Source organism: Leucoraja erinacea, chromosome 6 (assembly GCF_028641065.1).
Source record: "Leucoraja erinacea ecotype New England chromosome 6, Leri_hhj_1, whole genome shotgun sequence".
In the NCBI taxonomy this organism is placed as follows: domain Eukaryota; kingdom Metazoa; phylum Chordata; class Chondrichthyes; order Rajiformes; family Rajidae; genus Leucoraja; species Leucoraja erinaceus.
In genome coordinates, this window is record NC_073382.1 from 44394434 (window position 1) to 44890211 (window position 495778).

At 41.9% G+C, this 495778-nt stretch overlaps 6 protein-coding genes across 15 annotated transcripts; 3 read left to right on the forward strand and 3 right to left on the reverse strand.

Annotated features, from left to right (window-relative positions):
* Window positions 1–327: 327 nt before the first annotated feature.
* On the reverse strand, window positions 328–153901 carry pds5b (PDS5 cohesin associated factor B). Of its 5 annotated transcripts, XM_055636852.1 has the most exons (37): window positions 153587–153901; window positions 153151–153329; window positions 144591–144754; window positions 119766–119896; window positions 114893–115096; window positions 113664–113750; window positions 109980–110077; window positions 108141–108267; window positions 107950–108030; window positions 103760–103900; window positions 101049–101164; window positions 98220–98314; window positions 97373–97518; window positions 92754–92905; window positions 84853–84966; window positions 79454–79535; window positions 76884–76932; window positions 76585–76724; window positions 76374–76489; window positions 71522–71627; window positions 69313–69473; window positions 67649–67772; window positions 66562–66720; window positions 59703–59771; window positions 46466–46602; window positions 44772–44895; window positions 35139–35343; window positions 34708–34822; window positions 33200–33332; window positions 30432–30551; window positions 26834–26896; window positions 26282–26427; window positions 24343–24454; window positions 20406–20836; window positions 17945–18064; window positions 11508–11664; window positions 328–4479 (listed from the first exon to the last, which is right to left on the reverse strand). In XM_055636852.1, exons 4-37 carry the CDS (start codon window positions 119871–119873, stop codon window positions 4444–4446), a joined length of 4374 nt encoding a protein of 1457 aa, XP_055492827.1. In that variant the 5' UTR covers window positions 119874–119896; window positions 144591–144754; window positions 153151–153329; window positions 153587–153901; the 3' UTR covers window positions 328–4443. The 5 variants fall into 5 exon arrangements, with proteins under 5 accessions (XP_055492827.1, XP_055492826.1, XP_055492828.1 ...); XM_055636851.1 differs by lacking the exon at window positions 153151–153329; XM_055636853.1 differs by lacking the exon at window positions 144591–144754.
* An 8634-nt stretch (window positions 153902–162535) lies between these two features.
* On the forward strand, window positions 162536–182638 carry LOC129698029 (NEDD4-binding protein 2-like 2). Of its 2 annotated transcripts, none has more exons than XM_055636856.1 (6): window positions 162536–163120; window positions 166621–167582; window positions 169177–169301; window positions 177413–177501; window positions 178051–178127; window positions 181764–182638. In XM_055636856.1, the coding sequence occupies exons 2-6, from the start codon at window positions 166621–166623 to the stop codon at window positions 181963–181965; spliced, it is 1455 nt and encodes a 484-aa protein (XP_055492831.1). In that variant the 5' UTR covers window positions 162536–163120; the 3' UTR covers window positions 181966–182638. The 2 variants fall into 2 exon arrangements, with proteins under 2 accessions (XP_055492831.1, XP_055492830.1); XM_055636855.1 differs by having other exon boundaries at window positions 162538–163126.
* A 3339-nt stretch (window positions 182639–185977) lies between these two features.
* On the forward strand, window positions 185978–193910 carry n4bp2l2 (NEDD4 binding protein 2-like 2). The gene is made up of 5 exons (XM_055636858.1): window positions 185978–186179; window positions 187565–187692; window positions 187804–187892; window positions 190004–190080; window positions 192931–193910. The coding sequence occupies exons 1-5, from the start codon at window positions 186022–186024 to the stop codon at window positions 193043–193045; spliced, it is 567 nt and encodes a 188-aa protein (XP_055492833.1). The 5' UTR covers window positions 185978–186021; the 3' UTR covers window positions 193046–193910.
* Window positions 193911–196692: 2782 nt separating this feature from the next.
* Window positions 196693–267818, reverse strand: brca2 (BRCA2 DNA repair associated). Its single transcript, XM_055636859.1, is given in 28 exon segments — window positions 196693–198022; window positions 200605–200733; window positions 203127–203383; window positions 205740–205878; window positions 207017–207183; window positions 208336–208534; window positions 218056–218180; window positions 219670–219817; window positions 223731–223886; window positions 224342–224741; window positions 228460–228630; window positions 232758–232945; window positions 234833–235020; window positions 236501–236940; window positions 237310–237388; window positions 243449–243547; window positions 244418–244970; window positions 244973–246470; window positions 246509–249239; window positions 254813–256129; window positions 256869–256983; window positions 260041–260093; window positions 261165–261279; window positions 261360–261400; window positions 262029–262084; window positions 264536–264635; window positions 265619–265873; window positions 267175–267818. Coding segments are annotated over 28 exon segments (10416 nt in total). The 5' UTR covers window positions 267233–267818; the 3' UTR covers window positions 196693–197383.
* A 15011-nt stretch (window positions 267819–282829) lies between these two features.
* Window positions 282830–287440, forward strand: LOC129698032 (zygote arrest protein 1.S-like). Its single transcript, XM_055636860.1, has 4 exons — window positions 282830–283947; window positions 284811–284903; window positions 286851–286925; window positions 287061–287440. The coding sequence occupies exons 1-4, from the start codon at window positions 283309–283311 to the stop codon at window positions 287202–287204; spliced, it is 951 nt and encodes a 316-aa protein (XP_055492835.1). The 5' UTR covers window positions 282830–283308; the 3' UTR covers window positions 287205–287440.
* A 4370-nt stretch (window positions 287441–291810) lies between these two features.
* On the reverse strand, window positions 291811–482192 carry LOC129698033 (protein furry homolog). 5 transcript variants are annotated; one of them, XM_055636861.1, is made up of 62 exons: window positions 481818–482186; window positions 446221–446420; window positions 433583–433636; window positions 422783–422922; window positions 418275–418365; window positions 417006–417085; window positions 416831–416911; window positions 413773–413941; window positions 412324–412416; window positions 410587–410685; window positions 408381–408482; window positions 406431–406534; window positions 405458–405566; window positions 403998–404084; window positions 402758–402929; window positions 401167–401299; window positions 399864–399971; window positions 390411–390666; window positions 388616–388771; window positions 387786–387872; window positions 385744–386003; window positions 383958–384147; window positions 382659–382783; window positions 378415–378472; window positions 377267–377358; window positions 374287–374459; window positions 371942–372102; window positions 369328–369438; window positions 367628–367782; window positions 365936–366035; window positions 363160–363331; window positions 361522–361778; window positions 360811–360957; window positions 359012–359180; window positions 358134–358224; window positions 355700–355785; window positions 353856–354006; window positions 350879–350982; window positions 346449–346634; window positions 345129–345327; window positions 343977–344098; window positions 342659–342846; window positions 340305–340399; window positions 339414–340018; window positions 336026–336123; window positions 335765–335935; window positions 334552–334692; window positions 328504–328680; window positions 325943–326104; window positions 325721–325795; window positions 323774–323947; window positions 318917–319117; window positions 317483–317644; window positions 313486–313634; window positions 312203–312410; window positions 307872–308021; window positions 307568–307666; window positions 305844–305927; window positions 304991–305008; window positions 301077–301187; window positions 297290–297492; window positions 291811–293342 (listed from the first exon to the last, which is right to left on the reverse strand). In XM_055636861.1, exons 1-62 carry the CDS (start codon window positions 482020–482022, stop codon window positions 293084–293086), a joined length of 9165 nt encoding a protein of 3054 aa, XP_055492836.1. In that variant the 5' UTR covers window positions 482023–482186; the 3' UTR covers window positions 291811–293083. The 5 variants fall into 5 exon arrangements, 4 of the variants coding, with proteins under 4 accessions (XP_055492836.1, XP_055492838.1, XP_055492839.1 ...); XM_055636863.1 differs by lacking the exon at window positions 481818–482186 and adding an exon at window positions 462673–464076; XM_055636864.1 differs by lacking the exon at window positions 481818–482186 and adding an exon at window positions 455525–455737.
* Window positions 482193–495778: the final 13586 nt, after the last annotated feature.

Sequence of the window (495778 nt, forward strand, 5' to 3'; positions counted from 1 at the left end):
AATTCTTGAGTGGCCAAGTCAATCACCCGATCTGAACCCAATTGAGCATGCCTTTTATACGTTGAAGAGAAAACTGAAGGGGACTGGTCCCCAAAACAAGCATAAGCTAAAGATGGCTGCAATACAGGCCTGGCAGAGCATCACCAGAGAAGACACCCAGCAATTGGTGATGTCCATGAATCGCAGACTTCAAGCATGCAAAGGATATGCAACAAAATACTAAACATGACTACTTTCATTTACATGACAGTGCTGTCCCCCAAACATTATGGTCCCTGAAATGCGGGAGGACTATGTTTAAACACTGCTTTAATTTCTACAAGGTGAAACCAGTAAAAATTATCTTTATTAAAATCTGACAATTTGCACTTTAACCACATGTGATTTTTTCTATTACAAATCTCAAATTGTGGAATACAGAGGCAAATAAATAAATGATGGGTCTTTGTACCAAACATTATGGAGGGCACTGTAGTTACTGCACAGCAATGGGGAATTAGAATACCAATTAAGCAGAAGGTTTTGTACAAACAAGGAACTGTATATGCTAGTTTATATCAAAGATAGACACAAATTGTTGGGAGTAATTCAGTGGGTCAGGCAGCGTTACTGGAGAGAAAACAAAAGGGTGACGATTCGGGTCAAGACCAGGAAACATTGTTCTTGAAGCCATATCTATGTGGCTGTACCAGTTCAGTTTCTGGTCAATGGTGCTTTTTTTCCCTTCAGCTCAACCTCACAATATTCATGTTGGGCTAGGACACTGCTTGGAGATGTCTTGCAGTTGATGACTTGGGACTGTGGTAATTGATCCTCTATAATATTTTTGTGTATATCTTGCGGCTCCATTCTTGGCCTCGTCAGCTGCAAAGAAAACAAACCCAGCCTTTGCAAACTTCTGGCACTGTTTTATAATTCAGTTATACAAAAAAAAGGAATTTTTATATTTCTCTCCTGTGGCGTATCACGCCTCCTCTGGTTGGGCAGAATGAGGCAGAAGAATTAACAAGTAGACACGAGGAACTACAGCTGTTGAAATCTTTAAAATAAAATACAAAGTGCTAGAGTAACTCAACGGGTCAGGTGGTATCGCTGGAGCACATGGAATGTTGACGTTTCAGCTCTGGACCCGATTTGGGAAGACAACTGTATACAATGAAACATGCAGGAGGTGAATTATGAACACGGTCTCCCTATTGCAATTCTTAGCAGGAATCGAATCAAATTAATAATTATGACAACGTATACCAAATGCTAGGCAGTGGTATTCAGTAAGAAAATCCATGCACAGATACAGCAATCCAACAACTGCAAACCTCGGACTCTTGCAATATCATAGGAGAAACAAATATTTGATATCTTCAGCTGTGCTGGATTCCCCCAAATCCTTTACAGCTGATAAGATCTGAAGTGCAGTCATTTTCAGTAATGAAATATGCAAGAGGAGCACTGTAGAGACGAAACAAATACAAAATGGCAGAAGCAACAGTACACATAAAATTTAACTCCAGGTTAATTTTTTTAGCTTTAATTCCTTTAAAAGAAAACCCCATCAATTATCAGTCAAATATTGCATCAGGGCCACCCACTTTAGAAGGCTGGGTATTCACTCAGAGTTTACTATGGCTTCATTAATATTTAGTAGAAAAATCTTGCTGATCCTAGACTTTCAGTAATGAACTATGTTAGTGCGGAATCATTGATATTACCATAAAAGGGATAGCCCTACTATCTTTAGTGGTATTTAAAAGCATCAATGTTATTATATTTTCCAGAAGCCTGCAAATAAATCGCACTGGATAGATAAACAAAATTTTGGCATTACAACCATAGTCATGCAACACGGAAACAAGTCCTTCGGCCTAATCGTGCCATACTAAGCAAGATGTCCCATCTACATACTCCTACCTACCTGTGTTTGGCCCATACCCCTCTAAACAATGTCTATCCATGTACCTGTCCAAATGTATTTTAAATATTGTTATAGTACCTGCCTCAACCACCTCTGATTACTGACTCTGTGCACTCACCCTATCTATTCCATTCATGATTTTATACACCTCTATAAGATCACCCCCTCAGCCTCCTGTGCTCCGAGGAATCAAGTCCTACCCTGCCCAACCTCTCTCTATAGATCAGCCCCTCAAGACTTGGCAACTTCCTTATAAATCTTCTTTGTAACCTTTCCAGCTTAACAACATCCTTCCGAAAGCAGGATGACCAAACCTGAACACAATACTCCAAATGTAGGCTCACCAACGTCTTGTACAATTGTAACATAACATCCCAACTTTTATACACAATACGTTGACTGATGAAGGCCAATGTGCCAAAAGCCTTCTTGATCACCCTTCTGCCTATGAACCCTTCAAGGAACTATGTACCTGCACTCATAGACCCTTTTGGTCTACACTTTTCAGAGCCCTACCATTCACTGTGCAGGTCCTGTCCTGGTTTGACCTCCTAAAATACAACACTTTGCACTTATCTGCATTAAACTCCATTAACAATTCCTCAGCTCACTTACCCAACTGATGAAGATATTGCTGTAATTTTGATAACCATCTTCGCTTTCTATGGCACCACCCACTTTAATATAATCTGCAAATTTACTGATCATGCCTGAAGAAGTCTGAAGACGGGTCTCGACCCGAAACGTTGCCTATTTCCTTTGCTCCATAGATGCTGCCTCACCAGCTGAGGTTCTCCAACATTTTTGCATGCCTTCTACATTCTCATTCAAATTGTTGATGTAAACCACAAACAGCCATGGGCTTCGCACCGATCCCCGAACCATACTAGTCAGAGGCCCTCAGCTTGTAATATAACCCTTTGCTTCCTTCCATTAAGCCAATTCTGCATCTAGTCGACAAGCTTTCTCTGGATCCTATGCAATTGTATTTTCTAGAACAGCCTACTATGCAGAACTGTATCAACCATGCAGCAACATGCTCAAAATTACATGTGAACAGCCAGCACAGAAAAATTATAACTATAGTTTACAGAGCTATTTCAAGACACTTGAAAGAACAAAAATCTGAACATTCTCGACAATTTTACATGCTCTGCAGGCAGCTTTTATAGCCGAGAAATGCGGACATTGAAAAGTGCTATACAATGGGATATTTGTTTTATAATCACATTTATAAGGACATATTGATTACCAAAACCTGTTTAAATGATTGAAATGTACTTTGGTAGATCAAATCCTGAAGCGTATTTCCTGCAGCAGCTTACGACAACTTTGTGCAGTTCAAGACACAGGTAGAATTTCACTACAGCTGAATTTTTCTCCAGTAACTCAAATAGCTACCTTTGTAAAACAAAATAATTTTAATCTGATTAAACCCAAATTTTGGTACAGATTGACAATACAGAAATAAAAATCAACAAGGAGAATATTATTGCAGGCATTTTTTTTAACGATATATCAAGTGCATTTCAAGCAGAGCAGAGCAGCTGTTACAATGCAGAAAGGCTCCTTGTCTCATTAATCACATACCACAATGAACAACTTTTAACATGATCTAACTCTTGGGAACCATAACTTAGGGTGGATTATCCTTCAAAATACCCGTGGGTTTTTTTTCCCCACTATAACAAGGCAAATTCAAGTTACAGAATTTTATTGGTACAGTAGATGGATACAAATTTGACAAGGAAGGTAACTAAAGGTGTACAATTTCAATGACTAATACACCATCAGTATTAAAATATTGTAACTAAAACCCTTTTATTTTTCCAATTTTATCTAAATTTCTACACAGTTCTGGCATCAATACTGACAAGTAAAATGCCACAAGCATTTTCGGTTGACTTCACATTTTATACAACTGAGGACTTTCTGTCCAACATCTTCAGTGGTGGAAAGCAGAAGCAGCGGAGATGACCACGGAAACAAGTAGATATAATCATACACAAGAGAGTTAGAAAAAGTGACTTTCCAACAAATCTAACCACAGAAGTATGTGTTGCAGGAAATTGCAATATATTTGTTCTTTCCAAGAACCAGTCCCTTCTCAAAATAAGATGCCATGGAAGGTACAATTATTAAGAAGTATTGCTTCAGTTGTCAGCGTTCATTGTAACCAACTTTCTTCACCCACACATTTAATACACAGTTGTGTTGGTGATTTAAAGCTGTAATTTAAAAGCTATACAAGCACATTTTCAATCAAAACATTAAAAAAAATATTTACAATATCATTTATTTCAATCTTTCTGTAAAGTCAGTACATTGTAGTCAGCACACATCACAATGCAGGACAACCACAATTAATGAATTGATGTGTTTGCCAAAAGCTTGTGACCTTAGGACCGCAAATGCAAGTGAAATAGATACAAGGTGCCTTCTTTAACAACCAATTATCAGTTAAACAGTGTCCTGCCTTGAACTTTACAGCAAATTCTTAAGCTCCAATGCAAACAGGAAATAATTACTCTTCATCTTCTTTCCCTTTTGTTGGGCTTGCGTCGCACCTGTAGGACACAACATTTTTTTTTGAAAAAATAATATTTGTACGATACTCCAGTTACAATTTTCATGGGATCCTAATTACAGCGTGCATTCCATCAATTCAGTTTTAATTAACACCCGATTCAAAGTTTCCAAATAATTCAAATTGAATTGTTTTGAAAAGGATTTATTACAAGATTTACTACATTTCAGTTTTAGTTCCAGAGATACAGCATGGAAACAGCCCCTTGGGCCCACTGAGTCCATGCTAACCATCGATCCCCTGTTCACACTAGTTGTATGTTATCCAACTTTCACATCTACTCCCTACATACAAAGGGCAATTTGACAGAACAATAACCTACAAATTTCACAGGCAATAACCTACAAAGCTGCACTATCTTTGGGAAGTAGGAGTAAACCAGACGTCCCGGAAGACACCCACACAGTCATTGGGAGAACGGGCAAACTCCACACAGACAGCCCCACAACGTCAGGATCTCTGTTGCTGTGAGGCAGGCACCCTTGTACATGTTATGTTCCTATTCCATTTTAAACAAATAAACTAGGATAGGACAGATAAATGAAAACAAAAAGAAAGTGAAGCACTTTAAAGTGTTTTCTCATTTAATCAAGGACCTACAGCAGCCAGATGAGTGAGCAGATTGAGTGCAGCCTGCGGCAGTTGCACGGAACGGTGGTGGAAGGAGTCACCTCATCACGCTGGGCTAGTCCAACCTCGACTTCATCGATCCAGTGCCGCTAGGACACTGGCCTTTAACAGTGGGAAAATAAGAAACTGATTATCTCCTTGGGCCAAGATTGGACTTTTCAGGGAAATGGAAGTTGCAAGATGGCGCCAGAACGTGGCGACACTGTATTGTCCAGAAGAGGATCTCTTCACCCATGCTAATGCTACATAGGAGAGTTTAAACTAGACTGGTAGGGGGTGGTGGGATCTCGTAAAGCACAGAGGCACGTGAGAGGCCAGAAGTTGGTATGGAGGGTGGTGTGGGAAAGGTTAGTGGATAGAATAGGCAGGTGATAGGCAGAGGGCGAGGAAAGAGGGTTGGTTTAAACTGCACGTATTTTAATGCAAGAGGCCTGACGGGTAAGGCAGATGAACTTCGGGCGCGAGCGCCTGGGACCTTGTAGCCATGACTGAATCCTGGTTAAGAGAGGGTCAGGACTGGCAGCTCAATGTTCCAGGTTACAGGAGCTTCAGGAGAGACAGGGTTGAGGAAAAAAAGGAGTGGGGAGGTTGCACTCTTGGTTAAGGAGTATGTCAAGGCAGTAATCAGAGGTGACATTACAGACGGTTCGTCTAGTGAGGCTATATGGGTTGAGCTGAGGAACAAGAAATGGATGGTCACCTTGTTGGGGGTGTACTACAGACCCCCGAATAGTCAACGTGAATTAGAAAAATAAATATGCCAGAAGATTGCAGGGAACTGCAGGTCAAATAAGGTTGTTGTAGTAGGGGATTTTAACTTTAACGAGTTGACACTGTGCTTAATTCTGCAACGCGGGTCATCACAGGGACGCTTCAGTCAACACCTTTGCAGTGGCTCCCTGTCCTCTCTCATATCGCCCCTCCCAGCATATGCAGAAGGGAGAGGATGTTGAAAGATTGGTGCACCATCGAGGCTAACCCTGACCTTCCCATCCATGCTGACTTGAACAATCTGCCCAACATGCGCCTGAAGTCCTGCAAACACTTCTGGTCTTCCGTTAAATCCCTGGAAGACTTTGACTCAGAGATTGAGTGGCGCAGAGCCTGGAAAGATGCCAACACTAACAACAGAGAGGTCATCACAGACCCCTCAGTAAAACCACTGGGTTTTGACCTCCATCGCAAGCAATGGCTAACCCTGAATAGAATCCTCACCCTCCATGCAAGAACAGCCCATCAGCTGCATAAGTGGGGGATGACAGACAGCCCTGCTTACAACTGCGGACATCCAGACCAGACCATTCCACACATTGTGAATGACTGCCCACTGAGGCTTTTCCCTGGGGGCATCAAAGCCATCCACCCAGTAACTGATGCTGTCCTGGCCTGGATCTCTACCCTTGATCTACAACTTTAGGCTGTGCACGCCATACGCAAGAAGAAGACTTTCCCAATATAGGCTGGGAAAATCATAGTGTGAAGGGTTTAAATGGGGTGCAATTCCTCAAAGGTGTTCAGGAGAGTTTTCTAGTGTGTAGTGATTCCACACATGGGAGGGCAATGCTGGAAATTGTGAAGGGCAAGTTAATGAAGTGTTTGTGGAGGAGCCTTTTGGGACCAGTGACTACAGTTCGATTAGGTTTAAGATAGTTATGGATAAGGACGAAGAGGGTCCACGGGTTAATATGCTCAACTGGGGTAAGGCCAACTTTGAGGGTATGAGAGAAGGTCTCGCTCAAGTTGACTGGAGCAGGTTATTAGAGGGGAAAGGAACATCGGCCAAGTGGGGTGTTTTTAAAAGTGTGCTGACGAAAGCTCAGCATATGTACGTTCCCATTAGAGTGAAGCGCAAAGCAGGCAAACGTAAGGAAGATTGGCTGACGTGGGAAGTTGAGGCGTTGGTCAAAAACAAGAAAGATGCACGGCACAGGCATAGGCAGCTGGGATCAAGTGCATCCCTGGAGGAATTTCAGGAACTAAGGAGTAAACTGAAAAAGGAATTCAGAAGGGCAAAAAGGCGCCAGGAGATAGCTCTTGCGGGTAGCATTAAAGACAATCCCAAAATATTTTATAAATACATAAGGGGGAAAAGGGTAACTAGAGAGAGAGTGGCCATCTCATGAATCTTCGTGTGGAGCCACAGGAGATGGGCAAGGTCCTAAATGAGTATTTCTCCTATATTTACCGAGGAAGTACTGAAGGTACTGTCGTGTTTGAAGGTAGACAAATCACCGGGACCTGATCAGATATATCCGAGGACATTGTGGGAAACTAGAGAGGAAATTGCGGGAGCCCTGGTTGAAATTTACTAGTCGTCCTTAAATACAGGAGAAGTGCCGGAAGACTGGACTATTCGGCCCTTCGAGCCAGCACCACCATTCAATATGATCATGGCTGATCATCTAAAAATCAGTATTCCTTTCCTGTTTTTTCCCCATATCCCTTAATTCCTTTAGACCAAAGAGCTAAATTTAACTCTCTTGAAAACATTCAGTGAAATGGTCTCCACTGCTTTCTGTGGCAGAGAATTCCACAGATTCACAACTCTCTGGGTGAAGAAGTTTTACCTCATCTCAGTCCAAAATGGCCTTCCCCTTATTCCTAAACTGTGACTCCTGGTTCTGGACTCCCTCAATATTGAGAACATTTTTCTTGCATCTAGCTTGTCCAATCCTTTAAAAGATTCCCTCTCATCCTTATAAATTCTAATGAATACAAGCCCAGTTGACCCATTCTTTCATCATATTTCAGTCCCGCCATCCCGGGAATTAACCTGATGAACCTACGCTGAACTCCCTCAAAAGCAACAACATCATTCCTCAAATTAGGAGACCAAAATTGCACACAATACTCCAGGTCCGGTCCCACCAGGTTGACTGCAGTAGGACCTCCTTGCTCCTATACTCAAATCCTCTCGCAATGAAGGCCAACATGCCATTAGTTTTCTTCACTGCCTGCTGTACCTGCATGCTTACTTTCAGTGACTGATGCACAGTACAAGCGCACCAAGGTCTCGTTGCACCTCCCCTTTTCCTAATCTGACACCATTCAGATAATAATCTGCCCTCCTGTTCTTGCCACCAGAGTGGAGAACCTCACATTTATACTGAATCTGCCATGCATTTGCCCACTCACCCAGCCTATCCAAGTCACACTGCAGCCTCATAGCATCCTCATCACTACTCACACTGCCACCCAGCTTGTGTCATCCGCAAACTTGGAGATGTCACATTTAATTCCCTCGTCTAAATCGTTAATATATATTGTAAATAACTGGGGTCCCAGCACCGAGCCTTGCAGCATCACACTAGTCACTGCCTGCCATTCTGAAAAGGACCCGTTAATTCCTACTCTTTGCTTCCTGTCTGACAACCAGTTCTTTATCCCATGTCAATGCCCTACCCCCAATACCATGTGCTCTAATTTTGCACACTAATCTCTTGTGTGGGACCTTGTCAAAGGCTTTTTGAAAGTCCAGATACACCACATCCACTGGCTCTCCCTTATCCATTCTACTTGTTACATCCGCAAAAAATTCCAGAAGATTAGTCAAGCATGATTTCTCCTTCATAAATCCATGCTGACTTTGACCGATCCCGTCACTGCTTTCCAAATGCGCTGCTATAACATCTTTCACAATTGACTCAAGCATCTTCCCCACTACCGATGTAAGACTATCTGGTCTAGAATTTCCTGTTTTGTCTCTCCCTCCTTTCTTAAAAAGTGGGGTTACATTGGCTACCCTCCAGTCCACAGGAACTGATTCAGAGTCGAGAGAACATTGGAAAATGATCACCAATGCATCCACGATTTCTAGGGCCACCTCCTTGAGTACTCTGGGATGCAGACCATCAGGCCCTGGGAATTTATCTCCCTTCAGTCCCAATATTTTTTTCCTGACTAATAGAAACATGGAAAATAGGTGCAGGAGGGGGCTATTCGGCCCTTCTAGCCAGCACCGCCATTCATTGTGATCATGGCATGAAATATGAATACCCTTCAGTTCCTCCCTCCCACTAGACCCTCGGTCCCCTAGTATTTCTGGGAGATTGTTTGTGTCTTCCTTAGTGAAGATAAATCCAAAGTACTCATTTAACTGTTCTGCCATTTCTTTGTTTCCCATTATAAATTCACCTGTCTCTAATTGTAAGCGACCTATATTTGTCTTCACTAATCTTTTCCTTTTTACATATCTGAAGAAGCTTTTAGTCAGTTTTTATATTCCCCGCAAACTTTCTTTCATGCTCTTTATCCCCCCTCTTAATTAACCCCTTTGCCCTACTCTGTTGCGTTAAATTTCTCCCAGTCCTCCGGTTCGCTGCTCCCTCTGGCCAAATGTGTATGCCTTTTCCTTCGATTTAACACTATCCTTGATTTTCCTTGTTAGCCACGGTTGAGTCGCCTTCCCCGTTTTATTTTTTCGCCAGATAAGGATGAACAAATTTTGGAGTTCATCCATGCCGTCTTTAAATCTTTACCATAGCATCTCTATCGTCAACCCTATCCATCCTAGCCAATTCCCGTATAGAGAAAGTATAGAGAGAGTACAGAGGAGATTTACTGAATGTTGCCTGGGTTTCAACAACTAAGTTACAGAGATAGGTTGAATAAGTTAGGTCTTTATTCTCTGGAGCGCAGAAGGTTAAGGGGGGACCTGATAGAGGTCTTTTGATGAGAGGGATAGACAGAGTTGATGTGGACAAGCTTTTCCCTTTGAGAATAGGGAAGATTCAAACAAGAGGGACTTCAGAATTAAGGGACAGAAGTTTAGGGGTAATTGAGGGAGTTCAGTGGCCATGAGCCAGTGGAAGTGGTGGAGGCAGGTTCATTTAAATCATTTTTAATTGGATAGCATATCTCTGGAGGGTTATCGTGCAACCTAAGGGGAAAAAAATTTGTTCGGCATGGACTTGTAGGGCCGAGATGGCCTGTTTCCGTGCTGTAATTGTTATATGGTTATACCTTCAAAGTCTCCTTTCTTTACGTTCAGGACCCTAGTCTCCGAATTAACTGTGTCACTTTCCATCCTAATGCAGAATTCCACCATATTATGGTCACCGTTGTCCAAGAGGCTTTGCACAACAAGATCGCTAACTAATTCTTCCTCATTACACAACACCCAGTCTAGGATGGCCTGTCCTCTAGTCAGCTCTTCTACATATTGGTTTAAAAAATCATACCGTATACATTCCAGGAAATACTCCTCCTCAGCGCTGCTACCAATTTGGTTCGCCCAATCTATTTGTAGATTAAAGTCGCCCATGATAACTGCTGTACCTTTGCTACGGACATCCATAATTTCCTGCTTAATGCTATCCCCAACCTCCCAACTGCTGCTTGGTGGGTCTGTATACAATTCCAACTAGCGTTTTCTGTCCTTGGCTATTTCGCAGTTCTACCCATATGATTCTACAGCATCCAAGCTAATGTCTCTACTTGCTATTGTATTAATCTCCTCTTTAACCAGCAATGCCACCGTTTCCAGAACTAGAGGGTGTGAGCTATACGGAGAGGTTGAGTAGGCTGGGTCTTTATTCCATGGAGCGCAGGAGGATGAGGGGTGATCTTATAGAGGTGTACAAAATCATGAGAGGAATAGATCGGGTAGATGCACAGAGTCTCTTGCCCAGAGATGGGGAATCGAGGACTAGAGTTCAATGTGAAGGTGAAAAGATTTAATAGGAATCCGAGGGGTAACTTTTTCACACAAAGGATGGTGGGTATGTGGAACAAGCTACCAGAGGAGGTAGTTGAGGCTGGAACTATCCCATCATTTAAGAAACAGTTAGACAGGTACATAGATCGGACAGGTTTGGAGGGATATGGACCAAGCCTAGGCAAGCGGGATTAGTGTAGCTGTGAATTATTGGCCGATGGGCGTTGGGCCGAAGAGCCTGTTTCCACAGTTTTGACCCGAAACATCACCTATTCCTTCGTTCCATAGATGCTGCCTCACCCGCTGAGTTTCTCCAGCATTTTTGTCTACCTATTTCCACACCGTATGACTCTCTACCTGATTTGGCCAGCAGTTCACTGTATCTCCTTACACATGACAATAAATAAACCATTGAATTTTATAGCTACTCAGAGGTTTTCCAAAGAGGTTATAATAACGTGCCATATGTGAGAGAATATAATAAGGCTAGGTGTGGCAGCAGGCCTGGTTTGTAGCTGCGATGAGGTAAGACTGTTCGATTAACGTTTTGTAACATTGCCAGCACCCGAAACGTGGCGACTAGGTGACGTCTGCTGTATGATTTTACCGGATTTATATACAAAAACAAAGAATTTCACATGTGACAATCATTGAATTAAGTAGTTCTAACACGTTGGAGTTGAAAAAATGGTTATATATTAACACAAATGTACATTTCATACCCTCAGTGTACTTAATTGATTATCCTCTTCTGCATTCACTCCATCCATTGAGACTTCCGGGGTAATATCCATGTTCTCCAATGAACTATCATGACGCAAATCCATATCTGAAGAATCATTCTCTCTACTGGCAGCTTGCCTTGATCTTGCTCCACGACTGTAATGACATGAGAAACACGTCTTCAAAGTTGTGATAATTATTACGAAAGCAACAAAACTGCCACAGTGAATAATTAATACACTGATCTAAATGTGATTTGCTACTGGGTTTGTTTGAGTGAAAGTATCCACCACTTAGCTCATCGTCACTTTAAATGAACTCTAATGTTTTCAAGGTAGAACACAAAGTGCTCGAGTAACTCAGCAATTTACGCAGCATCTCTGCAGGACACGGGTAAGTGACGTTTTGGGTCGTGACTCGAAACATTGCCTTTCAATGCCCACCAGAGCTATTACCTGACTCGCTGAGTTACTCCAGCACTTTGCGTTCTATGCAAGATTCCAGCATCTGCAGTTCCTTGTGTCTCTTTGATACTAACAACATGGTGCTGAAAATACAACTTTTAAGACAGGGAAACATGTAACTTTCAGTTCCTCGTACCACTATCATGCTTTATGTATTGTCTGGAAACCAAATATGCACTCACTGTCCAAACTTTAGTGTCTCAGTCCAACACCAAGAAAAACAGACACATTTATAATTCACCTCATTGAATGCATTGATTATGGGGCAGTGTTAGCTGTGAGGAGGATGCTAGGAGACTGCAAGGTGACTTGGATAGGCTGGGTGAATGGGCAAATGTTTGGCAGATGCAGTATAATGTGGATAAATGTGAGGTTATCCATTTTGGTGGCAAAAACGGGAAAGCAGACTATTATCTAAATGGTGGCCGATTGGGAAAGGGGGGGAGATGCAGCGAGACCTGGGTGTCATGGTACACCAGTCATTGAAGGTAGGCATGCAGGTGCAGCAGGCAGTAAAGAAAGCGAATGGTATGTTAGCTTTCATTGCAAAAGGATTTGAGTATAGGAGCAGGGAGGTTCTACTGCAGTTGTACAGGGTCTTGGTGAGACCACACCTGGAGTATTGCGTACAGTTTTGGTCTCCAAATCTGAGGAAGGACATTATTGCCATAGAGGGAGTGCAGAGACGGTTCACCAGACTGATTCCTGGGATGTCAGGACTGTCTTATGAAGAAAGACTGGATAGACTTGGTTTATACTCTCTAGAATTTAGGAGAGTGAGAGGGGATCTTATAGAAACTTACAAAATTCTTAAGGGGTTGGACAGGCTAGATGCAGGAAGATTGTTCCCGATGTTAGGGAAGTCCAGGACAAGGGGTCACAGCTTAAGGATAAGGGGGAAATCCTTTAAAACCGAGATGAGAAGAACTTTTTTCACACAGAGAGTGGTGAATCTCTGGAACTCTCTGCCACAGAGGGTAGTTGAGGCCAGTTCATTGGCTATATTTAAGAGGGAGTTAGATGTGGCCCTTGTGGCTAAGGGGATCAGGGGGTATGGAGAGAAGGCAGGTACGGGATATTGAGTTGGATGATCAGCCATGATCATATTGAATGGCGGTGCAGGCTCGAAGGGCCGAATGGCTTACTCCTGCACCTAATTTCTATGTTTCTATGATTAACATCTTCTTCTTAGGCTCTTCTCGGGGTAGGGATGGACTCATTTCCACTCCAACGTGGAGTTGTGGGAGATGCTTTTGCACGGTTTCTTTTAACGGTTTGACAGAACAAAGTTCATGGATTAATTAAAACATCCAAAATGACTGGTGACAAGGTTCTGCAACATGTGTACACACACACTGATGGGGTACCTCATTGAAACTTACTGAATAGTGAAAGGCCTAGATGGAGTGAATGTGGATAGGATGTTTCCACTAGTGGGCGAGGACAAAAGGCCACAGCCTCAGAATAAAAGGAAGTACCTTTAGAAAGGAGATGAGGAGGAATTACTTTAGTCAGAGGGTGGTGAATCTGTGGAATTAATTGTCACAGAACGCTGTGGAGGATATTTTAAATGCAGAGATTAGGAAGTATAGGAAAAAATAGATCAGCCGTGATTGAATGGCGGAGTAGATTTGGTGGGCCGAATGGCCTAATTCTGTTCCTATAACTAATGAATACACACGTCATGGACACACATACAACTTGATAACCTAAGATCTTTTCTCAAGTAGATGCCTTTGCATTCTTTCAGTATGGATGCACTCTACGATAGCCATGGCCTAAAACCTCAAATACAACTTTTGTTTACACTTAGAACTGGCTCAACTCCAATGGATTACTCTAATTATGTGCTAATTATCAGTGGAAGTCATGCAGCAAAAGAAACTGTATTACAAGTAATTTCTGTTAAACCACCCCGATTTAAATTATGTTATCATAAAATGTGTAACTTTTCCTCCTCTCAACACGGTGAATAGTTAAGTACCTATAATTATCATTTCTATACAGACTTGATAATGATGACTCCAATGGCACTACGTTTGTTAATGACAGATGAATGGAAAGCAGTTTCACTAGAATAGTGGGTTGTATAAGCGAGTTCGGTATTACAATGGCGCATGCCCAGGTCATGGGTCATTCGGGATAAACATTCTCACCAGCTGAGCTACTGCGTGGGCCTGCGTATTCATTTCAATTAAATTTATAAAAAAATGTATCCGTCAAATATGTCAGCAGTCGGCCACAGCGTGCTGCAGGCTGCACAAATCCACAATTGTATCTATTTAAATTATTGACTCAATACTGCACCAGCCTTGAAAATACAAGAATGCCTGGAACGAACCTGTCATTGATCAAATCCTTGGCATTAGCCTGTCACAGCCATTCAAATTCAATATTGATTTACACGAATTACAAGTTGTGTGGTCACCCAATTTCAGAATCAGAATCACATTTTATTCGCCAAGTATGTTTTGCAACATACGAGGAATTTCATTAGCCAAGTTAGTCATACAATTAAAAGCAGCAGATCACTCCAAAAAACAGATTTTAACATGAACATCCACCACAGTGACTCCTACACATTCCTCACTTTGATGGAAGGCGAAATAAAGTTCAAGTCCGTCCTTAGTTCTTCCTTGGTCGTGGGTCTCAAGCCCCCGTTGACAGGATGATCTTAACTCCCTTAGCCGGCGGCATTCGGGTCCTCCGCGTCGAGGCGATCTGCTCCTGCATCAGGGGAATGTCAGCTCCCTCTCGCCGGTCGATCGAACCTCGCGTCGGGGCTGGTCGAATCTTCCGCGACATTGGAGCTCCCGACGCGACCTCACCCGAGACTGTGAGCCTTTGGTGTTGGTTCCGCGGTGGGAGCGATCCCAGGCAAGGGATCAGCTCCGATGTTAAGTCGACGCCCCGCGGTGGGGCTCACGACAGTCCGAGGGGGCCTCCAGCTCCATCGATGGTAGGCCGCAGAGCCCGGAGAATGTGATCCGAAAATTGATCACATCTCCGGGAAGGTGAGAACCTGAAAAAAAGTTTCCCCCGATCCCCTCCACCTCCCTCCACATAAAACAACCAGAGAACATTAAACAAACTTTTAATGCACTAAAAAAATAACAAAAAGAAAACAAATATACGAACAGACTGGCGGCAGGGCAGCCATCTCCCCGGCGCCCCTGGTGGTATGAATTTGAGACAGTTCTTACATTCCTATCTAAACAACCTTCCTGGATTGAAGGAAACTAGGAGAATGTGCTGTAGGTTGGAAAGTTCAGATTGGATTCGAACAAGCTGGTTAAACTTTCGAGATGGGTTGGCTTAAATAAAGATGCTGTCACTAACCTCTGGGGTTGGTTCCAGTCTGTCAGGGCACACAGTTGGGAGCCGGCTATGGGTGACCGGGTGGTGATAATTATGAGAATTTGCAGCCATTTGAACCGCAGCCAAACTAGAGGCTTCACTCAGGTCGCAGCTCGTCAGCTGATGAGACCTGTTCTCGCTCTCTTTGGAGGAGGCGTGGCCCGCCCCAGCGAGTGGACAAACGCGGAGCCAACCCGTAATATGAGTGGGAGCATTTTCTCAGTCAGACTTTGTCGACAGTTGGGGTGGAGGATCTGGGTGAGATAGAGATAGAGCGCTGACGATGCCGCACAGATGGAACAGTTTAATAATGACCCATTACAATCTGCCCTTCGGCCACTCAGCAACCTGGGCTGATCTGTTCTGACAGCCCTCTCGCTAGCTCGCTGCGTGCCCGATCTTAACGCAGAACCTCCACAAAACATTTGGGCTCCAGGTAACACCTGCACAAAGAGCCTCTGCTAATAAGGGCTGGTGAACTGTGCTGGTCAACGTGCACTGGGCGAGATGGCTGGGGGAAACGCATCACAACCGCCACAAACTTGGAATAACACAGACCACTCACTCAATCCAATAATAAAGGGCAGGCATTTTGCAGTTAATGTCTTATTTTAGATTGGCGGTTCCTTCACAGTGCCAACCCTGTACTCAGTTTTTCTCGCAGATGAATCTTTCCTTAACAGTACATTCACACCGCCTGTAGGTAAAGCATCAGCCCACATCACACTGATACAGTAGCTGCCTGCCTCAGATTAAATATATTTTTACACATAAATTATGAATAAAGATAAGAAAATGTTTCAAACGCAAGTAATATTTCTTATTCCAGTAGCAAACACATTAAGGATTAAATGAAAATAATAAATTCTTTAACTTTTTGAATATCTCATAATTGCAGATTAATGAATTGAACTAGAACTGGGACTGTGTGTGTGAACAGCAGAACAAGAAATGAAGCTATTGACAGAATTCTAGATTAATTCCTTGGTACAATAGTTGACAATTTATACACAGTTTATACAGCACTGCATTCGCTTAAAAAAAAAAAAAAATCCCGAATGACCGTTGACAAATCCCATGATTCCTTGCGTTTATCGAGATACCAAACTCACTTATTAGTGCCTTCTTTAGGACCAGGTAATTGCAGCTTGCTTGGACGTACGTATATATTGATCATTAATTGAAATACAAACAAGGGTATATGGCCAAATCAAATTTTTATGGGTTGTTTCAAAAATGAGCATTTCATTTCAGCTGCAGATGCTGGTTTTCACCGAAGACACAGAAAGCTGGAGTAACTCAGCAGGTCAGGCAGCATCTCCGGAGAAAAGGAATATGTGTCGTTTTGGGTCGAGACCCTTCTTCAGAAAAGTATTGTATTTTGGAAATGTGTCTGACATAGAAGAGTTCAATTTTCAATTTAGTGAGGATCAGATTTAATTTTTTTTTTCATAGAAAACAGTCCGAAGAAGAGTAGCGACCTGAAACTTTTCTCCAGCATTGTGTGTCTATTCTTGCCATTGTTTAAATAACTAAATTATACAAGCGGTGCTGGCTCGAAGGGCCGAATGGCCTCCTCGTGAACCTATTTTCTATGTTAAATATTGCTTAGCATTCAACTACCCATATTAACTAGAAAGAATGATGCAGCTCTATTTTTATTTGCTTCAAACATACAAGATTTATATCTTAATATTGATTTTTGTGAAACAGAGATGGACTGTAACTATACGGTTATTTAGCATCTGGGGACAAAACAGTGAACTACGAGATGCAACTTTTAACTTGCATACAATGTATTAGGGAAATGATAGGGTAACAATGACCAAAATTTAAATAGGAATCCACAATATCAGGTTAGGTCAGAGAATACGATGGTTGAGGGATTTTGCACGTTAATTTGTGTATTACAAGTACTTTAATTTGTCAAATTACTGCTTGTTTCTATTTAAAGTTATAGTCATGGATATTCAAGAGTCTGGAGAATTGACTGCATATTAATTCTAGGAAACAAAGAGTTCCGGATTTATTTCATAATCCAGGATCTGACAGATTTACTATGCCTTCCCTAACCTTTAGACCCACTTAGTTCCCATTATTGGACATTCTTGGGTATTCTTCAAGTACAGATTGATAGGGTCTTGATTAGTAAGGGTGTCAAAGGTTACGGAGAGGAGGCAGGAGAATGGGGGGGGGGGGGGGGGTGGGGGGGGGGGGGGGGGGGGGGGGGGGGGGGGGGGGGGGGGGAAATAGATTAGCCATGATTGAAAGGTGCAGCAGACTCGATGGGCCTAACGGCATAATTCTGCACTTATGTCTTATGATCATTGTTACAGAAAAAGGGTGATTAATTCTTCCAGCTTTTGGAAAAAATGTCCCATCTCTCAAATGCCAATACTGCTTGTTATCACATAAATAATCTGGAGATTAGACAAGTTCTGTACTTTAGAAATGTGTCTGACATAGAAGTGCTCAATTTTCAATTTGGTGAGGGTCAGATTTAACTTTTTATCATCGAAACTGTCATCTGTGGAGGTATAAAAGAGTGTTCAAAATGTTAATACAATATTCAAACAAACAGTTTCAATCTTCAAATTAAACAATTCACCACTTACAAATTTTTCTTTGGTTGCGTTTGAGGTGTAGGTGGTGTTTTCGGTGGCCTTCCACGTCTCTTCTGCGGTGTTGATTCCGGAGATAATGTATCATTCACGTCCGACTCTGGCGTTTCAATTCTACAATATCAATGATTGCAAAACAATATTCTTAGCTCAATTTATTGAAGTGTTAAAGCTTAAAACCACAAACCCATCCAGATAATTAGGCCAGAGAAATATGTTCTAGCAATTCGAAGGTCACCTACAGAAACCCAAGGACACTTACAGATTTCTGCTGACATCTCGACACAAATGCATCATGAGAAGGTAGAAGTTGTAACAATTTTTTGAAAATGGGCCAAAACAATTAAAAAAAAAACCCCCACTACTTTTAGCAATTGAATTTTTATATTAAAATTCGCCCCAGAATAAATATTAGTCATACAGCACGGAAACAGGCCCTTCGGCCCAACTTGCCCATGCTGACCAAGATGCCCCATCTACACTAGTCCCACCTGCCCAAGCCCAGTCCATATCCCACCAATCCCCTATCATCAATGTACCTGTCCAAATGCCTTTAGAATTTTGTTTATACTACCTGCCTTGACTACCTCCTCTGGCAGCTCATTGGTGTTAGCCTCCGAGTGAAAATGTTGCCCCTCAGGTTCCTATTAAATCTTTCCCCTCTCACCTTAAACCTATGTTCCCTGGTTCTTGATTCTACTTGAATTGTGACACTTTTTGAAATAATAGTAATTTGTAGAGAATACAACACCACCTGCTGGTGTGACCAAATTGATATGTTAATTTTACCATCTAACACAAAAACAGCCATTACAATACAATCAGATGGTATGTCAGGTAATGAATGACACGAACATGTTGAAAAATTATTGAACAAACCCCTGATGAAATGTCTTTATAAGATCTATGCTATATTTCAATTTACCATGTGAAGAGCATGTTACTCTTAATTATAAGAGCATTAAAATGTTTATATTTATTTTTGGATGAATGGACAAGTCATTACAGATCTCTATGGCTTACAGTTTTTCATCATCTAGACTGCACTTTGCACTGTGTATTTTACATCCAATTCCATTACAATGAAAGTGATTTGAAACAATTTTGCCCATTCACATAATCTTTCTGATGCTTATCTAATCCAATGCTTTCAAATGGTGTACTAACAACAGTAGCCATAAGAGTCATAGCCATACAGCATGGAAACAGGCCTTACTGCCCAACTTGCACATGCCAACCAAGATGTCCTATCCACACTAGTACCATTTGCATGTATCTGGCCCATATACTTCTAAACCCTTCCCATCCATGTACCTATCTAAATGCCTTTTTAAACATTGTTATAGTACCTAACTCATCTACTTCCTCTGGCAGCTCGTTCCATATACGCACCACATATCTTTGTATCATCAACATACTTAGATATGTGGTTTCAATTCCATCATTGAAACTTTCCCCACTACTGAAAACATCCTCTCCACCCAGATTTGATCCTGACTACGGCTGCTGTCTGTACAGAGTCTGCACATTCTCCCTGTGACCACGTGGGTTTTCTCAGGGTTTTCTTCTCACATTCCAAAGTCGTGCAGGTTTGTAGATTAATTGGCTTTGGTAAAAACAAATATCTCTGGTGTGTAGGATAGAATGATTGTATGTATGGGTGATTGCTGGTCAATGCTATATCTCTAAATTAAACAAAAAATTAAAAAAACATACAAATCCAGTTGCAGCAAAAGTGTGCAGATGTTAAAGAATTCAAAACTAAAATGGAATGCTGGAACTGTGACCGCAACTGTACTGCAGTTCAGCCCGCATAAGTGAGGGGCGAAAAAGAGTCAATGTTTCGGGTAGAGGACTCGTCCACCGAATTGGAAAAATATTGAAAGTGAGCATACTTTATATTGCAGTGGGTGGAGAGAACAGAGGGAATGTCAGTGAAAAAAGCTGAGAAATCCAAGGCAACAATCTGACAGATCCAAGTGTGCACGTTATCGCCCTGCTAGTGAAGAGAAACAATCCCCTACTTCACAAACTGTTCATCAACTTGGTAGGCTGAACCCTGCAGCAGCTGTTTGCATACATTTGAGTCATAAGAAGGCAATTTCTATTGGAAAAAATATTGAGCTGCATTAAATTTTAATCAATAGATACAATCCAAAACAGAGATTCAAACCACCAACATGAGCACTTACCAAGTACATCAATTTGGCAACTTTCCTGTATAATTTGTTTATAAAATCTGTACTATACTTCTATTTGTCTTGAATATTTTGTAGGTCTTTTTAGATTTTCTCTTGAAACTTTAGTGCATTCATTTGGCAACTATTCTGAATAGTTCCTTTATAAGATCTGTACTATACTATTTGCCTTGATTATTTCGTAGGTCTTTTTAGACTTTCTCTTGAAACTTTAGTACATCTAAGGCCGATGAAGTTATCCATTTCCAAATACTAACCTTTGCTGAGATTTTTTGGTTGCTCTCGGCTGCCTGGTTTTTTTTTGCTTTTGTTCCTTGTTTTCATTGTCCCCATCACCATCTTCTTCATCTGCTGATACTGGCCTCTTTTTCCCCCTTTTGCCTCCTTTTCCTTGGGTCTCACCCTTTGAAAGTTCCTCATTAGTAGCTTTGGGTGGGCGCCCTCTCCTTGTTTTCTTTGGTGGACTATTCTGTTCATCCTCGTTCTCCAAGAGGTCTTCCTTTGATCGCTTCTCCTCTGGCCACTGCTGTTCATCTGATTCAGAGGTGTGTGCGGCTCTTTTCCGGCCACGTTGACTTGTTTTCACGGGTTTCACCTGATCCAGAAGTTCTACACTTGATCGATCCTCTTGATCTAATGAAATGGCAGATGATCCTTTCTTTCGTCCTCTGGGTTTTTCGATTTCTGACTATAAAGAACAAATGGTTAATCCCACTGGTTTCTAGTAGAGTAGGCGTGCAGAAATAGCCTTTACAACAATCTGAGGTGGGACAATGTAATAAACTATTCTGCAAAACAGTTATGCGACCAACTCCAAAATTAATCTAAATGACAATCGCATTGCATTGAACAGCCACTCATTTCCACATTGTGAAACATTTGACAGACAGTTGTAAACACAAATGATCATTCAATATAACCAGAACAACTGCAGATTAAACTTGAATCAGACTGAAAAACCTTTGATACCTTCTCCTTTTTAATGTTCACTGCCACCTAACTATTCATTGTGATTCCATACAAAGTTCCATGCGCCTCTTTCAAAGAGTCCATTCAAAGCGGCAGAACTCAAACAGAATACATCCTGGTTCTCGTGAAATATGTTTCAAGTTTGGCCCTGATACTGGATCTTAATAAACAAAACATATTTTCAGGAGATATGGTTCAGGATACCAAAATGCTAATCTCAGAATGCATTAAAGATATAAATTAATTGGCTTCACATTGGTGGAAGATGATTAAGTGTCTCCAAGACAAGGAGAATAAAAAAGTCAATGTGGAAAAGGGAAGAGGTTGGTGAATTTCACGTTAAAAAAGGCTCATTGTGAAATAGTACAGGTGAAATAAACAAAGGGATAGACACAAATAACTGCAGATGCTAATTTCAAAGTGCTGGAGGAACCCGGTGGGGGTCAAGGACAGACACTTGAGACCCTTCCTTTGGAGTGAAAGAGTGGAGGGGAGATAACCAATATAAAGAGGAGGGAGAGGCTGAGTGGGGCAAAATCACCAGGCAATAGTGGGTCCAGGTGATAAATGGTGGATGGAGCCAGGTAGGATGACAACAGAAGCTGGGATGTAGTTGGTGGAGATAACAGGGAGCAGCAGATTATGGAATCTAATGGGAAAAGAAGGTGGAGCAGGTGATGGGACCAAATAAACAAGGTGGAGCAGGTGAATGGAAACAGGTCAGGAGGAGCTCCCACCGCCACGGGTACCTTGTAATCCCGTGCTACCTGCTCCATGGTCCGATAGTCGGCGACTAAACCGTCTCCCCCACCTGGGTGAGAGGGAGGTGGGAGTAATGGGAAAAATGGGCATGTGCGGGAGGAACAGGGCGGATAGTGGGACAGTGCGGATCAGGGGAGATTAACTGTAAGCGGAGAATGCAATGTTCATGCCGTTGGGTTGTCAACTACCATGGAACATAAACTACTGTTATGTGTAAGAAGAAACTGCAGATGCTGTTATACACCAAAGATAGACACAAATGCTGAAGTAACTCAGTGGTACAGGGAGCATCTCTGGAGACACACATCATCAGACCAGATTTGGGTCGAAACCCTTCACGAGACCTGATGAAGGATTTCGACCCAAAACATCACCTATTCTTTGTCTGCAGAGTTAGTCCAGCATTTTGTGACAAGCTACTTTATCTCCAATGTGCCTTTGGCCTTGCCCTGGCAGTTGAGGGGGCTGAACATAGACAGGTCAGTGTAGGAATGGGAAGGGGAATTGAAATGACTGGCAACTGGCTGCTCCAGGTGCTGATGGCAGACAGAGTGCAGGCATGTGGCAAAATGCTCGCCTAGTTTCCATCTGATCTCATCAACATTGAGGAGGCCACACCGAGAGCATCGAATGCACCCACAATTGAAACTGTGCCATCATGAACTTTTCTCTCCCTTCCTGATACAGTGGACCAAATTTGCAGAATGAGCAGAAGGCATCGTCTCCACTCCTCAAAAAGTGACAAATCTTTATCCCCTGCAATCAACCCAATAATTACTGCATTTTGAACAAGCTGCTATCCAAATTTCATTTTTTTTCACTTATAATTCCTACCTTGTGAGAAAGAATTCTGTACCTGCCACAATTTTTAAAGCCACTTTTATCAAATTGGATCATGTATTGTCATGTATTGTCTTTCCACTGACTGGTTTGCATGCAACAGAAGTTTTTCACTGTACCTCAGTGCACTTGACAATATAATAAACTAAACTTGACCGGCCTGTAGTCTTTGACATAGTACACTTCCTTATCCGCCTACAGTCCTTCTACTGTTGTGAAGTCAGTGCGATTCCATAGGTATGTTTCGTTCTCAGCCAGCCCGTGTGGGTGTTCTTCCTGCATCAGCACCCTTACTTCCGGCAACTTGCCCCGATCTATTTTTGCTCCTATTTCTCACCTCCAACCTGCCTGTTCCAAAAACTTCCACGGGTACCATGATGACAACCAGCTTGTTATTTTGAACAACCACCACTTCTCTTAAGCCTACCAATGTCTCCAATTATTCACAATCTTGGTGTTACATTCCTTCTGAGACGAGCTCAGCTCAATCATCACTGAAAATTCATGTTTTCTCTTCATCACTTTCCCTTTTCTGGCCTCCATTGAGTTGAGCTAACAAAACTGTGCTGCCTGTATCCTAACTCATTCCGAATCCTAATCACTGGTCAAGCACACGATTCCTGATCCACACTGGATCCAGGTTAAACAATTCCTTGGTTTTCAAAATCTTCATCCTTGTTTTCAAATTTCAACCCCCTGCCCCCACCGCAAATACCACCTTCCACCGCCGATACTCACAACAGACGCTACTGTTAAAACTCCATCAAACCTACAATCTTCAATAATCTCAATGCTAATATATTCTGGGTCTCTTAAGAATCCCCAATGCAATTGCTCTGATGGTCTAACATCTTGTGTGGCTTGGTCAGTTTTATTTGAATGCATGCACATGAACCATCTTATGACAATTTGTTACACTGAAGGTACTTTATTTTTTTTTTAAATAGCCAAAGAAAAACTGCAACACTAAATTTTTAGAATGTTGATCTAATATAAACTTTAAAAATGAAGGAGACTGCAGAAAAACCTTCTGCTGGTGGAAAACTTTTGATAGGTTGGATATGTCATCTATCCACGTTCTCCATAGATGCTGGCTGACCAGCTGAGTTATTCTAGTACTGTGTCTTTTTTTGTAAATCAGCATCTGCAGTTCCTTGTGTCACTAGGTATAGTTATGTTGCTGTTTATGGAGCAATAGCATAAAATTAGAGTTCAACTATGATGAACCACAGTATAATTAAAGTTTGGAATAGGCTCACACATGAATGAGCAAATCAGCCTCAAAGAATTGGATATCAAGTCCAATTAGTAAATAAGACCAAAAGCACACAGAGATATACAAATATAGGGAGAATTTGTTTTCAATGAAACAAGCACTTTGTCCTTGAACAGCAAAAATGAAAAAAAAAAAAACAGCTTTCTAACACTTTCAGTAAAATGTACTTCATCATTCCAAGAAAATCACCAGGTTAGTAATGAGCCATCAATTATCTTCATAAACCATCTTGCCTTATCCCCAAACCACTGATATATGATCCTTAATAGCACTAAATCAAATTAGTTCTGACCTCAAAATAACTTTGCCACGGAACATAGTCTTCTCTTGAACACAGTTAGACATACCCTCAGATGGTCTGAGTCTTCCCTCTTTTCCATTTTCTTTGCTTGAAGAGGTGGACTCTTCATTACTTTTATGTCTTCATTTTCACCGTGATCGATTTCAGTGCTATCCAGCCTTGAATAAACAATTCACAAATTAAACATTTAAATGCATTTAACACACTTCAATTGATTTAATGTTCCATTCCCTTACTCAAATGTTCACATCCATCTACTTCACTTTTTAAACATATTTTTGCCCACATTTCCCCCAAAATTGATGTCATATGATGATTAAGTAATACAGATAAAACATTATCCATTATTACCAAAACATAGTCAGTGTATGTTTGTTAATTGATCCTTGGCGAGTCCATTTTCCATTATTAAATAACTGTTACCTATGTAAAGATTATGCATCTATCATAAGGGTTGTTCAGAAAAGGATAAAATTAGTCTCTTTATCAGTCATTTCAAAGTACTTAGGGGACAGATTATAAGTATTTACAAATTCAAACAGAGAACTCTATTCCTATTTTGTTTGTGTTCAGGGCCAAACAATTGTGAATTAACTAACCACAATTTTAAAACATGTTATCAACATTTGAAGAAGAATCTCAACCCGAAACGTCACCTATTCCTTTTTTCCAGAGATGTTGCCTGACCTGCTGTGTTACTTCAGAATTTATCTATCTTCTGTTGGCCTTATCACTATTATCCTTAAAATAGTGAATGTCAGGCTGGTAAAGCTGAGATCAATACTTCTCAGTGCATCTTGCTGGAGGGTAATTAGTACCCCTCCTTTCAGCTACATCATCTACATCAGCTACAGTTGTTGTGCAATGTGCACGAATCGTACCTCTGAAAATTATCTTTCTATCTGAAAAATGGCAATCTAACTTGGAACGTTCTTCATCAATTATTACAGTATGGTAGAGCACTAATTAGTAACCCATTGTTCTAAATCTGCTACTGTGATTAAAAAAATAGCGACATCTGCTTTCATCAAGAATGCTTTTAGCAAGCACATCTCATTTCTCCCTTTTTAATATTTTAGTTATCTATTTTTCTTCAAACCTTTATAGAAATGGTATCTCAAATCAATTGGATCTCAAATCAAAGAAAATATACTGCCTTTTAAAACGACTACTGTATTCAGTTTGTTTTCAATTGAATGGCACTGGAAGTTAATAGTGGACATTTAATTAGTATGGATCAAAGTAATGGATCAAAATTAAATTTTAAACCAGGAATTATGTAATCTTCCATGCAAAAATAATTTTGATTTAGCTGTTTAAATTAAACAGCTAAAATGACAGATTTAAACTATAGGACATTTAGAAAAAATACTCTTGACAACTGAATATCCTTTTAATTTTAGGTAGACCAAAGTAACTCTTAACTTACTATGGAAATATAAAAAAATGACAAAGTGCTGGAATAACTCAGTGGGTCAGCCAGCATCTCTGAAGAACATGGATAGGTGAAGTTTCGGGTCAGGACCTTTCTTCAGACTTATTGTGGTTTGGTGTGGGGTGGACTGGAGGAGAGGTGGGAACAGGACAAAATCTGGCAAGGGGTAGACACAAGGAACTGCATATGCTGGTTTACAAAATAAAAGACAGGAAAGTGCTGGACAACTCTGCAGGTCAGGCTGCATCTCTGGAGAATACCGATAGGCGACGTTTCGGGTCAGGACCCTTGTTGGTAAAGTCCTTGTAAACCCCCTTCCAAGTTTCCCACCAGTCTTACTATCTCCGACTACATTCTATCTCTGTACCGCCCACTCCCCTGACATCAGTCTGAAGAAGGGTCTCGACCCGAAACGTCACCTATTCCTTCTCTCCAGAGATGCTGCCTGTCCCGCTGATTTCCTCCAGCATTTTGTGTCTACCTTTTTTTGGTAAATCAGCATCTGCAGTTCCTTGTGCCTCTAAGAAATATCTTGCTTATTTTGCTGTACCTTACTTTACTTCTTCCGGGAGAACTAGGATTTGAATTGCTGCTGGCATTACTCATAGTTTCCATCCGTGATGTCTTGGTCTGTGCCTGTTTTCCAGCTGATGACAGAGGCTTATTAACTGCACCAAGAACATTTGTTGCCTTCGGCTGTATGGAACAAAATCCAAAATGATGTAGTACTGATTGGTAGCTCAAATTCAAATCAGTAGATAGTAACAACATAAAATTATATTGAATTGATCGGTAGTTCAAATTCAAATTAGCATTCAGCAGCAGTTTTAAATGTTACAGTATAATAAATACATTTAATGCAATTAAAAACAAGTACATATATGTTTTTAAAGAGCTATTACTTTACAGAACCTTACAAAAAAAAGTCATTTCTAAGCAAGTTTTCAACAGGTATAAAAGCAAAAGGAGTGAAACAACATCAAGAGTCAAGGATTTTTATGATGCACAACATTAAGAATGAGACGTGTAAACAGATATTTAATAGGAACTCCATTGTTTCCCTATTTACGAGTATGATAGAATTTAAAAGATTAAAGAGTACCTTTCCAGGTGTGAAAAACACTTTCATTTCTGAAGGCAGGTAACTTTTACTGTTGTTGAAGTTCTGGAAAAGATTGAGAAAGCAATCATTTCAATTTCAACAAATATCAAGGGTTGTTATACTGTGAAGTGGCCAGCCTGCAATTTACCTTCTTCAAATCATTATTTACGCTAGGATGTTCTATGAAAGTTCTGATGGTGTCAATAAGAGTTTTATATGGAAAAACAAAAATCAAACAAACTTTCCTTAGATTCTCCTTTGAACAAACTAAATAATCTGTAAGCAAGGAGAGTTTTATCATGATGGGCCAAGCTGCAAATATATAGCAATAAAATGTCCTTTTCTTGCAATAAAAATCAATTTAATGGCTAATATAAAATGATTGAAGGTGCTGTACCTGAGAACAAGCATATAAATTGAAGTTTTCCTCTTTGCTTTGACCATTTTCACCATAAATTATACTTACAATGCCTGGTGTTCCAGGTGATAACAATTTCAGAAATACAGGTAGAAATGATGGAGACTCCTGGTGTCTTATGCTATTGTCCTTCCCCTTCATTCGTTCCTTTGAAATATCCCACACTTCTGCTTCCTTCTTACTATTTGCTTTGTAGCTTTGCTTCCTCCCCTCCCCCACAATCATTTTGCTCCTTTCCCATCCTATGTATCCACATCTCCCATCCCCAAGGTCTCCATTTCCCCTTTTATCCCTCCTCTTTCCTCTCCCCTTCTACCTATATCCTTCCCCCCGGTTTTACATTTTAGGGCTTTTCTCTTCTTATCTGATATCGGTTTGCCTTTTTCCCCCCACTTCTAGCCGTTGTCTCTTACTCCACCCATATACCAAATCAAATCCCCATGCCTGTTCTCACCTATCACTTGCCAGGCATTGCCCTGCCCCCCACCTCTTTTTTCCACCATTCTCCCCTCTACTCCATCAGGCTGAAGAAGGATCCCGACCTGGAATATCACATATTCATTCCCCCCACAGTTGCTGCCTGACCCGCTGAGCTCCTCCCGCACTTTGTGTTTTGCTGAGGATACCAGCATCTGCAGTTCCTGGTGTCTCCAGACTAAATGTGGTTGACTATTATTTTGATTTGGTGATGAATAATAAATAGTGGCATTGCCAGCAGTATCACAATCTCACAAATGGATTAAAGCTATTGTACTTCTTTGCTATCTACCGCAGGGCACATAATTCTACTGCGTCATCATCTGAACGCCATTAGAAACAGAAGATCTTATAGAAGATCCTACAGGCTGTATATGTCAGGACTATATTATATTATCTTCTCTACTGACCATCACAAACATTACAAAAAAAAACTTGAGGTACTTGTCTGAAAAAGGGTCCCGATCCAAAATGTTGTCAGTCTATTCCCTCCACAGATGCTGCATGACCCACAGAGTACTTTGGGTTTTTTGAGAGTCTTAATATTTAAATCTTTTGTATATAATTTCTGATTGAAATTATTTTAAAAACTTGTTCTTTTTCAAAATGTAATTGTTTCACTTTTAAGGACTCACTTTTAAGCATCTGATTAATCAAGGGTATTCAGAAATACTGGAAACCCCCCAATTTTGACAAACCATAGAATGGGGCAGGTGACCATGTGGGATTTTCTCCAAGTTCTCTAGTTTCCTCCCACATGCAAAGATGTGCAATCTGGTAGCTTAACTGGTTATTGTAAATTGGCCCAAGTGCATAGGCAAGTGGAACATCTTTGGGGGGGGGGGGGGGGGGGGGGAGCTGATGAAAATGTAGGGACATTTAAAAAAAAAGAGATTTCTGTAGCAATGGTATGAATAGGTGATTGGTAGTCTGCATGGACTTGGTGGGCTGAAAGGCCAATTTCTGTGCTGCATCGCTCTCTGACTCCAAGGTGAAGTAATGTTTAGAAGCAGATTCAAAGTGGCAATATGATGTTCTGTAGAATAAAGCATTGTGGAATTTTACTATCAAACAGCTGAACTGAAGGTTATTTTAAAAATCAGTGGCTGCTTGTATTCTTCTCTTGACTTTCATCTACAAGGCACTTAGATGTACTACACTTTCTTGGCCAAATGCAACAAACACAGGATGCACAATACCATCAAGGAAATAGCACCCTCCACTCCCCTTAACATTCAACCGCTCCTTTACTGGCTCATTGTGACTGCACTAGTAGAACTGATCTCTCCCATCTAAAAATGGCAAAGGCATTAGGTGCATGAAAATACAACCACCTTAAAGCACTTCTCCAAAGCACACATCATCTTGAACTGGGATGGTGTTGTGTTTCTTTAATTTTGCTCCTTCATAAACAATTTATTCGCAAATACTGCAGCATTGAAGGTTAGAAGCTCATCAGCATCTTCACAAGTATACTTTACAATGTGTAACAAATGCTGCCCTTGTCAATAATGTTTACATCCCATAAGTGGGGACAAATACAAAATAGAAATTAACTTTGAATCAAGTCTCAGATATTCAAATCTTTTCCAGTTTTTTTTACTGTTGTTGCATATTATAGTCATACAGCATGGAAACAGGTCCTTCAGTCAAACTTGCCCATGCCAAAGTCAAAGTATCCTTTAGTGTCATTCAGACTTTTCAGCCTGAACGAGATTTCGTGCCTTGCAGTCATATCATAGAATAAAATAACAAAACACACAATTAACACAGATTTAACATCCACCACAGTGAGTCTACCAGGCACCTCCTCACTGTGATGGAAGGCAAAAGTCTTAAAGTCCTTGTCTCTTCCCTCCTTGTTCTCCCTCTGCGTTGAGGCAATCCAGGCTTCCGATGTTGTGACCCCGCCGGATGATGGTAAATCCCGCGGCCAAATCTGAGCTCCACGGTTCAAACTCCGCGGCTTGGGGCGGACAAAGCTCCCTCCAGTCCTGCGGACGAAGCTGTTGTTGCGGGAGCTCCGGAGAACCGGTCACCAACCTGGGACCTGCGAGCTCCCGATGTTGTCGTCCACTGGGCCCGCGGCCGAGCCTCCAAAGTCGGGTCGCAGTTGCCGCAACGCCACCACAGCCCTGAAGTCGGCCAGGTTGGTAAGTCCTGGCTCTGCCTCCGGAGCCTTGAGGTCGGTCCCAGTTGGTGGCCGCCAACTCCGCGATCAGGCCTCAGCGCAGACGGAGACGGGGGATACGACACGAAAAGGTCGCATCACCCCCCCCCCGAGGGAAGAGACTAAAAACAAGATTCTCCCACCCCCCCCCACACAACTAAAATAAACTGAATAAACTAAAACGACAGGACAAAAGAAAACAAAAAAAAAAGAAAAGACAAACAGACTGCAGGCAAGCCGGAGCTGCAGGGCAGCGCCACCACGTCCAGCCAAGATGCCCCATCTACACTGGGCCCCCTGCCTGTGTTTGACCTCAAAACCTTTCCTATCCACGTACCTGTTCAAATGTCTTTAAATGCTGTTATAGTACCTGCCACAACCACCTACTCTGGCAGGTCGTTCCTTATACCCGTCAAAATGTGTTAAAAATTGTGTTTATTTTTTCCCCCTTTTTTATACTAAAATTATAATAAAAATATAAACAGAAGAACATTTTGAGTTGAAAAAATTCCCACACAATTGACTATACACACCTTATCAGGATGAGTGAAATATTTAGCAGGCAGAACAGGGTCCTTGGGAGATTCCAAGCTGTAAGTAGTACTCTTAGTGATGATGATGTTCATCGCAACATCACAAACCGTGTATAATTTCTAAAAAAAAAGCATATTGTAATGCAAAGGTTTCAACTTAATATTTGAAGACAAATAAGAAAAAAAGTGTTGACCCGCATTTAATACATCCCTGTTGTAATCCGGCAGGTTCTCACCTAAAAAATACGGACATGGTGTATTTATAATCTCTGCTCTTCGAAATTAATCAAATACACAGTTTGCTGGTACATTATGCTTGCATTTGTGAATTATAAGTACAATCTAGTGGCATTGTACTCAAGAGACTCACAGCAATGATTACCTAAAATTTAAACTCCACCAGCACAGCCAGCTAATTTCAGTTAAATTATCTGAAAAAGTTATGAATAAACAGTTCATAAGTCGTCGGAGCAGAAGTATGTCATTTATTCCACCATCAATCATGGCTGATCTATCTTTCTCTCTCAACCCCATTCCCTTCGACACCCTTCCTAATCAAAGAGACCCTTACTAACAATCTAAGCCAAAATCGGTAATAGTGACTTCAAAATTATGTGAAAAAGGAAAGTGATCTCTTATGTCATAATGCGGCCACGTGCATACTGGAAGAACAGTACCTCATATTCCACTCGACCTGCTGACTACCCAACAGTATGAACTTATATTTTTGATAACTAACCAACAACAACAACCCTTTCCCATCTCCCATACCCTTCCACCCATATCCCTTCCACTAGCATCACATTTCACATCTCAATCTTTTGTCTTCTTCCCTTCTCTGGTCTTTGTCTGCCCACCTGCCAATCAAAATCCCCTCACCTACAGTGCCCTCCATAATGTTTGGGACAAAGACTCATCATTTATTTATTTGCCTCTGTACCCCACAGTTTGAGATTTGTAATAGAATCACATGTGGTTAAAGTGCACATTGTCAGATTTTATTAAAGGCAATTTTTATACATTTTGGTTTCACCATGTAGAAATTACAACTGTGGTTATACATAGTCCCCCCCATTTCAGGGCACCATAATGTTTGGGACACATGGCTTCACAGGCGTTTGTAATTGCTCAGGTCAGTTTAATTGCCTCCTTAATGCAGGTATATGAGAGCTCTCAGCATCTAGTCTTTCCTCCAGTATTTCCATCACCTTTGGAAACATTTATTGCTGTTTATCAACATGAGAACCAATGTTGTACCAATGAAAGTCAAAGAAGCCATTATGAGACTGAGAAACAAGAATAAAACTGTTAGAGACATAAGCCAAACTGGCTTACCAAAATGAACTGTTTGGAACATCATTAACAAGAAAGATAGCACTGGTGAGCTTACTAATCGCAAAGGGACTGGCAGGCCAAGGAAGACCTCCACAGCTGATGACAGAAGAATTCTCTATATAATAAAGAAAAATCCTCAAACACCTGTCCGACAGATCAGAAACACTCTTCAGGTGTGGATTTGCCAAAGACCATCGTCCGCAGAAGACTTCATGAACAGAAATACAGAGGCTACACTGCAAGATGCAAACCACTGGTTAGCAGTAAAAATAGGATGGCCAGGTTACAGTTAGCCAAGAAGTAATTAAAAGAGCAACCACAGTTCTGGAAAAAGGTCTTATGGATAAATGAGACAAAGATTAACTAATCAAAGTGATGGCAAGAGTAAAGTATGGAGGAGAGGAGGAACTGCATACCACCTCATCTGTGAAACAGTGGTGGGGGTGTTGTGGCCTGTGCTTGTGTGGTTGCTGAAGGTACTGGCTCACTTATCTTCATTGATGATACAATTGCTGATGGTAGTAGCATAATGAATTCTGAAGTGTATAGACACATCCTATCTGCTCAAGTTCAAACAAATGCCTCAAAACTCATTGGCCGGCGGTTCATTCTACAGCAAGACAATGATCCCGAACATACTGCTAAAGCAACAAAGCTTTTCAAAGCTAAAAAATGGTCAATCCTTGACTGGCCAAGTCAATCACCTGACCTGAACCCAATTGAGCATGCCTTTTATATGCTGAAGAGAAAACAGAAGGGGACTAGCCCCCCAAAACAAGCATGAGCTAAAGATGGCTGCATCACCAGAGAAGACACCCAGCAACTGGTTATGTCCATGAATTCCAGACTTCAAGCAGTCATTGCATGCAAAGGATATGCAACAAAATATTAAACATGACTATTTTCATTGACATGACAATACTGTGTCCCGAACATTGTGTCCTGAAATTGGGGTACTTTGTGTAAACACTGCTGTAATTTCTACATGGTGAAACCAAAATGTATAAAAATGGCCTTTATTAAAATCTGACAATGTGCACTTTAACCACATGCAATGTGCACTTTAACCACATGCAGTCCCTTGTTTCACCACTTACCAGGCTTTGTTCCCGCCCCTACAATGAGTCTGAAGAAGGCTCCTGGCCCTAAACATCACCTATCCATGTTTTCCAGAGATGCCGACTGACCCACCATAACAGTAGGTCAGGCAGCATCTGTGGAGAGAGGAACAATTTGCATCAGCTCTGACTGAAGATCATCAAGCAGAAACGTAATGCTGTTTTGAAGTTTATTTGTCACAGATGCTGCCTGCCTCACTGGTTGAATATTTTCAGCATGTATTCTAATTGCTGCAAGTTTAAACTGTTTTGCAAACCCTACTAAATTGGATTTTTGCATATCTAAATTATTTACATGAAATTTTACAGCCAAACCTCATTCATCTTTGGATCCTCTGGCCCCTGAACATCTCTCGTCTGTTTTATATTTTCCACCATTTTCCTAATAAAAGCATGACTGCTGTTTTCATTTTTGGACATCAAGATTTCAAGCATAAACCATAAGCACCTGGAAAACAAAATTGAAGAGAAAAATGGTGGGTGGCACAGCGATAGAATTGCTGCCTTATAGCGCCAGAGACCTGGGTTCAATCCTGACTACAGGTGCTGCCTGTACGGAGTTAGCACGTTCTTCCTGTGACCGCATGGGTTTTTCCTGAGTACTCTAGTTTCCTCTCAAACTCAAAGGACGTTGAAGTTTGTAGGTTAATTGGCTTTGGTGTAAATTGTCCCTGGTGTGTAGTTTGTGTTAGTGTAACATGAATCGCTGGTTGGTACATACTTGGTGGGCCGAAGCGTCTGTATCCCTGCTGAATCTCTAAACTAACCAGTTTAAAAATAAAAATTTACTGAATAAAATACAATTTTACTATTTTATTAAAACAGGCACATTTGCCTACTTCACTACTTAACGTTTTAATGAGGAGCCTTTAACAGAGTTTAAAAGCAGACAACCTTTCCTTCAAATGCTCCATTGTATCCATTAAATGGACACAACCAAACTCATCTCCAAAGTCCTAGACCTCAGAAGCAGATCCACCACTTCTGTAACTAGATTTAGTTATTAGTTTTCGAGAAACAGCACGGAAACAGGCCCTTCGGTCCAAAGGATCTGCGCCGACCAGCGATCCCCGCACATTAACACTATCCTACACCCACTAGGGCCAATTTTACATTTACCAAGTCAATTAGCCTACAAAACTACGTCTTTGGAGCATGGGAGGAAACCGAAGATTTTAGAGAAAACCAACGCAGGTCACGGGGTGAACGTAAAAAAACTCCATACAGACAAGCACCGTAGTCAGGATCGAACCCTGGTCTCCGGCGCTGCACTCGTTGTAAGGCAGCAACTCTACCGCTGTGCCACCGTGACCGCCCTCTATAGATCTATAGTCAGCAAACAGTAAGGACCGATGATAATTCCTCCACAATAATTATTAACACCAATGTCCCATAGGAAAGACACAAAATACTGGAGTAACTCAGCGGGTCAGGCAGCATCTATGGAGAAAAGGAATAGGCGACGTTTTGGGTTGAGATCCTTCTTCAGACTGAGTCAGGGGAGGGAAACTAAAGTTATGAAAAGGTACAGAACAGATCAGATCACTGATGGTCCATTGTTGGCAGTGGAGAAGGTGATAACGAGGGATACAAACAGTAAAACTAGGACGACTAGGGTGGGGGAGGCAAGGGTTACTTGAAATTAGAGAAATCCGAGTAACTCCAGCATTTTGTCTATCTTCAGTGTAAACCAGCATCTGCAGTTCCTTCCTGTATACAATGTCCCATAAGACTAATTCTCCGCCGGTACTATGTTCCCTATACACTTGCGACTGTGCAGCTAAATTCTGCTCTATTACATTTAGATTAAACAGCATACTTACTCTTTAATGTCCTTCAGCTGTTCAATATCCTGCACCTTTACATAATCTGGATCATGTGCAAGAAGGTGAATAATGTATGGAACAACGTACTCGGGCAGCAATGATAACAATTTTTCTGCAGTTGTGCAAAAGTAAAAAGATTAGAATTCCCATTTATTCCAGAAAGTTATTACAACTACATGGCATCATTAAGTGACAAACGTTTTATTTAATACCAACACGGATTTGCCTAATTACATCAGCAAAGGCAGCATTGAAATATGTTATCTAGTTTAACGGCATTATGTTCGGCACATTGTGGCCTGTGCTGCACTGTTCTATGTTTTAAAGAAAAAGATGCTGAATGCTTCTGAGAATAAGAAAAATCAAAGACAATTCGTTTCTGCTGCAGCAGTCGGTTATTTTATTTCTTAAATCTACGCAATACCTACCACTCACTGCTGCGTGCTGTTTGAGATATTCCCTCCTAATATTGATATTTTTCACCAGGCATTGCCTGGCATGTGCTCTTCTTTCTTTTGCTGGGTCCTTTGCACACAGTGAAAAAATTGCCATATACTCGAGTGGTAGTCGTAGTTTGGCAAGTCCTTTGTTAAGCTTCTGTGCAAATATCTGCCTCACTTGATAACATTCATCCTGTAAATAAGCAAATATTACTGAAAGGCAAAAGAAAATAGCCATCTTATTAATTGGAAACAATGTTTAACCTGACAAAAGGACACAAAGTGCTGGAGTAACTCAGTGGGTCAAGCAGCATCTCTGGAAAACAAAATTAGGTGACGTTTCAGGTCGAGACCCTTCTTCAAGTTGAAGATAGAACCAAACGGGTGAAGGGATGGGGTACACCTTAACTGGAGGGGGAGCGACGTTCTGGCAGGCGGGTTTGCTAGGGATAGACAAGGGCAGGTTTAAAACAAAATAGTGGGGGGGGGGGGGGGCAGGGATTGACCAATTGGTGGTATAAAGATGGAGTTAAAGGGGAAGTGAGTACAGGAAAAGTTACAAAAGACTCACAAATTAAAGGGAAGGAAAGTTCAAGATGCGATAAGAGAGTAAGGTCAGCACCAATTGTAAGCGGTGTGAGAAGGGAGGTGAATACCAAAGTCAAAGTGTTGTATATGAATGTGCGAAGTATAAGAAATAAAGTGGACGAGCTTGAGGCTCAGTTAGAAATTGGGAAGTAAGATGTTGTGGGAATTACAGAGACATGGCTGCAAGAGGGCCAGGGCTGGGAACTGAATATTCAAGAATATACCTCCTATCGAAAAGACAGACAGGTGGTCTGAGGGGGTGGGTAGCTCTGTTGGTGAGGAATTAAATTCAGTCCCTTGCAAGGGGTGACATTGAAACAGGAGATGTGGAGTCAGGATGGATAGAACTAAGGAATTGTAAGGGTAAAAAGACCCTAATGGGACTTATCTACAGGCCCCCAAACAGTAGTCTGGATATGGTGCACATTTAATCAAGAGGTAAAATTGGCATGTCGTAAAGGTAATGCTACGGTTGTTATGGGAGATTTCAACATGCAGGTAGACTGGGAAAATCAGATTGATACTGGACCCCAAGGAAGGGAGTTTGTGGAGTGCCTCCGAGATGGATTCTGAGAGTAGCTTGTATTGGAGTTTACCAGGTAGAAGGCAATTCTGGATTTAGTGTTATGTAATGAACTGGATTTGATAAAGGAAATTGAGGTCAAGGAGCCATTAGGAGGTAGTGACCATAATATGGTAAGTTTTAATCTACAATTTGAGAGGGAGAAGGGTAAATCGGAGGTGTCAGTGTTACAGTTGAACAAAGGGGACTATGGAGCCATGAGGGAGGAGCTGGCCAAAGTTGAATGGAAATATACCCTGGCATGGATGACAGTGGAACAACAGTGGCAGGTATTTCTGGGAATAATACAGAAGGTGCAGGATTAGTTCATTCCAAAGAGGAAGACATTTTCCAAGGGGAGTAAAGGGTGACCATGGCTGACAAGGGACGTCAGGGACAGTATAAAAATAAAACTGAAGTACAACGTAGCAAAGATGAGCGGGAAGCAAGAGGATTGGGTAATGTTTAAAGACCAACAGACGATAACTAAAAGGGCAATGCGGGAGAAAATATGAGGTATGAAGGTAAGCAAGCCAAGAATATAAAGGAGGATAGTAAAAACTTCTTTAGGAATGTGAAGAGGAAAAAATTAGTTAAGACCAAAGTTGGACCCTTGAAGACTGAAAAAGGTGAGTTTGTTATGGGAAACAAGGAAATGGCAGATGAGTTGCCAGGTACTTTGGATCTGTTTTCACTAAGGAAGACACAAACAATCTTCCTGATGTACTAGTGGCCAGAGGATCTGGGGTGACAGAGGAACAGAAATAAATCCACATTAGACAGGAAATGGTGTTGGGTAGACCGATGGGACTGAAGGCTGATAAATCCCCAGGCCTGATGTTCTGCATCCCAGGGTTCTTAAGGAAGTGGCTCTAGAAATCGTAGACGCATTGGTGATCATTTTCCAATGTTCTATAGATTCTATGCATTGGAGGGTAGCTAATGTTATCCCATGTTTTAAGAAAGGCGGGAGAGAGAAAATGGAATTAAAGACCAGTTAGCCTGGGGAAGCCGAGGTGGTGAAGATGCTGGAGTCATAGAAACATAGAGAATAGGTGCAGGAGTAGGCCATTCGGCCCTTCGAGCCTGCACCGCCATTCAATATGATCATGGCTGATCATCCAACTCAGTATACTGTGCCTGCCTTCTCTCCATACCCCCTGATCCCTTTAGCCACAAGGGCCACATCTAACTAAGCATTTGCCCACTCACCCAACCTATCAAAGTCACCTTGCAGCCTCCTAGCATCCTCCTCACAGTTAACACTGCCCCCCAGCTTCGTGTCATCCGCAAACATGGAGATGTTGCATTCAATTCCCTCATCCAAATCATTAATATATATTGTAAATAGCTGGGGTCCCAGCACTGAGCCTTGCGGTACCCCACTAGTCACTGCCTGCCATTCTGAAAAGGACCCGTTTACTCCTACTCTTTGCTTCCTGTCTGCCAGCCAGTTCTCTATCCACATCAATACCGAACCCCCAATACCGTGTGCTTTAAGTTTGCTTAAGATCTTGTTTTAAGATCTCTTATGTGGGACCTTGTCGAAAGCCTTCTGACACCATAACTTTAACACAATTTACATAATAATCTACCTTCCTGTTTTTGCTACCAAAGTGGATAACCTCACATTTATCCACATTAATTTGCATCTGCCATGCATCTGTCCACTCACCCAACCTGCCCAAGTCACCCTGCATTCTCATAGCATCCTCCTCACAGTTCACACTGCCACCCAGCTTTCTGTCAAATGAGATGGAGGAACTGAGTGAAATCCAGGTTAGCCGGGAAGGTGTGTTAGGTAAATTGAATGGATTAAAGGCTGATAAATCCCCAGGGCCAGTAAGGCTGCATCCCAGAGTACTTAAGGAAGTAGCCCCAGAAATAGTGGATGCATTAGTGATAATTGTTCAAAACTCTTTAGATTCTGGAGTAGTTCCTGAAGATTGGAGGGTAGCTAATGTAACCCCACTTTTTAAAAAGGGAGGGAGAGAGAAAACGGGAAATTACAGACCAGTTAGTCTAACATCGGTAGTGGGGAAACTGCTAGAGTCAGTTATTAAAGATGGGATAGCAGCACATTTGGAAAGCGGTGAAATCATTGGGCAAAGTCAGCATGGATTTATGAAAGGTAAATCATGTCTGACGAATCTTATAGAATTTTTTGAGGATGTAACTAGTAGAGTGGATAAGGGAGAACCAGTGGATGCGTTATATCTGGACTTTCAGAAGGCTTTTGACAAGGTCCCACAAAAGAGATTAGTATACAAACTTAAAGCACACGGTATTGGGGGTTCAGTATTGATGTGGATAGAGAACTGGCTGGCAGACAGGACGCAAAGCGTAGGAGTAGCTAGGAAAATGGACAAAGGAGAGCCAGTGGATGTAGTGTACTTGGACTTTCAGAAGCATTTGATAAGGTCCTACATAGGAGATTAGTTTGCAAAATTAGAGCACATGGTATGGGGGCCGGGTACTGACATGGATAGAAGATTGGTTGGCAGACAGGAAACAAAGAGTAGGGATAAAACGGGTCTCTTTCAGAATGGCAGGCAGTGACTAGTGGGATACCGCAAGGTTCAGTACTGGGACCGCAGCTATTTACAATATACATGAATGATTAAGATGACGGGATTAAAAGTAACATTAGCAAATTTACAGGTGACACAAAGCTGGGTGGCAGTCTGAACCTGTGATGATGCTATGAGGATGCAGGATGACTTGGACAGGTTGGGTGAGTGGGCAGATGCATGGCAGATGCAGTTTAATGTAGATAAATGTGAGGTTTTCCACTTTGGTGGCAAAAACAGGAAGGCAGATTATTATCTGAATGGTGTCAAGTTGGGAAAAGGGGAAGTATAACGAGTTCTGGGGATCCTTATTCATCAGTCACTGATAATAAGCATGCAGATACAGCAGCATAAAGTGAATGGCATGTTGGCCTTCATAACAAGAGGAGGTGCGTATAGGAGCAAAGAGGTCCTTCTGCAGTTGTACAGGGTCCTAGTGAGACCACACCTGGAGTATTGTGTGCATTTTTGGTCTCCAAATTTGAGGAAGGACATTCTTGCTATTGAAAGAGTGCAACGTAGGTTCACGAGGTTAATTCCTGGGCTGACAGGACTGTCATATGTTGATAGAATGGAGCGGCTGGGCTTGTATACTCTGGAATTTAGAAGAATGAGAGGGAATCCTATTGAAACATATAAGATTATTAAGGGTTTGGACATGCTAGAGGCAGGAAACATGTTCCCGATGTCGGAGGAGTCCAGAACCAGGGGCCACATTAAGGCCTTATTTAAGAATAAGGGGTAAGCCATTTAGAACGAAGAGAGCTGTGGAATTCTCTGCCTCAGAAGGCAGTGGAGGGCAATTCTCTGGATGCTTTCAAGAGAGTTAGATAGAGCTCTTAAAGATGGCAGAGTCAGGGGATATGGCGAGAAGGCAGGAACGGGGCACTGATTGTAGATGATCAGCCATGATCATATTGAATGGCGGTGCTGGCTGAAAGGGCCGAATGGCCTAATCCTGCACCTATTGTCTATTGTATGACCATTGAATTTTCCATTTTCATGTAACCTTGCTCTCTCCATCTCCTTCAAATCCAACTCCGTTCCTCAGAATACCCCATACCCCTCCCTGTCCAGCCGCCCATAACTACACATTTCACCCAACCAGATCTCCTCCCCCATTTGGTTTTACCTGCCCTGTGCCTCCCTTAATTATTCCCATTATCACCTTCCTTGCCTACCATTGGTAGCCTAAGTGGACCGACCCACATATCACTGTTCACCTTTACCCCCTTCCCATCTAGCTCAACCTGCCCTTTTTGTTTCCTCTGTCCTATTAACATGACTATCAACACTTCACACTGCCTCTGAAAAGCAGCAAACATAATCAAAGACTTGTCCCACCACTGGTCATTCCTGCTCCCGACTGGCAGAAGATACAGATGCTTGAAACAGCTTCTTCCTCTGTTATCAGGTTTTGGAATGATCTTCCACAAGTTAGGGTACTGCCCGATGCACCTCTACCCCATTGTGAACATCGGACTTTGTGTTTGGAACTGATGCACTACAATGTTGAGCACTATATTCTGCAGTCTGCATCTTCCCCATTGCTGTATGTTTAGTTGAGAAATACAGCATGGAAACAGGACTTTCGGCCCACTGTTTATCACCCGTTCACAATAGTTCTATGTTATCCCATTTTCCCAATTATTCCCTACACACTTGGGCCTATTTTACAAAGGACAATTAACCTACAAACTCGCGCATCTTTGGGATGCGGGAGCAAACCGAAGCAAAAATAGGAAACACATGCAGGTCACAGGGAGAACATGCAAAACTCCACACAAATAGCACCCAAGGTCAGAACCTGGGTCTCTGGCACTGTGAGGCAGCAGCTCTACCAGCTGCACCATTGTGACACACTATCTATTGTACTGGAGTTTGACGATTTTATTTATGTACAATGTATCTGATCTGTTTGGATAGCATGCAAAACAAAGCTTTTCACATGACAACTTAAACCTAAAAACACCTACATTTCAGTGCATGATTGCCAACATTGCACTGGATCAGCTCAAGAATGAAAATAAGATCACAATAATGAAAGTGAATGCCTCTCAAACAAGATTTAGATCACTCTCTAATCAGATTTCTCTAAGCAAAGATGATACTCGGCAGAAGTCACACAAGAGCTTGACTAATCCACCACTAATCCAACTACTTGTGTGCTTCAAAGAGCCAATCCTTTACAAATTCAATCCGCTGAAATCCAATAAATAGATGAAGTCAAATAGGGTAAATAGAGTTGTTTCTGAAATCAGCAAATAATTCAAAGACCAGGAACATGGTTTAAAAATGGAATACAAGGTAAACTAAAATAAAAATCTACTGGAGATGAATAGGACCTCTCTGTCAGGAAGACTGCTGAAGAATTAATCAGGGCTTTCAAAAGGAAAGTGTAAATTCACTTGAAATTATATAATTCTGGGGCTAAAGAGAAAGAGGCTGGCCACAGTGGACCGTTCTACTGTGACCTGGTATGATTCAAAGGACAAAATTGTATCCATGCTATAAATACTATAAATTGTTATACAGCTACAAAAATATTTCAGGCAGCAGATTATTGGTGAAAGTAGACTTGCAGGTAGACAAAAATGCTGGAGAAACTCAGTGGGTGCGGTAGCATTTATGGAGCGAAGGAAATAGGCAACGTTTCGGGCCAAAACTCGTCTGAAGAAGGGTTTCAGCCCGAAACATTACCCATTTCCTTCGCTCCATAGATGCTGCCGCACCCGCTGAGTTTCTCCAGCATTTTTGTTTATCTTCGATTTTCCAGCATCTGCAGTTCCTTTTTAAACAAAGTAGACATGCATCTCTTTTCCAACATAAAAAGCTAAAAGCAGCGAGCTTGGTGATTAGGTTCATTTCTCTTACATTCACTGTGAGACACATGATGGAAAGACCTTGGTGCCTTCAAGTACTGCAAGTATGTATTTTTGCCTACATCTACCTAAAAGGAAAGCCAGAATTTTAATTGAATATCTGACCTCAAACTCAACCTCCAACAATGTAGCACTCCTTTTTAAACTGTACTGAAGTGCTGGTTTTGATAATGTGCTCAACCCTATTGTGTGACTTGACCGATGACCTAACTCAGAGGTTCTTAAGTTACCATGGCAACAAGTACAATGGGATAATAATTTTAAATATAGTGATGCTTTTTGCTTTAATGCAATGAAAAAGCATCCTTTATTCCAATAAATTTCAAGTGCTTGAAAGCAAACTGAGAAAATATTCTGGAGCGATTAGCAACTGAAGAACATTTCTTTTACCACAAACACAGCACAACTTAGCTTTCAAACAAGCAGCTCTGAAGAAGGGTCTCAAAACGAAATGTTCTCCAGAGATGCTGCATGGCCCGCTACCTTACTTCAGCACTTTGACCTTTTGTATATTGACCAGCATCTGCAGTTCTTTGTTTCTAGCTTTCAAACAGTCTTGGTTGATTAAAGTCAGCTATCCATTCCAAATTCAAATTCTTCTAAAAACATGCTTAGTTGATTAGAAGATTATTCAATGTATAAATATATATTTTGTACACTAGGTGTACACTAGACAATACATTTATCATCAAGAGGTGGAAGGAAGAATTAAATATAATGCCCTGGAATTTCTACCAATATCCCAGGGCCCAAGAAAGATCATTAGAGATGTGCACACACAGGATCTTGAAACTGCTGACTCTTTCCAGCTGTCCCAACAATGATGACAGCTGCACGATCGCTCAGTTTTCCCTTCCTGAAGTCATCGACTCCTTCGTCTTGCTAGCACTGAGAACAAGATTGTTGATCTGGCACCACTCAACCAGATTATTACTTGTTAATACCCGTTATTTGTCCAACGACTGCAGTGTTGTCAGTGATTTAGAGATAACGTTGGGACAGTGTCTTGCAACAAAGTCATGTCCCAGGAATGATAATGAAGACGTGCTCCAGAAGTGGTTCTCAAACAGCTAAACAATTTCAGAACAACTGGAAAATTTCCACATCATATCCCTCTAAGAAAACTGACAAGTCAAATCCATTCAGCTTACTCTCACCCATTTGAAAAGGCTGTGGACTGTGCTGGTAAATGGGATTAGTATAGATGAGCAATGATGATTGACATTGACAATGGGCTGATTGATTAATGCATTGATTGATTCTATGATAAGTGATGCAAGTGAAACATTGAGCTACGAAGGACCACTCGCTCACAATCAATTCAGCTTCCACTTGCACTACCAGGCCAGGACCATACTGATGAACTAGCTAACTCTGAACAGGGGCAAAAGGACTGGATTTTAAGTGAAACTAGAGCAAGTGGATCCCGTCCCCTCAACCCGCAGTTGCGGGGGGGAGGGGGGGTGGCGGCCTGCAGCGTCACATACACACACTAACCATCCCCCCCCCCAACCACACCACACACACTAACCGCCCCCTTGATATATATTATTATTAATTTGCTCCTTTTACCCCATCCCCTCCCTATCCACTCACGCATAGCCCCCAACTCGCAGGCGCGTCTAGAGAGGGAGCGGGAGGTAGAGAGAGGGGGAAGAGAGAAAGGGGGCAGAGACTGAGAGACAGGGGCAGACACAGAGAGGGGCAGAGAGAGGGGGGCAGTGGGGGGGGGGGGAAGGGGGGGGGGGGGGGGGGGGGGGGAGGGGGGGGAAGGGGTTGGCAGAGGGGGGGGGGGGGGGGGGGAGAGAGGAGAGAGGCCAATAAGAAAGAGGCGGGGATCAGCATCCAGATCCATTGTGACGTCATCAGCGAAAGCCAGCCGGTTTTCGTTCAACGTTTTTTCAGATTTGTGAACATTTTGATTAATAACTCGAGAAATAATACATTATTTTTTTCAGATAAGGCGATTTTGGACTCCAGTGGAAAAATCTTTACCGGAATATGTAAAAAGTTTACCCTTAGCGCGTCGTTTTTTCAAGAAGATGTGATCACACACAAACAAATAAACACTCTCACACACACAAATCCACATACAAGATCTGACATAATAGTTATATGGATATGGATGACAATGGTCTTAATATTAATATTTAGACAGAGTCCGAGGGATACAGCTCAGAAACAGGCTATTCAGCCCACCGACCACTTAACACCCATTTACACAAATGTTACATTAATCCTATTTTTTTATCATTGCATTCTCACCAACTCCTTTGAAATTCTACCACTCACTTACCACTAAGGGGAATTTAGTAGCCTTTTAGTTACAAACCAGCACATTGTTGGTTTGCGGGGGCTTAATCCAGAACACCCAGAGGAAACCCATTAAGTCACATGGTAAATATGCAAACTCCATGTTGACAGAACTATCGGTCAGGATTGAACTTGGGTCTCTGGCATGAAACAATGGCTCTACTAGTTACACCACTATGCTATCATTACACGTTAGCATCTGACCTAGTGTACAACCAATGAATTTGAAATGGAATTATAATCAGTGGAGGCTTCTTTTAAATCCCCCCCCCACCTTAAACGTATACCCTCTAGTTTTCCTTGGAAAGAATAAACGACAATTTGGTACAGTTGATAAAATCCTATTGCGATGTAAAATGTGTTTTGTGACAGGAATATCTAAATAAATTTCTCTAAAGAAATATTATGAGGTTGCAAATAGATCTTTAGGGTCTGTAAACCAAAGTTATTCACTATTGTCAAATAAAGTTGGTTTATTGTGGGACAGAAAGTACAATGATAGAAGCAGGTCAAAAATATTCAGTGATTTTTCAAGATCAGCTTTATTTTGCAATATATTTTCAAAGCAAAATTAAGGATCTCCCGCTCACCACTGAGAGAATATTAACAGACATAGTATTTATATCTGGAAATCCAAAGCAATAAATGTACCCAGACAGCTGCCAAAAATAGAAATTACATTTAAAGAGAGATAAAAATCACTTACATTCATTACCAGTGCACATAACTGAAACTGTTCCAGGGTGATAATTTCATAGTAACATGGCTCCTGTGCTAGCTTCAAAACAGCACAACCAGCTGCCAGCCGCAGACGTGACATATCAGGTTTGCTGTGCAGGGGAAAGCAGGAAAACAGACATTAATTGGGTGATAATTTGCACTGTAAATTTATGATTTGGGTAAAAACCATACTGGTGTTTAACTCTGCTTTAAATAACCTCTTTATTAATTGCACCGTATTTCTCTAAAGAACGTTCTAAATAAAACATTTTAATATTATGTCTGCACAAAAGACATCAGTTTCCTTCAATCTCATTCTGTTTTCAATTAACGTTTAAACAGAATTTAAAGGCAGTTTATGATTTCTCACGGAGGTTTCATTAAAGCACCAAAGGAAGACATTATTATGAATACGGAACGGTAAGCATCTGAACTTTTAAAATACTATTTAAAACTAAATTACAATTGTACAGTTAAATTAGGTTCCTTTATTTGCGTTGCATTAAACACACAATTCAATTCTGAATTTATTGATTGAAAAAGAAACCTCAACATGTTTTAAACATTCCTCAAGGCAGACAATGATATAGTGAAACTAATTGACAATTGTAGCAAAACTCATTTTTATAGATACGCCTGCAAGCTGTAACAAATGCACAGGGTTTGCAGGTGATTAAAAAAAGATCAAGGAAACCTTGCAGCCCTTCAAAAATGATTTTGAACCCTTTCCAGAGTGCAAATAAAGCAAAAACCTCACGTCAAAGAAAAATAGTTTTGGTTAAAGACCAAAGCTAAAACAAATCCCTGGGATATATCTTTAAACACGTTACTGTCTCTAAGCAAGATTGCACAATAACTGTGTGTGTTTAATGCCGAGACAGAACCAAAATAATTTATACTATTGGCATGTATTGAAATCTCCTTCCTTGTTAGAATATGGTCTCCATTCATTGACTATTTGAAGGGGTAAATCGGTTCAGCACGGGAACCTAACTGAAGCTTGAACTCAGGATTAGATGAAAAGTTATACTTTATAATCCACAAACCTATCTCCAAAGATGTATTATTAGTAAATCATTCCATTCTTTTTTTTATCTTGACATTTGTGGGGTTTTTTCCCTCTTTCTCTATCTTAAAAAAATACTAGAAGCAGAACCAATCCGCAATTGATAATATTAATAATGTATGACTGATATACATGAAATGTTTATAATATGTTTGCTTCTAATAAAAATATTACAAAAAAAAAAAAAAATCTCTTTCCTCTAACCAGGCAGCAATATTTATCTTGCTGATCCCACAGCCAAATCACCTAATCTCAGAAATATATATTAGTTCAGTTCATTAATTTGTCGGCACTTTATCACCAAAATGAGCTAAATTATGTATGATTGTTACCCAGCCCACTGTCTAATGTAATTCTATGCTTTATTCAGACACCCTATTTCTTGATTCATGTCAATTGGGTGAAATTGTTATCAGAATTTGATTTATCTTTCCAAATTAAACAATGCACAAAATGGAAAACCAAGCATTTAATAACTATTGTAATGTAAAACTAATGTATTGTAATGCAAAATCTTAATTAGATTTCAAAAATCCTACTGATCCTGCAAGTTGGTAAAGCAAACACAAAACCTACCCGAAAAGCACATGCAGTCTCAAATGGTTATTACACACCTAATTTTCCCCTGCTCTGTCAGGTCACCATCGCTATTTAATATTGCAGTTAGCAATCTCAAGGTAGAGGTTCCTGATTTATTTGCGTTGGTCCTCATTCCCATCAACCACCGTACCATCATCTTCATGGCCTGTATCTGTAAAAAAACATTGAAACACTTTTATAAATAAATTAACTCAATGTTTTTGTAATATAAATTACAATGAATATTACAACATACAAATTAACCACCAATTCCTGTAGTTATTAATTATATGGAATTATACACTGCCACCACTCACCTTAATTATCTGAGAGGTAATTAGTTAAATTAAATAAGTTAAAGACCTATTGGCAATTGAACCTATTTGCAAATATTTTATTTCCTTAACAGCTGTAGGATAATCATAGGTAATTCATAGATAATCTATCACAAATATAACATTAATATAACCTAGAATAGAACAACAATGGCAAAGGAACACCACTAAATGCAGGCACATTATCCTGATTTGGAAATACAATCACTGTCGCTGGGTGTAAGTACTCCATCTCCTTCCCATTCCCTGTACGGGACACCGCTTTCAGGTCAGGCGATGCTCGAGCCTACAGTTCATCCAGGGCTAACCTGAAGAGGGGCATCAGGAAGGCCAAGCACTGCCATAAGCTCAGGATTGAGGAGCACTTCAACAACAACTCCGACCCCCGACGCATGTGGCAAGGCATCCAGGCCATCACGGACTACAGACCCTCCAACATCACCCCCACATCCAGCGACGCCTCCTTCCTTGAGGAGCTTAATCACTTCTATGGCCGCTTCGACAGGGACAATCTAGAGACAGCCATCAAGGCTGTGCTACCTGCCGATCACCAACCCCTCACACTCACCCCCTACGACGTGTACGTGGCACTGAGTAGGACTAATGCACGTAAGGCTGCTGGCCCTGACGGCATCCCCGGGCGCGTGCTCAGAGCCTGTGCTGCGCAGCTGACAGACGTCTGGACTGACATCTTCAACCTGTCACTTGCCCAAGCAGTTGTCCCCACTTGCCTTAAAGCCACCTCCATCGTGCCAGTGCCAAAACACTCCACTGTGACAAGCCTCAACGACTTCCGCCCAGTTGCACTTACCCCCATCATCACCAAGTGCTTCGAGAGGCTGGTCCTGGCACACCTCAAAAGCTGCCTACCCCCCACACTGGATCCCTATCAGTTTGCCTACCGCAAGAACAGGAGTACAGAGGATGCCATCTCAACGGCACTTCACTCCGCCCTCTCCCACCTCGACAACAGAGACACTTATGTAAGAATGCTGTTCATAGATTACAGCTCAGCATTCAACACCATTATTCCATCAAAACTGATCACCAAACTCGGTAACCTGGGCATCGACCCCTCCCTCTGCAACTGGATACTGGACTTTCTAACCAACAGACCCCAGTCTGTGAGGTTAGACAAGCACACCTCTTCAACCCTCACCCTGAACACCGGCGTTCCTCAGGGCTGTGTGCTGAGCCCCCTCCTCTACTCCCTCTTCACCTATGACTGCACACCTGTACATGGTACTAACACCATCATCAAGTATGCAGATGATACAACGGTGATTGGCCTCATCAGCAACAACGATGAGCTGGCCTACAGGGAGGAGGTCCAGCACTTAGCAGCATGGTGCGCTGACAACAACCTGGCCCTTAACTCCAAGAAGACCAAGGAGCTCATTGTAGACTTCAGGAAGTCCAGAGGCGGCACGCACACCCCCATCCACATTAACGGGACTGAGGTGGAACGTGTTTCTAGCTTCAGGTTCCTGGGAGTCAACATCTCCGATGACCTCTCTTGGACCCACAATACCTCTACTCTGATCAAGAAGGCTCATCAGCGTCTCTTCTTCCTGAGGAGACTGAAGAAGGTCCATCTGTCTCCTCAGATCCTGGTGAACTTCTACCGCTGCACCATCGAGAGCATCCTTACCAACTGCATCACAGTATGGTATGGCAACTGCTCTGTCTCCGACCGGAAGGCATTGCAGAGGGTGGTGAAAATTGCCCAACGCATCACCGGTTCCACGCTCCCCTCCATTGAGTCTGTCCAAAGCAAGCGCTGTCTGCGGAGGGCGCTCAGCATCGCCAAGGACTGCTCTCACCCCAACCATGGACTGTTTACCCTCTTACCATCCGGGAGGCGCTACAGGTCTCTCCGTTGCCGAACCAGCCGGTCGAGGAACAGCTTCTTTCCGGCGGCTGTCACTCTACTACACAACGTACCTCTGTGACTGCCAATCACCACCCCCCCCCCCCCCCCCCCGGACACTTATTATTTTTTTTTATTCAAATCGTTTGCTATGTCGCTCTTCAAGGGAGATGCTAAATGCATTTCGTTGTCTCTGTACTGTACACTGACAATGAGAATTAAAATTGAATCTGAATCTGAATCTGTGGGAGTATATTTGCGAGAGCTACCACAGCAGTTCAAGGTGGCCACTCACCACCAGTTTATTGTCATGTTCACCAGGTACAAAGATATTCCTTGTTTGTAGGAAGCCCAGGGTAAACAGCATACATGATAGTGATAACTGCAACATTGCAATACCAAATGTAAAACAGCAGAATAGTGCAAAGATTGTGGTGCAATCTGAAGTAGTACAAAGCAGGTCCACCCTCTTAGAGGATTAAGAATGTGTGTTAAATGATGGCCTGTAAGGGGGCGCCGTCCTATATGGGTATGGTTGCCCAGCCTGCAGCTGCCTGTTTTTTCACCTCTCTTTTTTTATTTTTAGTGAGTTTAGTCTTTTTCAGGTGGGGGGGGGGAGGGGGAAACCATCACCCGGCGAGAAGGGCCTGTAACATCGCCCCGTAGCAGCGACTGCGGAGGCCTCATAGACCCGACTATGGGTGGACATGGGGATGGGGAGTGAACTTTGCGCCTTCCCTCACAGTGGGAACCATTGTGGGGTGGATGTTTTTATGTTTAAATTTCTTTATTATTGTTATGTTTGTATTCTTTTTAATGTGCTGCAATGGCAACTTGAATTTCACTACACCAATTGGTGGATGTGACAATAAATGAACCTTTGAACCTTGCCATGCCAGTAACATATAAATACCAAAAAATCAATTATGACAATTGTGGACAGATTTATTTGAAGAGATGCTTAAATGTTTAACAATTTAAATCACATTTGATCAGATGCATTCTTGACCAGAGTAGAAATTTCAATTACAAATAAACATCTGAAAGGCTAACAATGACTTGTCAAATCATCTCACTGGGGATTCAAATGCATCTAAACTGAATAATATCTCTTCCATCGACAAATTTGCATGGACATTTTTCGGTCAATTTATTCTTGTTTCCAAGTATATACCAGTTCTAAAGACATTCAGCTCCGTTACTTGTTTGCCATTTAATGAGATCACAGTCGGACTACAGTGCCCTCCATAATGTTTGGGACAAAGACACATCATTTATTTATTTGCCTCTGTACTCCACAATTTGAGATTTGTAATAGAAGAAAATCACATGTGGTTTAAAGTGCACATTGACAGATTTTATTAAAGGCCACTTTTATATATTATGGTTTTGCCATGTAGAAATTACAGCTATGTTCATACATAGTCCCCCCCCCATTTCAGTTAATGGATGTTTGTAATTGCTCAGGTGTGTTTAATTGTCTTCTTAATCATATGCAGGTATAAGAGAGCTCTCAGCACCTAGTTTTTCCTTCAGTCTTTCCATCACCTTTGGAAACTATTATTGCTGTTTATCAACATGAGGACCAACGTTGGTCCGATGAAATTCAAAGAAGTAATTATGAGATTAAGAAACAAGAATCAAACTGTTAGAGACATCAGCCAAACCTTAGGCTGACCCAAATCAACTGTTTGGAACACCATTAAGAAGAAAGTGAGCACTGGTGAGCTTACGAATCGCAAAGCAACTGGCAGGCCTAGGAAGACCTCCACAACCGATGACAGAAGAATTTTCTCTATAATAAAGAAAAATCCCCAAACACCTGTCCAACAGATCAGGAACACTCTTCAGAGTCAGGTGTAGATTTGTCAATGATCACTGTCTGCAGAAATACAGAGGTTACACTGCAAGATGCAAACCACTGGTTAGCTGCAAAAATAGGATGGCCAGGTTAGTTTGCCAAGATGTACTTAAAAGAGCAACCACAGTTCTGGAAAAAGGTCTTGTGGACAGATGAGACAAAGATTAACTTGTATCAGAGTGATGGCAAGAGCAAAGTATGGAGGAGAGAAAGAACTGCCCAAGATCCAAAGCATACCACCTCATCTGTGAAACACGGTGGTGGGGTGTTATGGGCTGGGCATGTATGGCTGCTGAAGGTACTGGCTCACTTATCTTCATTGATGATAGAACTGCTGATGATAGTAGCATGATGAATTCTGAAGTGTATTCTGACCTCCTAACTGCTCAAGTTCAAGCAAATGCCTCAAAACTCAATGGCCGGCGGTTCATTCTACAGCAAGACAATGATCCCAAACACACTGCTAAAGCAGCAAAGGAGTTTTACAAAGCTAAAAAATGGTCAATCCTTGACTGGCCAAGTCAATCACCCGACCTGAACCCAATTGAGCATGCCTTTTAGCCGCCAAAACAAGCGTGAGCTAACGATGGCTGCACTACAAGACTGGCTGAGCACCACAAGAGAAGACATCCAGCAACTGGTGATGTCCATGAATCGCAGACTTCAAGCAGTCACTGCATGCAAAGAATATGTGTCTTTTTACAATACTGGAGAGATTTTGAGGAACAAGATTATTATTCAGTTTTTCAAGTCAAGTTTATTCGTCACATACACATACGAGATGTGCAGTGAAATGAAAGTGGCAATGCTCGTGGACTTTGTGCAAAAAGACAAACAAACAACCAAACAAACTATAAACACAATCATAAACACACACATATTATTTTACATATTAAATATTGGAAGGAAAAACGTTCAGTAAAGTTAGTCCCTGGTGAGATGGGAGTTTACAATCCGAATGACCTCTGGGAAGAAACTCCTTCTCAACCTTTCCGTTCTCACCGCATGGCAACGGAGGCGTTTGCCTGACCGTAGCAGCTGGAACATTCCGTTGCAGGGGTGGAAGGGGTCTCCCATGATTTTATTGGCTCTGGAGTTGCACCTCCTGTTGTGTAGTTCCTGCAGGGGGGCGAGTGAAGTTCCCATAGTGCGTTCGGCCGAACGCACTACTCTCTGCAGAGTCTTCTTGTCCTGGGCAGAGCAATTCCCAAACCAGATGGTAATATTTCCGGACAAGATGCTTTCCACAGCTGCTGAGTAGAAGCACTCGAGGATTCTCGGAGACATTCTGAATTTCCCCAATTGCCTGAGGTGGTAAAGGCGCTGCCTTACTCACGAGTGCTGCGGCGTGTGATGTCCATGTCATATCCTCAGAGATGTGGACTCCCAGATATTTAAAACAGCTCACCCAATCCACGGTAGGCCTTCTCATCGTTGTCTGAGATCAGGCCCACCACCACAGTGTCATCAGCAAACTTAATTATTGAGTTGGAGCTAAACCTAACCACACAGTCATGTGTGTACAGGGAGTACAATAGGGGGATGAGGACGCAACCCTGGGGCGATCCTGTGCTCAGGGTGAAGGACTTTGATGTATTCCCTCCCATCTTGACTACCTGGGGTCTGGCGGTGAGAAAGTCCAGGGCCCAAGCACACAGGGGGGTGTTGAGCCCTAATTCCAGTAGCTTCCCAGCCAGTCTTGTGGGGACTATCGTGTTGAAGGCTGAACTGAAGTCTATGAACAGCATCCTCACGTAGCCCCCCTTCTGGCTGTCAAGATGAGAGAGAGCGGTGTGCAAAACCTGGGAGACGGCATCGTCCGTGGATCTGTTCGGACGGTATGCGAACTGCAACGGGTCCATGTTGCGAGGGAGGAAGGCGCAGATGTGTTTCTTCACCAGCCTCTCAAAGCATTTCATGACTACCGAGGTAAGGGCCACCGGACGGTAGTCATTCAGACAGGCTGGGGAGGCATTTTCTGGTACCGGTACAATGATGGATTTTTTGAAGCAGGCAGGGACCACGGACTTGTCCAGGGAGAGGTTGAATAATGTAGTGAGCACCGGAGCTAGCTGCGTAGCACAGGACTTGAGTACTCGCCCCGAGATGCCATCGGGGCCTGCAGCTTTCCTTGTGTTCACCCGTGTCAGTGCCCTCCTCACGTCGTGCTCAGACAGCGAGAATGTGTGCACATTCCTCCCTTCAGCTTCGGTAGCCAGCCCGCTGGCGGTATTGTCGATAGTCAGCAGACCTGGGGTGGTGTTGCCCATCTCAAAACGAGCGTAAAAGGTGTTCAGGTCATCAGCTAGGGAGGTGCCGGCACATGCGGATGAGGAAGGGGTGCTCCAGTAGTTGGTTACAGTCCGTAGCCCCTGCCACAGGCTTCTGGTGTCCTGCTGCTCCATCTGTGACTCCATCTTGTCCCTGTACCTCCTTTTTGCGTCCTTCACCGCCCTTCGCAGTCGGTAGGACTCTACCTTGTAGACGTCCATGTTTCCTGATGCCAGGCCCAAGTTGTAGGCAGCGGTGCGAGCATTCAAGGCAACACGAACGGACCTGTCCACCCAGGGTTTTTGATTCGGAAAGGTGCTTACCCTTACCGTGGGGACAATGTTATCGGTTATTGTTGCGATGAAGTCCGTGACTGCTTCCGCGAACTCACTGACGTCACTGGAACTTGCTTGGAACATATTCCAGTCGATATCGCTCAGTGCATCTTGCAGCATGGCAAGATGCATTGAGTTTTTTACACTAATACACTGTTTTTAACAAAAATCTACCCATCATGTGAAACCTTATGAATAACAGATATAAATTAGATAACTTCAAGACCGAAAGTCAAAAACATGTTTCATGACAAACAAATCTTCATTGTTTTACTACCAATTTGGACACCAAAAATGTGACATTAAAAACTCTGGCATATTTAGTCATGAATATTTAATTCATAAATACACTTATATATGCAGGGCTCTCGTTTAACTTTTTTTCCCTGTTGCCAGCCGGGCAACCTTGGCAGCTTTTAACTTGCCAAATGACAGTTTAGGTGGTCATTTAAGATGGCTTGCATGACGCGTGTGATAATGTGCTCGGACGAAGTGCGTAGTTACAAGTCGGAATTAATGAAGCATTCACATATTATTTCTGCTTCAAATAAAGTCACAAACTAAACATTCATCAATCAATACATGATATATACCACAATGACATGCAGCAAAACAGTATCTCAACTCTTTTTACACATTGCAATTAATGCAATCTCTATTAGTTCTTTCCACTTCCAAACAAAAATGTGGTTGGATTATACAGCGCATGATCAACCTGTGTCATATAGTTGTGAATGTTGCTCATTAAATAACAGTACTGATACTCCATATTAAGAGCATTGATTTGCTGTTAAATGAATTCTGTAATAACGTGTCAACGGTAGCAGTGACAATCGAACACTGCGGTTTTAATGTTTCACGTGTTCACAATATAATGAATCCATCTTTATGGATTAAAACAAATAATAACATTGGGAAAACACATTGGGGGAATTAGAAGGCAGCCGGTGCAGAATGGATGGATTGAGGCAGGTGAATTCGTATGTGTTGGTTGGAGTAGGTAAAATTGTGAGGGGAGAGCACGGGGGATGTCAGTGGTGTTGAATGGGGGGGTTCAGTACGGGATGGATGGGGGTAGACAAAAGTGCTGGAGAAACTCAGCGGGTGAGGCAGCATCTATGGAGTGAAGGAAATAGGCAACCTTTCGGGTCGAGACCCTTCTTCAGAATGTTCCCCCCCCATTATTCTTGAATGGGAGGATCAGTACAGGATGAATGGGGGGGGGGGGGGTGAGGGGAGAGATCAGCGCAGGATGAGGGGATGGGGGGGGGGGGGGGTCAGTACAGTGTGTGTCGGAGGGTCTGTGCAGGATGAATGTGGGATCACTACAGGATGAATGAGGGGAAAGGTGCAGGGTCAATGGAGGGTGGGTCAGTATGGGATGAATGCATGGATTAGTACAGGATGGATGGGGGATCAGTACAGGATGGATGGAGGAGAAGTGCAGGATGGCTGGGAAAGGGGTAAGTACAGGGTGAATTGGGGAACCAGTGTAGGATGGATGGGGAGGGGGGGGGGGGGGGGGGGGGGGGTGGGTGGCAGAATCAATGCGAGGTGGATAGGGTGACAGTGTAGGATGAATAGATTGGGGGTGTGAGGGGAGATGGGGAGGGGAGCACAGGGGATGTCAGTGAGGACTGAATAGTGGCGGGAATGAGGATCAGTACGGGATGGAGAAAAGGGGTCCCAGGATAAGGGGGTGGGGGGGTGGAGGGGGCGTACAAGAGAAAGAGAGAGAGAGAAGGGGGGCGAGGTGGGGAGGAAGGAGGGTCAGCGCTCTTCGGACAACATCGCCCCGCTGCCTTGGCCGTTGGGATTTCCTTGCCACCGCCTCCCTCCTCCACCAGCCAACAGCAAGGTGCGGGGCAGAGCGATGCAGCTCAAAGATCCTATAGCTATAGGATCTATGGTGCTGCTGCTTCAGAAGTGTGGGAGCGAATGATGGGTCCCGAACAGCGGCAGCAGCGGCCGCGACAGCAATCCCGCTAACGGCGAAAACCGCTTTCAATACAAACCCTCCCGCACGCCAAGGCCTCCCCCTCCCTCCCTCCATCCTCCCGGCCTCGGCATGCGGGAGTGTTTGCATTGAAAGCGCGGGTTTGCAAGCAGCGTCCCTTATCAGGGCGGGTAGGGGTCCGGGAGGGGAAGGAGATGAGCCGCTGTCGCTCGCAGTTCAGCGCCCGTCATTCGCTGCGACCCTTCCTCACCCCGCACCTAGTATCTTTCCCACGCAGTACAGCCGTCACCGCCGACACAAAACGTCGCGTTCCTTTTCTCCAGAGATGCTGACTGACTCGCGGAGCTTTTTGTGTCTATCTTCGATACAAACCAGTATCTAGTTGTCAAGCCGGGCAAAATTACTCGGTGTTTAGGTTGCCTGGCGGCGCTTTGAGTGGTCTGGGGCACCCGGGCAACCGTGAATTTCAAGTCCTGATATGGCCTCTCATACATATACGTTTTGATAATGATCTAGAGAAATATCTTCAATACCAGGAGAAAAATACAGTAACAGTATTCCGCCCAGCAAAGATCCTTTAACGGTCGTAGTGCTTGGTGTCCATTGTTTTTTTTACATTCAAATATAATATATCAAAAACATCGTGGTGTCAAAAACACAACCATGCGATTATGATATCTTTTCCAACTTTTTAAAGTCAATAAAAAGACATTTTTGGGGCATACATTGGTCATCAAAACTAAGAAATTGAGCCAATCTTCAATATGGCCACACACCGTCTCTTGTTTACCTTTCGTATGGACCAAGTCGCGAACTTAATTCCTTCGTGTCAACTTCGGAAAGCTCCACAACGACCGACGGACCTGCGTGTTAGCCAGTCCCGGTGTAGGTGAGCTGACCTGGGCAATACAGCCAGTCCTGGGGCAGGCGAGCCGACCTGGGCGCTACAACCAGTCCCGGGGCAGGCGAGCCGACCTGGGCACTACAGCCAGTCCTGGGGCAGGCGAGCCGACCTGGGCACTACAGCCAGTCCCGGTGTAGGCAAGCTGACCTGGGCGCTACAGCCAGTCCCGGGGCAGGCGAGCCGACCTGGGCACTACAGCCAGTCCCGGGGCAGGCGAGCCGACCTGGGCGCTACAGCCAGTTTTAAAATTCTCAAGACTTCACCATCATTTCTGACACCTCGGATCCCAGTAGTTTTTTTTTTAATCAACCCACCCAAGCAGATCATCTTCCAGGTGTATAAGGTTTTTCATAGTAACCAACTGAATTTTCTCTTCACAATTTTCCTGCTTATAGGGGTGGTTCAGGCAGATTTCGCAAAGGTTATAAGAGATGAATAAGTATTTGTAGCAAAAGTCGAGGAATAAAATAATGTTTAACACAAGGAACTGCAGATGTTAGTTTATTAAAAAAAAAGATACAAGGGCCTGGATTAACTCAGCAGGTCAGGCAACATATCTGAAGAACATCGCCTATTCATGTTCCCCATAAAATGATGTTTGTTTTTGGGTGACCCCACTTCAGGGAAGAAAACACGACGGCTACCTCTGGTGCAAAGTTCTAATAAGATTCATGTCAGTGTGATGGAGTGGGGTATGTTTGGTGTTTGTTTAGGACTGAACTGTGCTGCAGTGTGCCTGCTCAAGTATCGACCTTATCTTGGACTGGATGCAAAGGGCAAGACTTGCTGGCACCAATGCAGAGAAATTCCCAGAGCTTTGTTCAAAATACAGCTCATTTTATCAGTTGCGTGTGTGTGTGTGTGTGTCTCTCTCTCTCTCTCTTCAGGGAGGCCTCAGTAGTAAATGGGTTTTAACTGGCAACACTGCCATAATAGAACACACCAAACAATCGTTGTTGGGAGAGAAGGTTGGGGATGAGTCCTGAGCTCGTCAGAGTTGCCAACGTTTGTAATGATTTTTACATATTTGTTATTCAGAGGCATTAAAACATTAATAAAATTGCTTTGAAAATGCTTTACATAATTACTTAAACCAATTAGATTAAAATTAATTGAACATTTAAATATTGTTACAAATATCTCCAAGCCAGAAACACAAGTGGTTTTCTGCCCTCCTGCAGTATTCACTTAAGAATATGGCACAACAAGTTAAAGTTTAGTTCTGCATTTACCATTACAAATATGTATAACATATATTTTCAAGAGCTAGATGGGGCTCTTAAAGATAGCGGAGTCAGGGGATATGGGGATATGTCCGGTAGGCGGCGCGACTCTGGTCAGCAGCGGCCTCTGCAGCCTGTCCGCCTTTTATTATTTTCTTGTATGTGTTTTTATGTAGTTTTTGTTATTTTATGTTGGGGTGTGTGTGTAGGGGGGGGATGGGGGTGGGGTGGGAGGGGGGGGGGGAAACTTTTGAATCTCTCCCTGCACTGGAGACCCGACCTTTTCTCGTCGGGTTTCCGTTGTCGTTGGGCCGCAACGAGGAGCGGCCTCCAACGGGAAGAAGCCGGGGACTCTGGTGCCGACTCACCGTTGCCGTCGCGGAGCTGGCCGAGACCGGAGCGGGTGGAGGAGCGCTGCTGCTGCTGCTGCCGCTGCTGCCGATGCCGCTGCTGCTGCTGAGTCGGAGGCTGCTACTGCGGGTCTGCGGACGGCGGCACCGGGAGCCCGCGGATCCCTGGAGGGAGACCGCTTTTCGGGGCTCCTGCAACGGCGAATTCTCCCGCCCGTGTTGCGGGGTTGAAGAGCTCCTGGAGCGGGGCCTGACACCACTGCCCCGCGCGGCTGGATGGCCGCGGGACTTTGCGAGCGCACGCCGGGGGCACCAACACCAAGACCCGGTGTGCGACCTCGCACCACCCGGCGTGGCTTCATTGGCCGCGGGACAATCGCCATCGCCAGCCGGGGGCTTTGACTTTGACTCTGACATCGGGGGGGGGGAGAGTGCAGTGGAGAGATAAGTTTTTTTGGCCTTCCATCACAGCTATGTGATGGATGTTTATGTAAAATGTAATTATGTTGTGTCTGGGGTCTATTTGTGTGTAATGTATGGCTGCAGAAACGGCATTTCGTTTGGACCTCCAGGGGTCCAAATGACAATTAAATTGACTCTTGACTCTTGAAGGCAGGAACGGGGTACTGATTGGGGATGATCAGCCATGATCACATTGAATGGCGGTGCTGGCTCGAAGGGCTGAATGGCCTACTCCTGCACCTATTGTCTATTAGGAGTAAACTTTCAACCATTTCTCTCCTCCCCCTTCCTTTCGACCTACATTCCTTCCGCAGTCTTCACAGTTCACAATTCTTCTGTCCTTCTCTCACACATGTCTTTTTATCTGCCTTTGTCCAATGGGCTATCCAAACCCCTCCCCACCTTACCTATATCACTTGCCAGGCTTTGTCCTGCCTCTCCTCAATGCCAGTTTTCTTCACCCCACCACCATCTTCAGTCTGAAGAAGGGTTCCACCTAAAACATTAATTATCCATCTTCAACAGAGATACTGCCTGACCTACTGAGTTACTCCCGCACTTTGTCTTTTTTTTGTTAACCAGCATCTGCAGTTCCTTGTTTCTATATTAGGAGTAAAGTTCTGTACTTTTCTTGGGAGAAAAACAGAGAAATTAACCATTTAATTTTTTCCAATTATACTTTTTCTGTTATATCTCAAATCTATCCTCAGAGTACACTCTTTATAGTACGAGTGCAATTAATTTAATTTCTCACACCAGCCATTCCAACTAAATTAGTTTCTTAGAAAGTGGAACAAGACCGACTATTCACCCGTATCTGGATCTGTATTTTGCAATCCAAACTCAGCAACACAATAAAATGTTTTTGTTTTTTTCAAATATTCTGAGACAGCTTGCCTAATCGGAGAACATTTTGAACTCAAAACTGCACTTAACTAATTATTTTCCCCTTTCAAATTTCCATTTCCTCAATTTGAGATTGGAACTATAAATCATCTCTCAAACCACAAGGCAAATCATGATTGAAACAGACAGAATGAGCTTCATTTTGCACAAATCCGCGTGCATTTCCTTGCAGTTCAGCAAGTTCAGGATTTTCCAACAGGGCATGCACAAATACAAATTCTGGAAGTTGCTAACAAGACATTCTTTGGTTACTCCCTGACTGCAGACCAACTCCCCTGCTTTCACATTGGGAAATCTGCTCAAAGGACATTCACCCAATTAAACCAGATTAAGAGAGTTACCAATTACTCTACATCCTTCCCATGCAAATATCAATACAAGTCTTCAATATCTCAAGATTTGCTCAGGAATGAGTTCCAGACCTGCACTTTAACCTGCTTTTTTGCTTTCAGTATAACATGCTAACTAATTTGATGCGGTGAAATTCAGTTGGCAAATGGAGAATTGGCAAGATAGTGGATTGTGATTTTAAAATTAAAATCACGTCCTCTGTTGTTGATTCACTCAAATGAAATAGATTGCAATAGCAAATCACCGCCAGAAATTAGAAATAAAACAAAACAGAAGAATCTGAACAAAACAGAAGAGTCCCCACAATGAAAGGAACAAGAGTTCACATTCCAATAGGTTCTGTTTGTTCCTTATCACGTTGAATCCATTTCTCAAATACCCAGTCCTGAGCAATGCAAAACATACTTAACTCAATAAAATAAAAACACTCAACTCAAGGGCACTTACTTTCGTCAGTGTCTCTGGACCTACTTCGTCATCGGGCACCCAAAGCTTTGTTGTTTTCTTTCCTGGAAACTAAAGACAAAATATTATGACTCATAATCAAGCACCAAATCATTTAAAGTAATAGAGCATTTTAGATATTCTCAAGAATATACAGTCCTTCCCTCTGTTATCAGGCTTCTGAACCATAAGCTAGGGTAGTCCAATTCACCTCTACCCCATTGTGAATATTGAACACATACAGTGCCCTCCATAATGTTTGGGACAAAGACCCACAATTTGATGATTTGTAATAGAACAAAAATTGCACGTGGTGATGAGGGCAGAGCTGTAGATGTTGTGCACATGGACTTCAGTAAGGCATTCGACAAGGTTCCGCATGGTAGGCTGCTCTGTAAGGTTAGATTGCATAGGGTCCAAAGAGAGATAGCTGAATGGATAGCAAATTGGCTCCATGGAAGGAAGCAGAGGGTGATGGAAGGTTGCTTCTCAGACTGGAGGCCTGTAACTAGTAGTGTGCCTCAGGGTTTGGTGCTGGGTCATTGATCATCTACATCAATGATTTGGATGAGAGCATACAAGGCAAGATTAGCAAGTTTGCTGATGATACAAAAGTGAGTGGTTTTGCAGATAGTGAAGAAGGTTGTGAAAGATTGCAGCAGGATCTGGCCAGGGGGGCAGGGGAATTGTTGATGGAATTTAAATACAGAAAAGTGTGAGGTGTTACATTTTGGGACGTCTAACGGGCAGGACCTACACAGTAATTAGTAGGCCTCAGGGGAGTGTTGTAGATCAGAAGGATCTAGGAGTGCAGGTGCATATTTCCTTGAAGGTCGAGTTGCAGGTAGATAAGGTGGTCAAAAAGGCTTTTGACACATTGGCCTTCATCAGTTGGAGTATTGACTATAGAAGTTGGGAGGTCATGTTGCAGTTGTATAAGACGTTGGTGAGACCGCATTTAGAATCTTGTATTCAGTTTTGGGTACCATGTTATAGGAAAGATATTGTCAACCTTGAAAGGGTTCAGAAAAGATTTACGAGGATGTTGCCAGGACTAGAGGGTGTGAGTGTAAGGAGAGGTTGAGCAGAATGGGTCTCTTTTCCATGGAGCGCAGGAGGATGAGGGGTGATCTTATAAAGGTGTACAAAATCATGAGAGGAATAGATCGGGTAGATGCACAGAGTCTCTTGCCCAGAGTAGGGAAATCGTGCTCCAGAGGACATAGGTTCAAGGTGAAGGGGAAAAGATTTAGTAGGAATCAGAGGGGTAACGTTTTCACACCTAGGGTGGTGGATGTATGGAACAAGCTGCCAGACGAGGTAGTTGAGGCTGGGACTATCCCATGATTTAAGAAGCAGTTGGACAGGTGCATGGCTAGGACAAGTTTGGAGGGGATACGGACCAGGAGCAGGCAGGTGTGACGTGTGTAGCTGGGATATGAAGGGCCTGTTTCCACACTGTATCACTTCTCTGACTCTATGACTGTCTATGGAACTGGTGCACTGCAAGGCTGAGAACTATATTCTGTAATCTGCACCTTTTCTTTTGCTCTTCATTTTGTACCCTAGTACACGTGACAATAATAAACCTAAACCCCAAAATAAACCATCAATGGACCTATTTAGTGTATGAAAAGTTTGAAGGACATCTCTGAAATGAAGACACGAGAAACTACATATACTGGAATTTCAGGCAAAACATAACGTGCTGTGGGTCAGGCAGCATCTGTGGAGGGCTTTTTGGCTTTTACGACCTTTCTTCAGACTCAAAGAAATTATGATTTAAATGTTTCACATTTAACGTTCCCATCAATTTTAGGTTGCACTGCCCACCTATACACCAGGGTCAGTTTACAGAGGTAAATTAACCTAGCAACTTGCACGTCCCTGGAATGCAGGAAGAAACCGGAACACCTGGAGGAAACCCACATGGTCCCAAGGCATTCGCTGTGAAGGAGTCTGTATAACTGCAAGCATTGATAATGCCAATCAGAAAGAACCCAAGCAAGAACAGCCGAAACAAAAACACTTGTTAACGTGCATTTTCCTTTCTAGTGTGTCAGTGCCACAGCAACTAATTTGTATATTCCTTTAAACAGATTTTGCACCACGTCTTGATCTTCCTCTGTGCAAACCAATTAAAAGTGAATCTCTAATCAACAAATGTTAGGAAAAATGGTTCCTTGTGTGGAGAATCACTGGCTTGCACATTAACACACATTAAATCTTCCCCTAGAATTGCAGCACCTCGCCTTAATGGCTTGCTGTTACCTGTAGAAACAAGGAACTGTGGATGCTTGTATACCAAGGAAAGCCATAAAACACTGGAGTAACGCAGCCGGTCAGGATGCTGCCTAAGCCACTGAGTTACTCCAGCATTTTGTATCTGTCCTGCTGTTACCTGTGAGTTAGTAACCATAGAAAAAAGATGTTTCAAGCTTTTCAAATGCTTTGAATGGTTGGGATTTTGTGGAAACTTTAGTTTCAGGTTCATTGACGGCTATCGTCAGATCTCTTTTTTTAAAGCCTTGCTTTGATTCCCATTCCAGTCTAATGAATTCCTTATGAACATGGGCTACATCACCTTTTAGGTCGTGATACAAACTTGAGCGGGTAACTAAAAAACACTATTTTCCTTCAAGGTGACAGCTGTATAGTTTGAGGGTTCTCTGTGCCATTCAGCAAAAATTCTGTACACCATACAACTTTAGCAAAAGTACACCAATAAGATATTCTTTGGGTCAGTCTGTTATACTCGTCCCCGGTGGCCTCAGTACAAACAAACGGCACACTGTCGCCCCACTTCCCCCTTCGGAGCGGTACCAGGCAGGGTTGCCCGTTATCACCACTCCTGTTTGCTGTCGCGATAGAGCCCTTGGCGGTTTGGTTACGCTTAGAGAAGGGCTTTAAAGGTATCACACGGTTCAACACAACTCATAAAGTCTCATTGTATGCGGATGACCTGCTCCTGTACATCTCGAATCCAGTCAGCTCTCTCCCTGTGATTACGAATATTTTGGAACGGTTCGGTGTGTGTTCTGGTTATAAACTTAACTACCAAAAAAGTGAACTATTATCGATTAACTCATTGGCTAAGCAGCTCCCTCGCTCTTTAACCTCATTCAAATGGGCGGAGGACGGGTTTCAATACCTCGGCGTTTTTATTATAACACCTATATCTGATATGTTCCGCACAAACTTTCTGCCTCTGGTTGAGAAAGCTGAAAGAGATTTTGACCGCTGGTCAGTTTTACCGCTGTCCCTCGCGGGCTGGATAAATCTGGTCAAGATGGTCGTCCTACCCAAATTCCTGTATCTTTTTCAGCACGTCCCTATACTTATCACTAAATCTTTTTTTGATAAATTAGAAAGGACAATATCTAAATTTTTATGGGGTAGCAAACCGGCTAGAATCCGAAAGGCGATACTACAGTCTCCTAAGAGTGATGGCGGCCTGGCACTTCCTGACTTCAGGCGATACTATTGGGCAGCTAACTTGCAAAAACTCCTGTATTGGATGAATGACGATTGCGACCACCTACCGGCCTGGGTATACATGGAAAAGGCGAGTTCACGTCTCCCGTTGCGGTCTGTCCTATGCTCCCAACTCCCCCTTCCTATAACATCTGTGGGTGCAGGCCCAATTGCGTCCCTTTCGCTCAAGATATGGAGCCAACTCAGGAAAAACTTTGGTTTACAAGGCCCTTCCATCTTGACCCCACTGCTTAAAAATCACATCTTTAAACCTTCAAGTACAGACCCCGCATTCAAAACTTGGCATGGTAACGGTATCAGTAGTATCAAAAACCTATACAAGGATGGCATTTTCTCGTCCTTTGCGGAGCTCTCGTCCAACTACAGCCTCCCAAACTCCCACCTTTTTCGTTTTTTCCAGATTAGGGATTTTGTGAAGAAGACATTCCCCCATTTCCCAAATCGCCCCCCTGAAACCCTGACCGATACCATCCTAGCGCTAGACCCCAACCGGAAGAAATGCATCGCTGTTTTGTATAACTTGTTAGGGTCGGTTATATTGAAACCTCATACCTCATTAAAAGCTGCGTGGGAGGGCGAGCTGAATACGAAACTAACAGACCAGCAATGGGACTCTGCCTTGGATTTGATCCATTCTTCCTCCATATGTGCCCGTCATGGCCTAATCCAATGCAAAGTCCTTCACAAAGTCCACTACACAAATGCAAGATTATCTAGAATTTACCCCGCTGTTAGGGACACCTGCAACAGATGTAATCAATCCCCTGCCAACCATAGTCATATGTTCTGGTCTTGCCCTAAGCTAGCAGCCTTTTGGAGGAATGCTTTCGACGTGATAAGCAGAGCCTATGGCAAGACTATTTCTCCAAACCCACTGTCAGCCATTTTTGGTATTCCTCCCAACACCAACCTATCTGTTGCGTTGAAGCGGGTCCTGGCTTTTACAACCTTGTTAGCCCGGAGACTGATCTTGCTTACCTGTCCCCCGACACACGCCCGCTGGATCAAGGAGGTGCTCTACAATTTAAAGCTTGAAAAACTTAGGTTCTCTCTCAAAGGCTCTACCAAGACATTCCTAGACACATGGAACCCTTTCCTGGAACTTGTTAACTCTCTTAACTTGTCCCCGAATTCGGAAGAGGACTGAGTGCTTTCCATCACTGTCTTGCTTTACTGCAGCTGCTCCCCTCTTAGCCTCCCCCTCCCCCTCCCCACACTTATTTATTTAATTACCTACTTATTTACTGTGTTTTTCCCCCCCAGTACATTTTGTTTTGTTTATCTCTACGTATTTGTGTGGATGTGTATGTATGTGAGTGTTGTTTGTCCCCGTTTGGTTCCGACCTGATTCGGGTGGGTTGAAGGTGGGTAAGTGTAAGGGCTTTGAGGGCCGCTTACATACTGTTGCACAATTATGCCTTGAGTGTCTGTCTGTTATCATTGTATGTATGCAAATTGATGTGAAATTCAAATAAAAATATTTCAAAAAAAAAAAATAAAAAAATAAAAATAAAAAATGAAAGATATTGTATCTAAAAACAGAAAATATGAAGATAGACACAAAATACTGGAGTAACTCAGCGGGTCAGGCAAAATCTCTAGAGAAAAGGAATAAGTGACGTTTCGGGCCAAGATCCTACACCTATTCCTTTTCTCCAGAGATGCTGCCTGACCTGCTGAGTTACTCCAGCATTTTGTATCTATCTTTGATGTAAAGTAACATCTGCCGTTCCTCCTTACAGAAAATAGCAAGTCCCATCGACCTGATACATTAATCTACTTCTCTTTGGACAGATGTTGCATGACCTACCTAGTGCTCCTCACATTTTCTGTTTTATTTCGGATTTCAAGAATCACATTTTATTTTCAATTTTCAAGACTTTAGTTCAGAGATACAGTGCAGAAACAAGCCCACCAAGTCCGTGCCAACCAGCGATCACCCCGTAGACTAGAAACATAGAAAACAGGTGCAGGAGTAGGCCATTCGGCTCTTTGAGCCAGCACCGCCATTCAATATGATCATGGCTGATCATTCTGCTATCCTAGCTTTATCCTACACACTAGGGATAATTTACAATTTTACTGTAGCCAATTAATCTACAAACCTGTACTTCTTTAGCGTGTGGGAGGAAACCAGAGTACCCGGAGAAAACCCGCACGACCACTGGGAGAACGTACAAACTCCATACTGACAGCACACGTAGCTAGGATCGAACCCAGGTCTCTGGTGCTGCAAGGTAGCAACTACACTGCCGCGCCACTGTGCCGCCCTTCTGCTGTTATACCAATTCTCTGGCACTTTGCAAACTAGGTTTGATTAAAAACCTATGCTATTTTCAATAAAGCACCATCATGAAAGCCCAAATCTTCCACCTTTTAAAAAGTAAATTTAAGAACAGACTTTTTCCACCATGTGAAATGAGTGGCAGCGTATATTTTAAACAATAATCAAAGTGCTGGTGAAACTCAGTGGGTTAGCCAACATCTTTGGAGGGTAGACAGACAACATTTTGGTCAGGACCCTTTATCAGTCTGAAAAACGGACTCACCTCAAAATGCAGGATGTGCATTCCCTCCATGCATGCTGCCTGACCGATGGATACAGCATGGAAACAGGCCCTCCGGCCCACACCGACCAGCGATCACCCATACATTAGTTCTATCCTGCACTCCAAAGACAATTTTCAGAAGCTAATTAACCTACAAACCTGCACATCTTTGGAATGTGTGAGAAAACCGGAGCATCCGGAGAAAACCCATGTGGTCACAAGGAGATTGTAAAACCTCCATATAGATAGCACCCATAGTCATGATTGCACCAGAGTCTCTAGCGCTATAAGGCAGCAACTCTCCTGCTGCGCCACTGTGCCAAATAAAGTACCAAAAAGGTGTGCGCAACACTAGAACGACTACTCCAGTACAATGACGAACAAGAATTGAGGAAAGTAGAGGATGCCATCAGGATTTCTTTAGCTTTTCCTTTTAGGAAAACTCTCTGCTTATGCTTTCTTAATATCGTACAGTATTGAGAAAGGAAGTGTGATATGCTAGAATTGTAAAACACTGACCAAATTGAAATCAGCAAAGGCTTAATGCCCTCCAAACAAAGAGCTCCCAATCTAAAAAGACTAGGAAGCAGTACAAAGTAAGACTGCTGGAGGCACAAAGGAATGCAGATGTTGGAATCCTGGCACAAAGAACAAGAGCATCCACAGTGGTTTGGCATTTACGTCAAACACTGACATTTGCTTTAGTGATACCTGGTTTCGTGCAATTAGTGAAATATTTCACCTTCCTGGTTTGAAATTGGTGGCAGGTACGACTAGTTAAAACAATAGAAACAGCACACTACTACATCTGTACTTACCCGGTCACTCATTAACAAATCTTTCACAACAAAACCAGCCACCAGGGACTTCAAAGGTGCAGAAAACTGTTCTGGAGCCAGCGTAGCTATATGCCCAATTGAAATCAAAGGTGTAATGAGCTGCTCTGGGTTGCTCGGATCCAAACTCTTGTGTAAAGGCTAAAATAAAAAAAACACACAAGCGATCAGTTTACAATGTCTTTTTCTGCAAACACCACAGATGCGATTCTGCCGTCTACAGACACTGTCCAGTGATACTGTCAGGAAATGCTTCACAGGAGATTGTGTGTGCACAGTTGGTAATTGATTTAGTTCTAGTTCCTGAAAAATACAGATTATGATTTCCCCAGATCCACACACCGAAAGCACAATTATTGTAAAGAACAATAAAAACTGTAAAGGGATCTATAAAGATATTTTAACAGTACAGATCACTTAAACAATTCAGCAAGATTATGTATCCTTCACTGGAAAAATTCACTTTCCTTCTAAATATTACATTTCTGGAAAGAGGAACAAGGGATTGAAAGACGTTCTCTCAGCAGTAAAAAATAGTTGAGTCCTTTTGTTAATCAATTAAATTACCCCAGTTAGAATGAGTATTGTATCAAAAAACAAATGGAAATGCACTTTTAAAAACAATTCTTTGCAGATTCTGATAGAACTACCTGTACTACAATAAATAAGATAAACTCAGGAGTACCATATACATCTTACCAAATAGGCAAATGGATAGGATTATTTTGCAGATACAAAACATTGCCTTCCCAGTCCTTTTGGCCAAATTAAGAAGGAAAATTCTACTTGTCTAACAATGGTTTGATTAGGAACGAGTCAGAGCACGTTAGCTCTAACTACTGGAGGAACTGTCGCCAATTGTGTTAGGAGATTAATCAACTAGAGAAATACAGTTGATCATATTGATTTGGTTTATAAAAAAACATTTCTGCTCCATTTTGGATTTTACATAGGATCTTTTAGAAGCTCATCAGGGAGATTACTACATCTGGACCAAAGGGACTGTTTAAATTCAATTAAGATGATTACTACTATAATTGAAGTGTAGTTTAAATGGTGGATGTTTTACCTCAAATATTTGTGCAAATTGTGTCTCTTTGCTGGAGAATATTGCATGAATGCAATGAATAGCATGCTTGGCCTGTCGAGCGGTGCCTTTCTTGGCCTTTTGCTGCAACACTGGTAGCAAAGCCCTAGGAAAGAGGAAAGCATAATGTTGACAAATTGTGGCTTCACAAAATCAGGGAAAATTGAATTGATTTTGCATCTGATGCATAAGGTTGACACAAGTGCCAAATTCCCTTTGGCACTGACCTGAATATCTCCAAGAACCCCAATCATGGAATAGCACCCTCTGCTGTCAATAGATTTGTCTACCTTATTTCACATGCGTGCAAGACTATACAGGCCAAACATTAATTCTGCAGTAAGAAATTAATTTGAAAGTTCTTTTATCACAGAGCAAGCAATACTGAATCCAGTGACACATTCCACTTGCCATTCCCACACTGACACCCCTGTCCTGGGCCTCCTCCATTGCCAGAGCGAGGGCATATGCAAACAGCATCTCATATTTCACTTGGGTAGCTCACAAATTTAGGTAACTTCTACAAACACCTCCCTCCCCGTCTCCACTAAAAGTCTGTTTGCCAGCTCCAGAGTTCACAACGATCAATCCTTCTTGGGCTCACAACTGTTTCCATCCAACAATCTGTCTATCAGAGAACCTTGTCCGAGGTCATCTGTTGCTGGCCCGGATTTGGCCTGCTTTTTTTTTTAAACCTCAATTTTTTGCCACACTCTTCTGACTACAATCAGTCTTAAGTCGGGTCCTGACCCAAAACGTCATATACCCATTTTCTCCAAAGATGCTACCAAACCCTGAGTTACTCCAGCATTTTGCTTCAATCCAGTGATACATTCACCATTTTGCAACTGAACAGATTTTATTTCAATTTTTTGATAATTGCTTTTGACTCTTATTCAGTTGTCTTATGAATGTTGAATGCAGTAGGGTTGGGATGCACCAACACAGATTTTTAAATTTTATGGACATTCTTGACATTTGACTTTCTTACCCGCCCCATCTCCAATCAACAACAGTTTATTTTCTGGTGAATTTGACATGGAATTCATAAGCCAATTCTTGATGTAAAGGAAGAATGTTTAATTTGCCAGTTTTGCATCGCAGACTTTCAACTATCTAGTTAGCAATAAAAGCTCATCTTCAATTGATTACAAAAAATTACTAGCAAATCACAATACATCCTCTCCACTCACTTTTGTTTTCTACAACAACATTCCAGCATACAAAAACATACTGCAGTAAACTTAGTGAAAGATGCATCCATTGAATATTAAGATAAAACATCTAGAAATCAAAAGAAAGCTAATCTGCAATTCACAGCACAAAGCATTTCATTTGTTCAAATTTCTGAAAACTAATTGACTTGAATAGCTATTTTGATATGAATCTCCATAAAACACTCGAATCTTGCAATACAGAAAAAATATTGTCTTCATACTGATTCTGAAAGAATCACATATGTCACAGATCAGTCTGAAGAAGGGTCTCGACCCAAAACGTCACCCATTCCTTCTCTCCAGAGACGCTGCCTGTCCCGCTGAGTTACTCTAGCATTTTGAGTCTACCATCGATTTAAACCAGCAACTGCAGATCTTTCCATACTTATATGTCACTGTTCTACATCGAGCAATGGCAATGAAACATACGATCTGATGTGAGGAAAGTCATCTTCAATTTTCTGCCCAGTATTTCGGAAGATCTGTAAACCTGCTTCTGCCACCTTCTCGTCATCCATTTTCAAACACTGGAGGAGGGATTCAAACGTTTCCGCAGAGTGAAAAGAGATTGAATGAGTAAATGATAACACCTGGAACAAAGAAAATTCTTTAATGGAAAAGGCGTTCTACAATAAACGGTAATTTTGAAATTATTTTAATAATTTAATTAAAGCATACATTTATAAATTGAAATATGGAGTCAAGAGTCACACAACATGCAAACAAGCCCTTTGGCCCAAATTGCTTCACTGATCAACATGGCCCATCTACACTTGTCCAACCTGCCTACATTTGGCCAATATCCCTCTAAACCTATCCTATCTATGTACCCATCTAATTGCTTCTTAAATGTTGTGATCGTATGTGCATCTTATGCAAACTCCATATTGTAAAACTGGTTTGCATGTTCTTAATATTTTGAATGGAACTGTAGGGTAAATGTGACAGCATGCAGATCCAGTAATCTTGGGAATTGTCAGATTAGTTTGCACTTTCTGCCTGTGACTATTTATGTTTATTATTGTCACGTGCATCCAGGTACGGTGAAAGGTTTTGTTTTCCATGCTATCCAAATGATCAGATAATACATACCATGCCTAAATATATAGGTACAGAGAAAAGCTTTTTTTGTGTTGTATGCTATCCAGTCTGCGAAAAGACTATACATGATTGCAATCAAGCTGTCCGTAGTGTACAGATACAGGATAAAGAGTATAATGTTTAGTGTAAGATAAAGTTCAGTAAAGTCCACATAAAGATAGTTTGAAGGTCTCCAATGAGGTAGATGGGAGGTCAGGACTGCTCTCTAGTTGGTGAGAGGATGGTTCAGTTGCCAGATAACAGCTGGGAGGAAACTGTCCCTGAATCTGGAGGTATGTTTTTAAACTTCTGTGCCTCTTGCCTGATGGGAGAGGGGAGAAGGGGGTGTGGCCAGGGTGAGACTGATCCTTGATTATGCTGGTAGCCAGAAGCTCGTGAATTGTCTATCCCAGAGATCCAATGAAGTTGGATCATGGAAAATATTTAAGGCAGAGATATTCAAAGCTAAGGAGGTCAGATTTTGCATAAATTGCCAAATGGTTTGAGGAGCAAGCAAGAAAGTAGAACAGAGGCCAAAATCAGATCATTCATGGCAGCTAAAGGTCAAGGAAACACATGGCTTCATTTCCCTGTTTCTTTTATGCTATTAATGCCAGATTTACACCAGGCAGCAAGCTGAAAATCTCTCTCGATCTTTATGGAATACAGTGGTATGGTGTTCAGGAAATGTGTTAAAACTTTCCCAGCACATTTTTTATCAGAATGAAACAAAAATAAATGCAATTGCATCATAAATCCATCAGACTTACAATTACAGCAGTTAATTTAAAGTATTCTTTATAATCAGATCCACATAAGAATGAATTGTTTGTGCATGTTTAAAGACTTGTAGGGAAATTCCATGCATAAAATTCATTAAAAATATCAGTGCTTCTTGTTAAATGTATATTTTAAATTGTCACCTTCCTCTATAAATATCTGGATTTTCAATAAAGATTTCTCCAGGATGAAATCAGGTTGTTTTCTTTTAGAGAAATGTTATGCAAGACAGAGCTTTCTGAACAGCTGATTTCACTTTATCCCCACCAGGAAATAAATAAATAGAAAAATGGGGAAAACTGCAAATTTGATTGTAGGTCTGGCAGAACACTGACAGGGGAGAATTTCCACTGCATTTCAATACACTTGATTATGGTTATAGTGGATAAATGTCAAAGCTGGGGCTTTACCAGGTACAAGAGTAATCAACACACTCAAATGCACTGCAAAAATACTGCTATAATTCCAGAAAAAAGACATCGCAGGATAAGTAACCAATTATAATACTCATCACAATATATTGACATTCGGAAACACTTTACAACCAATTATGAAGATTCAAAGCATAATATAGGTAACAATATTCTATGGTGTAATGTGACATCCCACTCAAATGCCTTAATGACATTGAATCGAGTTCCTATTTTTCTGAAGGATTCATTTTACGGAGTTATAGAGATTCTTAAAAGAAATCACTAAATTGCCGGAATATTATTCAGGATATTACTACTGTGTTAAACGATGAATAAATTCAAGTTCCAGTGCCTCAGACATTTACCTTAAGCAATTCAAGGCCTGCTCGAATTGCTTCATCAGTTTGCACGCCCTCCTCTTCATCATCTGCTGTACCGTCAATAGATTTATTAATTTGTCTGATTAATGCGCTGTTAAAAACCAGAAACGAACCAACTCATTTAGTAGGACTTAAAAAAAAAACAAATCAAGACCGTCGATACATCCTCACTGCACATTTCAGCATAATATCCACTATACATAAATGGTCAATATCTATAGTAATTCATCATTTGGATTATGAATTGACTCTATGGGCTATATATATCACAATTTTCAAAGATATATGTTTTGCTATAACACTGTCCATTCATAATGGATTTGGCTTTCCCCCCCCTACCACTGAATGATCATGGTTATTGCAATTTATTAAAATGTACTTTATATATCCATCAAGATGGCTTTAATCATTCTAGCAGCTTAAAACATTGCACATCCCTATGAATCGTGGCAAGCCACAACCATTAATGCAAAGTCAAATATAATTAAAAGGGGTAACAATGAAGTCTTGGTGACATTGGTCATTCATTAAATCTTGCAGAGTGTACAAGCTTTTGCAAAACTAGAAAAATAAAACTTGGTATCCAAAATACTTAGTATTCCAAAGCGTCACCAATCCATGTTCTCTAGATGCTGCCTGACCCGCTGAGTTACTCAAGACTATTTTGGAAACCAGCATCTGCAGTTCCTTGTTTCTACTTCTATCCTAAATGTTATATCTGGAAGTGCATGATGTGTTACAAGGAAGAGTGATGTTACAATGGAAAAATTGAAACGAGCTTAAGCACGTGGTTAGAAGATCATTATCAAAGGTTTATAGCTCCAATTTTGACGATCCAAGAAAAAAGAGAGTATTATGGCAAGACTTGAGAAGGCAAGGAGACCGATGGAATTCCGAAAATACAATATGCTCAATTCTAGTCATGATGGGTTTGAATATTTCAGGTGTAAATACTGTGGCAGTAGACAACTATCCCCAAATGAACCAGATGATCAGACTTACCCCTAAAACAGACAGACACAAAATGCTGTGACTTAGTGGGTCAGGTAACATCTCTGGAGAAAAATAATACATGACGCTTTGGGTCGAAACTGAAGAAGGGTTCCAACCCTAAACGTCATCTATTCTTTTTTCCCCGAGATGCAGCCTGACCTGCTAAGTTACTCCAGCGTTTTGTGTAAATCTTCGGTATAAACCAGCATCTGCAGTTCCTTTCTACTCACTCACACACATGCGTTTAATAAAAATGAGACGCTTTATTTGGGAGAATATACCTTAAAGTCTGTTCATCTCAAATGTTGAGAAGACTGCTCAAGGCTCGAAAGCAGTCAAAGATCATCTTACTCTTTTCCTTGAAGGTAATGTTTTAGATTGATTGAAAGATAAACATGGTAACAGGCCCTTCGGCCCACAAAGTCCACGTTGACAATCGACCACCCAGTCCCACTAATTGCAAGTTATTGAACAGACAAAAAATAGATTGCATGGAGACAAGCGACTGCAGACACTGAAACCAGTGGGTCAGGCAGTCTCTGTGGAGGGACAGATGACATTTCAGCTTTAATATTTTGCTCAAAATTAAGGTAGCCTGCTTTCTCCCTAAAGTTACTTTATAGACCAGAGTGTTATTTATATGTTCAAGGCCTACTACCTGCAGATTGTAATGTGGATGTCATGTCAAGGTTGAACTGCAATCAAAAAACCACAATTTTGGAAAGTTAAAAGAGGAACAATATCAAGATAATCACCGCTTACGTCAGTGAATCTTGGAATTACTTAACCCATGAAATAGAATTACTTAACCCTTGAATTACTTAACTCCTGGATAGAAGAGCTTGTGAAAGATATTTCCAAAAATACAATGCAGAGAAACAATGAACTGCAGATTCTGGCTTATATCAAAGATAGACACAAAGTGTTGGAATAACTCTGCGGGTCAGGCAGCATCACTGGAGAAAAAGGATGGGTGATGTTTTGGGAACCGAAGCATCAGTGAAGGGTCTCGACCCGAAACATCACCCATCCCTTCTCTCCAGAGAAGCTGCCTGTCCCTCTGAGTTACTCCAGCATTTTGTGTCTACCTTCGATTTAAACCAGCATGGCTTTCCTCGGCATTTACTGATAGATCCAAGGTCACTTTTCACTGACTTCAGTACATTGCTCTTTGCTGATAGACAGGGCATAAAAAAGGCAACAAAAAGACGCCCGGCACTAAATTAGGCAGTGTGGTCAACCACCCTGCTCTTGCATTTATGCCTCATTTTTAAAAACTTTTTAATGCGCAAAAAATTAATTTGGTCAATTCGACAGAAAAGTACCAAATAGAATTCAAGCTAGAATAGCATGAAGTAATATATTTGAGGAACTGCAAAATTTCTACAGAACACACAATAAGTGTTAAGGTAGTCAGAGAGGTTAAGAAACAGAAGGAGCTTGGGGCTGAAGTTTACAAGACTGTTAAAAAGGTTTTCCTTCAGTGAGGCAGAGAGTACAAGATCTGGGCAGTTATGCCGTGTACAAGAGTTATATTACACAGGGCACTATGTACAACAGTTATATTACAGTTTGAGCAATATGTTAAATTTTGGTCACAACTTCTACAAAAAATGATTGAGTCAGAGATTTACAAGGATGTTGCTAGGACAGAAAAAAATCTGTTTCTGTGCTACAATAGGTTTGCTTTGTTTGGAATAGAAGTGGCTGAGAAGACTCTTAATTTTGATGTTTTCTGACTTGGCCAAACCAAGCCAAAGCATTGAGCACATCAAGGCCAGTAGAAAGCCCGGGATGCACGTGTGGTGACAGAAGGCAAAGTCGGAATGAGAGGAGGAATCTGCACCGCCGAGAGCGAGGAGTCCACGTAGTGTTGGGGAAGGCCGTGCCGCTGAGAGCATAATGGGGCTGCCGAGAGCGTCATATTTCTACATTACATGGTTCAATTATTCCATTTCAGCGCCGTATATTCTTATCATTTAACACATTTATCATATTTTGTGATAAAAAGTTAGTTAAAACTTGTACAGGTGCACAACCTTTTATCCGACGATCCAAATAACAAAAACCTCCGAATAGCGACATTTTTTCGGTCCTTGAAGAAAGGTCCTTGAAAACGTTCACCGAGGGCGACCCGCAGAGGTGACAGCGGAACCTCCGGTCGGTCCTCGAAGAAAGGGGAACTAAATCCCCATTCATAAAGAGGTGAGGGTATATTGCGCGGGAGGGTTAATAATTGACAATATGCTGCTACCTGCCCGCTGAGTTAAAAAAGATCCCACGGTAGACACGATACACAGTGTATCGTGAGTCTTGCGTGGGAACGTTTTAACTCAGCGGGCAGGCAGCAGCAAATTGTCGCTCCCTTCAGTTTCACCCCACCTACACCCCTCTGCTTCCCGGCCATGTGTGTGACCCCTTCCCTCCCCTCTCCAGCTCCCCGCTCATTGCACCGGCGCGGGGGCTTTGCACTGTCTTCACGTCGGCGATTCTAGCAGCACAGTGCAGTCACCGGAGACGTCAGGACCAACGGGACACCGACCCCCAGGCCCACCGCAAGCACGGAGATCCCAGAGACCCACAGCCAGCAGCAGCCCAGCCCCGTTCCAACTCCAGAGGAAAACTGCAAACTGGCCGGAGACGTCAGGACCACCAGAAGCCGCTCCCCGATGGGCCGCTATGGCAACAAGTGGCAGTTCGCCCACAGCCCGAGCTGCGCCCCCTCATCGGGACACCGACCCCCAGGCCCACTGCAAGCACGGAGATCCCAGGTCAGCAACTCCAGCCCAGCCCCGTTCCAACATCAGAGGAACACGCAGTGTATGGGCAGAAGCTGATAGTGTGGAAGGTACTTCTTGTTCTTGGGGTGGCGCAGCTCGGGCTGTGGGCGAACTGCCACTTGTCACCGTAGCGGCCCATCGGGGAGCGGATTCCTCTGGAGTTGGAGGGGGAGGGGGGTATTGTGCTGTTTGATCGCCCCCTGCTATCCCAGGGACAGGGAGACAGGACGTTCACCGAGGGCGGCCCGCAGAGGTGACAGCGGAACCTCCGGTCGGTCCTCGAAGAAAGGGGAACTAAATCCCCATTCATAAAAGAGGTGAGAGTATATTGCGCGGGAGGGTTAATAATTGACAATCTGCTGCTACCTGCCCGCTGAGTTTAAAAAGTTCCCACGGTAGGCACGATACACAGTGTATCGTGAGTCTTGCGTGGGAACTTTTAAACTCAGCGTGCAGGCAGCAGCAGATTGTCGCTCCCTTCAGTTTCACCCCACCTACACCCCTCTGCTTCCCGGCCATGTGTGTGACCCCTTCCCTCCCCTCTCCAGCTCCCCGCTCATTGCACCGGCGTGGGGGCTTTGTACTGTCTTCACGACGGCGATGGCTGCAGGTCAGTGCAGTCACCGGAGACGTCAGGACCAATTGGACGTCGACCACCAGGCCCACCGCAAGCACAGAGATCCCAGAGACCCACAGCCAGCAGCAGCCCAGCCCAGCCCCGCTCCAACTTCTTCTGCCGGGATCAAGGCGCAAACTCGCGACCTTGCGGATATGAGCCGAGCACTCTACCACTGAGCCAGCCATTAAAATCTACGCAAAAAAATTTCCATTCCGAAGACCGATAAATTCAGAATTACGAAAGGTGTCTGGTCCCAAGGCTTTCGGATAAAAGGTTGTGCACCTGTATCATAACCTATTGGTAAAAATGGTCCTGGATTGGTGTTGTAGCCAGCTGCGTGGACCCTGTTTTAACCAGTAGCATATGTTCAGGAATTGTAATAATGAAAAGCAGTTCCAATACCAAAATAAATTATAGACTTTTCCCTATTATATTAAAATAATACCTAATGGATTCGGTGTCTATATGCACAGGTGCTATCCTCTCCAGGAGAAACTTCACCATTTCCAAAAATGGGTTTGTCGGTTGTTTGGGGTTACTTAATTTTCGGGTGATTTCACGCTGTCCACAAAGAAGAAGAAAAAATATTTAAACAAAGAAAGTGTATTGTTAGAAATGTTCAATGCACTTGTGTATTTAATGATTTCTGCTATTACCACACATCCTTCTGCCAGCTTGCAGGAACAGTTTGGACTAACAAGCACATCCAGTTGAGACCTGATTCGTTCATCTTCTTCTAAAAATTGATCAAATTTCTTCATGAAGTCCTGGGCTTTTCCTGGATCAGGTAAGTTTTCTGACAACAAAATATTATTTTGATTAGACCTCCTGATATAATAATTGTATTGTTCATCCTTGTTGCTGCTTAAAGATCATTATATTCATTACATCCAATTAAGAGAGCACAATATTATAAACAACAGGCTTGCAAAGACATGCAATTGTAAGTACTTACTGGCAATGATCATTACTTTTGAGAATATGGCTTTATCAGTGGGATCAGACTAAAATGTAAAATATAAAGAAATTAATAGATTTTCACATACAATGGTAATTCGTTTAACAATTAAAACCACAGACAATTGCCCAATGGAAAGCATTTAAGAGTTCACTCCAATTAAAAATAAAACATTGTTTACACACCACACGTTTGCTTACCATCAACAAACAAGGCAGAATATTGCACTTTACTGCATCAGGGATAAACGAGCTGACCAACAAAATTGATTTCAGACAAAGCGGTGATAAATTTAGGGGTGCAGTGGTTGCGTTGCTGCCTCAAGGCGCCAGAGACCCATATTCGATCCTGACTATGGGTGCTGACTCTGCGGAGTTTGTACGTTCTATCCGTGACATTTCCCTGGGTGCTTCGATTGCTCCCACACTCCAAAGACAGGTTTGTAGGTTAATTGGCTTCATTAAAAATGTTAAATTGTCCCTTGTGTTGTATGTGCTGGTGTAACAGGAATCGCTCGTTGGCGCGGACTCAGTGGGCCAAAAGGCCCGTTTCCGCATTATGTCTCTGAATAAAATTCATTGGAATTCATTGCCACAGACAGCTGTGGAGGCCAAGTCAATGGATATTTTTAAGGTAGAGATTGACAGATTCTTAGTTAATGAGGGTGTCAGAGTTATGAGGCGAAGGCAGGAGAATGGGGTAGAGAGGGAAAGCTACCCCAGGCATGATTGAATGTCGGAGTAGACTTGATGGACCGAATGGCCTAATTCTGCTCCTAGAACTTATGAACAAAATTAATTTGTGATAGGCCAAATTGCACTTACAGCCAGTAATTCCAAAAGAAACTGCTGGCTTAACTCGACTTGTCCAATTTGACTCGAACTTTAAAGTGCATTGAAACGTAGAAGGCCATAAAAATCCTACAGGCCAGATGTCAATGCAAGGAGCACCATTGGACTCACTATGGAGTTCACAAGTTCAAAAGTTCTATGAACAGAATTAGAACTTCCCCAAATATTATCCTCCAATTAAAAATGTGGCAATTTGTTTAAAAAAAAACTCAGTAGACACTCAATACAAAATTAATGGGAAGAATGCATTTGAAGAATTACATTTAGTGCAGCAGCACACAAAAAATATAATTTACAATCTTGGTTATTAGACAATAGACAATAGGTGCAGGAGTAGGCCATTTGGCCCTTCGAGCCAGCCATTCAATGTGATCATGGCTGATCATCCCCAATCAGTACCCCATTCCTGCCTTCTCCCCATATCAGAGCTGCCAAGTTTTGTCAGAGCATTTCAGTATTCTAGTACCTGAAAATCAGTATTTTGCTGAGGAAATCAGTATTTTTACGCGGTGCCATTTTGCTGAAAAAAATGTTTTTTATGTGCGGTCATACCCATGTAAGAGTACAAGAATGCATAACTTTGCTAGCAATTTACATGTTTTCTACGCACCTTACTTGACAGTGAATTCATTGCCATCTCTTTGTATACTTCTGTTTGAATGGCTGCTTCATGCTTTTAGCACCAGATGATGACGTAGAAGCCATTTTGGAACCCTCCCTCCCTCCCTTTCTCCCTTTCTCTCCCTCTTTCCCTCCCTCTCTTCCTCCTTTTTTTCTCTCTCCCTCTCTTATACCCACCCTCCATCTCCCCTTCTCCCTCCCCAAACAGTCTGTGACCCATAGCTTACCCCTTAGTCTTAAACTGTGGCCCCTGGTTTTGGACTCCCCCAATATCGGGACATGTTTCCTGCCTCTAGTGTGTCCAAACCCTTAATAATCTTATGTTTCAATAAGATATCCTCTCATCCTTCTAAACGCCAGAGTATACAAGCCCAGCCGCTCCATTCTCTCAGCATATGACAGTCATGCCATCCCGGGAATTAACCTTGTAAATTACGCTGCACTCCCTCAATAGCATGAATGTCCCTCCTCAAATTAGGGGGCCAAACTGCACACAACACTCCAGGTGTTGTCTCACTAGGGCCCTATACAACTGCAGAAGCACCTCTTTGCTCCTATATTCAACTCCTCTTGTTATAAAGGCCAACATGCCATTCGCTTTCTTCACTGCCTGCTGTACCTGCATGCTTACTTTCATTGACTGATGAACAAGGACCCCCAACTGGACACCATTTATATAGTAATCTGCCTTCCTCTTTTTGCTACCAAAGTGGATAACCTCACATGTATCCACATTAAACTGCATCTGCCATGCATCTACCCACTCACCCAACCTGTCCAAGTCACCCTGCATCCTCATAGCATAGTCCTCACAGTTCACACTGCCACCCAGCTTTGTGTCATCTGCAAATTTGCTAATGTTACTTTGAATCCCTCCATCTAAACGATTGATGTATATTAGAATAGCAGATTTGCAACCTCTGCCTCAGTTTGACCTCTCAAGAACCAATATACAAGGATAAGCTTGAACTGAAAGTCGTCGAGCCAAAAATATTTTTAAAAAATCATCGACATATTTCACGATCAGCATAACCTCCCTGGTGGCACAGTATTTCTCCCTTATTCTCTGCATACGGAGTGGAAAAACGCACTTACTTTCTGTTGTTTGTGCAAATCAAGCAAGTCACGTACATGATGTCTCAGCATATTTTGACACTTCCACATTTCGTTTAATGCCCTGTTAAAATTTGAAATAGAAAGCAAGGACGATATAAGCAGTTAATTTCAACCCAACTACAGCATCATTGCATTATTATTTTCAGATCCACTACAGAAATCCTCTTAAATTTCTTATGCCCTTCTGTAGCACAACAGGTCCAATTAATTCATACACTTTATTTAGTTAGCGGTGCTTGAGCACGTTGCTGGCTCTCATATCTGTGCCAATCACTTCTGCAACCAAGACTTTGAATTTATCCAATCAAGTTTTTGACCACTGTGTCACTGAAAAGGCTTTAATTTGCGAAAATGCACAAATTACATCCCAACAATTATGACCATGGTGCAAATTTCTTCTTAACCTTCTCTATCTCCTTGCATCTTTAAAAATTCTCATTCTGATCATCTTTATTTAATGCATCTCTTGTCCAGTTGCATGAGATTACCCGTATCTGATTAAAGTTAGACGAACAATGGCAATTCCTATCTCGATATTGCTGGAGGCAAGAATGAAGAATTTCTTCCATAAATTTCTCCCATGCTTTAAAATCCTTTCAGTTCCGTGGGAAATAAACTCATCGCAGCCATAAGGGAAATGTTACACGTGTCCATGTTAAAGTCAGTTACAAAAAAGATGAGTGGCTAATTTTCCCAGTCAGTCATGCTTGGTAACTAATGTCTTATTTGTACCCAAGAAATTTTAGGCATTTATTTATATGAAAATAGTCTACACTCACTACATGTTTCATGCTTTAATGGGAAAAGTAATGTAGCTTCCATCTCTGCTGCTCTTTATACACTGCTTACTAATTAATTTGACTTTGCCTACGACACAATACACTTCTTCTTGGGTTGCTCTTTAGTATGGAGGATGATTTGCTTCACTTTGCTTTCGTGAGTTGTGAGACAGCCAACATGAGAACTGCAGACTCTTTTACTAAACAGAACACGAGGTGGCTGAGGGGCAGGTGAGTAGGTTGTGAAGTGCTGCGCTCCTGCTACTTACGTAGGACTTCTGTGTCCTCTCCATGCATAGCCTCAAGGCTTTCAACTACCTTGACATTGGTTCACTTATCTTTCCAGTGAATCAGAATTTTGCAGACACAGGACAGGTGGTATTTTTCCAGTGCCTCAATATGCCTGCGCTCTGTTGTCCAGCTTTCCGATGCGCATAGGAGGGCAGGGAATAATGTTGCTCAGTCAGCATATTTTGTACTAAGTCTGAATATTTTGTGTGTATATATATATTCAATGGTATATGATCATACTGATCAGTTCTGTATTTATTTATGCCACTATATTCTGTTGTGCTAAAGCAAAGCAAGAATTTCATTGTCCTATTTGGGACACATGACAATAAACTCTCTTGAATCTTGATTGTTAAATTCCATTTTCCTCAAATAAACCTTAAATTCCATTTCCCTCAATTTAAACAAACCCCCTGCTGGACCCTCTGAAGTTTGCATACTGGGCCAATAGATCAGTGGATGACGCAGTTAACCTAGGCCTGCACTTCATCCTCCAGCACCTAGACTGCCAGTGGACCTATGCAAGGATTTTGTTTGGTGATTTTAGCTCTGCATTCAACAACATTGTGCCAGAGCTACTACACTCCAAACTCTCCCAGTTGACTGTGCCTGAACCCCTCTGTCAGTGGACAGACAGGAAGCAGCATGTGAGGCTGGGAAAGCACATCTCGGACCCGCAGACCCTCAGCATAGGAGCATCGCAAGGCTGCGTACTCTCCCCTCTCCTCCACTCTCTCTCACCAATGACTGCATCTCCATCAAGCTTCTCAAGTTTGTGGATGACACAACCCTGATTGGACTGATCCAGGATTGGGAGGACTCTGCCTACAGACAGGAAGTGACACAGCTGGCATCCTGGTGCCTTCGTACCAACCTGGAGCTCAATGCTCTTAAGACGGTGGAATTGATTGTAGACTTTAGGAGAGCTCCCCCTCCCCCCACTCATCATCAACAACAGTCACATCTGTGGAGTCTTTTAAGTTCCTTGGAACCATCATCTCCAAGGACCTTAAGTGGGGCTACCATCGACTCCAGTCAAAAAGGCCCACCAGAGGATATACTTCCTGCGGTAGCTGAGGAAACACAATCTGCCACAGGCAATGATAGTTCAATTCTATACTGCCATCATAGAGTCTGTCCTCACCTTCTCCATCATGGTCTGATTTGGCTTAGCCACCAAGCACAACATCCGGAGGATGCAGCAAATCGTACGATCAGCTGAGAAGGTTGTTGGCTGCAACCCTATTGACGAACTGTACACTGCAAGGGCCAGGAAGCAAGCGGGTAAGATCTCTGACAGCTCTCACCCTGGCCACAAACTATTTGAGGCACTTCCTTCTGGAAGGCGACTCCAGACTGTCAAAGCCGCCACAGCCAGACATAAAAACAGCTTTTTTCCTCAAGCAGTAGCTTTACTCAATAACTGAAAGCCTGCAGCTTCCTTTTGCTCTGGTATTTTATTTCATTCACATGTTTAAGCTATAATGTTTTATTCTTAATGTTTTAATGTGTAATGTTTTATTCTTAATTGTTTACTGTATGTCGTGTCATTACTTGCGAGTGAAGCATCAAGGCAAATTCCTTGTATGTGTACCTACTTGGCCAATAAACTTAAATTTAACTTAACTTAATGTGGCAAGGTTCATCGATATCTGCCCTTGCTAAGAAGTATGTACTGAGGTATGGGACATTTTCCATGTTTTCTATTTATTGTCAGAAGGCAGCTGTGACAGTTTGATAAAAGATCTTGGTCTTGTGGGTGTTCAGAGCAAGGTGTCAAGGGTTATGGGGAGGAGGCAGGAGAATGAATGGGGTTGAGAGGGAAAGATAGATCAGCCATGATTGAAAGACGGAGTAGACTTGATGGGCTGAATGGCACTAATTCTGTTCCTAGAACTTAAGATGACCCAACGTCGTGTATGCTTCAGTGAACAGACTGAATGTCATGTAGCAGACGTTTGGTCCACTCCACAACTCTGACCTCTTAATAGTGAATTCCAAATACACATAAGAAAAACATCCTGTTCAGAAATTGTTTACTATTTTACAAGTAGTACTTTTTTAGCCATCCTCCTCTGGCACCAGGCAAGTTATTACTAGGTTAATACACCTTTTTTTTTTGTTTTGTTCTGTTATCATTATTTCTTCATCAAAAGATATAGCACTAATGTTACATTAATGTTCTTTTTACATAGAACTTTCCATATGTAGATGAATGCTAGAAAAATCACATTGCTGGCATTTAAACTGAAACACACATGCACTAAATTTAATATTTTGTTCACTACCAACAACTCCATCTTCCCAGCATTACATTTCATTTGCAAGAACTATTTCTGTACTCAACTGCTAATTTTAATCATGCCAAGAAAATGCAAATCCCAGACATCTCCTATCTAAGACTGCCTCATGGTAAAATTATGGAAACAAAACTATATTAATCTAATGCAGTTCAGTACATTTTCTTTTAGTGAAAACTTGTTATCCTACTTTTAAATGTTAAGTAACAGTACAAACAATATCATATTCCTAGAGTAAAATAAATATTTTTTTTAAATTATTGATCGATATATTTGTAAAAATTGAACATTCTCTCCCTTCCCCTGGTGACTTTTCATGCACCTCTTTATAATACTGTACAACTTCAAAACAACATCATTGCTAATAACAAAAATGGTCTTAAGTTTTAGTGAAGCTACCACCTCTGAGTAGTAGCCCATGATGGTGGAAGTAAATTCGCCACAACAGGACAAATTAACTGTGAAGCTTAGCATTTTGCTCTAAGTGTAACAGAGTAGCTCAGGTTGATGAATCTCATACGGTAATTTGTAATTTAAAGGGAAATTTCATGGATGGATGGTTATTTGTAATTTATATAAAAGAAAATGTCATTCCATGCAGTTGCAAGATTTCAGTTCAAACTTTAAAAAGCATTCATGATGCAATGGATCAAGAGAATTTTACAGCCTTTTATAATTACTTTTCGAATTAATGGATTTCAAAGTTGCTCTGTCCCGCCCACTCCCCTGACATAGATAGATAGATATAATTTATTGTCACACAACCAGGGTTGGTGGAAATTTGGGTTGTCAGCAGCAGTACAATAATAATAAAGAACACACAACCACAATAAAACTGTAACACAAACATCCACCACAGCAATCATCACTGTGGTGGAAGGCACAAAATTTGGCCAGTCCTCCTCCATTTCCCCCCCGTAGCCAGGACCAGAGTCCAGAGTCAGTCCAGGATCGGCTCTTCCTCACCGGAGACCGCGGCTTTAAGATGGTGTAGGCCGATCGGTCGAGATTTAAAGACTCCGCCGCAGCCAGAAGCACCGTAGACTGCAGGGCTGGCGGTCGAAGCTCCCCTCCAGGGGTGATGGTGAGTCCATGCCGGACCCGCGGTAGAAGTTGGCCGCGGGCTGGCAGTGATGGCTTCTTCTTCCCCCGGGTCCCCCATGAGGGATCCCGGGCTGTAGACGCCGCGCCAGCTGGAACTCTGCAGACCGCGGCTTCAGGCTACCGGCAGCCCCGGGCCAGCGAAACGGAGCGCTCCCCTCCAGCGAGGGCTCACCCGCTCCACAACGAGAGTCCACGCTGCGCCCGCCGCTGAAGCTCCCGGGCGTGTCTCCGGGAAAGGCCGCGCCGATCCTTGATGTTAGGCCACGGGGGAGGCGACCTGAAAAAACTCGCCTCTCCATGGAGGAGGCGACCGAAGCAGTTTCCCCCTTAACCCCCCCCCACACAAAACACATGAAGGAACATTAAATACATACTTTAAAACATACTAAAAAATAAAAAAAAGTTGAAAAAAAACTGACGCGCTGCTGACATGGCTGCTGCCAGAGCAGCGCCCCTACAAGAATGGCTTCAGTCTGAAGAAGGGTCTCGACCCGAAGGGTCACCCATTCCTTCTCTCCAGAGCTGCTACCTGTCCCGCTGAGTTACTGCAGCATTTTGTGTTTACCAACACTTATAACAAACTCCACATTAAGCCATGCCCGTTCTGAAGTAGAAAGTTATACCCCGAGGATCAGGATACTTCACTGTACAACACCTCAGCAATTGACGTGATGCTTGTTCAGATGATTGTTCAGATCAGATTTTCAGCTATCCTCAAGTTACTGTTTATTCAAATTGCTTTAAATTATTTAAATTACTTGTTTAAATTATGCTTAAACTTTGATTAGCATTATATAATTGCATTTGGAGAACTTTGTTTTCTTGAAAACTTAGTCAGGTCAAAGAGAAGGCAGTAGATTACTCAGAATCATACACTTTAGTTGAACTAATTTTAAAAACATACTTCACAGCATTGGTGTCCAGGGTTGCGTAAAGATAGTATAAACACTTCATTCTTTCTGAAGTCTCCAAATTGTGAGGCACCATATACTGTGCAAATATCCGTTCAACAAGTAACCTGCAAGTTAGAATTAAAAGCAGTTTTAACAATTTAACAGCACATTTGGTTTGGTTTTAAAAATATTGCAGTATGTATTCAAAAGGTAAATTTATAAAAGTGAGCATAGTGATTAACACATTCAAAACAGATGTTGCCAACAAGTGTATCGTAACCAACATTGCACACAAGAGGTCACTCTTCCAATCCAGGGGCAAGTTTATCTGGCTACGTATCTATGCTAAACTCTTCAATGTGGATTATTTGTATTCACATAAAAATAGCCACCATGTCTTTTCATCTGTAAACAAACAGATTGTCCTATCATTTTTCTGACATGTTTTACTTTGGTTGATCAGCTCTGCACACTACAGTATTTAAAAAGCTCAAATACATAAATGCAAAATATATGCCAAGCAAAAGAACGGTTTATGATGTTATGATGTGTACAGACTGCGCTGAAATGGATGAACACTTTGCAATAAAGGCTGAATATTATAATCTCCAATCTTTAAAGAGTTTGCATATATAAAAAATGATTAATGTAATGCATCAATTACTGGCACAATTCAAACCCCTTTCCTAATATCAGGTCAGAAAATTTCAATGACAGCTCATTTTGAAAATTACAATTTCCCCGAATACCATTTGGATACCAAGGATTATCAGTCAATATATACAGAGCAAAGTCACCCTCATAATCTAGTATAGACACAAAATTCTGGAGTAACTCAGCGGGACAGGCAGCATCTCTGAAGAGAAGGAATGGGTGATGTTTCGGGCCAAGGCCATTCTTCAGACTGATGTTAGGGGAGTGGGCGGTACAAAGATAAAATATAGTCGGAGACTGTAAGACTGGTGGGAGAACTGGGATGGGCGAGGGGATGGAGAAAGGGAAAGCAAAGGGATACTTGAAGTTAGAGAAGTCAATCTTCATACCGCTGGGATGTAAGCTACCCAAGCAAAATATCTTCCTCCAATTTGCATTGGGCCTCACTGACAATGGAGGAGGCCCAAGACAGAAGACCGTGTGGGAATTGGAGGGGGAGTTAAAGCGTTGAGCAACCTGGGAGATCAGGTTTATGCAGACTGAGCGGAACAATCACCGAGCCTGCGCTTGGTCTCCACCCATAGGAACAGTGGATACAGTAGATGAGGTTGGAGGAGGTGCAAATAAACCTCCACCTTACCTGAAAAGACTGTTGAGGTCCTTGGACGGTTGCAGGAGAAAGTACCTGGTGGGGTGGGGGGTGGTTTGGGTGGGAAGGGACGACCTGACCAGGGAGATGCGGCGGGAACGGTCTCTGCGGAAAGCAGAAAAGGGTGGAGATGGGAAGACGTGGTTAACAGTGGGAGCCCGTTGGAGGTGACGAAAATGTTGGAGGATTATATGATGTATGCGACGGCTGATGGGGTGGAAGGTGAGGACACCTGTCCTTGTTATGATGGGGGGGGAGGAGGCAAGAGTGGAGCTGCGGGATATCAAGGAAACCCTAATGAGAGCCTCACCTATAATGGAAGAGGGGAACCCCCATTCCCTAAAGAATTAGGACATCTACGATGACCTGGTATGGAACACTTCATTCTGGGATGTGGCGGAGATGGAAGAATTGGGAGTAGGGGATAGAGTCTTTACAGGAAGCAGAGTGGGAAGAAGTGTAGTCTACATAGCTATGGGAGCCAGTGGGTTTGTAATAGGTCAGTCGATAGTCTGTCTCCTGTGATGGAGACGGTGAAAATGGTAGGGAGATGTCGGAGATGGTCCAAGTGAATTTGGGTGCAGGATGGAAATTAGTTGTGAAGTTGATGGTCAGTGAGTTCTGCAAGGGTGCAGGAGGTAGCACAGATGCAGTCATCAATATAGCGGAGGTAGAGTTCGGGGATAGGGCCAGTGTACGCCTGGAACAGTGATTGTTCAACGTACCCTACAAAGAGGCAGGCATAGCTGGGGCCCATGCGAGTACCCAGGGCTACGCCTTGGATTTGGAGGATGTGGGATGAGTCGAAGGAGAAGTTGTTACGCGTAAGGACCAGACTGTTACGCAGAGGAGAGCGTTAGTAGACGGAAATTGGCTGGTTCTGCGATCAAGGAAGAAACGGAGGGCTTTATGTGGGGTATGGAGGTGCAGAGTGACTGAACATTCATCTATCAAAATCTAGTCATGTGTAGAGCACAAATTCTAATCAAGATAAAAAATAACTTCATAAGCCTTTGGCCACCATATTGACTTGCAGATTAAATAAAAAGCAATTTCAATTAAAATTCTGAATGACTCTGCAATTACAGCCCATGAGAAGAGATGTAACGGAATAAAGATAAACAAGAGATTATATCGTCCCAGATTTAAGTCTTGATTTTCATACAATCCTGATTAAAAATTACTGCAAGTAGAGATTCACTCTGCCAAGTCAAGATGCAAAGAAAAAGTTGTTTATTTATAAAATCCTTAATTCAAAAATCACAGACAGGTGTAAATCAGGATGATGTTAAGAATATTTTAAAAAAGGACAAAGCTTTACAGACAAGCTGGGTTTTAAAGCAACTTTCTGAAGGTGTGACTGTTGCGACTTAGGGAGGAATCATAAGGAAGCAAGTTTAACATGTCCATTGGTCTGGCGACCGGATGCCAAAGTCAAAGAGCAACAGCTTTGGATGGGAAAAATGTATTACAGAGCTCTCAGTTCATTAACATATACTAAAGAATTGTTTACACTATCTTCCTCGCAATACTTGTGAGATTTCTCTCCAAGTTCACTTTCTCATTCTTGTTCTTCATGTTTTCTATTGTAACTATACATTCAATGGGACAGATGTGATTGCAAAACAGAGCTGTATTGGAGTCTCAAAACATTACACTTGTATTAAGTGGCAGAGACCAAATACACAAAAAATAAATAGGTCTTAGTACAGGGCAGGAAAGGTGACGGACAGAAAAATAATAATACTCCTGAAACTGTCAAGATCAAAAAGGTAACAAATCCAAGCATGAGAAATTTTGCAGTAGAAGTTAAGATGGAATAGAGGTCATACCAATGTTATCTGGGAGAGGATACGGGTGCCAAACTTGGCTCAGGGTTGAACAGCACATCCTATTAGGAATTATATGCTTTGGCCAGAGTAAGAAGTTGGGGGAAAAAAAGTAACAGTTCGCTTTGAGCCAATGATTCCTTGTCGGCCGATGGGGAGTAGGGGAGTGAATTTGGAGGAAGGTCGAGTCAATTTAGGGGCTGGGCCAAAAAGCGACAATAGACACAAAATGCTGGAGTAACTCAGGCAGCATCTCTGGGCTAGTCTGACGAGTCTGAAGAAGGGTCTCAACCCGAAACGTCACCCATTACTTCTGTCCAGAGATGCTGCCTGACCCGCTGAATTACTCATGCATTTTGTGTCTATCTTCGGTTTCAACCAGCATCTGCAGCTCATTCCTACACATTCTACCTATAAGTGACACTCGTTTATTAGTTTTACAGCATAGAAGCATACAGCACCTCTGCTTGGTGTGTCAAACCTTCACAGAGTCAGCTTGATACATCACAGAAAGTTCAGGCGAGTGCTCATCTATTTTCTTCCCTCAGCCTCAGTGACAATGATGTTTAAAGGCAGGGTTGTTGCCATGACTTGAGGGCCTGAGCTATAAGGAGAAGTTGATTAGGCTAGAACTTTATTCCTTGGAGTGCAGAAGGCAGAGGGGTGATCTTATAGAGGTACATAAAATCATGAGGGAAATAGATAGGGTGAATGCACAGCGTAAGGGAAATCAAGAATCAGAGTACTTAAGTTTAGGGTGAGAGGTGAAAGATCTAATAGGAACCAGAGGGAAAACGTTTTCCACACAGGTGGCGGGTATATTTAATTATTAACATGGATCATTGACAAGCTCAATTTATCACTAAAATCATTTCACAGGATATTAAGGAACACATCACTACTACGTTACACTACAACATATCCAATAATAGGTACTCACAACTAACTAGATGGTTAGCCCTTTTATTTACAAAACCTGATGTAGTCTAATATACTCTGTCAACATTTAACACAACCAGCCATTCTCTCACGTTACCTAGGAAAGAAATGGTAGAAAGCACTTTCTTCATGGAGAGGGTGGTGGTGAAAAGGGCACTTGGTGTTGGTCAGGAAGCAAGAATGCTCTGGTCACCTGCTGATAGCTACGCTAAGCGATGGCCATTGCCGAGGAACATTTCACTCCTCTTATACAGCTGCCAACTCGTCCCCCAGCCCCTGCCAACTGTGGTATTGTTCCTCCTCCATAATCCTGCTTCCAGGTTCCAATGCCTTACGCAATAGCCTCTGCTAGTCATGGCCCTTGGTGTCTGGCCTCCAGTTCTAGCTGGACTCACTGCCTCCAACCACTAGTTACTGCCTTCACATCTCGAACAGTATGATTATCTGGCCAAAAGTGATTAGACAGTATCTTCCCATGGAGATACCCAAGTGCTGAAGATTAGTGGCTGCTGTATGGGTCTATACAAGCCAGGTATAATGGGAGGGGAACCTCCCACATTATTTGGGTTCTGGAGGACTGGTCAGAATAGTTGACTCTGTCCATGTGGGTCAGGAAGTGCTAGACATGGGGTGGTTTGGGATATGGTGTGCATTCACACTGGGTTTCTGTGTATTCCCAGCAAATGGATTAAATCAGAGCTGCCAAGTTTTGTCAGAGCATTTCAGTATTCTCGTACCTGAAAATCAGTATTTTGCTGAGGAAATCAGTATTTTGAGGAAATGCGCTGGCATTTTGTTGAAAACTTTTTTTATATGCGGCCATACCCATGTAAGAGTACTAGAATGCATAACTTGTTTATTGTGTATTTGTAATACAGTTTATTGTGTATTATATGTCATAGCTGCTTTACTGCATCTCAATCTCTCTCTCTCTCTGTGTTGGCTGCAGCCATCGTCTGCTTCGGAAAGTAGGACGGTGATTGGTCGCAACACCGCTCGGAAACTGTGTCTGATTGGCCGCCGAGTGACCAGCGCATTATGTTATTGGACACAATGCCCTTGGAGATAGCGGCTGATTGGACGAGAGGAAACCGATTCGTTGATTGGACGGGAATTGTAAGGGAAGCTGGTCGGTGATTGGCCACCAAATAATCGGGCACAAAAAATGGACAAATAGGAAAGCAAAAAGGTACACAAAAATGTTGGAGAAACTCAGCGGGGGTGCAGCAGCACCTATGGAGCAAAGGAATAGGCAACATTTCGGGGCAAAACCCTTCTTCAGACTAATGGGGTGGGGGGGGCAGGGAGAAGAAAGGAAAAAAGAGGATAAGCCCGAGGGCTGAGGGAGAGATAGGAAGGGGAGGAGACAGCAAGGGCTAGTAAAATTGGGAGAATTCAATGTTCATGCCCCCCGGATGCAGACTCCCCAAGGTGCTGTTCCTCCAATTTCCGGTGGTGCTCGCTCTGGCCATGGAGGAGACCCAGGACAGAGAGGTTGGATACAGAATGGGAGGGGGAGTTGAAGTGCTGAGCCACCGGGAGGTCAGGTTGGTTAATGCGGACCGAGCGGAGGTGTTCGGCAAAACTATCGCCAAGCCTCCGCTTGGTCTCACCGATGTAGATCAGCTGACATCTAGAGCAGCGGATGCAATAGATGAGGTTGGAGGCAAAAATGCTGGAGAAACTTAGCGGGTGAGGCAAAAATGCTAGAGAAACTCAGCAGGCGAGACAGAATCTCACAAAATCTCACTCGCTGAGTTTCTCCAGCATTTTTGCCTCACCGCTGAGTTTCTCAGCATTTTTGCCTCGCCCGCTGAGTTTCTCAGCATTTTTGCCTCGCCCGCTGACCCGCTGAGTTTTTCTCCAGCATTTTTGTCTAACCCGCTGAGTTTCTCCAGCATTTTTGTCTAACCCGCTGAGTTTCTCCAGCATTTTTGTCTCAGCCGCTGAGTTTCTCCAGCATTTTTGTCTGAGCCGCTGAGTTTCTACAGCATTTATTTCTACCTTTTATTGTTCCAGCATCTGCAGTTCCTTTTAAAAATAACGTGGGTGAATGACTTTACCTGCACACCAGGAAGAAGTTCGTGCTCGCGGTCCCAAGCCCTCAATGAAAGTGAGTTTTAAGAGATTCTCCCGTGAATTTTATTCAAAGGAACGCGGCGCCATTAATACTTGGTCAAAACACAATTACATTTACTGAGGAATGTGGATCGATGTATTGTTGACACATTGTATAACTACGTGTTAACTTCTGCCTGTTAACAGTGGCAGTTAACAAATCGTTTTCGTCTCATGGCCAGTGCAGCGGCGACTCGTTATCGTGTAACTCGTTATCGTGTAACGATTATCCATGGTCGTTTTTTAAAAAAAATCCGTATTTAACGTGAATTCATGTTTCCGTATTCGTATTGCATTTCCGTACGAAATACGGAAAATCCGTACTACTTGGCAGCTATGTTAAATGGAAGGCTGGTGATTACTGCAAGTCAGGTGGAATTTTACAATTTTTCTTAAGGTAATTTTGAAAATGTTTGAATTTATTCCTCAAACCACCAGTGTGTCTGTTTTGGGAGTCTGGTATCTGACATGCGAGCAACTTTTGGTAGTCTGCCCAATTGGTTGAATGTAATAATTGAGCATAGAACAGTAAAAGCCCTGTCCCACTGTACGAGTTAATTCCAAGAGCTCTCCGGAGTTTAAAAAATCAAACTCGTGGTAAGCATGGAGAATGAACGTAGCGGGTACCTCAGAGCTTGGGGACTTCTCTTAGCGGCTCGTTACGCTACGGCAGGTACTTGTGAAGACTCGCTATCGGCAGGTAAGCGCGGGGAAGACTCGTGAAGATTTTTCAACATGTTGAAAAATGTCCACGAGAGCTCAGAGTACCGACGAGTGGCCATTACCGTAAATCTCCGAGTTCGAATCAGGGCAAACTCGGGAGAGCTCTTGGAATGAACTCGTACCGTGGGACAGGGCTTTAAGTAATACTAGAAAAGTATAAAGTTGATAATGGCTGAAATTGTAAATAATTATAATATACATATATATCTTTAGACAATGTTACTATTTTGTAAATGGCAATCGATAAACCGCTTAATCTTCTACTATATACCAGGCAATTAAATTACTATGTGCCAGTCTGCTGCAGTTATTAAACAGATTATAGGTCATGCGATCATAAAGAAATTCTTTCCATTTCCTTCATGTGGTATCACCACAGAGAATCAACAAAATAAGAAAGAACAAAAATGTTCATTGGAATAAAAGGCAAAACGATCCTAAACAAAAGATCCAGGGCAAATAAAAAGTCAAGGAGAACGCACTGAGACCTTCAGATATGCTGCAATACTGTTGATTAGAAACAAGTTCACAATAGAACGTGATATAAAGCAAAGCTTGTGTTTAAATGGGAATAGAACTGAACATTGTGAAGATATTCACGTATACAAATAGTAGGAATATTACCCATCTTCTTTGCATAATCTATTACATCACTTTTCCATTATATTTTAAATTAGGTAAACTTTAGGAATAAAAAACACTCCAAATAGTCAGTCGGTCATACAGTATCTGAGCACCGAGAAAGTGGGTGGCTTTTCACTGGAATTGGAAGATGCTACAAATGGACAGAGCCAGAGTTAATGAGCAGGTAACGATGAAAAAGAGATCTGTGATAGGTTGGCATGATTTTTCATTTCAGATTTACAAAATCTGTTAGAATTTGGGGGTTAAAACAAAACAAATATTCTTCTACAACAATGTAAGCACAATATTATAGATCTGCAGCAACACCAATTCCCAGTTATCTGCCTTACATTTAGGTCTGAAAGTTATCACGTACTTGTCATCAATGCTGTTTTGATAGTATATATGCAGAAGTTTGTCCTTAATCCATGAAATTTGTTTGGAAGCCTCTTTTCCTGCCTCAGCTTGTAAACAATACTTTTTATAGATCTGTGCCAGGCCCATCATAGCTTCTCTTCTTACTCTCCACTGTGGAGGGGAAAAACGTATTACTATATAAACATTAAAGCTTTGGATTTATGCATTTGTAAATATAGTTTTTATGTGTGTGTGTGTGTGTGTGTGTGCGCGCGCACACGTGTGTGACGGAGGGGAAAAGATTTATAGTAATATGATTCTTCAGAAAAAAGCACAGCAAAATAATTCATTGCCAGTAAGAAGCCACAAAGTGTTGAGTAAGTGCATGAGCAGCATTGTGAAAAAATTCTCAGCCTGGACAAAATTTCAACTCATATTGGGGTTAGTACATTGTATACAAGCAATCAATACAGCATTTGGTGTCTTTCTTTGGTATAATTAGCATCTGCAGTTACTTATTATTACAATCAGTAAGTACAGATGTTTGGTTAAACTACAAAAAGCGAGCCTGGAAACCCCATTGTGACATTTAGTATACGCAGATCTTGATGCAAGCTCTCCAAGTCCATTAAAATGTGGAATGTTCTCAATTTTCCCATTGGCAACTTCATGAGGATCACACAGTAGTCATAGACAGAGACAAAGAGCATGGAAACAGGCCCTTCAGCTGGCTGATCCCATGCCAACCATCACCCACCCATTTACACTACTGCTGTTTTAACCCCTTTTTTATTGTAATTAAGCTGGAATGAGTGCAGAGAAGATTTACGAACACGTTGCCGGGACTCAAGCGCCTGAGTTAGGAGGAGAGATTTTGTAGTCTAGGACTTTGTTCCTCAGAGCACAGGACGCTCTGCAGTGTTCTTACAGGTGTAGAAAAGCATGAGGGAAAATAGGGTGAATGCACAGAACCTTTTTTCCAATGTAGGGGAAATCAAGAACTCGAGGGCATAGGTTAAAGATGAGGGGGAAAATTTAATAGGAATCTGAGGAGCAGCTTTTCCACAGAGGATGGTGGATATATGGCAAAAGCTGCTAAATGAAGTAATTGAGGCTGGTACAATAACATTGAAAGTTGTTCTGATGGTACATGGATATGAAAGGTTTAGAAGGATATGATCAAACGCTGGCAAATGGAACCAGCTTAGAGTGGTATCTTGGTCGGCACGGACAAGTTGGGTTGAAACATAGAAATTAGGTGCAGGAGTAGGCCATTCGGCCCTGCACCGCCATTCAATATGATCATGGCTTATCATCCAACTCAGTATCCCGTACCTGCCTTCTCTCCATACCCTCTGATCCCCTTAGCCACAAAGGTCACATCTAACTCCCTCTTAAATATAGCCAATGAACTGGCCTCGACTACCCTCTGTGGCAGAGAGTTCCAGAGATTCACCATTCCCCGTGTGAAAAAAGTTCTTCTCATCTCGGTTTTAAAGGATTTCCCCGTTATCCTTAAGCTGTGACCCCTTGTCTTGGACTTCCCTAACATCGGGAGCAATCTTCCTGCATCTACCCTGTCCAACCGCTTAAGAATATTGTAAGTTTCTATAAGATCCCCTCTCAATCTCCTAAATTCTAGAGAGCATAAACCAAGTCTATCCAGTCTTTCTTCATAAGATAGTCCTGACATCCCAGGAATCAGTCTGGTGAACCTTCTCTGCACTCCCTCCTCTATGGCAATAATGTCCTTCCTCAGATTTGGAGACCAAAACTGTACGCAATACTCCAGGTGTGGTCTCACCAAGACCCTGTACAACTGCAGTAGAACCTCCCTGCTCCTATACTCAAATCCTTTTGCTATGAAAGCTAACATACCATTCGCTTTCTTCACTGCCTGCTGCACCTGCATGCCTACTTTCAATGACTGGTGTACCATGACACCCAGGTCTCGCTGCATCTCCCCTTTTCCTAGTCGGCCACCATTGAGATAATAGTCTGCTTTCCTGTTTTTGCCACCAAAATGGATAACCTCACATTTATCCACATTATACTGCATCTGCCAAACATTTGCCCACTCACCCAGCCTATCCAAGTCACCTTGCAGTCTCCTAGCATCCTCCTCACAGTTAGTGTCATCCGCAAACTTGGAGATATTGCCTTCAATTCCCTCATCCAGATCATTAATATATATTGTAAATAGCTGGGGTCCCAGCACTGAGCCTTGCGGTACCCCACTAGTCACTGCCTGCCATTGTGAAAAGGACCCGTTTACTCCTACTCTTTGCTTCCTGTTTGCCAGCCAGTTCTCTATCCACACAATACTGCCCCCCAGCTTTAGTTTGTATCATCTCTTCCGTCGAAACTTGGAAGAGACACACCATATTGGTTCTCCCCTTCAATTCCCTCATCCAGATCATAAAATATATATTGTAAATAGCTGGACTCTAGGTTTCCCCAGCACTGAGTTAGACTAACTGCGGTACCTCCCCCCACTAGTTCACTGCCTGCCATTGTGAAAAGGACTAATTTACTCCTACTCTTTGCTTCCTGGGTTTGCCTGGCCCATTTATCGGCCTATCCACATCAATACTGAACCACTTCCCCCCAATGCCGTTCCTCCAACTGCTTTAAGTTTGTATACAGATTATTTATCTTCTTATGAAGACGGACCTTGACGTTTGCAGTCAGTGTTTTATGTTTCCCTGCCATTTGTTTTTCTTTCATAATCTATCTTTTTTCCTTTCCTAATAAGCCCTTTGTCCTCCTCTGCTGGTCTCTGAATTTCTCCCAGTATGCTGCTTTTTCTGGCTAATTTGTATGCATCATCCTTCGCTTTGATACTATCCCTGATTTCCCTTGTTATCCACGGATGTACTACCTTCCCCGATTTATTCTTTTGCCAAACTGGGATGAACAATTTTTGTAGTTCATCCATGCAGTCTTTAAATGTCTTCCATTGCATATCTACCGTCAACCCTTTTAGAATTAATTGCCAGTCAATCTTGGCCAATTCACGTCTCATACCTGCAAAGTTACCTTTCTTTAAGTTCAGAACCATTGTTTCTGAATTAACAATGTCACTCTCCATCCTAATGAAGAACTCAACCATATTATGGTCACTCTTGCCCAAGGGGGCACGTACAACAAGACTGCTAACTAACCCTTCCTCATTACTCAATACCCAGTCTAAAATAGCCTGCTCTCTCGTTGGTTCCTCTACATGTTGATTTAGATAACTATCCCGCATACATTCCAAGAAATCATTTTCCTCAGCAACCCTGCCAATTTGATTCACCCAATCTATATGTAACTGTTTTGCCTTTGTCGCACGCATTTCTAATTTCCTGTTTGATACCATCTCCAACTTCACTACTACTGTTAGGTGGCCTCTACACAACACCCACCAGCGTTTTCTGCCCCTTAGTGTTTCGCAGCTCTACTCATACCGATTCCACATCCTCCAAACTAATGTCCTTCCTTTCCATTGCGTTAATCTAATGTCCTTCCTTTCCATTGCGTTAATCTAGGAGCCACTCTATGACTCATCAACTCCCCTCAGATACTACCACCCGTCTACACACTGTGGAAAATATAGTGGCAAATCGTTCTATCAATCTAGAGACAAAGTACTGCAGATGCTGGTTTATACCAAAGATAGATACAAAGTGCTAGAGTAATGGGTCAGGCAGCATCTCTGGAGAAAAAGCATGTAGGAATCACAGAGGGGAAGCAATGAGAGGGTGTTGCAGAATTATCCCGGAGAGAGGAAGTGAACGTATTCAAAGCAGGCATATCTAAACAAAGTAGATTTCGCAGTGGAGCAGACAAAATGTAGAAACAAAGAAGTATAGATGCTGGTTTATACCATGGACACAAAGTGCTGGAGTAATTCAGTGGGTCAGGTAGCATCGCTGGAGAAAAAGGAATATTTTTCTCCAGAGATGCTGCCTGACCTGCTAAGTTACTCCAGCACTTAGTGTCTATCTTTAGCCTATCAAGCACCGTGGCTTTGGGATGTGGGAGGAAACCAAAGCTCAGAGGAGACCCATGAGATCACAAAAAAGTGCAAACCACACAAACAGCATTGAATGTCAGGACTAAATTTGTGCGTGTGGCAGCAGCTTTACTAGCTGTGTCGTCCTAAATAGGGAAAATCTCAGATAATGTATTCAGCTATTTAATAATACATAAATACCAGCCTCTTTTTCTGTCAGCACAAACGACCGTAATGTTGCAATTTAAGAAATCTTTAGTTCAATCTTGTTCTAGCCTCTGAACAGCGGTCAAAGAAATGATTTGCAAGGTTCCAAACATGAACACAAAGCACTGAAGCATAAAATATGCAAAACAATCAATGACAAGAAGCAACATTTGTAGATCTGGTTCACAGTAAATCATGTTCAACTGACATATCCAAGACTTTACAACAAAACTAAGAACTGATAATTCCCTAAAATAAAGAAAGAAAAAGGTCATGAGAGGCCAAGGGAGTCATGGAAAACAATGGTTTCTAAATCCAAACTGTAAACATCATGGAGAGTACTTGAGGGATAGTTTAAGGTCAGTGGGTGGTTGGTAAAAATTTAAATATGCAGCAGTACGAAGCATTTCAAAGAAAAACTAAATTCTTCTCACCCGCTTGTCTAACGTCCTCTCTCTTACAAAATTTAGCAGGTGGTCATTCACAAGTGAAAGATCCTTTTTAGCAGCAGTTACAATGGATACAATGACATCGTGCCTTATCGCTTCTTCAGGATCATGCGATCTGACTTTGAGAAACTCTGTAATAGATAGAGGAAGGTAAAATCAACTCCAAACACAAAATGACGAGTACAACTCTTCACTCCCAAATCATTCCTTTCATCACCCTCCAAAATTTAGTAAAACGTTGCATTTACTTTCTGATAAAGCCAGGTAGTAAGAGGGAGCAGGGGAACTGAGAAAGAGATAGATGCTAGTGGGCTACAGGTGGAAACAGACAATGGAAATAAATATGGGCAATGGAGCCATGTGTGGGGAGGGTGAAGGGTTAGGTAGAAACAGAGGCTAGAAGGTGATACGTGGAACCAAATAAGGAACGGGTGATGGGCAGATGGAATCCAGCATGGGGGAATGACAAATTTTGTAATGTATTTAAACTACATTAATTTCACCTACAGGTATTAAATATCTTATTTTGCTCATTTTAAAATAAAAAAGCCAAAATTGTGCAAGATCAAAATTCCCATATTCGCAACAACAAAAATACATTTTTATCTTCTTCTTGAGTAAAACACAAAGTGCTGGAGTCAAGCAGCATCTGTGGGGGGAATGGACAGGTGAAATTTCATGTTGGGATCCTTCTTCAGACTAGGGTAGCATCCAGCATCTGCAGTTCCAGCAGAGTTCCAGCATCTGCAGTTCTTTGCAACCCCCTCTTTATCTTTTCCTGGTTACAAAAATCAGTACATGCTTGACAAATTAAATTCAACTGCATACTTACCAGTAAGGTCTTTCGCTAAATCCGGATGGTTCATAAGACAGTGGCTTGCAAACTTCACACATTCAAGCCGGATAGGAACATGGATGTCATTGAATCTACAGGAAGAACAGTGATAATGCAAAGATAGAAACTATTTATTTCATGGGCATTTAACCATTATATTTCTAATCACCCAATAGCATCATTAATTTTAATGATCAGTACGCTTGAAAACAACATGGTGGAATATAGCAAAATTATAGTTTATTGCATAACAATTAAATGTGACATTTGCTGGAGAGTGGAGCAGTCATACAGAATTGATGTTCTTATAATATTAACAATTTTATAAATGCATGATTTTATCTGAAACATTTTGCATTTTCGAGGACAATATTTCTCTTTAGTTGAAGCTAATTTGTCAGTTGCTCCTACACTAATTGCAGTCGAGTCAATCCTACAAAGGAAACAACTGCTGTTCAGAAAAATGTGATGTCCTTAATGGTTAAATCTTGATCTTTTATGAATTGCTGTAAAGGATGATGATCAATTAAACCAAATCTACACCGCGGAAAAAAACCTCAATGCATGCCAACATTTATGTTTGCTCAAACCCCATATATCTTCAAACAAACATCATTAACCTCTGCTCCTTTTCCTTCAGCATCGTTTTCCCTTAAATCCACCCATAAGCACAATGTTAATTATGGTAACAAGGTTTTTGCTGCTGTATGGGAAAGGTCTTGCCATTAGGCAAGAGATATCGAAGCATCAAAGCCCGGACTACGAGGCTGCTAAACAGCTTCCTACCACAGGCTGTGAGGCTGCTAAACAGTCACTCTGCACTCACAGTCACTTGACTTGACTCTGCGGCTGGCACGGACACTTTAATAACTGGCACTGGCCACTCAAATCAGCGGCCCCGGACATTTTTTTATGATTGGTTTACTGTTTTTAACATTGTGTTTTTTACCTGATTTTAACTATTTATTCTGTTCCATCAGGGACTGGATTGTTTTTTTTAGTGTTATTATGTGAGAAGTGTTTTAAATTTCATGTGCGAGGCTCCGCTATTCACTGGGAAACGTCTTTTCATTTTGCACTGTACTTGTTGCTTGCAAGATGACAATAAAGGTTGATTGATTGATTGATTAGTTTCAACAAAACCCCTAGATAATTTTTTGCTGAGTGCTGAATTCATAATGCAGACAACATGAATGTTGCCACCTCTCAAAACTGGTCAATTAAAAAAAATAATGATTCTTTGGCCAGATCCTGCCATATTTCCTAATATCTTGTAATGTCATTGTTATCTTTGTATAGCTGTTGTAATTATTCCAGAGGCTTTATCCTTCTTTAAAAAAAGGTGACCAGAACAGTGAGAGCACCATGCAGGGGCATAAGTGTTTCCCAATCACACTAGACCAAGTATCTATCTTCAACCAAGAGTAGAAAGACCAGAGTGTACGTACTATGCAGGAGCCAAACAGTAATTCAACTAGGAAACAATCCTAGTAAACATTACAACTGTACATACTGTGGAATATTCAAGCCAGGAAATTCAGCTGCTTTATTAATTATTTTCCTTCCGTGAAGATTGTCTTGATGACTGTACGTTATTTAATTCTATTCATATTCCTCAGGAAGTAAAATAATCAATGCCTGCACGCAGCACAATCTGGACAACAGTCAGACGCAAGCTGACAGGTGACAAGTCACTTAAATCATGTGTGCCAAGCAGTGTACATCTGCAATAAGACTGATAGGCCTCTAATCCTGGACATTCAAAAGACTTTTATTACCTGGGGATCACCAATGTCCAGAGTTTTAGCTACATATATAATACTGCAGTTATAAAACGCAGGTTGGATGCTGGACATCCTGCAGTGCGTGTGCTGTGATGCTTGAACCTTTACACGATGAACATGGTCCAAGTTAGGAGTGCAATGGAATACCTTCCACCTGCCTGGCTGAAAATAAGCACCACCACCCAAGACAAAGTTGCTTGTTTGAATGCATAGCCACAAACCACAGATGTATTACCTCCATCACTAGTGCACTGCGCACTAAAGTTATTTACTTGAGTAACTACTCTAACACCTCACAAATCCACAAGGAAGAAGAGGCACACCGCTTACATACTAACTTGGAAATAAACTGGTATTGCCAATGAAGGAACATCTAAAACACTGAAAATACCTTCTCTGGAGGGACAGCAGCAATTCAAGGAGGTAGTTCACCCCTATCCTCCTAAGGGCAAATAGAGATGGGCAATAAATCCTGGCCTTGATAGTAACACCCACGTACTATAGATGTATTTTTAAAACAAAGCTGTTTACACTAGAGGCACCAAAGCCTTAGCCATGAAATCTTTGTAGGCTCTGCAAACTTTTAACTAAAACTAAATGCATTTCATTTTCAGCAAGCAGGACCCTGGAGATAGATGTAACTTTCCTAGTAAATAGATAAGAATTACATCTTTTACAAGAATCAAAATAATTGACCCTAAAATATACTGAAAAATAAAAAAATCTGCATCCTTTGATCAAATTAGCAAATCCATACTGGAACTCTTTCAATGACTTTAATATTTTTCCCTTATAAGGCAATGTACAACAACATATCCATCTTCAACCTGAATAATACTGAACAGATTCATCACCTCTTTTTCTGTATACAGGACCATTTAAATGTGACAATTAGGATACTACTGATAGTTCTTAAACTAGTCATTCACATATTATTGGAAGAATTGACATTTATCATCTCCTATCGTGGCTTCAGGACATCCCCAGGATTTTGCAATAATGAGATACTATCAAAGTGTATCATCGTTAAAATGTGGCCTACCTTCCCAAGTAACACTGCCACAACGGTTTGTTTTGGGATGCTAGTTCGGAATCTTTTGCTCCAAACATTTTTGCCAGCAGCTTAACAACTGCTAAACGTTCTTCATTATCATTGCTCTGTGAACATGAAAATTGGAGAACTTAATTGCCATGCACATTTTTTCTAAAATTTGTTGTATCTGCAGTTAAGCATCATCTTATCCAAATATGGTCAACCAATAGACACAAAATGCTGGAGTAACTCTGGCTCAGACTGCATCGCTCTAGAAAAGGAATATGTGACGTTTCAGATCGAGACCCTTCTTCAGTTCTACCAGATATTGTGACTGACAATAGGAATTGCTTTGAGGAAAAAGGAAGAATTCTAGTCCAAGAATCTGGTTTCAGAGTCTTGATCCACAATTTGAAAGAGATGGAAAGTAAAGTGTGTCAGAATGCCAAAGATTACAGAAAAAGAACCTCAAGGTAAAACAAATGCCACTGATGGATGACTGCAATTGTGCAGGCAAAATTAATTCTTACAGTATGGGTCAAAAAAAACTCAACTGCTCAAGACCCAGGAATCCAGAGTTAATTCAAAAAGAAAGGACAAGCAATACGACAAGCATTTAAGGATGATTTGGAGATCGAATTGCAAGGTTCAATGGCAAACAAAGAAATTCCCATCAAACAATTAAGAACATTGAGCAGTACAACATAGGAACAGGCTCTTTAGCCTATAATGTCCATGCCAAAGATGATGCCAATCTAAACTAATCACATCCGCCTGCACACGATCTATATCCCATCATATCATACATATTCACGAGCCTGTCCAAATGTCTCTTAAACTTCATCATCATGTTGATTTTCATTACCTCACCCCTGCCCACCTATTCCTGGCAGGTTTCCAGACACCTACCACTCTCTGTGTAAAAGCTTGTTACACACATCTCCTTTAAACTTTTCTCCTCTCATCTCAAGTTATGACCTCTAGTCTTTGACGTTTCCACCCTGGGAAATCTATCTACCCTCTCTATGCCTCACATAACATTGTAAACTTCTATCATGTCTTCCCTCAGCCTTTGTCACATTGGAGAGAACAATTCAAGTTTGTCTAATCTGGTCTTATTGCTAAAACTCGCTAAACTATCCTTCTTCCACCCCCTGTTGACCACAATCTGCCAACCCATCCCTCCTCACCTGTCTCAATCTATCACTTGCCCACACCTTTCCCTCACCTTAATACTGGCTATCCCGCCCTACCATTCCAGTCGCGGAGAAAGGTCTTAACTCAAAATATTGACTGTCCATTTCCCTCCACAGATACTGCTTAACCCCCAGGTTCTTGCAGCAGCTCTTTTTTTGCTACAAACTGTTTTTTTTTTAAACTGCAGCCCAACTCCACATAATTGTTTTCCCTTACTTTACGTTAAAAAAACAATACAGAAGGCAGTCATTTCCTGCATCAGGTCCATGCAGAGGAATTAATCCCCCCCCCCCCCCCCCCCCCCCCCCGCCCCTCTGTACCACTACAACTCGTCTTCTCTCACACAAACCCATCAATAACTCTTTTCATTCTTTTGGCCATTTAGCTACACTAAAATGGTAATTTATAGTAACCAGTTCACCTGCGCACAATGTCTTGGGGATACAAGAGGAATGGAGCATCTGGAGGAAGCCTACATGGTCAATATACAGAGTGCTGGAGTGACTCAGCAGGTCAGGCATGACCAACTGAGTTACTCCAGCTCTTTGTCTCCTCTTTTGTAAACCAACATCAGCAGTTCCTTGTTTCTACTGGTCAATGTACAATTTCCATGCGGTTAGCAGCCAAGGTCAGGAATAAACATGGGTTCCTGGAGTTGTAAGAGCACAGATTTATCCACCACTGTACAACCCATGATATCTGATCATATTGTCTCAGTGAATCCTCTACTCACTCACATTGTAAGATCTACCTTTTCAAGTGGCACTCGATTGATTTCCAATTTACTTATGGAAAAGCTACCACTCAGCTTAAAGTTACCCTCCTTCAGTGGTTTGGAACATCATTAACTTTCGCTAGTATCCTATCATCTTGGACATGACATGAAACCTTTCTATCTTGTCCTACATTATAATGAAATTACATAGCCCACCTGTTTGTCTGCATTGCCTTTCCTTGTATTCATCTTTAGTTTTAGTTTCAGTGACACAGCGTGGAAACAGGCCCTTCAGCCCATCGAGTCCGTGCTGGCCAGCCAGTAATCACCCATACACTAGTTCTATCCTTGACACTCGGGACAAATTTTAGAGAAGTCAATTAGCCTACAAACCCGCAAGTCTTTGGGATGCGAGAGGAAACCGGAGCACCTGAGAAAAACCCACACGGGCACACGAGTGAATGCGCAAACTCCACACAGACAGCACCCAAGGTCAGGATCAAACCCACGATTCTGGCACTGAGAGTCAACAGCTCTACCGCCGTGCCACTGTGCCGCCCCCTTGAATAGTTATTTTAACTAAAGCAAAATACAATTTACAATGCATCTAGAAAATTTACAGAAAAAATATTTGTCATGAGTAAATGTTCCAACCTAGTGAAGGCTGAATAGATTTAAATTAACTTAATGGCCTAATTAATGTCAGAAATTAATAACAAAACATTATTACACATTACTGAATAATAATAAAAATGAAGCAGACGCTTCAGTAAACATGCAACACATAGAAATGAGTTAACAGGTGTACCTTAAGTTTAAACTCCAGTTGTGGTAAAACTGAAAGCAGCAGATGACTATCAATATTGTAGAGTTCAAGGATCAAGTCAAAGACATGCTCAGACAGGTCACTGATGGATGTCTTGCCTAGCATCAAAACCTGGTTAAAAAACTGTTGGCAGAAAATTCTGCAGTTAGTAGGATCTGTGATAAACATCAAATATTATGATTACCGAAAGAAAAAGACTGCAAATAAAAAACCCAACAATTTTTAGCAAAAATGATCACTCTCTTCAACTCTTCCATCACACCAAAGCAGTAATTTTAAATTGCTCCAAATCTCACCTCTCTGTTAAACCCGTTCTTAAATGAGGCGAGTCCATTTAAGAACTTCCAAAAAAAAAACTAGAACTTTGCATATGGGCAAAGTGTAGCATATTATAATGCTTCACCAACAGGCAATCCACAGAAGTGCTTCGAGAAATAAGCCATGCCTCTGGACCAAACAATTCAGAGATCAATTGAAATTAAACAATTAAATTAACTCAAATTCACATCATATGAAATACAAGGAACTGCAGATGTTGGTTTACAAAAAAAAAGACACAGAGCGCTTGAGTAACTCAACAGGTCAGGCAGATTCTATGGAAGAAGATTCCCGATCCAAAACATTACCTACCCATGTTCTATGGAGATGCTGTCTGACCCGCTGAGTTACTCCAGCACTTTGTCTTTTTTTTTCTAATTTATGTCCTGCAGGTTCCTTTCCTTTGAGATGAAGGGAGACAATAAACCTAAGCCAGGTCTAAGGCAAAGGAGCAGTGGGATGACTGGTTAACTGTGGAAGTTCATGTTTCACCTATTGGGTTATGTAGCACTCAACACAGGGGCACCATTTAAAAAAAAACTCAAGCATGTAACTTCCACATAATTGCAAGAAATCCCAATCTTGGACATAGTTCAGTAACTAAGAAAGAACTGGTTGGCGTGGAACCATCAAACCTCTAAGCAGAAATTTCAGACTATAGCACGCTAAGAATTCTTGCCAATTAAAATCTGGTCTGTGGGACAAATCTGAACATCAGTAAACTCTTCTTATGCATCCTCATCAAGGTTGGTTAGCTTCTACACTGCTTTGTGGATTATGAGATGACTGATGTGACCAATATGCAGATACTTCCACTAATGGCACAGGGATACACAACATGGCAGTTGATAGAAACAAGGAAATGCAGATGTCCATTTACCAAGGAAAGATACAGAATTTGGTGTAGCTTAGCGGGTCAGACAGCATCCCTGGAGAACATGGATAGGAGATGTTTACAGTCAGGACCCTTCTTCAGCCTTAACTGGCAATTGGTAGTTAGCTTGCTGAGCTACTTCTGCATTTTACACAAGGTTTATGTGTGCTCCCAATGCATGGTTTCAGGGTTCTTAGTACCATCCTAAATGCTAATTTTCCATTGCACCAGTCATGGGCTACGGTATAGTGGAGATTTTGCACATTTTTGCCCAAGGCAATTGCAATTTTCCTCATTAATGCACATCTTTATGGAGAGCTGGCTCCTGAGAGAATGGAAGCTGTCCTCGTTTCCTGAGTCTCACCATGTTGGAGGGTTGTCTTGGGTCAGAAGAGTACAAGAGTTTATCTTAAAGATGTCAAGCTCAAAACAGTATGCATCTCTCTTTGAAATGCAGACGATGACCTTGTTCACAACTGGAATAGAAATCCACTTTGGCCTCCAGTCACATGCTGCTAATATTTCATTTGATTCTGGAGAAGTACCTACAGATATAAAGGTAGCAAATACAATCAAACTATTTAAGAAAAGGAGAGAAGGGGAACAAAGCCACAACGGACCAGTTAGCTCGATGTCAGCAGTATGGAAAAAACTAGAATCTATCATGAAGGAAGTGGAAAGATGTCACTTAGAAAATAAGAATACAACATGGATTTATGAAAGAAAAATTATGTTTGCCGTATCTTTTTTTTTGGGGCGGGGGGTTGTACTTGGCGGAATAGATAAATGTGAACCAGCTGATGTGGTGTTTTTGAACTTTCTAAAGAACTTTGATAAGGAGCCAAACAGAACATTATTCAATAAAATTAGAGCACATATTACTGAAGGTAACAAGCCTGGATTGAGAATTAGTTATCTGACAGAAAACAGTTACTTTTGTGTGTTTGCTCACTAATAGAATTGGAGCAATTTACCAGTTGTTCACAATCCCATCCGAAATCCTATTCCTTTTCTCCAGAGATGCTGCCTGACCCACTGAGTTACCTCTGCTTTTTATGTATATCAACCATCTGTTTGTTACATTGGGGGGGGGGGGGGTGGGGGGGGGGGGGGGGGGGGGGGGGGGGGGGGGAGATGTAGTTTGGCTTCCTGTTTTGTAACAACTTCCCTCTGATACTTTTGCCATTTAGGTGCCGTAAGGGGAAATTGACGGTAGTCAATTAACCAGTATGTCTTTGGGATGTGGAAAATAAATTGAACATTCAGCAAAAACCCTCCCAATCAAAACAAAGTGTGTTAACCTATCCAAGCTTGCTGATGATACCAAACCATGTGAGCTGTGAGGAGATTGCAGAGAGGTTTCAACAAGATAGACACAGGTTTAACAGACCTAGCAAATTGCTCAAAAATGCAAAGTCAACCACGTATAGAAATTATAAAATGGTAAGAGATTAAAATGTATTGATGTGCAGAAAAAGCTGGGTGACCTTGTACATGAGTCACTGAAAGTATAGGAAACAATTAGATATGTTGGCCTTCAAGGGATTAAAACAAAATTCAAGTCTTTTAGAGCAGGGGAATCAAGAACCAGAGGCCGTAGGTTTAAGGCGAAAGGAAATGATTTAATAGGAACCCAAGGGACTTTTTTTTCCACACAGAGGATGGCGGGGATATGGAACAAGCTTCCAGAGGACGTAGTTGAGGCAGGTACTATATCACCATTTACAAGACATTTGAACAGGCACATGGATAGGAAAGGCTTAGAGCGATACGAGTCAAACGCAGGCAGGAGGGACTAGTTTGGATGTGGCATTTTGGTCTGCATGGATGAGTTGGGCCAAAGGGCATGTTTCCATGCTGTATGACTGCAAGACTACTAGAAATGTATTTATCCACTTACATACATCCCTGGTGAGCCAATATCAAATATCCTGTACAGGTCATCTCTCCCTACCTCAGGGAGGGAATGCAACAAAGGGCCAACAATGTTAATTCCTGAAATTGGTGAATACATACAAGTAGAGATTAAACAGATTATTTTACGCAATCTTGTATTTTAAACAACTGGGAATTATCGAGCTGAAATAAAATTATTACAGGGATTGACAATGATGGATGATGAGTTGATAATTATCATAGGTTGGGAGGTTGTAAATCAGGACATTCTGTCTCAAAATAGGGGGAGGTGGTGGAGGTATTTCAGGACAGAGGCAAGAAATGGCTTCATGCAGAAGAAAGTGAAACCTTTTTGGAATTGATCCAAGAGGACTGTAAAGTGTCGGTCGCTCAAGTATATTCTTCAAGTTAGATCAACAGAGATTTTCAACAGTAATTAAATGAAAGTACATAGGGTCACTGCAGGACAATGGCACTGAAGTAAAAGATGAACTATGGTCGTACTCAGTGACAGAGGAGGGAGAAGGAAGTGTTTCTACTTCTTATGTTCTATGTTTTACGTTCTCTTGAAAATTGGGTTTCTTTGATCATAGCTGAAATTATCTTGTTTGTTGTATATTTTAATGTAGACCATTTCACTTCAATTAAAAATACATTTAACGTCCAAAATCTTCTTGCATTTTCTGATTACGGTGATAATGTCAAAAGCAGCTATACCCTGATTGGAAGTGGGTTGGTCTTTTGTTCAGAACACCAATTAAAGTGTATGACAGCAGGCTGGGGGAGGCTGCGAATGTTACTTCAATTGACTTTCAAATAGTATTTGACACATTCACAGAACAGAAGACAAATTATTGATCTGGTTATTAAGTGGCTGAAAAAGACAAGAAAATAGAAGTCATGGGCAAACAATAAGATACGTACTTCTGCATTGCAATCACTTGGAATATATATGATGGTAAAACTCAACCAAAAGCAGAGGGATGGAGATAGCTATAGTTGAATGGATAATTACACAATATCAAACCAGAACCTGTAACATGCAAACAGTGAATCCTAGGGGGAAATTAAATCAAATACTTACATTAGTAATATATGGTTCAACTGCTTGAGCAGTCCTTTTCAATAGAGCTTTTGCCAAATCATATGCTTGCTTGTTTAGATTCTACAAGAAACAAAAGCATTGAAAGTAACCAATAAAATAAAGCAAAAATGCAACTATGCAAAGTATATTTATTATTTTGAAATCTTAATTATAAAAAATGGGTTACTCACCTTGTGAGCTGGTACGAGGTTGACAAGAACAGTATCCAAAAGTTCCTGAGAAACAGCGTCTCCTTCACACACAATGGAACTCATCAAATCCACCATGTGCATGTGGACTTTTTGGTTATGTCCATTACTGCAATTTATTCAAAAGAGATAAAATGCATCAAATTTAAATTGAACAAAATAATTTATGATCTCAGGCCATTCCTGCAAGTTGTAAACAATGGAATGCCTTAATTCAACAACAGTGTAAAGGGCCTGTCCCACTTACGCGACTTTTCCGGCGACTGCCGTCACCCATCATAGGTCGTTGCAGATCGGCGAAAATTTTCAACATGTTGAAAATTCAGCGGCAACCAGAAAGATGCTATGACTCTTTGGGTGATTGAGGAGACTACTCACAAACGTACAGGCGACACCCTGGTGACATGTCGTGGGGTGAAGCTTGTATGGTTGTGAGTAGTCGCCCAAAGAGTCGTACCTTGTTCTGGCCGCCACTGGATTTTCAACATGTTGAAAATTTTCGGCGACCTGCAACGATCTATGATGGGTGCCGGCAGTCGCCGAAAAAGTCACGTAAGTGGGACAGGCCCATGACTACACAGACTGCAGCAATTCATGGCACAGACTCAATATCAGCTTTAGTGTGGGGGTTGCGTTCCTTGAAAATAGTTCGTATTGCAGTTTTCCATAATGCAAAGCCAAATCATCTGCTCATGCGTCACGAAACGAGTGTTGGAAATAAAAGGCAATTTACTTACTTTTCATTCCCCCATCTCCCCAACCAAATACAATCAGCGCAGTAACATAATTAAAAACTTTAAGGGTCTCGATCCGAAACGTCACCTATTCCTTTTCTCCAGAGATGGTGCCTATAGTGTGTCTATTTTCAGTGTAAACCAGCATCTGCAGTTCCTTCCTACCTGTTACAATAGACAATAGGTGCAGGAGTGGGCCATTTGGCCTTTCAAGCCAGCACCGCTGGAATACTTTGGAATCTACAATAATAGTTGTACATTGACAGGGATTAAAAATAAAATGACCCTGATTTTGAGACAGCAAAGTGATGGCACTGTGCAGTGACACTCAACTAATTTACCTTATGCAATAGATTTCATCTTTCCCAATGCCAATACCCCTCAGATATAGGAGACTGTCAGATACAACACCCAGTGGAAGCGAGGTCATGAAGCAAGCCGAGCAGTCAAATGCATCAGGTGGCGTAGCGGTAAAGCTACTGACTTATAGCGCCAGTCGTAGGTTTGGTCCCGACTACAGGTGCTGGAGTTTTGTACATTCTCTCCATGACCTGCATGGGTTTTCTCTGAGATCTTCAGTTTCCTTCCACACACCAAAGACGTACAGGCTTGTAGGTTTATTGGCTCGGTATAAATGTAAATTGTCCCTAGCGTGTGTAGGGTAGTGTTAATGTGCGGGGATCGCTGGGCTGGTGAACACTCGGTGAGCCGAAGGACCTGTTTCCGCACTGTATCTCTAAACTAGACCAAGTTAAAATTTTCAATTATTTTATTCAAATACTGAAACAACTGTGGAAGTTAAGGTAGAAGATGATGAACATGCAAACAGTATTTTGAAATATTATCTGAGAAAATAGTACACAAGGTGACAAGACAATTTATGTTGGTTTATTATTGTCACGTGTACCAAAGAATAGTTATTTTGTGTGTTATTCAATCAGATCAGATAGTACTGTACATAAATACATTCAAGCCACAAAATATTAAGCAAAAGAAAAGATACCAGAATTATTTAATGCAAAATGGTATGTGACCCTATTTAGAATCCAACTAATTCATGTTAATTTCACTTGCTAGCAAAACTTACTTTATCACTTGAAAAAGCGTTCTGTACAACTGAGTGAAGATATCATTGCTATCCTCCAGTTCAAAGCAGATGTTATATGACTTTACCCAAGCAATGTTCTGTTAAAGAAAATAAATATAATTATCCAGCTGGGTCAAGCTGATTAACTTATGACTGTAAAAGAAAGTTATAAAAACTCCAAAGTGTTCTCAATATGATTGTGCAACTGGTATCAAAAGGCAATCGATAAATGGCTCTAGAACAAAGAACAGTGGCAAGCCAGTCAAATGTACTTAGGCACAAGAATGCGAAACAGTATAATTATAATGATCATAGCAGATGAGCTAATAATTCTTCAACTGGCTTGACTGCACTCCTGTGTTATTCAACACTTCAAAATTAAGAAAACTAAAGCATTTTATTTCCATGGAATGAAACTGATAGGTATTCAAGTGATATGCTGATATTAAGAGAATTAATAGGCTGTAAACTACCCAAGCAGAATACTAGCTGCTGTTCTTCCAGATTCCATGTGGCCTCATTCAGGCAATGGAGGTGGTGTAAATAGAAGGTTGGTATGGTGGACAAAAGGCAAGTGTTTGTTGCTTTCTGTCCATTTCCCTCCACTGATACTACGTGACTCACACAGTTCCTCCAGCAGCTTGTTCTTTACATCAGTACTAGTTCTGCTATGTCGGGAAGTACAACAGTAGGATGTAACTGCCCGAGCACTAACAACCAACCAGCAAGTGCCGAGGCATTTTCCCATTGGCCAATTAATAATTGTGAGATTCAAGCCCAAAACAATTTTTGTGTTATAATTGGGGAATTACATTTACTATTCCAAGGGAAATGAATGGAAGCATTCAGCAGTGTTTCAGATGGTTTTTGCAGTTAGCAGCAATTTCACAACTGGTAATCGTGTAGATATGGACATTTATCCACCTTCCCCCTCCTTCCCCGCCCCCAAAGAAAAAAACCCTCCATAGCATGATTTTAATTTTGTTTAAATTTTAATGAAGACCATTATGAAGGATCCTTCCTCTCCTGTAGGAAAGGGAGGGGTGGAAGTTCACAGGAACTGATCCAGTACATGGAGTGGACGGGCTGACCAGACTTTGAATAATGCCACCAAAAATGGCAGTGCCAGCATGTGTAATAAATGCAAAAGGAACTTCACTGTGCAGTTGCATTTATGACAAATAAAACACTATTGAACCTTTGTAGTTTCCAGCTATGAAATGATTTCCTTCTCCAGCCAATTTTAAAGCCATCATCTGCAATTACTTGTTCCTACATTTAAAACTGCATCGATAGTATCACAGAGGCTTTAAATGGGAGGATGGGTGGTTGGGGAAACAAAGCTCCTATATGAAAAGATGCAATAAGGCTCTAGGTTTTTGGTCATGAAGCCAAACAAAATAATTATTTGAAGGCAGGAAATTGAAAATGAGTAAATGAACACTGCAATCAAATGTTGACAGAGTTAATAAAGCAAATTTCCAAAAGAACAGAAGATCACTACATAAAAAATAGATTAACATTGTAGAGAAGCTGAGAAAGGCTTGTGTAGACATAACACAAGTTAGTAATATTCCTAAAGAGAAAAATGTGATCATGATTATAGCTCCATGGATGAAATGACATTGTAGATATCAAGACTGATGAAACAAAAAAAAAAAAGCAAGTTGGAGAATTTTAAATGACTACTAGACCAAGGGGGAGGCCTGCAGCTACAGCATCAACACACACTAACTACCCCCCACCCCACACACGGGGGGGGGGGCCTGGGGGAGGGGAGAGGAGGGGTTGAGAGAGGACCTGAGAGGGAGGGGCACTGAGAGAGATAGGAGGGGGAGAGGGGGGGGAAAGTGGAGGGGTCATCAAGAGGGGTAGGTCAGAGCATCAGGGGGTAGAGAGCGGAGGAGGGGGAGAGAGGAGGAGGAATGGGGAGAGAGAGAGGAGGGAGGGGGGGGGAGGGGGGGGGGAGAGGGGGGGGGGGGGGGGAGGGGCGGGGGGGGAGAGGGGGGAGAGGAGGAGAGAGAGGAGGAGAGGGAGGAGATAAGGGGGGGGAGAGAGGGGAGGAGAGAGGAGGGGGGAGAGAGAGGGGGGAGAGAGGAGGGGGGGAGAGGAGGAGAGAGGAGGGGGGAGAGAGAGACTGCCTGTGAGAGGGGGGGGAGAGAGAGGGGGGAGAGAGCTGATATTAAGAGAGAGAAATACTAGCTGCTGGGGGATTCCAGAGAGAGGTGGATGGGGGGGGAGAGAGAGGGGAGGGAAGGGAGAGATGGAGCCGGGGGGAGAGAGAGGTTTAAATTGGGGGGAGGGGGTTCAGAGAGAGCAGGGGGAGAGAGAGGAGGGGGAAGGAGAGGAGAGAGAGGGGGAGGGAGAGGAGGGGGGAGGAGAGAGGAGGGTTTCTACATTTAAAACTGCACGATAGTATCACAGAGGCTTTAAATGGGAGGGGGGGGGAGAGAGAGAGGAGGAGGGGGGAGGGGAGGGGAGAGTGGGGGGGGAGAGAGAGCGAGGGGGGAGAGCGGAGGGGGAGAGAGAGAGAGAGGAGAGATGGGGGGAGAGAGATGGAGGGGAGAGAGAGAGAGGGGGGGGAGGGGGGGGGGGGGGGGGGGGGGGAGAGGGGGGGGGGGGGGGGAGGCGGGGAGGGGGGGAGAGTGGAGGAGAGAGAGTGGGGGGGAGAGGGAGGGGGGGGAGGGGAAGGGGAGAGAGGAGGGGAGAGGGGGGAGGAGGAGGAGGAGAGAGAGGAGGGGGAGAGAGGGAGGAGGGGGGAGAGAGGAGGGGAGAGGAGGGAGGGGGAAGAGAGAGAGGAGGGGGGGAGGGAGGAGGGGGGAGAGAGGAGGAGGGGGAGAGAGGGAGGAGGAGAGGAGGAGGAGAGGAGGGGGGGGAGAGAGGGAGGGAGGAGAGAGAGGGGGAGAGGAGGAGGGAGAGAGAGAGGGGGGGGAGGAGGAGGGGAGGGGGGGGAGGACGAGGGGGGAGGGGAGAGGGAGGGGTGTGTGTGCATGCGCCATTTCGCCTTTGACTCACATCTCCTCGAAAACCCGACGCCGAAACGGTGAACGTTTTACATATTCTGGTAGAGATTTACCTCATGATTTCAAAAATCCAACCATCTGTAAAATTGGTTCATTATTTCCTGAGTTTTTACTTAAAATTGTTCACCAATCCGAGTTTTTTTTCCCATTCCTTCCTGATCATCGCGGTGTGTGTCTGTATCACCTTGGCTTTGCACTGTTTGAATTTCAGTCGTGTGTGTGCGCGCGTGCGTGCGTCTGTGTGCCTGTGTCTCAGGCCCATAAGGCTCAAATATTTCCAAAAAGATTCCAGAAGATCTAATATGTTGCATTACTCTGTGCAAAACAATCATGGGGCCACTTTTGGAATAGTTCACAGTTTGCCCTCCTTTCCAAAGATGGAATGTAGTAGTGATGTTTAAAGAATACTGCAGATTACCAGCTGACATAATAGATCTGAACTGAAAGGACTGAGCCAACAACATTACCTCAAACAAGACAACAGAGGTCAGGAGTCACCAAGAAAGAAATTCTGTAGAGTTGTTCATTCTGCACCAGTAATAGCTACATTAGCTGTCATTGAAAAATCTATGCTTTGCAATAGTGTTTATTAGAATGTACCAAGATATTCAAGCAACAATCTATTATTAACTGTTTTAAAAAACTGTATTGTACCACTCACCTCAAGTAAATAGAAGTATCTGTTAAATTGTGCACTTTTTGTATCTTCCAATCCCTTTAGTTGTCTAGTTATGAACATAAAAATATCCTAAATAGAACATTTAAAAAAAGTTAATTAGTTTTGAAAACATACTTGATTAGTGAATGCATAACAATATTTCAATTTAAACAACATTTATACGAGTGCAAACTTGATATGAAACATTTAAAGAAAAGGCAAATTTAGAGTTCTTAATCAATTGAATTACTCAATTTAAAATTACACCACTGAGGATAAATGATGATGATTTCTGTTTGATGTGCCCATTTTTTTTTTTTTAAAGCTGGTTTGTTCCCTGAAGACTTACCCACAATAAGGTTGGGGGGGGGGGGAAAGGATTTAACAGGAACCCGAGGATAGCTTTGTTTTACACAAAGGACAGTGGGTATATGGAACAAGCTGCCAGAGGAGGTAGTTGGTCCTCTAGGTAACTCCTATCTCCTGTTTCTATGTTTCTTCTCTAGGAGGGTACCTAGAGGAGATAGATACTATCATAACATTTAAGAGACATTAGAAACCTAGAAACATAGAAAATAGGTGCAGGAGTAGGCCATTCGGCCCTTCGAGCCTGCACCGCCATTCAATATGATAATGGCTGATCATCCAACTCAGTATCCTGTACCTGCCTTCACTCCATACCCCCTGATCACTTCAGCCACAAGGGCCACATCTAACTCCCTCTTAAATATAGCCAATGAACTGGCCTCAACTACTTTCTGTGGCAGAGAATTCCGGAGATTCGCCACTCTCTGTGTGAAAAATGTTTTTCTCATCTCGGTCCTAAAAGATTTCCCCCTTATCCTTAAACTGTGACCCCTTGTTCTGGACTTCCCCGACATCGGGAACAATCTTCCTGCATCTAGCCTGTCCAACCCCTTAAGAATTTTGTACGTTTCTATAAGATCCCCCCTCAATCTTCTAAATTCTAGCGAGTACAAGCCGAGTCTATCTCATATGAAAGTCATGACATCCCAGGAATCAGTCTGGTGAACCTTCTCTGTACTTTGGACAGGTACATGGATAGGTAAGTTTCGAGGGTTATAGGCTAAGCACAGGTAGATGAGACCAGTGTAGATGGGGCATGTTGGTCGGCACGGGCAAGTTGAGCCAAAGGGCTCTATGAGTAATAAAGTTTTATACTATCCTTGCATTCTTCATGGAAGTCAAGGCAGATAAAAATCAAACTATACCTTAAGTTTATCTGGAGATGTGTAAGGTGCTTCAGGGGCATAGATTCTGAAGATATCAGCCAAGCAGCAGGCAACCAGCAGCCGCACATCCTTATCAGGATGTTTAAGAAAAAAATCAGAAGCAAGATGTAGTGCTAAATTGAGGTACAACTCCTTTTCATCCTCCGAATCTTGGTCCATGTCCATGAAGGTTTTAACAACCATCTAAGAGAAGACAAAGTTTATGCACAAAGGCGTAACTTCACCACTTCATCAAACCCAAACAGAGCAACTAAATAAATGAAATACCGGAGTTGAACGGTCAGGCAAAGAAAACATTTTCCCTCTCAAATTATTCATATCTGCAGCATGCAACCAGTCAGAAAGATAATGAGAATTGTAACTCGGGGCAGTTTATAGATCCACCATTCCCATCATTCGTACCACCAGGCATCAAGTCAAAATTTGAAACTCAATAAGAGAGAGGAGCTACAGATCAAAACCCAATTCTCCCACAATCAATTATTCTTAACATTAATCGGCATTATAATATTCAGTAAGATATCAGCCACTTCAGAGAGAAAGGTGAAAAATTACATCTCAATCTTTAGCATGCAGAAATATACATTTACTGGAAGAAAAAGTTGCCAAATTCTTAAAAATTATCATGATCTGACTTGTTTGTAAACATTTCAGTCTATACTTACAACTTAAAGGCTTGTCCCACTTAGGCGACTGACATAGTCATAGCAGGTCGCCGAAAAAACAGCAACTGGACCCCCCCTACGACAATGTCTACGACAAGCTACAACAACCTACTACCTAGTCGACATCAAGCTATGGCAAGCTACTGACAACCGGCAACGCATTAGGACGACCACACAGGCACACATGACAACCAAAGTCAACCCAAGTCCAACCGCGACAAGCTACGACCCTGTTGGCGACAACTGAAGGCAATTCAGTCGTCGGTACCCGTCTCCAGTTGACATAGGTAGTCGCCAATGGAATTCACCAAAGTCAGCACCGGCGACAACCTGCATCACCTGGCGACGACCTACGACAGCACCTACGTCAGGAGAAGTCAAGCTACGCTCATTAGCGTCAACCCACTGTCGGCCAAAACGTTTTGAACATGTTGAAAATCCAGCGGGTACGAGATAGACGCAACGAGTCTTTGGGCGACTGAGGAGACTACTCACGACCATACAAGCGACACCCCGGCAACCATGGCTGGAGTCGCCTAAAAAATAGCCTAAGTGGGACAGGCCCTTTAGAAACAGAAAAAGTCTCTAACTCTTCGTGTAATGGGTCTTTTTTCTTGATCACTTTTTCACACAATCACGACTCTTTCTCACTTTACTTTTTTCTCTTTTTAAATCTTAAAAAATGAAGTGGTACAAGAAATGTAATGTTATATTTGGCTTGTACTAACGCAATGTACTTCTAATAAATAAAATTATTTACATTTTTTTTTTTTTTTAAACAGAAAAAGTGAGTGGGGGAGGTGAAATCAACAACCAACTCAACAAGTGTGCAAGAAGGAACTGCAGATGCTAGTTTAAACCAAAGATAGACACAAAAAGCTAGAGTAACTCAATGGGACAGGCAGCATAGAAGGACTCGACACGAAACATCACCCATTCCTTCTCTCCAGAGATGCTGCCTGTCCCGCTGCGTTACTCCAGCTTTTTGAGTCTAGCCAAGTCAACAACCTTGGCTTTAACTGCAAAAATCCATTAAAACAGCTTTTGCCAGTTACCTCAGCAATGAAAGCATTGTTATTCCTGTAGAACACAGTAAGCAAAAGGAAGAACAACTAACTACAACTGGTGTGAGGTGGCAGTACATGGCTGCAGATTTTGAAACTGGCTGATCACAATGCTGGCTTTCATTTAGTTTAATGGGGCCATAAAGCAAATTATGCAACTATGATGCAGCCTTCAAATAGCTTAGAGGTCCAACACTGTGAAAATGCTGACTTTTTGATTATAGTGTACATCAAAGAAAGTGCAACAAGAGCCCCAATGATTTTCTGGGTACTTAAGACTTGAATCTTTAAAACAATCTTTAAAACAAGACCCAATGATTTCAAGTCTGTAGGATCATCCAGACCCATAACTCCTATTCTTGTTCTCCGGGGATGCTGCCCGACACGCTGAGTTAATCCAGCACTTTGTGTCTGATTTTGTACCCAAACCCCATTGCCAACACAAATATGCTGAATCAAGAAATAATTTAGTTTGTTTGAATTTATGGCACACTTATCACTAGATGGCAGTCTACTCTACAAGACCATGGCTTCGTGTCAAGCAATTATTTTGCTATCCCTCCAATTAAGCTCACTGATTCTTCAGCATATTGTACAATCATATCCCTTCAAGGCTTGCTGATCTCAACAAAGCATCGCATTGATCAATGGTTTCCCTTAACTTCTCAGCTATTTTACTTGGTTTCACTAAACTACAGAAAACGTCCTTCAAATAACAAATAATTAAGCTTAAGTCTGTAATTATTTCTGATCTTCCCCAAATTTGAACATGCACCAGTTACTCCAGCATTTTGTGTCTACCCTCGATTTAAACCAGCATCTGCAGTTCTTTCCGACACATCTCTGCAGCACATGGACAAGTGATGTTTCAGGTCAGGATTCTTATTTAATAACCTTTTTCAGTGTTGTTGAGTTAGAAGAAAGGTGGCAATCCAAAATATCACCTATCCATGTCCTGCAAAGACGCTGCTTGAACCACTGAGTTACTTCAGCACTTTGTGCTCTATGCAAGATTCCAGCATCTGCGGTTTCTTGTGTCTCTGACAATACTTTGGAATTCAACCAGCAACACACTGCTTTAGTTTAATACAAGTGTTACAGGTGATGAACAGCAATTACAAGTACCCCCCCACTCCACACAATGTAGCAGTTGGGTTATGGAAATGTCCTCTTTGAATTGACAAAATCATGATGTAAACTTCTAGAATATCATCTTTTGCTGTCAGAACTGTATTGCAGCCATCTTTAGCTTATGCTTGTTTTGGGGGATAGCCCCTTCAGTTTTCTCTTCAGCATATCATGGTACGCTCAATTGGGTTCAGATCGGGCGATTGAATTGGCCACTCAAGAATTGACCCATTTTTAAGCTTTGAAAAGCTCCTTTGTTTTGTAGAATGAACCGCCAGCCAATGAGGTTTGTGGCATTTGTTTGAACTTGAGCAGATAGGATGTGTCTATACACTTCAGAATTCATTATCAGCAGTTCAATCATCAATGAAGATTAGTGAGCCAGTACCTTCAGCAGCCATACATGCCCAGGCCATAACACCCCCACCACTGTGTTTCACAGATGAGGTGGTATGCTTTGGATCTTGGGCAGTTTCTTCTCTCCTCCATACGTTGCTCTTGCCATCACTGTGATATGTTAATCTTCGTCTCATCTGTCCTTAAGACCTTTTTACAGAACTGTGGTTGCTCTTTTAAGTACTTCTTGTCAAACTGTAACCTGGCCATCCCATTTTTGTGGCTAACCAGTGGTTTGCATCTTGCAGTGTAGCCTCTGTATTTCTGTTCATGAAGTCTTCTGCAGACAGTGCTCATTGACAAATCCACACCTGACTCCTGAAGAGTGTTTCTGATCTGTCGGACAGGTGTTTGAGGATTTTTCTTTATTATAGAGATAATTCTTCTGTCATCAGCTGTGGAGGTCTTCCTTGGCCTGTCAGTCCCTTTGTGATCAGTAAGTTCACCAGTGCTCTCTTTCTTCTTAATGATCTTCTTAAGGGAGAGAGGGAGGGGTAGAGGGGAGTGAGAGAGGGAGAGGGGAGAGAGAGAGAGGGAGTGGCCAAGTCAATCACCCAATCTGAACCCAATTGAGCATGTTTTTATATGCTGAAGGGGACTAGCCACCAAAACAAGCATAAACTAAAGATGGCTGCAATACAGGCCTGGCAAAGCATCACCAGAGAAGACACCCAGCAACTGGTGATGTCCATGAATCACAGACTTCAAGCAGTCATTGCATGCAAAGGATATGCAACAAAATACTAAACATGACTACTTTCATTTAAATGAGATTGCTATGTCCCAAACATTATGGTGCCCTGAAATGGGGGGACTATGTATAAACACTGCTGTAATTTCTACATGGTGAAAGCAAAATGTGTAAAAATTACCTTTATTAAAATCTGACATTGTGCACTTTAACCACATGTGATTCTTTATATTACAAATTGTGGAGTACACAGGTACATAAATAAATGACGGGTCTATGTCCCAAACATTATGGAGGGTACTGTGGAATAGTTACATCCACTGGCTGTAATTACTTCAAAGGCTGTAAATTGTACAACTTAACTTTCTCGCTGGGCTAAAAATATTATGGTATGTACCTACCACCCCAAGTGAAAGATTTACTCCTTGGGTTTCTATTAATTGTTTCACTTCTGACCTGATCTTTCCCTTCTCACCGAGATCCTTCAGCACATCACATCTATGCTGACCATCATACCCATTTATACCAAGCCCCCTTACCTACATCAACTTCACTTACCTCTATGCCCTGCTTATTCAAGTACCTGTCAAGATGTCTCTTCAATGTTGTTACTATTCTGCCTCCATCACCATCTCACTCTGAATCGACGTACTCTAGTTTTGGACATCCCTACCATGGGAAACATACTCGATCTATGCCTCTCATAGATCATTTTTATAATATATATATATATATATACACATACATACATATATATATATAAAACAGGGTGTTTTATTGTCATATGTCGCATAACCTCTAATGTTTGGAACATTCACAGCTAATTAACTTTGATATATGATCATTGTTGTAATCACTGCTGTAACACAAGGAAAGCAAATTGCATAGTACATTTAAAAAAAACAAACCTTTAGTCTTCGAACCATTTCCTCCTTCGATATTTTGTCAGAGATTTCCTTAACCCCAGGTGGGTATATAATTTTTCCATCATTGGCCTTGGACTTCGTGTGAGCCATGGTAAAAATTCACCTCTCCTCACCTGTAAAAATGAACAGAACATAACAATAATTGTATTTTTCTCCCATGGGGAAAGATGACCTTTAATTTATAAAGATACTTCCCGACTCATATAGGATAGGACAGAAAAAGCTGGAGTAACACAGCAAGTCAGGCAACATCTCTGGAGAAAGGGAATAGGTGACATTTGGGTCGAGACCCTTCTAGAGATGCTGCCTGACCCGCTAAGTTACTCCAGCTTTTTGTGCCTATCTTCGGTTTAAACTAGCATCTGCAGTTCCTTTCTGCATATCTTATATTTAACGTCCTGACCTAGGAATGCATACATACCATACACCGGCTATATAAATAAATGACGGGTTTTTGGCCCAAACATTATGGAGGGTACTGTAGAATAGTTACATCCACTGGCTGTAATTACTTCAAAGGCTGTAAATTGTATAAATTAACTTTCTCGCTGGGCTAAAAATACTTAGAAGATTAAGAATTTAAATTATTGACCTTATTTCTCACAGCATTGGAATAATCTTGGTTCTATTCCAAGATTATTTTAATGCTGTGAGAAACAAGGTCAATAATTTTAATTTCTAATGCTCAATATATTTTTAGTAACACAAGCTGAAAATGTTTTTTCTAAATTTCTTAAACGCTAGGGGCTAGATTTCAAAAATACAAATTTGGTTGAACTGTACCTACTTACGTGCGGTTATGCACAGAATTCCATAATGCATTTTTCCCCAATTAAAAAAGATACATCTCCTTACGTTTGTTTCATTTACTGAAGTTCAAAGTGGCTAATGAATTCAATATTTTCAACGGGACTCACAAAAAGGATGTACTTCATTCAAGTTCATAGAAAGCACAAGCAACTGAACATCAGTGACATATTTTGCCTGCCTTTTTTTTCATTTCAGGGTTGTTTATTGCAGTCAAGTAAAAATCACAAATATTTCTTGGTTAGAAAATACTAGCAGCTGTGCAATACATTGCTCCTACATTTTAGTCAACGCAGTAATTCTTTGGTCTGCATCTTGTGCAAATCTACAAATCTTTTTTTTTTTTTAAAGCATTTATTTCTTGGAGATTTTGCATTTCCATTGTACTATAGCTGTCAGCTTAACCCACTGTAAAATGTTTATAAACTAATACACAAAATTGTTGATGCTTTAACATTCTAAAGCAAAGGTATCGGGTCGACCATGTCATTTAATTTTATGCAAATTAAGGACTCATTTTTAGTAAAGTATTAATAGAACAAGTGCTCTGGGATCAGGCAATAAATGCTGGCATTGTTGGTAAACACCACATAATTCCAAACATGTTGCTGGGCTAACTGCTACATCATTATTTTCAGTGGTCATTTTTTAAAAAGTTTCCTGGAAATCTCGGCTAGTAACTTATTTTCAATTTAATGAATTTGTTCATGTCAGATGAAATATGCTTTTGTGTAAAGCAGAAAACCAAGTGGCTCACAGATAACATCAGAATCGCCACACTGGCACAAGAAGGCAAGAAAGGCAAACACAATTTCAAGAGAGCTAGAATATAAAAACAGGGATGTAATGCTGAGGCTCTATAAGGAGCTAGTCAGGCCCCATTTGGAGTATTGAGTAATTTTGGGCACCATATCTGAGGAAATACGTGATGGTTCTGAGGTTTACAAGAATGATCCCAGGAATGAGTGGGTTAACTGTTAACATATGATGAGTGTTTGACGGTACTGGGCCTGTACTCACTGGAGCTTAGAAGGATGAGGGAGGACCTAATTGAAACTTACCGAATAGTGAAAGACTTTGAAAGAGTGGATAGGGAGAGGATGTTTCCACTAGTGGGAGAGTCTAGGACCAGGGGTCATAGCATCAGACGGCTCTCACTTAACTTTTTTTCTCTGTTTCCAGCCAGGCAACCTAGGCAGCTTTTTAGATTGCCAAATGACAGTTTAGGTGGTCATTTAAGATGGCTTGCATGATGCGTGCGATAATGTGTCGGAATTATGCTCAATGAAGCATTCACATATTATTTCCGCTTCAATATAAAGTCACAAACTAAACATATTCACCAATCAAGACATGATATATACCACAATGACATGCAGCAAAATTATAATACAGTATCTCAACTCTTATAATACAGTATCTCAACTCTTTTTACACGTTGCAATGAATGCAATTTCTATTATTTCTTTCCACTTCCAAACAAAAAATGTGGTTGGATTATTCAGTGTATGATCGACCTCGGTGAGACCAAGCGCAGGCTTGGTGATCGCTTCGCACAGCACCTCCACTCAGTTTGCAATAACCAACCTGTTCTCTCGTTGGCTCTGCACTTCAACTCCCCCGCCCATTCCGAATCCGACCTTTCTGTCCTGGGCCTCCTCCATGGCCAGAGGAGGAGGCCCTCATATTTCCCTTGGGTTGTTTACACCCCAGCAGTATGAACATTGGCTTCTCCAATTTCAGGCAGTCCTTGCTTTCTCCCTCCTTTCCCTCCCATTCCCAGCTCTCCCACAGCCTATTGTCTCCGCCTCTTCCTTTCTTCCCCCCCCCCGACATCAGCCTGAAGAAGCGTCTCGACCTGAAACGTCGCCTATTCCTTTGCACCATAGATGCTGCCTCACCCGCTGAATTTCTTTAGCTTTTTTGTCCACCACACAACACATATCTCTGGCGTGTGAGGCAGCAAGCCTACCAGCTGTGCCGCTATATTTTGTTTTCCAACATACAAAAGATTATACGTTGATAACTTTGGTTACTAAAAAAAAGAAAATATCAATTTTCAGTCAGAATAGCAGGCAGTGACTAGTGGGGTGCCACAAGGCTCAGTGCTGGGACCCCAGCTATTTACAATACATATTAATGATTTGCACGAGGTAATTGAATGCAACATCTCCAAGTTTGCGGATGACACGAAGCTGGGGGGCAATGTTAGCTGTGAGGAGGATGCAAAGTGACTTGGATAGGCTGGGTGAGTGGGCAAATGCACGGCAGATGCAGTATATTGTGGGTAACTGTGAGGTTATCCACTTTGGTGGCAAAAACAGGAAAGTAGACTATTATCTGAATGGTGGCCGATTAGGAAAAGGGGAGATGCAACGAGACCTCGGTGTCATAGTACACCAGTCATTGAAAGTAGGCATGCAGGTGCAGCAGGCAGTGAAGAAAGCAAATGGTATGTTAGCATTCATAGCAAAAGGATTTGAGTATAGGAGCAGGGAGGTTCTACTGCAGTTGTGCAGGGTTTTGGTGAGACCACACCTGGAGTATTGTGTGCGGTTTTGGTCTCCTAATCTGAGGAAAGACATTCTTGCCATAGAGGGAGTACAGGTAAGGTTCACCAGACTGATTCCTGGGATGTCAGGACTTTCATATGAAGAAAGACTGGATAGACTCGGCTTGTACTCGCTAGAATTTAGAAGATTGAGGGGGGGATCTTATAGAAACTTACAAAATTCTTAAGCGGTTGGACAGGCTAGATGCAGGAAGATTGTTCCCGATGTTGGGGAAGTCCAGAACAAGGGGTCACAGTTTAAGGATAAGGGGAAAGTCTTTTAGGACCGAGATGAGAAAACCATTTTTCACACAGAGAGTGGTGAGTCTCTGGAATTCTCTGCCACAGAAGGTAGTTGAGGCCAGTTCATTGGCTATATTTAAGAGGGAGTTAGATCAGGCCCTTGTGGCTAAAGGTATAAGGGGGTATGAAGAGAAAGCAGGTACAGGATACAGAGTTGGATGATCAGCCATGATCATATTGAATGGCGGTGCAGGCTCGAAGGGCCAAATGGCCTACTCATGCACCTGTTTTCTATGTTAAATCTCTAAGTGACGTTATGTCCCCCTTTACAGCTACTGTATGTTTTAATTCAATTCAAGACTATGGGGCAGTACATTGGCCATAAAGTTGCTGCCTAAAAGTGCCAGAGACGCGGAATTGATCCTGAATATGGGTGCTATCTGTATGGAGTTTGCTACTTTTCCCTTTGATTGCATGGGTTTTCTCCGGGTGCTCTTGTTTCCTTCCACATTCCAAAGGTGTGCATGAACCTATTTCAGACCCAACCCAAAACGTAATATTTTCCTTTTGTCCAGAGATTCTGTCTGACCTGTTGAGTTACTCCAGCTTTGTGTCTATCTTCAGTTTATATATTATTGCTGCAAGTAAGGATTTCATTGTTCTAACTGGGTCTTGACTCTTGGCTTACGTCGCTAATGTGTGGGATAGAACTAGTGTATGGGTGATCAGTGGTCAGCGTGGACTCAGTGGGCCGAAGGGCCTGTTTCCACGCTGTAACTTTAAATTAAACTAAAAACACAAAAACCAGAGCGTGTCAAAAGAAAGGTCTCTAACCGAAACGTCACCCAATTTCTCAAATCAAGAGATGTTGGCTGCTCCATGGAGTTCCCCCGCACAGTTAAAGCATTCACCCTAGTTTTTACCCTACCATAGTTACCCAACCAGGCGCAACTAAATTTAAGGTAGCTCTCCCCCCCCCAAGAACCCTCTTTTGCTTAAGTCCAAGTCAAGAGTCAAGAGAGTTTTATTGTCATGTGTCCCAGATAGGACAATGAAATTATTGCTTGCTGCAGCACAACAGAATATGTAAACATAATACAGAACAGGAGATAAAAGTTCAGTGTGTCTATGTACCATAGACCATATATATAAACAATAAAAAAACAGATAAAGTGCAATAAGCTGTTATTGTTCAGAGTTTGGTGGTGGACCCTCCAACACCTCCAGTTTAAATTCCATTTGGAATATTTTTGGAGGACCTGGAAACCAAGAAGCTAGAGTTGCTCCAGGGAGTTACTCCAGCTCCAGGAAGTGATTCTGCGTTGGGTTTCAGCGGTCGCAATGGTGGCTAGATCTCCCGCAATGCAAGGGGAGGGAGAAAGTGCCCGGCGCCGACCAGTTGCCGTGACAATGGCATGTGCAGGGCGGCCGATGATGTGCTGGCCGTGGTTGTGCGCATGTATAGGGGAGGGATGTGCAGGCTGTGGCAGTGGCAGTGCGCATGTGCAAGGCGGCCGGCCGTGCCGGCGGATTAGGAGCGGCCGGAGAGCGGAGACCCGGCTGCCCGGACACGGATGGCGGACGGAGACGGAGAGTGACAGAGAGAAAGAGATATAGAGAGTGTGCCGGCTCAGAGTTGAACGGCAGATGTACCGGGTGCTTGCCAAGCCGTGCAAAATGGCATGGCTTTTAGGTTGCCTGGCGGGACTTTAGGTGGCCATTGGCACCCGGGCAACCGTTAATTTCAAGCCCTGCAGAATTAACGGATGTTCCTTTAGGAAGGAGATGCGGACAAGTCAGAGGGCGGCAAATCTGTGGAATTCTTTGCCACAGAAGGCTGTGGAGGCCGTCAATGGTTATTTTTAAGACAGATAGGTTGATTCTTGATTAGTACCGGTGTCAAGGGTTATGGGGAGAAGGCAGGAGAATGTGGATAGCAGGGAAAGATAGATCAGTCATGATTGAATGGCAGAGTAGACTTGATGGGCCGAATTGCCTAATTCTGATCCTATCACTTATGACCTTATGACAAGCCGAGTACAAGCAGAAAGTAACAAACAACTGTTCTGCTATCACTGAATGTGTGAGGTTCATGGGTATGAGATATTTCCCCTTCACCAAGCAATTATGAGTAACAGTTTTATGTTTGTTTATGTAGTTATAAACATCTACTTTAACTTTGCAACTGATTTAATCAGTTATTGTGTGTTTGCATTGTAGAAGAATCTATTAAAAATATATATTTCTGCACCTTCAGGAACGAAGGTGGAACACAGGCCCCAATCAGCATTAATAGTGCCGACATGGAGAAGGTCAAGAGCTCCAAGTTGCTGGGTGAAAATTTCATGTGGGACTTGCAACTTGGATCACAGGTTGAGCAGATGCTGCTCGACAGGATAGGAGGGTATAATCTGATATTTATGTTCGGCTCCCAATCAAGGGCCTCAAGATTTTCAGTGCAATTGTGAACATTCTTTATCCATTTTGAAGGATCAGGGGACATAAATTCTCTCAAGCTTGAGATGCTTTATTTATTTATTTATTTATTTTTAACAAAAGACTTCCAGAACACTCAAATTATTTCCCTTCTTGGTAATTTATTGTAGTGTCAGAGCTCAACACAATTGTTTCAGGAGTCTTGTGTCAGGCAGGTGAATGGGATGGCCTGCCCAAAAAAACACTTAGAAACATGGGCATTGGACTGTGAGAATTTGAAACATGTCCACTTATCCTACCAGTGAGTCCTGAGAATTCCATAGAACAAGTGTTGCTGGTACTTCTCCAATGCATTGAACTGTTACAGGTAGTCCATGTCTCAGAAGCCAGGCAGAGATCACCACAAGTTTTGTGGAGACACAAGGAACAGCAGGTACTGATTTACCAAAACAGAGAGTGCTGGAATAACTTAGTGGTTCAGGCAGTGATCTATGGATAAGTTACATGGATAGGTGATGTTTCACATAGGGACCATTTTTCAGACTCCTCCTTCAGAGTCTCAAGAAGGGTTCCGACCTGAAACATCACCTACCCATGTTCTCCAGAGATGCTCCCGACTCACTAAGTCTGTTTTAGTACAAATATTGTGCTGGCTAGAGGTTGAGATTGTGAAACATGCATATTCTTCTAATAGTTATGCTGATGAACTTAAGGGTTGTGAATTTCATTATCGATATCAGCTTTCATTGACAGGTGGATCCCAAGATAGGTTAAGTGGTCCATATCTGTCTTGTCATGGACCTTTAGAGAGCAATACTGGGAGCAGCATTGGTCGGCTGGCAGTTTATTTTGTACAAGCCAAATTCACTCATATACTTTGAAAACAAATCAAACATAACATGGAACATAGGTCCTGAACAAGAGCATGTAAAGAATTGTCTACTTATTATGGCTCAATGACCAAGGTTGAAGAGACCCAGCTTCTGGGGAGGATACAAAGTTAACAGTTTTCCCATTTACCATTCTGCATCCACACTAGCAGGAAACTTGCTAGAGATGAGATGCACTATTGAGTGAAAACGATTGAGGCAGGTGTTGCACAAGTCCTGTTTGTTCTGGACCTCTTGTTTAAAATCACAGCTTGTTATCATGTAGTAAATATAGAATGGAGATGAATTTCCGAGGGCAGCCAAATTTAATATAAATAGCCCACACTCCTCAACTGACAATCACAGCTTTATGAAAAAGACCAAGTATAATCAACAATGCTGTTCTTGGGAGTTGTCAATAATGAAGATCAAGTTCAAGATTTAAGAGAGTTTATTGTCATGTGTCATAGGACAATGAAATTAGCAGAACATAGTAGGCATGACTACAAAACAGATCAGTGTGTCCATATACCATTATATAAATATATACACACGAATAACTGATCAAGTGCAAATAACAGATAATGGGCTATTGATGTTCAGAGTTTTGTCCGAGCCAAGTTTAATAGCATGATGGCTGTGGGGAAGTAGCTATTCCTGAACCTGGTTGTTGCAGACTTCAGGCTCCTGTACCTTCTACCTGAAGGTAGCAGGGAGATGAGTGTGTGGCCAGGATGGCGTGGGTCCTTGATGGTGTGCCAGCCTTTTTGAGGCAGCGACTGCGATAGATCCCCTCGATGGCAGGGAGGTCAGAGCCGATGGTGGACTGGGCAGTGTTTACTACTTTTTGTAGTCTTTCCCTCTCCAGGGCGCTCAAGTTGCCGAACCAAGCCACGATGCAACCGGTCAGCATGCTCTCTACTGTACACCTGTAGAAGTTAGAGTCCTCCTTGACAAACCAACTCTCCGTAATCTTCTCAGGAAGTAGAGGCGCTGATGTGCTTTCTTAATAAATTGAATCAGTGTTCTCGGACCAGGAAAGATCTTCAGAGATGTGCACGCCCAGAAATTTGAAGCTCTTGACCCTTTCAACCATCGACCCGTTGATATAAACGGGACTGTGGGTCCCCATCTTACTCCTTCCAAAGTCCACAATCAGTTCCTTGGTTTTACTGGTGTTGAGGGCCAGGTTATTGTGCTGGCACCATATGGACAGTCGCTCGCTCTCTCTTCTATACTCTGTGACTCATCCCCATCAGTGATACATCCCACAACAGTGGTGTCGTCAGCGAACTTGTTGATGGAGTTCGCACTATGACCGGCTACGCAGTCATGGGTATAGAGTGAGTACAGCAGGGGGCTGAGCACGCAGCCTTGAGGTGCTCCCGTGCTGATTGTTATTGAGTCTGACACATTTCCACCAATACGAACAGAATGTGGTCTGTGAATGAGGAAGTCGAGGATCCAATGCAGCGGGATGTGCAGAGACCCAGTTCTGCGAGTTTGGTAATAAGCTTGGAGGGGATGATTGTATAAAATGCTGAGCTGTAATCAATGAATAACAGCTTGACATTTGAGTTTTTATTGTCCAAGTGGTCCAGAGGGGAGTGGAGGGCCAGCGAGATCGCATCCACTGATCATGTCCACTGTGCCTCTAAAAATCCAGTGATACAGAAAGCAATCTCCTTGGCCACTAGGAGGCAGTTGAAGAAAATACATATCCACCACCGATTTTCCGGCACTCCCTGTTCCAGAGCCTTTCTGGATTATCAGTTTTGCCAGACAGACAGAGGTCACAGCTTCTGAGAGGAATTCAAAAGGTACTGAAACCATTCGCCAAGGTCACCCAGGGACCAAAATACCGACCTGAAAAGTCAGTCTCGGAAGTTAGCTATACGAACAGGTCTGCCGGCTCCAGCGGGCCGGAGTTCCAGAGCCCTGGCCGCAGGGGCCAAATTTAACCCGCTGATCGGCATGGAAGTCCTGATGGGGTCTAGATTGATTCTGAAGAACGATCTCGACTCGAAACGTCACTCATTCCTTCTCTCCAGAGATGCTGCCTATCTCGCTGATTTACTTTGCATTTTGTTCTATCCTAGGTCTAGATTGGTCTCCTCACCCGGCCTAAGTGCAACAATTTCAGGAGGACCTGCGGGGAGGAGATTTCAAGAGAGCTCAAAATAATTGCGCTCGGGAAATTTTGTCCGTATTAAAGGAGGTGCTGGTTTACTATCTGCCAGAAAATCAGAGGTGGACCTGTACTTACAATGTATGTGATACATACTAGAAAGATCCCTCTGTAATTAAAACAGTTTGGATTTGTCTGCTTTTCTGAAGACACTCACAACTGCAGTATCAGAGATCTCCTGGCACATCTTGCTCTTTCTAGATGTGGGATAGGAGGCCGAAAATTTATGAAGTGGCTCTCTTAGCTGAATTAATGTAATGGGATCTTGGAATTCAATTTCATAGCTCACTGAAAATGGCAATACCAGTAGATACCAAATAGTAAAGAAAGCACATGATGTACTTCCCTTCATAAATTGGGGCACTGAGTACAAGAGTCAGAAAGTCATGATGCAAATGTATAGAGGATTGCATAGAGTACTGGTCACCCCATTACAGGAAAGAAGCAGAGGTTTTGGGGAGGCTGCAGAAGAGGTTTACCAGGATGCTGCCTGGGTTAGCAGATATTAGCTCCACGGTGACATTTGGCAAATTTGGATTCTTTTTTTCTATGGCCTGTCAGAGGCTGAGGAGAATCACTTCCATTAAGTTGTTTTTCGGACTGGAGGCCCGCAACTAATGTTGTGTCTCAGAGGTTGGTGCAAGGCCACCTTTATCAATGATTTGGATGAGAATGTACAAGGCATATTTAGTACATTTGCAGATGGCATAAAAATAGGTTGTATCGTAGAATGTGAAGATGGCCGTCACAAATTTTGATCAGCCGGACAAGGCAGAATGGCTAATAGAGTGTAATTCAGATAAGCATGAAGTGTTACATTTGGGAAATCAAACCAGGACAGGACCACAAGGTGAACATTAGGGCCCTGGGGAGTGTTGTACTCCTAGATCCCTCTGCTCTACAAGCACATAGTTACCTGGAAGTGGTGTCAGAGATAGACTGATGGAAGCTTTCAGCAGGGAATTGAATATTGAACAATAAGGAACGAGTACTGTGCTCAGTTATGGCCACCCTACTATGGGAAAAATGCCATTTAACTAGAAAGAACACAGATTACTTTTTGACAGGATTCAAGAGCCTGAACATTAGGGGGATGCTGGGCAGGCTAGATCTAATACTGCATACGAGAAGAGTAATAAAACAACTTCAATTTGACCATTTCTTCAGAGAACTACAGGACATCAAAATTTCAATTGTTCCAAAACAATGCAATATTCAGATCAGATTTCTTTTAAATCCAGTTAGATAATAAGACAAAGACTACCAATCACCTTCGAGAGTTTGAGCCGTGTAATGAAGATTAACTGTGCAATAAATCTGCCAAACATCATAGATATTTCTTGTCATTTCTATTCTAAGTTATTGATCGCAATAATAATGGTCACTATTTCTCTAGCAATAAGAAAAACCTGTAGCATTTTTTATTGTCCTGTCACTGAATGAAGGCTCAGTGAACACACAGCCCCAGAAGGGCTTTACACAAAAGGAATTTCAGTTAAAAATAATTTCTAATACAATAGGCAAAAGTAGTATTACCTCGTTTAGTTAAATATTAGAGAGCAATCCAAATCTAGAACATTGCGATTCAAAGCCAAGAAAACTATGAACTCCCCAACAAACTCCGCTGCGGTGTAAACTGCCCAAGCGAAATAGGAGGTGCTGCTCCTCCAATTTGCGGTGGTCTCACTCTGGCCATGGAGGAGGCCCAAGACAGAAAGGTTGGATTCGGAATGGGAGGGAGAGTTGAAGTGCTGAGCCACCGGGAGATCAGATTGGTTATTGCGAACCGAGCAGAGATATTGGGCGAAGCTATCGCCAAGCCTGTGCTTGGTCTCACCAATGTAGAGCAGTTGACACCCAGATCAGCGGATGCAATAGATGAGATTGGAGGAGGTGCAGGTGAAAGATTGGAGGGGGGCAGGTGAACCTCTGCCGCATCTGGAAAGACTGCTTGGGTCTTTGAATGGAGTCAAGGGGGGGGGGAAGTAAAGCGATAAGTGTAGCATTTCCTGCAGTTGCAAGGGAAAGTGCCAGGCGAGGGGGGGAGGGAGGGAGTTACGGAGGGAGCGGTCTCTGCAGAAAGCCAACAGGGGAGGAGATGGAAAGATGTGGCCAGTGATGGGATCCTGTTGGTAGACAAAGCTGGAGAAAATCAGATGAGGCAACATCTATGGAGTGAAGGAATAGGCGACGTTTCGGGTCGAGATCCTTCTTCAGACTGATATCGGGAGGGGTGGGGGGGAATTTTGTTTGGAAGTGGAAAGAGATAATAGAAATTGCATTCATTGCAACATGTAAAAAGAGATGAGATGCTGTATTGTAATTTTGCTCCATGTCATTGTGGTATATATATATATATATATCATGTCTTGATTGATGAATATGTTTAGTTTGCAACTTTAAGCAGAAATAATATGTGAATGCTTCATTGACCATAATTCCGACTGGTAACTACGCACTTCGTCCGATCACATTATCGCACATGCAAGCCATCTTATTTGGCAACCTAAATAAGGTTTAAACAGGCAAGCCCTGTCATTTGGCAACCTAAAAAGCTGCCGAGGTTGCCCGGCTAGCAACAGGGGAAAAAAGTTAAGTGGGAGCCCTGCTATTGCCGTGGTGCATGACTCTAATCCCATCGCAGTAAAATCTACCATCCAGTTCATCTCATCCAATAATCATTTATTTTATACTTTAAAAAAAAATTAGCTGTTACTTTATCCATTTCAGAAGTGCCACTTCTTTGAAATGCCACAAACCTTAAACCGCGTTCCAAAATTAAGATTATATATCCATGTTCATCACGTAATCGTTTACTTTGTTTCCTCGTTAGCCTGCCAATCTTTTATTCGCACCAATACTTTTCATCCTGCATCACTGTTTTTTACATTTTTTGCAATAAACTTTCACTGGCATTTCAAATGCCCTCTGAATATCTATGTGACATTAAACTAAACTCAATTAAGAATCTTGTTCTGAGAAATGCCCCAAACATTAAAAAATATATTAATACCTCACATTGGCATTTTAAAACAATCAATTGAAATGTTAAGAAAAGACGAACGAAAGCTGCTTTTTCATTGAAGATTTTAATGACATCAATCATACATGGACACTACACTAACTTTCATTGACAAGGCTCACTTGCTGATTCAGAAAAAGACCAACTATAATCATTAAATACCTCCGTGAACAATAAGATATTTTTTTTCCTATTGAAATATTATATTTTCAACAATTCATGTGGAAAAACCTTAATACATACAGGGCAAGTTAGCTTGTTGAACAACACATAGCTTGGCCTCCTAAATACTTGCAGACCCCAATATAACTAAGTGCAAGGTTTTTTTGTGTTTCACAGCAAGATTAGTTTGAAATTCACAAGTAATCAGCAGCCAAAACCATTTCTCCCTTTTGCAATGTATAATGCTATAAACAGTACAACATCCAGAGCAGAATCACTGACAGCATCTTCAGGACTTCAGAGTTGCACTGTGTGTGCAGCTTCTGTTAGTTTCATGGTATAACAGAAGCAAAAGCCAACACCATAATTTCTGTTGCATAGCCTGCAATTAACACTGACCCATGCACAATTGATAGTGACAATTCAAGTTCAAGTATTCCAAATCCTGCACAAATATCCCTGATATTCACCAGCATTAACATTTAATCAGGCGAAATATTGTTTTTTGACATAACTGCTAATGCTGACCAATGAAATAAAACGTATCCACAATTGTAGGATCCACAATATTGTAATATTAAGAAATGATTTTATTGCCTTTAGAGCAGGAAAGCTTATAAACTGCTTCAAATCAACATCAAAGGACCATTTTTGTAGTCGCTGCAGTGCCATTTTTGTAGTCACTGCGGCGGACATTTTTGTAGCCGCTGTGGAGAAATCCGTGCTGCGCGAGGAGAAGAAGGACGTCTTCAGGCAGCCGCCCCAGGTAGGCCCGCCCTATCGAGTGGCTAGGCCTTGAGCAGCGGCCGGCGCGGTAATGGACGGGCCCGTCTCGCTCCCCACTCCCGAGGCAGTCAGGCGGTAGTCGGTGATGCTGGGGACGGAGGGCTGCTACACGCGCAGCCACTGGGGGGGGGTAAAGATCCTGCGGGAGAGAAAGCGAGGGCCGAGGCTGCGGCGCCGCTGGCTGCTGCGGTGGGCTAGGGACGAGGGCGGGCGACCCTGGCGGCCTGCGATCAGCTTGACCAGGCATAGGCAGGGCCCAAGACGGCGATCGGTTGCCGCGCAGATTTGATGGCTGCATACATAGCATTAATTACAGTAGAGCTGGGCTGGGCTGTCGGCTGCAGACATCAGGTCACCACCAATTTGAAATCCAAAATACCCGTTTTGGAACGTCGGGTCACCAATGTAGTGGCACAAACATCGTGAATAAATGGATTCTTTATTCATACATTGTAGGTTAGAAATACATGCACGTTTAGTACTCTAACATAATAGTCATTGCTGTTGCTGAGAAGCTGTTGCCTCATGGACTCAGTTGGGATCCTGCTGAGATGGCAGGACACTCTCATGAAGAGAGAGGAAGCGGAAGAGAGCGAGGTGGTTCCGGAAGTGGCGGCGCTGCTCGCCTGCAGTCCGTTTGGTTTTACTTTTTTGTGTTGTTTTTTTCGTCTTGTTTAGTTAAGTTTTTGGTTTTTAGGTTTGTGATATGTGTGGGGGGGGGTTGAAACAGGGCTTTCTGTCTCTTCCTTCGGGGGAATGCGACTTTCTTGTCGTATCCCCCTTCTCTGCCTCTTAGGCCTCTGTCTGCGCTGAGGCCTAATGGCGAAGCTGGCGACCTCGAGGCTCCGGAGGCAGAGCCCGTCAGGACTCGCTCCCGTGAGGGCGGCCCAGCTCGGGGCTGGAACGGCGCTCCCATGAGGGGCTGAGACACTCCCGTTAAGGCGGCCCGGCTCGTGGGTAACGGCGCTCCCGTGAGGGCGGCCCAGCTCGAGAGTAATGGCGCTCCCGTGAGGGTGGCCTGGTAACGGCGCTCCCGTGAGGGCGGCCTGGCTCGAGGGTAACGGCGCTCCCTTGAGGGCGGCCTGGCTCAAGGGTAACGGTGCTCCCGTGTGGGCGGCCCAGCTCGAGGATAACGGCGCTCCCGTGAGGGCAGCCCAGCTCAAGGGTAACGACGCTCCCGTGAGGGCGGCCTGGCTCGAGGGTAACGCCGCTCCCGTGAGGGCGGCCCGGCTCGTGGGTAACGGCGCTCCCGTGAGGGCGGCCTGGCTCGAGGGTAACGGCGCTCCCTTGAGGGCGGCCTGGCTCAAGGGTAACGGCGCTCCCGTCGGGGTGGCCCAGCTCGAGGGTAACGGCGCTCCCGTGAGGGCGGCCTGGCTCGAGGGTAACGGCGCTCCCGTGAGGGCGGCCCTGGCTCGAGGGTAACGGCGCTCCCGTGAGGGCGGCCTGGCTCGAGGGTAACGGCGCTCCCGTGAGGGCGGCCTGGCTCGAGGGTAACGGCGCTCCCGTGAGGGCAGCCCAGCTCAAGGGTAACGACGCTCCCGTGAGGGTGGCCTGGCTCGAGGGTAACGGCACTCCCGTGAGGGCGGCCTGGCTCGAGGGTAACGGCGCTCACGTGAGGGCGACCCTGCTCGGAGCTGGAACGGTGCTCCGGTGGCTGAGATGGCGTTCTGGCGGCGGCGGCCTGAGTTCGGGGTTCGGCCGCGGGCCAGTGGACGATATCGTCAACAGCTGCGTCCGCTGGACTGGAGGGCGGCAGCTTCGACCACCCCCGGGCCGCGGAGTTTGAACCGGCCCGTTCGCAGAGCTCGGTGAGCCGTGGGACCGACTTACCATCGCCCGGTGGGGTATCGCCTCAGCGCAGAGGGAGAAGAGGAGGGAAGAGACAGCAGCCCTAAGATTTTTGCCTCCATCACAGTGAGGAGGTGCTTGGTGGACTCACTGTGGTGGATGTTAATTTGTGTTTACTGTCTGTTCTGCTGTTTATTATTGTATGTATGGCTGCAGGTAACAACATTTTGTTCAGACCATAAGGTCTGAATGACAAATAAAGGATCTAATTCTAATTCTCAAGAAGGTCAGTTCTTATATACTAGAATACACCCTTATATCCCGTGACTCCTTCCCATGACTGCCGAGGATTCGCATGGCAAGAGTGGCTTAACCACTAGGCGCCGCTATAATACCATTGTGATGCACATTACAGAACAGCTCCACAAAAAAGTTCCCAAAAAAATAGCAGACCCATATTTACTTCAGAATCTCTGAACTAAGGAGGAAATTCAATGAAAATGATTTCAAACTCAATCACATTTATTTAACTTACCCTTGCATGAACATGTGGGAGTAATTATGGTCATTTGCCACAACCTGGCAGGAATCACAAAAACAAGGTATCATGCTACCATCCAGTGATTCTGACCACCACCATCACCATCAAGTGCTTAGAGAGGCTGGAACATCAACTCCAGCCACCCAGACATGCTAGATCCATTGGAATTCACCTACCGTTGCAAAAGATCCAGAACAGACACAATTGCCCTGGCCCTCCATTCATCCCTGCAATATCTGAATAACAAGGACACCTACATCAGACTCCTATCTATTGACTACTGATTAATCTTCAACATCATTATTCCAACCAAACTCATCTCCAAACTCCTGGACTGAGGACTCGGCACCCCATTATGCAATTGGATCCTTGACAGCCTGGCCAATAAATCACAATCTTGACCTACAGTGCCCTCTATAATGTTTGGGACAAAGATCCATCATTTATTTATTTGCCTCTGTACTCCACAATTTGAGATTTGTAATAGATAAAATCACATATGGTTAGAGTACACATTGTCAGATTTTAATAAAAGGTCATTTTGGTTTCAGTAAAATGTATCTACATTTTACCTCTTCTGGTCTCCAATTGGAGGCGTGGGTTTGAATCCCACTTCTGACACTATGTAACAAGGTGACCGAAAAAACACGTTAAGATACAACACATTTTTATTAAAGCACTTACAGCATAGGATCTGCAGTACGTCACAGCTCCGAGCTGCTACATCTACTGCCTGACGTAGCCGAGTTCTTAATATTATAAAGCACGTACTAGTCAGGGCTACTATTAACAAGCACTATGATTGGCTAGAATGCAATAGCCAATCTACAGTTTCACCACGTGGAAATTACAGCAGTGTTTATACATAGACCCCCCCCCCATTTCAGGGCACCATAATGTTTGGGACACCGCAATGTCATGTGAATGAAACTAATCATGTTCAGTATTTTGTTGCATATCCTTTGCATACAATGACTGCTTGAAGTCTGCAATTCATGGACATCACCAATTGCTGGGTGTCTTCTCTGGTGATGCTCTGCCAAGTCTGTATTGCAGCCATCTTTAGCTTATGCTTGTTTTGGGGGCTAGTCCCCTTAGGTTTTCTCTTCAGCATATAAAAGGCATGCTCAATTTGGTTCCGATCAGGTGATTGACTTGGCCACTCAAGAATTGACCATTTTTTGGCTTTGAAAAACTCCTTTGTTGCTTTTGCATTATGTTTGGGATAATTGTCTTGCTGTAGAATGAACCGCCGGAAAATAAGCTTTGAGGCATGTGTTTGAACTTGAGCAGATAGGATGTGTCTATACACTTCAGAATTCATTATGCTACTACCATCAGCAGTTGTATCATCAATGAAGATAAGCGAATCAGTACCTACAGCAGCCATACATGCCCAGGCCATAACACCCCCACCACCATGTTTCACAGGTGAAGTGGTATGCTTAGGAACTTGGGCAGTTCCTTCTCTCCTCCATACTTTGCTCTTGCCATCACTCTGATAAACAGTCCATTCAGAAAGTATTCAAACCACTTTTTCCATTTTGTTACGTTACAGCTTTATTTTAAAATTGATTAAATTATTATTATTTTTTTTAAATCGTCAATCTTCACACAATACCCCAGAATGAAGAAGTGAAAACGGGTGTTTAGAAATTTTTGCAACGTAATTAAAAAGAAATAACAGAAATATCACATTTACATAAGTATTCAGACCCTTTGCTATAACACTCAAAATTGAGCTTAGGTTCATCCTGTTTCCTTTGATTATCCTTGAATTGTTTCTACAACTTGATTGAAGTCCACCAGTGGTAAATTAAATTGATTGGACATGATTTGGAAAGGCACACACCTGTCTATATAAGGTCCCACAGTTGGCAGTGTATGTCAGACCAAAAACCAAGCCATTATGATGATGGAATTGTCCGTTGACCTCCGAGACAGGATTGTGTCGAGACACAGATCTGGGGAAGGGTATAAAACAATTTCTGCAGCATTGCACGTCCCAAAGAGCACAGTGGCCTCCTTAAATGGATGAACTATGGAACCACCAGGACTTCATAGAGCTGGCCGCTCGGCTAAACTGATCAATCAGGGGAGAAACGCCTTGGTCAGGGAGGTGACCAAGAAGCTGATGGTCACTCTGACAGAGCTCCAGAGTTCCTCTGTAGAGATGGGAGAACCTTCCAGAAGGACAACAATATCTGCAGCACTTTCCACCAATGAGGCCTTTATGGTAGAGTGGCCAGCCAGATGCCACTCCTCAGTAGAAGGCACATGACAGCTCGCTTGGAGTTTGCCAAAAGGCACCTAAAGGATTCTCAGACCATGCAAAGCAAATTCTCTGGTCTGATGAAACCAAGATTGAACTCTTTGGCCTGAATGCCAAGCGTCACGTCTGGTGGAAACCAGGCACCACTCATCACCTGGCCAATACTACACCTACGGTGAAGCATGTTGGTTGCAGCATCATGCTGTGGGGATGTTTTTCAGCGGCAGGAACTGGGAGACTAGTCTGAATCGTGCGAAAGATGAACGGAGCAAAGTACAGAGAGATCCTTGATGAAAACCTGCTCCAGAGCGTTCTGGACCTCAGACTGGGGCAGAAGTTCACCTTCCAACAGGACAACGACCCTAAGCACACTGCCAAGACAACGCAGGTGTGGTTTCATGACAAGTCTGTGAATGTCATTGAGTGGCCCAGCCAGAGCCCGGACTTGTACCCAATCGAACATCTCTGGAGGGGCCTGAAAATAGCTGTGCATCGACACTCCACATCCAACCTGACAGAGCTCAAGAGGATCTGCAGAGAATGGGAGAAATTACCCAAATACAGGTGCGCCAAGCTTGTAGCATCATACCCAAGAAGACTTGAGGCTGTAATCGCTGCCAAAGGTACCTCAGGGTACTGAGTAAAGGGTCTGAATACTTATGTAAATGCGCTATCTATATTACTAAAACTCTTTGTGCTGGCAATGTGTTACTCTGCTCTGCGTTTTCCTATCGTCTTCCGAACGCTAGGCCACAGCCTTCCCATTTTCACATTCCACTCACATTTTCCCCGTCTAAGCGATAAACATCTTCCCATCGCATTCCGACCTGTATTTCCAAAGTTATTCATGATTTTAAATTTAAAAAATAGCCAAAACCGTTTTCTCAGAAAGCGTCCAGTGATGATGTCACAATGCCTCTCACAGTGCACCAATCACAATGGGCTCTCAAGCTGTCCAGGCCCTGGCGCTGCTCTACGACCTGGGTAGGCCCTGGGACAGGGAATGGGGGACGAGGATGAGAGAGATGAGGAGGGAGATGGGGTAGGGTCTCTACCCCCCTCCCTCTCTGCCCCTCTCCACCCCCCCTCCCGCTCTACTCCCTCCACCTCCCTCTCCATCCCCTCCCCCCCTCCCCTCCCCCTTCCCCCCCATCTCTACTCTACCCAGCCCTCCCTCTCTACCCCCCCCCCCCCCCCCTTCTAGGGAGTGGCGGGTATTGGGACCTATGGGTGAGTGGTGGAATATTGCGTTCAGGGACCAGGCCTCTGTGATGCCGCAGTCGTCCCCCGTGTTGGGGAACGGGACCCAACGGGTCCCACTTGTTTCAGATTGCTTTTTAAATTACTTTGGAAAAAATTCTAAACACCTGTTTTCGCTTTTTTATTATGGGGTATTGTGTGTAGATTGATAATAAAACTATTTAATCCATTTTAGAATAAGGCTGTAACGTAACAAAATGTAGGGAAAGTGAAGGAGTCTGAATACTTTCTGAATTCACTGTAATTTAATCTTAGTCTCTTCTGTCCACAAGACCTTTTTTCCAGAACTGTGGTTGTTCTTTTAAGTACTTCTTGGCAAACTGTAACCTGACCATCTTATTTTTGTGGCTAACCAATGTTTTGCATCTTGCAGTGTAGCCTCTGTATTTTTGTTCATGAAGTCTTCTGCGGACATTGACAAATCCACACCCGACTCCTGAAGAGCGTTTCTGATCTGTCGTCAGGAGTTTGGGGATATTTCTTTATTATAGAGAGAATGCTTCTGTCATCAGCTGCGGCTGCGGAGGTCTTTCTTGGCCTGCCAGTCCCTTTGCGATTAGTCTTTCTTCTTAATGATGTTCCAAACAGTTGATTTTGGTAAGCCTAAGGTTTGGCTGATGTCTCTTAACAGTTTTTATTCTTGTTTCTCAGTTTCATAATGGCTTCTTTGACTTTCATTGGCACATCTTCGGTCCTCATGTTGATAAACAGCAATAAAAGTTTCCAACGATGATGGAAAGGCTGGAGGAAAGTGCTGAGAGCTCTCTTACCTGCATTAAGGAGGCATTTAAACACACCTGAGTAATTACAAACACCTGTGAAGCCATGTGTCCCAAACATTATGGTGCCCTGAAATGGGAGGGGGGGACACACTATGTATAAACACAGCTGTAATTTCTACATGGTGAATACAAAATGTATTAAAAAACCCTTTAATAAAATCTGACAATGTGCACTTTAACCACATGTGATTTTTTTTCTATTACAAATTTCAAATTGTGGAGTACAGAGGCAAATAAGTAAATGATTCGAGGCGACAGATAGCACAATGGGCTAAGAGTTCGGCTGGCGACCGGAAGGTAGCCGGTTCAAATCCCGCTTGGAGTGCATACTGTCGTTATGTCCTTGGGCAAGACACTTCACCCACCTTTGCCTGTAATGGAATGTACGGCGGCAGGCGCGGGCACACCGCGACGCCCTGTGTCTCCCTTTCAAGGGAGATGCTAAAAATGCATTTCGTTGTCTCTGTACTGTACACTGACAATGACAATAAATTGAATCATTTTCATTTCATTTCATGATAGGTCTTTGTCCCAGACATTATGGAGGGCACTGTATAAGCAACAAAACATCCTCATTGATAATTCGCACAAGTCCCCTCAAGTCTGCATTCTCAGCCCCTTACTATACTCCCTATAAACCCATATTCTGCTCCAACTCTACGGTCATATTGGGCCAGATATAGAACAATTACAAGGCGGAGTACAGGAAAGAGAGAGATCTTAGTAGCATGGTGTTAAGACAATTACCTCAGTCTATATCAGCAAAATGAAGGAGCTGGTCATCAACTTCAGGAAACAAGGTAAGATACACAAGCCACCCTGCATCAATGGTGATGGTGGAGATGGTCAGTGGCTTCAGGCAGCCTAAGTGTAAATATCACCGACAATTTGACATGATTGAATCACAGCAACTAAACAAGCACACCAACACTCTTACTTTCTCAGAAGACCAAGAAGGTATGACATGCTTCCAATGGCTCTTACCGATTTCTACAGATGTGCTGTAGAAAGCACCCCATTGGGATGCATCACAAATAGTATGGCAGCTGCTCTGCCAAAGACCGCAAGAAATAGCAGAGTTGTAGATGCAGCAAAACAGTCTACCCTTCTGCCGCCCACCCCATCAAAATCATGCTGCGGTTAAAAAAAACAGTAACATAATTAAGGACAACTTACACCCAATCATTCTCTTCTCTCCCACCAGGCAGAAGATACAAAAGCTTGAAAGCACATACCATCAAAAATCAAGAACAGCCTTTTCCCTGTTGTTTTCAGACTCTTGAACAGATCTTGCATATGCTAACAGCATATCTCTAATCTAACAATCTTCCTTTAAAACTGTTTTATTTCTCTTTTTTGCACTGCCTTTGTGGTTGTGTAGAAATGAATGCACACATGTCTGGTACAATTTGCCTATACAGCAAGTAAAACTAAAGTTTTTCCAACTGTCCCTCAGTGCACATGACATTAATAAACCCAGACCACCCATGGTGCAAATTACATCCATGTGGGTGAATGACACCAATGATGACAATTGCAAAAATAAATGTAATCAATAAATCAGCTTTATTCAAAACAACACTTTAGCTCATCTGAATTGTCGCAATAAACAAAATACAATTTTGATGAAATCACTCCATTTTACATCATAAAACATTTTGGCTGCTCCATTAAAAAGATTGTATTCCAAATTAACTATTTGGAAACACCTTACTTTTTCATCCAAACTTTAGGTAAATTGTTAAGTCCACATATTACATAGTTTCAATACAGGTGCACACCTTTTGTCCGGTGTACCGGAAACCGAAAAACTCCGAAAACCGGCCATTTTTCCCAGGATGTCGTCTGCACACCAAAGCTGCCGTTTGGCGCCAAACTTGACCCGAAACGACCCACGGTCAACCCAGGTCTGTACTACTGTAGCGGCTGCCTCCTCCCCGGAGACCGGGGAGACACTTAAACATCTGTAAATCATTGCTTAAATGTTACTCAGTTAGTTTGGAGGCCTTTATGTTATGGGGGGGGGGGGGGGGGGGGGGGGGGGGGTGAAGGGGTAAACTTTAATTCTTAGTCCCCTACCTGGTCGGAGAGGCGGGGGAGCGGTCAATGCCTTACCGGGTCGCCGTGCAGTAAGCTCCGCAGCGCTGTGGCCACCAACTCCCAGCTGGGGCTGCGGGCGTCCAGCCGCGGGCGACGCCGGTTGTAGCTCCGACCCCGGCAACTCTGCCCCTGGCTGCGCGGCGCTCCAAATCCAGCGCCGGACGCCCGCAGCCCCAGCTCCGCGAATGTAGGGAGTCGGCGGCGTCGCAGCGCTGGGATACTAGCGGGGAGCGGGCAATGCCTTACCGGGTCGCCGTTCGGTAAGCTCCGGAGCGCTGTGGCCGCCGCCGACACACAACATTCGCGGAGCTGGGGCTGCGGGCATCCGGCCGCTGGCGGCACTGGATTTGGAGCGCCGCGCAGCCAGGGGCAGAGTTGCCGGGGTCGGAGCTCCAACCGGCGCCGCCCGCGGCTGGACGGAGCCCCCAGCTCCGCGATGTTGGGAGTCGCCGACCAGGTAGGGGACTAAGAATTAAAGTTTACCCCTTCACCCACCCACCCCACCACCACCACCACATAAAATCCCTCCAAACTAACTGACTAACATTCATGCAATGATTTACAATGATTCCCCAGTCTCCGGGGAGGAGGCAGCCGCTCCAGACTTTTCAAGCCGCCCGCGCTACCTACCTAATCTACGCTAAAAATCTTGCATTCGGAAATCCGAAAATGTTCGAAATCCGACAAGTGTCTGGTCCCAAGGCTTTCGGATAAAAGGTTGTGCACCTGTATACCCAAAATCTCAAATCATGTAAAAAGCATTTTACAACACAACATAAACAGAATGACAAAAATCAAAATAAATTGAATCTTTCTAATACTGCATTTACATAAAAACCTTCACACCAGCATTGCATTTAATTAACATGCTGTTACAATATTCACTCTGAAGTAAACAAGTTAATTGAATTCTCGCAGTATCAATTAAACTGGGGACAATCTGAATCTGTACAATCTGTAAAAGGCCAGCTTACTTCAATATTCTACCATGAGCCACCTGAAAAACAGAATATCCTGTTCCAAACCAATTCCTGATATTCTCAATTACTTATTATTAAGCAAATGTGCCTTCCATTTCAACTTATTTACAATAGTTGAATTCTCTTTAATGACATTTTCCCAAACATGTAAAGGACATGTACACTAAAGATATGAATGAAAATACTAAAACTCAGGACAATGCTTGACTAAATACCAAAGTTGTACATTAAGATACCAAATACGATATATTAAAGATATTAAGATATTAAATACGACACCAAAGTTGTACATTAAGATAGACCTAAAATGCTGGGATAACTCGGCAGGACAAGCAGCATCTCCGGAGAGATGGCATGGGCGACGTTTCAGGTTGAGACTCCTCTTCAGACGGGCTGTTTGGCCCGCTGAGTTATTCCAGTATTTTGTGTCTATCTTCAGTGTAAACCATCATCTGCAGTTCTTTCCTTCACAAAGATTTAGATAAGATCATATTAATAATATCACAAGATTTTATTTCACAACCATAACAAGATGCAAAAGGCAGCAAATATTAGTTCCTGTTGCGCTGGACAACATTAATAATAATCATATTGCTGTTTGCAAAACCTTGCTGTCTGCAAATTGACTGGGTGTTCTGCACTGGAACAGTGAAAAACACTTCAAGAAAAGTGTCAAGCTTGGTTGATTATCTCCTGTTAATCTTTGGCCATCCTGCTGCTTTGAGTATAATGACATTTCTGAATACACAAAGCCACCTGGCACCAGGATTGATATCAGAAAATGGTTAAAGCACAGAAGGAAAACATTCAAGAGCCTGTCCCACTTGCCGATTTTTTCGGCGACTGCCGGCATCATTAACTGACGTATCAGGTCAAGAAAAAACACGCAGCGTGACGACGTATGGCGCACGGTGTTTTTTCCAAGAGTCACAACTTTTATTTTTTTGTTGCTGCTGAATTTTGAAATGTTCAAAATCTTTTGGCGACACTGATATGACGCCAAAAAATAAATAAATAAATAAAAATTTAAATCGCAAAGTGGGACAGGCCCTTTAGTCCATCAAGTCCACCCGAGCTCAATGAAAGAAAATCCAGCTGGTTCTCAAACTCATCAAATTCTGTCCTTTTCAATTCTTATTCAAATGCAACAATTAAATCTGCTGTCATCAACCTTTCTGGCAATGTTTGTCATATTCAAAGCATTCACCACATTAAAAAAATATTTTTGTTTTGACTCCTTTGTAATCACCTTTATCAAGTATTCCCTTGACCCTTGAGCTTTCCACCATCCTGTCAGTACCCGTCATGGTTTTCAAACAAACTCATCAGGCAAGTCTGCAACCTTCATTGTTCCATGAATGAGCCTCTTGAGCCTCCCCCACTTATTCACACAGATTTATTCCTCATATCTGGATCCACAATTGCAAATTTCGAAGCCTCAGAAAAGCCTTCACATCTTACATAAAGTATGGCACTCAGAATTGGAAATGATACTCCAGTTGTGGAACCAGTGTGTTATCAAAGGTTCATCATGACTTCCTGTACTGCATGGCTCCATTTATACAGATCCCATGCCTTCCTCAGTTAGCCCTCCCACTTATAACAAACAATGTACATCTGCCTTGCAATTTTTCTGCTCATATATCTTAAGAAAAGCATTCTAATATATAACATCTCTTTTCATTTGGTATTTCCAACAAAATATAACACTGAACATTTCTCATCATTAAATTTAAACTGACATTTCACCGCTCACTGCAACAACCCATCTGTAACTTTAAAGTCTTATTGCTATCCTTTTTACAATCTATAAACCTTCAAATTTGAAAATTGTACCTACGGCGTTCAAGTCCTTGAAGACAATCAGCGATTGTAGAACCCCTTGAGAAATTGCACCATACAATTTCATCCAGCTCAAAAAAACAACTTTTGTTCTCTGTTTCCCATTACTTAACCAATTTAAACACTTTTATTGCATGAAATTCAATTTTGAGAACAAGCCTATTTGGTAGAACTTTACCAAATGCCACTTGGAAGTCCATAGCAATTTTTCCTTTATTGGCCCTCTCTGTGCATCCAAGAAATTCTCCCAGTCCAGCATCAGAGTGATTATGTTATCAGACTAGGAATCCAGAAGCCTGTGTGACGATCAAGGGAGCCAAGTCCAGAATCACACCATTGCAGCTGTGGAATTTAAATTGACATTAATAATCTGGAATATGGTTTGCAAAAGTAATAAATAATCTTAGAAATGACGACTGCAAAATAAACTACCAGATAATCATAAAAATCCATACGATTCACTAATGACCGAAAGATGCAAAGCTTCCATCAGTACGAAAAATGTCTATACAAGCTCCAATATGTAGTTGATTGGCAAATGACCTTGCAAGCCACTCGGTGCAGGGGCAATGTCCAGACCCCATAATGTAGATTTTTTATTAAAGGGACTGCTGATTCTCACTGATTAGTGTTTTTTGAACTTTCTTCAGATGTTAAACATAATGCACAACAGTTATTAGATTCACCCTTGCACCCTATTTTTTTTTTTAATGTGTTGTTTTTGTCATCTCCTGAATCAACAAACATCTCTAAGTATATCAGAACCTGTCAAATGTCATCTTTTTCCCCTCATCAACCAAAGCGGCATCCCATTAAACGAAGTGTCTTATCCGCATTAAGTGCAACCAGCTTTTTCAGTTTATGTTTTACGCTCATCCAGCATCTCACTACATCTTCTGTTAGCAGAACTCCAGAAGAGTCTTCTTCCTTAGTAAACAGTACAGACACATTTAATTCCTCAGCTATATTTACTGCAATAAGTAAAAGCTGTTTTTGCTGTCTGATTAGCCACACTTCCCTTCCAAGACGACATCCGTGCATGTGCCTACAAAATACTTTGCCATTCCCTTGATGTCAGCTGCCAGTTCTCCCATTCTCCCTTTTACACCTCCCTTTGGTACCCCTTAAATTATCCTGATTACCACGTGTTAATGGGCATCAACTTAAGCAATTGTAACCACGCTATCATTTAAACATTTCCACCTTAAATCTCTCACATAGTTCAATTGTGGTTTTGATTCTGCTTGATTCTAATTTATCCAGGCTAGATCTCTTCTCATCCCAATGTGATTGCCTTTCTTTTAGTGTTCTATATCTGTTTCCACAGCTATTCAAAATATAATATGGTCCCCGTTTCCTTTACATTGTCCGCTTGCTCCACTTACTTAGCTCATTTCCCAGAATATAGTACAGCAAACCCCTCACTGCGCCAGAAAAATGTTGATCCAGCACACGCTTCTAACCTTTTCCCTGTATTTCCTACTTGCATTACTGCTACCTTAGTCTGTATCTCAACAACTGAAAGTCCCCCACTATCACTACCCTATGTCTTTTGCACATTTCTGTGATTTCCCTGCAAATTTGTTCCACAATATCCTTCCCACTAGTTGGCAGCCTATAGTATCCCAGCAAGGTGCTCAATACAATAAATATTATCAATTTAAATGAGGGAATTAAATGTAATATCTCTAAATTTGCAGATTAAACAAATCTGGGTGGCAGTGTGAACTGCAAGGAGGATGCTAGGAGGTTGCATAGTGACTTGGATAGGTTGGGTGAGTGGGCAGAAGCATGGCAGATACAGTATAATGTGGATGAATGTGAGGTTATCCACTTTGGTGGCAAGAACAGAAAGGCAGATTATTATCAGAATGGTGTCAAATTAGGACACGGGAAGGTGCAATGAGACCTGGGTGTGCTTGTACATCAGTCATTGAAAGTAAGCATGCAGGTACAGCAGGCAGTGAAGAAAGCCTACTGTATCTGCATCTTGGCCTTCATTACAAGAGGATTTGAGTTTAGGAGCAAGGAGGCCCCATTGCAGTTATACAGGGGCCTGGTGAGACCGCACCTGGAGTATTGTGTGCAATTTTGTTCTCCTAATTTGAGGAAGGACATTATTGCTATTGAGGGAGAGCAGCGTAGGTTCACCAGGTTAATTCCCAAATGGCGGGATTGACGTATGATGAAAGAATGGGTCGACTGGGCTTGTATTAGTTGGAATTTAGAAGGATGCGAGGGGATCTTATAGAAATATAAAATTCTTAGAGGATTGGACAGGGTAGATAGATGCAGTGGTGCCGATGTTTTGGGAAGTCCAGAACCAGGAGTCACAGTTTAAGAATGGTTAGGCCATTGAGGACTGAGATGAGGAAAAACTTTTTCACCCAAAGAGTTGTGAATCTGTGGAATTCTCTGCCACAGAAGGCAGTGGAGACTAATTCACTGGATGTTCTCAAGAAAATTAGATTTAGCTCTTAGGGTTAGGGGAATCAAAGGATATGGGGAAAAAGCAGGAATGGGGTACTGATTTTGGATGATCAGCCATGATCATATTGAATGGCAGTGCTGGTTCGAAGGGCCGAATGGCCTACTCCTGCATCAATTTTCTATGTTTCTATAGTACCGATCCTCAACTTTAACGGTTTTCTCTTTCCACACGTGTTGCCTGAGCTGCTGGCATGTTCTTTGTTTTTTCTTAGTTAAAGCACAAGCAAACCACCCTACAAGGATACTGAAACTAGCTTTATGTAGGCAAAATCTGTCTTTCCCCTCTTTCCCCCAAACTTATCCATGGGTTGAATGTACCTGGGAACATGACACTCAAGCCAACTTCCCCATGTCGTCCAAGATGCCTCATCTAAATTAGTTCAATTTGCCTGCGTTTGACCCATATCCCTCAAAATATTTTCGATCATGTACCAGTCCAAAAACCTTTGAGATAGTGATCTGGTACCTGTCTCAATTGCCTCCACTGGTAACTCATTCCATTTACCTACCACCCAGAGTGAAAAAGTTACCCCTCAGGTACCTATTAAATCTTGCCCCTCTCATCTCAAACCAAAGTTCTCCAGAGCTTGATTTCCCTACCCTAGGTAAATAGACCCTGTGCATTCACCGATCAATTCTCCTCATTATTTTATACACTTCTACAAGCTCAGCCCTCAGATTCTTGCACTACAATGAATAATCTTAGCCTGCCCAACCTGTCCTTATAGCTCAGGCCCTCAAGTCCTGGCAACATCCACGTAAATCTTCTCTGCACTTTCTTGCTTAATGACATCCATCCCATAGCAATGTGACCAAAACTGAACTCAATAGTCCAATAAGGAGTGCTGGAGGAACTCAGCAGGTCAGGCAGCATCTCTCGAGAACATGGATAGCCGACGTTTCGGGTGAGACCCTTCTTCCGACTGACTGACTGATTCCAACCGAAATCTGGAAGAAAGGCGAGGATAGAAGAAAGCGAGGCAAGTGATGGGTGGTTACAGGTGAGGGAAGTTTTTTGATAGACAGATGGTTGGACAAAGGTCAAGGAAAGGTCAGGCACAAAGTGTGAGATAAGCATAGAAGTGCGAATTGTGAAGCCAGAGGAAGGAATACAACTTTGTGCCCCGTCACTCACCAGAACCTCTCTTCCAGCTTTTGATCCCCACCAAAAAAATACACGCCAATATTCCTTACACAAGCTTCATAATTTACACTTTGTATTATTTCATTGTCCTTTGTCAAACAAATCCCTGTATACCCCCCAAGTCACCTGTATCTAGCTATCACTCTTCAGGTGTGTATGAAGTAACTGCAGATGCTGGTTTAAACTGAAGATAGTCACAAAATGCTGCAGTAACTCAGCGGGACAGGCAGCATCTCTGAAAAGAAGGAATGAGTGACCCTTAAGGTGGTCTGAAAAAGGGCCGACCCAAAACATTGCACATTCCTTCTCTCCAGAGATGCTGTTATTCCAGCATTTTATGTCTATTACTCGCCAGGCTTCAATCTTGCCCCATCTCTGTTCCAACTTTCTTATCCCTACAACAATCAATCAGCCTAAAGAAAGGTCCTGATCCTAAAAGTCACCCATCCATGTTTTGCAGAGGTGGTACCTGCTGAGTTACTTGTTACTGAGTTACTCTAGTACTTTGTGCCTTTTCTGCAAACCAGCATCTGCAGTTCCATGTATCCCCACAATACTCCAAAGGTGCTTCACCAACTTCTTGTACAACTTAAGCATACCTTCTTCCAAAGCAAGCTACACTTGCTAAACGTACTCAAATTAGTCATGCACCATTCCAAAATATTTTCTGTAATATTAAATCCAAAATAAATATATTAACATCAGCTCACTAAAACTATTTTAATTGGTATCTTACTTCACACCAAGTCTCATTCCATCCTCATCTATGTTCACTGACCTACACTGGATTCATATTAAGTAACACCTCAAATTTAAAATGTTCATCCATATAAGCCAGTTCCTTCATGGCTTTACCCCTCCTTAATTTTGTACACTTTTCCTACCCTTCAATGCATGAATACACTTCCAATTCTGATCTCATGCACCCTTACTTTTAAATGCTTTATTTATAAGCACACACCTTCTATTGCCCAAGCACTGGCTCCCCTTAAATCTGTTGTATTCTGTACCTTGTCCTTCAAAAGCACTTCTTAAACTGACTTCTGCCTTGAAATAATGTCATGTTCCTGCAAGACACCATGGGACCCATTACTTAATTAAAAAGGTACTGCATGAATGCAAATTTTTGAGATTTATACGGCAAGTTATTTTTGGTGCATTTTAAACCTCAGGTAACTGTCGGCCCTCAAACTTTACCACTAAAATGGTAGTTTTTGTTAAGCAAACTTGAATCCTTACATGAGGCACATTTAATTTTCCTTCTGTGTATTGTGCCTGTGTTGGCTATGGTTCAGATTTCCAGCATCTGCAGTATGTTATTAATAAATCAATATTAGGCTATAAAGACAAATATCAAGTATTCAAGACTATACAGATTCCCCTTACCCAATTCATGTGTGGTTAAGTTTTGCTTTTTATAAAAGCTAGTTGCAGGATTACAATCAATTATTAAATATTGAAAAGATCAAAGTAAAATTCTAAACAGTTTAGTTGTCACCATTCACATGGTGACCAAAACAGGAAAGGTTGAAAATTAGATGCTATAATGACACCAATATTTACATGCCATTGTACCATTTTATCTATATACTTGAATAGGCCTTTAGATAGTGGTCCTTTCATGTTTAGGTCAACACATTCAGTTCCACAAATTGTATTGCCACCAAAATAAATCTGCATTCTTCATTGGCTATTAGCTAGATATCAGAAGTAAATTCCTTCTGCCAGGAAACATTAGTCGCAATTCAAGGTATGGAAAACCAAATCAAATGTTTTCAAGTGGAAAATTTGAGTTTGAATATACCCATCATCAAAAGGTAATATGAAAGGTGTCTTCAAACAGATGCGAAGGAGGTCAATGAATTTTGACCAATTTATTATCAAATTCCTGGAAAACCAAAATTCACTATGCAAGAATGCAGAAAACAAACTTCCAAATCACCGTTCATATTCTTAGAACATCACAAACCTGTTACACTTCTTGTCACACATGTTACACTACACTGAAGCTACTTCTGCATAGTTGTTATAGTTACTGCCTTGGCAAATGCAGCAATTAATTTAGATACAACAAAAGGAAACATGGAACTGGGCTTGTATCATAAATCAAAAATCTCTGCTGTGAATTAAGTAGTGATGTAAGGCCCAAACTTATACTTTACATCCCAGAAGCAAAGGGTTTACCACTGACAAACAGACAGTCATACTACAAATCAGCTGAAATTAGGAACATTTACTGTGGATGGGCACTTTCCTCTTTGGTGGTGTTGAATTATATTATAGACACATAAGCACAGCAAAGAGCTGTCAAGCACGCTTATGTCATAATTCCATTGACTAGCAATTGAAGTGCTTATCAAGATACTTAAAAGTTGCGAGGGCACCTACCCCCACGTCTTTCATTCACCTTTTGGGCAAAACAATGTTTCCTCAGATCCTAACACTTACTTCTCACCTTCCACCAATCCCCTCTGGTTTTACATCTCGGTATGGAGAATAATTCTCACAATGGAACCAACCCATGTCCCTCAATTTTGATTAAGTCTTCTCTCAGCCTCCTCCATGCCAAAGGAAAGCACTTAACCTACCCAATCCCTCCACGTAACTGAAGCACTCCACCCCAGCCTACATCCTGGTAAATCTCCTGAGTCTACTCCAGTGCATTTACATCCTTCCTGCAGTGGTACAACCAGAACTGCATGGAGAACTTAAAGAACATAACATTTTCTAAAGTTGGACCATGACCTTATATTCTATGCCACAACTAATGAAGGCTGGCATCCCATATGCCTTTTACACTATCTTATTTACCTGTGCATCCACATTTAGAGATACAAGGACTTGCACATCATGGCCTACCCCCTCTGTTCCTCAAAACATCCCTTGACACTGACTTTCATAGAACAAGTTATAACATTTCTCAAAATACACCATTATACATATACAGCATGGAAACAGGCCCTTCCACCCAATATCGTTTTTTTATTTTTTTATAATTGTCAAGTGTACTGAGGAATAGTGAAAAGCTTTTGTTTGCATGCTATCCAATCAAAGACGAGTATACATTTTTACAAGCAAGTCATCCACAGATAAAGGATGCAACATACAGTGCAAGTTACAACACTGACACCCGATAAAGTCCGATTAAGAGGTAGATGGGCGGTCAAAACTGCACTCTAGCTGACGACAGGAGCGTTCAGTTACTTGGTAACAGCTGGGAAGAAACTGCTGCTGAATCGTTTTCAAACTTCTGTACCTCTTGTCTGCTGGGAGAAGAGTGAGTGACCAGGGCAAGACGGGTCTTCAATCGTGTTGGCAGCCTTGCCGAAGCAGCGTGAAGCTTAGATAGAGTTAATGGAAAGGAGGCTGGTTTGTGTGATGGTCTAGGCTATGTCCACAACTCTCTTCAATTGCTCGTGGTCTTGGATGGAGCTGTTCCCAAAACAGGTTATGATGTATCCCAATAAGATGCTTTGTACAGCACATCTGTAGAAGTTGGTGAGGGTTGTTGGGGACGTGCCGAACTTCCCGAGGAAGTAGAGGTATTGGTGTGCTTTCTTGCCGCAGCTTCAATGTGGCGGGTCCAGGACAAACCACTGATATGTATGCCTAGGAACTTGAAGACTTCGACCATCTCTACTTCGGCACCATCTATGTAGACTGGGATGTGTGTATTGCCCTGGCCGACCATGATGCCTCATCTATACTAGTCCCATCAGCCCACATTTGGTGCATATTCCTCCAAAGCTTTCCTGTCCATCCACTTAGCATGATTTAATTCCATCTACCATTGCTCTGCCCAATTTACCAACTGATCAATAGCATTCTGTAATTTAAGACAATCCTCCTGTCTATTAACAACACTGCAACTAACATCACTCTGTCTTCTGCAAACTTACTAATTATATCTCTAATTATATTGTGCAAGAAAAGCAAAAGTTTATCTAACTCCAACACTTGATAAACCCAAATATTCATACTTTATGTAGACATCAAACAAAGGGGAATGAGAAGACCACTGTCACCACCCACCCCCTAACTTAGACAAGCACACAAGAAATGAGAAGATCATACACCCCCTCAAGACCACTCCAGCATTCAATGAGAGAATCTGATCTGATTTATGGCCTCAAAAACTAAATTACAGTATTTCAGAATACTGGTTGTGCAATCAAAATGTTATAGAAAAAAAATAATAAAAATACATGCTCAAACAATACAGACAGATTGTCTTCCAAGACTCCATTCAGCTAAATGGAGCTGGTCCAAAACTATATTTTTCTGCCTTATGCCAAGGATTGCCTCAACTCCATATATATTCCATTGTGATAAGGTACGGGAGGGCGGGGGGGGGGGGGGGGGGGGTAAACAGTACCATACTGACAGCTTTCTGTTTTGAAAATATGGGGACAAAACCTACACCTCCACAAGATATCAAATAAATCCAATTTCAACAGCGATGATTGATTTGTTTACAGACTTCCTATTTTCCTCTGGTCTAAAAAGATTTGTATTCCTCAGTTTGAGGGAAAAATATATATTGGGCCTTAAGATATGGGGAATCGATTTAGAATTCAGTCAGTTTAAATAGTTTGACATGTAGAAAAATCAGATGCTGTTTAAAAAATACTTGACAAATGCCAGAGCTCGAATTATTTTGGTAATTAAAGGTAGAAATGAGCACAAGAACCATTGAAAACTATTTCTAAGGTTTGGTTTAAAAAAAGTTAAACACGATATCCGATTGAAAACAAATAAATTGGGTCTTCTTAGCAGCAAAAACACTTGCGCATTAAAACCTGTAACCATTCTAGATCCACGGCCGCTGCTGTTTGTCGCAGGTAGGAAATGAAAGACATAAACACTGCTTTACTTTACAGTATTTACCCTTCACTATTGATCACTTTATACATTGAACCCAACACCCACAGTAACGATAACACAATTATATAAACCAACAGAATTAGACTACAATTCGATCTTAATTACTTTAAATGGAATCGGTGATATTTTTGCCGAAAAGAGGGTTGTATACATATGTGGAGGAGTGCAAATACGTCAAGCTCCAGAGGAAAAACAGGCCATTGAAACCCTGCAAACTCACCCTTTAGGGGGTAAAAAAGACCAATCAACCACACAGAAATGTTCAATCTCTCTCGCTTACACACACACTGCAATCATAATCATCTCGCCCCATGGCTTCCAGCGGAATCCAGAGAGCTTTTAGTAAGCGATCCTGGGCACGGTGTCCATGGGCTGAGAGACAGACAGTCTGTCCGATCGCTGAAACAAAACGACAGGGGAGGCGAGTTGGAGTAGCGGGCGGGAGGACAGGCGAGCAGGGGAGGGGAAGGGAGGGGAGGGGAGGGAGAACCGAGCCGATTCGCCGCTGCGCCCGCACCGCAAACTCGGGCAACGTGTCCCTCAGCATGCCGACTGCCTGCAAAACTATGCCCATCGAACATCAAAGGTAGGATACAACATATATAAAAAAGCACCTCATCTCACTCTCCGACAAAGCCCTCGCCTCCCGCACTCACCCGTGTCGGATCCCGATCCCGAGCCCAGTGCCTCGCCTCAGCTCAGCCCTCAGCGCCGCCGCCGCCGCCTACCCCCGGAAAGCTTCAAAATGGCGCCAATTTGTCTCTGGCTGCACCAATGAACGAGGGCGATGGGAGGAGGCGGGAGGGTGAGAGTGAGAGGGGGCAACGGGAGGTGGATGGAGAGGGAGAGATGCTGTCAACGCGTAAAGTGGACGGCACCGCTCCTTCACCGAGACGCTGCAGCGACGTGAGTTCCCCATAGACCTTTTCTTTGATATGCAGAAATGTGTGTGTGAGGGGGGGGAGGCACGAAACAAAACAAAACAAAAGGGAGGGGTCTCCAACAACCTTGCACTCGCTGTAAATCATGGGAGTTAACTAGGAATTGCAGCAGGGTGTGAAGCAAAACACAAGACTAAACATGGAAACTAGCGGGTGGCGTGTTCACTATTACCGTGCACGCTTAAAAAAATATATATCTACAACATTAATAAAAGTTTAGCCGAAGGAACTTTATGATTCGTGCCACTTTGCTGGAAAACTGAGGCAAGAGCATCTCCAAACGTCGAGAGAAAGGCATTGCAAGCTTGGAGAAAAAAACACCAAAGTATCGAGGCTTCAACAAAGTAGTTCGATGCAAAAACCTTTCAAAAGTGTTTGAAGATTGAGTTTAGATGCTAATATGTTATGCATCTTGCTATGCAAGACGTTCACACTGTGCATGCCTTGTTCGCAACAACGTGAATATATTTCGACAATATTAATAGGTTCGTGTAGAGAAAGGTCTCCAAATCGTATACAATGGATTTATTTACAGAGCGATGAAATTTTGATTCATTTGTTTAAAGATGTATAGCATATGTTCATAATCAGCTTTAAGCATTAAAAATCGTAATAATGACGTTTTGTCATGGATGTCTCCTGTTGTCATTTATTTCACTCCTCCCTTTTAACTTTTGTTTTCTTCCCTGCTCCCCCTCAATGATACGAATTATGTTGTTGTATCATTGCGACGGTATTACTTAAAGTTTAAGGTCACAGCTTGCATTATTTCACCACTTCAATCTAAGAAAATGTCCCAAAGCAACTTATTGCAGTATCAGATTCACCAGTGCTGGAATGATTACAATAAAATAACTGGTGAAGTACAGTGATTTCAAAGGGTTATTAAATGACTGAAAGTTTTCCAGAGACCAAGAAAAATACGAGAGAAATTGAAGTCAAGTGGAAGAATTCTGAAATTGAAATTTTGCTGGATCAGGAATCAGTGTATAATGACCGGCATGGTATCAATGATTGAATAAGAGTTGATGTATTACAATACAGACTGCAAAGTTTTAGATCAGATGTTTATGGATGGTGTAAGGACAGTTTAGAGAGCATTGGAATAGTCTAGAAGCAATGAAGACAAGGAGAAGGATTCCAGCAATTGAATAACCAAGGCAGTGAGAGAGATGATCTTGTGCAGGTCTTAAAAGGTAATTATTTGGCCTTAGGTAGACACAAAATGCTGGTGTAACTCAGCGGGATGGGCAGCATCTCTGGAGAGAAGGAATGAGTGACGTTTCAGGTTGAGACCCTTGATCCAAAATGTCACCCATTCCCTCTCTCCAGAGATGCTGCCCGTCCTGCTGAGTTACTCCAGCAGTTTGTGTATACCTTCGATTTAAACCAGCATCTGCAGTTCTTTCATACACATTGTTTGGTCTTTATTAGGGAGAGTGAGGCAGATAGATTTAGAGAGAATTCCACAGTGGTTCAGCTGGTAGAGTTGCTGCCTCAGCGTCAGAGACCACGTTTGATCCTGCTCTCGGGTGTGGAGATTGCACATTCTCCCTGAAACCAAGTGAGATTCCTCCCACATCCCAAATACATGTGGGTTATAGGTTACTTAATCTCTGTAAATTTCCCCCAGTGTGTAGGGAGAGGATGAGAAAATGGAATAACAGAACTAGTGTGAATGGGTGGTCAGCATGGCATTGGTGGGCCAAAGGGCTTGTTTCCATGCTGTTGTATCCCCAAACTAAACTTAATGATGCAGAAGCTAAATTGTTGTTTGCACATCTTGGATAGCCTCAGGCAGTTGCAAGGAAGAGGGAGAAATGTAATTAAAAGGTAAATGAAATTTGTGGTGAGTACTTAAAATAATGTGATATGTGATAGTAGATGAGAGTTATGGTGTTCACATTAAACTGGGCGTAATCAGCTTAAGCATAACATTTGATATAATGTTTTTTGTATACTGTCAGCAAAAAAACAACACTTAGATCAGTTTAGTTGATGAAAAGTATATAAGCCATGACTTATTCTTGGAGACTCTAAAAGTAGCTGCAACCTGCCAGACCATGAGAGTGGAGAGCATAAGGTCAACTGTGTCGGCAGGATAAGAACTATTTCGGGGACTATTCTGCAAACCTGACTTGAAAAATTCACGTGCAAATTTGTGACAAAATTGGTATGGATTTAGGAAGCAACTTGTTTACAAAACAACGTAGTGAGATTTCAGGAAGAAATATCAGGTATGTTAAGTTATATTCAATTGCAATCTTCCAGTGTTATTTTCCAGTAGATATTTTTATATATGCTATTAGTTCCTCAGACTGCCGATGGTGCTATTGCACAAGGCCTGTACTCATACTAGACACCTGTTCTTATTTCCTCCAGAGATGGCAGTAGAACCTCTATTTTTAAATGAAAAATGAATTTCACTTGAAGTTTTTAAGAAGGAACTGCAGATGCACCAAGGGTCTCGACCTGAAATGTCACCTACTCCTTTTCTCCATAGATGCCTCACCCTCAGTTTCTCCAGCATTTTTTGTCTACTTTCACTTGAAGTTGGTGCTCAAAGCTCACTGGGCAAGAAAATAAAAAAATGATTATGAACCTTCTAATGCCTTGTACATTAGTTGTAAATTGTGTTATTTCATTCCTTTTTTAGGCAAACATTTACATCAAATGTACTCTACAAGGCATTAGAAGGTTCATAATTATTTTTTATTTTCTTACCTCGTGTGTCCACACCGATCATCAATCACCGTTCATAGCAGTACTATCTTAACACACTTTTGCATCCACTCCCTGCACACTAGGTGCAATTTATAGAGGCCAATTAACTTACAAACCCACATGTCTTTGGGATCTAGAAGGAAAACGGAGCAAACCCACCCAGTCACAAGGAGAACGTGCAAACTCCACACGGATAGCATATGAGGTCAGGATCTCCGGCAATATGAGACAGTAGCTCTATTACCTGCTTCACTGTGCTGCCCCAATTTTAATCATTCAAAGCATATGTTCATGATTGTCTAGACAGACATTTATTGTTAACAATTCGAAGTTGTTAGAATGATTTTATGAACTGCTGAAAATGATCTGCAGTTAGTTAACTTGGTAGGCCCATACAAAGGATGGTTCACCCACATGGATGCAGAACTCGGGTCATAAAAGGAGGGTAGACACAAAAATCAGGAGTGACTCGGCGGGCCAGGCAGCATCTCTGGAGAGAAAGAATGGGTGATGTTTTGGGTTGAAACACTTCTTCAGACTCCAACAAAGAGGGAGGCATAGCTATGCCTTGGTCTTGGAGGAAGTGGGAGGCGTCTAAGGAGAAGTTGTTGAGGGTGAGGACCAGCCGAGTAGAGTGTTAGCAGAGGGAAATTGAATGGTTCTGTTGAGGAAGAACCGGGGGGGGCAGGCCCTTGTGGGGGATGAAGGTGTAGAGTGACTGGATGTCCATAGTAAAGATGAAGGAGTGGGGGCTCAGAAAGCGGAAGTCATTAAAGAGACAAAGGGCATATCAGATACCATGGACATAGGTCGGCAGAGATTTGACCAGGGGGATAGGATGTAGTCGAGGTAGGTGGGAAATGATTTCCGTGGAACAGGAGCAGGCAGAAACAATGGGACTGCCAGGGCAGTTATGTTTGTGGATTTTGGGGAGAAGGTAAAAATGGGCTGTGTGGGGCTGGGAAACGATAAGGTTGGAGGCTGCGGAAGGCAGACAGCCAGAAGTGATGAAATCAGTAATGGTGTTTGAGATTAAGGCCTGATGCTCATCTGTGGGATCATAGTCCAAGGCTAGGTAGGAGGAGGTGTCTGAGAGTTGTCGCCTGGTCTCGGTCCGATAGAGGTCAGCGCGCCAGACTACCACGGCACCTCCCTTGTTGGCGGGTTTAACTATAATGGCAGGGTTGCTGCAGAGTGAGTGGAGGGTTGTGCGTTTCGAGGGGGTGAGGTTGGAGTAGGTAAAGGGAGTGAAAAAGTTGAGACGGTTGCTGTCACTCTGGCAGTTAGAAATAAAGAGGTTCAGAGAGAGGGGGGGCGTGTGGTGGTCTATTGTACTGGGGGGGGGGGGGGTGTGGTTGGGGTAATGTGGTTAAAAGAGGGAGAAGGGGAAGATCCATCGCGACTGAGGTTCCCTGTAGGAGGGGGGAGCAGTTGGACCCAACACAGTCAGACCCCGTGGTGTGGTCTCGACCCGAAACGTCACACATTCCTTCTTTCTAGAGATGCTGCCTGTCCCGCTGAGTTACTGCAGCTTTTTGTGTCTATCTTCGGTTTAAACCAGAATCTGCAGTTCCTTCTTACTCATAAAAGGAGGGTATTGATGATTCATAAATCACCTTTTTATCTATCCTTGAGTTTGACGTCACACAGCACAGAAACAGGCCCTTCAGCCCAACTCACCCATGTCAACCAAGATGTTAGGACCGAGATGTGGAAAATATTTTTCACACAGAGAGTGGTGAATCTGGAATTCTCTGCCACAGAAGGTAGTTGAGGCCAGTTCATTGGCTATATTTAAGAGGGAGTTAGATGTGGCCCTTGTGGCTAAAGGGATCAGGAGATATGGAGAGAAGGCAGGTACAGGATACTGAGTTAGATGATCAGCCATGATCATATTGAATGACGGAGCAGGCTCGAATGGCCTACTCCTGCACCTATTTTCTATGCCCTGTCTTACCTGGTTCAGTGTTTCTGCATTTGGTCCAAATCCCTCTTTACTTTTCCTATCCACATACCTGTCCAGATGTCTTTTAAATGTTGTTATTGGAGGTTACAAGTTTCTGTAGCTGGAGAGACATTTTCTGTTTTGCAGTAAAAGTAAATAATCTGACATCTGATTGTTCAGATGGTTTGGCATGTCTTTAATCTGGAATATTCAATTCAATTCAATTCAACTTTAATGTCATCGCACAAATACAAGTATGAGTACAACGAAATGTAGTTTTGCGTCAGTCTGTAGTAGTTGTGCATAAAGAAATAAAAAAAATAGAAAGAGAGAAGATCCAGAATAATAAAAAAATACAGAATAATTAAACAATGGGGACGGAGGGACCAGAGAAATCTATCGGTGGGACTCTGAGTACAGCAGTGTAATTGTATTATTGTAGAAGCTGTTCCTCATCCTACTAGTACGTGACCTGAGGCTCCTGTACTGCCTCCCTGATGGGAGGAGGGCAAACAGTCCATGGTTAGGGTGTGAGGGGTCTTTGATGATCTTCCCAGCCCGTCTCAGACACCGTTTTCGGTGGAGGGCATCCATGGCAGGGAGCGGGGCACCGATGATGTGCTGCGCGGTTTCCACCACCCGTTGTAGTGCCTTCCTGTCCGCAGCAGTGCAGCTGCTGTACCATACCGTGAAGGAGGTGCTCAGGATACTCTCTATGGTACAGTGGTAAAAGTTGGTCAGGATCCGGGGGGACAGGTGTGCTTTCTTGAGCCTCCTCAGGAAGTAAAGGCGCTGCTGTGCCTTTTTGATCAGCTTGGAGGTGTTGAGGGACCAGGACAAATCCTCCGAGATATGTACTCCGAGGAATTTATAGCTGGAGACGCGCTCCACCTCAGTCCCATTTATATGGATGGGGGTATGACTGCAGCCTGATGTAGGAGTTGTTGTAGTCCAGGTGGGTCAAGGCAGAGTGTAGGGCCGCCGATATGGCGTCCTCTGTAGACCTGTTGGTCCGGTAGGCAAACTGATGGGGGTCCAGTGTGGGGGGGAGGCAGGCTTTGAGGTGAGCCAAGATCAGCCGCTCAAAGCACTTTGCAATGACAGGGGTGAGTGCCACTGGGCGGAAATCGTTGAGACTCCCTGTAGCTGACTGTTTGGGCACTGGCACGATGGTTGATGTCTTGAGGCAAGTGGGGACAACTATGGCTGAGGCTTAGCATCTGCAATTTCTTATGACTACATTTTACTGCCTACATTGAAGAAGTTCTCTCTCCGAAGGAAATTGTGTGAGACTCTCACTGCTCACCCTCTCCAATTATTGCAGAGTCTGAAGGGTCCTGATACAAAACCTCACCTATCCATGTTCTCCAGAGATCCTGCCTGACCCGCTGAGTTCCTCCAGCACTTGTCTTTTTTGAGGGTGTTTGTATTGGTTTATTATTGCCACGTGTGTTAAACTGAGTTCTTTTGTCTGTCCAATTCAAGAAAACTTGATTCAAACTCTTGTTGTTGAAATCGATTCTTTATTCTGACAGCGCTGGATAATTCTTTAAACGTTCCAACACAGAGCTAGAAACTCTGGAGCAGGTCGAAAGAACTGCTGCTGTGATACAAACATAACATATTATATAGGTATTGGACAATTATGGTACAAAAGGAGTGGCAAACTATTAACCAATCATTTTGGTTTAACATATATTTAGTTTATTTGCATTAACCAATCAACCAAATTCTTTCCAGTGATTGACAACACATATAGTCACATGATTTTCCCTTTTCTGGCCCCTTTATAACCCTTTTCCCCCTCTGTGGTTTTCTTTAACCTCTTTGCTCAAAATCATTTTATTTCAATGAAGTAAAACCACAGATTCCAACTAATTCTCAGAGACCACCTCTCAGAATATAAAATACATATCATACAGCAATCGCACAATACATACACACAAAACATTTATTTTCACTTTTGGAAAAGAAAGTTATTTCTAAAACTTCAGTTTTAAACAAAGTCTAATACTCAATCCTAATTAAAACACAATACACTTCACAAATAATTTCCCTTCATAGTTAAAATACAGTTACTTACTAGACCAAGTGCAGACCCGTTAGGTCTGTTCTCCCAACGTGCGGTTGTGGGGGAGGGGGGAGGCGGCATGCAGCGTCACGCACACTATCCCCCCCCCCTCCCCCGCACTCACGCTAATTACCCCCGTTGATATTATATTAATGTTATTAATTTGCTCCTTTTACCCCATAACCACCCTATCTATTGATGCATAGCCCCCAACTTGCAATCACATCTAGAGAGGGGGGGTAGAGAGTGAGGGCAGAGAGAGAAGGGGCAGAGACACAGAGAGAGGGGCAAGAAGGAGAGGGGGTGGCGAGGAGGAGAAGAGCGAGGGTGGGTGAGAGGGGAAAGGTGGGGGTGGAGGGTAGGAGAGAGAGAGGGTGAGAGAGAGGGGGGTGGGGAGGGGGAGAGGTGTGGGAGCGTGGAGGGAAGGGGGGTTTAGGGGAGGGGATGGGGAGGAGTGGGAGAAAAAGAGGGGGGGAGAGGAGAGGGGGTTGAGGACAGGGGGGAGGAGAAGGGGTGAGGGGAGGGGGAGAGGTGGGGAGCAGGGAGGGGTTAGGGGTGTGTGGAGGGGAGGGGGGTTTAGCGGAGGGAAATAATGTCCTGATTTTGTCCAACTAACAGCTGACAATTATCCCATTCCTTAGCTTGCATCTGAGTAAAATTTATTTCAAAATGCATTGATAGTTTACGATTATTTAAATGGTAAATGTAGCTTCAGAAGCGTTTTCATTTTGCATGTTAAAACCCACCTGAGAACATTTTGCAATTTTACTGACGGATTTTTCACTTTTAAAACTTTTCATATAACAAATGAATAATGATAAAAAAAGTCAATAATGCCTTACTTTTGATTAAATGCAGCGAGCAAACGCGATAATTCCCGATATTTTGGATCTTTAAATCTTCACGACAAATGTCCGCTGATCACTTCCGCTGGTGTTGCACCTTCAGCTCCCTCTTGAATTTACATTAGTTTCTATCTTTTTTTTGGACTGTAAATTTAGGTAGCTGTGCCTCAGTCACCCCGACTGGCACAGTAAATTGCAGCTCAAAAACTGGCCGTTTCGATGTTTTTAACGGGTGTGAAAGTGCGTGTTTTCCCATTCACTAACATGTACCGGAAGTATCGCATGTACTCCACTTTAAATTTTCGGTCACGTGGGTGCGGATCTACGCTCCAGTGACCTTTCGTGAAATCACCCTATAGGGATGTTGCACCCGTACTGTTGCCACGCAACGCCAACTGGAGTACACGCGATGAACTGCAGGTAAGCATTTACTATGGCTGCCAGCACAGCCGGCCCTTCTTCTGGCCCAGCATCCGGACTGGTTGCACACTTGCGGACCCCGGGCTGTCTATCCCCGCGGCTGGGGGGGGAGGAGGGGGAGGAAGAGGTCGGGGTGTCGGTGCAGCGCTGTTAGTAACTCTGGGTGGGCGGAGGGAGCAGACCATCCCCAACTCTGCTGCAGCTGGCGTTGCCCAGAGCCACAGCCCCACCTCACCCGGCCCCGTGTGTGGGTGGTGCCGACCCACAGCCCCTGACAGTGCTGCTCACAGGTGGAGACGGGGTGGAGGGCAGCCGTGGCCAGACAGCGCTGACTTCGGGGGGGGAGTGGGGGCTGTCCAAGTGTTAAGTATACCGAGGCCGCCATGTCCTCCACATGGATTGATCTGCTCCATGCGTCACACCCTGAGCCGATGACCTTACGTGCAACCCCCCCAAAGAGACAAGGAACTGCAGGTGTTGGTTTACAAAAGTAGATACAGAATGCTGAAGTAGCTCAGCAGGTAAGGCAACATATATGGAGAACATGGACAGGCGGAGTTTCGGGTCGGGACCCTTCTTCAGACATTTTTTTTTTCTTGGTTCTTCTCATAACATGCTGCTCAGGGGCGGAAAACCCAGAGGGGAGTGTCCCCTCCATCTCCCACCCCACATGTTTTGAGAGGTGGGCGACATCCCCGCCAGGTTAACCTGCCTGGGCTTGCGGGAAATATGGCCAGCGCTGATGTCCCGTCTGTGCAGCCAGGGCTGTTAGTTAACCCGGTGAGACAGGCAGAGATGAGCTGCATTTAGCGCTGGATTCAGCCTCCGAAGCCTCGCGCGCATGTGTGAGAGTGTGCATGCGCGCGCGGCCGCCAAAACATTGTGTTTTGATAGTGACTTCCGTTCTTGATGCTGCTGAACGAGTTTATATTAACACCCAGTTGATCCAACACGAAGCTGCACGGTTTACAGGCGCGTGTTAATCTGTATCAATCTGAAGAATGGCCCGAACCGAAAGGTCGCCTGTCCATTTCTTCAACAGATGTTTCCTGACCGGCTGTGTTCCTCCAGCACTTTGTTTGCAGAGCCCCTCGCCGCTTGAACTACAACTCCCAGCAAGCAGTGGGCCAATGACGACGGCAGGGTGGCCATTTTCCCGTTGTGTTACGATCGGCGTTTAGTTGGGGTGATGGCATAGGAGGCCAATTTATTTTTAAAGGATTTTCAACCTTAAACCTCTCCTGGTAATGGTGAGTTTATTTTGTGACTAGTTCTGGATGTTTCTATTGTCTTTCTATGTATTGCTGATTTATCTGGTTGAAAACACTGAGAAATGGCGGCGAACGGATTGAAGGGCCTAGTTACGGCTCTCTGATGCCCCGGCCTTACAACGAACTTTGTAGTCTGCCAGCGTTCTTCTAGTTCCTTAGTTGTTTTTGGATAATGAAGCTGGCTGAAGAAAAGATCTAGGTGATTCAGAATCTTATTTGAAGAAACGAAGCCACGGCCTTAAAGTTGCTTATATCAAACGTCGAAACTAACGAGAACATATGTGTTTTGTTTGTTTGGTCTTCACACTTTTTAACGAAAATCTTAATTTTTCAATAATTCACTGATCAAAAAGCAGCATTTATACACTATTCGTTCATTGTGAAACCGTTGTCACTTCAATTCTATGCCTTACTCACAGACGTAAGAAATAAGAGTATGCCTTACAACCTATCACTAATTAGTATGATCGAGGCTGATTACCGGAAACAGAAAGTTGTTGGAAATTCTCTGAAAGCACCCGTGTTGAGAGAAGCAAACATACATATTTCAAAGCAAGGGGACACAAGAGATTGTAGATTTGGAGCAACAATCTGCTGGGTTTTTTTTTCTTTATTATAGAGAGAATTCGTCTGTCATCAGTTGTGGAAGTCTTCCTTGGCCTGCCAGTCTCTTTGCGATTAGTAAGATCACTAGTGCTCTCTTTCTTCTTAATGATGTTCCAGCAGTTGATTTTGGTACACCTAAGGCTTGGTGTTTCTCTATAACAGTTTTATTCTTGTTTCTCAGTCTCATTCAAGATTCAAAACTTTGTCATTTTGCAGTGTACAAGTACAGAGACAACGAAATGCAGTTAGTATCTCACCCAGAAGTGTGAACACAGAATAATGGAACAGTAATGTATATATATGTATGTATGTATATATATATATATATATATATATATATATATATATATATATACACATACACAGTAGCAGTATTGCAATTTTCAGGGGGGGGAGGGATCAGTCACTGGGGGAAGGAGTGTCCCGGGGGGGGGGAAGGGGGAATGTCTGGCAATCACCAAGGTGCAGAGTTAAGTAGGGTAACAGCCGCAGGGAAGAAGCTGTTCCTGAACCTGCTGGTCCGGCAACGGAGAGACCTGTAGCGCCTCTCAGATGGGAGGAGGGTAAACAGTCTGTGGTTGGAGTGAGAGCAGTCCTTGGCGATGCTTTGCACCCTTCGCAGACATCGATGCTGTGGACAGACTCACTGGAGGGGAGTGAGTAACCGATGATGCGTTGGGCAGTTTTCACCACCCTCTGCAGTGCTTTCCGGTTGGAGACAGAGCAGTTCCACCTCCGTCCCGTAAATATGGATGGGGGTTTGCGTGCCACCCTTAGACCTTCTGTAGTCCACAATGAGCTCCTTGATCTTCTTGGAGTTAAGGGCCAGGTTGTTATCAGCGCACCATGCTGCTAGGAGCTGGACCTCCTCCCTATAGGCCGACTCCTCATTGTCGCTGATGAGACCAATCACCGTTGTATCATCTGCATACTTGATGATGGTGTTAGTGCCATGTACAGGTGTGCAGTCGTAGGTGAAGAGGGAGTAGAGGGCTCAGCACATAGCCCTGTGGAACGCCGGTGTTCAGGGTGAGGGTTGAAGAGGTGTGGTTGTCTAACCAAACAGACTGGGGTCTATTGGTTAGAAAGCCCAGTATCCAGTTGCCGAGGGAAGGGTCGATGCCCAGGTTGATGAGTTTGGTGATCAGTTTGGAGGGGATAATGGTGTTAAATGCTGAGCTAAAGTCGATGAACAGCATTCTAACGTAGGTGTCTCTGTTGTCGAGGTGGGAGAGGGCGGAGTGAAGTGCCGTGGAGATGGCATCCTCTGTACTCCTGTCCTTGCGGTAGGCAAACTGATAGGGATCCAGTGTGGGAGGTAGGCAGCCTTTGAGGCGTGTCTGGACCAGCCTCTCGAAGCACTTAGTGATGATTGGAATAAGTGCAACTGGGCGGAAGTCGTTGAGGCTTGCCGCAGTTGTGTGTTTTGACACCGGCACGATGGAGGTGGTTTTAAGGCACGTGGGGACGGCTGCTTGGGCAAGTGACAGGTTGAAGATGTCAGTCCAGACTGACATAATGGCTTCTTTGACTTTCATTGGCACAACTTTGGTCCTCATGTTGGTAAACAGCAATAAAAGTGTTCAAAGGTGATGGAAAGACTGGAGGAAAGACTAGGTGCTGAGAACTGTCTTTTACCTGCATTAAGGAGGCAATTAAACACACCTGAGCAATTACAAACACCTGTGAAGCCAAGTCAATCACCCAATCTGAACCCAATTGAGCATGTCTTTTATATGCTGAAGAGAAAACTGAAGGGGACTAGCCCCCAAAACAAGCATAAGCTAAAGATGTCTGCAATACAGGCCTGGCAGAGCACCACTAGAGAAGACAACCAGCAACTGGTAATGTCCATGAATCGCAGACTTCAAGCAGTCATTGCATGCAAAGGATATGCATCAAAATACTAAACATGACTACTTTCATTTATGTGACTTGCTGTGTCCCAAACATTATGGTGCCCTGAAATGGGGGGACTATGTATAAACACTGTTGTAATTTCTACATGGTGAAACCAAAATGTATAAAAATTATACATTGCCTTTATTAAAATCAGACAATGTGCACTTTAAGCACACGTAATTTTTTTTCTATTACAAATCTCAAATTGTGGAGTACAGAAGCAAATAAATAAGTGATGGGTCTTTGCCCCAAACATTATGGAGAGCACTGTATAACTGAGGATATATCATGGTCCTACTATTGTTAATATTTTGGCACTATTCAGTTGCAAATTACTGACTTACAAAACTAATGCAAATTCTTAAACTGTTAACTTGCCTCATACATGACTAAACTTCCTTGTTAAAGAATCATTTTCAAATAATAAAATTCTTGAAGTTTTTTTAAATGTATACATTGAGTGGTTTGGAAGAAATAATGCCACCTAGTTACTGTGAAGCAGTGCTCTCTGCCGTATAACCCCACAGCAGAATGGAAATGTAGCAGGGCAGTTGTTGCAGGTTAAAGTAGGAATGATAACCTGATTCAAAATTAAAAATATATTTCCCAACACTTTGAAGAAGAAAGAAATTAATCATGTTTGAAATGTAAAATATCACATCTTTTATTTGTAGAGAATCAAGTCATGAAATTAGAAATCGTTTGCCAAGTAAAACATAGTAAAATAAATATATTTTATTGCATGCACATCATTTCTACAACAGATTTTTTTCTATGCAGATGATTTAAACTATGAAACAGCACCAAATGTTTGCATTATGTATATTTTTAAGTTCCTTAATCGTTTTAGTTGTGGGGGAGAATGTAAGCATTTAAATATATATTTTATGTAGTTATGCTTTAAAACTTGTATTTAAACAGTTAAAATGTATTATAATTGAATCGGTGTTTACCTTATTTATCAGATGCCTGGTTCAGAAATCAATACAGACTCCTTAGAATTAAGCGATGAAGGAGCAAATATTCCAAGTTCCAAAAGACAAAAGACAGAGAACACTTCTGCACAAATTGAAAGCAACTCTTCCGATCTGAAGGAAAAAACTCACTATGCTCACCAACAGAATGAAACTGATGACCTTACCCCACACAGCAATCAGAACTTGCAGGAAGAAAGCAAGGACAAAGAACTGTCATCTGTTTCTTTACTTCAGGAGGAGACTGAGCAGTATAAAGAGAATTGCATTACTGTACCCGAAAACCCACCTCAAATGGAAACCGAATTGAAGTTGTTTTATCAGGAATTGAATCAAATTGAAAGTGGGACTGATTTGCTTGCAAATGGAAATGTAGATGATTCACAAGACTCAGCAGAAAGCAAAAACGTTAGAGTGAAGAAACATAGAACTAACAAGGTTTGTAAAAGAATTGCAGACATGAAATGTACATCTGGAATAATGAATGACTCGCATTCACAAATTCTAACAACCGATCGCCCACATTTGAGTAACATGCCGACAAGATCTCAGTGCCAACAACCGCAGCCTTTCATTGGCCCTCAAGAAGCACCTCAGTCAAGACTCAAAGTATCACTTGCTGATCAAAGATACAATTTCTTATCACGAGGGCAAATTCTTCAATATGGCCAAAAATTAATAACTAATAATTATGACTGTAACATTGCAGCAATGCCGGGCAAATTTGAGAGTAGTATTTTGCAGATGCAACCCATTAGTAGCTGTAGGTTGCAGTCTAGATATTTTCACAACTTCAGCCCACAAGAAAATGCCATGCACCAGCAGATTATGTTGAAGCCCAACTTGTGTCAGCAGTATCGGCAGATAGAGCAACTTACAAATCCAGCTATTGGAGAAAAATTGCTTATATTTATGCGTGGTCCTCCAGGTTGTGGGAAATCGACACTCTCACGGTAAGTTTGATCCCAATTATTGCAGCTCCGTGCTTGATTTGAAAATAATATGATTGTATATACTAGCTTCACTACGTGCATTGAATCAGATGTGTAACCCATTAGTTATCTGAGTAGGTATTTTGGTCTGGACAGACAAAAATGCTGGAGAAACTCAGCGGGTGAGGCAGCATCTATGGAGCGAGGGAATAGGTGACGTTTCGGGTCGAGACCCTTCTTCAGACTGTGGAAGTGGGGGGAGCGGGAAGAAGAAAGGAAGAGGCGGAGACAGTAGACTGTGGGAGAGCTGGGAAGGGGTGGGGAAGGAGGGAGAAAGCAAGGACGACCTGAAATTGGAGAAGTCAATGTTCATACCGCTGGGGTGTAAACTATCCAAGCAAAATATGAGATGCTGCTCCTCCAATTTGCGGTGGGACCATGGAGACGGCCCAGGCCAGAAAGGTCGGATTTAGATTTAGCGATTTTTGGGTGAGTTGATTATTTTTTCTTATTTTTCCAATTTAATGTATCAAAAACATTGTGGTGTCAAAAGCACAACGACCGTTTAGAATATATTTTCTGACTTTATAAAATCAATTTAAAAAAACAACAAAATTGGATATAAATTAGTCATCAAAACTAAGGAATTGAGCCAATCTTCAATTTGGCAACACACTGTCTCTTGTTTACCTTTTGTACGGACCAAGTCGCTAACTTCATTCCTTCGTGTCAACTTCGGGAAGCTCTGCAACAACTGTTACAGAGACATTTTACTTACTAAAAAATCAGGCCAAATCAAACGTTGTGACGAATCATCGGCCATCGATATAGCTCAAATCCATAAGGTGATGTACCGTTTAGATCACATTGGTGAAAATGTTTGGTTTTCGCTAATAATGTAACGTTCGTTTTCTGGGGCACCAATCCTTTTAGTGTCCACCGCAACCTATATTTGTGTGTATGTTGTGTAATACGCATTGCGGTGTTCATTCAGATGAATGCAGTATTCCACTACATGATCAGGTGAATGAAGTGGAAACGTGTTTGCAATTTTATCGCCCCAGCGCAGAGGGAGAAGAGGAGGGAAGAGACTGCGACCTAAGACTTTTGCCTCCATCACAGTGAGGAGATGCTGGGTGGACTCACTGTGGTGGATGTTAATGTGTGTTTATTGTTGTTTTATTGTATGGTATTATATGTATGACTGCTGCAATTTCGTTCAGACTAAGTCTGAATGACAATAAAAGGCTATCTATCTATTGTTCCATGTGGTATTCATAAACATAGAAAGGAACAAGAAATGCGTGCACTTACTGTGCCAACCAGGTCACTGGTGGACACCGCGCGAGAACCGTTACAAAAAATGTATTTGTGTATTCTGATGCCATTTTCGGAAACTTGCCATCAATATGCTATATTTTCTTATTTTTTGTTGATACTCTGTTAGTCATGAACCCAATAAAGTGCTTGTCAACTTTTTTGAAGGAACTTGAAATGCGACCCCCTTTGTCACATTTTTGTGTGCAGTATTGTAAAAATACACATATACTTGGATTATATTTGGAAGAGCAATCAAATAACCAATATAGTTAATTTTGTGTATTTCTTTATACAGGTTGCTATTAGATCAGTGTCCTACTGGTGTGATCTTGAGCACAGATGACTATTTCTGTCAGAACGGCGGTTACTGCTTTGACCCCAGTTTCCTCGGTACAGCTCATGAATGGAATCAAAACAGGGGTATGCTGCTTCATTTAATAACTCGCCAGACATTGCTCTCTCATTTGTATTAGTATTGATTCAAAACAGTCAGATAAATGTGTGAGGTAATTGTACCTATTTGATTTATAAAGGGTAAACTTTTATGGATTACACAAAGGAACATTTTATACAATATATCCCAAGTTGCAAGTCTCAAGCCATTTCCTTTAACAGTGTAAAAAGTGAACATTAGGCTACTGACGAAAAAGTTGGAATTCAAAATCCAGTATTTGTAGCAGATTGGGTGGGGGGGGGGGTCACAATTAAATTTCAACTAAAGTGTAAATGAATCTTGAAATTTATATTGATAAATAATTGATGGATTGATATATGCAAGTTTTAAGAGCTTTATCCACAATGTAGAATTATTTTCTAATTTGATATAAATTTCTAATTTGTGTTGCCTAACTTGAAGAAGGTATCAGCCATTCTCACTTGATTCATGATCTCTCTCTATGAAGTTCCTCACTTATTCATCTCTTTCCAAACAAAATAAACTGTTGTGCAACCTTTTCCTATTTTGTCTGCATAGCTACTGACAATCGACAAACGTTAACTCTGCTTTTCTTTTCATTTGTGCTCTCTGACCTGTTGAGTGTTTTCAATTTTTTTAAATTTTAATTTCTGATTTCCAGCGTAGTTTTTTTCAATTTTCATTAATTGATGTACTGCTTGAATCTATATGCTTTGACCAAAAATGGAGATAGTTAAAGTTATGCTTTGTTTTTGCTTGACAACATTTTCAGAATGGCAATTGGTCATGTATTTACCCCTTATTGTAAATGATCCGGCATTTAACTTCATTTTATATGGTACATAGTGTTGGAGTTTCAAGCATTTGTGCTCAGACTTTCCCCTCCCTAACATAACATAATTTAAGTAATTTGTTTGGCTCTGGAAATCATGGTTATGGTTTCTTCAGAGCTTGTTTAATTGTTAAACAATTACATTTGAGTTTCCACACACCTTGGTTATGCCACAAGGTTTTATGATCTGGCTTCAATGCCTTCTATAAAACTAACTGGGGCTTTTTTAATAATAGAGAAGAACCACAAAGAAGAATTCAAAGTATAGAAGTATAGATGCTTGAAATCTGGCAAAATAAGAAATACACCAAGATTTTTGGATTGTTCCATCCGGTTTTATGCTGAACAATGCTGGAAATGTAAAAATAAAAATGCTAAATGCAGGATATACATGGGCAAGCACACCTGTGGAACGATATATCCAATGTTTTGGATCTATGGTTTTTTTCCTTAGAACAGCATAGCTATTAGGTCTTTGTTTTGGATCAGATACAGTTTGTAGAAACCTAGATGCAATGACTTGATTTAATCATGCTTTCTAACAGGGGAGAACTCTGAGTAGAGCCTCTATATCAGAATTCAGCATTAATGTGTATATTTAATTGGGACGGAGACAATGATTGAAAGGTGGTAGACCATGAGATAACATGGATAATGTATGTGTGTGTTTACTGTATGTGTACACTCCCAGTGGACAGCAAGGATTACGGAGGGGTGTTTTGCTGAATACCTACACTCAGTCTGCCTAAACCTACCTGACCTTGAGGTTGCTAAACACTTTAACTCCCCCTCCCATTCCCATACTGTCCTTTCTGTCCTGGGCCTCCTCCATTGTCAGAGTGAGGCCCAGCATAAATAGGAGGAACAGCACCTCATATTTAGCTTGGCCAGCTTACAACCCAGCAGTATGGATATTAACTTCTCTAACTTCAAGTAACACTTGCCTTCCATCTCTCTCCATCCCTCTCCCTTCCTACTTCTCCAGCCTGTCTGACTGTCCCCTTGATTAAATGTTATCTCTCTATGCTTCGTTGTCACCTTCTCCTAGTTAACAATGATCTATTCTATATTTTCCTTGAGCTTCACCCCCTTTGTCTCGTTTACAAAACCTCACACTTCCTCATCTCTGTCTCCCTCTCCCCTGACTCCCAGTCTGAAGAAAGGTGCAGATCTGAAATGTCACTGATTTCTTCTATCCAGAGATACCGCCTGTTCCTCTGAGTTACTCCAGCATTTTGTGTCTAAAGTCAAATTTGTGTTTTCCTCTGGCCCACTTCACAACTCCTCCCATACTGAACTGCGTCTGAGAGATGGACAACAACTAACAATCCATGTTGTGAAATGTATAAAATTTTCAAAGCTTCCCAATGCCTCATCCCACTCTGAAATCTCCAACTTCATGTCACTGTGATATGTGCCCATCCCATTGTGGTCTCTTACGCATCCTGAATTTAGTTGCCCTGCTTCAATGGTTTATTCCCTAAGCTTGGGTGGTCTGTTCATAAACCTATCTGCATTAACTCCTTTAATGCATATTATTGTCTTGATAATGTTCCTTTGCAACCGATTCTGCGATTTGTCCTGTTTTAGTTTTGTTTGATAACACTCCTGAGAAGTCCCTTGGGTTGTTTTTGCAAAACATAAAAAACATTTTTTTGTAATCTCTCTTGTATTGCCTCTTAACTTCTTAGGTTGTAATTCATGCTGCTTCAACTTTATGTTCACACACCTGATCACCCACTTTCCCTTGCCTGATTTACATCTTAGTTGATGCTGTCAATTGTTTATTCTTCTGTTATGATCCTGGTTGTTTTCAAATCTGCTATCAGCACTTTTCATCTGAGAGCACCACCATTACCAATAGAATGGAGATTAGGAGAATTTCTTTAGTCAGAGGGTGGTGAATCAGTGGAATTCATACCAGAGACAACGGGGAAGACATTGGGTATTTTAAAAGCAGAGATTGATTGGTTCTTGATTAGTAAGGGTATCAAAGGCTTTGTGATGAAGGCAGGAGAATGGGGTTGAGGGGGAAAAATAGATCCGCCATAATTGAATGTCAGAGTAGCCTCAATGGGCTGAATGGCTTAATTCTGCACCCACAATGCCCTCCATAATGTTTGGGACAAAGACCCATCATTTATTTGTTTGCCTCTGTATTCCTCAATTTGAGATTTGTAGTAGAAAAAAAAAATCACATGTGGTTAAAGTGCACATTATCAGATTTTAATAAAGGTCATTTTTATACATTTTGGTTTCACTATGTAGAAATTACAGCTGTGTTTATAAATAGCACCACCATTTCAGGGCACCATAATGTTTGGGACACATGGCTTCACAGGTGTTTGTTTAAATGCCTCTTTAATACAGGTATAGGAGAGTTCTCAGCATCTAGTCTTTCCTCCAGTCGTTCCATCACCTTTGGAAACTTTTTTTGCTGTTTATAAACATGAGGACCAAAGTTGTGCCAATGAAAGTCAAAGTAGCCATTATGAGACTGAGAAACAAGAATAAAACTGTTAGACACATCAGCCAAACCTTATCCTTACCAAAATCAACTGTTTGGAACATCATTAAGAAGAAAGAGAGCACTGGTGAGCTTACTAATCACAATGGGACTGGCAGGCCAAGGAAGACCTCCACAGCTGATGACGGAAGAATTCTCTCTATAATAAAAAAAAATCCCCAAACACTTGTCCGATAGATCAGAAAAACTCTTCAGGAGTCAGGTGTGGATTTGTCAATGACCACTGTCCGCAGAAGACTTCATGAACAGAAATACAGAGGCTACACTGCAAGATGCAAATCACTGGTTAGATGCAAAAATAGGGTGGCCTGGTTACAATTTGCCAAGAAGTACTTAAAAGAGCAACCACAGTTCTGGAAAAAGGTCTTGTGGACAGATGAGATGAAGATTAACTTATATCAAAGTGATGGCAAGAGCAAAGTATAGAGGAGAGAAGGAACTGCCCAAGATCCAAAGCATACCACCTCATCTGTGAAACACAGTGATGAGGGTGTTATGACCTGGGCATGTACTGAAGGTACTGCCTCACTTATCTTCATTGATGATACAGCTGCTGATGGTAGTAGCATAATGAATTCTGAAATGAATAGACTGCAAATGTTCAAACAAATTCCTCAAAACTCATTGGCCAGCGGTTCATTCTACAGCAAGACAATGATCCCAAACATACTGCTAAAGCAACAAAGGAGTTTTGCAAAACTAAAAAATGGTCAATTCTTGGGTGGCCAAGTCAATCACTCGATCTGAACCCAATTGAGCATGCATTTTATATGCTGAAGAGAAAACTGAAGGGGATTAGCCCCCAAAACAAGCATAAGCTAAAGATGGCTGCAATACAGGCCTGGCAGAGCATCACCAGAGAAGACACCCAGCAACTGGTGATGTCCATGAATCACAGACTTCAAGTAGTCATTGCATGCAAAGGATATGCAACAAAATACTGAACATAACTACTTTCATTTACATGACATTGCTGTGTTCCAAACATTATGGTGCCCTGAAATGGGGGGGGGGACCATGTATAGACACTGCTGCAATTTCTACATGTTGAAACCAAAATGTATAAAAATAGCCTTTATTAAAATCTGACAATGTGCACTTTAACCTCGTGTGATTTTTTTTTTCTATTACCAATCTCAAATTGTGGAGTACAGAGGGAAATAAATAAATGATTGGTCTTTGTCCCAAACGTTATGCGGGGCATTGTATGTGTTATCGTTTCATGTACTTTTGCACTTTGGCCCTACTACCAAATCCTATTCTGCCATGTTCCTGAATGTGTTATTGTTAGCAAATCTAAATGTGAACTCTTAAGTGTTTAAGTGAATGATAAAATTTGAGGGAAGTTGATGAGAGATGTGGGGGAAATAAAAATGAGATCAATAGAAGATTAGTACAAATGGATGATTGATGGTCGACGGACTCATTGGGCCAAAGGGTTTCTATACAATATTTTTATGACAAAAAAAAAGTAATATAATTTGCTATATGGATTAGTTGCTGAATAGTGCAAAGTTTCACATATATATATATATATATATATATATATATATATATATATATATATATATATATATATATATATATATATATATATATCACAGATGGATATTGTGTAAACTTTAAGCATTTAACTTTAACATGTGTTGAGCATTGCTCGTGTGGTGATAATTTCCCTTGGATTTGTGGCTGCAGTAGATGTGATTACTATTTTATTTCAGATTCTCTATTCGTTCTTGGTTCAGCTGCAGTTTGTATTCCAAACAAATATTGGGCTGGAGGAATGTAGAATATGTATTCCTCTAAATTTGTGCCTTTTATAACTGATGTACGAGAACTCTGTTTTATAACTATCTAACATTCAATGAAAGGATTTTGTCTAGTTACTCATTGAATGCAATATTTTTAATATAAAAAGCAATCTGATGTAAAGACAAATTTATTTCTCACCTGTGATTGAGCTTCTAAGTGATTTTGGGTGGCAAAGTTAATTTATAAATACTGCACGTCCAGTATTTGCAAAAGAAGATTATTTGAGTTCTATTTTCACAGATTTGAATTATAATATGCATTTAAAAAATGCATTTAAGATTACCCTGAAGGGATAGTTAGCTGGATCATCTCAAGGGGAAAAAAAACCTTTGGTGAGGGACGGCTACCTTCCTGTATTGATCAGTTATACCTTCTGGTGAGTGAACCAAGAAATGGATATTGACGTCTTTGAAGAAATTGGTTTTGAGGTTATATACAGTGCGCTCCTTAATGTTTGGGACAAAGACCCATCATTTATTAATTTGTCTCTACTCCACAATTTGAGATTTGTAATAGAAAAAAATGTAGTTAAAGTGCACATTGTCAGATTTTAATGAAGGCCACCAATGAAGATTATAATGAATTTCTGTATTTCTGTTCATGATGTCTTCTGTGGACAGTGGTCATTGACAAATCCACACCTGACTCCTGAAGAGTGTTTCTGATCTATCGGACAAGTGTTTGGGGATTTTTCTTTATTATAGAGAGCTGGCATCTGTCATTAGCTGTGGAGGTCTTTCTTGGCCTGCCTGTCCCTTTGAGATTAGTAAGCTCACCAGTGCTCTCTTGCTTTTAATGATGTTCCAAACAGTTCATTTTGGTAAGCCAGTTTGGCTGATGTCTCTAACAGTTTTATTCTTGTTTCTCAGTCTCATAATGGCTTCTTTGACTTTCATTGGTACAACATTGGTTCTCATGTTGATAAATAGCAATAAAAGTTTCCAAAGGTGATGGAAAGACTATGCTTTGAGAGCTCTCTTATACCTGCATTAAGGAGGCAATTAAACACACCTGAGCAATTACAAATGCCTGTTAAGTCATGTGTCCCAAACATTATGTGGCCTGAAATGGGGGGGGGGGGGGGGGATCAATACAGGAAGGTAGCCGTCCCTCACCAAAGGTTTTTTTTCCCCTCGAGATAAACACAGCTGTAATTTTTACAGGGTAAAACCAAAATGTAAAAGAATGCCCTTTAATAAAATCTGACAATGTGCACTTTAACCACATGTTATTTTTTTAAATTACAAATTGTGGAGTACAGAGGCAAATAAATAAACATTATGGAGTGTATTGTAAAATAAAAGTGGCTTGTTGAAGAGAAATGACAAAACTATCCTCTTTCACTTGATGGCTCAGAATTTGCTGGGGCAGGATATGTGGTGCCATGCAGCATCTCTTATCCTTTTCTCATCCATTTGCTCAAAAATAAGTTTTGCTGTGGAGATTGCTGGAAAGATTTTTAGTGGTATCAATAGGGCATTCAGTAAGACCTATTTGAATTATAATATGAATGACAAAGGACGCAGAAAGAAATGGAACCAAATTACATAAAGGAAGACTACAAAGAGGCTAAAAGAAATTTGAAGAAATATATGTTTTAAACTTTTAGAAACAAGTTATTACTACCTTCAGATATTAACTACAATTTCAGCTATTTATATTTTGAAACTTTCAAGGTTGTTCGGTGTTAATTGGGTCATTAAGCCATATTTCTACAGTAGGTTCATACAACAGTGGAAATGCATCACTTCCTTGAAACTTGTTACAAAATTGGCAAAAGTTCTAAATTTTTGTGATCTACATTCCAGTTTTCTATGGCACTTCATAATTTGACATCCTGCTTTTACTGTAATAATTGACTAAATCACTCATAATGCTTGTACCATTTTAACATCAGCACAAACATTGCTCCTGTGCTGTACCTTTCTATGCTTATTGCTTTTCCAGCAAATTCTCAGCCTATACATTTAATGTTATGATGTGGCATTTTCAGATATATTTATGGGACAACATTTTTGTCTAGAACCAAAAACATTCAGCTTGTTTAAGTAATTTTGATCTGCTGTCTCTCCACTTTGAACAAATGTTCTGAGTTGCTATGAGTTGCCAATATGATCTACGTGTTGCTTTTGTTGTGCATACATTGCAAATTTATAGAATTAATCAACTTTAATATTGAGGTTGTAATTGTAATATTTCACAATTCTAGTTTGATATAATTGCAGAGCAAAGTATTTACCATGTTGATATGCCATCTCTATTCTAAGAAATGTTATTTTGTTACTTAAAGCAGTGAATGAAGCAACCTCTTTACACACAAAAAACAAACAAAAACAGAATAAATAGCTAAGAATTCAACGCATATTACAACCTCAGCAGCAAACCTCAATAAAAGCTGAAATAATAGGTATCGTGCAGAATGCGCACGCCAAGACTGATTGAGAAATACAGCAGAAAATTATCATCATGGCAGGTCCAGAAATCTGCCTCAAAGTGGAAGTGTGATAGTCAAAATGATTCACGGTGGATACATGAGAGCCTCTTCAAAGTTTTAATTTGTGATGTGCCAGAATACTGTAACTGTGGAAGGATAGTTGTCCTTTCACTCTCAGTGTGAAGAAATAATCATTATTTATGTAATATTAAAGTTGTTAAGCAAATTAATAAATATATTAATAAATCAGAATACTGTATAGTGCCGAACAGTCTTGGGATTTGTAAGTGGGTGAGTCGTACATTAAAGATATGTGCAATATTGTTGGAGGTTGTGTCCAAGGTAATTGAAATACTCAGAGATACTGTGTTGAGAAATTTGTAAAAAATCAAGTAATTTAATTTTTGGAGCGTTGTGCTTTACATTACTAGAAATACAACTGCATTTTTCATTTAAATTAACTGTTAGTGGCACAAAGCTGAATTTAATCTATATTCTCTTTTGTTAATAGCTAATAGGTGTATGGATGAAAGCAGGTCACCTATAATAATAGATAATACAAATATCCAAGCATGGGAAATGAAGCCATATGCAGAAATGGTAAGGTGTATACTCAAGAGATTATTTTGTAAGTAGTGATTGTAGTCATTTGCCAGCTGTATGCGTATGTTGGTTAATTGGCCTTTGTAAATTGTACCAAGTCGGGAGTAGATGTGAAATCAGAACTAGTGATAGCATGGTCAGTGTGGACTTGGTGGGCCAAAGGGCCTGTTTCCTTGCTGTATCTTTCCATCAATCAATCAATCCAATCAATTAATGGAAATTTTATTAGCACCCATAGAAAGACAAAGAAACTATTTAAAATGCAAAAAAAAATATGACTGGCTGTAGTGCATGCATTTTGTAACTGATGTGCAGCTGAAATTATGAGTGTGCAACAGTTAGAATTGATGTACTTATACAATATCTGAAGATTTTAGTTGTTAAATGCTGTCATAATTGAGCTTATCAGTTCAATGTTTAAATGCCAAAATTGATATTCATGATATTCCAAATATAGAGAATGTTTACACAAAATTCCAAATAAAAACATAATTAATCAATTGGGAAATGCTTCCTCATGATATTCCTTATTATTACCATCCACAGGCTATGAAACGACGTTACAGAATGAGTTTTCGTGAGCCAGACACTTGGTGGAAATTTAATGTTGTGGAACTAGAAAAGTAAGAACCTTATTTTATCTTGAGCTTTTTTGATTGATTGCTTGTATTGAGCATCAGATATAGGCATGTAGGAAATGTCTGCATGTTGCATAAAAAGTGTTAATTGAAAGAAACCTAATGACTGAGATTGTAGCTTTAAAAATAATTTTGTGTGAATGTTGTGTTTGATCATATTCCATGGTATCTTCAGTTGTGCTACTATTGTTTAATCTTTTATGGCAAAGCTTTCTGCTTCTGAAGCAGAAATTATTTTAAGATAATACAATATTTGCCAAATCACAATTGTAAATTGATGATTAATTGCTGATTTTGGAATTTAAACCTGACGTATGCTATATGTTGAATTGCTGTTGAAATAGAACATATTTGGTGTCTTTGACTGCTAATACAAAGAACACGAGTTTCTTTATTAGTAAGGTCTAAGGTTTCGGGGAGAAGGCGGAAAATAGTGATGAGATAGAAAGATAGATCAACCGTGATTAAATACAGAGTAGATTAGATGGGCCGGATGTCATAATTTTGCTCCTATAACATGAGCATGGGTTCAAATCATTCTATGTTCTTTTGTGAATTTGACTTTGAAACATCAAGAAATAAATTCAGTTTATTCATTCTATTGCCTTTTTAATATCCAAATTCTTTATGTAGTGAAAATGTTCCATTTCAACACAACCGTTGTATCTTTTTGATGCTCTAGAAAATTAACAATGCCCTGCTCACAGAGTGAATGAATTACTATCAGCAAAGTGACTGAAAAAATTGTTAACATTGCCACCAAGTGGCACATTCAACAGTAATCTTTGCAATTGTTTTGTGTCCATTTTCACCCTGAGCAGGAATGTTTCTCAGGCTATTATTTATGATTCTTCAACCTGGTTATTCCATATTCTTCCCTCAATTTGAAAAGTTAAAATTACAATTTTTCACAAATGAGTACGATGCTTCAGATAATGGAACAGTTCATGCTTGAGAGGATCTAGGCTTACCAACATGCAAGCTTGAACTAATGTGGCTGAACATTCCGGCAAAACGTTGCAGAACTATATGGGTGGCACAGCTGCAGAGTTGCTGCCTCACAGTGCCGCTGCCTCACAGTGCCAGAGACCCGAGTTTGAATGTCTGTGGAGTTAGCGTGTTCTACCTGGACCGTGTCCCTAGGTGGTGCAGTTTGTAGGTTAATTAGCCTCTAAAAGTGAGTGGGGAAAGTAGGATAACATAGACCTAGTGTACGGGTGATCGATGGTTGGCATAGACTCGGTGCCTGTTTCAACGCTGTATCTCTAAATTTAACATTCAGAAGCACCAACAGACACAAAAAACTGGAGTAACTCAGCGGGACAGGCAGCATCTCTGGGTGTCATGGTACACCAGTCATTGAAGGTAGGCATGCAGGTGCAGCAGGCAGTAAAGAAAGCGAATGGTATGTTGGCTTTCATAGCAAGAGGATTTGAGTATAGGAGCAGGGAGGTTCTACTGCAGTTGTACAGGGTCTTGGTGAGACCACACCTGGAGTATTGCGTGCAGTTTTGGTCTCCAAATCTGAGGAAGGACATTATTGCCATAGAGGGAGTGCCGAGAAGGTTCACCAGACTGATTCCTGGGATGTCAGGACTGTCTTATGAAGAAAGACTGGATAGACTTGGTTTATACTCTCTAGAATTTAGGAGATTGAGAGGGGATCTTATAGAAACTTACAAAATTCTTAAGGGGTTGGACAGGCTAGATGCAGGAAGATTGTTCCCGATGTTGGGGAAGTCCAGGACAAGGGGTCACAGCTTAAGGATAAGGGGGAAATCCTTTAAAACCGAGATGAGGAGAAACTTTTTTCACACAGAGAGTGGTGAATCTCTGGAACTCTCTGCCACAGAGGGTAGTTGAGGCCAGTTCATTGGCTATATTTAAGAGGGAGTTAGATGTGGCCCTTGTGGCCAAGGGGATCAGAGGGTATGGAGAGAAGGCAGGTACGGGATACTGAGTTGGATGATCAGCCATGATCATATTAAATGGCGTTGCAGGCTCGAAGGGCCGAATGGCCTACTCCTGCACCTAATTTCTATGTTTCTATGTGACATTTCGGGTCGAGACCCTTCTTCAGACTGATGTCAGGGGAGTGGGCGGTACAGAGATAAAATATAGTCAGAGACAGTAGGGCTGGTAAGAGAACTGTGAAGGGGGAGGGGATGAAGTGAGAGGGAAAGCAAGGGCTACTTGAAGTTAGAGAAGTCAATGATCATGCCACTGGGGTGTAAGCTACCCAAGTGAAATATGAGGTGCTGTTCGTCCAATTTGCACAGGGCCTCGTTCTGATAATGGAGGAGGCCCAGGACAGAAAATTCAATGTGGGAATGGGAGGGGGAGTTAAAGTGTTGAGCAACCGGGAGATCAGGTAGGTTTAGGCGGACTGAATGGAGGTGTTCAGCCAAATGATCGGCGAGCCAGTGCTTGGTCTCGCCGATATACAGGAATCCACACCTGGAACAGTGGATACAGTAGATGAGATTGGAGGAGGTGCAAGTGAACCTCTGCCTCAGCTGAAAAGACTGTCAGGGTCCTTGGACGGAGTCGAGGGGGAGGTAAAGGGACAGGTGTTGCATCTCCTGTGGTTGCAGGGGAAAGTACCTGGGGGAAGGGGTGGTTTGGGTGGGAAGGGACGAGTTGACCAGGGAGTTGGAGCGGGAACGGTCTCTACGGAAGGCAGAAAGGGGCGGAGATGGGAAGATGTGGCTTGTAGTAGGATCCCTTTGGAGGTGGCAAAAATGTCGGAGGACTATATGCTGTATGCGATGGCTGATGGGGTGGAAGGTGAGGAAAAGGGGACTGTCCTTGTTACGAATGGGGGAGAAGGAGCAAGAGCGGAGCTGCGGTATATAGAGGAGACCCTAGTGAGAGCCTCACCTATAATGGAAGAGGGGAACCCCGTTTCAGAGGACATCTCTGATTCAGAAGCACAGGAGAGTTTGTGATAATTCCAAAGGAGGAGCTTAGCACTTTAATTTCTTTAAATATTGTTTTCCAAAATTACATCTTCATCATTCTGAGTGTTGCCAGCTTCCCAACTTGGAAGTTTACTACTGTTACTTAAATTTTGCTGGGTCAGAATCCTTGACTTCCCCTTAATAACATTTGAGAGTGCCATCATCATATAGGCTATAGCAACCGAAGAACTAAAGTTTACCGAGCCTTTCCGAGTGTAGCTAGTTGGAGATATAAATGCTTGCTGGTGACATAGGATAAATTATTACCAGTATCTCTGCTACTGCCCTTGTGTTGCAGACTAATCAGAAGATGGAGTCATGAGATGCATTACCCAGGGCATCAATTAAATAAATAGCGACACAATCATTAAAGTTGAACACTTAAAATCCATTCCCCACGCTGGTGCTTGTGTAGTGTGTGCCAGTGTCTTGCATCTTAGATGGCAATAGAGGATAGAACACAGCACATAAGCACATATGATAGAAGTTAGGGAAATCTGTAATTATAAAGTAGATATGGGCATTAGAATTCTGCTGCAGTCTGTGAAGCAGTCATATTTTTAGATGCATCCTAAACAAATTTCAGTGTGCATCCATGTTCCACACAGAGAGCGTGTAAACTCTGCACAGATGCGCATTAATGCATTTTCTTTTCTTTCAGGAGGAACAGACATCGAGTTCCACGTGAGAAGATTCTTCAAATGATGGCACGTTTTGAACATCCAATGTCTTTAGATCTAGTGTTGAGTTCAGTGGAGCCTTCGTACATGAATAAAGTCATGTTAAATCTACTTCCACACGCTAGCCCAAAGTGGGAAGGGCCGCTCGGTTCAAGTTCCATTAGTGACATGACTAATAGATAGTTTTAGCGATGCTCCTGAACTGTTGGCCTTTCAATACAAGAGAGTTGATCACTTCGTCCCATAATGTGTATTTCTGGGGAACCAAAGTTTTAACAGCTTGTAATAACACCCATTTTAAAATACTGGAATATGCTGATTACTCTGGAAAAAGATACTAAACTGACTTTTGGAAGATTTATATCTCCATTTACTTTCACAATACTCCATTTATTTTCTGTGGCTGCGCATCATGCCACAAGGTGTAAATATAGGGGTTTTTAGACAGAAAAATATTTTCTTTTATCCTGTTTGACTTTATTTTGTGCACAGTTTGTAGTTTTATATATGAATTTGTGACACAAATATAATATGAAAGCAATTCACCTTAAACTATTTTTAATGGGGAGACTGTTAATAAGGTATATGGATAATACATCCAGCTTGTTAATTCTAATTAGATTGCTTTCTGCAGAATTGCACAAAAAGGTAATATATCATCTATAATTTGTTACAATTGTACAGAACAAACGATCTGCTGAATAACCTGGATCATTCAACTGCTCTTTCTTAACTTCTGTACAGCAGTCAGCATGTTTACCACACCTTTTGTCCAGATGTGAACCTTGAAATTTTGTGTTTGTGGCTATTTGCATGTATTTCGAGAAAAGAAACATAAATTCCTTTATTGGTGGGATTTCTCAATTGTCTTAGTTTTGCATGAAACTTGTGAAATTTACTTTTGTAAATTGGATAGCACATCTAAATGGAGAAATGCAAAGGTGCTGTTCATTATGATGTTGAATGTTTTCAATTGAAAACAGTATACTTGCAGGATTCAGTATACTATTTGCACTGTTGCTTTGACCATCAAACGATCAGTCAAAACAATAGTGTAACATGGTTGAAATGAAGGCTATGGTCTAACCTGGGAGATAAATTATTTAAATCTTATATAGTATCAATGAGAAAGATTATCAAGCTGAACCTTCTCAACTATTATTACAAGCCAGGTGCTTTTAAAAAGTAATGCTCGAGTTAAAACAATAGATTGGTAGCCACAAACTACTGGAGTAACTCAGCGGGACAGGCAGCATCTTTAGAGAGAAGGAATGGGTGACGTTTTGTGTTGAGACCATTCTTCTGGCTGATCTGAACAATGGATTGGTAGCAATGGTTGAAGTTCTTTTGGCTTATTTTTGGGAAGTGTCGTATATCAAAAATGTTTTTTGTAACTTATTTTGAGCTGTAATTTTTGTGTAAAATTGGGATCTGTGATTACCTTTTTAAAGATTCATGTTAAACATGTGATTGAAAGCTCTAAAGCAGCTTGAATAACAGAATGCAAAAAAACAAGAAATACATGTATAAATAGACCATTCGGCGGTCCCTTGTACATCCTCCATTCAGTCAGATTGTGGCTATTCCATTGCCTTTGTGCCACTTTCCTACTATTAACTCCATAAATCCATTGATTTACTTAATGTCCAAAAACTTAGCAATTTATATTCTGAATAAAATTAGTGACTCTGAATTAAATGTCAGGGAGTACAACTCTACTTTGTACAATGTTTCCTCATAATTTAACCCTTAGAATCTAGATAACATTTTGAAAAATCTGCCCACGTTTTCTACAAGGATAATGCATTCAAAGCTGTTTCAAATCTCCAATGCTGCTCTCCCCTTTCAAGTGGATGTAACATATCCAATTGCATATCTGGGAGTTTTCTTAGTGCCTGCTCAATATTCTTCATTCTACATCATTATAAAAGTTTACTTATCACATAACTCGTTGCTATACATGACCCCTTGCAAATCAGCCTTCATATGTTCCCATTTTTCATCAGTGACAACAGTTCAAAAAAAGTTTCTAATTGCACATTGGAATACCTAGAAGTTGTGAAAAGTGCAATATAAATGTGTATTTTCTCTTTAAATGATTTATTATTTTTTTCAGAAAATCTTATTTACCTACATTTTAAATATTCTAGTAAAAAATGTATAAAGGAATATTGAGATGCCCTTAATAGAAATGTCATCCCTGCTTTTCATCTTGTACCAAAGTAGTATCAAAGCAAAATACTAGAAATTTCACCTTTTCAGCTCTTTTATGATACTGTAGTCCTCAAGGCCACTGGTAAAAATAGCTAAATGTCCCTTATCGTATTTGAAAATGAACATTTTGAGAGTATCTATAAATGCAGTTGCACATTTGAAAGTGAAAATATGAATTATTGTAAATATTTAGAACAGTGAATTTTTTATCTGCTTTAATGCTAAAGGATGTATGAAACATAATGGTTTTCCCAAGTTAATCAAGTTGGCTTTTGGATTTATATATTTTTTGACTGGCGCTGTCACTGAAAAGCATTGACACAGATTTCAGGTTACCAGGTGGGTTGATACAATTAGAATTCCTGATGGTTGTGGACATCTCCACAATAGTTATATTGAAGTCATAAGTTATTTACTGACGTTTTCCATTACCATATCATTCATTGCAGTTTACAAGGCTTTAAATTTTGATATAATTGCGGTGAAGAATCTTTCATAATTGGCATTCATTTATGTATGTAAAGAGAAGTGTAAGTTAGAAATATAATAAGATTGATTTCATTTTTGTACAAAAATTTGTTTTAAAAATTGTATTAACTCTAAGGAGTTGTCAATTAAAATGAGAGTAGAACATTCACTCAAAGCATTGTAAATGTTCTGCTAAATGGGAATATACATTTTGTACAAATAAATTTAAGTGTGTTTGTGGATTTATATTGGAAGATAGTTGCAGTAGTTCCAGACGTGAAAAGTAAGCATTATTTTTGCTGCCCAATGGGATGAGAAATTTCAAATCATAAATCATATTTTTAATATTGTTCAGCTTTATAACTTCATTTTCCTACTTTTATCTTTACTACCATTCTTCCCCTTATCCACTCGGCTAGTTGGACAAGGAAAGGAGATGCAACGTGATTAAAATCTTAAAAGCCTTGAAAAAAGTGCCGTAAGGCACGGAAGCAGACCCTTTGGCCCAAGCTGACCAAGATGCCCCATTTATTCAAGTAGCCCATTTCCCTCTAATCCTATCCTGGTAACTGTCCAAGGTAGACACAAAAACTCAGCGGGTGAGGCAGCATCTATGGTGACGTTTCTGGTCGAGACCCTTCTTCAGACCGTCCATATGTCTTTTAAATATAGTAATAACACCTATCTCAACTACCCTCTCTTGGGTACCTTGTTCCCACTTCTCCCTATAGCTAAGGGACTATTACCCTGGGAACATCCTTGTAAATCTGTCATGCAAAGGAACTACAAATGTTGATTTATCACAAAGATACATACAACATGCTGGAATAACTGCGTGTCGGGCAGCAGCTCTGGAGAAAATTGCTAGGTGACATTTGGGGTTGGGATCCTTCGCAAAAATGTACCCTTTCATGGGAAGAGACTGCCAATTATACAGACTGCGGAGGTACAGTTCCCTAAGGCAGTCAATTCTAAGAGTTTGGAAACTGATAAGGCAGGGGAAAAAAGATGTATTGGATTTAAGGTAGACAAAAATGTTGGAGAAACTCAGCGGGTGAAGCAGCATCTATGGAGCGAAGGAAATAGGCAACATTTCGGGTCGAAATCCGACTGACTGAAGAAGGGTCTCGACCCGAAACGTTGCCTATTTCCTTCGCTACATAGATGCTGCCTCACCCGCTGAGTTCCTCCAGCATTTTTGTCTACCTTCGATTTTCCAGCATCTGCAGTTCCTTAAACATCTTGGATTTAAACAGTTTCCGCGACAAAGAAAACTATTTCCATGTAACCTTCCGCATTAATCAGGCACCAACTATCTGCATATCGGTTGCAAGTGAGAATTTCATAGTTCCGTTTCGGGAGCTATGGAATAAAACACTTGGGTCTTCTGTCAAGAACACCGGTGGACTAGCAGTGATTCTACCGCAGTGTAACATTGGCCGCAGCGCTCGACACGTGTTGTGGAGGAACGTGGGCGCGGCACCATCACGTGGGGCGGGGCGGGTCAGGTGGTGTGTGGGTCACGTGCCGCGGGCGGGCGGGCAGGCGGCCGTTGACATGGCGGCTGATCGCCTGGCGTTCTCCCTGCAGCAGCTGAGTCTGCAGCCTCACGGCGCCGGCCGAGGCGGGAGAGCGCGGCCACGCTGCCCGCGTAAGGCCAAGTGTGTGTACTTGCTGAGAGGGCTTCCTGGCTCGGGCAAGTCCACGCTGGCCAGGTTGGTTTGTTTGTCTCCGCATGTTGACCCGGGGCCTGTGAGGCTGCTCCGGCCATGGGGGGGGGACCGGCGGCCACGGCTCCAACAACCGCAGAGTCACCGGGAACCGCGGCTGCTGGAATCACGAGGAAAACCATGGTGGGGAATGCGCAATAATATATACAGCACGGGAACGGGCCCTTCGGCCAAACTCATCCATGCTGACCGCGATGCCCCATTTGGCCCATATCGCTCTAAACCTTTCCTACCCATGTACATGTCTAAATGTCTTATGTTGTTGTAGTATTTGCCTCAACTACCTCTGGGCAGCTCGTTACCCACCACTCTCTGAGTAAAAAAGTTGCCCTTTAAGTTTCTATTAAATATTTCCCCTCTGACCTTTAACCTTAGGGGTCCCATTCCCATGCTGACCTTTCTGCCCTGGGCCTCCTCCACTGTCGGAGGCCCAACACAAATTGGAAGAACAGCACCTCGTATTTCGCTTGGGCAGCTTACAACCCAGCGGTAGAGTTTACTTCTCTAACTTCAAGTAGCCCTTGTTTTCTCTCTCCATCCCACCCCACCCTAGTTCTCAGACTAGTTTCTCTGTCCTGTGTGCCTCCTTGTCACCTTCCCCATAGCTAACAATGAATCATTTTATATTTTCTTGATCATAGTCTGCTTTGAGCTGTCGTTTACATACCTTACCCTACCATATCACTAATCTCCCCCTCCACTGGCTCTCAATCTGAAGAAGAAGGGTCTCGACCTGAAACGTTTTCTCCAGAGATGCTGCCTGTCTCGCTGAGTTACTCCAGCATTTTGTGTCTACCTTCGGTGTTCTACACTCGTACTGATACTGGCTCCGAATGCATCTCTTGTACTCGTATGTGATATTTTGTCAAGTCTTTCCCGTAGTCAACGCTGACCTGACGTGTAAGCACCCTCTGGCTGACATGTGAATGAATGGTGGTATCCCTGAGCAGCAGAAGGCTGACAGATTTTCCTGCTGTGTGTGGTGCAGCTGGATCACCTGTCACAGAGCAGATTTGCACAGAATCTTGTAAACTACATCGTAGTGAGATGGGTCGACAATTTTTGATTAGCTGCCTTGCTTGCGGGTGAGATGATGTCAGTAGCATAGGATTGTGCATTCCAGCAGGTCTGGGCCCTCCCAGTGCCCATGGTCAAGTTGAACACAGCTGGTAAGCCGGCATTTCCAGTTTCAAATGTTAAGTAGAGCAGACACGTTGCTCAGTCTGTCTAATACGACAAACCATCAAGGAAGCAGGTTTATGCAGCATTCTTCTAATTTATTTCTCTTTCTTTCTCTCTCTGCCTCTGTCTCCTTACGCTCTCCTCTCCCTGCCCCCCCCCCCCCCCCAACCATTTTTTTGTTCAACCAGGAATCTTAAATGGCAGTTTCGTGGTGCAGTGATCTTGAGTACGGATGATTATTTCATCAGACAAGATGGGTCATATTTATTTCAGAAGTACTTACTTGATGAAGCTCATGAATGGAACCATGAAAGAGGTGAATACTGAAATTTGGCATCTTGGATTTCTTTTTTGATTGTTACATTTGGAAAAGCTCCAAGTTTACAATACAATCCCTAATCCATTTGTACAATGCATCTGTTTTCAGCCAAGTCGGCCATGAGACAATGGAAATCTCCAATTATTATAGACAATACCAACATTCAAGCGTGGGAAATGAAACCATATGTGGTTATGGTACAATCCAGATTTCAATTAATTTCAATGTAATGTTGACTGATATACTGTGCTTATTACTGAATGTTTTTAGTGTTTGTGATTTGCACAATTGTGCCCTCTAAATGTGACTTCTTTCTCTTTGTTAATTCCAGTTTTATCCTTATTTACAGCAATCTTTGACATTATATTTTAGTAATGGGAATGTTTGCTTAAAAATTTAATTATTGCAATTAACCTTAATTATTTCTTGAATTTGTAAGGACCACTTTTTTTAATGTGTTGGTTTGAATTTTTTACATAACTGACTTTTTCCCTCACAACTAATAGATTTGGTGTGACAGTCTCAAAGTTGTTTGCTACATTTTCTGACAATGTGCTCCAACTTTGGATTTCATCATGAAATCTAGCTGTCGGTGTAATATCACACCAATTCCCAAGTCTAACAGTAATAGGTTAGATTTCGGGATCGGGGCTGAGCTAATTAACTTTTATGTAGGTTACATTAGTTTCTTTAAATATTTAATTTTTCTGAGTATATTTAAGTTCTATTTTAAGTATATTTCAATATTGTTTAGGCATTCTACTTTTTTAATGTTTGGATTCTTTTTGAACACATTTAGAATTTTGTTTTGATGGCTTTGATAGCTGGCTAAGCCATGGGATCTAATTTAGTTAACTATCAAGTTTTTTTTAATGAGCCAGGCTTGTTCTACAACCACCCAGGTCCAAATAATAATAATAATATATTTTATTGTCATTGCAGAGGTACAACGAGATTTGGTATGCAGCTTCCATCCGATGTAATAACTTAATTAGCTAAAAATTTAGACACCCAGAGAGACCAGATTTGAAAAAAGTTAAAGCAGTATAAAGTGCAAATAGGTCTGTGCCGGGTTGATGTGCGACATGACCACCCGAGGGAGACAGTTCATGGGGGAGGGGGGGATGGGGGGGACTCGGCAGGGCTGGTTCAGAGCAGCTATAGCTCTGGGGATGAAGCTGTTCCTAAGTCTGAAGGTGCGGGCGTAGAAGGCCTTGTAACGTCTGCCGGATGGTAGAAGTTCAAACAGACTATTGAAAGGGTGTGAGGAGTCTTTGTGAATGCTGATGGCCTTCCTGAGGCACCGTGTATTGTAGATGCCCTCCAAGGCTGGTAGCTGTGTCCCAATTATCTTCTGCGCTCTGTGGACACCCAGCTGAAGAGCTCTCCTTTCCGCTGAGATACTACACAGAGATGCCATATGTTAGGATGCTCTCTGTGGTGCAGCGGTAGAAGGTTGTCAGCAGCTGTTGGGGCAGACCAGTCTTTTTCAGTGTTCTCAGGAAGAACAGTCGTTGCTGCGCCTTCTTGACCAGCGCAGCGGTGTTGGTGGACCATGTGAGGTCCTCTGAAATGTGTGTGCCCAGAAACTTAAACCTGGACACTCCACACTAGATTGGAGCGTATTCCCCATTATGTGTCCTTCTGAAGTTGATAATCAGCTCCTTGGTCTTGGAGGTGTTTAGGGACAGGATGTTATCTGAGCACCAGTCAGCCAGGTTCTGCACCTCCCCTGGCACCTTGACTGGCACCTTGACTGGCACAAGGAGCTTCCACTTTTCAGAACCTCAACAATAAGAATCAAACTTTGTCTAGTATCACAACTTGACGTGGTTGGGAGCATTTTAAAACAAGTGCTGATATTTTGTACAATAACAAGTTAAGGCACTACTTTGAGCAACTTAAATTCTGAAATACTTTCAAGATAGTAAAATTCAATAAAACATAAGTGTTCAACTGTAGAGGGGTAATGCAAAATAGTTTATAGATGTAGTTATTTATTTCTGTATTCAGCTCTTGTAATTGAGACGTTATAGCTGGTTATTGCATAAGGGTCTCGTGGAACTGTATGAAGTCATGACAGTGTAATTCAAGCATATTACTTTTTCTGTGTTTGTTGGTTATTTCCTGGCAAGTGTATTACATTGCAGTGTGAGCAATAACATGCAACAGAAAAAATCAAAATATAAATTATTTTCTTTTCAAATTGATTTTTTAAAACATATTTTAGGTGGAAATGTGACTAAAATTCAGTATTAGATTAGTTCTCTAGATTTTAAACCTAGGATTAATGTTTTGTCATCAACAGGCACAACAGAACGGTTATGAGGTGAAATTCAGAGAACCAGACACACCGTGGAAATTTGATGTTAGAAAACTGACCAGGTTTAACGCTTTTGATCACTTCACGTGTCAGAATAGCACTTGTGTTATATGAAAATAGCACAGACAATTCCAAGTTTTTATAATGCACAGAGGAAGGACATAAAGTTATCAAAGTTAATGTCATCATCTATAGAATCTGGTTATATCTTCTAAAGAGGTCTGCATCATTGTGTCCAGAAAAGGTTTTTTTTTTAAATTTAGTCATAGGCACTAGTTTTAGGAATGAATTCCACCATCCTATAATTATATGTATCATGGTTTATTTGTTTTAATCTTTTTGCATATAATCTTGAATCAATGGATTTTTGCTCCAGATTGTTGAAGCTGTCTACTTTACCTGTTGTCTCCCTTTCAATTTACAAATATTTCTATAATATTCTCCCATTATCTGTTCTAACAGTTGTAATTAACGTTTCAACATTTTTTCGTCCTGCTCAACTATTTTTTAATATTTAGCTTTTATGTCATGCTGTCACAGAATCATAGAATGTTCTGCTATTTGGCCCATCATATCTACGCAGAAAAGGTTATGGCAACTAGTGGTTTAAAAAGAAAGGTGATTAATCATTCTGTAGGTAGCAATGTAGGTTACAACACATCAAGTGATTCTTAAGGTACTTATTTCCTGCCATGAATTTATTTTTCTTCAGTAATGCAATTATTGGATGACTTACAAACTCCCAGCATTCAAGCAACAATGATTTGTTTTCTCTCAGTTCTTCTCTCATTTTTTAACCTAATTTTTGTGACCTCTGGTTATTTTATTTTTTTTGCACAGGATGATGATTCTAAACCATCCCTTTAGACATATCATTTTTATGTGCCATTGTTAAATCTCCCCATGGTTTCCTTTTAAAAATAAATGATAGGAATAATGTTGTCAAGCTGGAAAGGGTACAGAGAAGATTTACGAGGATGTTGCCAGGACTAGATGTTCTGGGCCATAGGATGAGGTTGAGTAGACTGGGTCTCTATTTCTTCGAACGCAGGAGGATGAGGCGTGATCTTATAGAGGTGTACAAAATCATGATAGGAATAGATCGAGTAGATGCATAGAGTTTCTTGCCCTGAGTATGTGAATCGAGGACCGCAGGACATAGATTTAAGGTGATGGGGAAAAGATTTAATAGGAATCTGAGGGGTAACTTTTTCACACGAAGGGTGGTGTGTGTATGGTACAAGCTGCTAGACATTAGGCTATTTGGCCCACCATGTCTACTCTGCCATTCAATCATGGCTGATCTATCTCTCCCCCCTAATCCCATTCTCCTGCCTTCTCCCCATAACCTCTTACACTTGTACTAATCAAGGCTTTCTACTATCTACCTTGTTTATGCTCCTCAGAATTTTACATATTGTTATCAAGCCATCATGCAGTCAGCTCCGTTCCATCGAAAACAAACGCGGCCTGTCTCCGTATAACTGAAACATTCCATCCCAACAAACATTCTGGTTAATCTCTTGCTCTTGTTCTATACTTTCAATTATCTTATCTCTCCTGCTACCTTTAAGAATCGGTATGTAATCCAAGGCCACTCTTCTCAGGGTGTATTATTCTGGACTGTTTATTTGTCCCTTGCATTGTTTGCACTTCCTAAATGCAAGTCCCTGAATTCAATTTATAAAGTCATCCAGCATGGAAACGGGACCTTCAGCCCAACTTGCACATGCCGACCAAAATGCCTCTTCTTAGCTAGTTCCACCTGCTATGTTTGGCCCATATCCCTCTAAACCTTTCCTATCCATGTACTGTCCAAGTGTCTTTTAAATTTGCTAATTTTTTTTGCTGATTTAATTAATTTGTTGATATATTCCTGAAGTCCACATAATTATTTATGCTATTAACTATAAGGCTACTTTTTGCATAATCTAAAAATGTCCTAATCATGTTCTCTGCATTTAGGTTTACATTTTTATTTAATATTTTTAGTTGAAACAAACCTTCAAACTCTTAAATTATTTATCCACATTTGTTTATTTATTTTAGCAGCATAGTGGCACAGCTACTTGTGGTAGACCCCCCCCCCCCCCCAAACCCGGTTCAATCCTGACCTTGGCTGCTGTCTGTGTGTAGTTTGTATGCTCCCCCTGTGACTGTGGGTTTACTCTTGGTGTCCCAGTTCCCTCACACATCGTAAAGACGTGCTGGGTGGTAGATTAATTGGCCATTGTAAATTATCCCAATTGGTAGAATGTGGGAGGAATACATGAGAATGTGGGGAGAATCAAAACATTGGATTAGTGTTTGATAAATCTACTGGGGTTTATTTAAAGTTATAACTGGTAGAATAGCTACGGGCAAACCTGAGGATGTGCTGTATTTGAATTTTAAGAAGCCCTTTGCAGTTCTAAAAGAAATTGGCTTGCAAAAATAAAAGCACATGGGATTTGGCAGTGTTCATGAAATTAATTGTGTTAAGTTTTGCAATTTTCCATGGTGGTATCTCATCTGTCAAACTCCAGGATGCTGCCCAATGTCATCGCCACTGAAATATTGTATGTTCATAAGTATTTAACATCTTACCTGAAGGATGACGTGATAAACCAGTAATCCTCTGTTGTTGCATGAATTGTAGAGATATTACATGCTTAGGTAGACACAAAATGCTGGTTTAGTAACTCAGCAGGACAGGCAGCATCTCTGAAGAGAAGGAATGGGTGACTTTTCGGGTCAAGACCCTTCTAGCTAGGAAATTTAACACAACGGTGATTGAATTTCTATTGAGGAAATTTAATATGGTTGGTTTTTGCGATCATCTGAGTTTTGATATAATGATTAATGAACTTGTTCATTACTCTTCAAGTTTATAGTGGATAGCGTGGTTTTATACATTTTTTGAATATGTGCAGAATAAATACTCATGGTGTTCCAAGAGAGAGAATTGAACGGATGAAAGAACGGTATGAGAGGAACATCACGATTGACAGAGTACTGCGTGCAGAGAAGAGAGTCCACCATAACTGATGCAAAGTTGCCAACTGATTGCTTTCAGAAGAGGAGCGAACAATGACGAGCTTAGCACATGGTGGAATAATGCTAGTTCGGCAAGTCCAGGACAATTCCTAAAGATTGATAATTGCATTTTAATCAGAATGGAAGAAAACTTGCTTTTAAACTAAATTTTCTTTTTTTAAATGTTAACATTTTAGCATAGAAAAGGGTATTGTACTAAAGGTCTTAGAAATGTGACCAACAAACTTTATTCAATAGTGATTTTGTCAAATGCATTTTTGCTAAGTCTTTTGCTGGTCAAAGCTTGAACCAGGAGCTATTACTGCAGACATCTACTCCAAATATTCCAGCAGCTATTTTTGTATCAATATTTGTAAATTGCAGCTACATATGATAATTTGTGATGATATAAATCAGTCTTTTTAATTATTTTTAACATTTTAAATAATTGAATTTAAGGATATAAAAGTCAAACACTTTTATTTCCTCAAGTGTAGATGGACATTGTATCTACAATTATTTTTAATATACTCTTGGGGGTGTTGGCATCACTGGTAATGCTGGCATTTATTGCCCAATTCCCATTGCCCCGAGTAGCAGATGGTAAGTAGTATTCATCTACTGCAATGTTTTGTAGCAGTTTCATACAGTTGAATAGTGTGGTAGGCCAGAGGGCAGTTAATCATATCTAGTATTACATCAGGTTTCCATTCCATAAAGGACTTTAGTGAGCCACTTGGGTTTTAATGACATTGAAGCCTATTGGTGATTTTGAAGCAATTTCCTATTTAATTGATTTTAAAATGTTTACCACTATGTATGTAAGTACGTTTTATATTGTTTTGTGCAAAATTGTAATAAAATAATTGATTTTGTATTTTTGCTGGGCACTTAGTAAGTTATTTCTATTCGAACTCCCATTTTCTTTAGAATAGTGTTCAGATATCATTGAAAACTTTAGTTTTCTGCAGTTGTAAAGATGCAGTCCTTTCCGATTAAATTGATGTCAATATCATGGGGTTTGGGAAAAAATTATTTTAAATCTGTCAATTTTTGATTAGCAAATACATTTCAGAAGATTTTGCACATGCTGCAGATTTTGTGATGAAATGTCACCATGGAGCAACAGGGATGTTGAGAATTTCCTGGATATTTTCCGGGGAGAAGACACTGAGAATTCAGAATAACAATTAACCATCTGCAAAGGCAGGAATGTTTAAGTGCAATTCTCAAATTAGTACTAGAAAATCATATGGTGACAACGACTTGGAGTCATGGGTGATGTTTGGGGTTGGAACCCTTCTACAGTCTGAAGACATGAATAGGAAAGATTTAAAGGGATATGGGCCAAATGTGGGCAGACAGAATGAGTATAGATGTATTGGTCAGCAGGAGCTAGCTGGGCCAAAGGGCTTCATTTTGTGCTCTATGACAAGGGGTGATTTACACAGGCCTGCAAATCTGCACATCTTTGGGATGTGGCAGAAAACCAGAGTACCCGGAGGAGAACCACGCAGGCACAGGAGGAACATGCAGATTCCAAACACCCACAGTCAGGATTGAACCTCGGCCTCCGGTGTTATGAGAGGTAGCAGCTCAACCAGCTGCATCACTGTGCTGTATTTTGCACCTATCCACTGTTCCATATAAGAATCACCTTCTTGGAGAAGAAATTGGCCCTCAGATCTTTTATAAATCTCTCACCCCTCACCTTAAACCTGTCCTCTAGTTTTGGACTACTTTACCCTAGGGGAAAGACTGACCATTTTACCTCATTTCCATACCAACCTTTCTATCCTTGACTGCCTCCATTGCCAGAGTGAGACCATACACAAATTGGATATCCATGGCCCTTCATATTCCACTTGCGTGGCTTGCAGCCCATCAGTAGGAACACTGAATTTGCCATTTTTAAGTTCTACATACCCTATCTCTTTTCACTGCCTACCCATTTTCTCCCACTGTCTCATCCATCACATCACTCCTTTCTCCTCTGTACACTTGTCCCTCATCCACAAGCCTCCATTTTCCCTTTGGTCACCTTCCACATATATCCCTTGGAAGCGCACACCAACAGATTAACAAAATTAAAATTGAATCTGAGATTCAGGAACAGCTTCTTCCCCTCTGCTATCGGGCTTCTGAATGGTCCTTCCATAAGTTAGGGTACTGTCCGATTCACCTCTACCCCATTGTAGACATTGGAACTGATGTGCTACATTGCTGAGAACTAAATTCTGCACTCTCTTCCCTGTTGTTCTACCTATTGTACTTGAGTTTGACGATTGTATTTATATATGGTATCTGATTGAATAGCATGCTTTCACTGTACCTCAGTACATGTGACAATAAGCCTAACCCCCCCCCCCCCCCTCTTATCTTTACACTTGATTCCTCTTCCCTCCTTATCTACGACCCTTTCGTTTCTTACCTCTAGCCCAGGGGTTCCCAACCTTTTTTGTCCCATTTACCCCTGGAAACTTTAATAGCACATAACAATGTTATTTCACTTATTTATGAAAAGATACCAGTATACCAGAAACAAACAGAGTCAGTCAATGAGACAAAATATGTACAAATCCAGAATCAACAAATTTACCCTCTGGGTAGGTAAAATGTACCCCCTGTGGGTATATTTACCCCCAGCTGGGAACCCTTGCTCTAGCCTTTGTCACTTAACTCCACCCAACCATCTATCCTCACCTGTGTTCACCTGTCAGGCTCTGATATATTTCTCAACTCTACCTAATTACTAATGGCTTATCTTAATGTTAACATTGGCAAAAGCTTTGGGATGACACTTTAAAAACTTTTTTTTTAAATTTAGATGCTGATAAAGTGGAACATGATGGGCTTTCATATTTAAATATTGTTGCTTTTTTTCTTTATCAATGCTTTGACATTTACAATATTTAAATATTCTACCTACCATGTGGAATTATGTTGCCAAATACTATTTTAAGATAAACTATTTTAACAACACTAGTGGAAAAATCTCCATGAAGTCACATTCAGTCACTTCTGATTCCCATGGTTTCAGTCTGCAAAGTCTGGATGAATTAGCCCCAAGTAAAAGCAAAAGATGTTTTGCAGTCTGACATTTTCTCTGCAGATAGGTCATGATTCATCAATGTTAAAGATTTGTCATGCTGTCTTAACAACCTATGATTTTATTTCCCACACATCTGAAATTAATTGTGCTGCTTTATCAGCACTAGTAGCCTTGCCACAATTTTCTATGGTTCTTTATTGAAGATACAGTGAAATTTGTTTTTTTTTCCCCTACAATTCAGTAAAATCTTACTATACATACAAGAGTGCAAAAATAGTAGATTATACTGAGGCAGTATGCAAGAGTTGCCACATTTCTGGCATCATCTTGCATCCTTCAAGTTACAAAGTTTGCATTATGAAAATAAACTTAAACCTTAAATCTTTTAAGCCAACCGTGACTAGCTACAAATTTAGTTTCTGGACCATCATGCTTCCCTTTCAAGTCATAGACCTGTATAGTGTGGAAAAAAATGCATTTTTGGCTGACTGGAATAGTCCCATATGCCTGTACTTTGCCCATAATCCACTAAAACCCTTCCAATCTGTATTGGAATAGACTTGTAGCTCTAACTTGGATCGTCATTAGGCCAAGCAGTGTGCGCTTCGGAATTGGATCTTCTAGATCAATGTGTCTGCAATTAAGACATTGAATACTATTCACTCAATTCAAGAATGTTTAATTACATAATTCCCACACATGAAGAATATATATATATTAAGTTTATTTAACCGTGGTCATTCTTACATTGACAAATAACTCAATTTACAAAATTTCTAAACATATTAATTGCGAGCAGCAACAATGCATGGATTAAACTTATATCCAAATAATCACCCTCTGAACAAGTGTCTGTCCAAGTGCAATGTAAACAGTACAACATCAAATATTTTTGCCACCATCAGTTTCTTATTTCCTTAGGTTTTCTTTTAATAATAATCCCATTTGTTATAAATATCTATATACTTATACTTCAATATTACTATTGCTTGCTGGTATTTCATCACTTTCCGACTGGCTGATAACTTTACTTGAATGCGTTGTATTAGCTTTACATTTGTCTTCTTTTGATCCAACAGATGGGCTTTTATCTGGTGAAGCACTAACTGTTTCAAGTTCAGTTTCAAGACAAATGTTTGTTTCAAAGGGCAGGATTATTAGAACCCACAATTTGTGCCTTTCTCTTGTTTTGTGCAACACTCACACCTAGAACTTGCACAATTGACATTTACAAGCTCAACCACTTGGGAAACTTTGCTTCCAAGGTCATTATTAAAATAATTAGCAGTTTGTAGCATTTAGGTAAATTCTGTCATTTGGACAACTTGGGACTTTTCAACCTTTCTGTTGTCCTTACCATGAGCGCATTCTTCATAAAGTGCTTGTGTATTTATCATTGCAAGTTCTTCATCTGTAACCCAGTTGTCTTCAACCATTTTGGAAATCTGTGTCCCAAGATAATTCTTAACATTTTTGGGTAATAAGGTATGGTCTTTTGAACTGATTTGTGCCCCTGTAAGTTTTTCTTTGTCATTTTCAGCATGCCCATCTACCTTACCTTCAAGAAGTGCTTGAGTATCTATCATTGCAAGTTCCTCATCTGTAACCCAATTATCATCAGCTGTTTTGACAATGTCAGTCTTTTTCAAAGATAATACCTGAGCAAGGTTATTACTGCTGGTTCGAACAACTTCAGCGCTTTGTGGTGTGGCACAACTCCTGGGTGGTCGAAAATCTTTCCGTACAGATGGTGAAATACAATTGGAAAGTTGAGGCAATGGAACAGGAGAAGGAATTCGAGATAAAAGATTAACCCTCTTCTTCTTGAGCTCTGTAACAGAATCGGCCGATGTGATCTTTGCACTGCACAACATAGACTTGGATCCATTTTCTGTAGTTGGTGTCTGTAGCTTTCTTTTAACATTAGATGAAACAAGCTACCAAAAGGGCAAAATTGAAAAAAAAAAAAACATTCATATATTTTCAATGACTGAATCCATGACAGGATTTCTGTTAAGTAATTTGGCAGAATTTGCAGAATCTTTTGCCTTCTATCCTACAACCTAATAAGAACAATTCTCCAGTTAGTTTCTTGTGCACTTCTTAATTTCTTTGCCCGTTTAGAACTTAATATTTTATAATATCTATTAAATAAATTATGTATTCTTGTGATAAAATTAATTTCCATATTTTGCTCAGTTTAGAAATATAAACTATTGGCCTTTCCAATGGCTGCTGGAGTTTACTGCAAAGCAGATGGAAGAGAAAACTTTGAAAATAATTAAAAGCTAGCTGGTAGCTGGACAAAATTGGCAGCTGTCAGCAGTAACCAAAGTCAATAGAGCTCCAAAACACACGTAATCATGTAACCACATAAGAACAGTTCACATTTTAGGAATAAGCCCATCTAATATGGAGCATTAAACATCAAGGAGGCTGTATCTTTTCAACATAAAGACATATCATACTTTGTCTAGTAACAGGACACAGGAGAAACAAGCAATGCACGGGTTTGGACCACAAGGTCAGAGCCTAAATCACAGCAATTTGTCTTGAGTAGATATCCTGTCTCCAATTGTGCAATGGAAGAATCACTATAAATTATTGATTGATTTAGCAGGGCCCCGTAGGCCTTGTATTGTGTTGACAGCATCAGGAGAATGTAGGGACAGATATAAATAAATACAGTATTTCAGGTTGGGACCCTTCTTCAGACTGATGGAGTGGAGGGGAGACTGCTGGTAGCAAAAGTTGAGGGCACTGGGTGGCCAAGAGCTGGCAAATGATAAGTAATAGGTGGGTGGAGGGGTTGATTGACAGATGTGTCCATTGTGGCAGAAAAGAGTGAGGTCGTGATCAGGGCTGGATGTGATAAGTAGTGAAAACAAAGGGATGGAAATGGTGGAATCTGATTAGTATCTTGTTTTCAAGTAGACCAGATATCGCTCTGACATTCTCAAGATGAACCCAACTTCATGGCGAGAAAACCAATTCAGCAATTTCCCTGATTTTCTAAATACAATTTTGATTACTTAAATTAGGCCTACAGATTTTGGAAAGTACGAGTAGTCAAGAAAGCAACAATTAGTAGAAACAAGGAACTGCAGATGCTGGTTTGCACAAAAGGACACAACGTGCTGGAGTAATTCTGGGTCACGCAGCATCACTAGAGAACATGGATTGGTAACGTTTCGGGTTGAGACCCCATTAGATTTGGTAGCTTTTGCATTAATAGCTAATACAGGTGCACAACCTTTTATCCGAAAGCCTTGGGACCAGCCACTTGTCGGATTTCGGACATTTTCGGATTTCCGAATGGAAGATTTTTAGCGTAGATTAGGTAGGTAGCGCAGGCGGCTTGAAAAGTCTTGAGCAGCTGCCTCCATCCAGAGACCGGGAGAATCATTGCATAAATGTTAGTCAGTTAGTTTGGAGGGATTTTATGTGGTGGTGGTGGAGTAGGGGTGAAGGGGGAAACTTTAATTCTTAGTCCCCTACCTGGTCGGCGACTCCCAACCTCGCGGAGCTGGGGGCTCCGTCCGGCCGCGGGCGACGCCGGTTGGAGCTCCGACCCCGGCAACTCTACCCCTGGCTGCGCGGCTCCAAATCCAGCGACGCTCCGCGAATGTTGGGTCGGCGGCCACAGCGCTCCGGAGCTTGCCGCACGGCGACCCAGTAAGGCATTGACCACTCCCCGCTGGTGTCCAAGCGCTGCAACGCCGCCGACTCCCAATATTCGCAGAGCTGGGGCGTCCGGCCGCGGGCCGCGCTGGATTTGGAGCGCCTCGCAGCCAGGGGTAGAGTTGCCGGGGTCGGAGCTACAACCGGCGCCGCCCGCAGCCCCACCGGTCACAGCGCTGCGGAGCTTACTGCACTGACCCGGTAAACATAGAAACATAGAAATTAGGTGCAGGAGTAGGCCATTCGGCCTTGAGGTAAGGCATTGACTGCTCCCCGCCTCTCCGACCAGGTAGGGGACTAAGAATTAAAGTTTACCCCTTCACCCCCCCTTCACATAAAAGCCCTCCAAACTAACTGACTAACATTTAAGCAATGATTTACAGATGTTTAAGCGTCTCCCGGTCTCCGGGGAGGAGGCAGCCGCTACAGTAGTACAGACCTGGGTTGACCGTGGGTCGTTTCGGGTCAAGTTTGGCGCAAAACGCAAGCTTTGGTGCGCAGATGACATCTGGAAAAAATGGCCGGTTTTCGGAGTTTTTCGGTTTCCGGAACACCGGATAAAAGGTTGTGCACCTGTATGTATTACTGAAAGGAAACACATTTTAATCTAGTTCTCCAGATTGTAGCATTTCAAAACAAATCATATTTAGTAACATACCCGATAACTTATTTTGCTTCAAATATTGTTTTCAATCATAGAATTTTTTTAAGCTCATCGCCCATCTACAAGAATTTTCGGGGGAAATTTAACTGGAAATATTTTATGTAAATTTACTTATAATATTTCTACTTGTAATATTTCTTGGAATGCATTTATACAAACCAAAGTGTCACTAACCGGAACAAGGAGTGTCTTCTGGTTGGGAGTATGCACGTCACCAGAGTCTCTGTTTAACTTTGGAGCACCACTTCTTCCAAGAATAGTCTCCACCTTTTTCTCCATGTCCTTGATGAAACACTGTAAATTCTAAAGCAATAAATTTATGATCACAAACTATCCTTGGCCAATTACCCAGCTACACAACACACCTTAGCAACACACAGAGCCCTCCATAATGTTTGGGCCAAAGACCCATCATTTATTTATTTGCCTCTGCACTCCACAATTTGAGATTTGTAATAGGAAAAAAAAAACACATGTGGTTAAAGTGCACATTGGCAGATCATATTAAAGGGTATTTTTACACATTTTGGTTTCACCATGTAGAAATTACAGCTGTGTTTATACATAGTCCCCCCATTTCAGGACACCATAATGTTTGGGACACGGCTTCACAGGCTTTTGTAATTGCTCAGGTGTGTTAATTGCCTCCTTAATGCAGGTATAAGAGCTCTCAGCACCCAGTCTTCCCTCCAGTCTTTCCATCACCTTTGGAAACTTTTATTGCCGTTCTTCAACATGACGACCAAAGTTGTGCCAATGAAAGTCCAAAGAAGCCATTATGAGACTGAGAAACAAGAATAAAACTGTTAGAGACATCAGCCAAACCTTAGGCTGACCAAAATCAACTGTTTGAAACATCATTAAGAAGAAAGAGAGCACTGGTGAGCTTACTAATCACAAAGGGACCGGCAGGCCAAGGAAGACCTCCACAGCTGATGACAGAAGAATTCTCTCTATAATAAAAAAAAATCCCCAAACACCTGTCCAACAGATCAGAAACACTCTTCAGGTGTCAGGTGTGGATTTGTCAATGACCACTGTCCACAGAAGACTTCATAAACAGGAATACAGAGGTTACACTGCAAGATGCAAACCACTGATTAGCCGCAAAAATAGGATGACCAGGTTATAGTTTGCCAAGAAGTACTTAAAAGAGCAACCACAGTTCTGGAAAAAAGGTCGTGGACAGATGAGACAAAGATTAACATATCAGAGTGATGGCAAGAGCAAAGAATGGAGGAGAGAAGGAACTGCCCAAGATCCACAGCATATCACCTCAACTGTGAAACGCGGTGGTGGGGGTGTTATGGCCTGGGCATGTATGGCTGCTGAAGGTACTGGCTCACTTATCTTCATTGATGATACAACTGCTGATGGTAGTAGCATAATGAATTCTGAAGTGCATAGACACATCCTATCTGCTCAAGTTCAAACAAATGCCGCAAAACACATTGGCCGGCGGTTCATCCTACAACAAGACTGATCCCAACAATACTGCTAAAGCAACAGGAGTTTTTCAAGGCTAAAAAATGGTCAATTCTTGAGTGGCCAAATCAATCACCCGATCTGAATCCAATTGAGTATACTGTTTATTTGCTGAAGAGAAAACTGAAGGGGGTTAGCCCCCAAAACAAGCATAAGCTAAAGATGGCTGCAATACAGGCCTGGCAGTGCATCACCAGAGAAGACACCCAGCAACTGGTGATGTCCATGAATCACAGACTTCAAGCAGTAATTGCATGTTAAAGATATGCAACAAAATACTAAACACTACTTTTATTTACATGATACTGCTGTGTCCCAAACATTATGGTGCCCTGAAATGGGGGGACTACGTATAAACACAGCTGTAATTTCTACATGGTGAAACCAAAATGTATAAAAATGGCCTTTATTAAAATCTGACAATGTGCACTTTAACCACATGTGATTTTTTTCTATTACAAATCTCAAATTGTGGAGTACAGAGGCAAATATATAAATGATGGGTCTTTGTCCAAACCATTATGGAGGGCACTGCAGTTCAAAATTATGTCCACGTCCATATGTACTCCAATCTACCTGCCCAATTAACCCACCTCCCGTCTTGAAATTGGCAGATTGCTTCTGTAACATTGTGCCCGATGAGCACCCTTAGCCTCTTACGCTCCAAAGAATAAAGTCCTAACCTGCCCTTTAGCATAGGCCATCGATTCCTGGCAACATCCCTGTAAATCTTCTTTGCATGCTTTCCAGCGACATCATTCCAATAAAGGGCGACCAAAACTGAACACAATACCTGTACTACAAATGTGGCCTCACCAAAGTCTTGTACAACTATAAAATAACATCCTGACCATCACCGTCTGCTTTCTTCCATGAAGCCATTTCTGTATCCGTAGCTAACCTAACCTTTCGGAGCAAGCTACCATGCGGAACCATATCAAAGACCTTACTGAAGGACAAATAGACAATGCCTACGGCCTTGCCCTCATAAACCTTCTTGGCTACTTCTTCAAAACACTTAATCAAATTCGTGAGACAAAATCTCCCATGTGCAAATTTATGATAATTATCCCTAATGAATAGGATCCCCATTGAATTGTCCTTATGAATACTTCAGTTCAAAGTAGTTTAGCATTGTATCTAGGTTTACTTGTGGCGTTAACTTATTGCAGATTTCTGTAGTGCATTTAGTAATTTTCCAAATACTCCACCTGGACGGAGCTTTTGAGTTGAATGTACTTTTCCCGTAGATGTCCATCCTTCGGATTTGCAGAAAAGTTGGACAGTTCTCCAGTTAACAGTACCGGAATACCAGCGTAGTTTTCCGTCGTCCACTTCAAGTTGCTCATAACAACTAAGGCACCTGGCTTGATAATATCTTCCACTGCCAGCTGTTTGAAACTGGCCCAAATTTTTATAGCTACTAGATCCTGATCTTCATCAGCCAAATAAATAGTCGACGGTCCCACTATGGTTCAAAACAGACTAATTAATGTTCCATCCTGGAACCACATATTTGATTACTTATGCATTCAATCGACAAGTGACATCAGTGATCAGGATGGAGGCAACGGCTGCAACGGGCCTTTATGGCCAGCTTTAGCTGGGACTTTGAAAATGGTGCCAAAACCTGAGACTCTTGCATATGGACTCAGTGGGCTGTTTCTGTGTATTCTGTACTTAATTGGGGATAGTGCTTATGTGTGGCAGTATTCTTACCGATCTGTATGGAAAAAATAATTTTGCTGTATACAGCAGAGCACACCCCAGGGTGTTTTGTTCAAGATCATCAGAGTTCGCGACATGGTCCAAGGCTGAGGTTCTCTTACCGAAAGGGAGCCCAACACCAATCTTTATGGCATTTCTTATCAGAGCAGACTGCGCCACTGCCCCCTTCCCCGAGCCAATTATAAGCTCCCCTTGTCTGCAACGTTTCTGCGCTACTAACGGCAGGTGGTCTACCCAACTATTGCTGTTGTGTTGGCCAACGTTAAGCTTGTGCATAGAATGGCCTTGGAAAGGCTGCGTTCCCAGGCAATGATCACAGATGCGAGGAGATAACGCATCTGGAAACTTGTTTTCAAGAGGCTATGGAATGTAGGGCTGCAAACATAAGGGGCTGTCCCACTGCAGCGACCTAATCCGCGAGTTCAGAAGAGTGTCTTCGACCGTCAAGCTCGAGGGCACTCGCCTGAAAAACCTCGAGCTGGATCGACCGTCAGTGATGAAACTGCGAGCTGGATCAACCGACCACACACACACACAACGCAAAGGCGGGGGCCAGGGAAAGCGAGGGAGCGCTGTCTGAAATTCACACCCACGATGAAGAGGAAGGTAAAAGACGGCTGCACAGTGTACGGCAAGTCCTTTAGAGAGCGCGGGGGGGGGGGGGGGCGCGCAAGAGAAGGGGAAAGAAGGAGAGAGAAGGAGAGAAGAAGGGGGGGGGGAGAAGAGAAGTAGTGGAGACACTTTTAAGAAGTCAGACAACGTTTAATAAAGTTTAGCAGGCATTTAACCTACCGGTCGGTTTTCCTTAGTCCTGAAAACTCCAATGAGCCAATTAAAATGCCCAGTCAGCGAAGGAGATTGCCTACGGCTACTTCGACTGCCTGTAACTACATAGCGACCCCACTCCACTACGAGTTAAAAAGAACCAATTTTTATTCGTGGAAAAATGTTCAACATGCTGAAAACTTTTTCCGCGACCTAGCTGAGGCAGCGAGTATTCGGGAACTTCCCTCGAGCATGAAGGAGAGTTCCAGTGACCTCATAGGACCTCCTAGGACCACGTGACGACCATGCTGCGAGTTTGAGTCGAGGGCAAACTCTTCTAAACTCGCAGATTAGGTCGCCGCGGTGCGACAGCCCCTTTAGCTGATAACTCCATTTCAACATTTTAAGTTGAAATTGTCAGTTTAATGCCCTTTAATTCTGAAGCTATGACCTCTGGTCCTAGACTCTCCCACCAGTGGAAACATCCTTTCCACATCCACTCAATGCCTTTTATTATTCTGTAAGTTTCAATGAGGTACCCCCTCAACCTTCTAAATTCCAGCGAGTTGAGGCCCAGTGCTGTCAAACGCTCATCATATGCTAACCCACTCATTCCTGGAATCATTCTTGTAAACCTCCTCTGGACCCTCTCCAGAGCCAGCACATCCTTCCACAGATATGGGGCTCACATTTGCTCACAGATATGGGGCCCAAATTTGTTCCTATCTGCCACCACCCGGCTTTATTCACATCCACTCTTCATCTTCCTTTACTATAATTCTGGAATCTGCAGCTTTTATTCTTCACTCAACACCTTCTAACCTCTTGCATTTTCCACATTCCTTCCCTCACCTGACCATTATCCATTAATCCACCCCTCCTCACCTATATTCACCTACCGCTTGCCTCACCACTCCCCCTCTACATTCAGTCCAGATGAAGATTCTTGACGAAGTGTTGGGTGCCCATTCCCTCAACAGATTCTACCTGGCCTGCTGAATTCGGGCAGCAGGTCAGGCAGCATCTCTGGAGAAAAACGATTGGTAGCATTTTGGGTCTGAACCGTGGGTAACTGCTGAGTTACTCCAGCACTTTGTGTCTGTCTAAGCTAAAAGTTCAGATCATTAATTTGAGAGTTTGTATATTCTTTTTATTTAGCCTTGTATCCAATTGTAAAGACGCTTAATGGTGAGGAGCTTAAATATTTACAATATTCACAAAGAAGAAAGTCATTTGTTCTGTGGAATAAATAAATTTGAGGTAAATAGCCTTTTAGAGTTCCATACTTCACATCATGTAAATTAGTTCCCTTTAGTTCCCTTTAGGAGTACCTGCTTTCTCCAATATGTAGATCACATATCCTGCCAGGTCCACTTCTTTGCAGATAGCTCTGAAGGATGGGTCACAGAGCATGCCATATGTTACTGCTTTCCTCGGATGGTAGAGTCGTTGTAATACTTTAGGACAAGGCTGGAAGAGGGAAAAATATATTGTTGAATTTCTGTTTTACCACACCCAGAATTAGTGGTCGGTCAGTACTGTATCAAAGTGGCTTTAAAATAAATGTGTGATTTTAGTCTCTCCTTCTCATTTAGGGATCCCAGCCCAATTATTGGACAACTTGCTGATATCCAAATGCGTCTTTGTCAGCCTCCAAATAGCCAACGAAGACAGATCTTGGTTGGCTATTTGCTCAACAGCACTCCCTAAATCTGTGACCTCCGCTGCTAAAAAAAAAGGCAAGTTTGCAGGTACGCAGGAATCCCATCACACACAATGTTACATTTCATTTTGATCAGAAATTATCTGTAGCCATTCCTACACCTTTGCTGGACCAAGATCCTGACAATACAGTAAAAATACCTTTACTATCGCTATTCCAGAAGTTCAGGGTGGCTGCTTAACACTTCCTCAAGGTTATAAAAGATGAGGCATGCTGGCCTTGCCAGTCACCCACCACTGTGTGCATTTCCCTGTCCTGCTTTTAGACCTTCATTTACAATAGCACCCATAGTCAGGATCGAACCTGGGACCCTGGCACTGTGAGGGAGCAACTCTACCACTGCGCCACTATGTTGCCCCTTGCCGTAAGTTCTGATGTACTATCCTCCAAGTTAACTTAATGTTTCTCGGTGATCTCCAGTGCATTTCCTGTATTTTCTTTCATTTGTTTCCAGAAAGTGCTACAATCTGTATCAAAGATTTTCAGCATACTGTTTATTCTAAGCACTCTCTTTCACTGACTAAATATTTTCATTTTTCTAGTTCTTCTGCAAGGGTAATTGACCTGATTAGTGAACTCTTTCTCTCTGCACAAGTGCTGGTTGTATTAAGAGCTTTTTTTAAATTACAACCTTAGTTTGTAGTGCAGCAAACCTGTACTTGCGACCCAGCATGTAGTTGTTTTATCAAAACTCTTTCTACCAGATCTCTGTTTAATTACCGGAGAATTTAATCTGCAAAGCAAGTTTATAATCATTATGACACGCAACATGATCATCAATGACATTGCTTGTTTTCAGGTAATTTACATCAGAATTTCTTCATGCAAATCACAGTTCAAATCGCAGAAAAACCATTCAAGCAAGTGTAAAAGAAAGTGAATTACCTGCAACTGTTGGTATCTTGTTTTCTTTGTAACAGTCAACTGCAGATCAACATGACTATGTCGCCCCTTGCACGTTGTAGCAGATAGATAACAGATCCAATATCTTCCACCCTCCTTTAGCAGAGAATGTAATTCTGCAAATGGGCGCCAGATATTTAACATGTAGACTATTTGAAAGAAATATAAACCATTTAGTGTTATTTCAACAGCCCTTAGAAATGTAATTCTTTCAAGCATAAGTTCCAAGCCCAAGAACTTTAAAATAATTATTCATCTTTCCTAAACAACTATAGGACTAATGCTGTATGTGTGGGGGGAAATAGTAGATTCCAAGACAGGACACAAAGTGCTGGTGTAACTCAGCATCTCCGGAGAACAGGGGGAAAGAAAGCTAGAAAAGGGAAGCAAGGCAAAACAGTGGGGCAGGTGTTAGTAGACACAGGCAAAACTGGCAGATCGTAGGAACAAAGGCCAGAGATTAAAATCGAAGATGCGAGTTAAAGGAGTGAAGATTTGCGAATTGTGAAGCTGGACAAGGAATATAGGGGAGGGAGAAATAGATGCGAGTTAAGGTGGGACATTGGGGAGGGGAGGGAGAGGTGTAGATGAATGGTGGGGGGAGGGGGAGAAAGATAAGGGAGGGGAGTAGGAGTTACCTAAAATTAGAGAATTTAAATGTAACATTTTGATACATTTGGCCGGGCGAGGGCAGGCAGATATTATGGGTCTACCAGGGAAGTACTGTTCATGGATATAGGATGGGGGATAGAATGTGCCCTGTTAGCCAGGGTCGCACTATTCCTTGGAGCAATCCTTCACTCACAACTTGACAATATTTGCAAAGACACTATTACCTAGCATGTTGGCACATACACAAAACTGTATTCTGTGCTTTTTTCTTTTTAAAGACATTCACTGGGATTGAAATATGTAGCTATTCATGATGCTATCTCAAGGGATGTTTAATATTGTATTGAACTGAATTTTATTGAAGGCGGCACAGTCGGGCAGCGGTAGATTTGCTGCCTTACAGCACCAGAGACCTGGGTTTGATCCTAATTATGGGTGCTGTCTGTACGGCGTTTGTATGTCCTCCCCGTGACCTGCGTGGGTTTCAAAGATGTGCGTGTTTGTAGGTTAATTGGCTTTGGTAAAGTGTTCCTAGTATCTAGGATAGAATTAGTGCACGGGATGATTGTTGTCCTTCATGGACTTAGCAGGCCAAAGGGCCCGTTTCCTCGCTGTATCTCAAAAGTCTAAAGAATATTATCCTCTCCGTAAATGTATTAAATGTTTAGACAGTCATATTGAACATTCACCTGCACTGCTGTCCTGGCAGTTGTAGTCCATCACACATAATTTCCACAAAGGGCTGACGTTCCTTTTTATGCAACTGTTATCACCTTGAGCATCCTCTAATGCTTTTTCAAATTCAGCCTCAATCTGCATCTTTTCGTGTTCCTTCAACAATTGTCTGTAATTATTCAGGACTTTTAACTGCTGTTCACTCAAACAAGCCTGCAATGTCAATGTGATATGTATCTATTAGTCCAAGGTATAACACTAAAAAATACAGCATTCTAGACAGGCCTCAGGCAATAAAGGTAAAGCTGCATATACCACTTACTTGCTGGTCCAATTCACCTTTACCCCATTGTAGACATTGAACTTTGTCTATGGAACTGATGCTATATACAATGCTGCGAACTATATTATGCACTCTAAATCTTCCCCTTTGCTCTATCTATTGTACTTGAATTTTACTTGATTGTATCCAAGTATAGCATTATCTTAATTGATTGATAGCATGTAAAACAAAGTTTTTCACTGTTCTTCAGTACACATGTCAATAATAAACCTAAACAGTAACCCACACCTGTTGTAAAATGCTCTCAATATTACAGAGAAATTAGTGAGCAAACACCAAGCATACATTGGTTCAACACAATGAATGTCAATTTAGGCTTTGGGTGTTTAAAATCTGAACTCAAGTTCTGGATGGAAATTCCAAACACGATGACCCATATTCTTTAAGTCATTTATTTTCAAGATTTGCTTGGCAAAAACGCAAGTTCTATCAAAAGAAATTCTGAAGATAAATGACAAATAATATGGAGCATCGTGTTTGAAATTTTCATGTGAGGAAAACTGAAAATAAATCAGACAGGTAATCAGATTTTCCAGCATCTGCAGTTCCTTCTTAAACAAAATAAATCAGATATATCTATTATTCCAAGAAATAACATTAAAAATCACAGTATTCTAGACAGACCTCAGGCAATAAAATTAGAGTTGCATGGACCTGCTTGCCTAGACTGTCGATTCACCTCTACCCAATTGCGGACGTTGGACTTCGTCATGTTGAGAGCTATATTCTGCACTCTGTATCTTCCCCTTTGCTCTATATACTGCTATCGATAATAGTTTAGTGGCAGAAAAAGGCAAGTTCAAAAGTTCTTTAATGATGGCTGTGAGCATCCACTCACAACGAGTGCCACCGAAGGGATGACAAACTCCCATAAAACCCCTGAGCAGGAACCATGAAGCCTGTGGGCAGTCCCTCATCCCTGTCCCTCAAGTGCCGAGGGGAATGATCCAAGGAGTGGCCTAATATCCAGGGACCGCCACAATAGACTAGTTAAAGAATAGGGATCCTCATGTTTGCTATTCCCATCCGAAGAAACTGAAAATAAACCAGGTAGCAGCATTGAATTAGACACAAAGTGCTGGAGTAAGTCAGCAGGTTAGGCAACATCCCTCGAGAAAAAGGATAGATGAAGTTTCAGGTCAGGACCATCAGTTTGAAGAAGGGTTAGAAACATAGAAAATAGGTGCAGGAGTAGGCCATTCGGCCCTTCGAGCCTGCACCGCCATTCAATATGATCATGGCTGATCATCCAACTCAGTATCCTGTTCCTGCCTTCTCTCCATACCCCCTGATCCCTTTAGCCACAAGGCCCACATCTAACTCCCTCTTAAATATAGCCAATGAACTGGCCTCAACTACCTTCTGCGGCAGAGAATTCCAGTGATTCACCACTCTCTGTGTGAAAAAGGTCCTAAAAGATTTCCCCCTTATCCTTAACTGTGACCCCTTGTTCTGAACTTCCCCAACATCGGGAACAATCTTCCTGCATCTAGCCTGTCCAACCCCTTAAGAATTTTGTAAGTTTCTATAAGATCCCCTCTCAATCTTCTAAATTCTAGCGAGTACAAACCGAGTCTATCCAGTCTTTCTTCACATGAAAGTCCTGACATCCCAGGAATCAGTCTGGTGAACCTTCTCTGTACTCACTCTATGGCAAGAATGTCTTTCCTCAGATTAGGAGACCAAAACTGTGCACAATACTCCAGGTGTGGTCTCACCAAGACCCTGTACAACTGCAGTAGAATCTCCCTGCTCTTATACTCAAATCCTTTTGCTATGAATGCTAACATACCATTCGCCTTCTTCACTGCCTGCTGCACCTGCATGCCTACTTTTAATGACTGGTGTACCGTGACACCCAGATCTCGTTACATCTCCACCTTTCCTAATCGGCCACCATTCAGATAATAATCTACTTTCCTGTTTTTGCCACCAAAGTGGATAACCTCACATTTATCCACATTATACTGCATCTGCCATGCATTTGCCCACTCACCCAGCCTATCCAAGTCACCTTGCAGCCTCCTAGCATCCTCCTCACAGCTAACACTGCCCCCCAGCTTCGTGTCATCCGCAAACTTGGAGATGTTGCATTCAATTCCCTCGTCCAAATCATTAATATATATCGTAAATAGCTGGGGTCCCAGAACTGAGCCTTGCGGTACCCCACTAGTCACTGCCTGCCATTGTGAAAAGGACCCGTTCACTCCTACTCTTTGCTTCCTGTCTGCCAACCAGTTCTCTATCCACATCAATACTGAACCCCCAATACCGTGTGCTTTAAGTTTGTATACTAATCTCTTATGTGGGACCTTGTCGAATGCCTTCTGAAAGTCCAGATATAACACATCCACTGGTTCTCCCTTATCCACTCTACTAGTTACATCCTCGAAAAATTCTATAAGATTCGTCAGACATGATTTACCTTTCATAAATCCATGCTGACTTTGTCCAATGATTTCACCACTTTCCAAATGTGCTGCTATCCCATCTTTAATAACTGATTCTAGCAGGTTCCCCACTACCGATGTTAGACTAACTAGTCTGTAATTCCCAGTTTTCTCTCTCCCTCCCTTTTTAAAAAGTGGGTTTACATTAGCTACCCTCCAATCCTCAGGAACTACTCCAGAATCTAAAGAGTTTTGAAAAATTATCACTAATGCATCCATTATTTCTGGGGCTACTTCCTTAAGTACTCTGGGATGCAGCCTATCTGGCCCTGGGGATTTATCGGCCTTTAATCCATTCAATTTACCTAACACCACTTCCCGGCTAACCTGGATTTCACCCAGTTCCCCGATCTCATTTGACCCCCGATCCCCTGCTATTTCCGGCAGATTATTTATGTCTTCCTTAGTGAAGACAGAACCAAAGTAGTTATTCAATTGGTCTGCCATTTCCTTGTTTCCCATGATCACCCGTTTCTGACTGCAAGGGACCTACATTTGTTTTAACTAATCTTTTTCTCTTCACATATCTATAAAAGCTTTTGCCGTCAGTTTTTATGTTACCTGCCAGTTTTCTTTCATAATTTATTTTCCCTTTCCTAATTAAGCCCTTTGTCCTCCTCTGCTGGTCTCTGAATTTCTCCCAGTCCTCTGGTAGGCTGCTTTTTCTGGATAATTTGTACGCTTCATCTTTCGTTTTGATACTATCCCTGATTTCCCTTGTTATCCATGGATGCACTGATTTTTTTTTTGACAAACTGGGATGAACAATTGTTGTAGTTCATCCTTGCAGTCTTTCAATGCCTTCCATTGCATATCCACTGTCAACCCATTAAGAATCAATCGCCAGTCTATCTTGGCCAATTCACGTCTCATACCCTCAAAGTTACCTTTCTTTAAGTTCAGGACCCTTGTTTCTGAATTAACGATGTCACTCTCCATCCTAATGAAGAACTCAACCATATTATGGTCACTCTTGCCCAAGGGGCCTCGCACAACAAGACTGCTAACTAACCCTTCCTCATTACTCAATACCCAGTCTAGAATAGCCTGCTCTCTCGTTGGTTCCTCTACATGGTGGTTTAGAAAACTATCCCGCATACATTCCAAGAAATCCTCTTCCTCGGCACCCTTGCCAATTTGATTCACCCAATCTATATGTAGATTGAAGTCACCCATTATAACTGTTTTACCTTTATTGCACGCATTTCTAATTTCCTGTTTGATGCCATCCCCAACTCCACTACTACTGTTAGGTGGCCTGTACACAACTCCCACTAGCGTTTTCTGCCCCTTAGTGTTTCGCAGCTCTACCCATATCGATTCCACATCCTCAAAGCTAATGTCCTTCCTGTCTATTGCGTTAATCTGCTCTCTAACCAGCAACTCTACACCACCTCCTTTCCCTTTCTGTCTATCCCTCCTGAATATTGAATATCCCTGGATGTTCAGCTCCCAGCCTTGGTCACCCTGGAGCCATGTCTCCGTGATCCCAACTATATCATAGTCATTAATAGCTATCTGCACATTCAACTCATCCACCTTATTACGAATGCTCCTTGCATTGAGACACAAAGCCTTCAGGCTTGTTTTTACAACACTCTTACCCCTTATACTATTATGCTAAAAAGTGGCCCTTTTTGATTTTTGCCCTGGATTTGCCGGCCTGCCACTTTTACTTTTCACCTTGCTACCTATTGTTTCTACCCTCATTTCACACCCCTCTGTCTCTACGCTCATACATTTAAGAAACCCTTTCCCTTTAACTCCATCCTCCACTATCCCATTCGACACCCCATCCCCCTTATTCAGTTTAAAACCGCCCGTGTAGCAGTGGCAAACCTGCCTGCCAGAATGCTGGTCCCACACCTGTTAAGGTGCAATCCGTCCCTTTTGTACAGTTCCCCCTTACCCCAAAACAGATCCCAGTGATCTAAGAATCTAAATCCCTGCCCCGTGCACCAGTTCCTCAGCCACATGTTCAGGTCCTGTATCTCCCTGTTCCTGCACTAGCCAGCACGAGGATCTGGAAGCAAACCGGAGATAACAACCCTGGAGGTCCTGCTTTTCAGCATTTTTCCGAGCTCTCTAAAGTCACGCTGCAGAATATTCATCCCCTTCTTTCCGACATCGTTTGTGCCGACATGCACTACCACTTCCGGATGTTCACCTTCGCCCTTGAGGATTTTCTGCACTCTGTCCGTGACATCCTGGATCCTGGCACCAGGAAGGCAGCACACCATCCTCGCATCCCGTCTGTTGCCGCAGAAACCCCTGTCCGTACCTCTCACAATGGAGTCTCCCACTACAATGGCGTTGCCTGCCTTAGGCCTTTTTGGTTTTGGCTCAACAGCCCTATTCGCATCGCAAGCCAGTCCGCCGCTCAGTGTAAACACGTCTTCTGTCCCGACAGCTTCTAAGTGGGTGAACCTGTTCACAAGAGGTACAACACCCGGGGACGTTGGCATTCCATGCTTCCCTCCCTTTCTCACTGTCTCCCACCTTCTCTCTTCCAGTACCTTAGGTGTAACAATCTTACTGTAGGACTTGTCGAGGAACGACTCAGTTTCTCGGACGAACCGGAGGTCATCCACTTGCTTCTCCAGTTCCCCAACACGGTCCTTCAGGAGCTCTACCTGGATGCACTTCTCGCATTTGTAGCAGCCAGAGGCACCAGCAGTGTCCTTGACCTAGCACATACTGCAAGCATCGCACTGAATCAGCTTGCCTGACATCTCCTTCTTTCATCTCTACCTCTCAAGCGTATTGTGTGGTCTCCTCTCCTCAGCCTCCTCGCCAAAGACTCACACTTTACTCATAGGGCACTTCCCTCACAATGCCGCTCCCTAAGAGCAGTCTTGCTTAAATTGACTGATAAATTGCCCGATTTACCAATTTACAAACCAAATTCCTCAGTTTTCAACTGTTTTCCCGGTACTGACTCACTTCTCTCCTCCCACTCTGGCTAGAGCCAATCAGTCTGATCTCTTGCTAATCTCCTCCTGCTGTTGCTCCCAAATCTGCAGCAGTTCTGAGTAAAGTCTGCCTGTGCTTGGCTTCTACTTTTCAACTGTTTTCACCCCTCTGACTCACTTCTCTCCTCCCACTCGGGCTCGAGCCAATCAGTCTGATCTCTTGCTAATCTCCTCCTGCTGTTACTCCCAAATCTACAGCAGTTCTGAGTAAAGTCTGCCTGTGCTTGGCTATTAGTTTTCAACTGTTTTGACCCGGTTCTGACCCGAAACATCACCTATCCATTTTCTCCAGAGATGCTACCTGATCCACTGACTTGGAGTAAGTCATTTTGTGTCTATCTTTGGTATAAATCAGCATCTGCAGTTCATTTTTATTATATTACTAGACCAAGTGCAGACCCGTTGGGTCTGCTCCCCCAATGGTGTGATCCCCCAACCCAATATTCCACCATGCACCCGTCTCCTCCAACGGAACTGAACCCGTTCCCAAATGTAAGATTCCAGCACTCCCCTGCCTCCCTCAGCAATGGAATTTTAAAAAATTCCAATTTCACCCTCCCTGCCTGCTGCAGCAGTTCCAATTGCAATACCAATTGGCCCTCCCCCTCCTGTTGAAGCACTTGCTGTGATATCCCATTGAGGTGAAAAGTTCAGAGTGTTCCTGTCTTGCAACTTTGTTTTGAAGTGTGTTGGAAGCTGATAGGAAGGAGCAGCGAATCAAAAGGAAGAAAGGCAGCTGGACGGACGGCAGGCGGCAGCCACAGACTTTTATATAATAACTAGACCAAGTGCAGACCCGTTGGGTCTGTTTCCCCAACAGCGTTTGCGGGGGGAGGGGGGCGTGAGGTGTGAAGAGGGGAGGGAGGAGGAGGAAACGGGATAGATTTGGGAGGGAAAGGAGAGCGCGGTAGGGGGTGAGAGATGGGGAGAGAGATGTGGGGGATGGGGAGGATGGGGAGGGATGGGGAGAGAGTGTGAAGGGGGGAAAGAGGGGAAAGAGTCGGGAGGGAGAGTGGAGGGGAAGGGGGAGAGAAGTGGAAGAGTGGGGAGGGAGGTGGAGAGGGGTAGCGGGAGTGATGGAAGAGGGACAGAGGGATAGGGGGAAGGGGTTCGGGGGAGAGAGGGAGGGGGGGTGGGAGAGGGGTGAGGAGAGGGGGAGGAGAGAGTGGGAGAGAAGTGGAAGAGTGGGGAGGGAGAGGGGTAGAGGGTTAGCGGGTGTGGTAGTGGAGGGACGGCGAGGGGTGGAAGAGGGACAGAGGGGTAGGGGGGGATGGCGTGGGGGATAGAGGGGAGAGAGAGAGGGGTGGGGGTGGGAGAGGGCGTGGGGTAAGGGGATAGAAGTGGAAGAGTGGGGAGGGAGGGGTAGGGGGAGTGGTGAAAGAGGGACAGAGGGGTAGGGGAAGGGGGTGGCGGTAGCGAGGGAAGGGGGGTGGGGAGAGAGAGATGGGTGGGAGAGGGAGAGGGGTGGGGAGAGGGAAACATAGAAATTAAGTGCAGGAGTAGGCCATTTTCCTCATCTCAGTACTAAAGAATTTCACTTTTATCCTTAAACTGTGTCCCGCTTGTCCTGGACTTCCCCAACATCGGGAACAATCTTCCTGCATCAGACAAATGCAATTCAGGACTTTTCTCTTCACAAGCAAAGTCAGAATGACGGTTAGTGAAGAATTCGAACAATCGCTGAACGTTCAGATGCTGCGCGCGCCTCCTGCACCAAAGGGGGGGGGGGGGGGGGGGGGGGAGGGGGCGCGTGTGTCGTCACGCACAAAGATCTTGTAGCGGTGAGCTCCGCTATAAGATCTTTGGTCACACACTGAAGCCGTTCTCAAAAGTAAGATTCCAGCACTGCCCTGCCTCTTTAAAAAAAAATCCAATGGCACCTCCCCTGCCTGCTGCAGCAGTGAAAAGTTCAGTGTTCCTGTCTTGCAACTTTGTTTCGAAGTGTGTTGGAAGCTGACATGTAAATGGAGAAGCCTGTTTATTTTTGAAATACTTGGGGGGGTGGGGGGGAGAAGGATTTGATTAAAAACGTGTACTTCAACACGACGAAATGAAATGAGGAGCGGATACTTAGAAAGAAAAGCGAAATCTCTACCGAAATGGAAAATATCTCAGAGATTGAGCGTCTGGATTGGGCGTGGCAATGAATCAAAGGAAGAAATGCAGCCGGCAGCCGTACATGCAAATGAATCCATTCCGATTGGACATCTGCGAGCATCGGCCATTCCGATTGGACATCTGCGAGTATCGGGCACGAATCGAAAGGCAGGAAGGGCGCCGGTCGGCAGTCGGTCGGATGGCCCCAGAGTTTTATAGATAGATAGATAGATAGATAGATAGAAGATAGCAGCATTGAATTCACTAACTGCTGACAATCTCTCTTCCTACTTCTATTTACACATTTGGTATCTTCATTGTATCTCATTGTATCTTCGGATTTGGTATTTCTTTGTCCCATTTACCCCTCCCCAATGCACCTTTTTTACTCAGGCCTTTACCCTCCGTCTTTTAGCCAGCACCACCACCAGGGCCATGCACCTGAGCATACATGGTTGAAGCATTCACACCAATACTCAGCCAGAAGTGCCCAGTGACTGACCCACCTCAGCTTTCCCTCATGACCACCACTATCATAGAATTAGATTTAGGGATTTTGGTATTTGTCGTACTGAAGACCTGATTTCAGAACCAGCTGCGCCACAAGCCCAAGCTGTTCCAATACAGCCACCATGCTGCAGCAACTGTCAATGTGGAGAATTATAGGCACAAGGAGCTGCAGAGACTGGTTTACCAAAAAATACACATAGTGCTGGAGTAACTCAGTGGATCAGAAGCATCTCTGGAGAACATGGAGTGGTGACATTTTGGGTTGGGACCCTCATCAGTGCTTGTAGTGGGGGGGGGGGGGAAAGAGAGTAAGAAAAGACATGGGGACTAGCCAAAGCTTAAAATGGACACATAAGTGTGCACGATAAGGAGAGAAGTGAAAGTTGAAGCTAGTGGAAAGGATATAAGCGGAAGGGGAATGCAGGATAATTGGAGAAAGGGGTGCACACCCAGATGGGGAAGAGGGGGGGGGGGAAAGAAAATTTGAGAATTCAATGTTCTTACCGATGGGTCGTAAGCTATCCTAGTGGAATACGTGGACAACGGAGAACATACATGGCAGATTAGCAAATTTGCAGATGATACAAAGTGGACGGTATTTCAGAAAGTGAAGATGGATATCAAAAATTGCAACAGGATCTTGATTGGTTGTCCAGGTGGGCTGAGGAATGGTTGATGAAATTTAATACAAAGACATTTGAAGTGTTGCATTTTGGAAAGTCTAACATGGGCAGGACCTACACAGTGAATGACAGGGCTCTGGGAAGTGTTGTGGGGCAGAGGGATATCGGAGTTCAGGTACATAGTTCCTTGAAGGTGGCATCACAGGTAGATAGGGTGGTCAAAAAGGGTTTTGGCACATTGGCCTCCATCAGTCAGCATATTGAGTATAAAAGTTGGGAGGTCATGTTTCAGTTATATGACATTGGTGAGGTCGCATTTAAAGTATTGTGTTCAGTTCTGGACACCATATTATAGGAAAGATGTTAAGTTGGAAAGGGTACAGAGAAGATTTGCGAGGATGTTGCCAGGATTCGAGAGCCTGAGCTACAGGGAGTGGTTGAGCAGGCTGGGACTCTATTCCTTGGAGCGCAGAAGGATGAGGAGTGATCTTTTTGAGCTGTATAAAATCTTGAGAAGAATAGATCGGGTAGACTCACTGAACTCTTACTCAGAGTAGGCGAATCGAGAACCAGAGGACATAGTTTTACGGAGAAGGAGAAAGATTTAATAGGGTTCTGAGGGGCAACGTTTTACCCTTTTTACCACTGGCATTAAAATGCTCACACGTGTGACACAGGAATTAGAGAGCAGTTACCTGTGTATACAAAATGGAATCAAATGACAAGCAGGGATTTTTACCTCAATAGATAATGGATCTGAGGAATTCTGGACAGCTTCATACAACTCACTTCCATCCTGAAGCATCATGATTTGTTGTTCACTTAATCGCTGCATTTTATGTTCTCTTTTTTCCTTCTTGTCAACTGAAAAAATTGAAAATCTTTCAATTAATGCCTTATTTGTGTAATAACCTTATTTGGTTGTTACACTTTAAACCTGCCAATCTTGGATGCTACACAGCAAGTGTATAAAATGAATGTAACCTGTCATTATCAGATTAGAATTTACAGTAAACCCTAGTTATGGACCATGTGGGGGGAGAAAATGGCGTCCGTTATTGCAGATGGTCCTCTATAACCAAGTCAGGTATTATCATTGTGTGTAATTGAAACAAAGAACTGCAGATGATGGTTGATACACAAAATAACACAAAGTGCTGGAGCATCCCTGGAGAACATGGATAGGTGATGTCAGGACCCTTCTTCAGACTGATTCAGTCTGCTGAGTTACTCCAACACTTTGTGTCGTCTCACCTTAAAGCTAGGTGCTGATGCCGTTGGTCTGCACCAGACAGCCCTTCTTCACCCGCTGCATGGACTGATGATATGGTTGTTGTAGCGGCTCACGTTGTATCTCTTGGCCGGTAGCGCTTTGTTCAGGTCGCTGCCACGACCGACAGGACGTGCCCGGTCACCGCGGGGCTCCCTCCAGGCACACGTGTGCACACACATACACACAGAGACAAGCTCACTAAAGACTTTTCCTGATAGATACTAGCGTCAACCGTTATATCGGAGGGAAGATACTAGCATGGATAGCAGGTTGGCTGGATGGCAGAAGGCAGAGAGTGGCAATAAAGGGGGAGTTATCTGGCTGCCAGTGACTAGCGGAGTTCCACAGGGATCGTTGCTGGGGCCACTACTCTTCACATGTATATAAATTATTTGGATGAGGAGATTGAAGGCTTTGTGGCCGCGTTTATATAAAAAAAAAGGGAATCTGCTGAAGGACTTGGACAGGTTCAGAGAGTTGGGTGGAAGTGCCAGATGGAATACAATGTAGCATAGTGTGGAGTCATACATTTTGGTAGTAGCAATAAAGGTCTAGACTATTATCTAAATGGGGAGAGAATTCAGAAATCAAAGGTACAAAGGTACTTGTGAGTGCTGGTGCAGGATTCCCAAAAGGTTAATTTGCAAGTTGAATCAGTAGTAAAGAAGGCGAATATAATGCTAGCATTTACAGTGCCCTCCATAATGTTTGGGACAAAGACCCATCATTTATTTATTTGCCTCTGTACTCCACAATTTGAGATTTGTAATAGAAAAAAGTCACATGTGGTTAAAGTGCACATTGTCAGGTTTTAATAAAGGCCATTTTTATACATTTTGTTTTCACCATGTCGAAATTACAGCTGTGTTTATGCATAGTCCCCCCATTTCAGAGCACCATAATGTTTGAGACACATGGCTTCACAGGCGTTTGTAATTGCTCAGGTGTGTTTAATTGCCTCCTTAATGCGGGGGTGTTTAATTGCCTCCTTAATGTAATGGCGGTGCTGGTTCGAAGGGCCGAATGGCCTACTCCGGCACCTACTTTCTATGTTTCTATATCCATTTAGAGTTGCATTACCTCTCCGCTGGTCCAGCAGCTCAGTTTTTATTTTGTCATACACCTCCTCCAGCTTCCTTTGCTGATTCTCATAGTGTGTGTGAGCCTCTCGTTCTTCCGCTCGTTCATTCCTGAACACATGCATTCCACTGGCACTCTTCTCCATCCACTGAAGAAGAAAACAAATCACGTCACTTTGCAGAAATACAGAAACATAGAAAATAGGTGCAGGAGTAGGCCTTTCTGCCCTTCGAGCCTGCACCGCCATTCAATATGATCTTGGCTGATCATCCAACTTAATATCCTGTACCTGCCTTCACTCCATACCCCCTGATCCCTTTAGCCACAAGGGCCACATCTAACTCCCTCTTAAATATAGCCCATGAACTGGCCTCAACTACCCTCTGTGGCAGAGAATTCCAGAGATTCACCACTCTGTGTGAAAAATGTTTTTCTCATCTCGGTCCTAAAAGACTTCCCCCTTATCCTTAAACTGTGACACCTTGTTCTGGACTTCCCCAACATCGGGAACAATCTTCCTGCATCTAGCCTGTCCAACCCCTTAAGAATTGTGTACGTTTCTATAAGATCCCCCCTCAATCTTCTAAATTCTAGCGAGTACAAGCCGAGTCTATCCACTCTTTCTTCATGTAAAAAGTCCTGCCGTCCCAGGAATCAGTCTGGTGAACCGTCTCGGTACTCCCTCTATGGCAAGAATGTCTTTCCTCAGATTAGGAGAGCAAAACTGTACACAATACTCCAGGTGTGGTCTCACCAAGACCCTGTACAACTGCAGTAGAACCTCCCTGCTCCTATACTCAAATCCTTTTGCTATGAATGCTAACATACCATTCGCTTTCTTCACTGCCTGCTGCACCTGCATGCCTACTTTCAATGACTGGTGTAGAAATGACACCAGTCTCGTTGCATCTCCCCTTTTCCTAATCGGCCATCATTCATATAATAGTCTACTTTCCTGTTCTTGCCACCAAAGTGGATAACCTCACATTTATCCACATTATACTGCATCTGCCTTGCATTTGCCCACTCACCCAACCTATCCAAGTCACCTTGCAGCAGGCACGTGCCGTCAGGGTAGGCACTGCCCACCCTGACTAAAATTATAAAACGGTAATAACTAAATATAAATAGTAAAGGCATGGGAGAATTATGCCTATCTAAGAGATCGATCTGTTAGGTAGGCATAATTCTCTGTGTCTTTCAACCGTAGCGCTTGTAACCCTTGAAGGTCTGTGCAGCCCACGTGCCGACAGCGCTGCTGAAAGCCGTCAATTTCAAGCGGGGCTGAAGGCAGCAGAAATTCTGCCTTTGCAGCACTGGGCAGGCATAGCAGCCTACTGCACATGAGCAGCGCTAGTTTCTTGGCGGGGTTTTCAAATATGGATTGGCATTATTTTAAGTGTATCTTAGGAAACAGAAAGAGAAGAATGGAGCTCATGTACCAATGATGTGGTAAGTACATTTCTTGGTGATGTTTTTAAATACCGTTTTTCCTGGGGTGTGGGGGTGGGGGGGGAGAGCTCCTTTCACAGCATTTGTGGAGTCTGGCCCGGGGTAAAGTTGCGGGGAGGGCATGAATGTTGTGTAGGAGGGGATCGGGATAATGCCACTTGCGACGCTCCTTGCACGGAGCCACCGCATTGAGGCCAGGGGGGAGAAGCAGCTCGGGTGGCTGTGAGCGGCCGCTGGGCCGGACAGCGGAACCGGCCGCCACCTCAGCGCCTTCTGCCGGCCCCGCTCACCTCTGGTAGCTCTCCATCTAAAAACCTTCTACCCCCGGTTACAATGCAGTGGCTTCGCGCCCGGAGAGCTGCGGCAGCGGTGAGTGAGTTACTAGCATTATCCCCGACCGCCTCCTTCTCAACACTCCTGCCCTCCCCGCAACTTTACCCCTGGCACAGACTCTCCACACGCTGTGAAAGGAACTCTCCCCCCAATTGGTCCCTTGAACAAGTGTTGTCATTCAATAAGATGACAACTAATTCAACTTTTCCTAGTACTCCCGTTTTTCCCACCATCTCTCCACCTGCCATCACCCTTCACCCCCCACCCATTCAGTAATTAAGAATAGAGGAGACTAGGAAGCCTTGGGCAAATTCAATTGTTACTGTTTTTATTTTTAATTTTTATGAAGTGAACAATCTGCGAATGCGCGGTTTAAATTTTTTTTTATTTTATTTTTTTTAAACCGACTGACTGCCTACCCTGAGTAATTACTCACTGCACGTGCCTGCCTTACAGCCTCCTAGCATCCTCCTCACAGCTAACACTGCCCCCCAGCTTCGTGTCATCCACAAACTTGGAGATGTTGCATTCAATTCCCTCGTCCAAATCATTAATATATATTGTAAATAGCTGGGGTCCCAGCACTGAGCCTTGCAGTACCCCACTAGTCACTGCCTGCCATTCTAAAAATTACCCATTTATTCCTACTCTTTGCTTCCTGTCTGCCATCCAGTTCTCTATCCACATCAATACTGAACCCTCTATACCATGTGCTTTAAGTTTGCATACTAATTATGTGGGACCTTGTCAAAACCCTTCTGAAAGTCCAGATATAACACATCCGCTGGTTCTCCCTTAGCCACTCTACTAGTTATATCCTCGAAAAATTCTATAAGATTCATCAAACATGATTTATCTTTCATAAATCCATGCTGACTTTGTCCAATGATTTCACCACTTTCCAAATATGCTGATATCCCTTTAATAACTGATTCTAGCATTTTCCCCACTACCGATGTTAGATTAACTGGTCTGCAATACAAATCCTGAGGTGCAATGGTTTCATCTGATTGTTCTGGAGAAAGTCTCTGTATTCACATAGAGGAAGAAGAGGCTGCTGAAACATCAACTTTCAAGTAACTCTTGGCTCCTCTGATTCACTGCCTCTTTCCTTTCCATCTCCAGTCCTCCCATTTTTGTTCGACACAAAATGCTGGAGTAACTCAACGGGACAGGCAGCATCTCTGGAGAAGGAATGGGTGACGTTGCGGGGCGAGACCCTTCTTCAGACACACTTCTTTACTACACACTCCCATTTTAGTTTCCTTTCTCCATACACACCCCATTACCCCCTTCAGGTGCACATTCACCCCTTTTGTCCCCCTCCCCCTGGGTCTATCCACTTACTACCCACACAGCTCACCCACTGGATCCCCTTTCTCCTCTGGTTCAAGCTTCATTATCGGATTCCAGCATCTGTAGCCCTTGTATCATCCCTTTTCACTCCATCATTCCAATCAACATGTAATTAAAATTTATAACAGAATTAAAAATGTATGTAAGTAAGCCTTGAAAACATTACACTAAAGGTTTTAGCCTAACTTTTCAATTTTAGCAAGGACTAGACTAAGTGGGACCCGTTGGGTCCCAGTCACACGGGAGGCCTGGTCCCCCAACGCAACCCATCCCCCAAAGCAATATTCCACCACTCATCCGTTCCCCCAACGCAACCCATTCCCCCAACGCAATATTCCACCACTCACCCAATTGTGTACGATAAGAAGTGAAATTGTGTCCGGTTGGAGACGTCCACCGGCCATCCAGCGCCTCCCTCAGCTCCACTAAAAATGTGGTGGCGCAGGAAGGGGCGGATCGTCCCGCAGAGCGGCAGGAGAAAAGACCAATAGACGCAGAGCTGAACGGCAGGAGAGGAGATCGATCTGCGCACGCGTGGTTTTTAAGATTTTTCAAACCTCGCTAACTTTTACATTAGACCACCGTTTGGAAAGAAACGGTGCAATCGTAGCTCAGGAGAACGGTGAAAAAGCTGGCGAAAAATCGTAGCGTTATAGGAAATGAGCTGTGCCTGCACTGTTGGGGGCTATGCGTGAATGATGCAATATTGCATTGGGGGACCAGACCTCCCGTGTGACAGGGACCCAACGAGTCCCACTTAGTCTAGTATTTCACTAAAAAAACATTAAAGTCACGAAAAAACTCACTTATTTAAAGAGTATAAAGAGTATAAGATGGTGTTCCATGATCTTGCAAATATTTAATAACTCCCCATTTAAAATCAAGAAACTGAACATTTTTTATTGCATTACTTTGCATACCTGTATAGGATAAGTCCTTACAACGATTATATCAACACATCCAACCATTCCACCTTCACCAAAAAGAGAGGATAGAGGCAATGGAAAAGGTCGAGGGTCGCAGTGATATCCTAGCTTCGTATACCACCGAGCAGGTCTTGTACTGTTGGCCGAAATCTAAAAGGGGGACAATAGATTATATTGCAATATTGTTGATACGTTTTGCAATTTTATTGTTGCAGGCAAATGGAGGTGACAGCTGCAGCGCACCTTCATGGCAGCTGCAACTGTGACTGTGAAAATGGCACCAAAACCATGGCAGTTTTTGACGACTCTTGCATACAGTGGGATGTTTCTATGCATGATGTACTTTACTGGTGATTCAACCTATGTATGGCAATAATCTTAGTGACCTCTATGCAAAAAACAATAATTTTACTGTACCTTGGTACACCTGCTGAGTTATTCCAGCACTGTGTCTCCTTTTGTGTATTAATCAGCATCGGCAATTCCTAGTTTCTACATTGAAAAGCTTTGTTTTGCACGCTATCCAAACGGCTCAGATATACCATACATAAATACAATCAAGTCACTAGACCGGTCACTAGAATTATTAATTAATTTATCCATACCTTCATCATGAGAGATTCTGGAGCTTCTAGAGGAGAACATGGATCCTGTGAGCCTACTAACTCTGCCCCATGCACAATAATCTTTTGACCAACTACAAGTCTTCTTTTTTGTAATAATGCGGTGAGTGGAGAATCCAGAAGAGCCTTAATTCCATACCATCCATCAGTGACTTCAATAACTCCAAATGACATATCACTTTTTGTTTTCATGTCACCTTTTTCAATTGGAGTTTTGGGTTCTTTAAATGCATCACTGGAGTTTTGCTTATTTTGGGTTGATCTTGAACCCAGTGATATTATTTTAGAAATGCAAAGAACAAGTGTTTTTGCTGCTACGTCATCTCGCTCCATAATTCTTTTTAAGGCAGATCGACGACTCTGATCAATCTCCACATCATATCTACAAAGACAAATTTGTGTTAATTAGAAAATATTTGCATAATTTTCACTTTTTGCTTGCACTTACTCAAAATCTATCATTTTAAACAAATACACATTCAAATTGCTTTCTCACAAATTAAAATTGAAGCACTCCAAAGTTCAAGAATATTATCTTAAAGGAAGGTAGACAAAAATGTTGGAGAAACTCAGAGAGTGAGGCAGCATCTCTGGAGCGAAGGAATAGGCGACGTTTCGGGTCGAGATCTTTAAAGGAAATATGTTTGAGGAAAATTTAGTCTAAAAGAACAAATTTACCATATTTGTACATAAGAGGAAATAAAGAGGTTAAAGAAAATGCTCTCCTGCAAAAGATTACTTGAGATAAAGAATGCATGATCAGAGGTTGCACTTAAGTAACATGGAGCATAACTAGATTGGTGCCACCTATTTTACTTCAAAGTTGGAAATGTCTATGTTGCAGACAGACTGGCAAAAGTGGAAATATATGAGAATACTAGACTAAGTGGGACCCGTTGTGTCCCAGCATCACACAGGAGGGCTGGTCATCCAACGTAATATTCCACCTCTCCACCAATTCTAATATTGGTGGCCAGTTGGGGAGGGGCTTTCTGGAGCGCTAGTATGGGTGTTGTGGGCTGAAGGGAATGGTTTCCAGAGGGCTAGTTTGCAAATTGTGCGCCAAATTGATTCTTGGGCTGGCGTCTCAGTCAATCAAGCCTGTTGTGCTGGCAACTCACTCACTCACGGCTGGTGGGCTGGTAGTTGACTCACAGCTAATCCTTGAAATTCTATTTCAAGCAGGGTATAAGGCCACCAAATTCAAGTGCAGTTTCTTACCACTTCTAGCAGGGTGCAAGGCCACCAAATTCAAGTGCAGTTTCATACCATTTGAAGTAGGGTGCAAAGCCACTAAAGACAGTGAGTCGTGACCTCTCCCTCCTCCATCTTGCAGAGACTGAGCCACACCCACATTTCTGGGTTTTATAACCCCCCCCCCACCACCACCGGAAAAGGTGTGGCTTTCATGGAATGATTGACAGGAGAGAGATTCTCAACATTTAAAAGAAAACTAATAACACTTTTATTTTTCATTCATGGGAAGAATTCTTTGCACCTTTCAACTTCATGCTACCATTTGCAGTAAGTGGTGCCTTTCAACTTCAAGCCAATGCACCCAAACCACCATTTGTAGTAAGTAATGCATTTTAACTTCAAGCCATTGCACCCAAGCCACCATTTGCAGTAAGTAGTGCCTTTCAACATCAAGCCAAAGCAACCAATCCACCATTTGCAGTAAGTAGTGCCCTTCAACTTCATGCCACCATTTGCAGTAAGTGGTGTCTTTCAACTTCAAGCCACGCCCAAACCACTATTTGCAGTAAGTAGTGCCTTTCAACATCAAGCCAAAGCAACCAAGCCACCATTTGCAGTAAGTAGTGCCTTTCAACTTCAAGCCAAAGCAACCAAGCCACCATTTTCAGTAATAGTGCCTTTTAACTTCAAGCCAAAGCTCCCAAGCCACCATTTGCAGTAAGTAGTGCCTTTCAACTTCATGCCACCATTTGCTGTAAGTAGTGCCTTTCAACTTCAAGCCACAATTTGCAGTAAGTAGTGCCTTTCAACTTCAAGCCAATGCACCCACGCCCCCATTTGCAGTAAGTAATGCATTTTAACTTCAAGCCATTGCACCCAAGCCATCATCTGCAAAAAGTAGTGCCTTTCAACTTCAAGCCACACCCAAGCTTTAGAACCAAGTCATTTTTTTGCAAGCTTTAGAACCAATAGACATTGTTTTGCAAACTTTAGAACTAATAGACATTTTTTGCAAGCTTTAGAACCAATAGACACTTTTTTGCAAGCTTTAGAACCAATAGAGACTTTTTTTGCAAGCTTTAGAACCAATAGACACTTTTTTTGCAAGCTTTAGAACCAATTGACACATTCTGCAAGCATTGTAGAACCAAGACACTTTTTGCAAACATTTTAGAACCAATAGACACTTTTTGCAAACATTTTAGAACCAATAGACATATTCTGCAAGCATTTTAGAACCATTAAGGGCACTTACATTTGAGTAGACATGTGTTCAGTGTTATTCACAGCTCAGAGAAACGTGACCCTCTGCCTTCCTCCATCTTGAAGAGTGAGTGAGGCACACCACTTCCTGGTTTTATAGTCCCTCCCCCCTGCCGCCAGCGGGGGCAGCAGAGAGAATGGGGAATTTTGTAAAAACATTAATATCTTTGTCATTTTTAATCGACGGGAAAAATCCTCGGTACACATGCGGCGGAGGGGGCTCTGAGCAAGGTGGCCAAAAATGACGGCCGTAGGTGGCGGCGTTGTCTCGGAAATCGCAGCACAATGGCCAAAACCGGTCAAGAACAGACTTTTAGTAATATAGATATACGATAGAAAATGGGCACGAATGGTTCTGGAAGGATTGTGAATAAGACAGTATGAGGAAAAGTGGCAAAATATAAAGTGTCCATGACTTTGGTTAGGATTATGCTCAATTTTCAGAAACTGTGCCAAATCTCAATGATTCTCAGTCTGAGTGAAGATAGGAGGTGAAGTGGAACAGGCATTCAAGTTAAATTTTGATTAAGACCTCTCAGGCCATCATGAATCTACTACCAGACTAACAAAGACGTGAATCCAAGGACCATGGATCACAAAAACAAAACACCCCCAGAGAATGCAATTGATTAACTAAATATAAATCGTCAGTATTTACTTCAGAGAAGGATGAGGAACTGTTTCAGACTGCTAGGACTTTGTGCCCGTTTAAAATAACACTTAAACTACATGCTTTTAAAGTACAGTGAACTTTCAAATCAGCATAAGGATTTCACTAGTTATGAAGTGTTTGGAATATCTTAGGACACAATGAATTACTTTTCCCAATTGATATTTCTGCTTTTTATCAGAGAATTACAAGAAACATAAATCAGTTCCAGAAGTAGTCTTGTTAAGCATGGAAAGTCATGACAAGAATACTGCTTCCAACAGGAATTGACATTTATACTGCACATTTAAGATGGAAAAATGCCTCAAGGCACCTCACAGGAACATTACCAAACATTTAATATCAAAAATTGATATTAAAGCAGATATTGTATCAAGTTGTGAGATTTTAAAGATAATCTTAAAAGTGAGATCAAAAGGAGTAGAGGGCTGAGAGAAAGGAAATGTCATAGCCTTATATCACAGCAGCTGAAGATATAGGTAGAACTATTGAAATATTTAATCAGAGCATGTAAAATAGGGAGAAAAGATTGTATTTTAGTGCTGCTAATAATAAGGAACTGCAGATGTTGGTTTATACCAATGATAGACACAACATGCTAGAGTAACCCAGTAGGTTAAGCAGCATCTCTGGAGAAAATGGATAGGTGACATTCAGGGTTGTTTAGTTTAGAGGTTGATGGGTACTGACATGGTGGTTCAAGGAGTTTGTTTCCATGCTACATAACTCTATCGTTGGAGGACTCCAGGAATTGGGAGGTAATAATCAAAAACAAAGATGAAAAATATAAAACTGAGGCTTTGTAATCCAGGATTTAGCAAAGGAGTGATGGGTAAAGAGGTAATGACATCAGTGATATATACACAGGCAGCAGAGTTTTAAACAATCAGCTAAAGAGAAAAACAAAATTACCCAATAATCAATCAAAAGAACTACCTCTTTAGCACAAACAATAAATGAAATAGATCACCTGTATTTAAGTTGCAGAAGTATTCTTTCTGGTGTTAGGCACCTGCCACCGAACTGTTTGGGGAATGCAACCTCCATTGCAGCAAGCTTCCATACTAACCACCTATAATGGTTATAGGCCCAAACTTCATCGATTAGGCTGGAATCTACACCAGGAGTATCTAAAAGAGCTCTGGAAAAACAACCACTCATATTACTGATAAAATGCAGCACATCAAACATGGGTTTTCTATACATTAACATGCATACAAGGCTGACCTCCTCCAAGAAACTGAAAGGAGAAACTTAGAACATGTTGAAACAAAGATGCTGCTTAATACACCAAAAAGGACACAAAGTGCTGGAGTAACAGCATGTCAGACAGCTTCTCTAGATGCTGCCTGATCTCCAAGTAGCTCCAGCACTTTGTGTACTAAGAACCCGTTTCCTGTTAGTGGAGAATCCTGAACTACTTTCAGAATAGAAGGTTAACCATTTAGGAATGAAATTTTGAGAAACCTGTCTGAGGTCTGTGGCAAATCTTTACTCAAGGAGACTCCTCCACTAACTATAATCCAAGATCTAATTTCTTGAGAATATTGACAATTGTGGAGTCTCAGATTTGCTGGCATGCTTTCCCCTTATCTGATAAGGGAGATAAAGCTGCAAATTTGGGAGAGATATTCCTCTTCAGCAAGTTTAAAAAATTGCAGCAGGGATACCTGATCCTCAAGGAACTTTGCTGCTGGTATAAGGCCTTTTTAATTTCTTGTTGGGCTAGGCCTGTGGAATGTGATGGGATGGTTTCAGTGTGCCTTGCATTGGGCTCTGACTGCCTTTCTGGCATGACATTTTTCTCATTCTTGTTTAGGCCCATGGATGATCTTAACAGCATCAAATAATCTACACATACCAAGTCATGGACTTACTATGATTCCTTCTGCATCACTTGTTCTTTACTTTGTTATGGTTTTACTTTGAACCTTGGTATTCAGTTTCCCACAACAGTTTATATTTCCCTTCCTTGGGACAGTTTTCAGTTCAACAATACTTCTTGCATCTCTGACATCTTATCTTATCTATCTATCTATCTATCTATATCTATCTATCTATCTATCTATATATCTATAAAACTCTGTGCCTGACGACTGGCTGCCTTTCTGCCTTTTGATTCGTGCCCAATACTCGCAGATGTCCAATCGGAATGGCCGATGCTCGCAGATGTCCAATCGGAATGGATCCTTTTACTTTCTTCCTTTGATTCACTGCCACGCCGAATCCAGACGCTCAATCTCCCACATCTTTTCCATTTCGATGGAGATTTCGCTTTTCTTTCTAAGTATTCGCTCCTCATTACATTTCGTCGCCTTTAAGTACACGTTTTTAATCAAATCCTTCTCCCCCCCCCACTCATTCATTTTGTCGCCTCCTGCTGGCCAGCGACCATAACGGCTGCTGGCGCCCGCATTTCAACCTCAAGAGACGCCATTTAATTTGGCGTGTCAAGGACGGCTTCAGTTTGAGGACCACGTCTCCCGTGGGGGCTGCGGGTAGGGAACGGCTGCGTTGGGGGAGCAGACCCAACGGGTCTGCCATTGGTCTAGTAAATATTAAAACTCTGGTGTTGTTGTCGGGTTCTAATTCGCAAATATCCGTTTTAGGCGTTTGTGAATCTCCTCCTCCAAAATTTCTCCTCACCCCCTCTCTCCCCCTCTCCCCATCTACCCCCGACTCCCCCTTCACCCTCGCCGCTCTCCTCCTCTCCCCCCATCCTCATCCTCCTCTCTCTCCCTTCCCCCTTCCCACGACTCTCCCTCCCCACTCTCCCCTCCTGCTCCCTCCCTCTCCCCTATCCTAACTATGTTGAGGGGACGGGACCCAGTGGCCTCCCCTCCCTCCCCTCTCCCCACCCAGTCTCCCCCTACCCCCCTCTCACCCTCTCTCCCCCTGTGTGCGAGGGGGGTGGTTAGTGTGCGTGTGAAGCCGCAGTAACCCCCCCCCCACTGCAAACGCGTGTTGGGGAAACAGACCCAACAGGTCTGTACTTGGTCTAGTAACTATTAAAACTGTCGTTGGTTTGTTCGTTTGTAACGGGTTCTATTTCGGGAAAATCCGTTTAAGATGTTTGTGAATTTACTCCTCCACCCTTTGCTGTAACGGAGAAATTTTTACATATTCCTGTAGAACATTTGGTTATTAATTTCCCTGCTTTTATAGTAAAAAACATCAAAACATTTTAAAATCAAGCTGCTGCATGAGAGAGCCATCTCGCAGATGTACAATCACAATGGATCTCATGTACCTATGATATGACATCACAATGGGACAGGGTTGGGAGATTGGAACCTTCACGTGGTCTGGCGTGCACAATCAAATATGATCAAATAGAGCAAGTTGTCCTACCCCCCTCCCTCTCTACCCCTTCCCTCTCCCCCCTATCCTCCCCCCCCTCCCTCTCTACCCCTATCCTCCCCCCTCTCCACCCCTATCCTCCCCCCTCTCCACCCCCCCCTCCTCCCCTTCCTCTCTCTCTCTCCCCCTCCACCTCTTCTCTCCCCCCTCCACGTCCCTTCCTCCCCCTCACTCCCCCCTCCTCTCACCGCTACTCCCTCCCTCCCCCCTCTACTCTCTCTCCCTTCTACTCTCTCTCTCTCTCCCCCTCTCTCTCCTCCTCCCCCTCCCCCCCCCTGCCCCTCCCCTCCTCCTTCTCTCTCCCCACTTCTCTTTCCCACCGTCTCTCTCCTCCCCCTCCTCTCTCTCCTTCCACTCCTCCCTCCTTCTCCTCTCCCCTCCAATCTCTCTTCACCCCCCTCACCTACCACCCTCTCCTCTCTACCCTCCTCCACCTCTTATTCGCCTCCCCCTCTCCACCCTCCCCTATCCTCCCCCTCCCCACCTCCTCTTCTCTCCCCCTCCACCTCTCTCCCTCCTTTTCCCTCTCCCCCTCCCTCACTCACCCCCTCTCTCCTCCTCCCTCTACTCTCTCCCCTCTAATCTCTCTCTCCCCCTCCCTTCCACCCCCTGCCTTTCCCCCACTCCCCCTTCTCTCTCTCCCCATTCTCTCTCCCCCCTCCCACTCTTCCCCCCCCCCCCCTCCTCTCTCTCTCCACCTCTCCCCTCTTTCCCCCTCCACTCTCTCTCTCCACCTCTCCCCCCTCTCATCTCACCTCCCCTCTCTCTCCCCCTCTCCTCACCTCCTTTCTGTCCTATACTCTCTTCCCCCCCCCTCTCTCCCTCCCCTCTCCCTACTCCCCCCCCCCCCCCCCCCCCCGTGTATGTGTGGAGTGGTTAGTGTGCATGTGATAGGAAGTGGGGAATAGATGAATCTTATTTACATATCCCTCTCTCTCTCCCTCCCTTCTCTCTCCATCCCCTTCCCCTCCCCCCACCCCCCTCTATCCCCTCACCCACCCCACTCTGCCCACCTCCCCCCTCTACTTCCCGCTTCCCCTGTCCCCCTTCCCGCTCTCCTCCCCTCCCCATCCCCCCTCTCCCCATCTCCTCCCTCTCTCCCTCCTCCACTCCCTCCCCCCTCCTCCCCACCACCCCCCTCCCCTCCCCACCAACCCCCCCTCCCCTCCTCCAACCCCCTCCCCTCTACCCCCTTTCCCCCCCTCCTCATCTCTACCCCTCCTTCTCCCCACATCCTCTCTCCCCTCTACTCTTTCCCCCTCCTCCCCTCCCCCCTCTATCTCCCCCATTTCCCCCTCCTCTCCCACTCCCCCCCCCGTTTGTATGGCAGGTGGTTAGTGTGCGTGTGAAGCCGCAGCACCCCCCCCCCCCCCCCCCCCCTCCCCGTGAGTTGAGGGAACGGGACCCAGCGGTCTCCCCTCGCCCACCCCATCTCCCCCTACCCCCCTCTCACCCCCCCTACCCCCCCCCCCGCCCCCATGTGTGTGGGGGTGGTTAGTGTGCGTGTGAAGCCGCAGCACCCCCCCCCCCCCACCGCGCGTTGGGGGGGGAACAGACCCAGTGGGTCTGCACTTGGTCTAGTTCTCATTAAATTCATAGCAGGGTTTCCTGACCAAAAAGCCAAATATCTTTTTGTCCTCTACTTTTCCCCTCCTTATCCCACCAGAAGGTGAAAAAGGAAACGTATTTTACTGTCTTTGATAATATATTCTTGAGATGTTGACTCTCAATGAAATGTTTTTAATTTTGTTCATTTCAATTTTAAAAGCTTTTCACAGCACACTGGAGTGCAAATGCATATAGCAGGTAACCCCTGAGGTGAAGTTAAATTCGAGCCGACCAATCATGATATACACAATTTAATTCCCAATACAGAAATAAATGACCAACCATGATATATATTCTAACCTGTAAAATTCAGATTTTCCTGCCATCCCGTTGTCATCTGGAATAAGACACCCCCCATCTGCAAGCGGCAGGCCATTGCTAGCATTTAATAGCTCCTCAGAGAAAAATTCTTGAATGTTGATCTGGAACGACTCTGCATTTTCTGCTTGTACACAGAGAGTACTTCTGCTGACTCCATAACTGTACAACTGAGAAAATAAATGTTTTTGAATTGTAAAACATGGAGTAGATAAGGCCATAAAATAATTAATCTCAGTGTAGGACATGATAATCTGTGTTGGGTCCTTTGTTGTTTGTCATGTACATCAATGATCTGGATGAAGGTGTGGTAAATTGGATTAGTAAGTATGCAGATGATACCAAGATAGGGGGTGTTGTGGATAATGAAGAGGATTTCCAAAGTCTACAGAGTGATTTAGGCCATTTGGAAAAATGGGCTGAAAGATGGCAGATGGAGTTTAATGCTGATAAATGTGAGGTGCTACACCTTGGCAGGACAAATCAAAATAGGACGTACATGGTAAATGGTAGGGAATTGAAGAATACGGTTGAACAGAGGGATCTGGGTATAACCGTGCATAGTTCCTTGAAGGTGGAATCTCATATAGATAGGGTGGTAAAGAAAGCTTTTGGTATGCTAGCCTTTATAAATCAGAGCATTGAGTATAGAAGCTGGGATGTAATGTTAAAATTGTACAAGGCATTGGTGAGACCAAATCTGGAGTATGGTGTACAATTTTGGTCGCCAAATTATAGGAAGGATGTCAACAAAATAGAGAGAGTACAAAGGAGATTTACTAGAATGTTGCCTGGGTTTCAACAACTAAGTTACAGAGATAGGTTGAATAAGTTAGGTCTTTATTCTCTGGAGCGCAGAAGGTTAAGGGGGGACCTGATAGAGGTCTTTAAAATGATGAGAGGGGTAGACAGAGTTGATGTGGACAAGCTTTTCCCTTTGAGAATAGGGAAGATTCAAACAAGAGGACATGACTTCAGAATTAAGGGACAGAAGTTTAGGGGTAATATGAGGGGGAACTTCTTTACGCAGAGAGTGGTGGCGGTGTGGAATGAGCTCCCAGTGGAAGTGGTGGAGGCAGGTTCATTGGTATCATTTAAAAATAAATTGGATAGGCATATGGATGAGAAGGGAATGGAGGGTTATGGTACGAGTGCAGGCAGGTGGGACTAAGGGGAAAAAAATTTGTTCGGCATGGACTTGTAGGGCCGAGATGGCCTGTTTCCGTGCTGTAATTGTTATATGGTTATATGGTTATAAAATGCCTGAGGTCTATGCAGAGCTTGGTGCCTACCCAGCCATGCCCAATACTCATCAGATGGGGTGAGTCAGTAACTTATACTCAGAAAATGTTCAGATAGACACTAGGTCACATCTAGAATGATCCAGCCCCTCATTTTTGTCAGTTCAAAGTGGTGTAGCATCAGTAAGAAAAATGTAGTAAATTAATGTGTTTTTCATCAAAAAAAATCAATGACCAGAAACACTGCTCACACATAAATTACAGTAAAACATTGTTAATCCAGCAGGTTCAGGACTCTGGTGGTTCCAGTCCAGAAGGTTTTACCACGTTGTTATTCCTATTGATACCCCAACACACTTTTAATACCGTTTGTTTTAGATGTTGTACAACAAAGGTATAGATTTCCCAGTGAACTCTGTGAGACTAGAAGCAGCAATGAAATTGGGGTTCTTGTGAAGCCAGAGAGTTAATTGGAGTTAGACAGATGCTGAACCATCGGGGTTTCTGAGTGGTCAGACAGCAGATTATTGGAGTTTTACTGTGATAACTTGGATACAGTATAATCCTTGAAGCAACAACTATTTGAAGAATTTAGCCATACAAGATAGCAGAGTCAAATAATGCAAATTCAAATTGCTACTAAACCAAGTGACAGATGTACTTCAATTAAATTGATGGCTTGGACAGTGCTAACATTCCTTGGTGTTAAAAGAACAATATTTTAAACGATGCTCAAAAGCTTTCTGTAAATTGTTGCCTTTTTTGAAGCATTTGAATTTAATTTAGAAGGAAAATCAAACTGCAAATATAGTCTACCTTTTCTTCTGTAAAATATCTTGGAGCTTTTCCTTCAACTGCTGTATGCAGAGAGAGTTTTGAAGTGCAGTTTTTAGATCTGTACAAGCTGCCTGGTTGTGGATGAATAGTTTGTTTTTTCTTCTTCATTAATCTCATTTCCTGCAGGTTCCTTGCGAAATGCCATGTTTGAACAATCCTTGAAAATTCTACAAACAAAAAACTCAACATGAAGAGGTACGTCAGGTAGCTCTGCAGAGTGGATGCAGGAAGGATATTTCCCTTAGCCGAGGAGTGGGAAAATAGCAGTCACAATCTCAAAATAAGAGGTCAGCCATTTAGGGCTGCAATAAGGAAAAACTATTTGATTCAGGGAAAGGCATACTTTTGTAATTCTCATCAGTGGGTGACTCTTCTCCCTTATCTCAGTCTTTTGTCTCCATTTCATCTCTGTCCACCCATCTGCCCAGCAACTATCCTCATGTGTATCCTTGTTGGCTTTGTCCCGCTCCCACCTCTCTTTCCAGCTTTCTCTCCTCTACAACTGCAAGTCTGAAGTTGTGTCCGACCCAAAGTATCGCCTGTCTATATTCTCCAGAGATGCTGTTTGACTTGCTGAGTTACTCCAGCACTTTTGTGTTTTTTACCATCTGTTTAAGTCTTACTAGACCAAGTGCATGCTCCCCCAATGGTGTGATCCCCCAACCCAATATTCCACCATGCACCCGTCTCCTCCAACGGAACTGAACCCGTTCCCAAATGTAAGATTCCAGCACTTCCCTGCCTCCCTCAGCAGTGGATTGAGAAATAAAACTCCAATTGCACCTCCCCTGCCTGCTGCAGCAGTTCCAATTGCAATACCAATTGGCCCTCCCCCTCCTGTTGAAGCACTTGCTGTGATATCCCATTGAGGTGAAAAGTTCAGTGTTCCTGTCTTGCAACTTTGTTTTGAAGTGTGTTGGAAGCTGATAGGAAGGAGCAGCGAATCAAAAGGCAGAAAGGCAGCCGGACGCCAGGCGGCAGCCATAGTTTTAATATATAATAGATTATGATTGCATTAGTCTTTGACTTACAAATATGCCTCCCAAAAAAACACAACAGAAGGGCCCTTGGTCTTGATACCCAATTAAAACTAATGGTGACTAAAATAGAGCACAATTTAAATGCAAAACAACTGCAGATGCTGAAAATCTAAAAGGCAAGGGTAAACAGAAGCCAAATGTAGTAAGTTACTCCAGCATTTTTACCATCTGTTGATACAATAATAGTCTTGTAATTAAAGGTAAGGAAGCAACTAGTGAAACGCATTATACCAAATAAAAATCCACATTTAGTGTGTACTTTTACCATTCATTTCCATCCTCTTCATGAGTAAAGCAAAATTGACTCTACCAGGCCAACTTAAATACAAGTCCTCTTCCTTCTAATTGTGGTGAAATCGAGATTCAGGCCACATGTAATTTATATTATTTATTTACCTGGAGCTCAGAACAGGTAGTTCTAGTTTTCTCTTCCCTACGATCTTCAAGATTTAAAAACAATCTTGCTAATGTCCAAGCAACACATCTCATTTACTTTGATTCTAGGATCATGACCACTCATCAACATTCTCAATGTAATTAAACCAACAAAACGAAAAGAGGGAAAATAAGAGTTAGCAATTTAAAAGCATGTAAACAATATTAATACCTTCATCGCTGGCTTTACATTCATCTGAAGTACCAGATATTGACTGGATTTTATCTTCACTTGCGGCTATTGTATCACCTTTCAATGGACAACCATCTTTGATAGGTCCACTGCGGTTATTGGCTTCAGTACTATATTCACTTTCAGTTTGCACTGGAGAAATGACCGCCTCCGTATTCAATTGCTTTTCCATTTGATTATAATTTGGACCAGTTTTAAATGGAGGTAAGAATGTTTTTCCTGACTTTGGTGTACTCTGTCTGCTTTTCTTTAGCTGCCTGTGACCACCAGAGTCACTGTGGAATGGAGGTTTGAACACTGCCACTTGTCTTTTCGTTTGCTTAATGTCATGATGATATAGATCTTGTCGAACTGAATTTTCATGGACAGGGATTGTAACATTCGGCGAAATCATTTGCTGATGAGTACTGCTTGAAAGACTGTCAAAATAAAAATATACGGCATTTTACGTAACAAACAATGCAATTATAATATTTTCTTACAACTATTATTTTATATTCTTTGAAGATTTTGTTTTAGTTTAGTTTAGATACAGCGTGGAAACAGGCCCTTCAGCCCACCGGGTTCGCGCCGACCAGCACATTAACACTATTCTACACCCATTAGGGACAATTTTTACATTTACCAACGCCAATTAACTTACAATTAACCTGAAAAAAAAAGGAAATCACGATGAACAGTTCAACATGTAAACTGAAACCCAAGGTTATGTTGCAAACCCAATTTCTATCCCATTTAAAAAAAATGTTTAGTTGAATCTTATTTCCAAAATATGCTGCTGAAATTACCTTTTGTCCTTTGATGGAGCAGAAGTCACAGGCTTCAGTGGGATATTGTACATGAATTTCCTTCGGTCACAAAATGGTCCTAAAAGAAACTACAACTTCAATTTCCATCCTTCAATTGTTAAAAAATTTCAATGTTTTCTAACTTAGACCTTTCAGCAAGGCCAATTCCTTGTATGTGAATACTTGGCCAATAAACTTACTTATTTATTTATTCAAACCTCTGATAATTGAATACATTTAAATCAGCTCTCATCTCAACTATCCAAATGAAAACGGATTTACATTCATCTGGTTCCTTTCAAAACCATGGTGCCAATTTATTTTCCTTCCTCACCATTCCCTCAGAATTAAGGATCACTTGCTTTCATTCCAGCTCCAAAGGCGCTGATGTGACATCTGCATTCTCTGCCACTGTATGCTCCACAATCTCCCCCGGTGTGCCCCCATTTTGCCCATTGTGCCGCCCTCTACACCCCCCCCCCCCCCCCCCCCCCCCATTCTTATCCGTCTCTCTGACTTTACATTTCACTCATCTTCTCTCCTTATCTAATACAATTTTGTCTCCTTTTCCCCTCTAGCCTTTGTCCACCCATCTGCCATTCAACCCCCTCCCCCCTCACCTGTAGCCACCTATCACTTGCCAGGCTTTGTCCCACCTCCATCTCTCCTTTTTCAGCTTCCCCCCCCACTAGTACAATTTCTGAAGTGTTTCAATCCAAAAGGCCACCTGTTCATTCACACACATGCTGTTTGGGTTCCTCCAGCACTTTGTGTTTTACAAGTGATATACCTGATCTGTTATCCTCCAACCCACTTGCATGTTTTGCAGACTTTCTGCTTGCTTCTCTACCTCGCTTTTAAAAAAATCATCAACAAATATGGATATGTTTCACTGTCTTTTCATAGTCAGAATCTTACAATGTGGAAACAGGCTCTTCAGTCCAACTTGCCCGCACCGGTCAATACAACCAATCTCCAACAGTCCCACCTGCCTGTGTTTGACCCATATAGAAACATAGAACATAGAAATTAGGTGCAGGAGTAGAGGCCATTCGGCCCTTCGAGCCTGCACCGCCATTCAATATGATCATGGCTGATCATCCAACTCAGTATCCCGTACCTGCCTTCTCTCCATACCCCCTGATCCCCTTAGCCACAAGGGCCACATCTAACTCCCTCTTAAATATAGCCAATGAACTGGCCTCAACTACCCTCTGTGGCAGAGAGTTCCAGAGATTCACCACTCTCTGTGTGTGAAAAAGGTTTTTCTCATCTCGGTTTTAAAAGATTTCCCCCTTACCCTTAAGCTGTGACCCCTTCTCCTGGACTTCCCCAACATCGGGAACAATCTTCCTGCATCTAGCCTGTCCAACCCCTTAAGAATTAAAAAAATGTAAGTTTCTATAAGATCCCCTCTCAATCTCCTAAATTCTAGAGAGTATAAACCAAGTCTATCCAGTCTTTCTTCATAAGGCAGTCCTGACATCCCAGGAATCAGTCTGGTGAACCGTCTCTGCACTCCCTCTATGGCAACAATGTCCTTCCTCAGATTTGGAGACCAAAACTGCATGCAATACTCCAGGTGTGGTCTCACCAAGACCCTGTACAACTGCAGCAGAACCTCCCTGCTCCTATACTCAAATCCTTTTGCAATGAAAGCTTACATACCATTCGCTTTCTTTACTGCCTGCTGCACCTGCATGCCTACCTTCAATGACTGGTGTACCATGACACCCAGGTCTCGCTGCATCTCCCCCTTTCCCAATCGGCCACCATTTAGATAATAGTCTGCTTTCCCGTTTTTGCCACCAAAATGGATAACCTCACATTTATCCACATAATACTGCATCTGCCAAACATTTGCCCACTCACCCAGCCTATCCAAGTCACCTTGCAGTCTCCTAGCATCCTCCTCACAGCTAACACTGCCCCCCAGCTTAGTGTCATCTGCAAACTTGGAGATATTGCCTTCAATTCCCTCATCCAGATCATTAATATATATTGTAAATAGCTGGGGTCCCAGCACTGAGCCTTGCGGTACCCCACTAGTCACTGCCTGCCATTGTGAAAAGGACCCGTTTACTCCTACTCTTTGCTTCCTGTTTGCCAGACAGTTCTCTATCCACATCAATACTGAACCCCCAATGCCGTGTGCTTTTAGTTTGTATACTAATCTCTTATGTGGGAGCTTGTCAAAAGCCTTCTGGAATTCCAGATACACCACATCCACTGGTTCTCCCCTATCCACGCTACTAGTTACATCCTCGAAAAATTCTATAAGATTCGTCAGACATGATTTACCTTTCGTAAATCCATGCTGACTTTGTCCAATGATTTCACCACTTTCCAAATGTGCTGCTATCCCATCTTTAATAACTGACTCTAGCAGTTTCCCCACTACCGATGTTAGACTAACTGGTCTGTAATTCCCCATTTTTCTCTCTCCCTCCCTTAAAAAGTGGGGTTACGTTTGCTACCCGCCAATCTTCAGGAACTACTCCAGAATCTAAAGAGTTTTGAAAGATTATTACTAACGCATCCACTATTTCTGGAGCTACTTCCTTAAGTACTCTGGGATGCAGCCTATCTGGCCCTGGGGATTTATCGGCCTTTAATCCATTCAATTTACCCAACACCACTTCCCGGCTAACCTGAATTTCACTCAATTCCTCCAACTCCTTTGACCCGCGGTCCCCTGCTATTTCCGGTAAATTATTTACGTCTTCCTTAGTGAAGACGGAACCAAAGTAGTTATTCAATTGGTCCGCCATATCCTTGTTCCCCATGATCAACTCACCTGTTTCTGACTGCAAGGGACCTATATTTATTTTAACTAATCTCTTTCTTTTCACATATCTATAAAAGCTTTTGCAGTCAGTTTTTATGTTCCCTGCCAGTTTTCTTTCATAATCTATTTTTCCTTTCCTAATTAAGCCCTTTGTCCTCCTCTGCTGGTCTTTGAATTTCTCCCAATCCTCCGGTTTGCTGCTTTTTCTGGCTAATTTGTACGCATCATCCTTCGCTTTGATACTATCCCTGATTTCCCTTGTTATCCACGGATGTACTACCTTCCCTGATTTATTCTTTTGCCAAACTGGGATGAACAATTTTTGTAGTTCATCCATGCAGTCTTTAAATGCCTTCCATTGCATATCCACCGTCAACCCTTTTAGAATTAATTGCCAGTCAATCTTGGCCAATTCACGTCTCATACCCTCAAAGTTACCTTTCTTTAAGTTCAGAACCATTGTTTCTGAATTAACAATGTCATTCTCCATCCTAATGAAGAACTCAACCATATTATGGTCACTCTTGCCCAAGGGGGCATGTACAACAAGCTTGCTAACTAACCCTTCCTCATTACTCAATACCCAGTCTAAAATAGCCTGCTCTCTCGTTGGTTCCTCTACATGTTGATTTAGATAACTATCCCGCATACATTCCAAGAAATCCTCTTCCTCAGCACCCCTGCCAATTTGATTCACCCAATCTATATGTAGATTGAAGTCACCCATTATAACTGTTTTGCCTTTGTCGCACGCATTTCTAATTTCCTGTTTGATACCATCTCCAACTTCACTACTACTGTTAGGTGGCCTGTACACAACACCCACCAGCGTTTTCTGCCCCTTAGTGTTTCGCAGCTCTACCCATACCGATTCCACATCCTCCAAACTAACGTCCTTCCTTTCCATTGCATTAATCCCCTCTCTAATCAGTAACGCTACCCCACCTCCCTTTCCTTTCTCTCTATCCCTCCTGAATATTGAATATCCCTGGATGTTCAGCTCCCAGCCTTGGTCACCCTGGAGCCATGTCTCCGTGATCCCAACTATATCATAGTCATTAATAGCTATCTGCACATTCAACTCATCCACCTTATTACGAATGTTCCTTGCATTGAGACACAAAGCATTCAGGCTTGTTTTTACAACACTCTTACCCCTTATACAATTATGTTGAAAAGTGGCCCTTTTTGATTTTTGCCCTGGTTTTGTCTGCCTGCCACTTTTACTTTTCACCTTGCTACCTATTTCTTCTACCCTCATTTTACACCCCTCGGTCTCTACGCTCACACATTTAAGAAACCCTTTCCCTTTAACTCCATCCTCCACTATCCCATTCGACACCCCACCCCCCTTATTCAGTTTAAAGCCACCCGTGTAGCAGTGGCAAACCTGCCTGCCAGAATGCTGGTTCCACACCTGTTAAGGTGCAATCCGTCCCTTTTGTACAGTTCCCCCTTACCCCAAAACAGATCCCAGTGATCTAAGAATCTAAATCCCTGCCCCGTGCACCAGTTCCTCAGCCACACATTCAGGTCCCGTATCTCCCTGTTCCTGCTCTCGCCAGCACGGGGAACTGGAAGCAAACCGGAGATAACAACCCTGGAGGTCCTGCTTTTCAACATTTTTCCGAGCTCTCTAAAGTCACGCTGCAGAATATTCATCCCCTTTTTTCCGACATCGTTTGTGCCGACATGCACTACCACTTCCGGATGTTCACCTTCGCCCTTGAGGATTTTCTGCACTCTGTCCATGACATCCTGGATCCTGGCACCGGGAAGGCAGCACACCATCCTCGCATCCCGTCTGTTGCCGCAGAAACCCCTGTCCGTACCTCTCACGATGGAGTCTCCCACTACAATGGCCTTGCCTGCCTTAGGCCTTTTTGGTTTTGGCTCAAAATATCCCTCTAAACCTGTCCTATCCACGGACCTGTCTAAAATTTTCTGTAATGTTGCGAAAATACCTGCCTCAACGACCTCCTCTGGCAGCTCGTTCCATACAACCACTACCCTTTGTGTGAAAAAGTTACCCCTCAGTTCCTATTAAATCTCTCCCCTCTCACCTTAAACCTATGTCCTCTGGTTCTTAATTCCCCTACTATGGGCAAGAAACTCGATTCTGGACATGTGAATGAGGTTTCATTCACTCATTACAACACTCTAGTTTGACAACCTGAAACTCAATTTATTCCTGTATTTCACTTCTGTCCATAACACTACCTCTGCTACATTGACTACATTAACTTGGTGCTACCTCCTGCACCCATATAGAACTCACTGACTTCATCCATTTCACCACTAACTTTCATCCAGCATTCAAATTCACCTGGACCATTTCCGACATCTCCCTACCATTTCTTGACCTCACTATCTCCATCGCAGGTAACAGACTATTGACCGATATCTACTACAAACCCACTGACTCCCATGCTATCTGTACTACAGTTCTTCCCACCCAGCTTCCTGTAAGGACTCTATCGCCTACTCCCAATTCCTCCCTCTGCACCGCATCTGCACCCAGGATGAGGTCTTCCATTTCCAGGGCATCGGAGATGTCCTCATTCTTTAGGAAACAGGGGTTCCCATCTTCAACTATAGATGAGGCTCTCACCAGGGACTCTTCTATATCCTGTAGCTCCGCTCTCACTCCCCATCCCCCCCCCCCCCACTCGTAACAAGGACAGAGTCCCCCTTGTCCTCACCTACCACCCTATCAGCCGTCACATACAACAGATAATCCTCCGACATTTTTGCCACCTCCAACAGGATCCCACCACTGGCCACATCTTCCCATCTCTTTCCCTTTCGGCTTTCAGCAGAGACCGCTCCCTCCGCAAATCCCTGGTCAATTCGTCCCTTCCCACCCAAACCACCCCCCCTCCCTCCCCTGATACTTTCCCTTGCACCCGCAGGAAATGGTATGAACATTGACTTCTCCAATTTCAAGTCCTTGCTTTCTCCCTCCTTCCGCTCCCCTTCCCAGCTCTCCCACAGCCTACTCTCCGCCTCTTCCTTTCTTCTTTCCGCCCCCCTCCCCACCCACCACAATCTGAAGAAGGGTCTCGACCCGAAATGTCACCTATTCCTTTGCTCCATAGATGTTGCCTCATCTGCTGAGTTTCTCCAGCATATTTGTCTGCCTTTGATTTTTCCAGCATCTGTAGTTCTTTCTTAAACATCTGTCCATATATCCACTCTTTACCAAAAGTAAGTAGTACACTAAGCCCTGTAAGCCCTTTATTTTATGGAAACATTTTTATGGACATTTTAAGAAAACAATTAAACTGTTAAAATTGTTCCAAAATTATAGTGGTGCCATTTTGGACTCTAATTATACAAAACTGAGCCTACCTTCGGGGTTACATTTTAAGGGTTTGAAAGTAGATTTGTGGTCACTCTGTAAAGTTCTGTCAAATTCAGATAAAAGCCGTCGTTTTGATGGAGGCTCTCCTGAAATAAAAATAAAGTAGTTTATTAGAAATGACCATGTAAAATTGAATGACTAGTTCTTCTGATCTATGTATTGGAAAGTGCAAAGTATTTTGTGTCTTTATTCTGCCAAATCTTTTGTTAGCAAAGAGGTGTCTTCCAGCATTTTAATGAGAAGTAAACAGTGAGCGGTGGTGAAAATTCAATCTGAATAAGGTGCGTTTAACAAAACTCTAAATTGAGCAAAGGGGGAAACATAGAAGAGCAAAGAATTTCACACTATCAGCTGAAGGCCAAGGATGTAATGTCATGATGAAGTAAAGGAAAGATGCCAGGTTGATAAAACAACAGTGAAAAAATGATTTATGCTGTGCCCTTGGAAATAAATAATCATGGGTTAAATAGAAAAATCACTCATACAAGTATTGTTTGTTGGGTACGTAAAAATTACAGATAACTTTGAAAGTAGCCCACAAAAATATCATATTCTGCATGTCACAAATGTTTGAAGAAGTCTCCCAAACAGGGGTGAAGAAAAGAAATCAGGGAGAAATTTTCAAAAGGGCAATTATAAACAATTAGTTTTGAAAGTTTTACAGTTACAAAAGACAATAGTTTTGAAGTTTTTTTATATTAAGAAAATCAAGTGGATATTAAAGGAATAGCAAAGAACTGTTTTTCAGGAGCTAGCAGAAACACTGAATCCTCTGAAATATTTAAACACTGCAGGCTAGTGGTAATTAATGTTAATCTTTAATTTGAATCAGATTCAGAAGCTTTCCACGACTGCATGTCCATGGTTTACGCTGGAGAATGTAGGTCTCAGTTGATGCATTTTTTGCATCTTTGAAGAAAACAAACATAATTCAACCAAAATTGAGCACAATTTACCTGTTGTGAATTTTACTTCTGAACTCGGTCTCTTCCCAGTTCTTAAATCTGGTCCAATGGTTTGATCTGTGAAAGCGTGGCTGCATCTCAATGCTTTGTTCGGCTTATAATCAAAACCTTCATCATGGTCCATTGTTGCCTTTGAATCTTTCATAGTCCATTTTTCCAAATTTTTTTCTGATATTTCAGGATTTGTGATATAATTATTTTTCAATGCATGGGCAATAGGCACTGAGGCATGGCTTACGTTACAATTTGATTTAATTCTTGCTTCTGTGAGGATATTAGATTTCTCAGTAGAGTGATCCAGCTTATCAGTTTTATTTGAAGCCAATTGTACTCGTGCCATCGTTAGACTGCTTTCTTCTACCGTCACTTCCTTGCCCGTAGCTGTTTGAAATCCTGACATGAGAATACAAGTATTTGAACAAGATGCTGATGAATTTATTTTAGGCCTATTACTTGCAAATTCATTTATTTTCCTTTTGCTTGATTCTACCAGGACAAGATTTTGCACATTTGAAATGCTCTCTGTACTGTTGCCCGATTTTCTGTTCTGTGAATTAACTCTGAACCTTCTTCGTTTTGTTCACCGCCCATAGGAGTGTCAGAGAACAGAGAAGAAGTGGGTAATAGTTGTAACGGCTGAGCTTTTTCAAAAGGTGTAGTTTTTGTACACTTTGGGCTGCTTTCAAATTCTTTTAGCATGCATTTAACTTTCTGAAGAGCATCATCGGAAACTAAAACTGGCTTCCCACTTGCCGTGTTGAAACCAAGGGATGCCTTTGAGATCGAGCTATCCAATTGCCGTTTTTTTTCAGAATGTCTTTTCTCCTTGGATTTCACATCTTTATCAATGATCATCTCCGATGCCTCCTCACTGACTACATCGGAAAACATTTGCTTGCATTTCTTTAGAGATTCTTCTGAAACTTGAACAGGCTTCCCACTAGCTGTGCTGAAGGCAATAGGTCCAGTATTTAAAAAATGTTTAGGGAGCTCAGTCACAGTAACACCATCAGCATAATTACCTTGATTATTATCAAAGGAAGGATTCAAAACTGAAACATTGCTTTCTCCAGGTTTATCCTCTGTAAATTTCTCTTCTGTGTACTTCAAGTTTGCTTCACTTACATTTATACTGCTACCATTTGCAGCACAGTGCGCCAAATATTGTTTGGATGGAAGACAACTATCTTGATTAATCGTTTCTAACCTACATGGAGGATTAGCCACTAGTGCATTGTAATTTAGAGTACTATCTTCACAAGGTGCATTTTTTAATGTTTCGGGTGATATTAAACTCGGTTGAAAGCTAAATCCATTATAATCATCATCGAAGAACAAAGCTCTTCCTTTATCTAAAGCCATATTTGACACACTGATTTGTTTACCACTAGCCATTTGGAAGCTTTTCATTTCTATACCAGTATTCAATTCCTCAAACTCACTACGACTTTGAATGGAAGAATCATGCATCCTGCTGTTATTTTTAGAATTCACATGACTGTGGTTTTTCTTCAAATGTTTCATTTTTCCATTTTTTATAGCCTTCTGAATTAATGTGTTGCTTATATTTGATTCAAGAGATTCTGATGAAATATTATGTTTTGTTTCATTTGAAAGATCCTTCTCAGCAAATAGAGCTGTGGCTTTATCAAGAGAAGCTTTGCAGACAGTAACCATCTTACCATTAGCAGTTTGGAATCCTTTAATTCCAGTCTCAATTGCACCCAAGGATGAATTAATTGCAATTACTTCTTTATTTCTAAATGCAATACAGGATTCATAATTATTCATCTGCGTATCAAGTTGTTGAGATGTACTTCTTGCTGTTCCTGTATCTTTCAAATTTTCTGTGTAGCTATCTTTGGTCTGACGAAAACCTGCTGCTACATTCAGGTCTTTTTTGGAGACGGTGATGTCTTTGCCACTTGCAATGTGGAAACATGTGGTGTCATTACTCCCTTTAGCATTTATTGCTTCTTCTGAAGATTTTGTTAGGCTTACAAAAGTGGTAGACAATAAGTCATCATCTGATACTTCCATCCTGTGGTAGACAATAAGTCATCATCTGATACTTCCATCCTGCTGCCATATTCCACCTTCCCATCGTGTTTTGTACTACTGCAGTCAGAATTATATAGGTTATTTTTATCAGCTCGAGTTGTCATTGTATCAAGTTGCACAACATCTACACTATCAGACTGTTGTACATCTTGCTTAGAGGATAAATACATTGCTTTACCTTCTTCCGATATGGTGACAGCACTGGTCTCATCTTTTCTATCATTATACACAATTGTTCTCTCATTTTGCAAAACATTATCCAAATTAGTTTTGCTGTTTAAATTGAAGTGAGCTGGATGCAGCAGGTATGACTCACTGCTTTTCAAAATCTCGGTATCACTTAATTTAGGTTCACTTATCTTTTTAGACCCAATAACAGAGTAACTCAAAGCATTCATTGAAAGCGCATGATCACTAATTTGATCAATATCATTGCCGATGTCCTTGAAAATATTTTTAGCTCTTTGCAAACTCTCATCAGATAACTTTATTTTACTCCCACTTGCTGTACAAAAACTCACTGCATCTTTCAGAGGTGGAATTACCTTATTATGCATTGTATCTGTATGCATTTTAACAGTGTTAGAGGCAAGTACTGTGGAATCTGTGCACAAATTTGGCACTGTAAATGCTGCTATTCCTTTGTTTTTATTGCGAAAGCCAAGGGAACTAATGGGTTCATTTGGTGTGGTTTGGTCTACTTCTATTGCATTCTGCAGATAGATTGCAGAATTAGTCTGCATTTTTGATAACTCTGCTAGTTGTTGCAAGTTGCGAGGATTACTATTCAGCATCATTGAAGACTCAACGTCGAACCGTGCATCAAAATTGACATCCTGCCACTTATCCGAAACAGCAGAAGGAAGAGTGCAATATAATTGCTTGTTAAGCAGATCGTTATCCTTGTTCACTTCACTGGCAGCAGGCTGTTTTCCAAACGGTGTAAATTCAAATTGGCTATTTGTATCCTCCAAAATACGAAACAATTTGTTCACATCTTCGGTTTGACTAGCTGTCAAAGACGTGTACTGACTCAGCGACTTTTTCTCAAATTCGGTTTCTGAAGTATCAAAAGTGTGCGTTTTTGCAAAGCAAGCTGATGGCTGTTTATCAATTTCTGTGGAAATTTGGGGTTCAGAATATTTTGTTTTAATCTCTGCTTCCGTTGAGAAGACAGGACAATTACCTTTTTGATTCTCAAATATGTTTTTTGAAATGACAAATTCGTGGGCCTGTGCCGAATTTGCTCCTGAATTGTCTTCACATTTTTGCAATAACTTTTCTTGTGAGGTTTGTGTAAGCAAATCTATACGCAGTTCAGTACTTTTAAAATCTCCACCACAAGGTCCACATTTATAAGATTCAGAAACTTCCGATATCAGATTTTTGGTGTTTTCCAAAACTGTGCAAGTTTCATTTATCATCACAGAACTTAATTCAACTCCTGGATTCTCATATTCTAATTCTATTTTATCCGTGATCTCTCCTTTGTACGGTTCAATGTTGTGTGATGGTTGGATTACTTCAGATAGCTCAAACAATTCTGTTTTGGTTTCAGATGCAGAATGGTCTGCTCTTGTTTCAGTGTGTAAGTTCTCTGTTAATTTGGATTTTGCCCCAGTCATTTCATGGCCAGATGAAATGGAGCTGGGCAAGTCGCATGGTGTTCTTTCAACTGTTGTACAAGCATTTTCCTTGTATTCTATTTCATATTCAGGCAATACAGTTGAAAAAACCAAGAATGCATCACTGACAATGTCAGGTTTCAATTTTCTCGCCTTCAAGGTGGATGCCAACACTGCGATTTTTCTATTATGATTGTGAATATTTGTATTATCAGAAAATATTCTCTTTTCATCTCCTGATAAATTATGCAAACCAGATATTTGATCTGTATTTGACAATCCCTTTTTCGTAGTAAGACTTTCCTCTAAGCGTTTCCCTGAACTCGAACAAATCGATAGTATCTCTATATTTGTTTTTTTTTGTTGAAGTTCAGACAGACTACTCTTAGTCTTCAAAGTTCTCTTAGTGTTTTCAGAATTAAGGCAAAGCTGTTCTGTTTTATGCAAAACATGAGAGACACAGGAAGAGTGAGATGAAACTGCCTGAATTACAAGTGAAGTGCAGGCTACTACACTGGTTGATAATTGGGTAGAAACTTGTGCAGTGCAAGTACTATCATGTTGGCGGAGATAATGTGTGTGGTCTTCACATTTTGTTTCACTGCCATTATGTTGGACTGGACTTTGATTTGCATCAGTTAAGGATGTTAGTCCAAATGATCTCCCAGTATTCTGTGTAAGAGTACTTTCTGAAATGTTGGTCTTCTCTGGTTGAACAGAATTAACTGCAGGTGCACAACTCTCCTCCGTACCGACAGTCTGTACATCAACACTATTAGTAGGCACAGTTTTAGATTCCATGGTTAACCTTTTAGCCACTGTGCGACGAGCAGTGGCGAAGATTCTACGTTTCTTGTTGTTATGAGAATGTCTTCTGTGCAACGGTGTCACAAAATTATCCCAACTCCTGTCATTATTAAAAGGACATGATAGTTTATCAACAGTTTCATCTTTAAGATGCTGCAGCAGTGCTATGTCTTGTACTTTGCCATATTTCTCAAAAAGCTGATGGCCATCTTGTAGACTTTCGTTTGCTTCAATGTTGCATTTGTCGCTGGCTTCAACACCGATATCGATGCATGAAACACTTTCTAGCGGGGCACTATCTTCATTTTTCCCACAAGTAACTGAAGGAATGAACAGAAAAACAGACTGAGTATTAAACACTCTCAATGCACAAAAGATTAACAAAATCTATGCAAACCTGTATTTGGCAGAAATACTGACAGTAACTGGGGCACACAGTACACTCTGGTCAAGGACTTCAATGATCACAACTTATAAATGTGTAAGAAATAACTGCAGATGCTGGAAAAATGGAAGGCAGACAAAAATGCTGGAGAAATTCAGCAGGTGAGGCAGCATCTATGGATCAAAGGAATAGGAGGAGACCCTTCTTCGGGGGGGGGCGGGGAGCGGGAGGAAAGGAAGAGGCGGAGACAGTAGGCTGTGGGAGAGCTGGGAAGGGGAGGGGAAGGAGGCAGAAAGCAAGGACTACCTGAAATTGCAGAAGTCAATGCTCATACCGCTGGGGTGTAAACTGCCCAAGCGAAATTCACTCTGGCCATGGAGGAGGCCCAGGACAGAAAGGTCGGATTTGGAATGGGAAGGAGTTGAACTGCTGGGCCACCGGGAGATCAGGTTGGTTAGTGCGAATAGAGCGGAGGTGTTGGGCGAAGTGATCGGCAAGCCTACGCTTGGTCTCACCAATGTAGAACAGCCGACACCTAGAGCAGCGGATGCAATAGATGAGGTTGGAGGAGGTGCAGGTGAACCTCTGCCTCACCTGGAAAGACTGCTTGTGTCCTTGGATGGAGTCAAGAGGGGAGGTAAAGCGACAAGTGCAGCATTTCCTGCGGTTGCAAGGGAAAGTACCAGGGGAGTGGTTTGGGTGGGAAGAAACTAATTGACCAGGGAATAACGGGAGTGGACTCTGCGGAAAGAGGAGATGGGAAGATGTGACTAGTGGTGGGATCCCGTTGGAGGTTACAAAAATGTCAGAGGATTATCTGTTGTATGGGACAGCTGGTGAGGTGGAAGGTGAGGACAAGGGGGACTCTATCCTTGTTACGAGTGGGGAGTGAGAGCGGAGCTGCGGGATATAGAGGACACCCTGGTGAGAGCCTCATCTATAGTCGAAGAGGGGAACCCCCGTTCCATAAAGAATGAGGACATCTCCGATGCCCTGGTTTGGAACACCTCATCCTGGGTGCAGATGCGGCGTAGACAGAGGAATTAGGAATAGAGGATAGAGTCCTTACAGGAAGCAGGGTGGAAAGAAGTGCAGTCCAGATAGCCGTGAGAGTCAGTGGGTTTGTAGTAAATGGCGGTCAGTAGTCTATTTCCTACAATGGAGGTAGTTAGGTCTAGAAACAGCAGGGAGATGTCGGAAATGGTTCTGGTGAATTTGAGTGTCGGATGGAAGTTAGTGGTGAAATGGATGAAGTCAGTGAGTTCTGCATGGGTGCAGGAGGTAGCACCAATGCAGTCGTCAATGTAGCGGAGGTAGAGTTTGGGGATAGAGCCACGGTACGCCTCGAACAAAGATTGTTCGACGTACCCTACAAAGAGGCAGGCAAAGCCTTGGATTTGGAGGAAATGGGAGGAGTCAAAGGAAAAGTTGTTTAGGGTAAGGACCAGCTCCGCTAGGCGGAGGAGAGTATTTGTAGACGGAGATTGGTTGGTTTTGTGGTCGAGGAAGAAACGGAGAGCTTTAAGACCCTCCTGGTGGGGGATGGAGGTGTAGAGTGACTGGACATCCATGGTGAAGATGAGGGAATGGGGGCCTGGAATACAAAAGTCATGGAGGAGACGAAGAGCATGTGAGGTGTCTTGGACATAGGGTGGGAGGGATTTGACCAGGGGAGGGGGATTGGATGGAATCGAGGTATGTGGGAAATAAGTTTGGCAGGACAAGAACAAGCAGAAACAATGGGTCTGCCATGACAGTCAGGTTTGTGGATTTTAGGGAGAAGGTAATATCGGGCCATGCGGGGCTGGGGAACGACGAGGTTGGAGGCTTGGGAGGGCAGGGAACCGGAAGTGATAAAGCCCATGATGGTGTTTGAGATAATGGCCTGGTGCTCATCTGTGGGGTCATGGTCCATGGATAGGTAGGTGGAGGCGTCTGGCCTCAGATAACTTATAAATGGATCAGTAGAAATCTGACAAGAGTCCCAAAGGATATAATAACAAGGCAGGGCTCTCACTTAACTTTTTTTCCCTGTTGCCATCTGGGCAACCGTGGCAGCTTTTTAGGTTGCCAAATGACAGTTTAGGTGGTCATTTAAGATGGCTTGCATGACGCGTGCTCGGACGAAGTGCGTAGTTACCAGTCGGAATTATGCTCAATGAAGCATTCACATATTATTTCTGCTTCAAATAAAATCACAAACTAACATATTCACCAATCGAGACCGGATATATACTACAATGACATGCAGCAAAATTATAATACAGTATCTCAACTCTTTTTGCACATTGCATTTAATGCAATTTTTATTATTTCTTTCCACTTCCAAACAAAAATGTGGTTGGATTATTCAGCGTATGATCAACCTGTGTCAATAAATCCTGGACCTTGATAACATATATGCTTAACCATGCACACTACAGATTGATGCAAGCATGTTTTCTGTGAAGGACCGAAAATTATCATGACATGGCCATAGCATGGGTCGTTATTGCTATTGGTACAGAAACACTCTCACTTCCCACATAATTTATCCACAATAAAATATACAGGTTACAAGGAATTTTCTAAAGCCATTTTATGATAATAGCTGTTAAAACTGACTATACCCATCTGACAGGTTAAACATTACACTAACAAGAGACATAAATGCAGCAAATGTTATTTTGGTAATATATTTAAAGGTGTCAAGATGCCACATTACTGGACATTCAGATTAGATGTATGTGTTGTGAACAGCAATGAAGATACCCAGTTTGTAAGCAACAATTTTTTTTTAAATTGTTGATAAACGCTGTTTCCATCATTCCCACTTCAGAATTAACGTTAACATTTCAACTGAAATATCTCCTGACCAAATTTGTGATGTATATGACTGCAGAAGTAAAACCTGGATAAATCCAACGTATAGTTGTGAATGTTGCTCAATAACTACAGTACTGATACTCCATATTAAGAGCATTGATTTGCCATTAAAATGAATTCTGTAATAATGTGTCAACGGTAGCAGTGACAATCGAACACTGCGGTTTTACTGTTTCACGTGTTCACAATTTAATGGAGCAGCCGCTGCTGTGCGGGGCCCGACATTCGCTCCAACCCTCCGTCGCGCCACACTTAGCATCTTTCCCACAGCCGTCACCGACACAAAACGTCACGTTCCTTTTCTCCAGAGATGCTGCCGGACCCACGGAGTTACTCCAGTTTTTTGTGTCTATCTTCGGTATAAACCAAGTTGCTAGCCGGGCAAAATCAGGGCGGGCGGGGTGTGGGAGGAGGAGGAGATGGAGCCGCCGCTGCTGTGCGGGGCCCGACATTCGCTCCAACCCTCCGTCGCGCCACACTTAGCATCTTTCCCACAGCCGTCGCTGAGACAAAACGTCACGTTCCTTTTCTCCAGAGATGCTGCCGGACCCACGGAGTTACTCCAGTTTTTTGTGTCTATCTTCGGTATAAACCAAGTTGCTAGCCGGGCAAAATGACTCGCCGTTTAGGTTGCCTGGCGGTGTCAGTGACACCCGGGCAACCGCTAATTTCGAGTCCTGCCAGGCCGAGTCTGCGACAGAGGGTGAAAGAACCAACACAAAGAATTAAGTTACCTGATTGCATCCTCACCAATGATGCTGATTTTTTTTCTTCACAAAAGCATTTAAGCAAAAATGATCAGCACACACTCCTTGAAGATCTCCCATATGGTCTAGCAGTTAGGATTCCTGGTTTTCACCCAGGCGGCTGGGGTTCGACTCCCAGTTTGGGAATTGAATGTTTGCAGGTTTGACAGATTTGCAGGTTAATTGGCTTCAGTAAAGATTGTAAATTGTCCCGTGTGTATTTAGAATATTGTGTTCAGTTCTGGGCATCATGTTATAGGAAAAAGGTTCAGTAAAGATCTACGAGGATGTTGCTAGGACTAGAGGGTGTGAAGGGGAGGTGAAGTAGGCTGTGTCTCTATTCCATGGAGTGTAGGAGGATGAGGGTAGATCTTATAGAGGTATACAAAATCATATGAGGAATAGATTGGGTAGATGCACAGAGTCTTTTACCCAGAGTAGGGGAATAGAGGACCAGAGGACATAGGTTCAAGGTGAAGGGGAAAAGATTTAATAGGAATCCGAGGAGTAACTTTTTCCACAGAGGGTGGTGGGTGTATGGCACAAGCCAGAGGAGGTTGTTGAGGTTGGGACTATCCCATAGTTTAAGAAACAGTTGGACAGGTACATGGATAGGACAGGTTTGGAGGGTTATGGACCAAGCGCAGGCAAGTGGGAGGCTAGGGTAGCTGGGACATTGTTGGCCGGTGTGGGCGTGTGGGCCAAAGGGCCTGTTTCCACACTGTATTACTCTATGACACTATGTAGGATACCGTTAGTGTATGGGGATCACTGATTGGTACAGGCTTGTTGGGCTGAAGGGCCTATTTCCACACTATTTCTAAATCAAACTAAACAAAGTCTGATTTTCATTCAGTGGAACTGTCCACCATGTTGTGTGGCTTAAAGCAAAGTCTTATCTGATAAAACAATAAACAGTGAATGTCTCGAATGCCATAAATATAACAGCAATTAAGGATAGTCATAAATAATGGATCAGTACCCAGCTTTGCAATCTTGTCCAATCTGGTTCTGAATAGACAGGTAAGCACACTGGCAATATGGAGAAGCTATTTCAGAAACAATCTCAAGAGAACTGGAGCCCAATACTTGCCAAAGGCTTGAATTACCTACCATCTTCAGTCATAAATTACAAATTGGTGATCCATTTGGACCCGATATCACAATTACAGCATAAACAAGTCTTTAGCCAATTTGCCTCGCATAACATGATAAAAGATTTAGCAAAAGCTGCAAGACCAAATCGTATGCTGCTTTAGAGCAGAAGACCCGTGAGAAAATGTTTCTCATTATCCTATCCGTCCCTCCATCCCAAGGAAAATAAACTCAGCCTCTCTAGTCTCCCATCATCACAGAAATGTCCCATCCTTGGGAACATCCTGATAAATCCATGTGCACCCTCTCCAATGCATGCACATCCTTCCTGTAGTGCGGTTGCCCGAACTGCACCACATCCTTAAAACTGTGGCCTAATTTAAGTTAGGTCCGAGTGTTCTGTGTTTGTATTTTATTGCTATCTATTGATTATGTCGATCTTTGCTTTCACTAAAATGACACAACGTGCTGAAGTAACTTAGCAGGTCAGAAGCATCTCTGCAGAATACAGATAGATGACATTTTGGGTCAGGGCCCTTCTTCAGAATTACTAGGTATCATTACATGGTTTCAGGAATCCAACTAGAGAGTTTAGATCTTGAGTACAAAGCAGCCTTCAGCAATTCCCCAAAACATATTGAATTTTTAAATATAATCTACTGACTATTTTTCCAAAGCATCAATCAAACAATAGGATATTGTATTCATTACAGCAAATAGTGTACAACCATCTCAATTTACAAGAGCATCTGAATTAGAAACCATTTAGAATCTAGGCAAGAGTAAAAATCAGGAGATGTACCTGATCCAGACTTTTGATGGTTTTCAGATGTTTTGGCTGGTGATGTGCATGAAAACTTCGATGCCAAAGGTAAAACCTCTGGTATAGTTTGTAAATCAGTGCCCAAAGAGGTGTTCTTCTTGTCATGTAGTTTTAAAGAATCTTGAACAGAGTATAGGAATTTCCGTGAATGTCCCTTTAGGGTAGAAAGCAAGAAACTATGTTCTTCTCCAGCTCCTTGAACCTTTGTTGAATCCAGAACCAGTGAGGTACTTCTAGAAGCTATAGGCTGATTGGATTTGTCATCATCATTTACAGAATCCGTTAAACTAGCTTTGTGATCTTTCAAAGTAGCCAATGGCTTTATTTTGCGTATTTCACTTGCAAGATCATCGACTTCTGCCTGTTTTCTTTCCATCTTGCGAGAGGCAAATGATCCAAGCGCTACATTTTCTGAATCGGAACCAATTTTACGCTCAGCAGATAGATGCATTTGCAATGAATCACTAATTAGTAAACAATTTCTGCAAGGAATTTCAACATCAGCTAGTTTCAACAGTGGAAATCTATCACAAGTACAATTAGGTGAACTGGATTTTGCTTCTGATTTAGAATTATTTATGCTTTTATCAATGGTTTTAAAATCTTCAGCAACTTTACAATAATTAAACTGATTCTCTGTTACTTTACATGCTGAAGAACAAGGCTCTGAACATGCTACTGAACTGATTTCTTCACTTGAGATGCAACTGGATCCTTTATTCAGATCTTTTCCCAACATGTTCTCTAGTTGCTGGTGACCAACATTTTCATTTGAAACAAATACTGTATTCCCTGTGTTACTCAAACACAATGCATTTGTAGAAGGATCTACATTGTGAAAGCCTCTATTAATCATCTGGCTTTCATTGAGTTCAGAGAGATTTAGCTGTGACCAGTCAGACAATGAAGATATATTGCAGTTTGATAACTCCTCTGAGCTTCTGTCATACACGTTTTGATCGACAGACATATCGCTATTCAGGAAAACTCCTTTCATATTGCAGTCTTTACCAGAATTAACAGCTAAAGTATTAGAAACTATATGAATGTCTGAATCAGCTGCAATGCTCTGCGAAATATAATATTCAGATGTTTTAGAGGGCAAGGATTTGACACCGTCTATCTTCAAATTATTCACTTCTACTTTGTTCTTTGTCTTTACATCATTGGGTTTTGCTCCTCGTAGTTCCAAAGATGTACACTCAGTGAAAGGTACAACTTCATTAGGCACAGTCTGCTTTCCATCTCTATAGTTTCTGCTCTCATTAACCAAGTTATGCGGTCCATCTTCAGGTTCTAAAAGCATGCAAAAAAAAAAAAAAAAACCTTAAACGTCTAAAATCAACAAAGCATACTCGGAGGGGTCGCAAATATGTCATCCTACAGATTCTACACAATTTTGTTTCAAACCCATTATTCTTTCCCAAACGTAAAGGGATAAAAAGGTGCTGGAAGTGCATTAACATGCAAAAATACCAGGAACTACACTGACTTTAATTCTCCTTGATCATTTTCAATTAACTTGGTTAAAAGTAAGGATAAGACGAGTACACAGGGCAAGGCCAAAATCAGGCTCCGCTATAATTTCTCCTGCCCCACTCAGCACCCTATCCTTGTATTACACTCCATACATTGTACACACCAAATAGTTGGTAATCATGGAAAGTGATCTGTTTGTGGAAGCACACTCTTCCTCCCAGTAATCAGCCAAATTACTGTGGTGGTAAGTCCCCTGCTTTTGTTTCATTTCCTCCTCCTCTAAACATATGATCTTGCTCAACCTGCTGAATGCAGTTTCTTCATTAGCTATCATTTCCCAAACATTTCTCCCAGAAATAACTTCAACTTTCCTCCTTGAGATTCTGCATTAAGTGACTCTTCAGCAATTTGAACCTTTGTTTTCCCCACTGTCAGCCTTAATCACAGTCACGGCCTCTCCCTAGTCCAAATCATAGGCAAGCCTTTAAATTATTCCTTATCTCTTAAATTGCAATGTAGAAAAATTGCAATGTGGAAGAGAAACAATTATACTTACTATAACTTTGATGAACCCCTTCAATTTCTTCATTTTCCGCCTCCCCAATTACAGGCAGTGTACGTTGTCCAAAAGCAAATGCATCGTGCTGTATATTTAAGTTACTGTGCAATAGCTGTGAGCAAATTAATTATTAGAATGTTAATAATAAGCACCTTTTTATTAAAAGTTAATTTCCTTTTTAAAACCTACATATAGTGAAATGTTTTTTAATTTCAGTTTAAAAGCAAGTCAACGTTATAAGTGGAAGTATATAATTTGTTTAACAGCTTGTTTTTATTCCAGCATATTACTGGTTGCCAAATTCAGCAATCTAGTAGTTCAGTATATTAAAATCTCAGGCGCTTACTACAAATGTCTTTGTGTTTACCCAAAGTATTCATTTTTACAATTCAATTAAGCATACAAGGAAATAGAAAGGAACGGAAAAGGTTACCCTTGCTCCCATTTCTCATGATCTTAATTATTTCTGGGTTAATTTAAATGTGATATTAATCTCAGTTGAAGGCAACAAGGGGAGATAGTTGCAAAGAACTATTTATAATCGGACATAATCTTGAACTAAATGTTATACCTTTATCCGTGCACTGTAGATGGCTTGATTGTAATCATGTAGTCTTTAATCTGACTGGATAGCAAGCAAACAAAAGCTTTTCACTGTACCTCGGTAGATGTGACAATAATAAACTAAACTAAGGGACTGCTCGTTTTAAACAGAGGTGCATACATTTATTCAGAATAGCAAATCTCTGGAATTCTTTGCCTCAGAGGATGAAGAATAGATCATTTGAAATATTTAGGGTGTAGAGTGATAACTATTTGAAAGATCCAAGGAACAGAGTTGTGGGGATCTACCGGAGAAGAGCATTTGAAGCCAGCATATCAGCCTTGTCACACTGAATAGCAGGGCAGGCTTGCAGGTCTGGTTGCCTACTCCTGCTCCTATTTTGTTCTGTTTTCCAGTGTAAACGGGCATAAGAATATACCATTTTAAAGCACAATTTTATAATGTCTTATTTTTTACACTTGATTGGGTACACTTGATTTCACTTAATTCATCAAAATCATTTTTCTACAGAAAAATCCGTTAAGTACAACTGCGTTGAACTGAAATGCCCAAGGCTACCACAGAATATGTATATATTTTGGCTTTTCTCCAGGCGCTCCAGTTTACTCCCACTTTCCAAATAGGTTGGAGTGGACAAATCCGGGCAAGTGATAGGTGGATAGATGAGACGGGGGGGGGTGGAGAATGTGAGAGATGGGGATAGTAACAAAGGTTAGAGGTGAAATAGAGACAAAAGTCAGATAAGGAAGGAAGAGTTAAAAAACTAGAGGGAGGCATATGGTTGGAAGGGGACAGGGGGAGGGGGATTGAGGGGGAGGCTTAGAGGGAAGTGGCAGACAGGTAGGAGTGTATTAGCTGAATGAAATAAACTGCGACCGGATAGGAGAAAGTTGTGCACATGGGAGGAGAATGAGAAGAAGGGGGGTGGGTCAGGAGGTTTATTTGAAATTGGGGAATAATTGTTCATGTCATAGAAACATAGAAAATAGGTGCAGGAGTAGGCCATTCGGCCCTTCGAGCCTGCACCGCCATTCAATATGATCATGGCTGATCATCCAACTCAGTATCCTGTACCTACCTTCTCTCCATACCCCCTGATCCCTTTAGCCACAAGGGCCACATCTAACTCCCTCTTAAATATAGCCAATGAACTGGCCTCAACTACCTTCTGTGGCAGAGAATTCCACAGATTCACCACTCTCTCTGTGTAAAAAAGTGATTTTCTCATCTCGGCCCTAAAAGACTTCCCCCTTATCCTTAAACTGTGACCCCTTGTTCTTGACTTCCCCAACATTGGGAATAATCTTCCTGCATCTAGCCTGTCCAACCCCTTAAGAATTTTGTAAGTTTCTATAAGATCCCCCCTCAATCTTCTAAATTCTAGCGAGTACAAACCGAGTCTATCTAGTCTTTCTTCATATGAAAGTCCTGCCATCCCAGGAAACAGTCTGGTGAACCATCTCTGTACTCCCTCTATGACAAAAATGTTTTTCCTCAGATTAGGAGACCAAAACTGTACGCAATACTCCAGGTGTGGTCTCACCAAGACCCTGTGCAACTGCAGTAGAACCTCCCTGCTCTTATACTCAAATCCTTTTGCTATGAATGCTAACATACCAACATACCTGCTGCACCTTTACTTTCTTTCTTCAAAAAAACTGAGAAACTCAGCGGGTGCAGCTGCATCTATGGAGCGAAGGAAATGCATCGGGCCGAAACTTTCTATTTCCTTGACTGGCTGTGAGTTTCTCCATGTAACCTTCATTCCCAGCATCTCAGTTGCATCTAAACACCCTTTTCCTGAATCGGTACCATGACACCCAGGTTCGTTGATCTCCCCTTTTCCTAATCGGTCACCATTCAGATAATGGTCTACTTTCCTGTTTTTGCCACCAAAGTGGATAACCTCACATTTATCCACATTATACTGCATCTGCCATGCATTTGCCCACTCACCGAACCTATCCAAGTCACCTTGCAGCCTCCTAGCATCCTCCTCACAGCTAACATTGCCCCCCAGTTTCATGTCATTCGCAAACATGGAGATGTTGCATTCAATTCCCTCATCCAGGACCTTGGGTTGTAGGCTACCAAAGTGAAATATGAATTGCAGTTTGCATGTGGCCTCACTCTTGCAGTGGAGGAGGTGATATTAGCATCTAGAGGGATAGCACTGGAGTTGTGACCAGGTCAACAAATGATTCACACCCAGTTTTATTAATATGGAACCCAATTCCAGTTCCCGACAACACAAAATTTCGTTGCACACCAAACCATTTTGTGATTTGGGATAATGAAATGATAGGTATGGGAACAACATTAAATAGGTAAACTCTCAGATTTAACATTCTGCAACAAAGTGGGTGGCTGGGTTCTCCAGTGAGAATATTCCCTACATAAGTGTGCACATCCAACCCAGAGGAAGCTTGGGCCATAACTGTTAAAAATGGATAACTATTTGCAAGTCCCAAACAACAAATCGATCCTCATCATCATTAAGGATTTTGATTAATGACAATGTGCAGCCTGAAACTAGAATTTTTGAAATATCATAACCCTGTTATTCCTAAACATTCAGTAATGCGCACACACACACAAGCATACCTGAGGCACTTGTATTTCCTTAGCCTTGTCTTGATGAAAATCAATTTCTTTGGCTGAAAAAAAAAATGAAGAAATTAGCATAATTAGCACACAACTATTTAGAAAGAATTAAAGTGAGAGCCTATTTCAACCCCCTCCAGTAGTCATTCCCGATCTGGAAGTTGCTATAACCATACTCTTAACGCAATACCAGAGCAGAATATTTACGTTCACACTGCAGTTTCAGTGTTCAAACACGAGTTAATTGTCAAGAATTAATTGCTGAGCTTTCTACCTAAAAAAACAAAGGTTTGATTGACATAATCATCAGAGACCCACACCACCGGGGCCACGCTCTCATTTCTCTCCTGCCAATGGGGAAAAAGGTATAGGAGCCTGAAAACTGTGACGTCCAGACACAAACGCTTTTTTGTTGCTCATTATATTGTGAAGTGTCAGAGTGCACATTTTAATAATTATTGGCATAAAACTCTGTATCGTAGGTAATTTTAAAAAGGACACCAAATATGGAGTAAATCAGTGGGTCAGGCAACATCCCTGGAGATCATGCATTGGTGATGTTTCAGGTCGAGGCTCCCTTCAGACATGATGTTTCTGGTCTTGACCCAAAACATCACCCATGCATGTTCTCCAGGGTTACTACCTGATCCGTTGAGCTACTCCAGCACTTTGTGTTTAGTTTAGTTTAGAAATACAGCGCAGAAACAGGCCCTTTGGCCCATGGAGTCAGCACCGACCAGCGATCCCCACACACGAACACTACCCTACACTGTCAAGGGACAACTTTACAATTATACCAAGCCAATTTACCTACAAACCTGTACGTCTTTGGAGTGTGGGAGGAAACCGAAGATCTCGGAGAAAACCCATGCAGGTAACGAGGAGAATGTACAAATTCCGTACAATCACCCATAGTCAGTTTTCGAACCGGGTTCCTGGCGCTGTAAGACAGTAGCTCTATCGCTACGCCACTGTCTTTTTTTGCAAGCCTGCAACTGCACTTCCTTGTTTCTACCACAAACATTCAATGAGAAAAAAACTAACAGCGCTCCAAAGCCTTTGCAGAATTTTGCATACCATTACTTTGTCACTATTCATGGTAAAAATTTATTTTGTAAGCTTACCTTTACATATAATAACTGTTGGAGTTAACGATGGAGGAGTTGCTAATGAACTAGTCCAAGACATGTCTGGATCCACCTCGGCTCCAAGGCTTTCCAAAATCTGTTCCGAGATGACCTAGTTTTGAAATAATATTTGCAACATTTTCCTTTAAAATAGAAAAAATAGAAAAGAAAAATCAAACAAAAAGTCCTTACCTTAGTTGACACTGGAGGACTGAGAAATGAACCTCCATCGTCTGAAAGAAAATTATGAATGTAATCATGAACATTTTGCACTTTGGTGTGAATTTAATTTTCAGAAAACTACAAAGCATTGAATGATTGCAATATACGGCATGGAAACAGGCCTATCGGCCAACCATGTCCACGTTGATCATCGATCACCCGTTCACATTAGTTCTATGATATCCCGCTTTCTCATCCGCTCCCTGCACATTAGGAGTAATTTTTCCAGAGGCCAATTAACCTACAAACCTGCATGATTTGGAATGTTGCAGGAAACCAACATGGTCACAGGGAGAAAGTGCAAACTCCACTCAGACAGTGACCGAGGTCAAGATCGAACTGGAATTCTGGTGTTGTGAGACAGCGGCTCTACCAACTGCGCCACTCGGTTGCATGATTCAGTTTTAATGGGAAATTGCTTGAGTGAAAAAAATGTGATCTATTTAAGAAAAACCCTGATCTTAAAATTTAAAAAAGCTTAAAGGTTCTTTTTATCTTCAGTTGTATTACCAAACTTAAAATTGGACAAATCATTTTCAGATCTCGAACACACTTTACTGATCAACATTCTGAACCGCTTTGGGAATGCAATCACCTCACTATGGATTACTTTAGGAATCTAATAGAACATTTATTTACCTTGAATAGCCTGGATGAGCTGCGGAGTCCTGCAAGCACTTTTCAAGATGGCAGGGCTAGAATGATTAAAAGAAAATAATCTCTGATATGTTTTCATTAATTTGCACGCACTATTTCTATTGTGACAGGAACTAATCATATATCTTCAGGGTCACCCGTTTTTCAGCACTAAAAATTTTAATTGTGAATGAGTTACAAAAAAAACAACCTGAGTAAATACATCCAAAATATTTTTGTGAAACAAACCAATAATCCAATTAGAACTCAGAACTGTTGTCTACATCTTTATTTTACTGCTCATTTTGCAGACATACATCATACATCCATTGGCAATATTATAACTACAAAATCAAACATGAATTTACAGCTCCAAGAAGTAGCATCAACACATTGTAACTTCTCTATATTGTGAACCTCTATAGCCGAGCCAAAATGTTGCATAAAGCCATCAGACAAAAGCACGTGAATGCCAGGTCTGAAGAGCATTACTAGAAATAACGTAAAGTTCTGACTAAAACTGATGTGTCTTACTCTTCAACATGTAGAAATGGTGTGCCCACCACATGTTATTCATGCACTGCCATTAGCATTTTTATTCACACCAATAAACTTTAGTAGAAACAAAGAACTGCAGATGCTAGTTTATAAAAAAAAGACAAAGTGCTTGAGTAACTCAGCAGATCAGGCAACATCCATGGAGAACATCGAAAGGTTCTTAAGTGCGACTTCATCAATGTCTTGTACAACGTCTCTACTCAATACCCTATTGATGTTTTCTCCTGTACAGAGGTTTTCTCCTGTAAATCAAGGGTGAACAATCGGAGCAAAAATTCAAGCTAAACAGAGGAAAGTTTTGAAATTTGAGGAAAATATTTCCAAAGTTTTGGCTTGACTAGAATCACTGCCAGAAAGATGGAAAGCAAAAACAGCACATTGAAGTCCGAAGAAGGGTCCAGACCCGAAACGTAACCCATTCTTTTTCTCCAGAGATGTTGCCTGACCAACTGGGTTACTCCAGCACTTTGTGTCAATCTTTGGTATAAACTCGCATCTCCAGTTCTTTGTTTCAATATTTAAGTAGTTCTTGAGTAAGTAGTTCTCAGGTACTCTGCAGGCTTACACCTCAAGGAACTGGCAAGTATCCATTTAAATAGGAGGTACACAAAAAAGCTGGAGAAACTCAGCGGGTGCAGCAGCATCTATGAAGCGAAGGAAATAGGCAACGTTTCGGGCCGAAACCCTTCTTCAGACGTTTCGGCCCAAAACGTTGCCTGACCATATATGGATGGGAAGGGAATGATACAAGATACAAGATACATTTAATTGTCATTTGGACCCCTTGATGCCGTTTCTGCAGCCATACATTACAGACACATAGACCCAAGACACAACATAATTTACATAAACATCCATCACATTGCTGTGATGGAAGGCCAAATAAACTTATCTCTCCACTGCACTCTCCCCCCCCCGATGTCAGAGTCAAAGTCAAAGCCCCCGGCTGGCGATGGCGATTGTCCCGCAGCCATTAAAGCCACGCCGGGTGGTGCGAGGTCGCACACCGGGTTCTTGATGTTAGAGCCCCCGGCGTGCGCTCGCAGAGTCCCGTGGCCATTCCAAGCCGCGCGGGGCGGTGATATAGGCCCCGCTCCAGGAGCTCTTCAACCCCGCAACTCGGGCGGGGGAAGTCGCCGTTGCGAGAGCCCTGAAAAGCGGTCTCCCTCCAGGGACCCGCGGGCTCCCGGTGCCGCCGTCCACAGACCTGCCGTTGAAGCCTCCGACTCTCCGGTCGGGCCGCAGCAGCAGCAGCGCTCCTCCACCGCTCCGGACTTAGTCGTCGGCACCATCCTGGTCTCTTCTGTTGGAGGCCGCTATTGCAGCCCCAACGATAAAAGGTCGGGTCTCCCGTGCAGGGAGAGATTTAAAAAGTTTCCCCCCCCCCCCTCCCACCCCATCCCCACCCCAACAAAAAATAACAAAAACTACATAAAAAACATAGACAGAAAATATTTTAAAACGCGGACACACTGCAGAGGCCGCTGCTGACCAGAGTCGCGCCGCCCACCGGATGGAGGGTTATGGTCTGAGCGCAGGTATATAGGACTAGGGGAGATTATGTGTTCGGCACGGACTAGAAGGGTCGAGATGGCCTGTTTCCATGCTGTAATTGTTATATGGTTATATGGTAATATGGTTGCCTATTTCCTTCGCTCCATAGATGCTGCTGCACCCGCTGAGTTTCTCCAGCTTTTTTGTGTACCTTCGATTCTCCAGCATCTGCAGTTCCTTCTTAAACTCCATTTAAATAGTGCGTTTGACTGGTACAGACAGTTTAGTTGAATAAATTTGTCTGGACAGTCAATAGTCTGGAGTTCAAAAATTGACTCTAGAAAGAAGGCAGAACCATTGCACCAGCAGACAGAAGTCCAGTACATCTCTGGCATTAATCTTATCCTGGGAAAAAAAGCTAGTCTTTCATTCAAATATAGAAAATTAAATAAACGTACCTTTTCATTAAAGAAACATCAAGGACAGGATTTGGGGTTTTATGATGGTTTCCTTTGCATGGAGGGACAGTTCCTTGCACCAAAGCAGAAAAACGCTTTTCTGTTAAATGCAAATTTCCACCAATAATCTTATTACATCCGTTCATATTCACAATAAAATTGAAATCAATCCTCTTAGATGCAGTATTTTACAAGCTAACACGAACATCTAATTGTTATATGCAGATGTAACAAAAATAATTAATCCAGACTTCTCTTCACAATTTCCCAGCTAGGTTCTACAAGTGGAATTTCTCAAGATGGGGATGAGATATGAAGGACCACATTCCACCTGTTATTTGAAATTTGCAAGACTAGGTGGGACAGAAGATCTGAAGGGTCTCAGAGGATAATTATATATCAATTGTTGCAAGTTGTGTCACAGGTTAGAAAAGCCTCAAAGAAAGTCAAGACTGTTTAATTGTCATATGTATCGAACCAGAACAATGACATTAAAACTTGCAGCAGCACAACAGGTGTGTAAATACTGTACTCGATACACAAACAAAAAAAGTCCAATAAATAAGCAAAAAATATAGCGCAAAATAAAACTAGTGCAACCAGGCTGAAGAGTTTATTTCTCAGGGAATAGAAAAGTGCTGTGCTAAACCTGTATCAAACCCCAATAAGATCAGACTTTATTTACTGTGTTTTGTGTAGTTGAGAAAAGATTTGAATGAAATATGCTAGCATGGGCGGATGGGGTTACAGGGTGCATTTCTGTGCCTTATCTCCCACATAATTCTGTGCAAAATGGTTACCATTGTCAGAAGCTATAGAATATGATCATACTTGTTAGTATGGACAAGGTGGGCTTAAGGGCCTGTATCCATGCTGCATAGCTCTATGACTAGTCAAGTCAAGCCTAGAATGTCCCAAATCAGAACAATGAAATTCTTACTTGCAGCACCACAACAGATATGTAAACAATAAGCATCAAGGCAAGTTGTGATTATCACAAATACAAATACTTAACATTCAAATGTCAAGAAATCAAAAATATGCCATTGAGATCGTGAATTTACCATATATTAGATGCCGTACCTGTTATCATCCTACTTTGTTCATTCCTGTGATTGGGTGTACATACTGAAGGAGTTATCAAAGGGAAACCACTGAAGATCGATGGAGTGCAATCTAGCTGGCTATGCAAAGTTTGCTTCTGCCACGGTGTTTTGAAGTAATCATTGTTGTAACCAGGTGTAGCAGAATGGACGTCACCTCCATGCTGTTTAAACTGGCTAGAACACGCTGACAAAGTTAGTTCTTCAAACCAATTTTGACATAGCGGCCCCAAATCTGTAATGAAGAACAATTATTTTTTTTATTTTTTTAAACAATAAATGACAAGCGATATGATATTACATTTTAAAATAATATGGTTATGCAACAGAGTCTAAAACTACTGAACATTATTGTTTATTTCCTTTCATTTTCTTTTAATATTCATTAATCTACTGAACACTACTGAGCATCACTGGAGAACATGCATAAGTGACGTTTTGGGTTGAGACCCCTCGTCAACAAAATTATGAAATGCACACAGCAGATTTTGCTGTTTTGTTGGGGGTTTTTTTTAGTTTTTTTTTTTAAACTTAAGAATTACTCAAGTATATTGATTACTCAAGATTCTGCAACTGCAGTCTTGCATTTCCATTTTACTACACTGGAAACTCTCTTCAGAATATGCTCATTAAAATAAACCTCCTCCTCTCCCAGAGTATCATAAAGGACATTTCCCACCCCGGCACTCCCTGTTTGAACTGTTGCCGTCAGCCAGACGGTACAGATCTACAAGGACAAGGACGAACAGACTAAAAAAGTTTTTACCCCACTGCTATAAAAGCACTAAATGTAGCCGCCAAGTAAAAGAGGGGCCAGACATACGAAGGGAATGTGGTACACTGTGAAATCGACAGAAGGATGGAGGGTTGGGTGTTTATGCGTGCTATTTATTTTAGTTGTTTATCTTTTAATATTTTATCTTGTATGTATCGTTAGCTTTTAGAAATGTTTGAATGGTGCACTGACTGGCTGACATTTTTAAATTTCGTTGTACATGGTTCATGTTACAATGACAAAAAGAAACTATCCTATTCTATTCTATTCCCTGATGAGCGGTCTGTGAGACTCTCCCTCACTGCTCCCTGATTCCTACACCTCCCCTGCTCATCACCTCAATCCATCTCTCACCGAAGATAGACATAAACTGGGTGATAGACAAAAGGATGGGTGACGTTACAGATCTGGACCCTTCTTCAGACTGCCGAAGCATCACCCATCCTTTTACTCCAAAGATGCTGTCTGACCCACTGAGTTACCAGAGCACTTTGCCTATCTTTGGTAATACAACTGCAGTTCTTTGTTTCTCCAACCATCACCTACTGGTTCTTCCCTCACCTCTCCCCACCAAAGGTCTCCCTATACTCCATCAGTCCAAAGAAGGTCCCGAATCGCAACACCATCTTGACCATTTCCCTTCACAGATGATTTCCGCCAGCAATTTACATTTTACTCAATATTCCAGCATCTGTGGTCTTTCTCCAGATGTTACCACTGTACTGTTGAGCTAGTTTGTGGTAAATAGAACACGAGCTTACCTTCTTGACAGAGTACTGTGAAATCAAGCATTACTTGATTTGAATTCTGTTCTTTCATCTTCTTGAACTGAATATTACTCCTGCCCAATCCTAAAGCAGGTCTTTCTGTGAAAATGGAACATTTACATATAAGTTTTTTTCCATATCAGAAAAAGCAACAAAACAAAAAAACAAATGATAGAATGTAAAACAAAGAACAGTGCAGCACAAAAACAGGCCCTCCGGCCCACAGTGCCTGTGCTGAACATGATGCCAACACCATCACATATCTACCTGCATATAACCAAGAACCCTCCATTCCCTGCATATGCACATGATCCAATAGTCTTTGAAAAGCCACTATTGTATCTGCTTCAACTACCATGATCATAGTGAATGGTGGTGCTGGCTCGAAGAACCAAATGGCCTACTCCTGCACCTATTGTCACCCCTGTCAGCACCTATTGTCACCCCTGTCAGCTTAAAGCACAAGGCATTGGGGGTTCAGTATTGATGTGGATAGAGAACTGGCTGGCCAACAGGAAGCAAAGAGTAGGAGTAAATGGGTCCTTTTCACAATGGCAGGCAGTGACTAGTGGGGTACCGCAAGGCTCAGTACTGGGACCCCAGCTATTTACAATATATTTTAATGATCTGGATGAGGGAATTGAAGGCAATATCTCCAAGTTTGCGGATTACACTAAGCTGGGGGGCAGGGTTAGGTGTGAGGAGGATGCTAGGAGACTGCAAGGTGACTTGGATAGGTTGGGTGAGTGGGCAAATGTTTGGCAGATGCAGTATAATGTGGATAAATGTGAGGTTATCTATTTTGGTGGCAAAAATGGGAAAGCAGATTATTATCTAAATGGTGGCCGATTGGGAAAGGGGGAGATGCAGCGAGACCTGGGTGTCATGGTACACCAGTCATTGAAGGTAGGCATGCAGGTGCAGCAGGCAGTAAAGAAAGTGAATGGTATGTTGGCTTTCATAGCATAGCATACCAGAGGATTTGAGTATAGGAGCAGGGAGGTTCTACTGCAGTTGTACAGGGTCTTGGTGAGACCACACCTGGAGTATTGCGTGCAGTTTTGGTCTCCAAATCTGAGGAAGGACATTATTGCCATAGAGGGAGTGCAGAGAAGGTTCACCAGACTGATTCCTGGGATGTCAGGACTGTCTTATGAAGAAAGACTGGATAGGCTTGGTTTATACTCTCTAGAATTTAGGAGATTGAGAGGGGATCTTATAGAAACTTACAAAATTCTTAAGGGGTTGGACAGGCTAGATGCAGGAAGATTGTTCCCGATGTTGGGGAAGTCCAGGACAAGGGGTCACAGCTTAAGGATAAGGGGGAAATCCTTTAAAACCAAGATGAGGAGAACTTTTTTCACACAGAGAGTGGTGAATCTCTGGACCTCTCTGCCACAGAGGGTAGTTGAGGCCAGTTCATTGGCTATATTTAAGAGGGAGTTAGATGTGGCCCTTGTGGCCAAGGGGATCAGAGGGTATGGAGAGAAGGCAGGTATGGGATACTGAGTTGGATGATCAGCCATGATCATATTGAATGGCGGTGCAGGCTCGAAGGGCCGAATGGCCTACTCCTGCACCTAATTTCTATGTACCAGGCATTCACCGCCCTCTGTCTAAAAAAAACTTGCCCCACACATCTCCTTTAAGCTTTGCCCTTTTCACCTTAAAGCTACACTCTCCAGTATTTATTTTTCCATCCTGGGAAAACAATTCTGACTAGCCAGCCTATACACCGTAGTAGTTTTGAGGATACTTGTTAACTCATCATAAAAATCGAGCAAAGATACTATCAGGACTACTTTGGCATCAGTCACTTGGATATATTTTTACTTGGCATTATTGCTGATCAGAGTTGGCCTGATTATATTTTGTAGGCATCTGGTGAGTGAAAAACAGGATCTGTTGCCCCGTGCCCCCCCCCCCCCCCCCCCCCCCCCCCCGCGTGCAATAAGTGCCAAGCTTTAAAAGGAAACATATTTCAGTAATGTCTGGGAAAAAAATACGGTTAAAGTGGGTCAAAGACTTGGTATTTCCACAAGCAATCCACCTGCTTTCAGAAGTCTTTACATGGCTTACAATCGAAAGGTCAAGAGTTTGAATGCCCGGTTGGTCAATACGCCATCTATAAAGGCTGTTTGCTAAGCATCATTTCCACCGGCACACAATAAAATCCATTGCTTAACATGACTGCAATGCGGATAATTTAAATGTCTGTAGCAAATATATAAAATTATGAGAGATAGACAGTCCGAATGCTTTTTTCCCCAGGGTGGAAATATCAAAGACTGGTAGACTAGAGGCTTTAAGTGTGGCCCCTCGGTCATAGGTCACAGGGCCCGGTTACGCCCCCGCGACACGACAGGACCGGCGGCCGCTTTAAATCACCCCAACCCTCCCTCCCACCGCGGCGCTCCCTCCCTACCGCGGCGCTCCCTCACTCACTCCCTCCCCCCACCGCGGCGCTCCCTCACTCACTCACACATTGGACCCGCCGCGGCGCTCCCTCCCTCCCCGCCCGCGGCTCCCTCACTCACTCACATCCTGGAACCACCGCGGCGCTCCCTCCCTCCCCCTCCCCCTACCGCGGCGCGGCCTCACTCACTCCTCCCCCCCACCGCACTCTCCCTCACACATTGGACCCGCCGCGGCGCTCCCTCCCTCCACCGCGGCGCTCCCTCACTCCCCCCCCCCACCGCGGCGCTCCCTCACTCTCTCCCATCCTGCACCCACCGCGGCGCTCCCTCACTCACTCACTCCCCTTCTCCCCTTCCCTCACTCCCTCCTTCTCTCCCTCTCTCCTCCTCCCCCTCCCTCCCTCACTCTCTCTTTCCCCTTCCCCCCCCCTCCCCTCCCCTCCCTCCCTCCCCCCCCCACCGCGGCGCTCCCTCACTCACTCCCCTCCCCCCACCGCGGCGCTCCCTCACTCTCTCACATCCTGGACCCACCGCGGCGCTCCCTCACTCACTCACATCTTGGACCCGGCGCTCCCTCACTTCAGCTCAAAGAGCCTATAGCAGAGGATCTTTGCTTCAGCTTCCCGCCACGCTCGCGCCGCAGTCTCATTGGTCGATGTCGCGGCCCCGCCCCCATTACGTCAGCGGGTATGTGATCACATGGTCACCCGACCCACACACACAAACAAAGATCCTTGTATATCTAAATCTGAAGAAGGGTTTCGGGCCGAAACGTTGCCTATCTCCTTCGCTCCATAGATGCTGCTGCACCCGCTGAGTTTCTCCAGCTTTTTTGTGTAACATCCTATATAAGATCTTTGCCACAAATACCCACACCGAAAGATCCTAGAGGAGCAAGATAGACCACTCCTCGAAAAACGCGTAGTATCACGTGTGTGATCGGCGACGCCATTTTTTCGAGGCATTTATTGGGCTTCCCCCACACTGTCATGGCGTCCTGATCTAAATTTCATCTCACTGCTCTGCTATCAAATATTCTAATCGTAATTCTAAACGACCCGACCTGCCATTCTTTAGGTTCCCCAATAAAAAAGAAAGGTGAGAAAATATTTTTATTATTTTCAGTCGATATTCTGTGGTGAAAATGTTATTTTCTGTTCTCCCATCAACGGCCATTGGGAAACTGGGTTTGTCGGTACATTAGAAAGTTATTAGACTTATTTTTAATAGATCTTTACTCACTACAATAATAAAGTCAATTTTAACACTTCTGTACGTTTTTGGTTTTGTTCTTGTAAGGGATTGGTTTCCACAATATGGCCCGCGGACACATTAGGTCCAGTGACCAGGAGATTTTTCGAGCTCAGATTCAAGTCAGAGAATGGGCGGCTGTTACCCATTATATCCCTCGAATTGTCAAGACATCACAAGCAAAGATCACAAGCCCGCCGTGATGAAGGGTGCAATCAAATATTATACAACTCTGCTCTATCATCTTTGGTGCAATGGTGGGTCGGGGGGTTCGGTGGCGGCGGCGGCCGCAATCAAAGATACTAGTGGAGCTCTGCTCTATAATCTTTGGTCGGAATGGGACAGCTGCGCGTTATAATGTGCTATCACTTTCCACTCTCCCCCTCCCCTCCCCCTTCTCCCTCTCCCTCCCCCTTTTCCCCTCCCCCCCCTCCCCTTCTCTCCCCTTCTCCCTCCTTCTCCCTCTCCCCCTTCTCCCTCTCCCCCCTTCTCCCTCTCTCCCCTCTCTTCTCTCGCTCTCTCTCTTCTCTTGATCTCTCTCTCCCCCTCTCTTCTCTCGATCTCCCTCCCCTCTCTCCCTCCCTTCCATCTCTCCCTCCCTTACCTCTTCGTGAGAGTTGGCAGCTCTGCTATGCCTTGGGTCCAAAAGAGGATAGAAAGAAAATACTTAATGGTCTTTGTAAGAAGATTTTAATAAGCTCTTCTACATTTAAGGTAAATTGACATATTAGAGGCAAAAAGCATCTTCAGTATACAGGTCTCCACACAACTGAAAACAATTGCATTTAAGTGATATATCATCCATTGTTCAGGCATGTAGCACTACGTTACAATAAACTTCCTACATATTCCAGGAATGCATCTCATAAAAATGGGAGAGGCTTAAATGCATTGTAAAATCATAAATCCATGTTGACTTGGACTAATCCTTTTACTGCTATCCAAATGCCCCATTATTACATCTTTAATAATTGACTCCAGCATCTTTCACACCACCAAAGTCAGGCTAACTGGTCTGTAATTCCCCGTTTTCTCTCTCGCTCCTTTCTTGAAAAGTGGGATAGCATTAGCTATCCTCCAATCCACAGGAACTGATCGTAAATCTATCGATCGTTGGAAAATGATCATATGTATAAATATATATGTATGTGTATATACGCATGTATGTGTATATATGCATGCATATGTATGTATATATATATATATGTTTATATGTGTATGTATGCATATAAATGTATCCATATGTATGCGTGTATTTGTATGTGTGCATATGTATGTGTATACGTATGTATGTGTATGTATATATATATGTGTATATATAGTGTATATGTGTGTAATATATATATGCATATATGTATATATATATATATATGCATATATATATATATATATATGCATATATATATATATATATATATATATATATATGCATATATATATATATATATGCATATATATATATATATATATATATATATATATATATATATATATATATATGCATATATATATATATATATATGCATATATATATATATATATATATATGCATATATATATGCATATATATATATGTATATATATATATATATATATATATATATATGCATATATATATATATATATATATATGCATATATATATATATATATGCATATATATATGCATATATATATATATATATATATATATATATATATATGTGTGTGTGTGTGTATATATATATATATATATATATACATATATATATATGTGTGTGTGTGTATATATATATATATATAATATATATATATATATGTGTATGTATATATATATATATATATCATCTTACATAGACAATATAAATTATATAGTATGCATATTTATTTAAATATATAAATTGCTTCTGATCCATGAGAACAAATAAATTAAAACTTTATTTAAATATCTCTAACTTGCCTTCTCTCACACACAGATACACATTCATATAAATATATGAAATATGTATACGTTAAATTTAATTTTGTGCAGAAACTACGCAAAGGAGGGGGTTGTTCCCGCTACAAGATACTCGGGGATCTTTGCTTTGGATCAAAGATTATAGCGGAGCTATAATCTTTGCTTTGGATCTCAGCGGGTGGCATACCGGAAGTCGCGTGTCGCATTAAAAAATATAAATATAAAACACGTCAGTCCATTGGATTTCGGAGGAGTGGTCTATCTTGCTCCTCTAGGATCTTTGCCCACACCCACACAGACACCCACACCCACTCACGCAGACACACACACACAGACACACACACACAGACACACACACGCAGACACACACACACAGACACACCCACGCAGACACACCCACGCAGACACACCCACGCAGACAGACACACCCACACGCAGACACACACACAGATACACACCCACACGCAGCCACACACGGATACACACCCACATAGACACACCCACACGCAGACACACCCACACGCAGACCCACACACACAGATACACACACACACCCACACAGACACACCCACACGCAGACACACACACACACGCAGACACACACACACACAGATACAAACCCACAGACTCACACCGACACACACACACACACAGACACACACAGACACACACACCCAAGCATACAGACCACACACACACACACACAGTCCCACACAGACACACGTACAGTCCCACACAGACACATGCACAGACCCACACATACCCACAGGCACCAACACAGACACACACACACAGACTTACACAGCCCCGACACACAGTGCTGGAGACAGGGACACAGACTCCTACATAGAGTGCTCGGGACACAAACACACACACAGTGCTGGGGACACAGACCCCCACATATAGTGCTGGGGACAGACACACAGTGTGTAGGAAAGAATAGTAAGATTAAACAAGAACTTACCAGTTTGATGAAGTTCGATCTGTATTTTATGAGGAGTTACGATGAGGGATTACGTGAAGAAGCCCGCCTGGACGCATGCATGTCATTCTTCAAAGCAGTGGTGTGAAATCACAGATAACTGTAATGACTAAACATAGTAAGATTAGAGAAGAGGTACCAGTTAAGTATATGATCAGGGTGGGAGCGGAGGGCACGTAATCCCTCATCGTAACTCCTCATAAAATACAGATCAAACTTCAAACTGGTAAGTTCTCGTTTAATCTTACTATTTTACTTCGGAGTCACGTGAGTGACTATGTGAAGATTTTAAAGCTCTGTGATTTCATGCCGTGGAACGAGTCCATGCATCACGTCTGCCTTGACTGTTGGGAGGAATTGTGTTAACATAATTTGGACATTAATTCGACATTGAAATCATAAAAATGTTTAACACAAGTTTATAACCCCTTTATATGGGTTTAAATTAATTTACAGAACTTAAATTGTTTCTGCAAACGTTCCAGGTTTCATTACTGGTTTATTACAAAATAATTGGAATGTTTTCCCCTCCAGACCATCCTGCTGCCTTGAGGATTTGGTCCATTGGTACATCCAACTGTATCGCTGCCGATGTAGCTGCAGCCCAGGTGGAAAGAGATTTTTTAAATTTTAATATCCACCCCAGCCTGTGTTAGCAACTGTTTCAGCCATCTTGAGATGGTCTGGACCGTCACTCTTGGTGTGGTTGCTAGTGGCTGACCAAAATGTGCCTTTTCATTGCCTCTTAGGATATTTGTTTTCTCCATGTATAACGACCGATGTTTTATTATACACAGACGATCATCTGTTGGGTATGACCTAATTGTATATTGAGGCCTGCTGATCCCTTTTCTGTTCTGCTTACTATCTCATGAATATGAAACGTAATATTTTCTGTTGAGAAAGTCATGTCGTCCAGTCTAGTTTTTGCAGTGACTGTATCCTCTGTGCCGTGACCAATACCATTAGCATGACTGTTTTAATGTCAGTCTGTGAAGGAACAGAACTGTTGCTGGAGACCAATTCCTGAGCATCTTCAGGATTATTCTCACATCCCATATATGGGAGTATCTGGTTCCCCTCATAGGTTTTGTACCAGTGGGTCAGTCCCAACAGTGTAATGGTCTGTCCCCTGCCATAGGTAAGTCGATAGGGCACTTCTGGCGCAGTTGATGGCACTGTAACTAAGCCCCTCATCATAGTGGAGGCCTGCCAGATATTCCAGAACAGATGGGATGTTCATGTCTCTGATTCCATGTTTGATACCACTGGAAACCATGGTTGTGAAAGCCAATCGGGTACTACCAATACCAGATGCAGAGTCTTGTTGTATTTCCTTAATACCCGACTGATGAGGCAGGAAAGGAGGGAATGCGTAAATAAACAATTTCCCCTCCCCCCCAATGCAGCGAAAATGCATCTGTCGCCTCTGCCCCAGGGTCTGGTTCCTGTGTAACATAACTTGATAACTGGGACCTGGTGTCTGCCACTGAATTTAGTCTTCCCGGTAGATAAGTGGTTGATATCCAAATATCTCTCTGGATACACCATTGCCAATTTGTATAGCCAGATTGTCACATGATGTTGATTTGTTTCCACCCTGTGATTAATGTATGCTACCACGGTGGTATTGGTATTGGTGGCTCCGCACCCAAGTGTACTGGCATCAGTTTGTAGTACCATGGAAAGGTTACTGACAATGCTTGGATAAGGAACAAGGCCAGATGTTATCTATCCACCATTTTAGTTCCATTTTAGCTTGATTGGTAGTTTCACAGATCTGTCAAAGTGACCTGCATAATTTAGAGTGTATTTTGCTCTCTGTATGTTTTGGTAATGTAGAGGTCCAAATTGTGTGGCTGGAAAGGCAGCCATCATTATGCCAATTGCTTTAGCTACCAATCTGATGGATGGTTTGCTGATGTCAGTGAGGTTATTATAAGCCTCTATTAAATCTCTAGCCTTTCCCTTTAGGCAGAGTCACCGACATGTGAACTGAGTCAATGGTGAAACCCCAGGTAGTCCATAGTAGTGGAAGACGTTAGTTTAGATTTAACTGGATGAAATGAATCCCAGTTCCCCAAATAACTTTTTTGTGGCTGTTACAGTTTGTTTGGCCAATTCCAAAGTTTTGCCCATAATGAGTATGTCATCTAAATATGCCATGACCATGTGTATATGTTTCCGTAGAAACGCTAGGGCTGGTTTCAAATTTTTTGTGAACAGCCTGGGCTGATGATAACCCATTTGGCAGTGCTTTATACTGTCAGAGTTGTCCCATCCAGTTGAATTTTAAGTAACATCTGTGGTCACCTCGTATAGGCACTGAATAGTAAGCATCTTTTAAAATCGATGCTGGCCATTGAAGTAACCTTTGGGAATTAATTGTTCAGCAGTAACAAAGGTATCTATTTTGTCAGATCATTGATGATGCGATGACCATCATCTTTTTTGTTTTTGATAGATATATTGGACATGAATTTTAATGGTTCGTGTTGTGTTTTCTCAATTATACCTTTTATGTGAAGCCGCTTCAGTTCAGCTTGCGCTTTTGATTTCCCTTTATCAGAAAGCACGAACATTCGGTTCAGTATATGTTGAACTGGAGGGCTGTACTTGTGTATAAACTCTGTTGTATATCCCTGGATACTGCTTAAGATGTAGATATAGGTTGTTATCATGCTCCATGCATTCAGAATAGAGTGTAATCTCCACCCAATCTCCGTGCCCACTGTTTGTAGGGAACCAGACCCACCTACCTCCATAGTTACTAGTGGCAGGTTTACCTTTTTGTAGGTTTTTCGCTGTTGTTGTAGCGCTGGGGTCTGGATTTACGGTTTGGTTTGGCGTTGGAGGTCCCGCATCTTCCAAGAAGGCCAGCCTGGGCCATGGCCTCCTGCACACTTGTCTTTTCTTCTGCGGACCCCTCTTCCAGGTCAGCCCAGAACTGACCCGCAGTGCTCCCCTCTGATGGGGTAGAAGCACTGTGCAGCCCTCAAAGAGGTACTGCTGTGGGTTTATCATAGGGCCCACAGTGACCCGACTCCATCTCCCAGAGTCTGTCACGTTGGAGCAAGGCTCCATACACCGCTTCTTCCCGCTCCAGCGCTCTCGGGCGCTGGCCGCTGGCGGTTATTCAAAGTCGGACTCCTCTGAGTCCACGACCTTGTTTGTTTTGTGTCTAGCCTTACCGCCCGGCCTCGTGGATCTGGCCGGTGCGGAGGCGACATCGGGCACAGCTGATCCCACTACGGGTGATCCAAGTGCCGCTGGCTGCTGCTGGCTGCCGGTTGCTCCACGGTCCTCCTTCTCCAGCTTTGTCCTTACTGTCCTTCCGTGGAGTGGATATGGCCGGTGTGGATGACATCTGGCACAGCTGATTCCATCTAGCCCACCAGCTTTGTCGCAGCCCGTGGTTTCTACACCTGCAATCAGCATGGAAATACAAAAAAGACCGCAGCTCTTACCTGCAGGTCCAAGTTAAAATCGTTGCTACGGGTGAACGTCGTTACACCCCGTCTGCTGCCGTTGTTGACTGGTCAAAGTCAACGGCCCCATTTGAATAGTCTCCCGCCCGGCCGTGGTGTTCTGGCCGGCGCGGGACCAAAAGTCGGCACTGCTCTTCCCATTACGGGAGACTAACGTGCCTTTGGCTGCTGCTGCCGGCTGCCTGCGATTCCGCTGTCTTCCCCAGCCAGCTTCACTAGCAGCACCTGTGGACACTCCTTTGTCCAGCTTCCCCTCCTGTACAGACCCAGCGCGGGGAAACATTAGTTTTGCTCCCTCTCCCGCCCGGCCCGGTGCGGGAGCGAGTCGGGAGCGAAAGTCGGGCACAGCTATTCCCATTACCGGAGATTAGCGTGCCTTTGGTTGCTGCTGTCCTCCCCAGCCAGCTTCACCCAGAATCCGCTGTCCTCCCCAGCCAGCTTCACTAGCAGCATTTGTGGACACCACTTTGTCCAGCTTCCCCTCCTGTGGAAAAAACCCAGCGCGGGGAAACATTCGTTTTTGCTTCCCTCTCCCGCCCGGTTGGGCCCAGTGCGGGAGCGAGTCGGGAACGAAAGTCAGGCACAGCTGTTCCCAGTACGGGAGTTTAGCGTGCCTTTAGGCTGCTGCTGCCGGTTGACCGCAACTCCGCGGTTCTCCCCCGCCAGCTTTCCCGCAGCCTTCATGGATCCGGTCCATGTTTCAACCTAAAGGTGAGTGGAAAGGAACGCAGAGTCTTCTTACCTGCTGTTCCCGACTTTCAAATTCTGGAACGCAGAGTCTCCTTACCTGCTGTTCCTGGTTTTCAAATTTTGCCGCTAGGGGAACGTCGTTTCCCCCTTGCTGTGACTTGTTGCAATGCGTGTAGCGATATGACACGCATGCGTCCTGGCGGGCTTCTTCACGTAGTCACTCATGTGACTGCGAAGTAAAACTACAGATGCTGGTTTAAATCAAAGGTAGACACAAAATGCTGGAGTAACTCAATGGGACAGGCATCATCTCTGGAGAGATGAATATACAGGAGTTGACACCTGGAACAGTGGATACAGTAGATGAGGTTGGAGGAGGTGCAAGTGAGCCTCTGGCTCACCTGAAAAAACTGTTGTGGTCTTTGGACGGAGTCGAGTGGGGAGGTAAAGGGACATGTGTTGCATCTCCTACGGTTGCAGGGGAAAGTACCTGGGGAGGGGGTGGGAAGGGACAAGTTGACCAGGGAGTTGCGGAGGGAACGGTCTCTGCGAAAAGCAGAAAGGGGTGGAGATGCAAAGATGTGGCCAGTACTGGGATCCCATTGGAGGTGGCGAATATGTCAGAGGATTATATGCTGTACGCGACGGCTGAACGAGTGGAAGATGAGGACTGTCCTTGTTACGAATCTCCCTACCGTGTCTAGATCTCACCGTCTCCATCACAGGAGACAGACAATTGACTGACATCTATTACAATTCCACTGACTGCCATAGCTATCTAGACTACATTTCTTCTCACCCTGCTTCCAGTAAAGATCCCCTACTCCCAATTCCTCCGTCTACGCCGCATCTGCACCCAGGATGAGGTTTTCCATACCAGGCCATCGGAGATGTCCTCATTCTTTAGGGAATGAGGGTTCCCCTCTTCCATTATAGATGAGGCTCTCACTAGGGTCTCCTCGATATCCCGTAGCTATGCTCTTGCTCCCCCTCCCCCATTCGTAACAAGGACAGATTCCCCCTTGTCCTCACCTTCTACCCCATCAGCCGTGGCATACAGCATATAATTCTCCGACATTTTCGCCACCTCCAAGGGATCCCACTGCTGGTCACATCTTCCCATCTCCACCCCTTTCTGCTTTCCGCAGAAACCGTTCCCATCGCAACTCCCTGGTCAACTCGTCCCTTCCCAACCAAGCTACCCCCTCCCCAGGTACTTTCCCCTGCAACCGCAGGCGATGCAACGCCTGCCCCTTTACCTCACCTCTCGATTCCATCCAAGGACCCCGACAGTCTTTTCAGGTGAGGCAGAGGTTCACTTGCACCTCCTCCAACCTCATCTACTGTATCCGCTGTTCCAGCAGTCAACTCTTGTATATTGGGCCAAGCGCAGGTTGTTTAGCTGAACACCTCTGCTCTGTCCGCCTAAACCTATCTGATCTCCCGGTTGTTCAGCACTTTAACTGCCCCTCCCATTCCCAATCTGACCTTTCTGTCCTGGGCAAATTGGTGGAACAGCACTTCATATTTTGCTTGGGTAGCTTATACCCCAGCGGTATGAACATTGACTTCTCTAACTTCAAGTAGCCCTTGATTTTCCTCTCTTTCCATCCCCTGCTCGTTCCCAGTTCTCCCACCAGTCTTACTGCCTCCGACTACATTTTATCTCTGTACTGCCCACTCCCCTGACATCAGTCTGAAGAAGGGTCTTGACCCGAAACGTCACCCATTCCTTTTCTCCAGAGATGCTGCCTTTCCTGCTGAGTTTAATTTAGTTTAGTTTGGAGATACAGCTCGAAAACAGGCCCTTCGGCCCACCGGACCCGCACCAACCAGTGATCCCTGCACATTAATACCATCCTACACACACTATGGACAATTTACATTTATACCAAGCCAACTAACCTACAAACCTGCACATTTTTGGAGTGTGGGAGGAAATCGAAGATCTCGGAGAAAACCCACGCAGGTCACGGGGAGAACGTACATACTCCGTACAGACTGTAACCGTAGTCGGGATCAAACCCGGGTCTCCAGCGCTGCAAGTGCTGTAAGGCAGCAACTCTACCACTGCGCCACACAGTGCTGGGAACCCACACAGACCCACATACACAGTGCTGGACACACACACACACATACACAGTGCTGGACACACACACACACATACACAGTGCTGGACACACACACACACACAGAGTGCTGGACACACACACACACACACACACACACACACACACACACACACGGCAGGCAGGCAAGTTGTGCAGGGAATGGGCAGGGGTTGTTCTGTGTTGGGGCCTGTCCCACGTTACATGAGCGTTGCATACATCACTGGAGGGACTCAGCAGTGAGGGGAATGGACAGGCGACCTGTTGCTCTTTACATAAGCGGCACTAGGTGTTGGGGAGATAACGGGTCAGGCAGCGTCTGTGTGGGAGGACCAGTCTTGGTCATTCTGCTACTGGACATTGAGGGGCAGAGTCGGGACAACCTTCAAACAAGGGAAGGGATATCATCCCAGGGGGCGATATGAGTGGCCCATTCCTTCGACCCGAAACATCGCCCATTCCTTCCCTCCAGAGATGTTGCCTCACCCGCAGAGTTGCTCCAGCATTTTGTGTGTTTGCACTTCGATTCAAACCAGCATCTGCAGTTCTTTCTTACACATGAGTGGCAAGGGTGTTGTGTAAAGAAGCTGAGAACACTGCTGAGTATGACATTGGTTAATATATAAACACTGAGAATGTATGAATTTTTTCCCCCCTTTTTGCATATTTTTTCAATTATGAATAAAGTTTATTTTTAGAAAAATAAATCTGTGGATGGAATGGACAGGCGATGTTTCAGGTCGACACTTGTCTCACATTACCCGCTGGACTTAATAAGTTGCACAGTCTCAGAACTAAAACACAGTTTTCACTGAGCTTTCAACAGAGTTAGATAGAGCTCTTAGGGATAGCAAAGTTAAGGGATATGGTGAGAAGGCAGGAACGGGGTACTGATTGTGGATGATCACATTGAATGGCGGTGCTGGCTTGAAGGGCCGAATGGCCTACTCCTGCACCTATTGTCTATTTACTCCAGAATCTATCCTGCACACATTTATCTCTTACTAAATAAAATGCAAGCAGTCAGAATAACAGCGGGTTAGGCAGTTCCTTGTGTTTTATCTCTTCCCAGCATGGATGGTATGGAATGCAATTTATATATTTATGTGGTGGTCATAGTTCAAATGTGGACACAAGAAACTGCAGATGCTATCATCTGCAGCAAAACACTAAGTGCTGGAAGGATTCAGTAGAGGTAGGCAGCATCTGTGGAGGGAATGCACAGACCCTCTCCAACACCTCTTGTTTCCAGCTTTATCCTCCCAACTCCATCAGTCGACAAAAAGGTCCCAACTAGAAATGTCATCTGTCTATCCCCTCCCAGATGCTTCTATACCAAAATGTTATTATCAAATGTTATTATCAAATGTTCTATTGTAGTTTAGTTTTGTGTAGAGATACAGCATGGAAACAGGTCCTTCAGACCACCGAGTCCACACCGACCATTTATCACCCATTCACGCTAGTTTTATGTTATCCCACTTTCCCATCCACTCTCTACACACTTTGGGCAATTTTAAGGAGGCCAATTAACCTACGAACCCACACATATTGTGGAATGTGGGAGGAAACCGGAGCACCCAGAGAAAACCCACACGGTCACAGGGAGAATGTGCAAACACCGCATTGACAGCGGTCGCTCTGAGGCAGCAACTCCACCACTGCATCACTGTGCCACCCACATATATGACACGTGCCTGTCCATTTATCATGTATGTCAGAACCTCAGAGAATAAACTAGAACAAGTAGCCAAATGGAGTCCAATGCTGAAAAATCTAATATTAATTATTTTTAAATGGTGAAAGATCTCAAAATCTCAAAACAAGAGTTAAGTCATTTAGGAATGTGTTCAAAACATAGAGCAGTACAGCATAAGAACCGGCCCTTCGGCCCACAATGTCTGTGCTGAACATGATGCCAAGACCATTACATATCCACCTGCACACAATCCATATCCCTCCATTCCTTGTAAATACATGTGTCCATCCAAAAGTATTTTAAACACCTCTATTGTATCTGCCTCCACCACATTCCAGGCACCCGCCACCCTCTGTGTAAAAAACATGCCTTGAAATTCCTTTAAAATTTACCCCTCTCACCATAAAGCTACGACCTTTCAGTCTTTGACATTTCCACCCTGGGGAAAAGGTTCTGACTGCCTACCCTATCTATGCCTCTCATAATTTTATACACAGACTAATCGATTTCTGCATGTTAAAGGATCAATGGATATGGGGTAATGGGCTAAAGAATGTGTGTTGAGGTTGAAGATCAGCTTTTAAATTAACACAAGAGAGCACGTTTGAGGAGTTGAAACAAGATTTTCTTCATACCTGCACCTTGCCTTACTTATACATAGCGCGACAAATTCGACTTGGCTTCACCTGTTCCTGTCCCTAACATAATTTCTTATGTTATTTTTATTTTGTGTTCTTTACAGCAAAATAACTATCTTTTAAAAATTCAGTGACAGTGGAGGCTTACGAATCATATCATTCAGTGTGCAGATGATAATGGTCCACAAGCATTGTTTTATATATAAACGAAGACTGCAGATGTGGACACAAGGAACTGCAGATACTGGAATCTTGAGCAATACGCAAAATGCTGGAAGAGCTCAGCGGGGGGTCAGGCAGCATCTATGGAAAGAATAGGCAGATGGCGGACCTTTCTTCAGACTGAGAGATACAAGGAACTGTAGATGCTGGTTTACAAAAAAAAAAGACGTTTGCTGTAAAGAATACAAAATAAATATAACATGAGAAATTATGTTAGGGAGAAAGATAGGAACCCGAGTGGTAGGTTTTCTTTTTACAAAAAAGGGTGGTGGGTGTATGGAACGAGCTTCTGGAGGAGGTAGTTGAGGCAGGTACTATCACAACGTTTAAGAAACATTTAGACAGGTACATGGATAGGATAGGTTTAGAGGAATGTTCAGATGCAGGCAAGTTGGACTAGTATAGATGTTGGTTGGTGTGAGCATGTTGGGCCGAAGGGCCTGTTTCCTCTATGTTTGACTCTAACACAAAACGCTGGAGTAACTCGGCGGTTAAGGCAGCATTTCTGGAGAACATGGGCAGGTGACATTTCAGATCTGAACCCTTCTTCAGACCGATTCATTTACAATCACGTAATTAGTTTTCCAATTAAGCCCCCTTGTTTCAACTTAATTAACGTCCAACGATGATTGGGCGATAAAAGAGGAGCTGCATAAAAGGCCACACCGGGCTCGGTAACGTGACTGTGAGCAGCCATGGAGGGATTTGTCTATCCCGCCCCGGTCCCTTACAGCAATGCAAAGCCGAGGCAACAGAACTGGAGGCAGAAACACTACCCGCCGGTCAACGTGGAAGCGGTGGAGTACTTGGACAATTACAAGAGGGCGCAGCTGAAAGCTATCCTCTCCCAGGTGAACCCCGGCCTCACTCCTCGTCTCAGGAAAGCTAACACCAAGGAGATTGGCATTCAGGTCAATCCAAAAGTAGACGCTTCTGTGCAATGTTCACTGGGACCCAGGACCTTACCTCGCCAGAAGCGACGTCCTGGAAGCGAGGGGGCGACCCGAGCAGCTCGCTCGCCCTCTCCCATTAGGGCCGGAGACGCCACCAACGATCCCAAGGAAACTGGGGCCACTGCCCGGTCCCCAACCGTCGTGAGGTTCTCTCGGCCCATCGCCGTCTCCATCTACTCACCTGTCTTTGACCAGTGTCCGGGAGAAACGAACCGTGGACGCAAGGTCCCTCCGGAGGAAGAGGAATCTGATCCACAGCTGGAGAAAGATTCTGGACCTCCTGAACAAAAGGTTGCAGACGTGAAAGACCAAGTGGAAACGGAGCAGAAAGAAGACCAAGCAGCGGAGGCAAACGCGAGCAAGCAAAGGTTTCGCTTCCAGGTAACTATGGTCTAACACGACTGAATGAAGAACATTTACTTTAGTTTATTATAGTGCGTGTACTGAGATACAGTGACAAGTGTTTTCTGTGCTATCCAATCAGTTGAAAGACGATACATGATTACAATCAAGCCGTCCAGTGTACAGATAAAGGGTATACGTTGAGTCCACGTGTATGGCAGACTTTGTCCATTTTGATGGTTAGCAAAGAACAAAGTGCTGGAGGAACTCAGCTGGACGGGCAGCTTCTATGGAGGGAATGGGAAACATTTGGAAAAGGAAGCTTGGCTGAACAAAATATTGTGTTTCCATTCCTTTAGAGGCTGCTGCCTGACCTGCTGAGTTCCTCCAGCGTTGCTTTACTTGGAGTTATGTATGGGCCAAGCTGGGGTAGATGGGACTAGTCCAGATGGGGCATGTTGATTAGTGTGAGCAAGTTGGGCTGAAGGACCTGTTTCCATGCTGTATGATTCTAAGATTCCAGCATCTGCAGTCTCTATTTTGGGTGTGAACTACCTTAAAATTAAATCTGAGTAGAGTTTTTTTTTTTTTTTTTGTTTTTTTGTTTTTCTCATTAAAGAAAAACAAGAAAAACAGGTTTCTGACGCCAATTAATGTGAATTAAATTTTTGAAAGCAATATTCTGAAAATGGCCTTTCATTCCACTTTGTTTGGTCTGAGTATGGTTGACTTCTATACTTGCCTACTAGGGTGTTGATTGTAGGATTTTTTTCTCATAATAGTTTTCGAATGAGTCAAAACTAATTCTAAAATAATAACTTCAAATTTGGATGATGTGCTGTTAAATTAAAACTGTTGACTATCATTGAGTTTAGTGAAACTAACAGATTCCTTTTTTTCAGTTTCTGGAACAGAAGTATGGTTATTACCACTGCAAAGACTGCAATATCAGATGGGAAAGTGCTTATGTTTGGTGTATTTCAGGAACTAATAAGGTAAACATTTTTACCTGTAATTTATTGGTTGTACAGTGGAAACACTGAATGATTTCTCGCGTCTACAACCTTTTGTTCAGGAGGCCCAGAATCTTTCTCCACCAGTGGACCAGATTCCTCTTCCTCCGGGGGAACCTTGCCTTCTGGTCCACAGTTCTTTTCTCCTGGTGCAGTCTCACCAGGGCCCTGTACAACTGCGATAGGACCTCCTTACTCCTATACTCAAATCTTCTCGCAATGAAAGCCAAATTGGCTTCCTCCACTGCCTGCTGTACTTGCATGCTTACTTTCAGTGCCTGATGTACAAGCACACCCAGATCTCGTTGCACCTCCCATTCTCCTAATCTGACAGCATTCGGATAATAATCTGCTTTGTTCTTGCCACCAAAGTGGATAACCTCACATTATCCACATTTTACTGCACCTGCCATGCTTCAGCCCACTCACCCAACTTATCCAAGTCGCCCTGCATCCTCCTCGAAGCTCACATTGCCACCCAGCTTTGTCATCTGCAAACTTGGAGATGTTACATATAATTCCCTCGTCTAAATCATTAATATATATTGTAAACAACTGGAGTTCCAGCACTTAACCTTGCGGCACCCCACTAGTCGCTGCCTGCCGTTCTGAACATAACCTACTCTTTGCTTCCTGCCTGCCAACCAGTTCTCTATCCATGTTAATACCCTATCCCAATACCATGGACAAAATACCATTTTGCACACTAATCACTTGTGTGGGACCTTATCAAAGGCTTTTTGGAAGTCCAGATACACCACATCCACTGGCTCTCCCTTATCCATTCTACTTGTTACATCCTCAAAATTCCAAGAGATTAGTCGAGCATGATTTTCTCCTTCACAAATCCATGCAATGTGACTTAATCCTGCATTTTTAGTGCACACCTTTTGGTAGTTTTCACAAGCAGTACATGGAGTTAATAACTTAAGCTCCCCACCAAACAAAGATTTCCATTGGGGATTGGGTGTCGGTGAACGTTAATGCTTAAATTACACAAATAGAAAAAACGCAAAGTAATTTTGGTGTTGAGATTGAATGAAATACTGCTAATTGAAGAGGTGAACAATGGAGTGGAGCAGTGGTAGAGTTGCAGCCTTACAGCACCAGAGACCTGGGTTGATCCTGACCTCCGGTGCTATCTGTACAGGGTTTGTTCTCCTTGTGACCTCATGGGTTTTCTCTGGTTGCTTCGGTTTCCTCCCGTAGTCCAAAGACTTGCAGGCTTGTAGGTTAATTGGCTTCTGAAAATTGCCCCTAGTATGTATGATGTGAAACTGGGATAACATAGAACTTGCATATGGATGATTGATGGTTAGTGTGGACTCAGTGGGCCAAATGGACTGTTTCCACACTATAAATTAAATGAAAGGTGTCTGAAGTGTAAATGGGACATCAACAATATAAAATTGCTCAAAGTACATTGGTACAAGATTGCAGTGGGTTGATCTTTAGATACTTTGACCCTTTACATAGACGGAGGTGGTACTCAATGGCCACTTGTGGCCAGCCCTGTAACCCATTGCTTGTCATCAGCACCAATCTACACTAATTCTACATTCCTATCAACTCTTGTCGATTCCACCACTCTCCAACAAACTAGGGGAATTCACCTGCAACCTGTGTTTTTGTGGGATATGCAAGGAAATCTGAACACTCAGAGAAAACTAATGTATTCACAAGTAGGTGCAAACTCCATACAAGCAGCGCCATGGCTTGCATTGAACCCAAGCTGCCAGTACTGTAAGGCAGTGGCTCTACCAGCTGCACCACAACTTGGAAACATTCTGGAACATAGAACAGTGCAGCATGGGAATAGGCCCTTTGGTCCACAATGTCTGTGCGGGACATGATGGCAAGAACATAACTTGCCTACCTGCACATAACCGATGTGTTTAATTGTCATGTGTATAAATAACTTTTTTCCAGGTTTACTTCAAGCAATTTTGCCGCAAGTGTGATAAGGGATATAATCCTTACAGGGTGGAAGCTATTCTATGTCAGGTAAGTTGACTTTTAAATGTGCAATTACTAGGCATAAAACATCAGTCAAGCAAGTCTTGAATCTTTACAGTCCACTAACTGAATTTGGCTGAATTCTACCTAATTTTTGGCTTTGATTTGTTTTTTTTTTTAAAGACTTGCTTTAAAAACTGCTGCACTTGTACTCAGAAGAAGCGGCACATTGATCCAAAGCGACCACATCGCCAGGAGTTGTGTGGACGTTGCCGGGGCAAGCGTTTATCCTGTGACAATACGTATAGCTTCAAGTATATTGTTTGAAATTGGGCACCATTTGTGTGAAGATGAAATACTGATCTTGTGTGGTACTTGGTTACTTACCTAGCACGGACAACTTGTAAATTACCATACGTTAAATGAAATAAATTATTAAAGTGCACTTGTTCAAACTTTCTAGTTTTATGCATTATCCTTTTTTAAATGGAGGTCTTGTTTTCTCATTGCCAAGATCATAGACAATACTTGGGTCAAATGAGACTATCTCTCTCTTTCCTATCCTTGACTGTCTGAAGAAGGGTCTTGACCCAAGATATCACCTTTCCTCCAGAGATGCTGCCTGATCTATTGAGTTACTCCAGCTTTGTCTGTCTTTGGTTTACACCAACATCTGCAGTTCCTCCCTACAGAGCTGAGAATTACCATGAAGGTTTTGTTCCGTGTCTCGCTGTGGCCTGCAGTAGTGTATATATTTTATTTCAAACATGTAAAACAAAAGTTAAAAGCAAATCAAAATAAGAAGAAAATGAAATGAACAATAAACCTATACACAACTCATTGAATAACTTCTCATAAACATTACAACTTAAATCATTCGTTTGAAAAGGAGTAGGACTTGTTTATTCCTACCCCTTCTCTACTACTCATAAATTAATTCACAAACTTTCATCTACATATCATTTAATTAATCCACAAACTTTATCTCATCTACATACATATGTATACACATATACATACCTACAGGAAGAAGAAAGGAAGAGGAGGAGCCAGAGGAGTGAAAGAGCGAACTGATGTAGAGCAGCGGATGCAATGGATGAGGTTGGAGGAGGTGTAGGTGAACCTCTGGAACGACAGCTTGGGTCCTTGAATGGAGTCAAGGGGGGAGGTAAAGCGTCAAGTGTAGCATTACACAGACCCGGTCTCGGGTCCTCGGTCCCCCTGCTCTTGCCCTCTCTGTGCCCCTGCTCTTGCCCTCTCTGTGCCCCTGCTCTTGCCCTCTCTGTGCCCCTGCCCTTGCTCCCTCTCCCTCTCTAGCCATGCCTGTGAGTTGGGTGCTATGTATGAATGGATAGGGTGGGGCATGGGGTAACAGGAGCGAATGAATAATATTAATATAATATCAAGGGGGATGGTTAGTGTGTGTGGGGTGGTTAGTTTTTGTGCAATGCCGCAGGCCGCCCCCACCCCTCCCGGCGCGTTGAGGGGATAGGACCCAATGGGTCTCACTTGGTCTAGTAACTATTAAAAGTCTGATCTTGGATGTGTTTTTATTTGTGTGTGTGTGGGTGTGTGATGCAGCAGTCCGCCCCCCCCCCCCCCCCCCCCCCCGCAACCGCACGTCGAGGGGACGGGACCCAACGGGTCCCACAGGTCTAGTATTATCTATTTGTGTGGGACAGTGAGATGTAATTCTGCTAGATGTAGTGATTTTTGAATATAAGCACATACTATACATTGTATTAATAAACTCTTCTGTCATTTGATGCTTGTTTGGATTTAATAGATCTACGTTGACATTCCCACAGATGAACATAACCTTTTGAATTGTTTTACCAAATATTTCTTCCATCCAATCCTTAAAACGTTATCAACCACTGTTGTCATGCTTACACCACCTTATATTTAAAACTTTTATCCACATACAAAGCCACTCCCCCTCCATTCTTGTACTTCCTGTTCATATAATTCAGTTCATATCTAATCAACTCAAAGTCCACATCCTTCTCAGGGCTGATCCATGTCTCTGACATAACTATTATATTGAATGGTTTATTGAATTGACATATATTCCTTGATGTTTTGGAAGTTGGCATATAGGCTTCTGCTGTTAAAATGGATAATTGATATTTTATGATCTGACAACCTTCATCTGTGTAGTAGCAGTAATTGTTGATATTGTTGAAGAAATTATTTTCTGGATCATAATCATTTTCCATATCTTGTGATTTATGCTCGGTATATTCAAAAGTTTTCAAACCCAGTTTATCCTTTTGAGAATTAAGGGACTGAAGTTTAGGGGTAACATGAGGGGGAACTTCTTTACTCAGAGAGTGGTAGCTGTGTGGAATGAGCTTCCAGTGAAGGTGGTGGAGGCAGGTTCGTTTTTATCATTTAAAAATAAATTGGATAGTTATATGGATGGGAAGGGAATGGAGGGTTATGGTCTGAGGGCAGGTATATGGGACTAGGGGAGATTATGTGTTCGGCACGGACTAGAAGGGTCGAGATGGTCTGTTTCCGTGCTGTAATTGTTGTATGGTTATTCTGCATTCCTTGTTGTTTGTGGTTCATCATTATCTCCTGACAGAGATAAATGACTTAATTAAGAACTTGTCCTGGTAGTATGTAGTGTATTTATTTAGTCCCTCATTTTTCCATTACCTTGTTGTATTGTTCCTTTGGTCTCACTGGTATTTGTCCAATTCCTCCATATCTCTGATGACCAGCACTCTCGCCTCTTCAGGTGTTCCATCCAGTTTTATAAAGACTTCACAGTTTGTCGCCCATGAAGATTGAATATTCCTCTGCTTGCTCAGGAAACATGCCTTTCTGGCAATGTCCGTATTCTTTTTTGTCAGATGTTCATATAGTAAATATCTGATCCCTTTAGTTTTTTTCCTGGCCTTAACAATACGGTTTAATGCTTTCTCTTCGCAAACCTTATTATTAGGGTCAGTTTGTCACTCTTGTTTTTCCGAGGGAGAGGGTGACATGCCTCGGGGTTGTTATTGCCCACGTTAAATACCTTGGACTGGTGGAAAGCAGCCCGTGGGTTGGGAAGTTGGGGAAGGGACAGATTTCTAGGTCCTGGAGTTTTGAGATTGGATTGATTGGGATTATGGTATCCTAGGCAGCTGTAGTCAATAAATAGGAGTCTGACATGTGTCTTTAGTTATATCTAGGTGTTAGATGTGTGTTGGGCAAGGGAGATGGCAGCTGCCTTGCACCTGGTGTGAGGGTATGAAAACCATAGGGAAACAAGGCTGAGCAGCTGAAGATAATGGACATGGAACAGAATTCTTGCCCGGAGTATTGTGTAGGGTGTAAAGGTCTGAGAACTCATCCTTGTGGGCACCATAGTTGAGAATAATTGCAAAGTGATTACTCCGTCAAAGAGTGATACAGCATGGAAACAGACCATTTGTCCCAACTTGCCCACACTGGCTGATATGCCTCAGCTACACTAGTCCCACCTGCCTGCATTTGACCCATATCCATTAACCTGTCCTGTTCATGTACCTGTCCGTTTCTTAAACATTGGGATAGCCCCAGCCTCAACTACCTCCTCTGGCAGCATGTTTCATGCACCCACCACCCTTTGTGTGGAAAAGGTTACCCCTCAGATTCCTATTAAATTTTTCCCCTTCATCTTGGGCCTCTGGTCCTCGATTCAACTACTCCGAGCAAGAGACTCTGTGCATCTCAAAGCACTTCATGATAATGGTGGTCATTAATGCGCATTATCTTGTCAACTGGAATGATAATGGTCAGAGAAGGTGGGAACCTCAGAATGGAGCAGTGAGGAGTTAATGGTTGAATACCTCTGCCAGCTGGTCCATGCAGATCCTGAAAAAACAGCTGGGGACTCCATCCAGGCCTGTTGCTATCTGCAAATTTACACTCTAGGGCCAATCACACAGATGTCTATGACTTTGGTTACAAGCATACCTGAGGCTGTTGGTACCTGCTCTCAAAATTTTTGATCAGTCTATTCTCCCCATATCTTTTCAACCTTGCAGCCTCCTCTTCCAAAAGCATCCCTCCATAATGTTCCTGAATCACACCCTCGCGTTGCTGGCTGCTCAGTTTCCACTCCTTTCAGGTATTCCCTCTGTTTAGTTCTTGCTCTGCATTGGTCTCTTTGCTTTCTGATGTTCAGTGCTTCCAGCTGCTTGCTTCCTACCTTCCCCAAGTCGCACTGCTGCTTGCTACCTCTGGCCCTTTGTGCCCATTCTTACCTGGTTTCTCAGGGGTTTGGTACTTGTTTTCTCCAGCCCTTCCCATTGAGAGCATTCTAGCCCAAGGCCCGCTCTGTATGAACGGTTAACGCAATTAATCCAGTTCAACTGAGCTGGTGTGCGCAATGGTGGTTATTACATGCTAAAATAACAATCACTATGACAAATTTATATAGTTAGATTTTGTGCATTATACATTAATTTTGGGAGTTTAACAGTTAGATTTTGCTTTTCCTTTGTGCTTCAGAATCTTGTACCATTTGGATCTATATTCTCAGAACTACTTTGAATTCTCCAACTTTAGGTAATTGCCTACAATTCCCCCCTTTCTTCCCTTCCCCTGTGCTGCACCAGGACTTGCACCTGTTTCTCCCCTCCACCCACATTCCTTCCTCTGGCTTCACAATTCACAACTCTTCAATCCTTCTGTCTCACACCTGCTTTAATCTCTGGCCTTTGTTCCCATCTGCTATCTGCCTATCAACACACTCTCACCTGTGTTTACCTATTATCTGCCACTCCTCTCCTCCAGGTTCACGCACACACAGTTTGAAGAATACATGTTCGCCAGGGATGCTGCCTGACCTGCTGAGTTACACCAGCACTTTGTGTCTTTTTGTTTGTCTAAACCAGCATCTACAGTTCTCTATATCCTGATCTAGGAAGCTGTTTCAATAAAGATAAACAACCAATTTAAGAGCTTGCTTTTTTTTTACTGGAGGTTTCGACAGACCAGTTGAAGTGCAAGGGAAAGCATTAAATAAGAGCTCACATTTCCACAAGGCATAATGCATAGTTATATGACATATAGCAGTTATATATACAGTGCACGCATTTACAGAACAAAGCAAACCCGAAATACTTCACAGTATGTGGAACATTATTTACAAGGCAAGTAAGATATATGAATGATTGCAAAGATGTTATTAAATGTGCAACAGATTTTGCATGCAAAAAAAATCATAGAGCTTCTGAACAAAGCTTTAAGAAATGAGGCATAATCTTAAAGTAACACCCCATCCACACCAATGACATGATAATTCTGAGCCGGTGGAACGTTGAACTACATGGGTTTAAGTTAGAAAGTTAAAGAATTGACTATTGGTTTTGAAAAGGCTTCAATGCCATTTATATTTTACATATAAATGTGCATGCTAAATCAGTTTAGCGGGCAATGGCTAACAAGGGTAAAATTTCAGCCTCCTCTACAAATCTATTTAAAGCAGCCTCTTACCTATTATTTATAAATAAATCCATAAAAGCTTCCATCTAGTAGAAAAAGCAGCCAATACTTAAATATTTCTCATCTGGATTGTTCATGGTATTTCATATACAGTACAAATCCTGTTGAATGGCTCAGTAAAGTACCTTCATAGACAATGCGAGTGACATTTTTTCTCACAAAAATGTGCTTTATAGCAGTGGAACAAATTTTTAGCCAGAAAAAGGTTAAATCGCACAGGCTCTCAGCTTAACAAAACTGCTTCCTAGTGCATTGCATACAGCTTCATGTTGCCTGCTATTAAGTCATATAATAAGCAAATAGGCACAAACCACACAAAAACAAGTTTACAATCTGAAACTGTTCTAGGGATGTAGTTTATAATTTGAAGTAAATTTACATCTTTGTCAAAATAATTATTTGGGAAGAACAATTTCAATGTGTGATGACCTTTAGTGCTCTCAGTGTGAACTTGTAACCTTAACTGCTTAATCTAATTTACCCAATGTACAGATAAGTGTGTGCTTTGGAGAAAGCTATTTTAATATTCAACTGGGTATTTTATTTTACTTTTGGTCTTCTGGTATTTAGATCTTCCCGTTTAGGTTTGGTGAGACTGTGAAATGTCAGAAGTGTGAGAACAGTCTGGCCAATTTTTCCTAAGGTTGAAAAATCTTTGAAGGGTTTCAGAACAGCGTGGCAGCATTTCCAGTCGTAAGCAGAAGGGAGACAGGACATTTCTGTCAGAGACAAGTATTGGCAGCACTGGGGTTTGGGAGGTGGATATTGATAACACGGTAACTCTGAGCTTTCCGAATCATATCCTGAATCTCTCCATTCAGTTCCATCAACCTTGAACCAATTTCTGATAGATCATGATTGGAGCCCAGGAGTGCAAAAGTGCCTGTTTGTCCCAGCGTCTGGTGTCTGAAGTAAATGTTAAGAAGAGTTTGGACTTCATCCTCCATATCACTGCCAAATATATCATTGGGCCATATTGTCCTGTAAAAACAAAGAAACAGGTGGGTTTGTGTTTAACAAATATTGATGTACAGGTCCACTAGGTATGTTACAAAACTTACCTTCAGCGGCGCTGCAGTTCTGCCACTGGCCGTGTGCGCGAATTTGCCTTTGGCGGGGTGGGTGGGGGGGGGTTAAAATGCGTGTTTTCTTCTGCCTGTCCTGGATATATTTTCTCGGGCTGCTAGCCAGAATTGTTCCGACTGCCGTTCTGTGAATTTGTTTTTAAAAATCGCGGGACAATTTCAGCGCTGGAGTAAAATAAAAATACGCTTCTAATGCCGATAACCGGGACGGATTTCACGTATGGGACAGCTAAAGGTAAGCCGTTTATTTTACACATAAACGTGCATCTTGGGATGACCTTAATCTAAATTTTACGTTGCGAAAAGGTGATTTAGGCCCCATACGAATCGGCTGCATTTTTCCTGCCGATATGGGGTTTAAATTCACCGCAACGTTCCAATCGATCGGGTTCCACAAAATCCCACTCGCAAGATGATTAAAATGGCCATTAATTTACGGGAATTAAACACTAAATTCCTTCCATTTGGCCTATAAATTCATGACAATGAGATTTAAAAATCAAGTTATTGTGAATTCTTGTGTGAATGTTATTTGGACACTTAGGCTATTTAAAAATGTTAATCTTTTATTAAGAAATGGATAGGTGTTTAGATATAGTAATTGAATTTTGTAATTAGCTACAATGAGGTAACTAACTAATTATATGCTTTAATTTCAGGTCATCCAAGTAAGATTGTTTCATATTTGTTTCAGAATGCTTCAATCTAAAAACTGAAAATGTATTTGAGTTCTCTTAATTTTTAAGAAAGTTATGGGCTTTTGACTGTCCTCGATCACAGCTTTTGTGTTAAGTCAATGAAAAAGCAATAGGGAACAAGATGCTATTTTCCGAGTATGAAAATGGCCATAACCTTTTTAATAATGAAGATATGAAAGTGAATTAGGTGTCAAATTAAACTTCTTTTTATACTTTATCTGATGGAATAAATTGCAGACTTGATTTTTTAAATCTCAAAATGTTTTAACATAGCTAGGTCCACCACTGATTTTCCGGCACCCTTGGTTCCAGAGCTTTCCTGGATTATCTGTTTTGCCGGACCAACAGAGGTCACGCCTTGAGGGGCCTTCAGTCGGCTGCGGAGGTTGGCTATGGCAACAAATCTGCCATCTCCAGCCGGGCTGCCGGAATTACAGAGCCCTAGCCAGAGGGGGTAAATTTGACCCGCCGATCGGTGCGGAAGATTAGCTGCCTCACCCAGCCTAGGCGCCACATTTTCAGGATTATGCCAATTATGTTCCATTGGAGAGCAATATTAAATTATCAGCCCCACAGCAGAAAACTTTTATCTGCAGGTGCTGCCCCTGGAACACAAAGGCTGAAGGGTGGCCAGGAAGGACGATGGTTCGCTGCCGATCTGCATCAAGGTGATCCTGGGTGCACCTGCAGCAGCTTGGGGCTCGCCTGGATCGGGTGCCAGTTTCCCAGGCCAGAAAAAAGCAAACAGATTATCCAAAATGAGTGCTACCGTTGGTCTTCGCATGTAAAAGACTCAAACCAGTGTTACTGAAAGCTATTGACTTTTGACTCTGTTTAAGCGAACCTTGGGTCATGTCATTGGAGCAGAATTAGGTCCGTCGAGTTTACACCACCATTTAATCATGGCTGATCCAACTTTCCCTCTCAACCCCATCCTCCTGCCTTCTTCCCAAAACCCTGGACACTCATGAACCTGTCAATCTCTGCTTTAAAAATACCCAATGACTTGACCTCCACAGCCGTCTGTGGCAATTAATTCCACAGATTCAGCACCCTCTGGCTAAAGAAATTCCTCCTCAACATTCTAAAGGTACGTCCTTTTATTCTGAGGCTGTGCCCTCTGGTCCTAGATTCTCCCACTAGTGGAATCATCCTCTCCACTCTATCCAGGCCAGGTTGATGTTTAATCTCCCATCTTTTAACCAATGTTACAAGATTTTGAGATTTTAAAAATCAAGTCTTTAATTTATCCCATCAGATAAAGCATAAAAAGAAGTTTAATTTGACACTTAAATCACTTTCATATCTTCAGTATTAGAAAAGTTATGGCAATTTTCATACTCGGAAATTGATTCATTGCTTTTTCATTGACTTCACACAAAAGCTGTGATCGAGAACATTTATAAGCCGATAACTTTCTTAAAATTTAAGAGAACTGAAATAAATTTTCAGTTATTATAGATTGAAGCATTCTGAAACAAATATGAAACAATCTTACTTAGATGACTTGAAATTAAAGCATACAGTTAGTTAGTTACCTAATTGTAGCTAATTACAAAGTTCAATTACTAGATCTAAACATCTATCCATTTCTTAAGAATAGATTAATATTTTTAAATAGCCTAAATGTCCAAATAACATTCACACAAGAATTCAGAATATAACTTAATTTTTAAATATCATTGTCATGGGTTTATAGGCCAAATGGAAGGAATTTAATGTTTAATACCTGTAAATTAATGGCCATTTAAATCGGCTTTCGAGTGGGATTTTCTGGAACGGGACCATTTGGAACGTTGAGGTTGAGGTGATTTTAGTCCCCCATATTGGCAGCAAATACACTGTAGGTTCTTCGGGGGGAAAAAATCACCGTTTCGCAACTTAAAATGTGAATTAAATACATCTTAAGAAACACTTTTATACATAAAAATAAACTACTTTCTTTTACCTGTCCCCTACATAAAATCCAGCCCCGTTGTCGGCATTGACGGCTTCAGAAGCTGATTTAAAAATAACTACAGTGATTAACTTGTCGGGCGATTTAAAAAATAAAAAAAACACACAGAACGGCCGTCGGAATGATTCTTTAGCAACATCTTGTACTTCAACAAATATAATTCAGGACCAGGTCGGAAAAATATAATTCAGGACCAGAATTGCAGCGCCGCTGAAGGTAAGTATTGTAACATACCTAAATAATACATCTTTGGATACATAACTGATGCCCACAGTCTGCCAGTTAAAAAAAGGCTCTTGGAACAATATTTCTAGTCCTCCCATTGATACCTATGATGTATGTAGTGTGTACTGGATCACTCTGTGCTAAATCTAACGTGGAACTATAAAACGTGATTATCGTTCCTCTACTCCCACGTGATATGAAAATCACATGTGTGTCAAACTCAGCTAGTATTTTCAATGATTCAATGGTGCTTTATTACACGTGTGTACTGCATACTGCAATTGTTATTGCATAGATCATACGTGCATGAATCGCCATAATTTACATAAATACATAGAAAATAGGTGCAGGAGTAGGCCATTCGGCCCTTCGAGCCTGCACCGCCATTTAATATGATCATGGCTGATCATCCAACTCAGTATCCCGTACCTGCCTTCTCTCCATACCCCCTGATCCCTTTAGCCAATGAACTGGCCTCAACTACCCTCTGTGGCAGAGAGTTCCGGAGATTCACCACTCTGTGTGAAAAATGTTTTTCTCATCTCGGTACCAATTTGGCACCATTTATTTTGTTTTTCAAATTATTGTTTTCTAATATTGAAACCATCCTTCTTCATTGTCTTTGGCACAGTGGTGCAGCAACAGAGTTGCTATCTCACAGCGCCAGAGATCTGGGTTCAATCCTGACTGCAGGTGCTGCCTGTACAGAGTTTGCACGTTCTCCCTGTGACTGCATGGGTTTCCTCTGGGTGCTCCGGTTTCCTCTCACATTCTAAAGATGTGTAGGTTTGTATCTTTTGTATTGTATTCAGTAAATTGTTCCTAGTGTGTAGGATGGAACTTGTGTATGGGTGATCGCTGATTGGAGTGGACACGGTGGGCCGTAGGGTCTGTTTCCACGCGTGTCTAAACTAAAAGAGAAAGTATTATCAAACTTATTATTGAAACCATGGAAAGTCTAACCTGTATTCCCTGACTTTGCGCAGTGCAGATTTAAGATTCCTTTTCTTCAAACACTCCAGCATACACTGCACGCCCTCTTCTGAGGAAGTTAAGGTGGCACCATGAAAACGGGATTCACTCTTGAGAGGTTCAGCTGCTATTTGGGCCGAGGCTTCCTTCAAGTTGTCTCTCAAATCATTCAGCTCCTTTGACATATTCAGTAGCTAGTGAACAAACACAAGTAACAAGGGAAAACAAATCAGCAGATCTTCACTTAGACTTTTCTCCCACCACCAAATTCTAGTATTACGGCACGACTTCAGCATCACTGAAAAATAAATGGTTGTAAGTTCATTTACAACAAAGTTGCATCAAAATGCTGGCCAAGCAACCTCATGCTCTAATGTCATATGCCATGGAGCAGGAGTTCATCTGAAGCTTGTTTTGGGGGAAAGCACTGAGCAGAGGGAAAGGAAAGCTATCTCCAGATCACTTTTACACACCAGTTCCCTTCAAGCTCCAAACTAAATTGGGAAAGGGTGAAGGTTATGTGCTTCAGCTCTTTCTGCAGTCACAGCGCGGCCTAGCAAAACCAAATGCAGACAACAGAAATGTAAAGAACAAGCATTCTATTCTCTCTTCTAAAATTACCTTCCACAGTTATCAAAAAATCTGAAATAGAATTGTAGTCTTACGGCACTGAAATTCAAAAACCATAGGCTCCATACCATTTCTGTGAACTATCTGCACTAAATTGTGTTTACGGCAGTACAGTGACGCAGCGGGTAGAGGTTGCACGTTCCCCAGGTGCTCTGGTTTTCCCCCCACATCCCAAAGACATGCAGGTATATAGATTAATTGGCCTCTGTAAATTGCCCCTACTGTGCAGGGAGTGGATGAGAAGGTGGGACAACGCAGAAATAGTGTGAATGGGTAATCGACAGTCAGCATGGATTTAGTGGGCTGAAGGGCCTGTTTCCATGCTGTATCTCTAACCTAAACTAAACCCCAGAAATGGTTCACCACGCCAAAAATCTTCAACTGAATGGATTTGTGCTGATCTTATTTGATTTTATTGTAAATTATACAAAGTTGAAAAATATACATAAAGAATACTCAATATGGGTGATGATAATTTGATAATAAATTGTGAACGGTAACACTGCAGTATAAACACCAGGTGAAATATCTGATAACTATACAATTTGATAAGGCATAATAATTTGCTGTCCTCCATAGCTTCTCTGGGTATACATTGTTATTTGTAACTTCTGCTACGACTGAAAATAACAATTGAGTGATAAAGTAGTAATTTTATTACAACCAGCAGACTTTAATTTTTTATACTACTCAGATATGCATGACAATCACAAACTTGCACCATTCAGCAGTTTTGCTCTCATCATTGTATCGCTATTGTATGTATACTATTTACTGGGTGGTGCATTTGTGGAATTCATTGCCACAGAAGGCTGTGGAGGACAAGTCGATGGATATATTTAAGGCGGTGATTGACAGTGTCAGCGGTTATGGGGAGAAGGCAGGAAATGGGGTTTTGAGGGAAAGACAGATCAGCCATGATTGAATGGCAGAGTGGACTTGATGGGCCGAATGGCCTAATTCTGCTTCTATAACATGATCTTACTCTGTGTGCTTCATGTGAACCAGGAATTTCATTGCACCCTGGTGAAAATAAACTGAGCTGAATATAAATATACTTAGGAAACACATTCAAATTAGAGGTCTGGAGCAAAGTTGGATTGAATATTTATCTCTGCTTTTTCTTTAAAAGCTTGTTCTCTCTCTTTGTATTATCCATTCTGCAAAAGGAGCAGCACAGAAGCACAGCTGGTAGAGCCACTGCCTCACAGTCCCAGTCCCGGGTACTGTCTGTGTGGAATTTGCATGTTCTCCCTGTGACCTTGAGGGTTTTCTCAGGGTGCACCGGTTTCCTCCAACATCCCAAAGACGTGGGGGTTTGTAGGTTAATTGGCTTCTGTAGATTGTGCCTAGTGTGTAGGATACAACTGGTATACCGATGATCACTGGTCGGCGCAGACTCGGTGCGCCAAAGGGCCTGTTTCCACGCTGTATCTCTAAGCCAAATCGATACTGATTTTGATGTAGTGGCCAGATTAGTCACTTTAATACATTAAATTAAAACAATTCTGTATAAACTAATGCAATTATATCAATGAACCCGGGTCTCCAGCACTGCATGCGCTGTAAGGCTGCAACTCTACCGCGGTGCCACCCTTTCCTTTAAGTTTGAGACAGATGATGGGTATGGGAAAATTATAAAAGCTGGCTGCTGAAACAGATAACTGAACCATCCTACCAACAACTAGAGAGCAATCCTGAACAACAATCTACCTCATTGGAGACCCTCAGACTATCTTTCATCAGATTCTACTTGACTTTATCTTACATTAAACATTATTCAAGTTATTCCCTTTATCATGTATTTGTTCTCTGTGGACGGCTTGATTATAATCATGTATGGTCTTTCTGCTGACTGGTTAGCATGCAACAAAAGCTTTTCACTATATCTCGGTTCACGTGACAATAAACTAAACTCAACTCAGATGTAGAGGCGTTTACATCAGCAAAATCCCATTGCGAGTGCAGGTTTTAAGCATTCACCTGTGTGTCACTTGTAACATATATTTGTGAACATTTCAGGCTGACAAATAGCATGTCAGTCCCTTCATCTCCTGCTTCAAACCCCAGCTCATGAGGAAAGCATATGTGCAGACTGACATGCAGAAATGTACAAGAGCACAGTATTTTTTTAGAAGAAGTGTTACAGTGCATTTTCTAATAGAGCAAATTATCATACTGCAAGCTGAGACTGTTCAGTTCAAGCACCATGGGCTGTCAATGCACTTGGCCTGTATTAACCTCCATGTCGTAGAGTGTTACAACGTGGAAACAGGCCTTTTGGCCCAACTTGCCTACACCGGCCAACATGTCCCATCTACATTAGTCCCACCTGCCTGCATTTGGCCAATATCCCTTTAGACCTGCCTTATCCACGTACCTGTCTAAATGTTTCTTAAAAGTTGCAATAGTACTTGCCTCAACTACTTCCTCTGACAGTTCGTTCCATACACTCACCACCCGTTGTGTGAAAAGATGACCCCTCGGGTTTCTATTAAATATTTTCCGCTCACCTTAAACCTATGTCCTCTGGTTCTCGATTCTCCTACTCTTGGATAGAGTCTACCCAATCTATTCCTCTCATGAATTTGTACACCTCTATAAGATCAAGTGGTTGTTTATTTTCAAAGCAAGGTACTTTAGGTTAGAGAAAAGATAATTCATTTGTACGGCGGGGATACTGCAATGCACTGGGGAAGTGGATTACTGCAGCAATATTTTGAGGTGCAGAAAGGATGAGATTTCATGCCCCCCCAAAGTTGCCAGATAAATATAACTGGACAGATTCCGGGCTAAATGGAAGCTGTGCACAAAGCTGCAAGGGATAGATAGGTCAGGGAGCCATCACATGCTGTTCTTACACCCATTCTAGTGGATGGTTCAGGAGTAGCACTAGCATTGCCTGTGGAGCAGGTCCATTGGTCCAAACTGCTGGAGTTATTTTTTTTGGTGCAGACATCAAAAGAGGATAGAAAGAACAAAAATAAAAGGAAAATATGATTTAGTTGTTTGGAACCACAAAACAAATCGCCACAAAGTAACATGCTCCCACAAATGGCAACTACCGATTAAATGCTATTGATTTATATAACACACACCATACTCTAAAAGCTGCAAACATCATTAATCCTAAAAGAGCAGGTTTTACCTCTGGCATTGAACTGACGACATGGATCTGTCCAATTAGTTTGTAGTAGGACTGAAAGAGCAGTAGCAGCTGAAAGTGGAGCTTGTACAGTCTTTGACACAATTCAAGTTGCTGTGAACAGTAAAGAAATCAGGCAGTTTAAGCAAGGATGAATAATATCAGGAATTATATTCCTTTCCGGTTCTGTAAGCATTTAATCAGCAAACAAAAGGAAAATGATAAAATAAGATTATGAAAAATCTAATGTACACGCTACAATTACATATTAATGCTAAAATACAATTCTGTTCATCACCTGGTACTTTCTTTTAAGATTAGCAATTAAAGTAGTAACTTATTAAATATGAGTTGTATCTTTTCAAATCAGTCTTCAATTCTTTATTACTAAGTTACAATTCTGAGGATTTTTTATTCTACTCCAATCAATGTATGGTTACAATCCATTGTAATTAATTATCAATGTTCTGTTTGAAAATAATATTTAGCTTGTATACATAGTTTGCTGTCAACATTAATTTTCACAGCTTCAGCTACATCAAATACAGCCTAATTCTAATGTATGAAACAATATTAACATATGGAATTAAAACTGAAGGCATTGGAATAAGGGCAGCGAGGATGGAAAATTGGATATCAACACAAGAGTGACTGTGAAATGAAGAAAAATGATTGTGAAAGATTTTTTTTGGGGACTGGAGTGGAATGTCTTGGTGCTACGATCACTACTCTTAGTAAAAACATTTTTCACGCAGAGTGTTGTGAGCCTCTGGAACTCTCTGCCACAGAAGGAAGTTGAAGCCAGTTCATTGGCTATATTTAAGAGGGAGTTAGATGTGGCCCTTGTGGCAAAAGGGATCGGGGGTATGGAGAGAAGGCAGGTACAGGATACTGAGTTGGATGATCAGCCATGATCATATTGAATGGCAGTGCAGGCTCGAAGGGCCGAATGGCCTACTCCTGCACCTATTTTCTATGTTTCTAAATATGAATGATCTGGAGTTGGATGTAGATTGCACAATTTCCAAAGTTGCTGATGATACAAAACTTGGAAGCATAGTGGACTGTGAGTAGGACAATAATAGGGACCTCTAATCACGTTGGCAGAATGTGAGGATAAACGGTAGCTGAGGAATGTTACATTATGGTGGGAAGAATGAAAAGCAGTAATATAGAACACAATTCTAACACTGTAGAAGAATAGAAACATAGACATAGAAACATAGAAATTAGGTGCAGGAGTAGGCCATTCGGCCCTTTGAGCCTGCACCGCCATTCAATATGATCATGGCTGATCATCCAACTCAGTATCCCGTACCTGCCTTCTCTCCATATCCCCTTAGCCACAAGGGCCACATCTAACTCCCTCTTAAATATAGCCAATGAACTGGCCTCAACTACCCTCTGTGGCAGAGAGTTCCAGAGATTCACCACTCTCTGTGTGAAAAATCTCGGTTTTATAGGATTTCCCCCTTATCCTTAAGCTGTGACCCCTTGTCCTGGACTTCCCTAACATCAGGAACAATCTTCCTGCATCTAGCCTGTCCAACCCCTTAGGAATTTTGTAAGTTTCTATAAGATCCCCTCTCAATCTTCTAAATTCTATAGAATAGAATAGAGCTGTATATTGTGATAAGTAGGTCCATATGAGCACAGGAGTTTGAAAGTGACAGAACAACTGAGAAAGTGAATACAAAATAATAATTTAGGGTCAGCACAGTGGTGTAGTGATAGAGCTGCTGCCTTATTGCACCAGAGACCCAGGTTCAATCCTAACTGCGGTGCTGTCTGTATGGAGTTTGTATGTGCTCCCTGTGATTGCGTGTGTTTTCTCCAGGTGCTCCAGTTTCCTCCCACACTCCAAAGACATACAGATTTGTAGGTTAATTGGCTTCGGTAAAAATTGTAAATTGTCCCCAGTGTGTAGGACAGTTCTAGTGTATGGAGATCGCTGGTTGGTGTGGACATGGTGTGCCGAAGGGCCTGTTTCAGCGCTGTATCTCTAAACTAACATAAAAACTAATACAGGAATCAGAATTGGACACAATGTTCCAAATGCAGCCGAACCTGTGTTTTATAAATTGGCCATAGGAAATCTTAGCTTGAGACCCATTTCAATGGGTGCATGGTTCAGAATGGCAAGTGGTTGATCACGTCTGTGCTGTGGCTGGAGGTAGAGGAGGTGGGGCATAAGACTGGAGCCGGTGCTATCATTCTGCTTTGGTTGTTTGAGGCATTGAGGGAGGTGTAGAGACATCAGAGGTCCGTGCTTTGTTAGCGGGGAGCCTCAGTAGAAACCAGTGGAAGGAAGAACAGTGGGTTGGTGCAGGGGATTTGATTTTCATTAGGTCATTTGACGTCGTGTGCTGGGGGGGCCCCAAGGATGAAATGATAGGATGTTAGTCCCAGTGTTGTGCTGCAGTGGGTAAACCAGGTCATTCTGATAACGTACAATGAAGGACACTCCAAGGATAACATAATTTGGTGCAGTGAATGTTGCATGGTGAGTGATGTTTTCCAGTGTTCCCATGAGATGGAAATTAAATTTAGAATGTAAGACTGAATAATCCTGGGTGTGTCTGGTTAAACTGATGGAGGATGGTTGTAATAGAATTTCTTCCCAGAAAAACAATTTTCAATTGCATAACATTGCAAAATAAACATTGTACTTTAAAACTAAATTTGAGTGAAAGAAGAGGAAGAAATATTAATTTAGGATTACAATATTTTATTGGTATTTTAACCATGTGTGATTATACTTTGAGAATATCTTCAGGGGGGTTACATTTCATGATTATCTAATATAGGAATACCAGGCAATTTACTGCACTATATTGCAACGATTATTAAGATATATTTTCAGTATCTTTTTCCGAGCAGTTGAATCTTTGTGGTATTGATTATAACCACAATTTTAAGTTATCATTTCAAGATGAGAATTCTCAAGATGTGAATGACAGAATCCACATCCATACTTTCTGCTAGGTTTTTTTACAATGGTCACATTCATGGAAACCTTTGAAGAAAGCATAAATATTGCTGAGAGTGTCAGCATTTGGTGATGTCATGGCATTATAGATAACCTCTGCAGAAATTCACCTTTTATTATTATGCTGAAATAAAATACAATTGGAAAATATTTTTTCATCACTTGGTAATTAAAAAAAATTATAGATTAGGAAATGTTCATAACCTAAATTTGAGGAATAATATTTTGAGAACAGATGTGACCAATTAGTAATAAACATTTGAATTTATCATAAAATTAAAAAAAATCATAATTTGTTTAAAACTATCCAAAAATTTTATGAATCTGAGAAATCCGAAATCAATCATAATAGGTGAAATGAGGCTCAATTTTGCAGAGATGGTCAAAATCAGATATCATGTCCTTGGTATACATTAATGATGCAGCAAACATGTGTTTTTGATTCCTTTGATCTGTCTTGTGTACAACATAAGGTTGAAACAAGGAACTGGAGATGCAGGTTTATATAAATACACAACGTACAGCAGGCCAGGCAGCATCTCTGGAGTCTGAAGAAGGCCTCTGACCTGAAAATCACCTATCCGTGTTCTCCAGAGATTCTGCCTGACCTGTTGAATTACTCCAGCACTTTGTGTCTTTTTTTTTTAGTACAACAGATGCAGATTGGCTCATTTCAGGTTTTCTAGTAAGATTTTTATTTTGCGTACTTCATCATTCTCACCTTCCATTGTAATGTTGATTTGAAATGATTTGATAAATATTGTCATACCAACTAAAATTGTGCCTTGACTGAAATCACTATGCAGAAATCAAACTTGAAAACCTTTGATATAATGTGATGTAAAATATGTCAATATACTGAGATGTGGGTATGTTAGTAAGCAGAATTTAATTATCAAATAGAAAGTAGTCAAGAACTGTAACTTACTGCAAGGGATTCCATTTGCTAAACAGCAAGCATGTCACAGGAGCAAAAAGCCAAGAAAACAGAGTGTAGAAGATCATTGTACAAACATGCATTAAAGTGCACAGTTCCATACAAGGCATTACCTCAGACAGACATATTTGAAAGATACAAGATTCAAACAGATGCTAATCCACTGAGATCTTTTTAGTGCAAATATCTCTACGTACATGCTAATGTGTAGTTATTTTCATTTTACATCTGAATTAAATGGCAAGTCTGTTATGAACAAATGGTTAGTCATTCCTAGATTTTACAGTAGCTTATTCAGTAAATATATTATAGAAATAAGAAAACTGGAGGCTATAAATTACTAAATGATAATATTCTATGTTTAATATGCATTTTGATATTTTAAAGATGTCAATACACACTGGATAATTGATTAAATGAACAGAAAATCACACAAAGCACCTGCAATGTTTTGCAAAGGGGTAAATGTGTGCAAGGTCCTGCTGGTGATGAGGGCATTGCATTTTTACTCTATTTTGTGAGCAATTCCTGGAGATCACACCCTTCGCCAGAAGTGGTTCATGAAGGCAATACGCCACTAACTTCCCATGGGCAATCAGGATGGGCAATGGGATTGACCATGCTAATGAAGCCCAAACCCCAACAAATGAATAATAACTTTCATGGTCCTCAAGTTAATTAACATAGAATGATTATTCATAGTCCTTTCAGTCTGTTGTAAAGTAACTATTTTAAGTTTGTTAAATCTAAGAAAATGCTGAAAGATTTCTGTGTTTAGTTTTAAATTCTAAATAACCACTTTAAACATATCTTTATTAAGTTGCAAAGGAGGTTTTAGTTTTACCTTTTCTTCTGCATCTCCAGGCTGGTTTGTGATGACCGCATCTCCAATGCTTCCAGGAAACGATGCTTTACAGTTTGCAAGCCACTAATTCCAAAGAAAATGCAGTTGTATTTAGTCGCTTCATAAAAAACATCGACTCTTGCATGAAATAGGCAGCTTGAAAAATTACACGCTTGAGTTAGCAGAAACAACATTTGTGACTTGAAGCTATGAAGCTGAAGACAAAGTGCTACAAGCTGTGAGCAAAAGGCAAAGTCCTTTTACGCAAGGTCTAGTATCTTAATGTTTGTATGAATGTGCTGGAGAATTCTCCTGCTAGATTGAAATATGGGGGTTTGCAGAGTTGTGGGAAATCATGACCTACTGCAATGACACAATGGCATTAAATAGCAATGACACAATGGCATTGAGAAGCTGTGCGGAGAAATTTAAACCTGGTGGTACTGTATATGAGAAATGTTGTTTTATGACCTCAGAACACTTACATGCTCAGAGAGTGACAGCCTTTGTGATTTGTGGAGATTTGCGGCCCCAAGGGGACCATCATTCCCTGAACATTCCCAGGAGCCCATAAAGCTCACATAACCACTCTAGCTGGCAAGCTCCTCTCAAGGTAAAGGAGATGGAAGTTAGTTTTCCTTGAGCAGAGTAGATCATTGGCATCCAATACACAGTGGTGGGTTGGAAACTGCACTAATATAGCCTAGACTAGCAACTAAAATCTGGAATGATCAAATGCTGAGGAAATTTGGGTTGGCTGTGATCTTCACCTCTACAGATGGAACAGTCCAGGACTACAAACATGCCCAAGATGGACAGATGTCCACCTAATATTGAATCCAAAATTTAGAATCTCTCACTGCAAAATCTGTTATGATCATCTCGGTCAGCAGAGACCGATGATCAAACCTGAGTGGGGTTTTTTTTGGTTCCTGCTGTATCATAATGAATTATATATATTTACATTTTTATTTATGTTTATTTATTAAATTTAACGGATTATAAATTCCTCCAGTTACATGTGCTAAACATACGAAATAAAAGCACACAGAACTCCCTTTCTGAATTTCAATTCTATATAATGATACTAATACTCCAATTTGAGCATCAATTCTTGACGTGAACATATCATGTTTAGATAAAAAGTGGTGTTCTTGAGGTTTAACAGATTGTACAGTTCCAATCATAGAGCGGAACTGGATGCTTTAGAGGGATATGTGCCAAACATGGGCTGGTTAGTTAGTTTAGTTTATTGTCATGTGTACCGAGGTACAGTGAAAAGCTTTTGTTGCGTGCTAACAAAGTAGCTAGGTGGGACTAATGTGGATGGGGCATCTTGACCATCATGGGCAATGTTGGGCCAAATGGTCTGTTTTTGTGCTGTATGACTATAATTCAATAATCTTTTCATACCAGTGGAACGTTTTCCCATTAAAGGAACCTATCATGCTGTAATTCCACTAAGGAACATTTCCATGTTATGGTCAAATTTGGTGCATTCTGCGTTACAAATCTATTGGTGGACACATTGAGATCTACAAACTCCTTTCATATTTATTTTGTGCCACCAAGAACCATATGTTAATGAACTCCATTTAATAAAGGAGATGGGAAATACAATGCTACATTTACAATTATATTTCCAGCAAAGAAACATGCCATGGTTGTACACTTTAGCTTGATTTAAATGTGCATTCTTCGATATATTCTTAAAAGTAACAAACCAATTGGGCAGCTTCTTTCTTGTTGTTGTATGTATCCAAATATTCCTGTAGTTCCAAGACATTGAATTTCAGCCTTTCGAGAAGCCCACAAGAAATTAGCTGTAGAAGAGATGGTTGACAGCAATAAAAATTACAATTAATATATTGTTAATAGATATGAAAAGCATACATAGATCGTGGAATGAATTTCTGCTTAATGAAATTGAAAGAAGCAAAGGAGTCAGCAGAGTTAAGAACTTAAACAGATCTTAAATAATAAGGAAGTAATAATTAAATGAAAACAATTTAGTCAGTAGACACTCACCGTTTCAGCATCTAGGAAAATTGTGGGACAATCTGAACAAGAGGTGAGCACCACTGAAGAACTCATAAATTTTGATCCTATTCCTCTCAGACTGTCCCCAAGGAAACTTGCTGCATCCCAGGTTAGGGAACAAAACTTTTTCTGAATGCACTGAAAAATAATTCACGGCATTTATTTACCTATATGTATATTTTCTATTTCCAGTTCTATCAACATGTATTATCAATTGATTTTTCACCCTAAACTGATGCTTGGAGACAGAGGATATAGGCGAGGTACTAGACAAGTTCTTTGCATTTGCATTCACCAAGGAGACGGACATGGAGGGCAGTCAGATCAATGCGGGGTGTACTAATATTAGGGGCGGGACAGTAGCGCAGCGGTCGAGGTGCTGCCTTACAGGGCCTGATACCCGGGTTCGATCCTGACAATGGGTGTTGTCTGTACAGAGTTTGTACGTTCCTCCTGTCACCATGTGGGTTTTCTCTGGATGCTCCGGTTTCCTCCCACACTCCAAAGATGTGCAGGTTCGTAAGTTAATTGTTTTCTGTAAATTGCACCTAGTGTGTGGGATGGATCTAGTGTACAGGTGATCACTGGTCGGCGTGGACTTGGTGGTCCGAAGCGCCTGTGTCCATGCAGTATCTCTAAACCAAATAAATATGCTAGGGCAGTTTGAGACCAAGAAGGTCTCTAACCACTGGCAAGATCTGAGTACTGGAGAGAACTAGAGAGCACCCAATGCTGTTCCTTTGTTTAAGAAGCGAGGAAATTATAGACTGATGAGCCTCACATCAGAAACTAGTGGAGAAGATTCTTAGGGAGAGAGACGCTTAACGTTCGGAAGAGAATGGGCTAATTAGAAACAGTCAGTGTGACTTTGTGCAGGGCCTGCCCTGCGTGTTACAAACTTGATGCCGATTTTTTGAGGTGGTGATGAACATGATTGATGAGGGTAAGGCAATGCATGTTAATTTTATGGACATTAAGAAGGTATTTGACAAGGTCCCTCATGGTAGGTTGGTCCACACAATTAAGATGCATGGGATCCACCTGCGATTGAATTCAAAACTGGAAGACAGAGGGTAGTGATAGAAGGGTGTATTCTGGCTGGAGGTCTGTGGCCAATGGTGTTCTACAGGGATCCGTCCTGGGGCCTCTGTTGTTTGTGATGCAAATGAATGACTTGGACGAAAATGGAAATGGATTGGTTAGTGAAAGGCCTGTCCCACTTGGGTGTCATTTGCACGTAATTTACGTGACATCATTTACGCGTCACGACGCGCATGGCATGCATTACGCGCGCATGGTGCGTGGCGACGTAGGTAGTGACGCACGGTCGCGCACGGCGCCCCAGGATTTTGGGATTCACAAAATCTTCGCGCGTCACCTGCGTGACATGCAAATGATGCCCAAGTGGGTCAGGCCCTTAAGCTTACAGACCACACAAAAACTGGTGGAGGTTGTCAAATGAAACAATGGGATTTCGATTAGTTACAGATAAATGGTGGAGAAATGGCAAATGGAGTTTAAACCAAACAACTGTGAGGTGTTGCACTTTGGGAGACTGAATGTTTGGAAAAAGTACACAGTTAATGGCAAGACCCATAGCAGCATTGATATACCGAGTGATCTTGGGGTTCAAGTACATAGCTCCCTGAAAGTCGCAACACAAGCAGATAGAGTGGTAAAGGAGGCATATGGTATGCTGGCCTTCATTGTCAAGGCATTGAGTGCAAGGATCAGGAAGTCATGATGCAGCTTTATAGGACATTGGTTAGGCTGCATTTGGAGTATTGTATGTTCTGGTCACGCCCATTACTGTACAGGAAGGAAATGGAGACCTTCGAGAAGATGCAGATGAGGTTTATCAGGATACTACATAGATTAGAGAGTATTCGCTATAAAAGAGGTTGGACAGACATGGATTGTGTTCTCTAGAACATTGGAAGTTGAGGGAACACCTGAGAGAGGTCTATAAATTATGAGAGGCTCAGATGGAGTAGACAGTCAGAATCTTTTTTCCCCAGGGTTAAAACATCAAATACTGTAGGACAGATGTGTGAGGAGAATTGTTTTATACTGAGGGTGGTAAGTGTTGGGAATGCACTTGATGGTGGAAGGTCGAATGTAAGGAAAAAAAATAAAATGTTTGTGTCGTTTGGAAATATGCAAGACCTTTAACATCATTGATGTTAAATGTCGCATGGTATACTTGTTTTTATTGGTCAGGGCATTGAGTATAAGAATCAGGAGGTCATGATGCAGGTTTATAAGACTTCATAGGACTTTGGTTAGGTCGCATCTGGACTTCTGCATGCAGTTCTGGTCACCCCATTACATGAAGGATGAGGAGGTTTTAGGGAGAGTGTGGAGGAGGTTTTATCAGAATGATGCCTGGATTAGGGAACATTAGCTACAGGCTGATGCATCTCATCTCACCAACCTCCACAGTCCTTGAGTTTAAAGGTCTGCTCAAGTATTAAACTAATACATTTGCCCAAACTGGTATAACTATGCCCATACAAACATGATCCAAACCTGAATGTGGAGTATCTTCCACATATGACTGATGCAGAGGCATCTACAGGAAAGCTAAAATAACATTGCTATGTTGCACATACATTGTTCTTGATCAAGAACAGAGTTGATGTACAGTAATATTAAGCTAGTCAACCGGGGTTAAGGTATAAGACAGTCATACCATGGACCAAACTAACTTGAATCTGAACATAGCATAGCCCAACCTGACACTGAATATAGAACATAGAACAGCGCAGCACAGGAACAGGTCCTTCGACCCACGATGTCTCTGCTGAACATAAGGTTATGTTAAACTAGTCTCTGCCTGCATGTGTTCCATATCACTCCATTTCCTGCATACCCATGTGCCTATTTAAAGCTTTAGTTTTTAGTTTTAGATTTACAGCATGGAGACAGTCCTTTCAGCCCACTGAGTCCACACTGACCAGTAATCATCCATACATGAATTATATTCTGCACACTATGGACAATTAACCTACAAACCTGCACGCATTTGAGATGTGAGAGGAAACCGGAGCATCCGGAGGAAGCCCACGTGGTCACAGGGAGAACATACTAACTTCATATAGGCAGCACCCATATTCAGGATCGAACCCGGATCTCTGGCGCTGTAAGGCAGCAACTTTACCAATGTGTCACCATGCCATTGGCCTGGGTGTGGAAGATTGCAACCTTCACGTGGTCCGCCCTGTTTCGACTAATGCAATCAACTCGACGTGCATAAACGGAAGATCAAATAGAACTAGTTGTCCTACAACTTTAGGCTGTGCACGTCATACGAAAGAAGAATATGCCACTGGCCCTTACATGGTCAATATCTTGACTTACAAGTCAGTAATTCAAAGCAGCTGGAATAGGTAAAAATGTAATGCTGATGCAATTGATCATGATAGTATATGTCTGGAACAGCAAACATGTCAAAGAAAGCAAATTCAATTTTTTTTAAATCTGCCCTTGCAAGAAATGTTGAATAAAAACAGAAAATGCTGGAAACTTAGCATGTCATGCAGCATCTGCGGAAAAAGAGTTAATGTTTCAGAGCTGTGAGAGTCTCAGACCTGACACATTATGGGTTTCTCTTTTCATAGATGCTGCGTGATTTCCAAATTGAGTTTAGTTTAAGACAGAGCAAGGAAGCAGAGCAGAGCTTTGGCCCACAGAGTCCACCCTGACCATTGATCACCCGTTTACACTAGCACCATGTTATCCCACTTTCTCATCCGCACCCTACACACTAGGGACAATTTATCGAGGGCAAATTAACCTACAAACCCCTACGCCTTTATGATGTGGGAGGAATCCTGAGCATCCGGAAGAAACCCATGCGGTCACAGGGAGAACGTAAAACTTAACAGCCAGCGCCTGAGATCAGGATCGTATCCGGGTCTTTGGTGCTGTGAAACAGCGGCTCTACCTGCTGCACCACTGTGCCGCCGGCTTTTTCCAAATTTGCAATTTTTATGCCAGATATATTAGCACTATTTTAAATGTTTAAGAAATATACAGGATTGGTGGTAATTAATTGTGCTATAAATGAGTTACTTCCACAAAACTGTCAATAAATAAGTGTCATTTAAGCCAGGGAACAATACCATGGAGGGTCCCAACCCAAATGTTACCTATCTATATTCCACAGAGATGTTGCTGACTCGCTGAGTTACTCTAGCACTTTGAGTCTTCTTTATAACTATACATTAAGTTTCACCGTCCATTCATTCAACACTATCATAGTGCGGCCGGTATTCAAGCAATAGGGAAACCTTTTGTATACCAAGGCGGATTCTCACCTGAAACAGCGAAGAGAAGACATGAAATGTATGGACTGCGCATGAGCCATCAGAGTCAGACATGAGTTGATTGATGTGTGAGCGCCATGCCTCTTCTGCATCGTCACATGCTTTAGGCTGAAATGCTGCAAGAATTGCAGAAAAGAAAGGCGAAGGAGGGGGTGATGAACGGAGCTCGTGAAGCCCAAGTCTATCCCCTTCAGCAAAACTGCAAGAAAGCAACATAAGCATCATGTGGTGAGACTTGAGAAATGAAGCTAAAGACTTACTCAGTTGCAGCCAGCTAGAGACCTGCTGGGATCTCATCTGGAGTCAGATTAATTAGTTAAATCTGTCAGCACCTCCTTCAAACTCAATGCTCCCCACCACTTTTTGTCCCAAGTCTGGCAACCTTGTTTATAGTAGATTTATTTGGCAGCATGTTTCATTATAAAATGTGCAAGATGAATGGAGATCAATGGGAGAGGAAAATTATTGCGCCTTCACCTTTGTAATGATAGTAAGATGGAAATTGGATGGAGATCAAAGGAAAGGTAACAATTGCCAATACCCAAAGACCATGAAATGTGATTTGGATGTTTTACAGGTCAGCTCTCAAATGATTCATGAGTAACATTGTGAAGCTAGAGCTTTTGTCTCTTTCTATGCACTCAAGCCAAATTCATAACAAAATTTATACTGACCTAGAAATCATGCTCTGTCCAAAACCATGCATAAAAGGATACCTTGTGAGCAGTTTTGCACAGTCCCCAGATTCCGTCAACCTCAAATCCCTAATTTCCACAAAGATGTGCCTCCAAGGTTTTCTGTCTTGGTGGAGAGTGGGTTGGAATGAATTGGAGATCAGAGTAGGAATGGGGAGAAATGTGCGGTGGGGGCTGTGAAGAAGATGGGAGAAAGAGAAGAGGATGGGAGAAAGGGGAGGATCTGACTCTGGACATGTCTAGGGAAAGGTTGTGCTAGCAATTTATTTTTGAGATGATTGTACCAGTTGAACCAACGTTCCTGCTATCTTTAAGGATTTGTGTATAATCACTACAAGGTCACTGTTCATTTATACTCAGTAAAATCGTGCCACCTTAAATGTCCTCCGTTATTAGTCCTTCCAAACTTTCTTAGACCATGGAAAACATCCATGTTTCGGCCCACTTCACCATTCCATCTCAGTCATCCTTTAAGTCTCCAATTATCTATTCGCTCTCCATGATGCTGCCAAGTTAAATGCTTTAACTCTGGGCTAAAACATCATTATTTACTGAAGGCCGTGTAAAGTTTATTTAAACCTTGAAAGTCCTGACTGACTGACGTCTCCTTCACCCTTGTCTTCTGGTTCTGTTATTTCAAGGCTGAAACTGTCATTGCCCTCAAGAGCTGAGGGAAGTTCACTTGTAGATCCAGAAAGATCATCCTCCTCAGCCATAAACTCGATTTCCTGCAAGAAATTAAGGTCCAAGAATTACAAACACCAAATTAAACTAATAAACTGTTTAATTTATAGTACTAAGCAAAACAAAAGCTAGCAAAAGACAAGATTCTCATTCTAATTTTGTCATAAAATTCAGATCGCTGGTTATTAGTAATAGTTGTCAAATATCTACATCCTACAAATTACTGTGAACGATAACAATATAAATTAAGACCCGATAGCTCATTAAAAGCTGTACAATATTTTCAAATTAATACCACATTTTGTCTCTCTTTCAAAATAGCAGTGATAAGATTTGCCATGAGTGCAATTAGCAATTATGATTATTTTTCGTCTTAATTTCTGCAATTATCATATTTTAAGGTTCAAGATTAAGAAAATGCAGGTTTATGGATCTGGGCAAATAGAGTATATACATTATTTTTAATACTTTACATTGAAATGATTATACACGGCAACATCTAACAAATTTGAAAGGATTGCTTCTTATTTAGCAATTGTTTTGAACTTAGCAATGCCTGTGGAATGCCAGTTCCTCATTTTAATGAGATCTAAGAATTAATTGTTGAAACCTCATTGCCCAATATCCCTTAATACATCTGGTTTACAAGATTCTATGAATCTCATTAAGGTGCTAATTATTTTGGGCATGGAATATGACTGTGGCAAAAGTGGGAAGAGATGTCACACACATTTCTTTCCTCTTAAACCACTTATTTCCTTATGAATCCTACACAAGGTTAATTCCTGGGATGGCGGGACTATCATATGTTGAAAGAATGGAGCGACTGGGCTTGTATACATTGGAAGTTAGAAGGATGAGAGGGGATCTTATTTAAACATGTAAGGTTATTAAGGGATTGGACACGCTAGAGGCAGGAAACATGTTCTCGATGTTGGGGGAGTCCAGGCCCAGGAGTCACAGTTTGAGAATAAGGGGTAAGCCATTTAGAACGGAGATGGGGACAAACTTTTCTCACACAGAGAGTTGTGAATCTGTGGAATTCTCTGCCTCAGAAAGCAGTGGAGGCCAATTCTCTGGATGCTTTCAAGAGAGAGTTAAATAGAGCTCTTAAAGATAGCAGAGTCAAGGATATGGGGAGATGGCAGGGATGGGGTACTGATTGTGGATGATCAACCATGAACACAGTGAATGGTGGTGCTGGCTCGAAGGGTCAAATGGCCTACTCCTGCACCTATTGTCTATCATTCTTTTTAATTTCCACATCATGCCAAAGGAATCTACAAGACAAACTATATAAGATAAGAAACTAAGCATACAGGACAGGCATTATGTTACAGATTGAGGATTATTGTACAGGAAGGAACTGCAGTTGCTGGTTTACACCAAAAATAGACACAAAATGCTAGAGTAACTCAGCAGGTCAGGGAGTATCTCTGGAGAAAATGAATAGGTGACGTTTGAAGAAGGGTCAACGGTAAGCACTTTGTCTTATTCACATAGTGTATTTTGAAAGATCAGACGATGAGGCATCAACCAGTGCCAGAAAGATCACCAAAAATGAACTTGAAAGTTTAAATGAACGTCGCATGCCTAGATGTTCCCTTGCACAATAAAGGGGGTGTTGACTACGTCAGTCGGTGTAGAAGCAGTGTGCTAAACATTTCACTTTGCTCATAATGCCTCAGCTAAAACGCTCAGTAGTGCCTGACGTGTGGCATGAAACACAGAGGGCATGGAGTTTCTGAAGCTGGCTATGGAGTGGGGGTAGACACAAAATGTTGGAATAACTCTGAATCAGGCAGCATCTCAGGAGAAAAGAAATAGGTGATGTTTCTGACTTCTTCAGATTGAGAATCAGGTGAGAACAAAACTGGAGGTATGAAAAGGTACAGAACAAATCACAGCCGGCGCCGATTACTCAAGAAAGGTGGAGCTCACAACAGTCCATGGTTGGCTGTGGAAGTGATAATGAAGGAATACAAACAGTGAAACTAGTAAGATGACTAGGATGGGGCGGATCAGACAGAGAGAGAGAGAGAGAGAGAGCAAGGGTTACTTGAAATTAGAGAAATCAATATTCATACTGCTGGGTTGTGAGCTGCCCAAGCGAAATATGAGATGCTGTTCCTCCAATTTGTACGTGGCCTCATGCTGACAGTGGAGGAGGCACAAGACAGAAAGGTCAATATGGGAATAGGAAGGGGAGGTGAAATGTTTGGCAACTGGGAGATCGCATAGGTCAAGGCAGACTGAACATAGGTGGTCAACAAAACAATCACCCAGTCTGCACTTGGTCTCGCCGAGAACAGCGGATACAGTAGGTGAGGTTGGAGGAGGTGCGAGTGAACCAAAATCTCCTGTTGGTGTGGGTGGTTCTGGATCAGACACAGGAAAATGGGCATGGTACCAATAACTAGCAGTTGTGACTTAAGGAGGAGTGGCGGGTTTAAAATTTTGGAACTGGCAGTTTTTGGTTGACAGGGTCTTTGAGGAATAAACCAAGCAGGAAATAAATCAAATGGGGAACTAAAAGAAACTTTGCAGTGTATTCCTGGCTGTGTTTCCAGGTTTGATACCGGGAATTTCATGCTGGGTAACTTTGTGATGATCAAGGATAACACCCAAGTTGCTGAAACCAGTCACATTCCCAGTGGGGAGGTTCAGCATAAGTCTACTTTCTAGTTTAAATATGTTAATAGAAACAAGTACAGAACCTCCAGCCATATGATATTCAAAAATCATCTTAAAACACCCTCATTCTGCAACATATGTTAAAAAAACTATGAAATTATTAAATTACTTATTATTGAATATACGTATTATTGAATAAGATTTTAGTTTAGTTTAGACAAACAGCGTGGAAACAGGCTGTTCAGCCCATCGAGTCTGTGCTGACTAGCGATCACCTCATACTATTCAACACACTAGGAACAATTTATAATTTTTACCAATGCCAATTAACCTACAAACTTGTATGCCATTGGAGTGTGAGAGGAAACCAGAACACGCAGAGACAACCCATGCGGTCATTGGGAGAACATACAAACTCTATACGGACAACGCCCTTAGTTAGGATTGAACCCAGGTCTCTGTCACTGTAAGGCAGCAGCTCTACAGCTGCGCTCACCATGCCGCCCCTCAAAACTTTAAATATGGTTCTAATTTAATTTCCAGTTGTGAAAAACAGTTGTAAATTGGAATAAGCGTAATGCTTCAAACAATCTATTTTTATCTTGGAGTACAATACTCATTATAATTTTACATTTCAACACAGCATTTATAAATTCATTTCTCACCAACCTTAACATCAGAAAAAGTATCACGCTCTCAGAGGGCTGTCGATTATATCCACGTGTGTGAAATGTCATTGGTATTGTTTGAAGTCTCAGGATGTAATATTTTAGCGGGGTACCAGCGAGCATGTCCTTGGGGCAATATGCATAAGCACATAGTATTCCCCCAGCCACCACAGATTCAATATTGCACATGCAGACAATCACCAATGATGTTATGGTCACATGATTAACAGGATAAGGAATAACCTCAACCCATCCAATCTTATTTTATAATTACCGCAGCTTTTCAAAATTGTGTTTAGGGGTTAGGTACAAATAAACCTCTGGCAGTTTTAAGAATTGATTTTTTAAAGTACCAACTCTTTAATGATCATCTCCCAGTACCAAGAAAAGTTAAGCAAAGGATAATAATATACATGCACACCCACACATTCTCAAGCACGGGAGAATAAATACATGCATAGCCATTCATCAGCAAACCACCTAAATCAATGCCTACCTATACCACTTAATCCCAAAATAATTGTACAGAGAAAATTGGAAATGTTATTTTAAAATGAACATTCTTTGTCATGCCACCAAAGCGCTTTCACCTTTGACCTCTCAGGGACCTGCTGATTTGACTCATCAGCCAAAGAGACTTCCAAACTAGGTGTCCTTGTGTTTACTGAAGGTGGGTCCAGGGAGGCAGTGTCACCTGATGTGGACAGTGCATCCATGTGGTTTGTGTCCTCGACAGGAGCAAAATTCATCAGCTGCACAAGATAATTTTAACAAGAGGTTATCAGCACAACCTTGAGGTTTTAACATTTTAATGCCATGCATGCACTCACAATTTACTTCAACATTTCATGTGTGAAATTCTGGTATTTATGAGTTGTATTCTGCTACTGAAATTTAGTTACATTAAGACAATGCAACCAAATTTTTTAAAGTCAAATTCAAGACACACATGCTAAATTTCGAATCCATAATATTCAGCAAAATACTGTTGCATATTGCAACACAATTAAAAGCTGCTACTTGTTGCTATTACTTCTGAAAAAGTGTTCGGACCCCAAAACGTCACCTATTCCTTTTCTCCAGAGATACAATTGGACAAGTTCATGGATAGGACAGGTTTAGAGCATTATGGGCCAAACACAGGCATGTGGGATAAGTGTAGATGGGACATGTTGCTCGGTGTGGGCAAAGTGGGCTGAAGGGCCTGTTTCTGTGCGGTATGACTATAACTCTATGCTGCCCGATCTGTTGAGCTATTCAAGAATTTTGTGTCTATTGCTAAAGGCTACGGCGATTGGTTTTAGAGGGTTTCACACTATGAAGAAAACAGACAGGGTCTTTGAGGAATATAAACCAAGCAGGAAATAAATCAAATGGGGAACTAAAAAGCCTAGGCCATGAAATGTAATTGGTAGTTGGACTAAAGGAAAACCCAAGGCTTTTTCTATATACAATAAAAATTAAGAGGTTAACTAGGGAGAGGGTAGGATCACTAGGATTTATATTTTGAGTTAGCAGATGCAGGCGAGGAACTAAAACAGTACTTTGCATCGGTATTCACCAAAGAGAAGGGCATGGCGGACAGTGAGATCAGTGTGGGATATATTAATATTCTAGGACAATTTAAGATCAAAAAGGAGGTGCGGTTGGGTCTGCTGAAGTATTAAGGTGGATAATCCCCGAGGACCTGATGGGATCTTACCCAGTTTATTGAGAGGCAAAAGTGGACAAAGGTGAAGATCTTTGTATTCCTCTAGCTATAGGCAAGATGGTTGGACTTCAACAAGGCCTTTAAGAAAGTAGTTCACTTGCTAATGAACTGCCTATTGCATGTGGAGAATTATTAAATGGAGCAGGAGAAACAACTTTTTTTTTAAATTCAAATATACTTACTTTCAGAAACCACATTAAATTGTTTACACACAGTTGTTTAATGCCTAATATTACAAAAATATTAACATATGCAGTAAATTTAACTTTGTTCTTTTCATATCTGCATAATACATTATAAAACATTGACATACTAGTTGTGACCGTGCCAGAATTTGGCTTGCTGTGAGCGTTTCCTCTTCAGAAGATTCATCTGAATCTTCATGATTAATTTTATTTAGACTTGGTGTGCTTCCTGAAAGTTGGCTCTCCTCCAGAAGCAGCATATCTCCCTTGTCTAGGCTATCTAGGGAACGCCTCCGTACTCCCCAATTAAAGGTATCCATACTCTCGCCCTGAAAGAGAAAGAAAGCTGAACATAACTCAGAATGAAATACTGGTGGTGAATGCGTATTCTCTATTATTTAACAAATGTTTGCATAAACGATATAAATTATCTAAACATAAGACCACGAATATATTTTTCCAGCCGTACAAATCCAGGCATTGTGGCAAAACATTTTCTACCATCTTAAGACATTGATTTCCACGGATTTTAATAGGTTGCTCAAAGCAGTTAATCTATTATCATTCATCTAATAATCTACTATTATCTATAGATGCACCATAGAAAGCATTCTATCATGATGCATCATAGCATGGTTTGGGAACAGTTCCATCCAAGATAGCAAGAAATTGCAGAGAATTGTGTATGCAGTCCAGACCATCACACAATCTAACCTCCCTTCCATGAACTCCATCTACACCCCACACTGCTTCAGCAAGGCCACTAGCATAATCAAGGGCCAGTCTCACCCCGACCACTCCCTCTTCTACACTCTCCGCAAGAGGTACAGAAGCGTGAAAAAAGCATACCTCCCAGATTCAGGGACAGTTTCTTCCCAGCTGTTATCAGGCAACTGAACCATCCTATCAAAAACTAGAGAGTGGTCATGAGCTACTATCTACCTCATTGGAAACCCTAGGGCTATCGTTAAGCGGACTTTACTGGACTTTGTCACTAAATGTTATTCCCTTTATCAGATATCCGTACACTGAGGATGGCTCAATTGTAATTGTGTATAGTCATGATACACGATTGTAATCATGCATAGTCTTTCTGTGGACTGGTTAACCTGTAACAAAAGCTTTTAATTGTGCCTCGATACACGTGACAATAAACTAAGCTAAACTATTAATCTGATCATCTACTAATATTGTTGTTTTTCTATTATGAATAATGGCAGCAGGGAATACTTCTGGGATTTAAGGAGGTTTTCAGACCGTTAACAGTTGATTGTAGGATTACTGACACACATTGATATTGGGGCAAGCACTGTCTTGTCACTTTTGGAGACACTTTCAGTACCACAAAAATGTTATGAGGCAAAGTATTAACTATGTCCACTTATTAGTCTAGAGGCCTGACTAAAATCACTTCCATTATAATAAATACTGATACTCTGTCAGTACTGGCTGACATTTGTAAACGGAGGCAGAAGTCAAACATTAAAGGGAAAATGTCAGGAGATCACTTTTGGAATTATTTGCAATATTTTTGACTGGTTTGAAATAATTCTCTCAGGTAGCACTGAATGGCAAGTGTAACATTCATTACCAAAGTTCAATGGGCCACCATAATGGTTTCTAGGTCATATGAATGGCTTAAACTCCTGATAAGATATTGTGGGTGTGCGTCTGCCTGTTTTCCTTGTTTCCTGGCCCTTTATAAAACTGGTGCAAATTGAATTTAGCTGCTGCCACGTGCGGGCAGTAGATAGCACTGTTGGGAAACTTTTGTAACTTTGTTGGCGCTAAAACGTGGCAACACTTGTGTACTGCCTAGGTGAGGACTGCTATATAATTTTACCGGGTTGTATGCAAAACAAAATTTTCACTGTATCTAGGTACATGTGACAATAAAGTATCATTGAATTCAGTTTTGTTTAGAGATACAGCGTGGAAACAGGCCCTTCGTAGCACCGAGTTTGTACTGACCAGCGATCCCTGCACATTAACACTATCCTACACACATTAGGGACAATTTACACTTATACCAACCCAATTTACCTACATACCTGTACGTCTTTGGAGTGTGGGAGGAAACTGAGATCTCAGAGAAAACTCACATGGCCACAGGTCACACCCGTAGTCAGGATCGAACCCGGGTCTCCGGCGCTGCAAGGCAGCAACTCTACCTCTGCGCCACCGTGCCATTCTTAATTGAATCATTGAAATTTATCCTGAATTATCACACTGTTGCTACTTAAAAATTGTGCAAACCCAGTTCTTTTCGTCTTGTGACAGAGTGAGATCTTCATGTAGACCTTTTGAGAAGCTTCTGACCCGAATATGTGTGAGCCGTAATGGCAAGCACGAAAACAGCTAATATTATTGCATGGCTTCCTTAAAGCAGAGGGGACTGCTCAGTATCAAGCTAATTAAACAGCTACTGCTGAAATCCATCATATTGCCAAGAAATGTTATTTTCTTTGAAATATGCTAGGAATACTTTAGACGGAATACTTTAGACCTAACTAGACTTTAGGAGAGCTCCCCCTCCCATCCCTCCATTCACCATCAACAACACCACAGTCACATCTGCGGAGTCTTTTAAGTTCCTAGGAACCATCATCTCCAAGGACCTTAAATGGGGAGCCACCATCGACTCCACAGTCAAAAGGCCCAACAGAGATTGCACTTCCTGCAGCAGCTGAGGAAAATCAATCTGTCACAGGCAATGAATATGGTCTGGTTTGGCTTAGCCACCAAGCACAACATCCAAGCACGACATGCAGCAAATCGTTCGATCAGCTGAGAAGGTTGTTGGCTGCAACCTTCCCCCCCATTGACGAACTGTACACTGCAAGGGCCAGGAATCGAGCGGGTAAGATCATCTCTGACCCCTCTCATCCTGGCCACAAACTCTTTGAAGCACTTCCATCTTGAAGGCGACTCCAGACTGTCAAAGACACCACAACCAGACATAAAAACAACTTTTTTTCCAGAAGCAGTAGCTCTACTCAATAACCAAAGTCTGTAGCCTCCTTTTGCTCTGGTATTTTATTTCATTCACATGTTTAAACTATAGTTTCATTCTTAATGTTTTAATGTTTTATGTTTTATTCTTAATTGTTTACTGTATGTCGCATTGTTACTTGCGAGCGGAGCACTAAGGCAAATTCCTTGTATGTGTACATACTTGGCCAATAAACTAATTCGTTCATTCGTTCAATCATTCATATCAATCAACAAAACTATTATAAATACATCCATAATATTGCTACACACAACTCTACGCGAGCAACATTTTTAAAGGGAGAGAGCGCGCTATTGAAAGATCCTGCTTTAGTCAGCAACTGCCATAAAAGTATGTGACAAATGCACTAACAAGGAATTCGCCCACTTAGCAAAGTACACCTTTTACAAATAGCAATTGACAACTTGAAAGTGCAAGCTTCATGTGGAAGCCTTAAAAATCTTTGTTTTTGAAATAAAATGACTGCAAAATGTTATTAATAGAGTATCTGGTCAGAGCAGCCAAAAATGAAAATCTATCTTTGTATATATTGTACAAAGGCCTCTACTGTACATGCACTTAAAGCGTTTCCCAATAAGGCATTGTTCTTGTACAGAACATAATGCAACAAGCTGAGGAATGCAGCACAAACATTGCACTTACAGACTACAACACATCACCAAAGCTACACAATGGAAATCTTACCTGCAGTTCCTAGACAGCAATAAAGAGTGAAAAAAAACATTGTAATTTTTGATTTCAAAGAACTAAATATATTATCACTTTCTACAGAACCAAAATTTATTTTTGGATCTCCATTGTTGACATTTCTTTATACTATAAAATAGGTGACAAAATAGAACATCTTTGAAGAGCATGCTGATGCCTTTCATGAGGAATTTATATAAATTCCTGGTTTTTATTTTCCTTGGAAATGCATCATTTTGTTTTACTGCTCTCTAGAGTTGTTTAAGCTCATTTGAGAACGCTTGTTTTTGCAATAGTCGTAAGCTGATGGTCAAAACAAAAAGTCAACCCTACTAAACTATTTATTTTTAAAATGTTTAAGTTGGGTATATACATTTGAATTTCATCAACATTTATTTGAAAGGATTATTGCGTCCCATTATATTTTATAACCATTATTTTAAACAATTTATCCTTTTCAGATAATTGGATTCCATGTTATTATTTTACTATAAAAGAGGGTGAGATTAAAATTTTAAATAGTCTAGGGGGAATGTAACAACATATTACGGAATCTAATATGACAGAGAGTGAAACAGAGACTACCGACTTCCATATAGCTTTGGGTTGTGTGTAAAAATGGGGATACCTGCAAGGCCTGAGCTAGGTACAGTGCGATCCCAACCAATGTGTCCTTAACGTCATGGTATTATTGTCTGACTAGTTGACAACAAAGGCTTTACACTTTCTAAGCTCAGAAACATCTTAAAACTAAATTCTCCATTTTTTTGTCACTGAACTAATATATTAAAAGATACACTTGTTAAAACACAAACATGTCACTGTTAAAGAATGTGCAACTCCAATAAACGTATTAGCAGTAAGGATCAATCAAGACCACGATTCATCCACACAGATTTGATCGCAATTTTGTTCAGACAGAGAGGGTGGTGAATCTGTGGAATTCATTGCCACAAACGACTCTGGAGGCGAAGTCACTGGGTATTTGGCAGAATGGCAGATTCGTAATCAGTAAGGGTGTCAAGTGTCTTGGGGAGAAGGCAGGAGAACGGGGCTGGGACGAAAAGGTTGATCAGCTATGATTGAATGATGGAGTAGACTTGATGGGCTGATTGGCCTAATTCTGCTCCTATGACTGATGAACAATGAAAAATCGATCAATTATTTTGGCATCAATGATAGTCAGCAGAATAATAAACTTTATCTTTGATGCAAATACTGGCTTATATCCTTTCCACTGAATTCTCACTGATGCTTTTTACTGTAAACTTTATTAAAATCCTACCTCTCCATCCTCCAGTTCCACATCCAGAAAATCAAAATCTCTAAAAACTCGGAATTGTTGTTCACTTGTTGTGTCATCCATATTTTCGGTCTCCCTTGGACCATCTTCTGAGGAGGAAACCAAACTTGTCTGATGTTCAATAAGGTCAAGATCCCCACTTGATGAAAAAATAACCTATAGCAGATTAATACCAGATTACAGTTTAGAAGTATACGGTTTAGGGTCTATTCATAACTTCAATAAAATGCCTAATAATAGCGTAAAAGATGATCAATACAAGTTACACATATTCAAGGTAAAGATACCATTCAATTTCTTATTTAAGAGTTAATATGTGTTGTTCCAGAAATGATTTAATGTGCGCCATGTCCAGTCTCTCGAAGCACTTCATGGTGTTGGATGTCAAAGCTAGGACTTACTGCTTGATTCTCTGCATCCACAGATCATGGAAGCCAGGACCTGGGACTCAAGAAATTGTGGCGTATCATAAGATGGATTTGGTGCCTGGTTAAGAAGATGGCAGGGCTGTAATGGCTGGGAGATGGATTGTGAAATGGTAGTGGACTGGACTAGGTGGAATGTAGTTGGAAGAAGGGTTTCGGCCCGAAACGTTGCCTATTTCCTTCGCTCCATAGATGCTGCTGCACCCGCTGAGTTTCTCCAGCTTTTCTGTGTAACCTTCGATTCTCCAGCATCTGCAGTTCCCTCTTTAACAACGGAATGTAGTTGGACGTGGGTTCCAATGGATTAGGGTGGCACACTGATGCAGCAGTAGAGTTGCTGGCTCACAGCGCCAGGGATCTGGTTCAATCCTGACTCCAGGTACTGTCTGTGTGGAGTTTGCATGCTCTCACTATGACTACATGGGTGTCCTCCAGGTGTTCTGGTTTGCTCCCATATCACAAAGACATGCGGATTTTGTAGGTTAACTAGCCCCCTGTAAATAGCCCCTAATGTGTAGGGAGTGAATGAGAAAGTGGACTCAGAGGGCCTGTTTCCATGCTGTGTATTTCAATCGATCAATCAAATAGCTTCCGTGGTAGCCATCCTGTCCCAGTGCTGCACTAGAAGACTAGGCTGTCCTGGGAGTGGCCAACCAAAATCATTCAAATTGGGTCTGGGTTGCAAAGGACAATCACTCAATCTGGAAATAATTGCTTTTGTACATAATTTCAGATAATGTTACTTTCAAATGCCTTATTAAACAAGATATCAGTGATACAGTAGTGGTGTTTGAGGCTTTTAGATAGGCACATGAATATATGCTGGGAATGGAGGATTATGGATCATGTGCAGGTGGAGGAGGTTAGTTTAGCTTGGCATCATGTTCGGCACAGACAGTGTGGGCCGATGAACCTGTTCCTGTGCTCTACAGTTCTGCATTCTAATGCAACAATCCTCACCATTGTGCTGGAATGCCAGCCTAGATTTGTCATTCTAATTCAGAACCAAGTGTTCAATCAACTGAGCCATCTGTTGGAAAGATGTCATATGAGGAGAGACTGGGCTTGTATTCACTGGAATTTAGAAGGATCTTATAGAAACATATACAATTATAAAAGAAGTGGGTAAGCTAGATGCAGGAAAAATGTCCAGAACCAGGGACCACAGTCTAAGAATAAAGGGGAGGCCATTTAAAACTGAGATGAGAAAAAAATGTTTTCACCCAGAGAGTTGTGAATTTGTGGAATTCTCTGCCACAGAAGGCAGTAGAGGCCAATTCACTGGATGAATTTAAAAGAGAGTTAGATAGAGCTCTAAGGGCTAGCTGAATCAAGGGATATGGGGAGAAGGCAGGCATGGGTTACTGATTGTGGATGATCAGCCATGATCACAATGAATGGCAGTGCTGGCTCAAAGGGCCAAATGGCCTCCTCCTGCACCAATTTTCTATGTTTCTATGAGTCACAGGTAAGAGTTATTCACATAAAAATAGTATCAACTTACAGAAGGATTTTTGGTCAGGCCGACTTCCTGACCACACAAAGTGAGAACATTCACCAATTTTTCCCGTGTCCTTTTCTATAAAAGAGAACATAAAGTGTTAATATTAAAGCAAGATAATACTTTAGCATGTTTTTTCATATTATTTTATATCACCAGTACATTTCACCTCTAATTTCAACACAAAGTGCTGGTGATGCAGCAAATGAAGCATTTCACCCATACCTGTGAGAACTGGGGTCTCTTCCAGCTCACGGGAACTAAAACATTTGAATTCGAGCTCGATGAGGTGGATGAGGTGCTTCTTGTGACAGCGATAGCCCGAGGCTTTCCATCCCTCCCTGATGGACCATGCAAATCATCATAACTTCTTCCAATCACGGGAGTCTCCAAAATAATCAAGAGAAATATGTTAACTTCACATGTCAAACCACTAACACTACTTTTATTTACTTAAAAACATCTGGAAGTGCAAATGTAGAAGATACAATTAGTAAGTCTGCAAATAAGTCATTGGTAGGTTTGGAGGTAGTTAGTAAGTAAGGGTGGCACAGTGGGTAGAACTGCTGCCTCACAATGCCAGAGACCCGGGTTCGATCCTGACCATGTGTGCTGTCTGTGTGGAGTTTGCACATTCTCCCTGTGATCTTGTGGATTTCCTCCGGGTGCTCCGGCTTCCCCCCCCACCCCCCACATCTCAAAGATGTATGGGTTTGTATATTAAATGGCCTCTGTAAATTGCCCCTAGCATGTAGGGAGCAGATGAGAAAGTGGGATAACATAGAACTGGTGTAAACAGGTGATCTATAGTCGGCTTGGATCGGTGCACCAAAGGGCCTCTTTCCATGCTGGATCTCCAAACTAAACTTGCAGATTTGATTCAATGATTCTACTCCAGAACAATCTTGATCATTTGGTAAGGAGGAATAGAATTGGCAGATGAGAGTCAAGAGAGTCAAGAGTCAATTTAATTGTCATGGAACACAAGCCTGAATAATGTGAGGCAATGCTTTTAGGGAGGACTATACGGATAAGATATTTAGGAATAGGAATAGGAATACTTTGTTGTCACATGTAACTAGGCACAGTGAGATTCTTTGCTTAAATAAACAATGTATACAACTAGCAGCCACCTACGGCACCAACAAAGTTAGAAAGCATCAGAGCATATAAAGTACTGAGGAACAGAGGAACATTAGGGCATGTCCAAGGTTTCCTGAAGGTAATAGCACAGATTAATAAGGTGGTTAAAAATGAATACAGGATACTTGCCTTCATTAACTGCAGCATAGATTATGAGATCAGAGGGGTTATCATACAATTAAAAAAACACTTTAGTTAGATCACAGCAAGAGTACTGTGCTCAGATCGGGCAGCACGGTGGCACAGCACTAGATTGCTGCTTCACAGTGCAAGAGACCCGGGTTCGATTCTGACTATAGGTGCTGTCTGTGTGGAGTTTGTACGTTCTCCCTGTGACCATGTCGGTTTACTCCGGGTGCTCCAGTTTCCTCCCATATTCCAAAGATGTACAGGTTTGTAGTTAAATTGGGTTTGGTAAAATTGTACATTGTCCCTAGTGTATAGGATAGTGTTAGTGTACGGGATGATCGCTGGTCGGCATGGACTCGCTCGGCCAAAAGGCTCGTTTCCAACTGTATCTCTAAAGTCTAAAATCTGGTCACCACACCACGCGATTGCACTAGAGGGAAAAGGTGGGCAGACGGGGTTCATTAGAATGTTTCCTGTGATGAGGCATTTCAGCCATGAGAAGAAGTTGGATAGGCATAGTTTGTTTTCTTTGGAGCAGACAAAGCTGAGGGTGTTTGGGGTATACAAAATTATGAGGAGGATAGATAGTGACAAACCTTTCCTTTAATAGAGGCGCCTGCAGCTTAAAAAAAACAATGGATGAGAGACTTTTACAAAGGCACATGGATATGTAGGGATCATGTGCAGTCAGAAGAAAAAACTAACTTGGCAACATGTGTGGCATGGACGTTGCAGGCTACAGAGCCTATTCAGGTGCTGCACTGTTCTATGTTCTATGGGTATTTCAGTAGGATAAAGCAGGCCAAACTGTAACATTGTTAGTTTAGTTTAGTTTATTATCATCAAATGTACTGACGAACAATGAAAAGCTTTTATTTTTGCAAGCTATCCTGTCAAAGAAAAGACTATACATGAATATAATTGTGCCGTCCAGAGTGTACAGATGCAGGATAAATGGAATAATGGATTGTGTAACTTCAGGTAGCCCTTGCTTTCACTCTCCATCCCCTCCCCCTTCCCCTTCCCAGTTCTCCCACTAGTCTTACTGTCTCCACCTACATTCTTTCCTTGTCCCCTGACATCAGTCTGAAGAAGGGTCTCGACAAGAAACGTCGCCAATTCCTTCTCTCCATAGATGCTGCCTGTCCCGCTGAGTTACTCCAGCATTTTGTGTCTACTTAAAGTCCAATAAAGTCTGATTAAGGATAGTCCGCGTCTGCAATCAGGTAGATGGTAGGTCAGAACCGTTCTCTAGTTGGTGATAGGATGGTTTAGTTTTGTTTATTATTGTTACTTGTACCAAGATAGAGTGAAAAGATTTTGTTTGTATGCTATCCAGTCAAAGAAAAAACTGTACATGATTATTACAATCAAGCTGTCCACTGTGTACAGGTAAAGGATAAAAGGTACATAATTTAGTGCAAAGATATAACATTGAAGTTGCAATATTAAGTTATTGGCTTTGCACTGGAATAGATTTGGAAATGACGGAGTGGGTCAGAGACAAAACCTACCTCAGCGATGTCAAAGCGAAATTCTAGCGTCTTCCCCGGCAACTCTTGTGAGGCGTTTTTCCATATTCGATGCATATCCACTTGGGAAAGGTCACCATGACATGATGGTAAGACCAGACTTGCAGATCGACAGACTACTAGTTTAAGGATATTTAAGGCCTCTTTCCAGTGAGTACTCTGTAAAGGTTAAGGTAAGACAATTTATTTTCAAATTTCAAATATTTATGATAGATGAAAACCAGTCTGAAATTCACCCTCATACAAATATCAATAGCTTGGAAAGACAGATTGCTGGAGTAACTCAGCGGGTCAGGCAGCATCTCTGGAGAAAATGGATAGGTGATGTTTTGGGTCAGGACCCTTCTTCAGACCTTCCCCACAATCAGACTGAAACAGATTATGATTAGAAGCATCGTCAGAATAAGCATTTGGCCAGATTATGATTAGAAGCATCGTCGTCACCCCAACATAATCAAGACATATCGGGTCAGGCAGCATCTCTGAAGAATGGTCCCGCCCAAAACATCATCTATCCATGTTCTCCATGGATGCTTGCCTGACCCGCTGAGTTATTCCAGCTATCTGTGTCTTTCCTTGGCAAACCAGCATCTACAGTTCATTGTTTCTTAATATCAATAGCTTGTCCATTTCCAGTTAAGGTTCACAAATCTATTGTGGTGATTTTCACCTTTATTTTTCCCTCTTTCTGTTCCTTCGGGGATGGAATCCTAATTCCATCCAAAGTTGACAAAAGCTTTATTAGAGAGGGTGAAGCGAGTATGTGCTAGGTTGTGGCTCATGGTCATTAAGTAATTTGACTCTATTTGCTCTTTTATAGGCACCATGAATAGCAAATAATTTCCAGTGTACCAACCATGCATATATGTATTGCACCTGGTATCACTTCCAGATTTAGGGACAGTTTCTTCCCAGCTGTTATCAGGCAACTAAACGGGCATCTCACCAGCTAGAGAGCAGTCCTGACCTTCCATCTACCTCACTGGAGACTTTCGAACTACCGGACTTTATCTTGCTTTAATGTTGTATCCTTTATACTTATTTGTGCACCATGATCGTCTTGACTGTAATCATGTATTGTCTTTTCTTTAACAGGATAGCGCGTAAACAAAAGCTTTTCACCGTACCTTGGTACATGTGACAATAATAAATTAAACTAAACTAAAGCTAAACCTGTCAAGTTGTTGAGGAAATTAATGCAGGACATTAACGTCAACTATAATGAACAGCATTAGCAGATTGCAATGTTAATCGGTGTACAAATCTTATTTGGTGTAATAATTTTGGGGTTGAATGCTTTATGTAAAGCCCTCCTATATTCTGCAGCTTGAAGGACACTCTTTCACAAATAAATCATCATGCTATGATTACATACTGGGTGCTTTTCAGGGAGCCTGAAGTGTGCTAAAATTAGCAGCATTCTGTGTACTATGCGCTGATGAACTTAGCATTATAAGGATATGAACTAACCATTGATCCTTGATAAGAATGTGTTGGTAGCTATTCCATCTGAGTTAAGATAGACAATAATAAACTGCAGATGCTGATTGATACCAAAAATAAACACAAAGTGATGGAGTAACACAGTGGGTCAGGCAGCATCTCTGGCGACAAAACGATGGGTGATGTTTTGGGTAGGGACCTATCTTCAGGTTGGAACATCACTTATCCATGATCTCCAGAGATGCTGCCTGACCCGTTGACTTACTCCAGCACTGTATATCTATCTAAGACTGAGAATTAGCTGGTTACATGTTGAGCAAAACAAGCCATAAAAGGGGTGGGGTGTGGCAAGGTTATTATCAGGTCTCTATTGACCCAGAGTGTTCAAGGAGTAATCCTCTTGCTTAAGCTTTGGTGGACAACAATATAATACATATATCAGGGTTGTATTAGCTGGGCGCTTGCACTGGTGAGGTGCCAGAAGATTGGAGGATAGCAAACGTGGATCACTCATTGAAGAAGGTTAGTGGATTAAGTCAGACGATTATAGTGAGTCTTATGTCAGTGGTAGGGAAGTTATTGGAAAAAAATTCTGAGGGACAGGATCAATCTACACTTGCAAAGGTAAGACATTGTCATGGATATTCAGCCTTATTTAGCCAAAATTGTATACCAACATTGTTGTGAAACTGATTGGCAATTTCTGCAGAACAATCGCTTCTTTCTTACAGCTTGCTCTTGCAGCTAGAACTGTATGTAGTCACGAGCACAGTCTGGCTAGTCTCCCTTCCTGAAGATGGCTACAATTACAGCATCTCTGAGGTCTCCAGTATAACCTGCTCTTCCAAGATTGTGGATTTGATATATATGCTGTTCTTACTGTAGTAACTACTGAGAATGTCTCTGCTGTATTTTACAAAGTCACCTCAGGGTCCCATTCAACAACCTCCCTCTTGTGCCCATAGACCTACTGCCCAAATCACAGTGTGGATTCCACTCACACAGAGGCACAGTGAACATCACCTTTATTGTAAGTCACCCTCAAGAAAAATTTAGGGAGCAATGCTAACCACTGTACATGGCCTTTTTTTTTACCTCACTAAAACTGTTAACTTTATCAAGGGGAACTAAGAAACACTTCTCAAATTTGGCTGCTCACAGAAATCTTACATGCACTTCATGATGGTAGATGCCATAGTTCTAGTAAACGGTTCAGCAGCAGAGCTAATCTCAGTTAAGAAAAGTGTCAAACAAGGCTGCATCATTGCCCAATAATGATTTTTCCTGCTGCACAATTTCATGCTTCAAACTCCTACAAGAATGGAACTAATTTTCAGGTCTGTGTAGTAAAGAACTGCAGATGCTGGTTTAAATCGAAGGTGGACACAAAATGCTGGAGTAACTCAGCGGGACAGGCAGCATCTTTGGAGAGAAGGAATGGGTGACTTTTCGGGTCGAGACCCTTCCCAGGGGAGTGGGCGGGACAAAGATAGAATGTAGTCAGAGACAGTAAGACTGGTGGGAGAACTGGGAAGGGGGAGGGGATAGCGAGGAAAAGCAAGGGCTATTTGAAGTTAGAGAAGTCAATGTTCATACTGCTGGGGTGTAAACTACCCAAGCAAAATATGAGTTGCTGTTCCTCCAATTTGTGCTGGGCCTCACTCTGACAATGGAGGAGGCCCAGGTCAGATTGGGAATGGGATGCGGAGTTGAAGTGTTGAGCAACCAGGAGATTAGGTAGGTTCAGACAGACTGAATGGAGGTGTTCAGCGAAATGATCGCTGAGCCTGCGCTTGGTCTCACCGATGTAAAGTAGTTAACACCTGGAACAGAGGATACAGTAGCTGAGGTTGGATGAGGTGCAAGTGAACCTCTGTCTTATCTGGAAAGACTATTTGGGTGATTGGATGGAGCCGAGGGGGGAGGTAAAGGGTCAGGTGTTGCATTACCTGTGGTTGCAGGGGAACGTACCTGGGGAGGGGGTGGTTTGGGTGGGAAGGGATGAGTTAACCAGGGAGTTGCGGAGGGATGGCCTCTGCGGAAAGCAGAAAGGGGTGGAGATGGGAAGATGTGGCCAGTAGTGGGATCCCTTTGGAGGTGGCGAAAATGTTGAAGGAGTAAATGCTGTATGCGATGGCTTGTGGGGTGGAAGATGAGGACAAGGGGGACTTCTGTCCTTGTTGTGAATGGGGGGAGGGGGGAGCAAGAGCGGAGCTGCGGAATATCGAGGAGACCCTAGTGAGAGCCTAATCAATAATGGAAGAGGGGAACCCGTTTCCCAAAGAATGAGGACATCGCCGATGCCCTGGTATGGAAAACATACTGGGTGCAAATGCGGCATAGACGGAGGAATTGGGAGTAGGGTGGGAAGAAGTGTAGTCCAGATAGCTGTGGGAGTCAGTTAGTTTGTAGTAGATATAATAGATTTTCAGGTCCAATAGGATGCAAGAAGGAAATTCAATCCAATTGTTCCAATTCATAGAGTCAGATTCAGATTCAGATTCAGATTCAATTTTAATTGTCATTGTCAGTGTACAGTACAGAGACAACGAAATGCATTTAGCATCTCCCTTGAAGAGTGACATAGCAAACGATTTGAATAAATAATAATAAGTGTCCGGGGGGGGGGGGGGGGTGATGATTGGCAGTCACCGAGGTATGTTGTTGAGTAGAGTGACAGCCGCCGGAAAGAAGCTGTTCCTCGACCTGCTGGTTCGGCAACGGAGAGACCTGTAGCGCCTCCCGGATGGTAGGAGGGTAAACAGTCCATGGTTGGGGTGAGAGCAGTCCTTGGCGATGCTGAGCGCCCTCCGCAGACAGCACTTGCTTTGGACAGACTCAATGGAGGGGAGCGAGGAACCGGTGATGCGTTGGGCAATTTTCACCACCCTCTGCAATGCCTTCCGGTCGGAGACAGAGCAGTTGCCATACCATACTGTGATGCAGTTGGTAAGGATGCTCTCGATGGTGCAGCGGTAGAAGTTCACCAGGATCTGAGGAGACAGATGGACCTTCTTCAGTCTCCTCAGGAAGAAGAGACGCTGATGAGCCTTCTTGATCAGAGTAGAGGTATTGTGGGTCCAAGAGAGGTCATCGGAGATGTTGACTCCCAGGAACCTGAAGCTAGAAACACGTTCCACCTCCGTCCCGTTAATGTGGATGGGGGTGTGCGTGCCGCCTCTGGACTTCCTGAAGTCTACAATGAGCTCCTTGGTCTTCTTGGAGTTAAGGGCCAGGTTGTTGTCAGCGCACCATGCTGCTAAGTGCTGGACCTCCTCCCTGTAGGCCAGCTCATCGTTGTTGCTGATGAGGCCAATCACCGTTGTATCATCTGCATACTTGATGATGGTGTTAGTACCATGTACAGGTGTGCAGTCATAGGTGAAGAGGGAGTAGAGGAGGGGGCTCAGCACACAGCCCTGTGGAACGCCGGTATTCAGGGTGAGGGTTGAAGAGGTGTGCTTGTCTAACCTCACAGACTGGGGTCTGTTGGTTAGAAAGTCCAGTATCCAGTTGCAGAGGGAGGGGTCGATGCCCAGGTTACCGAGTTTGGTGATCAGTTTTGATGGTATAATGGTGTTGAATGCTGAGCTGTAATCGATCAACAGCATTCTCACGTAAGTGTCTCTGTTGTCGAGGTGGGAGAGGGTGGAGTGAAGTGCCGTTGAGATGGCATCCTCCGTACTCCTGTTCTTGCGGTAGGCAAACTCATAGAGTCATAGAGTGATACAGTGTGGCAACCGGCCCTTCGGCCCAACTTGCCCACACCGGCCATCAATATCCCATCTACACCAGTCCCATTTGCCTGTGCTTGGTCCATATCCCTCCAAACCTGTCCTATTCATGTACCTGTCTAACTGGTTCTTGAAAAATGGGATAGTCCCCGCCTCAACTACCTCCTCTGGCAACTTATTCCATACACCCACCACCCTTTGTGTGAAAAAGTTACCCCTTGGATTCCTATTAAATCTTTTCCCCTTCACCTTGAACCTATGCCCTCTGGTCCTCGATTCCCCTACACTGTGCATCTACCCAATCTATTCCTCTCATGATTTTGTTCACCTCTATAAGATCACCCCTAATCCTCCTGCACTCCATGGAATAGAGACCCAGCCCACTCAACCTCTCCCTATAGCTCACATCCTCTAGTCCTGGCAACATCCTCATAAATCTTCTCTGAACCCTTTCAAGCTTGACAATATCATGCCTATAACCAGGTGCCCAGAACTGAACACAATATTCTAAATGTGGTCTCACCAATGTCGGTCCCATCTTATACAACTGCAACATGACCTCCCAACTTCTATACTCAGTTCAACAGAGAATGCTTTCATCTGAAGAGATCACAGTAATCAACAGAAAACAGCATGTAATCTCAATTATCACCATTGCAATCCCTTAATTGTTAAATAGTAAGTATTAAAATTACACCAACTGTCAGCCCAATAAATCTATTTCATTATATGGAACATGTTTCATTATTGAAACACTGATTGATTCTGTTTGATATTTTTGGTTTGCCATTTGTCATCAAACGTCATGAACGCCAGAAGCAAAAACAGAATTGTTTGTTGATTAATATTTTACCTGAATAAATTTCTCAATGATCTTCAGGACTTCCATGTTGAGTTGCTTGACAGGTATAGATGCTAGGTCTACATGGCTCAGAAGACTGTAAATGATTTGCAATAATGACTGTTGCATATTTGGAAGTCCTTTGTCCAAGAGCTGTTAGGTCAAAAGTGCACTAATCAGTTCATGTAAAAGTTGATTTCACCTTTTATTGATCATCTATTATGATGTTAATTGAAATACAATTTTAATATTCTCAAAACTGGATTAATAACGTTAAATGAGCAAATATAGGTTAAACAACCACTTGTACCTGGCCTCCCTTTTGATCTTTATCCCCAATGTTGCTATCCTGCCCTTGATTCCATTAATACATCCCAAAATCTAAGAGAACATCCTCAGTAACTGAGTATACTGATCTCCACTATTCTTTTGGAAAGAGAAATGCAAAGACTCACTAAATTTTGAGTAAAGATATTTCTTCTCATGTCTGCCCTAAAGAGCCAATACATTTGCTTGAGTTTTTGACCACAGATTTTATGCATTTTAACTGGCTAAGGTATATAGAACCAGGGGTGAGAAGATTAAAACATGGGATCACACATAGAAGATAGAACATAGAACATTACAGCACAGGAAATTGCCCTTCATCCCATAATGTTTGTGCCGGACATGATGCCAAGTTAAAGTGATCTTATCTGCCTGCACATAGTAGTAAGTAAGTAAGTAAGTAAATTTTATTTATATAGCACGTTTACACTCCAGCGTCGGGTGAACACTGCACATGATCGATATCCCTCTATTTCTTGTACATTAAATATGTGCCTATTTGAAAGTCTCTTAAATGCCACTATTGTATCTGCCTCCACCACCACTCCTGGTAATACATTGCAGGCCATCACCACTCTCTGTGTAAAAACTTGCCCCTCACATCTCCATTAAACTTTCCCCATCTCATCTTGTAGCTATGCCCTCTGGTCTTTGACATTTCCACGCTGGGGAAAAAAGTTCTGACTGTCAACCCTGTCTATGCCTCTCATAATTTTCTTCTTTATACTTTTATCAAGTCTCCCCTCCATCTCCGACGTTTCAGAGAAAACAATCCAAGTTTATCCAACCTCTCATTGTAGCTGAAACCCTGATCTAGGCAATATTCACATCCACATCTAAAAAATACAAACAACATGTAAATAATGCAAAATTGTAGTTGAAAAAGTATTGCATGTACCTCTGCCATGTAGGTAACCAAGTTCAAAGTGATGTCAGTGAATGATTCATGAAGGTAACGGCAAACAACATTGACCCATGTAGCACAATCTCGTGTATAGCTGTGGGTCTTGTATAAAGTCATCACATGTGCTAAGTTTGAAAGCTTAGGATTTTTTTCCTCAATACAAACCTAGTGAACAATAGAATTTAAAAAAAAAATCAATGTTTACATTGTAAAACATCTTGGCTTTATAAACAATCAGCTTGCTGTACCACAAACCTGGGCTATTCGATCAGCAGTATCTTTGCAAAATGGAGTTGGGTTATCAAAGTGTTGAATCAAATGTGGAAGGAGGCAAAGAACGTTCAATGGGAATCCTGAAACAGGGAAATGATGGAAAGATTATTACACCATCACTCCATTTCAATCACCTTCTAAAGCTAAAGCTAAAGCTAACTTCTTGCTAGATTTCAAGTACTTATCAATAAAATGAAATTTGAAAAAGATGAGCTTTAAAATGTCTGATGCTGAACATAAGGGTGGCAGTGACACAGCGGGTTGAGTTGCTGCCTCACAGCGCCAGACTCTCTGGTTTGATCCTGATGTCAGCTGCTGTCTTTGTGGTGTTTGTACATTCTCTCTGTGACTGTATGGGGTTGTTCCAGTTTCCTCCCACATCCCAAAGATATGCGGGCTTGTAGGTTAATTGGCTTCTGTAAATTGTCCCTAATGTGTACGATGTGAAGCTGGGATAACATAGAACTAGTGAACAGGTGATTGATGGTCAACGTTGACTTGGTGGGCCAAAGGGCCTGTTTCCAAGCTGTATCTCTAAACTAAACTAAACTAAACTAAACACTATTGATAGAATATAGAACAGTGTAGCACAGGAACAGGCCATTTGATCTGTAATGTCTGTGCCAAACATGATGCCTGGACCAAATCTTATCTGTCTGCACATAATCCACATTCTTCCATTCCCTGCACATCCATACACCTATCCAAAAGTCCCTTATCATTTAAATATTTTACAATCTATAGCCATACAAATATCATAAATTATTTAAGGAGCAGATTATAAATCACTGAATAACATTGAAAACTGTGCAATTTACATAAGTAGGTTTCCTTAATTTCATAGAAAATAGAATAGTACAGCATAGGAAGAGGCCCATTGGCCCAAAATGTCTATGTTGAACATGATGCCATGTTAAACTAATCTCTACCTGCAGGTGATCCATATTCCTCTATTCCCTGCATTTCCACATGCCTATCTAAAAGCCTCTTAAATGCCATTACTGTTTCTGCCTCCACCATCACCCCTGGCAGCCCTTCATGCTTCTAGCAAACTATAAAGGTTTTATCATGGATGACATTTTGCTATAAATTTGAATTGAGGTCATTAACCCAAAGGGAACCTAAAATATTACTATGATCAATAAATGCATTGAAATTCACCCCATGGAGTAGAGTTACAGTGCCCTCCATAATGTTTGGAACAGACCCATAATTTATTTATTTGCCTCTACTCCACAATTTGAGATTTGTAATAGAAAAAAATCACATGTGGTTAAAATGCAAATTGTCAGATTTTAATAACGGCCATTTTTATACATTTTGGTTTCACCATTTAGAAATTACAGCAGTGTTTATACATAGTCCCCCCATTTCAGGGCACCATAATGTTTGGGACACAGCAATGTCATGTAAATGAAAGTGGTCATGTTTAGTATTTTGTTGCATATCCTTTGCATGCAATGACTGCATGAAGTCTGCGATTCATGGACATCACCAGTTGCTGGGTGTCTTCTCTGGTGATGCTCTGCCAGGCCTGTATTGCAGCCATCTTTAGGTTATGCTTGTTGTGGGGGCTAATCCCCTTCAGTTTTCTCTTCAGCATATAAAAGTCTTGCTCAATTGGATTCAGATCTGGTGATTGACTTGGCCACAACAATTGACCATTTTTTTAGCTTTGGAAAAACTCCTTTGTTGCTTTAGCAGTATGTCTGGGATCATTGTCTTGCGGTAGAATGAACCACCGGCCAATGAGTTTTGAGGCATTTGTTTGAATCTGAGCAGATAGGATGTGTCTATACACTTCAGAATTCATTATGCTACTACCATCAACAGTTGTATCATCAAATGAAGATAAGTGAGCCAGTATCTTCAGCAGCCATACATGCCTAGGCCATAATACCCCCACCACCGTGTTTCACAGATGAGGTGGTATGCTTTGGATCTTGGGCAGTTCCTTCTCTCCTCCATACTTTGCTCTTGCCATCACTGGATATAAGTTAATCTTCATCTCATCTGTTCAGAAGACCTTTCTTCCAGAACTCTTTTAAGTACTTCTTGGCAAACTGTAACCTGGCCATCCTATTTTTGCAGCTAACCAGTGGTTTGCATCTTGCAGTGTAGCCTCTGTATTTCTGTTCATGAAGTCTTCTGCAGACACTGGTCATTGACAAATCCACACCTGACTCATGAAGAATGTTTCTGATCTGTCGAACAGATGTTTGGGGATTTTTCTTTATTATAGAGATAATTCTTCTGTCACCAGCTGTGGAGGTGTTAATTGGCCTGCCAGTCCCTTTGTGATTAGTAAGCTCACCAGTGCTCTTTCTTCCTAATGATGTTCCAAACAGTTGAATTTAGTAAGCCTAAGGTTTGGCTGATGTCTCTAACAGTTTAATTCTTGTTTCAGTCTCATAATGGCTTCTTTGACTTTCATTGGCACAACTTTGGTCCTCATGTTGATAAACAGTAATAAATGTTTCCAAAGGTGGTGGAAAGACTGGAGGAAAGACTAGGTGCTGAGAGCTCTCTTATATCTGCATTAAGGAGGCAATTATTGTGCACCTGAGCAATTGCGAACATGTGTGAAACCATGTGTCCCAAACATTATGGTGCCCTTAAATTAGGGGACTATGTATAAACACAGCTGTAATTTCTACATGGTGAAACCAAAATGTATATAAATGGCCTTTAATAAAATCTGACAATGTGCACTTTAACCACATGTGATTTATCTATTACAAATCTCAAATTGTGAAGTACAGAGGCAAATAAATAAATGACGGGTCTTTGTGCCAAACATTATGGAGGGCACTGTGAATGCACCACATTTTGCCTTAGATCTGTGTACTAGTCCTCTGAAAATCTTTCCGATTCCGATTCCACTTACATTGTCATTGTCAGTGTACAGTACAGAGACAACAAAATTGCAATTTCATTAGGGGAGGCACAGTTGTGCAGCGGTAGAGTTGTTGCCTCACAGCACCTGAGACCTGGGTTCGATCCTGACTCCAGGTGCTGTCTATATGTTTTCCCTGTGACCCCTCAAGTTTTCTCCAGCTGCTCCCGTTTCCTCCCACACTCCAAAGATGTACAGATTTGTAGGTTGATTGGCTTCTGTAAATTGTAAATTGGCCCTGGTGTGTACGGGGTGATCGCTGGTCGGCACAGACTCTGTGGGCTGACGGGCCCGTTTCCACGCTGTATCTCTAAAGTCTAAAAATGTTAATGGGTCTTCTTATGGCTGTGTTAATTAAATACAATATTGAGCATTTGTTCAAACAACTAATAAATGCTAAAAACATTCAATGACAAAAGGTCACTTCAACATAAACAGTATTATTTCATAATCAGAACTAACTTGTGCATTTACCGATTGCTTGTGTTAAATCTACCACTGGTATTCGAGAAACAGCAGTTAGCTCACTAAAGAGCTGTAGAGTGAGGTCTGTGGTAGACAGGGAGGTAAACCCTTTTAGCAACAGCTGTTGTAACCCAGAGAAGTTAGTCCATTTCAGCTGTCCTTGTAGCTTTTCAAGTCTCTCTCGTGTTTCTGTCTTGTCCAAAGGAAGATGAATCAGAAGTTTAATTAGCAATCGCTGTGCCATTTGATATTCAAATTCAAAATCTGACTCCATCAAAGCCACAGAAGACCAGAAAAGCGTGGCTAATAGATTCATAGGATTATTAATATTTGTAGGATCAATTATGTTGTCTTTAAGGGAGGATGAGCTTCGGGTTTTCAACACGACCTGCTGCCCATTTGCCTGGATTCTATCCAATGTAGCACTACGTGGCGGATCAGAAGATCGGTCTGAAACACCAAATTTCTTTGGCACAGAGAAGCTTCTCTGGTGTCTGCTGCGTTCAGCAGTAATTCCACCACTGCCCAATATGCCCGAGGTCAGGTTTAACTGCCCAGTACTCTTTCGGCTTGATGCCAGCTTAGTATTCATCATGAAGTCAGGAGAGGATGATCTAAGAAAAATAAACAAAGAGATAAATAAAGTCAGAGTCATCCAAGGCGGCCCATCTAAGCTAGCCCCATTTGCCTGCCTGCGTTTTTCCCAGATCTCTCAAAATCTTTCCTATTCATGTACCTGTCTTTTAAATGCGGTTATAGTGTTAAATATAATATAATTCACAGATAATTACTTGTAGTAATAATGGTATGTAATAATTCTACATCTGGTATGTACATCAGCAAATATTTTCTTGAAATATCATATCACACATAAAACACAATGGAGGTAAAACTTCTTACCGTGATAGAACAGCTAACAGATCACTGTTCTTCAAACAGTCTGCCAAATTGTCAACTCCTGATTCCAGTGTAAGAAGTGCTTCCATTACATAGCCCTGGCATAATAATAATATTGAATTGTTCAGTTTAGTAAGCAATAATTTTTAACAAGTTCTTCAACAGATTCAATTCATCTTTTGTATGATAATTCTATCCAAGTAAATTTGAAATTACTTTACTGAGTAAAGCTTGCTAAATAATCATACAGCCCCACAAAATAATCCCAGTTGTGGTTCAACTGCTTTAAGCCTCCTTTGCGGGATCAAGGAAAGAGCGTTCACATCGCGGCCCTGTTTCCACCAATCTTTCCATCACTATGCACAAGAAGCGACAAGACAAATACCATTGTATGAAGATGCCGGAAGTGTGTTCATCTCTGGCTGAACAACTACTAATCTTGCGTGTGGGCTCGATAAGAAGAGCCTCCTTTGCTATTTTGGAGTGACACAGTTCCACTCAGAATTTCTCAGCCACACTAAAAGTAAGTGGCATTGATGTACCTGGAGAGGATAAGATGACCTAAGACTACAAAGTCTTATATATACATATCATTAATACAAATTATTTTTAAAGATAATAGATTTCCTGGTTTCATGTGAGATTTGATCATAAGCACCGACTTTGTGAAAAATGATAATAACAATGTTAGACCATAAATAGATGAGCTATTTAGTATTTAATTTAAAATACTTAAGCTTGAAAATTCCTCTTGGAAATACTTGTGGAGTTGTAAGCAATTATTAGTGCTCATATTTCTACTACTCAGTTTGTTTTTGTAGACAAATAGGTGCCAAACACATATAATGTAATAGTGTCACATCACACAAGCTTCTGTACATCAATCTAGCTATTAAGTTTGTCGAGGTGGCATGATGGCGTAGCGCTTTATAGTGCCAGAGACCCGAGTTCGATCCTGACCACGGGTGCTGTCTGTACAGAGTTTGTGCGTTCTCCCTGTGACCTAGGTTTTCTCCGGGTGCTCCGGGATTCCTCCCACACTTCAAAAACATGCAGGTGTGTAGGTTAATTGACGTCTGTAACTTGTCCCTAGTATGCAGGATATAACTAGTGTATGGGTGATCATGGTAGGTGCAGATCTGATGGGCCGATGGACCTGTTTCCATGCTGTATCACTAAACTAAACTGTTGATACGCTGAACTAATGGGTGTCACAAAAAAAAGCACTTTAATTCTGGTGCTGGGTACTCATGACAACTTTCAGAGAGAGGGTTAAATAACCGTATAACCATATAACAATTACAGTACGGAAACAGGCCATCTCGACCCTTCTAGTCCGTGCCGAACACATAATCTCCCCTAGTCCCATATACCTGCGCTCAGACCATAACCCTCCATTCCCTTCTCATCCATATAACTATCCAATTTATTTTTAAATGATAAAAACAAACCTGCCTCCACCACCTTCACTGGAAGCTCATTCCACACAGCTACCACTCTCTGAGTAAAGAAGTTCCCCCTCATGTTACCCCTAAACTTCAGTCCCTTAATTCTCAAGTCATGTCCCCTTGTTTGAATTTTCCCTACTCTCAGTGGGAAAAGCTTTTCCACGTCAACTCTGTCTATCCCTCTCATCATTTTAAAAACCTCTATCAAGTCCCCCCTTAACCTTCTGCGCTCCAAAGAATAAAGCCCTAACTTGTTCAATCTTTCTCTGTAACTTAGTTGCTGAAACCCAGGCAACATTCTAGTAAATCTCCTCTGTACTCTCTCTATTTTGTTGACATCCTTCCTATAATTAGGCGACCAAAATTGTACACCATACTCCAGAATTGGCCTCACCAATGCCTTGTACAATTTTAACATTACATCCCAACTTCTATACTCAATTGATAACAAATTGATAACATAGTCAATCATTGTCAGTTAGATGACAAACTGCTGGCACTACAATGTTCATCTTAATTACTGTGGTGGATGCAAAGAAACTGTAATTAACTCCTTGACCATCAGAGTGTTTTTACCCCCTTGCTTGACATTTTTGACAGAAAATAAATGACCCTATAAATACATTCCTGCACAAATATTAAAACAGTCAACAAACTAAATTTGCTGTACGAATTGGAAGAGGATAAAATTAAGGTCATTATTTTTACAGAGGCTAATTAACCTAAAATCCTGCACGTCTTTGGAATGTGGGAGGAAACTGCAGGACCAGGAGGAAACTGATGCAGTCACAATTATATAAAAAACCACATGCGCAGTAGATATTCAAGCTACATCACCATGTGGGAAATTATTCAAAATGTGAGTTTCGTTTAGTTTGTTGACCGCTGAATCAGATATTAATTGTGTACCTGAACTTCATCACCGTGTTCTCCTATGACTTCCACTAGTCTTGATAGGAGGTCAGATAAGGCATGCGCAGATAGAGGCTGCTTCAAAGCCCTGAAGATTTGGAACGACCGACCTGCATAATGCCTCGATGAGCTCGAAAGTGCAGTCTGTAGAGCAACTTCACTCAATCGTTGTTCCATACAGCAACCTGGGATAAAACAGGGAGACCATGTATTATAATTATTATAAATTGCAACAATTTTAATCCAAAAAGAATACCAACGGTTTTAAAAATATTGTATATTATAGAATCATAGTCATAGAGTGATATAGTGTGGAAACAGGCCCTTCGGTCCAACTTGCCCACACCGCCAACATGTCCCAGCTACAATAGTCCCACCTGGTCCATATACCTCCCAACCTGTCCTATCCATATACCTGTCTAACTGTTTCTTAAATGTTGGGGTAGTCTCTGCTTCAACTACCTTCTCTGGCAGCTGGTTCCATGCACCCACCACCCTTTGTGTGAAAAAGCAATCCCCAGATTCCTATTAAATCTTTTCCAAATTCACCTTAAACCTATGTCCTCTGGTCCTCGATTCACCTACTCTGGGCAAGAGACTATGCTTCCACATGACCTCTTCCTCTCATGATTTTATATATGATGACACAATTTTATACATGATTTTATGTTAAGTAATAGAGTGGAAAAATCCTGTAAATTGCTATCTCAAAAACAACTTTTAATTTAACGTGGAATTGGCACAATGTACAAAGTGTACCTTGTATGTAGAAACAAGGAACTGCAGATGCTGGATTATACAAGGGCACAAAGTGGTGGAGTAACTCAGCAGGTCAGGCAGCATCTCTGGAGAACATGGATAGGTGACGTATCGGTCGGGACACTTCTTCAGAGATGTTGCCTGACCCGATATGTCTTGACCTTGTTGGGGTGATTACAATGTGTATGGCTGATTATCTTCTAATCCTAATCTGGCCAAATGCATAATTCTGCTATCAGGTGGCAGGAGGCTGCGTTTTAACAACTGAGGTGAGGTCCTTGGCACACAAAAAAAGACAGAAAGTGCTGGAGCAATTTAGCAAGTCAGGCAGTATCTCTGGAGAACATAGATTGTTGACCTTTCAGGTAGGGACCCGTCTTCAGATCTGAGGTTGTGCCCTGCCTCAAGAAGGGTCCTGACCTGAAATGCCACCTATTCATGTTCTCCACAGATGCTTTCTGTCCTGCTGAGTTACTGGAAAATGAAGAACATTATATTTTAGATGTACATTATATTTTTGTAACTGTAGATATATTTAAATAGTTAAGTAAAATACCTGATTTCACATTCTTAAATACAGACACCACATGACGTAGGAAGTTTGTTAGCTCCTCCGCACTTTTAGAATTGCAGTTCTTTGGAGTAATATCTTCATGGCACCAAAGAGGTCCAAATGTCCTGTACAAAATAATTTTATTTTATAACTAATTCTATTAAAGTCCACATGATTAGGATTTTGATTGTTAACAAAATTCAAGCCAGTGTCCAAAGATGGCACCCAAGCCAGGGAACTTTCTGCATGCTGGTCCCAGAAGTGTGTAGGAAGGAACTGCAGATGTTGGTTTAAATCGAAAGTGGACACAAAATGCTGGAGTAACTCAGCGGGACAGGCAGCATCTCTGGAGAGAAGGAATGGGTCCTTGAAGTGGATCTGCAGACTTTATCTTGCACCAAATGTTGTACCCTTTATTCTTTATCTGTACAGTGTGAACAGCTTGATTCTAATCATGTATAGCCTTATCTTCGATTGGATAGCAAGCAACAAAAAGCTTTTCACTGTACCTCGGTACATGTGACAACAATAATAAACCAACTAACTAAAATAATTCTACTGGCATAACTAGTCTATTTTGTTGGTCACACTACTTTGGTATTGGGTTGGGAAAAGATACAAACAAATGGAACATCCAAGGCCACAATAAAGGCTGCCATTAAAATCAAAGTTATTTTGGAGACTTCCCTACTTTTGAAATATAAGCAAGTAATGTGTGGAGTGTATGTGGTCGTAGTCGAAACAGTGCAGTCACGTTTACTATATGAGCCTGGAAGGCTGGAGGTCCACACCATCAGCAAAAAACCAATGGCGAAAATTAATCATATCTGAAATTAAGAAATTGGTATTGATTTATTATTGTCATGTGTATCGACGTGCAATGAAAAGCTTATGTTTGCATGCAATCTAATTAGATTATATCATATTATGAGTATAACCAAGCCATACTTAGTAGAATAGAGCAAAGAGAAAATATGAGAATGCAGAATAAAGTTTGCAACATTCTTTTCCATTAGTGACAAAATGTCAATTATTTCAATTTTACATAGTATAACATGACACATTATTTCTCGTGTCTAGCCATAGATTTCATCGTTCCCCAACAAACTGCCTGAAATATGTAGCTGGTGAAACCCATGTTTTATGATTAGTTACCTGGTTGCTAAGAACTCAATTAGCTTGTGAGCTTTCTCGTCTACTTCAGCTGTAGTTCCAATCTCTTCCATCTCTTGTGCGATTTGTGGTAGGTTCCCGCTGCTCCCTCCCAGACTGATACTGGAAGAGGTGGAACTGGAGCTTAATCCTGAATCAGGAACTGGAGAAGACTGATACTCTCTTAAGAAGTTAAAACCACCTGGTACAAGGAAACAGAAGTAATTTCGCAAATATCAATATACAAATCACATGGTGCCACTTTGTGAGTTTCAACATACATATAGATCTGCCAACGGCAACATTTATTGTCGACCACTAATTACTCTCAGGAAAGTATTGTTGAGCTGTCTCTTGAACCACCTGGTGAAAATACTCCACACAATACAGCACAGGAACAGGCCCTTCGGCCCACAATGTTTGTGCTGAATATGATGCTGTTAAATTGATCACATCTGCCTGTATATGGTCTATATCCCTAGATGCTCTGCACTTCCGTGCCTATCTAAAAGCCTCTTAAACTTCACTATCGTATCTGCCTCCACCACCACCCTTGGCAGCAAATCCCAGGACCCTACCACCCTCTGCATAAACTTTTCCACTCTCACCTTATAGCTTCCTCCTCTAGTGTTGGACATTTCCACCCTGGGGAAAAAGGTTCTGATTGTTTACCTTATCTATTCCTCATAATTTTTTATACTGCAATCAAGTCTTCCCTCAACCTCCCACGTTCCAGATATAAACAATCCGAGTTTATCCAACCGCTCCTTGCAGCTGAAACTCGACCGGAAACGTCAACCATTCCTTCTCTCCAGAGATGCTGCCTGTCCCGCTGAGTTATTCCAGCATTTTGTGTCTACCTTCGATTAAACCAGCATCTGCAGTTCTTTCCCTACACATTATTCTGCTCTACATCCTCTGCACCCTCTCCAAAGCCTCCACATCCTTCCTGTAATGGGGTGACCAGAACGGTACGCAATACACCAAATAAGGCCTAACCAAAGTCTTTAGAAATGTACCTTGACTTCCTGACTCTCATACTCAATGCCGCTAACAATGAAGGCAACCATACCATACGTGTTCATTACCACCCTATCTAGATGTGCTGCCACCTTCAGTGAGCTATGGGGAGTTCTAGGATTATAGGTCCCATGATGATAAAGAACTGAGATATACCTCCAAAGCACTAGACGCCACTGGAAAGGGATGTATTCATTACCCACTCCTAGTTGCTCCTCTGAATGTCTAAAGTTACTTGTGACTTAATTTTATAAATTCATCAACTCCCAAGGCAACCACAATTTATTTCAACTTTACTTTTACCTGAATAGAGATAGTCTGGTGGGGAAGCTGGTTTTACTGTGAGTGTTTTACTTTCTCTGACTTCTCTGTTAAGCAGAAGGACAGTAGCCACAGCATGGAAATTTTCACTGCAAGACAGAGCTATCAAGAGATGCAGAAGTAATCTTTTGCTGTGTTCAAACACTTCTGGACGATAATGATCAAGACCTACAAAATGCATAATAGCACATTAGGTACAATCTTATTAGTCATAGAGTCATAAATCACAGAAACAGGCCCTTCAGGCCAACTCATCTAAGACTCCTCATCTAAACAGGTCCCAATTATTTCCATTTGGCCCATATCCCTTTAAAGCTTTCCTATCCATGTGTTTGTCCAAGTGTCTCTTGAATGCTGTCATGATACGTGCCTCAACTACCTCCTCGGTTAGCTCATTCCATATACCCTATGTGAAACCACTGCTCGGGTTCCTAGTAAACCTTTCCCCTCTCACCTTAAACCTATGTTCTCTAGTTCTTGATTCCCCCACTCTTGGTGTTCTGCTATAATGGTATATTAAACAATAATTATCATGCTGACAGATTTGAAAATTATAATAACTGGTAATTTCTATTTCTTTCCTAAAGATGCACAAGAAATATGCAGTTACTGGGATATATGGGCTCAGATATCTTGTTGGAGCTGCGAAGATCCAGGCTGCATAGGTGGGAATGAGAGGGGATAGGAAGGTTGATGGGTGATATCAGGATCAAAACCTCAAAGTATGGATCTCTCAGCTGTCCTGGAATTTTAATATTTTAACAGGCTTTCTGCTTAGCACCTACCACATTAGCAAGCTTGTTGCCTGCTGGGTAGGAAAACAGCCAAGGAGCAGATGGGTTTTAAATTGAAGGGAAGGAAACAGAGGGTGATGGTGAAAGGTTGCTTCTCGGGCTGAAGGCCTGTGACTAGTTGTGTGCCTCAGGGTTCGGTGCTGGGCCCGTTACTGTTTGTCATCTACATCAATGATTTGGATGAGAACATACAGGGTAAGATTAGTGGGTGGATGATACAAAAGTGGGTGGTTTTGCAGACAGTAAAGATGGTTGTGAAAGATTGCAGTAGGATCTGGATCGTTTGGCCAGGTGAGCTGAGGAATGGCTGATGGAATTTGATACAGAGAAGTGTGAGGTATTGCATTTTGGGACGTTATAGAGCAGAGGGATCTAGGAGCAGAGGTGCATGGTTCTTTGAAGGTCGAGTCGCAGGCAGATATTGTGGTCAAAAAGGCTTTTGGCACATTGGCCTTCATCAGTCAGAGTATAGAAGTTGGGAGGTCAAAATGCAGTTGTATAAGAGGTTGGTGAGACTGCATTTAGAATATTGTGCTCAGTTCTGGGCACCATGTAATAAGAAAGATATTGTCAAGCTTGAAAGTGTTCAGAGAAGATTTACGAGGATGTGGCCAGGACTAGAGGGTGTGAGCTATAGGGAGAGGTTGAGTAGGCTGGGTCTCTATTCCTTGGAGCACAGGAGGATGAGGGGTGATATTATAGAGGTATACAAAATCATGTGAGGAATAGATCGGGTAGATGTACAGAATCACTTGCTCAGAGTAGGAGAATCGGGGACCAGAGGACACAGGTGAAGGGGAATAGATTTAATAGGAATCTGAGAGGTAACCTTTTCCACACAGAAGGTGGTGGGTGTAAGGAACAAGCTGGCAGAGGAGGTAGTTGGGGCTGGGACTTTCCCATCTTTTAACAAACAGGTACATGGAAATTACAGGTTTGGAGTGGCGGTGCTGCACTGGCAGCAGCGGCTCACCGGCAGTCCCGTTTGTTTGTGTTTTTTGTGTTGTTTATTTTGTTTTGGTTAGTCTAGTTTTTGGTTCTTAGTTTGTGTTTTGGGGGAGGGGGGGGGGGGGCGGGGTTTGCGGTCTCTCCCTGCGGGGGAAATGCGACTTTTTGGTCGTATTCCCCTTCTCTGCCTCCGTCTGCACTGAGGCCTAATGGAGCTGGCGACCTCGAGGCTCTGGAGGCAGAGCCCATCAGGACTTGCCCTAAGCTCGCTCCCGTGAGGGCGGTCCGGCTCAGGGCTGGAACAGTGCTCCCGTGAGAGGTTGTGATGCTCTCGTGAGGGCGGCCAGCCCGAGGGTGGAACGAGGCTCCCGTCGGAGCGGCCATGCTCGGGTAGGTACGGCGCCCAAGTCGGGGCGGCCCGGCCAGAGGGAGAAGCGACGCCCAAGTCGGGGCGGCCCGGCCAGAGGGAGAAGCGATGCCCAAGTCGGCGCAGCCCGGCCTGGGGAAGAAATAACGCCCATGTCGGGACGGCCCAGCCCGAGGCTGAAGACGGTACGGTACTCACGTGAGGGTGGCAGGGACGGTGTTTTGGCGGTGGTGGCCTGAGTCCGGGGTTCGGCCGCGGGCCAGCGGCTGCGTTTGCAGGACTGGTGGGCGGCAGCTTCGACCACCCCGGGCCGCGGTGTTTGAGCCGCGGGACTGATTTGTAACATTGCCCGGTGGGGTATCACCTCAGCGCAGAGGGAGAACAGGAGGGAAGAGACTGCAGACCTAAGACTTTTGCCTCCATCACAGTGAGGAGATGTTGGGTGGACTCACTGTGGTGGATGTTAATATGTGTTTATTGTTGTTTTTATTGTATTATATGTATGACTGCTGAAATTTCGTTCAGACTTCGGTCTGAATGACAATAAAGGCTATCTATCTATCTATATGGACTAAGCGCAGGCAAGTGGGACTAGTGTAGCTGGGACATTGTTGGCCAGTTGGGCCGAAGGACCTGTTTCCACACTGTATCACCCTATGAGAGAAAGCCAGAGATCACGGGGTGTGGATGGTGGCGGGTGGGAAGAATTTGGAGATAGTGGGTGATCTGGGAATGATCACAGGACGACTGCAGTTGGCAGGGAGTCAAAGCCTGTAGTCAAATGGAGAAGTGGTAGTGTCTGGGGTTGGAGAATGATGAAATGTGGAACAAGATGTCCTTGAGAACACATCTGCCATTTCAGGAACAAATGTTTATTGCATTTATCTCATGGAGCTGGACATTCTTGCTTTATTCGTCAAGAATCGGGGAGAGTTAAACAACCTAACTTCCCTGTTTTAAAATCAAAAATCGGAAAAATGGAGAAATGCTTCTCTTTAAATATTTTTTTAAAGCAATCTCCTGCCTATCTTTAAGCTGAAAGTGCTCCAAGCAATTAAAATTTCCCAGTAAACAGTCTTGTAGAATTTCCTGCTTGGTTTGTTTAAAGAAACTGAGATTATCTTTTTCCAATGTCTGTGTCTCTATCTTCTGGGAATACCCAACAGCTTCTAGTAACAAGCACGAAGACATATTTTGTGCTTTGCCCAGACAACAAAGAAAATTTAACAACATAGCAAATATTCTAAAGGAGAGAAAAATATATTAATGATATCTACTTTGATGCATTTGTTATGTGATCATCGCAGTTTGACATGAAAATGTAAAATTGTTCTGCACAATAATAATGTTTTTTACATATTCATATGGTTGATTTCATAGAGATTTTTAAAGTAAACTTTAATTATCTAGTTTTGTTTCGTTTATTGTTATGTGTACCGAGGTATAGTGAAAAACGTTATTGTTAAAATAAAAATTTCCTAAATCCATCATTACAATTTAATTAAAATATCACATGCAGTAAAACACTGATAACATGGCATACTCGGGACATTTGGTAGTATTGGACTAGCAGATCTTTCAGACTCAAGCTAAACTCAATGTGTTGGAGGAATTCAGCGGTCAGGCAGCATCCGTGGAGGGAATGGACAGGTGACACTTCAGGTTGGGAACCTTCTTCAGACTGATTGGAGACCAGTTTGTAAGAAGATCCCATCCCGAAACATTGGTTATCTATTCCTTCTACAGTGGCTGCCCGACCCACTAAGTTCCTGCAGCATTTTGTATTTTGCTCAAGATCCCAGCATCTGCGTCAAGATTTTACTGTCTGTTGGATGATATTCCTATTAATGACCAAACACTTTTATTTCAATTTGTTTCTATGTTACATAGCAGTATAATAAACTTTCCACAGAACCCAGTGAGTTTAAATATACAAATGCACTGTACCCCTTCTGGCTACAACCCTACTGATGCTCCAACCACCCAGTGTTCTGACCCTGTTACCCTGACCCCAGCTGCAATCAACACCCTGGGAGGGACTGCACACCCCACTGGTACTCAGGACTCCTTGCTCACACTCCAGAATATTGACTGAGCCAGACACCACACCATCAAGATGTCCAAACAATCAAATGCCAGATTATTGGTGTTTTACAGGAAAGAAAATTGGAATTACCAAATGTTACAATAATGTGAAGTCTTCAACCTATTATAATATGTGAAACACAAGAACCTACACTGGTAGAAATTCATATATATATTTCTGCCAATTTCAAACATTAAAAAATAAATTTCAACCTTACCTAGAAAGAGTGCATGAATCAACAAAGGAAGGTGGAGAGCCCAGTCTTCTCTGACACTGTGGTCAACTACCATCTCAGTCATGAAGATGACGGCAATATTGCATCTATTTCCACAGAAATTTGAAACGTGATACATACAACAATACCGTCAGATCGGCATTGCCGCGCAATCAAAAAAATATATATTTAGTTACTATAAATTTAATTTTTGACTGCCATTTAGAAGATGGATGTGCACGAGTGTTTTAAGAGCTTTATGTTCAAAGCAGAATAAACAATAAATATATTTTCAGTGTATCCAGGAAATTATTTTTGTCCATTAGCAATGGAAAAACACACCAATATTTCTTATGATTGTGCTTTGAGATGATTTAACATCTCAATAACCTACCTTACAATTCAAAAGGAAATCCACAATTGCTTCAGATTCTAAATCATAAGATTTTGATATTTAAACATCTTTTACATGGTTAATTATTTGTCCTTTTGGATAGGAGTAAATGGAATGAGCAGCAGAGGAGGTAGTTGAGGCAGGTGCTATGAAAACATTTGGGCAGGTACTTGGATAGGAAAGGTTAAAAGGGACATGGGCCAAACGTGGGCAGATGGGATTAAGTGGTATCCTGGTTGGCATGGGCAATCTCTGTGCTGCATGACTATGACTCGAGACATAATGCTTCCAGGATGGCTAAATGTTGAGAGATTACAAAGAAAGAGGAAAAAAAACTAATGGCAAAGTCTGTATGCAGAACATCTGGGTGTAATAAAGCCTCAGATTCACACTGGCTGTATGTAAGACAGCTGTGAAGCAGAGGTAGGACAAAGAGGAGAAGCAGAGTACAAACAAGGCCACAATGGCATCTCTCTTTTTGATGGGCTTCTCATTTGCATTTTTGTAATCTAACTACAATGCCAATTACAAGGTAAGTCATAGAAGAGTTAGTTGAGGCAGGTACTATCGCAACATTTAAGAAACATTTAGACAGATACATAGATAGGATAGGTTAGGTTTAGATAGGGACCAATTGCAGGCAGGTGGGACTAGTGTACATGGGACATGTTGGTTAGTGTGGGCAAGTTGGGCCGAAAAGTCTGCTTCCACGCTGTGTGACTCCGTAACATCTAAAAATACACTTCTCTCGCAATATCCAGTCACAGTGCAAAAATAAAAGACCAATGCTTAAGCCAAATTTATACATAAAACCATGCCAAGTGTCAACTAATCACCTTTGTGTGTTTCCTTTGTCCTGGCATTCTGAATACCTTCATTTATGCTGGTGTTAATACCCAGTTCTGCCTTAGAGCCTGCAATAAGGGGAGCACAGTGGCACAGTGGTAGAGTTGCTGCCTTTCAGTGCCAGAGATTCGAGTTTGATCCTGACTAAGGGTGTCTGTACGGAGTTTGTACATTCTCCCTGTAACCACTTGGGCTTTTTCCCCATTTCTCCTGTTTCCTCGTTTTCTCCCATATTCCAAAGACGTACAGCAGGTTTGTAGGTTTATTGGCTGCAGTACAAATTGTAAATTGTCCCTAATCTGTCGGATAGTGCTAGTGCACGGGGTGATTGCTCATCGGCATAGACTCGCTGGGCCGAAGGGGCTGTTTCAATGCTGTATCTTTAAAGCCTATGCTTGATGGAAGTTACTGACCTGCAGCGGAGGTGGTGGTGGAGGTGGAGATAATCCTGGCTGCTTAAGCCCACCTCGCATTACAAGAAACAGCTTTCTTGACTGCATGGCTAACAGACAACAGCAAGGCCACCAACAGAGTGGAAGGGGTGGGAATTAAGGATGCTATCAACCTGACAGAATTCTGGTTGTCACTACACAGCTATTACGAGTGCCATGGGTGGCATGTCAGCAATCCCTGTAATGTGTTGATGCACAGATGGTGGCGCACAGCCACCCAGCCTCCTGATAGAAGCCCACTCATGCTCAGTCAATCTCAATCAGCAGAACGCATCTCCAGGTTGGCTCTAACTGTGCACGCATCTGTGTATCTGAGATGATGGTGGGGAATACTTAAAGTGAATGACTGTGAAAGCAAGTGACTGTGTCCCTTCATCTTTGGTTTCTCCTGAATTTTACATTATTAGTCATGGTCATACAGCTTGGAGCCAGGCCCCACAGCCCAATTTGCCCACACTGACCATCTTGCCCCATCGACACTAGTCCCACCTGCCTGTGTTTGGCCTATATCCCTCCAAGCCTTTCCTATCCACATAACAGTCCAAACCTTTTTAAAATGTAGTGATGGTACCTGCATCACCCACCTCCTCCAGCAGCCTGTTCCATAAACTCACTGTGAAGTAAATTAAGTGAAGGGGGAGATGTGATGTAATTAAAGTGAAGGGGGAGATGTGATGTACATGTAATATAAATACCAGTGCCCCTTGAGGCCAAAAGCTGAAGCTGGCAAATGTGCCTGTGCCTCATGACTGAGGTCAGATGACCTTCTAGAAGTTTCCTGTTTGTGCAGATTAAACTTTTCCTACAAGATATCGGACTGGTTTTCATTGCGCTAGTCACAACATGGTCTTAAGGAAGGCATTACGCCCACCACCCTTTATGTAAGCACGTTGCTACTCAGGTTCCTATTAAGTTATAAGTTTCCTATAATTCACTAACCAAGGTGAAGTTCTCAGCTATTTCAAAGCAGAAATGCAGAAATTAGGGTTGTGGTGGAGGAAGCAGAGAGATGTGAGTTTCATGTTTATACAATCTGGAACTGTAAACCAGAAGAGATTCAAAGATGAGGAAGAATGAAGATGGAAGTATGAGGATTAGACAAACAAGGAAATTGGTTTCAGCCTCACCAAAGAGCATCTTGAGTTATAAACTATACTGCTATGCCACGTTCATGGAGTAAGGTGGTACTGTCAATTGCTGCCTTAAAATTACCCAATGGCTAGGGTGAAAAATAATGTCTTCATTGTTGGGAAATATGGTAGTAAAAATGTATTATTCACTTCCTGACCTGTGAAGTGGTCCACGAGGTGTTATAGTTTCTGGAAGATAATCCACAAGAGGAGCCCAACAACCGCCATTGACAGGCATTGGCAAGGGCTGTGGGGAATTAGCCTCGACTGTCTTCATCAACCAACTCGCATATGGAGGCAATGGATCACCTGAGGATTGTAGACCAACAGAGTTAGTACTGGCAAAATGTTAAATATTTGAGTTTTCTCCCTATACTTGCCCACCTTCTGGTGAGAGATTGACGAGGTTAGGCGTATCATGTATGAACACAGGTGCAAGACCTGAGATTGCCAATTCTAACATGCATGTGGTGTGCGTGAGAAAATTGGACACCCGTAACCCTGATGCAGGTCTACTGTGCCGCTTGGTTTCAATGTATATTTTGGGTCGGGACCCTTCTTCAGACTGATGGAAGAGTCGGAAACCTTCTGCATACCACTCTGAGGAAAATTCCAGTCCCAAATCACTGCTCATCTGTTCCCTCCCCAGAGGCTGCCAGTTCCTCAGGAACTTGGCGTCTGATCAAGATTCCAGCATCTGCAGCTTTTTGTCTCTTTAATGTACGTTTTCCTGTTTAGAAAAATGTCCAAACTTTTGCGTTTTTCAAAGCTTGCAGCACTCACTCTCACCTGCAATGCATGAGGAATGGTCATAACATGGAACCGATGGGAATATGTTACCATTTGAAGAGACGCATTGGAGAATTAAAAAGGTGATATGGTGAGAAGTGGAAAATAAGTGGTTGAGCACAATTCATTACTTGTACAGACCTGGCAACAGCCTTATCAAATTATGAAGAATAGTTTCATAACTCAACTTGGGATCAGTAAATTATACTTCATTGTATGTTTAATTAATACCCGTGTTCCATTCCAATTCAAAAATTGAATAATTAATAAATTATCTTGTATTAAGAATGTAATATATACAAAATTTAATGTCATAAATGAAACAGCATAGTGAAATATATATAAGGTGTTCATGTTTATTTCCTTGGAATATCAGAAATTTAAATTTCATATTTTGAACAAATATCTTAAAAGACATTTGGACTGGTACATGAATAGGGAAGGTTTAGACGGACATGGACCAAATGGGGGCAGGTGAGACTAGTGTAGATGGAGTGTGTGGATGGAAAGAAAGCTGCCATTACTTAAATATTATGTGGCGAGCGTGAACTACTCTCTGGGTTGATGGTGGTATGTCAATCCTTCTTGTTCATGGATTCTATTTAATGAGAGTCATGTCATTTATTTTCACAGATTCAACCTACAGATGTGCATACTTGATTAAAAGATAATCGATCATCCTTTTGCACTGTCAAATCTATAGATTTCTCCAGGCTTTAGAAAATCTCTGATACCACTGAGCATAGAATTCTAACACAACATTGATTATTTTGCAGCGTAACAGTCAAGAGAAACAAGTTTCATCAGAAACAAAACAATTAACAAGCAACGCTTAACTGTGAGCCAAACACAAAGTGCTGGAATAACTCAGTGAGTCAGGCAGCATCTCTGGAGGAGATGGATAAGGGACATTTCTGGTTGGGATCCTTCCTCAGACTTTTTGGTTTGCATGTGCTCCGGATATGCTGCCTGACCGGCTGAGATTCTCCAGCAATTTGTGTTTTACTCTAGATCCCAGCATCTGCAGTTCCTTGGGTCAACTCTTAACATGTTTGCATTCAACCTTTGCATACCTACACAGAACGCATTAACCAATTAAGTTTGAACATTAACTATGTATAAAATCACGCATAGAGAGCTGCCCATTTACCCATCTATTATCTGTGGGTGTCGTGAGCTTAATTAAATATTTTAAATAAAGTAATAAATGTACCTTTCTCATCATCATAGGAACCACCAGAGCTGTTGCTGTATCTTGATTCAAGACGGGAATGTGCTCTTATAACAACATTATTAAACCTTCAGAAAATGTAAAAAGTCATCATATTAAAAGCAATAGAAACATGGAAACATAGAAAATAGGTGCAGGAGGAGGCCATTCGACCCCTCGAGCCAGCACCGCCATTCATTGCGATCATGGCTGATCGTCCCCTATCAATAACCCGTGCCTGCCTTCTCCCCATATCGCTTGACTCCACTAGCCCCTAGAGCTCTAACTATCTCTCTCTTAAATCCATCCAGTGACTTGGCCTCCACTACCCTCTGTGGCAGGGAATTCCATAAATTCACAACTCTCTAGGTGAAAATGTTTTTTCTCACCTCAGTCTTAAATTACCTCCCCTTTATTCTATGACTGTGGCCCCTGGTTCTGGACTTGCCCAACATTGGAAACATTTTTCCTGCATCTAGCTTGTCCAGTCCATTTATAATTTTATATGTCTCTATAAGATTCCCCCTCATCCTTCTAAACTCCAGTGAATATAAGCCTAGTCTTTTCAATCTTTCCTCATATGACAGTCCCGCCATCCTAGGGATCAATCTCGTGAACTTACGCTGCACTGCCTCAATCACAAGGATGTCCTTCCTCAAATTAGGAGACCAAAACTGTGCACAATACTCCAGATCTGGTCTCACCAGAGCCCTATACAACTGCAGAAGAACCTCTTTACTCATATACTGAAATCCTCTTGTTATGAAGGCCAACATTCCATTAGCTTTCTTCACTGCCTGCTGTACCTGTAAGCCAACTTTCAGTGACCGGTGTACAAGGAGGCCCAGGTATCGCTGCACCTCCCCCTTACCTAACCTAACCCCATTGAGATAATAATCTGCCCCCTTGTTTTTGCCGCCAAAGTGGATAACCTCACATTTATCTATATTATACAGCATCTGCCACGCATCTGCCCACTCACTCAACCTGTCCAGGTCATCCTGCAACCTCCTAACATCCTCTTCACAGTTCACACTGCCACCCAGCTTTGTGTCATCCGCAAACTTGCTAGTGTTGCTCTTAAGTCCCTCTTCCAAATCATCAATATATATGGTAAACAGTTGCGGCCTCAACACCGAGCCTTGTGGCACTCCACTCGCCACTGCCTGCCATTCTGAAAAGGACCCGTTCACTCCTACTCTTTGCTTCCAGTCTGCCAATCAATTTTCTATCCATGTCAACACCCTACCCCCAATACCATGTGCTCTAATTTTAGTCACCAGTCTCCCGTGTGGGACCTTATCAAAGGCTTTCTGAAAGTCTACATACACTACATCCACTGGCACCCCATCATCCATTTTACTTGTCACATCCTCAAAAAATTCCAAAAGATTAGTCAAGCATGATTTCCCTTTCATAAATCCATGTTGACTTGGACTAATCCTTTTACTGCTATCCAAATGCTCCATTATTATCTCTTTAATAATTGACTGCAGCATCTTTCCCACCACCGAAGTCAGGTTAACTGGTCTGTAATTCTCTGTTTTCTCTCTTGCTCCTTTCTTGAAAAGTGGGATAACATTAGCAATCCTCCAATCCACAGGAACTGATCCTGAATCTATTGAACATTGGAAAATGATCACCAATGCGTCCACTATTTCTAGAGCCACCTCCCAGAGGACCCTGAGATGCATACCATCAGGTCCAGGGGATTTATCATCCTTCAGTCCCATTAGCCTACCCAATACTATTTCTCGCCTAATGAAAATTTATTTCAGGTCCTCTACCCCCTTAGATCCTCTGTCTGCCAGTACATCTGGGAGATTGTTCGTTTCTTCCTTAGTGAAGATAGATCCGAAGTACCTATTCAACTCTTCTGCCATTTCCTTGTTGCCCATAATAATTTCAGGTTAATAAGGTAAGGTTGAATTGGACAACACTAAATCCAGAATTGCCTTTTCTCTGGTCAGCTCCATTACAAGCTGCTCTAAGAATCCATCTCACAGGCATTCTATAAACTCTCTTACTTGAGGTCCTGAACCAACGTGATTTTTCCAGTCTACCTACATATTGAAATCCCCCATCACCACAATGGCATTACCTTTGTTACATGCCAGTTTTAACTCCTGCTGCAACTTACACCCTACATCCGGTCTACTATTTGGGGCTGTAGATAACACAAATTAGTGTCTTCTAGCTTACATCCGGGCTACTCTTTGGGCAGGTCAGTAGATAACACAAGCTTTTACAATTCCTCAACTCAATCCACAGTGACTCTACCTCGTCAGTCCCTATGTCTTCCCTCGTAAGGGACTGAATTCCATCCCTCACCAGCAGAGCTACCCCCCCTCCTCTGCCCACCTAAATGAATATTAACAGAGAAACGCTGTACTCCAACTATTAGCATGTAGGCTATAACTTAAGATATCCTACAAACCTTTCTTCGCTGTCTTTTGTCATGCGCCCCTCATCTATTTCTGGGAAGCTTTCCTGTCCAGCGACCAGAGTGTTGGTGCTGGAGGTGGTTCCTGCAACAGAAAATCCATTTAATAATATTAATAACATGCAGGCTACTCAATAATAGCTTTAAGAATCTAACAAGATCCCATTAATTGATATTAGGTTAATTTGGACTAATTGAAATTTCAGCAATTAAAATAACACATGTTAAGCAAATATTCAAGACATTTAACTTAGCAAAGTGCCTGGCATAGGTATTGTGGGCCACAGGGCCTGTTCCTGTGCAGTTCTATGATATTCCAACAATACCAGATTCTAAACAGAAATCAGCAGCTCAAAAGCTTTGCAGAAGTGGGCAAGTTTAGAGCAACAGCCACATGCAGCACAGACAGGTAATGTGTTAAGTCTCTGAAGCAGTGTTGAACATAGTGGTGCAGCGGTAGAGTTGCTGCCCTACAGCGCCAGAGACCCAGTTTGTATGTACTCCCTGTAACTGCGTGGGTTTTCTCTGGGTGCTCCGGCTTCCCACATTCCAAAGATGTTTAGGTTTGTAGGTTAATTAACTTCTGTTAAATTGTTCCCAGTGTTTCAGATAGAACTTGTGTATGGGTGATCAGTGGTCAATGAGGATTTGGTGGGCCGAATCCCTAAACTAAACTAAAATAAACAGTATCCCTAAACAAAACTAAACTAAACTAAAATAAACATAAAACCATCTGATTTGAGGCTGCAAGCATTATCCATCTTGCCAGCACGATGGGATACGGATAATGCTTCATGACAGTACAAAATAACGTTGCCTTTTCTTGCCTTTCACCAAGAAATTGAAGTATCCCAAAATCTCCTGTAACTCACCTGATGCAGCTGTGGAAACCTTGTTGCTGGCAGCAAAACGATAAAAGGGTGGATTATCACAGTGCAGGACTACAGGATTCACCGGGTCTGTCTGTTGCATCTCGAACAACAATTCATCCATTGTCTGAATAGTGTTGTTACGGCACAGGTATATTATTACTTTCTTAATCTGAAATATGAAAGATTCACATTTATTAAATAAATTGTTTATTAAAGATTGTTCATTTAATTCACATTTATTAAAGGTTGTTTATTAAAAAAAAACATAATGTTGGTGCCTCAAATAGAATACAATATAGTATAACAGATATAGTATATTTGAGAAGATACAAAGTGCTGGAGTAACTCAGCAGGTCAGGCAGCATCTCTGAAGAACATGGATAGGTGACATTTCGGGTTGGGCCTCTTCTTCAGACTGAGGGTCTGAAATATAATCGGACCTCTGATTATATTTTATAGATATGGAAGAAAAACATGGCCATTAACTCTAGGCTGAACAATAAGAGAACCAAAAGGTTATCAAAATGGTGGGTTTCAAGGATCATGGTAAAGTAGGGATCGTAGATAGATAGTACGTTAATTTAATGTACCTGGGTTTTGGTAGATGGAGTCACAAATATCAATGAAAGAGAAAGTATAGATTTGTGGTTAGATGGGTAGTGGCTGTTTTGTGGCGAGGGTGGTGGAAAGATACAAAAAAGACAGACTAAGAGCAGAGCATTTGAGTAGCTCAGTTATAAAGGGTCTCAGAGTTGGGAAGGGATAACAAACAGAAATAAACTAATTCATATAAGTGTTCTTTCATATCCTGAGGCTGACTGAAAAACCTGTTGTATGGATACTTTAATAATAGGTGTGCTCAATGTACGGACAGGTAGAAAAAAATATTGAGACCTTGATATTTAATGTACTTAATATCAAAACTAAAACCAATGAACTAACAGCATCAGAGATAAATGGACATTTAATATCCTAATCAAAATCAATGAACAAACAGTGCAACAAAGATAAATGAGAATGGCCTGATAGTCACTATGAAGATATGATTAAAAGGAGTTCAAAGCTCTGAACACAATATTCGGAGATAATTGTTTTTTTACAAAGGAGGGGCAGGAAGAAAAAAGTGATGGGGGTGATTATTTTATCTGACATCCAATCTAAGGCATCCAATAGGTTCCAAGTGGAGTCCTAGATCCCTTTCTCACATCCCCTCTACTTCCAAAGCCAATTCCTCTCGGGGTTAAAGTTTTCTCCAAAACTAAACACTAAGCATTTTGTACAAGCTTTGGCAAAAATATATAAAATTTAGAGAAATAAGAAATTAACACAGCATTTCCTGCAAACTTCCTACCAACACACTGTCATCAGTACCAATATATGAACATTAAGTGAGAACGAATAAGTTTTCCAATGCCGACTAGGTAATTGCTCAGCCAGTTCTACAAAAAGAGAATCTAATCTATTAACTATGATCGGTAAATGCTATTCATTGTCCTAAAATACATAAATGCTAAATATTTAATGATAAATTCAATAATCAAATATGAGAAATAACAGTATCTACAATTAGTCAACGTGTTTTATTGTCATATATCCAGAAATGTAACTATGATGTTCTTATTAGCACACCAGGTTTGTGAACTCAGCACTCAGTAGACACCATAATAAACAACAAAAGTTCAATAATAATTTAAAAAAAGAATGTAGTCATGCGCAAAAGACTCCAGAAATAGCAGACAAATATATTGTTTGCTATTTTTTCTTGAAGCATATACGTCTTAATGTCTGCAGCTACTTACATAAAGTAGAAGAGATGTGTCACTGCTAACTCCACAAAGGCTGATCAGAAATTGCAGGGCAATCCTGAGATTATTGCTCCATTTTTCATTGTCCACTAGTGCATTCCAGGCATTTTCCATCTCTGATCCAGGAACCTCATCTCCATACTTAAAAATGAAAGAAAAATGATAATTATGATTGTCCCCAAATTAATTCATAATGAAATTATCAAATAACATTAAATAATTGGCCTCGGTAAATTGCCCCCAGTGTTTAGGGAGTGAATGCAATAGTTGTATAACATGGAACGAGTGATCGATGGTTGGCGTGGACTCTATGGGTGAGCCTGTTTCTATGCTGCATCTCAAAATTAAACTAAAATGTATTTACATTTTTTTTGCGAGTTTTAGAAACTGATGTATTTTATGTCAGCACAGTAAACTGTAAACATACCTCGCACCCTACTCATAATTTCATAAGTTATAGGAACAGAATTAGGTCATTCGGTCCATCAAGTCCACTCCGCCTTTCAATCATGTTTGATCTACCTTCCCCTGTCAACCTCATTCTCCTGCCTTCTCCCCATAACTATAGTTTTTACTCTATAGAATAAAAACTAAATGATAACATTCCAAATTTCGTAATCAAACCATTTAAAACCTTCTGAAACTTCGCCATGTTATAATGCACAGAAAAATCATGACATTCGTAGCAAGGAACATCAAAGCTACCTTGGCAGTCATATACATGAGGTTATTTAGCACCAGAGAAGTAGCTTGTGGAGAACCCCAGCCATTTCCTTTGAGTCCATACTCTTCAATCATTTGTTCTTCCTTGTAGGTGGCTTGTTCCTCAGGGGTTTGGGGGTTTGATGTTATAGGAAGAAGTCCATTGTCCACAAGCTCAATGTTACGAAGCCACGGCAAAAGGTAGGTAAGCATAATTTGGCGACCATTGGGGTGGGTGGTTGGAAACCTTTGGCTAATCTCTGATCAAAAGGGATTAAAACGAACATTGTGAATTTCTAAAAATATACTTGAAGTAGCAGAAATCTTAACAGCATAAAATGGGTGATTTGAAGACACAAATCCCTGTTACTACGTTATATATCACAACATTTGTACAAGAAAACGTAGCTATTTCCAGGCTAATGTTTCTTAAGAAATTCCAAGTACGTTAAAATGAAACATGAAATATAATTAACTTATGGTACTAAAGATGTTGAAAGAGAATAACTTTAAAATAATATATTTGTTTGCTAGCTTCAAAGTTATAGTAACACCAAAATAGGAAACTATGTAGAAACTAATCATTCCTGGGGTGGAAGATTGCAACCTTCACGTGGTCCACCCTGTCTCGACGAATGCAATCAACCCGACGTGCACAATCAAATAAGATCCAATAGAACAAGTTGTCCTGCAACTTTAGGATGTGCACACCATACGCAAGAAGAAGAAGATTCCTGGTAAGACATATCATTAATTTTTAAAGTACTTAAATGCATGGTTTAACAACTTTTGGGAAAGATTTTCCAGTTGTTGCATTGATCATGCATTGTATATCATTAAAGGTGACTAACATAATTCCGATAGACAGACATGTGTAGGAAGGAACTGCAGATGCTGGTTTGAATTTGAGCAAGAAACAAAATGCTGGAGTAACTCAGCGGGACAGGCCACAACTCTGGATAGGAATGAGTGACGTTTCGGGTCAAGACCTTTCTTCAGACAAATAATGACATCTTTGTTTGTGTAGGTTTGTGGATTCGTAAATCCTGAAATTCATAAAGGTTTTATAAATTTTCCTTAGAATTTATCTGAAATGAAAATCGGGTTGTTACAGTAAAGGGCCTGTCCCACTTACGCGACCTTTTTGGGCACCCGTCATAGGTTCTTGATTAGTAAAGCTATGGGCTAAATGCATGGATCAGAAGCTTACATAAGAATTGCCTAGAGATTGAAAACAAAACACTCAGGTGCTAGAAATTTGAAACAAAAACAGAAAAAGCTAGAAACAATTAGCAAGCATCCAGGGAGAAGGAAATCCAGACAGCATCCAGGGAGAAGGAAATAGAGGCAATGATTCTAAAACTCCACCATGAAAGATCATTAATCTGAAACACCAACACTGCCTCCGTTCCCAAAGCCGTTGGCCAAGCTTCAAAGCATCCTAAGCATTCTCTGCTCTTACACCAGAACTGGCTAGTTTTTGGTACAAAATAGCCTTTTGAATGCCAGCAGAGCTTTGATTCTAAGTGATAAACTACACTTTACTCGATGGGTTACTTCTTCACCAAAATAATATTTCCCAAAAGAAAAATATCTGCTAAAAGAATCAAAGAACCAGGCATTTAACACGTTAAGAAATACCTGAAAACATAGGAAGTGTGAGCTCGGGATACATCCTTGCTAATTCATTTGATAGTTGGGACAATGACACAGAATACAGGTGAGGTAACGGTGCATGTGTTCCAAACAGAATACTGTCCGGTTTCTGCTCAGCTGCTTTTTTAGAATACAGGAATAATTTTGCTTCCAGAATCTGAAAAGAACATATTGAAAAATTAATTAGAATTGTGAACTTCAACTGTATAACAAAGAGTAATAAACACATTATTTCTTCTGATTTCAAGGCATAATAATCATGTTTCTGCTACTTTTCAACCAAAATGTATGGATTTGTGACATTACGATAAAATTCTTGACATTTTAGATATTTCAAACACAGCAGGGCTCTGAAGAACTGCAAACTTTCTTTCAGAAAGACATAAATTGGCGTCAACATTTCTGTCAGATTATAATTTTGATTTGACCTTGTAAATTGTTTGATGGGATCCTTGAGGAACTGAAGACACAGAGTGCTGCAGTAACTCAGCGGGTCAGGCCGCATCTCAAGAGCACATGGGCAGGTTCCATTTCAGGTTGGGACCCATCTTCAGATTGATTGTGAAGGGGGGCGGGTGGGGCGGAAGCAAGGTGGAAGAGAGGAGGGGCAGGTCAAAGACTGGCAGGTAATAAGATGAGGTGAGGGGGGTTTTGATAGGCAGATGATTGGGCAAAGGCCAGAGATGATAAGATGGAAGGAGTGAGACAAAAGGGTTGAAGATTGAAGGATTGCAAATTGTGAAGATAGAGGAAGGTATGTAGGTAGGAGATGAGGGGAGAAATTTAATGGTCAACCCAACTTATCATTGAAAAGATGCCATTAATCTAAATATTTGAAGCCCTGTAGCCTCTATGGTAAAAATACTCAAACTACTATTTGGTAAGGGGTTCCATGAGTTGACCCAGTGATGAAAGGGCAAGATATTTTTTTTTAAATTAAGATGTGTGACTTGGAAGGGAACTAATAGACAGTTTGTCCTTCCTTGTTGTTCTAGAAATTGGAAATTGCAGGATTAGAAAGAGCTGTCATGAATTGTTTCATTACCGTGGGATTTTGGAATGGAATTGATCACTGCAATGAACTGAAAACATCCCCACTTCTCACCTTATTATATGAGGGAAGTCACCGATAATGCAGCTGAAGATTACTAAACCTAGGACACAGCCCCGACAAATTACTCATATTATCTATAGAAAGGAACTGCAGATGCTTGTATCAGAATCAGAATCAGATTTTAATCGCCAAGTATGTTTTGCAACATACGAGGAATTTCACTGGCCAGGTCAGTCATACAATTAAAAGCAACAGATTCAAAAACACATTTTAACATGAGCATCCATCACAGTGACTCCTACACATTCCTCACTGTGATGGAAGGCGAAATAAAGTTTGTCTCTTCCTTTTGTTCTTCCTCTGTCGGGAGCCTCGAGCCCTCCGTTGATGGGACGGTCTTGACTCCCATAGCCGGCGGCATTTGGCCCCTCCGCGTCGAGGTGATCAGCTCCCGCATCGGGGGGTTATCAGCTCCCCCGCGCCGGGCGATCGAACCTCGCGTCAGGGCTGGATGAACCTTCTCCGGCGTTGGAGCTCCCGACTCAGCCTCTCCCAAGACTGCGAGCCCTTGATGGTAAGTCCGCAGGCCGCGGTGGGAGCGATCCCAGGAAAGGGATCCGCTCCGATGTTAAGTCCGCGCCCCGCGGCGGGGCTCACGACAGTCTGAGGCGGCTCCCAGCTCCAGCAATGGCAGGCCGCAGAGCCCGGTGAATGTGATCCAAAAATTGATCACATCTCCGAGAAGGTAAGAACTTGAGAAAAAGTTTCCCCCCCCCCCCCCCCCCCCCCCCCCCCCCCCCCCACATTAAAAAAACCGAAGAACATAAAAACAAACTTTTAACAAACGCTAAAAATAACAAAAAGGTGACAAAAAACTAACAGACTGCCGGCAGGGCTGGCCATCTCCTTGTGTTTGGTATATCCCCAACATGTGAAGAGTTTTCTGCTTGATTCTTATTAACTTTGATCGTCAAATATTGCCATAAGCTCATGATTGTTAAAGTCTCTTTTGTTCATGTTTCAACTGAGGCTAGGGATGGTCAGGGTGTATTTTCCTGATAGATTCCAAACTGAGCTGTAGTGAGCAGTGCAATCGAATGACTATGTCGACACCTCTGTCAGTTTGTGGATAATTGATGCAGTTTATTGAAGCCGCTGAATGTGGGCAATGCTGACTAGACCAGCGTTTATTGTCCATCCTAAATTTCTCCTGAATGGCTTGCTAGGCTATTGCAGGAGGAAACTGAGAGCCAATCACATTGATGGGTCAGGTTAAGGATAAACCAGGCCAGTTTAAAATGTCAAATTTCCTCCCTTGAAGGATATCACATGGGTCAGTAATGGACATCCTCCTTTATTCTGAGCACAATTTTCCACCATGTCAGGTAGATAACTGTGCTGAAGTTAAAAAGATAAGACTCAAAATGCTGGAGGAACTCAGCGGGTCAGGCAGCATCTCTGGAGAAAATGGATAGATGACATTTCGGGTCGTGACCCTTCTTCAGGAGTTACATTGGACTATCTTAGCAGGGGGTGGAGGGATGTGGTACGGTGAAAAGGATCTTCATAAACAATTTTGAAAAAGAGACTGATGGACCAATTGTGTACAAAAAACCCATGATGAAACATTGTGATCTCTGAATGAGTACGGAATATTTTGTTTCAGTAAAAATATTTGAAGCGGTACTACATTTCACACTTTTGTACCTGCAGGAGCTGCATTGAGATTTCATAGATATCTCGGTCTGTATCAGAAGCTTTGAAAAGCACGAGGTTCAGCAGGGTCACTATATCACACGGATAGTTCCTGGGAAGGGAAATGAAAACAATTCACAACCAACTCTACAAATGTTTGGTGAGGGTTACACAGAATCTTAACCATACCAACTTAATACTTAAGCATCAATTTATTTTTGTACCGAGCAACTCTGAGAATTGTCAATTATAAGCTGGATTGTTGGAGGTTGAGGGGAAACTTGATTGGAAAATTATGAGAGGCATAGATAGGATAGACAATCAGACACTTATCTCAGGACAGAAATGTCCAACACTAGAGGGCATAGTTGCAAGGTGAAAGCGAGAAAGTTTAATGGAGATGTGCTGGGAAAGTGATTTTACACAGGGAATAGTGGGGGCCTGGAACACATTGCCCGGGATGGTGATGGTGGAGGCAAATATGATATGGCATTTAAAAAGAGGCTTTTAAATAGGCACACAGAAGTGCAGAGAATAGAGGGATTATGGATCATGTTCAGGCAGATGAGATCAGTTTGACGGCATCATGTTTGGCACATTGTGGGGTGAAGGGTACGTTGCCTGTTCTATAATCGTGCTGAACCTTGCATTGGACAATATCAATTATATGATCTAAGACTAGAACATATTGTGATCATAGCCTTCCCAACCCACTGGAAATTACTAAAAAATATTCTTAATATTACCTTACTTAATATCACATTAATTAATTATTAAAAATGGTGGCACACTAGGAATAACTTTGAGGTTTGAATATATATCATGCACCAGTTAAACATCAGTCCTTATATTTGTTTCTATTAAACTCACTGGAAATAGAAATCAAAATAGACGTTTCAATGGTGCAGTAAGCAAGAGCTGTAAATGCATGGACTTGTGAGTGTACAAAATTATGAGAGGAATAGATTGATTAAATGCCTATAGGGGAGTCAAGAACCAGGTTGCCGGAGGATGTAGTTGAGGCAGTAATATCATAACATTTAAGAGACAATTGGACAGGTACATGGAAAGTGCAGGTTTACAGGGTTATGGGCCAAGCGTGGGTGGGTGGGACTAGTGTGGATGGAGCACTTTGATGGCCATGGGCAAGTTGAGCCAGAGGGCCTGTTTCCACGCTGAATGACTCGAATATCCTCACAAGGACTACTGTAGCGCTGTGACACGTGCTAATATTCAAGCGCAAGCACTACAGTCACTCCTATCTTCTGAATTTGAATCTTCGGAAGGAGCAGTCAAAAGGGTATTGAAGCAGTCTTTGAGGATATAAAGATGGGGTAGTTGGGTTCTTGATAATCAAGAAGGTAAAAGATTACTGGGGAAAAGCAGGAATGTGGCTTACAATCAGATCAGCTATGACCTTATTGAATAGCAGAGCAGGTTTGCGTGCCAAGTAGCTGAATTCTATCCTTAGTTCATATATTTGTAAGTCTACTTGAAGCATGGGTGACTATTATACTCTACTTGTCAACTTGACGGATGAAAATTTATCTGCAGAATATAATTCAGCATTTGAAAATATTTAAGTTATACAAATAGTTGTGAAGATTTGAAAATTATGATGCAGTAGTGAGGAATTACAAACAGGTCTAATAGCATGAGACAATACATGTGCTGAATAAAGCCTTGGAATTACAAAGTGATTACCTGCTTCCACACACAGTAGCAATTGCTTTGAAACACCCTGAAGCCAGCTGGTGAGATCCAGTATAACATCGGTCCACAGACCAATTGAAAAGATTTACTTGGTCCGGATTTAATTCCAGCAATAATATCACAACCTCACATCCAAGCTGGTGCACCTATGAAATAAAACAGAATTTTTATAGAAATACACACTTGTTATAAACAGCTCCTCATTATCTACAGGTTCCATCATTATGCTATCAATGCTAAAAAATGGTTACATCAAATTCCTTGGGACATTTTTTTCACCAGTGAAACTTCCAAGGTTTTAGTTTAGTTTAATTTGTGCCGTGGAACAGTGGCAAGCTTTTGTTGCGTGATAACCACAGTGGAAAGACTATTCATGATAACAATCGAGCCATTACAAAATATTATGAATGATTAAATCCTGTACATTGGAAATTCTTAGAACATAGAACACAGAACAGCGCAGCACACGAACTGGCCCTTCAGGCCACAATATTTGTGCCAAACATGATGCCAAGTTAAACTGATCTCATCTGCCATACATCATCCATATCCCTCTATTCCTTGCACTTACATGAGCCCATCTAAAAGCTTCTTAAATGCCATTATCGTATCTGCCTCCATCACTACCCCTGGCAATGCCTTCCAGGCCCCCACCACTGTAGAAAACCTGTGCCACACATCTCCATTAAACTTTCCACCACTCACCTTTTAGCTATGCCCCCTAGCATTAGATATTTCCACTCTGGGGGAAAAGGTTCTGACAGCCTACCCTCTTATTTTTACTTATGTAATTTACTTATCTATTTCTACCAAGTCTCAACTCAATCTCTGACATTCAAAAGAAAATAACCTAAGTTTATCCAACCTTTCCTTGTAGCTGAAACCCTATAATCCAGGCAGCATTCTGGTAAACCTACTCTGCGCCTTTTTCAAAGCCTCCTCATCCTTCCTGGAATGGAGTGACCAAAACTGCACGCAATATTCCAATGTAGTTTAACCAAACATATATAGAGCTGCATTTCGAGGGATATTTCCAGACTTATCTGTACTAACAAATAAATAATGCTTACATGTCTTGAATATGAAGATATAAAATGATGGAAAGATCCAGAGGTTTGGAATTCTATTTTTTGTTAAGTAAATGTACAAGGTTTACTTGATATTTATAGCTAAAAACTAGATTGCACAACATGGCAGTTTGATGTGTTATTTAATCTGAATTTTGCAAATGTGTAAAAAACTGGGGATTTTCTGGATAGATGAGAGTCCTGCACAGATACTATGGCACCCAACGGCATATAATACATTGGAACAAGGAACTGCAGACGCTAGTTTACAAAAAAAAGACACAACATATTGGAGTAACTCAGTGGGTCAGGCAGTATCCCTGGAGAACATGAGAACAAGAGAACTTCTTCAGAATAGGCATACCTTGAGGAGATTTCACAGTGGAGCAGTCAAAATGTAGAAACAAAGAACTGAAGATAACTGGATACGAGTTATGTGCAGGTGGATAAGTGATGGTCTTGGCATCATGTTCAGCACAGACATTGTGGGCCGAAGGGCCTGTTCCTGTGATGTACTGTTCTATGGCTCAGATAAATTACACCCCAATTCCAGCAACCAAACTTTACTGTTTAACAACCCCTCCCTGACCCTTACTTGATCTGCAGTGTTCATAATTTTCTTACCCGTAGATCATGGCATGCCAAAATATTATCCAACCATTTGTAGAGGTAACCATCTGGAGAGAGACCTACATTATCGAACACCGGGCCACAGCACAGCACAGCTGACATTGCCTAAAAGGAGGGGGAAAAAAAAGAATGATCATCTTAATTTCTGACAAATCCAACACGATATAGCTACAGTTTAGGTTTTTATTCAGATAGGAGGCAAATGCAATAGTGGCATTTAGGAGACTTTTGGATAGGCACATAGATAAGCAGGAAATGGAGTGATATTGATTACGTGCCGGCAGATAAAATTTGGCCTTGGCATCATGTTTGGCACAGACATTGTGGCCCAAAGGGCCTGGTTGGTCCACTGTTCTATATTCTATCAATAGAGTTTAGTTTAGAGATACAGTATGGAAACAGGCCCTTTGGCCAACAAAGTTATTTCATTCACATGATTGTGTAATTTCAGCAAAAACTGACAGAATCCAAGGGGAACTGATGTACTTAATTAGATTTCGCATGGAAGGCCTCAGGAAACATATATTGGAAAATGTATAGTTCATATATCACTGAAATGTAGAACATGCAGTGGAGAATAGTGGAGTTTATCATCATTGGAATGCTACAGGAACATGAGGGGCAACCTTTCCACACAGGTATGTGGAACGAGCTGCCTAAGGAGATAGTTGAGGCAGATATTATAACAACATTTAAAAGACATTTGGTCATGTGCATGGATAGGAAAGGTTTAAAGGAGTATGGGCCAAACGTGGGCAGGTGGGACTGGTTTGTAGGAGGGAACTGCAGATGCTGGTTTATACTGAGGTAGACATAAAGGGCTAGAGTAAATCAGCAGGTCAGACGGCATCTCTGGGTAAAGGAATAGGTGACGTTCAGTATGGAACCCTTCTTCAGACTGAAAATAGGGGGGGCGGGGGGAACTAGAGGTAGGAAAATGCCAGAACAAATCAGGGCCGGCAACATGACCAAGGAAGGGTGCAGCCAACACTAGATGGGACTAGCGTTAGTCGGCATGGGCTGTTTGACTCCAACAGCTTAAGGAGTTAAATTACGAGCATCTTGGGCTCTTGTCTTGACGCATTGCAATAGCCGAGGGGCTTGAGCAAAGGACCTCAATGGTCCAAATCCCCCAAGGCAGAAGGTACACAGGCCAAACGGGGCACTTCAACAATCTTTCTCCAGTAATTAATCAAATAGCTTGTGTACCTTCTGCCTGGATTTGAGCAAAAAGGCAAGGGAAGTTAATCCTAATGGAAAATAACATACAGTATGCAGCATCTGCTCAGACAGCATGTGCATTTTGCATGCAGTTATCACTACTCACAGTAAATTCAGGTTGCACACATCAGCAGATGGTGCAAGATCGTTACAACCTGCACTATCTAAGAATAAAGTGCTGGATTAACTCAGCAGGTCAGGCAGCATCTATGCGGAACGTGGACAGGTGACAATTCGGGTCGGGACCCTTCTTTAGTCTCTGGGCTTGGGCTTCTTCAGCTTCCAATGTACAGGATCCTACATTTTGATGTGCATGCACTGCCCACCCCGTTTGGGAAAGCAGTAGGGTCCCGACCCGAAACGTCAACCATTCTTTTTCCCCAGAGATGCTGCCGTGACCTGCTGAGTTATGCCAGCACATTGCGTCAAACCCATTTGGGATGCAGCTTGTCACTGATCCAGCCGACCTGAACAAAAGTAACAGTACAATTCTTCCCTTCCTGCATAAAATACCAATTAATTGCTCACCCCTACCATGTTGCCTTGGTCCTTAAATAGGTCTTTGCCACGACAAGTACTCCCTGATTCCCTCTACTCACCTAGTATACTGTCTGTTCTTTTATCTCCTCTCCCAACAATGTGCTGTCTTGTTATCTGATCACCATCCATCCCGACGGTGATATCCGGCTCCCTATCCCCTCATCCAAGTGCTGTCTTGCTCCCCAACTCACCTCTCCACCTGAAATACCGCCACCCACACAAATACCCTCCACGTCACTACCACACATACTGCCCTGTTCTGAACCTCCTCTTCCCTGCTCATTCTTGGTAAAAGTGGATCAAGCAACACGTTTCTGCCTCTGAATCATAGTTTTAGTCCATCCATATTGTTCAATAGTAACACATAATGAAGAACAAAAAGGGACTGGCGGACGGGCCAAGAGAACAAAGAGCGACCCGGTGGAAGGGCGGCCGAGAACAAAGAGGGGTCTGGCCAGGGACCGCCGAGAACAGAGGAACCCGCCAGGGGGGCACGAAGAATGAAGAGGGACCAGGGGGGGGGGGGGGGGCTCAGAGAACAAAGGAAACCCTTCCCAAGCCGCCGGGAACAAAGAGGGACCTGGCAGGCCGCCTGTGGCCACACGCGGCGGCAGGCCTGGTTTGCCCTCTGCGAGAAGTTAAGACTTAAGTACGAACTCTTGAAACTCTGTTAGCGCCAGAAACGTGCGACTCTTTATGTACTGCCTCGGTGAAGTCTGCTGTATGATTTTACTGAATTGTATGCAAAAAGAAAGAATTTTAACATGTGACAATAAAGTATCATTGAATCATTGAGAACTTGAGGGGAATTTAAATTAAACCAAAGACCAATCAAGGGTAAACATACCTTTAATGCACAATACTGGTATCTTGTGATTTGGTGGTTTCGGTCACTGTAACGATCCAGAGGAGTAAACATGACACTAAATGGCCCTGCCCACTGGCTGAACAAGATGAAGAGATGGTGGCGCAAACTCTGTTGTGGAAATAGGAATCTGCGGTGATGTACTACAGAGAGAAAATAAGATTTAACCTTTACTGAGATGAGAAGCCAAATGAAAGAATAGTAGGTGTAGCCTAAAGCACAGGTTATTTTTTTACCATGCTTTAGATAATAAACAAATTCTTTCAAAATGCAGCATTCCTGCGTTAGAATATAATGCTTTTGAGATTAAACTTGTTTAATGATATTGCAATACCCCTTGCACTGCAATTTTATACAGCAATTAAAATATTTTTTTGGCGACATGAAGACTGAGGTGAATGCTTTTTAACATTACAAATGATTATTTGAATTTGGGTTATAATCTATTTTGAATAATCACCATTATTAAACTGCAAAAGGAATATTAATAATCAAGATAGAGATACAAGGAACTACAGACGCTGGTTTAAAAGAAAAGATACAAAGTGCTGGAGTAACTCAGCAGGTCAGACAGCATCTCTGGAGAACATGCATAGGTGACATTTTGGGTCGGGACATTAGGTCGGAAGTCTGAAGATACGTTGCGATCCGCAACATCATCTATCCATGTTCTCCAGAGATGCTGCCTGATCTGCTGAGTTACTCTAGCACTTTGTGTATTTTCTTACCTATAGTCAATGTATGGAAAACATTTAAATACGTTATGTTATTAAAATACATCAACACCTAGAGAACTGCCATTGTAAACTGAAACTGTAATTCCATTTCCAGGCTATGTTTTCCTTAATTCTCTATATTATTTGTCCAATTTGTTCTCACAGAATATAATGCTTTCTATTGTCAGTTTGTTCTTCATTGCCATTAAAATGGATAAAGTGTGCCTTTTACTGAGAAAATTCACATATTAATCCAAAGGGTGGGATCTAATCCAAAAATAGCAGGCTAGAGCAGCAATATCATTAGATACAAATCCCACTTATTGAATAATTTAACAAAGAACCAATTTTAAAAATATTTCTTATATGGGATTTCATGAGATAGTAATGGCTCAGCACCATGATTAAACTTTTGAAAATAAAGAGAAAGAGCGTTTTAAAATTTACTAAAAAATCTGGGTATATTTCACGTTTGGGAAATGTAGGTCTATTGGCACGAAGATAGACACAAAAAAGCTGGAGTAAATCAGCGGGACAGGCAGCATCTCTGGAGAGAAGGAATGGATGACATTTCAGGTTGAGACCCATCTTCAGACTGGTTAGGGATAAGGGAAACGAGAGATATAGACAGTGATGAGGACAGATAAATAAATAAAAGATATGCAAAAAAGTAAATTTGATAAAGGAAACAGGCCGTTGTTAATGGCACTCTATGTGAAGGTACAATGTGAAGGATTACTCCATTAAGTTTAAACAGAATTTGTCAAGTCAAATAACTTACACTCTGGGCAATAATCTGAGGAGACACAATGAAAACTACTGGCCACGAGAATCATGCTCTTATTTGATTGACTATAATTCAAAAATATATTCAATTATTTGATCAGCACATACAATTATACTAAAGTGAAACTGGACAAGCTGATGAGAAGAATCACCGAAGATAGACACAAAGTGCTAGACTAACTCAGCAGGTCAGGCAACATCTCTGGTGAAAAGGATGGGTGATGTTGCAGACTCGAAAGCTGAGTTACTCCAGAACTTTGAGTTTATCTTTCAGTTTATACATTTATCATGTGGTATGTGTTGCAGTTTAATGAATATGAAATGTGGACAATGGACAAATCACTTCCAAAAGTTCAATACTTGAGCAAAAAAAAAATACATGACAAATTTAATGTATTTATCTACTTTTTTCCCTTTTACTGCTCTCCTAAAAGAACAGAATGTATTAACATTACATATCATAATTCCAGCATTATCATACATCGGGGATCAAAGTTAGTTTTATTTTCTCATTTCAATAACATGTTTATTTGTATAAATTTTAATGGCTAGTAATAATAGAATTGAACTTGGCAATTTTGTATCCAATTAGCCAGCTTGGTCTGAACAACCCTCTAAACTTCTAAAGTAATAACATTTATCCTGTTGTGTAGTTAGTGAAATCTATTAGACCTTCTTATGATAAATATATGAAAAAGAGAGGGTATGTGATAAATTTTATTTGTGGAAAATTCTTTCAGAATGAAACTTGCTACATGCGGACCAAGAAATTAACAGCAACCCCCTGTACAAAAATAGAAATGGAACAGCTCAGAATGGCTTTACCTGGAACACACTGTATCAAATTGGCAACCATTGCACTAAAGTGGGCTCGGATGTCTTTTAGAATTTCAACATCTTTGTCATTTTCTGCCTCTAACAGCATTCTGGTTAAATCAACATATTCTAAGAACAGGGCTCCCAGTGCCAAAGTGTCCCGTTCCAAAGCTCCGTTGGTGCTATCAAAGAAAGAAAAGCTATTTATTCAAAGTCGCCAAGAATCAAAAGCCATTTATTTACAGCAATTATTTCAACACAAAGGTAAGTCATAGTCCATTGTTAAAATGGTTAAAGATTAATATGTATGTTATTAGAAGAAGAACATGCTAAAATATTCAATATGCAAGGGTGAGTCCTTTTGTATCACTTTTCACATCTCTCATGGAGTTATGGATGGGAGATATCTTTTCACATACTGCATCTGACAGCTATGGTATGAGATGGTCACAATCACCTTGTGGCAAGCACCACATTAGGGCAGCATATTGGTGCAGCTGGTTGAGCTGCTGTCTCACAGCGTCAGAAAGCCGGGTTTGATCCTGACCACGGGTACTGTCGGTATGGAGTTTCTTCCTGAGACCATGTGGGTCTCCACCGGGTGCTCCGGTTTCATCCCACATCCCACCAAAGCCGTGCGGGTTTGTGGGTTAATTCTCCCTCTGTTAAAAAAACTTGCTCCGATTGTGTAGGGAGTGGATGAGAAAGTGGGATAACATTGAACTAGTGTGAATATGTGATTGGTGGTTGGCGTGGACTTGGCGGACTGAAGGGACTTTAAATCTAACCTAAACTAAACTAAAAGCCAAAGAGAAAGTGTAGTAGATACCCCGACATCAGTGACATGCTCTTGGATGGTTTTGAAAATCTGTACCCGGAATTTAGTAATAATCTTTCAAAACTCCTTAGATTCTGGAGTAGTTCCAGAGGATTGGCGGGTAGCAAACGTAACCCCACTTTTTAAGAAGGGAGGGAGAGAGAAAACGGGGAATTACAGACCAGTTAGCCTAACATCGATAGTGGGGAAACTGCTAGAGTCAGTTATTAAAGATGGGATAGCAGCACATTTAGAAAGTGGTGAAATCATTGGACAAAGTCAGCATGGATTTACGAAAGGTAAATCATGTCTGACGAATCTTATAGAATTTTTCGAGGATGTAACTAGTAGCGTGGATAGGGGAGAACCAGTGGATGTGGTGTATCTGGACTTCCAGAAGGCTTTCGACAAGGTCCCACATAAGAGATTAGTATACAAACTTAAAGCACATGGCATTGGGGGTTCAGTATTGATGTGGATAGAGAACTGGCTGGCAAACAGGAAGCAAAGAGTAGGAGTAAACGGGTCCTTTTCACAATGGCAGGCAGTGACTAGTGGGGTACCGCAAGGCTCAGTACTGGGACCCCAGCTATTTACAATATATATTAATGATCTGGATGAGGGAATTGAAGGCAATATCTCCAAGTTTGCGGATGACACTAAGCTGGGGGGCAGTGTTAGGTGTGAGGAGGATGCTAGGAGACTGCAAGGTGACTTGGATAGGCTGGGTGAGTGGGCAAATGTTTGGCAGATGCAGTTTAATGTGGATAAATGTGAGGTTATCCATTTTGGTGGCAAATCCGGTAAAGCAGATTATTATCTAAACGGTGGCCGATTGGGAAAGGGGGAGATGCAGCGAGACCTGGGTGTCATGGTACACCAGTCATTGAAGGTAGGCATGCAGGTGCAGCAGGCAGTAAAGAAAGCGAATGGCATGTTGGCTTTCATAGCAAGAGGATTTGAGTATAGGAGCAGGGAGGTTCTACTGCAGTTGTATAGGGTCTTGGTGAGACCACACCTGGAGTATTGCGTGCAGTTTTGGTCTCCAAATCTGAGGAAGGACATTATTGCCATAGAGGGAGTGCAGAGAAGGTTCACCAGACTGATTCCTGGGATGTCAGGACTGTCTTATGAAGAAAGACTGGATAGACTTGGTTTATACTCTCTAGAGTTTAGGAGATTGAGAGGGGATCTTATAGAAACTTACAAAATTCTTAAGGGGTTGGACAGGCTAGATGCAGGAAGATTGTTTCCGATGTTGGGGAAGTCCAGGACAAGGGGTCACAGCTTAAGGATAAGGGGGAAATCCTTTAAAACCGTGATGAGGAGAACCTTTTTCACACAGAGAGTGGTGAATCTCTGGAACTCTCTGCCACAGAGGGTAGTTGAGGCCAGTTCATTGGCTATATTTAAGAGGGAGTTAGATGTGGCCCTTGTGGCCAAGGGGATCAGAGGGTATGGAGAAAAGGCAGGTACGGGATACTGAGTTGGATGATCAGCCATGATCGTATTAAATGGCGGTGCAGGCTCGAAGGGCCGAATGGCCTACTCCTGCACCTAATTTCTATGTTTCTATGTTTCTAATTTGTGTCTTTCCCAAGGTCATCATGCATCATTACATTGTTGGTGAAAATGCAAAAGCTCATGGATTAAACCTTCACCTACATTTAGTCAATTATCTCGTAAATTGGCACCTTTGCGGTATGAACAGACTTGAAAACACTTAATAACAGCTTCTCACATGCAGAAAATATTAGCAATTGAATATTATCATGTACTTTAAAAAAATAGCAGTGCTAAAATTGCAAAAGCAATAATATACTCCATGCAGAGTAGGTTTAGGATTATTGCCATGTGAACTGGGGTACAGTGAAAAGCTTTGTTCTGCATGCCATCCAAACAGATTGCACATACCATGCATAGATACAATCAAGTCAAACTCAAGTACAATAGATAAGGCAAAGGGGAAGATAAAGACAGATAGAAAATAGATTTTAAGAAATAGAGTGAGTGTATCATATTATAGTCAATCCTTCTCTGGGAAGAGCACATGAAGAGTTGCCATGCTCCAGTGCTATCTTACATCACATTTCTCCAAGTATAAAATCAATGCTAAATTGTGTATCATACAAAGGAAAATAATATTAATCTTTTCTTATACGGTAAACTTACTTGTCACTTATGACACCAGCATCAGCAAGAAGTTCAAATATTCTTAGAAGCTGCAATCGTAATAGGTCTCGTCGTTCACGCCTCTTTTTGTTCTGAAGTAGAAATATAAAAATAATGTCCATTCAGATCGAAAGGTATAACATGATCTAATTACATACACAGAAAATAACATTGGCCGCGGGCCAGTGGACGACATCGTCGGGAGCTCGCAGGTCACAGGCTGGTGCCTGTTTTCCGGAGCACCTGCGGCAACAGCTGTGTCCGCTGGACTGGAGGGAGGCAGCTTCGACCACCCTGGGCCGCGGAGCTTGAACCGGCCCGTTCACGGAGCTCGGTTGAGCCGCGGGACTGACTACCATCGCCCGGTGGGGTAAAAACATATCGCCTCAGCGCAGAGGGAGAATAAGGAGGGAAGAGACAGTAACTTTAAGACTTTTGCCTCCATCACAGTGAGGAGGTGCCTGGTAAACTCACTGTGGTGGATGTTAATTGTGTTTATTGTGTGTTTTGTTGTTTATTATTATATGTATGGCTGCAGGCAACGACATTTCGTTCAGACCGAAAGGTCTGAATGACAAATAAAGGATCTAATCTAATCTAATCTAACATTAAATAAAGATCTAACAATACTGTCATTAAATAGTTTAGTTTAGTTTAACATAGTTTATTATTGTCACCTGTACCGAGGTGCAGTGAAAAGCTGTTGTTTGTGTGCTATCCAGTCAAAGAAAAGACTATACATGAATACAATCAAGCCATTCATAGTGTACGGGTAAAGGGTACAACATTTCATGCAAGATATAGTCTGGATTAAAGATAGTACAAAGATTAACGCAAACAAAAGCCTTTGAATATCCTCTGAACAACTAACACCACTTTAAGTAGCCTGTGAAGGAATGGAGAAAAAATGCTGAGATCATTGCAGAATTTAGACTGCGGTGCATTTCATTAGGATAATGTTTTTTTTTAATTTAAAAGTGTCAACAACAAGAGTGGTTGCAAAAGGGCTGGGAAGGAGAAGGGAACGGTTATTCGGTTTAGGGTCAGCGTAAAATTTGAGATTGATTTTAGTAATGCAGTCAATGGAAAAGTACCAGAAGCTGAAATTCTAATTTTTACAGTATGTCATTAAAATCTAAAGAACATACCTCTGGTCGGCGTTCAAGAGCTTCCTTCATTAATGGATGTAACTCTTCGACCAACTCTCTGAATCAAGAAAAAGGAAAAATGTAGCTGGTTAGATTCAACAAGATATATAAGCATTTAAATTATTGTAATGGAAAGATAGAAAGTGCTGAAGTAATTCAGTGGGTCAGGCAGCATTTCTGAAGACCATGGATAGGTGGTGTTTTGTTACTTTATTATTAATGATATTAACAATAATAATTCAGGGACAGTTTCTTCCCAGCTGTTATCAAGCAACTGAACCATCCTATCAACAACTAGAGAGCAGTTCTGAGGTACTGTCGACCTCATTGGAGACCCTCGAACTATCTTTTTAAAATATTTATTTATTTATTTATTAGAAGCAAATGTACAAAAATCAAACCAATGGGATATAAAATAATACAGTTATTATACAACTTCAATTTTAACTTTTAGCTATAGTCGGAAGTAAAGAAAGGAGAAAAAGCAAGAAAGAGAAAAAGTGAAATGTGCAAAGATAGCGGCCCTAGACTACCAAAGTGGTGTAACCAAAGAGTGAATAAATGAAAGAAAGAAAAGAGGAATAGAAAAAATTAAGAAAAATAAAAGGACAAAAAGAGAAAGAAGGAAAAAAGTGGTGATATAACTGCCTCGCATCCCTCCTCCCCACCTCACATCCCTCCCCATCCACCCACCCACATCCCTCCCTCCCCACCCACCTCACCCAAGCCGTATCTAAATTTAAATCCAATGCTGTGTTATACACATTATCCTTGTAATAAATCGATGAATGGTATCCATGTCTTCGAAAAGTGATCTGGTTTTTCTGCCAAGACAAGCCTAATATTTTCAAGATGTAGCGTCTCGGACATGTTTATAGTCCACATCTTAAGAGTAGGGACAAATAGATGTATGTTTCCAAAATTTGAGTATTAATTTTTTCGCTGTTATCAGGCCATAATTAAGGAAACATCTTTGAAATAATGATAGCTCAGAGCAGGCTTCTGACGTACCTAGAATAATCAATTCCGTATCGAGATCCAATTTTATTTTTAGTGTTTTTGAAAAAATTTCAAAAATTCCTCTCCAGAAATTATGTAATTTTATACAAGAAACAAAGGAGTGTGTTATAGTTGCTTCCTGAAGAAGACATTTATCGCAAATAGGAGATACATTTGGAAAGATCTTATTCAGTTTAGACTTTGAATAATAGAGTCTGTGCAGTATTTTAAATTGAATTAACGAATGCCTAACGTTAATCGAACAATTGTGTATATATAGGCTTTCTTCCCATCTGTCTTTGGGAATTTTTAGGCCAAGTCATCTTCCCAAGTTCTTCTAATTACTTCTGATGATGGGATTTCTTTATTTAAAAGGGTGTTATACAGATATGATATTAACTTGTCTGACTCCGAGTTTCTATTCACACATTCATCTAGTATGTCTGGCGACAAAGATTGGTAGTCTTGGGTATATGATTTCAGATAGTCTCGAATTTGAAGGTATCTAAAATATTGATTACCTTTCAGGTGATAGTAATTCTTGAAATGAGAGAAGAGTTCCCATCTTATACAGATCCCCGAGTTTTCCAGTATCTTCCCAGCTGTTATCAAGCAACTGAACCATCCTACCAACAACTAGAGAGCAGTTCTGAGGTACTATCGACCTCATTGGAGGCCCTCAAACTATCTTTAATTAGACTTTATCTTGCACTAAACGTTATTCATGTTATTCCCTTTATCAGCAATTGTGTACTGTGAATGGCTCAATTGTAATCAGGTATTGTCTTTCCGCTGACCAGTTAGCACGCAACAAAAGCTTTTCACTGTAACTTGGTACACATGACAATAAACTAAACTATTAATTACGTGGATTTTTTAAACAGAAATATAATCTATTTAAATTTAAATTAAAATTTATTTAAAGGAAAAAACAAAAATGCTGGAAATGTTCCGTGGTACAACTTCCAAATAAATGCTGAGTAATACCACAAAAAATATACTGTAAGTTAAGGAGAGGGATAGATATGTTATGTGCATTATATCAATCCCAGTCACATACACCAGGTCTGAAGAAAGGTGGGTGAATTGAAACACTTTATCCTGTTCTCTTTTCACAGATGCAGCCTGATCTACCGTGCATTTCCAGCACTTTCTGTTTTCATTTCATATTTGTAGCTTCTGCGATATTCTACTTTTAGATCTATTTAAAGAAGTAGGTTGAAGTAAATTGGGGAATTAGTTCATTCAAGCGGTTGATAAAAGCATATCATACAAGTTGACCATTTGGCCTGCACTAAAATCTTCCCTTGCATGAGTCCATGGTTAAATGTAATTGAATACTGCAATGTTTCATAACTACTGAAGTATTGTCCTGTTGAAGACTGACTTTTAGATGGTGGCAGCACAATTAGTCCTGTGCTTTAGCTGAGAAGTCTGGGGAATTGGAGTTCAACATCTTGGAAGATTGTGGGTAGAGGTGTTTGGGGTTGGTTTGTGAACCGACATGGTGTCATGTTGTTGGTGGCCAGGTGGGGAGGGTAGATTGGGCCACAAGGTTACTGGAGGAGGGCAGGAGGTTAAGAGGTGATCTTGTAGAGATATATAAAATCATAAAATCATGAGGGGAATAGATGGGATGAATGCACAAAGTCTTTTACCTAGAGTAGGGAATCAAGAATTAGGGGACACAGGTTTAAAGTGAAAGGGGAAACATTTAAGAGGTAACCTTGAGGGGCAACCTTTTCCACTGAGGGTAGTGGGCATATGTAACAAGCTGCCAGACGAGGTAGTTGAGGCAGGTAACTGCATTTAAAATACACATGAACAGATACATGGATTGGAAGGGTTTAGAAGGATATGGAACATATGTGGGCAAATAGGACTAGCTTAGATGGGGCATCTTGGTGTGCATGGCCACGTTGGGCAGAAGGAACCATTTTTCTACTGTATAACTCTATGACGGGAGAGAGAATCATGTTCAGGACTGGACTGAAATTTATTAAATTGCTGGATTGAATAGAGAGATCAGGATTGGGACTGGCCTTTACTATATTGTTGGATGCGATAGGTAGAAGAGGTTTTGGGTCAGGACATTTCTTCAAACTAAAAAATTCCTTGGAATGCATTATTTAGGTATGTTGCAAAGCCTACCTGAAGCGTCGCTGAAAATCTGTCGCTGCGGGTGTGCGCGATTTTGGCGCCGTTTAGAGGGGGCGGGTTTAAAACGCGATTTTCCCTAGGCTGTTCCAATCGAGGATGTTCAGCCTAGTTAATTATCAACGGAAAATCGCTGGAATATTACGGCGCTTTATCTATTATTAGTTTTAACGGCTTTATATAATTGTTGTAGTAGTTTAAAAATTAACCTCTAAACCCCCGACCACCGGCAACCGGCAGGGATTCATACAGCAGACAACAGAAGGTAGGCTGTTTATTTTTACATTAGAAAGGGCTTCTTAAGATGTGGCTCATTTTGGGCCCATTATATCCCGCAGTATTTTTCTGGGCATTTGAGGGCACAAATCTAGCGCAATGTGAACGTTCTAAACCAGCGCGTTCACAGGAACCCACTAGAAAGCCGATTTAAATTGACTTTAATTTACAGCAATTGAACACTAAATTCCTTCCATTTGGCCTATAAATTAATGTAAATTAGATTTTAAAATCATGTTTTATTGTGAATTATTTGTGAATATTATTTGGACACTTAGGCTATTTAAAAATGTTAATCATTTATTAAGAAATAGATAGATGTTTAGATCTAGTAATTGAAGTTTGAAATTAGCTCCAATTGGGTAACTAACTAATTATATGCTTTAATTTCAGGTCATCTAAGTAAGATTGATTTATATTTGTTTCAGAATGCTTCAATCTATGATAACTGAAAATTTCATTCAGCTCTCTTAATTTTTAAGAAAGCTATGGGCTTTTGACTGTCCACGATCACAGCTTTTTTGTTATGTCCATAGAAAATCAATAGGGAACAAGATGCTAATTTCCGAGTATGAAAATGGCCATAACTTTTTAAATACTTGAGATATGAAAGTGAATTAGGTGTCAAATTAAACTTCTTTTTATGCTTTATCTGGGGATAAATTGCAGACTTGATTTTTAAAATCTCAAAATTTTGTAACATTGCTACATTATTCAGTGCTATGCAATTGTAAGCAAAATATTAGCAAAACAACTTGATTATAGCAGACATATGTTAATAGACAAAGCAGAAGAGGTGGTTTTATAAGTACCTGAACACAAGAGAATTTGTCCTTCCAAACCCTAGTACAAGTGATTCTGTAATTTCAATGCTTTCAGCTCGCATGAGTGGGGCCAGTTGTTTCAACAATACTGCCACTGATGGTGTTCCAATGACCTGAGCAACAATAATGACCGCCACAGAATATAGTGAAGAATTTGCCAGTACAAATAGCTAATATGACATGTTACCTTATAGGTCTTCAGAGGTTTTAACACAGAAATATTCACAGTTACAACTAATTAAATACATTTATAATTAATAACATTTGTGATGATTGTTACAAAATATTTCACAAGTTAACACAGTCTAAATATTATATAATTCATCTGTTACTTCAGAGGTTAGTGCCATCATGAGGCAGCGCAGTGGGCAGCGGTAGAGTTACTGCCTTACAGTGCCAGAGACCCGGATTCGATCTTGACTATGGGAGTTGTCTGTACGGAGTTTGTATGTCCTCCCTTTGACCGTGTGGGTTTTCTCCAGGTGCTCCGGTTTCCTACCACATCCCAAAAACACACCTGTTTGAAGGTGATTGACCAGTAAAATTCGAAACTGTTCGTAGTGTGTAGGATAGTGCTAGTGTATGGGGTGATCGCTGGTCAGTGTGGACCCAGTGGCCCGCTGTATCTCTGACATGTTAAGTTAAGCCTGGTGTTGGTGTGCGTGTCAGTAGTGTTGCCTGTGGAGTATTGGTCTTTTCGGAATCCTGATTCAGAGATGGAGCATTGCTGTGGAGCACTGTTCTCAACAACCAAAAAGACACACATGGCATAGACAGAGTTACAGCAACTCAGACACGTATAAATTAGCCGCACTGATGCTCACTATAGTACCACAAGCCTACATCTCAGGGTGGTACAGTGACGTAGCTGGTAAAGATACTGCCTCACAGCACCACAGAGTCGGGTTCAATCCTGTGTGGAGTTTGCTCATTCTCCGTGACTGTGTTTCGTCCGGGTGCTCCGATTTCCTCCTGCATCCCAAAGATGTGTTGGGTTTGTAGGTTAATTGGCCTCTGTAAATTGGGAATGTGTGTGGGAAAGTGGGATAACATAAAACTAGTGCGAATGGGTGATTGATGGTCGGCGTGGACTCAATAGGTCGGAGGGCCTGTTCCTATGTTGTACCTCTAAGCTAAACAAACAAAAAAATCATTGGCTGATATTAATTCAAAATTAACAATCCATCTAAAAATATTTAAAGATTACATAATCTTGAGCTTTGACATTGCTGTAGAAAATTTGAGAAATATTAACTCCACTCTTATACTAAACAGAAGTTTTGTTACCTTGTTATCATAGCTGTAGCTACCATCAGGAGTGGTAGCCATGATTTCTGGTGTTGAAGCTCTCAGGTGACCAGGACTCATGATACTGGGTTTTGCTACCCCAAAGCAAAGGATCAGATAGTTTCTCCAGAGGGTCACATAGTTGTCCACACCACACGTTGTGCTTACTTTTTTTGTGTACATGGGACTACTGCAACACAACAGAACACAACTCTGAAACTGAAGTCATCCTCCACATAGAACGAAATGGCAATTACAAGCGGTTCAGCCCAACAGGTATTTGCTAAAGTTTATACAAGCTTTCTCTTATTGCTTGCTCATTCCATTTAATCTATATCCTCAGATTCATTGCAGATAATGGTTCTAATGTTACATGGAAAACCTGCATTTCATCTTTGTTTAATAGTTGTCAAAACACTTCTCCGTAGAGTCATGCAGCGTTGAAAGGCCCTTTGACCCAACTAGCCCACACCAGCCAACATGCCCCATCTACACTAGTCCCACATGCCCGCGGTTGACCCATATCCCTCTAAACCTGTCCTGTTCATGTACCTGGCCAAATGTCTTTTAAACGTAGCAATAGAACTGGCTCAACTACCTCATCTGGCAGCACATTCCATATACCCACCCCCCTTTGAGTAAAAAACTTACCCCTCAGGTTCCCATTAAATCTTTTCCCCCCAATATCTTAAACCCATGTCCTCTTGTTCTCGATTCTCCTACTCTGACCAAAATACTCTGTGCATTTACCCGATCTATTCCTCCCTTGATTTTGTACACCTCTATAAGATCACCCCTCATCCTCAGCACTCCAAGGAATAAAGTACTGGCCTGCTCGATCTTTCCCTACAGCTCAGGCCCTAGACTCCTGGCAATATTCGTGTAAATTTTCCCTGCAACCTTTTTAGCTCATTTATCCATACAACTTATTTTTTTACTCCCATTTCTTCTTATGGTTTATCAACATTATTTATTAACAGGGTGCTCCGGTTTCATCCCACATCCCAAAGATGTGCGGGTTTGTAGATTAATTGGCTTCTGTAAAATTAGCCCTATTGTTTAGGGCATGGATGTGAAAGTGATAACATAGAACTAGTGTGAACGGGTGATCGATGGTCGGCGTGGACTCAGTGGCCCAAGGGCCTAGTTCCATACTGTATCTTTCAATAAATTCAACCAATATAGAATTTTCTTTTTAAATTATTTTATGCTTCTTGCTTAAGCCTAAATCTACACTTGCATATTGAAACATTTATGCAAATAATTTATCAAAAATAAACTATTATTCATTGACAAGATTTGTACAAGACCTGTACCATATGAAGCTGACTTGAAACAGTACATAAAAACACTTCCATTCTTTCACTATCAATTAAAAATTCTAGATAAGCACTATGCCAGCTTATGTGAGGGAGTAAGTTTGTTGGCCAAGTATTCACATACAAGGAATTTGTCTTGGTGCTCCGCCCACAAGTAACAACATGACATACAGTTACGAATGACTCAGAAAACACTAAACATTAATAATAATAAAACATTAACGATAAAACACCATTGATCAAGCATGTGAACCAACAAAATACCAGATCAAAGGGAGGCTACAGATTACTTACTTACTACTTATGTGAGGGAGTTGATGGGAAGGTGGGATAACATAGAACTAGTGTGAATGGGTGATCGATGGTTGGCGTGGACATGGCAGGGCAAAGTGCCAAGTTCTATCCTGTATCTTTTGATGAATCAAAATAATCTTTAAAAATTAAATAAAATTGTCAGTATTACTTACTTTGGGTCAACATGAGGCATCAAGAGCTGAAATCTGGTAAAGCCGTATGGCCAGGCATAGCTAAGTGCTGTAGGGCAGTGCTTTGGAAGATTCTCCTGTCTGAGAAAGCTGAAGAGGCACAGAACCCAAGGGTCTTTTACAGACTGAGCAAATATCCAGACATGAGAAGGACTCTTCACATCATAGTGGCTGTTGACCAAAACTGCATTCCACTCCACCAGCCATTGTAAATCACTGTTGTGCCCAAAGGGCATGACAGTCTGTATAAAATTATAAATAGTTAATATTATTTATTCTGAAACCTTATGCTCTTATTCATTCTTTATATGACCCCATGAAAACAGACCCAATTGTGTTCCAGATGAGGGAGGAGTATGGATTTTTAGCACACATTGATTGTTGTGAACCTTTCTGAGGCAACAGCAGCTTTACCTACATGGTCTGAAGTGGATTCAAGACCCAAAACGACTTGCTCTGTCCGTTTCTCTCGCCTGATATGTTCTTTTTAATGCCAGCGCCCCATCCCCACCCCCCCCACCCCGTTTCTTCCAACTCCAACTCCATCACCCACGGCTTCTCCCACTGAGCCCCCTCCCCCAGCGCCACGCCCTATTGTTCCCATCTGCCCACCCCATCTCCCTTATTTGGTTCCATGCTTCCTCCTGTCAGATTCCATCCTCTGCAGCCCTTTGTTGCCTCTATCAATCACCTCCTATCCCGTCACTATTTCCACCTTCCCTTCCCCACCTGCCTCTGCCAATCAATCTTTACTGATAGCTAAAGTAAAGTAAACCTCTCTTTACCTGGAACAGTACATCACTTGGAGCTCTTGCCTTATCCCGCCTTCTCATCTCTTTACACGGATTATCTCCCCTCTGCTCTTACAGTCCAGAAAACATCGACCGTCCACATACAGTATGCTGATCGACCAGCTGAGTTCCTCAATCAGTTTACTTGTAGGAGCAGACTTACCCTTTGGTTTCCCACTTCAATCTGGTTAGTTTTAATTTGTAAGTCACTGGTACACCACTTGAACTTCACCAGAGATGTCCTGAACTACACAGATCAGGCTTCCATGATATTATTTGAACCAATTGCTACATCAGCTTGAGCTTGAGTTAAGAGAGCAGTGATTGCTTCCCTCTTTTTGTCACCAGGAGGAAGGTATCACCGAAGACCAATGCAAAATATATAGACTATTTCTATTTAATATATTTCTAAAATAATTTACTTGTTTTTTGACAGTCACACAATTTGTGGACAATTTACTTAATCACTCACTGTAATGACTTTCTATGACTTTTCTAAAAAAACTATTTCAATCACTGGAAAAAAAAACAAAAAAAGAGGAAGGGAGGAATATAATTGAGCTTGCAAAATGGCAACAGTACATCTGCCTGAAATAGGCAAGAGGTTATTTCAATATACAAAGCCGGATACAGGGCCTGAACTACAGGGTTGAGCAGGCTAGGACTTTATTTGGTGTAGTATGAGGGGTGATCTTACAGAGGTGTACAAAATCATCAGAGGAATAGATCGGGCAAATACACAGAGTCTTTTGCCCAAAGTAGGGGAATCAAGAACCGGAGGACATAGGTTTAAGGTGAGGGGAGAAGATTTAATAGGAACCTGAAGGGTAACCATTTTAGGGTGGTGGGTGTATAGAATGAGCTGCCAGAGGAGGGATTTGAGGCAGGTACCATTGCAAAGTATAACAATCATTTAGATGTTAGAGGGATATAGGTAAAATGCAGGTAGGTGGGGCTAGTGTAGATGGTGCATGTTGGTCAGCGTGGACAAGTTGGGCCAAAGGACTTGTTTCCACGCTGTATGATTTTATGATTCTATTAGAATGAGTCAGACCACATGTTGACAGGAATGTGTAGGTGAAACATCTGGGTTGCCAATTTTGGGTTTATTTTGGATGCTATTTCAAAACTGCCCTCTTGAACTGTTTACTTTCAGACAGTTTCTGAAGATCTATGTATGTTTGGAAATAACAGTTTTCCAAAAATTCCCAAACAAAATGTATTTATACTTACTGAATCTGAGGCTGCTACATGGATAAAACTTTCCAAAATACTTGAACTTAACTGATCCATGACTTCAATCATTGGCTTATCGTCATCCTATTAAAGGAAGAACAATTATTTTACTCTAAATAGTCAGATTGCCAAAATGACGTTAAATAGATTACGTTAACTATCATTTGCATAAATATTCAGGTCATTTGCAAATTGAAATGGAAATATAAATTGAGTATTTTGTTTTGTTGGTTGTTTGTAGGAAATTGTTGTGCACAATTTGGCTGCAGTGTTTCCTACACTATTGCATCTGCCTCCACTATTGCATCTGCCTCCACTATTGCACCTGCCTACACTATTGCATCTGCCTACACTATTGCACCTGCCTCCACAACCACTCCTGTGGTGTGAGGGGAGGTGGTGGAGGTGGATATGGTGGTGGTGGTGTTTAAGACACTTTTGAATAGGCATATGGATATGCAATGAATGGAGGTGTAGGCTCACATGCAAGCAAAGGTGATTACTTTAACTTGGCACCTTCTTCAGCACAGACATTGTGGGCCAAAGGGCCTGTTCCTGTGCTGTATTTTGCTATATTCTAAAATGTATTGGTTCAAAAAGCACTTCATTACTTCATCGTCGCAAGGAAAACCTTCACAAGGATGTGAAAGTTATTAGATACATGCAAGTCCTTCTTCCTTTCCATGCCAGGACTATTATATTTGCAAAATAAACTATTTCCAATTTTCAACTTGGCAAACGTAAAATTATTAGGCATTCTCAAAAATTATCCACCGATAGCAATGTATTATATCAATTTTAACTACAGAAGGAAGAAAACTCCATACCTCTGACTGTCCTAAAGCTGAAAACAATGCACGAACCTCCTTCAGGATTGCAACAGCCAACTTCCGTGTTGCAATCTGACAGCTACAAAGTAAGACAAGGGCAAACCCTTCCACAGCATGGAGCACGTTTGAATGAGGACTCTTTTCTTGATGAAGCTGGGTGAAATATTTGAAAGCAACTTTGTGAAACTTTAATAACAATTCAAGATAGTTTAGAAAATCTTTTAATTTTACATTAGGCTTCAAATATATGCCATTCTTTAGACTTTTAGACTTTAGATTTTAGAGATACAGTGTGGAAACAGGCCCTTCAGTCCACCAAATCTGTGCTGACCAACAAACACCCCGTACACTAGCACTATCCTGCACATACTAGGAACAATTTTTCCCCAAAGCCAATTAACCTACAAACCTGCACATCTTTGGAGTGTGGGCAGAATCTGGTGCACCCTGGAGAAAGCCCATGCGGTCACAGATAGACCGTACAAACCCCGTACAGATAGCATCCTTAGTCAGGATTGAACCCGGGTCTTTAGTGCTGTAAGGCAGCAACTCTATTGCTGCACCACAGTGCCGACCCGTTTCATTTCTATTCACCTCTTTTACTGCAAATTTGCAGTTAAAATATTTTAAAAAGCATAATATACTAGATCTGAAAATTAAGAAGAAATTAAAATCATGCTAGGGTATCTATTTTTTTTTGTCTTAACTTTTCTATTGAACATTTACATGGATATTTTTTTTGTATGTACTTTTCTCTTTCCTCAATCTTGTGAATTAGACACTGGTTTAGACCGACATACAAAGGACATTGGTGCGCACCTCAACTCTGAGTTCTGCAGCATGATTTAGACTTTTACTTTCAATCCATGTGGATGTTATTTGACTGCCGTGTTGTAATTGAAGCTTCGGTGATTATGCTTGCTTGCCTTTAAAACGAAAACAAGCCTGTTTAAAGGCTAGAGGAAATCCCCGATCTAGCTAAGCGGCACCTTTTGTGACTTTACCATTGTTCAGGCATTTACCATTGTTCAGGCAGTGTAAATCAAAGAAAATGATGTAAGAGATTTTCTGACGTGTCAGGAGCACTAACTATTATTTTCAGAGAACAGAGCATAAAATTGGAAATGTGACTGTAAATATATAAAGCATTAGTAAGACCCCCTCCAATGTACAGTGAACAATTGTGGTGCCCCTATTTATAAAATAAGTTTAGAGAAAGGAGATACAAGGAATTCAGATACTGATTTACAAAGGTTTATGTTTCAGAGACTAAGTATTGGAGTAACTCAGGGGGCCAGGCAGCATCTCTGGAGAACATGGATACGTGATATTTCAGGTTGGGTCTGAAGGGTCCTGACCAGAAACGTCATCTACCCATGTTCTCCAGAGATGCTGCCTGACATGCTGCATTACATTGTGTCTTTATTTAAAGTTCCCTGTTTCTGTCCTTTACTTGTGAATTTATATACAACTTTGCACAATTCTATTACTTCAAATGCATTGAAACATTGACCAATTGTGTTTCATCACTGTAGCTGAAACATTGTTTAATGTATAACTGCTTTGAAAGGAATGCCGTGACGAATATGCAAATCACACATTATCAGTGATATTTTAAGGAAAGATCTTAAAGATAGCAGAGTCAGGGGATATGGGGAGAAGGCAGGAACGGGGTACTAAATGTGGATGATCAGCCATGATCACAGTGAATGGTGGTGCTGGCTCGAAGGGCCGAATGGCCTACTCCTGCACCTATTGTCTATATGTATAAAGAAGATAAATTTAAACCTACCTCGGTGGTCCTTAATTTAGATTGTTCTTGGTCCTTGCTTTGAGTCTGTATTGCGAGTTTCCACTGAGTGAGCAGATGCACCAGTAATTTTAGAGAGCTGTCAAGAAGATTCTGCTGTGTATCATTGACTTCACGGAGTAGAAAGTTAGTGAAGCCAAACAATACATCTTCTCTCCAATCGGCAAAATCAACCAGAAGACTCTGAAGAGAGTTTTGTGCAATGTGACGAAGTTCATCATCCATGTGGATGGTTAGTCTAAATTGAATGAAAATGAAAATTAATAAAGCATGCAGTTTGTATTTCATATTACTACCCCTAAGTATTATGGACAGCACAGTGATAGAGTTGCTGTCTTACAGAGCCATTAGTTAGATCACAGCAAGAGTACTGTGTTCAGATTGGGCAGCACGGTGGCACAGCACTAGATTGCTGCCTTACAGTGCAAGAGACCCGGGTTCGATTCTGACTATGGGTGCTGTCTGTACGGAGTTTGTATGTTGTCCCTGTGACCATGTGGGTTTTCTCCAGGTGCTCCATTTTCCTCCCACACTCCAAAGACGTACAGATTTGTAGGTTAATTGACTTTGGTAAGTTGTAAAATTGTCCCTGGTGTGTGGATACACAGTGCCAGTGTATGGGGTGAGCGGTGGTTGGTGCGGACTCGGTGGGGCCAAGGGTTGTTTTCCATGCTGTACCTCTAAAGTCTCAAGTAAAGATAATAGATTGGCTAATTTCAAACAAAAGGCAGGAGCCTGTAAAAATCCCAATCACAGGGGTAAAGTATTAGAAAACCTCACAAGACTAAAGCTGGACAATGTGCCACGACCTGATGGTTTGCAGGCAAGCATGTTAAAGAAAGTGGCAGCAGAGATAGTGGACCCATTGGTTGAAATCTTTCAGAACTCACTAAATTCATGGAGAGTGCCAGAAGATTGGCAAACAGCCAATGTGACTCACCTTTTCAAAACAAGAGAAGACAGAAGGAGGGGATTTATAGGCCAGATAGTTTGACATCCTTTTTGGCAAGATGGTGGAGTAAATAATCAAACAGAAATACCAAATCATTTAGGAAAGCTGAATATTATCATGTTATTAGAGAATACCTGTAGCAATGTAACGGATTAAATGGATCCGTTTGTTAGTTAATGTAAGGAGACACTGCAACTTGTATACTTCAAAATAAAATAGAAGGTAAATGGTAATCAATCATCAACTCTTGTAAAGCCATGTCCAAATGTTGTCTCTATTCTGAGGCTGGCTACAATTTCTGACTAAGCACAGATTATAGATATCGTGGGAGGCACTGTGCATGCCGAGAATGTGGAAGCTGAGAAAGTATCTGAACTGAAATGAAAGGTTCAGCAAATATGAAGATCATGAATATATGGAACAAAATTCACACCAATCTATATAAGATGGGTTTGCCTGCATTGCTTAAAATGCCTAACCCAAAAGATTCGGAAATCTGCTAGACTTTCAATACAAAGCACCAAAGATCTTTGAGAACTATTGGCAAAGCGATGGCAATTCTGTAGTCTTTGCAGGTGTGGCAGAGGTTCACCTGCACCTCCTCCGACCTAGAAAAACATAGAAAATAGGTGCAGGAGGAGGTCATTCGGCCCTTCGAACCAGCACCGCCATTCATTGTGATCATGGCTGATCGTCCCCTATCAATAACCCGTGCCTGCCTTCTCCCCAAATCCCTTGACTCCGCTAGCCCCTAGAGCTCTATCTAACTCTCTCTTAAATCCATCCAGTGATTTTGGCCTCCACTGCCCTCTATGGCAGGGAATTCCATAAATTCACAACTCTCTGGGTGAAAAAGATTTTTCTCACCTCAGTCTTAAATGACCTCCCCTTTATTCTAAGACTGTGGCCCCTGGTTCTGGACTCGCCCAACATTGGTAACATTTTTCCTGCAACTAGCTTGTCCAGTCCTTTTATAATTTTATATGTTTCTATATATGTTATATATATATATATATATAATATATTATATATATTCTATATATTATATGTTTCTTATAGAAACATATAAAATCCACCCTCATTCTTCTAAACTCCAGTAAATACAAGCCTAGTCTTTTCAATCTTTCCTCATATGACAGTCCCGCCATCCCAGGGATCAATCTCGTGATCCTACTCTGCACTGCCTCAATCACAAGGATGTCCTTCCTCAAATTAGGAGACCAAAACTGTACACAATACTGAGATGTGGTCTCACCAGAGCCCTATACAACTGCAGAAGAACCTCTTTACTCCTATACTGAAATCCTCTTGTTATGAAGGCCAACATTCCATTAGCTTTCTTCACTGCCTGTTGTACCTGTACGCCAACTTTCAGTGACCAGTGTACAAGGACACCCAGGTCTCGCTGTACCTCCCCCTTACCTAACCTAACCCCATTGAGATAATAATCTGCCCCCTTGTTTTTGCCGCCAAAGTGGATAACCTCACATTTATCTATATTATACTGCATCTGCCACGCATCTGCCCACTCACTCAACCTGTCCAGGTCACCCTGCAACCTCCTAACATCCTCTTCACAGTTCACACTGCCACCCAGCTTTGTGTCATCCGCAAACTTGCTAGTGTTGCTCCTAATTCCCTCTTCCAAATCATTAATATATATGGTAAACAGTTGCAGCCCCAACACCGAGCCTTGCGGCACTCCACTCGCCACTGCCTGCCATTCTGAAAAGGACCCGTTCACTCCTACTCTTTGCTTCCGGTCTGCCAACCAATTTTCTATCCATGTCAACACCCTACCCCCAATACCATGTGCTCTAATTTTAGTCACCAGTCTCCCGTGCGGGACCTTATCAAAGGCTTTCTGAAAGTCTAGATACACTACATCCACTGGCACCCCTTCATCCATTTTACTTGTCACATCCTCAAAAAATTCCAGAAGATTAGTCAAGCATGACTTTCCTTTCATAAATCCATGTTGACTTGGACTAATCCTTTTACTGCTATCCAAATGCCCCATTATTACCTTTTTAATAATTGACTCCAGCATCTTTCCCACCACCGAAGTTAGGCTAACTGGTCTGTAATTCCCCGTTTTCTCTCTCGCTCCTTTCTTGAAAAGTGGGATAACATTAGCTATCCTCCAATCCACAGGAACTGATCCTGAATCTATTGAACATTGGAAAATGATCACCAATGCGTCCACTATTTCTAGAGCCACCTCCCGGAGGACCCTGGGATGCAGACCATCAGGCCCAGGGGATTTATCATCCTTGTCCCATTAGATTTAGCTTCATATAACCATATAACCATATAACAATTACAGCACGGAAACAGGCCATCAGGCCCTACAAGTCCGTGCCGAACAACTTTTTTCCCTTAGTCCCACCTGCCTGCACTCATACCATAACCCTCCATTCTCTTCTCATCCATATGCCTATCCAATTTATTTTTAAATGATACCAACGAACCTGCCGCCACCACTTCCACTGGAAGCTCATTCCACACCGCTACCACTCTCTGAGTAAAGAAGTTCCCCCTTATGTTACCCCTAAACTTCTGTCCCTTAATTCTGAAGTCATGTCCTCTTGTTTGAATCTTCCCTATTCTCAAAGGGAAAAGCTTGTCCACATCAACTCTGTCTATCCCTCTCATCATTTTAAAGACGTCTATCAAGTCCCCCCTTAACCTTCTGCGCTCCAGAGAATAAAGCCCTAACTTATTCAACCTTTCTCTGTAACTTAGTTGTTGAAAGCAAGGCAACATTCTAGTAAATCTCCTCTGTACTCTCTCTATTTTGTTGACATCCTTCCTATAATTGGATGACCAAAATTGTACACCATACTCCAGATTTGGTCTCACCAATGCCTTGTACAATTTTTACATTACATCCCAGCTTCTATACTCAATGCTCTGATTTATAAAGGCTAGCATACCAAAAGCTTTCTTTACCATCCTATCTATATGAGATTCCACCTTAAAGGAACTATGCACGGTTATTCCCAGATCCCTCTGTTCAAATGCATTCTTCAATTCCCTACCATTTACCATGTACGTCCTATTTTTATTTGTCCTGCCAAGGTGTAGCACCTCACATTTATCAGCATTAAACTCCATCTGCCATCTTTCAGCCCATTTTTCAAATGGCCTAAATCACTCGGTAGACTTTGGAAATCCTCTTCATTATCCACAACACCCCCTATCTTGGTATCATCTGCATACTTACTAATCCAATTTACCACCCCTTCATCCAGATCATTGATGTACATGACAAACAACAAAGGACCCAACACAGATCCCTGAGGCACCCCACTAGTCACCTGCCTCCAACCCGACAAACAGCCATCCACCATTACCCTCTGGCTTCTCCCATTCAGCCACTGTTGAATCCATCTTGCTATTCCTGTATTTATACCCAACAGTTTAACCTTCTTAACCAACCTTCCATGAGGAACCTTGTCAAAGGCCTTACTAAAGTCCATATAGACAACATCCACTGCTTTACCCTCGTCAATTTCCCTAGTAACCTCTTCAAAAAATTCAAGAAGATTAGTCAAACATGACCTTCCAGGCACAAATCCATGTTGACTGTTCCAAATCAGACCATGTTTATCCAGATGCTTATATATGTTATCTCTAAGTATCTTTTCCATTAATTTGCCCACCACTGAAGTCAAACTAACAGGTCTATAATTGCTAGGTTTACTCTTAGAACCCTTTTTAAACAATGGAACAACATGCGCAGTACGCCAATCCTCGGGGACTATTCCCTTTTCTAATGACATTTGAAATATTTCTATCATAGCCCCGGCTATTTCTACACTAACTTCCCTCAATGTCCTAGGGAATATAATGTCAGGACCTGGAGACTTATCCACTTTTATATTTTTCAAAAGTGTCAGTACTTCTTTTAATTTGAAACTCATAGTATCATAGCTACTCTACTCGTTTCCCTTACCTCACATAATTCAATATCCTTCTCCTTGGTGAATACCGAAGAAAATAAATTGTTCAATATCTCCCCCATCTCTTTTGGCTCTGCAGATAGCTGCCCACTCTGTCTCTCCAATGGACCAATGTTATCCCTCGTTATCCTTTTGCTATTAATATAGCTGTAGAAACCCTTTGGATTTACTTTCACCTTCCTTGCCAAAGCAACCTCATATCTTCTTTTAGCTTTTCTAATTTCTTTCTTAAGATTCTTTTTACATTCCTTATACTCCACAAGCACCTCATTTACTTCATGCTGCCTATAATTATTGTAGATCTCCTCTTTTTCCGAACAAGATGTCCAATTTCCCTTGAAAACCAGGGCTCTTTCCAATTTTTACTGTTTCCTTTCAACCGAACAGGAACATAAAGATTCTGTACTCTTAAAATTTCCCCTTTAAATGTCCTCCATTAGCCTACCAATACTATTTCTTGCCTAATGAAAATTTATTTCAGTTCCTCTATCCCCTTAGATCCTCTGTCCTCCAGTACATCTGGGAGATTGTTTGTGTCTTTCTTAGTGAAGACAGATCCGAAGTCCTATTCAACTCTTCTGCCATTTCTTTGTTGCCCATAATAATGTCACCCGTGTCTTTCTCCAAGGGACCCACATTTGACTTTGCGACTCTTTTTCCCTTAACATATCTAACGAAGCTTTTACTGTCCTTCTTTATATTCCTGGCCAGCTTCCCCTCGTACTTCATCTTTTCAGCCCGTATTGCCCGTTTTGTTTCCTTCTGTTGTCCTATGAAAGTTTCCCAATCCTCTGGTTTCCGGCTACTCTTTGCTGTGTTATACATCTTTTCTTTTAGTTTTATTCTATCCCTAACTTCTCTTGTCAGCCATGGTTGCCTCCTACTCCCCTTAGAATCTTTCTTCCTTTTTGGAATGAAATGATCCTGCGTCTTCCGGATTATGCCCAGAAATTCCTGCCATTGCTGTTCCACCGTCATTCCTGCTAGGATCCCTTTCCTGTCTACTTTGGCCAGCTCCCCTCTCATGCCTTCATGGTCTCCTTTGTTCAATTGCATCACTGCCACTTCCGATTTAACGTTCTCCTTCTTAAATTGCAGATTAAAACTAATCATATTATGATCACTACCTCCAAGCTGTTCCTTTACCTCGAGTTCTCTTATCATATCTGGTTCATTGGACAAAACTAAATCCAGAATTGCCTTTTCTTTGGTCGGCTCCATTACAAGCTGCTCTAAGAATCCATCTCGGAGGCATTCTACAAACTCCCTTTCTTGGGGTCCTGAACCAACCTGATTTTCCCAGTCTACCTGCATACTGAAATCCCCCATCACCACAGTGGCATTACCTTTGTTACATGCCAGTTTTAACTCCTGCTGCAACTTACACCCTACATCCGGGCTACTATTTGGGGGTCTGTAGATAACACCAATTAGTGTCCTCTTGCCTTTACACTTCCTCAACTCAATCCACAGTGACTCTACCTCGTCAGTCCCTATGTCTTCCCTCGCAAGGGACTGAATTCCCTCCCTTACCAGCAGAGCTACCCCCCCCCCCCCCCCCCCCCCACCTCTGCCCACCTGCCTGTCGTTTCTATAGGATGTATAACCCTGAATATTAAGTTCCCAGGCTCGATCCTCCTGCAGCCACGTCTCAGTAATCCCCACAATGTCATATTTACCAACCTCTAACTGAGCCTCAAGCTCATCTACTTTACTTCTTATACTTCGCACATTCATATACAATACTTTTAATTCCTTACGTATCTCACATTTCACATCGATCCCTATTACACTTGGTCATACTCTCCTATCCTTTTGTGAGCTTCCTTTCCCATTAATTCTGGGGTCATTAACTATCCCTTTTCTCTCTTTCCCTTTAACTCCATCCTCGACTATCCCATTTGACACCCCACCCCTCTTATTCAGTTTAAAACCACCCGTGTAGCAGTGGCAAACCTGCCTGCCAGAATGCTGGTCCCCCACCTGTTAAGATGCAATCCGTCCCTTTTGTACAGTTGTCCCTTACTCCAAAACAGATCCCAGTGGTCTAAGAATCTAAATCCCTGCCCCCTGCACCAGTTCCTCAGCTCATCTATTGCATCCGCTGCTCTAGGTGTCAGCTGCTGTACATAGGTGAGTCCAAGCGTAGGCTTGGCGATCGTTTCGCCCAACACCTCCACTCGGTTCGCAATAACCAACCAGATCTCCCGGTGGCTTAGCACTTCAACTCCCCCTCCCATTCCAAGTCTGACCTTTCTGTCTTGGGCCTTCTCCATGGCCAGAGTGAGTCCCACCGTAAATTGGAGGAGCAGCACCTCATATTTCGCTTGGGTAGTTTACACCCCAGCGGTATGAACATTGACCTCCAATTTCAGGTAGTCCTTGCTTTCTTTATTTTTTTATGTTTTATGTTAAATTCTAAAGTGTTGTGTTTATCTTATTTTTGTGCTGCATGGTAACGCAAATTTCACTGCACCAATTGGTGTATGTGATAATAAATGTCCTTAGTCCTTTTACCCACTTCTCCCTCCCCAGCTCTCCCATAGCCCACTGTCACTGCCTCTTCCTTTCTGCTTCCCGCCCCCCACCCCCACATCAATCTGAAGAAGGGTCTCGACCCGAAACGTCACCTATTCCTTTGCTCCATAGATGCTGCCTCGCCCGCTGAGTTTCTTCAGCATTTCTGTCTACCTGCACTTCTGATACCTTCAGTTATATCTCAAATGCAACACAAACAAAACATTTTAGAATAATTTAAGCATGATTTGGAATGTTTCAATTGTACTTAAATGGCTCAACACAGTACTGCAAAGGGAATAATGTACCATCATAGCACTGGGCCTGATTATTACAAAAACCCAGAGGCACTAATTATAAAAGGGGGGGAGGGGGAGAGTGGGGGGAGAACAAGGGAGGGAGGGAGGGAGAGAGGTGGGGGAGGACAGAGGGGAGAGAAGGGGAAGGGGCTGCGGAAGAGAAGGAGGGGGTGAGGGAGCGGTTGGGGATGAGGGTGAGGGTGAGAGGGAGGGGAGTGGGCTGGGGCAATCATTTTTATATTGGTACATATTATTATAATGTTAACAAAATAAATGTGTTAATTGTTGTTGTGTTATTAATGCATGTTTCATGTAATTAATTGGAAATTCTAATATCCATCATAAAAGTCTGTCTCCGTTACTGTTACACTTTACTTGAGGAAGAGCTTCATGCAGTTACAAACATCTGTTAATGCAGTAAGTGACATAAATTAAAAAGTGAATGATCTTCCTTAGTTTGGTTTATTACTGTCACAAGGTACATTAAACCACCACATTGAAACACCTATAGCAAAATAACTAAGTATTATTGTAAAGTTTAGTGTTAAAAGTGCCAGAGCTAATTATTTGATCAATAGTTTAACTGTCAAAATAAAGTCTTCTTATAAGGCCATGATCTGTGAAGAAAATATGTCATGCTTTGGGTTAGTGGTATAAGTTTCTGCCTCATATCCTCCAAGGTTGTGATGCTTAACTTCTGACACATAAACGACATTGTAATTGCTACTGCCCACATGCTACTTTGTGCTTAAACTATTTAGCCTCTCATTTCAATGGTTTCTTCCTGAGATTTCTACATTGTGGCCACATTTCATACAAGTGCAATTGAACGCCAGTGAATATTTAACTGCTGTGCAGTGACAAGCTAATGTAATCTATTTTACACATTCACCAATGTTGTTTCTTCAGCCCTTTGTTCTCAACCTTTTCTCATTATGAATCCATTCATTGTCATACAGTCTGCTTCTAACTATGTCCCATTTGTTCACAACTAAAAACTACCATATTACTCTACATATTTACTCTATTGGGTACATTGCATTCTAAAGCAAAAGCCTCAACCTTTTAAATTGGTTCTTCTTCTTTGTATCTTTTCAAAGCAAGCACACCATACCATCGTATTGAATATCCTTATAGTGCAGTGCTTAATGTTGTAATGTTTCCTTAAATTTCTATTCATCTGATTATCATTTATTTACTGCTACTACATGTCTGGAGTAAAAAGCTAAAACTCCATTAGTTATTTAGTCTGTAAACTGCGTTTAAATGTTGGGTGGCACAGTGATGTTGTGGTAATTTGAAGGCTTACTGCGTCAGAGACCTGGGTTCAAGGATGACCACGGGTGCTGTCTGTAGGGAGTTTGTACGTTCTCCTCATCCTCGCCGAAGGGCCTGGGACCATGCTGTATCTCTAAACTAAACTAATGCTGGATGCATCTGTTGCATCCCTGTTGTTCTCAGCTATTAAGCACACTTCCATCCTGAGAGTTTAAGAAGGAACTGCAGATGCTGGAATATCAAAGGTAGACAAAAATGCTGGAGAAACTCAGCCAAGTTTCTCCAGCATTTTTGTCTGTCCCGAGTGTGGTGTTATGTTATGTCAAAATGCATGGCCTGATAAAATACAGATTTCTTAATTTGTAATAAAATCTGACTGTAAGTGATCTTCAATCTTGATTTCAACTGTAAACAAAATACATACCTTGCCAGTAAATCGATTAACTCCAGTTTTGACATTCCATCAGGGATTATTCGTGGAATGGCTGCCACACTGGTTCTAAAAAGGTCAATCTTTGGTTTCCTCTCCCCTCTGAATTGATGTAAAGAACAGTTAGTAGATAATATAACCAAATTAATATCACTGCAGTTTTATATTTACCTGATTAACAACTTAGGAAATACATATTAAACATATAACCATATAACCATATTAAACAATAGTATACTAATATAACATGATCTCTTAGTTTTAGTTTTGGAGATTCAGTATAGAAACTGGCCCTTCGGCCCACTCAACCCATACTGACAATCAATCACCTGCTCTATGTTAATCTACTGTCTGTACTATACTCCCTACATACTAGGGGCTATTTACAGAGGCCAATTAGCCTACAAATCCAAACGTCCTTGGGATATGGGAGGAAACTAGTGTACCTGAAGAAAACCCAGATAATCACAGGGAGAATGTGCAAACTCCACACAAACTGCCTATATACTGTTTGGCTGCAAACAGACAGCGCCCGAGGTCAGAATCGAACCTGGCTCTCTGGCACTGTGAGGCAACAGCTCTATCAGCTCCGTCACTGTGCTGCCCTTAAATCAAAATAATTATCAAATTGGATCATTTAAATAGCATGAGACAGTAATAAATCCCATACCATTATAAACAGCATGTGGTAAGCTGTTCTCCACCTTGCCACCTGCTTTTATTTCCCAAATCTGTTTAAACTATATTATTAGGGGCAGCACAGTTTTGCAGCTGGTAATGCTGCTGCTTCATAGCACCTGGGGCCCAGAGTTCGATCTTGACCTTGGGTGCTGTCTATGAGGAGTTTGGATGTTCTCCCTGTCGGGACCGCATGGGTTTATTCTGGGTGTTATGGTTTCCTCCCACATCCCAAAGACATGCGGGTTTGAAAGATAATTAGCCTCTGTAAATTACCGTTAGTATGTTGGAAGTGGATACAAAAGTGGGAAACAGAACTAGTGTGAATGGATGACTGATGATCGGCATGGACTCTGTGGGCCGAATGGCCTGTTACCATGCTGTATATTTCAATTAATTTATTCAATAAAGAATAATAATTTCCAATCATTGTTGTGCTCCTTGCATAAGCTTAAATCTTCACTTGCATATAGAAACTTTTATGTAAATCATTTAACAAAAATGAACACTTATTGAGAACATTTGTACCAGACCTGTACGATTTCAGCAGTACATAAAAACAATTCCATTGTTTTTCATTATCAACTCTAAATTCTACATAAGCAACGTGCTAGCTTACGTGATCATGTCTTCGGGCTCTTTGTTCAGTATCTGCATGTTCGTCAGCATCATACAACGCCCAACTTCTTTATCAAGATGTCTTAAGATACTATCTAGGGCTTTTCTTAATTGTGGGTAGTACAGAGACATTCCTGTTGAGGGAAAATACAAATTTAGAATAGTTTGGATAGACTCCATTGACTGTGTTTAAATTCCTCAGTAATAATTAAAAAAAAAAAAAAAAAATTAAAATACTGCAGATGCCGGAAATTCCAAATAAAACCAGAACATGCTAGAAGTACTAAGCAAGTCAGACCGCATCCGTGAGAAAGAAACATTAACATTTTTTTGTAGAAACAAGGAACTGCAGAGGTAGATGGATAGGATAGGTTTAGCGAGATACGGGCAAAACGCAAGCATTTGGGACTAGTGTAGATGGGGCATGTGGTTGACGTGGGCAAGTTGGGCCAAAGGGCCTGTTTTCACATTGTATGACTCTATAAGTGAGAGAATGGCTGGTCAGAGACTGGTGGGTGGCGGGTGGTCAGGTGAAGGCTGGGAGCTTGGTTGTGGACTTTGTTCTGGCATAGTGGGGAAAATCAGGTAGTTATATACCAAAATGGAGCCTTATAAGTTGGGTTCATGGTAGCCACACTTTACAGAGTTGACTTCCAGACGTGCACATAGAGCCATTGCATATGCTTGAAGTTCTCCATGTGTAAGGACGTCAGATACATTGAGGACTCATGTGAAATTCAGAGACCATTTAGTTTAGTTTAGTTTAGTTTATTGTCACGTATACCAAGGTACAGTACAAAGCTTTGTTGTTGCGTGCTAACCAGTCAGCGGAAAGACTATACATGATTACAATTGAGCTGTCCACAATGTCCAGATACAGGACAAAGGGAATAATGTTTAATGCAAGGTAAAGCCTGGTAAAGTCTGATTAAAGATAGTCCGAGTGTCTCCAATGAGGTAGATGGTAGCTCAGGATCGATTTCTCTGTTTATAGGAGAATGGCCTTGAGCTACCATCTATGAGCATTGCATGTATGTATATTATATGTGCATATCATATACGCATATTAGATATATACAGTATAATGCACAGGTACACAAAAATGCTGGAGAAACTCAGCGGGTGCAGCAGCATCTATAGAGCGAAATAGGCAATGTTTCGGGCCGAAACCCTTCTTCAGACCCGAAACGTTGGCTATTTCCTTCGCTCCATAGATGCTGCTACACCCGCTGAGTTTCTCCAGTATTTTCGTGTACCTTCGATTTTCCAGCATCTGCAGTTCCTTCTTAAACAGTATAATGCACATATTGGTTTGGGTGGCATTACATAAATTTTATTTTAATATAATCCCAACACTCTCCCACCCACCTTGCAGTAAAATTAATATTAATTCCCTTAGTGGAAGGGAATTAATATTAAAGTCCGTATTCCTGATTTCTTATCATTAAGTATTAGACTAAATGTGCAGAATCAGCGTAGGGACATGGTCTTCAATGAGGCAGATAGCAGCTAAGTCACAGATAACATAACATTCTGATTTTGCAATGACCTTGCTGATAGTGATTATTTTTGCATATCAAGTTATGACTAACCTATCATTTTTGCTTCTTCTTCTGTAAGGGTTTTACTCAAGTAGGTTTTCTTCACCCTGAGCGTGTTCCCAGATGGAAGTACAGCTCCTGTGTTTGGCATTGGTGGTTCCCCGTCCTTCTGCTGCAGATTATCAGCAACTACAAGGAAAGCCCTCAGACCAATGTTCATCCTCTGCCAATCATAATGCAAAGGCAGAAATTAATATTTTATTATAAAATGACAACTCTTCTTGATTTCCACTTGCCAGGTTTAAATTACATCTGTTAAGGCAATCCTCTTAATAATGTAAAATCCAGATCATCCTCTCAATTTCAAGAAAATGTCAATGATTTCTCAGTAATGTTCATGGCTCAAGACAATTTAGCTATAATTTATATCTTTCAAAATATTTTTCTTAACACATGTATCAGTCAATCCGGGGAAAATAAATAACTCAAGATGAAGTGGTATTTTTCATAAAGAGCTGACATCCTATCGAGCTGACACAATACCCTAAATGTGGCCTCACCAATGTCTTATACAACTGTATAATGACCTCCCGACTTCTATACTCAATACACTTATTGATGAAGGCCAACATGCCAAAGGCCTTTTTGACAACCCTATCTACCTGTGATGCCACTTTCAAGGAACAATGTACATGGATTCCTAGATATCTCTGCTCTACAATACTCTCCAGGGCCCTACCATATATGTAGTTGTTTTCCAAATTGAAAGGTAAAAAGATCTTTTTCATTGCAACTCAATGCCAGAACATGCATTTGATTGTAGAATCATGATACTCCCTCTTACATTGTCATCATTTATATTAATGTAAATCTCGTCATTCAATCAATTGAGTACTTTAAGCTTACCATGCACTGTAGCCAATTTTTTTTTAGTTTAGTGATACAGGCGGAAAGAGGTATTTTGGTCCACCGAGCCCGCAACAACCAGCAAATAACACCATCTACACACACTAGGGACAATTTTAACTTTTTTAATACGAAGCCAATTAACCTACAAACCTCTACGTCTTTGGGCTTTGGGACGAAAGCAAAGATTTCGGAGAAAACCCACACAGGTCAGGGGGAAAATGTACAAACTTCATACAGACAAGCACCCATAGTCAGGATCAAACCCGGGACTCTGGCGCTGTAAGGCAGCAACTCTACCGCTGTGCCACCCTTACATGAATTCAAAAATAAAGTCAGTCAAGGAGAACAAATTATTTTTCATACATAAGTTCTTCCTTTTTACCTCTGGATTCAAACTGAAAGTCTTTGGTGATTTTCCAACACTAAGAAGGTCAAATATGATTTCTTTCATGGCGAAATCTAATCTCTCCTGTAAAGTAAAATAAAAAGAATTAAATTGCGTTTGAAAGTTATTACAAAAAACCCCCCTAAAAATCAACACAAAAATACAGAATTTGGTAAACACTCAGTTATGTGGAAGTATGTTAGCAGTAGTTTTTCTACATCTCACAGTTAATATTTATCTTGGCTAGTAACACAAAATGGGTGATAGTGCCTTTGAGGCCAATATGTTGTTGACCAGATTTCTCTTTACATTGGAAAATAATCTGGCAACGTGTAAAATGGGTTCTATTTCCACATCCCCCATACAATGTCACTGCCTACTCAATGTCATTCCAATGGTTTGAATGGAATTCCTTCAATGTGTGTGCTTCTAAAGTCTTATGGTTTTCCAAGCTATTGCAACATCATGGTGTTTAAAAGTGTAATTTCGTCCAAGATTTTCAAAACTTTTAATGCCATTTTTTACATATTCTGTCAGCTGTTCCTGAGATTTTTATATGATTGAGAACATGGGATAATTTAACAAAAACTAAGCAGTATTGGGGAAAAACAAAGCTGATTCTTTCTTTTAAATTCCACTCACGTGCAGTTTTTTGCTGCATCTCCACTGAAGCTCTCACATTGATTTAAAACTGGGGTGCCAATGTCATATTTCTATTTAAGCCTATCTAAAATACTGCACTGGTCCGTTAAAATGGTATGTCCTGGGAAGACTGCTTCTAAAAAAATGTAAGTACAGTACTTGAACTGAGGAACATTGCTTCAAACTATTATTCAGTAAAAGTAATAGAATCAGGACAATTCTATTGGAATATTGAATCAGGATAATTAGCAATGCTCCATATCTATAATACTTTTACTTTTGCGGAGTTTGCATGTTCTCCCTGTGACTTCCTTTGGACGGTTTGAATGTGGGTTTAGTTTACTTTACTTTAGAGATGCAGTGTGGAAACAGCACCTACGACCCACCAAGTCCGCACCGACCAGCCATATTACACTAGCACTATCCGACACACTGGAGACAATTTACAACTTACAGAAGCTAATTAACCTACAAACCTGTATGTCTTTGGATTGTGGGAGGAAACCGAAGCACCCAGTCAAAACCCACACAATCACAGGGAGAATGTACAAAGTCCGTACAGACAGCACCTGGGTCCCTGGTGCTGTAAGGCAGCAACTACTACTTCTCCACTGTGCCAACCGTAATGTACTGAGGAGACCCACCTTCTGCCATTCTATAGCAATGTGAGCACTAAGATGATCCCCTACATGTTGTTTATTCATATTTTGTTATGTATTTGTAAAATGGTGTAATATTTGAATTTACTTATTCTATCCTGTCAGTGAATTATTGCAAGAATTAAGATCTTGTTACAATATGAATTACATTTTTACCTGTGCAATAAACTGTATGATTTTCACAAAAATGTTGAGAGGCATATCTCTTGGCACCACACTCCGAGATCCCTTGGGGAAAAGTGTTGTTGTAATGCTTGCAAGTCGACTGTAAATGACAGAGAAATTGATAGTTGTCTAAATTCTCCACTTTATACAACATTATGGAGATGTTTCAAGATTCAAGATACAAGAGAGTTTATTGTCATGTGTCCCAGATAGGACAATGAAATTTTTGCTTTGCTTCAACACAACAGAACATAGAAGGCATGAATACAGAACAGATCAGTGTGTCCATATACCATTATATAAATATATACACACATGAATAAATAAACAGATAAAGTGTAAATAAACAGATAATGGGCAGTCTGAAGAAGGGTTTCGGCCCGAAACGTCGCCAGTCTGAGGAAGGGTTTCAGCCCGAAACGTGGCCTATTTCCTTCGCTCCATAGATGCTGCTGCACCCGCTGAGTTTCTCCAGCATTTTTGTGTACCTATGGGCTATTAATGTTCAGAGATTTGTTTGAGTTGCGTTTAATAGCCTGATGACTGTGGGGAAGTAGCTATTCCTGAGCCTGGACGTTCTTCAGGCTCCTGTACCTTCTACCTGAAGGTAGCAGGGAGATGAGTGTGTGGCCAGGATGGTATGGGTCCCTGATTATGCTGTCAGCCTTTTTGAGGCAGCGATTCAGCAGGCTTTAATCACACTGACAATAAAAGACTACATTGGGAATGTTAATGAACATATGGACCTTGAGATACAGGTCCATAAATCCCTGCAAGTGAAGCACATGTTAGGGTGGTGAAGACGGAGGTGGGAAGCTTGCCTTCATTTTGCAATCAGATGGATTGCAAAAGAAACATACAACCAAACCAGACTCCCAGTTCTCAATAGGTAGAAATAGGCGGGGATAGAGAAAATACATATGTCTTCAAAATATATTAATTTAATAATGTAGAATTCTATTACCTCTGTGTCACATTATTGCTTTCACATTTAATCCTTATCATGTAGACCCACAATAATCTGTACAAAGACTCCAAAGCAACACGAGCCATTTTGGGATCTTTATTCTGCAACAAAAAAATATAGTAGTTAATATTAAATTGTTTACAACAATATTCTGTTGTTACTAAATATCTGGATTCAGAGATAAGTTTTAGTTTTCCTGTACTTAACTGAATACCATGTAAGAAAGACAATTTAGCAAATTGACAAACAGAATGCCCCATTTTTAAATGTATGTATTAAAAAGGAGGAATTGAAGACATTTTTGTAAGAAAAACAACATACCCATTTGACAAAGAATGCACTATTTAAAAATATATATATTAAAAACCAGGAATTTAATACATTAAAAAAAAAATCATTTCTGCAGATTTTGCTTAGCCATAATTACAGATTACCAGATACCAGATAAAATGATGTGCAATTTAGTGAAAACATTTGAGCTTCGCAACTAAAGAAACCATGCAACCCTACCAGCGTCATGTCAAATGTCATCTGTAGCTCTTTTCATTTTTTGGTTAAAAAGTTTTATAGCTAATAAAGTATTGTACTTCCGGTGGCGCTGGTGCCAGCAGCCTCCACCTTCAGCCGGGTATCTTTTTGTTTTTTTGTTTTTTTAGTTATGTTGATGTGTGTTTTTTATGATTTTTTTAATGTCTTTATGTGAGGGAAGACGGCACGGTGCGGGGGATACTGTCCTTCAGCCGCTTCCTGGTGAGGACGCAACTATTATTCGAGTCGCGTCCTCCCCCCCCCCCCCCCCCAGCGGCCTACCTACCTGGATTGGCGCGGCCTTTCCTGCCGGGATCGACCGGAGCTCCAGCAGCGGCGGGACAGCGCTGAAACATCGCGGGGCTGGCGATGCCTTACCGGGGGTCGCCGTCTGGAGCCCGGAGTGCTGGACCTGCTGCACCGACATCATGGAGCTGCGGTTTGCGGAGCTCCCAACGCGGGCGGCGCTGATGGACAGCGCGGGGTCCTGTGACACTGCCCGGCTCGGCCTGCGGACTCAGGAGCTGCAGACTCCGGCAGCGGGAGGCGGCTGATCAGGAGGTCCGGGCCGCTGAGGAGGAGGATGCTCACCGTCGGGGTTCGGCGTCGGCGTTCCACCAGCCCGGCGTGAGGGCCTGAACATCGGGCCATCCGGGGCGGCGACTGCGGGTGCTCGGAAGGCCCAGACCACGGATGAACATCTGGGAAGATCGGAGGGGAGGCTGGCTGGACAATGGTGCCTTCCTCACCTTGGTGCCACAGTGCTGTGTTGTGTCGTGGACTTTCTGTGTTTGTGCTTTTTTTAAAATTCTATTTTATTTTTTAATATGTTTTAATATGTATTATTTATTTATTTTTATGATACTGACTGTAAAGGGAAATTCATTTCGTTGTCTCTAATTGAGACAATGACAATAAATTTGAATACAATACAATATAATACAATAAACCTACAGATCTGTTTGCCTTTGGGATGCAGGAGAAACCCAGAGCACCTCGGGATAAACCCAGGGAGAACATAATAGAACATGCTAACTCCACACAGACAGCATTTAAGGTCAGGATCAAACTTGGGGTCCCAGGCACTGTGAGGTAGTGGCACTACCGGATGCGCCACTGTAGGCCCTCACGCACTCACTTCATTCATTCATTCATTCATCATCTATGAAAGCATTAGCTGGTACTGGTTTCCAACGGGAATGGTGACGGACACACCACATATCTCTGTCCTCCAGTTCCTGCGGACTTCGCCGCTGGAAGTATAGGATTTTGGTGTGTTTGTGTGTTTTATCATCATTCCTTACAATGCTATGTACGACAGTGATCGCAAGTGTGGATGGCCGTTGGCTCGCTAGAAGCTCATCCGCCCCTTGTACGCACTCACACACAAGATTAATTAATATAAACAGTTTTACTAACTTTAAGATTGGACAAACAATTGTTCAGGAAGATATTCCATCGGTTCAGAAAGAATTGCTTCTGGCTGACACAGAGAAGGCAGGTTACCAAAGGGAATAACGCCTATGGAATACATGAGGAAAAAGTTAGACATAATTTTACAAATTGAGGGAGATAATGAGCATTTTTCATATTCTCAGAAGTTTCTCTGAAGTGTTCCCCGTCAATGACACATAAAATATAGCAAATTATTAATATATTAGTTTACTTTGGTGACATAAACAGAGAAAATGATGGCTAATGATGATTCATATATCTCAGCCAGGGCTCATGCAATTTCTTCTCTAACTTCCCACAGTATTCTTGGATATACACGATCAGGCCTCAGAGTTATTCTACCTTAATTTGTTTTAAAACTTCCAGTACTGAGTAAACATTCCTCAACATGGCCGTCCCAATCTATATTAGGAAAGTTAAAACCCCTACTGCGACAGCCCTATTATTCTTGGAACTCTCCACAATCTGCCTGCACCTTAGGTGTGACACTGGACGATTCCCTGATCTCCCTCACCCTGCAGGGGGAGCATATCACTGCCCTAACTACCATCCCGACTGCACGAAGACAAAAGAAGAAACTTATAAAGAGGAGCATGAGAGATCATCTTCACCCTCTCCTCTCGCGCCCTAGCCTTGACACTTACCGTCAATCACAGTTCCCCACCACAGGCACAGCCACTCCCAAAATCAGCGGCTGCAAAACATTTCGGCCCGAAACGTTGCCTATTTCCTTCGCTCCATAGATGCTGCTGCACCCGCTGAGTTTCTCCAGCATTTTTGTGTAGCTCCAAAACATCTGCTCTGCTAGTACTGGTCTTCCTTCTATACACCTCTAGGAGTTTCATTCCCAGAAGCTAAGGCTGATTTTCAATCTCAACACTCCTCCTCCTTACAACTCAGCAGTCTCTGTTGGAACTAACTTGCCCTTACTTCAACTTGCCCTTACTCTAACCTGTCCTTAAGTTAACCCTTACTCCACAGTCTTTGTCAAATGCCCATACTCGAATGGCTACTTCTCCAATCTCCCCCCCTCCTCTCATTTTGTTTTATGATATCTTTTAGATACTCTAATATTTCATGCATTCCAGATGACATAGATAAAATCAAATTTATAAAACTGCTGACGCAACTATAGAAGGTGCAGAGGTTTGCAAACAGGTGCAGCCAGTTCTTCAGGCAACATAGGCCTTTATTGACCTTTATTGCAAAGGGCTTGGAGTGGAAAAATAGGGGTGTTTTGCTGCAATTGTACAGGATAGTCATTAAGATATTGTCACAAGTGGGTGAGTCTCCAACAGGGTTGCACAGTTTCAAGAAAAGGTGCAGGTCATTTAAAAGAGATGTTGAAATTCTACTCACAGGGTGCAGTGAGTCTCTGGAATTATCTCTCCCGGAGAGATCTGAAGGCTAGATAATGAGAAATATTTAAGGTGCGTCGCCAATTTTTTGAAAGGTTATGTGCCAGGGAGATCTGGCACAGAGTAGAAGCCAGTAGAACTGTAAGAAAGACCAGCGGGCTGCGCGGCCAGGACCGGCGGGCGCAGCCTGTAGAGCAAGCAAGCCACTGACCCTTACTCCTGCTGGACAAGGGAAACGTAGAGGAGGATGGAGGAGGCCGGTGACGGTGGTCGCGAGAGCAAGGGCCGGTAAGAGAGTGAATCGGGGTCTTACTTTCCACGCCCTCAAGGTCCCCTGTGGGAGGCGCCCCTGAGGTGCAAAGGCTGGAGTTGGCCGGACGAGGAGAGGGATGACGGTTCGCTGGATGACCCGGATGGAGGCAACGGCTGGTGGTCCTGCAGGAGCTGGGGGCTTTGAAAATGGCACCAAAACCTGGCAACTCTTGCATGCGGTCTCAGTGGACTATTTCAACGCAGTTTGTACCAATTGGGGAATGTGTTTAGGTATGGTGATACTTCACTGAACAGTATGCAAAAACATAATTTCACTGTACATGTGATAACACAAGAACCTTTGACCATTGAGAATAAATGTTGAGAACTGGGGTAGTTCAACCATGATCATGCAGAATAACAGGGTAGTCCTGAGAGGTCAGGTGGCATCCTTCTGGTCCTATTTTCTTATGCTCTTGTGTAACATGCTACCCATTTCCGAATTCCTTAAGAGTAAATAATTTAACATTCCTTTTCAGTGTAAGTAATAGTATACGCACCAATGAATGCTTTTTCCGTGCTGACAATTCCAATGTTGTGTCATACAGGCTCTCCACAAAGTTTCGAAGACAAGGTACATTCACTTCATTTTTAACCGCCTTAAAAACATGGAAAAATAATGCAATGTATATGATATACAATTCATTAAACATAATTTAATATGTGAAGGAAACATGGAAACATAGAAAATAGGTGCAGGAGTAGGCCATTCGGCCCTTCGAGCCTGCACCGCCATTCGATATGATCATGGTTGATCATCCAACTCAGTATCCCATCCCTGCCTTCTCTCCATACCCCCTGATCCCTTTAGCCACAAGGGCCACATCCAACTCCCTCTTAAATATAGCCAATGAACTGGCCTCAACTACCTTCTGTAGCAGCGAATTCCACAGATTCACCACTCTCTGTGTAAAAAAGATTTTCTCATCTCGGTCCTAAAAGACTTCCCTCTTATCCTTAAACTGTGACCCCTAGTTCTGGACTTCCCCAACATCGGGAATAATCTTCCTGCATCTAGCCTATCCAACCACTTAAGAATTTTGTAAGTTTCTATAAGATCCCCCCTCAATCCTCTGAATTCCAGCGTGTACAAGCCGAGTCTATCCAGTCTTTCTTCATATGAAAGTCCTGCCATCCCAGGAATCACTGGTGAACCTTCTCTGTACTCACTCTATGGCAAGAATGTCTTTCCTCAGATTAGGAGACCAAAACTGTACGCAATACTCCAGGTGTGGTCTCACCAAGACCCTATACAACTGCAGTAGAACTTCCCTGCGCTTATACTCAAATCCTTTTGCTATGAATGCTAACATACCATTTGCTTTCTTCACTGCCTGCTGCACCTGCATGCCTACTTTCAATGACTGGTGTACCATGACACCCAGGTCTCGTTGCATATCCCCTTTTCCTAATCGGCCACCATTCAGATAATAGTCTACTTTCCTGTTTTTGCCACCAAAGTGGATAACCTCACATTTATCCACATTATACTGCATCTGCCATGCATTTGCCTACTCACCCAACCTATCCAAGTCACCTTGCAGCCTCCTAGCATCCTCCTCACAGCTAACACTGCCCCCCAGCTTCGTGTCATCCGCAAACTTGGAGATGTTGCATTCAATTCCCTCGTCCAGATCATTAATATATATTGTAAATAGCTGGGGTCCCTGCACTGAGCCTTGCGGTACCCCACTAGTCACTGCCTGCCATTGTGAAAAGGACCCGTTTACTCCCACTCTTTGCTTCCTGTCTGCCAGCCAGTTCTCTATCCACATCAATACTGAACCATGTGCTTTAAGTTTGTATACTAATCTCTTATGTGGGACCTTGTCGAAAGCCTTCTGAAATGAAGGAACTGTAAATGCTGGTTTATGCAAAATGCTGGAGTAACTCAGCCGGTCAGGCAGAATATCTGGAGAAAAGGAATAGGTGGTTTCGGGTCGAGACCCTTCTTCAGACCGAGTCAGGGGAGAGGGACACCAGAGAAACATAAAGATTCGTCCTTTTGCATACTTTTCATTCATTTGTTCTTTGTACCTCTTCTTATCTCTAGTTTCGCTCTCCCCTGACTCTCAGTCTGAAGAAGGGTCTTAACCCGAAACATCACATATTCCTTTTCTCCAGAGATGCTGTATGACCCGCTGAGTTACTCCAGCATTTTGTGTCTATCTTCGGTGTAAACCAGCATCTGCAGTTCCTTCCTTTACATTATTGACGATGTAATTGATTATACTCACTGCGGCCACTGGAAATAGTATTTCCACAAAGAGCCCGGCTAAGGCATGCCTGATATCTTTGTCCTTAACTTCCAAAAAATACTGCGCACATTCCTAAGGAAATAAATGAAACGTGACAATAACGATTTTTATACAAAAAACACATATTTTTTTGTTTGTAATTTAACATTTCGCCAAGTTACTGGTACAACTGCATAGTAATAATGAAAGGCAAATTATTCAGATAATAGTTTATTAGTAAATATGTATTAGTAAATTGCCCATAAATACATAAAAAGGGGAGGAGGAAGTAGGTACAGTGCCCTCCATAATGTTTGGGACAAAGACCCATAATTTATTTATTTGTCTCTGTCCTCCACAATTTGAGAGTTGTAATAGAAAAGAATCACATGTGGTTAAAGTGCACAGTGTCAGATTTTATTAAAGGACGTCACTTATCTATTTCCTCCAGAAAGTGGTGTCCTGCCCTCACCTCTTCAAGTTTTCTTCCATCCCACCTCTCCCCACTTCCCACCCCACCCCTGCCCCCAACCCCCCAAAAATCACCTATTTGTGACCTCCAGAGATGCTGCTTGACCTGCTGAGTTACTCCAGCATGTTGGTTTATTTTATTTTGGTAAACCAGCATCTGCAGTTTCTTGTATTTGCAAATCTATGCTGGTCTAATCCTCTTACTAGAGCACAAAATTTTCCCCAAGACACTTTTGCCAGAATGCCAACTTGCTATTGGTATTGGTTTATTATTATCACGTTTACCGAGACACAGTGAAAAGTGAAGAGGCCAGTTCATTGGCTATATTTAAGAGGGAGTTAGATGTGGCCCTTGTGGCTAAGGGGATCAGGGGGTATGGAGAGAAGGCAGGTACCGGATACTGAGTTGGATGATCAGCCATGATCATATTGAATGGCGGTGCAGGCTCGAAGGGCCGAATGGCCTACTCCTGCACCTAATTTCTATGTTTCTATGTTTGTTTGCATGCAATCTAGTCAAATCATACAACATATGAGTTCACCTTCTGCCTTATCAGATAGGGAATATGCCCAAAGCAATGTGAGAAGGCTGACTCAGCGGGCCAGGCAGCATCTCTGGAGAAAAGGAATAGGTGACGTTTCAGGTTCAAAACCCTTCTTTTGTCTGAAGAAAGGTCCTAACCAGAAACATCACATATTCCTTTTCTCCAGAGATGCTACCTGACCCGTTGAGTTGCTCCAGCATCTTGTGTCTATCTTCGGTGTAAACCAGCATCTGCAGTTCCTTCCTGCACAATGTGAGAAGGCTCACTGGTTCAAAGGTTTGTTCTGCCATTTGGACACAGACTGCCTTCTGCAATTTCGCAGTATAAACACATTAGCAATTAGAACACCTCCCCCTTTGATGGTAGTATACTATGTTAAATATAATTACACAATTATTACAGCTAAACCAGCTGCAAGAGCTAAATGAATTACCTGCATAAATTGAAAAGAGGCTTCAAAGTCCTCCACAGGATACATCTTGATTCTAAAGAACTTCATGCCCATTATGAGGCTAATACTGCTTTGAACTACATGTGGGTTCTGTTCTTTCTGACGTAGTTCTTTAAGCTCCGACATAAATTTCTTTTTCACAGCTGGAAACCTACAAGGTTAAGTACATGATCGTATGCGTTATTTGTTTCCTTGTTTTTTTTAAGTCACAGACAGCAGCAACATTTTACAACATTTCTGTAATTCACACTGACTTAGAACATAGAACATAGAAGAGTACAACATAGGAGCAGACCCTTTGGCCCACAATGCCTATACTGAACATGTGGAAGTCATAGAAGTAGAATGAGGCCTTTCGGCCCATCAAATATATTCCGCTATTTAATCATGGCAAATCTATCTTTCACTCTCAACTCCATTCTCCTGCCATCTCCCCATAACCCTTGACACCCTTACTAATGAAGAAATAATTATGATGCTTAAATAAATTAATTTCCTCTGCCTGTACTTTATCCAGACCCCTCCATCCCCTGCATATCCATGTGCCTATCTAAATGTCTCTTATATGTATTATCATATCTGCCTCCACCACCACCTCTGGCAGCATATTCCAGGCACTCACCATCCTCTAAAAACAATTACCCCGCACATCTCTTTTAATCTTTGCCCCACTCACCTTAAAGCTATACCCTTTAGTCTTTGACATTTCCACACTGTGAAGAAGGTTCTGAATGTCTTTCCTGATTGTCTACCCCTTCATAATTGTATATACTTCTATCTGGTCTCCTTTCAACCACCGGAATTCTGAGAAAAGAATCCAAATTTGTCCAACCTTTCCTTAAAGGTAAGACCATTTTAATCATGACACTGTCAATTTTGGTGATGCATTTTGAAACCAATCTCAAACTGAAATCTGACCACAGCGCCATGATCCAAAATCCATCTAATGACAAACATCTATCGCAAAACCATATTTTCCACTCTCTCTGGCACAGTGATGCAGTGGTAGAGTTGCTGCCTCAGAGCTCCAGGGTCCTGGGTTCAATAATGACTGCAGGTGCTGTCTGCGTGAGTTGTACGCTCTCCGTGTGCTCTGATTTCCTCCCACACTCCAAAGACGTGTAGGTTTGTAGATTAATTGGCTACTGGTTTGTAGGATGCAAAGCTGGGATACCATAGAACTTGTGTATGGGTGTTCGTTGGTCGGCGTAGACTCAGTGGGCCCAAGGGACTCCTTCCACATTACATCCCTAAACTAAACTAAAGTCCTTAACTCCATTCGTGTCCAGAACCCTATCTCCATGTTAATCATATACCACAATTTTTAGGTAGAGTATTCGACATGTTTACAAGCCTCTGACTCAATAATTTATCTTCACCTTAGCCCAAAATGTCTATTCCTGAGACAGAATCAAGAACCTCTCCTGCCTCCCCATCTTCCAACAACATGAATGGATGTATCCTTCCAGCAGCCTTTTGAAATCTGTCAGAATTTTGTACATTTCCACAGATCTCGCTCCTCTAAATGGGTGAGTACAGGCCTAATTGATTCCATTTCTCTGGCATCCCTAGAATCAGTCTGGTAAATCGGTTCAACTCCCACAATAGCAAGTGATCTTTATTTAGTTTAGTTTTGTTTTGTTTTGTTTAGTAATACAGTGTGGAAACAAACCCTTTATCCCACTGAGTCCACACCATCCAACAATCACCATACACTTTCTATTCTACACACTAGGAACAATTTACAGAAGTCATTTAAACTACAAACCTGCACGTCTTTTGGATGTAGCTGGAAACCGGAGCAGCCGGAGAAACCTACGCTGTCACAGGAAGAACGTACAAACTGTACAGATAGCACCTGTAGTCAGGATCAAACTCAGGTCTCTGGCGCTGTCAGGCAGCAATTCTACTGCTATGACACTCTGCTGCCCCTTTGGCGATGAGATCAAAACTGTACACAATCCTCGAGGGCATGATCTCACCCAGGCCTGTGCAATTGTAATAAAACATCCCTATGTCGGTGCGTAAATCCTCTTGCAATGAAGGATAGCATATCAATTGCTACCCAATTCCAACTTGAGTGATTGCAACTTTTTTTACTCAGAGGGCGGTGAGTGCCTGGAATGTGCTGTCAGGTTGAGGCATATTTTCAGTTTAGTTTTAGTTTCGAGATCCAGCACAGAAATAAATCCTTCAGTCCACTGAGTCTGCACCCACAGACGATACGATAGTGGCATTTAAGACCCTTTTGGATAGGCATATGGATATGCAGGAAATGGAGGGATATGGATTATGCGCAGGTTGATAAGAGATGGTCTTGACATCATGTTTGGCACAGACAATTTAGGCCGAAAGGCCTGTTCCTGTGCTGCACTGTTTTATGTTCTATGTTCAATTTTCCTCAACAGGCATCTTTTAGTTTAGCGATACAGTGTGGAAACATGCCCTTCGGCCCACTAAGTCCGCACCGACCAGCGCACACTAGTTTCATGTTATCCCACTTTTGAATCCTACACACTAGGGGGAATTTACAGACACCAATTAACCTACGAACCTGCATGTCTTTGGAGTGTGAGAGGAAACCGGAGCATACAGAGAAAAAAATATATATATGCAGTCACAGGGAGAATGTGCAAACTCCACACAGACAGCACCCGTAGTCAGGATCGTACCTGGGATCTCAGTAAGACAGCAACTCTACCGCTGCGCCACTTCTGCTGGAAATTGTTGGTCAGATAACTGGCAGGATTCCAATGAGGACGGGCAGTTAAAATCTATAAAACCTGATTCTGTACGAGATTGGCAACTGCTCCTTCCACATACCAGCTGAGAACTAAAATTAGATTTGTTTTTTTCACATTGCATCTCCAGTAGGGACAAAATAGTAGATGGCAGCTCTGAAGAAATACCTCAGCAATGTTGTGATCATATCACAGTCACTCTGCTATAAAATTCTTGATAATATATCTATGAGTAATCCTTATCCACAATCGTGTTTGCAAAATGTATTATCCAATGTAAATAATAATGATCGACTCACTTTGATTGTGCCAGAACACCTATTACTTCTGCATATAAATCCGCTATTATATGCATATTTCCAGTGTTGGGACCAAGGTAACTACACAAATAATAATGAGAATAATTTAATGTCAACAACAAACATACATTAAAAAATGTGAATAAAGTTAATAATGAAAATGTATGTATTTTACCCCTCTTTGTATTTAAAGTGCTTGAATGCTAAATTAATAACTTCATGGACCAGGTTGTCTGGTACAGGATGAAGAGAAAGCTGAAAAGGAAAACAAATGCTCTTTAATTAATTGAAGCAAAAGACATTGCAGTTGATTTTCATTTACCCGTGTCTAGTCTGGGAAACTATTGACTGGCAAGAACAAAAATGTTCAGAGCCTTAATAATTCCCAATGTTTTAAGCCTACTGATTTAATTTTTAGGAAGAATATCAAGACTTCTAATAGAAACTAGTAATTAGTTAAATCGGGATACTGATTGCGATCTTCATTATAAATGGGTGGAATTTCTGTATTGGGCTTAGTTGTCCTAAATGCTGAGTATTATTTCCTTGGGAAAGAGAGAATGTTTCTTTATGCAGCAATTGGAGCAACAGGATTTATGATCTGCCATAATGCTACTTGCTACATATACTGCCTCTGAAAACTGCTACTCGCAATTAATCTGTTCCCAATCAATAGATCTTCAAATCCTCACGGAGTGAAGAATAATTCCCATTTTGGAACTCACAACATCTCGGCTGAATTTAATTGAGACACGGGAAACTGCACATGCGTGAATCTTGAGAAACACACAAAGTGCTGGAGGAACACCGTGGATCAGGCTGCATCTGTGAAGGGAATGGACAGACAACACATCAGTCTGGGACCCTTCTTCCTTCTGAAGAAGGGTCCTCAACCAAAGCATAGCCTGTCACTCCACTGGTGCTGTCTGACATGCTGAGTTCCTCCAGCACTTTGTTTTTTTTTGCTAAATGGTAATCTAAATCTGGCATGGGCCTCACTATTATAACTTTCCTGTTAAGCATGGTCTATGTAGGCAAGGCTTTTCAAAACCCATCTTATCTGCTGAATTTGACGCCATAGACGGTTTGCATACCCACTGCCCATTTACTTTGATGAAAAATAAAATTTCCATGGCTAATATTCTAATCAATGCCATACACATGATCTGCTGTGGGAATTCCCTTCCTCTACATATAAAAGTGTTCTAGTCTCTGTTCTTCATTGCAGGACAACAATATTTAAAGGAAATAAATTACTGGATAATAACGGATTAAGTTCATGTCGTCACACTTTTGAATTGCATCTTCAATGACTGTAACACAATCATAGTCATTTTAATGGAGGCAATTTATAGTTGATGTACATGCTTTGAAAATAAAATATATTGCACAGTAAGGCAACGCTAACAGCAATAAATAAAATAAATTGGAAATTGGTGCTTACCTGTTTCAAAACTTCAATTAATACTAAAGAAAAAATAAAATCAATTGCTAGATCCCTTCTCTCCAACAGATAATCCCTTTGTTGTTCATCTCTGAAATGACAAAATAAATGACTTACTATTTTGTGATTAAATGAATTATATAATGACATGCATGCTTATGTCAGAGATACTAGTTTATTAAATGCAATAACTACCATCTAAAATTTACACGTCAGCATGCATTTCCTGAAACAGATCACATGCCTTTCTCTAAAGGACACAAAGTGCTGGAGTAACTCAGGTCAGGCAGCATCGCTGGAGAACATGGATAAGTGACAGTTCAGGTTGAGATGCTTCTTCAGACTGATCCAACCAAAAATGTCAGCTATCCAAAATCAAAAAATATTAAATGACCATTTATGTTATTATTTCCTGAGGGGCAATTTTATTATGTGTGAATTGATGTACATTCTTCATTGAAATTAAAAAATATTAAACAAGCCTGAGTGAACTGAGGAATTCCAAACTTCATCTGAAGGTAAATTAGACTCTGAATGACCCAAGGTATTATTTAGGATAATTAAAGATATATAGACACATTCAGATTATTCTAACAATGTCTATAAATTATATTTCAAATATTTTAGATGGTACAATTTGAGGCAACAAGTCTAATACAGCAATATTCAATCTGACTCTTACTAATCTACTTCACATGGATTTTATCAGTATGCATAAAACAAATGTTTTATTGGCAGTTATTGGTAAATTTCCCACTAATTTAATGACCAAATGTGTTCAATCTCTTTTATTCAAAAGATTAAATGTCAGTACAGAATCTTTATGTTCCTGTTCGGTTGAAAGGAAACAGTAAAAATTGGAAAGAGCCCTGGTTTTCAAGGGAAATTGGACATCTTGTTCGGAAAAAGAGGGAATTCTACAATAATTATAGGCAGCATGAAGTAAATGAGGTGCTTGAGGAGTATAAGGAATGTAAAAAGAATCTTAAGAAATAAATTAGGAAAGCTAAAAGAAGATATGAGGTTGCTTTGGCAAGTAAGGTGAAAGTAAATCCAAAGGGTTTCTACAGCTATATTAATAGCAAAAGGATAACGAGGGATAAAATTGGTCCATTGGAGAGACAGAGTGGACAGCTATCTGCACATGTTGTTCGATTGTTTAAAAAGGGTTCTAAGAGTAAACCTAGCAATTATAGACCTGTTAGTTTGACTTCAGTGGTGGGCAAATTAATGGAAAAGATACTCAGAGATAATATATATAAGCATCTGGATAAACAGGGTCTGATTAGGAACAGTCAACATGGATTTGTGCCTGGAAGGTCATGTTTGACTAATCTTCTTGAATTTTTTGAAGAGGTTACTAGGGAAATTGACGAGGGTAAAGCAGTGGATGTTGTCTATATGGACTTTAGTAAGGCCTTTGACAAGGTTCCTCATGGAAGGTTGGTTAAGAAGGTTCAACTGTTGGGTATAAATGCAGGAGTAGCAAGATGGAGAAGCCAGAGGGTAATGGTGGATGGCTGTTTGTCGGGTTGGAGGCAGGTGACTAGTGGGGTGCCTCAGGGATCTGTGTTGGGTCCTTTGTTGTTTGTCATGTACATCAATGATCTGGATGAAGGGGTCGTAAATTGGATTAGTAAGTATGCAGATGATACCAAGATAGGGGGTGTTGTGGATAATGAAGAGGATTTCCAAAGTCTACAGAGCGATTTAGGCCATTTGGAAAAATGGGCTGAAAGAAGGCAGATGGAGTTTAATGCTGATAAATGTGAGGTGCTACACCTTGGCAGGACAAATCAAAATAGGACGTACATGGTAAATGGTAGGGAATTGAAGAATACAGTTGAACAGAGGGATCTGGGAATAACCGTGCATAGTTCCTTTAAGGTGGAATCTCATATAGATAGGGTGGTAAAAAAAGCTTTTGGTATACTAGCCTTTATAAATCAGAGCATTGAGTATAGAAGCTGGGATGTAATGTTAAAATTGTACAAGGCATTGGTGAGACCAAATCTGGAGTATGGTGTACAATTTTGGTCGCCCAATTATAGGAAGGATGTCAACAAAATAGAGAGAGTACAGAGGAGATTTACTAGAATGTTGCCCGGGTTTCAACAACTAAGTTACAGAGAAAGGTTGAATACGTTAGGTCTTTATTCTCTGGAGCGCAGAAGGTTAAGGGGGACTTGATAGAGGTCTTTAAAATGATGAGAGGGATAGACAGAGTTGATGTGGACAAGCTTTTCCCTTTGAGAATAGGGAAGATTCAAACAAGAGGACATGACTTCAGAATTAAGGGACAGAAGTTTAGGGGTAATATGAGGGGGAACTTCTTTACTCAGAGAGTGGTAGCGGTGTGGAATGAGCTTCCAGTGGATGTGGTGTCGGCAGGTTTGTTGGTATAATTTAAAAATAAATTGGATAGGCATATGGATGAGAAGAGAATGGAGGGTTATGGTATGAGTGCAGGCAGGTGGGACTAAGGGAAAAAAAGTTGTTCGGCACGGACTTGTAGGGCCGAGATGGCCTGTTTCCGTGCTGTAATTGTTATATGGTTATATGGTTATATGGTTATTAAATCCGTATTGGATTCGTACAAATTTTTGCATTAAAAGTGTACTTGAAGTATCTTAGTTCATAAGATGGAACATTCTGATGGAAAGTATAGCCATACAGATCTGGAAATTCCTTCTTGCAGTGCTGAAACAGAAATGGTATTGTGCAGCTCGAAACAGACTGAGCCAGGAGTAGTACTGTGGCCATTTCCCAGCTTCTTACTGCCTGATGGAAAATTTGAGCTGTTGATTACATTTTCAGAGCACTAGAACTATCAATCAGATGTAAGCTTCCACCAAATTATGTTCACAATTATGCAACACCCAATATTTGCTAATATAAATATTTACATTGACCTTATTTTATATTTAAAATGGCATGTGGCCGTTCGGCCCATTGGGTCAATGTCAGATGCAGATGACCATTAACATTAGACCCATTCCCTCTCTTCTTACTTCGTTGTACCCCTGCAAAGTATCCTCTAATTCTTCATGCTAATAACCTGCATTATGTGGTAATTACTGTTGTAAATAAGAATTTCATTGTTCCGTTTCAGTACATATGGCAATTAAATACTCGTGACAAGAATGTAATTGGAATGTAGGAGGAAACCAGAAAACCTTTAGAGATCTCAGGCAATCACAAAAAGCACAAGACAAACTCCACGCAGACAGCACGCAAGGTCATGATCAAACCCAGGGTCCCTGGAACAGAGATGCAACAGCCTTAACTGTTTAAATATCACGCTATTTGATAAATGACATTTGCTCATGGAATAAGTTTTTACAAACCCTTTTTTCCTTGAAACCTCATTACTTTATGCACAAATACATGGATTGCAGTGCTTGCCAGTGTTCAGACAGTACATTAAGATGAGGGGGGAAAATGTCAATAGGAACCTGAGGGGTAACCTTTTCACACAAAGGATGATGGGTGCATGGAATGAACTGCCATGGGGAGGTAGTTAAGGCAGATACTTTTGCAACATTAAAAAAAATATGCAGACAGGTACATGGATAGGATTGGTTTAGAGGGATACGGGCCAAGCGCAGACAGGTGGGACTAGTGTAGATGGGACATATTGGTCGGCATGGGCAAGTTGGGCCAAAGGGCCGGTTTCCAGGCTATCTATACATAACTAAAACTTTCATTTTGCGTTGTTTTACATTTGCGCAAAAACGGTATGCGATAGCGCTACGATTTTTGGCCACCTTACTCCCTGTTATGTGCTGCAAATGCACCATGTTTTGTTCTGATCGGTTCCGATAAGTTATTAAAGTTTAAAAACATCCACTGCCAGTCACCAGCCGCTACCCGCATTCCTGCCGGCGCCCGCCTTCCTGCCGGCGCTGCCCGCCCGCCTCCCTGCCGGCGCCCGCCGTCCTGCTGTCGTGGCCCCTGTCGACTACCCTCAATTACCTACGAATAACATGCTGACCTACTTCGACTAAACCTACAAGTAAAAAAAATTTTTTTTTTTTTTCCATGGCGACTTTTTTAAACTCGCGGGCGTTTTTCAGCAGGTTGAAAAAAACGGTGCGACCTAGCTGAGGCCTCGAGTACGCGGGGACTACTCTCGAGCATGAAGGAGAGTTATAAAGACCTCCTAGAACCTCGTGTCGACCATGCTGTGAGTATGAGTCGAGGGCAAACTCTTCTAAACCCGCCAATTAGGTCGCCGCAGTGGGACAGGCACTTTATTCTCAAGTCCGTGACACTGGGTGCACAAAACAAAAAGTGCTGGAGTAACTTAGCGGGTGAGGCAGCATCTCTGGAGAACATGGATGTGACAGTTCGGGTCGGCACCCTTCTTCAGGCAAACTGGGTATTTTAATACTGGGTATTTAATAAACAATCCAAAGATTTATATAGCGTAGCCCCTGATTAAAGAGAATGGGCATGGAACCCAAAGGAGTCAAGTAATCAACAAAATAAAAGTTAAATATAATTACCCTTTTGCCTTTGTGTTTGTCCTGGGCCGATACTCGTGAGACTCATCCTCTATACCATTTTGTCTTTTATACCAATCAAACAGTGTGCGTAGAACGGAAGGAAGACAGTATTCTGCAAGTGAACTCATTGAGATGATCAACTGGGGAAAAATGTACAATAGATGAGAGATTCATAAGTGACTAATTTTGCAAAAATTAAGTTACATTTGTGTCGATGTCAACCATTCATCTGGCTCAGTAGTCCTGCCATTACCTTTACGTTAGAGGGTTAATCGATCTCTAAATTTCCCTATTACATGTTGTAATTTTCCAATTCCGAGTCATATACACTCTTACTGTCACTGTTACTGAAAAGGTCAAATGCTTTTATAATATATAAAAGATATATTATGGAATCCTGGACTATATTTCGTCTCAAGCAGGCTTTCTCCAGTAGATTCATAAGAGAGAGACAAGCCCAGGCTTGCCCCAGGTTGCTGTGTATTGAGACAATGACCGATTACTTTGAAATGCGTCTACCAATTGATGAGATGGAGAAGCCCAGACTAGTCCCAGTGAGGGGTATTGAGACAATGACCGATGCCTTTGAAATATCTTGTTTTGAAACTACCAACTGATAGGATGCCTTTGACATGCGACTGCTGATTGACAAGAGCCAAACTCAGATGCATCCTGTGGTAATGTGTATTGACTGTACCTCTGACCATAACTAACATCTTTGGAATGCGCTTAGGTGACAAAAAAAACTGTATAAAATACCATGTAATTCTTTGTTCATAGAAGAGGTGACACGAGGAAAGTCAAGTGTCTGTGTGGCTTACTTGGCTGGTATCCACGCCACTTCCATCGGCCGATAATTAGTAAAGCTTGAATTATTCTACCTAACTGTTTTGTGAGTTGTCTGTTTATTAAGAAGTGAACTTTTTCATTACAAACCTGACTAGTTGGACTCCCTATGACACTCTTACTAATCAAGAACCTGTCAATCTCCACTTTAACAATACCCAATGACTTGGCCTCCACAGCCGTTTGTGACAATGAATTCCACAGATTCACCACACTCTGGCTAAAGACATTTCTTCTCATCTCCTTTCTGAAGGTACATCCTTTTATTCTGAGGCTGTGCCCTCTGGTCCTAGACTTCCCACTAATAGAAACATCCTCTCCACATCCAGGTCTTTGATTATCCAGTAAGTTTCAATGAGATCCCCCCCTCAACCTTCTGAACTGCAGTGATGACTGGTCCAAAGCCGTCAAACGCTCATCATACATTAAAGGGCCTGTCCCACTTACTCGACTTTTTCGGCGACTGCCGGCACCCGTCATAGGTCGCCGAAAATGTTCAACATGTTGAAAATTCAACGGCAACCAGAAAGACGCTACGACTCTTTGGGTGACTAGGAGACTACTCACGACCATACAGGTGACACCCTGGCGACATGTCGCGGGGTGAAGCCTGTATGGCTGTGAGTAGTCGCCCAAAGAGTCGTACCTTGTTCTGGTCGCCGCTGGATTTTCAACATGTTGAAAATTTTCGGCGACCTGTAACGACCTATGTCGGGTGCCGGCAGTCGCTGAAAAAGTTGGGACAGGCCCTTAACCCAATCAGCCCTGGGATAATTCTAGTAAACTCCCTCTGGGCTCTCTCCAAGTACCAGTACATCCCTCCTCATGTATGGGCCTAAAACTGCTCACAATTTGTCCAAATGCGGTCTGACTAGCACCTTGTAAAGCCTCAACATTACATCACTGCTTTTATATTCTAGTCTTCTCGAATATTAATGCTAACATTGCATTTGCCTATCTTACTACAAATTCAACTTACAAATTAACCTTTTGGGAATCCTGCACCAGCACTCCCATGTCCCTTATATCTCCAATTTCCGAATCCTCCAATTTCCGAACACACGCTGTGACTGGAGGAACTAGCCCTTATTATTAAACCACCATACTTAAACATAACTCCATGCATGAATGCTGCTGTGAGATTTAAGTGCCATGATGTCTGCACAGGTATCTATGGTTAATTTGAAGACCTGAACATGTACATATCTGATGAATAGAAATTCTGAATCAATGTTATAAGATTGTTCTGAAAGACAAAATGGTTGGCCAGGTAGACTGAAACAAAGGACATAAGATGGCTGCTGACCAGACTTGCTGGAACCGGCTGCAATTAAGGAAATCACAATGTCTTGCAATTACTGTGTAGTCATGAATAAAGGATCACAGGCCCAGTCTGACAAGATTGAGGAATACACAACCCCCCCCTAGCCAGAAAGACTAAGGAATGTACTGGTCTGAGATTATGCGTGGTTCCTCTAACATCCCCTTATATGGACATACTTGGTTTCCTGTTTCTCCCAACGTGTTGGTCCTTTGATCGGGGGGGGGGGAATGTGGGAGGTGCTAAACGGTGGCATTAACATATAAAGAGCCTTGCAATTAAGGGCAGGCAGCTTGACTCTTTGCCAGGTTGTAACCTGTGTGGAGATTCCTGCTCAATAAAACGTACGTTTAAAGCAACCCTGGTGCCTGGTCGATTATTGTCGAAACAACCGATGTGAGAGAGAAACGTGAATCAACATTTTGGTGTCAGAAGTGGGATGTCAACCAGCGACTGATCGAGCCGGCGAGTGAATCCACTGGGCGACGGGATCGATGTGAAGGGTGCGCAGCCAAGTGAGTAGATTTAGTTAAATCTCCTCTTGGTCCTTCCTCGTATCCCGGCGTAGCAGGGTAATTCGCTGACTTGCGTCAGTTGGTGGGACGACATCCGAACATTCCGGTTGTGGGCACGGGGATAGGGCCGTCTCGAGGATTATCCTAGTCTGATTGAGCGGATAAAACACCCCGTAGAGGGGGACCGTAGACGGTATATAAGATGACAGCACTGTGTATAGGAAGTTAACTAGTTGAAAGAGTTAACAAGTGGTGAGTGTTAACCGAGACCAAGGTACCCCCGTATCTCACAGAAAGTCCGCTTTAAAGTGGCCGAGTGAGATACGACGGAACCAAGGACTCACGGTTAACCCTGAAATTTTGTTGTGATAATTGTGTAATAAAGTTAACTAGTGTTGAGACGTTAACTGAGACCAAGGTACCCCCATATCTCACAGAAAGTCCACTTAAAAGTGGCCGAGTGAGATACGGAGGAACCAAGGGCTCTAGGTTAACCCTGAAAGAGTTAGCAAGTGGTGAGTGTTAACCGAGACCAAGGTACCCCCGTATCTCACAGAAAGTCCGCTTTAAAGTGGCCGAGTGAGATACGACGGAACCAAGGACTCACGGTTAACCCTGAAATTTTGTTGTGATAATTGTGTAATAAAGTTAACTAGTGTTGAGACGTTAACTGAGACCAAGGTACCCCCATATCTCACAGAAAGTCCACTTTAAAGTGGCCGAGTGAGATACGGAGGAACCAAGGGCTCTAGGTTAACCCTGAAAGAGTTAGCAAGTGGTGAGTGTTAACCGAGACCAAGGTACCCCCGTATCTCACAGAAAGTCCGCTTTAAAGTGGCCGAGTGAGATACGACGGAACCAAGGACTCACGGTTAACCCTGAAATTTTGTTGTGATAATTGTGTAATAAAGTTAACTAGTGTTGAGACGTTAACTGAGACCAAGGTACCCCCATATCTCACAGAAAGTCCACTTTAAAGTGGCTGAGTGAGATACGGAGGAACCAAGGGCTCTAGGTTAACCCTGAAAGAGTTAGCAAGTGGTGAGTGTTAACCGAGACCAAAGTACCTCCGTATCTCACAGAAAGTCCGCCTTAGACTGGTTGTTAAGAGAGGAAATCCTCCACGCGAAGGTCAGGAATTGAAGTGACCGAGTGAGATACGGTGGAACCAAGGACTCGCGGTTAACCCTGAAATATTGTGTGTAATAGTAATAAGTTTAAAAATGGGTAATGGTATGGACACCAGTTGTCACCCAGACCGGCCATTACATCAGCTATGTTTCTTGCATCCAGAAATGGAGGAGACCTTTAGGCGTATGTCGGGAGGACTCTTTCATAAACTGGGGAAGGATGAATGGCCTGAAGGGGGTTATGAGTGTGTTATCAAGAGCCCAAAGTGTAATATGGAGAACGGATTAAAAAAAAAAAAAAATTAAAAAAATGTAAAAGGGCCATTCAGTTGTGGATCGATCATTATAACAAAGAAAAGGCACGGTCTTGAACGGCCAGTTGGCCTTGAGACTAGGAATACCCCTGACCGAGGGGGGTCAGGAGAAGTCAGTGACAGTATTAAAACAGGAATGCAGGCTTGCTAAGGAAAGTAAGGATCGTCAGGAGAGAGAGAGAGACAAAATATGGCCAAGGTAGATAAAGACTTACGTAAGTCGGTGGCTGGCATAGATTTGGGAGGTGATGACGAGGAGGAGGTAGAGGATTATCCTTGGGGAGTCCGTGGAGCACCCCCGTTGAACCAGACTGCCCCTGTTGCCAGTCCTGTTCGGTAACAGGTTGGCTGACGATGCGGCTAAGTGTGCTTCACGCGGTAGATTTAAAGAGGTGGGTAGTATGATGAGGCAGGTGAAAAGCCTTTATATGGGCTCGTCTGAATCTGAGAAACCTATGCCAACCATAAATGATGTATTGCTCTTACAGGGGGACGCCTCTGCTAATGTTATAATGGAATGGGAGCAGCTGGGCTGTCGGAAGGCTGACTCTGGATTGTGGCTCATGCCGGCCGGACAGACCTGTATGACAGACCAGTTAGCGACCTGGGTCGTTGATTGCCTACATTTAGCCACTCACTGTGGGGCCACCTTGCTAGTAGACGCTCTCTTACAGGCATGGTGGCATCCTCGACTTAAGGTTTTGGCAGCCCAAACTAGTGCACGGTGCCTCACCTGTGCTACACACAACCCTGGTAAAGGAGTTGTCTGCCAGACGGGTCGTACTCCATTACCTACTGCTCCGTTTGAAACCTTGCAGATGGATTTTATTGATTTGCCTAAGTGTCAGTGTTATAAACATGTACTTGTTATTGTTGATGTGTTTTCTAGGTGGATTGAAGCCTTTCCAACCACTGATTGCACTGCCTCTACGGTGGTGTCTATTTTATTACGGCAGGTTGTTCCTCGTTTTGGGGTTCCAAACACCATCAGTTCGGATAACGGCCCTCACTTCATTGCCGCTATCAATAAAGAATTGTACAGACAGCTGGGCGTAACCCAGCGGCTGCATTGTGCTTATCGCCCACAGGCTGCAGGAATGGTGGAACGCTTGAACCAGACCCTGAAGACCAAGCTTGCCAAGCTGGTGGACCAATCAGGCTCCACCTGGGTTAAAATGTTGCCTGTTGCTTTGTTCCAGATCAGAGTCCTTCCAGCAGGGAAGACAAGGTTGTCTCCTGCAGAGATCATCTATGGCCGACCTCTGCGCACCCCTTGGACAGACATTATCCCGGCCACAATGACGTTGCATCACATGACGGAGGAGATGGTCTCTTACGTCCTTGCCCTTACAAGGGCCCTGCGTGAGATTCATGGGGAGGTCAAGGCCGCTTATGTGGGCGACATAGAATTTCCCGTTAATGGACGGATCACCCCGGGTTCTTATGTGTTGATTAAGAATTGGGTTCGTAAGGACACCCTTTCTCCTCGATGGTTGGGCCCCTTCCAGGTTCTCCTCACCACCCCCACCGCGGTAAAGGTAGAAGGACGATCGGCGTGGGTGCATCTGCACCATTGCAAAGTGGTTGGTGACACCAAGCAAAGGTGGGAGGTCGAGGTCAGGGAGGGGGATCCAGTCCACGGAAAGCAGGGCACGAATTAATTTTGCCATGAAATTGCACGTTCTTTTCTTTTTCACTCCCTTGTCTTCACAGATACGAAATAATTCACTGAGATCAGGGTCTTTGTGGCATTAATATGTGTGGCGACCACTGCCAGGTTAATCGGTTTTGGCTGGAAATGGACAAAGCCTGAATACGGACGGAACAAACGAGGAAAGAGAGGGGAACGAGAAAACTCCAATTTATTCATCCAGGCACACAACGAGCTATTCGGGAAGGGGCAGGTGCTTTGTTATCCACAAATGAAATCAGTTACCTCCCTGTTTACCCCATCCCCTGCATGGGGCAGAACTGAACGACTGGTGAAGAGCCAGGACAAAAATCCGGTCCCTGTCAAGCCCGATTAATGGTGGCCTTATTGGGTTTGGGGACCACCCCCGAGGAAGCTAAAAGTTCTGTACGAATGATGATCTTACAGCATGAGCAGGAGAGACTGTTATCATTCCCCAACGACAGCGAAAACGATGAAGTGCGTGAGGAAGGAGAATTAGGGGACAAAGGTCAGACGGTCCAAGAAGCCTTGGCCAGGGAACTAAAAGGTTACGAGATTCAGCAAATGGGACTTTTAAATGGACTATGAGTGTTGCCATAAGAATGGCAAAAGGGGGGAATGATGAATAGAAATTCTGAATCAATGTTATAAGATTGTTCTGAAAGACAAAATGGTTGGCCAGGTAGACTGAAACAAAGGACATAAGATGGCTGCTGACCAGACTTGCTGGAACCGGCTGCAATTAAGGAAATCACAATGTCTTGCAATTACTGTGTAGTCATGAATAAAGGATCACAGGCCCAGTCTGACAAGATTGAGGAATACACAACCCCCCCCTAGCCAGAAAGACTAAGGAATGTACTGGTCTGAGATTATGCGTGGTTCCTCTAACATCCCCTTATATGGACATACTTGGTTTCCTGTTTCTCCCAACGTGTTGGTCCTTTGATCGGGGGGGAATGTGGGAGGTGCTAAACGGTGGCATTAACATATAAAGAGCCTTGCAATTAAGGGCAGGCAGCTTGACTCTTTGCCAGGTTGTAACCTGTGTGGAGATTCCTGCTCAATAAAACGTACGTTTAAAGCAACCCTGGTGCCTGGTCGATTATTGTCGAAACAACCGATGTGAGAGAGAAACGTGAATCAACATATCTTTATCATAAAGTACTTCTTCTTGAGGCAGGTACAATCATTTAACATTTGAACATATACACTGATAGGAAATGTTCAGAGGGATGTGGGCCTGGCATGGGCAAATGGAATAAGCTTGGATGGGACATCTTAGTTAGCCTGGACATATTGGGCCAAGTGGCCTGTTTTGGTGCTTTATGACTATGTGGTGTGATGTTGCTGGGTGGTAGTATATTCCTCCCATTTCTCTTCTACTTCCCCCATGACCTGTGATGGTTGAAAAAGGACACAAAGTGCTGGAGTAACTCAACAGGTCAGGCTGCATCTCTGGAGAACATGGATAGGTGACATTTTGGGTCAGGACCTTTCTTCAGACAGGATAACTTGATCTCGTCCCAACCTGAAAAAAATGCCTATCCACACTATCCAGAGATGCTGCCTGACCCACTGAGATACTCCAAGCCTTTTTTTGCTAAAACAGTATCTGCAGTTCCTTGTGTTGTGGCATCCTAGCTGGCCAATTTTGAGAAGGTACTGATGGCACACTGAATAGTTTCAGCAACGTCATTATATCAGGAAATTGATACTTTAGATGTAAATAAAACAAGTTTTGTTCTTCTATTTTTGGGCAGTAGCTTCAAATGCTTTTGGTCACTTCAGGCTGGAAAATGGTTGCAGATAATTTCTCCACATTTTGATTGCCTTTATTTGAACTAAAATAACAAAATGCTACACCTAATAATAATTTTACAGTTGAATAGACAAAAACAATCTTTCTTTTAGGTTCTGTACATGCTACAAAGACACATCGTAATGGAAGATGTTGTATGTCATTACTTTCTTTTATCATTCCTTCATGTCAAAGCAGGAAGGGTGGACCCTGTAAAGGTTTTATACAGGAAGGGAGGAAAGTCTGGACGGTCTGTGAATTACAAGCCTTATTCACATCAGCTTTTAAGCCAGTGGCAAGATAAATTCAGTGTTATAGTTGGAGCCGATTAAATATGTGCGCAAATATGGTCTTATATCAATGAAAGCTCATTTTATTTCACTATAAATGAACTTCGTACAAGTTGGTAGTTATCGCTTCAGTGTACTCATATGTCTGGTTGTCTTGACCTTGGACTTGCAGCATGAAAATACACTTGTCTGTTCAAATGAAACATTGTGCTATTTTTACTGGCATGCGCTAATATAAATAAACTGAGTGAAGGTTTGCTTCTTGACAGTTAAGCACACATAGGACTTACAGTTTTGAATCAATGATTTTACTATACTGCAAGATGCCATTTGGATTTTAATCAAGTAGTTGTCGGAATTCAGATTTTTTTAAATTGGCATTACCAAGAAATATTTGTATACTTTTAAACTCTGAATAATGAACTAGATTAGTAGTTGATAGTTGTTGATAATTTCTCGCAGAATACACTAAAATTCTGTTAATATTTCTTATTTTTAAGGTGAGAGGGGGAAAGTTTAATGGAGATGAGCGGGGCAGGCTTTTTACACCAAGAGTGGTGGGGGCCTGAAAAGCATTGCCTGGGGCGTTGGTGGTAGTGGTGTTTAAAAGGCTTTTAGATAGGCACATGAAAGTGCAGGGAATAGAGGGATATGGACCATGTACAGATTAACGGCAGCATGTTTGGCACAAATCTTGTGGGCTGAAGGGCCCGTTCCTGAGCTCTAGTCTTCTATGTTCTATTATGTTTTAATTTTTATACAAATAGTTATAAAATTGATTGCATTTTAAAAGCACCTTCTTTGACAGAAACCTTTTCTACTTTTGGATCATTTCATGTTTGGATAATCATTCCCTAATATTGACCTACATAGAAGTCATGAAGAATTACTTCAATTGCCTAATTTGTGGGAAAAGAAAAAAGTAATATGGATCAAACGCATGCAAAAGGAACTAGCTTAGATGGGGCACCGTGGTCAGCCTGGATGAGTTGGGGAGAAGAGCCTGCTTCCGTGCTCTACTGAAACAAAGGAGACTCAGTTTGTAATATATCTGGTTTTAGCTGTAAATGGGTAATTGTTGCTTGTTGGTAGCTGAGAGTTCTCTGTGTTGAAACTTTATATGGTAGAATCCTCTACAGCCAAGCTGGTTGAGCCATTTGAATGAACAGTATTGCTTGTTGGAGCACCAGCATTACTCCACACTTTATTCACTAGTCAAACAGAGAATCAGATACAACAGAGTAATATGGGTACATATTCTGTGGAATCTAAAAGGATGAAAATTGACTTTTTGATTTATATAAAATTCAGAGAGTGCTTAACGGAGTAGATGCTGAGAGATTGCTTGTCGTAGCTGGAAATTATAGTACTTAGATCATGTTCATAGAAACATAGAAACATAGAAATTAGGTGCAGGAGTAGGCCATTCGGCCCTTCGAGCCTGCACCGCCATTCAATATGATCATGGCTGATCATCCAACTCAGTATCCCGTACCTGCCTTCTCTCCATACCCCCTGATCCCCTTAGCCACAAGGGCCACATCTAACTCCCTCTTAAATATAGCCAATGAACTGGCCTCAATCTACCCTCTGTGGCAGAGAGTTCCAGAGATTCACCACTCTCTGCGTGAAAAAAGTTCTTCTCATCTCGGTTTTAAAGGATTTCCCCTTTATCCTTAAGCTGTGACCCCTTGTCCTGGACTTCCCTAACATTGGGAACAATCTTCCTGCATCTAGCCTGTCCAACCCCTTAAGAATTTTGTAAGTTTCTATAAGATCCCCTCTCAATCTTCTAAATTCTAGAGAGTATAAACCAAGTCTATCCAGTCTTTCTTCATAAGACAGTCCTGACATCCCAGGAATCAGTCTGGTGAACCGTCTCTGCACTCCCTCTATGGCAATAATGTCCTTCCTCAGATTTGGAGACCAAAACTGTACGCAATACTCCAGGTGTGGTCTCACCAAGACCCTGTACAACTGCAGTAGAACCTCTCTGCTCCTATACTCAAATCCTTTTGCAATGAAAGCTAACATACCATTCGCTTTCTTTACTGCCTGCTGCACCTGCATGCCTACCTTCAATGACTGGTGTACCATGACACTCAGGTCTCGCTGCATCTCCCCCTTTCCCAATCGGCCACCATTTAGATAATAGTCTGCTTTCCTATTTTTGCCACCAAAATGGATAACCTCACATTTATCCACATTATACTGCATCTGCCAAACATTTGCCCATTCACCCAGCCTATCCAAGTCACCCTGCAGTCTCCTAGCATCCTCCTCACAGCTAACACTGCCCCCCAGCTTAGTGTCATCCGCAAACTTGGAGATATTGCCTTCAATTCCCTCATCCAGATCATTAATATATATTGTAAATAGCTGGGGTCCCAGTACTGAGCCTTGGGGTACCCCACTAGTCACTGCCTGCCATTGTGAAAAGGACCCGTTTACTCCTACTCTTTGCTTCCTGTTTGCCAGCCAGTTCTCTATCCACATCAATACTGAACCCCCAATGCCTTGTGCTTTAAGTTCTCAGCATAAGCTGTTATGTTAGCTTACAACCGAAATGAGCAGATATTTCTTCAACATGAGTCTCTGAATATTTGGACTGTTCTATCGCAAACACCAGAGGAAAATCAGTCAAGTCTAAGAACAATAGATTATTGTACTCTAATGGAATTGAAGTGTATAGGGATTGCGCGTGAAAATGGAGTTGATGTCAAAGATCAGTTATAATCGTAATAAATGTTGGAACAGGTTCTGGGGTCATATGGGCAACTCCTGCTCCCATCTCTCATAATAATATTGATGTCCAAAAATCTTTTTGACACAAGTTTGTTCATTATTAAACAACAACAAAGTTCTTCATTAAAACGTGTCAAACATTTATTAACAATTTTGTTTTACTTGCCTGATCAAACTGTGGATCTTCTCCCCTTTGTAAGGATTTTGTCAATGCCTTCTCCTACAACAAAACACATTTTAAGGATTATCAGAAATGGACTAAATAAACCATTTTCAGCAGAGCTTTAAAAGATGAAACAATCATTTCTGTAAATACCTCCTTTTAATTTGCAACAAAGTGCAATATTCAAAACTGACATTGAATTTGTAAAAAAAAAATTGTGTTTAAATAAGGGGTAATAGCTATCAATGTTAAAAAGAATATAGCAATACTTTTTTGAAAATGTTGCAGGGTCCTGCAGCTGTTATAATCATTGTTGTATCATCTTTTGTTCGAGATGCATATATGGTGATTTTTGCTCATCATACTCTAAAGTTCTAAACAGACATAAAAAACCCATAATTGCTGGAGTAACTTGGTGGTGAAAAGGATCCTGACCCGAAATGGCATCTATCTATGCTCTCCAGAGATGCTGCCTGACCCGCTGAGTTACTCCAGCACATTTTAATCTTTTTTCGCAAACCAGTTTCTGCAGTTCCTTGCGTCGCCACAAATGAACATAATGTTAGTTCAGCAGGCAATTAGCAAATGCCAAAGGAAGCATATCAGAAGAGGTCCGGGTAACATGTCAGTGTCAATGTTTAACTAACCACAAAATTGGATCTTCGCTGGACTTTGGACAAACACACATTTTCCTCATGTTGCTGCTGCAGTATCACTTACCCAGAGCAAGACGATTACTGGCAATTGTGCACAGTTTTACAACTTGGGAAAAGGCATTTGGCATTCTCTCTCAAACTGACCCTGTGTAGAAATAAGGCAATTTACACTGCCCTGTCTCATCCTCTGCATCTGTGGTTACCCACTTTTCCCTCGAATTATGCAACCATCTGTGCCTTAGTGATTCTGCAAAAGCATACTATACAAAGAAGCTCCTTGTAATGTTGCTCTTCTATCACTTGGACGCAATCTTAAGTTGATGATTCCGATGTTACCAATTTCCTAATCTAAGAAAATATCTTGGGTAGGATGAAACTGCAGATGCTGGTTTATACAATGTACTGGAGTAATTCAGCTGGACAGGCAGCATCTCTGGAGAAAAGGAACGGTTAAGAGCTTCGGGTCAGAGCCTTTCTTCAGACAAAGTATAAGGTAGGAAAAGGAAAGAATAAATTAGGGCCGGCAACAGCTGACCAAGGAAGGGTGAATCCCGTAATGGCCCAATGTTGGCTACGGAAGAGGTAATAACATAGGGATATAGGGATGCGAACAGTGGAATTAGTCGGACAACTAGAGGGGGAAGGGAGAGAGAGAGGGAATGCAGGGTCTACTTAAAATGTGAGAAATCAAGGTTCATACTGCTGGGTTGTAAGCTGCCTAAGCAAAATATGAGGTGTTGTTCCTCCAATTAGTGTGTGGCCTCACTCTGACAGTTGAGGCGACCCAAGTCAGAAAGGTCAGTATGGGAATAGGAAGGGGAGTTAAAATGTTTTGCTCAGTGGTCTACTCATGTTCCTAAGTTTTATTGGCATCATAGATTCTATATCCCACCTACCTCACTCTGGAAATATGACTGCATTAGATTGATGCAAAATCATTTGCAGAGTCTAACAACATTAGCGTATTATTGTGTATATTTCTAATTACGCCTCTATTGTTTCTCCCTACGTTTGTCTTATGGCCTTACAATTTTGAGTGGCTAAAGGTTCTGAGAAACCAGCTGCAGACTTTAGCAATTCTTCTGGGGCTAATACTACAGGGGCATTTAGCCCAGGTATCTGTCCGGTACCCAAGTAGCATTGTTTATAGGGATGGTGAAGTGGGAAGTGTAATGATATAGAACAGTACAGCACAGGAACAGGCCTTTCAATGCACAATGTTTCTGCCAAATATGATGCAATTAAACTAATCTCCCCTTCCTGTGCGTGATCCGTATCCTTCCATTCCCTCCATATCCATGTGCCTATCTAAAAGCCCTTTAAACACCACTATTGTATCTGCCACCACTGGCAACACATACCCAACATCTTATGTGTGAAGAAGGTTGTCCTACACATCTCCTTTAAACTTTTCCCCTTTCACCTTAAAGCTATGCCTTCGAGTGTTGGGCATTTCCACTCCATCTATGCCTCTCATAATTTTATGTACTTCATCAGGACTCTTCTCTAATGCAGTCATCATTCTGGTAAATCACTTCTGCACCCTTTCCAAACCTCTGCATCCTTCCCGTAATGGGACAACTAGTACTGCATGCAGTACTAAAGCCTAACCAAAGTCCTATATATCACTATTGTTTCCTTGAAAGCTTGTTTCTTGGCCCTTGGTTCCTCAAGATACTGCATGTAATAAATCTGTGGAGCCGGGCTGCCAAATGAAGCGAAAGAGAGAAGCGGCTTCTGACTCTGGAAACCCACAGCTGGAAATAGAGAGCAGGGCTTCATGAGCTGCGCCAACAGTGATGAGAAGGTTCAGCACGTGATCCTATAGCGGAACAGCTGTTGAATCTTTGTTCTGCAGAACTTATGAGGAGAAGATTCAGCGCGTGAGGAGTCGCTGCCCCGAGATCTGTAGAACAAAGATCCTACAGCGGAAAGGAGTTGTAGAATCTTTGTTCTGCAGAACTTTATCGATCTTTCTGCGCCTTTAATCCACAGCAGCAGGATCATTTACAGGCAAATGAGATTAGCTAATCTTGGCATCATGTTCGCCATTGATACTGTGGGCTGAAGGGCCTGCTCCTGTGCTTATACCTTAAATGCACTATGCTTATATGGGTTTCCTTTTAGATCAGAGTAGTGCTTACTTTTCTTTAAAATAATTTTGCAATACATAACATACCATTTTCAAATATCTGGCATATACTTGCTGCAGAACTAGTGTGCCTGTACATGTAACACATGTTCTTGCTACAGTGATTGTTTAGTTTAGTTTATTGTCACATGTACCAAGGAAGAGTGAAAGCTTTTGTTGCATGCTAAACAGTCAGCAAAAAGACTATACATGATTACAATCAAGCCATCCACAGTGTAAAGGGAATAACTTTTTGTTTTCTCAAATAGCTTGCCGAAGGTCCATCCATTTAATTCAATGTGGTCCCCAACTGCACTATCCCACAAAATTCATAAATGAAATCCTTTTTAAATTTCATGTTTTTTTTTTGCTTTGATTACAATTTGTGCTTGTGACATCTCAACCACTCCAAAGATTGAGGCCGCATTAAAAAAAAAATACCAATGCACAATGTGGGTGCTCTTTAATCCACTGGGAAGAACTGACAACTCAGCAGTTTAGGTGATTTCTTGGTCACAACTATTGGCGTTAAAAAATTCATCCTTCTCCGATTAATTAATCACTACCCAAAATTTTTAGATATAAAACAAAATTCACTCTAATGCAATCTATGTGGGAGTCAAAATATAAAACACAAAATAAGAAACAACAAACATTGTCAATTTTTATTGTTAGCCCCTCAATACTGTGGGGATGTAAGATTTGTATATGGTGTCACCGAGTCGATTGGGTTGGCAGTCACTGGCATGTCCATCCTTTGCCAGACCCTCACCAGTCCAAGGGCATGTGACACACATTGCAGAGTGAAATGCCACCATCCTCTTCATCTGAGAAGCATTTTCTTTCATGTGCTGCATTGTGGCCATGGCCAACGTCTTAAAACTATCCAAGGCCTTTATTCCACTTCCAATAAGAGACCTTGTTATAACCCATTAGCCCCCTGCTGTTAGAGCCCATTAACCCCATCAAAGGTGCGAATGGCCTACCCCTGCACCTATTGTCTATTGTCCTCCGACATCATCCTTTCTCCCATGAACCCTGATGCTTGAATTCCATCCCTTTTGTTTTGATGAACAATTCTGCATCCCTTAGTTTCTTCAAACACAAAATAAAAGCAAATTTTTGTTAGAATCTTCAATCCACATCTTTGAGAACAAGGACATAGCTATCGGGCATAAGCATATTTGAGCACTTGTTGTTTTACAATAGATGGGTCATATATATTGTTAATTTTCCTTCAAATATACTTTCAAAAGTTGAACAAATTGTCAGTTGCATTCCATATTTAACTACAAGTTATCTGCAATTGAGTATGAATGATATTTACTGCCCAGATTATTATTTATAAAATTAATTAATTTGACCTATTGCAATCATTAATTGTGAGCTTACAGATCCTTTAATTATATAATTATATTAATAGGCAGCAAAAATGAATGGATACAGATTTCAGAGTTTCCAGTGAAACTTTTAGTCTAGAGATACAGCGGGCAAACTATGTCGACCAGCAATCACCCCGTACACTAACGCACAAGGGATAATTTACAATTTTATCAGTCAATTAACCTTCAAACTTGTACATCTTTTGAAAATGGGGAGAGACCAGAGCAACCAAAGAAAACCCACACGGTCACAGGAAGGACGTACAAACTCCAATCAAACAGCAGCGTAGTCAGGATCGAACCCGGGTCTCTGGTGCTGTGAGGCAGCAACTCTACGGCTAAGCCACTGCCCACTGATGGCCTTAATAAGAGCCACCTATTTTTTATCCACAATGGGGCGCAATTTCCAGATGCTTCTTTTACTTAATGGACAATAATTAATTTCACCCCATAATATTTTGTGGCAACAATTTCTCTGGCTTTCCGTATGATACGCAAAAGTGGAATCCACAAATTTGCAATTTTAACTTAGAAGCTCCAGATAATAAGATAAATGTGTAAGATTTTATATGGTATGAATTGATTCTCCTATGAACAGAAGGTGTTTCTTATAGTGAATGCAAACCTAATGGGATAACTTCAAGCACTACGGGGTGGAAGATTGCAACCTTCACGTGGTCCGCCCTGTTTCAACGAATGCAATCAAATAAGATCAAATAGAACAAGTTGTCCTACAACTTTAGGCCGTGCACGGCATACGCAAGGAGAAGAAGCACAACTATGCTAGACTCATGGTATTTGTTAAATATCTTTGATACAAGCATTATACACAACATAACAGCAACATAAATAATGGCAGACCTACAAATGTGGACTTAGTGGCAAATGAAAACCTATAGTGGTTCAGAATAACTGCATTTTTCTGAACCAAGTTTGGATTTAGTTCAGAACTGCCCAACTGCCATAAACATGAATCCATTTAAAGGCCGTTTCCATTTCCTTTGTTGGTTAGAAATAAAAACAAATACAGGTGTCGCTACATACAAGTTGTGTTGCCCACAGTACGAAGTGGAAAAATACACATTAATAAATTTAAGTGACATAACTGCCTGAAATAAAACTTTGATATCTCAAGCTCCAGTTACTTTTGAAATATTTTGCAGATACAAAGAGTAGACAAGGACTTCGAGTTTATTTTGTCTGCTGATGAACAGATTGTGAAGGAATTTCCGCAAACTGCACAGTCGTTAATCCATTCATATGGTTACCATCTTATTTCCAGTTTAGTTTCTTGCCTCATATTCTGATTAATGTTATTGTGCTTTATTGTGCCCCTGCATTAGCTCTTCATTTTCTCTGTGGGCAGTCTCTCGATTGGGGGTAATTTGCTTCATGCACTCCTGCGAGTTCCGACATGGCTGATACGTCAATATGGGGGCTGCAAACTCATTCACAGCTGGGGCAGCAAGTGTCTGATGGTGTGAGCAGGTGAACAATTTGTGAGTGGATGTACTCTTTCTGCTGCTTATAAGGTTATAAGTGATATGCACATAATTAGGCCATTCTGCCCATAAAGTCTAACCACCATTCAATCAAGGCTGATCTATCTCTCCCTCCTCCCATTCTCATGCCTTCTCCCCATAACCCCTGACACCCGTAGGGGTTTATACAAGTAGTAGGATCTTATGCAAGAATTTAGTGTGATTCCATGCATGCACAAGAAAATGTACTCAATACAAACTCAATGGTTCGTCTCCACTTTGAAACATTATAGACAAAACATTACGAGTACAGTGGAAATTTGGGTTGCTTGGAGGAGGCTTTTAACAAATCCTTGAACCTCTTTCTCAGTTTGTTCCCCTTAATTGAGCTTAGATAGTATCTATTTTTGGAATCTGGCATCAGGCATACACATGTGTAGCCTCACTAGAGCCATATTGGCCTTATCAGACACCTCAGAATCCATGTATGAAGAATGTGTCAATATTGACCCTGAGAGACGGTCTAAGCACACTAGCATCCGTAGCTGTGCATTAAGCAATTATGCTGACTCCTACCAACCAGCAAAAATGTTTCCACACGGTCTTCCTCCGTGACTTCTGAACCTTGAAGGTTCAAATTATCCATTCAACTGCATCTGTTGTTTCTCATATTCTTGTTTATCACAAATTCAATCCTTCCTGTTTTGACCTGCATTTTTCTTAATTCCTCTCTATTTGATTGTTCTCCCTCCAAATGCATATTGTCCAAGGAACGTATATTTTGCAGCTTTGAGTCTATTCATGATAATGTAAAAACAGGTACGCACACATTTCTAGGCCAATAACTAACTTTTAATTGAGTGTGATATTCTATTAAATTTTCATATGAATTTAACTAGGTCATATCAATTATGCACAGTTGCTAACACTGGCACAAGGTGCAAGTGTGGTCATTTGAAACAAGCAACTAATTAACAATAGACACAAAATGATGGAGTAACAGCAGGTCAGACAGCATCTCTGGAGAAAAGGAGTTGGTGACATTTCAGGTCGAGAATCTTCATCAGACCCTTGACCTGAAACGTCACCTATTCCTTCTCTACAGAGATGCTGTCCGACCCACTGAGTTACTCCTGTTTTTTGTGTCTATCTTTGGTTTAAACCAGCATCTGCATTTCCTTCCTACACAGCTAATTAATAATGTTCTGTGGGCATGTGTTGGAGACACATTTGTTGGAAATGTATTTTCACGCTTACTTGTTTTTCATCACTTTATGGCTATTTTTCCTTTCAGCAGGCTCTATCCAAACAAAAGAGCTTGCTTGCGGTCCCTGACCAATTTAATAGAGAATAAAATATACTGGAATTTCACATTGGGGCTGAAATTTATCGGAACAAATTTAAGTTTCCCAATGGGCATCTCATATTTCTGTACAATGGTCTGGCCCATATGAAATGGATGCGCCCGAGAATCTTGTCCTTTATAGACAGATTTTACAACCAATAAACTGGTAAAAAGAAAAAATATGTAATTTTAACTAAAAGCGAAAGCAGTAACAGAAAATAAAAATCAGAGGGCACATCACAATTTCTGATTTTTATTTTCTGATCATCCACAATCAGTACCCCCCCGTTCCTGCCTTCTCCCCATATCCCTTCATTCCTCTATCGTTAAGGGATCTATCTAACTCTCTCCTGAAAGCCGTCAGAGAATTGGCCCCCACTGCCTTCTGAGGCAGAGAATTCAACAGACTCACAACTCTCTGTGTGAAAAAGTGTTTCCTCATCTCTGTTCTAAATAGCTTACCTCTTATTCGTAATCAATGGCCCCAGGTTCTGGACTCCCCCAACATCTGGAACATGTTTCCTGCCTCTAGCGTGTCCAAGCCTTTAATAATCTTATAAGTTTCAATAAGATACCCTCTCATCCTTCTAAATTCCAGAGTATACAAGCCCAGCTGCTCCATTCTATCAGCATATGACAGTCCTGCCATCCCGGGAATTAACCGTGAACCTACGCTGCACTCCCTCAATAACAAGAATGTCCTTCCTCAAATTAGGAGACCAAAACTGCACACAATACTCCAGGTGTGGTCTCACTAGGACCCTGTACAACTGCAGAAGGACCTCTTTGCTCCTTTACTCAACACTTGAAGGCCATGAAGGCCAACATGTCATTTGCTTTCTTCACTGCCTGCTGTACCTGCATGCTTACTTTCAGTGACTGATGAACAAGGATCCCCAGATCGCACTGTACTTCCCCTTTTCCCAACTTGACAGCATTCAGATAATAATCTGCCTTCCTGTTCTTGCCACCAAAAATGGATAACCTCACATTTATCCACATAAAACGACATCTGCCATGCATCTGCCCACTCACCCAACCCGTCCAAGTCACCCTGCATCCTCATAGCATCCTCCTTACAGTTCACCTTGCCACCCAGCTTTGTGCATTTGCAAATTTGCTAATGTTACTTTTAATCCCTTCATCTAAATCATTAATGTATATTTTAAATAGCTGTGGTCCCAGCACCAAGCCTTGCGGTACTCCACTAGTCACTGCCTGCCGTTCTGAAAGGGACCCATTTATCCCTACTCTTTGTTTCCTGTCTGCAACCAATTTTCTATGCATGTCAGTACCCCAAATCTATGTCAGTTTACAATTACAATCTCATTAGTTATTTTTATACAAGTTCTCCGAGCCTTTATGACATTTAAAAGTCAAAGCATGGTCAGAAGATGTTGTATTATCTGCAACAGGTATCTTTAAATCTTGCTGTGTTTCCCAGCCCTTCACCTTGAATAAACCAGTGTTGTTAATGGGGTGGACAACCACTGTCGGACCCTGAAATACAGTATGTTGAACATAGAACTGTTCAGCACAGGCCCACAGTGTCGGTGCCTTGTGGTCATTTCAATGATCACAGGCTGCATGAGCGGAAATCGCTTTTAAAACATGGGGGAGACACAATGAGGCCTAACCTCCAAGACAGGGTTCGGCAACTTAGGGCCCACGGGCTGGATCTGGCCTGTAACCTGAAATCATCCGGACGCAGGCGTATTTGTTTTCAATTTGTTTTCGCGACCTAGGAACTGCATTCGACCTGGACGCTACAGCCAGTCCCGGGGCAGGCGCGCCGACCAGGGCGTGCAGATGACCTGGGAACTGCAGGTCCTTTTGCCCACCGTTTCAGCGCCGACCAGCAATCACCCCGTACACTAGCACCATCCGACACACTAGCACTTATCCTACAATCCTGCACGTCTTTGGAGTGTGGGGCAGGCAAGCTGATCTGGGCGCTACAGCCAGTCCCGGGTTACGCAGGTGACCTGGGCGCTACAGCCCATCCTGGGACAGGCGAGCCGACCTGGGAACTGCAGCTAGTTCCTGGCTGCTAGATTCAGCCTCCAACGGGAATCAAGCTTGAGGCTACTGTCGCAGAGCCTGTGGACTTACCATCACGGAGCTGGCTGACTTTGGAGGCTGTGGTGGCGGTTTTACTGCAACATGTTTCACAAACCATGGGGGGGACTGTCTACCACCTCTCAAAACATGGCGGGGGGGGGGGGGGGGGGCCCCCCCCCCCCCCCCCTGTATTTCCGCCCATGCCACAGCATCCTACCTTGAGATCAGTAAACATCATCTTGTCTGAGAGATTATTGACTGTTTGGTTTTGCAACCCCTTCCTGAGATGTTTTCCCCATGTTCTACCTACATCAGCTCCTTCTGCTCAGTCATACAGCTAGAATCATCTTTCCATTAATTTGTTGCTGAACTACTGGAATTTCTTATGTTCTGGTTTAAGTTCAGTATCTATGCACCTGTGCACTTGCCCTAGAACCACGTCCTTTTCTGGTGCAGTCATGAGGTTACACTTCTGACTCACCCAAACACTTCCCATCTACCTTTTCACCTATCCCGTACTTCATTGACCATCTCATCCTACCTTTCCCTTGTGCAAGATCAAATGCAAAGCCAATGATTTGAAGAGCAATGACTATTATTAATAATAACATTAACATATTATTGGTTTCCACTCTATACAATGTTGAGATGAAGGCAATGTTGTTTCTGGCTATCTATTCCATCATAAGGCTTGAGAAATTTACAAGCACAATGACAGATGACATGGCTTGCCTGATGTTGTCCCTTATCTGCTCCACCACAACCTTCCAGTGTCCCAACAACTCCTTTCACATTCCTCTATGTCATTCATAAAAGCATCACTTCCCCAGGATAGAGGAGAATTATTTCAATTTCAACATTAAACACCTCAAAGAAGTTTCACATCTCAGCTGGGATACACTACATGGAAACTCAGGAGAGTCTTAGACACTGTATCCCATATCTTTGACTCTTTGTGTGGTGAGTGCAACAGGTCACAATAGCAAAGTGAGACAGAAGAGAACTGCTAGAAAGCTAGTACAGGTACACAACCTTTTATCCAAAAGCCTTGGGACCAGACACTTCTCGGATTTAGGAATGGAAGATTTTTAGCGTAGATTAGGTAGGTAGCACTGGCGGCTTGAAAAGTCTGGAGCGGCTGCCTCCTCCCCGGAGAACCATTGTAAATCATTGCTTAAATGTTAGTCAGTTAGTTTGGAGGGATTTTATGTGGTGGGGGGGGGGGGGGGGGGGGGATGAAAGGGGAAACTTTAATTCTTAGTCCCCTACCTGGTCGGAGAGGCGGGGAGCGGGCAATGCCTTACCAGGTCGCCGTGCAGTAAACTCCGGAGCGCTGTGGCCGTCGACTAACAACATCGCGGAGCTGGGGCTGCGGGCGTCCGGCGCCGGTTGTAGCTCCGACCCCGGCAACTCTATCCCTGGCTGCGCGGCGCTCCAAATCCAGCGCCGTCCGCGGCCGGACGCCCACAGCCCCAGCTCCGCGATGTTGGGAGTCGGCGGCGTCGCAGCGCTGGGATACCAGCAGGGAGCGGGCAATGCCTTACCGGGTCGCCGTGCGGTAAGCTCCGGAGCGCTGTGGCCGCCGTCTCCCAACATCGCAGAGCTGGGGCTGCGGGCGTCCGGCCGCGGACGGCGCTGGATTTGGAGCGCCGCGCAGCCAGGGATAGAGTTGCCGGGGTCGGAACTACAACCGATGCCGCCCGCGGCCGGACGCCCGCAGCCCCAGCTCCGCGATGTTGGGAGTCGGTGGCCACAGCGCTCCGGAGCTTACTGCACGGCGACCCGGTAAGGCATTGCCCGCTCCCCGCCTCTCCGACCAGGTAGGGGACTAAGAATTAAAGTTTCCCCCTTCACCCCCACCCCCCTTCACATAAAAGCCCTCCAAACTAACTGACTAACATTTAAGCAATGATTTACAGATGTTTAAGTGCCTCCCCGGTCTCCGGGGAGGAGGCAGCCGCTACAGTAGCACAGACCTGGGTTGACCGTGGGTCGTTTTGGGTCAGGTTCGGCGCCAAACGCGAGCTTTGGTGTGCAGACGACATCCTGGAAAAAATGTCTGGTTTTCGGAGCTTTTCGGTTTCCGGAACTCCGGATAAAAGGTTGTGCACCTGTACTGCTCTAAGATCTTCCGAGGGGACCAGAGATTCAGGATATAGCATCTAAGCATTGAGATACTTCATATAAACAGTTATATCAAATTATAGGAGGCAAGTGTGTGAGTAGCTAAGTTCTGGCCATGAATACCTGAATGTTATTGCCGGGGGAAGCAATGCTTCGGCAAGGTTGAAAGTACTATAAAGTATGCCTGTCAATGTTGCAAAAACAAAATAGTCTACTAAAACTTACCAAAAGGTCATTTTTGCACAACTGAGTAAAACTGAATATTGTGGCTTTTGAGAAAAAAAAATTGAAAATGGTGCTCCCTCTCCCAGTGCTAAACCATTCACTTTAATCTCTGGTCAGTGCTGTAAAACATCACTACCAATTGACAAATTAACAATAAACATAGAATAGTACAGCACAGGAACAGGCCTTACAGCCTACAATGTGTGTGTGCACCGAACATGATTCGTGTTTAGTTTATTGTCATGTGTACCGAAGTACAGTGAAAAGCTTTTATATTGCTTGTTATCCAGTCAGCAGAAAGACTATACATGATTACAATCAAGCTGGCCACAGTGTACAGATACAGGATAATCCCTTCTGCCTGCAAGTGATCCTCATCTTTCCACTCCCTGCATTCCCATGTCCCTATCCAGAACAAGGGGTCACAGTTTAAGGATAAGGGGGAAATCTTTTAGGACCGAGATGAGGAAAACTTTTTTCACACAGAGAGTGGTGAATCTCTGGAATTCTCTGCCGCAGAAGGTAGTTGATGCCAGTTCATTGGCTATATTTAAGAGGGAGTTAGATGTGGCCCTTGTGGCTAAAGGGATCAGGGGGTATGGAGAGAAGGCAGGAACAGGATACTGAGTTGGATGATCAGCCATGATCATATTGAATGGCGGTGCAGGCTCGAAGGGCCGAATGGCCTACTCCTGCACCTATTTTCTAAGTTTCTATGTTTCTATCTAAAAGCCTATTAAAATCACTGGTGATATGTTTCCACCACCATCCCTTGAAGAACATTCCAGGCACCTACCCATATCCATATCGGATCTATCAGTCTTCTTCACTGTCTGCAACTCCACCAATTATCGTGTTGTCTGCAAAATTACTAACCAGCCCATTTACATTTTTGCCCAAGTGATTATGTATATCACAAAGAGCAGAAGTCCCAGCACTGATCCTTGTAGATCTTTACGAGTCACAGACCCCAAGCCAGAATAATATTTTCCACTGCTAACCTCTTTCATCAATGGGTAAGCCAGTCCTGAATCCAGATGGCCATGGATCCCATGCATCTTAATCTTCTGAATCAGCCTTTCATGAGGGACCTTGTCAAATTACTTACTAAAGTCCATGGAGACAACATCCACTGCCCCATCCTCATCAATCACCCTCATCATCTCCTCAAAAGACTAGATAGAGTACTAATTTTGCAAGACAATTGGCTGAAACAATACTTTTACTTTAACTTACCAGTGGTTCTGCCATGATGATGCGAATCTTTCGCTCAGCCTGAGTAGTAAAATTGGCAAATACACTTTTTAAGACATACTCTCCTGACTTAATGTCAGGATCAACATTGATGGGCATCATGATCGGTGGTCCTCTGTCACCTTGTGTACTTGCCGCCGGTGTTGCTGGCGGTTTGATGTAACCGTTGCCAACTGGAGAAGCTGGAAAAAAATACAAGAGTCTGTAAATTGCCTGAATAAGAACTCGCACACAAACCTAAAAAATAATTACAGGTGTTTTCCATTGATTAAAATATATATTTTTTTTCTTCTTTACAGGGTAAACATCCAGAAGTTCCACTACTGACACCTTTCAGGTGCATATAACACTGCATGTCATGCATCCTCCACGCATTTTAACACATTTTAACACAAATAGCTGAGTGAACCTGGCCTCATTTGGTGATGAATAACAGCATTTGTTGTCGAGATTGCACAAAAACTAACAAGGACAGGTTTCATAAGCCTTGCTACTAAAACCACCCACTTTAAAAACAGTTTCTTCCCCTCAGCAATAAGAACTCTCAATTCCGTCCAATAATCAGACAATAATATGACTTTTGATGTATACAGTGTCTTGTCTATGGTCTTTGTTTGTTCTTTTGCACTATGTATTGTTGGTGAGATTTGTGATTTGTGATGTGGTATGGATGCACTTTTTTACGGCGATCTGTGTTATTAGTGGTATGTAACTAAAGCAGTGTACCATCATGTACCGAACCCAAATACCACCAACCCTGGTTGCGTGGCAAATAAAGATTCTATTCTATTCTATTCTATTCTATTCCTTGTAGCCTGTTGGCCTGTGTGTTGCTCAGTGCCAAAGATACTGGGATCATGTTGGCCTACATTTCTGCCAAAATGTTTACACTTAGTCACAGTCATACAGTGCAGAAACAGGTAATTTTGCCTAACTTGCCCCCACTAACCAACAAGTACCATCTACACCAGTCCCACCTGCCTGCGTTTGGCTCATATCCCTCCAAACGTACCCTATCCATTTACCTGTCCAAATGCTTCTTAAGCATTGCAATAGTACCTGCCTCATCTACCTCATAGAAACATAGAAACATAGAAATTAGGTGCAGGAGTAGGCCATTCGGCCCTTCGAGCCTGCACCACCATTCAATATGATCATGGCTGATCATCCAACTCAGTATCCCGTACCTGCCTTCTCTCCATACCCCCTGATCCCCAAGGACCACATCTAACTCCCTCTTAAATATAGCCAATGAACTGGCAGCTCATCTGGCAGCACATTCTATACACCCACCAACCTTTGTGTAAAATAGTTACCTCTCAGGTTCATATTAAATCTATCCCCCCCTCACTTGTCTGGAATGGATGCAGAGGCAGTGAATATCGACTCAGAGTCATACTGTTATACAGCACGGAGGGGGGGGGGAAATGCTAGGATAAAATACCATATATTTGCGCTCATATAGCGATCCTGCTGCAAACTTGTATTTTATTTCAAAGTGGGAATTGGAAGATAGGGACAGAGATGCTACACAGAGATTTTGATAGGAAGGAAACGTTACAGCAGCTGAGTAAAAGATTGGTCAAATGGTAGGTTCAATGAAGATCGGGCAAGGGGGATTGGGGGGAAAGCATCTATTGCTTGGGACTTGCCTAAATGAGTACTGAGATGGATTATCATTCCACACCAAATTTCTTAGACAATAACACCTTTTATCCGGAAGTGGCGGCGCTGGTAAACGGCTGCGGCTCGCCTGCAGTCCATTTGTTTTTTTGCTTTTTTGTGTGTGTGTTTTTCGTTTTGTCTAGGGGAAGTTTTTGGTTTTTTTAAGGTTGTGTGTTTATGTGGGGGGGGGGGGGGGGGGGGGTTGAAACTTTGTTTCCGGGGAATGCGATGTCCCCCTTCTCTGCCTCCGTCTGCGCTGAGGCCTAATGGCGGAGCTGGCGACCTCGAGGCTCCGGAGGCAGCCTGTCGGGACTCACCCTGGGCTCGCTCCCGTGAAGGCGGCCCGGCTCGGGGCTGGAGCGGCGCTCCCGTGAGGGGCTGTGATGCTCCCGTGAGGGCGGCCTGGCGAGGGGCTGAGACGCTCCCGTGTGGGTGGCCCAGCCCGATGGTAACGGCGCTCCCGTCGGGGCGGCCCAGCCCGAGGGAAACAGCGCTCCCATCGGGGCGGCCCAGCTCGAGGGAAACGGCGCTCCCGTGAGGGCAGCCCAGCCCGAGGGTAACGGCGCTCCTGTGAGGGCGGCCTGGCGCGGAGCTGAGACGCTCACGTGAGGGTAACCCGGCTCAGGGCTGGAACGGTGCTCCGGTGGCTGAGACGGCGTTCTGGCGGCGGCGGCCTGAGTCCAGGGTTCGGCCGCGGGCCAGTGGACGACATCGTCAACAGCTGCGTCCGCTGGACTGGAGGGCAGCGGCTTTGACCACCCGTTTGAACCGGCCCGTTTGCGGAGCTCGGTGAGCCGCGGGACTGATTTACCATCGCCCGGTGGGGTATTGCCTCAGCGCAGAGGGAGAAGAGGAGGGAAGAGACTGCAGCCCTAAGGTTTTTGCCTCCAGCACAGTGAGGAGGTGCTTGGTGGACTCACTGTGGTGGATGTTAATTTGTGTTTACTGTCTGTTCTGTTGTCTATTATTATATTATTGTATGTATGACTGCAGGCAAGAAATTTCATTCAGACTGAAAGGTCTGAATGGCAATAAAGGAAATTCAATAATGCAATTATCACAAGTTTTTGCTGGATATGGATCAACGGACTGTATGTTACATGCTCGTAAATTAGTAAAACAAATGTTCGTCTTTAATTACTGTTGTTTCTGGGATGGGGTGACTGATAACAAATAACCTACATTCTATATGTTGACATAATATGGCTGAAACAATGGCATATTTTGTGATATTTATTGAGATAGAAAGCTACAACTGAGTTTGGGCAAGATATTACCTTGCGGCTCTAAAGTGGGAAGAAGCTGTAAAAGGACAGCGCTGCTGGGGAGGAGGGGGGGTGGGAGTTCCTTTCAGAGCGTGTGGGTAGTCTGTCCAGGAGTAAAGTTGTGGGGAGGGCAGGAGCGTTGAGGAGGAGGGGGTCGGCCAGGGATCATCCAGCTCAAGAGCGGGTCAGCGGGCGATGGATAACAGGACAGCGGGCGGTGGAGCTTACTCTATATGCCAGTGAGAGTAACCTCAATTGATCCCTTGTTTGCGCTGACACAGGAGTAAGCTCCACCGCCCGCTGTTATGTTATCCATCACCCGCTGACCTACTCCGCTCTATGATCTTTGCTCTTGAGCTGGTCCCCTCACTGTTCAGACAGAGAGCACTGCCAGAGGTGAGCGGACCGGCAAAAGGCGCTGAGATGGCAGTCGTTTCTGCTTTCCGGTGATAGAGGCCGTTCATAGCCATGCGAGCTGTTTCCCTCCCTGGCCACAATGCGGTAGCTCTGCGCCCGGAGCGCCGCGGCAGCGATGAGTGAGTTACTGGCATGAACCCCGACCCCCATCCTTCTCAACGCTCCTGCCCTCCCCGCAACTTTACCCCTGGCTAGACTCCCCACATGCTGTAAATGGAACTCTCCCCCGAATTGGTCCCTTGATAAGTGGAACTATTATTGTCATTCAATAAGATGACAACTGATTCAACTTGTCCCGGTGTGCTCCTGTTTTTTCCACCATCTTTCCACCTGCCGTCACCCTCCACCCCCCACCCATTCAGTAATTCAGAAAGAAGGAGATTTGGAAGCCGTGGGAAAATTGAATTGTTACTTTATTTATTTTTATTTTTATGGAGAGAACAATCTGCGCATGCGCGGTTTAAGATTTTTTTTAAAGCCGACTGACTGTCATATTACTCACGACACGCAACTCATTTATAATTATTTATTTATATTTCTATGAAAAATGTTCCCAATTGGGTCCCACATCCCCTAAGGCAGGCCCTGCCTGCATGTGTAAATAGAATTTCACAGTGCATTTACATATGTGACAAAGAAAGCACCACTGAACACAATTGTCAGCACCCTACAGGATGAATACGCATACGAATTTTCCTTCAAACGAGTTGGAGCGGTCATTTTTTTGTGAAAGACTATGCACGCAAGAATATCGTCAGCAAAGGGTGGGCAATGGAAGAGATTCTTGCTCCAAACTTGAAGGTGGCTTTATGCAATACCCAGAACCTATTCTATCCGACCATCATATGGCATTTGATCACCAAGGTCTCAATCTTCAATTCAGTGCAACCAGAAGCCATGCAAAAGTCAGTCTCAGGTTTCTGTCCTGTAAACTCTGACAAATGCCACTGTGTTTATTCAGAGAGGCTTCAGGGTGTCATGGCACCACAGCTGCACTTTCTCCAGCACATTAATAAGATTCTTGATCTGGTGCCTGAATGGCAGCTTGAAAGGCCGGTCTTCACTCACGATGCCACCACTGACTAGATATTTCCTGTTATTTTTAAGGCAACTACCCCTTTACTGCTACACAAGCAATATTATGCCAGAATGGTTACTGCAATACTTAGGTGTAATTAGGCAAAATTATTGCAAAAGATATGCACTGCAGGAATACGCAAGGGCGATAAGTTAATGAGTGTAGATTTTTAAATATGAACGTATATATAAATATAATTTGGAAAAGTGACTTGCTTGTATCTTGCACTCATCACTTGCGGCCCAGAAGATCCGGAATTGATCAGCAACAGACAGAGGGCAGGAATTATGGTGGAGTGAGGAATTTTGGTTCCTTTATTTTTGTTTACTTATAAGATGTTGGCCAAACTATCCTTGAGAAAATATAACATATAACCATATAACAATTACAGCACGGAAACAGGCCATCTCGGCCCTACAAGTCCGTGCCGAACAAGTTTTTTCCCTTAGTCCCACCTGCCTGCACTCATACCATAATCCTCCATTCCCTTCTCATCCATATGCCTATCCAATTTATTTTTAAATGATACCAACGAACCTGCCTCCACCACTTCCACTGGAAGCTCATTCCACACAGCTACCACTCTCTGAGTAAAGAAGTTCCCCCTCATGTTACCCCTAAACTTCTGTCCCTTCATTCTGAAGTCATGTCCTCTTGTTTGAATCTTCCCTATTCTCAAAGGGAAAAGCTTGTCCACATCAACTCTGTCTATCCCTCTCATCATTTTAAAGACCTCTATCAAGTCCCCCCCATAACCTCCTGCGCTCCAGAGAATAAAGACCTAATTTATTCAACCTATCTCTGTAACTTAGTTGTTGAAACCCAGGCAACATTCTAGTAAATCTCCTCTGTACTCTCTCTATTTTGTTGACATCCTAAAATGATAGGTTGTAGAACACTATTGGTATTTTAATGCAAAAGCAAATCCTTAAATGTATGTAGTGAGGACATTTTAAATCTGCGATTAATCTGTGACGATCAATTAGAAATGGATAGGAATGAGGGGGTTGTAGGTTAGTGAGGTGGGTGAGAGGTGGTTTAAATAATGTGCAATCGATGTTGTAAGCATTCATCAATACCAATGCAGAAATTTCACTGAAGGGTTTCCCCAAGATTAACATAGGAAACTTTTTCATAGAACATGCATAAACTCTCCGCTCCTCAGTCTGAATAAGAGGACTCGACCCAAAATGTTGACTGTCCATGTCCCTCCACAGATGCTGCCTGGCCCGCTGAGTTCTTCCAGCTGTTTTTTTTTGCTCCAGATTCCAACATCTGCAGTCTCTTGTGTGGCCAAGACAAAATGTCAATGACCAGTTTTAAAATAAAAGGAAAATAGGAGGGGTCAGTTCTGGTCATGGCTGGGTTTGCTGAGGGAATAAGGAGTGGAAGAGGAGAGTAGCTATCTAACAAGTGATATGTAGAAAGGAACCGCAGATGCTGATTTATACCGAAGAAGGACACAAAGTGCTGGAGTAACTCAGTGGGTCAGGCAGCATCTCTGGAGAAGATAGATGAGTGGCATTTCAGGTTAGGACCCTTCTTCAGACAGAAAGTAGAGGGGAGGGAACTGCATGCCAGGACAAAGCAGGGCCGGCAATGGATGCCAGGGGTGGAGACCAGAATGGCCCATTGGGGAAGAGGTGATAACAAAGGGATACAAGGATGTGAACCAAAGATACTAGAGCAAACAGTGGAACTAGTCGGGTGGGTGAGAGGGAATGCAGGGGTTACTTGAAATTAGAGTATCAACGTTCATACTGCTGGGTTGTAAGCTGCCCAAGCGAAATATGAGGAGCTATTACTCCAAGTTCAACAAGTGATGATGGAATTGTGAAGTACAAGCAAACAATACATGTGGGAGAGTGAAATATGCTCAAGGAAGCACTTTTAGGAATCTATTAATTTCACTGTTGGTAAAGCCAAACTCCCAATATTGCCTGGCACTTGCTTCAGGTCATCAATCCTGTTCACAATCCTGTTCACAATCCTGTTCACAATCCTGTTCACAATCCTGTTCACAATCCTGTTGTAGAGGGTCAAAAACTTCAAATTCCTGGGCGTTGCATATATCAGAAGATCTTTCCTGGATCCAACACACTGATGCAATTATAAAGAAGGCACATCAGCCACACTACTTCCTGAGAAGATTACAGAGATTCGGCATGTCGAAGAGGATTCTCCTAAACTTCTACAGGTGCACGGTAGAGAGCGTTCTGATTAGTTGCATCGTGGCCTGGTTCAGCAACTTGAGCGTCCAGGAGCGAAAAAGACTACAAAAACTTGTGACCACTGCCCAGTCCATCACCGGCGTTGACCTCTCCACCGTCAAAGGTATCTATCGTAGTTGCTGCCTCAAAAAGGCAGCCAAAATCATCATAGACCCACACCATCCTGGCCACACACTCATTTCACCATTGCCATCAGGAAGAAGGTACAGAAGCCAGAAAACTGTAACGTCCAGATTCAGGAACAGCTTCTTCCCTATTAAACACAACAACGAATAAGCTCCGAACTGCAAAAGACTATATTATTATTGCACTATATTTGTTATTTATTGAACACGTTCTTTTTTTTCTCTTCCCCATTATGTACTATGTTTACATATTCACCTATTCTGTTGTGCTGCAGCAAGTCAGAATGTCATTGTCTCATCCGGGACATATGACAATAAAACACTGTTGATTCTTGGTTGAAATATTTGGTGAGTGCTTTCAGTAAAATCATTACACCCCACAATGTAACAAGGGCAGGCAGGGTATGTGGTGCATACAGTAGTGTAGGTTAGATTGAGCTGGGATTCTGCTTTGGGAGTGGAGAACAGTGTCATTGGCAACATGTGGGCACTTGTGAGGAAAGGGATGAGGCTATATGGACAAACCTGAACATACAAAAGTGTACAGCACTGCAAATAAATATTACTTCACACTAAATCAAATGGTGGAAAATTGAATTTTATAACACTAACATGCTGATAAATTTTAATTTCCCAGCACTCAATTTTCCAAGAAGCCACATATAAAATTGTTGACAAGACATTGAAAACGTGTAGACATTATCACTGAGAGATGTGGCTGTACACCATGGTGAATGTAAGCATGGTGCAAATCACATGGGAGGCCCTCTTATTCCAATAAACTGTTTAAGGGGATCACATTGATTAGTTTACTGCATATGGTGGTAGCTCGGGTCACCATGAGACAGATAGAAGGCAGCAAAATTGAGTACTATCTGATCCTACCTTCTGTTTTCATTTACACTAGTGTGGGAAATAGAAGACAAAGGTTTTGCTTGCATGAAGAGAAAAATGAAGCTGGAGCAAGTATGCACTGGATGGACTCAACCTCAAGGGTGAAGGCACAGGAAAATCAACTTGTAATGTATCTGTCTGTTGCTCCTTCTTTTACAGATGTCATTTCAACCTGTTTACATTTTGATATGAAAAGTCAAGTGCTCCACAAGCACATGTCCATGTAAATATGCAGTTAGATGTGATAATATTTGACGTCAAAATATTGCCAAAGATTTCTCAATTGCTAGCCAAGGCTAGCAGATGCAAAGTTGGGTATGTATTTAATTTTACATGTCTCTCTTTCAAATACTCTCTCCCTTGTTTAGTAAGGTTGTTCAAAAATAAGGCATGTGTCTCTCTTGACAACGTTTCTGTTCTTTTCATTGGAAGTGACTTATTCCTGCACAGCTGAGGTAGTAAAGCTCACTTGTCTCCATGTGATATTCTATGCTCAGAGTGCTGGTCTGAGTAAGGATTCGCAGAGCAATGCGTTGTGCAGGTCTTATAGAACTCTGATGATTTTGTTTCAATCAGCTTTACAGAAAACACATTCAATCTGCATCCCCAAACTGTTTTCTGCCACAGCAAAACTATGCTTCAGTCTGGCAAAACCTCCAAACAGGAACTGTGGTTCAGCACTTGGCCTCGTTTCAACATACCTTGAAACGTGTGCCCTATGGCAGAAAGATAATGCTTACTGGATCACCTCGTATTACTGGAAAATATTTAAATCTAATCCAAGCATGAAGGCTATAAAACCATTTTTAACACAAATTAAATTGAATACTGTATACCTCCAGCTCTTATCTGACATGCTCAAACATCAAGCCATTTGATATTGTCAGTCAGTGGATCCTTATTGAGAACGGCAGGCTAAATAACACTAAAGGAAAATAAATTAATTTCATACAAACTTGCCAGTTCAGAATTCAATCACCCGATTGTAAATTAGGTACTGGACTCTTTTTAGTGCAAGCTAATTTGGTGTAAAATAAAAATAAAATGAATGGTAAGTTTGTAGTTTTACTTCAAACAGTGCTCCTGCAATGTATTATAACTTTGCTTCAATTTCTGCTCTGAAAGTTCGTATCAGCCATTAGGCAAAAACATTTTAATTCTTAAGCAAATTATAATTGTGAGTTAACTACGAATTATAATTACAGTTCCTAGGATTAATAATCTTCGTAGTAAAACTAGAAAAATAAGAGTAAAGAAACATTCAAATAACTGGTAACAAATCACTTCAGTTTTTCCACCAGTGAAAAGGCAACTACAGCATTAAAAGTTTATAAATCTGAGTGTTGACATAGTTAAAAATGAAACGTATTTTTACTGCAGCATTCCTACAATTTAATTTAATTTTCCAATTCAAAAAAGATTACTTTTTTAATATATTTATTCACAGTACTTGACTGTCTAACTGTTCTCTATAGTAGCAATCAATTCTGCTACTTTAATAGTTCTGCACGCTATGTTAGATAAACTTGGTATCACCTTTTTCTCTTGCCTACAGTTGACAAGTCCTGTTTCACACAAATAGCAAAAATGCCTATAGCACAGAGTACCTACCAAGCCCTTTTATCAAGCTGATCACAGTGGACTTCCTCCAACAGGCTGTTGTAATCTCCATGAGCTCCAGTTTATCTGAGCAATTCAATTGCTAAAAGTCTGAACTAAAAAGCTGTGTATAAATATTTGTTCTACCATTTTGTCACCCATTTCCTGTGGTAAATGACGTAGATTATGAAACTATCCAGTTTTCTTGGCAAATATTTCTTTTACAATCAGTTCTGAAGGGGTGTTTTGTTGCAGTGCAGCCTATGCCCGTCTGCCCAGGAGTTGAGTTTTCCACAACTGAAGGTCAGAGAAAGGATCATTTTAGCTCAGGCACACATTGATAGACTATAACATGTATAGTGGAGCTATATTTATCCAGTACATACTAAGCTATGGATTACTGAAATGTCGACAAGTGAGTGGCTCAATTATATTTATCATACATGACGGATTTTACATATTCAATACACTATTTCTAAGAAATGCCACTAAACACTGCCAATGTCTACAGTTAAAAGTATGCAGTTCAAGCAAATGCCTACATTCGTTTGCAACAATTATAGATTCCATTACAGAAAACCCCTGCTGACAGAATAAGTGCCTGGTGCAGCATAAAACCCAAAATTATGTCATAAAGTTTCAGTTTCTGCATTAAAAACCCTGGATGTTATTTCTTGGCCTCATTAATCACCATACAAGCTGCAAACAAAAAACTGAAACTTTACCAAGCAGTCAATAAAATGGTCTATTTAACTGAAATGCTAAAAAGTTTATAACTTAGTAATCTGCCAACTATATAGTACTATACATTATTATTATTATTTGGTAGCTTCTATAATCTTTAAATTATCTGTTTGACAATTTTAAACATTTACAAAAAACTATTGAATATTTGACACCAAATCTGAATTTCAAAGCACGATGTAAAAATAAGGAACTGCAGATGCTGGTTTACAAAGTATTCTTTTTCCAAGCAAGTTCTTTAGTTCTCAAATGCAAACAAAGCACTCAACATATTGATGCTGAACATGATTAATTGGAATTGAACACAATAACTTGACTAATCTCTTCAATCAAACTACATCACAATGGAAATAATGTACTTGAGGTTTAATGTAATTTACATTTTTAGTAGATACTTTTTAATGCAATGGCAATGTAGCGGGGGGAAAGATTTAATAGGAACTCGAGGGACAACCTTTTTACAAAAAGCATGATAGATATATGGAATGAGCTGCCAAAGGTAAGGTAGTTGAGGCACGTACTGTCACAATGTTTAAAACACATTTGGATAGGTACATGTATAGAATGGGTTTATGGACCAAACACAGGCAGGTGGACTGATGTAGATGGGCATGTTGGTTGATGTGGGAAAGTTGGGCCGCAGGTCCTGTTTCTATGCTGTATGATGCTACAACCCTCTAAATTAAAGGAGGAAGTCAAATCTGGCAGATCAGTAAAACCAATATTCATAATTTATAGAGGGGTCTAAAGCAGCTAATATAATGAAAGGAACATGGAAGAGATGAAGAACAATTTCACTGCTAGTCTATGCAGGAATATTTTCTTTAAAACATTTTCTACTGAATATCTTTCAAAAGACCCTTCCTGTTGTACATTTATTGCTGTCAATTCACCTACAGGGCCAGGCGTAATTACTTATTTTAGGGACCGAAGAAAGGTCCCGACATGAAACGTCACCCATCAATGGTCTCCAGGGATGCTGCCTGACCCATTGAATTACTGCAGCATCTGGTCTTTTTTTGTAACCTAGCATCAGCAGCTCCTAGTTTCCACACACCTTTCCTATCCAAGTGCCTGTCCAAATGCCTTTTAAATATCTGCATCTTACATCTCCTCTGGCAGCTCAAACTATATAACCACCACTCTCCATATCAAAAACATACCCCTCAGATGTCCTTTAAATTTCTCCCATCTCACTTAAACTTGTGTCCACTAGTTCTAGACTACTACTTTGTGTTAGAAAAGACTATGTATCCCATCTATGTCTCTCATACCTTTACAGATCTCGAAGGTCTCGCCGATATATAAGAGCCCACACTGGGAGCACCAGATACAATAGATGAAATTGGAGGTGCAAGTAAACCTCTGCCTCATCTGAAAGGGCTGTCGAGGTCACTGGATAAAGTCAAGGGAAAAGGTATAAGGACAGGTGTTGAATCTCCTACGGTTGCTGGGGGATGTCCCTGGGGAGGGGGATGGTTTGGGTGAAAAGAGATGAGCGAAACAGAGAGTTGCGGAGAGATGTCTCTGCAGAAAACAGAAAGGGGTGGAGATGGGAAGATGTCACTAGTGATCAAATTTAAGCAGATAGTTTGGGGAAATGAATGCAGCCAGGCAACAGTTTTTAAAATAGAATATCGGAGAAAACACAATTGGAGGTGTTTCCATGAGAAAGCAACATCAGAAGTGGGGAAGAAAAGAAAACTGAACAGGATATAAATTAGCATAATATACAGAAGTTGGCCCACAATTATGATGCTGAAGCCAGGAAGCAGACTTTGTCTAAAGCTGAGGAACCAGTTCCTCGGCCAAAAGCACAACTGTTCAGTCCTGTGCATATGGTGTATTAATGTCCAGGCTTGGTATTTGAAGTTAAGAGAAGATTTTGTGCTCACTGGAAACTCATAAGACAGCAAAGTCATACTGTGTCGGAGTCTGTGCTGGAGGAATCTATCAACTTTCAGTGGACCAAAATGAGATAGGATATGATGTGTCAAGTTTTATTTAATGTAATGAAAGTGTGCAAATAAAGAGAAATGCACAGTAAGAAGATTTTTTACAACCAACCACTGATTTAGGTTTTATACGTGCAATTATATTGTTGAACAAACAATAAATTATATAATCACACTGCCTGATGGCTCTTATAAATTGGGATGTTATATTTTACTGAGAATCATACAAGACATGTGTCCATGCCGACCAACATGCCCCATCCATGCATTTACCATTTGCCCACACCTGCCCATATCTTTATAAACCGTTGTCATTTATTCCATTATTTTAGTCTCTTAAAATTGATCTTTAACTAAACTTCAAATGAACCTAATTTAATTGAGTACATAAGTGGTGAAACAAGTATTATTATAGCATGGCATCAACGTAAATCCTAAATACATTTCAAAATGAAAGTGAATTGCTTAAGGGTCTGTCCCACATGCGATTTTTTTCGGCAACTCGCCGGCACCCATCATAGTCGCAGCAGGTTGCCGAACTTGTTGAAAATCCAGCGGCGACCAGAAAAATATCCGACTCTTTGGGCAACTACTCATGACCATACTCATCACCCCGTGTGCCCCTTCCCATTCTCATATTAACCTTCTGTCCTGGGCCTCCCTCACTGTCAGAGCGAGGCCCCGTGCAAATTGGAGGAATAGCATCTCATATTTTGCTTGGCCAGCTTTCAACCCAGCGGTGTGAACATTAATATCTCTAATTTCAAGTAACTCCTGCATTCTCTCTCCTCCCATCTCCCCCACCCTAGTCTTCCTACCAGTTCCACTGTTTGCATCCTTGTATCCCTCTTATCACCCTCACGGGCGGCATGGTGGCACAGCAGTAGAGTTGCTGTCTTACAGTGCTTGCAGTGCCAGAGACCCGGGTTCAATCTCAACTATGAGTGCTGTCTGTACAGGGTTATCAATTTTGTTTTTTGCATGAAATGAATCTCTTCACTTTATCCTCAGCTGTAATTGATGTAGGTGCAGCCAGATGCCACAAGATTAATTTCTATTTCTTGTTTCCCATTGGGAGATACCGGCCTCTGCACAGTACTTTCTCACAGAAACATTGATGAAATCTGGAAAGTAACACAGTAGGCCATTGAACGTGGACACAACCATCCTATACTCTACAAATTGCATCACTGGATCACATATCCACATTTGCACACTTCAACTGGCGATGCCAAAAATGCGCATTGAGATCACACAGCATAGTGGAAAAAAAAAATGTTTTTAAAGTTATAGTTCATATCATCTGGGAAACTTGGTGAAAATCTTTCAAATGGAAATAACTGCTGAAAATGTGAGCTACATGAGCTAATTAGTCAAAACAGTAGGTTGTATGTTTTTTCCTAAATAGCTGACCAACAAAATTAATTCAATAGTCATACAGTATGGAAACAGGCCATTCGGCCCAACATATCCATGCCGACCAAGGTGCCCCATCCTAGCTAATTCCATGCATGGCTCATATCCCTAAACCTTTCCTATCCATGTATCTGTCCAAATATATTTTAAATGTTATCATTGTACCTACCTCAACTATTTCACCTGACAGCTCACTCCATATATTCACTACCCTCCGAGTGGAAAAAGCTGCCCCTTACGTTCCTTTGAAATCTTCCCCCTCACCCAAAACCTATGCCTTTTTGTTCTTAATTCCCCCACTCTGGGTAAAATAGATTGGGTGCATTCACCCAATCTGTTCACCTCATATTTTATGCAGAGCTTTAAGATCACCCCTCAACCTGCTGTGCACCAAGAAATAATGCCCAACCTTTCCCTATAGCTCAGGCACTTTAGTCCTGGCAATATCCTTGTAAATCGTCTCAGCACTTTTTGCAGCTTAATGCCATCCTTCCCATAGCAGAATGACCAAAACTGAAAACAATACTCAAAGTGCACGCACCAACATCTTGTAAAACTGCAATTTAATGTTCCATTTTCTCTACTCCTAATCCTGACTGATGAAGGCCAGTGTGTCAAAAGCCTTCTTCATCAGCCTATCCACCTATGACTGTACTTTCAGAGAACTATGTACTTGTTCTCTGCTCTACTACATTCCCCAGTTCCCTATCGTTCATTATGAAAGTCCCATTCTGATGTGATCTCCTAAAATGCAACACCTCACACATATTAATTAAACTCCATTTGCCATTTCTCAGCCCACTTGTCCAGCTGAACAAGATCCTAGTGTAATTCTTGATAACCATCATTACTGTCTATGATAGACCTATTTTAGTGTCCAAATTTACTAATTATGGCTTGTCATTCTCATTCAAATCATTGATATACATGACAAACAGCAATGGGACAAACAGCAATTGATCCCTGAGGTACACCACTAATCACATAGAAACATAGAAATTAGATGCAGGAGTAGGCCATTCGGCCCTTCAAGCCTGCACCGCCATTCAATATGATCATGGCTGATCATCCAAATCAGTATCCCGTACCTGCCTTCTCTCCATACCCCCTGATCCCCTTAGCCACAAGGGCCACATCTAACTCTCTCTTAAATATAGCCAATGAACTGGCCTCAACTACCCTCTGTGGCAGAGGCCACCAGTTCACAGGCCACCAGTTTGAAAAACAACCTTCCGCCACCATCCTGTTTCCTACCATGAAGCCAATTCTGCATCCAGTTGGCTGGCACTCACTGGACCCCCGTGGACTAGCCTTCCAGAGCGGTCTTCCATCCAGAATCTTATCAAAAGCTTTGATGAAGACAACTTTTATGACCTTGTTCTCATCAATCTTCTTAGGTTTTTTTTAATTGATCAAATTTGTGAGAAACCATCTCGCACCCACTATGCTGACTATTCCTAATCTACTAAGACTATCCCTGCCTTTCCAAATGCATGTATACTTATCCCTCAGAATCCTCTCCAGTACTTTCCTATCACAGATCTAGGCTTACAGGGCTGCAATTCCCATGTTTGCTTTCGCAGCCCATTTTAAACAGAGGTATAACATTAGCCATCATCCAATCTTTCAGCACCTCATCTGTGTCTAGCAATGATTCATATATCTAAACGAGAGCCCCTGCAATTTCTTCTCTTGCTTCCCACATTGTCCTTGGAAGTTCCTAATCCAATCTGGGAGATTTCTCTACCTGTTCTCCTTAGATCTTGGAGGAAAAAAATATATATTCTCATCTTTTCTTTCTTAAATTTTATATATCCTTCAGAAATTTTCAGTGAATAGCTCACAGATAGAAATGATAAATTACACCTAATAATTTAAAGTTATTCTCTTCAAAATATCCAAAAAAAATAACACTTACATTTGCTTTTGCTCAAAGAAAATCAAAGACCTTGAATAAAACAGACTAGGTTGAAGAATTCAATAAAAACTGAAATTGTTTCAATATTAACAACTGCTTTGCAAGTTAAGATATTGAAAATTAAAGATGGCCAACAACACTGGTACGGTTCTGTGACGATGTTAGAATGGAGCAATTCAAAAGTATCTAATATAATGACATGTACTCAAAAATCAGGATATATTAACGTGAATATCTCTGACTGTTCTGTTTGCTTATAGTATCAGTTTAATCGTACCACAGTATCTCTCAATTGCACAACACATTGAAAACATTTTGAAGGACACAAACATGAAAGAGGCCTCATAGAATGTAAACAATTCCAATACCAGGGTCCAGAGGTGGAATATACAGATCCTGTAACACAAACCAAAGCTTGACTTGAAATTTATTATCAATTGTGTATCAAAGCATAACAATGCTGGAATTACCAAAATATATCTTCCCTATCTGAAACTGCCACCTTTATTGTTTTTCTGGACAATGAACTGCTAAAATAAAATCTGATACACCTATTATTCTTTTTTTTAATTAAATAATTTCTAAATATAAATGTGCACGGTATACTTTAGTGTTCCTATTACCATAATCATGGAATTCTTTCCAAAAATAAAAGACAAAGGAAAACTAATATAGGCACCTGAAGACGAATGTGATGTTATAGTCAATGGTGATGTTAAAAGACAACATCGATGCATTTAACTGTTACCTCCCAGAACAACGCAGTTCTAAAAGGCAATTATAAAAACTAGCATGGAACCATACCACCCTCCTCCTTGTTTTTTTGAACACGTTTTGTTTATGAAAACAAAATTAAACACAAGCAGGAAATGCTTATTCTCGATTGAATTACATCTGTAGGCCTGGAGAAAACTTGATTAGGGAATTCAATCAGGCCAAATTTTGTTTAATTCTATTACAGTCTCTGCACGTAATGTGTTATATTTAAATCTGCGACAATTCGGCTTAAAGGGGCAGGTGAAAAAAAAAAACACATTTGGTATCGACATAATATTACATATATGAACATTATCCATTAGAAAATATACTGTACTCAACCGAACAAACTATGGTCGATGTTTACTTACTATTACTCCAGGATTTCAGCAATGACTTGATGCTGATCTCAAAGAAGCCTGAATCCTGCTGGCTGGCCATATCGGCAGTATACAAAGAAGCCACTGTGATACTAAACAGCAATGGCAGGTACTATTGTGCACAATCAGTAATGCAAACACCAAGTCAGAAGACAAGAGATCTCTCTTATTCTTGTTTTCGGTAATCCTTTAAAAACAAATAGTGTCAAGTGTCTTTAAATGACCTCTCGGTGCCTCGTGTAGCTTCTATCTTCTCGGTATTCTGTCTGCCAATGGTTGACACTTATCGGACGACTCAAATGATGTGAAGGTCTCCTGTCTTTCAACATGCATTCTTTGTATATTTGCTCAAAGAAATTGCTTGACAAATGCTACTGGAATGGGTCCTTCAATAATGTTTGAGGTGTCCTGTTCATTGCTGTTTTGTTTGACAGACTTGTATCTATACAAAGGGAATAGCGCTGTCCTGATCCATTGAATGTGTTTGCCTCCTCACGCAAATGCAGCACCGGCCGGGAGCCACGATAAGAAAGCGATTTCAGCTTTTTTTTTTAGTCAGTGCAATTTAGCCGGGTTTCTCTCCTCAAATGAAAATGAAAATGAAAATTCGACAGACGCAACGGGTGTAATCTTTCTCCCAAACAGCATGCAATGAAATGTATGCAGTCGCATCATGATGCAGTAAAATAGAACTGCGCACATATATCTGGTTGCAGTGACGTTAAAAAACCCATTGGTCAACCGAGTCCCAGGGGAGAGAGAATGCGAATCAGCACCTGCACCGCGTTGAGCCTGTGTCGCTGCTATCCTGTCTCTACTCCAACCATGGCTTATTTAAACAAATATTGCCGGACCATTTCGGTTGTTGGATGTAACAGCAACCAAACATATTAATTATGGATAAATAATCTACCTTCGCTCTTTTCGTTGTCATATGACTTGAAAGGCTTTAAAGGGAATAATGACATCTTGTCTCGCATTAATAAATAATCTTCTTGGCCACATAGGCAATTTAATTATAGCGTATACTATAATCACCAATAGCATAGTGCGACAGCATCACTGTACCTTGTTGGTGATGCTGCACCTTTCAGGGTATACCATACTGGTTATTCCACTTTCTCCTTTGGGTGACACCACCACAAAATGTTGCTACCAAAATATTGAAATGAAGCATGTTGTTCGTGTAATGAATAAGAAACTTCCCAGGAGGAACAGATGTGTAATATGGAAAAGTTGTTGTCTAATTTGTGGCATTCTGCAGATAAAGGCACAAACATTGCATTTTATAATAACAAGGAAGTGCAGATGCTGGTTTATGCCACAGGGACACACCAAGTGCTGGAGTAACTCAGGGGGTCAGGCAGCATCTCTGGAGAAAACGGATAGGTGACGTTTTGGGTTGAGACCGACGTCTGAAGAAAGGCCGGGACTTGATACATCACCTGTCCACGTTCTCTTGAAATGCTGCCTGACCTGCTGAGTTACTCCAGTATCTGTTGAGTATTTCTGTTTTGTTGCAGATTTCCACCATCTGCAGAATTTTACCTTTCTGCGGTATCAATGACTTGCACAACGCAATTGAGATTCGTGTATTCATGTGTATTGAAGGCATAGGAAGCAACAAAACACCAAGTGCTGGAGGTTACATTCAGTGGAAGGAATGAACAGTTGACATTTTGGGTCGGGACCCTTCTTCAGACTCCACACAATGAATCTGAAGATGGGTCCTGACCCGAAACATCGCCTATCCCTATTCTCCAGAGATGATTCCTGACCTGCTGAGTTACACCAGCACTTTGTGTCTAAACATTGCATTTTGTTATCTGTCTCTCAATGATATACATTGGAATATACATTGTACCATTTAGAAAAATTCAATTCCTGAAAACCTCTGTCTCAAGTCAGAATCAGGATTGGGTTGCCGTGATTAGAAGAACAAAGAAAAATATGCCTGAGTTGATATAAACTGCACTTATTATTAATTGGGATGGCACAGTGGCGCAGAGGAAGAGTTGCTGCCTCACAGCACTAGAGACTCGGGATCAATCCTGACTACGGGTGTTGTCTGTATGTAGTTTATATGTTCTCCCTGGTTTTCTCTGGGTGCTCTGGTTTCCTCCCACACTCCAAAGACGTACCGGTTTATGGATTAATTGGCTTCGGTAAGTTGTAAAATTGTCTCTAGTGCATAGGATAGTATTAGTGTACGGTGGTCGCTGGTTCACATGGGCTCGGTGGACCCAAGTGCCTGTTTCCGCACTATATCTCTATGGTCTGTGGTCTATTGGTAGACCTAGTCGTGGAGAGCAGAGGAAACAGCAGAGTTGCGACAAACATGATCATCTCAAACTTTGTCGGCATGGGCGAGTTAGGCCGAAGAGCCCGTTTCCATGCTGTATGACTCTTTAAGTCGAGACAAACGTAAGTTAGTTATACAGCACGGAAACAGGTCCTTTGGCCCAACTTGTCTATACCGACCAAGATACTTCCATCTAAGCTAGTCCCATTTGCCCACACCTGGCCCATATTCCTCTAGTAATTATTCAATTATTTTAGACTCTTGGAGTGGAGGGGAAATGTGAGGGGATTACTACAAAACAGCATCAGCACACAATAGAGGCATGCCGCACAGAAACAGGCCATATGACTCCAGGCCAACCAAGATGTCCCATCCAAGCTAGTCCCATTTGCTCATACCTGGCACATATCCCTCTAAACCTTTCTTATACATGTACCTGTCCGAATATCTTTTAAATGCACTTTTACCTGCTTCAACAAAACAATGATGGCATGGGCAGCACACTGTGCAGGGTGGCAGGGCTAAATCACTGAAAGTTTGTTTGTTGGTACTTATTAAAAAGTAATTGGAGTGTGCATAGTTTACGGCTAAGCCGGTTCGGTGATCTCAAAGTTAAAAAAAGAATTTAAAACGTCTTATCAGTTTATGACATGGATAACGAGTTGTAGCTGAGCAAGTTATGTGTCTGAACTGAAGTATGTGAAAATTTGTGAAGTGTGAGACAGCCCAGAACATGCACATAAGCAATGGCATTTGATGGCTCTAGGCCTGTACTCGCTGGAGTTTAGAAGGATGAGGGGCGACTCATTGAAACTTACCGAATAATGAAAGATCTGGATAGAGTGGATGTAGAGAGGATCTTTCCACTAATGGGAGAGTCTAGGACCAGAGGGCACAGCCTCAGAATAAAAGGGCGTACTTTTAGAAATGGAATGAGAAATGGAATTCCTTAAGCCAGAAGGTGGTGAATCTATGGAATTCATTACCACAGACAGCTGTGGAGGTCAAGTCATTGGGTATTTTTAAAGCGGAGATTGACAGACTCTTGATTAGTAAGGGTGTCAAAGATTATGGGCAGGAGAATGGGGTTGAGAGGGAAAGATAGGTCAGCCATGATTGATTGTGGAGTAGATCTGATGGGCCGAATGGCTTAATTCTGCTCCTATGATGAACTTAAAATTACTTCTCTATGTCTCAGTCAGAAGGGACAGGTTACTACAAAATTATATCTAAGCTCAGAGGAACACAATCACTGTTCAATTAATGTGATCAGAAGAGGAGAGAGTTATGCAAAGCTAAGTGAGATAGGGAATGAAGGTTGGAAGAATTCACCCTTTGAAATTGCTTTGTGGTAATTACAGGAGATGGGTAAATGTGGGAGCAAATTGCACCATTTATAAGCACGGCAGAGGGAAAAGTTGCTCCCTGGTCTCTTTTGAAAAATCTTTCCCCTTCCACCTTAAACCTGTGCTCTCCAGTTTTGGACTTCCCTACCCTGGAACAAACACTATGGCCATTCACCTTATCCATGCCCTTCATGATTTTATATCTGAAAGGTCACCCCTCAGCCTCCTATGCTCCAGGGAAACAAAAAATATCATAGATTGTCCATCATCTCCTTATAACTCAAAGCTTCCAGTCCTACTAACATCCTTGTAAATCTTTGTTGTATCATTTTCAGATTAATGATATCGTTCCCATAGCCAGCCGACCAGAACTGTATACGGAACTCCAAATATGGCCTTAACAATAGCTGTAAAAATGACTTCCCAACTCCTGTAAGCAACATCAGCTTGATACCTTCTTCATCACTTAATGTACCGGTGTAGCCACTTTCAAGGGCCAATGAATATGCATCCATAGATCTATATGTTCTACAACACTCCTCAGGGTCCAACCACTAATTCTGTCTTGATTTGTCTTACCAACATGCAATTCCTCACATTTATCGGATTTAAACTCCATCTGCCATTCTTCGGCCCATCCTGCCGTAATCTTAAACAATATTTTTCACAGTGTGCTATACCACCAATTTTAGTGTCATCTGCAAACTTATCAACCATGCCGTTTACATTTTCATTCAAATTGTTAATTTAAATGATGAATAACAGTACTGTTAAATGATGAATAACAAACACAGCACTGAAGCCTTGTGGTGCACCACTTGTTTCAAGCTTTCAGTTTGCAAAACCCCCTACCACCATCCTATGCCTCCTACCATCAAGACCTGAGCATCAATATCTCTTGTCATCCAGGGTCCCTACTCCTGCAGCGTTGCTTTTTCACTACAATAAAAACATACTGCTCCTGAACTCTTGTCATCTTAATTTAAAAAGCCTTGCCAGACATCCCATTACTTGCAAACACCCTGCCCAATTATCTTTGGAAGTTCCTGCTAATATCATAAAAATTGGCCTTGCCCCAATTTAGGATTTAACATGGACCAATCCTCTCCTTTTCCATAGGGATTTTAAAACTGAGAGAATTATGGTCACTGGTCCCAAAGTGTTCTCCCACTAGGTGAATAAAAACTAGCATAAAACTAAGCGTGAGAGGGGAAAAATGAAATATCTGAGCAAAACATTAAAGGAACGGCTAGTGTGTGTGGATAAATAATCTATCTTTATATAAACACAGGTGTTTTTGAGAGATGAATTATAGGTGCAATTTAACTTGAAAGATGAAGCATGATGGCTGTTACTGTGACATGGCTACCAAGACTGGCAGCACTAGGAACTAAGTATTGTATATCAGCTTACATAGAGCAAAAAGGAAGGAAAACCGACAGATGGAGAGAAGTCTCTTTAAGTAAATATTTCAATGGTGTCTTTATGGGTAGAATTAAGCAATAGAAATGGATTAAGATTGTTATTGGAGTCGAATGTAGGCTCCCTCGAAGAAGCTTTGAGCTGGCAGAATGTATAAATGTAGTGATTAGATAAGCATGCGACAATGAGAGAGTTTTAATATTAAAATATTCATGTTGTCATTGAATCATAGTCATAGATTCAGGAAATAGGGCAATCGGCTCAACTCGTCCATGCCATACAAGATTCCCCATCTAAGCTAGTCCCATTTGCCTGCATTTTGTCCATATGCCAGGAAACCTTTCCTCTCCATGTACCAGTCCAAATGTCTGTTAAATGTTGTTATAGTACTCGCCTCTACTACCTCCTCTGACAGCTCATTCTCATACACCAGTGAAACAGCTGCCCCTCAGGTTCCTATTAAATGTTGGATTAAGAATTAGCATGTTCCAGTAAGGAGGGACAAAGATGGCAAGACAAGGGAACCTGGATGATGAAAGGTTGTAAATTTGGTCAAAAAGTTAAAGGTAGCTTATGTAAGGTATAGGGAAATAAAAATCATGAAACAAGGAACTGCAAATGCTGGATTACAAAAAAAGACACAAAGTGTTGGAGTAATCAGCAGTTCTGGACTGCCTATATACTATTTCTGGAAACCTTTGGACACAGCTAACAAATTCTGCCCTATTGAATCCTCTTGGTCTCAGGAATTAACACTCAATAATGAGGTTTCTCGCCCACCACGACAACCATATTGCTTTTACATTTTTACATAATTTGCTTTCATATCTATTCCTTTATCTCCCTCTGGTTATTGAGAGGATTATAGTAACTGCACAATTTTTTAGCTCTGCCCATATTGCTTCAATGGATGAACCCTTCAGTAAAAATGGTGCAATGCCACTTTCTCTAATTAGTAATGATAAAGTGGCATTGCACCATTCAGCTGTTGTCAGGCAACTGAACCACCCTCTCACCAACCAGAGAGAGGTCCTAACCTACCGTTTACCTCTTTGGAGACATTTGAACTATCTGTAATCAGACTTTACTGGACTTCATTTTTACACTATACATTATATCCTTTATCCTGAAGATAGACACAAAAAGCTGGAGTAGCTCAGCGGGACAGGCTGCATCTCTAGAGAGAAGGAATGGGTGATGTTTCGGGTCGAGACCCTTCTTCAAACTGGAAGAAGGGCGAGGTTTCTCGATCCAAAACATCACCCATTACTTCTCTCCAGAGATACTGCCTGCCCCCTGAGATACTCCAGCTTTGTGCGTGTCTATCTTTGGTTTAAACCAGCATCTGCAGTTCCTTCCTACACATATCCATTATCCTGTATCTGTACACTGTGGACGGTTTGATTGTAATCATGTATAGTCTTTTCACTGACTGGATAGCACAAAACAAAAAGCTTTTCACTGTACCTTGGTGAACGTGACAATAATAATAAACTAAACTAATCATGTTGGAAATATCAAAACCTTGGAACATTGAGCTGTCGTAACCAAGTCTCTCGTACCGTACCGTGATCCAGGCTCTAAACTCATCAATAGCAATTACCTTTACTGTTATTTGCTAATATTGGTTTATTGTTGTCATTTGTACTGAGATACAAAGGAAGAGGAGTTAGGGCATTACGTTCTAGTTTCATAAGATATTAGTGAGGACGCAGTTGGAGCATCATATGCAGCTTTTGGTTATGCAGCTTTATGAAAGGCATCATTAATCTATAAAGAGTACAAAGACATTTTACAAAAATATTGCCAGGACTGAAGGGTCAGAACTATAGAGAGAGATTGAACGGCAAGTGCTTTACTCCTTGGAATGTAGAAGACTGAGAGGTGACTTTATAGAGTCATGAGGGGCACAGGTGAGGTGAATGCACATTATCTTTATCCCAGGGAAGGGAAATCAAAAACTAGAGGGCATAGAAAGACTTAAAAGGGACCTGAGGGAAACTTCTTTGCACAGAGGGTACCTAAAGATGCAATAATGTGTAGTAATGTTAATTGTAAAGATATGAAGCATAGGAGAGATATCTGCTCCATGTAAGCGCTTTATATGTAGGTAGTAAGCCCGACTGCAAGCATAAAAATAAGACACATAACATCAGGCCTGGCTGGAATAAGTATGTAGCTGAGTATCATACTGGAGCCCGTGAAGCCACCAAATCATGGGCTATGGCAGGTAGACCCAGACAGGGGCCTGTGTACAAGAAGCTCACTAATGCAAGGTATAAGTATGCTGTTCATTTCATCTGTAAAAATGAGCAAGCTCTGAGGGCTGATTCCATGGCTAAGAAGCTGCTAAGTAACAATGCTACTGATTTTTGGAAAGATGTGCGAGCTCTTAACAGTTGCAAAACATCTCTACCATGCACTGTAGATGGAATCTCCGGAACAGCTAATATCGCGGAGTTATGGCGATAACATTATAGTACTTTATTCAACTGTGTCCAAGGTGACTTGTATAGGGTGGACAATATTGAGAGTAATGACTCAATGGCGATTATGTCACATGAGGTGTATCATGCCATGAACAAGCTGTCCAACAACAAAGCAAGTGGCTTGGATCATATTTCTGCTGAACATCTTAAGTATGCGAGTATGAGGATAGCTCCTCTCCTTGCTATTTGTTTTACTGGCTTTATGATTCATGGCTTGTTACCAGGCTCAATGTTGTCTGTTCTGTTAGTGCCAGTCATTAAGGACAAAGCTGGTAAAGTAGGCAGCCTAAATAATTACAGGCCCATAGCTTTAGCCAGCATATTGTCAAAAGTTTTAGAAAGAGTTCTGCTGGATAGAATAAATGAGTCTGTTAACTCCACAGATAACCAGTTTGGTTTTAAAGCTAAACATGGCACTGATTTATGCGTATATGCCCTAAAGGAGATTGTAAACAAATATAGAGGCAAAAACTCTTCAATACTTATGTGCTTTATTGATGCTTCCAAAGCCTTTGACCGTGTTAATCACATAAAGCCGTTTGGTAAAATAAGTCAAAGAGGGGTGCCTAAATACATTGTGAGAATTCTGGCCTACTGGTATGCCCACCAGACTATGCAAATAAAATGGGGCAATAAGGTCTCAGCCCCATTTGGGGTTAGCAATGGTGTTAGACAAGGGGGAAATTCGTCCCGTCCTTTTTAAACTTTATATTGATGATCTGTCCAAACAATTGAAAGCCTGTAATACTGGGTGCATGATTGGTATTATTTTAGTGAACCATATTATGTATGCGGATTATCTTGTGGTCTTTAGTCCCTCTAGCGCTGGTCTACAGCAGCTCCTTACTATATGTTCTGTGTATGGTGTGGAACATGACATTAAATATAATGCTAGTAAGAGTGCTGTTATGATCTGTAGAACCAAAGAGGATAAATGTCTAAAATTTCCTGATTTTAAATTGTCTGACAATAACCTTGGTGTCTGTAATAAGGTAAAATATCTAGGGCATTTTATTACAAAACAAATGACAGATGATGAGGATATTTATAGGCAACGACGCATGCTGAATGTACAGGCGAATATTCTCTTCCGTAAATTTGGTGCGTGTGCAGATGTGGTGAAGATGTCGCTATTTAGAGCTTACTGCACACCACTCTACACCGCGCACCTGTGGTCGAACTATAGAAAGGCAAGTTTACAGAGACTAAAGACGGCATATAACGATGCCATGAGAACACTGCTAAGGAAACCTAGATGGTGTAGTGCCAGTAACATGTTTGTGGCTTCAGCAGTCAGTACTTTAGAAGCTATCCTAAGAAATTATATGTATAAATCATTTGCAGGATAAATGACTCTAAAAATGTAATTATTGTGGCCTTGTCAAACATAAGGTTTAGCACTACATGCTACGAATCCCCGCTGTGGAGACACTGGTATCGTTGTCTCGTTGTAGGACATTGATCATTCTTTTATTCTGGATTTTAATTCATGTATTAAGGGTTTTTTTAATATATAATTTATGATGCTTTTATAAGTTATATGCTAAGATTTTATATGTACTTTATATTTTTTAATATGCAATACATTTTTATGAAATGCTGTCCCTTGTCTGGACCTTGAGTCCGAAATAAAGTTTATTATTATTATTATTATTATTATATGAACCAGCTGCCTGAGTAGTAGAAGTGGGTACAACTATCAAAAATACATTTGAACAGGAAAACATGGATAGGAAAGATAAGAGGGATATGGGACAAACATAGGCAAAGGGAACTAGCTTAGATGGTCATCTTGGTCGACATGGACGAGTTGGACCGAAGGGCCTGTTTCCACACTGTATTGCTCTATGATCATAACAAGCACTAGTGGATAATGTAAATTGTGTGGAATGGGTGGGGATTAGATGGCCCACAAATTACTAAATGGAATTGCATCATTAATAAAACCGAATCTGTTGTCCACTAATGTGCTATTAAGATGATTAAAATGGAGATGAAACAAAGCTATAAATGGCTTTTTGAAATGTATTAAATTACTTTTCAAAAATCATACCACAAATGTGTTGAATATATTTTATTATCTACAACAAATTGTCCACAAATGGATGATATTTAGCAATTTGTCTTAACTTGTACCATAATTTTTGATAGCCAAAATGTCGTTATGTAATTTTATCATAATTAATTAATGTTGTGGGTCCCCACACTCAGAATGGCAGAATAACTGATTCCTACATAGTCCTCAGAAGCATTTCAATTGTAGTTTGTCTTGATTTACAAGGTACAGCATAAAGGGAAACAAGCCAAGATGCCAACACAGCTACACGGGAGACAAGCCAACAAGCCACTTTCTATATCTATTTCCATCTGTCTTTCCAGGTGGATGCAAGAGATCCATGGCATGAAAGCAACAACACAGGGAGGTTCACTTCACCATGTGTCCAACATTTATACCTCAACTAACTCATAAAACTCAAATTAACAAAAATAAAATTAATATTGCCGCTAAGGATCCTTGTGTGCAAATTGACTTCCATTTATAGTTTGGTTTAGAGATACAGCATGGAAACAGGCCCTTTGGCCCACCAAGTCCATGCCAACCACCAATCAGCTGTTCTATGTTATCTCACTCCCTGCATACTTGGGGAAACTTAGAGAGTTCAATTAACCTACAAACCCACATATCTTTGGGATGGTGGAGGAGACTGGAGCATCCAGAAGAAAGCCATGAGGTCACAGGTTGAACATGCAAACTCCACACAGACAGCACCCACGGTCAGGGTTGAACCTTGGTCTCTGCCGCTGTGAGGCAGCAACTTTACCAGCTGCAATACTGTGACGTCTTCTTGTCTTTGTATAATTTGCAAACCACTTTTGTTGTCTCTGAGAGCTCTGTTATTTTAAATCTTATCCTCTAGCCGTACAGTATTCTGAAGGACTATGGTGATGTTCCAACAGCTTGTTTGCACATGTCATTAAGGTGGATTTCCTTGATGCCAACCCCTACAACCAATCAAAGGAACAGTAATTTTGTATGATTTTGTGGCAGGTCTTGCAGACAATTTACAGTTCAGTGAGCACAGGTCACACTGGATAGAAACAGGTCCTTCGGCCCAACTCGCTCATGCCAATCAAGATGCCCCATCTACACTAGTTGTATCTGCCCACATTAGCTCCACATCCATCTAACCTTTATCTATCCATGTACCTAACCAAATGCCTTTTAAATGTTGATATCCTCTGGCAGTTCGTTCCATTTACCCACCACCCTCTGAGAGAAAAAATTACCCCTCAGGTTCGTATTTTCCCCACATCATAAACCTATGTCCACTGGTTCTTGATTCCTCTACTCTGGGTAAAAGACTGTGCATTTACCCTATATATTCCCCTCATGATCTTATACACATCTTTAAGATCACTCCTCAGCCTTTTGCGCTCCAACAAATAAAGTCCTAGCCTGCCCAACCTCTCCCTAAAGTTCAGGGGGTCAAGTCCTGGCAACATCCTCGTAACAGGTGTAACAGCATACTCTGCTCTTGACTGGTTCCAACAAGACTCAACACCACAAGCAACATGATTGATTGCATACCATCTACTACTGTAATCATTCATTCCTTCTGTAACTGGCACATCATGGCTGCATTATGTACCGTCTAAAAAATTCACTCCACTTGTTTATCTGGGCGACTCAGACAGCAACTCCCAAATTGTACAATCTCTACCAACAAGGAAGACATGGATAATAGTAATAGTAATACTACATGTGTGTTGCCCTAATACTATTCTTACATGGAAATATATTCCCACTATTGAATGATGATGGACAATTGAACAGCTCACTGGAGTGGGAGGGTCCACAAATATCCCAATTCTCAACAGTGGAGGAATTGGTCCTGCGCTGAAAATACTGGAAATACTCAGCAGATTAGGTGGTAACCGGGCAACTAAGTATTTCCAGCATTTTCTATTTTTTTGTTTGTCATTAGTATACCACATTCTTCTAGATTAATGACATGATTCACCTCTTAAAATTCGCACGCTATCCAGTATCCAATAGGGAAATACATTGCGTGGTGAACAAGCTAATTAAGTAGCCCATAGTAGTTAATGAGTCATCACATGTCATCATTTCTGATTATGAATTCATAGAGAGCATTGTGGATGGTTTTGAGGAGCAATATTTTAAGGAGCCAACTGGGGAAATTAGTTTTTAATAGGAAACAGGGGAATGGAATGACAAATTATGATCTAGATTCTAGAGCCCAGTATGATTTTTGTAATTAAACTGAGAAGGGTAAATATGGGTCAGAAAAAATTGCATTTTACATGAGTAGAGCAAATTACTACAGAATGAGGACAAGTTGAACAGAGCCAATACATTAGCAGGAAAACAGTTGGTAAGCATTAAAATAAGTAATTCGTGACACTCAGTAAAGAGGGAAAATGCTGAGGGTGGGTAAACCATCCACAGCTAACCAGGAAAGAGAAAATATATAATAAAGACAGTTAGCAACAGACCTAATTCAGAATTAGGAAAAGGAGGACAAAAAAGGTAAAGAGAGAGAAAAACTAAACTGGGGACAAATTAGAGAGGATTCTAAAAAAAATGAATTAGAACTTCAGTAAGTATATAAAAGCAATGTCCATGAGAATAGTCAACCATTACAGAGAATGAGGCCTGAGAAATAGTTTTGGGGAACAAGGAAATGACAGAGAAGTTAAATAGATATATTGCATTAGTTGTTGTGATAGAAGGCATTACAAATACTTCATTAATACTGAATAATGCTGGGAAAGATTTAAATAGTATCTATATTAATAAATATTTCCCAATAGGCAAACTGATAAGGCCAGACGGGAAGAAAATTCATTGTGACACGAGGAAAAACATTTTAATGTGAATTCTGGAATACATTGCCTGCAGATGTAACGAGGCATGTTTCATTAAAGCCTTCAAGAGGGAATTGGGTAAATATACACAGAGGGAAAAATTGTTATCAAGAAAGGACACTGTGGTACAGGGTTGGGGGAGTGGGGAATGTGTGAGCTAATGTGGACACAATGGGCCAAATAACTTCATTTTGTGCTGTAACTCTTCTGTGGTTCTAGCTGGTAGAGGTTGACAACAAAAATATTGCCAAGAATGACTAAGCACTTTCAAGACTGAAGCCAAAAGCAGTTCTTCCAAATGGAGCTAACCTGTGAAGCAAGTACAATAACAAGCAAAATAAATAGCCTGCGATAAACACAAAGCTGGGAATAAAAGAAAAGTACAGCACAGAAATGGGCCCGAATCCATGCTGATCTTGATGTCTCTCAGTGCTAATCCCATTTGCCTTTATTACACTCCTATTTATCTACTTCTTTCCTTAGCGATTTTTAAATGTTGTAATGGCGTCTACCTCCACTACCTCCTCCAGCAGCTTGTTCCAAATATTCACCATCTTCTGTGTAAAAAAAACAATCTTCAGATCTTCTTTAAGATTTCTCCCCTCTTAGACTTATACTCACTAGTTCTAGACTACCTGCCCTGGAAAAAAAAGGATTCAGACTCTCTACTGACCTTCATAATTTAGTAAACTTTTGTTATGTTTCCTCTCAGCCCTCTACACTCCATTGTGAATAAACCTAGTTCATACAATTTGTCCTTATAAGTAAGGCCTTTCATTCCAGGCAACATCCTCTCTACTTTTCAGCATGAAGAAGGGTTCTGACCAGAAACATCATCATTTATTTTTCTCCAGAGATGCTGCCTGACCCACTGAGTTACTCTAGCATTTTGTGTCTATATTCAATATAAACCAGCATCTGCAGTTCCTTCCTAAATATCCTGGTAAACCTCTTTGCATTCTGCACAATGTTATAAGTACAAGCTAACCACAGGAATTATGATGCTGTGCCAAAAATAGAGACATGACTAAAAAGGTAAGGACAGGACGGGGTGCTAAATATTGCTTGGACAAAACGGAAAGACGAAATTCAGGTGAATAGCAGTACTGATGAAGGAGAATATTGTATTTCTGGAGAAGAGGGTGTTCTGGAGCAGAAAGGTACTGCAACTACTTTGGCTGTAAACTGGTAGGAATGGTATGGAAAGGAAATTAGGGAAATATGCAAAACATTAAGTGTGGTGACAATAGCGTACATAACTTTCTCAATGTAGATTAGGGTATGCAAATAAAGGGCAATGAGCCCATTCCATATCTGACATATTGAAGAAAGAGGCATTGCTAGACTTGGTTTGGAGGAATGAATCAGGCCACGTGCAGCAAGCATCCAAGTCAAGAGAGTTTACTATCATGTGTCCCAGATTCAATGTCCAATGAAATTCTTGCTTGCTGCAGCACAACAGAATATTGTAGGCATAAATACAGAACAGGTCAGTGTGTCCATATACCATTGATTATATATATAATCGGCCTGAGAACTTTGGACATTGCAGTCTTCAGGGAGGAAGCGGCCGCTTCAGTCCAGGCCGCTGAAGAATGTTCACCCGACGCCGATGATCCAGCTTCGCGGCAGAGGGCCTGAGAACATCGAGTTGGCTGAGGAGGCCACATATAGACCCCGACCTCGGGTGGACTATGAGGGGGAGAACTGGATATTTTTAGTGCCTTCCCTCACAGTGAATTCTGCTGTGGGGGGACGTTTCATGTTGATTTCTATAGTGTACTGTTCTGTGTCTTTTTTCTTTTTTCTCTTTTTTGTTTTGTATGGATATATTGACATTTGGTCTGTTCAATTAATTTAATCAAACTCTGTAAAGCACTTTGGTTCAAATACTGGTTTTGTTGAAAAGTGCTATATAAATAAAGATTATTATTATTATTATTATTATTATATACACACATAAATAAACAGATAAAGTGCAATAGGCTGTTATAGTTCAGAGTTTGCTTGAGGTTGTGTTTAATAGTCTGATGGCTAAATGTTTCCGTTGAAGAACATTTAGTAAGCAGCATTAATGGAGAATTAAAATGTGGTAGGTTAAAAAACGGCTTTGGTACACTCTTAGTATAACCCAGAAGGGCGGAGAACCGGGAGAACGAATTAATGTTCTCAGAAGTAACAAAGAAAGAGGGAGCAAGATAAAATAGAAAGCAATGTACGATAGATGTCAGATTATTAACATAGTAAGAACCAGACTGATTATAGAAACTTCAGAGGGGATGTTAAAAAAAGGAAATAGAGAGGCAAAGAGAGAATGGTAGATGGCCAATATACAAAGTAATCCAAGAATTTTCAGAAAGTACATGGGTGTTAAGAGAAGTGAGTCAAATCAGGGACCAAAAAGCAAGCCATAATCAAGGCAGAAAGTGCATACTTTAAGCATTTATCATGGAATAAGATAATGCCTAATGCTCCAAAGAATGAAATACTTGAGATACAGTATTGGTTAAAAAATGAAAAGTACTAAAAAGGCTGGAGACACAAGAAACTGTAGATGGAGTCAAAAACAAACTGCTGGAGGAATTCAGCAGGTTGAACAACGTCTGTAGAGGGAAGGGAATTGTCGATGGTTTCGTGGCGAGACCTGGTTCATGATCTCAACCCAAAACAACAATTCCCCTCCCTGCACAGATGCTGCTCAACCCGCTGTCACATGTCACATGTGACAATAAACTATTCATTCATTCAAAAAGGGAATGGGATAAACCCAACAACTACAGCCAGGCAGTTCAATCTAAAAGGAAAACATTTTTTTAATGAAAATGATGACTTTCTTCAGTAACACTCTTAATGAAAACTATATTCTTAATGTAATTAAAGAAAGAAGCTGGATAGTACCAATGGAACAGATAGGACCGTGTGGATCAAGCAGCATTTGTAGGGGGGTGGGGGAAGGAAATGTCGATGTTTCAATTCGAGACCCTGTACTTGGACGTATATGTCTGACCCTTCCTCTAATTAGTTCAGGTTTGCAGATTTTATTCTTCTTATCTAGCATTCTTGATGTGTATGAATAATCCTTTTTGAAGGTATATGTATTCAAATACCATATATTTAGTTCACTGAAGACACGGCAGCATAGAGATTCACTGGCTAGTATAATACTGGCAATGTATGTTTTGAATATGTAGTGCTTTCAGCACAGATTTAGCCCCACTTGTCTATGATGTTTTTATTACATGGAGGACTGCTTCACTTCACTTCATTTATTTCTATTTGCAAGTCCCACCAATCCTTTCTCCCTGAGGTACAAATAAAACATTTTCCAAGTCATCATGCTGGCATTAGTTTAGTTTAGAGATACAGCGTGAAACAGGCACTTTAGCCCACCGGGTCCACACCGACCAGCGATCCCCGCATAATAACACTATCCTACACACACTAGGGGCAATTTTTACATTTATCAAGCCAATTTACCTACATACCTGTATGTCTTTGGACTGTGGGAGGAAACCGAAGATCTCGGAGAAAACCCACGCAGGTCACGGGGAGAATGTACAAACTCCATACAGACAGCACCCGTAGTCGGGATCAAACCCGGGTCTCTGGTGCTGCAAGCACTGTAAGGCAGTAACTCTACCGCTGCGCCACCGTGCCGCACTTACTTAAAGCAGTTTGGTAAATTGCTGCAAATCTGGACTCTTCATTTGCTGAGGAGTTGCAAATGGTATTGAACATCCCCACTTCTGCCTTTGCAGTAGAAGGGAAGTAATTTAATTTAATTTAAATTTTGCACTGAGAAAATACTACATTTATGACTTTGGGCTGGGAAAATGGTCCGCCAAAAACCACACTATCTTTCTCCTTGTTTCTCCTTGATGGCCACTGGCTTTAGTTTTATCAAGGTTTCTTGATGTCACTCACTCTCTATCAGATGTTGTCTTGGTGTCAAGGTCAATCACTCTCTCCCCACCTTTGCATTTCAGCTCCATGTTTGGACCACGCTGGACTTGGGCCGTCATGGCAAAACCCAAGTTGGGCTCCAGTGAGCAGGTGAGCAAGTACAACTCAATAACAGAGTCAGCGGCACCTCCCGACACTATACAGATGTCTGTGACTGAATGGGAGGTACTTAGCTGGGAACATTTTCCACATTGCAGGGTAGATGCCAATGTCATAAGAGTAGTGAAGCAACATAGCTGGATGTGCAGCTAGTTCTGACTCTGGTTCTCCAAAAATGACAGCTAGGATGTTGTCAGGAAATAGGACATTATACTGAGTTCAGCAATGCTCTCAGCAGTTTATTGACAGGGCCCCTCTGGTTCTCTAAAATATTCACAATCTTAGAGATCTATACTGAAATTGTAAGGGATGTCTGAGGAATATCTCAATCTTAAACTGGAAGTAACTCTATGAGACATAAAAGCAGACTCCAAATATTACCATTCAATATGATAACTACGAATCTAAACAGCTGCAACCAGTTTTTGTTTGTCACAGAAAAGCAGCAAGTCTTGCACCATCTCGCCATGATGTAACATTTGGCGATTTCTGGCAATGGGCCAGGCCACCGCAAGAATTCTTCCACATAAATTACACCCACTCCAAGGACCTCGTTCCTCTTCAGAATGTTAAGATACGAGGGCGCACAACAGTTTCAATAGACAATAGGTGCAGGAGTAGGCCATTCGGCCCTTCGAGCCAGCACCGCCATTCAATATGATCATGGCTGATCATCGACAATCAGTACCACGATCCTGCCTTCTCCCCATATCCCCTGACTCCGCTATATTTAAGAGCCCTATCTAACTCTCTCTTGAAAGCATCTGGAGGATTGGCCTCCACTGCCGTCTGAGGCAGAGAATTCCACAGATTCACAACTCTGTGTGAAAAAGTTTTTCCTCATCTCCATACTAAATAACCTACCCCTAATTCTTATACTGTGGCCCCTGGTTCTGCATTCCCCCAATATTGGGAACATGTTTCATACCTCTAGTGTGTCCAATCCTTTAATCTAAATTTGATTGTGCTCTTCTGGTTTGCGGGTTTTTTCTATTTCCGCAAAAACGGTACGCGATAGCGCTACGATTTTTCACCAGGTTACTCACCGTTCTCATGGCCTTCTCGGAGGAGATCTTCTCCACCAGCTCATCAAAACTCATGGTTCCCACCGAGATGAACACCGACTCCATCCCTCCCCACTGTGGCGGCAGCGAGCAGGCAGGCAGGTAGTTGGGTGGGTTGGCAGGGACGGGCTGAGTGGCAGCAGCAGTGGGCGGTCGGACAGGACGGGGACGGGGACGGGCCAAGCGGTGGCTGAGCCGCCGGAGTGGGCAGAGGTAGGGTGGGAGAGTCGGGTTGCAGGGGGGCCGAGCTGTTTGCGTGGAGTTTGAGTAACTCACACACACACACACGGTGCAAACTGGTCCAATCGTCATGTCAACGGGATCTAAACCACAGCTAACAATGAATGACCTATGGCGGAGCAACTGCTTTTTATGGATGGAGGGAGGGAGGGAGTGACTGAGGGTTGGGGAAAGGAGCATTGGGCGGACGGTTTGCATTGGGGGAATGGGTGAGTGGTGGAATATTGCATTGGGGAACGGGTTGCGTTGGGGGACCAGGCCTCTCGTGTGACAGGTACCCAACGGGTCCCACTTAGTCTAGTAACCTTATATGTTTCAATAAGATACCCTCTCATCCTTCTAAATTCCGGAGTATACAAGCCCAGCCGCTCCATTCTATCAACATATGACAGTCCCGCATCTCAGGAATTAACCTTGTGAATCCACACTTCCAGAGAACAAGACTTTGACATTTTTCTTTTGAAAAGGCAAGGCAAGGCAAGGCAAGTTTATTTGTATAGCACCATTTGTGCAAACAGCAATTCAAGGTGCTTTACAGGAAAGAAAAAATAAAAATAGTCAATAATTAAAAATTGCAAAATAAGCAATACGACACAAATGTATGAATAATAAAACAAGGAAGAAACAATTAGGAAAAAAGCAAAGAAGAGACACAAACATAATGAAACAGGATAAAGAGGAATCAAAGATCCAGTTATCTTAAATAATCACAGCAGAATTATTATTTAGTTAATTCCATGTCCTTCTTCTTCATCAAAACCTTGAACCTTATCTTTTCCAACTATTCCACCTTGATGACTGATCAACCCAACCCACTCTTACCATGAGAAATACTGCAAAATAATTAGTTTATATAAAGCGAATACTCATCACCCCCTTATTCAAAATCCGACACAATTAAAATTGAAAAACACACTAGTTAATCAAAAAAAAGTCAGTTCTTGCATTGCTTTGCAATAATTTTTTTATGTTTTCACAGTTCTGACGCGGTTAAAATAAATGCTGTTATCAACAGGTGCTACTGAAGTAGAGGAGTGCAAAGATAACTACAATTGATTACTGTGCTACTACTTTCCATTAGTTCTACTTGGTCATAAACATTTAAAAAAAAACATTTGCATATAAAACACTTGCGGCGCACCATGCTGTTGGAACAGACAGAGCATATTACATTGTGAAACTGACCAATACCTCATTATTTGAGTGTTTCCCTGGTTAGACTGGTACACACATGTGACATTTTAAACAGATTTTTTTTTTTTAATGAAAATATATTGAAATAATGTTGATGACCATTAGACATCACAAAAATATCTCCTACCTTGAAAAATTGAAGGTCTTTTCTTAGGTCGCCGTAAGTGCATTTGCTCTACATTCCTATACTTTCTATTATCTTTTTCATCACTATCATTTTCTTTCAAGGATTCTGGTGGAAGACTGACTTTCCATTTAGAATTGAATTCATTCTGGATTAAATTTGCACTATCTTTGATCCCAGAGTTCAAATTATTAACGTCAAGTGCCATTGAAATGGTCTTGTCAACTGAACGACAGGAAGTAAACTCAGCTTCACAAAGAAAGATTTTTCAGAGGAACTTCTTCCTCACACGTATTGCAAGCTTACCTATCTGATTTGTCCATGGTTTACCTTACATTCTCAGCCCCTGCACTTGTTAGGGCAGTCCAGCAAGTTAATGGGCGAGGCCTCATTCAGGTGTAGAATTACAAAATAGTCTCTACTACTAGCAGTGTGTAGTTTCAGAAATTATTAAAAAAATATCCACTTTAAATAAAATCCTATCCCGCACACATCCTATCCTGCAATGTTTAAAAGTATTTCAGTATTTTTTTCAGCATTGGTTTAAGGATACAAAGAAGATATTTTCCATATTAGAAAACATTTCAACTTCTATCTCCCTCAGAATTAGATGGTACAGTCTACCACTTGCACTGTACTTCGTGAAGTTGTTTGTAGTTGCCCAAGGTACATGAAGTAATATATAGTTGGAAACTCTAAAACAATGGTAAACTCCCGATGTACTGTGGCATAAGAAATTGAATGACTTCTTACAATGTTGATTAGTGATCTTTTATGTTGAAATAAAAGATCACAATGAATGATATTAATTATACATTAGCAGCTACATTAAAGCAGCTTACATTCAAAATTGCTCATGGAAATCAGTTAGGCTGGGCGGGTCATAAAATTACCTACCTATCCACCATCTGGCTGAGCATCAAAGATGCCAATGTTTTTCTATATATTTTTTGCAATTTATCACAAGATATACGAGAAAGAAACATCAGGTGCTTTTTATAAGAGTCCACAAAGAATTTTATTCTTGAGCATAAATTCAAAAACCTATTTTCTCACTTTATCTATCATTTTCTAACCATTGCTCGGTATCACATCTTCCAAGCCAACTGTGGTTTTTAACACACGTGTGCATTCCATGCTGGGAATATACCACAATGTATTTTGGTAAATATTCCAATGTGAATGGTAGTTCGGATGCATCTCTCAAACTGATTCCTCCATGATGCCTGGGTCATGTTTAATCCTACGGAAGAAGTGTCATAATGATATACCAGGGGGAAACGGGGAAATAGGTGGGGGGGGGGGTTAGAGTTGGTGGATGGTCTGGGTGCCTTCAGCATTGGATCCTCCTTGCATAAAGTCTCAGGACATTACAACAAATGTCAGCATTTTTCCACCTGCCTCCCTTCCCTCAGTCAAGTTTCAGCATTTGTCCCAGCCTATAAAGGAGCAAAGGCACAGAATACACACCCTTTGGGGGTGTATCAGGAATGACTTGACTGCACTGTCACTGACTGAGCTCCTGTGTGACACCTACCAAACTGAGATGACCATGAAAGACCATGCCAGGAACTATTTTTTGAAATTGTCTTCACTGATTGCAGATTGTCCATGACAATATTGATGGAAGTTCAAGTTCAAGTTCAAGTCTGTGTTTATTGCTACTTAACCAACTAAGGTAAAGTGATTGCTACTCAGATAACAAGCAGGTTTTGCAGCCTGACCAAACGCTGACCAGACATAACATACCTATATATTGTGTTCACAATCCTAAATTAGGATGCCTGCCCCACTTCCCCATCTTCTTATTCACTTATACATTAACAGGAAATGGATTGCTGAATATTTCCAATATTTCAAATTCTGAGCCATAATGCCAGTAGAGCCAGCTGATGAAAACATGACATGTAGCCAGTGAATAATAATACCAAACACTGGGTGTGCAATGGTTCTGTGGGTTAAGAAACAGTTTAAGTGAAGTGACCAGCCCATGGGAGTGTCAGAACTAGATGTTGATCCCAGTTTATGATAACGCCTGTCCTTGGGTAAAGTACACAAACACTGAACAATTAATTTGGATTGATTTTTGTTTCCTGTAATATAATATGTGTCTTCTTTTGGTTGGGTGAATTTTATGTTGTAACATTGTTCAGTGTGAAACTTATAAGGAACCCATCTGTCTCAGTGGAAAAAGCCACAATGCATTTAAAAATACATCCTCGGCTTTTATTTAAGGAACAAATCTTCTTGTTGGTTTGAATCATCAACTAATTTCCAGAATCAGAGAAAGGGTAACAGAGACAAAAATATACCAAGTTTTCCTGTTTACAAAGAGGGTCAGGCAGTATCTCTGGAAACTTTGGAGATGCCTGACCCAGTGAGTTACTCCAGCACTTTGTCTCTTTTTTTGTAAACCAACTTCAGCAGCTCCTTGTTTTTATATTTTTCTGTTTATACTATTTTTCCAGGAATTTGGGTGATTTCTGATAAATTTACAACAGACACTCAAAATAACATCCTCTGTATCTTGAGACCCCACATCATTTAATAAAAGATCTCCAAAGCTTTATGCTCTATCAACTCTCCCCCATCCCATCCTTCCATAAACAAATTGCACATAAAACAAGTTATTGTTCAACAAAAATCGAAAAAATCTGTGAAAAAACAAGGTTCTGCAATGGCTTAAAATAAACACAATTGTAGGAACTTTAAGCAGAACCAGAACTCGCTAGTTCCAGCTGATTTTGTCCAGTTAAAATTAATGTGATGCAAGAGTAATTTAAAAATATCTTCTAATTTGTAATTGCATGTTTAACGACTCTAGCAGTTTTCTCCACTCATATAAATTATACAGTTCTGGGGTATGTGATCCATCATGTATGTCTGATCTTCAAAATCACTATCCAATTATTACAGAACCTTATTTGTTTTTAAACTCCACCCATTAAAGTTTCTTTGTTATCTCTACTTCCCTAACTTACCAAAATCTAAATGGACCAGAAATTCAAGTGGAGTGTGAAAACTATGTAGTGCAGTTCACCCCAACACCACTTCACAGTCGACTATTAGCATCATTGAATTGTTATATCCCAGACCACTCGCCTCATTGAGTTTATGCTACCCTCCGCATGAAACCATTTCCCAGATATCCTCCTTGTAGCCTTTTGTATAGAAACTTAAATCTGTGCCCACCTGGCCTCGAACCATCTTTCAATGGGAACAATTTGCCTGCCTACCATATCTATATCTATTATTACCTAATATTCTATGAAATTGCTTGCAACCTTTTGCTCAATGGAGAACATCCATAACTTCTTCTCCCAGGCTGTTTCTTAGGTTAAAAAAGAGACAGAAAGTAGTGGAATAACTCAGTGGATCAGGTACCTCTGAAGAATATGGATAGGTAATATTTTGGGTTGGGCCCCTTCTCCCATGTTTAATAGTAAGATTAAACGAGTACTTACCAGTATGAAGTTTGATCTGTATTTTATGAGGAGTTACGATGAGGGATTACGTGAAGAACCCGCCCAGTGCGCTGTTGCGGCATACTTCGAAGCAGCGGTGTGGAATCACAGGATAGACACAATATTTGAAGTAACATAGTAAAGATCAGTGAGACATCAGTTTATTAGTTTGATCTATATATTGAGGGTGGGAGCGGAGGGCACGTAATCCCTCATCGTAACTCCTCATAAAATACAGATCAAACTTCATACTGGTAAGTACTCGTTTAATCTTACTATTTTACTTCGGAGTCACGTGAGTGATTCCGTGAAGATTTCAAAGGTCTGTGATTTCAAACCGTGTAACAGTTTTTATTTCACTCACTGCCGAAGTTTTTGAGGGAGGAAGTGTTATCGTAATCAACCATGGATCTGCTTTCACAAGAAACAGAAAGGTATTTGTTAACAATAACAACATAAATAGCTCCCCTGAGCTTAAATTAATATTGCAGTTTGTAATATTCTTTCTGCAATTAAATCAGGCTTATCAACGTTTTACAATAAAAAATGTTCTGAACGTCGTTTCCCTTGACCATCCTGCCATATTGAGAATGTGGTCAACCGGGATGTCCATTCGTTCAGCCGCTGATATCAATGCTGCCCTAGTGGAATGGGATTTAAATGTATTATTATCATTCCGGCAGCTTTCAGTACCTGTTTGAGCCACCTTGGAGTGGTTTGGCTCGTACCCCGTCTTGGGGTTTCTGTGTTTGACCCATAGGCTTTCCTCTCCCTCTAAGATTGTGGGTTGTGTCTATATATTGTTGTAGATGGGTCACCACACTCAACCTGGACTCTGGTGGGTAGGCCCGGAATCCCACCAGTGAATTGGGCGTTCCTGGTCCATATAACCATATAACCATATAACAATTACAGCACGGAAAAAACAGGCCATCTCTACCCTACTAGTCCGTGCCGAACACATAATCTCGCCTAGTCCCATATACCTGCGAGTTAGGTTTTACCAGACCTAGAATATGAACGTGATGCGTCTGGGGTAATCACCATGTTATCCAGTCTATTTTTATGGAGTGACTGGATTCTGTGAGCGTATACGAGAGCCATAAGCATGAGCGTTTTTAACATAGATTGAGCAAGCTGAGGGATCTGGCTGGTGCCATTCTCTGAGATATGTCAATATCACTCCGATATCCCATACATGGGTATACCTGGGTTTTTGGGGCTTATTATTATAATTGCCCTTCATAAGTTTATCTTCAGTGGATGGGATCCCATGCTCTGCTGTCCTGCTGTATTTAGATTTACGGCACTGTAACTCACCTTTTAATCATGGTGTAGATGGTCCAGGAACTCCAATACGTCAGTGGTTGAATAGTTTGGTATGTTGTCCCTGCGTCGTGGCAGTATTTTACCCATGTTTGCTCTTGGTGACTGTTCGCAGGGATGCCGACATGGTGGTAATGGTTCATTTGGATAATCCCAGTCCCTGGTAAGGTCTATTCAAAACCTACACCCAGGAGTTTGATGTTTTTATGGCATGGGTGGCTTATGCCTGATACTGGGTTGAGTCAGCAACCATGGTCCACTAGGGAAATCCATAGGTGACTCGCCCACCATATCGTGATGAACTAGGAACCATGGCTGTGTAGGCCGGTCGGGCACGTTCAATATCTCGGAGACAGATTCCATCTGTATTGCGAAGTGCCCGACTGATGAGGCAGAAGGGAGGAAGCAAAGCAGAAATTCCCCCTTCCAGCGTGTAGGCATCTATCGCTGCTGCCTCTGATCTGGTTCCTAAGTCACATACATAGGTTACTGGTGATTCCGTGTTGTGCAACCAAATTGATATCTGGCATTCAAACTGCTTAATACCTTTAGCAGATATTTTGGGTTTGACATCTATTCAATGTTATCATAAATTATCCCCTGTGACGTGGTGTCTCCCACTGTGTTCTAGCTTCCTAGGAAATAGGCAGCTGATAGTTAAAATGTCTTTTGACACACCATTGCCAGATCTGTTTGACCAATGTGTTGCACGATAATGATTTTATGCTCCCCATATGGTTGATATAAGCCACCACCATAGTATTATCAATCCGTAACCGCATATGTACGTGCTGCATTTGAAATGCATATGCTTTTTAACCCAATAGGCGATCACCAATCTCAAATAGTTGATGCCCGGTGTGTGTAGTAACGATGATTCTGAATTGGTCCATCTGTTACCTGTGCTGGATATGGAGTTTAGTTGCTCCCCAGCCTAAAGTACTGGCATCGGTTTTTAATAACCAAGTTGGGATTGGTGATAATAATAGGGCTGAAACTATGCCAAACATTGTCTGCCCACCACTGTAATTGTGATATAGCTTCAGTGGGTACATTCATGATTTGATTATAGTGACCCAAGCACCTTGGCAAAGTAACAGTCATATGGATAGAATTGATATTGAAGCCCAGATAATCCATGGTAGTTAACGGCTTCAATTCTGGTTTATCTGGGCGTGGGATGAACCTCAGTGCTTTAGGGAGCTGTTTCGTAGCTAGAACTGCTGCCACAGCTAATTCCTTTGTTTCCCCTAATATGAGGATATCATCCAATATATGCCATGATTATGCTTGTTTTCTTAATATTTTCATGGCTATTTTTACTATTTTTATAATAGTTTAGGGCTGAGGTTAGACCATTGGGAATGCTCTATACTCCCATAGTTGCCCTAACCGGGATGTCCATTATCCAGGTAAATTTTTAGGTATCTACAATGATCCTAGTGTATGGGTATAAGATAGTTTGCATCTTCCATATCAATGCTTGCCATAAGGTATCCTTTGGAGATCAGATGTCTGGCAGTGACAAAAAACCGTCTCCATCTTAAAGTGTATATACTCAACAGATTTATTTAGTGATATTAGGTCAATGATGATGCTACATTCACCATCTTTTGTAGTTTTGGTGAATATATTTGATACAAATTCCAATGGTTCATGTTTACTCCCATGATCCGTTTAGTAATGAGCCTTTCTAGTTCAGCTTGACCTTCTCGCTTCTCTTTCTTAGAGGGAGAAAATGCCCTTTGGGCGCATTGCTGAACTGGCGGTAATATGCCCAATTTAAATTCAAGTTTTTATCCACTAATACTGTTGAGTATATTTTGGTTATTTGTGACAGCACCCCATGCTTTTATCAACAAGTGTAAATGTCCCCCCCCCCCGCAGTTAGTAGAACACCCTTATTTTGTGTAAACTGGGAGGAACCAGACTACCTACCTCCATGTTTATTGTTTTTTCATGAAGGCTTAGTTTTGCTGGTATGCTGGTGCTGTCGGTGGGGCGGCGCATTTTCCCACGGCTCCGCTCTGGGCCCCTGTCTAAAAAGAACTTTGGGGGTAATGTGAAGCGGTCGCCAGGCTTTCACCAGTCCTTGTTTGATATTGCTGGTGGATGCCGAGGGGTGCTGCCAGCTGGGTGTTGGATGCGATGTCCTGCTCGTTCCATGGCCTGCCCTCATGAGGCGCACAGGTTTAGCTGCCTCTCTTCCCGCAGCAGCGGTTTGCATAGCCCCGTATATTTGGGGTTGAGGGCAGGTCTTATATGCACAAATGTCAGTCGAGTATCCCAAATTTAGGAACATCTTAGGCGTCAGCACACTCGTAGTGCAACGGGATAGTCTCATCCTGGGAGAACCACCTTGGTGATCATGGCGTCTCGCCTGCCAGGTGAGTATGATCCGTGGAAAAAACGAGCAAAGGCGGTGACATCTTGACCCTTCTGTTAGGAGCTTCAGAATTCGCTGCTTTTAGCTCTTGTCTGCGAGTCTGCTGACCCAGCTGCCTGCAGATTTACCTCTAGAAAGGCCTACTCCTGCAGGGCTTTGTTTGGGAAGATGGTCGCGTGGAGGAGCCATGTAGTGGCCCACGACACCCAGCAGCTCTTCCTGATCCTGCTCCCCTGGCATACTCCTGTTCTCGTCCGCCTGCCCAGCGCTTAAGCCAGCCCAGCCCTGGCCTCCTTAGCTAGCCTCAAAAGAGGGAGCAAAAGGGTGTGCTATAAATTGGAGGAGGCATAGCTCAAACTCCGTTGTTGCATCAATCCCTCGACAAGGGAGATGGCTAGTGCAATAGCACTGGGGTAGGAGTGTCAGCTCCCTTGGCATTCAACCAGTGACCCCTCGTTTTCCTGGAGGTTTTGTAACTCCATGACCTCCTCTGGCTTGGGGAGACAGACATACTTGTTTTTGCTGTCTCCAGCCTGTTCCAGTATCGGAGGAAGTTGGTTCCTGTAGAACCTATATTTTTGGTAAGGTTTTGTCTTACCTGTAGTTGGAGGCCGCCTGCCGTTTTTCAGGCGGCATTGTAGCGGTTCCCGGGCGGCGATTCTCCTTGTCAGGAGTCTGCAGGGCTGCCGGTTGGGTTTTTAAATTTCCCTCCGGTCCGCTGCTGTTAACCAAACAGCTGTTCAGCGGACCGGCATCAGCGCAGCTCCCTGTCAGCGGTCCGCAGCGTGTGCGGTCCCGTTTGCGCCTATCCCCCTCCACTGTCGGCTCCTTCGCTGGAGTCGAACGGGGGCCGCTTCCTCTGCTGCTTTGCTCCCCCTGGAGCAAAAAACCACAAGGCCCGATTAAGGTAGGTACTTACCTCACGTTCCTTGGTTTGCGGGAGCGCCCGACTCCCGCTGGCCGCTTTTGCACAGCTGTGCGATAATGCCGCAACAGCGCACTGGGCGGGTTCTTCACGGAATCACTCATGTGACTCCGAAGTAAAATTGTGGAGGGGAGCGGGTGGAGGGGAAGAAAGCTGGAAGAGTTGGAACAGGACAAAGCATTGGCAGGTAATAGGTGAACAAAGGCTAGAGGGTTTTATGAAAGGCAGATGGTTGCACCAAGGCAGGGCCGGATTTAGATGAAGAGAGGCCCTAGGCTATTCCACTTGTGAGGCCCCTCCCAATCCCCCACCCCCATGACGAGAGGAAGATGGAAGAGTCCACCAGATTGACACCGATGTGCAGCCGAGCATGGCCAATGAGATAAGGGCTGGAAAGCTGCGCTTTTTATTTATTGCCAGTGCTAGTGTCGAGTTATCGGCTTAAAACACTATTATTCTGAAATGGAGGGCAAGGAAAATTACTGAAGTGTTGTTTAGAGACTACAGTGCATTGTGACAGCATATGTAAGAAAGGCCGATGACAGTCAAAAATATTATACACCAGGCCTGTACGAAGCTTTTCAAAAAAGGGGGGTGGCATGGCAGGATTACAAAAATTTCCTGTGAAATAAGTCTCACTAAAGATAATCTCCCTTTCCTTCTCTCCCCTCCTCCTCCCCTCCTCCCTCCATCTCCTCTCTCCCCCCCCCCCCCATCTCTCTCTCTCCCCCCTCTCCCACTTCCCCTCTCCCTCTCACTCTCCCCCTCCCCTACCTCTCTCTCCCCCTCCAACCCCCCCTTTCTCCCTCTCACATCCCCTGTCTTCCTCCCTCCCCCTCTCTCTCCCTCCCACGCAGCGAGGCTCCGACTCCGCGCCACAGACACCGCAGTCCCCCCCCCCCCCCCCCCCTCGGCCCGGAGAAACAGACACTCCCGCAACACAATATTCCATTACTTACCTGTAGTAGACACCGAGGATTTTTGGTAGACACGAGGAAGGAATGTAGGAGAGGAGTGGAGGAAGAGGGGAGGTGAGGGGAAAAAAAGAAGAATGTAGGAGAGAAAGGTTTAAAAATCAATTTTGCATAATTGTGAACTTTTTCAAAAGCTAAAGTGCCGAAAATGGCACTTTAACTAAAATGCTAAAGGGCAATTGGCTAAATATAAAATGAAGTAAAAGGAAAGTGTAGAGACACAACAATTCTATGGGCAATGAAAAAGCAAGAGAGCAAATATTCCTATCTCTGATTACTAAGTGGTCAGGCCATTTGTAACTGGCTGTCACAAAGACGTTCTTGCCAGGAGCACACTCTAAATATTGAGGAGAGAATGCGCAAGAGAATTTCAGGCCATGATATTCTGAGAGAGCTCGACATGGTAGACTAGCATAGGAAAAATAAATCTGGTAAATTGACGGTTTTGGGAATGGGGTTTCGCTGAATGGATGAGAACAATTCTGGGATGAGAACAATTCTGGGATGCAGAGGCATGCCAAAAAGATGCTGTAGGCCATACACAGAGGAGCAGTATGACATGTGCAACAAGCAGGGACATTTGTAATAAATACCATGGAAAGTAGAAACAGATCAAGCTGCAAGAATCCAATTGAGGCATGGCTTGTTGTAAGAGGCCCTTACTGATCACAGGCCTTGACGTGCATATGATTTGACATCTGGAAGAGGTCTACGCATGAAGGCACAATTGAATTAACAACAAATCTTATGTGCATTAAGATAAGAAGAGATAATTTGTCATCCATTTTGTTCTTTAACAAAAACAGAAAATTTCCATTTTTTTCTTTAATTCTTAGGACGCATTCTTCACTGATAGGACAGAATTTCTTGTCTCAAACCTCAGATGCTGGTGGTAAATCACTCGTTTAAATTGCCGCAGTACATGTGGTTTGGTTCAACTGTATGGCTGGTTACGTTTAATTTAGAGATACAGCGTGCAAAGAGGCCATTCAGTTACTGAGTCGATGCCGATAAGCGTTTGTTAGTATCATCGTTAGTATCTAACCTGGTGTAGTGGCCATTTGGCTTATTTTGTGTGTCATTAATTATGGCATGTGCCATTAAATTTTAGACTGCCCATTATTATGTGGGTGGGATTTATTACGTAGGGTGTGTTCGGTGCTAGGCTTCTTGCGCAGAAGCTTAGTTTTTAGTTTAGTTTTGATCTTGCATGGGGAAGGTTTACTCTTCGACCATGTGACGTTTAACCGAGACGAGGAGTTTTCTAACGTTTAAGCAATATGCTGGAGTCAGAGGATAAGGTCGGATGTATACATTGTTTTTCTTCAACAATAAAAAAAACTGTTAATCAAAAGACTGTGTTATGAAGATTTACCTGTAAAGAAACTCTGAAGGTCTCACGGAGAGCTCAGATGCGTATCACGACATTCTCCTTAACCATGTAGTCTACGTAGTGGCTAGAGGGAGTAATCTCTTAAACGATATAATAATCTGCCACTACACCCGGGTCTCTGACACTGTAAGTCTGCAACTCTACCACTGTGCTGCCTATTATGACATGGATTTGATCTCCTGTTCATTGGTGGCCATTGATAGTTTATCTCACTATGTAAAGGCAAGTGTTCACTCCCAGATACGAGTGAAAGTCTTTTATCATATTGTTCCTTCATAGGTTGGGAACAGTTAGCCTTTTGCCTTTGAAGTTCAGGACATGATTACTGTCCAGTTTACCTCTTATGTGAAAGTAAGCTCATGTAGTGACAGTGACCATTTTCAACCAAAGACAAACAAAATGCTGGAGTAATTCAGCAAGTCAGCAGCATTTCCGGAGAACATGGGTAGGTGACGTTTTAGATCACAACCCTTCTTCAGAATGATTGCAGTAGAGAGGAGAAAGCTGGGAGACAGATGTGGACGAGACAAAGCCTGGCAGGTCATCGGTAGATACAGGTAAGGGGGGGGGTTGATCAGCTGACTCACTAAGTGAGTCCAGCACTTTGTGACTTTTTTTGTAAACCAGCATCAGCTGTTCCTTGTGCCTCTATGTTCATCCTGTCTGAATAACTCTCTTCAAGTCTACATCATACTGAGAGATGCTCAATCTCAGTGATTATTGACTGATTAGTTTAGTTTAGATACAACATTTTTATCGTGTATTGTGTGTTCTTTATCATTGTAACGCTGCTGACATATTCATTTCACTTGCACTTTATGTGCAATGTGGTGAATAAAACTGATTGTATTGTATTGTATTGTATTGTAACATAGAAACAAGCTCTTTGGCCCATCGAGTCTACACTAACCAGTGGTAACCCATACACTAGTTCTATCCTACACACTGGGGCCAACTTACAAAAGTCAATTGACCTACAAACCTCTAGGTCTTTGCAGTGTGAGAGGAAACCGGAGCATGTGGTGGAAATGGGCACGGTCACAAGGACAACGTACAAACTCCGTACAGACAGCACCTGTAGTCAGGATCGAACCTGGATCTCTGGCACTGTAGGGCAGCAACTCTATTGCTGCACCACTATACCGCCCTGGAGAGACTAAAATATGACGGCATGTTTCTCTTCTCAGGTTCAGTAGCCTCAGCATTTCTGGTGTCCCAGAGCTCATTGGCATGCAAGAGTTTGCGTAGACTGTACCACATGTTGTATACCTACATTCTCACAAGTGTTCTCTGCAACCTCTGGGGCTCCATGGAAGGTCTTAATAGCAAATGATTGAGAGTTTCATGGTTACCATGTACGGTGGCACAATGGCACAGTGGTAGAGTGGCTGCCTTACAGTGCCAGAGACCCGGGTTCGATCCTGACCACGGGTGCTTGTACGGAGTTTGTACCTTCTCTCTGTGACTGTGTGGGTTTTCTCTGGGATCTCCAGTTTCCTCCCACACTGCAAAGACGTGCGGGTTTGTAGGTTAATTGGCTTCGGTAAAATTATAAATTGTTCCTAGTGTGTGTCTGTGTGTAGGATAGTGTTAGTGTGCCGGATCACTGATCAGCATGGACTTGGTAGGCAAAAGGGTCTGTTTCCGCGCTGTATCTCTAAACTAAACTAAACACATTTCTCCCACGGACGTGCTGGGGAAACCTCTTATGTCCAGAGAATCATGACTCCTTCATTATTTTTGTTTTCCTTCACAAAATGTGAATTTTTCATTCATGACACACTTATAATATAAAATCAATATAAACAGTTTCAGTAACCTCCAATTATATTTGCTCTGATTTATATTTATTGTGGATTATAGCTTGAGAGCATCGGCAGTGGTGGAAATAAATCTGCTGAAGGCCCTCTCCAAAGTATCTGATTATTTCATATTTTTCATAAACATCACAAAAAGCTCACCCACAAAACAAAATTCTGAACAATTATCCAGAAATGAGTCAGTGCATCACAAGTCTTTTGTGATTTCTACTTTCTTCCTTGTATGTTTCATGCTAAAGCACTGTTCACCAAACAGGGAAGCCAGCTGACGTACAAATGCAGGCAACCAACTAAGCTACCAATGCCAACAATATCTGCAAAGTTCAAGACAACAATTGACTGATAGCTTTTTCCCCACATTGCTCCATTTCATTTCAGGCACAAACCAACCACATATTGAGTACTCGGGACAGAAATTAACCATAAGTTGAAACTGCAGTAGAAACTTGGTATCCCTACAATACACTTGAAACCATATAAAACATTTGAGATTTATGATGCACTGCAAGCCCACATCAACTTCACTTGTTCTTGAATCTGTTGGAATGTACTTTCAAGCTTCTGTATTGTCTACCCGATGGGAGAAGGGAGAAGAGGGGATGACCAGGGTGTGAATGATACTTGGTTATGTTGGTTGCTTTCCTGAGGCAGCATGAACTGTATGGGGTTGATTGGGTGAGGGAGGGGGAGGGGGAGGGCTGGATTGTGTGGTGGACTGGGCTGCTTCCAAAACTCTGCAATTTCTTGCAGTCGAGCAAAGTAGTTACCATCTAAGACGCTTTCTATAGTGCAACTGTAGAAATTGGCAAGAGTCAACGGAAACATGCTGAATTTCTTTCTTCTGAGGAGGAGGTAAAGGCATTTTTATGCTTTCTTGGTCCTAATGTCAGCATGGCAGAACCAGAACAAGTTGTTGATGATATTTACTCCTAAGAACTTGAAGCTCTCTGTGATCTCCATTTCAGCACTATTGATGCAGATTGGGATATGTATTCTGCCCCGCACCCTTGTCAATGAGCACCTTCATCTTGTTGATGTTGAAGAAGAGGTTGTTGTCTTGTTAGTTAAATCTCTATCTTCATTCCACACTCCAAGTTGTCATTGATGACTTGTGATGGTTATACATAGATTTCTTGTACAGGTTGGGATTGTCCAACTTGAAGGCTTGGACTTTACAAGGGAGTGAACCTCACGGCTCATGGTTTCCAGTTGGGGAAATTCATGATTTGAATTTCCAGTTTCTTGTCCACTGCAAATGCCTTGTCATCAATCAGAAATCTGCCTTGCTTTGACTAATAAATGTGTTATTGATAATGGATTTATCAAATAGGAAGGGGTATCTTTAATGATTATTCAGCCCATTCTTAGTACATCTACCTTTATTCAAAATATCCCATTTTACACAACCGAATGTTGGAAGCATCTTACTTAGTTCTCAGTATTTATTTTAACTAAAAAAAAATACTCCTTGAGCTTGCCTTATAACTGGCATTCATTCATGCAGGTACACAAAAATGTTGGAGAAACTCAGCGGGTGCAGCAGCATCTATGGAGCAAAGGAAATAGGCAACGTTTCAGGCCAAAACCCTTCTTCAGACTGAACATTCATGCATATTGGTGAATAAAAGCATGTGCTGAAGAGTTTAAGAATCACGCAGTCAAGAGTTTCCCATCAC

Excerpts from the sequence above, each read along its gene's own strand:
- pds5b (XM_055636850.1), bottom strand. The coding sequence starts at position 119,873 with ATGGCTCACACGAAGTCCAAGGCCAATGATGGAAAAATTATATACCCA. Across the intron at positions 108,031-108,140 it reads ACCTCGTACCAGCTCACAAG|AATCTAAACAAGCAAGCATA; the intron begins GTGAGTAACCCA and ends TGTTTCTTGTAG. Across the intron at positions 26,897-30,431 it reads ATTTCACTCATCCTGATAAG|AACTTCAACAACAGTAAAAG; the intron begins GTGTGTATAGTC and ends AATCTTTTCCAG.
- LOC129698033 (XM_055636861.1), bottom strand. The coding sequence starts at position 482,022 with ATGGCACTTGACGTTAATAATTTGAACTCTGGGATCAAAGATAGTGCA. Across the intron at positions 361,779-363,159 it reads CACACTTCCTATGTTTTCAG|AGATTAGCCAAAGGTTTCCA; the intron begins GTATTTCTTAAC and ends CCTTTTGATCAG. Across the intron at positions 354,007-355,699 it reads TTCCTATGATGATGAGAAAG|GTGATCCATTGCCTCCATAT; the intron begins GTACATTTATTA and ends TACAATCCTCAG.
- n4bp2l2 (XM_055636858.1), top strand. The coding sequence starts at position 186,022 with ATGGCGGCTGATCGCCTGGCGTTCTCCCTGCAGCAGCTGAGTCTGCAG. Across the intron at positions 187,693-187,803 it reads TGAATGGAACCATGAAAGAG|CCAAGTCGGCCATGAGACAA; the intron begins GTGAATACTGAA and ends ATCTGTTTTCAG. Across the intron at positions 187,893-190,003 it reads TGAAACCATATGTGGTTATG|GCACAACAGAACGGTTATGA; the intron begins GTACAATCCAGA and ends TGTCATCAACAG.
- LOC129698032 (XM_055636860.1), top strand. The coding sequence starts at position 283,309 with ATGGAGGGATTTGTCTATCCCGCCCCGGTCCCTTACAGCAATGCAAAG. Across the intron at positions 284,904-286,850 it reads GTATTTCAGGAACTAATAAG|GTTTACTTCAAGCAATTTTG; the intron begins GTAAACATTTTT and ends ACTTTTTTCCAG. Across the intron at positions 286,926-287,060 it reads TGGAAGCTATTCTATGTCAG|ACTTGCTTTAAAAACTGCTG; the intron begins GTAAGTTGACTT and ends TTTTTTTTAAAG.
- LOC129698029 (XM_055636855.1), top strand. Across the intron at positions 169,302-177,412 it reads TGAATGGAATCAAAACAGGG|CTAATAGGTGTATGGATGAA; the intron begins GTATGCTGCTTC and ends TTTTGTTAATAG. Across the intron at positions 178,128-181,763 it reads AATGTTGTGGAACTAGAAAA|GAGGAACAGACATCGAGTTC; the intron begins GTAAGAACCTTA and ends CTTTTCTTTCAG.